At 42.0% G+C, this 576,716-nt stretch overlaps 11 protein-coding genes, 1 long non-coding RNA gene and 2 pseudogenes across 21 annotated transcripts; 7 read left to right on the top strand and 7 right to left on the bottom strand.

Moving 5' to 3' along the window:
* Positions 1 to 5,904: 5,904 nt before the first annotated feature.
* On the bottom strand, positions 5,905 to 37,315 carry BRPF3 (bromodomain and PHD finger containing 3). Its single transcript, XM_082847840.1, has 12 exons — positions 35,848 to 37,315; positions 32,341 to 32,497; positions 29,856 to 29,987; positions 27,397 to 27,525; positions 26,791 to 27,103; positions 25,747 to 26,049; positions 23,413 to 23,922; positions 20,462 to 20,555; positions 16,828 to 16,925; positions 13,905 to 14,002; positions 9,455 to 9,609; positions 5,905 to 8,137 (listed from the first exon to the last, which is right to left on the bottom strand). The coding sequence occupies exons 1-12, from the start codon at positions 37,296 to 37,298 to the stop codon at positions 7,954 to 7,956; spliced, it is 3,624 nt and encodes a 1,207-aa protein (XP_082703966.1). The 5' UTR covers positions 37,299 to 37,315; the 3' UTR covers positions 5,905 to 7,953.
* A 45,735-nt stretch (positions 37,316 to 83,050) lies between these two features.
* MAPK13 (mitogen-activated protein kinase 13) lies at positions 83,051 to 91,679 on the bottom strand (the record flags this gene model as incomplete). The annotated part of the gene is made up of 12 exons (XM_082847821.1): positions 83,051 to 83,319; positions 83,590 to 83,766; positions 83,844 to 83,922; positions 84,165 to 84,244; positions 84,831 to 84,902; positions 85,057 to 85,171; positions 85,297 to 85,344; positions 85,741 to 85,770; positions 85,961 to 86,069; positions 89,256 to 89,314; positions 90,597 to 90,726; positions 91,561 to 91,679. The coding sequence occupies 12 exons, from the start codon at positions 91,677 to 91,679 to the stop codon at positions 83,237 to 83,239; spliced, it is 1,101 nt and encodes a 366-aa protein (XP_082703947.1). The 3' UTR covers positions 83,051 to 83,236.
* Positions 91,680 to 106,170: 14,491 nt separating this feature from the next.
* MAPK14 (mitogen-activated protein kinase 14) lies at positions 106,171 to 179,003 on the bottom strand. Of its 3 annotated transcripts, XR_014326551.1 has the most exons (13): positions 178,512 to 179,003; positions 157,233 to 157,362; positions 149,989 to 150,047; positions 136,052 to 136,163; positions 135,301 to 135,330; positions 134,598 to 134,645; positions 133,320 to 133,434; positions 132,450 to 132,521; positions 121,056 to 121,135; positions 114,351 to 114,429; positions 109,328 to 109,501; positions 109,053 to 109,134; positions 106,171 to 108,520 (listed from the first exon to the last, which is right to left on the bottom strand). XR_014326551.1 is itself a non-coding variant. In XM_082849048.1 (12 exons), the coding sequence occupies exons 1-12, from the start codon at positions 178,625 to 178,627 to the stop codon at positions 108,453 to 108,455; spliced, it is 1,083 nt and encodes a 360-aa protein (XP_082705174.1). In that variant the 5' UTR covers positions 178,628 to 179,003; the 3' UTR covers positions 106,171 to 108,452. The 3 variants fall into 3 exon arrangements, 2 of the variants coding, with proteins under 2 accessions (XP_082705174.1, XP_082705175.1); XM_082849048.1 differs by lacking the exon at positions 109,053 to 109,134; XM_082849049.1 differs by lacking the exons at positions 109,053 to 109,134; positions 121,056 to 121,135 and adding an exon at positions 117,145 to 117,224.
* Positions 179,004 to 182,155: 3,152 nt separating this feature from the next.
* On the top strand, positions 182,156 to 253,916 carry SLC26A8 (solute carrier family 26 member 8; the record flags this gene model as incomplete). The annotated part of the gene is made up of 20 exons (XM_082847554.1): positions 182,156 to 182,176; positions 187,321 to 187,507; positions 192,947 to 193,086; positions 204,444 to 204,560; positions 206,399 to 206,580; positions 215,678 to 215,842; positions 216,534 to 216,683; positions 225,479 to 225,561; positions 229,688 to 229,835; positions 231,370 to 231,483; positions 236,786 to 236,863; positions 243,035 to 243,130; positions 244,527 to 244,633; positions 244,715 to 244,784; positions 245,171 to 245,263; positions 245,373 to 245,504; positions 248,800 to 249,168; positions 252,431 to 252,485; positions 252,586 to 252,770; positions 253,632 to 253,916. The coding sequence occupies exons 2-20, from the start codon at positions 187,323 to 187,325 to the stop codon at positions 253,914 to 253,916; spliced, it is 2,754 nt and encodes a 917-aa protein (XP_082703680.1). The 5' UTR covers positions 182,156 to 182,176; positions 187,321 to 187,322.
* LOC309967075 (Holliday junction recognition protein-like) lies at positions 240,332 to 242,521 on the top strand (the record flags this gene model as incomplete). The annotated part of the gene is made up of 1 exon (XM_082847555.1): positions 240,332 to 242,521. One exon carries the CDS (start codon positions 240,332 to 240,334, stop codon positions 242,519 to 242,521), a length of 2,190 nt encoding a protein of 729 aa, XP_082703681.1.
* A 5,867-nt stretch (positions 253,917 to 259,783) lies between the features above and the next one.
* On the bottom strand, positions 259,784 to 261,812 carry LOC309967628 (suppressor of cytokine signaling 5-like; annotated as a pseudogene). Its single transcript has 4 exons — positions 261,809 to 261,812; positions 261,300 to 261,716; positions 260,426 to 261,163; positions 259,784 to 260,208 (listed from the first exon to the last, which is right to left on the bottom strand). The product of its transcript is annotated as a suppressor of cytokine signaling 5-like (transcript).
* Positions 261,813 to 270,829: 9,017 nt separating this feature from the next.
* Positions 270,830 to 352,077, top strand: SRPK1 (SRSF protein kinase 1). The gene is made up of 16 exons (XM_082849030.1): positions 270,830 to 270,882; positions 271,409 to 271,469; positions 313,540 to 313,658; positions 314,697 to 314,805; positions 315,724 to 315,811; positions 316,875 to 316,962; positions 326,682 to 326,788; positions 327,766 to 327,931; positions 329,275 to 329,300; positions 329,728 to 329,941; positions 330,330 to 330,749; positions 331,501 to 331,601; positions 338,767 to 338,874; positions 343,393 to 343,462; positions 348,012 to 348,104; positions 349,606 to 352,077. The coding sequence occupies exons 1-16, from the start codon at positions 270,870 to 270,872 to the stop codon at positions 349,788 to 349,790; spliced, it is 1,968 nt and encodes a 655-aa protein (XP_082705156.1). The 5' UTR covers positions 270,830 to 270,869; the 3' UTR covers positions 349,791 to 352,077.
* Positions 352,078 to 362,194: 10,117 nt separating this feature from the next.
* LHFPL5 (LHFPL tetraspan subfamily member 5) lies at positions 362,195 to 367,715 on the bottom strand (the record flags this gene model as incomplete). Its single annotated transcript, XM_082848403.1, has 2 exons — positions 362,195 to 362,586; positions 367,304 to 367,715. 2 exons carry the CDS (start codon positions 367,713 to 367,715, stop codon positions 362,195 to 362,197), a joined length of 804 nt encoding a protein of 267 aa, XP_082704529.1.
* A 9,703-nt stretch (positions 367,716 to 377,418) lies between these two features.
* CLPS (colipase) lies at positions 377,419 to 379,450 on the top strand (the record flags this gene model as incomplete). Its single annotated transcript, XM_082849188.1, has 3 exons — positions 377,419 to 377,502; positions 378,753 to 378,875; positions 379,319 to 379,450. 3 exons carry the CDS (start codon positions 377,419 to 377,421, stop codon positions 379,448 to 379,450), a joined length of 339 nt encoding a protein of 112 aa, XP_082705314.1.
* Positions 379,451 to 390,245: 10,795 nt separating this feature from the next.
* On the bottom strand, positions 390,246 to 397,730 carry CLPSL2 (colipase like 2; the record flags this gene model as incomplete). The annotated part of the gene is given in 7 exon segments (XM_082848402.1): positions 390,246 to 390,341; positions 391,481 to 391,530; positions 391,533 to 391,602; positions 392,002 to 392,067; positions 392,212 to 392,392; positions 396,056 to 396,065; positions 397,676 to 397,730. Coding segments are annotated over 7 exon segments (528 nt in total).
* Positions 397,731 to 403,980: 6,250 nt separating this feature from the next.
* ARMC12 (armadillo repeat containing 12) lies at positions 403,981 to 414,275 on the bottom strand (the record flags this gene model as incomplete). Its single annotated transcript, XM_082847517.1, has 6 exons — positions 413,132 to 414,275; positions 412,282 to 412,427; positions 411,931 to 412,065; positions 405,956 to 406,129; positions 405,749 to 405,820; positions 403,981 to 404,310 (listed from the first exon to the last, which is right to left on the bottom strand). Exons 1-6 carry the CDS (start codon positions 413,259 to 413,261, stop codon positions 403,981 to 403,983), a joined length of 987 nt encoding a protein of 328 aa, XP_082703643.1. The 5' UTR covers positions 413,262 to 414,275.
* Positions 414,276 to 447,918: 33,643 nt separating this feature from the next.
* On the top strand, positions 447,919 to 548,800 carry FKBP5 (FKBP prolyl isomerase 5). 6 transcript variants are annotated; one of them, XM_082849041.1, is made up of 13 exons: positions 447,919 to 448,064; positions 453,538 to 453,642; positions 484,072 to 484,181; positions 488,805 to 488,933; positions 496,222 to 496,366; positions 510,088 to 510,230; positions 511,183 to 511,297; positions 526,492 to 526,648; positions 531,422 to 531,512; positions 536,937 to 537,020; positions 542,784 to 542,969; positions 545,497 to 545,736; positions 546,469 to 548,800. In XM_082849041.1, exons 4-13 carry the CDS (start codon positions 488,829 to 488,831, stop codon positions 546,574 to 546,576), a joined length of 1,374 nt encoding a protein of 457 aa, XP_082705167.1. In that variant the 5' UTR covers positions 447,919 to 448,064; positions 453,538 to 453,642; positions 484,072 to 484,181; positions 488,805 to 488,828; the 3' UTR covers positions 546,577 to 548,800. The 6 variants fall into 6 exon arrangements, with proteins under 6 accessions (XP_082705167.1, XP_082705166.1, XP_082705165.1 ...); XM_082849040.1 differs by lacking the exon at positions 484,072 to 484,181 and adding an exon at positions 470,393 to 470,423 and having other exon boundaries at positions 488,808 to 488,933; XM_082849039.1 differs by lacking the exon at positions 484,072 to 484,181 and having other exon boundaries at positions 488,808 to 488,933.
* LOC309967985 lies at positions 511,307 to 519,228 on the top strand. The gene is made up of 2 exons (XR_014326552.1): positions 511,307 to 512,007; positions 512,078 to 519,228. It is a non-coding gene; the product is annotated as an uncharacterized lncRNA (long non-coding RNA).
* Positions 548,801 to 564,433: 15,633 nt separating the features above from the next.
* Positions 564,434 to 564,968, top strand: LOC309967073 (sigma intracellular receptor 2-like; annotated as a pseudogene). The gene has a single exon. The product of its transcript is annotated as a sigma intracellular receptor 2-like (transcript).
* The last annotated feature ends 11,748 nt before the right edge of the window (positions 564,969 to 576,716 follow it).

Below are 576,716 nucleotides of genomic sequence, written 5' to 3'. Positions count from 1 at the left end.
AATTGGAGTTAAAAATAATAAAGAATAATAAAATTTGAAGAGAGACTGAGAGAGGGAGACACAGAGGGGAGGGAGAAAGGGAAGGGAGGGTGTGAGGAAGGGAGGAGGGAGGGACAGGAGCAGGAGGAGGGAGAATGGCGGGGCTCTGGCTGCCAAAACCTTCCAAAACATTGGGAATGTGTCCAAAATCATAAGTGGAATCATAAGAAGAAGCCCCACTGGACAGCCCAGGGAAGCCTGTGTCCTCATCCCACAGCTTGGCCTAGACCCCAACACGTTCTTGCACCTAAGGACAGGGCTGGCTTCACACGATTGCCCACATCAATTCGGGCTCTGCAATCTTTTGTTTCCAGAGCTTTGTTCCCAAACAAGACTCCCTCTCTGGGTCTCTTCCCCTGACCCTATGGTCTTATCTCAGACCTTCGCCCACCTGTGATCTGAACAATTCCTCTGAAGTCGATTTAGTGAGCTGTCATCCTTGATGGCTCTGAAATGTGTGTCTGTGTCACCAAGGTCACCCAAAGCAAATAGGCCCTTTTCATCCCCTCTTTAATCCTCCCCTCAAGGACCCGGTGTCCTTTGCTCTACTGCCTCATCAAGACCTGCTTGCACATTCTTTATCACGCGGGGATAACAATAATTCAAAGGAAACCAGGGCCACAGGCATGTCCCCAAGGATCATGGCCTTGAGAGGTAAAGGCATGAAGTGCTAATGGAATTTCAGATACCAGCCAGTGGGCGAGGAAGGATTTGGACACAATGTGCAGGGGGTGCCTTCTGCCCTGCTTGTACCCAGGATGCCAGAGGAGTGAAGTATTGGCAGTGTGGGTCTGTATGAGAAAGGAAGGCCCTGAAGCTGGGCTCAGTCCCCCAGAGTCCAATGGCCAGGGGTGAGGAGGAGGGGGCCAGGGAGGATTGTGTTACTCTGAACTAAGAAGTTCCTTATTCCCCAAAGAGCCAAAGCAGGATCTGGGTGGCACCATAGTACAGAGGTAGGTGCTAAGAGAAGGCTGAGCCACACAGGACAGGATCAGTTCTCCCACCTCACCCATCCCCTCAATGGGGGGTTCCCTAGTTGAAAACACCTTGGCAGTTCATAACTCTCCCTTGAGAGCAAGGTAGTGTTGTACAGGAAGAAAGAAGCCTTGCTGTATGATGGCTCTTAGTGGAAGTCGTTCAACAAGCAGGTCTAGAGCAAACGTCATGGGCTGACAATACTAAGTGCTGGCAAGGATGTGGAACACCTGGACTGCCGTACACGGCTACAAGAGTGTAAATCATCCAACCAATGGAAAACTGTTTGGTAGAACTACTAAAGCTAAACACACACCCAACCAGTGACCTAGCAATTCCACTCCTGGGGATTTTCTGAAGAGAAATGAGCATTGTGTCCACCAGATGACATGTACAAGAATGTTCATAGCAGTGTTACTATGGCAGCTCAACATGGAAACAACCTAATGTCCACCAGCAGGAGAATAAACACACTATGGTATATTTGTACAATAGAATACTACTCAAAACAAGCTACAGCTATGTGCATAACAGGAATGGAGCCCAGAGACATGATATTGAATGAGAGAAGCCAGACAAAAACGTACACACACTGTCTGATTCCATTCATATAAAGTTCAAGAACAGGCAACATGGATCTATGGTCATAGAATCCTGGATAGTAGTTACCCTTGGGGGATGGGGGGAGTAGATATTGACTAGGATGGAACATGAGGAACTTTCTGGGGCACTGGAAATGTTCTGTATTTTGATCTGGGTGGTGGTTTCATGGATGGTTACAAATGTAAAATTTCACAGAGATTCAAGGTTGTGTATCTTAATTACTGTACGTAAAGTTATATCAAAAACAACAAAATTTGTTTCTTGGTCTAAAGCTCTGTTGCTCTGGCCCCCTGACGGGCCTACTCAGCAGCTGGTTTTGCACTCAAAAGAGTGTTGTGTCCACCTTGGAATGACCTTTCATGCCAGGTGCTGGTGCTGTACCAGAGGGCAGAGAGCAAGAACTTCTCAAGCTGAAGAAGAATGTATATGGCCTCTTGGGGGCCATCTCGCTCACAGGTGTTTGAACATGGGGTGGAATTTGGTCCAAGACTTATTTCCATGGAAATATACCCCCAATAGCAAAAGTTCTTAGGATGGAGAACCATAGCTCTTATTCAATTTCAACTGTTATTAGAGTCTACCAATATCTTAGCAAAATGACGGGAACAAGCAAACAGTAACAGGCAACGGTTGGCACAGGCCCGTTCATGATACTTAGCAAGTGAGGAAAAGTTAAACTTGGGCAGAAGAGCTGTTGGGCCTTGTGTTCCAGTCATGCTGAGAACTTCTGCAGTGACTGCAGACAGCTATCAGCTGATTTCCCAGCAACCCAGTACAAGAAACTAAAATACATGCATGCTCTACCTAGAAAAAATGAGACAGTAAGGAATTACATTAAAATAGTGGAAATGGTTATTTCTAAGTGGTTAAAATAGTCTTACTTTCTCCTTTGCACATACAAAATTTTCTTTTCCCAAATTAGATAGCAAATAACAAATTTTATATTCTTTTGTGACCAGCTCAGATAAAATCCTTCGGCAGTCTTCTGGACTGTGAAGCTGGGGTGGGTGGGGAGGCCCTCCTCTGGACCTCTATGCATCCTGCACTCTTGCCCACCAGGAACCATCAACATTTCATCCCCCCAACTATCTTTATGGCCCCAAAAGAGGCCAATACAAAGCAGAAAGAAAGAGGAAGGAACTCAGACACTGCTTCAGAAATGAGGGGAGTTAGACTGAAACCCTCCACTTCCAACCAGCCTTACAGGTGCCAAGCAAAGGACACACAGTGTTCTTTGAAATAACAACACAACAACCCTTCTGAAGTTTGGGGACAATTAGCTTTTTCTACTCCATGTAGCCTGTGAGTCCTAGCCCTCTTAAGAATATTAAAATTGTAGAGAATACTAACATATATGTAATTATATTGCAATATATATAATATAGCATGCAAAATATAAGTAAATACAAATACATCTTTATCTTTTTCTTTCCACCCTTTAAGGGAAAGGACAAGCAGAAGGGAACCCCCAAGTGCCAAGGTCAAGTCAGAGTTCCCCTCCAGCTCTGGCTCAGACACACACCTCCCTGGCCCCTCTTCTCCACCACACAGTCAGGCAGAAACTTCTTCCCCATCTTTTGAAGAAACTATTTTCCTCCTTCAAAGACCTCCCTCCTTTCTTCCTGGTAAAGGCCAGACTGTCTGCAGTTGGCAGGACCAGATGTTCACACTCCTTGCCCTACAGATACCGTGGAGAGCCTGCAGAGCCAGGGGCAGACAAGGCTCCCACACTCAATCTCCCTTCAGCACCTGTCCCAGAGCCTAGCAGTCCTACCATTCACCCCCTCTTCTCTCAAAGCTCACAGCCTGGCCAGGTCAGAAGAGTCTATCTGAAAAGCAAATTCACACTCAAGTGTTAATAGCAACTATTACATTAATGAAAGTGGTCAAGCTGACCAGGGTTTTGGCAAATGCTTTTAATGATATTTTTTAACTTGCTAGGAAAGTGAGATTTTCTTTTCCTGGTCAGAGTGCCTCTACATGCTCCAGTATCATATTTCAGAATTGAGGCCATGAATTTTAATAACAGCAGTGATAAAATTAATTAAGGAAACGTCTACTCACTTCTAGGGCTCTGAATATGTGCGTATGGAGAGAGTAGAAAGTGCTGGGTTCTGGATTCTGATCCAGCACTGCCTCTTCCTGCTCTGTGATGCTGAGCACACCTGACCTGCCACTCTGTGTGAAATGAGTTGGTGGGGGGGTGGGTTGGTGGCTAGATGATCCTTAGGGTTTGACATTGTGTCAGGCCCTCCCTGGGGACCAGATACCTCTGAAGGCGCTGTCTCCATCCTCTGTCCCCCAGCCCCATCCTCTAAACATAAGGGGCTTTCCTCAGCACTGCCCTTGCCCCTCTCTCCCCTTGGCCATTCTCCTAACTACACTGATGGGCTTCAGTGGCTCCACATTTCTGTCATCTGCTCCTACCTTCCTCTGGAACTCCAGGTCCAGTTCCATCTGCTTGCTGGGGGGTTTTCTCAGATGTCCTGTAGGCAACATAAACTCATCAGGAACTAAACTCTTCCTCCCTCCTCACCCGCAAACCCACTGCTGGTCCCTCCAGCCACACAGTGACCCTGCCATAACACTCCTTTCTGACTCTGATGTCTAATTAGTTGCCAAGCTGCAATCACGTTTCTTCCCTATTCAAATCCTTCAATAGATGCTGCCACCTACCATGTACTAATGCCTCACCCTGGCTTTGGGGTCCTCTATTAAATCAGTCTGAGAGAGGCTCAGAGAGGTCCAGTACCATGCTTGAGGTCACACAGCAAGTGAGTGACAGGGCTGTTAATCCCAACACACTGCCTCACTCCCTAAATTGTTTCCAGTCAAAGGGGATGGCAGTTGGTCACTGGAGTTGGAATACACACCATACCTCCCAGAGGCTGCCCTTTGTTTAAGCTGCTTCATCTATTTACAATGACTTCTTTTTATCCTTCTCTACTAAAATCCTACTCATCTGGTCATTTTTCCTTTATTTGCAAAATGTTCTACAGGGCGAGCTTGTAATTTCGCTCTAAATTGCTTTTGTAATTCAAAATATAAATTCATATATAGGTATTTTTAACCCCACTTGAATTAACTGCTTCATTCTTCTGGAAGCTTTTTCAGAGTTGTCTGCAATGTGTCTTATAAATCAGGTTGTTAGCTTCGTGGGATTAGGAGTGTGTAGCTTTGCACTCTAACACATAATATAAGGACTATCAGTACATTAGAGATACTTTGTTAATGTTATACCAGATTGACAGCCTTTACACTTCAGTGACTTCAATAAGAATTTCAAAGGCCCTGTGGAGGAGGTGATCAGGAGACTCCTGTGTCCTCCAGCCACACACTGAAATACATAACTCCCAGCTGAGCACAGGAGCCAGGCAGAACCAGAGAGAATGGGTCAAGGAAAAGCTATCCTAGGCCCAAAAAACAGTTTGTCTCAGGGAATACTCCTGCTTCTGCTCAAGATATCCCTTTCCAGAAATGTTGGAGCCAGAGCCACAGAGAGGGGAGGGAGGTACAGAACAGGCCAGCATAGCCTTGAAATGCCATGGAGCCCACAAAAAAAGCCTTGGCCAGATCGTCGTCCCACAATTCTGCCACCATTTCTTGGCTGGCTGACCTTGGCCAAGTTTTTTAATCTTGCTGGTCTGTTTCCACATCTGCAAAATGAAGACCAGGTAAGTTAAAGTCTCACTTCCAGCTCTAAAAGGAGTCAGGCTCATGTTCTGACTCTCTGTGTCCTGGCTCCCTCCCTCTCTATAGAATGGGGACGGCAATAATGTCAAAGGAGGTGGGAGCAGCCTAGACACTCCAATTCTGCAAGCTTGGTGAACAGGTGCCCGAGATGTCCAACGGGCCACTTCTCCCACTGAACAAGGAGCAGATGCTCCTAAAGGAATGGGGCTACAGAGCAGCCAAGGCATGGGAAGTAGGCTGGACCTTCCACAACTCCCAAAAGGCAGTGCTGTTGGGGAGGAAAACGTCAGAAATCATTCTTGCACCCCTCCCAGGGGTCCAAGAGACAGACGGGCAGGCAGACAGACAGAGCCCTGTCCAGCTGGGAGTCTGCAACAGCTAGACAACCCCATTCTTAATAGGCCCTGGTGTCTTGAAGAGGGGGAGGGCTGCAGAGATTAGGAGGAGAAGGGCAGGCCCTACTGACGACATCAAACACACACAGCAATTGCTGCCCATTAGAACATTTATTTCTCAGAGAGAAAATAAGTTTAAGACAGTCATATTACAGTAGGTAAAATTAACTTTTGTATTCTTTACAAGCATAGATTTTTCTCTGTTTATTACCTCTCTTATACCATCTGTTATAAACAATTCTAGAAAGCAAATAAAGTCACTTTCTACAATAAATAGAGCATCGTGTGCTTCACAGCAGACGCGACTGAGACACATAGGCCCCATGCCACAGCAGGATCTGAGCCGTTTCCCGTTCTAAAAGAGCAGTTTTAAAAATGAGACTCAGAGAGAGACTGAAAGATTCAAAGAGACTGAAAAAAAAAAAGGGAGAAAGAGACTAAGAAAGAGAAAGTATTGGGGGGAAGAGACAGACACAGAAAGAGAGAGAGAGAAAGCCCCGAGATCTTACAACACAGGTTGAGACGAAGGTCACATAGTCCACAGCCGACCGACTACCTGGGGAGGGGGGACGCATTGGCTCCTTTAAATAAACCACACTGTGTGCATTTAAAATACTCAGCCACACAATGGAGGACTCCAGTAATGGAAACTATAGGCCTGAATAATTTAGAACAGTATTTTACAATTATATACACTATGTCCTTCCCTAGCCATAGGCTGTATTGTAGTTTTATTATTGTACAAAATCCAAAACCCCATCCTTTATGTTATAGAGAGTTTTGTTGGTTCCCTTTTAAACTCTGGCTCATGTCCCAAACGTATAAGAAGTCGTGGCGGTTGGTTGGTTGTATTTTTAAAAAGTGTGTAAAAATGGCAGTGATCTCCCCAGTGACTTTGTTTTGTCCAAAACTCCCCTATGAAAAATTTAAAACAATTAAAAAGAACGTCAGGTTAAAAATCAACATGGCAATCAGTGGCCTGCAACCTGGCCCTGCAACTTTGGTGCTTAAGAGGTGAAAAGAAACATCCAGAGAACAGACATCGAAGCCTCTGAAAGTTGTGTTGGTTTGTCAGTCAGCATTCCCGTTTCACAGTTTTTTTTCCCTTCTGTTTTTGAGAAGGTAAAGGTGGAGAGGGGGTTGAAGGAAAAGAGGGAAAGGGACAGAGGGTTTGAAATAAAAGACTGTGTTCCCTGGAGTTCAGAGCAGCAGAGGCTAGGCAGGGCAGAGTGCAGGACAGGAAGATGCTGGACTGCAGGCCCCACGCCATCCCTAGTGGTAGAGAGAGAGGCTAGAGGCTGCAGGTGCAGAAAAGGAAAAGCCCACGAGGAGACGCTAGGAGGAGTGAAAGGGCAGACCCAGCCAAAGGGCACAGCTTCACCCAACAACCCTCGGAATCCACGTGGACAGATGGACACTGGCACAAGCAGCCTGGTCTGCTGACAGGAGCCCGTCCAGCCTGAGCCCACCTCTCTGCAAGACAGAAGAGGGCTGGAGGGACCCTGCCTCAATCTAAGCGGGCAAGTTCTCACAGGCTGGCCTCAGCTGTTTGTCTGTAGCACATGTAAGGGGGTGGGGAGGTGTGCTGGTGAAGGGGTCACCCAAGTGGTAGGCTAGCAGCTGGCCTCAAAGGGAATGAGCCATAAAAAGAAAAAGATCAGTTTGGTGATGGTTTCTGTCAGTTTGGCACAAGAGGAAGTCGGGAAAGGAACAAGGGAAAAAGAGAGACTGGGCAGAGGTGCAGAAGATGGGACAGGGAAGAGGTATGAGGACGGGTGATAGAGAGAGGGTGAGCTCCGTGAGATTCCCCGTGGGACCCTAGTGTATCCACAGCACCTCTGGGGTCAGTGTCAGAGCCTCGCTCACCCTGAGGTGTAGTTAGTTGGGAATGGGTTGGAGGGGCCAGGCACACCCTTGAGAAAGCCCAAGACCTCTTGCTTTCTGGGGCCAGGTCTATCTCCTCGGCTGGGCCCAAGCCTCACAGCTGTTTCTATTTCTAACTGGTTCTTCAGTGGACAAGCCCCTGAGGGAGCTCAGGTGGGAGTTTTTGGCACACAGCAGGCCCACCAGGGGAACCATGCAGTTTAGTCCAAACTGGGGCCTTGTCCTTGGGGAGGATACAGCCCAGTCCCTGGCCTGCCATGGAAGGGGCAAGCTGCCAGCCGTACGTCTGGCTGGGGCAGGAAGAGGCTTCTCTGTGCCCCACAGGACGGAGGCAGGGCAGGCAGATGCAGGCCAGGCCCTGCCCTTACAGGTAGCTGGAGGTGACAAAGGAGTGGGGTCCCCGCACTCGGCTCAGGTGGATCATCGCACGGTCGTAGGCCACCTGCACTGACTTGCGGATGCTGGTCTTGCGGCCTTCCAGCATCTTGAGCTTGTCCACAGTGTCTTCCACACCCAGGGGCAGGACTTTGTCCCTCGGAAGCCACTGCCTAAAATACAAGCACAGTAAGAAGGCTGGACCATGGTGGGTCCCAAAGGAGCCTCTTCTGGACCCACTTGCCCAGGACCAGCAAAGCCAGGGGGAGGGGACAGGGCAGAGGGAGGCAGGCTGGGATGCCACAGGCAGGAAGCTACCAAGGGACTTATTTTGCAGCTGGGCCCAGGACACTCACTCAGCTTAGACGGTTGCCAGAGGGAAGCCCATGTGCCCCCAGGGAGACTAGCTGAGTCATCTGGAGGGCTCTGAGCCTCACCCTGCCTTGCGGAGTCAGGGAGCTACAGCTAGGAAGTGGAGCTGATGTCAGGAATCGATGAAATGATCTCTGGTGGGGCCTGCACCTGGTGTTTTTTAAAAGGTCCCTGAGTGAATATAACATGTGGCTAAGAGCCCAGCCTTTGGAGCCAGATCTTGGTTTGTATCCCAGTTCTGGCTATGGATTCTTGGCTTTCTGAGCCTCAGCTTCCTCATCTGTAAAATGGATTGGGAGGGGATTAATGAAGATTTAAATGAGGACCAAATGAAATCATACACGTAAAGCAATTTGCATAAAGAAATGGAGTAAATGCTCAATAAATGACAGCTATTAGCTAGTCCTACCTCCTCACTCTACAGAAGCAGAGGTGAAAGAATCCTCCTGCTGGTGTTTGTAAGCCATGAGCAGACAAGCCCCTTGCGGTGGATCCTGCACTGCCCAGAATTCTCCGCCCGGACTGAGACATGCTTCCCTGCAGCCGCTGGGAGTGTTGGCAGATTACAGGCTCTCAAGTGAGTCCCGCTCCAGGAATCAACCCCCATCAATGTCACCCCCCTCCCCAGGGGCAGCCAGCATTCAATGACTGGTTGACATGGGGGTACAAAGGCACAGCCCCAATCCCTGACATCTCTAATGAGCCACCCAGCTCCAGAGCTCCAAACAGGATGAGCTGAGGCCTCTGCAGCAAGTGCACTGCAGTTCAACTTTTTCCTCTGCCCAGTGCTGCGCTCCCTCACCCTCACAGCTCTTCCCAATGACTCCGAATACAAATCTCCATCTCAGAGTGTTTCACAAGGAATCTAACTGCAATACCCCTCAGTTACTATTAACACCATTAATCAGTGTTATTAGTAACACCAGGTTACTGTTAACATGGCAAATGCAGACCGGCTGCTGGCAGGTAACCGTTCACCTTCACCTGGGTGGAGGCAGGGTGGCCGAGTCCACAGCCCCTCTGTGTACCTCTCCGGCACGTCAGCATTAGAACAGCCACCTGGTTGGGCCCCTCGGCCTGCATCCTGGTGCACCCTCCCAGCAGCAGCACCCACTCACCAGGTGCGTTTATTGTCAAAGAAGAGGACAAGGAAGAGCTTCTCTCCAGCCTCGGCCTGTTTCTGCTCTCCCAGCTTCAGCACATCCAGTGGGGGGACGGGGATGGGGACGCCATTGTGCAGAAGGCCCTCCCGGGGCATCTTGGGATCGATGATCTGGAAGCAGGAAAGGAGACAGCATTCAGCTGGGGGTGGACGGGGTGACCAGTGCACCCTGCTGTAGGACTAACCACTGAACCACCGTACACGAAAGCTATGCAGGGGATTGGCTCGGCCCACAATGCAGTGATGGAGGGGCTGACCTCTTCCAATGACCCTCAGTACCCCAAACAGAAATTCTGACCCTGTTTCCCCAGGTATTGTCCTAATCCTTTGGCCCTTTCCAATCAGACCTTCCGACAAGGGAGCTTGCTCCATCAACTGTCAGGCCCCAGAGCTGAAAGAGGAGTACTGGGAAGCCAGGGTGGGGGGTTTTCAGAAGTGAGTGGAGCATCTCTGACGTCCAGGCCAGATAGACAAACGTCTTCCTCCCAATGTCCCTTAGGGGAAAGGAATGGAGGCCATTTTTTTCTCCTGCCAATTTACCTTTAGAACCTGTGCAATTCATTTCAAAATCTCAGGGGCTTCCTAGACACCATGGCTGTGAAGAAGGTCCTGAATCGGCCAGAGGGCCCATCCCTTTGGTCCTACCTAAACAGATCTCCTGGTTACCCACCACCTTCCTGTCTGACTATAATCCTTCCTGGTGCATAGACCAGATACAATTTTAGCACCTCCACGGTAAAATCAGAGAGAAGGCAAAAGACTGAGTGTGGAGGGTTGCTGAAGAGGGGAGAATGATGTGGTCGGAAACAAGGGCCACTGGAAGAATGAGTCCTTGAGGCTGCAGGCTCCACAAGGGCAAGGGCTCAGCAAAATGCCTGGTGGCATCAACATAATAATTCTCCAGCTCTGTGGAGCACTGACAAAGTTACCAAAGCTCCTAATTATTCACACATCATCTTATTTCATCCTCTTGCTAATGCTGAGAAGTCTGCTGACAAGTACTAGCTGACAGAGGAGAATGCCAAGCACAGAAGGATGTAGCTGGCTGGGACTAAAACCAGGCGCCTGGACAAGGCTTGGGCCTCTGCTGCCCACTGCCTCCTACACAGCCCCTGCTTCCAGAGCAGCTGGCTGATAATCTCTGCGCACCAAGGCCAGGGAGACTTGGAAACTTACGGAGGAGGCAGCTTTCTCCAGAGATGGAGCAATCTTAATTCCTATACCCTGTCCCAGGGGGTCTCTTATAATAATAAATTGCTCTATTTACTTCTGGGTGTTTGCCAGCTTCCCTACATCCTTCTCAAGATAAGCAGCTAAAAGCAGGTCCTCTAGTTAAGAGTTTACTCTAAGGAAGAACCACCACTACCCTGTCCCCAGCTGTGTGATTTGGTAAAAACTCTAACTCCCAGCCTGTCTGTCCCTCCTGGGACTGAAGCTAAGGGTCCTAATGAGAACCACCAGACAAGCCCTCCTGAACTTCCTCGATTATCAACAGTGGGGATAGTGCCTGGCTTGGAAAGTGGGGCAGACTGTGAAAAGTGTCCCCCCAAGGGCAGAAGCAAGATGGGCAAGTCTGCCTCTTAAGGGGAGCTCGCCTCCCTTTTTAAAAAAGACAGAGGAGGGGCTTCCCTGGTGGCGCAGTGGTTGAGAGTCCGCCTGCCGATGCAGGGGATACGGGTTCGTGCCCCGGTCTGGGAAGATCCCACATGCCGCGGAGCGGCTGGGCCCGTGAGCCATGGCCGCTGAGCCTGCGCGTCCGGAGCCTGTGCTGCGCAGCGGGAGAGGCCACAACGGTGAGAGGCCCGCGTACCGCAAAAAAAAAAAAAAAAAAAAAAAAAAAGACAGAGGCAAATGTATCCCCAAATAATAAATAATGGTCCATTCACTCAAATGTCATGCAGATGTAAAACAACATGGAAATAAAGTCTGCAATAACATTTAACACATTACATAACAAATGTGTACACACACCATTGTTACGGCTATAATATATAAATGATAAATAGAAGCAACAATACAAAATGCTTATAGATGATGTCATAATGCTGCGATTTGTGTTGATTTTCTTTTTCCAAAGCTTCTGCAATGTAGATACATAATTTTTACGGAAAAACAAAAAACATTTTTTTAAAGAACAAGAGCCTCAGAAATTTAAAAACCGTATAGTCACTATATGTGCAAGTACATATTTAAGTATGCAGAGGAAAATGACTGGGAGAGCATAAACCAAAATAAAAACACAGGTTGTATTCAGGTGGTAGGTTCTTTCAGGTGGTGGCTGAATTTCTTTATCACAAAAGAAAATGTATGATTAAGAAGATAATTAAAAAGGAAAAAAAGAGGGGCTTCCTTGGTGGCGCAGTGGTTAAGAATCCGCCTGCCAATGCAGGGGACACGGGTTCGATCCCCAGTCCGGGAAGACTCCACATGCTGTGGAGCAACTAAGCCCGTGCGCCACAACTACTGAGCCTGCGCTCTAGAGCCCGCAAGCCACAACTACTGAGCCCACATGCCACAACTACTGAAGCTCACGCGGCTAGAGCCCATGCTCCACAACAAGAGAAGCCACGACAATGAGAAGCTCGCACACCCCAACGAAGAGTAGCCGCTGCTCACCGAAACTAGAGAAAGCCTGTGCAGAGCAACGAAGACCCAACACAGCCAAAAAATAAATAAATAAATTTATTTTTTTAAAAAGAGACTAGTTTTAGACTGGCTTTCTTTGTATTGTGAGATTAAAAAAAACAAAACTAAACCTGCACAGTCTTAATCAATTCTTCAACAACTAACCTGGGGGTCTCACTGACAGCTGGGCATGGAGCCTGTGAAGGCAGCCCCAGGTCCAACCTCCTCAGCGCTGGATCACAATGTGGATCTCCCACCTGCCACTGCTAAGCAGGGGGTGAGGCAGGTAGCATGGGTTCCAATATGACTCCAGCAAGTCATATAACCTCTTGGAGCTACAGTTTCCTCACCTGTCCAAAAAGGATCAGAGTTCCTGCACTCTTCACCTTAAGAGGCTGCTGTCTATGAAAAGAGCCATAGACAAAAATGAGCTGGGAGAGGCTCAGAGCTCTGTGTGCACGCATAGGCTGGCAGGGCGGTTCTCAACACCCACTATAGATCATCTGGGGAGTGTTAAAAAAAATAGTCATAAAAAAAAGAAACAAAAATATTCATGCCTTGGTCTGGCTTTAGAGAGTCTAATACAGTTGTTCTGAGATGGGGCCCCAGGATTTACATTGTTTAAAAAATTCCCCCAGATGATTGTGACATGCCCCAAAGGTTAGAATCAGTATTTTCAGGGCCAGATGGATATTACCTCCCTAATATAGAAAGAGCCCTAAGACATAACAATCAGGGTGGTAAAAATTAGAATTTTTAGCTACTGCCACTATGGAAAAAATGGAAATTTTAGCTACTGTTGGTGGGAGTATAAACCAGAACTAATGTTCTAAGGGGCAACCTGGCAATTTGCATCAGAATTTTACATAGATGCCCCAAGAAGGCATTCCTAAGACTTCTTCACTGTGAAGAAATAACCATGGATGTGCACAAATGTTAAGCTACAATGATGCTTACTGCTGGCTGTTTATCATAGTGAAAAATTCAAAATGATCTAAATGACCAACTAGGGAATGGTTAAAATAAGGTACACGCATACAACTGAAGATGATGCAGTAATGAAAGTGTTGCTGATGAAGAATGTTTAATGGCATAAGACATGCATGCTCATGGTGTACTGTTAAGTGAAGGGGAGGTTAAACAGAGTATGGTCTCATATTTATGCACATTTATGCATTAAACAGAAAAAAAAGGGCTGAGGAGATACATCAAGAGGTAATCTCTGAATAGATGGCACTGTGGGTGATTTTGAACTCAGTGGCTCAGAACACAGGCTTTGACATCACACACTTTGAGCCCTGGGCTCAAATTCCAACCCTGCCACTTAATAGCTAGATGCCCATGGTAGCAAATAGATCTTCAGTTTTTTCCCCTATAAAATGAGAATAACCATACCTTCCTCAGCATTTCAAGAACTTAGCATGACAGACATTTAGTAAAACACCTAAGCATTATTAACAGCTTTTACAATTTTCTACAATGAGCACATTTTACTTTTATGAATAATAGATAATTTTTTTTATTTAGCAAATAAATATATGCTGTTAAATCACTAAGAGCCCTAGCTTCTGTCTGCATACTTTAACCTATTTTAAGAGCCCTAAGCAGGGAGTCTAGCTGGTGTGACCCACCCAGGCTGGGATAAAACCTCCCTCCCTTCTGCAGCTAAAGGTACCCTGACTCCCAATCACACTCTCCTGGCTTGATCCAATCAGATAAGCCCCCAAGGCAAGGCAGGGGCCAGACCACCCATAGGAGGGAGGAGGATCAGGCAGACTCACCAAGGCGGGGTAGGAGGGATAACCTCGGCACTTGGCCCACACCAGCTCCAGGGGCTCCAGGTCTCCACGGTCTTCAAAGGGCATCAGGAGGCTTCTGCCTGGGGGTGGGGGAGGGGAGGAGACAGTGCCCAAGGGGGCATGGAATGGTGCCCAGGAGGCCTGCCCGGGGCCTCCATTTGACTGGGGCAGCCCAGGAATGAGTCAGCAACATCCCCTCCACCCTTCCTCTTCCCTACCCTCTCCTTAGTTCTTAAGACTAGATCAGGAGACGGCAAACTTGTTCTTTAAAAGGCCAAATAGCACGTATTTTAGGTTTTGCAGTCTCCACTGCAACTACTCAACTCTACTATTGTAGCATGAAAGCAGCCACAGACGATTGGTAAATGAACAAGCACTGCTGTATCCCCATAAAACTTTATTTCTGGACACTGAAATCTGAATTTTGTGTAATTTTCACGTGTTACAAAATGTCATTCTTCGCTTGATTTTCAATCATTTGAAAATGTAAAAAACATTCTTAGCTCGTGGGCCCTACAAAAACAGGCAACAGGTTACAGTTTGCTGACCTCTGAACTAGAACCCTAGGTTGATGTTCCTTGGAAAAATATAACTGCTTCATCACCAGGACACCAGGAAGAAGGACTATAATGCATCTTGGCAAAGCCACAAACTGCTCTCTGGGCCTCCCTGACTGGTGGGCCTCATGATGGAGGCTTCATGGAAAAAGATGCCTGGGATGGATATCCCAGTAAAACTATTTGCTAAATGAGTTCTTTTCTGACAGGGCCATACCTGGCTATCCAGGACACCTGGCTGCACAGCACTCAGCAGAGCCAAGCAGGTCTGCAGATTCTTTTCTTGCCAGTTTTGTCAGAACCTTACACAGGGTGTCCGGCCTGGGGCAGGCACCACATCTCTTGGTTTACTTTGTTCTGCACCTAATGCATTAGCACACGTGGATGGGTACTTCACAAATGTCTCTGAATACACAGAGGAACCTCCCTTCCCCTCCCCAGTCTATAAGCTGGCAACAGGGAGGTGACCACACTCAACTAAGGAAAAGATCCAAATTCCACAGAGTAGAAATCATGTTCCTAAGGAAACATTACCATCTACATATATAATTTTTTATAAAGTATATTCCTGATAATGAGGTCTTGTTTTCTGTCTATTAAATCAATAGCAATAACAACAAAAAGACAAAATCCATTACTGAAGAGGCAGGCTGTGGGGAAACTGGTGCAATCATATACTGCTGAGGATATTGCAGATCAGTCTAATCCTTTCAGAATATAATTTGGCAGTAAGTCTCAAGAGCCATTAAAATAAAGTATGAACAATCTACTCCAGTAAATTCCTTCCCTGGGAATTTGTTCTTAGAAAAATAACTTTTAAAATGAATAAAAGGCTTTTGAACAAAAATATGGGTTCACTACCTTATGTATAATGTTAAAATTTGAAAATAACCAAATTCTAACCATGAAACAAGTAAATTATAATGCATTGATTTGAAGATAACATTGAAAAAAGCAGAATATGAAAGAGCATGTATTTTGGATTAGCATTTTGTGAAAAACGTGCCTGAAATAAATAGAAGGCAACATAGAGAAATGAAGACAATTGTGTTAAGGTGATGGAACAGTGGAAGGTCAGTTTCCTTTTTAAATTTCCTTTGGCATCATTTTAATAATTACGTGGTTTTAAAAATAAGAATAAAATGTCACCACCAGAAGCACAAAGTACGTGCCAATCCGCTCCCAGTTCTGCACTAGATGCTGTACAAATTAACCTAGACATAAGCCCTGCCTTCTGGGCACTGACAGTCAGACAGTAATGAAACATGCAGGCATGCATTCATCAACACACATATGAAAAAGAAACTGATGCTAAGGGAAAATAAAGCAGTTGGGAAAAGGAAAGAGGGGAAGAGAAGCCCTGAAGGCTGAGTGTTAGATGGAAGCTTCAAAGACAGGGCATCCAGAGTGCACACCCCCTGTAGGAGGGCTGGACAGAGATGTGCTCAGAGAACAGCCAGCCCTGCACCTGTTCCACCTAAGCACCACCCAGTCCTCTCCTTTGGCTCTACCCTGTCCTTTATTCCTTCAGTCAGAGGAGATAAGATCCATGTGTTTTACTGTTTGGACCTGCTGGAGTAGAATGTCTCCATTTTACCCCAGTAGGGAGTAGAAGCATTGGATCACATGAAATTACAGGGTTATGTGTGAAATTCAGTGACACAGGATATCATATTACTCCTGTGAGGGCAGACTGGAAATATCTATCAAAATTACAAATGCATACTTCCTCCAATACAGCAATAGAGTATATCTATAGATATACTCCCCAGGGATACAAAATGATCTTTGTACAAGGTTGCCCACTGCAACATTGACTATGACAATTAAACAAAAACAATTTAAACGTCCATCTGCAGAGGGCCAGCTAAGTAAATGATAGCACACCTATGTAATGGGATATTAGGCAGCCAATAAAAAGCACAAAAGAATCTCCAAGATATATTATTAACTGAAAAAAGGCATAGTTTAGAGGAATGTGCATGTTAGGCTTCTCTGCTCACTCTTTTAAATATACACACAAGTTTTTGGTTTGTGTACGTATGGATTACATCTGGAAAGACACAAAAGAAACCACTAACAATGGCTATTCTAGGGAGGGGAGAACTGGCTTTTCATTATGCACCCTTTTGTACGTTTCTGATTTTTGTCACCATAGTATGTGTTACTTATTCAAAATAAGATGAATTAAAAAAAAAGTAAAAGGCGTATGAATGACCTGGGAGGAAGGGCCATTTCCCTGACCAGTGCCCCCAGGTTCAGAGGAGCTCAGGGTCTGGCTGCAGCCTGCAGAACTGGTTCCCTGGAAGGCCTGGTCCCCCAAGATGCACCTGTACAGCACTCCTCACCTGAGCCGTTGTAGTCAGAGTCTCCGTTCACACCTTCCAGGAAGGGCACTCGAGACAGGGCTGGCTTCCCTCGGCTGCGTTTGGGGGGTGTCAGACCACTGCATATAGAGCAGGGAGGGAGAGAGGAGCGAAATGAACAATTTCAATGAGTAACACATCCACTCCTGCTCTCCCATCTCTGCTAGGAGCAGAGCTGCAAAAACCCTTCAAGGAGAATGGTTTCTCACCTTCCCCTAAAAACTCGTATTAACCCGTGATATACTTCTGACCAGAATGTTCCCACGAGGCTTAAGGAAACATTTCATCCATGTGGAAGGACTGAACTTGGAAAGAGAGGCCTGCTTCCCTGCCCAGGGACACTGGATTTCATCCAGAGGGAAGGTCACCCAGGCACTTGTCAATCCTTCCAGAGTCTAAGCAGCCTGGCCATGAGGAGGGCCTGTCTCACATCTGCCCAGAATTCTTAACTCTCTGGTTCACATTGCTTCTCTAGAAACCAATTTATTTTTGAGGTACAAAAATCTGCCTCTTTCCCAAATTTTCTATAATGGACATGCCTTACTTCCTTAATTAGAAAAGACTTTTTAAATTGGAAAAACAATCCGCTTCTCACTTCTACTTTATGTGTGTGACGTTTTTCTTAGACAGAGATGGATTTTTTTAAACTACCAAGCAGACCGGTTTTTTTAAAATATGGCTACTGCAAAGAGATAAAAAATATATAGTAGACAAAGACTAGAAGGTAATAGGCAAAAATGAGAACAGTAATACAAGAATAATGGTATAACTGGAACCCACCCAGGCATCAGTATTTTTAAGTTGCTCCCAATGCAATTCTAATGTACAATCACAGTTAGAAGCTCTGGGCAAGAATGATGTGGCTATGGTTTTTTCCCATTCAAACTTTAAAAAATATTACTGCTATATAATTATTTCAACAAAAAAAATTGCTTAAAAGACAAGTCAACAACCTGCAGTAGAGCAAAAATGCTTAAGAAACCCCTAATGGGATACGAAGAGGCCAGGGTTAAGACTGGTTGGAGAGTAGGGTACTCCTGCGTTACTGAATCATAACTGACTTTATCATGGTCTTATACAGAAAACCTGGCACAATGAGAACCTGATGAATCATAATCCTTCAGTTAGTAGTAGGTTGGGAGCTTTCTTCCTGCTAGTCAAAATTAGGACCTGTTGGGGAAAAAACAACACCCAGTTCACATTCAGAATTCAGTTCCCATGCACCCTACAAAAATCTGTCACTGGACTTAAAGAATCTGAGTCCTTATAAAAATGTAAGGTACTGGTAGTTCTATTAGGAAAGCCTCTCCAAGTTCACATCATGGATCTGGGGAGACATCTCCAAATACAACATAGGAGGGCACAACCAAGCAGTTAAGAGAGAAACTCTGGAGCCAGACTACCTGGGTTCAGAACCTCACTCTGTGCTACTCATTCATTCTGTGACCCTGAGCAAGTTAACCTCTCTGAGGCTTGTGTTCCCCATGTGTTGCTGTGAGGATTTAATGGATTAATACACAGCAAGCACTCAGTACAGAATACACCAAGTATTCAATAAATAGAAGTTATATAGTAAATATTATTATATAAATGGCAGTAAATTTTAAAGTCTCACTTGAATATTATAAACTACCAATGTTATACTATCAGATGATGAGCTCTGAGAAGGTTGAGCTCAATGAGACAGGATGCAACACCAAAACTAGGTCCATATGTTCCTGTTTCATAGAAAAACACACGAGTGACTCGATCATGGCCTGCATTTCAGCCCTCTCTCTAAGTTACCCAGGTCTAAGCAGACAGCCCAATCTATAATTATTTTGCTTACTGGCTTAACATTTATCTCTCCCTTCTAGATGATAAGCTCCTTGAGAAAAGACACCTTATCAGGGCTTAGAACAGTACCTGGCTCACGGTAAGTGCTTAATTAATAATTGAATGAGTGACCCGAAGAAGAGGGTGCAGCTCCAAACTGCTCAGAAAATCATTAGAAAAGATAAACCCAGGGACAGGATGGGAAGGGGATGGGATTAGTGACCAGAAATTCTTTCAAGGTTCTTTATTCTGCGATTATATGATTCTAGTCTAATTAATAAGATCTTCCTTTATGTACTTACCCCCACAATGTAGGAAAAAAGAAAAGAAAGAAAAAGAAAAAAATCCCTGTAGTTGAAGGCCTGAATCTCCTGTTGTAAACCGCAAAATTCTACTGAGAACCACTGAGCTAAAGAGGAAACGCCTTCCAAGGGCATTGTTCCCACACTGAGCAGGGACCCAGAGAAACTGGTGGCTTTGGCATGTTCTGCAGAAAGGCAAGCAGTCTGAACGGGCAGGCTAACCAGAGCCTGGCCTGGCTTGCTCCTTGCGGCTCACAGCTGGGAAGAGCACCCTTTGTGGAGGGAGGGGCCGAACACACCTTCTACCTTTAGTCAAGGACTAAGAGGGGACAGTTTGATAACCCCACTCCTACCCCACCCCAGTGAACTGGGTTTCCAGGCACCTTATCTTTGAAGGGAGTCAGGAACTCCAACCCGGGACCGGGCTAGAAGCATCCTGTATGATTTTGAAATCTCTGCCTCTTCTCTATGCCTGGTAACTGTGTTTTCCCATCCACTCCTCCTATATCTCTAGAGCTGTAACATGGAGGGAGACAGCTAGGACATTTCTGAGGCTTGGTGGGGAAGAATATCTCTAAGGAGCCACTGAAAGCTGGGCCCTGCTACAGCGCGGGAGCAGTCCAGGACCAAGGGGGCATCTAGGGGCCTCCAAGAGCCCAGCACCAGTGTAGAGTGAGAACCCAATAGAACCTACACCCAGCCTGCCTTTGAAGCACTTCAAACACAGACACATAGTATTTTGGTGCTGCCCTGGGACCTCTCCTCCCCTGCTCTGAACCCAGAATCCATCCAGTAGCCATGTGGAGGGACCATGAGGTCAGCCTTCAGGACAAGTCATTCTTCTTCTGTGGCACTGAAGGTCTCCCATTTCCAAGAGTCCTACACTCCCTGGTGTCTTGCAGAGCATACAACACAGGGCAGAGAGATTCAATAAACTCTTAGTCATGGAAGAAAGTTGAAGGTTCTGGCCTCAGAAATCCTCCCTTCAGGTGAAAGAATGGGAAAAGAAACCCATCCCTTCCCAGCTCAAAGATGGTAGAAGAGCTGGGGCCTTTGTCAGACTAAAAGGCAATTGCAAATTTCCTATCTGTCCATTTCTTATTCCTACACCACTGCTATGATGCCCTGAAAGGCAAAGGGTGAAACCATGTCTATAACTGGGTTATCTAAATGGGCCAGGGGGTGGGTGGGGATTGGCTCAAATGTTAACTTCACTGGGCAATACAGAGGGTGTCCCCACCCTCTGGAGCCAAATTCAGGTCTACAAACCCTATAAAGCATCAGCACTACTCCCCCCTAGTCAGATCAGGCCTGACAGTCAAGGGTCACAACGTTTCTTAGGAGCTACCAGAGTCACAGATGAGAGGCTTCAGGAAATAACAGGGGTGCGGGAAGAAAAAAACTGAGATAAGCAGGAGGAGGTTCAATCTGCAGCTGAAAGGAAAATAAATGGAGAGGTGGCAGAGCTGCAAACACGGCTTTGGGACAAGTGTTCTTACCTGCAAGCTTCAAATGCCAGTCCACCACTGAGACCCAAACTACATTCTGAGTCAGACCCGCTTTCAGTGTGTTTTCCAAAGCCGTTGGTCACACCTGCCAAGAACACACAAAGTGAGCCTGAATGTAGAAACACCCTTCCCCGACACATGCTGCAGTGTGAGGCAGCCACCTTGGGAGGGCTCAGCAAGGAGGGATGGAGAGGATGGCTGGTCCCTCCTCTTGGGAAATGGGTCTTGGGTGGCGGAGAGAACCTGATAAAGGTTTGGGGGAAATGTTGGCTAGGACAGTGAACAGACACTGCATTTACCTTCCCATCCTTCTGGGTTTACTTGAAGGAAAATAGCCTATAGCTCATTCCAGTTACTGTCATTTGACTACAATGGGAAATACCAAGACTTCCTCACTCCGGCTTGTTCACAAGTCCCTGGATCTGCTTCTAATTTCAAGCCTCAATTATCAGGGAGTCTCCTCTGCCTCTTGGGAAGCCCACCCACCTTGCCTCTTCAGATAAACACTCACACACCCTATCCATCACACAGCTGGCAATAGCTAGCTTCATTCTTTTGGGATGGTGTCAGGGGAGGCTGGAGCCGGATAAGGACTGTGTCAACCACACCCTGAGATATCTAGCAGAGCTAGTCAAAGTTGAGGATGGGGGGAACTTTTCAGCAGATCTAAGGCAGACCAGACCTTCCTGGGATGATGGGGAGTCAGATTCCCTGGGTTCTAGACTGGGCTCTGAAATATGGGTCCCTTTTCCTCTTTAAGCCTTGGCTTCTACTTTCGTGAAGTGAAGGTAATACCTTCTTACTTATGGAGGATGCTATTAAGTATGAATGAGAGAAGGTCTGTTTACAGCCGGGAGCCCTTCAGAGGCAAATGAAGACTGTCTGGTCATCCCAGGGACAAGACTCTCACCTGCCATGAAAGCTTCAACTCTCCTCTCTATCTACCCAATTCCCAACCACCATCCAGAATCCCACAAGTCTGACAGCTGAGCCAAGAGCTCTAAGTCACATATACCTTAGCCAGAAAACTGTGAGGCAAGTCACACCTGTAAGAGCAGGTGTCTGAGCCAACATATCTGGACCCTAACCTGGCTCTGCCTCTAACATCATGACCTCAGTTTAAATCACCAAAGCCTGCTGTGCCTCATCTATAAAGGATCAACACCTGCTTTTAAGAGAACCCACTAAAGTTGTGCAAAAATATTCCTGGGTACCAGGTAGCTGGGATGGTGGAGGAGAAACAGATTCTAGCCCCCAAGCGGTGGGCCCTCTCAGGTTGGATGAGCCTGATGTCTAGACCTATTTCCCAACAGCAGGATTTTTCATTTTTAGTGCTCAGTGCTGTTTGGCTGTGCCTGATATAACTGACAGGATGACAACAATAACTGCTACCAACTACTGCTATATACCAAGTGCTTTATATAGGCTACTTCCAATCCTTAGAGCCACACAAGGAAGGTGTCACTAGCCCCATATTAGAAATAAGGAATAGGCTCACAGAGGTTAATTCATATGCCCCAGGATACACAGCTAGTAAGAAGATGGGATTTGAATTCAAGTCTGCCTCAAGCTCTTGACTCTATATAAACACCCTACTGCCCTAATACAGGGAAGCTTGGACCAGACAGGAAAGGAAGGTACTGCTGGAAACAAAGTATTAGGTAGGAAGACAGAAAAGCAGAGAAAAGCATGTGCTGACCACACAGCCCAAAGCCACCATGTAACAGGACATGAGGAGCAAAAGCCAAGAGCAGGCCCCTCCCTGCCAAGTGAGCTGGCCTTCCATATCCCACCAAGACTAAACAACTGTCTGGTGATGGGGGCCCTGCATGTCCAGGTCCACCTTGCCCACAGCATTGGCTCCTGATGCCCCTCTTAAGCCCCTCTCCAAACTGTCCCTCACAGGGACTCTGACCTTCTTTCTACACACCTGGGCCTGAGCCCTTTGTTCCTTTCTAGTCTGTCCTCATCCCCAGGGCCAGCTTAGGCACTGTCTACTCATGAAGCCTTCCCAACTCCCCCAGTTCCTATTCCCTGAACCTCTAGCAGTGCTGTCACCTGACACATAACCACAGACTGTCCAGCACTGGGGTATCTCTGCACCTCAGGACACCATCTAGTCTCCCCACTGGATGGTAAACTCTCAGATTTGGACCTGGGTCTGATTTACTGCTCCCCAGTGATCAGCTTGTGTTGGACATGCAGTAAGGACTCTTTAGTGACCAGCCCCTATTACTACCTCTGAGACCCCATCTCCTATGATCCCTTGGCTCACTCTGCTGTGGCCACATAGGTCCCCTCACTGTTCCTCAGACATGCAAGCATGTTTCCACCCCCATGGCCTGTGCACTTGCTAGTCCATCTTTTTGGAACGTCTTTTCCCCAGATACCCAAAAAGCTCACTCCTTCAGATCTTTACTCAGAAAGCCTCCCCTGGCCACCCTCTTAAATATCACCTCAGCATCCCCTCTCCCCCCCCTTCCCTGCTGGACTTTTCTCCACAGCTTCTAATATGCGATACAATTTATTTATTTGCTTTTAGTCTAACTCCCCTACAAGAGAGGAGACTTGTCTGTTTTATTTATTGATTTTTCCCCCTCAACTTTAGTGCCTACAATAATGCCTGATATAAATATCTGATGAATAAATGAACTAAAATGAAAGTAGGAACCATTTTATCATATATAGCTTTATACGCTGCTCAGGGCCAAAGAGAGCCCCAGACACAAGCTGGCCCTCTCAAAACACTTGCTCAAAGCCTATTTCCCCAGGCCACTACTCATGTACCAGGCCCAACTGTGCGCTACGGAGCCCTCAGTGCTACTACTGGCATCCACAGGGGCCATCCACAGGGGAGGCAGCTGACTGGGGAAGGTGCCGGCTGGCAAGGCAAAGCAGGAAAGCAGATGAGAAGTAGCGAGAGAAGTCACAGGCGAGGTCACCTGTCTCTTCCCCCTGCTGGGGGGACCTCTCCCCTTCGCTCTCACTACAGCTCCTGCTCCTCGGCCGCTTCCGGGAGTGCTGTTCATCCTCGATGCTGGTGGGAGACGCAGGAGAGCCCACTGCGCCATGGTCCTCGCCGTTCTCCAGGGCCCTGTCTGGGCTCCTCTGTAGTTTAACCCCATTCTTGGCCTTCTTGAAGAGGACTGATGTGCGACGGCCCACGCCACTGAGTGGGGCACCTGCGGGGGATGTATCGGGGGTCATGAGGGACACTCTATTAATGCCATTGTCACTGAGCAGGCGTTGCAAGGGCTCGCTCCCTAGCTGCAGAGGTGATTTTTCCAAAAGCTCATCTTCTTCCACTTTTCTTGGCTTTGGGAATCGGCTTGGAGGTTTGCTATCATTGATGGGTTTCAGAGTGGGGGGATCCGGAGGGGATTCTTGCTCAGACAAGGAAGGCGCAGGCCCAGTAGGCTCCAGGGTTGGTGGGGGAGGCATTTTGGAGTCGTCTGTTAGAGAAAAAGAGAACCTGCTTGAACATTTTAGAAAAAGTCTGCCCCTACAAGCCAGATAATGACACTGATAACTAAGAACCAAGAGCATAGGCTATTAGAAGGTTTGAGACGCGTCTCAGGTCTAAGGTGAAGAGAAGGTAGGACTAAGTTGTGTCTACACTAGTAGTTCTAAACCCTGGCTATGTATTAGTTACTTAGTTTCTTAAAAATTCCAATGCTGAGGTCCCACCCCAGACAAAATGAAACCAAATAGCTAACGATGGATTTTTTTTTTTAAAGCTTACCAGGTGAGTTTGATGAAGTCAGGGTTATAAACCACTGCCTTACACCCAAGAAAGCCCAAAGCCCCCTGCTTAATCAATAATTAAGTAAGTCTCAGCCTCACAGATTAGGGGTCTACAACTCTCTTTAGACCCAGGTGTTTTCCCATCTGTCAATGTATTTTGTTTCATATCACAAGTGAAGCAAGAAGGACAAGCAGAAAGAAGCAGCTTACAGATATGAAAAAATGAGAGCAAGGAAGTTAAATCAGTGGTTCCCGAACTTGTCTATTCAACCTCCACCTTAAAAAATGACACTTTCGGGGCTTCCCTGGTGGCGCAGTGGTTGAGAGTCCGCCTGTTGATGCAGGGGTTCGTGCCCTGGTTTGGGAAGATCCCACATGCCGCGGAGCGGCTGGGCCCGTGAGCCATGGCCGCTGAGCCTGCGCGTCCAGAGCCTGTGCTCCGCAACAGGAGAGGCCACAGCAGTGAGAGGCCCGCGTACCACACACAAAAAAAAAGACACTCAAAACAGAGCTCAGATTTCCCTAATCTGAATTTCTGGGAGATGAAGCCTAGAAATTTTTTGAAACCTCTAGAAGCTGCTGCAGCCGGTCCACTGGGCATGACTCTGCACTGCCTTAGCCCAGGAGTGGGGATGGATACGAGTGGCATGCTGACTGCCACATGGGAAGCTGGGAAGGGTCACAATGGACACGAAGCCCTCTAACGATAAATCTGACCTCTCCGCCACATCCCCGCTCTCCCCCAACCTAAAATAAAACGGGCCATTCCCTGCAATTTGGCCCCTTTTCCCCTGGAGATAATTCCCAACCTTCTTGATTGTGTGGATGACAGGCCCTCCTGAGCTACAGGCTCAGATCCAAGAGCTGGTAAGAGGGAGACAATTCTGTCCCCAAAGAAGCGGAGAGGATGGAAAGCAACTCAGGTAAGGCACCTGGATCTCTGAGAATCACTTCCCCCAGCTGTCTTTTGCAGTTCTGGGCTTTTCTGCTTGGGGTGGGCCTACTGTAGACTTGGCCAGCTGGGGTCAAAGCTATGAGCCCAGACCATCCTTAGGGTCTTTCTTTCTTTTCTGTTCCCCCACACCACAACCTAACCTGCTCTAAGAGCCTCTCTATATGATGGTATAAGTTGAACTAATATTTAACTGGTATGTGCAATATGGCCATACCAGGTGCAAAATATTGAAATACTTCTTTACAAGTTAGTAAACAGCTACTGGGCCCCAGCATCTGAAACTCCCTGAACCCACTCACAATCCAACAACTAAATATCTGCATCAGAGGCCCTCAGGAGCCCCCTCCAATATAAAAGCCAACATCTATCTGACGGATGAATTTTGGTCTCTACGTATTGTTAAATATTTTGAGTATCATCCCTGGGTATGCATGAAAGTGTGACCCCTCCCAGGGCTTTTACTTGCCCATGAGGGTCACACCTAGAGTTGGGGAAGGATGTTCCCACTACGGGATTTCAGCTTAACCCTCCCTTAACCTGGCCCGCAGCCCCCGGCCTGCCCGTGACTGTCTCTCACCTCTGTCCCCATCGTCTTCTGGCTCCTCCTGCGGGGCCTGCTCCAGCACAGCCACATCCCCCCGGGGCCCTGCTGGCAGCTCCCCATTGGACACAGTCTTGTTTAGCGATGCCAGCTGCGGTGGTGGCGGCTGCGCCAGCTTCTGCCGAAGGGCATTGATCTCCCGGCGTAGCAGGCGGACACGGCGGGTCCGGGCCCCACTGGACCGCATGGCACTCACCAGGTCCAGTTTTTCCAGCAGCTCCTTCAGCTGCACCTCTGGGGACAAGTGGGCCCGGTTCTCTGGGATGAGGATGTTGTCCACTGCCAGGGAGAAGGGAGGACAGAAGAAGGGGCTGAAGGACCTGACCAGCCCAGGGCAAAGGGAAGGGCAGGGGCCAATTCCTTCGGATGCAAAATATTCTCCTGGAGTGCCTGGGCCAGTGGCTTCCAGCAGCATCACTGTGGGGCCTTGGCCCTGGCAACACTGCTCCCAGGAGAGCAGTCACAGGGACAAGGTCAGAATCTGGGAAACACCTGCAGGAAGCAGTTCACAGTCACGATTATGGGCTCCGTGGAGCAGGCACGAGGCAGCTTGGCAATCTCCCGGCCTGAGTGACTGTTTGGCTGCTGCCATCGAGAAGCAGAGAGCAGGGGCAGGCAGAGTAGGGAATTACAGAGGCAATTCCATTTTTCTGATGCTCTACCTGCACTCTTCTGAATGAGCCAGACATACATCAGCACTGCGCTCCTGCTGCCCATGCTCCAACGCCACACAGAGGGAGTCCAGGAAAGAAAGACCCTTGGTGAATCTTTAGCTTTTCAGACAGACAGCTAGTACCTTATTCCCCTTACCCTACTATTCAAGAAGTGCTCAGGGAATTAACTTTAACCCTCGGAACTATTCCAGCCACAAGCACATGTACCCCAGCCTGTGCCTATCCCCAGCTTTGCTCCTGGAGTCCACCCTATAGCCCCAAAGCCCATCCTGATCCCTGGCTCTCTGGGCTCTATCCCTGCGCCTCCTCCTGGCCCCTCTCCTCCCTGCCCGTCCAGGCTTCTCACCGTCTTCCCAGGAGAAGCGGTAAAAGTCCTCCAATTTGGGTGACTCGGGCAGGTGGGTGCCCCTCTCGGGGTCATAGCCGATGTTCTCTGCCTGCCGCCGGGCGTGCCGCAGGATGGCCCCTCCCAGGTCCCGCAGGCGGACAGCTGCTCGGTGGAAAATTGTGTCTTTAGCATTATACTTCATGCAGTTGGTAACTATAAGGTTAAAGTCCTCCTCAAACTCCTCCAAGGTGCCGTACAGGTGGGACTCCAGCTTCCGCCTCATAGTAGAAAAATCCATTGGCTTGGATATGAATTCCAGGTAATCTGGAACCTAAACATATAAAACCTGTACAATTACAACAACCATTTACTAGCCAAACAGGCGCACCCTTCAGCGGCACTCTTGCCACCCCATTTTCTGCCTTGGCCATGCCAGGCTCACTCACAGCCCCAGGGCTCTGGCCCACCTTGGCCTGCTGAGCCCTCACCGTGGGCAAGTCTACTAGCCTTGCCAGACACCCCCAGGTTTTGTACACCCTGTGGCCCAACCCCTTCCTAGCCTACTCAGACCCTATTTCCATTTCAGGCAGGGCTCACTGCTCAGGAAGTAGCGGGGGAACTTGCCTCACTCAGGTTGACAGGCTCGGCAAAGATGTGTGCGGGATCCTTCTCCTGCAGCAAGTCCAGTGTTGTCCTCAGCAGAACGTTGAACGGCATAAGCTCCAGCTCCATGGCGGCCTGCTGGACCTTGACCTGTGGGGGAGGTGGGGAGAAATCAGGACACCCCCCAAAGAGGCACCGAACTTTTGCTTGATAACTTGACTTTCACCAGTTGTGTAAGACAAATTTTCACAAGATATTAAGCTGACCACTATTTGAGGAGTTACCACTGAACTTTTAGCCTAGAAATAATCATACCAACAGCTGCCACTTTGTGAACATTTCCTATGCATTCAGGCTATATCAAAACTTACAGTAATAATAGTTAATACCTTTATAGTCCTTACTAAGTGTCAAGTAATGTTCAAAATAGGTACAAATGAGGTATTTTACAAAGAGGAAACTGAGGCACGGAAGGACTAAGTAAGTGACTGGCCCAGGTCACACAGCTAATAAGGGACAGATGATTCACAGTGTGTGCTTTTGACTACTATGCCACACTGCCTTTCTACTTATATTACCTCAGTTAATCATCACAATAACCTCGAAGGAGAAACTGTAATTATCTCCATTTTACAAATATGGAATCTGAGGTTTGCAAAGAGTATGATGAGGAGTTACTAACCCAAGGTCACCTGGCTAGGAAAGAACAGAGACGGGACTTATACCTAGGTATGACTTAGTCCAAGAGGCACACTGATGATATAAAATGTCCCTTGGGCCAGGATTCCCACCTAATTGGCCCTTGGACCACCTAGGTCGGCCTAGGGTGACCAAGGCCTCGAGGCCCTTGGGTGGCAAGTAGCCTGACATATTTGCAGCAGTGTGCTATACAAATGTTATTTTCCATGTGTGCCCTAATGTAAAAAGGTTGGGAAGCCGTGTATTAGACTACAAGTTCCTACCTCTTGGCTACAACAAAACAAATGCCTGCCTGCATCCCCTGCCTGCTTCCTTTTCCCTTACATTTCTCTGGACCAGAAATGGGAAGAGAAGCTCAGCTGTGGGGCCAGGCCTGGGACGGCACAGACAGTTTGAATCCATAGACAAGGTCCTGAGATGTCCTCCATGCCCACCTGTGCTAAGTATGGCAAGAGCTGCCCAGTCTCAGTGGTGGAAACTCGGGCTACAGGACCGTGAGAGAAGGGCTTGTGCTGGGGCTGAACAGTGAAGCAGAGTTCGGAGAAAGAGAGAAAGAACATCTTTAACCCAGGCCTCTGAAGCATGAGAGTAACAGCTGCTATTCCTGGACCAGAGAGAACAGTTTTGGCATTCAATTAATAGTTTTTGCTCACTGTCATGTGCAGAGTGCTGCCGTAGACACTTCAGGGAGGCAAAGAGTATCAATAATGATGATGATGATAGCAGCTGACACTTCTATAGCCTTACTATGTGCCAGGCACTGTTCTAAGCTCTTTATATACACTAAGTCATCTAATCCTCACAACCTTATGAGATGGGTTCTATTATTACCCCCATTTTATAGTCAAGGAAACTCGAGGTATAAGGAGATTAAGCAACTTAATGTCATACAAGTAGCAAGTGGCAGAGCCAGGATATAAATGCAGGCTGTCTGAATAAAGATGCAGATGTAGAGAATGGACTTGAGGATGGGGAAGGGGGAAGGGTAAGCTGGGACGAAGTGAGAGAGTGGCATGTACTTCTATACACTACCAAATGGAAACTAGATAGCTAGTGGGAAGCAGCCGTATAGCACAGGGAGATCAGCTGGGTGCTTTTGACCACCTGGAGGGGTGGGATAGGGAGGGTGGGAGGGAGAAGCAAGAGGGAGGGGATATGGGGATATAGGTGTACATATAGCTGATTCACTTCATTGTACAGCAGAAACTAATACAACATTGTAAAGCAATTATACTCCAATAAAGATGTTAAAAAAAAAAACAAAACACGCAAGCTGCCTGATGCCACAGCTCATATTCCTAATTCCTAGGCTACACTACCTACCTCAACATTCTCCATGCTCAGAGGCTTAGAATCTCTTTGAACAGAGGTTGGAAAATTTAAATGATTCAAGACTATAAGTGTTTAAAGGCCAAGTGAGAAACCCCAGAAGCTCCCAGGTCAAAGGTGATACCCATAAGAATGGCTTGAGAAGCTCTCCAAAACATAAGGCCAGGCTCCGCCCACCCCCCACCCCCCCATATCCTGAATGAGAAACTCCAGGGATGGGCCCAGGCATAGGATATTAAGCTTATGCCTGAGGCCACCAGGAGCTAAACTCCCTAAGTTCGAAGCCATCAGCAGCACCACACCCAACGCAGAGTAGGCAGGCCTTGGAGCCCATAATGCTGGGCAGGAAGGTAAGAAAGCTGACACCAGGCAGGGGCTCCTGGGTCTCCTGAAGCCACACTGACAGTAGGAGAAAAAGATCTTGAACAAGAGCCCTGGGGGCTCCTCCTCACCTGCTCCCGCTTGAGCTTTTCTCTTTTCCGAATCAGCTCAATCAGCAGCCGTGCCCGCTCCAAGTCGTGCCGGAGCTTCTGCCAGTATTTCAGCTCTTCCTTCACTGCATTTGTCTTCTCGTCCTGCTCCCGCTGCAGGAGGGAAGGGAAAGGATAGAGGAGCTGTGGGCCTCCTTCCTGCCCAAAGTCCTCTCCCTGCTCAAGCCTCTGGGGCCTCAGCAGGTAAGAACCCCATCCCCTTCCTGGACCCATGGTCCCGGAGAGCCCTTCCACCCCCTCTACAACCCTTCCTCCAGTGCTTCCCCAGCCTTATAACAATGTTTCTTCACTATAGCACAATAACCATTGCTGGGGTGAGAGCTGGGACTGCTTCTCTCTAACCCCAGAGACACCAGAGAGCAGCTGTGCATCCTCAGGGCTGGAAAGAATTTCAGAAGGAAACTAATAGACACCTCAGGGTGGAAAGAATTTCACCCTAGAGCTTCGACTTGGCTAGAAAACAAAGCGAAGTTTTTACTACGAGCTTGTGCTTACGGACTTGAACATACTTTAAAACACCACCACCACCACCAAAAACGTGATTCCTGCCCTAAAAGTGGTTACAGTGTAGTTGAGGGAAGAAAGAGGCCCAGGGTTTGATATGCAAGGGCACAGCAGCATAAAGACAACAAAAACTGATTGGATAAACTGAATATAAAATGCTAAGAGGACATAAAATAGAGAAGATCTCAGTGGACTGGGGTTAGGTCAGGGATTCCTGGGGCGAGCAATCTTACTAGGGTTTCACATGTAATGATGCATGTGGATGAAGAAAGCAGTAAGAAAGGCCTCTTTTGGAACCGAAGGGACCACGAAGCAGAAGTATGAAGGCAGAATTAGTGATTCTTTGCTTGTTGAGAAAAACGGGCTGGCCAGAGCAGAGAAACTGGAGAACCACAAAAGCCAAGGAAGACCCAGGATCCAGCTGGCAAGAAGCTTCAAATGGCAGGCAAAAAAGCCTGGACGTGGCCTGCCTGGCGAGGGGGAATTTATTCCGGAAAAGGAAATGACAGGATGGAAAATGGTTAAGTGTGTAAGACAGTACCAGCTGTAAAGCAAAGAAAGAATTAGAGGCTGGAGACCACCTAGAAAGCTACTGCTGAAATTAAGGGGACATGGGTGAGCAGGGTAGCTGTGGAATGGAGATAAAGGGCCATATACTGATAAATCCCCCAAAACAGATCAGGGGATGATTAACTGCAGCTCCTTATGAAGGAAAGAGCCAAAAATAACTCCAAGGTGGGCAACATCTGAGGTCAGGAGGAAGAAGCTTTCATAACAGTAATGGGGAAATACATTTACGGAGATGAAGGAAGATAATGAATTCAGTTTCCAATATCTGAATTCAGGAAATAACATCTACACGGACATCTATAGTTCGTCTGCCCCAGAGGGACTGAGGGCAGAAAAAAGGGAAGGGACAAGACAAGAAACCTGGAGCTACTGCTACACAGTTATTGACAACTATGAGAGTGGACAAGCTCTCCAAGCCAACAGGGAGGCAACAGAGCCCCTGGGAGTGTTACCATTAAGGGGTAAGAATTAGGATCAGCACAGGGTACAGTTAGTGGGGTAGAGGGGGTGGGAAATGGTGTCACAGAGAAGCTGTAAGACAAAGTGATCATGGTGTCAAATGCAGTCCAACAGTCTATAAGGTGAGAATCTGAGGAAAGACTTGCTGGGCTGGAAGGGGTCACTGATGTTCTAGAAGAAGCTACAGGGGAGCAAGCAGACCATTTCAAGGAGAGACTGGATATACACTTCCCCTTCAGGACTTCAGTTACAAAAGGCAAAAGTAAAATCAGACAGAACAGAGGGCACCAGAGTCATGGGAAGGCTTGCCTTGTCTCTGGAGTAATGGTGTGGGAATATTTCAAGGCAGAAGTAATGGAACAAGTGAAGAGGCAGAGAGAACTAAATATGTTTTTTAAAAGTCTCTCAGGAGGCCTCCACCATCCCGAAAACACTAAACATGCAGCAACTCCAGTTGCTAATGTCTAAAAGATCACCCCAACTGGGCAGGCTGTGCGCTACAACCTAGATGGTTAGTGTATTTTTTATGGAACATTTTTAGGCAGATGGCAGTATAGTGTCTTAAGGAAAGTATGCCTTCCTAACTTATACAACATGGTCACCTGACCCTCACTCAGCCCACTTCTTCCTTTCTACCATATCTAAAGGGTTTTCCCCACGTAGAGGGAAAGCTGGGCTTGCTTTCCACTCTCCCCTAGAATTTGCTCCAAGCCAAGCCTCTCTCATCTAGAAGGGCTGCTGTCTGGTCTGAAGAGCTCTACAGTCCTGGAGGTCACTCCTCGGATGGACCACCTAGAGAGGTGATGGCTATAGGCAAAGGCCCCGCAGAGGGCTCAGGGAGAGTTGCCCCAACCATCTCTCCTTCGTCACTCTCCACCTCCCTCCACTGCCCTCAAATAACTACTTCACCTACCTGCTCAGCATTCCTTTGGGACTGCAGGTGGGAGTGCAGGCGCCGTATGAGGGGGACACCGTTCCGTGCCTGCCGCTTCAACAGCCAGTAGTTGTGAAGCCGCTGCATGAACTGGTTTTTCCTCTGAAAGGAGAGACCACTACAGATCTTGTTCAACCTTGAGTAGAGGCAGAGGGAAGTGAAAGACAGGGTCAGTGGGCAGCCCAGATTACAGCCTCCTATTCAGACCCCCTGGTTCATTTCTGAACCTTATAGAGGAAGACAGAATAAAGTAGCCAAAGCCTCACCTCAGAGAAAGCCTTGAAAAGGACAGCAAAGTTAAGCAGCTCAGATTCAGCATGGGATATTTCACTTGATTTTCCACCTCCTGCCTTGCAGTCCTGATTCTCCAAAAGAACCCTCCCCCAGGAACCCTGACCCTATAGTCCTGGACTCCTGAGACACAGGTCTGTGCCCCAACACCCCCACTCTTCTCTTGATAAAGGCAGCAAAAGAGAACAGGAACTTGCATAAGCTGTGGGCAAAGCGGTCACTGTTTCCTGCCCCCTGTAGTTAAGGGTCCCACCAGACCAGGGAGTAGTCCACAGCCAAGCTGGAAGGAAAATTAGTAGGAATATAGCAGGCTACTGCCTTCTGAACCCAAATACAACCCTTTGGAGTTGTCTGACCTCTGGTTTTTCATTAAAAATCTCAGTAGCCTAAAAATGTCTAATTTTGAACCAAATGAAAAAAAAATGGATCTAAAGATGTAAGAGGATGGAGAATCTGAAAAGTCAGCTGGCTAGACAAAGAAAGATAAGTACTTTATGATAACGTTTATATGTGGAATCTAAAAAAGACAACAGGGGAATTCCCTGGCGGTCCAGTGGTTAGGACTCGGTGCTTTCACTGCAAGGGCCCAGGTTCAACCCCTGGTCAGGGAACTAAGATCCCACAAGCCGTGTGGCGTGGCCAAAATAAATAAAAAATACAACAAGCCAGTGAATAAAACATAAAAGAAGCAGACTCATAGATATAGAGAACAAACGAGTGGTTACCAGTGTGTGGCGGGGGGGGGTGGGGGGGCAATACAGGGCTGGGGGAGAGGGAGGTACAAACTACTGGGTGTAAGATAGGCTCAAGGATGTATTGTACAACACAGCGAATATAGTCAGTATTTTGTAATAACTGCAAATAGAAAGTAAGCTTTAAAAATTGTATGAAAATTAAAAAAAAGTTTTTTAATTTAGCTGGCTAAACTGCGCCAAAAGAGAAGTCTGGAGGTCAGCGTTCAAGCCAATAACAAGTGGCGGGGGAGGAGTGGGAAGGGAATTAATGAGCTCCCACAGTCTCTACCATAATGCCCAAATTTCAACGTGGGTCACATTATTCCCATGTTACAAAAGATGGAAAGGCAGCTTAGGAACATTGTCAAAGTCACTAATGCAGCTAAAAAGATGGTGAAGCTGGGCAGGATTTGAACTCATGATCTCTCTGCTACAACATCTGCGTTCCGAAATTGGTTAAGCAAGGCCTCAGTGCTCCTGTGGCGTTTCCTCTGCTTCTTCTCTTCCTCTTACTCCACTGAAAGGAAGACAATTGTGGCTAAACAAGAAGGTGGAATCTAAGAAGGATGTTCATGTTGGGCTAGACATTGCTCACCCAGGCCTTGTGCCTTTCCATGGTCAGACATTCCTGCCCCAAAGCCAAGCTTACAAAATCAAGACCTAGGCCTTTCCCCAAAGGACAGATCCCCCACCAACACCCATGCCAAGCACACCTGCCCAGATGCAGGCAGCCCCCTCCCTCTACAACCTCTTGGCCATGGAGGGTCCCAACGGCATTTGTGCAGGTGGGGAAAAGAATAATAATAAAATAGCAGTAGCAGCAGCAGCCATCATTTATTGAGCACTTACTATTTGCCAGGCACTGTGCTTTACTTGTATTATCTCATCTATTTCTCCCAACAACCCTGTGAGGTAGTTTCACTTACAAATAAATAAACTAAGGCTGAAAAAAGTTAAGTGACTTGCCAAAGATCACACAGGTAGTTAGTGACAGAAACAAGATTCAAACACAGGTCTGTCTGGTTCTTAGCCAGCATGCTGTGCTGGCCCCTGCAAGAGACCACCTACAAGAGCAGACCTGACAACCAAAAAGTCTAGCCCCAGGGCATAACCACCCTACAGATGGAGACTAAGCATGGACCTCACCTAAGGGAGGAGGGGAGCCTAGAACAGCTCTGTGACTAGAAGGCCCATTTCCAGTTGACTGAATCTAACTCCAGCCATGGCTCACAAGAGCCTCTCCCTCTGGATCTTGTCAGCTCTTGTGTCTTCCTTCCAGACCAACAAGTCTGGTTGCCTATTTCCCTCATACAACTCACTCCCCACTGCCCTCCAGTACTCCTTTCTCCCTACCCCTTACACCAAGAGAGACAGACAGCAGGAACAGAACCTAGAGGCATCACAAGCCCCAGCTTGTCCAGGGTCTGTCGCTTTACCCCTGGTTCCTTCCAGCCCTTAGAACAGGACTTGGCATATAGTAAGTGCTCAATAAACATCTCATTGAATGAATAATGGAGTGAACAACTTTACCTCCCGTGGCCGCAGTTTCTTCATCTGGGGGTGTGGGAGAAGGTGCAAGGACTATGTTAGATGAATAATCTCCAAGATTCCTTCCTGCTCTAACACTGTAGTCTTTTTAGTGAACATCACCAATGAGATGGGCCTCCGCTGGAAAATCTTCCCTGTCTCTTGCTTGTCTGCCAAGCTCCCATCCCTCCAACAGTGCCAGCTATCTCTCTGATGGTTTAAAACAGGCACAATGGTTTCTCTACAGACTCGGTGGGGGCCAAGGCGGCTTAGTTACACAGCAGAGCTGAGTGATCTTCTTTTCGCTAAATCTAAAAGCTTCTCAGGAGGAGACATAGCATATCTTCCCCACATGACCACCCCCTTACACAAAGTCCCCATCATTCCCAGGACAGAGCTTTCTGGACAGCAGGTACCTATACTGACCCCTTGAAACAGTGGTTCTCAACTGGAAGTAGTTCTAGCCCCATAAGGTTACTAGAAACATAAGTAGGGAGCATCTGAGGTTGTCACAAAGACCAGGCAATGAGGGAGGGGATGCAAATGGCACTTACAGACAAAGACCAGGGATGCTAAACATTGAGAAATGTACGGGACAGCCCTAATAATGAAGTACCTCCTGTCCAAAATGCCACTTGTGCCCTGTTGAAAAATGTTACCTTAGACATCCTGTCACCTGGGTTTCTAAGCAACTTAAGTGTCTGTCTCACCTTGAATCAAAGGAAATACATTGCTTTGAAGGGCACAATCAAAACCACAAACCAGTCCAGGTGAGCCCAGGGTCTAAAGGAGAAGTCTAAATTTGAGAGCACAGAAGAGAAGAGGTATTCACCAACCTTGGGGAAAGAAGCCTGGCTCAGAAGCCTGGCTCAGGGCCAACACCAGCCCGAGAAGAAATCATGAGTCCCTAGGGAGCCCTCCTGGGCAGGCTCACCTGTAAGAGGGTATCTGTGGGACAGTGACCATGGGGACAGTGGAGGGTGTGTCTCGGCCCACTTCCTCTGGCTCCTTCTTGATCCTTTGCTTCAAAGTCATCTTGTTCTTCTTGGACACTCCCTTGAGGGGGCCACCTACCCCACCTTGGCCTTCATCTTCCTCCACCTCTTCTACCTCTTCCTTCTCTTCTTCCTCCCCACAGCCTTCCTTCAGCCCTTCTTCGTCCCCAGCCTCACTGAGACTTCCTGGGGAGTCACCCTTCCTCCTAGCAGTGGCGGCACCTGGCGGCGAGTGGGCCTCACAGTAGGCGGTCTTGCGCACTGTGAAGATGGTGCCGTTGAGGCTGGTCTCACGCATAGGCTCAATCTTCATGAAGAGCCCAGCCCGCTGTGCACACGTCACATGGAAGGCCGTGTAGCAGTTCACCTTATGGCACTGGATGGCTGCACCCAGCCCCTTCTGCTTGCAGATGTAGCAGGTTAGTTTCCAGCGGGCAGGTGGGATGTTGTCGATGCCCTCAATAGGCTCCAGGAACACGGTGTTAGCAAAGCAGACTTCAGGGATCCAGATGGCACACACCACGTGGGCCCAGTGCCCATCACTGGTCTGTTTGAAGGCGCCACCCTTGTTGGGGCAGAGGACGCAATCCACAGGCCGGGAGGGAGACTGTAGACAGCAGCGGCATAGCCACTGGCCCTCGGGGATGTAAGGGACGCCATAGCACTCCTGGTGTACAGCCAGGTTGCAGATGTCACAGAAGAGAATGACGTTGCTGTTGTGGCATTCGTCATCCAGGCATACACAGCAGAAAGCATCTTCGTCAATGAGTGACTGTTGGGCCCCACTGCTTCGACTCTCCAAGTATGACTCCTTCTCAAGCCGATCCACCAGCAGCTCAAAGGTATCTGCCGACACCAAACTGTGCCCATCTACTCGCCGCTTCTCATTTACCATGTCCAGCCAGGCAAGGTCCTCCTCATCCATGTCGTATTCTACTTCTGCATCCAGGTCTTCAGGTGGCTTCTCAATGTAGCGGTAGTAGGCAGCAGGCAGCGGGGGTGCTTCTGGTTGACTGCCTGAGTCCACCATGCGGAAGCTGGGTTGTGGGAGGTGGAAGGAAGTGCCAGATGCATGCTTGGAGCAGGACTCCTTCTTCTTGCCCTTGGATGAGGGTTTTTTGGACTTGACAGGGAACTGAGGCTGCTCACTGTTTTCCTTGTTACTATTGCATTCGGTGATATCCTGGGCAGTCAACTCATCCTCTGTGATGATCTTGAGCGGGTCATAGATGCTAATACGATGCAGACGTCCATCAATGTCCACCTCGACGATCCGTTGGGCCTGGGCATATGTCAGGGTCTCCCGAGTGGGTGAGCACTTCAGACTATAGGGGGATGGGGAGCGCCGGCCCTCGGCATTCTGCCGTGACTTCCGGCGAGGCTTCCTCATGGCACCCGGGAACCAACGAGACAGGCCTAAAGAGGAGGCCAGGAGACTGTGAGCCAGACGTTCAGGCATGCATGCATTCATTTACCCTTCCATCTGATCAAGTGGCCACTGAGCAAACTGGCTATTCCCTCTGTCTGAACATCCTGCCCCTCAGGTATCCACATGGCTTGCTCTTTCACCTCCTCCAAGTCTTTCCATAAACAGTGTTTCTCAGTGAGACCTATGACCATTCTATCCAAAATTGCAAATCCCTTTCCCCCACCAGCAATCTTTCATCCTGCTTTATATTTCACTATAACACTCACCAATTTTTACTGTGCTGTGTAATTTATATATTTATCATGTATATTTGTTTCCTTCCTCTAGAATGTAAGGCCCATGAAGGGAGGGATTTTTGCCTGTCTTGTTCACTGCTGTATCTCCAGCACCTGGAATGGTGCCTGACTCCTAAGTAAGCATTCTATAAGTGTTAGCTGAATGAAATGAGAAATCAAACACTCATGATCCCTGCCCTCAAGGAGCGCTGTCTGATTGAAGGGACAGAAAAGTAAACACAACAGATCACTACAGATCAATGCAACATGGGGAGAGAGCTAATGTTCTAATGGGGTATATAAGGCTGTGGGACAGCTAACTATGGAAAAGCGGGTGGTGGTTAAGGCTTAGGAAAGGAGTAAACAAGAACAGCATCCACTTACAAGCTCTACACATGACCTGTGGCCCCATGGGGGATCAAAAATCCACAGGTCTAGAGCCCTCTCCCAACCCATCTTACCATGATCCATAATCAGAAACACTATCCCCGACCATGCCCAGGGGTGAAGGGGTAAGGCACGTGAAATGTCTATCGCATGTGGTCTAAGGACTTCAAACTACAATGTGCAGGGTATTCTCTGCAAAAGGCAGCATTCAGGATGCATTGGCTAGTACATCTCTAAGCAGAAACCCTGGAAGCTCTGGGTGTGGCCCCAAGTGGCCTATTTGGTACCCTCACTGGACCTAAGGCCAAGGTAACTGGGGCAATATCTGGGGTAAACTCTCAATGCATCTGTTACTTTAAAAGCCCCTCTCTCCCAAAATACATCCAGTCCACTCTTGTGCAACAAAGAGAAAGCTCTAAATTTTTCCCATTGTTCACTGGGATGGAGGGAATTATGACAAGCTCACAAGGAGCTGTGGTCACAGTTACTGAGGTCATCAATACTAAGAAAGACCTCTGGGGATATGGTGCCCTGAGGTGCGGGCAGAGGCTTGGAAGGGTATGAACAGGGAGACGATTTCAAGGAGAAAAACAGAATTTGTCACCTTGCTTGCAGGATCTACCATCTTTATAAAGTGGAGATGGTGATGATGATGTAGCACACTTTCACAAACTACAAAGCCCTTTTACTTTTAATATTTTTCACAACTACCTTGGAAGGGAGAATAGATATCCTCATCTCCATTTTACAGATGAAGACACAGAAGCTCAGAAAGGTGTCACTCCCCCTAAAGCTGGTAAGTGACAGAGCTACAATTCAAACCCAGATCTTCTGATCTGCTCAAGCCATCTCACTAGGACATAAGAACACCACAGAGATGCCATGGTCTGGTACAAAAAGAGGCTCTGAGGCAATCCAGGTACTAATCTTGGCCCTGTGTGACCCGGAGAAAGTCACTGAAACGTTCTGTGCCCGCACACTCCATCAGTAAAATGAAATTAATAAAATTTATTTCTTAAGGGTTGCTATTTGGTAATAAGGTATTCTTAACATCCTTATTTTAAAAGCCTTCCAATCCCAAAGTCTGACTGAAAGAAACAAACAAAAAACAACTTGGCCGAGGCACAGTGCCAGGCAGGCACAAACCCTATTTGGAACCAAAGGAAAGAGAATCATTCGCAGAAATTCTGTCCAGGTTCCAGAGACCCTTGGCCACTACATGCCTGACAAATGCCAACTCCCTGGGGGCGGCCCGGGCCAACAGACCTGCTTTATTATCCCCACCCTGTCAAGGGCATGCAGACCCTTGCAGAGGTGTGAAAATCTATCTCAATAGTAACTTGAAATGCTTCAGAAAGGGGATGTAGCTCCTCCTTTGTCAAAGCCATATTCCTCCTCCCTACCCGCTACCTCCTAGAGTATCTCTCAATCAAGCAGCAAGTATCTACAGAGGCCTCTGTTGTCCTACCCAAGCCACTAGACACTGGGGGGCCAACTCCAGAGGGGGAAGGGCTGCTGCTGAGGAAAAACGAAATGAGTTTCGCCCTCAAGGAGCTTACAGTCTAGTTTTTTGGCGGGAGTTTCTCATCCCACACAGCCCTTCCCACATACACAGCTCCAAATACCTCCAAGACCCCCAGAGGTCTACCCGGCATCCCCTGAGCCCCCACTCGCCCACCCCACCCAGGTCCGCGAAGAATAAGGAGTTTCTGCAATTAAACTGTTTCCCCTGCACCCCACACGAGATACTCATGAGACAAATAAGGACCCCAGCCAAGACTCCCGCCCCTTTAAAGGGGCACCTCTTCCAGAAGAATCCTGACCCTTCGGAGAGGAAAGGAGGGAAATAACATCTCCTCACCAGAGGGGAGGGAGCGAGCGTGCCTGAGACAGACGCGGAGTCCGACCCTCAGACAGAGAAAGCGAGCGCCTGCGAACAAGCGGGTCACAGAGGCAAGCGCCCATTGGCCGCCTCACCTGCCCGTCTGGAGGAACCGGGGGCCAAGGGACGCTCAGGGGGTGGAACTCTCCTCTGACCTGACCAATTGGAGAGCGTGGCGGGGGCGGGGCTCGGCGGCTCGGCTTCCAGGGCCAGGGGGGGAACAAGATGGCGGCTGCGGGAGGGGGTCCTCGCTTTTCAGCTCCCCCCCTCACCCGCCTTTTCCTTCTCCGCTGCCACCCTGGCTCCAGGAAAGAGCTTTCGCGCCGCCCCCGCCCCGCTCGGGAAGCCCCTCGCTTCCCTCCCCCATCCCGTGCAGTCCCTGGTCCCCGTAGGCCCCGCTGCTCCCGCCCCCGTTCCGTCCGGCCCCGCTGCCGCCCCCATTACCTCAGCAGCCGGCCCGTCCCCACCGTTCGGGGCTCCTGGGCGCGGGCGGGCCGGCCGCCTAGCGGGTCGGCGTGGCCCGGGGAGCGGAGCGCGGCCTCCTCCCGCGCTGACCTCCGTGGCCACCGCCGTGCCCCCTCCCGGCCCGCGCTGGGGCCCCGGCCCGGCCGCCGCCGCTCCCGGGGGAGGAGGGGGAAAGGAACCGCCGCCGCCGCCGCCGCTGCCGCCACGGAGCCCGGCCGAGGGGAGGGAGGGATCAGCCCCCAGGCAGGATCCGCCCCTCCGGCCTCCCCCCCCTCCCCCCGCCACCTCCACCCCTTCCCTCGCTCCCTCTCTGGCTCCGCGGGCTCTCCCGCTGAACAGGACCGAGAGCGCGAAAGAGAGGGGAAACAAGAAAAAAATCCCCCCGCCCGTGCCCGGCGCGGCGCGGCGGCGGCCGGGGCGGCGCGGAGAGGAGCGCGGAGCCGCTGCCGCCACAGGGCACCGTCCCCTGCTCGGCCTCACGGTGGCGGTGCGGACACGGCAGGGGCGCGGAGCAAAGGCGGGATCTGCGCTCGCCGCGGCCCCGGCTCACGCCGACCTTCCTCGCCACGGGGAGAGTCCGACTAGAGAGCTGGGGGGCGTTATGGTCCAGCTGGGAAAGACGGGGTCCATAACTCCTTAGAGTGGTTATTTATCCCCTCCCCCAGCCCTGCGGGGGAGGTGGCTAAGGTTTGGAGCAACAACCCCCCTCCCTGAGCTAGAATGTCCCTCCAAAGGCTAAGTCAAGAGCAGTCATTGAAGACAAAACCGTTCTGTAGTTTCTTGGGGTGCAGGTGCCTGCAGTACTCCCAGGAAGTCGTCCCCTTCCCCCCGTGCTCCAGTCCGGAGGACAAAGGTCTATCGATGTCCATACCCTTCCCCAGTGAGGACAGCCGGGGAAGACCTGCCTCTGTTGTGTAAAGGTGAGCCTCATTCCCCACGAGACATCTTTCTTAAGAAACAGACTTGACTTTTCGTTGTGTGCCATCCTCTCCCTTCTGTGTTTAAAAAGAGTAAACATAAAAGAGTAAACATAAAAGTTTGACGGTCTACTTAAGGACGTCTGGTAACCCGCTTGTCACCATAGACATGGGAAACACTGTCTCCTTAAACCTTATTTGGCTAGGAGTTGGTTAATTTAATGCAAAAGCCGCTTTATAATAGATGTTTGACAAATGGCAACTTCAGACTTTCAGATATAATCAGCCTGGCTTTTGCTTTGGTAAATAAATTTAAGAAGAGAAAAGGGCTCCTTTGTCACCCCTCTTTTGCCTATAAATTGGAAAGCTTACCTCATATGACTGAAGTCTTAAGCACCAGTTTTTAACGATGTTTATAAAGGATGTATGGATAGACTGCCTTTAAATGTGAACATGAATGACATGTTTTGAAAGCGTTTCCTCTCCCCGCGCTGGTGGTGTAGCTTGGTAAGACTCACAATTTCTTGCTTGGTTCTGATCATTAATGACAGAGATTGTAGAGTCAGAGGATGAAGGATAAAGGCTTAGGATCCAAGTCTTCCAAATGCTTAAACTTAACGAACTGCTACTTTTGAAGTATAGATGTTCATTATCCTAAGGAATTTAAACATATTGTGTTTTGGACTTGAAAGTTTGATAAAAGTAAGGAAGCTAATTTGTATGACAAAGATGTTTTCCTGATTACATGGTAGCACCTTCTGGCAAAATGATAGCAAAAATACTTCATTAACCAATTTTTTTTTTAAGAGAAAAGGACTGGCTTGTGAAGCTAAGCAAGGATAGGGCATTGTTTTGAAAGCTGTGAAGGTGAAATAGTATGAATTAGTGTCAAAAGGCTAGGGAGAATAATCATTTGGAGGGAAGGTGTAGAAGAAAAGATGATTAATTGTGGAAGGGAAAGCCCCAGAGGCAAGAGAATATTACAATTACTTTTAGTTAAAGAAAAAAAAAAAAAGGAGACTAATAGAAACAAGAACACGGAATTTCATTTCTTGTTCTTTTAAAATGTGAAATATAACCATTTCTACATATAACTAGTAACTTTTATTTCTTGAGGGATGTTCTCAAAATTTATTTAGTACAATTCCCGTTTGTGTGATTGGGAGCTTTTTCCACTAAAGTTAAAGAATAAATACTTTGAGGAAAGGTATTGGTTTCCATTTGTAACAGTAAGTAAAATAATTATTTAAATGCTGTTGAAAATGCATTGTTAACCTGATACATATGATTTCCAGGTTTTTCTATTCAAAGCTTTCATAGAAGACCTTATTCAGCCTAAATGTTTTTCTTCCATTTTCAACTTCCACTTTCTTAATGGTAACTTTACAGTTGTCCTCGCTTCTATTTTTTTTTTTTTTTTTTTGCGGTATGCGGGCCTCTCACTGTTGTGGCCTCTCCCATTGCGGAGCACAGGCTCCGGACGCGCAGGCTCAGCGGCCATGGCTCACGGGCCTAGCTGCTCCGCGCCATGTGGGATCTTCCCGGACCGGGCAAGAACCCGCGTCCCCTGCATCGGCAAGCGGACTCTCAACCACTGCGCCACCAGGGAAGCCCGCTCGCTTCTATTTTTGATATTTGGAATTGGTTTCTGTTTGTATAACTGCACACATAGCCAGTTCACTATGATGTAATCTTAAATGTAACATGGGACAATTATGTCATTAAAAACAAATTTGAGGGCTTCCCTGGTGGTGCAGTGGTTAAGAATCTGCCTACCAATGCAGGGGACACACGTTCAAGCCCTGGTCCGGGAAGATCCCACATGCCGCGGAGCAGCTAAGCTCGTGCACCACAACTACTGAGCATGCGCTCCAGAGCCCGCGAGCCACAACTACTGAGCCCGCGTGCTACAACTACTGAAGCCTGTGCACCTAGAGCCCGTGCTCTGCCACAAGAGAAGCCACCGCAACGAGAAGCTCATGCACCACAACAGAGTAGCCCCAGCTCGCCGCAACTAGGGAAGGCCCGTGCGCCACAACTAGAGAAGGCCCGTGCACAGCAACGAAGACCCAACGCAGCCAAAAGTAAATAAATGTATTTACTTTTTAAAAAACAAATTTGGAACATGTATCAAAAATCCCAGAGGCACTAAATTTAATTCTCTTTAATCTTTAGCTATTTTAAATAGTTTAAATTCACCAGCCCTTGGCCTTTCCATTAAACCATACAGCAGTTCAGTTCAACAGACAGAGGCACAGACCTTTGATTCCCAATAGTAGTTTTTAAAATCCTCCATTTCTAAGTAGACACTAACTTAATTTGAAGTAGGAGACTATTTTACTACTTAAACCCAGAAAAGGAAACGTGAGTACAAAAAGTTTCCCCCTCAATTTTTTTTCAGCATCTTAGGATATCTTTGTCAACAATTTACTGTTATCATTAGTTTACCAAAGCAAGAAACCTCTGAAGGGTCAGATGCAATACCCACTGGATTAATAAAAATATGTGTAATGAAAAGGAAATAGACTTTGAGTAATTGTTGAATTTTTTTTTTTCCCTGCTGTACGCAGGCCTCTCACTGCTGTGGCCTCTCCTGTTGCAGAGCACAGGCTCCGAACATGCAGGCTCAGCAGCCATGGCTCACGGGCCGAGCCGCTCGGCGGCATGTGGGATCTTCCCGGACCCCGGGGCACGAACCCATGTCCCCTGCATCGGCAGGCAGACTCTCAACCACTGAGCCACCAGGGAAGCCCTGTTGAATTATTTTTAGTAGAATATTCCTTGCTTAGACTTTGGATAAAAGAATTCTAAACCATACATAGGAAGAATATGGGAGTTTGAAATCATTGTGATATTTTTATGCTGTAATGAAAATGCTGTAAGAATATAGTTTACTTAGAAAAAGGAAAAAATTTATGCTAACAACAGGCTTTAAATCGAATACCACACTCTCTAAATTTAATTGCATTCATTTATTCCTGTAACACATTTATCGAACATCTGTGTGTCCAACACTGTTCAAGTTGCTTTGGAAAATAATGACAAAATCTCAACGTAGGGCACAGTGATCATATGTAAATGTAGAATATATTTTTCTTTGCCTTGAGTAGTGTACAATCAAGAAGCAAGCTAGAAATAACTAGAAAATACATGTAGGAGAAATCAGACAAGGCAGTGAACAGTGTAGAGCCACCGCTATTCAAATGGAGGATAGGAGACTTCTTTTAGCCTGGTTCTAAATAGTGATGGATGTGAATTGGCGAAAAGAGTGTGGAATGACATTATTAGGTTGGTGACAGGGCAGCCCAGGCAAAGGGAAAACATGCAGGGAATAATAAGGAAATTACCCTAGCTGGTCTGTATGGGAAGTTGTTAAGAAAGAAAAAGTTGAATTGGATATGGCAAGGGTATAGGAATAATAAAAATAATACCTAACACTTATTTACAAGGTACTGTGCTCAGTGCTTTACCTACTGTATTTATTAAAAATCTTTGTTGCACTTAGAAAACAAACTAGTTTAATTAATAAAGGAAATCTATTGATTCTCATAACCAGAAGGTCCAGGGGTGCATCTGGTTTTAGGTAAGGTCAAGTCAAGAGATTCAGATTACGTCATCAGGACATAGTTTCTTGCAGTCTCTCAGCCATCCCGAACTAATAGCTGTGGCCAGAAAGACATGATACTCTAATGAGGTGTGGTCATTGTTCACTACCAGAACCAGAGGACACGGGCAGGAGATGATTCTCCAAAGATATAGTGGGCACTTGTACAAAGTAGGTCCAATATGCATGCTATATCTCATTTATCAATTTGTAGCTCTGTGAAATTATTATTATGGTCCGCATTATGCATAGGATAAACTAGAGCAGGAACCGTATTAGGTAAACCAGGAAGAATTTATAGTATTTGTTGTGAAAATAAAAGGACATTAACCAGAATGGTGGAAGAGACTGTAGAGAAAAAGGAAAGGAAGGGTCAAATCAGAAGACAGATCAACAGTTTTATGAGTGATTGGACATAGGAACAAAAGAGAAAATCAAAGATGAATCTAAGCTCAAACTTAGGAGGTTTTGACCATGCTATTATGGTCATTGGAAATTAAGAGGTGGCAAAGTGTTACTCTGGAGCTCCTTTTGGGTCTGAGGGCCTGAGGATTGAGGAAATGATAAGTCAGCCCAAGTTCTCTGGAGCCCCTTTTAGTCACACTAAAACACATATTCATTCAATAATTATCTGTGAGCTGCAGGTAAGGTTGTATTTTATGCCTGTGAAGACCACAAAGGTGAAAAGGCTATGCTGTCACACTTGAAGTCACTTAAAATCTAATCACAGGAATAAAGCAAGTATATTAGTAACCAGAACATGCAATGGCGTATAAGCACCTCAAGAGAGATGCAAGCAGAGTGGCATGAGAGTTAGAAATGAAAGAGAAGAGGGGAAGGCTCCATGAAGAAGGTGCCAATTGAGCTCCACCTTAAAGCTTGGGTTGAGTGTTAACTAGGAGGATGGGAGAGTGTGGTCCAGGCTGAGCACCATGAGTAGAGAAAGGTGGGACACCATAATATTGATTCAGGGGACAGTGGGTTATCCCGTTTGACCAAAAATGGGAGATGTGAGAGAAAAGACTGGAAAGATAAAGTCCGAGCATGGAGTCTGTTTTATAGGGAACTGGATGTGAAGGGGCGGTAGTTCCTCATGATTTTTAGAACAAGGAAATGGCTTGAATAATTCATGCTTGAAGATCCAGTCAGGCAAGAGAGTATGGTACAGTATGTTTTAAATTATCCACCTAGTATGGCTTACATTATCCTCTTTGGACTTGAATTCTGGCTAGAACATTTTACCATATTCTTAGTGAAATGGTAAACCACAAACCTAAAAGTAAATAGCATGTGGCAAGTGTAAATTGTTCAACCTGATTTAATGTCCTTTCATTTCAACCTTTAATTAGCATTTCTGTTAAGTCCTAAACTTTTAATCATGCGTGAAGTCAGGACACCATAAAATATGTTATTTCCATATTTTAACAAAAGAACTGACCCTGCAAGTAGCCACCTACTTGGTATAATTTTACTAAAGAGAGAAAATGAACAAAAACAATAGCACCTAAAAAATAATAATAATAGCATCTACCAAACCAGAACCTGCATTTTAACAGAATCCCCCTAGGTGATTCATATGTGTGATGGTTAATTTTATGTGTGAAGTTGACCAGGCTAAGGGATAGCTGGTAAAACATTATTACTGAGTGTCTGTGAAGGTGTTTCTGGAAGAGATTAGCATTTTAATCGGTAGACTGAGTAAAGAAGATAACCCCTAATAGTGCGGATGGGCATCATCCAATCTGTTGAGGGCCTGACTAGGACAAAAAGGTAGAGGAAGGTTGAATTCGCTCTCTGGTTGAGCTGGGACATTACCTTCTCCTGCCCTTGGTCCTGGCTCCCACGCCTTTGGACTTGGCTAAGTTATACCAGCAGCCATCCTGGTTCTCCAGCTTGCAGATGACAGATCATGGGACTTCTTGGCCTCCATAATTGCTTGAACCAATTCCTATAATATCTATTTATTCTGTTTCTCTGCAGAACCCTGACTAATACAATGTGCATATTAAAGTTGAGAAGCAGTGGATTAGAGGATATTAGACAATTCCAGGATTAAAGTGTTTTAAGGTCCTTGCATTGTCTGGGAAAAGGGTAAAACTCAAGAATTAATATTTGCCTTTGATTAGTCAAGAATACCTGTTGTAATGTATGATTCCATTTATTTGAAATTCTTGAAAATGCAAACTAATCTATAGTAACACAAAGCAGATTGGTGGCTGCCTGGAGGTAGAGGATAGTACTGACTATAAAGGGGCATGTGGGAACTTTTGGGAGTGATGGAAACATTCCATAAGTTGATTGTGGTGGTAGAGAAACATTTGTCAGAAGTTATCGAAATACTGGGATAGCCGTCATGTATTTTACATAAATTGTACCACAATTAAGTTGATTAAAAAAAGAATACCTGTTGTAATTTTTAGACTAATCATTAAAAGAATGAAAAAAAGAGTATATAACTCACAAACTAGTAGAGAGGAAAAAAGAAATAATAAATATTCAACCAATCAAAAAGAAGACAAAGAAAAAGGAACACAAATAAGCAATAAGAAGAAAAATAAGCAATAAGATGATGGCAGATATAAACTCAATCTACAGTCTAAACGGTAGAATGAACAGTGTACAATGAGAGGGACATTTTGGGGAAAGTTTAACGATAGACAGTTAAAATGTGTGGATTGAGCACATGCACTTATTCCCCAAACTTTACTTAATATGTTAATAAAGGATTAAAAAAAAAACCCTGCAAGATAATAAAATCCACAAGAACAGAGAATGGGGGGAAGAAACAACAGCAGTTGAGAACTGTCAATAAAATTTTGGAGAATGGAAGTAGATGGGTGAACAAATCAGAGAAAGTTAAAAGTCTGCAAGAAGAGCCGGTAAAAATCAGCTGATTCACATTAGACCACTAGAAAGTGGTCTTAGAAGTAGGAGACTGCAGGTACTTCTGAAGAAATGTGTGTGCTGGGGGGTAGGGGGTGGTGGTGAGGGGGTGGCAGTGGCTTGGAGAGTAGGCCGGAAAGTAGGATTGGCTGAAAAACCTGTTAAAAGGGTGGTTAGATGCCATCAGATCTCCCCACTACTCCTTGGAGATTTGCCATCTCAAGTAATTGAACTAAAGAGATCTGGACTTGGAGATTCCAGGCAGTCACCAATGAAGGCAGGGACAAAGTGCCATTCTGAAAATGGCAATTAGAATGAAACTCTACATACTGAATGGTGAGACACTCCATCCCCACCTCATTTCCCTTCTCAGTGCTGATAAAGAGGAAGGGAGAAGCTGGTACAAATTGATGGGATCTGGTGGTCCAGAAAGGGGCTGAGAAAAAAATCCCACGAAAATATTTTTAGCCAGCTTATCCTTTCAAGTGGGGAATTGAAAAAAATGTTTTCTTGATATCAAAATCCTCAGTGGCCCAGCCTCTTCCTCCACCTCACATTTTAGAACACCAGGTATTGGCATGCCCTGGGAGGAGGTTAGAAATGCTGACTCTCAGGCCCCACTCCAGACCTGCCAAACCAAAATCTGCATTTTAACAAGATTCCCCCAGGTGATTTATTATTTTTTTTAATAATTAACTCTTTTTTTTTAATAGATTTATTTTATTTATTTATTTTTGGCTGCGTTGGGTCTTCGTTGCTGCACGCCAGCTTTCTCTAGTTGTGGTGAGCGGGAGCTACTCCTGTAGCGGAGCACAGGCTCTAGAGGTGCAGGCTCAGTAGTGGTGGCGCACGGGCTTAGTTGCTCCGTGGCATGTGGAATCTTCCCGGACCAGGGATCGAACCCATGTCCCCTGCATTGACAGGAGAATTCTCAATCAGTGCACCACCAGTGCATGTTTTGCATGTTAAAATTTGAGAAGCAGTGGATTAAAGGATATTAGAGAATTCCAGGATTCCTCTCTGAAAGTAAAGTCCTATTTACAAATATTTATGGAGGAACATCCCCAGTAAAAACAAAAAAATTTCAGTTTGCCACCTTTTGCCTTATATTGAAGCCTACCAGATACCAAAATACCCGCTCCCTTTGCCCCAACACACACAATTTTAAACAACTTTTTATTACCTCACTCAAAATTGAGTAGACAGTCAAGAACCAAGAGATATATGAGGAAAGTCTCACGAACGTCATAGCCCAAAACAAAGGAACAGAGTGGAAACAGTTAATGTAGAAAACCACAGAAGTTTTAACAAACAAAAATCTCAGCCTCAAAGAGTAGCATCCAAAAAAAAAAAAAAAAGAGTAGCATCCATGAAATGGGAACGTGATAATATTAGAAAAGAAGGAAGGGAGGGAAGGAGGGAGAATGAAAAGACGCAGTCAAAAGATTAAAAACTCTTGAAAATTAAAAATAAAGTATGAAAGATTTTAAAAAGATACAATGGAAGATTTGGAAGGTGAAGTTGAAGTCTCCCAGAGAGTAGAGGGAAAATAGGAAAGTACAGAGAAGAGAAAAGAGAACTTGAGGATCAATTCAGGATACTCAACATCCCATCTATAGTAATTCTAGAAAGAGAAATGATAAATTTTCCCAGAAATGAAGGTCTTGAGTTTCCAGAATGAAAGACTCCACCAGTGCCCTGGTACAATGAATGCAAAAAGATCTAATCTAAGAACACTAGTGATAGAAAAAGGGAGGATCCTAAAAGCTTCTAGAGAGAAAAAAGCAGGTCACATAGAAAAGATTACGAATCAGAATGATACCAAATTAGAAGACATCAGAATAATCCCATCAAATGCTGAGAGAATGTTGTTTTCAATATTCAAGTCTATGCCTTGCCTAAGTATCAAGTGTGGGAATAGTATAAAGACATTTTCCAACTTGCAAGGTCTCATTTATCTATTCTTTCTCAGGAAGCAACTGGATGACATTTTCCACCAAATGATGGAGAAAAAAATCAAGAAAAATAGAAGTCACGGGGTCCATGAAATGGGATCCAATACAAGAAAGAAGCAAAAGACATCCCCAGTTATGATGAAGGGAAATCCCAGGAAGAGTTGTGTGGCAGGCTTAGGGTGCAACCATTGGAGTTGGAGGACTCCAGAAACAATTGGAATGGATAATTTACCATATACATTTGACCGTATGAGAGGAGGTTTTCAGTACTGATAGAGAGTTTAGAGATGGATTTAATGATATGTATATAGATAATTAAAAATTTTAAACAGGCTATTATTAATTCCAGGAAAGACAACTCATGTGAAAAAAATATAATTTCTATATATTTCACAATATAATTTCTATAAGTGTGTGACTCATTTGCAAACATTTATATAATCATAATGAAAAACAGAATAGAGATTTAACTAAAAATTATGATAAAACTGTTTTGAGAATATGAGGTGAGTGGTAGGAGATATAAGAAAGTTAAATCCTCATTGTCTATAGTTGAAAGGTAATAGATAATGTGTAAAGTTGAAAAATCAAGAAGTAACAGTAAATGCGAGTTATTTAGAAATGAAAGATAAATACTGGAAGAAACTACAAAAGAGTTTGAAAGCGTTGCTTATGGATTAGGAGAGCAGGAATTGGGGTGAAGCAGAGATCTCTGGTTTTATTTTTAAGCCTCAGAATTATTTGAGTTTTTATTTCTTTTTTTAAAAATTTATTTATTTAATTTATTTATTTTTGGCTGCATTGGGTCTTCGTTTCTGCACGTGGGCTTTCTGTAGTAGCAGCAAGTGGGGGCTACTCTTCGTTGCGGTGCGCAGGCTTCTCATTGCGGTGGCTTCTCTTGTTGCGGAGCATGGGCTCTAGACGTGCGGGCTTCAGTAGTTGCGGCACATGGGCTCAGTAGTTGTGGCATGCGGGCTCAGTATTTGTGGCTCGCGGGCTCTAGAGCACAGGCTCAGTAGTTGTGGCACATGGCTTAGTTGCTCTGCAGCATGTGGGATCTTCCCGGACCAGGGCTCAAACCCGTGTCCCCTGCATTGGCAGGTGGATTCTTAACAACTGCACCACCAGGGAAGCCCTGACTTTTAAAAACTGTGTAATTTCGTAGACGTTGATATGAAATATACTTAACATTAAATGATATAATTTCAAAAGTAAGTGAATGGATTGAAAAGTGGCTATAATAAATTAGCTGTCCAATTCAGTATGGCAGAAAGAGTGTGCATCATACGGAAGAGAGTTAACATAGCAGGCCTGACTGCTGTCCTTTGAAATGCCTGCTTACATGGGTGGCATCTGGGAACTTCCCGGATTTCAGGAAGGTTCTCACCACCCTCACTGATAAGAGTGGTTCACTGTGCTTAAACTATTTGTGCAAACAATATGGTTTACGCTAGACAGCTGCTTTCCTTCTGGAGTACATGCCACCAGGCAGAGGGTGCCTTTGTAACCAGCCCCCAGTAAAAACTCTGGACAGTCTCTAATGAGCTTCCCTGGTAAACAACATTTGACATGTGTTGTTACAACTCATTGTTGAGGGAATTAAGTGCATCCTGTGTGAGAGAGGACTCTTGGAAGCTTGGTCCTGGTTTCCTCCAGACTCTACCCCATGTGCCTTCCTTTTCTCTTTGCTGATTTTACTGATTTTGCTCTGTATCCTTTCTCTATAATAAATTGTAGCCATACATACAGCTGCATGCTGAATCCTGATTCTTCCTATTGAATCACTGAATTTGGGGGTGGTTTTGAGGACCCCAGACACACATTTTACTTCAAATACCCATTAAAATAATAGTGTAATTACAGGATGCATGTTTGAAAGCAATAAAACCCAATTCTAGCTGTCTCAGGAAAAAACAGAATTTATTGGAAGGGTTGAAGTGGGGCTGACAGAATTGAAAGGAGACTGGAGGAGCAAGCTAGAAATCAAATATAATCTAGCTAGGACATTGCCACCACTGCCTATACTGTAAGTAGAAATTTAATATTTCTTCTTTTACTTACTAGTATTGGAAATACAGTTTATTGTTGCCTGTTCATCTTATATTTAGCCACCTTGCTAAACTTATTATTTCGAATAATTTGGTTGGTTCTTAAGGGTTTTCTCTATAGATAATTATATTATTTGTAAATAATAGTTTTGATCTTCCCTTTTCAAACATTCCTTCCTCCCTTCCTTCCTTCCTTCTTTCCTTCCTTCCTTCCCCCCCCCACCCCCCCTTTCTCTCCTCCTTACTGACCTTCAGCACAATGTTAGATAGAAGCAATAGACATCCCTGACTTGTCACTCAGTTATAAGGAAATGCTTCTGACATTTCCCTACTAAGAATGATGTTTGCTTTCGGTGTTATGTGAGATACCCTTTAACAGATTCAGAAAGATCATTTCTATTCTCACTTTGCTAAAAGTTGTTTCATCATGATGAGTGTTGAATTTTATCAAATGCACTTTCTGCATCTATTAAGATGATAATCGGTTTTCTCCTTTACTGTTAATGTGAAGAATTGGTTCTCTAATATTAAACCATTCTTGTATCTCTGAAATTAGCCTGACTTTGTCATGATTTATTACCTCTTTTATATATCACTGCTTTGGTTTGCTAATACTTTAATATATTTGCATCTAGGTTCACAAGTGAGATTACTGTAATTTGATAGCTTTGGGAATTAAGTTTTATTAATCTCATAGTATGAATTGGAAATATTTCCTCTTTTTCAGTTTTATGGAAGAGTTTGTATATGATTGAAATGAACTGTTTCTTGGAAGGTTGGAATATTTTTTCTAGGGTTTGTTCATCTGAGTTTTGCAAAATGTTTTCTTTTGAATCTCTGCTACATCTATAGTTATGTTCCCCTTTGCATTACTAATATTTTTTTCTTCTCTTCTTTTCTCTCCCCTTTACCCCCACCCCCAATCAATTTTATTAATTTTTTTACCCCAGATAGCTAGCTTTTGGCTTTGTTGATCATCCTTAGTCTTTTTTTTTTTTTTTTTTTGCGGTACGCGGGCCCCTCACTGCTGTGGCCTTTCCCGTTGCAGAGCACAGGCTCCAGACACACAGCCTCAGCGGCCATGGCTCACGGGCCCAGCCACTCCGCGGCATGTGGGATTTTCCCAGACCGGGGCATGAACCCATGTCCCCTGCATTGACAGGCGGACTCTCAACCACTGCGCCACCAGGGAAGCCCCCATTTTTTTGATTGTTGCTCTAACCATTTTAATCTGCTTCCTTCCACTTTATTCTGTTACTTTTCTAAAAGTTTGGGTGCCTAGTTTTTTAAATTTTCAGACTTTCTTCATTTCTAATATAAGCATTCAAGACTATAAGTTTACCTCGAATTACCACTGTTGTTTGTTTGTATGTTTCTCAAGTCTTGATACATAGTATTTTCATTATTGCTCAATTATAAATATCTTTACACTTCTCTTATGATTTTATCTCAGATCCAAGTGTTGTTTTGAAGTGTGTGTATGTTAAATTTTTAATTTTGAGATAATTTTAGTTTCACAAGCAGTTATAAGAAATAATACAGAAGGATTCCATGTACACTTTATCCAGTTTCCTCCAATAGTAATATCTTGCAAAACTATAGAAAATATCACATCCAGAATATTGACATTGATGAGAATTCAGCTGTTAATCTTACTGAGGATCCCTTATATGTGATGAATCATATCTGTCTTGCTGCTTTCAAGATTCTCTTTGTCCTTGGCTTTTGACAGTTTGATTCTGATATGTCTAGATATGGATCTGTTTATCTTAGAGTGTGTTGAGCTTCTTGAATGTGTAGATTCATGATTTTCACCCAATTTGGGACATTTTGGGCCAAATTTTTTTTTTGTTCCCTTCTCTCCTCTCCTTCTGGGACCTCCTTATGCACATGTTGGTACACTTCATGGTGTTTCACAGGTATCTGAAGCTCTGGCTGTGTTCATTTTTCTTTATTCTTTTTTTTTCTCTCTATTCCTCAGACTGGAGAATCTCAACTGACCTGTCTTCAAGTTTTCTGATTCTTCTTTCTGCCAGCTGGAATCTACAGCCATGCTCCTCTAGTAAAAAATTTCATTTCAGTTATTGTACTGAAGTTCTTTCTTTTTTTTTTTGGCCTCGTTGCGCGGCATGCGGGATCCCAGTTCCCCGACCAGGGATCGAACCCAGGCCACAGCAGTGAGGGCGCCAATTCCTAACTATTGGATTGCCAGGGAATTCCCCTGAAGTTCTCTTTTTATATTGGTATTTATATTGATTCTTTTTTTATAATTCTTTCTCTTTACTGATAGTCTCTATTTGGTGAGACATTCTCATACTTTCCTTTAGTTCTTTAGATATGATTTCCTTTAGTTCTTTAAACGTATTTATAATAGATGATTTAAATTCTTTGTCTGGTGAAGTCTGTCCATCTGAGCTTTCTGAGAGACAGTTTCTATTCATTGCTTCTTCCCCCCCACCTTGTGTATGTCCTGTTTTCCCCTTTCTTTGTATGTCTCATATGTTTTTTGAAAACTAGACATTTTAAATAATACAATGTGGCAACTCTGCATATCACATTCCCGTCTCTTCCCAGGGTTTATTGGGGTTGCTGTTTGTTGTTGCTGCTGCTGCTTCTGTTTTTTTAGTGACTTTCCTGAACTAATTCTGTAAAGTCTGTATTCTTTGTCATGCGTGGCACTGATAGTCTCTGCTTGGTTAGTTTAGTGACCAGGTAATGAATGGACAGCTATCTCATTACATGCCTTGAATTAATGTCTCCTGGCCTTTGCCAGGTGTGTGTGTGTGCGCGCACATGCATGTGGTATTAGGGTATATCTTCAAGACTCCAACACACTGTGGACAACTCTGCTTTAGTCTTTACTTCCTGCTTGTGCAGAGCCTAAAGGTCTCCCAGCAGTGAGTGAGATTAGGGTCTTCTCAGACCTTTCCTGGGCATGCACACGGCCCAGCACATACATGTGGTCTTCTAGATATCCAAGAATATGTTGGAACTTTTCAAAGGCTCCTATAGATACCTTATTCCAAAGTTTTTCCTTTTAAGCTTTTTGTCAGCTTCTTCCTTGCCCCACACAATTGTTATCGCCTAAGTCACCTGTGATGTTAAACAATTGCCCCTGGTTATTTTCAATAAATGCTCCAGGGAAAAGGGTATTCACAGTGAATGAGCTCTGAGTCAGTTCAAATAAACACAAACCCTGAGAGTGGTGGTTTACAGGGAACTGCCAGACAGGTCAAATAATGACAGTTATTTGGGGATGGAGCCTTTGAAAAGCTCCAAGCCTATTTTGACCTCTCCAGTGACTGCTAGGCTGCTAGTCTTCATGGCTGCCATGTCTGCAGGGCTGTTGGTTTCCAAGGCCACCATGGAAGTAGAGAGAAGACGTGAATAGGGCAAATTAAAATGCTACAAAGTTCTTTGTTTACTGAGATTCAGCCATTTTTTGTAATAAATACTCTTCAGACTGTTCTGAGCCTTTGGTTAATTTTCAGAGTTCGGACAATGTTGATTTTGGCAACTTTGCCAGTGCTTTCATTGCTTTTATAAGGAGCAGTTTTCTAAGGTCCTTGCTCTGCCATTTTGGAAGGGTCTTCTATCATTTTGACATTGATACAGTCAAAATAAAAACAATTCCAGCACCACAAGGATCTCTTATGTTGTCCTTTTATAGCCACATCTGTTTCCTTCCTGTAGCCCTCTTAAGTCCTGGCAACCACTAATCTGTTCTCTGTTTTATAATTTTGATATCTCTAGAATGTTATATAATTGGAATCATATAGTATATAACCTTTTAGATTGGTTTTTTTCACTAAATATAATTCTTTGGAGATTCATCCAGATTGTTGCCTTTATGAATAATTTGTTCCATATTATTGCTAAGTAATAATCCATGATATGAGTATACCACCGTTTGTTTAACCATTTACCCATTAAAGGACATCTGAGCTATTTCCAGTTTGAGGCTTTTATGGATAAAGCTGCTCTGAACATTCACGTACACGTTATTATGTGAACATAAGATTCTCTCTGAGTTAGAAGCCCAGGAGTGCAATTGCTGAGTCATATGGTAATTGCATGTTCAGTGTTTTTATTTTTTAATTAATTTATTTATTTTTGGCTGTGTTGGGTCTTTGTTGCTGCGCGCGGACTTTTCTCTAGTTGCAGTGAGTGGGGGCTACTCTTCGTTGCGGTACACGGGCTTCTCATTGCGGTGGCTTCTCTTGTTGCAGAGCACAGGCTCTAGGCACGCAGGCTTCAGTAGTTGTGGCTCGCGGGCTCTAGAGTGCAGGCTCTGTAGTTGTGGCGTGCGGGCTTACTTGCACCGCGGCATGTGGGATCTTCCCGGACCAGGGATTCAACCTGTGTCCCCTGCATCAGCAGGCAGATTCTTAACCACTTTGCCACCAGGGAAGTCCTTTCAGTGTTTTTAGTAAACTACCAATCTAGAAGACATAAAAAATGGAAAAATACTCCATGATCATGGATTGGAAGAATTAATATTGTTAAAATGTGTACACTGCCCAAAGCAATCTACAGATTCAATGCAGTCTCTATCAAAATTCCAATGGTATTTTTCACAGAAGTAGAACAAATGATCCTAAAATCTGTATGGAACCACATAAGAAGCCCAAATAACCAAAGCAATCTTGAGAAAGAAGAACAAACTGGAGTAATTATGCTTCCTGTTTTCAAACTATATTAATCAAAAGCTGATTTCAAAGCTATAGTAATCAAAAAAGTACAGTATTGGCATAAAAACAGACACATGGATCAATGGAACAGAATAGAGAGCCCAGAAATAAACAATGCATATATGACTAATTAACTTATGACAGAGAGCCAAGAATATACAATGAGGAAAGGACAGCCTCTTCAGTAAATGTCCAGTTGGGAAAACTGGACATCCACCTGCAAAAGAACAAAACTGGACCACTATCTCATACCATACACAAAAATTAACTCAAAATGGATTAAAGACTTGAAACTCTAAAACTCCTGGAAGAAAACATAGGCAGTAAGCTCCTTGACATCAATCTTGGCAATGATTTTTTGGATTTGACACCAAAAGCAAAAGCAAAGGTAAATGAATACATTAAAGTGAAAAGCTTCTGCACAACAAAGGAAACCATCAACAAAATGAAAAGGCAAACTACTGAATGGGAGAAAATATTTGCAAAGCATAGATCTGACAAGGGGTTAATATCCAAAATATATAAACAACTCATACAACTCAATAGCAAAAGACAAAACAATCCAGTTTTTAAATGGGCAAAGGATCTGAATGGATATTTTTCCAAAGAAGACATACAAGAAGCCAACAGGTACATGGAAAGGTGCTCAACATCACTATCATTAGGGAACTACAAATCAAAAGCACAATGAAATATCACTTCACACCTGTTAGAATGGTTATTATCAAAAAGACAAGAAGTAACTAGTATTGGTGAGGGCATGGAGAAAAGGGAACCCTGCTGCACTGTTCATGGGAATGTAAATTGGTACAGCCATTATTGAAAACAGTATGGACGTTCCTCAAAAAATTAAAAATAGAACGACCAAATGATCCAGTAGTTCCACCTCTGGGTATTTATCCAAAGGAAATGAAATTACTAACTTGAAAAGATACTTGCATCCTTATGTTCATTGCAGAATTATTTGCAGTAGCCAAGACGTGGAAACAACCTAAGTGTCCATTGACTGGTGAATGGATAAAGAAGATGTGCTGTATAAGTCAGCTGTATATTTATGAATATTATTCAGCCATAAAAAAAGAAGGAAACCCTGCCATTTGGGACAACATGGATGAACCTCGAGGGCATTATAGTAAGTGAAATAAGACAGAAAGACAAATATTGTATGATATCAATTATATGTGGAATCTCAAACAAACAAACTCACAGATACAGAGAATAGATCGATGGTTGCCAGAGGTGGGGGTTGGGGTAGGCAGAATGGGTTAAGGGGGTCAAAAGGTACAAACTTCCAGTTACAAATAAGTCCTGGGACTATAATGTACAGCATGAGGACTACAGTTAATAATACTGTATTGTATATTTGGAAGTTGCTAAGAGAGTAGAACTTAAAAGTTCTCACCATAAGAAAAAAAAATTTTGTAACTGTATCGTGATGGATGTTGACTGGACTTATTTGGTGATCATTTTGCAGTATATACAGGTATCGAATCATTATATTGTACACCTGAAACTAATATAATGTTATATGTCAATTATATCTCAATTTTTTTAAAAAAAGCGTTTTCCTTGTGTTAACAGGACTAAGCCAGTGGCACATAGTTATCCATGAAATCAGGTAGAAGGTACAGGCAAGCAGTGACTGGTACGTGGATAAGTCTTCCTGAACAATATAAGAAACTTAGAACTCTTTTACTCCAAGTACCTGGCCTTCTGGTTACATAATATAATTTTCTAGTATTTTAGAACTGTTCTTTTGAATTTAATTTTTGTGGCTAAGTAATAAATTCATAAGGTTCAAAAGCCAGAAATATAAAATGGTATATAGCAAAAAGTCCCATCCCATATTTGTCCCGCATCCGTTCAGTTCTCTCTCATAGGAAATTGCTGTTCTTAGTTTATGTAACCTTCCAGAATTTTATTATGCACAAACACAAAGTAACATAGATTTTTCGTACTTTACCTCTCCTTTTTAATAAAAAAGGTAACGTGCTGCATTAACTGCTCAGCGTCTTACTCTTTTTCACTTAGTATATCTTGGAGACCTCTCTATATCAGTGCATTGAGATCTAATCAGTGCATTGAGATTATTATTTTTTTAAATAGCTATCCATATTTCATCATATGGATTACTATAATTTAGTTACCAGTCCCATACAGATGAAATTTGGGTTGTTTCAAGCCCTGTTATTGCAAGCAATTCTGGAAAGAATAACTGTATACACATACTGTTTCATACATATGGAAGTATGTCTGTGGGATAAATCACCCAAAGTAGAATTCCTGTGTCAAAGACTATCACATGTGGAAGCGTGATAGCTCTCCGTAAGGACTGTGCCAGTTATGCTCATATAAGCCATGTGTGAGAGTGCCTGCTTTCCCACAGCTTCATCAATGGAATGTGTTGGCAGACTTTCAGAGTTCTTGCCAATCTGATAGGTGAAAAAAATGATATTTTGATGTAGTTTTAACTTGAATTTCTATTATTATGAGAGTTTGAGCATTCTTTCATATGTTTAAAGCCATTACCCTGGGAACTGACAAGAGTAAGAATGCATTTATATATACATTTGTTAAAACTGGTGGAACTGTGCAGTTTAAATCTGTGCATTTCACTGTATGTAAATTATACTTCTAGTATCATTTTTCAAAAAGATTTTTATTTCTCTATTTAATGACTTTGTCAAAAATAATTTGACCGATATACGTGGGTCTATTTCTTGACTCTATTCTATAACATTGATCTATTTGTTCTTTTGCCAGTGTCACACTGTCTTGATTTTCTTTGCTTTATAATAAGCTTTGAAGGCATGTAGAATAATTTCTCCAAATTTACTGCTTTCCTTTTCTAAGGTCATTTTGAGTATTCTATGTCCTTTGCAGTTCCACATAAATTTTAGAATCAGCTTATCAATTTCCATAATAAAGCTTGCTGGAGATTTTCATTGGGATTGCATTGAGTATATCAATTTGGGGGAAATAGCTTAACAGTATGAGTATTATAGTCCATTAATAGAATATTTTTTCCATGAATGCATGTCTTTAATTTCACTCAGAAATGTTTTATAGATTTCAGTGCAAGGGTTTTGTGCATTTTTATTAAATTACCCTAAAGTATTTTCTGTCTTTTAATGATCATATAGATGATCTTTTGCTGGCTATTCTTGTTTTTCCATACCTATTTTAGGATGAAATTGGTTTAAAAAAGAAAGATTCTTTTTTTAAAGATTTTTTTGATGTGGACCATTTTTTAAGTCTTTATTGAATTAGTTACAATATTGCTTCTGTTATATGTTTTGGTTTTTTTTGGCTGGGAGGCATGTTGGATCTTAACTCCACGACCGGGGCTCCAACCTGCACCTCCTGCGTTGGAAGGTCCAGTCTTAACCACTGGACCGCCAGGGAAGTCCCAAGAAAGATATATTTTTTAAAAGAAGTCATTTGATATTTTTAAAGGGAAAATTGAAACCGCTTTGATATTGTCTTACTATTCAACAATAGGTCTTCTTTTTGCTTGAGTCTTTTGTGTGCTTCAATAATGTTTTAGGCTCCCCCGCCCCCCCACCCCAACCCATGCTAGGTCTTAACACATTTCTGGTTAAGGTAATTCCTGAGTATTTTATATTTTTGTTGCTGTAATGAATGGGACCTTTCCTTTCAGTGTATCTTCTGATTATTGCTTGCATATGCAAAAATTACTTATGTTCATATATTAATTTTTTATATTTTACTGTACTGGATTTTATTATTGTTTGTAGTAGTTTTCAGTTGATTATCTTGCATTTTGCATGTGTATAGTCACATTATGCAAATAGTAATAACTTTACCCCCTCCTTTCCAGTTTCTATACTTCTGAATTTTTTTTAGTCTTCACCAATTGTGTTGGTAGTATCTCTAGTATAATGTTAATAACAGTCAGGGTAATAGACAGTCTTTTCCAGATTCCATTGAAAATGCTCCTACTGTTTCCTCATTAAGCATCATATTCATTTTGGGGATAAAATTAATTTATTTTACAATGTTAAAGAAGAATCTATTCCGCCTTTTTAGAGGGTTTTTGTTTTAATCTATTTATTTTTGTCTTCATTGGGTCTTCACTTATGTGCACGGGCTTTCTCTAGTTGTGGCGAGCAGGGGCTACTCTTCGTTGCGGTGCACAGACTTTTCATTGAGGTGGCTTCTCCTGTTGCGGAGCATGGGCTCTAGGCACACGGGTTCAGTAGTTGTGGCGCACAGGCTTAGCTGCTCCACGGCATGTGGGATCTTCCTGGACCAGGGCTTGAAACTGTGTCCCCTGCATTGGCAGGCAGATTCTTAACCACTGCGCCACCAGGGAAGTCCTTTAGAGGGTTTTTATTTTATTTTTAAAATTTATTTTATTTATTTTTTTAGTTTTGGCTGCATTGGGTCTTCGTTGCTGCACGCAGGCGTTCTCTAGCTACGGTGAGAGGGGGTTACTCTTCCTCGCGGTGCATGGGCTTCTCATTGCGGTGGCTTCTCTCCTTGCGGAGCACGGGCTCTAGGTGCACAGGCTACAGTAGTTGTGGCTCGAGGGTTCTAGAGCGCAGGCTCAGTAGTTGTGACGCACGGGTTTCGTTGCTCCATGGTATGTGGGATCTTCCCAGACCAGGGATTGAACCCATGTCCCCTGCATTGGCAGGCGGATTCTTAACCACTGTGCCACCAGGAAAGCCCCTTTAGAGGGTTTTTAAATCAAGAATGTTTGTTGAACTTCATCAAAGCTTTCTTAATATCTGTGAAAGTTATATCCTTATATTGAACTATCTTTGTATTTTTAAAATAATCTTACTCGATCATAATGTGTTGTCTTTAATGTATTCCTGGTTTTTGTTTGCTATATTTTACTTAGTGTACTTAGGCAGTATTTTGTACCCTTGTATGATCCGCTTCCCTTGAAGAAGGTAGGCAGGTCCTATGAAATATAATAGGGTATATCACTCCCGTGATTATGTTATATTATGTGGCAAAGGTGAAGGGATTTTGCTGATGTAATTAGGTCCCTAATCTGTTGACTTTGAGTTAATGAAAGGGAGATTACTTTGGATGAGCCTTACCTGATCAAGTAAACCCTTTAAAAGAGAGTTTAGGGCCTTCTCTGAACTCAGAGAACCTATCCTGCTGGCTTTGAAGATGTCAACTGTCCTGAGTTTACAGCCACAAAGAAATGAATTCTGCAAACAACCATGTGAGCTTGAAAAAGGACGTGAGCTTGAAAAAGGATGTGAGCCCCGGATGAGAGTGCAGCCTAGCTGACACCTTGATTGTTACCCTGTGAGACTCTGAAAAGAGGGCCCAACTAAGCTGTGTTCAGAGTCCTTAATCCATGGGAACTGTGAGATAATAAATGTGTATTGTTTTAAGCTGCTGTATTTGTGGTAATTTATCACACAGCAATAGACAACTAATAGTATTTTTGCATCAATACCCAGAAGTGAGATTGGTCTGTAATTTCCTTCTTTCCTTGTCATATTTTGGTACTAATGTGATACCTGCCTTATAGAAATAACTTGGAAGTTTTCTTCATTTTCAATCCCTTGACATAGTTTAAAAAACATTTGGGAAATAAGCATTGGACGGTTGTCTGTTTCTTAAAGGCCTGGTAGAACTTCCTTGTGAGACCTGGGACTGATTTTTTTGGTAGGGGTATTCTTTAAAAACTATCGCATTTTGATTTTCTTCTTATTTGGGAGTTTGTTTTTTTTGTTTGTTTTTTTGGGTTTTTTTTGCGGTACACGGGCCTCTCACTGTGGTGGCCTCTCCCGTTGCGGAGCACAGGCTCCGGACGCGCAGGCCCAGCGGCCATGGCTCAGGGGCGCAGCCGCTCCGCGGCATGTGGGATCTTCCCGGACCGGGGCACAAACCTGTGTCCCCTGCATCGGCAGGCGGATTCTCAACCACTGCGCCACCAGGGGAGCCCTGGGAGTTTGTTTTGGTAAATTATATAATTCCTCAAAAGTGATGTACTTCATACAGGTTTTCAAAATTGCTTGCATAGGGTTAAACAAAGTATTTTTATTTTATTTATTTATGTTTGTTCACACAGCTTGTGGGATCTTAGTTCCCCGACCAGGGATTGATTGAACCTGGGCCCTCGGCAGTGAAATCACGGAGTCCTAACCACTGGACGGCCAGGGAATTCCCAGCAAAGTAATTTTTAAATGATTCTGTAAACTATTTTTGTTTCTATGGTTATTTCTTATATTTGTGTATTTGTGCTTTCTTCCATCTTTTCTTCATTAGTTTAAGTTAGGATTTTTTTCTTCCCCACACCTTTTCCATTTATTTATTGGTTCTTTCCTTCTTGTTTTCTAACTTATTAATTTCTGCTTTTACTTTTTTTTTCCATATTCCATCTCCTGTTTTCTTGCCATCTCTTCCTTGACTTCTTGCATTTCTGCTATGAAGCCTTTCTTCATTGAGGTAGTTGCTTGTTTTGTTCTGTTTATAGTTAACTTGTGGTTAGATTTTTAATCTGTTTCTTGTCTGGTTCTTCATCTCTTAACTTTTGGTGTTCCTTCCCACCTTTTGTCTTATAGTATCTTTGTAATGATGATGTGCCACTTCCTTTTTTATTACTCTTTACTCAATGAGTTGGATTTTTCTGGCCCAGCCATTTGTAAGAGGTTCCTTCAGTGATTGTATTACATGGGCATTTTCCAAGATCTGCCACCTCTGGGTCATTTCTCTATTCTCCCTTTATCTTTCTTGTACTTCCATCCACATAGCTTCTGACCAGTTGCCTTCTGCCTGGTGATTTCCAGCTCTCTCAACTCTTGTGGTGTGTAAAGGATGTAGGTTGCTCACTTCAGGGTGAGCCCTTTACCCACAGGAAATGTAGTTTTACTAATATTTTCTGAGATCTGTCACCTCTGGCCTCTTTCTGTTCACTTAATCCCTGTGGTATCTACTTGATCCCTATGCGGCGTCTGTGATGCTTTTGGCAGCACTTAATGCATTTTTAAGTATACAGATGATACCTGTCACTCAGTTTTCCTGAAAATAGAGTTAACTGGTTTTTAATCCCCCATATTTCTTGCAGTTTTTGCAAGACAAAACTTTAAGAAGAGAAATTGTTCTCACCAACCCCCTTTTACCACAAGCCTTGACCTTTTATTAACTCTACATATTAGATATTTTCATTATCACTTGACAAAATGTTTGTTCAGATTTGCCTACATTTCTACTGTTTTTTTTTTTTAGACTTCCTTTCTTTCTTGCATCTCAAACCTTCTGACTGGTATCTTTTTCCCTCTATCTGAATTGTATCCTTTAGAAATTCTCAAAGAAGGCTAGTTGGTTTTTGTTTATCTGAAAATATCTTTAGTTCGTAATTTTTCTTGAAAGATAATTTTCTGGTTGTAAGTTTAGGTTGATAGCTATTTTCTCTCAGCACTTGGGGCAATATTGCAGTAGTCTAGAATTTACTGTTGCTGTTGAGAAGTATGCTGTTAGTCAGTTTGTTGTTCCTTTGTAGGTGATCTGCCTATTTTCTTTAGCTGCTTTTGAAGCCTACTCTTTGTCTTTGATGTCCTGAGCTTTACTATATTGTGCTTAGATGTGGTTCTTTTTTTATCTTGCTTGGTATACATTCCGCATTCTTATCAGAGGATTCAAGTCTGGAAAATTCTCAGTAATTGCTATCCCAGACGTTGCTTCTCTCCAGTCTCTTTGTTTTCTTCTGCTGTGACTGATTAGATTACATTAGACCTTCTCGTTCTATTCCCCATATCCCTTAAACCCTCTTTCAGAGCTTTTCACCTTCTTATCTCTTTGTATTCCAATTTGGGTCTTGTTTTTTCACTCATAGCATGATGGCATTTTTATTTCTTTAAGCATTTCATACATTTAAAAAGATTCAAGGTCTTCCCTGGTGGCACAGTGGTTAAGAATCTGCCTGCCAATGCAGGGGACGTGGGTTCAAGCCCTGATCCGGGAAGATCCTACGTGCCATGGAGCAACTAAGCCCGTGTGCCACAACTATTGAGCCTGCGCTCTAGAGCCTGTGAGCCACAACTACTGAGCCTGCACGCTGCAACTACTGAAGCCCGCGTGCTTAGAGCCCGTGCTCCGCAACAAGAGAAGCCCCTGCAATGAGAAGCCTGCGCACAACGAAGAGTAGCCCCTGCTCGCTGCAACTAGAGAAAGCCCATGCACAGCAACAAAGACCCAACACAGCCAAAAATAAATTAATTAAAATAAATAAATTTAAAAAAAATTTTTAAATAAATAAAAAGATTCTATGCCAAGCGAAAGATGCCAGACACAAAGGGGTACATAGTGTACAAGTCCATATAAATGACATTCTGTAAAAGGCTAAAGCATAGGGTCAAAATTCAGATCAGTGGTTGCCGACAACTGGGAACTGGGGGGAGCAAATTGACTTCAAAGGGGCATGAGGGAGTTTTGGAGGTAAAGGAAATATTTTGTATCTTGATTGTGGTGGTGGTTATATGACTGTACACCTGTCAAAATTCATTGAGCTGTACATCTAAAAAGGATGAATTTTACTATACTAAATTATACCTTAATAAACCTGATTTTTAAAAATTGTATAATTAACCACAACTTACATGCCAGATACAAATAGTGGAAGTGGGGAAGAGGAAGAAAAACATTCATTAAAATATATAAATATATACACAACAATGAAAGAAATATGGCTAGAGGTGACAGTCTTTATTCTGTAATTGCTTATGAGGATGCAGTTGGTATGTATGACTTTCCCCTTCTGTAATTTATGCCACATTCCCTTTGCCTTCACACAGGCACTCAGTGAGCTGGGGTTTCTTAGTATATTTACCTTCACAAGGGATCTAGCCCTTGATAATTCTGTCCTTTGGGGGTGTAGTGGTCTTCCATTAACTTTTTCCATTGGATGTGGTAATATAAGACCTGCTCTAGAACAACAGATCTGAGTTAAGATTCTCTCATGCCCACTTTGAAGCTGCAACATTTCTATCTTGATTGTCAATATTATTCAGGATCAGTCACCCCAGTTAACACCATGACCCCTCTTTTGCCTAATTATTTGTGGTATAAAAGTCCAAAATGACCAACAATGGAAACATTGTTTTTTCCCCTTGAGTAAGCTCTTGTATCCCCAATCCCAAATCAGCAGAGTCCCAAGTCATGGAGATAAGAAGCAATTATTTGGCAAGTCATTTCACTTAATATTGAAAGGCGCTATTCCACTTCCACCTCATCGTTTCCATACCTGCCATTAGGAGAAGCACTGTGTGCAGATACATTGGTTCATGATTTCAAGCATATAGTACATCCTGCAGGCCAGCATCCAACACCTCATAGGTGTTGTCTCAATTAGAGTTTCACCTGGATCCTCAGTAGGCCACTCTGCTGTGCTATAAGGCAAGCTGCTGGTTGAGGCATGGAGAAAGTATGAGATATCACTTCACACCCATTAGGATGGGCAGTATCAAAAAACAACAAAGCAACAAGTGTTGGTGAGGATGTGGAGAAAATGGAATCCTTGTGCACTGTTGGTCGCAGTGTAAAATGCTATAGCCTCTGGGGAAAGTATTATGGTAATTCCTCAAAACATAAAAAATAAAATTACCATATGATTCAGCAATTCCAAGTCTGGGTATATACTGAAAATAATTGAAAACAGGGTCTCAGAGTGATATTTGTGCACCCATATATGCATAGCGGCATTATTCACAATAGCTAAAATGTGGAAGCAACCCAAGTGTCCATCAGTAGATGAATGGATAAGCAAAATGTGGTACATACATGATATTCAGATTTTAAAAGGAATTCTGCAATATGCTACAACATGGAAGAACCTTGAGGACATTATGGTGAGCAAAATAAGCCAGTCACAAAAAGACGAATACTGTATGATTCCATTTGTATGAGGTACTTAGAGTAGTCAAAACCATAGAGATAGAAAGTTGCCAGGGTCCGGAGGGAATGGACAGTCATCGTTTAGTGTGTATTTTACCATAATTTTTTAAAAAACTGGATAAAAAGGAGCAACAGAAAAATATCAGTATTAATCCTATACAAAATTATTATAATAAAAAGGAATAATATACAGAATAAAATTCCTTCAGCTAATGAACACATGCCAGGACAAGCTCAAACAGTAGATCAAAGCTGTAACCTATTATTTTAAAACAAGCTAAAAGACATTAAAATAAAATAATACATGGCATGAAAAATAACCCTAAATCAGAATTAGAAATTCTGAGGTGACGGAATTCAGAAAGTAATTAGAAATTAAAGATCATTCCATAAATGAAGACCTAATTAAAAGAAGCACAAGAGTGGGAAAACACAACAGATGATACCTTAAGAGAAATACAAAGTGAAAAGAATGAAAATTTTGAGATAAAGTGCAGAAAAAGATTTTTTTAAAGGATTTTAGATATAAAGCAATTCCAACAAGCGGGGAGAGCATTCCTAGGACATCCTCAGATCAGTAGCCAGTACGTGGCCACCCCAACAAAAGCCTCATTTCTCTCTAATGAGTACATCACTTCACTTGCCTAGTATAAGTTCCACTCGGTCAAACTTTCCTCAAGTGTCCCTGAGCTGGAGGAAAAGATTCGCAGCCCAGCGGCTCACTCTCTCCCTCCAGAGAGACTCAAGGGACTCTGAGGTCTTTCCCCCCTTGGACTCCCAGGGCTCTTATGTGACACGATAGAACAGCCAGTGCTTTTTGAGATTTGAGCAAATGGTTGAGGGAAATGCCAATTGATAATATAGAAGAGAAATGTTTACCAGACACTTGATTAGCCAATAACGAAGCAAAACAAAAAAAGAAGCAAAATTTAAAGGTATAGCGAGTGCGTTGCCTTCTATAACTTGGCTGGTGACCAATTATGAGACCTAGTCCAATACATCCTGCTCACGTTCAGCTGTGATTATCTTGCTTTTAACTTTTACTGAGTCACTTTGACAATTTCCTTTAGTTAATATTGGGGAATTGGGATCTTTGTTTTCCTCATTCTTTTGCAGGGACTGAAGACAAGCATATTTAGACCCTGCTTCTCTTTGAAGGTTTAGAATAGGCACTCTCTCCTGAAGCAGCCCTTCTTCACAGCTATAACCACATACCACACCACCACCACCCCATTTATTCTTCCTAAAGCACATTTTGTCCTGTGTTTTTCTTTCTTTAGCATATCAACTTTGAATTTGATACCTTAGGCCTCTAGCATGCACTCTCATGTTCCCCAAAATGATATGTTGAAGTCCTAACCCCTGATACCTGTGACTGTGACCTTATTTGGAAGAGGGTCTTTGCAGATGTAGTTAGTGAGATGATGTCATGCTGGAATAGGGTGGACCCTAAATCCAATGACTGGTGTCCTTATAAGGAAGATGGAGATTTGGAGACACAAATACACAAAGGGAAGATGGTCATGTGAAGACGGAAGTGGAAGCTGGAGTGATGTAGCTATAAGCCAAGGAATGACAAGGATTGCCGGTAACCACTAGAAGCTAGAAAGAGGCCAGGAAGGAGTCTTCTTCTCCCTAAAGCCTTCAGAGGGAGCATGGCCCTGCCAACATCTTGATTTCAGACTTCTGGCCTCCAGAACTGTGAGAGAATAAATTTCTATCGTTTAGTCACCCGGTTTGTGGAAGTTTGTTACAACAGCCCTAGGAAACTGATACACACTCTCTGCCTCAGCTTGCTTAAGTTAAACATGTCAGACAGAAATTATGTGAATGATTTAGTGATTTATCTTTGTAAAAGCATACTTAATCAGAAAGAGCAGTCATTTATAAAAATTACCTAACAAGTCCATCAAACACATTTCTTACTGCTATTGTTTTCTAATCAAATAAAATATGATTGTTAGAACCTTTAGGGACTTAAATTACTCAATTACAAAAAGAAAAGACAAATGGGAAGAAACCAATTTGTTTTTCCTTTTTGATATAAGAGATATTGTCAGTTTAAATTCTGTAGCTGAAATTTTTTCTTATAGGGTTTTCCTTGCTAAGTGTGCGAGGAGAATCAACAAAGAAGGCTGTTAATTAACAAGTGAGCACTGGATATGAATTTAGATCAAACAGGCTGGAATTACAAAGTTTGGGAAGTGTTTGCTCTTTCACCTCCTGAGATTGGTTCTGGGAACTAGCAAACGCTACCTCCATATCATTTGCTTTCTTTCCTTTTAGACCTCTATGGCAGTGTTTTGAGGATTAAACAGTGCAGTGATGGTTGTCCAAAAGTCAAAGAACACAGCTATGAGATCAGAGACACTAGAAAACTGAAAAAGTAATTGGCTTTTACTGACTCGGGGAGATGATTGCCCAAGAGGGAAGAAAACTAGTATCTGAGAAATAAAGGATTCAGAAATGTGACTGCTGAAATAGGGAAAACTAGAAAATAGCACAGAAACTTCTGAGATGAAGTCAGAAGAGGGTTGTACTGTGAAGAAGAATGAAAAAGCCAAACATTTCAAGTCAGGTGAGTATATAATATAGGAGAAAATCTAGGTGACCTTGGGTTTAGTGATGAGTTTTTAGATACAACACCAAAAGCATGATCCATCAAAGAATAGATACATAAGTTGAATTACATTAAAATTGAAAACTTCTGCAGAAGATACTGTTGGGAGAATGAAAAGATAAGTCACATACTGGGAGAAAATATTTGCAAAGCATGTATCTGATAGAGGACATGTATCTAAAATATACAAAGAACTCAAAATTCAACAATAAGAAAACAAACAACCTAATTTTTTTCTTTTTGGCTTGCACCGCGCAGCTTGCGGAGTCTTAGTTCCCAGACCAGTGATTGAACCCGGGACCTCAGCAGTGAAAGTGTGAAGTCTTAACCACTGGACCACCAGGGAATTCCCCAAACAACCTAATGTTTTTAAATGGGAAAAAAAATCTGAACAGTCACCTCACCAAAGATGTCCAGATGGGAAATAAGCACATGAAAAGATGATCAACAGAATATGTCATTAGAGAATTACAAATTAAAACAACAATGAGATACCACTACACAACTATTGGATTGGCTAAAATCCAAAATACAACACTAAAGGCTGATGAGGATGTGGAGCAACAGGAACTCTCATTCTTGGCTGGCGGGAATGCAAAATGATGCAGCCACTTTGGAAAACAGTTTAGAAGTTTCTTATGAGGTTAAACAAAGGCTTACCGTGCAATCCAGCAATTGTGCTCTTAGGTATTTACTGAACTGAGTTAAAAAACGTATGCTCACACAAAAACCTGCACACGTATTTATAGCAGCTTTATTCATGACTGCCCCAAACTGGAAGCAACCAAGATATCCTTCAAGAGGTGAATGGATGAATAAATTGTGGTGCATCCAGACAATGGAATGCTATTCAGTGAGAAAAAGAAGTGTTATGTTATCAAGTCACGAAAAGACATGGAGGAACTTTAAATGCATATTGCTAAATGAAAAAAACGATGTGAAAAGGCTACGTACTCTATGAGTCCAACTATATGACATTCTGGAAAAGGCAAGACTATAGAAACAGTAAAAAGATTACTGGTTGCTAGGGCTGCAGCAGGCAGGGGGTTGGGGTGGGATTAATAGAGCACTCAGGGCAGTGAAGTTATTCTGTATGATACTGTAATTGTGGATACATGACATTGTGCATTTATCAAAGCTATAACAACTATACAACACACAGAGTGAACCCTAATGTAAACTATGAACTTTAGTTCATGAGTATATCAGTATTGATTCATAGATTGTAACCAATGTACCACAAGATGTTAATAATAGATGTGTGCCTATGTATTATAACCAAGAAGGATTTACCATTGGAATCTAAGGATAGTTTAACATTAGAAAATCTATTAGTAGATTCATTATATAAAGAGATTTAAAGGGGAAAACATGATCATTGTTATAGAAAAGGCATTCAGTACAATTTAACAGTCATGCAACTTTTTTTAAAACACTAGCAAATTAGAAAAAAGTCAACTCCCTTAACCTGATTAAATGTATCCACCAAAACCCAGTAAACATTCATACTTAATCACAACATTAAGTATTTTAGAAGCACTTCCTTTGAAACAAGGCAAGGTTGTCCACTATCTTATTGTTGTACAGACTAGGTATAACCTCTGCCCTTCCCCAGTGCTCATTATTAGACAGAGGAGCCAAAATAAAAAGACATCCCGAAGAGAACTACCTTCAGAAGTAGAGGTATTCAAGCAGATGAACCAAAAGTTTAGAACAAGCATAATAGACATTAAAATAGCTAAGGGAAGGGCTTCCCTGGTGGCGCATTAGTTGAGAGTCCACCTGCTGATGCAGGGGACACAGGTTCGTGCCCCGGTCCGGGAAGATCCCACATGCCGCGGAGTGGCTGGGCCCGTGAGCCATGGCCGCTGAGCCTGCGCGTCCGGAGCCTGTGCTCCGCAACGGGAGAGGCCACAACAGTGAGAGGCCCGTGTACCGCAAAAAAAAAAAAAAAAGCTAAGGGAAGATGTTAGTGATATGAAACACAAAATAATGAAATAGATATATTGGGCATGTTCTGTCAGTATGCATGCATTTTGAAGCTCTGTTATTAGGCACACACGTGTTTATGATTGTTATGTCTTACTGATGATGAAAACTGACCTTTTCATTTTATAAATGTCCCTCTTTGTCTCCAATAACTTTGTCCTGAAATCTTTTTTGTCCGCTATACTGTAGCCACTCAAGCTGTCTTCTGCTTAGTGTTTTCATAGTCTATGATTTTTCATCCTTTTACTTTCAATCTACCAGTGTCTTTATATTTAAAGTACTTCTCATGTAGACAGCATGTTGTTGGGTCTTACTTTTTTATCCTTTCTGACAATCTCTGCTTTTCATTTGAAGTGTTTAGGTCATTTGCATTAATGGAACCATAAATATGGTAGGATTTAGGTCTACTATTTGTTACTTCTGTTTGTTCATCTGCTTTTTTCTTGCCTTTGTTTGGGTTAATTGAATGTTTTACTCATTTTGTTTTAATTCTTGTTTTGCATTATTTTTCAGTGGTTGCTCTAGGGATTACAGCATGCATCCTAAATTTATCGTAGTCTACTTGGATATTAATTTTTTCTTTTAAATTTTTTTGCCATGCCATGCAGCATGTGGGATCTTAGTTCCCCAACCAGTGATTGAACCTGTGCCCCCTGCAGTGTAAGCATGGAGTCTTAACCACTGGACTGCCAGGGAAGTCCTCTACTTGGATTTTATATTGTCTTATATCACATGAAATGTAAGAATCTTACAACAGTAAAGTTCCATTTCCCCCAACTTATCTTTTGTGCTATTGTCTTCATATTTATTAAATATATTATAAACTCTACAATGTAGTGGTATATTCTTCACTTTAAATATTCATCTGTTTTAAAGAAACTATGAGGAGAATATACAGTTGACCTTTGAACAACGCAGGGGTTGGGGCACAGACCCTCTGTGCCGTCAAAAATCTGCGTATAACTTATAGTCAGCCCTCCATATGCGCAGTTGCTTAGTATCCACGGCTCTGCCTCCACGGCCTCAGCCCGCCACGGATCATGTATTACTGTATTAAGCCTATCTAGTCAATTTTTCATGTATGGTTTTTAATTCTAGAATTGCCACTTTTTTTTTATAGTTTCTAGTTCTCTGATGAATTTGCCCACTTGCTTATTCATTATGAGTACATTTTTTAAAGGTTCTTGAACATATTTATTATAGCCACTTTGAAATCTTCACCCACTAATTAAATATCTGAGTTATTTCAGAATTGATTTTTATTGACTACCTTTCTTTTGGCTATGGTTCACATTTCCGTGCTTATGTGCAAGTTCAGCATTAAACAAAAATCTTTTAATACAGGGCATTGTAGCAGATACATTGTAGCAAATCTAGATTCTGTTATCTTCCTCTAGAGACTATTTATTTTTATTAGGCAGTTAACTTGGCAGGCATAAAATTCCAAATTCTGTGTCCCTTGAGATAGGCAGCAGCTAAAATTTCTGCTCAGTTCATTTATTTTCCAGTTGTCTTTTTCTCATTGTTTTCTGCTGGGCTCCTTGGAGTATCCCCTGCACATGCACAGGTCAGGAGTCAGCCAAGGAGTTGGTCAAATTTTATATGCATTTTTAAGAAGCCTCTGTGCCTTCTTCCTTTCTTGGATTTCCTTTCTAAACTTGATTCTCTGACTTGTCAAACTAGCAACTTTACACTTGAATTCTGGCCATTCTATGCTATGTTTTCTGGGTAGTGCCTTCAGGCAAAAATCCTTATAATCACAAGTCGTATCCACTGCACCTCCCTTCTATCAATGGTTGACTCCCTTCCAGTTTCTTCCTGCTTTTATTCTCTCCAGTCCCTTCAAATCATTGTATTCTTTTATTTTATCCAGAGTCCATTATTATTATAATACAATACAGGCTACTCTGTCACTACTAGAAGCAGAACCTCCTACTTTTGTTTCAAAACACTCAAGTGAAGATGTTGACTTGTCTGAAATTTAAAGGAAAGATCCAAGGTAGATATATACATTTGGTATTCATTGACCTATAGATAGATGGTACTTAAAGCCATGAGAATAGGTGAGACCATTAAGAGGTGAGCATAAATAGAAAAAGGAAACAAGAATAGAGGTTTATTAAAATTAATTTAATCCTCATGAAATTAAAAGTAATAACACATGCTATTTATTGAATCCTATGCAGAAGACTTTTTTTTTTATCTTTTAAGAATTTTTAATTTATTTATTTTTGGCTGCGTTGGGTCTTCGTTGCTGTGCACAGGCTTTCTCTGGTTGAGGCGAGCTGGGACTACTCTTCGTTGTGGTGTGCGGGCTTCTCACTGCGGTGGCTTCTCTTGTTGCGGAGCACAGGCTCTAGGCGCACGGGCTTCAGTAGTTGTGGCACACGGGCTTAGTTGCTCCGCGGCACGTGGGATCTTCCCAGACCAGGGATCGAACCCGTGTCCCCTGCATTGGCAGGTGGATTCTTAACCACTGCGCCACCAGGAAAGTCCCCTGTGCAGAAGACTTTCTATGCGTTCTATGCATTTCTCATTGAATTCATCCAACAGTATCACCAGACAAGAAATTAAGGCTCAGACGGAAGTGGTTTGCCGGTAGTCACATAGGAGGTGGATGAGAAGAAGAAGGAGGGAAGGAGACTATTGAGAAGAAGCAAACTGTACAATAGCAGAAAAACCTTGGGTGAATTTTTTAAACTCTCAAGAGTCCCAGTTTCCACATCTGTAAAATGGGAATAGCAATTTCTTTGTCATTAGCGTGAGGATTATAAACAATATATGTAAAGTACCCAAAGCAGTGCACCTAGGAAACATGCAACTAAAGGATAGCTATAATGCCTATAAATGTTTTATTTGTTGTATTTAGCTTTATTATTTCATGCAAATAGAATGAAGTTTCCCCCAAATTCCTTACCAGGAGTAGGTGGACATAGGGGTGGAAAAGACGGAGAGGATCAATAAGGAAAAAGACAGACAAGAGAGGGAAGGGCCTTTAGGATGATTATCCAAAGTGGACTTTGGATTGACCAGCATCCAAATGGGAGAAGTGGAAACTGTTTCCCACTACCCCTAGGACCCTGTGTGTCTGCAGGATTGATGAGTGGACTCTCCGTCTGGCTGTGGGCAGTACCTCCAGGTCCTTTCAGGGATATGGGCTCAATCTACACAAAAGGAAGAAAACCTACAGATCAAGTCAAAAGGTAAAGCTTTTATTATTTTTATTTTATTCTTTTATTTATTAGATTATAACCCAAAGTATAAAATAAATATCCATGAGTCCATTCTGGTATAAATTGCTGAATAAATCTCCCATACAGGAGAACTCCAAATAATTTTTGTAGATATTCCCTTCTCAAGGAATGGCAGTGAAAAAGGGGAATGAAAAGGGGGAAGAAGTAACTTTATAGTGGAGAAATCTGGCTAACACAACCTTACCTAGGTAATCAAGGTTAACACTGACAGTGATAAATCTTTTTTTTTTTTTTGCGGTACGCGGGACTCTCACTGTTGTGGCCTCTCCCGTTGCGGAGCACAGGCTCTGGATGCGCAGGCTCAGTGGCCATGGCTCACGGGCCCAGCCGCTCCGCGGCATGTGGGATCTTCCCAGACCGGGGCACGAGCCTGTGTCACCTGCATCGGCAGGCGGACTCTCAACCACTGCACCACCAGGGAAGCCCTGATAAATCATTTTGATACTATATACTCTTTTTTTTTTTTTTTTGGCTGCATTGGGTCTTCGGGTCTTCGTTGCTGCGCGCAGGCTTTCTCTAGTTGTGGCAAGCGGGGGCTACTCTTCGTTGTGGTGCGCGGGCTTCTCATTACGGTGGCTTCCCTTGTTGCGGAGCATGGGCTCTAGGCGTGCGGGTTTCAGTAGTTGCAGCACGCGGGCTGTAGAACATGTGGGCTTCAGTAGTTGTGGCTCACGGGCTCTAGGGGGCAAGCTCAGTAGTTGTGGTGCACGGGCTTAGTTGCTCCATGGCATGTGGGATATTCCCAGACCAGGGCTCAAACTCGTGTCCCCTGCATTGGCAGGTGAATTCTTAACCACTGTGCCACCAGGGAAGTTCCTGATGCTATATACTCTTGATACAATGTGATCAGAATGTCATTTTACTCATGTGGTCTTAGTCCACAAAACACATTATCCCAGTCTTATCATGAGAAAACATCAGACAAACCCTAAGTGAGAGACATTTTACAAAATACCTGACCAGTAACTCTTCAAAATTGTTAAAGTTACTGAAAATAAGGAAAGTCTTAGAAACTGTCACAGCCAAGAGGAGCCTAAGAAGACATGTGGCATCCTGGATGGGATCCTGGAACAGCAAAGAATAGGTAAAAATTAAGGAAATATGGAAGTTTGGATTTTAGTTAATAATATATCAATATTAATTTATTAGTTGTGATAAAGGTAGCATACTAATGTTAGATATTAATAATAGGGAAACTGGGTGTGGAGTACATGGAAATTCTGTTTTTTCTTTACAGCTTTTCTATAAAACTATTCTAAAACTAAAAGTTTATTTTATATATTTAAACAAATAAATTTTAAGGTTCAGCTTGACACTAGACACAGATAAGGTTTTTTGGAATCATTTTATTCCTAATTTTTAAGGAGGTGGCTGAAGTCATGGTTTCACTGTAAAAAAGGATAGGAAACAGGGACTTCCCTGGTGGTCCAGTGGTTAAGAATCCTCCTTCCAATGCAGGGAATGTGGGTTCCATCCCTGGTTGGGGAACTAAGATCCCACTTGCCGAGGGGCAACTAAGCCCACGTGCCACAGCTACTGAGCCCACGTGCCGCAGCTACTGAGCCCGCGTGCCACAACTAGAGAGCCCGTGCACCACAACTACTGAGCCCGTGCGCCTCAACTACTGAGTCCACACGCCGCAACTACTGAGCTCATGTGCCACAACTAGAGAGACCACACGCCGCAGCTAGAGAGCCCATGTGGTCTGGAGCCCAAGTCCCACAACTAGAGAGAAGCCCATGCACTGCATTGAAGAGGCTGTGTGCTGCAATGAAAGATCCCGCGTGCCACAATGAAGATCCCACGTGCTGCAACTAAGACCTTGACACAGCCAAATAAATAAATTTAAAAAAAAAAAAAGGATAAGAAACAGGACAGACAGGTGTGGATAAAGGCAAGCAGACTCCTGGACAGGTAGAGAAGGGTGCCATTGGAACAATGGAAAGGTCTCAGAGACAGGCAAAGAGACCCATATATCATCTCACCTATTTTTGAAAACTCATACCTAGGCTGAACATATTAGAAGAAGTAGTTGAGCACTGGCTTAAAAAAAGGAGTGAAAAGAAGGTAGGTAGGTAAGAAGGAAGGAAGGGAGGGAGGGAGGGGGGAAGGAAGAGAGAGAGGGAGAGAGGGAAGAAAAGGAAGGGAGGGAGAAGGGATAGGAGGGAGAGTAGGAGGGAGGGAGGAAGAGAAAGAGGAAGAGAAACAGAATTTCCATTTTAAAAAATTCATCTTAAAACAACTTTCTGGAATGTTAGCAGTATTTCACAATGCAGTCATCTCATTTTGGCAGCTTGATTGATTTCCTGATTTCCAGGAAAACTGAGCTGTCATCTGGTTCCTACTTGGCGCTTTACCGACATGAATATGCAGTTCTCACAAAATGTGAAATGGCTGCTGAAGAAGTGAAATTTAATTCTTTCTGACGTATTGCTCCAAGCCCTCCACTGTCTCAAAGATAAAGAAACCCAGTGGAGAAACTTTCCTCCTCTCCCCATAAAAAAGAGAGTGAAGGTTCATTTCTTTGGGAGTTTTTCACATGAACTAAAGGTTCTGAGCCAGTCTGTTGGGTGGGAGCAGATGGGAGAAAGCACAGTGCATACCTACATAACTCAGCCAAAAGCTTGAGAGCAGCGGCCATGGGCCATGGCGTATATTTCTCAGTACTTCCAAGAGGATTGCCATCATCAGTGTGTTTTTGAGCACCTCCTGGTACAAGAACTAACATTTACTGTGCACTCTGTATGCACTTACCCCTCACCAGTCCTGTGAGGTAGACCCTTCTATTACTCCATTTTAGAGAAAGAAAATGAAGCTCAGAGAAGTAAATACCCTGCCCTCAAACACATGGTGTGATGGTTAGCTTTATGTGTCAATTTGGATAGGCTGTGTGCCCAGTTGTATCCTTAAACACTAGTCTAGATGATGCTGGAAAGAAATTTTGTAGATGTGATTAACATTTACAATCAGTTGACTTTAAGTAAAGCAGATCACCCTCTATAATGTACGTGGACCTCATCCAATTAGTTGAAGGCCTTAAGAGCAAAAACTGAGGTTTCTTAGAAAAGAAGGAATCTGCCTCAAGATTGTCATAGGTATGGATATTCTGCCTGAATTTTCAGCTTACTAGCCTGCCCTACAGATTTCAGACTTGCCAACCACTCCCCACCCAGTCACTGAGCCAGTTCCTTAAATCCATCCCCCTTCTCTCTCAACCCCAGGTCTTTTCAGATGGAAAGCTCACATTCTCAACTCCACACTCTGCTGCCTCCCAGACCCTGCATGAGAAGCTGCAAATAAGCTGTAGTATAAGTGACTGGGGCCAGGTCTCTTGAGGACCTATGAGGGAAGATTTAACATGAAGGAGACCAGGTGAGTGGAGAAAACTGCTGTTGAGAAGGAGGAAATGACAATGTCCGGAAGATGGGGTAATCAGGGAGGGAAGAGGATGTGGTAGAGAAAATAATTAAAAATAATAGTTAATGCTTGGTGAGCCCTTCCCATGTGCCAGGTACTCTTCTGAGTGCTTCCCTTATGTTAATTTCTTTAGTATTATTATCCTTATAGGTGAGGAAACTGAGGCCCAAGGTCACATGGCCGGTAAGTGGTAGAGCGGGAGGCAGTATGCCTCCAGAGCTCAACACTTAACCACCTTAGTAAACCACATAGGGAAAGAAGAGGGTAAGACAGAGGTGCCACTCTTCTGACAGAAGATAAAAAGGAGAGGCTGGATTAAGCTAGAGTTTCTAAAGCCAAGGCTGTATCCTGCTTGGCTGGAGGAAATCCACCCACAGTCTTTACTGGGGTTCCTCCTTGGAATTATACAAAAGTTCTGGGATCTTATGGACCCCACAATACGAGGAGAGTTCCTCTGATCATCAGTCTGTACTTAAAAATACTGAGCTGCTGCATCAATTAAGAATGGTGGGCTATCCATAGGAGAAACCCTGAGTAATTTCAGCCAAGACCAGGAGAATTTGCTTACGGTCCAGCCTCCCTGAGCATACCCAGCAGCTTCCTCGTGAGTTTTGCCAGGGTGTTAACAGGGAACTGGACATAGTCCAAAAGAATGTGAGTATTAATGGGCCTCTACCTCCTTCCGGTCAGGAGAAACTGCCTAGCTAAGCCACACCGCTTCTCAAATGCACTTCCCTTCCTCACTCCCTCACCTTTTCCCCTCCCAGAGTCCTACCAAAATATTCTTAAGGGTGAGACCTTTAAGAAAACAGAGAGAAACAAGTGTGCTTCTGGGAGTTTCTTCCCTTGGCCAGTTAGCACAAACCTGTCTCAAAGCCCTGCTACTTTTGTGTCCGTGATGGTTGGGGGGAACAGGGACAGTAATGCAGGGAGAGAAGAGCACGCATTGACCTCAATGTGTGCTTGTGCCACCGTTGCAGCGGAAAGAACGGTGCAGTGGTAAATAGGAGACCTGGGCCCCAGTCTCTACTCTGGGCCCAAATGTCTTCATCAGTAAAATTGTTTAGAAGGAACGCTGTTGGGTGGGGATGGGAGGATTCCACCTAGTTGAAAACTAGATATAGAGGCCTCAGCAAATTCCCTAGCGAAATGCCTCAGTCAGACCCATTCCTACCTGGACAGTAAGGTTGGGAAACACAGGGGAATGGTGGTTAGTATGTGTTCTAGGCATCCAGGTGCAGATCTGGGCATTTCCAGCCTGGCTCCATGATCATGCAAGGTGGGGGGTGGGGGCCAGACGGCGGTACAATATGGGGGTTGGCTAAGACGTAGCAGAGGATTCCAAAAGTCACATTTTAGTATCTGGGACAAGCGTTTTTAACCGGGGTCCACAAACCATAGACTGTACACTGGAATTCAGAGGTCCATGAATTTGGATTGGAAAATATTACAACTTTTAAAGGCAGCAAACTACAGTTGCATTAGCTGGGCCAGTAGAAAGCAGTACTTTTCATTTCCCTTTACAGTTGCTGCAGATATCTTGAAACATCGTTTAAACTCATTTCTACTTCAAGTTTGCAGTTGTGTGTTGGGTTCACCCCCTTGATCGTTATTTAATGTGTTAATAAAGAAACCCATGTACACCAAACACCACACCCTTAAATATTTTCACAACTGTATTTCAACATAACTAGCTTCCTTTGTGATCCTGTGTATTTTATTTTATGCATAGGAAAATATTTTGAGAAGGGATCCACGGCACAAAAAAGGTCAGGAGCCCCCAGACAGGGCGGAGTGGGGCCTTGTTGACACTCTGGCCCAGAGTTAGCACGGCTGCCCCGCTGAGCACAGGCTCACGCAGGAGGAACCAGGTCAGAATCCCAGCGGGCACTGCTCCAGCTCCAGGAAATCTTGGGGTAGGGGTGTGAGGCATGACAGCGACATCTTCTTTAGCTTGGTAGAGTAGCCTTGTGCCTCTGCTGCCCATTGTGAATAAGGGGAAAATCACCAGCCTCTTACCTTAAATCACAGGGGGTTTAGGGAGAATGAGGACAGAAAATGTGGGGAAAAGAGGAAGAGATTCCTCCCTCCCCAGCTGTGGTTGTATCTCAGCTCAGGGACATGACTGTCCCACACCCTCCTGGAGAACAAAAGCTATTTCAATGTGCCAGGTGCAAGTTGAGCCAAGCCCTCTTTCAAGCAAGCCTCCACCCTTGCAGGCACTGGGACATCTGAGCACACCGGGCTCTCCTTGCAAGGGCAGTTCCTCCATCTCTGCCTTTCCATGTGCTGCCCTTCACTGGGAGCAGTGCCACCCCCATTTCATGCCAGGCTAGCCCTTCCGCAAGTGACACAAATTGCCAGGCCCCAGCGATAGGTCCAGGCTGCCTTGGGAGAGGAGCTGTGCCTTTGTGCAAAGACACCCTTCATTTCACAAAGGAGGGAATCAAGGGCACGATCGCTGTTACCTCTCTCCAGTTCCTAAGTCTGGCTTCCTTATCTCTGTCAAGACCTTTTGAGCTGCCCCACTGGCCACAGGGCAAAGCTCAACCCTGTCCACCAAGGGCCAGGGGCAAAAGACCTGCAGGCCAACTGTGAGAGTAACTGAGCCCAGAACCCCAAGCTCAGCCCCTTTCCCCCACCCAGCCTGAGAATGGACTCATTTCCTATCACTCTGGCCAGGTGCTCACAGGGTAAGGCAGAACCCACGAACCCCTTCACACTGCTCAGCACCTTCACCTCCCTCTGGAGAAACTTCCCAAGTTTGAGATAATTGTAGAGAAGGGGCTGAGGTGACACACACAAGTTTAATTCTGGGTGGGGGATGGACTGGAGGACACTGAGGGATGATGGGGAGAGGCCTGGGAGTCTGAGAGCCTGAGATTTTCAGGGGAAAAACTCTTAAGGTACAGGCCAAGGCACCCACTTCTGCTTCCTGCTGGATTCTCTGCTGCCCTGGATACCATGCTGGTCTGATCTGGGCAGAGAAACGACCAACAGGCCCCTGGGACATCATTCATTCATAGATGTTTGTTCCAATCAGGGGCTCACAGTGGGCAATGGGGAGGGAAAGCAGAACCGTACACACTGTAAATGCTGTTCATAGAGGGCCAGGGGCAGAGGGAGGAAGCTGCCCATTCTCTGATGGAGGGTGATGGAGAATGACTTCCTGGAGGGAGGCCTGAGGCAAAGTCTTGAGGGAATAAGGAGGAGAAGGAGGGAGGGACTTCTCCACAGAGGCTTTGAAAGAAACCCAAGCTCCAGGCCTGCTTGGGGAAAAGCAGTATTGGGACCTGCATACTGGGCTGCACTAGGCAAAGAGGCTTCTGTGCATGCTGGCCATCAGGAGAAAGGGGGTCCTGCGGTTAAGCACACTTGGCAAGTTCTGGATTAAACAATGTTGAACAGTTCTCCTCACTGTAGGACTTGTCAGAACCTTCAACCTGTTAATGAGCCTCATGGTGTTGTATCCCAGGGCTGGTGTTCCTTGGCAGGCCATGCTGGCATAGGGAAAACGGGAGGCAGTAGGAGTAGGTGAGTTTAGAGAATGCAGGGGACTTTGAATACCAGGCCAAGAAGGCTAGACTTTCCTTGGGACTATTGAGGAGTCTCAGAAGACAATTCACTGAAGGATTTAGACTAAGGGGACGGTGGCAGTTTAGTCAGCAGCAAGGTCAGAGCCCCTCCCTCGACCCACTCCTCCCTCCTGGATAGGAGGGCCACTCCTTGGGAGAGAAAACAGGGTCCTTGGACACAGGCAGCAGTGAAGAAGCTCAGAGACAGGCTAGAAGGGCGGGGAAGCTGGCAACCCTTGATTCCAGGCTTGGGTTGACGGCCTTTGGCACAGTGTTCGAGGCTGCTGTGGTTCAAGTCCTGACTTTACCACTTTCTCACTGTGGGTATCTCTCTGGAGCCTCAAGCTTTTTCTTTTTCCTTTTAAAAATAGACATTATCTTTTAGCGCAGGTTTAGGTTTACAGAAAAATTGTGCCAAAAGTACAGAAGGTTCCATATACTCTCTCCCTCCCACCCCCATGGTTTCCCCTAATATTAAATATTAACATCTTACATTAATGTGGTACATTTATTACAACTGATGAACCAATATTGGTACATTATTATTAAAGAAAGTCCATAGTTTACTTGAGGGTTCACTCACTGTGTTGTACAGTTCCACTAGTTTTGACAAATGCATACTGTCGTGTATCTACAATGACATCACTGCCCTAAAAATGCCCTGACTGAGCCTCAGTTTTAACATCTCTAAAATGAGAGTGTGAAAGTCATCTAAAGCCCCTCAGTCTCCCATTGTAGGTTTCTAATTTAGGCCTTTTGACAAATTAAGTGGTACTGAAATCAACTAAATGTTTCTCTAAATGTGGTCAGATATCCATCAGAATCACTGGGCTTGGGTTGAGGTGAAGGGGTCCTCATTCAAACGTTCTAGGGTCTCAACCCCAGACCTGCTAAATCAAAATCCCAGGGGCTGGGCCCAGGAATCTGCATATTAACCAGGCCCTGGTGCATAGGGAAGTTTGAGACCTGAACAGAGTTACTGAACAGAAGGATCCAATCTGTTGTCAGGTTAAAGCTCAGGAGAGATGTACAATTCCCAAAAGGGGGAAGGAGTAGAACCGTTTTCCTGGAAAAAGCCCATTTCTGCCTTCTGCAGCTCCCAGTCAACAAGCCTGCTCTTTCATATCTTGACTACTGATCACTCACCCGAAATAACCTGCATGCGATGTCTCACCAGCTGCAGCTCTCTCTGCAACTCCCTTAATTTAGCAGCCAAACACGTTTGGCTCCACAACAAAGGGGCTCTGGGATGGGGCCCCTCCCTCATGGCCATCTGTAGTGGGTTGAAAAATGTGCCCCCAAAATTCATGCCCACCCAGAACCTCAGAATGTGACTTTATTTGAAAATGAGATAGTTGCAGATGTAATTACTAAGGATTAAGATGAGATCACACTGGATCAGGGTGGGTCCTAAATTCAGTGACTGATGTTCTTATAAGATCAGCCAAAGACAGAGATACACAGAGCAGAGAAGGCCCTGTGAAGACAGAGGCAGAGACAGGGGTGATGCAGCTATAAGCCAAAGAACACCAAAGATTCCAAGAGCCACCAGAAGCTAAAAAGAGGCCAGGAGGGATTCTTCCCTAGAACCTTCGAAGGGAACATGGCCCTGCCAACACCTTGATTTCAGACTACCAGCCTCCAGAACTGTGAGAATAAATTTCTATCATTTTAAGCCACCCAGTTTGTGATCATTTGTTACAGCAGCCCTAGCAAACTAATACACCATCACTGCCGTAGACTCCTGCCCCAGTTCAGCCCCACTACATCCATGAAGGCAAGGACCCCACACACAGGCAATTCTCCAGATGGGTGCTTTAATATGGCCAGTTATGATCATAGCTATTTTCTCCCAACCAACACCTCTGAATTCTGCATCTCCTAGGCCTGTTTCCTACACAAGGACAAGAGTCCTCTGTCCTCTGCTTGGAAGGCTATATAATCCAAGATGGGTTAAAGCTTCAATAAATAAATATTGGTCCCAGGGGCAGTGCCTGGCGGGTGGTACCATGTGGCCATTCCTGGGCTCAGCCGAGGGTCGGGCTAGACGGGTCACTGCAGCTTCATGCCACTCCGGCGCCGAGAGTCCTTCCGGGCGATGGGGCTGAAGTTCACAATCTCCTTGTAAATGTGGTCTGAGAAAGACAGGGTTGTTCAAGGGGTACGGGGTGCTGAGGGCAAGAGAGAGCCCCCCTCTCCCAACAGACATAGTGTGGAGCAGAAAGTCAGCTCAGCGCAGGGAGAAAGAAGTGCACACAGGAGACGATATTCGCTCAGAGAGAAAGAGGTGATAGTCTCCAGGAGGGGGTTGGGACCGGCTGAGGGCAGGCAGGAAAACGAAGCAGGCAGAGGAGAGGGGTGCTGCAGGCAGAGAGAGGAAGCAGCCCGAGGCCCCGAGCCCTTACGCTTCCATTCATCCACTGTGAGTTTCTCCTGTTCTAAGAAATCATCAAATGGCTGCTGGGCCTCTGTTTCCTCCTCAGGGTCCCGGCAGGATTCAAAGAAGGGGTGGGTGAGGGCCTGAGAGGCGGTCAGGCGCTTGTCCATGTCCAGCTCCAGCATCTTCTCCAGCAGGTCTGCAGCTGCGGTCACAGAGTGTGAGCCTCACACGCCATGGAGAGCCCGCCCGCTGAGACAGACTGCAGGTCCCAAGACTCACCCTGGGGGCTGGCATGCTGGAAGAGCTGAGAGAAATCCTTCTTGGGGGTTTGTGGCAGGGACTGGATGTAGGATTTGGCCTGGAAGACAGAAAAGCACTGAATAATCCCCAGTTGTCAGCCCCTCAGGGCTTAGGCCATGGGGTATAGAGCAGGGACCCCAGAAAAGCCCCTGAGCGGGGCTGAAGGCTCAGGTCCGAATCCAAAGTGAGATGAAGGCAAGAGCCCTTGCCAGGGCAAAGGCGAGGCGCAGCCTGCAGCCCACCTGGGCCTGGTCAGCCAAGCACACAGCCCTGGCCAGCCTGGGCCCATCTGCCACTCACCGCTTTGTCATTCAACTTCTGCACAAACTCAGCGTCCGGCACCCCCGTCACTTTCAGGATCTGCGTCAGCTGGTCCAGGTCTTGGCAGGTTAAGGCTCAGCCTTACTCCCTGTGGGTGGGTCTGAAGCTGCCCTTCCTGCTGCCCCTCCATCAGGCCCACCCAGCACTGTGGACCATCCAGGTTCCAGACACTCACCTCCTCCTGCTTTTAGGAGGGGAGGTTCATCCTTCAGGACTCAGGTCTCTGGAAGGCTTCCTACCTGCCAGGCTGGGTAAAGGGTCCCTCCCTACAAATGCTCCTGCATGTGCCACCTTCCTGGCCTCATCCCGCTCAGTCACCTCCATCCATTTTTCTGTGTACTCCCCCCCATACCCTCGCACTCTGAGTTTGACAGGGAGACCCACATCTTCTCCTTAATCCCTGCACAGCACACACAGGTGCCCAGTTTCAGGTGTGTGGTGCCAAAACGTCAAGCATTTTCTGCATTTATGTGTTGGAATGACAGGTGACTAGTTTTCATCACTTTGCTTCTCTGTACTTTAAAGTTGTTCCACAGGGAGCATGTATCACTTTCACATTAAGAAAAAAAGAGAGATTTAAATAATAAAGTGTCTGCTGAAGGAATGAATCCCTGGATGCAGTTTGCCTTTTCCAGCAAAGGATACAATCTTTCCCCTTGAACAGAGTTTTCCCCGTCAGCATCTCCGCCATGATACAGCCCACAGACCAGATGTCCACTGCAGAGGGAGGGGGAGGAAGTGTCACCTGGACCAGCTGACCAAGACCCGGCAGTCACCAAGAGTCAACCCAGAGTCACCAAGACAGCCTTGAGGAAGCTGTCAGAGAAGAACCCCAGCCCCCTCCCCCTCCCCCGGGCAGCGGACCACTGACCAGTCTGGTTGTAGTGCATCCAGCTGAGGATCACCTCAGGGGCCCGGTACCAGCGGGTCACCACATAGCCAGTCATCTCTGCATCTGCTTGCCGTGCCAACCCAAAATCCAAAATCTATGGCTCGGGGCACATAGGAAAAAGGAGCTCGCTTAAGAGAGGCTCCCCGAGCAGCTTCTGGGGGCTCCTATTGGAGAGGGGCCCACCCCAACCCCAGGCTGACCCTGCCTGGGCCCACTCACCTTCAGCTCACAATCCTCATTGACAGCAAGGTTGCCTGGCTTCAGGTCCTAGATGAGACAAGAGATGGAGCAGAGGCAGAGGTGGGCGCTGTCCCCACTCGGCTGCCAGCCAGCGTGTGACCTTGGCCAGGCCCCTGCCCCTCTCTCTGGGTTCTGGTCTCCTGTGCAGAATGAGGGTTGGACTAGGTGTCCTCCAGGGCCCATCCAGCTCTAAAATGCCTCTTGGAGCCTGAAACACCCAGCTCAGGGCTTGCTTTGTTGGCAAAAATTTCCCAGAAAGTTCCCCAGAACACAGCAATTCTTCTGAGCAGGTCTTCCTGGGCCAAGCCTAGATCTGAAAAATCCACTTTCCCTGCTTCCTCCACCTCCTGGAACCCCCTAACCCTAACCCTAGCCCCCAGGGGTGGGCGGGGCCTCTGGGGATGTAGCAGAGAAAGCACTCACCCTGTGGATGACCCCAGCTGAGTGGATGTACTGTGTTGGGGAGAGAAGAAGAAGGGTAAATCCAGTGCCCGGCTTTTGCACCAGGTGTTGCAGGCTGGCTCAGAGATCTCCTCTGCCTTGTCATGGTGTGCTCTCCCAGCCTTCAAGGTCTAGCCTCCCCCAAACCCCAGGTCTCAACACCAAGCCCCCCTCCCCTGCCATCTTGCAGGCTCCCACCCACCTTAAGACCTTTGAGCATCTGATACACCAGGTACTGGACCTTGTCCTCACCGAACTCCATTCCCATGATCTTCTGCAGGTCCATCTGCATGAAGGGCATCACCAGGTAGCTGCAAGTCATGAGGACTTCTTGAACACCCCCAGCCCCACCCAGCTCCAGGTCCGAGCTCAGAGGAGGGCAAGGGGCTGGGCAGAACAGAGGCCTTAGGGATGACCTTCATGTGCAGAAAGAACCAGCCCCACCACAGCCAGCCAGACCCCCATGCAGTGGGCCTCCTGACTCCTGGCTCCCAGCCTGGCCCTGGTGGCTGCCCTGTTGGCAGAGCTCAGGGTACGTATTTCAGCTGGAGCTGTGCTCAGGGAAAACAAATGGAGCAGTGCTCCCTCTCTTCAAAGGTGCCCTCTGCTTGCCCTCCTCCACGCCCCACAGAAAGCCACTGCTGTGAGTTAGAAACATTTGCCGGTGTTTCCTTCTGCTTCTGTACAAATATTTCCTCCCCCAGAGGGTCATGCCCCGCCAACATGGCTCCTCAAACATACAAAAATGTCCTCCTTCCAAGAAGGAAACAATAAAAGTTTCCAGGAGGGTGAAGAAGGAAGAAGGAGGTAGCTGAGCCAACACACCCTCTTAATGGGATTGCAAAACAGGTGGAAGTCAGCAAAATGTAACTGTTACTCAAGGCAGTAATAGCAAAGTCCAGAACAAAAAAGGATAAAGATTTAGGAAGGAATTTAAAAAAAAAAAAAAAAAAAAGGATGTGGAGGCCATCTCCCTGAGCCTGTGACTTTTGAAGTCTCCCCCCACCTGACCGCACCCCCGCTTCCCTCCTCCACCCCCCCAGCACGGGGACCCTGCTCCATGCACAGACCCTTCCCCACCTTTGTGTTTCACCTCTGCGTGGACCCTGATTCTTTCTTCTCAGCTGACAAACTTGCTGAAGTCTCTCTGTGATACAACCACCTTCCCTTGCTTAACCTTGTTTCTTCAAGTAACCACCCCTTCTCTCTCTTTCCCTCCCGATCAAACTTCTAGAACGAGCGGTCCTCACCTCTTGATCCCATTGCCTTAACATCCAGTTCCCTGATAACTTGGCATCTGCTCCCACCCCACCAGCCCAACACATAACGCCCATGGCTCCGGTTCTTTATATTCAAAGTTTTGCAAAGCCTGACACTCCCTCAAAATTCTCTGCTGCTTCTACCTCTAGTCAGGCTCTGTCTGTTCATCCTCTTATACCTTTTCTTTAGTGTTGATACCTTTTTTTTTGGCTGCTCCGGGTCTTAGTCTCGGCACACAGGATCTTCGTTACAGCGCGCGGGATCTTAGTTACGGCATGCGGGCTTAGTTGCAGCATGCAGGATCTAGTTCCCCAACCAGGGATCGAACCCAGGCCACCTGCACTGGAAGTGCAGAGTCTTAGCCACTGGACCACCAGGGAAGTCCCTTTAGTGTTGATACCTTAATGAACAGTATCGAATCATGTTCTACACTAGCCTGTCCCTGGGCTTTGGCTATCATCCACTGGTGATTATTCTGGTCCAAATCCACATCCCTAGCCCAGACCTTCCTAAACTCCAGGTTTATTTGCAACTGCTGATTAAACACTGGAGTGTTCATAGGCTCTTCAAAAGTGAAGTGTCCAAAATGGAGCTCACTATCTTTCTCCCAAGATCTGTTTTTCCTCCACCTTGTATTCTGAGCAGGAACCTGGCACTCCCTGACATATGCCACCTCTCCCAGCCACTGCATCACAAGGGGTGCAACATTCTGACAGTCCTGCCTCTCAATGGGTGTCAAGTCTGCTCTCAGGACCCCATTACCTCTACTTTATTTGGATCAAGGTCGGGGTCTTGAACACTACCCTCCAGGTTTCCTACCTCCCAGAGTTGCTCCCTGCTCCTTTCTTGCTGCCGCCAGAGGGTATCCCCAAAATCTGATCTGACCACATCACAGCATCTCCCTGCTCAAAACCTCTACAGACCTGAGGATGCCTGTAGGATCAATTCTGGTCTCAGCCTACCAAACCAGCCTCTGGTCTCCACTAGCCACACTGCACTTGTCAATACTGCCCAAACGGCCCAGCCTCTTTCAGGCATCATGGCCTTTGCCCATGCAGTTCCTTCTACCTGGGCTCCCTTCAGCCCCTTCTACCTCAGGCAAATGTCAACTTATCCTTCAGGACTGAGTTCAAAGTTTTCTCCTCTGTGAAGCCCGCTGAGGCAGCTTGCACTTTCTGGCTCTCTATCCAGACCTAGAGTACTGACCACCACTGTCAGTATTCACTACTGTCAGCCCCCGAGGTCCACTTTAAATTCCCAATGCTTGGGCTTCCCTGGTGGCACAGTGGTTAAGAATCCGCCTGCCAATGCAGGGGACTCGGGTTCGAGCCCTGGTCCAGGAAGATCCCACATGCCGCAGAGCAACTAAGCCCGTGCGCCACAACTACTGAGCCTGCGCTCTAGAGCCCACGAGCCACAACTACTGAGCCCATGTGCCACAACTATTGAAGCCTGCGCGCCTAGAGCCCGTGCTCCACAAGAGAAGCCACCACAATGAGAAGCCCGCTCACCGCAACGAAGAGTAGCTGCTGTTCGTGGCAACAAAGACCCGATGCAGCCAAAAATAAATAAATGAATTTATTAAAAAAAAAAAAATTCCCAATGCTAAGCCCAGCAGCTGGCATTATAGGGAAAAAAACCCATTCAAAATCACTGCATTAAATTGAAAACGAAAGCATCCTAACAGAGACCTGCAGCTGCATTTGAAACAGGACTGAAAAAAAAAATCCACCTACCCAAAGCTTCCTATATTTTACACCAGGTACTGCGCTAGCAAAGCCGTGCATTTAGCAACTAAATTTTCTCGTTTTATATGACTCTGATAAACATCCCATCAGCTAGAGGTAGCCAAGGCTTCCTGATCCTCGCTTCATGCTAGGAAGAGCCCCAACGTCCAGATCCACACCTGCATCCCCAGGAAATGGTGAGGTAGGTTGATGCAAACCCTGTGGGGACTGGCAACGATGTCTCTTTGGTGGTAAAGCTGGGTAAAGCAATGCAGATGAGCAGACAGCTCTGTGTCAGGCAAGGTCCATATAAAGCCCCTCCCACCTCTTCCTGCCGGCCTTTCTCTCCACCCTTGGCTGAAAGAATCTCTCCACAGACCAGAGGCACAGGGACTCCTGGGGCAGGAAGCTCCCCTACCCAGAAGAGAGAATCTGGACCCTCCCCTTACTTGCTCCCCAGTGTCAAGTAAGGCCTGCAAATGTCCTGGAACCCAGCGCAGCCCGACTCACAAATCATGAAAGTTGCGCAGGGAAGAGGCTGGGGTGAAGACATCCAGGAGTCCGATGACCTGGGGAGAAGGTTGCCAGTGAGGACTGGGCAGCCGCTGCAGCCCTCTGCTCCCCTCCTCTGGGGCCCCAGGCCTGCACAGGACCACCTGCCCTTTCCTAAAACACCATCTCCAGCAGGAGGCAGGTTCCCAGCCTTCTGGGAAGCAGTAAAAGGGGCAGAGGTGGAAGAGGAATTCCTCTAATTGGGAGGGAGTTTGCAGTGCACAGTGATGGAGAGTCAGGCTGGGGAGAAGGGGAGGTGGACACTCCTGTGCTCACTGACCCCAAGTCTGGTGTTCCGGACAAGCAGCACAAACCCACTCTCAGCTCAAGCAGGGAACCACAAGTGGTGAAAGGAATCAAGGAGGAAACAGAGAAGGGGTCTTCCAGCCAGCAGGCTCCCTGCCCTTGACCTTGGGTCTCTCACCACATCCAACCTTACCTGCCAGAGGGCTGGTTCAGAGCTGGGGGCAAGATTACCCTGGCTGGAGGCCATGGGGAGGGGTTTGCTGAAGAGGAATGGGGCTTAAAACGTGAACAATATTTTGAAATCATTATGTTAAATGCTTACCTTCCAATCTAGGTATCCTGCAGAAAAGCCTGGGCTCCAGGCCCAGCACTGGGTCATTAGTCTTCCTGGCTGTTTCAATCAGACAGGGTAGTCTAGAGGTCAGGCCCTGGGGCCTGGAGCCAGGTTGGGTAGGGTCAAATTCTAGCTCTGCCACCGACTAACCATTTAACCTGTGAGTCTTTCTGTGCCTCAGTTTCCCCATCTGTATATGGGGGTAATAGTACTTATGTGATATTGTGAGGATTAAACAAGTTAGTTTATGCAAAGTTCTTAGAACTGTGCCTGGCACATAATAAGCGCTCGTAAGTATCTATTATTCTTGTTGTTATTATGTGGAAACAACACTAACCAGGATTCTGGGCACCACCTCTTAGATCTAGAACAACTACGAAGTTCCTCTGTGCCTATTTCCTCATAACAGTGAGACAGTAAGTTCGCACCTCAAGGAGTTTGTTCTGCTCCACTGCCAAAAATGCCCTTTGCACCCTTCCTGGGAAGTAGGCAGGGTGGGTCCTGGCACCTGATTTTAATAATTAGGTGAGGAACAAGGATCAAAGGAGCAGGGAGGAGATTCCCCTTCTGCTGGCCCTGTTATGAGTTCCCTGCACCCTCGTGGGCCATCTCCTGTGTGCCCCCCCACACACACACACACGCAGGGGCCTGGTCAGGACCCTCTGTGGGGCTGCCCTCCACTCCCTGCCTCCCAGAAGCAGCCCCCAGGCCCAGCCTACGTTCTCATGCTGCATGTGCTTCAGCAGCAGCAGCTCGCGATAGGCCCGCTTGGCAAAGATCTCAGACTGGAAGGGCCGGCTCAGTTTCTTGATGGCCACCTTCTCCCCTGACTGCTTCTCGATGGCTGAGCTGTAGGGTCAAAGGCAGGTCAGCAGCCAGTGGCTCCCCATCACAACCCTGGGACTCCAGATCCTGGGTGGTCACTCCCAGGCCATCTAGGAAGCTATGGCCATCCTCACCCCAATCCCTCTTGGCCAGCAGTCTAAGCTGGGAGGAACTGATGCCCACCACCTGGAATGTGAGTGAGCAGCTGACAGCACAGTGGAGCTGGGAGAAGGGGGAGACAGCAGGCAGAATCTGAGAGAGGTGCACTGCCCCTGGGTCAGACACAGGTTAATGCCAACAGGATCCTGAGCAACTTGGCAAGTCACTTCTTGTTTGGGCCTCAGTGTACCCATTTGTAACAATGGGGATTCGCCTGGATGAACTCTGGGGTCCTCTGTAAGGTTCAAGTCCTGGAGAAACAGATCCAGTCCTAATTCAACCCACAGAAACTCCCACCAAGCCGGTAAGAAAAGAGAGATGACGCCTGGAGTGGCCCTAGGCCAGCCTCCAGAGCCTGAGGCTCCTGCTGCTGCTCTACTTCACTGCCCAGCTTGCCGCTTCCTCCCAGCTCCAGGCCTCTGCCCCGGAAAGGCACCCGCGAAGTTCTTCCAAGCCCGCAGGGCTCCGGGCCTTGGGGTCCTCCATCAAGGTGGTGGGCGCACAGCCTCGAGCGCCAGCAGGAGAGGCGACACCGGAGGCGGGTCCGGGAAGGGGGCATTGGCTGGGCCCCGGCTCTTCCGGAGGCTCCACCCGCGTCCCGGTGCCTGGGCGCCCACCATAGTTCCACCCCGATGCCCCAGGCACCCACCGCCCCCCACCCCGTGCCCCCACGCCGGCGCACAGGCCCGGGGGTCTCACCACACGGCGCCGTAGGCCCCGCTGCCTACGTGCGTCAGGGACACGTAGGTCTTGGGCAGCTCCCAGGCGGTCTTGTTGACGTCCTGCTTGTAGAAGCCCTTTTTCCAGGTGAAGTTCATCCTGGGCACTCAATCTCGGCGGCCCCAGCGCGATGGCTACGTTCGCGGCCCGCCAGGCTCCCAGCACCCGCCCTCGCCCGCGGTCCCCGCGGTGCCCGCCCCGCGCCGCCCGCTCCTCCCCACCCTGTGCGAGGGCGGGGGCCCCGGCCGGCCCCGCGTCCCACTTGCCGGCTCGCCCAGGTGCGCCCCGCAGCCACGCCCAGGCCTGCCAGACGGCAACCTGGGGAGCCCGATTTCCGCCAGCCCCGGAGTTTGGCGCCCGGACCACAGACCAGCTAGAAGCGGCAAGTGAGCCGCCCTGCAGGGAAAGGGTGCTTCCCGTCGTGTGCTGGGGTGGGGCTGGGGGCCCGATAGACCCGAGGGCCTCCCACGGATGGCGGACGGCGGGAAGATACAGCCTCCCAGATTCCTCCAGCGCGGGACTCTGTAGGAGGATCTCCCCGGAGATTCTGAAGACAATTTTGGGAAAAAACAAAGCAAAACAAAACCCCACGTCTTTTGATTATGGAAAGTTTCAAACGTATACAAAAGTAGACAGACTCGCTCAGTGCTTCTCACATTTGAATGTGCACACGAATCCCCTGGGAATTATATTTTATTAAATACAGATTCTGATTCAGTAGATCTGGGGTGGAGTCGATTCTGCATTTCTAACTAGCTCCTAGGCTCCGAAGATCTCTGGACCACACGTTGATAGGGAGGTTCTAATGACCCTGCATGGCCCCAGTCCCACAGCTTCAACAACTACGTCAACTCCTAGTCAGTTCTGTTTCCTCTACATACTTCCTCCCGCATCATTTTGAAGCAAAACCAAGCATCATATCATTTCATCCATAAATATTTTTTGTATCTCTGAAAGATAAGGATTATTTTAAAAACACAACTACAGTATCATTTTTACACCTGAAATTAATAATAGTAATCCTGTAATAGCAACTATCCAGTCTAGGTTCAAATCTCCAGTTTTGAATGTAGTTTTTGCTGGTTTCCTAATGCCTCATGAGGGCAATGACAAGCCAAGGCCTTCTGCCACCTGTGTCTGGTGGCTTGTGCGTCCTGGAGAAGATTCTGTGCTCAAATTAAATTACCGAGAATGCCCAGGAACAGGGTCAGGTGTGGAGAATGGCTATAAGGGGTCCAGATGCCTGGCCTGGGAAGGGGATTGTGGAAGGGATGGGGACCACTTGCTTCACTTTGTCAACAGTAAAGAAGAAGGAAAGGAACTTGCTCGTGGCCTGCAGAAAGCTGGGGGTCCTCCCTAGAGAGTCTTCTGAACCCAAACCCTATGCCACAGCCCCTCCCATGCAGTCCTGCAGCGTCGGGCACAGCCCAGACGATTGGTGGTTTGGGGGAGGGAGATGCAGGGATCCCACAGAAATGCCCAACAGGCATTGCAGACGGGGAATCTGTCTTACGCATATCTGGCACACAGTAGGATGAGTAAAACTATATGGAGAATGAATGGAAGAGTCAGTCCATTAAAAGTGAAAAAATATTTATTTAATGGTTTGCCACGTACCAGTCATTATTCTAAGTGTTTTACACACACACCTCCCTTAATCCCGGTAAGAGTCCTATGAGTCAGTTGTAGTATTATCCTCATTTTAGAGATGAGGAACCTGAGGTACAGAAAGGTTAAGTAACTCGCCCAAGATCACACAGCTGGTAAGGGACAGAGCTGGGTTGAAGAAGCTAAGACCATCTGGTTTGAGACTCCAAGGTTATGCATTGTCTCTGGGTTGAGAGGCATTGCTTCTTAAAGGAGACGGCCTGTGTTTCAAATCATCTACCTCACCCATCATAAGGACATGTCTACTGATCAAACCATGTCTCCCTCATACATCCTGCCCTAGAAATCTGACATACTCCCCACCCTCTCCCCTGCCCCACCCCCTACTCCAGCCCTGAGACACTATAGGAGGAGAAGGTGAGGGGCTACGAGCCTGGGAGGGCTGCAGGAGTTTTGGGTCTTGGGGGTCGGTGGCGCCAGTGGAAGGCACTCTGATTCTGAAGTTGGGGCAGGATTCTGGAAGGCAGAGTCTAGGGCTGGACACAGGCAAGAGAGAGTCGTCTGGGAGACTCAGGTTTCCTTCTGGATTGAGGATCCAGTTCTCCAGGGTAGGGATGGGCCTTGAGCCTCTGTGCTGTGTGTCTCGAAAACCTGAGTGTGGCAGAGGTGAGCCCAGAAAGGTAAGGAATACCAGGGAAGTGCTCATTGCCCAAGTGGGTGCAATCCTGCAAGGGCATGAGCTGGCCACTCAGGTTGTGGCTCTGAATGCCTCTTAAGCAATGGTCAGGAAGTGACTCAGGCCTCAGACTCTGCTGACACTGACCCCCACCTTGGGCTTCCGCAGCCTTGGAGAGATGGCCTTGGGCGATCCTGTATGGGAAGTCATGAATGGGAGAGGAAGAGGAGGGGTCACTGAGGACCTCCTGGGTGTCCCCTCCCACAGTCCCGGTGCTCTCTTCTCTTTGAGCTCCGAGGGCCCTCTGCTCTCCTCCTCCCAGACACCGGCCCAGTGTGGTCGGTTTTTGCCCTGTCAACGTCGAGGCGGGGGGTGAGGAAACCAACTTTGGAATGGAGACCTGCGTTTCCATCCTGCCTCTGCACTACCAGCTATGTGACCCTGGGCAAAGTTCCTTCCCCTCTCTGAGTTTCAGTGTCCTCCTTGTAAAATGGAAATGATATTAAAACATGATAAGTATATTTAAAGGGTCCTGGGAATGCTTCATTCCAAGTGCAGTAAAACAACAACCCGATGAGGTAGGGACTGTCAACGCCTCTAGCCAAAGATACCCAGAAACACACCTGTGGGTGAACAAGCTGGGCTTGTCACTCACTGCATTGAGGCGGGAACATGCACGTGAGAACCGGGGGCGGGGGAACGGGGTCTGTGTCTCAGTAAGAGGGTGTTGGAAAGGACTTATTGTAAGGTTTGGGCTTGCGTTAGGTAATTTGGTAGAGGGTATAAGGAAGCCGGACTTTGGTCCAGATGAGTTGCCATCAGGAAGTGGAGGTGATTCCGTGATTAGGTGTCTTAAGAAATCTTATCTGGAAGGATGGCCAACTAGAATGAGGAGAGAGCCGTAACTGGTAAAGCAGCAACCTTCACTCAGGGTAGCTAGATGGGGGTGTTTGGTCACGTTTGTGGTTTGGACAATACTCGTGTTTTCTCTGTGATTACAGAGTGTCTTGCTTTTGTCTTGATCCATTGTGGTCACAGATGGCCTTGTCTGCATTCAACGGGAGCACATCAAGATGAGCTGTGCTAGGCCAGCTCCGAGCAATGCCAGGGCCTGGCTGATGGGGCTGGGCAGCTCCCAGGTGTCAGGATACCATTATTTCCCTAGTACAGATGGAGAAACTGAGGCCCAGAGGCATTAAGTAATTTGCCCAAAGCCACGCATGACCAAGAAGGTGGTGGACGTGGTCTTCAAACCTGGTGTCCTGCTGCAGAGTCTATACGCCTAACCACCAGTCAGGCTGCCTGGTGCCCAGCAAGTGCCTCTTCTTGTGGTGCTGTCTTCCTAGCGAGCCTGTGAGCCTCTGGAGGGCAGGGACATGGTTTTGGGGTTGCGGACTGGCGTCTTAGAAACTGAGACAAAAGCCCCACGTGATTATGAGGTTGGGTGCCCATCCTGGCCTCCCAGACTGCATCTTGACTCAGAAATATGGCAGCTCCTCCAACACTACAGTCCTCCTGGTCCCAAACAGTAGGGCCAGCTACTCAAATTCTCACCATGATTGGCCATGAAGCCTCTACAAAAAGAGAAATTATGACCTACCTGGGGTCTCGCAAGCATGAAACAGCAAGGCAGCCTGAGAGCTCTGGCCCCAAATCTGAGAGGGTCCCATGCTCCTTAGGGGCTTTTGAAACTCCACGAAACAATCAAAACTGCAAGGAGGTGAGGAGATGCAGAGGGAAGGCCCCCTGCACGTGGGGGCTACTCTGTGGCCTGTTAAGTTAGCTAGTGAGCCTCAGACAAATTAGTTAGCCTCGCTAAACCTTAGTTTCCTCATCTGTATAATGGGAGAGTAAGTGACAATACCCATCTCATGGGGCTGTCACGAGGACTAAAAGAGATGACAGAAGTGTCTAATTCAGTGCCTGGCACATAGTAGGTGCTCGCCAGATGCTCCTTCCCCAGTGCTGTCCAGCTTTGCCTCCCTGGCCCAGGTACCCGGCTGCTCTGCACTTTTGCTGTTCAGTCCCAGCTGCAGAAGCAACTCCCTAGTCAGCTCCAACTCACGTCCAACTCCTTTATCAAGTTTTTTTGCCAAACACCCAGCCCAAGGATTCATACACCCATTCATTCAACATTTACTGTGTGCCAGGGACTGATCTAGGTGCTGAGGATGTAGCAGAAATGCAACAGATAGGACTTCCCTGGCGGTCCAGTGGTTAGGGCTCTGCACTTCCACTGAAGGGGGCCCAGGTTCGATCCCTGGACGGGGAACTAAGATTCCACGTGCCACACAGCATGGCCAAAAAAAAAAAAAAAAAGCAATGCAACAGATAATAATCCCTACCGGGTGGACCTGACATTCTGGTGGGGGAGGCAGATGAAAGACCAGTGAACAAATATACAGTATTGGGTTGAACCATATGACATTGCTGATATTTGACAATTTTTTTTTTTTTTTTGCGGTACGCGGGCCTCTCACTGTTGTGGCCCCTCCCGTGGCGGAGCACAGGCTCCGGACGCGCAGGCCCAGCGGCCATGGCTCACGGGCCCAGCCGCTCCGTGGCATGTGGGATCCTCCCGGACTGGGGCAAGAACCCGTGTCCCCTGCATCGGCAGGTGGACTCTCAACCACTGCGCCACCAGGGAAGCCCTGATATTTGACAATTTTATATGGCTCAGTCAAATGTAATGCCAGGTAACAGTAAGTGCTGTGAAGAAAATATTGCCAAGTAAGGTTATAAAGAAGGGCTGTGAGTACTGATTTTAGATGTGGGAGGAGGGGGAGAGGCAGAGAAGGTCTGTATGAAGAGGTGACCTTGAAGCAGCACCTGAATGAACAAGGGAGCAGGTGGCTGCCTTCCAAGCGTTTCCGCTCTGTTCCCACATCGGACCTGCCCTCCAGCCTCATTCCTCCTGTGCCCCCCCCCCTCCCCGCCTCCCCACTCCAAAAGTCTCTGGTAAGTCCTCCAGCTCAGCACACCTGGGGCAGCTTACTGGCCTCTGGCTTATTGGGCCATCTTCCCGCAGTACCTCTTCCCCTTCTAGGGACTCAGGGCCAGAACAGAACATCCATCCCAAGAACAGAACATCAGCCATGCCCTGCTCACAGGGGCCCCTCCATTGCAGAGCTGTTCTCTCAGCCTCCCCACCCCTTGCCTTGACCTGGTCCTCTCTCCCTGCCTCAGCGCTAGCACCCCCTGGTGGATGATGGGGGTAGGGACAGCGCTGCTAGAGGGGCAGCTCCCAGAAAGCACACCTCCCCTCTTCACACCCTACACCGCGCTGTCCTTCACACCCCCTCTCCTCCACCCAAGAGCCACCTCCCTTCACCCAGCCTACTGGACGGGCCCTCCTGTCCTTGACCCAGTCCTGTGAAGACATGGCCTGGGGTCTGTCTGGTGGAATATTCCAGCAATGTCGAGGCCTCCGCTCCCTCTGATCTCTGCATTGTCCTTTGTAGCATTCACCACACTTTTAATTAATCTGCATTGTCCTCTGTGAGGTGTCCATCTCCACAAATGGAAAAATGGCTCCATGAGGGCAAGGACAGTGTCTTGGTCACTGCTGAGCCCCCAGCACCATGCTGGCCCACAGTAGGTGCTCAGTAAAGACTTAGTGAAGGAATGAACCAAAGATTTTTGTGTCTCTTGTGGGTACAAGAGGCAGTGAGGGGATGTGGTTTGAGGACCCAAACGGTGGACCTGAGGGAGCAACAGTAGGGGAAGGTGCTTGGCATCCGTCTACCGTGAGGCATCTGGGGAGTGGCCTCTGTCAGTTGGGCACCTTCTGTCCTGGAAATTTGGCTTTCACTGTTCTCTCCTTGTTTCCTGAGGCAAGGCCGATGCACGTTATGCTGTGTGTGCAAGGCTGGACCTCTGTGTGGTGGTAAAAAGCTCTTAATTAAAAACCAGGGTGCACAGCCCAAACTTGGGGACCTCTTTTCTCCCCAAGAATTTGCACCAAACTTGATTCCAAAGCAGGCCTTTCCCTGTCTACGGCCCTCACTGCTCCCACTGAGGTTCTAGATAAGACAGACCCTCCACCCTTTGGAATTGCCCTTCCTTCCTGGTCTTTAAAGTTCGGCTCTAAACTCACCTCTTCAAAGAGGTGTTCCCGAGTGAACCGCAGACCTGCTCACCCCAGGACCCCTGTACATACCCTGTCGACCCGATGACCCCAGCTGCTCCCCACCACGCACCCCCAGGCTTTGTGACATCCACGCTCTTGGGTGGGCTCGTACTCTTCTGAACCAGTGGAGAGTAGCCAAGGACAGGGAAGCAGAGCTGGGTTTGAATCTCATGCCAACACATAGAGCTGTGTGACCTTGAGCAGGTGAGTGCATGTCTCTGAGCTTCCTCATCAGTACAATGGGAGAGCGACACCCACCTGGCAAGGAGGATTTAATGAGACTGTGGATTGCAAGGTTGCAGGCCTTGTGCGTGGTGCTCCCTTCTGTCCTTCAGGACTGCCATATGTCACCTCCTCTGAGAGTGAGTCCTCCCTGACCCATCACAAGCCATGCCCCACCTGCCTTTCCCGGCCTCAGTTTCCTTCAAGCCTTTATTTATTTTATATATACCCTTCTATGTGTCAGGCCTACGAGGGTAGGCGTTTTGTCTATTTTGTTTGTTGCTGAATCCCAAGTTCCTGGCATACATTGACTGACTGAATGGCAGGTACGTAGTAGGGGCTTTATAAACAGGAGCTACTGTTATTATCATACATCTCTGTCTTATTTGTTTGCAACTGATAGGTTGGCCGAACTCACCTTCATGCCTGCGGGGCAGTCCTGGATTGAATGACCTTATGAACGAACTTCGGTAATAGGGTCGTTGTGCTGCCTGGGCTCCTGTGTGACCTGCCCCAGGAAGAGGAGGCTGTGTACCCGGAGGATACCTCAACAGCCTGCTCTTCCGGGGCAGAGGCCACTGGGTCTGCCTGCTCCACCCTTTCTATGTAAAAATCCAACGCTGGGACACATGGATCATCCCCACAACACTTGTCAGGTCAAAGAAATCCAGACAAGACTAGTAGGGATGATTCCAACTCTGCCTCTAACTTGCTGTGTGACCTTAAGTAAGTCACACTGCCTCTCTGAATACTTAGTTTTCTATTTTATGTATCTAACAAATATTGACAGAGCACTAATTACTTGCCAAAAATCGTTCAAAGAGCTTATGTACATGTAACTCATTTCTCTCAAGAACCCTATGAAATGGGTTAATAATACCCTTCATTTTACATACGACAGGGCTTCCCTGGTGGCGCAGTGGTTGAGGGTCCGCCTGCCGATGCAGGGGACACAGGTTCGTGCCCCGGTCCGGGAGGATCCCACACGCCGCAGAGCGGCTGGGCCCGTGAGCCATAGCCGCTAAGCCTGCGCGTCCGGAGCCTGTGCTCCGCAACAGGAGAGGCCACAGCAGTGAGAGGCCCGCATACCGCAAAAAAAAAAATCAAATACCCTTCATTTTACAGACGACAAACATGAGGCACAGAGAGGTGAAGTGACTTGCTCAAGGTCACACAGCTAGTAAATAAATAGCAGAGCCAGGATTCAAGCCCAGGAGTCTCGCTGCAGAGTCAGTGCTGGTAACCACTATGCTCAGCTGCACTGGATGGTGCCTGTGAAGGGCCAGCCTTTACCTGCTTGGAATCTGAATTTATTCTCCTGATGGTGCCTCCATTATTTGGCAGACACTCATTTTCCTAAAGGTTCCATTTGGCTTCCCTAAACAAGAATCTCCCGGGAGTTCCCTGGCGGTCCAGTGGTTAGGAGTTCACGGTTCCACTGCAGGGGTCACAGGTTCAATCCCTGGTCGGGGAACTAAGATCCTGCCTGCTGTGCAGTGTGGCCAAAAAAAAAAAAAAAAAAAAACTCCTTTCCTGCCGTTCTTCAAATCTAATAACTGAATCCCCGTGACTTCCAGAAGGAAAAAGCCAGTGGTATGTGGGACAACCAGCGCTGGGGGATGCCTAGTGTTTGTCAATCTCTGTGGTATAAATACCCCCACCATGGCCAAGTTCACGCTACCAACCTGACATCAGTGAACACAGAATTGAGAAGAGGTACATAAAATCAGCCCCCAAGAACCACCATGAGCAGCTCCAGGGCACCCCTGTCAGCCCAAGCAAAGGTGTGGCAACATGGATGAGTAAGGGACTCCTCAGGTACAAACCACCAGCTGGACCCCCTGGCCCTGCCTCACAGGCCCTGTCAGGCCTCCCCTCCCTCACACTTCCCTGAGGCTGCCCTTCCTAACATGCAGGGGGCTGGGGCTCCAGCTCTGGTCACCTGGAGAGGGTGCACCAGTTGGGCGGCTTGAGAGCCAGGCTGAGCAGGTGTGACAGGCGAGCCAGCTGTGACTAATCTTCCTGGTTAGAGCAGCATTGCCTCCTCGTCAGTCCCCACCCTGTTAGCTCCCAATTGCCTTTGGGATAAAGCTTAAACTTCTTAGACTGCTGGACAAGGATTGCCCTCATCTGGGCCCTGCCTTGCTAATCAGATCCTCCACGGCACCTGTGCACAAACAACCTCTATTCTAAGTATCTCACAAACATGCCTTACTCACCTCTGTCACCACAGCTTGGCTTGAGCTGTTGCCCGCCTGGAATGCCAGTTCTCTGCTTTGCCCAAGATGGGGTGGACCCTCATGCCTCAAGACCTGGCTCAGTAGCACCTCCTTGGGCTGGCTTTGCCAGGCTGCTCCTGCCCACGGGCGCTCTCCCTCCTCTGACTCCTGTAGGATCATGGCTCAGCAGGCCTAGACTTGAACTGTCAGTTAACTTTCAAACAAAACTAAACTGTAAGTTTCTTGAGGGCATGAATGTCTTAGTTTTCTCTGTTCTCTGTACATACTCAGCAATGTGTTGTAAAAGCCTTAATCCATTCCACCAATGAGTACCTATCAAGACATGGAGGAGACGTGGATGGATGTCATGTATCCTGTCCTCAGGAAGCTCATACCCTAGTGAGGGAGGCAGAGCAAAACAGGGAATGACAACACACTGTCACCTGCAGGTAGGAGCGTAAATTGGTACCAGCTGTTAGAACTGGTTGGCCATTTGCTATTAAAAGGGTGAAAATGTGCACCTCATCTTTCCTGATAATTCCATTATGGATGGATTTAGTCTACATAAAGCAGGCAAGGGGTCACACACTATTACTGTATTGTTTATCTTCTGTATCAATAAAGAGACGCTTCCAGCATTGTGAGAAAAGAATAAAGAAAAAAATGCCTGGATGGATTGTTCCAGATTTGGAAAGCTGGTGCACATCGTTCCCATATGTGCTTTTTACTTGTGCTATATATGCATGTATCTATAAAAATATCAAGCTAGATAATTCTGCAATTTCCTTTTTCACTCAAGATTGTTGGCGAGATCCACTCATGTTGATTTAATCTAGCTTAGACTTCTCAGTCTTGGCACCAGTGACATTTACATTTGGGGCCCAATAATTCTTTGTGTGGTGGGGGTGAGGGGCTGCCCTGTGCATCAGAGCAGCGTCCCTGGCCTCTGCCCACTAGATGCCAGTAGCTCACCCTCCACTCCCCAGCTGTGACCAACAGAAATGTCTCCAGACATTGCCAGTTGTTCCTGGGACACAGACGAAATCTGGGGTGGGGTCGGGTAGCAGGGGAGAGCAGAAGGCAAAGTCATGCTAGTTCATTTGTTCTCACTGCTGTGTACTCTTTCGTCACACGAATGCACTACAATTTATTTTTCTATTCTGTTTTTTGGCCATGTCGCGGGGCTCGCAGGATCTTGGCTCCCCAACCAGGAATCGAACCCATGCCCCCTGCAGTGGAAGCACAGAGTCCAAACCACTGGACCACTAGGGAATTCCCTTTCCTATTCTCCCATTGATGGACTTTGAAGATTGTTCCAGGCTTTTTGTTTTTTCTCTCTGCTATTACAGATAATGCTGAGTGAAAAGTCCCCATACTCATTTCCTTGAGCCCATATGGGAAAGTTTTTCTAGAATAATTACCTAGAAGTAAAACACAGGGTCATAGGGACGTGTAGCTTCCACTTTTACTAAATCCTGCCAAACTGCTTCCAGTGTATGGAAGTTTTACAGTTTTTGTGTCGTCAAAATCACGAGCCTTTCTCTTGTGGCTTCTGGGCTTTGTGACATGCTTCAAACGCCTTTCTCCATTTAAATCTTTGATTTGCCTGCAAGTGATTGTAGCTAAAGGGAGGAAAGGAGGAGGTGTCCAGTTGTTTCAACACCATTTATTGACGCAGATGACTGAATTATATGCATCTGTGTTTATAAAAGTTATATATCTTTACAGATTTAGGAAAATTTTTAGGAGTTACACCAACCTGCCAACAGCTCTTATTTCCCGGTAGTGGGGTAATAGAGGTTACCTAGCTACATTCAAAAATTTTCAGCGATAAACACGTTTTACGTGTGTCGTGAAAGAATAATATGTAGTTAGAAAAAGTACAATGGTAGGTGCTTTGACACTAATCAGCTTGGTGCAAGTTACGGAAACACGTGGAGTGGCTACCTGACTCCCATGGAGGCTGGGGAGAGGCTGGGTGGGGTGTGGAGCAGGGTACGATTTGTCAGGGGAGAGAACAGCTTCCATATGGGGATACTCCCTACCACAAACACTTTGTCAGCAGCTATTATCAGATAGGCAATGCCTCTGTCACCAGGCAGAGCTGTGGCTTCGAGTTGGGTCACGCCTGAGCAATGGTGGGGCTGAAATGGGCCTTCGTGCACTGGCACAGACAATGACGTCACCTCACAACCGGCAACAGACGGCTGCGTCGGCTGCCCTGCAAGTGGAGCCAGCTGATCAGGTCACGGTAACACCCAGGAGGACACACAGGCCCAGGACTCCCACTAGAAAATCCCACTCCCTGTCTGCTGAGTGCCATGGAGGTGAAATCAAAGGTGCATCTGGCCCAGAAATGGCCACCAGCAAAAGACGCCCGGAGGTTCTGTTCTATGGTGCCAGGGAAATGGTACAGTCATTGTTTACGACTGTTCCCCCATTGGAACGTCAGCTGCAGGAGGGCAGGAATCTAACCTTTATTTTTTTCCCCATGTTCTCATGCCTGACACATCAAAGTTACCCAATAGCTCTTTGTGGAATGGCTGAATGAGGGTGCAATGTACCCTAATGACTTCCAATTCCCCTTCTTTTTCCCTGATATTTTCACTTTAAAGTGGCAGATGGATGGGGAAACAAATTTTCTAGATCATGGCCCTTAGCCATCTTCAATAATCTTTTGATTCTTGTTCCAATTCATTAAATTGCTGTGCATCCAACTTGAATTACACGGCAAGATGGAGCCAAGAGAATCAGAAACTAATTCTAACACTTGTGTCTTCTTAAACTGGGAACTTGCACATGGCAAGGTTTCTTAGGGCAGATAATCTTTACATATTTGGTTTCTTTCTTTGGATGTTCTTTGCTACTGCAGACTGTCGATTGTAAAAACAGGAAACAGGACAAGATGATTTGCAAGTGATTAAAAGATGAGTTATTCACTGACTCAGTCAATAAAGATGAGATGCCTACTGTGTGTCAGGTACCATGCTAGGTGATGGGGACACTGTAGTGCACAAGAGAGTTTGTGCCCTCAAGGACATACAGCCCTGAGCTAACTTTTATTGAGCACTTACTGTATGCCAAGGGCTTTACATATCTTGACTCATTTAATCCTCACAATGAGGACTGTGAACCTGTGAGATAAGTTCAGAGAGAAAAATAATTTGCCCAAGATTGTACCAATAGGAGATGGAGAGGCTGGGATTTGAACTCAGGCAGACTGGTTCCAGAGTCTGTGTCCTTAAGCTTCATGTTTTTTCTCTTGAGCAAGTGATACAGACACCAGGCAATGACAAAGCAATGTGACAAGTGCTACCACTGATCAATGTAGATGAGTACCAAAAAAAAAAAGCACACAGAAGCCACACCTAATGCAAGCTTGGGGATGCTCAGGGAAGATTTAGAGGGAGTGATAGGGAAAGTTGGCCCAGAGGAGTGAGGCAGGAGAAGGCAGGGGGTCCTAGGCAGAGGGAATATCACGCACAAAGACCAGGAGACAGAGAAAGCAGTGTGCCTTTAGAGCAGTGCCACAGAGAAGGAGAGGAAGTGACATGAAGCTACGGAGAGAGGCGCTGAAGAGAGGCTGAGGGAGGGAAGAAGGTAGCTGCTGTAGCCCTTCGTCGGCCTGCTTCTCTCCGGAGGGTGGAGGTGCGTTTCTATACCAGATGATAAGGAAGCAGTGGAGGGGGGCTGGGACCTGGGTGAGGCCCAGCGTGTGCTGCACGAGATAAGGCGCCAAGTGCCTATCCTACCCGTTCTAGTCCTCTTAGTCTCTAATTGATTATATGGTAAGCAATATGACAAATGACACAAATATAATGCAGATTAATTGCAATAACTGCAAATCTTGCAAAAGAGTGGATTTGATGAACTTGACAAATAATGCTAGAAAACTGCTCAAATCTCAAGCAAAGCCACTGAAAAATGTGGATCTGGCAGACTCAGAGGATGACAATAAAGGGAGAGGTGATAAGGTGATCACCAAGGTGATCACTTATAAAAAAGGACAATGTGAATATGAAGAGACTGAGGTCCATAGGAAAACAGGAAGATCTCAATTTTTTTTTTTTTTTTTTTGCCACTGAGTGGCATGTGGAATCTTAGTTCCCCGACCAGTGATCGAACCTGTGCCCCCTACAGTGGGCGCTCGGACTTTTAACCACTGGACCGCCAGGGAAGTCCCAGATCTCAAATAGTTTTGAAAAAATTCCCTCTATGATTATGCTGTAAAAATCAGGTGGAAAGAATACTGTAGGATACTAAACATGGTTTCACTCGAAAAACAAACACTTGATTCTTTCTTTGTTATAAGAATTTTTTTAAATTACAAGCTTTTATAATTTCATTTGGTTTTCATGATGAAAGTCCCCATTAGACTCCCTCTCTCCCCGAATCCCCACCATATACAATGAAATTCTGGTCCCCGTTTTAAGTGGATTCACTTTTAGGTGAGCTTTTTCTGGTGTCAACCCTTTCCCTGAGCTAAACAGGCCCTTTGCTCTCAGCAGCCTGGGAGGAAGGTTGTGTCCCGGTGCTGATTCTGGTATGGGAAGGCAAAATATTTCCTACCATTGTCTGATCCTTACAGGGGCTGATGTATCACATGTCACAACTGGGTCTCTTTTCTCTTACCTCCTTAAGAAGTCACTGAGGACAGAATGAAGACAAGAGCCTGTGCTTGCTTTGCCTTCTATCCCTGCCATCATTCCCAGCTGCCAGCCAGGGACCAGACAGCACAGGACAAAACCCCCAGCTGCACAGTCTCAACATCCTCACAGGCTGGGCCTCACAACCCACCCTGGGACCCCTGTCAGTCGGCATTCTGGGGCCACTGAGGAAGGAAGCCCACCAGCACAGGCCCTGGGAACAGCTGTGAGACCTCGTGACTCTTTAATCTTGTGATGCAGTCCAGTAGTTTTGAAGAATATTGTTGTCAAGGGCCATATGACGAGTCATCAAATACATTTGCTCAGAAGTCTATAAACAATGTACACATACAACCTTCTGCCTACAATTTTAAAATAAAAGCATAACTTTCTACAGATAGTCTTGGAATGTCAAAGCTGAAAAGAACTCAAGCATATTTAAACAAACTTCATGTTTCAGATGAGGAATCTGAAATCCTAGGCCAGGGGTCGGCAAACTTTTTCTGTAAAGGGTCAGAGGGTAAATAGTTCAGACTGCAGGCCATATGGTCTCTGTCGTAACTATTCAACTCTGTTGTAGCACAAAAGCAGTCACAGACGATACATAAACAACGTGTGGTTGTGTTCTGATTCAGCATTTATTTATGGGCACTGAAATTTGAGTTTTACATTATTTTTCACATGCTACAAAAATACTGTTCTTCTTTTGACTTCAAGCATTTAAAAAGCTAAAAACCCCTTTTAGTGGGCTACACAAACAGGTGGGAGACTGGATTTGGTCCCCGGGCCATAGTATGCTGACCCCTGTCCCAGGCCACGCTGACACCCAAGTGTAGCCTGTAGTGTTATACCTTGTTTATTTGCTCTTTGCTTTGGCCATCCACATCAAAGACTCTGGCCTGCTTAACCATAAAATGTACAAGCAAGGAGCTCTATACATGTTTTCTACATTTTAGGAGTAATATTAAGGTCTGTCAGAAACATATGCCAGGCCACAGTTGCAAGACAACTGATAGAATGCTCTATTGTGTATTAAATAAAATCAAGAGAAAAAATATAATAAATTTGAGAAACTCACTAAATTTGAAAAATAGGCTTTATTTTAACCAGTGGTATTGTATGACATCCTATATGGCATAAATGAATACAGCCAAGTTCATGAGTACAAATAAAATAGACTTTTCCCTCATTCTCTCTTTCGTTTTCTGTTCAGAGAAGTCAGGAGATGGGAGCATTATGCTCAGAGACCAAGGAGCTCTTCCACAGGCTCCAGCTGAGTCCAGGCTCCTGGCGCGTTCAGCCTCTTAACACGTATATGGTCTCATGTGCAAAGACCTTTATGAAAAAAATATTCAGAGCAGTATTTCTGTAGGAAATCACACTAGCATTTACAACAAAACATGGCTGATAAAATTCATCCTGCTGTGGATCACGAGGATTTGAACTGCACATAAAGGAGATGAGGCCTCTGCGTTCATTTTCCTTTAAAGAGGGGGCGAATCCCGGGTGAGGTGTGATCACCATCAGCTGCCTCCTTCCTTCTCGCTCCAGTTCACGTGGGGGTCCTACCCTGTCCCTCTGGAGTGCAGGTGTCACTGCACTGTGACAGAGAAATGGAAACACCTTGGCCCCAATACAAGATTCTGTCACACAGCCAACACCGGAAGTGGCTCTACGCTTTCTTCTTTCACAAAAGGTTTAAATGTATGGGCCCTTATGTAGCACAAGATGCCTGAAATTCAGAAAATTATGAAAACAACTCTTCTCCACCCCTGAGGATATTTCATCTTTATAAAGTTGAAAATACAAAATATTAAAATAATTTGCCCTTTCTCCCCATCAAAAGGAATCATATTCTCAATGGATTCCTGCAATATAGAAAATTCTGAAACAAAATTTATTTCTCCACGAACCAAGACCAAGAAGTCAATGTTAAGCTGCCGAGAAGCCCCTTTTCCAAAGGGTGGAAAAGACACCTCGTTACTTTTTTAAAAAAAATAACCATATTTAGACAAAGATAGCAAAAGGAGTTTCTGGCCTCATGAGCTTTTATTTTTCACTTTGATTTTCAGCATTTCTTAGCATTGGTTATTGGGAGTGAAGAGAATGACTTGTTCTCCAAAGTCTGAGATATTCCTGGGACAAGCCCTGATCTTTCCTGGTTGACAGCTCCCCCAAAATAGTCTGTTGAAAACCAGATGGCAAGAATGGAAATGCTATACATCCATCTGTTCCATTTCTTCATAGTTTTCACATCAAAAGCACCTGGAGTATCACTTGTGTTCAACACAAAATAGCACTGGGGGCTGAAGAGAGGATGACATCACTTGCCCATAGCATCAGCTGAGGTGACGTGGATTCTGAACTACCCACAAGGTCTTCACTGGCAAACTTGCCTGGCACCAGGGCCTCCGGAAGAGAACAGGACGAGCAACCGTGCATGCTCAAATAGCAAGACGTGCAAAACACATCATCACTCTGCGAGGAATAAAGAGCACGCAGGAAGTACACTGAGAGCAAGAACCAGCTTCTGACTACTGGGGCCAGTACTTAAGAAACCTCTGCACTGAAGGTGGTGGGTATGCAGAGAAATGGCAACGACACCTGGGTGGGGTTGTGGGCGTGAGGGAGGAAAAGAGAGAAGCACATATACGCATGCTCACACATGGCGCCTCTGAAGGCTCCCTGGCCACTTCGGGTTCACAAGTGGCCGTCCAACAACCTGACTACTTGCCTGGCTCAGAACTTCATCCGCTGCACTCTCCTAACCAACTACACTTTCTTCTCTCCTTTTAAGGCACAGACATATTTATAGTTTCAGGTACAGCTGTTGAGTTCTGAGAATCACACTAAGCAAGTTCATCACAGACTAGTGCACAGAAGCCAGTTGGTCCTTTTTGGCTGATGCATCGCTGAGGGACAGCTCCAGGTGTGAAGCAACCAGAAGGTGTGAGCCTTCTCTCTATGCCACTGTGGGATGTGGTCAAGTCTAACCTCCACCGTCAAGGTGGGGCCACAGGAGAGGCCAAAATGGCAAAAGCATGACTGGGGTCTGGGATGTTTAATATTTTTCACTTTGCATTTAACAAACCCTACAAGATGGCAGCTCTTGCCCGCCTAGCTGACTCTCACGAACAAGAGCAAGCAGAGGCTGCCACAGAGCATCTGTCACTCCACGTAAAGTCACTGTGATAGTTTGCTCATAATCTCTTACCCTCCACAAAGTCAGACACACATAACACACACACACACCCCTTCCACCATGGAGGAAATCTTTGCAACAAGAGGCACTTGAATGATATTTGGAGAGTTCCCATGAAAAGGCCTTCCCCTCACAGTGAAGTGGGATCAACGGAACAGAAACCAGATACTCAAGACTCCATCTCTTCTTGGTCAAGGGGTGGTGGCACAAAGCTGATGACTTCATCGTAGGTCAGGCCTAGAAATTGGGAAGGAAAAGTACGACGTGAGAGTTTAGACTATGCACTTTGCTGGCAAGCACCCTAACTTCTAAGCTCTAGATCCTTCCTCCCTGTTCAGGCCGCTGGTTCGATGGGCTACTTCAAATAATTGCCTCATTGCTTGTGTGTAATATCCTAATGGAACGTGTGATTACACAGAAGTTCAAGGATACATATAAAAGAACCATTTTTCTTGTTTCTTTCATCATCTAGTGCCTCCTCTTTAAAGCTCTGGAGAAGATGCTCAAGAGTAGCAAAGCAATCCCACACGCTACAGCAACAGATAATCCTGGCTTTTGGGATTTAACTCGAGTTCTGAATTTGTGTTTTATGGAGAGGATATGAGATTGGGCATGGGAGACCTGGGTTCCATTTCTGGCTGCATCCCTAACTATGTCTAAGGTAAGAGATATGATATAAACTCTCTTCGCCCCAATTCTATCACTTGTAAAAATTCCCTATTCCCTACTTAGCTCAGAGAGATGGTATAAATGCAGAAATTCTGAGAACCTCAAAGCTCTATGCAGACGTGAGGGGCTGTGCACAAAATCAGACCAGACAGAAGCATCTCAAAGGTCCAGAGTGTCGTCATCTACAACAGACAGTTTCTATCAGAGGAACATACTCATTCTGCATTAGAGACCCTCATTACAAGTTTTAACGAGTTGGATATAACCAGAAAAAATTCCACCACCACCCCCACACAGCTTTTGGATAGTGGTTCACCTAGGAAAGATTTTTAAATCTAAGTTCTCAAGCTAGATGTTCATCCTGCTATGACTTACTTTTCCATTCATCTATAAGGAGGTCCCTGCTTTCGAAAGACTGATCGTAAGGATCAGCCACTGGTTCATCGTCAGGATCATGGTACTGGGCAAAGTAGGCATGTGCAAGGGCTTGCGCTGCTGTAATTCTCTTATCTGAGTCCAATACAAGCATCTTCTCCAGCAAGTCGACAGCTATCAGTACCACAGATTGGAAGGAAAAAAGAAGAGTTTTTAACACGTTACCAAGAATTTATGCCTTATTAAGCAAACACACAGTTTTGACCCTTCATACCCAAAGAATTCTCCAAAGTATCTGATCTAGGATATATTACTCCTTTCCTCCTTTAAACACATACATGTGTGTGCATGCTTGCATGCGTGTATGGATGTGTGAGTGGATTTTGTATTTTTTAAGAATATATTACTGGGACTTCCATGGTGGCGCAGTGGTTAAGAATCCACCTGCCACTGCAGGGGACATGGGTTCGAGCCCTGGTCCAGGAAGATCCCACATGCCACAGAGCAACTAAGCCCATGCACCAAAACTACTGAGCCTGTGCTCTAGAGCCCTCGAGCCACAACTACTGAAGCCCGCGCGCCTAGAACCCGTTCTCCGCAACAAGAGAAGCCACTGCAATGAGAAGCCCTCACGCTGCAACTAGAGAAAGCCCACGTGTGGCAATGAAGCCCCAGTGCAGCCAAAAATAAACAAATAAATAAATAAATAACCCCCCCCCCCAAAACTAGAGAATATATTAGTAAAGAAGAATTTTAAAAAGTAACAGATTGTGTTTGAACAAGCTTCTGTGGAATGTCAGTGTCAAACTGCTACCACTATGGTCAAAATGTCAGAATGAAAGTCCATAACTAAAGTAATCTACAAGAGGTAAGTAGGGCCGGTTTCTTACTGTTTTGTCCCTTCTGTTTATTTACATAAGGCAAGTGAATATTCATCTAATGGATCTAATGAACAAATTGAGGATTTTTTATGGGTGTGTGGATGAGATGTGGTATTTGGATAAAATCATTATGAGCAATTTCAGTATACAAAATAATAGGACAGTGAATAGTCATATGCCCACCACCAACAATTAACCTTCTGTATTTCTTTATCTATATATACATATATTTTTTGCCAAACCATTTAAAAATAAAATTAGAGACATGAAACTTTACCTCTAAATATTTCAGCATACAGATAGCTTCCTACACAATCATAAAACTGTTATAGCATATGACAAATATATAATTCCCAAATATCATCTAAAATCCAGTACATGTTAAAATTTCAATTACCCTAAAGTTGTTTTTTATACCTAGTTTGTTCAAACCAGGATCCAATTAAGGGCCATGCAATGCATTAGATTGAGTTTCCTTAGTCTCGAAATAATCCCCCCACTTGTAATCCCTATTTTTTCCTAACTTTGACCTGAAAATACCCACCCCCAGTTGTCTTGTGCTATCATGTACTTACACCCTTGTTTTCCTCTATTCCCTGTATTTCCTGAACCCTGTTAGATCTGAAAATTTGGTAAGAATTGGGTTATAAATATTTTTGGAAAGAATATTTCATAGGTGATGCTATGTACTTAATGGTACATTAAAGCCATTTGTCTCATTAATAATGATGCTAAAATTTGATCACTGGGTTAAAATGTTTCTTTTTTGCCCCAAGAAAGTACCCAGTGGGACACACCAGGTAAATATCAGTTTCTTTCACTTACAGCTTTCAGCATCCATTGATTTTTCCTTCCCAGCAACTAATTCATTAGGGGGTCACAAAACAGTGGGGTTTTTTTGTTTGTTTGTTTGTTTTCTAATTCTTACAAATGAGGATGTTTTGAGTTTCAGAACGGTGGCACTTGGGAGGACAAACAGTGACATTTTGACAGTTATCACTTTGGTGTAACAAAGGCATTTGAAGCTTTGCAAATTATCGATGTCTCCTTAAAGGTGGAAGGGGGCAGGGATGGGTAGTGAAGGGGAGGACTGTTTCCTGAAGAGATCCATGCTGCATACACTGGAGGATGTAAAAGACCCCTGTCCTGCAGCCTCAATTCCAGAGTAATCCAAAGGAGAAATGTGGGTTTCAGAGGACTACAGGAACAAAGTGAATATTTATGTGTCAAGTTCACACTTTAAAGCATTGGGAAAATTGCCTAGATATATATTCTTCTTCTCTACTTAGAAAGAATAATCTTATCAGGTGTTGTTTGGGTCATATGATGAGTCTTTGCCACCCCCAGGGTAAAAAGAACCATGTCCTTATAACCAATACCTTGATAAAAAATAAGATCAAGGTTAAGAAAAAGATTCCTCTAAGATCTTGACAGACACAAATACACACACTCCATCAAAGGGCAATTTAAGTTTTACTTCATGTTTTGAGGCTAATGGTGAAACCTGAAGTCAGTAATGGACAAAATAGAGCTGTCAATATTTACACTGTTAGTATATTCCTTCTCGGTTAACATGCTGGGCACAAGTTCCTGGTCAGTAACACCATGTTCTGCCTGCAAGAAGAGACTCCATATGACATCACTGGGCAGTGGACTGATAGGTCTGTTTAAATTTTGAGAACTGCAGTGCTGAGCAGCAGATGGCTCAAAGCCTCCTTCAACTCACTAGCAGCCTGCAGTACTAAGTGGTATCCAGTTCTTTTGAATGCTTAAATGTCATGATTCCAGAGAAGGGGGACACCTATCAGGATAGATGTGACCCAAATAAGCTGCTGGGACACACACATATTCCCCCTTCCTCGGAAAAATGAATTAACAAATCTCTTTGAGTCAGCCATCAGGAAGTCAAACAGTAAGCATTGCCATGTCAAAATGTGAGCTGATATGATGAAAAACTCATAACAGAATGACAGACAGGGGAGCGACCAGCATACAACATAATTTCCCAACATCCTACAGTACTATGACTCAAAGAGAGCTTCTCACAGACCCTTGAACTAGATAACACAGTATAAACAAATCATACAAAGCCAACCACAGCATACCAGGGCAGATGCAAACCCAAGCCAACCCCGGCAGAGTTCTGTATACCCCTGATGAGTTTGTAGATTTTTTTCTTCGATGTGAGAGTGATCCAGCTGAGATCTGACATACTCTCCGTCTCAAAGGCCGACATGGACTCATCTATAGCTGCCTAATACTTGAAAGAGTGCGAGCATCTCTGCTATTGTAAGAATTATCACAGTAACACTAAACTGCTCTCAAACAATCACTGTGGATGAAGTACTTAAAAAAGTAAAGCCACTTAGCCTTCACTCCAACTTCTAAAGAGGCTGTTATGGGTGTCAGCTCTCAGAAGGATAAAACTAAACCTGAAGCCCGGTTGCTGGGCCCTTAAGCAGAGGGATGACCAAAACTGAGATTTAAAAACATACTACTAAGGGACTTCCCTGGTGGCGCAGTGGTTAAGAAGAATCCGCCTACCAATGCAGGGGACACGGGTTCAAGCCCTGGCCCGGGAAGATCCCACATGCCGCGGAGCAACTAAGCCCGTGCACCACAACTACTGAGCCTGTGTTCTAGAGCCCGCGAGCTGCTACTACTGAGCCCGTGCGCCGCAACTACTGAAGCCTGCGCGCCTAGAGACCGTGCTCTGCAACAGGAGAAGCCACCAAAATGAGAAGCCCATGCACCACAACAAAGAGTAGCCCCCGCTCGCCACAACTAGAGAAAGCAAGCACGCAGCAACGAAGACCCAACACAGCCAAAAATAAATAAATAAATAAAATTTAAAAACAACAACAACCAAAAAACATACTACTAAGATACAATCTTCAGAAAAGTAAGAAGGTTGATTGTACTATTATCACTGCATTGCTCCCCTCCTGTCATAGAGAGGTCCTGGTCTGATTTTTCTGTGTCTGTCATTAAATAGCACTGCCCTCTGTCTTCTCCTAGAGTCAGGGAATTAGAGCCTCAGGCAATAACACTTTTGGGGACCAAAAAAAGTACACATCAGCCCCTGGTTTTAAGGAACAAAGCAACTCTTTTTTTTTTAGCCAAGGCAGTACACATCCTGCAGCTGCCACTGTTACGTCCCTTTGCCAAAGATCCTGGAAGTGATGGTGGCAGGAAGGAATATGGAGCCATTCCTTAAAGTCTGGGGTGGCAAATTAGCTTCGCAAAGAGAGAATGGTTAAGTCTCTAAGGGCAAAAGAAGAAGAGGGGGAGGGAAAAGTACCTGAGGATGATGGGACCTGTAGGTAGAGCAGGGCACACTGCAGGGAGCGCCTGGGTGGGTCTACTAACCACCATCTGTGCTTTGGTTGTTTTCTCCCTCAGTGAGGGACACCACAGAACAACAGCAGTGGGCTTCCCTGGTGGTGCAGTGGTTAAGAATCCGCCTGCCAATGCAGGGGACACGGGTTCGAGCCCTGGTACGGGAAGATCCCACATGCCGTGGAGCAACTAAGCCCATGCGCCACAACTACTGAGCCCACGTGCCACAACTACTGAGGCTGCATGCCACAACTACTGAAGCCTGCGGGCCTAGAGCTCATGCTCCACAATAAGAGAGGCCATCGCAATGAGAAGCCTGCACTCTGAAACGAAGAGCAGCCCCCGCTCGCTGCAACTAGAGAAAGCCCACGTACAGCAACGAAGACCCAACACAGCCAAAATAAATTAAATAAATAAATACATAAATAAATCTATTAAAAAAAAAAAAACCCAACAGCAGTGGTGAACGACTCACAGGCTTTTCTCTGTTCCTCTTTCTTCCTGTATCCCTCAATCTGTTCTCCTAGCGTTCCCATTACTTCCTCTCCTTTCCTCACTGTCCCAGCCTATTTCCCCATTCAAATTCTGTGATCATATAAATATATAAGCATGTCATGAGACTGAAAAAAAAAACCTGATAATACAAACACGGATAATAAATGGCATTATTTACCTCCTTCCAAGATTTAATTAATGGTATTTAGTCAAAAGGAAAAACTCTTCTTCAAATACCTAACTTATGTCATAACCAATATTGAATATACTGATATTGAATCCATTAGATGAGGATATGGTCAACTTACCCAAGGGATTGGCACCAATAAATACATTTGCAAAGTTCATCTTTGGCATCTGGGTCAAAGACTGAATGTAGTTTCTTGCCTGTAAAACAGAGGGTTTTCAAAATGGCTTTGTTCAGTATTGTTGCTGCTCTCAAAGAGTCTGGGTCCTGTCAAAGAACGAGTGTTAACTGACAGGGTCTGCTAGCTTCAATGTTTATGAATATCACTGACATTCTTTAAATACTTCTCTCTTACTGCCAACCTAACCTCCTTATTTACGATCAGCACCTTTATTTACTCCTGCTATCACTCACAGTTAAATTTCAAGTGAACAAAAATGCGAACCAATTAAGTTCCCTCTCATTAGCATTCTGGTCACAGGATCAGAAGTTTAAAAAGATATCTAAGGGCTTCCCTGGTGGCGCAGTGGTTGAGAGTCCGCCTGCCGATGCAGGGGAAGCTGGTTCGTGACCCGGTCTGGGAAGATCCCACATGCCGCGGAGCGGCTGGGCCCATGAGCCATGGCCGCTGAGCCTGCACGTCCGGAGCCTGTGCTCCGCAACGGGAGAGGTCACAGCAGTGAGAGGCCCGCGTACCACACACACACAAAAAAAGATATCTAAGAAGTAGACCTTTCTGAGACAGCCTTCCTAAAAAAGCTGCAGTTGGCATAGGGATTGGTATTCCCAAGGAAAGTCTAGGATCAACTGTCTTTTGATGGTGCTGATCTCAGCAGGTACTCTTAGTATATGAAAAGGGTATCAGTACTAAGCCTTGCTAACAAAATATTCATGGTGACAAGAAAGTAACCATAAGCGTTATATATATTATTCTAAGAGGTTCAAACACATTTTAAAAATACTAAACCAATTTAGTAAGAGTAATAAAGAATAGTGGATAAGTTACACAGCCTAGGCAGAAATCCTTCCCCTACCACCTATAAGATACATCTTCTTGGGCAAGTCTTAACTAGCATATCAATAACCTCATCTGTAAAATATTAGTATTACTATTAGATATTAGTATTTGGCTTGCCTATACCATATGGTTATTGTGATACTCAAGCAAGATAAGACTCATGAGAGCTTCCAACTAAAATTTTGACACACAAAAATTTATATACCAATATAGGTTTTATAAGTTTGATCCTTGGGGTGGGACAGGCCTGAGTTTGAATCTTGACTTTACCACTTTGGGTAAATTACTTATTCTCTTCTAAGTCTTCAGTTCTTCATCTATAAAACAGGGTTAATAACAGTGCCTACCTCACAGGGCTGGAGTGAGGACTAGCGATAACAAAGCAGTACCTCCTTAGCGTGGTACCTGGTTCAGAGGCAGAGCTCAAATTAAACATTAGCTGCTATCACTGTTGCCTTTAGAAAGGAAAGCCTGACAATTTCTGGACTTCATTCTAAGGAACTTAAGGTGCTAATAAATACTTTCAAGGACGGACAGCTCTAATCAAGGCAAAGCCAAACACTGGTCTTGAGAATTATCATATAAACACAAATGTAACTCATAAATGTGTGCTTCAGATATTAGGTATTAAAGTAAGTTTATGACCTTCTCTGTTTCAAAGAATAAATCCCACTATCAGTCCATCTGAGTAGCTGAGGTAAAACTTCTTTAAAGGTATGCATTATAGTTATGTATGTACGTATATACACACACATACAAGGTGAGGAAAAGTTCTAGCTGCTAGGGCAACTTCACCTTTTTAAAATTTATATATATATATAAATTATATCTATAATATTAATACATATAATACAATATTATGTTATTTTCAGGTATATAACAGTGATTCAAATTTTTATAGATTATATTCCATTTAGAGTTATTTATAAAATATTGGCTGTATTTCCTGTGCTGTATAACCTATCCTTGTAGCTTATTTATTTTATACATGGTAGTTTGTACCTCTTAATAACTTCACATTCTTAGTCCTTGTATGCAGAGCAAGCAGGAGAGGCCCACTTTTTGAAAAGCAGCTGAGACTCTGATTTGAAAAGAAAGCTCTAGGAATTGAATTATCGACATGCCTGTTATCCCTTCCTACTTGAGCATGTAGATAAAAGAATGAAGGGAAAAGAGTTAAGAGACCTGTCTCATGCAGAGAACAATCTTCCCTATAATAAGCTAAATAAAAAGACTACCTGAATAAAGCTGTGTTGCCAACCTGATTCCCAAAAAGATTAAGGGCACCTTAGAAAGAAGTGCCCCAATCATCTCTGATGATAAAACCAGAGTTAGATTAAGTAGCATTGGTAGAAAAGGCACCTAACCCTATCTAAGTGTTCAAATTTATTTTATATTATTTGCATATCTTCTTTTAAATATAGTCCTTACTAGCATTAGACATTTTTTTAGGTTTGTTTGTTTTTTCTTTTTAAATGAAGACTCTTCTTTTGGTCATTAAAAAAATGGATGAATAGGAAAGGATGTTAATGGCCTTCAGTAAATACACCTCCAGCTGAAAATCATTAGATGGTAGCATACCCTGACTGTAGGCATAGAATCCTAGGAAAACACGAACTTCCTCTTGAGCACTCAATTCATAAAACTCAAATATAAAAGTAACATCATTTTCTAAGTACAAGCCTGTAAATTATATTCTCAGTTCACAGGATTGGGTGACGTTTTATCCCAAATGTCAACATTCTGTAATAGCACATAGGCAGTCTTTGCCTTAGTAGCCCTCAAGGCACATGCAAGCATTCAGTGACATTGAAAACTGTGTTGGTTATACAGTGGCAATAAAATGAGAATGTGGCCCTCTGAATTAGATATCCCTGCACAGTCTATTTGTTCTCACCTCATGGCTTGGCATCCTGTTAATGAGATAAGCAGGGGGAGTCCCCGTCAGACGCATAATCTGCTGAAGCTGGTTAATATCTTAGATGCCTAGTCAAGGGCATTGTTAAGCATACAATGCGAGAAATAACTTTCAACTCAAGTTTTAAAAAAGGCCAAAAAGCCACCCCCAAACAAACAAATAGCCTACTTCCACCCATCCCACCCACCCCAGGCCAGAGCCCAAGGCTGCACGTGAAATCATGCTTCTGTGAATGGCATGAGAGTTAGTAGGCATGTGGCCGTGACCGGCCATGTGGAGAAGAAAAACTTTCTTTTGGTTTTAGCATCATCTTTAACATTAAATATTTAGGCTCCCTGGAAAGAGACTGCCCCTTGGATCCAGGATGCCAGCCAGAGAACTGTTTTCAAGTACTGATAGCCAAAACGTGTTTGCTTGTGGGGTAAATGGATTCAGAAAAGTTTGACTCAACTTTGGATATAATAAAATGTCCAATATATCCATTTAAGGTAGAGGTTAAATTTTTGTGGCACAGGTTCAGGTGATTCTCCAAAATACCACCCCTCCTAAGGTAAGACCAAGGTGGTATGTGGGTTGATAAGCAGTGCCAAGTTTCAAAGACAGTAGTTAGTGATACATTTAAAATACATGCCACAAACACACAATGGGAAGTGACAGGGAGATGGGGGGGGAAGTTAGAAGCTAATGGCAGAGACAAAACAGAAGTCACAAGCTGCTGACAGTATTACAGCATGCCACAATGATTTCTCCCACAAGTCTCTTTAACAGGTGAACAGACTGACTTTTGCTTAAAAACATCCTGGAGGAAGTTGGCAAAACACTCTGCAAGTATCTGACAAAGGCAGAACTATGAGGCCTTCCAAACGTATGCACACGTAGGTAAGTTGTACTCTAAACTTCTCTCATTTAGCTGTCCCATCAATTTTAACACAAACACTACAAGAATTGTTAGTTTATCATGTGTTGCTTATTAAAGTAGAGTGATGGGATTTTTAAAATCCTCAACACAATTCAATAAAAGCCTTTTCATATTCCCTGTGCTGTTATCTATTAATTCTCTCCTTCTGTTGTAGCATAATTTTCAATAAGTACCTGAATCAAGTAATTTCACTTCTTTGTGGCTTCCCTCAATGATTTTTCCACTTTAGCTCATCCTCTGAACTCAGATTCCCTAGTGGTCAGATTACTACAAACACATGTTCAAGGCTGGCTGTTAGGAAAGAGCTGGGGCCATGAGCTCCACCCTGCCGTTCATGCTCCCTGGCCCAAAGACAGAAGCCAGCAAATTCAAAAGGTGGTATGAAGTTCTTTTAACATTCTCAATAAAGTTTAGATTTACCTCTAAATAAATTACATAACAAACTACTTTGCATGCCAAGAGAAAGAACAAAAGGGGGTCAATAAGTAAACCAGCAATAGGAATACCAGCTGGGTTTTAAATGTTAAAATCCTGTCACCTCTCTCTTCTTTCTTGTGAACAATAACTTGGCCTGCACATTTTCTGTTTTTTTTTTTTTTGTCTCCTTTAGTCAAATAGGTTATTGTATCCCCTTTTTGTCGGGAAGTTAGGAAGAAAATATTTCCAGAGAAAAATGTGAGAGTGAGTCAGTGAAAGGGCTTTTGCTTTCTTAATATGATTTTTTTTTTTGTCCTTTCACTGATTACTACAGGTAGTGGGTCACCAACAAAAAAAATTCCCTCTCCTTACATCCATCGTGACCCATTTATCCCCTTTCTCATGGCACATGCTAACTTGTTCTCAGTCAGCCCATCTATCACTGCACTCTCTTACTCAGAATGTCCTATTATTTATTGACTGAATTCCATCAATCAATAAATAATGGCATCACTTCTTCACTACTTTTCAGGAGTAACGAAAATAGCCATTGGCTTTCTCTGTTTACTACATTCCTCCACTAATGAATTTTTCTTTTCACTTTGAAAAGCTTTAAACCATTTTATTCACCTGGCTTTGTTATTTATGCATCATGTGTTCCACAAATCATGTGCTTCTAAGATAAACTAGTACTTGAACAGTATCACTAACATCAAATTAATCTTGTGTACCCTTTTCAATGTTTAAATTACTTTTATGCACTAGTCGTAACTATGCAGGAGAAAAAAACACCATTTTCTTATTTCTATACTCAATACAATATTACTTAAGTTCTGTATTCTGATACTCAATTTTATTATGCCGAACTCTATACTAGAGCTGTTGAAATGTATGATGTGCCCTATATCACATAAGATAAAGACATTTCATTATTAGGTCAGGCACTTAGTGTTGTTTCTTTCTTAAAAAAAAAAAAAGATGGATTAATGACAGGTAAACATGATCATTTTACCCACACTTTTTCTTTTAGAAATTCTTGTGACTAACAGCACGTACCTATAGGGCAGATGGCTGAGGGTGGGCGAGAAGACTTGAGAAAGAGCTGCTAGTGGCCACCCCCAGACAGGGAATGCATTTGCTATCTCAGTCTCATGAGCACTATTCATTAATAAACGGAGTTCCTCCCCAACCCCACTCCCTTGCCCCATGTCCTCTCTATTAGCCAATCTTTCTAAGCAAATGCATTTAAGACAAAAAAGCACCATCCTCTCTAAACATCATCCCATATCTTTGATTCACTCCAACCCAGCTTTCTGCATTTCATAAAGCAAAAGGAAACACTCCTTCAGGCTGACACTGTGGTTGATAACTCTGACAATGACTTTCAAAACAGTGTGCAATCATGAGATTAAAGTTTAGAACACATTATCAGAACATCTGGGATGTATGCTCAGCTCTGTCAAGTGACTCAGTGCGTGACTTGGGCAAGTCACAGTCTTTCTGTGCTTTTGCTTCCTCATCTTAAATGAAACAAATTAAAAGCCTGCCTCTGGCTACCCAGCAGTCTTTCCAATTGGGCAAAGGGACCCCTTCAGTCAGAAACGCTGGGAGGAGAATCCAGAAAGGCACAACTGGAACTTGGCTCCACAGCTCTTTTTCCCTTTTATCCAACTGCCTGGCAGCAGACAGAAGGGAAAGGGGAGAAAGACTGGGCTTTCATGATTTCTCTCACGCGTCTGGCCCAAGAAACTGACCAACAGCAGGAAATGAGAGCCAAAGTAAGCCAGAGTCATATTCCCATGGCTTCTCTCTAAATGCCTGCTTAGAAGCAGGAAGGCATTAGCTCCAAAGCTTTTTCTCAGGTTACTCAAACTTGTAATTACAAAGGCAGGCTGTGGGAGAAGGATTTACAACCCCACTCCTGTGTTATCTGAGGTGTCAGGAGTGGGGCTGTTACCTCTGATGGTCTGGAGACTGGGTAGAGAGGGACCCCTGTGGGGGATAGACACCTTACACAAGATGTGCGAATTGTCTATTCTAAAATAATAAAAAGAAAGTAACTTCTGGAAAAGGGCAAGCGAGTGCAGATAATGCACATTTCCTTCTTTTAGTGATAAAGCTAGACTAATACATGGTGAGGCTCATGCTCTGAGGATAAACACTAACCCAAAAGTGAAAGGAGCCCTTGAGTATATGTGAAACTGAGAAAGACGAAGTCAGGGCTGGAGAGTGGAGACAACAAGTTTTCCATTAATCTCTTGGAATGAATTAGAATCTCACATCTCATTTACTGGCATACTACTGCCCAATACAAGCTCCTATGCTCTAGTATTACATACCCAGATAGAGAGAAAACAAAACACACCCATGCATGTGAGCAGGCACGTACACACAGACACACACACAGACACACACACACACCCTTCATCTCGGAAGTCAGCACACAAAGGGCATATGTGCTTACAAACATACCCGGGTCAAAGTACAGACTGACAGAAGGGAAGTGCAGAGGCTCCCAACAGGGCAGATTATTACAATCAAAGCAACAACTCACAGACTCTGAGGAGATTTTCTTCAAAAGCTCAGCCCCTGGGGTTCCAACGAGTCTTAAAATGAGCTTCAACTGATCAATATCTAATGGTGGACTATAAAGGAAAATGTTGGGACAAAATAAAAATGAAAAACAAACAACAAACAAAACAAAACAAACAAAATACCCCAATAACAAAAATTAAAAACCCCAAACCAAGCCAAAATGGTGAATTCATCTAGGTCAAGCCTTCTGTAGGATGGTCACTTCAAGTAGAACATGCTCCTCCTGTACAAAGATTCAAAATGCGACCACACACATATCCAACTTATATTCATTTTATGCTTCTGTCAACATCCCCTATCAGTAAAGTGAAGCGACTATAGCTGGGTACTTAGATGCCAAAGACAGCATGTGAAAACACAAAAGCATCACTCAGTCCATATGCTCAGCCCACACCTACCTCCTTACCTTCCACCAAAGCACCAGTAGCCAGTCAAGCAAAGAGCACCGGTCAGCAGAAGGTCACAGAGAAGAAAGAAGCAGAGAGCATAGGAGCTAGGGATGTACAAGCCTACCTGTGAATATTCCCCTAAGGCTTGATCTAAGGAGCCTGTAATACGACAGGGGCCTGGGAACCTCCCGGGGCCTAACCACTTGAGATGTCCTCCAGAAAACCTCTCTGTCCACACTATGATAAGCAGAGAAGCATTTGTGAGCGATAGTCAGCCAGCAGAGGGCCCCACCACCTCACTGCATCTGCACAGCCTTCTGGAGCGCCATAACATAGAGCATATGAGGCTTCAACTTTATAAATGCATTAACAAACCTCACGCATCCCCAGAGCTCTAAATAATAGGCCACAAGGCCCAGACCTTTATTGTGGCAGCCAACTCTTCTGTGCATATTCACTATGTATGTACATGTATTGACCAGAAGACAGAAACTTTCCATTTGTTCTTACTGCTTTTAGCCTTGCCTAAAAAGCTAAAAGGAGAGAAAAAAAATCTTATAAAATAGCTTTCAATATTCTCTATGAAAATTTGAATAGCTTATCCATGTCTATATTGACATTCAGAGGGAAAAGGAGGAGAGGATGACTATCTTCTGATTCCTGTCAAAAAAAACCCTGTCAGGTTTTTTGCATGATTAGATCCTTCTCAGCTTCAGGTGTCGGCTTGAACTTCACCTCCTCAGAGAGGCTTCCCCCAACACTCTATGGAAGAAGCACTGCCCCCCCTGTTATTCTCCACCTCAGCACAGTGCTTGATAACGTCACAGTGCTCGTCACAATCTATAATTGCTTAGTTTGCTTATTGTCTGTCACCTCTACTGATCTATGAGGAGAGGGGCTGCTCTGCCTGTTCACCACTTATCCCCAGTGCTTAGCCTAACATCTGCTACGTGGTGGGCACTCAAAATATTTAAGGAGGTACGGCAGGATGGAGAGGAGAGAGAATGCAAGAAACTATTTCTGTTTATGATTATACATATGAAGGCAGTACAGTGTAACTTAAAAATAATGGCCTCTGCAAGCCAGAGTTGCCTGAGTTACAGGAATTGGTTACGCAATAATATCCTGCCCCATTTTTTTTTTCTCCAGATATGGAATTGGCTTAAACACAACAAAATTCTAGACAGGAGTCAGCAAACCCCAATCTGCTGTCTGTTTTGAAAATAAAGTTGTACTGGAACACAGCCATGCTCATTGTTTATGTATTGTCTATGGCTGCTTTCAACTTACACAGCAGAATTGAGTGGTTACAACAGAAACCGTATGGTTCCCAAAGCCTAAAATATTTACTATGTGGCCCTTTAAGAAAAGGTTTGCAGAACCCCATCGTAGACTCAAACAATTTATGTTCTATACAAAATAAATTAAAAGCAAGTCCCCTCACAGAAGTTACTTCTGCATTAAGAATAGTAGAGAATAACACTGCAAATCAACTATACTCCAATATAAAATAAAAATTTAGGGCTTCCCTGGTGGCACAGTGGTTGAGAGTCCGCTTGCCAATGCAGGGGACGCGGGTTCGTGCCCTGGTCCGGGAAGATCCCACATGCCGCGGAGCGGCTGGGCCCGTGAGCCATGGCCGCTGGGCCTGCGCATCCGGACCCTGTGCTCCGCAGTGGGAGGGGCCGCAGCAGTGAGAGGCCCGCGTACCGCAAAAAAAAAAAAAAAAAAATTTTAAAAATTTAAAAAATAGTAGAAAATTTTGTCCTCTGCAAATGGCAAAAATCAATGTGTTCTGGAGGCTAAAATTTCAATACTGATTTCTTAATTCAAGGTGTTGTTAAGAAAACAATTTTAAAGCATACATTAATGGGGACGGAGCAGGCAGTGGGGACAGATACCATCTTGCTCTAAAATAATCAAATTAACTGTATTACAACAGAATTTAGTATAGGATCCTCTTTGCTCATTTGAAATGATTCATTTTACAAAAATTTAGTTCCCTCACATTCTTAAGGAACAAATTTAACAGGGTAGCTATCGCACAAGATAAAGTATATCACATATGAGAAAAAAACTGGACTACCTGAATTCTCAAACAGGTAGTTTTACAAAAAATGCATCAAAATTGATCTCTAGAAATAATACTAGTGAGATTGACACTCTTATATAAAAGACTTCTGACTAATGAAAATGAGAATCAAGTTTTATACTCCCTCTGAGGAAGACTCTGGGCTTCTCAAGTGTCTTAACTTCACCCCAACATACCTGAAAAGTATGCCACTTCCACTGGTCACAGTGGTTATGACAACAATGACTTGGGGGACTCCATGTCCTTCTCCTGCCTCAGCCAGTATGAAACAACCTCAGGCCTGAGGAATAAAGCCCCAATTCCTCAGCCTAAAATTCACAGCCTTCCCTGATGTGGCATCAAGACTCTTTTCTGACTCTCCCTCAAACTATTATTATTCCTTAATGCACTCAATGCTTCAACTCACACCAAATATTCCAGGCACTTTTAAGCTTCCAACTTCTTATTTCTCCAAGTCATAAAGAGGAATACCCTCCATCCTCCCCTCCTACCAAACCTTTTCTTTCCCTATTTACTCTTCAAAGTCCTGCTCAAACAAGAACTCTGCCATGAAGTCTTCCTGGACATCCTGAGTTTGAATTAATTTCTGCTTCTTCTCAGTAACTTATTTATACCTCTATTATAGTATTCTTATCACTACACCTTGTTTTATAAGCAGAGAGCAGACATTTGTTCAAGTGACTCCTACAGCTCACTTTCTGCTGAGTATGATCATTCTGGTTTGGAGGACAGGTACCATCTTACCTCCAGCACTTTCCATTGAGTAGCTCGATAAATATTAACTTGAAAAGACTTCCTGTAATATGCTTTCCAACTCAGCTCCACCCCTCTGTCTTGCCCTGAGAAATCTAGAATGACCATACTCTAATGGAAAGTCTATATACAAAAAAGAAGTCAAGAAAAGTTGCTTCATTTCATATGCAAACGCCCCATCTGAAGTGTTTACACCATAAAGAGTATACAAATACAGTGCAATGAGTGTGTAAGGGGTATGGACAAAGAGCTGGTACAGCATGACAGCCAATACTTAGGAGATTAGTAAACACACAATGCAAAATAAAAATCTACTTAGTAGCTAAAAGCACTTGCATGAAGGAAGTCAAAGCATGCAAACCTCATAGGAAATCACCATAGGTTCTCCAAGAGCTGGCAAATCCATTGAAATACAGGTCAGTCTTCCAATAATACCAGCTACTGTAAGGCCACTACAATTTGTCCAGGCAGTTAAGGCCAGAAGGAGCTTCAAGTAGCTATATAAGCAGAGCAAAGCAAAATTTACCACATTATGACAATTATTTCCACAGCAAGCCATCCTTCTTAACAGGTTTAACCCATTTTTCCCTAGATAGCAGATATTTTTACTGTTAGTCAAAAATGTGTTTTAATTGTAATAATCACAATGTCAAAATTTAAATCATAAATCTCTTGATTTTTCCTAAAACAACTTAGGCTTAAGGTTACTCTTTAGACTAGGTCCTCTGTAACAAAAGTAAAAGGTGGCCAGAATGAAAAGGCAAGGAAAAAAAACTTAAGGGTAATGGGGTATTTAGAGGGAAAGTAAAAGAGGGATATTCTATTCATTTCTAAGTGTTCTAGGCAACTCCTAGGAAACCTCTGCAGGCTGGAGAGTTGAAGATGAATAAGAGGACCATTTGCAGAACCTACATGTGACTACTGCTGCTTATGAGCTGCAGTTTTCAAAAAAAAAAATCCATATGAGGCAAAGCTGGAACAAAGACCTGTGGAAATTCCCTGGTGACAGACAGGTGGACTAGAATGGGACTTAGCTTACTTCCTTCTCTTCTTGGTCATCAAAATAGGCATTTTCACTGTCATACAAGGAAAAATTTTTAAGGTACTTTAGATTTGTGGACAAGCCTGAGAGTTCCAGCCTTTTCAAATGGGGAAATATATTCTTAAGTTAGAGAAGAAAAGGCAAATAACCTAATAAAATATTTTTCTTCTTCAACATTTATTAGGACACTTGCTTTTAGTGTCTGAAGTACAACTGTTTTTTTAAAATGAGAGACTGTTTGAAACCAATGTCTGAAAGAAAGGGGTAGATGTGACAGGAAGGGGTATACCAGAAGTTTTAACTCTACTGGCAATGTTTTATCTCATAATCTGGGTCATATAAACACAGGTGTTCATTTATTATTCCTTGTCTTTTTGTATGTGTGAAGTAGTTCATAAAATGTTTGAAAAAAATCAAAAGAAGAAATAAGGAGCCAGTAAACACTAATAAAAGTCATACAAAGTAGGGCAGCAAGCTGATGGCAGGAGCCTCATTATCTTCTAGTTAATGTCGAAGTTAATGATAATGTCTAGTTAATGTCTAGTTACCATTTCTATTAAAATGAAAGAAGGAAAGAAAAGTTTTACACATGAACAAAATTCATTTGATTACCTAGCAAAGGAAAACAATAGTAAGCCAAGGCTGAGATGTCTGGAAGAAAACAGTATTTGACGTGCAACAGGGCTAGGAAACTCATTGTCTCTCTTCCTTAGGCTGCAGACTGTCAATCATTAGTAGTAATATTTTCTAATTGGCTTACTCTTTTCAGAACCAATGGTTTTTGAAATAAGTTAGCACCATACCTGAAGACACATTCTGTGTCCCCACTCTCTTTCTAATAGACAGTTCTCTCAGGTGTGTCCACTTGAGATATATATATATATATATACCCAGTCAACTAGACTTATGAGGAAGGGCTCCATTTTTTAAAAAAAAAAAGAGTACTATTTTTGAGCTAGTTGGGAGGGTTTTGCAAAGTCACAAATGAGAATAATTTCTAACCTAAAAACATAATTAGCTTTAAGACAAAAATTAGCATATCTTATATCTTTAGGGGAACTCCAGGGATTATTAACAACTAGTAACAAAAGATTCTCTCAAGAAGACTAATCGCAAAAAAAATGAGAAAAAGGTATTATAGGAAGATGATTTGTCAAGATCTAAAACTGCATAGTCCAGTACAATACCAATAATCACATATGATTAAATTTAATCTAAAGAAAATTTAATAAAATTTAAAATTCAGATAAATACACTCATAAAACTATGAGTTTTATGAAACTATAAAACTATTCAGAAGAGAACTCCTTGCCATGATAAAAGAGTATTTATGAAAAATGCAGAGCTAAATTATACTCAAGGCTGAAGATAAGAGCAAGAGAAAGCTGCCCACTTTCACCACTGCTATTCAACACTATAGTGGAAGTTCTAGTCAGAGCAATTAGAAACGAGAAAAAAATAAAAGCATCTAAATTGGAAAGGAAGAAGTAAAACTATCTCTATTTGCAGATGCCATGATCCTACATATAGAAAATACCAAAGAATCCACAAGAAAGCTACTAGAGCTCTCAGCTTTCAGCTATGCAAAGGTGCAGGCTACAAGATCAACAAACAAAAATCAGTTGTGTTTCTACACACCAACAATGAACAAACCAAAAAGGAAATTCAGAAAGTAATTCTATTTAAAATAGCATCCTAAAGATGCTAGGAAAATACCTAAGAATAACTTTAACCAAGAAAGTGAAAAACCTGTCCACTGAAAATTATAAAACATTGCTGAAAGAAATGAAAGGAGACCTAAATAAGTGGAACGACATCTCATATTCATGAATAGGAAGACTTAATATTGCTAAGATGTCAATATTACCAAAAGTGATCTAAAAATACAACACAATTGCGAGCAAAACTGCAACAGACTTCTTTGCAGAAATGGAAAAGCCAATCCTCAATTTCATATGGAATTATAAGGGAGCCCAAAGAGAACAAAAAAAATCTTGAAAATGAGAGCAAAGTTGAAAGACTTAACACTTCTTGATTTCAAAACTTACTATAAAGCTAGAGTAATCAAAACAGTGTGGTACTGCTATAAGGATAGACATATAGACCAATGGAATAGAACTGATCTTTGACAGAAGTGCCAAACCCATTCTGTAGGAGAGGACAGTCTCTTCAATAAATGGTACTAGGACAACTGAATTTCCACATGCAAAAGTATAAAGTTGGACCCCTACCTCACATCATATACAAAAATTAACTCAAAATGGATCACAGACCTAAGTATAAGAGGTACACCCATAAAACTCTTAGTAGAAAATACAGTAAATCTTCATAATCTTGAATTTGGTAATACATTCTTAGAAATGACACTAAAAGCATGAACAACAAAAGAAAAAAATAGATAAATTGGAACTTCATCAAAATTAAAACTTATGTAAATCAAAGGACATTATCAAAAAAGTGAATAGACAGCCCACAGATGGGAGAAATTATCTGCAAATCATATATCTGGTGAAGGCTCAATATCCAAAATATATAAAGAACTCCTAAAACTCAACAACAAAAAGACAACCCAATTAAAAGATGGGTAAACGTTTCAAACAGATATTTCTACAAAGAAGACATACAAACGGCCTGTAAACACAGGGAGATACTCAACATTATTAGTCATTACGAAATGCAAATCAAAACCACAAAAAGATATCACTTCATACCCACTAGGATGGCTATAATTTAAAAAAGAAGAAGGATGGGAGGAAGGGAGGAAGGAAGGATGGAAGGGAGGGAGGGAAGGAGAAAGGAAGGAAGAAATGTTGGTGAAGATGTGGAGAAATTGCTCATACATCACTGGTGGGCATGTAAAATGGTGAAACTGCTTGGGAAACAATGACTGCTCCTCAGAAAGTTAAATACAGAATTACTATATGACTCAACAATTCCACTCCTAGATATATATCCAACAGAAGTGAAAGCAAGGACTCAAAAGAGATACTTGTATGTCAGTGTTCACTGAAGCACTATTCACAATAGCCAAAAGGTGGAAACAACCCAAGTGTCTATGAACAGATGAATGGATAAATAAAATATGGTATAGCTCTACAATGGAATAGTATTCAGCCATAAAAAGGAATGAAGTTATGATCCATGCTACAATATGGATGAACCTTGAAAACATGCTAAGTGAAATAATTCAGACAAAAAAGGACAAAGATTGTGTGGTTCCACTTAATATTAAATATTTAGAATAAGCAAATTCATAGAGACAGAAAGTAGAAGAGAGGTAACCACAGGCTGTGGGAGGGAAGAATGGGGAGTTTTTGTTTAATGGGTACAATTTCTGTTGGGGTGATGAAAATGTTTTGGACATAGTGGTGGTGGGTGCACAATTTTATGAATATAATTAGTGCCACTGGACTGTACACTTTAAAAGGGTTAAAATGATAAATTTCATGTTATGTTTATTTTACCACAATAAAAAAAAGTTAAAATGGCAAATTTCATGTTTATATGCTTAACCACAAAAATATTTTTAATTCAGTTTCTAAGTTTCACTGGCCACATTTTAAGTGCTCAATATCCACATGTGGCTGGTAGCTACCAACAGCCATATTGGACAGTACATACATAAACCATTTGTAAGCCTACAGAAAGTTCTATTAGACAGTTCTTATCTAGAAGCTAAAACCGTCAGTTCCAAATGCAAGATAAATAATAATTGAGGAAAACAGGGAGAAAACTGTGCACTCAAATAAAGAGCATAGTCTAGAGGTTGCCTCAGCATTCAGCTGCATCTTCAAATCATAAATAAGCAGTAGATGCATGCTTTTCTGGGCAACAGAAGAGTGTGTGGGGCCAGCACATTCTGCAAAGGTTTTAAGAAAATGAGTTTCAGAAATTAGGAGAACAGGCAACAAGTAGAATATTGGAAAGAAACTAATACCTGAGTCAGATCAGAGGTTTGTATCTATCTTTTTCTGGGTTCTTAGTTTCCTTATCTATAAAAACAGAGGATTCAACTAGATGTTTTCTAACATCTTTCTAGGTCCCCAAGTGGATAATTCTAGATTCTTAATTTTTCTGATCTCATTGGTACCTTAAAAAAAAAAATGAGGAAAAACTGCTAACTAAGTAACTTTTTCAGGGTCAGCCTGAAAGATTAAAACTAAAATCCAACCAGGGTAAACTCTAGTTGTACTCAACACTGGCTGCACACAAGAATCAACTGGGAATTTTAAAAAGTAATAGAAAACACTTTCCTCTCCCTTTGTCAGGCAACCAAAGCTATATCCACACAGATTGCAACTGACAAGAAGGGAGTTATGTATATTACAAATACAATCCTCTGAATCTGAATGTATATTACAAATACAGTTCTCTGAATCTGAATGTTCCGATCCAGGAGAACATCTGTCTGAAGGAGCCAAGTAGGAAAGAAACAGTGAATTACTAAAATAAGAATTTTGAAATGAATTCTCATATATTAAAAAGAAAATCTCCTGGGCTTCCCTGGTGGCGCAGTGGTTGGGAGTCCACCTGCCGATGCAGGGGACACGGGTTCGTGCCCTGGTCTGGGCGGATCCCACATGCCGGGGAGCGGCTGGGCCTGTGAGCCATGGCCGCTGGGCCTGCGCGTCCAAAGCCTGTTCTCCGTAACGGGAGAGGCCACAACAGTGAGAGGCCCGCGTACCGCAAAAAGAAAAAAAAGAGAATCTCCTAGTAAAAAGTTTAAATGCTAGGTTTTCTACCTAAAGTTCATAGAAGGAAAAGAAGTATGCATAAAAGGGAAGACTTCTAGGGCTTCCCTGGTGGTGCAGTGGTTAAGAATCCGCCTACCAGTGCAGGGGACACGGGTTTGAGCCCTGGTCCAGGAAGATCCCACATGCTGCGGAGCAACTAAGCCTGTACGCCATAACTACTGGGCCTGCGCTCGAGCCCATGAGCCACAACTACTGAAGCCCACACGCCTAGAGCCCATGCTCCACAACAAGAGAAGCCACTGCAGTGAGAAGCCCTCTCACTGCAACGAAGAGTAGCCCCCCTGCTTACCGCAACTAGAGAAAGCCCGCGCGCAGTAACGAAGACCCAATGCAGCCAAAAATAAATAAATAAAATTTATTGAAAAAAAAAAGAGAAGACTTCTTAGAGGCTGAAAGTTCGCATTTTAAAAGGGTCAAGCCATCAGTAGGCAGCTGTCCTGCAGATAGGACCATAGGACACACACAACTGCTTTGAAACCTTTCTACCAGTAGCCTGCCAAGGGGATCCATCCTTTACTACCTGTTACAGAATTTAAATAAAACAAAAAACTAGCCTTTAAATGATTCACAATTAGACAATAAAGTGGGAAGATGAAGGGAGAAACTGCTTCCCAAAGATCACTGATGAAGATGATGGCTAACATCTGTTGGCAGGCTCTGTTCTAAGTACGTTCCAGATTTCATCTCACTGAATTCTCACAACCACCTTATGAGGTATGTACTATTATCAGTATTTTATAGTTAAGGAAACTGAGAAACAGAGGTTAGACAACTTGCTCAAAGTCACAGAGCTGGGAGTAAATAAGAGCTAAGTAAGATCTCAACCCTGTAAGTCTGATTCCAGAGCATGTGCTTTTAACCAGTATGCTCTGCTGTCTGTCTCTCTCTACCACTTTGTGTGTCTATGTAGGTATGAGTGTCCATGACTGACTGTAGATGGATATACAGATACAAAGAAGAGGAAGAAGAGGGGGAACAGAGGAGAGCATCAGAGCAGTGTGCTTGGGAGGACAGACAAAAGAATGGGACTCTAAGGTATGTGCCTGAGGAAAAGGAAAATTACAAATTTTCCCTAATTCTCTTAGCTTGGACTATAATGCATATATCAAATTTCTAAGAAACAAGTATAAGGTAAATGAAGCAAAGGACAAAGGAGAAACACTAGGTATTAAAATTAGAATCTGGGGATGAGGAGGAATAAGGTGAGCTATATAAGGAGACTATACTCTGTATCAATCCAGTAATATTCAGAGGGAAGTAAATGGCTGAGGGAAGAAGTTTTTCAGTTCATTAGGAAAGAACACTCTAGCAGAAGATAGAATATGTGGATCGATAACATGAACATCACAGTCACCATAGAAGTATTATCCCAACTGTAAGCCAGTGAACTGACAATCTGGTTTACAAACTCAATGAGTTTGCTTAGGTGAGGTGCTAAAACAGCTTTTAGGTCTCTAACCATGACAGAACACAGGCAATTGCAGCATCTCTCAACCAAACCCACGGAAGGCTAGTCAAATGAATTTTACGAAAATCTTCAAACCTAATTCTAGACATATATTTCAAAATTCTTTCTTGCCTAAACATCTTCCTCAAGTGGAACTGATGGGAGTTACAACAAATCACATTTTGATGATATTATTACTAAACTGTGAAATGGGCATGCAGCAGACAGGAAAGGGGCTAAAATAAAGGGGCCATGATAAACCATAAACTAGACAATAACTCTGGAAGTAAATTAAGGTTTGGCTACAATCTGGGACAAAAATAAAGTCATGCTGAGGGGAAAAAAAGGCACACGACAGGGTGACCTTATCTCCTTGCTTTTATTATTTGTTGTTAGACAACAAACAAAACGAGTCAGCAGGTGTATCATTACAAGGACCAAATACAGCCTTTTTAATATGTAAATCAAACATACAAGCAAGATATCCCCGATTTATAAATGGTTATCTTGTGTTCATTGAGCGCTGGTGCAACGAAGACTAAACTAGTCATTGAGATCTAGAACTTCTCACCAATACACTCAGGTGGCAGAAGGGCTGTGGGAAGATTAATAAGGAACTTGTTGCAAAAAAGATGACATATGAAAGATTTAAAGGGCTTTCCAGATTATGAGGAATTTTTGCAACTCTCAAAATAAATTGAAGCCTCTTTCTTGACAAGGCAAGATACTCAGCAAGAGGGCAGATCTCACAATGCACATCTGGACTATAAAAGCAAGTAACTGAAGGCCCTTCCTAGAGATAGGTAAAAGTAATATACTACCATGGACACCAAAATACAGACAAGAAACAAGAACCCAAAACTTTTTAAAGGATACGGTCTGTACCAGGAAACAGTGTTCTTCCAGTCAACAGCTCGGCCATTATGCATCCCACTGACCAAATATCAACTGGCAAAATTAAAGAGAAATAAAAGTAATATAATGTCACTATTATCATACTTGGCTACAAATGGAACTATAGTTAAGGGGTGAAATACTGAAATTAATATTTAAGACATCCGAGGTTCAACAATCACACTCATTTTTATAGAAATAAATAAGCTAAGACCCTTACCACATTAAAGGGCTTCATGGGTGGGCTAAGTCAAAACATAGTTATGGCAAGAGAAATAAGCTGTTCACAAAAGGGCTAAGGTTTCTTACTGGTAGAAATGATGGATTCTCCCAAGTAATATTGAGAGGTTAATATTATAAACCCAATGTCTTCAGGCAGGAGTACTCAGAGAATATGCTGAAAATATAAATAAGTAAAAAGCCAGGGCTTCCCTGGTGGCGCAGTGGTTGAGAGTCCACCTGCCGATGCAGGGGACACGGGTTTGTGCCCCGGTCCGGGAAGATCCCACATGCCGCGGAGCGGCTATGCCCGTGAGCCACGGCCGCTGAGCCTGCGCATCCGGAGCCTGTGCTCCACAACGGGAGAGGCCACAACAGTGAGAGGCAACAACAGTGAGAGGCCCGTGTACCGCAAAATAAATAAATAAATAAAAAGCCAATTGCTAAATCACAAAGTTTGAAAAAACCCACTTTATCTGAGCAACTGAAATATTTTTCTATTCGTGGACTTAAAATGATCACTGAGGGAAGAAAAAAAATGTTTCTTCCTACTCCTGCCATCTCCACTTCTGAGAACCCCAAATACACACAACATAGTATTAATAAGGCCCTAAATACAAGTGCAAGTAGTACCTGTCTGGTTGTAATGCATCCAGTTCAGCATGATCTCAGGAGCCCTGTACCACCTAGTGGCTACATAGCCTGTCATTTCATCATCTGTATGTCGAGCCAGTCCAAAATCCAAGATCTAAGGGAGAGAAGAGAAATCAGGCACTGGAACAAACTCCTAAGGCTTGTAAAGCAGGAGGGAAAAAACTCCAGTGCCTTATAAAAAGCGAGAATATAGCACTTTCATAAACATATTTCCTGGTCCATGCTTAGAATGCATGGGGAACACAGCAAGAACTTAAAAAAAAATGAAATCACAAAAAGCAAAACAAAAATGCCACTGCTAGGCATTTATCCAAGAGCAACGAAAATATATGTGCCACAGAAAGGCTTGCACATGAATATTCATAGCAGCTTTACACAGCCCTGAAATGGAATTGAAGCACATGTCTATCAATAGGTGGATGGATAAATAAATTGTGGTATAATCATAAAATGGATCTACTCAGCAACAAAAAGGAATGAACTACTGATACACACAATACAGATGGATCTCAATAATATTATACTAAGCAAAAGTCAGACACACATAGAAAAATACTGTATGATTCCACTTGTATGAAACTCCAGAAGAGATAAATCTACTCTATAGTGTCAGAAAGCAGATCGGTTGTTGTCTGAAGCCAGGGTTAGGGGTAGAGGTGTGGGGACTGGCTAGGAAGGGGGCACAAGGGAACTTTCTGGAGTGATGGACATGTTCTTTATCATAACTGTGTTGGTAGTTACATAGCTATATAAGTTTGTCAAATGTACACTTAAAGTGTTGCATTTTATTGTAAATTATGTTTCCAAAAAATTGAGTAAAAAAAGAAATGAAACAAAAAATTCCAGAGTTGCTTGCTCTTTATAGATTATTTATGTCATTTGAATTATTTTGAATAAGTGTGTTTCTGCCATTTTTTTCTCTTAGAAACCCATAAAATCTAATAATTACTCTTCAAGAGGACTGCTTACTTGATATTCACACTATAATTCTCCTTTATTATAACTAATATATTAAATTTCAATTTAACTTTATTTTAGAATGAAAACAAGACACCTGATACTACCTTCAATATCACTTAAACTGAAGCTTACTAAATCTCTGGTTTAAATTTCAAAGTCTAATGATATTCTTAAGGACAATAAGAATTTTCAGATTAAGAGTCATGGCTTTATAAACACATTCCCTATATAAATTTGCCTGGTTAGTTAAACATATAGTTACAAGGTGAAACAATTACCACTGTCACTTCATCCTACCTTCAGCTCACAGTCTTCATTCACAGCTAGATTACTAGGTTTTAGGTCCTAGGAAGCAAGTAAGAAAGAACAGGATCAACTTTATGACACATGGTAAATTCTCTCCCTAAGGGTAATGATGAAGAGCTAAACATAAAAGACTTCATCTAGGGCTTCCCTGGTGGCGCGGTGGTTAAGAATCCGCCTGCCAATGCAGGGGACATGGGTTCGAGCCCTGGTCCAGGAAGATCCCACATGCCGCAGAGCAACTAAGCCTGTGCGCCACAACTACTGAGCCTGCGCTCTAGAGCCGGCGAGCCACAACTACTGACCCCACATGCCACAACTACTGAAGCCCACACGCCTAGAGCCTGTGCTCCACAATGAGAAGCCCATGTACCACAACAAAGAGTAGCCCCTGCTCACCACAACTAGAGAAAGCCCGCGTGCAGCAACGAAGACCCAATGCAGCCAAAAATAAACAAATAAATTTAAAAAAAAAAAAAAACTTCATCTAGCTATAAACAATCTCCATTCTACAGTCACTATCTAGTCCTCATTAGCCTTAAATAGGTAAAAACTATACATCTTTGTTCTTTAGTTAAACCTAGAGCAAAGTTGCAATCACTCAATATTTCAATGGGTAAAATAAGCTTAGATTAGGATCTTGCCAATCTCCCCACCCACCAGCACCCCAATAATTTAATCAAAAGACAATACCTACCCTGTGAATTATGTCGGCTGAATGTATATACTGTGAAAAAGCAAAAAATCAGTTAGTTATGTCCAGCCTCCTACTGTCATATGACATATCTGAAGTACATTTTTATGAGTCAATAAGAAATGCTAGTATTAACAGCAGGATTAGAAATCAGAGCAAGTAATTATCAGTAGTCTGTACATTTATCATAACTATGATTTCCATACGACCAACTCTGTTCACAGAGCTGGAGTATGAGAGAAATAGAGCTTTCAACCTGTTTCCTGGTGGGTGCTCTGGAGCACAATAAGGACTCAAAGATGCTAAATATTAAAGGTGGTTTAATTTAAAAACTGCCCCTGCCACAAATAAATTAGCCTTCTTGAGGATGTTTTCGAAGTTTCAACATGACACTGACCAGATATTAGATTACATCAAGAAATTATTATTATTGTTTAGATGTAATAATGAAGAGTCTTTAACTCTCAGACATGCCAACAGAAGTATTGATGGGTGGAGTGATATGATGTCTAGACTTGCCTTAAAATAATCCAGGGTTTGGGGGAATACAAAAGAAACAAGATTAACCATATGTTGGTAATTGTGGTCGCTGAGTAAACACAGGGGTTCATTATACTATGATTGTACTTGTGATTTCTGTATTTGAAATTTTCCATAAGAAAAGTTTTGTTTGTTTTCCCTTAAGCCCTAAATAGAAGGGAGAGAGGGAGAGAGAGAATTCAATCCACAAAATTATTACTAATACTGTCTGTACCTTGAGACCTCGGAGAATCTGGTAGATAAGGAACTGAACGTGGTCATCCGTAAGCTTCTGACATTTCACAATGTTGTTCAGATCTGCCCCCATGAGATGGGTCACCAGGTACCTAGAAATTAATGGACAGTTACACAATAATCCAGAACCCTAAGAAAGCTCTGATCTTCATAAGACTGTTAGAAGTCCACTCAGTAAGTACCACAGTGACACCTAAAAGCTTAGTAGCTACTCACGCGCGGCTTGTTTGCAACATCACTATTCTAACTTTACTACCTGTCGTCTATTTTTCTGAAAATTTTTATACTAGTTCCTACTTGACATCTTTTCCTAGGTTCTCTAAAGAAAAGAAAAAAACAAAAATGGAGATTAGAATGATATATGTGTTAGTATCATTTTTCTTAAAAATGATATTACTGCATGAGAAATACACAGTATAACTAAATGCATGGCCATATTTTTAAATCCGCCATTACATTTCTCACCTCATTATATATCCTGTAGGGTCTAAAATAGGAGTATCTTCAAATGAACTTATTTACAAAACAGAAGCAGACTCACAGACATAGAAAACAAATTTATGATTACCATAGGGGGGAGGGATAAATTAGGAGTTTTGGATTAGTGATTCAGAAATATATGTATATAAATAAACAGAATACTGCTGTACAGTATTCTGCTGTACACCAGAAACTAACACAACATTGTAAATCAACTATACCTCCATTAAAAAATAAATAAATAAAATAGGAGTATCTTTAAATTTTCAAATTATACCTCTCCTTTTTCAGGAATGACTGGTAAAAGGATATTGTTCACTGACAATATTCCTGCATTTACTTTAAAGGAAGGAGGAACACAATTTATCTGCAAGCAAGATGAGGCATTCTAGAACTTCTCCCCACAGGTGTGGTGCTGGATATGATCCTGTCCTTACATCATAAGATTAGGGAATGACTACATTCAAGTCCAACAGGTTCACCACAGATATTCTAGACGCAATGCCTTACTCACTCATTACTGTATCACACTGCTACGGGAACATAACAACCACAATCAGTACTAAAGAAGTGGAGTTTTTAAAAATTCAGTTAGGTTTTATCTAGTATGAGAATGATTACCCATTCCTGAGGCTGAATAATAATGTATATCAGTTGAGCTATAAAAAAATGCTGATTTCATTTCATTTCAATTTTTATTTTTGATAAATTTGGAAGAAAAGAAACCAGGTCAGTAAATTTAAATATACTATTGACGTCTTACATGACTATATATGTGTATAACCTCTCTTTACACACACACACACACACACACACACACACACACACACCCCACCACATTTATTACTTTCTTTCCTCAAAGAAGAATTAAAATTTTTTTTTTCTGTTTCCTAATTTCCCTGTTGGGCTGCTATGGTCAGTTCCCAATTTGATGAAGAGCAATAGGACTTAGCATAGACGTTAGTAACCTTAAGTCAGATTTTTTAGCCCTTCATATTTTTAAAACTTGCATGTTTATATTGCCTTGAGGAAAGAGTATACTCTGTCACTTAAAGACTATATTGGATTTTTGGAAATATTTTCACAAAGGTTGCTCTGATTTAAGAGATGCTCCAAGCTCAACATAACATAATCAAAGGCATTCGTGCTTATTCTGTGCCAAGCACTATTTATTATGCCCGTGTTTCATACACTCTTCCCAACAAAGCTGTAAGGTAAGTTCCATTAGTATTCCCATTTCGCTGAGGAGGAAACACAAGACAGAACAAGTATATATAACCTGCTCAAGGTTAAAAGAGTGGTAAAGTCAGGAGCTGAATCCAAAACTGTTTGATCTCAGAGAATATGATCTTAAATCACAGCCCATACTGCCTCCAAATTCTTCCAGTTGACAGAGAATTTAAGTCAAGAGAATGATTTCTTTTAAGTTTTATAAATGTTGCAATATTCCATCCTAATCACAGTCACTGTATTTTTTTAACCCCAAATGGATACAAAATCCGACAAATACGAGCATGTTGTGAATACCGGTTAATATTGTGAAAACAGAACTTCCCCCAGAAAATCTGGGATAATGGTTGCCATATCCATAATACCAGTTATGACAATTTGCAAGGCTCAGGTTGAGGAAGAGGGAATCCAATTTTTGTTTTATAAGACTGTTTTGCAAATAATTACATTTTATGACATTGAATAGTAAGAGGATTATTCTTTCAACTTTCAAAAATATTTTTAAAGAGAAAAGGTAAAAAAGGAAACACTGTTCTGCATGATTCTACCTAGAAATCTACCTTAATTTGTCTTGAAATAAAACCTAAAAATCTTAACTCTAATGTCTGCGCTAGTTCACAAAGGTGTTAAGCAGTATTACCAAAGCAAACATAGTAATTTCAAGTCTGAGTATTGGGTTTAAATGGTTACCAATAACTTAAAAAACCCTATACAGACAGAAGACCACTAACTGTACAGCCTGAGAGAGCGAGCATGCTTTTAGTTAGAATATTCCACCACTGGACTTCCCTGGTGGCACAGTGGTTAAGAATCTGCCTGCCAATGCAGGGGACATGGGTTTGAGCCCTGTTCTGGGAAGATCCCACATGCTGCGGAGCAACTAAGTCCATGCGCCACAACTACTGAGCCTGCACTCTAGAGCCCGTGAGCCACAACTACTGAACCCACAAGCCACAACTACTGAAGCCTGCGCGCCTAGAGCCCGTGCTCCGCAACAAGAGAAGCCACTGCAATGAGAAGCCCATGCACTGCAACGAAGAGGAGCCCCCACTCGCCACAACTAGAGAAAGTCCGCACACAGCAACGAAGACCCAACTCAGCCAAAAAATAAATAAATCAAATAAATTTATTTTTTAAAAAAGAAAAAAAGGGCTTCCCTGGTGGCGCAGTGGTTGAGAGTCCGCCTGCCGATGCAGGAGACGCGGGTTCGTGCCCCGGTCCGGGAGGATCCCACATGCCGCAGAGCGGCTGGGCCCGTGAGCCATGGCCGCTGAGCCTGCGCGTCCGGAGCCTGTGCTCCGCAACGGGAGAGGCCACAACAGTGAGAGGCCCGCGTACAGCAAAAGAAAAAAAAAAAAAAAAGAAAAAAGAATATTCTACCACTGTGTAATTCCCTTTAAGTCCCCTCCCCATCAGAGACCACATTCATTTTATCACTAAAATTTCCAGACACCAGGAGAGACTGTCAAGACATTATATAAGTACATAAGGTTAATCAGTCTATATAGTGATAACTATCAAACGTTGCTGCTAGGCTCCAATCAAATCAGCTGAACCACATTATTCATGGCAGATGTGTCTGGCAGGAACTAACCTAATCACTTATGTTGTTTCCACGAAGCCCAAAAGACCAATCCATGAAAACCAATTGTCAAATTCCAACTCATCACATATAGAAAGGTTTTTGAAATAAATTTTGCAACAGTGGACAAAAGCAAGTGTTGTGCAAAGTTCCTGAATGCTTATGGAAGACATAACAATTTCTAAAAGTAGTGAACAAGGAAGTGGGAGGAAAATGTCGATGGGCACATTTTAAATAAGCCAGACCCAAAAGGAGCATTAATAGATGCCACATAGGGGCTTCCCTTGTGGCGCAGTTGTTAAGAATCTGCCTGCCAATGCAGGGTACACGGGTTCGAGCCCTGATCTGGGAAGATCCCACATGCCGTGGAGCAACTAAGCCCGCATGCCACAACTACTGAGGCTGAGCTCTAGAGCCTGTGAGCCACAACTACTGAAGCCCATGCACCTAAAGCCTGTGCTCTGCAACAAGGGAAGCCACTGAAATGAGAAGCCTGCGCACCGCAACGAAGAGCGGCCCCCGCTCACTGCAACTAGAGAAATCTGCACAGCAACGAGGACCCAATGCAGCCAAAAATAAATTTAATAAGTTAAAAAAAAAACAGATGCCACATAATTTCTATAATATTAGTCTCTACAAAGCAATTACATTTAATTGCTTAATTAATTACATTTTAGTAAAGACATGCCTATTACTGTCAGTGTTCAGAACACCTCAAATAATTAAATCTGACCAACAGCTGGAAAGCTACCTAGTTCCCCCATCTTTAAAAAGGAATTAAATAAGTAGGGCCTTATTAGGTAAAGGGCTGAAAATATGATTTCACAGCCTGATGATACAAATCTTGTTTCCCACTTTTCTTGTGAGGATGGTTTCCTTTAAACTTAAACTATAAAGAGCATAAACCATCATTTCTCAAAGTAAAATGTACTGTACCAGCAAAAAGGCAGAAGTCTACAATAAGTGGTTTTCTGTACTCAAGACAGCACCCCATTTAGAGCTTCATTTATTAAGCGCTTCTTGGATAACACCCAATTGTCAGAGACTCCTACTCTACTGCCTTTTCTTTTTTTGAAGCATAATACAATCAGAAAGAACCTATGTAGAAAAAAATCTCTTCTATATCTACAGTTTGGCATCTCTACTACCGTCAGCCCTATTTGATAAAATAATTATCAAAAAGGGCAAAAAACATTTCCATATTAAAACAAAGTATTTAAAATAATCATAGGGATTGACAATTCGTAACCACATGCTTCTGAAATACACCCAATGATCCTTGGGACTCACTACAGCCTATTCTGAAAACAGCAGAGTGATTCGGTAAAAATGAAAAATAGACCATGTCACTCCTCTCAAAAGGCTTCCCATTTCACTTAAAGACAAAAATCCCTTCAGCAGCAGATAAAGCTGTACATAATCCAGCATCCTGTCCCCAATTCTCTCTCTCATTTCTTCATCTACTTCTCTCCTCTGCTCTCACTTAGCTCCACACTGGCCTCCTTACTGCAGCCACACAGGCCCCCTTGCTGCAATTCCAATACAGCATGCAGTCTTCTGCCTCAGGACTTTTGCACTGGCTGTTCCTTCTGCCTGGAATGCTCTTCCTCCAGATATCCACAAGTCTAATTCTTCTACTTCTTCAAATTTTTGCTCAAAATTCACCTTTTCAATGAGGCCTATCCTTACCACCCCATTTAAAATTGCATCTCTCCCCCAACCCTCACATGTCCCTGCTCTATCTTTTCCTCTTGTCCATAGCATTACTGCTTGCTAACATGCTAATTTCCTCTTTTATATGCTCATTGTTTATTGCTATCTATCTGTACAATGTTCAAGGAGGACAGGCTTCTTTTTTGTCCTCTGTAGTATCTAAAGTACCTAAAAACATTGTGTAGCAGATATCAGGCACTCAATTACCACTGAATTTAATTGAATGACCCAGGACAACTCATATAGTATTACTAGTAAGACCAGGCAAGGGCATATCTTATTGGAATACTCATGCCAAAGATCTTATCTGGTAAGCAGACCAGACTGTTCCAATGTAAGGGGTAAAAGCACCATTCAGCAGCCAGGTAGGCAGCTTAGCCAGCTTATTTCACAACAAACTATTCTCCTCATTTGAAGTAAAGATTACTGAAAGGTGCCCTCTACATTACCTGCATCAAATAAACCAGATTCAATATTCTACCATATGGTCTATATTCCAAGATAAAAACAAAAAAGTTAGTCAAAAGAGAATGCACTGGGCATGCTATCAGACAACTAGATTGCCAACCAGTTATAAACAAGAAAGCACAAGGTTATTCATTCATTCAGTCACTCCATCAACAAATATTTATTGTTGAGCACTGGGAGTACAACAGTGGAAAAGAAAGATACAGAATTTAGATGAGAGGAAGGTATATACTCATAATAGAGCATAATTAGAGGTATAAAAGTGTACATCAAGGTGCTGGAGAACACACAGGGGAGGGCACCAATCCAGACTTAGGAAGCAGTTAATTACAGGAAAATTTCTTGAGAGAATCAAACTCAAAACTATACCTTGACGCTTCTTTACCTTTTTACAACAGCTAATCTGAGAAAAAGGGGGCATCTTACTGATCACGTCAGACAAAAACTGAATGGTGTTTTCTTAAAGGATGTGTAATTTGTTTAGATTTCAAATGTGAGTCAGTGACGACACCTACATGCTTTACCAACTCTCCATCCTCATTTTAGCAGACCTCTCTGATATGGAAATAAATTGCAAATATAACTGTTAATACAGTTAACTCATTCATCTTTCTCCCAGACTGCTTCTCTTTCTGTATTACCCATCTTGAGCACTCAACCCATTTTCAAGGAAGAAGAATATTTCTGTAAGTCCAAACAACTGGGCTGGGAATTTCTTTCAGTGATAGAGGAAAGCACTATTTCTAAGCAGATAATGCCTCTTAGCTAAATTAGGAAAACAACTCTCCTCCGCCACCAAAAAAAAAAAATTCATAATTTACCAAAACACAATTTTTATCCAAGTACAAAAGAAAAAGCAACGGTTATCTACTCCTTTAACAGTCTCCATTCCACACAAATCTCCTTTTTTGTATACTTTATACATTTCCTTCATTTCTTTGACTATCTGGAATATATTTCGACCTCTACACCCAATCCTTATTTATCTGTTTCTTCAGACACAGTTATTACCTTCTTTAGAGGCTTTCCTCCACTAAGTTTCTCTCATATTCTGAGATCACTTAATACCCTGTATGTTGCTTTGACACTGCAAATTTGACTTGGTCCTTTAAGTTGTTTTAGGTAAGCATTTATGCTTCATCTCATTAATGAGACCACATGCAACTGAAGGCCTTTAGTTTTGACATCTTACATACAACCTATCACAGCATTTACCCAATGAGAAGGGTTAGCAAACTTTCAAATAATAGAGCTCTGGATCAAGAAAAATGTGACTAGAAATAGACTTAGAGCCAAAAAGACCTAAGATGTGTACAATTTTTTTTTTTTTTTTTTTGTGGTACACGGGTCTCTCACTGTTGTGGCCTCTCCTGCTGCGGAGCACAGGCTCTGGATGCGCAGGCTCAGCGGCCATGGCTCACGGGCCCAGCCACTCCACGGCATGTGGGATCTTCCCGGACCGGGGCACGAGGCCATGTCCCCTGCATCGGCAGGTGGACTCTCAACCACTGCACCACCAGAGAAGCCCAATGTGTACAATTTTATATGTGGTATTATACAATTCAGTTCATCACTCTCAGCTTCTGAGAATTTCTAACTACTAAAGACTCAACAAGGGGGCTTCCCTGGTGGCGCAGTGGTTAAGAATCTGCCTGCCAATGCAGGGCACATGGGTTCGATTCCTGGTCCGGGAAGATCCCACGTGCTGTGGAGCAACTAAGCCCATGTGCCACAACTACTGAGCCTGCGCTCTAGAGCCTGAGAGCCACAACTACTGAGCCTGCGTGCCACAACTACTGAAGCCCACGAGCCTAGAGCCCATGCTCTGCAACGAGAAGCCACCACAATGAGAAGCCCACACACTGCAATGAAGAGCAGCTCCTGCTCTCTGCAACTAGAGAAAAGAAAGCCCACACGCAGCAACGAAGACCCAACACAGCCAAATAAAGAAGACTCAACAAGGAAGAAAATAAACTCCCTGCTCTAATAGAGCTTACAAGCTACAGGGAGAAGACAGACAACAATAAATATATGATGATAAAATTTGCTAAGAAGAAAGTAGAGTAAGGAGTAGACCCTGACAGTGGGGGTAGTATTCCAGCTATGGTGGAGAGGGAAAAAAAAGCTTCTGATGAAATGACCTTTCGGTAGGGTCTTGAAGGAAATGAAGGAATCAGTCATGTGGATATGTGGGGAGAGTGTTCCAGGCCAACATTAGAAATCAGTACAAAGGTTCTACTGGGAATGTGGATGTCTGTATTCAAGGAAGAATAAAGAGGCCAGAGTGGCTGGAATGGAGAGAGTGAGTGGGAAAAGTATTAGATGAGGTCAGAGAGTGAACAGTAATAAAAATCATGTAGGATCTTCCAGAACCTATCACACTGTATTTTGTTTGGTCATTTAAATTGTTCTTCTCTCCAATTAAAGAGTCTCAATCTATCATCAGGGACCATGTTTATCTAATTTGTTATATTCCCCAGAGACTAGTACTATGCTTAACACAGGATGGGTATTTAAATATTTATGAATTAAATCAGGTTAAAATATAAATCTAGAAACTGCCTTTACCTATTTGGTACATTCAGCAGCTTTTACACTGATAAAAAAGGCTACACTTAGTGGTTGAACAATCATTTTTAGTTAGTGGACAGCTAAATAAGCTAGGTGATTATCTGCCCATTGGCTTTCACTAAAACAATGGCTGCTGACTGACCCTGTTGTAGGTCTTCTTCTAGATCACGGCAGAATCTAAAACCCCACTTCCACATCCCTCTTCAAGAACCAAGCAAAGATAAGGAACTTGGGTATAAGAAACCTCGAATGGGAAGTTATAAAATAAGGGGGAAAATGGCAATTCAGCTTTCCTGAAATTTGAGGAAGTTGTTTGCACTGAGTCCAAAAACTCTTCATGGTCTACTAAGCTTGATCAGAGAACCACTATAGTTAAGAAAAGGCAATGTTGTAGTAGCATGAAGTTGCAGCTTACTCTAGGGTTAGGTTCTAACACTGGCTATTTCAAGATTTTGGATTCCTATTGGTAACTAAATATTTGCAGCATGCATATGGCACATATATGCCACCTCCTGACAAATATTACCATCAAGAAGCAAAGAGACAGCCTACCCGGGTCTTTGGGGCTGGTGGCGGACTCTGGGAGGGCTCACGCCAAGGAGTGCTTCCCACGACTTCTGCTGCCAGTGACCTTGTCCCCCCGGTGAGCTGCGGCCACCCCACGCCTCTGCAGGAAACCCTCCAACACTAGGAGGAGTATGGATTACGTCAAAGCAGTCAATGATGGAGCTGCCTAGTGGGTTCCTGCTTCACTAAGCTCTACATCTTGGTGTGTGTGTGAGGACCTGACTGTATCGTTAAGGATCTCCTTTCCCGGGACTTCCCTGGTGGCACAGTGGTTTAAGAATCTGCCTACTGGTGCAGGGGACATGGGTTTGATCCCTGGTCCAGGAGGATCCCACATGCCACATGCAGAGCAACTGGGGCCATTCACCACAACTACTGAGCCTGCGTTCTAGAGCCCACGAGCCACAACTACTGAGCCCTCATGCCACAACTACTGAAGCCCGCACGCCTAGAGCTCAAGCTCTGAAACAAGAGAAGCCATCACAATGAGAAGCGCGCTCACCACAATGAAGAGTAGCCCCCATTCGCCACAACTAGAGAAAGCCCTCGCGCAGCAATGAAGACCCAACACAGACAAAAATTTAACAAAATAAAAAAAAGCAAACAGAAATGTCCAAATGATATCCAATCACTAAAAAGATCCAGATATATCTAATAAAATTTTGCCAACTGTACAACCACATCATATTGCAGTCAAGAACAACTTGGTACTGTATTCTCATCTTTTAACTCCACATTTTCCAAACACCAGCTCTGTTATATTCAGTAACTGCACATTGTTTCTAATGATCAAAACTCACTACCTATTATTCCTTTCTCAAAAGTATAGTCTTACTAATGAATTATGCAGGATGCCTATTAACTAAGAAATTTAAAATTCAGTAAAAGCTTGAATTGTATGATAAATGGAAAGTGCTAACTGAAACATAAAGGCACAAATACACATAACACATGATTAAAAGCCAACTATAACTATGAAAAGTAATTAGAGATTTTGTTAATTAGCACAGAAAATTAATGTTCAAAATTACTGTTTGGGGCTTCCCTGGTGGTGCAGTGGTTAAGAACACGGGTTCAAGCCCTGGTCCGGGAAGATCCCACATGTCACGGAGCAACTAAGCCTGTGCGCCACAACTGCTAAGCCTGCACTCTAGAGCCTGCGTGCCACCACTACTGAGCCCATGTGCCACAACTACTGAAGCCCATGCACCTAGAGCCCGTGCTCTGCAACAAAAGAAGCCACCACAATGAGAAGCCTGCGCACTGCAATGAAGAGTAGTCCCTGCTCGCCACAACTAGAGAAAGCCCACACACAGCAACAAAGACCCAACACAAACAAAAATTTAAAAAAATAAATTAAAAGAAGCAAACAACCCCCCCCAAAAAAGAATAAATAAATATTTTAAACAAAAACAAAAAACAAAATTACTGTTTGCCCTAAACCTGGCAGCCTGTAGAACCACTCTAGTCTTCAGCTTGCTTGATTTGGCCAGAACAGTGGGTCTTTGTCTGTTTATTTTGTTTTAATGTAAATTTGAATGCTTTTAGGAAGTGCAGGTATTCTGTATAGCACTGAGCCTAGTTTATGTTATTTGTCTGGCCCTAAAGGTATTTAAATTTGCACAACCTGTAATTGTAGGTGAAGATGTTTGATCTCTTATGCAAATTCTGAAATGACTTTGGAAAACACTGAAATAACCATAGTCCTGGACAAGTACTAATTTTTTCTCAGTGATACATAAATCATAAAAAAGTAAACAATGAAACATTTTTCCAAAAGGTATCCTTAGGTTCATCATTCTATTTTCAGAGATTCTCTGGGATTGAAAACACTTCAGAAGTGAACCACCCCAATTTTCATCATTTTACACGGAAGTTAACTGGGACCCAGAGAGGCAAAGTGACTTGTCCAAGGTCTTACAGTCAATGGATAACTTGGTTACAAAAGTGTTGTTTTTGTTTTTTTAAATTTACTTATTTTTTTTATTTATTATTTTTTGGCTGTGTTGGGTCTTCGTTGCTGCACGCGGGCTTTCTCTAGCTGTGGTGAGCTGGGGCTACTCTTCGTTGTGGTACGCAGGCTTCTCATTGCAGTGGCATCTCTTGTTGCGGAGCACAGGCTCTAGGCATGCAGGCTTCAGTAGTTGTGGCTTGTGGGCTCTAGAGCGCAGGCTCAGTAGTTGCGGCACATGGGCTTCGTTGCTCTGTGACACGTCGGGTCTTTCCGGACCAGGGCTCAAACCCGTGTCCCCTGCATTGGCAGGCAGATTCCTAACCACTGTGCCACCAGGGAAGCCCCTACAAAAGTGTTTTGAATTTATTTCCCCTAACAAGATTTTTATTTAATCAAGGGAAAGACTAGTGTTTCTGATTATCCTGAGCCTTGTTCTAACACTCTGCTCAGCAAGTATTCAACAAGTAGTACTGAGATTTGCTCCCAAACGGTGAACTAAGTTCTTATTTATAAACAATCATAACCTAAATTACACAATGTTGTATGTCAGTTATATCTCAGTAAAGCTGGAAATAAATAAGCAAATAGAACTCAGCTACAGTTACACAGAAAGAATAGATTCCTGCTCAGTAGCCATGGTATCTGTTGAATGAATGAATGAAGAAATAAATGCAATTTCAGTTCAGTGGGTATGCTTGTAAGTCAGTGAGCCTTCAAATGGATAAAGGAGCCAACAGGCACCACAATGGATAAAACTTAACCTCCCAAAGACACTAGCCTTAAATAAGGTCTTTGACATAGGAAAAACAGGCTCATAATCCAGTTCCATATGCCTGATTAAGGCAAAATACAGCATTAGCCTAGGTCAGCGAATTATCAATTCCTTTCTTAAAAAAAAAAAAAAAATCAATCCTCGTCACACCTGAAATTTTGGGCTACAGCTCAATCCTGATTCAAATGTTTTCTAAAGTAATTCACAAACATATTACTTCAGCATTTTTTCCACATTTAGACAGAATATCAAAACCCATCATTCTTAGGGCAGTGAAAAGACACTGTATGATATTATAATGATATGTCATTATATATTTGTTTAAATCCATAAACTTTTCAACACTAAGAGTGAATCCTATGATAAACTATGGACTTTGGGTAATTATGATGTGTCAATATAGGTCCATTCTTGGTGAAAAATATACCATTCTGGTGATAATGAGGGAAGCTATGCATGTACAGGGGCAGGAGGGTAAGCAGGAAACCTCTGTACCTTCCCCTCAATTTTGTTGTAAACCTAAAGCTACTCTTAAAAAAAAATCCTCAAAAAAGTAAAAATTAATGAATTAATGTTAAAGAAAAAAAAACATCATGGCAATATTCTCTTTTCCAAACATAGCCTACAGCAGGGCTCAACGACTTGCAACACACATGCTTCTGCCTGGGGCATCCAGTAAGGAGGCTTCAGAAGCCTCCACATTCTAGAGACACGCAGGGCTCAGGAAGCACAGCTGTTCTTAGTTACTGCCTTTTTTTTCCCCTTTGCTTGAAGGAAGTTCAAAGTTTTTTCTTAAACTTTCATTAGCAGGATCAAGGTTAAAGTGGGTGGGAGTTCTTGCACTTAGACTAGATTCTCCTTCTTTCATCTTCGACTCACAGTCATATCATGTTCCAACTAAGTTCAAGTGGTGGGAGATTTTTTTGCTACCTTCCTCTTTCTCTTTCCATTTAATATTCCACATTTCTTTTTCATTTTTTTTCCCCTTTCATTAGACAGAACACACAATCTCAAACATCTCCTCCACTCCCTCCCACTTGTTCTTTGGGAAATGAGCAAATGGTGCTTGCACTTGGCCTAGGATAAGGGTAGAAGAAACTGAGCCCAGGATAAGGGTGGGGTTAAGTTCAGCACTGGGGACAGTGGAAAGTAGAGGTTAAGGAAGAGAGGCCAAGATCTGCAATTTTATTTGGATTTTCACAATAGTCCTCCTGTCCACTTAGGAACGCCAAAATTTCACCAGGACAAAATGTATAACCCTAAATTTAAGGTGTTCCTTCTCTCTTATGGTATAGTATACTTGTGAATTGGGGACGGGAGGTTATGTTAATTCAGATATTGGGAAAGCTACAGTAGAGCACTCACACATACACAACACCTGCACAACATCCACAACACTTGCTGGAATCTATCTTGTACTCATACAGGTGCAACCTGGGCAGGTGAGGGCATTACTGCCCCATGGGGCAACACTTGCCAATGGAGTAAGAAGCCAGTGGGTAAATGCTCCCATCTGAGGTGCATTCTACACAACTTTTGGAAAACTGAAGACCCTGGCAGTTTTCAGCCCAGTTGCACACAATGGTGACTGACTTAATAACATATCCTCGTAGCAACTTTCTCTTCCTCTCTGTTTCCTTTTCCCTAGCCCTCAACTACTGGTTCCTAAGAATCTCAGACCCTCTTTCTAGGGGGGGTTCCCCAGGCTAAAACAATAGAGATGGTCACAAAACTGGGAGAATCAGCTTTCTAAACACATGAGGCTCACCATTTGTCCCAGTACAGAAATTCAATACTTTAAAGATCAGCATGCATTTCCCACACACAAGCAGGATAAAAGAAATGGAAGAATCTATATGGAACCAGGACTCCACTACATTTCTTTCTTTATTTTTTTTTAAATAATTTTATTTATTTTTGGCTGTGCTGGGGTCTTCGTTGCTGCATGGGCTTTCTCTAGTTGTGGCGAGCGGGGGCTACTCTTTATTGCGGTGCATGGGCTTCTCATTGCAGCGGCTTCTCTTGTTGCGGAGCATGGGCTCTAGGCAGACGGGCTTCAGTAGTTATGGCACACAGGCTCAGTAGTTGTGGCTCACGGGCTCTAGAGCACAAGCTCAGTAGTTGTGGCACACGGGCTGAGCTGCTCCGTGGCATGTGGGATCTTCCCAGACCAGGGCTCGAACCTGTATCCCCTGCATTGGCAGGCGGATTCTTAACCACTGTGCCACCAGGGAAGCCCACCACTACATTTCTTGATATAAACATGTCCCTTTGAAAGCTGGGACAGACAATTTGAGAATAAAAATCATGGTCAAAACTCCCTATACTCTTCTCCATGGAACTGTTGCCAGGACCCACCACTGTGTCTCCAAATAGGGCACAATGTGCCTGAGATGATGAAAATATGAATTTATACCCCCCAAAATATACATCTTCTGTATCCATTCCCCATTCCGCAGAAGAGTTGGATGACAGGAATAAAGAATCTAAGTCTGATAGTGCTAAGTGGTTCAGGATTAGAAATGGGCTGCTAATCTTTAACCTCTAGCGGAGGAAGGCAAACACAGAGGATTTACTCACACATCATTGAATTCCTCCAGAGACCTTGCAGGTGTGAAAACATCCAACAGACCAATCACCTATAAGAAAACATAAAAATCAAACAGTAAATAAATACTGAACTTATCCATCAGGTCTTAGTCTTTTTTTTTTTTTTTTTTTTTGCGGTACGAGGGCCTCTCACTGCTGTGGCCTCTTCCGTTGCGGAGCACAGGCTCCGGACGCGCAGACTCAGTGGCCATGGCTCACAGGCCCAGCCGCTCCGCGGCATGTGGGATCTCCCCGGACCGGGGCACAAACCCGCGTCCCCTGCATCGGCAGGCGGACTCTCAACCACTGCACCACCAGGGAAGCCCAGGTCTTAGTCATTTTAATAGGAACTAATTCCAAATCCTGCTCTCAGTTCAATAACATTACATTATCATATACTTAATAACTCCAACTTATTTTTTACCCAAATTATGCTTTTGTTTTTTAATTGTTAAATGTCACTTTTCATAACTCATTTTACTACTAAAATCTTCATGTCTTTAGAATTTGGTCACATATAACCATTAGCTTATCAGGAAGCAAAAAGATTTAGGACTCTTGACCTTACACATGCACTGATAGTCTAATGATTAACAAACAGAAAAAAGTCATACTTCTACAGCTGTTGTTACAGTATCATTTTTCTTTTTAAAATATATTATTATTCAATAAAAATTACTATATAGTCTTCAAAACTGACATTTTTAAAGCCCCAATATATCTTCTCAGTATATTCTTGGTATTATTCTTATAATATTCTTAATATTAAGATTATTAATCACTATCAGGTATTTAGATCAGACTATAAAAATGAAAAAAAAAAGCTATCTTTATACAAGGATAAAGCAAAGAGCTACTTAATACTCAGTAATCCATGGTCTTTGAGCAGTTTTTCTGGTCATGACTTTACACTGATTAATTTAACATGCCCCCCTTCCCCAGTTCCTCCTAAAATCCAGACCACTCATTTCCACAAAGCTAGGCACTAAGAAGGCAAACAAGACATATAATTCATGTGTAATATGTTCAGCAAGATTTAAGGGAAACTGGAAATGGAAAAACAAAAGCTAAATGGGCTTCATGAAAACTGACCCATGACCGTGGACTCAGTAAAATATACCAACACTCAAAATATTATCATGAAAAAGAGCACTTTTTTTTTTTTTTTGCAGTACATGGGCCTCTCACTGCTTGTGGCCTCCCCTGCCGCGGAGCACAGGCTCTGGACGTGCAGGCTCAGCGGCCATGGCTCACGGGCCCAGCCGCTCCGTGGCATGTGGGATCCTCCCGGACCGGGGCACGAACCCACGTCCCCTGCATTGGCAGGCAGACTCTCAACCACTGCGCCACCAGGGAAGCCCAAAAGAGCACTTTTAATTAGAATGTTACACCACTCATCCAAATATCAACTTTTGGCTTCCTTGGTGCCACAGTGGTTAAGAATCCACCTGCCAACACAGGGGACATGAGTTCGAGCCCTGGCCCGGGAAGATCCCACATGCCTTGGAGCAACTAAGCCCGTGCGCCACAACTACTGAGCCCACGTGCCACAACTACTGAAGCCTACACGCCTAGAGCCTGTGCTCCGCAACAAAGAGTAGCCCCCACTCGCCGCAACTAGAGAAAGCCCGCATGCAGCAACAAAGACCCAACTCAGCCATAAATAAATAAATAAATTTATAAGACAAAAAAAAAAAAAAAAAACCCCAAAAACCCCCACACAAATATCAACCTTTAAAAGCAATTTCAGGGCTTCCCTGGTGGCGCAGTGGTTGAGAGTCCGCCTGCCAATACAGAGGACACGGGTTCGTGCCCCGGTCTGGGAGGATCCCGCATGCCGCAGAGCAGCTGGGCCCGTGAGCCATGGCCGCTGAGCCTGAGCGTCCAGAGCCTGTGCTCCGCAACGGGAGAGGCCACAACAGTGAGAGGGAAACAAACTAAAAAAAGACCTTGGAATTCAAGAAGAATAGCTTTTCAAGTCTTTGCATCTTATTGCAAAGGAAAGGTACAGTTATCCATCATCTCCTTATCCAGACAACCGTACACAAGAAAACGAAAATTACCTCTAATTGTACTACTGGTTATAACTATCATTAACATTTTGAGATACTTTCTTTGATTTTTCTGATGTACATAAATTAAATCAGGGTTATACTATGCATACAGTTTTATATCCTGTCTTGTCACTTAACAAATAATGACTCTTCTCATGTCCTCAAATGTTTTTCAATAATATGTTCTACCATTTGTATATACCATAATAAAACCAAGTTCCTATCTTTGGACATTTAAGGAACACTGCAAATATATGTGCATATGCGTGCATGCGTGCATATATACATCTTGTATTTTCTTCCAGAGAATAAATTTCAAGAAATAGAACTACAAGATCAAAGGACATCAATATGCTTAAGGATCTTAATACTGTCAAACTGTCCTCCATAAAGATGAGGCCAACTTACATCCCACCAATAGTGTTATCTATGACCTTATAATAGCTCTGAATAGTGCTTTAAATTAAGTCAAATCATTTTCTTTTTCCTTTCCCATCTAAATTGTAATTGTTCTCCTTGAGTTTGATACAGTCCTGGCTTAAGACCTCTGGTCTTTTTAAAAATTAATTAATTAATTAATTTTTGGCTGCATTGGGTCCTCACTGCTGTGCAGACTTTCTCTAGTTGCAGTGAATGGGGGCTACTCTTTGTTGCAGTGCACGGGCTTCTCATTGCAGTGGCTTCTCTTGTTGCGAAGCATGGGCTCTAGGCACACGGGCTTCAGTAGTTGTGGCACGTGGGCTCAGTAGTTGTGGCTCACGGGCTCTAGGGTGCAGGCTCAGTAGTTGTGGTGCACGGGCTTAGTTGCTCCGTGGCATGTGGGATCTTCCTGGACCAGGGCTCGAACCAGTGTCCCCAGCATTGGCAGGCGGATTCTTAACCACTGCGCCACCAGGGAAGTCCCAACCTCTGGTCTTTTGACTACTACCCCCATACCCTCTTGTACTTCTGATAGCTGAGACCTAGAAGCCAATTTTATTCACCTGCTCCAATATTTTCTAATCACTGATTCTTGTTATTTGAGATGCCCCATCTTCTCAACAAGAAAACTTTAAAACAATTTACATTGTTTTACATTATTTGAATTGTGGCTTTGAAAATATCCTCAGATCAAAATAAAATTAAACTACTAGAGATCCAATTTACACAGGATTATTCATGCAAGGGTTATCTCAAACACACTAAAGTGAAACAAGTCCAAGCATTTTAAATAAAAACTCCCATTTCAATCTGAAAACACAATAGGTATTTAGAATCAAACAGCTGTAAATTTGAACCCCCAATCAATCTGTGACTTCTTAGACCCATGAGCTTCTTTCTTTTACATTCCAATAACCCCAAAACATGGGATGTTGCCGGGCACACAGCAGTTCAATTACTATTTGTTACATAAATAAAAGTATCTTCTCTGAGCCTCATTTTCCTCAGATGAAAGACACGTGTATACCATTGCTTATTTTCATAGTATTTTGGGGAAGATTATGTAGACTGACCTGCTGTGGATTACCAAAATAAATCGTGACCAGAAACTTCAGAGTTTTATAATGAATTGTAAAATACAAATCACAGAAACAAACTATTTGAAGCAGCTACTTCCAGTAACAAAACATGACATATAAAGCTAAATTCAATTATTTAAATGATTAAAAAGTATGGCTGCAAGAAGTACAATGACTAATTTGGAAAAAAATAATAGAACAAAGCATATTAGCAAATACTCTATCAAGTTTTAATTTCCTTAAAAGGGACACATTTTATGACATTAAAGCCACTCATGTTACATCAAAGTATTTTTAATTTTTTGTGGGCTTTTACAAATATCCCTTCTCTATTAATCCTATTTCTGGAGTATTAATCATAAGGAAAATACTGTAAAACAAAAGTTTCCCAGCATTAAAATAGATTTGGGGAACATTTCATAATCGATTCATTTCTCATTTCTTAAATGGAAATTTATTTTTAATTTGTCATATTTTAGCCTATTTCCTTACTCCTTCTGCCATTATGATTTCAGACGCTTTAGAAAGTAACCCAGGAATTAAATATTTAGAAAAGGCGGTTATAGTATAAATAATCAGCAAATATCTCTGATGACTGTCCTACAATGACAAACAGAAGTAATATATCTTTATTAAATTGGTACACACTCACAAAACACTTTAAGTCAGTAACCAGTCAAAGACAATATTTAATGTATTTAACACAAGCACACCAAAACAACCACTTGTTCTATCATGGTAAGATTAACTCTAAGGCTCCCAAATAAAATTTATGAAAGGAGTCCCTTAATCATTAAAAGTTTTTTTTAATGTATAGCTCTCCAGGCCCTTAACTGTACAGTACCTACTCAGACAGCAAAAGGATGCAGCTAGCCAGCTGCTTCCTTTTAATCTTTCCTTAGACCAGGTGTCAATGAGATCAAGGTCAAAAATTCAGTCAGGAATGGGCCAGGTAAATTTGTTCAGAGAGTAACATCCCCTAGCTCCTATAACCCATATGAAAATTACATATCTGTCATTCATTATCACTAATAAAATAAATAAAATGAACTACGGATTGTAAGTCAGAGGGATTTTTGTGTAAAAGATCACATGTGCATTCTGGCACCTAAAAATTCTATTTGCTACCAATCCTTACTTAAGTTTTTCACGAGTTTTAAGTTGCTGCTGCTGCTGTCTTTGGAGTCAAGGCAGCTAGCTAAAAGTTAGACAGTGGCCCAAAACAGTCATTAAAGAGAAAGAAAGAAAAAGAGGAAGAGAAGATAAAGGAGAGGAATTCCTCTTAAAATCCTCGATAAAACTTACTTGGAAGTCTTGGTTCTTCACCTGGTAAAAATACTTTTACACTGTACATACCTAAAAAGCCTTTGTAGAATAGACTGAAATTCCGGAATTTTTCTACATTTAGTCAAAGTCTTTTGGCTCCTTCCCAGTCCCTCTTCAAACATTTGCCAACAGAATGGAGAACTATGAACATTCAGCCATCTGCCTCCTTTTGTTCAAACAACAAATCACCATCTAAATACAGGTGACCCTCTACATCGATACAGTGAAAACCTAAACATTTTAATATAAAAAAGACTGCTATTAAGCAAACTGCTTATAAAACAATTTAGATAAATTAAAATCCTGTTTTCCTAATACGGTCAGTCCTCTTTAAAGTCGCATAGACTTTCCTAAATTAAAACAATTGTATCCCATCACTGTGGCCTCTTCACGTCTACAAATACAGAATGGCTCAAATGCAACCAGCCCAATATCATGTAAGACATATTTCAAAGGATCTCATTACGGAAAATTAAAATATAGCATACTAAATAAGGTTGTTGAAATGATCACTAGAAAAGCCAAGGCATGGATTCAGATAACCCAAAATAATTTTTGCCCTAAACACTGGCTTAAATTGACTATGAAATAAAGCAGAACAATAAATTACAGTGCTGGTAATCTTCTACAGTAGATGTTCTTAAATTAGCACAGACAACATCAGTGGGATCCTGGGGCCTCCTGGAGGTGCTTTGGGGTTCCATAAATGTTTGGCTTGCATTCCATTTTCAAAGTATTCTTAAAAAGCTATGACAGTATCTTTGTCACATTTATTAACGTGTAATGAAAAACAGCATACACACTCAACTGTGTTAAAAGCCAAATGTAAACCCATCAGTTAAGTTGCCAGACCACCTTGATTTTATGCAGACTTCGGAATAAAGATTCTCCTGTCAGCTTTCTCCACATATCTCAACTTCTTATAAACATGTCACTGATTAGGAAGGCTGCAGCTCTGCACTGAACTTTTTAAAAACTCAAGTTTGCACATGGATGCTCATATAAAAATTATACCTAGGAATGGAGATAATCTGTGGAAAACAGGACGTTCTCAATAGGATGCAATTAAAACATGAAAATAAATAAACTGCAGCTGTGATTACAACAGCTTAAATTCCAAATTTACGTCACAATGCTCTCAATTTAGAAGAAATTTGTACTTTGTGAAACAAATGTATTTTAATACATTTTTTTTACTATGAAGAAAAAAAAGTTCAATTACTGAAACAGAAAAATATCTGAATAGCCAAGTAATAAACTGAAAAATTGCATTTTTTTTCTACACAGTAACCACCAATAGGGTCAAATAGTTCTAAAATCTCTATGGCCATTGTTTCTACAATGCTACAAATTTTACAGTTCCTTTCATACAGCAATCACATAAACCCTTTCTAACTTGATTTTGAAACTCAGGAAAATAAGTGTACTCAGTCAATTGTTTTTTCACTTTCAGTTAATATTCCAACTGCATCCATTTATTTATGCTATTAGTATTTTTAAGCACTCCTTTGCAGGACAGCATTGCTCTCAAATGTCCAAACTTATAGACAAGAAAATGTTATATTTAACTTAAACAATGTCTTTGTCACATTTGTTAAAATCCCTGAATCTAGAAAAGCTGTCTTTTAAAAATTAAAAGAAAAAATTACAATATTAAATTATTCAGAAAATAATACCCATCTCTGATAGGACATTCAGTGAACCTAAGGTACTCTTCCTCAAACTTCTCCACTGAAGAAACCCATAACAACACAAAATACCATGGATTCCCATATTCTGATAATATAGTCTTAAGTAAACCAAGTAGAGAATACGAAACTTCTTTGTAATATTTTCTGTTAAAAATCCTTGTGAGTTGTGTTTTATCTCACAATATTCTTTTATTTATTTATTTATTTTCAGTACGCGGGCCTCTCACTGTTGTGGCCGCTCCCGTTGCGGAGCACAGGCTCTGGACGCGCAGGTTCAGCGGCCATGGCTCACGGGCCCAGCCGCTCCGCGACATGTGAGATCTTCCCAGACCGGGGCACGAACCCGTGTCCCCTGCATCGGCAGGTGGACTCTCAACCACTGCACCACCAGGGAAGCCCATAATATTCATTTTTATTAAAAAAAATTTTCTATGCTTTCCCTCTAAAAATCTTTAAGTAAAACTGAAACTCCAGGAAGATGCACCGATTTCATCCCAAGGTTTTGAGTATCTACCTGACATAACGCAGTGGTCACTAACACCCCAGTACAAGGACAGTCCAAAGTTTGATGTACTCTAATGCATTTCCATTCGCAGTAATTAAAACACAATTTTTTCCAGTCTATTAAACAGCAGAATTTATCCTGCCTTGAATTATTAACTTACATTTTCATGTTTCATATGTTTAAGTAACCGCAGTTCTCTGTAGGTCCTTTTGGCATGAATAATGGACTGAAATGGTCTGGATAGCTTCTTCACTGCAACACGTAACCCAGTTTTTGTGTCAAAAGCAGCACTAAGGAAAAAAAAAAACATGAAAAGCTCATCATTAAATGTTCTCTAAATATATTAAAATCAGTATTTATAAGGCTATTTCATTTCCAAATTAAATGGGTCTCTAACAAATTTTAAAAGTATAAAAATTAAAATGACATATAATCCCACTATCCAAAGTAATCTATTAATTATTTTTGGTGTTTCCTTCTTGTCTTTTTTTCTATGCATCTAAATCAAGGATCAGCAAACTTTTTCCGTGAAGGGCTGTGTAGTAAGTATTTTAGACTTTGTGAGGCTTAGGGTCTCTGTCTCAACTACTCAACTCTGTGCTTGGAACTGGAATGCAGCAGATAGTAAATTTTTAAATGAATGTAGCTATGTCCCAATAACACAAAAGAAGCAGCCACCTGATCTAGATGAGCCAACACATTGGTACACAAAGAGCTGGATTCTGTCTTCTTGGCCTAGGCCTCAGTGTCACCTTGCCACCAAATGCTGCCTGATCAGAGGCCTTGGAAACCACCATGTTTTCAGGACAATGAGTTGGCAAAAAAAATTTCTTGAGCACCTACAAAGTATGTCACTTTCTAGAAGCTGAGATACAGTCGGGAATAAGTCAACATATCCCTGACCTCAGGGGATGGGGGGAGAAGGGAAGAGCAGAATAATAAAATAAATTTCACACAGTGATGAATGCTATGAATAAGTAAAATAGAATAACGGGATAAAGAGCAACAGAAAGCTGGTGGAGTTATGCTACATTAGCTAGGATGTCTGAGGAAGTACATTTGAGCTGAGGGAAGTGAATGATAAGAAAGTAGCAACCATGTAAAGATATAGTGGAAAAGAGCCTCAAGCAGAAGAAAAAATAATATTATTAACATTTAGTGAGTCTTTATTATCATTCCCCAGTTGACAGATAAGGAAACTGAAGCACAAGAGAGTATAAATAACTTGCCCACAGTCACAAAGCTAGAGAGTGACAGTGCAGGAAGTCTGGATCCAGAGCTCACACTATTAACTATTTTCCTATGCTGCCTCTCAGAAAAGCAAGTGCAAACAAAGTAAAAATAAAACAGAGGTAGAAAAAATATGGTATGCTGGAGTGACAAAAGAAACGAGGAGCAAGGGGAGCGAGGAGAAGAATGAGGTTAGAGATACAGGCAGAGGCCAGATCATACAGGACATCTACAGCAAGAAATGATGTGTATTCTAATTATTTTTAGAGACTGTTTGGGTTAATTCTATCATGTCTCATCCTCCTGTTTATCTCCAGTCTCTAATGGGTACATCCAAGGCTTTCGGATCATCTATTCTCACCAAACCCTCTTTCCCATATGACTCTGGCTCCAGAAGTTCCCCTCCCTTCGCTCCCAAATCCTTACCTTATGTCCTTGCTCTTCAACTCCCAATTTGCAATAAACTCCTGTAAATCTTCACTTCTGAACTTTCCCCCATCTCCTTGCTTTAATTGAAACCAGGCTGTACCTTGAAGACACTACTTCTCTTATAGCCATGCCATTAGAGTGGATTCTCACTCTCATATCCCACGTACCTCACGGCTAGCAGGTGGCGTAGATGTCCTCCTTGCCAACTGTTTCCACTTCCAGACCATAACTTTCCCTTTGATTTACACAAGCTCCTGCTCACGAACATCTCTCTCTCTGTTGCTGTTATCCACTGACCTGGAATTTTCCATCTTAAAGTCCTATCTTAAAGTCTCTCGCCCCTCCCAACTTCTGTCATCATTCCTGGCAACTTCAGCATCCAGGTGGAGGGCACGTCCAATTTCCTGGCCTCCTGTGTGACCCATCCTCTTCAGCTCTTCACCTCAGAGTCTGCCTGCCTACCCGCAGGCTGAGTATTTTCCCCTCTCCTCTGCTGGGAAGCCTGTTGGGGCCTCTTGGAGCAAGGAATGCCATCAGGTTTCTAGCTGACATGCCTGCAACTGAGTGTGCAAGTTCAATTCAGTGGAGAAGAAAGAAGACGCCCACTTGAGCCACCTGTCCAAGTCATTCTCCGCGCTAGCTTTCCAGTAGTAAAGTACATATTTTTATCTCTATTTGACTCCTGTATCTATTAAGCAAAAGGCAAGCTAGGATTAATCAGTACCCTACAGACCCCAATAATCACAATTTATTACTGTATGTTTATTTACCACCCAGCAGAGTGGTTAAATAAGGACTGGGGCTTTGGTATTAGACTCTGGATTTTAATTCCAGTTCTGCCAGTTAGTAGTTATATAACCTTGAGGAGGTTAATTAAATTCTCTCAGCCTCATATATAAAATGAGGATAACGTTTATATCTAATCTGTCCGATGTTTGTTAGGATTAAATGTGATAATTTTTGCAGTAGGTTTAGCAAAGGGCCTGGCCATGGTAAAGCTCAAATATTAGACATAATAATGTCTGCGTTTTCCACTCATCATAAGCACCTTGAGGGCAGGAAGTGTCTTCTGTTTTATTCAGTACTGTATTCCACAGGACTTAGCTTAATGCTTGGCACGTGGCCCATTCTCAATAACTGCTTTACAAAAGTATAAAATGAAGTATGAAAGAAAAACTTCAACTTTATCATTTGGCCCTCAATTCTTATAAATTCAATAGCATCCAACAAAAAACTGATGTTAATGTTAAAAACTTACATGTGTGTTGAGTGTTTATTATTGTTAGGCATTGGTTTTAATCTTTACATGAATGAACATCTTTATCACAACTTTATAAGAAGACATTATTATTATTCCCATTTTACAGATGAGAGAACTGAGGCACCGAGAGGTTAACTAATGTGCCCACACAGACAGAAAATGGCAGAGCTGGGATGCAAATCCAAGTGATGTGTTTCAAACATGAACTCTTTAACCATAACAGAAAAGCAAGTTCAACCTAGCCACCAGTTCAGTCCATTTTAAATATATTCTAATCGTATGGACTCTGTTTCTTTTCTAAAATGCGTCCCACTATAATTAATTGCATTTCATAAGGAAAGTTTTTCCTGTGATCTTACATTGAACTCAGGATAATATTAATGAAAAGTATTTCATAAGAAATAACTTTCACTCAATATACATTACTTTATCAAGGGGGAGTTTTTAATCCCTAAAGTTATACTATGACTCTAAAACATTATAAAAGAGTCAATGATGTAATAACTCACAAATACCAAAATATCACTTCCTAAGCATTTACTGAAAAATCTCCTTCATGAGATTCTTTGTGGATACAAAAGAAACATTAAACATAGTACCTGATATCAAAGAACTTAACCATCTAACTGGGATGATGAAACATACATGAAAGCAAAGAATGCCCAATAATACAGTGCAACTATTACACTTTTTAAAAAGTTGGGTTCAAAAATATGTAAGTTGGGTTTAAAAATATAAAAATATATAAGTTGGGTTCAAAATACATAAATGTTCATTGCAGCCAGTTCACAAGAACAAAACTAGAAACTACCTTAATATCCAATACAGCAGAGTTTAAACTATGGTACATTCTCATGTACCGTATACTGCAGCCATTAACAAGACCCTCCACATACTAATATGTACTTGTTATACTGCTGATGGGAAAGAGAACAAGTTTCAGAAGTAAAGAATTATCCCCATCTGTGGGGGAAAAATATGTACACTCATTCAGATATATACACATAAGCAGAAAATAAATGTCTAATATACTCAGGACTTTTAACACTTTTGCTTTTTAATGTATATTTTTCTATCCCCTGACTTTTTAAAAAAATGAGCTTATATCTTTTAACAAGGTTATTAGTAAAGTCAGAAGCATAAATCGTCTGTGCTTTTCTGTTACCCTAAAACAAACAAAAAGAGGCATGCTTTCTAACTTTCATAAAACCACTACTGACAGGTATATTTCCTTCGAATGATCCTTACATAGCTATACTCAAAGTATATAAATAAATTTGTACCCACCTTACCTAAGCCATAAGAATTTTCTATTTTACTAAACAATCATTCACAACAATTTCAAAAATATCTGAACCACAAACTACTCATTCTCTTATTGATGGGCCTTATAAGCTATTCCATTCATTCACATACACAAATAATACAAACACTACTACAATGGACATCTTCACTCACATTGCTTCTTCCATAATTGCATGACTTCCTTAGAAGAGACTAATAATTTCTACTTCAAAGGACACATATTCCCACCTTTTAAAATATACTTTACTTACAGGAGAGAGAGCAAACAGGAATTGTTCAGAGAAACTGCTCTGTTAGTTAGTAATCCTTATGGCAAAAGTTGCTGAAGCAAAGAATATATGATCCATCCCCTCCCCCACCTCTTTAAGCATTTAACTCTGACCTAACCTGTTCTATCACTAATCAAAGCAATATTTGGAGAAAGAGGAAACCACATATTTCATCCTAAATTGAACATTGTAATTACCCAAAGCAGAAATTCCTAATAATTTTTTAAAGATCATCTGATAAAACCAACCTAATACTCAGAGAAGAAATTCAAGTTATTGAATACCTGATCATACCACATATTATTTGGGAAACATTTCATTCAATCCTCATAACTTTGTGAGACAGTTATATTTACTTTCCAAAGTAAGAAACTAATGGTCAGAAACATTAACAACTCACTGAATGGCATATAACTCATATGCAGTGGGATTCAGACTCAGATCTAATTTCAGGGCTCTTTTTCCAGGATGCCAAGCAGCCTGAGATAAGGACAACCCTAGCTACTGGCTTGCCTTTATTATTACACTTACTAGTATTACAGTTGGGAAGATTCCTCTTAATCACATTTAAAAAACTGTAACTACAAATAAAACTGTGTTTTCATGAGCAACATCATAACATGGAATTACCTTTATGAAAATCAAGTTCTCCAAACAATTGAATAAAATCCAGGACACACTGCTCAATAAGTTTTCCTCCCAATTGTAAACTCATAAAGTTCTAAAATTAATTCATACTTTACAAAAAACATTGCTATGGTAGAAAAAAAATTAAAGGGAGAAATATAAAATTCATTAAAAACATATTATAATATTAGACTGTCATCATCATGTATCTACTGTTGACTGTGAATCCAGTGCCTAGGACAAAATAATATTCATTAAATAAAATTAAATGTTTTGTTATACATTCATACCTGCCTCCCCTCTCCCTGAAAAAATAGTGGCTTACTAGGTTCTTAATATCCTAATTTTGTTTAATTCTAAATTTACTTACATATACCCTACTTTATTTCACAATGGATTTAAAGTAGCCTAGAACTATATACATACAACTTGACATAAGAATAAATGACTAGGGGAAAAATAAACAAGATAAATAAGAAATTATTTATGGGTGAGGTTAGTGCAAATGTTTATTGTGAGGTCCTTTCTAAATACCTGTTAGAGGTGGGCCCCAAATTTGGCTCTGAGCCCACTAAAGCCATCACAAAGAGAATACAACCAGTTAAGACATGAATCATACGAACCATATAATAAAAACAAACCAGGTACTCAGAGAACTGAAGAGAGGCATAATTATTCTTGTAATAACACCTGAGAAGAGTTCCTCCTGTGTATGTTTATGAAGGAGACACTGTATAATGTGGTAAAAATGTCCTAATCAACATCCTTACACAATTATAATAGTGGGTTTCAGATGGTTCTTTACTTAGAGCATCCATCAGTGGAGACTGTTTCATAAGGCCAAAATACAGTTCATTAGCAAAGGCAGGGAGGAGAGGACAAAACAGCACAGCACACTGCTCTCTGACAGACTTACTTAATCCAAGAGGAAATCTTAAGTGTTTCTAGAAAAACAGATAATAAGCTCCATATTCCTCAGACAATCCTCCAAAGATGATTTGCATCAACTGACCTTTTGATAGATATAGAGACACAGGGACTTTGTATTTATGCTCCATGACTGGAACCTGGCTTGGAGAGTGTCTGTGTTGCAAGGCAAAGGCAGATCAACATGCTGAGTGAGCAAAGGAAGAGAGACAACGTCTTAAGAAAAGTGAGATGCTGCCTAACCAGGACAACTGCCCACGTCCACAGAGCATCAGAGTATAAATGCCTGCATCAGGATTTTCCTCAAAAAACAATTTGGGTTTTCCCCAACAAAATGAAGAATGAGCAATCACCTGGCAAGTATCTGAGTAATCTGTGGGAATCATAAACGATTTTATAATTTCTTTTAACGGTCACAGACAACTTCTCTAATCCTTGAATGATATTAAGGAAAAATGAACGGTCAATAATGGTTAAGAAGACAACACAATTTTACATATTTTTGGAAATTAATGGAAACATTTTTTAAAAAAACTTTATTTATTTATTTATTTAAATTTTTGGCCGCCTTGGGTCTTTGCTGCTGCATGTGGGTTTTCTCTAGATGCAGTGAGCGGGCTTCTCATTGCAGTGGCTTCTCTTGTTGGAGAGCACGGGCTCTAGGCACGTGGGCTTCATTAGTTGTGGCACGCAGGCTCAGCAGTTGTGGTACACAGGCTTAGTTCCTCCGTGGCATGTGGGAGCTTCCCAGAGTAGGGCTTGAACCCATGTCCCCTGCATTGGCAGGCAGATTCTTAACCACTGTGCCACCAGGGAAGTCCCAATGGAAATATTTAAATATATTAAAATCCGTAGTTACACTGAATTAACAAATTGTCATTAATACATTGAATTCATTAAAATATCTACATGGAGATAAATAATTTGCAAAGAGATGACATCTCTTCCCCATATAATTTGAGGCTTTTTTCCAATTGAATTCAGGTTAATTGATAACAGTTTTCAAGAGTTTCTAAATAACTAAGTAATTCAGATGACTAACTTTGAACTTTCTCTTTACCTATAACAACTTGACAAAAATATTAGCAAATACCATACTGGAAATATTTTTCAGCACATCTCTCTCTACTACAGAAACCTACTTTTCTTTCTTCAGACAAATGTGCAAGTACCACTGTACTTTTGATGCTTATGCTCTGCCCCTCCATTTTGGAAATAATGTCATGAAAATAAAGGCAACTTTATGCAAAAACAATAACTCAAGTTTTAATTTGAGAACTTCAAAAATATTCTTTAGAGCAGCAGGGGACTTAAAGTTGACTTTAAAAACTCTTACCATTTGAAACATTGTTAGCTCTCTTTAAATACCTTTTACTAACTCTCAAATATCTTGTTTGAATGTCTACCTTACACTTTCATTTTTAAAATAAATCACAAAATGATCTACTTGCACTATATATAGTATTTTAAAATGGAATTCAATTTCTTACAATAACACTTTCATATTGATAGGAAGAAAATCAGATGTTATTAATACAGTTGTTACAAGTATGTGCAATATGACCAATCCCCAGCTTTTCAGTTTCTAAAAATTCTTCTCAGAGGTTAAAAAAAACACAAATGACACATGAAAAACCTTACCAATAGAGAAGCAGCCTGGAATGGAAAAAAGAGTCATTTAATTGATCACTTACCTTGCCTTGCAGAAACTTACAGTTCAAGAACTTTTAGGCAAATTCAGTATTTTCATGAAAATCTCATTCAGATAGAAAAATGTATTTGTGATAGGATTTATTAGGGACATTAGCCATGGGGCTGGCACTCAGGGAATGGCAACATATATGCTAATACTTGCCATTCCTAACTAATCTGATCCAATTCCTGCTGCAAAAGCTTCTAAACTACTGGAACAAAAATGTTTTTCACAAACTGCTTCCATTTTTACTAGGCTGATGGAAACTAACATTCAAACCATGTAGAAATTCACTTAGGCATACAATCTAAAAATCCCAAACCATTTGCGATTAAAATGCACTTAATCTTCATTTGCTGAAAGCTCCATCTGAAGTAAGAATAATTTTGTAAGATTTGCACAAATTTACAGAAATTTGTAGAAATTATTTTGTAATAATTTCTTCACTGAAGCTTTAAAAGCTGCAGTGGTGTCAGTTAACATATATCTTTGATTGCAAATGTGAAGTATGTATCTGCATCAAGAGCAACAGTTATCCCATATTGAATGCAAAAATATTACACATGGATTATTTCATTTCTTTTAAAGGGGATTACTTTCCAAAGCCTCATTAGAATGTTCCCACCACGGGTTTATATCTTCTCTACTTTTATGTGTTTGAAAATTTCAATAACAAATGTTTTGGAAGTTATCATTAAATAATTTTAACTCCTTTCAAGCAAATCTGAAATACTGAACAGACTAAACATATATATTACATTGTAACTATTTAGTATTACCATCAATCAACTTTGCCTTGCTGCTACAATTAAAAGTCTTGTACAGGGCTCCCCTGGTGGCACAGTGGTTGAGAGTCTGCCTGCCGATGCAGGGGACACGGGTTCGTGCCCCGGTCCGGGAGGATCCCACATGCTGTGGAGCGGCTAGGCCCGTGAGCCATGGCCACTGAGCCTACGTGTCCGGAGCCTGTGCTCCGCAACGGGAGAGGCCACAACGTTGAGAGGCCTGCGTACCGCAAAAAAAAAAAAAAAAAAAGTCTTGTACAGTAATAGTGTTCATAGCCTTCACATCCAGAAAAGCACCCTACAAATATATGCTATGATCATGACTAGAGATGTACATAACAGGCATTGACATGACTTCACAACTTTTGGGTTTTGCTATGTCTGTGACTCTCCATCTTATATGACATATCTATCTATCTATCTGTACACACACACACATATATATATACACACACACATATATATATATACACAAACACACACATATATATATTTTTATAGTAACACTTAAGAGTATTAATTATCTAGCACTAGATAATAAATTACCCTCAAATTTGGTGCCTTAAACAAGATTTAGTATCTCAGTTTCTGTGGGTCAGGAATTCAGGAGCAGCCTATCTGGGTGGTTCTGGCTCATGGTTTTTCCTGACGTTGCAGTCAAGATGTTGGTCAAGCTAGAGTCATCTGAAGGCTTGACTGAGGCTGCAGGATCCACTTCTAAGATGGTTCACTCACTCGGTGTTGGCAGGCCTCAGTTCTTTGAAATGTGTACCTCTCCATAGGGCTGCTTCAGTGTCTTCTCAATGTAGCAGCCCTATGGTTCTCAACACAGGGCAATTTTACTCCTCAGAGGACATCTGACAAGGTCTAAGACAACTGGGAGTGTGTAGTGGCGATGGAGGGAGTGTTGCTAGTGGAAATGGTGGGTAAAGGCCAAGGTTACTGCTAAATATCCTTCAAAACAAAGAATTCTCTGGCCCCAAATGCCAATAGTAACGAGGCTGAGAAACTGCCCTAGAGCAGATGATCTCAGAGGAAGACCAAAGCAGGAGTCACAATGTCTTTTATGACCTACCCGCAGAAGTCACACTCCATCATTCCTGCCACAGTCTATACTTTAGAGAAGTGAGTTACTAAATAGTCTTCACTCAAGGGGAGGAGAATTAAAGCACCACCTCTTTAAGGGAGGAGTATCAAATAATTTTCATATCATTATTTTTAGCAACTTGATTTTTAAAAGTCAAAACACTGGAAAATATCTTGCTTACTTTTGGTAACACTAGATAAGTACTTTTTTATTGCTCTAGAAAAAAAACCTCTGAAATTCCACTTAACAAAGCTACTTTAACATCCTAGTGAATGGTCTCTGTTTGCAGTATTTCGATGATCTGATCTCAAAAAATTCTGTTAAGCATAAACATAAGCAGTCTGACATAGAAAAAAGTAAACCGGTAGTCAAAAGATTTCAGTTCTAGCTTTGGTTCTGGAACTTCCTAGCAAGTGATCTTGGCCAAAGCTTCTACGAGCCTGTTTCCAGATCAATAAAATGGGGGTGTCACTAGCTCTGCTTATCTTACAATGCTGTTTTGAGGCTCACATAAGATAATTATGTATAAGTACTTTATGAACTATAAAAGACAAGTAGTAAATGTTCCAAGTGGAAATGAACGTGCTATTATATAATACTTTTATGATCAGCTTCCAGCATGGGGTTTATCACATAGTAAATTCTCAACATATATTTTTAGATCTCTTACTCTCAAATTTGAGGTTGAGTATATTTCTGAAATAACAGTAAGATAGGGCAGGTTATTAAAATATAACCAAGGACCCAAATCCTTGATCATTTGTTGTCATGTTACGGAAAACTAAAATATCGTTTCCTTTCAAGTTAAAATGCACATTTATTCAGCAGTTAATGGATAGGATCTAGGAACTACTACAATCAGAAACATAATGTAGCCAATTCTTTAGACACTAAACTGAAAAAAAAAAAGGTATTCCTATATATATTTGTTTCCCAATTTAGACTTTGAAGGAGAGCAGAAGCTATAGTTTATTTATCTGTTTATCTTCAGGAACATAATGCAAGATTAGTAAATACATACCAAAGCAGATAGTTCCTGACCTCAAGGAATTGAGAAACCTAGCTGGGGAGTCAGATTAAACAGATACGCACATAAATTACTAGAGACTTTTACAAAGCAATATATTTGCTTCCTCCAATCCATTCTGTAACACTCCAATCAAACCAATTTTTAAAATACTTTCCCTCCCTACTTTACAACTCAAGAAACTGTAACTAGCTCTCTATTGCCTAGAAAACTGCAGTTGCCTTAACCCTACTCCAGACCTAATTCTTAATTTCTGGGGGTAGGACCCAAGCATCTATATGTTTAAAAGCTCCACAAGTGATTCTGAAACACAACCAGAATGAAAACCACAATTGGGTTCACCCTATCTGAGATACTACCCTTGTCAGGGCAGTCCATCTCATATCTAATTCTCTTAGTTATGTTTTCTCCTGTTACCTAAAAAGTTCCCTTTCTAGAAATGCTCCAAATACTACCCATCCTTCAAAACAACCTTCAGGGCTTCCCTGGTGGCACAGTGGTTAAGAATCCGCCTGTCAATGCAGGGGACACAGGTTCGAGCCCTGGTCTGGGAAGATCCCACATGCCGCGGAGCAACTAAGCCCGTGTGCCACAACTACTGAGCCTGCGCTCTAGAGCCTGTGAGCCACAACTACTGAAGCCTGCACGCCTAGAGCCCGTGCTCTGCAACAAGAGAAGCCACTGCAATGAGAAGCCCGTGCACCACAACGAAGAGTAGCCCCTGCTCGCCACAACTAGAGAAAGCTCGAGTGCAGCAAAGAAGACTCAACACAGCCAATAAATAAATAAATTTATTTTAAAAAAAAACAAACAAACAATCTTCAAATCCTTCCTTCATGAAACATGCCAACTACTATAGCCCACAGGGCCCTCACATCTCTGTATACATCAATACCTTTATATATATATATACACATAGTTCACTAATATTTTATGTCTGTTTCTTTTAGACACTGGTGGACATTTAACACTATCAGATGGATGACCAACAGATTTCTTTCACTACAGCAAATCTAAAACATAAATATAAAAATACATACATTTCAAACTTTCAAAATTATGTTGCTTTAATACCTAGTTATAGAAATCTTCAGGCAATTGGCTTATTCCCTGATTGTAATTTTCATGACCACTGTCATTCATTAGTGCTAGTGATAAGCTTCCTTCAAATATCAGTTCCACATATCTAAGCCTGAACCATACAAGTTTATAACATGAATCTAATCCTAGGGCAGTTAGTGCTACATCTCTGAGATTGTCCTCAAGAAGTATGTAGAAAAATAATCAAGGGAAAGCATGAAACATTACCTTTCAATAGACTTGAAATCCAGAGTTAGACATTCTTGATATTAGGTTTGGAAGTATAAATTTGAATGTACAGTATATGAACAAGACACTGTTGAGACTGTATCAGACAATGAATTCAAAGGGAATATGCACAGAAAGTATAGTGTTTCTTTTTGCAGGTGGAAGGTTCAAGTTATCCTATCTAGTTTTTACTCAGGGCCAATCAATCCAAATATATAGGGTTATATAAGCAGTTCTCAACCAAAGGTGATTTTGCCCCAGAGGACATGTGGCAATGTCTAGAGACATTTTTGGTTGTCACAACTGGAGGCTGCAACTGGCATCTAGTGGGTAGGGTACGGGGTTGCTGCTAAATATCCTACAATGCACAAGATAGTCCTCACAACAAAAAAAATTATCAACCCAAGATGTCAACAGGAGTAACCCTAGTGTTATACTATATTTGGGAATGTAAGCACAGCTTGATAGATGCTCATAATACTCACTGCATGTTCTCTTAATTTGCTATTTTTTCCCTTTTGCTCCCTTTAGCATCAATATCACTGAGACTGCTAATTTCAAAGCAGATCATTCAAAGCATAGGCATTTAGGCCACTAACCTAGGTATCAGAAAATGAACCAAGCCAAACTTATAATGTCAGATGAGGAAATTATTAAAAGCATATCAGTGTAAGATGCCAACATCAAAATTTCACTTCAATTTAATACTAAAATCATGAAGGAGTCATGTTTTATTATACCAAGTGAGAAAGATAACTAAGATTTTTACAAGTATTTGGTAGCCTAGAGAAGAAAACATAAATAGAAACTAGTATTCAAAAGTCTAAGTTCAAGAAGGTTCAAGCTACCTAAAGCCCTAGATGCAGGATTTGATGAAGGGGGAAAAAAGAAATAGCTACTGGGGATTAAGAATAAAGCATTTAGGGCTTCCCTGGTGGCGCAGTGGTTGAGAGTCCCCCTGCCGATGCAGGGGACACGGGTTCGTGCCCCGGTCCGGGAGGATCCCACATGCCGCGGAGCGGCTGGGCCCGTGAGCCATGGCTGCTGAGCCTGCACATCCGGAGCCTGTGCTCCGCAACGGGAGAGGCCACAACAGTGAGAGGCCCGCGTACCGCTAAAAAAAAAAAAACAAAAGAATAAAGCATTTATTTCTAGGAATAAAGTTATATCTACTACAAGGATAAGGAAATACAAGAATGAAGAGTTCAGAAAATACTTGGGTAAACCAGACACCTCAAGTTCAGTGTCACAGGACGGACTAAAGGCATGATTATTAGGGGCACATAATTTGCAGGTGAGAAGACGGTCACAGCAGAGACACTACCCCATGTGGAATTATAGGGCTGCGTTAATGATCTACAGGACACTTACTCTCATTGTCCCTTTCCTCCCCTAAACCACAGCCTCCCTGAGCCCTTGGCAGATCAAAAGTAGAAGTTCTGACCTCTTGCGGGCACATGCTGATGTCATCGCTTTCTAGTTCTGAATCAGATGGAAAGGTCTCTCTGACACAGATTTCAAACACACATCCTTGCAAAAAGTTGCCCTAGATGTAAAAAGTGACCAGTACGTCACTAGATTCAAGAGAGACACAGAAAAACCTAAAAGAAGATTTCAAGGGACGCATTAGAAATATAAAGGTAGATTTGAGATGGCAACTTAAGCTGAAAGAATGCAGAAAAGAAAAGCTACTGAGGACTTACAAAGCAATCTCTGAGAAAGCAACATAAATGTGTCCCTTCCAGACTGATATTTTCAAAAGCAGGAACCCTTCCTGCTTTTTTGTTTTTTCAGTCTTTATAAACAGAATACCTACTACAGTGCCTAGCACTGGCCATGCTGAATTAATGAATTTAAGAAAACAAAGAAGAAATTGGTTCAGATTTTTTTTTGCATAATGATGTGTGGTGCCTACACTCTGGACCGTAAGCTTGGTAAAGCAACCGATGCATACTTGCAGGTAGACTGACAGTAAGACACACACACTCACATACCTTCCGTCGTGTCACAGGCGTAGTGACAATGCCACCAAGGCCTAAGAGGAGAAAGTTTTGAGGAAAACAAGGAAATCTGAAACATCATTCAAGGTAACAGAAGTCAAAATGTTCAGGGTATAAAGTTACTCAGACAGCAGGCCTAGACAAAATAAACACTTGTTCTATTACCTTTTTGTTTTGTTGTCATGGGAATCTGTGTTTAGGAACACTTATTTTCTGCAACTAGATGATAGAGCAGTAAAAGGGGGATGGCTTTCATAAAAGAGAGAAACCTATATCTATAAAGGCAGAAAAGTAAATAAATCCTATGGGTTTTTATACGGTGACATGTGTGGAATCTGTCAATCTATAAGATTTATTCAAGTTAACAGAGAAGTCATTGGGGGCTCCTAGCCAAAACATTATTAACAGGTAACAATAATCCAACCTCTACTAAAATTATTGTGATGGGGGCAATGCAGAGGAATGTAAAGCAGATACAGGGCCAAATAAAACAGAAAATAAATGAGATCTTAAAAGTTGAAAGAAGGTAAAAATGACTTTTTAAAAATAACCCAATAGTAAGAAAAAACCTAGAAGCCCAAAGAAGTTAGAAAACATTCAACCTGCCAGCAGGCTAATCTTCTTTTGTCAGAAGTCTACAGCTAATCTCTTTGCTCCCTTCCTTTTGGCAACAGAAACCTGAAAAGTGAAGTTAAGCTCCACATGTTATTTAAAGAGCTGGACTGGAATACCCTGCATTTCTAGGGCCCACCAAAAGTACTGGCTCTGGTACACTGAGCCTTCTGGAATGAGAGTTGTTGAATACAGATCAGGGCTGTACACCAATTCATCTGACTCCCCCATTCTACCCTAAACTACAGTTAGCACCTCTAAATGGGTGAGGAACAGAAATGAAAAAACAGGGACCCCAGAGCAGAGTGATCTGTTAAAACACACGTTAGATCATGTCTCCCCTCTGGTTATAACCCTCCATGGTCTTCCGTCTCAGAGTAAAAGGCACAATTCTTACAAAGGCAAATAAGACCCTTTATGATCCCAGCACCTCTGTAGCCCCTCCACTCGCTTCCCCTACTACTATTTGGCCCCTGGTTCATTCAGTTCGAGCCATACTGGTCTTCCAGCTATGCTAGAGAATGAGGCCTTTGCCTCAGGGCATGTGCTGATCCCTCAACACGGAATTGTTCTTCCCTCCCCATTCAGGCCCAACCAGTGTACTACATCACCTCCTTCAGGTCGTTGCTCAATTGTCACTTTATCACTGAGGTCTACCCTGCTTAAAAGTGCAACACAGGGCTTCCCTGGTGGCGCAGTTGGTTGAGAGTCCGCCTGCCGATGCAGGGGACACGGGTTCGAGCCCCAGTACGGGAAGATCCCACATGTCGCGGAGTGGCTGCACCCGTGAGACATGGCTGCTGAGCCTGCAAGTCCGGAGCCTGTGCTCCGCAACGGGAGAGGCCACAACAGTGAGAGGCCCACGTACAGCAGAAAAAAAAAAAAAAAAAAAAAAAAGTGCAACACAGCCATCCCAGTATTCCCTCTCTTTTCCTTACTTTATTCCCTCATAGTATTTATCACCTGACACGTTATAAATTTTAATTTTTTGTTTATTGTCTACTTTTATTCCCCTGCCCTTAGAATATAGTTTTTTTGGTTTTTTTTTTTTTTGTGGTACACAGGCCTCTCACCGTTGTGGCCTCTCCCGTTGCGGAGCACAGGCTCTGGACGCGCAGGCTCAGCGGCCATGGCTCACGGGCCTAGCCGCTCCGTGGCATGTGGGATCCTCCCAGACCGGGGCACGAACCCGTGTCCCCTGCATCGGCAGGCGGACTCTCAACCACTGCGCCACCAGGGAAGCCCAGAATATAGTTTCTTATGGGCAGAAATTTTTGTCTGTTTTGCTCATACTCTAGCACCTAAAGAGTGACCCACGCATAACAGGTGCTCAAAGTATCGGTATAACAAAGTCCTGGCCTCAAGGAGATTATTAGCATGAACCCATCCTCTTCTCCCTATAAGACTCCAAAGTTAGATCCTGTGCCCTGTAAGACTCCAAAGTTAGATATATCCATTTGTCCAAGGCCAAAACTTAGGGATCATTCTACACCCCTCTCTCTTCTGTACTTTCTCCCCCACGTTCAGCCTAGGAGCCAAGCCCAGGATCCATTTGTCAAAAGTGCAGAATTTACAGGCCACCATCTACTTCCTCCCTAGAATAAATTATTAAAAGGCTAAAATGCTGGGAAACTGGTTAATTTTATAAATCCTTAACAGACATGTACTGAACTTACAGAAGGACTATGCAAAGACAACTACTTCTAATACTAAAAGCTTCATTTATTTAAAAAAATTTTTTTTCGAGTTTAAAGAGGTTTTATTTGTCCTGAAGAAACCCGTGCATCACTTCCAAGTACATGGCAACCATGAAATGATATTCCTAGGTTCCAGAGTCAGGGGAAGCCACTTTATAATGAGGTTTTTTTGAGCTCTATAGTAATTATATCTCTTGGATAGAAACAAATCAATATCAAATTTCACAGTAAAGAGCAAAAGTCCAGTGTATTTTCAAAGGCCTAGAGAGGCAGTTATTTCTATTTATATCCTATACTATACTTACATAACAGAAGCACATACAGAGAATCTCAACTTTCCAAAATGTGCACAGAAGAATTTCAAGCCAAGGGGATTCATAAATTCAGGAATTAACTAGTTGCACTGATGATCCTTTGGGAAAAAATGTAATCTGGGCAATGAGTCCATTTTTGGTCTATCAATTCTGAGGAAGAGATATGACTTTAATAAGTCATTACCTCAGATTAGCTAGGCTGACATTGGTGGGATTGGTTAGTCATAGTTCTACTATTTCAAGTGACCCAGCAACCCCTTTCTTCACAAAAGGAGGGAGGGGAGAGGCAAACAGCACAAGAGAAGGTGCCACCACACAATCTTAGCAGTCTACAAGTACAGGAAAGAATTCTAAAGTGTTGAAACCCCAGAACCAAATCCAAAGTAGCACTGACAAGTATGCCATTCCTTTAAGGAGTCCAGCTCCTCATCTATACAACTGGGTTAATACCAGCCTTCACAGAGCCAGTGAAAACTGAATAACAATGCTTTGAAATGCAAATACATTATGAAGTGTAAAATCCCATAAAAATGTCAGTTAATACTAAAGTGAGAGGGATCTAGCACAGTGACTTCTTCCACCTTTGAATCCTAAGCCCCAGGGTCTCAGCACCATCTGCACTATTGCCCATGAAAGGCAAAGTCAATGCAGATCATCTCTGAGGCTGATTTAGAGGGAAATCAAAAGCATAGTCCTCAGTATCAAGAAATTAAACTGGCAGAACTGAAAAGCCAGAGGTTCAGGATATCCTTATTTTAAAATGGGAGCCAGTGGAAACGTTTCAGTGGAAAATGGAATCCGATAAATAAAGGATGACTTTATAGCCAACCTGATTGAACTCTTTCTTAAAAGTCTGTATCAATAATACAAATATTTGCCATTGTGTTTAACTATTTATTGGTTGGCACTGGTAACATGCAGACAAACACCTTGCTTTTGGTTACAAAGGAAAGCAAATGGGAAGCAAGATCACCATGGGCCTATTATCACCACTAGGAAAATAAACGGCACACCCCTCTCACTCATTAGGAGTCAAGAAAGTCACCTTTGCATACTCAATAATGACGTGCTTTTATTTATTCGTGCCCTGGCTCATGCTAAAAAAAGGAAAAGATTTAAAATGGTGAAGGGCCATTGATACTAAAAAAATTTAGCTTCACTTTTTTTTCTAATAAATTTTTCTTTTACTATTTATTTTTGGCTGCGTTGGGTCTTCTTTGCTGTGCACAGGCTTTCTCTAGTTGCAGTGAGTGGAGGCTACTCTTTGTTGCAGTGCGCGGGCTTCTTATTGCGGTGGCTTCTCTTGTTGTGGAACATGGGCTCTAGGTGCACGGGCTTCAGTAGTTGTAGCACGCGGGCTCCGTAGTTGTGGCTCGCGGGCTCTAGAGCGCAGGCTCAGTAGTTGTGGTGCAAGGGCTTAGTTGCTCCGTGGCATGTGGGATCTTCCTGGACCAGGGCTCGAACCCATGTCTCCTGCATTGGCAGGCGGATTCTTAACCACTGCGCCACCAGGGAAGTCCTTCACTTATTTTTATTAGTTATTTACACACAATCTTGTTCCACAAAGCATTTAGGAAGTTGGATTTGATTTCTTAGTAAATTTTGCCATCCTTTTACCAAAAGTTTTGTTATACACTTTATATACTGATGATAAACATAAAATGCACAGCACAATGCCTGGAACATAGAACACAATCCATAAATGTAGTTATTATTTGCATCAGGCTATAAACCCTATCAGGGAATGGACTGTCTTATTCTGTCTTGCTTAACAGTCTAGCTCAAGAAACCTAGCCTGCTATCTGGTCCATAGTTGGTACTCAATAAATATTGTTTAATAAATGATTGAATATGATTTAAGAATAATTCTCAACACTCACCTATTTTATGGTACTAGTGCCCCACCTCCTGTAATCAGAGGCAAGTGTCTGGAAAACCCATACACCAGAGGAAAGGCATTTAAGTTCCTGTTTATATTTCCTTAAACTCACCACAAAGCTCCTCCCCCTCCTTCTGTCCCCAAACCACAAAATCAATGCTGTGCAACAATGTATTCTTCAAAAATCTTGTTTCATTTCCCCTCACAGACAACAAAGTTCCTTAAAATTGCAAGACTTAGTTTAGTTCCTTTTACCCCTTAAAAAGGAAAGGCATATTTGTAAAACCCTATCAATTCCCAAATTTCTAGTCTGATTCCTTGATCTTTAATTCACGGTTGGTTATCACTCAGGTTGCTACATACTTGCTTTACTATATATACTTATTACAAATTAAAATACTGAAAATTGGCTTAATATTTAAAAAAATTTTTTTTAAGTTCCACATCAAAGTGTATCACACTTCAGAGCAATCAAATTAGGAAACTGACACAGATTACTTCAGTGACATTGCATTCCTTGAAATACTTTCAGAGATTCTTTTTTGGAACTGACTTCAGATCTAGTTCTACAAGTCACACAGGAAATTCTGTGTCATTACTTTATGGTTACAACTTATATCTGACCTAAAACAGTATCATCAACCTGGCTACCTAATCTTTTTCACCAGACTTCAGTCCAATTTTCTAAATTATTTCAGATTCAATTTGATTTTGTTATTTCCTAAAATTAAATCTGCTCTCAAGAAAATGAAGATAGTGAAAAATAACACAGGCTCCAAAGTGGATTCTAAGAGAAGTTAAAAAAAAAGTTTTCTGCCACACCTGAAAGTTGCTAATTGAAAGAACAACTTCAAATAACTACTCTGAATGAGATAACACTTGTACATCTAAATTCTGATACTTTCAATCCAAAATCAGTTACATTTGTTTATGGCCAACTGTCACATAATATCAGTTATTTTTCTCCACCAATATGCTATAGGTTACATCTTAAATACCCTTAGCAGAACTGCCTCCATGGAAAGACACACAAGAAACTTAACAGTGGTTGTCTCTGAGGAAAGGAATAGCACAATTGGAGAACAAGAAAGGAAAGGCAACTTTTCGCTATCTTTTTATACCTTCTGAATTTTATACAATGTGAATGTATCACCTACTTTTAAAAACCTGTTTAACAAGATTACTTCCAAGTGTCAGATATTGATGGTTTCTAAAAGCCAGAAAAGTACAGTACTAAAAAAACATGGAGTTCATTTTAATGGCACTTCGATGTAAATCTGGATCTCCAGAGCTAAGGCAGAGCTATTCACACCAATGTAGGGAAACCTTGCAAGGAATTCTTTTCAAGTTCACTAAACTCCCCATAGTTGAGCTGTTCTGCTGTATCACTCCTTAAGGTTTAAACATTATTGGAAACAAAAACTCGGTACCACAAAAATTAATGTGTCAATTCAAGAATGAAAAATGGAGGTAAACTAATGAGCTATTAAAGGAGCAATGATCCAAACACATCTTCGAAAATTAGCAAATCAACAGCACACTATAAAAATGGAAAAAAGATGTCAAGCATAGTGCCATCAGCAACATAACTCAAACAGCCTGAACCAGAAAATGCAATATGATCTGTTGCTGGACACAATTGCACAATCTCAATTACCCAGAAGATTCTATAAACCGGAAATTCATGCTGGGGCTTTAAGAAACAGAGGAATTATATTTAAAGATTAACAAGTCCAAAAGCCTGGAATTTGTGGCGAAACAAGAAAATAATTTTGTAGACCTCTCTTCAAATGATGCATGCACAGGAATTACATGAATTAGCTTCAGATCAGGAGGTCTCAAATTTCAGTACATCTAAAATATAGTGTTTAAAGCCTTGAAAGTTAGAAAAGTTTAGTGAAACATTTCAGGTCTGAACATTTTACAGTATCATTTAATTGAAAACACATTCACAGTGTGAATTAAAGCTGCAAAGTGTCTCTTCCTTCCTTTGCTATATATTCCATATCCATATCGTGTACCTCAGGCTCTAAGTGTAGATAAGTTCCCTGCAAACTCTCAAAGGGACTTTAAAGACACAGTATTTCACAAAAATTATCGCAATTAAAAAATATTTACAATACCTTCCGGCATTGTTAATAACTTTTTGATCTTGAGGGCGTGCATCGGATCTGAATCTCACTTGCTCCAAAGGAGAAAACTGTTTTGTCAAACAATACTTAAACGAGCAGTGGTATGTGACTAATCAGTGAGGCCGCCAGTTTCTCAAGCTGCAGTGTGTTTGCAGGCACTACCACCCACCCCCCACTCTGCGAAAAGGAAATACGCTTTCAACTGAATCGGAAACACACCACACTAAAGCTGGCACAGGACTCACCGAGATAAAGTCGGTATTTTAAGCTCTATGGATAGCTACTAATTCAAGTGCGAATTCAAAAAGAACGCTTCTCAAAATGGGATTTCGACAGAGGTTTGCAAAAAAGCCCGCACTGAACGCCCTTCGTCCTCAGTTTTGTTCAGATGACGGCAGTCTCCCGGTCGAGCTTTGCCCTTCTGTTTCTCCAGGCAGCTCCCCGGGCTTGTCTGCTCCGAGGGCAGGCTCCGGCGCCCAAGGTGGGCACATCTCGGGAGAGAGTCCTTCTGCTCGATGCCAGCTGGGAGATCCCCAAAGAGGGCCCTCCTGTTCCTGTCCCCAAAGCAGCAACCCCCCAAGAAGGGAATGCGCAGGGTGCGAGCCAGGGCCGGGCTCCATCACCCACCGCCCATCGTGGACCTGCGTCCTACACACAGCTGACCACCTATGTGGGTGTGCAGGGTGAGGGGTGCAAGGGGTACAGGGAGAGAAGGACAGGGGTCGAAGGGGCAAGGATGCCCTCCCCCAAGGAAAATTCCTACCGCTTGGTGCATTGCTGAGCCGTGGGGGCAGGCCTGGCTCTGGGGCATAAAGGGTCACCCAGCCCACCGAGGCCCCGAGCCCGGTGACACTCACCACACGGAGCCATAGGCGCCGGAGCCCACCGGGGACAGGTTTTGGTAACGCTCGGGCACCTCCCAGATTGTCTTGTTCAGCTCCTGCCGGTAGAACGTGGGCCTCTCCTGAGACATCTTCCAGCGGTGGCCGCGGGGCGAGGAGGTGGCCCTGCGGGGCCCCGCCTGCGCCCGCACCCGCTTCCCCGACCTCGTCGCCCGGCCGGACGGGCGGGGGACCCTGCGCTGGCCGCCCGCGCAGGTGTGAGTGCCGCGAGCCAGACGACTCCCGCGCGCGCGGCCCCTGTCAGCCGCAGCGGCTGGACGCTCCTCCGCGACGGGGGTGAGCCCTGCTAAAGGCAGGGGCACGCTCAGGGGCTCAAGGCTGCGCCCGCCAGGGTCTCGCTGCACCCTCTCCAGACCAGGCCGACTCCCGGCTGCACCGCGGGACTACGGCTCCAGCTGCAGCGACCGCGGAGGTTCCAGTGGTCGCCGTTCCACAGCCTGCGAACAGGAGCCTCCCGCCGTACTCTCGCGAGAACAGCTCCGGGGCCTCTCTGCGAGCCGAGATTTTACCCAATATGGAACCTGCCCAAGGGAGGGGGTTAATGAGAGGAGAGGATGGGAGGAGCAATTCTCGCGAGAAGAGAACAACAGCTGGCCACCAGAGGTAGGGACTGCTCTTAAGGGCGCCAAGGCGGACCCGAGAAGGAGGGGATAAGCAGACAACACATGCCGCGTGCGCCCCGCCGTGGTCGGCGGGGCAAACGCCTGGCTCCCAGGTGGAAAGCGACATTGACAAACAAGGTGTCGGGAAAAGAGCCAAAAGACCTTTGAACTGCGGGTAGTCACCAGCAGCCAGCCGAGCACCTGCTCAGCAGAACCCCCAATTTCCAAGAAATACTTGCATAATAAAAAGGAAGGTTCCGGCCAGAAAGCCGTTGCAGTCCCATCTGCTCAAGGACATACACGGCTTACTCTTCGGAATTCTGACGAAATCTGTCCCAAAGGTAAATATTAGCCCTGCATTAAGGTTGAGGTTTTCCACCCAAACTCTTCTAGTAGTTCTCAAACTTTTATGTGTAGAAGAATCACCTTGAGAGTTTAAAAATGCATATTCCCAGGATCCACAGTGAGTTTAGTTGGAGAGGTCCGTGATGCGCACCAAGAACGTGTATTTTTACAATACGCCCCAGGTAATTCAGATTCAGGAAAGTCCCTGGTATCTCCCTTTGAGAAGTATTTTTAAACCATTACCCTGAAGGTTTGAAACTGATTCCTACCTTGAAGAGCTTCCAGTGAAGAGGATTTTAAGAATTTTAATCATGGCTCTCAGAGTAAGAACAGTGCAGAGAGTAGTCTTCCGGCAGTGTCATATTGGGCAAGTCAATTGACATTTCTCAGACCTTAGTTCCAGTTTATGCAAAGAGAATTCCTGCCCCACATTCCCACCTGAAAGGTGAACAAGATAATAAATGTGAATGGGCAAGGTATTCTAACCCCATACCTTGCCACCACTGTTAACCTATTCCTACGCTAAAGCTGTAACAATAGGCAGAATTGGACCCTATCTTATTCTTAGTCATTTCTTTTAGAAATAACTAGATTCAAGCCAGGACAATTCTCATCACTATCCATGATTATTCTCTTTTGTGTATGCATCCCTTGCAGTGCTCAGACTTTGCCTATCTTGTTCCAGCATCTAGCACAGTGCCTAGAACATAAAAGGTACTTCATAAATATTTGTTGAACAAATTATGAACAATGACCATGATCTCAATTTAGGAGGCGGTGCAGGATTCTCAGTTCTCCTCAAAGAAAACCGAAATAAAACCCCAAACCAGGGTCATGGGTGATTTGTGGAAAGCTTTCTTTGGATTCAATGTGACTTAGCCTGGAATGTGACTCTTGCCTACGAAGACATGTTGCTTAAAAATGTTCCAAGGGACTTCCCTGGTGACACAGGCAGGTTAATCCGCCTGCCAATGCAGGGGAGACGGGTTTGAGCCCTGGTCCGGGAAGATCCCACATGCCGCGGAGCAACTAAGCCCATGTGCCACAACTACTGGGCCCACGCTCTAAGGCCTGAGAGCCACAACTACGGAAGCCTGTGCTCCTAGAGCCATGCTCCGCAAGAAGAGAAGCCACCACAATGAGAAGCTGCACACCTAGAGCCCGTGCTCCGCATCAAAGGGTAGCCCCCACTCACCGCAACTAGAGAAAGCCCGCGCACAGCAGCAAAGACCCAACACACCCAAAAATAAAAATAAAGAAATAAATTAATAAAAAATAAAAATGTTCCAATTCAACCTGCAGGGTAGGGAGCTTTCTAAGAAGTATCAGAGGTTGAAGGAGGAAGTGAGAGCAAAAATGCAACTGTAAAGATATGAGGGGTGGGAGTGGGGAATCAAGGTGATGAGTGCAAGGATACAAGGGAGGAAACCTGGAAGTAGGAATTCTAAGAAATTCGTATATTTATCCAACAAATTGGAATGATGAAGTGAGAGTGACCAAAAGGGTAAAGATGAGCAATACATTCACTCATTCAACAAATATGTATTGAATGCATCCTAGATACCCGGCACTTCTGATGGAAAAGTGATTAAAAAGCAGAGAGTTGCTGCCTATGTGGAGCTTACAGTGAACAGCAGGGCAATCATTCAATTATTCAACACAAATTTATTGTGCACTTACTAGGTCTATCACATTGCTTTAGGCACCAATGATACAGCAGTTAATGAAAGAGAAAAATCCCTGCCCTTTTGGGGATGAGACAAATTACAAAAAGGGATAGGTAAAGTGAACAATATATTAGACACTAATACAGGAATCAAGCAAGTGTAAAACTGCAACTGAGCCAAGCAGGAATACAAGGCACAGTGAGAGGCAGTGATTGGTATTGAGCCTCACAAGGAGGTTAAGGGGGATTAGGGGCGGGGAGCAGAGCAGGAGACCTGGGCAGCAGAGTGTCCTTCAGTGGAAGAAGCCAAGCTTGTGGGGCTGAGAATTAAGGTTGGAGACCTCGGTGACCCTCTAGCCTCCAGCTTCCTCCCGCGTCTTCTCTTCCCCCAGGGTCGTCGGGAGACTCAAGTGAATTACTGTACGTGAAGTGCGGGGCGCGAGGCCTGGCATCAAGGAGGCCCTCAATCAAGAGTCGTCGAGAGCGGAGGGCTGGGTGACACAGGTAACCGCGGCGCAGCTGGGCCTCTCCCCGCTCCCCACCTCGGCTGCCCAGGCTCCGCTTCCTCGCCCCGCTCTTGTCCCCCGCCCGCCAGAACGCCCGCGGGTTCGGACGCAACGGCTTGGGAACCGCCGGCGTCCGCGTCCACAGCGTCGCCCGCCTGGCCGGAGCTGCTTCCGGCTCCAGCGCCCGCCCTCCCGCCGCAGCCCGGGAACCAGGTGAGCCGAGGAAGGAGGGGAGCCGCTGCCGGAGCCGCCCAGGGCCGCGGGCTGCAGGTGGTGGCGGCGGTGCCCCGGCCCGGGCGTCGGGTGCGAAGGACCAGCCCCTCGTTACACTCGGAAGTCCCTGGGCGGGGCCCGCGGCGGTCACCGCAGGGCTAGGCACGTCGCGGCCGCTCAGTCAGTGTTTGGGGAATGAATGAATGACGGCCGTCCCTGGGAGCTTCTCTCTCTTACGTGTCGGCTCTACTTGTGAAAGGCCGCGTGGAACAGCAGTGAGGAGAGATGGTGTGTGCGTTTGGCAAGTTGAATCCTTCCACACTCGTGGGTCTCAGTTGTCAGAAGCGCCAGAACTGGTCTACTCCATGAGCCTCACCTGACTCCCCCACCCGCCTCCTCCTGAGGCCTGACTGCCCAGACGCTCTTCCTCCTTTCATACTTCACTGCTTTTGTTCATTTTGTTCCTTCTGACTGAGCCCCCACTTCCACCTCTCTTGGCCCCTTTCTTTTCCTGTTAAGTCCTGTTTATGTATGTGTCCCTCTGCGAAGCCTTCTCCAACATCCCCACCCCAATAATGAGTTTCTCTCCTGCACAGCCCTTTACTAATACTCTCACTAGTTCACATTAAAGGTAGTTGTCGGTGTGTTCCCACCATCCCCAGCCACTAGACCGAGTGACTGAAAGATACTGAACGCAATGCTCTTTGCTTGTGCCTTTTCTTTTTCCACATACATTCCCCCTTAAAAGCATAGCATAAAAGTATAACGGGCAAAGGGCTGTTGTTTCTGATGGAATTACAAATATTTTTTTTGAAATTCTGGAAGTGAATTTTACCTTCCCATGATTGTAGAGAACATATGAAAGATGACCATATGAGAGGATAGTCTTGAAACTAAACTAAGGTTCAGGATTTCACATCTGTTGGGTTAATAGTCAGAAAACTGGGCTGTATTTAAATATTTTATTCTTGGCTTTTAAAGTACTTTCAACACATTATGTAAAAGAATCAATCGATGGCTGGATGCATAGGGGTAGTATGGAGGAAAGAGCTAGGTCAAAAGTACCCATGTTAACAGTATGCCCAAAACTAGCACTGAATGACTGAATAAAGATAATTAGCTATATTTACAGTGGTCTTCATATTTCATTGTGTATCAGAATCATCTGGAGGGCTTCTTAAAACAGACTGCTAGCACATCCTCAGAATTTCTGATTAATTTTGTCTTGCTAGTTGGGCCTGAGAATTTGCATTTTCAACAAGTTGCCAGATGATGCTGATGTTGTTTGTGGGACCAAGTGTGGGCTACAGAGATTAATTTCTATTAGTTAGTAGTGAATCCAGATGTCCCAAACTATGTCACATTTGTAGAATATGAAAATAAAACCTTAAGTTGTTCAGACCATGGCCCACCCACCTAAATATTTTGTCTGATGGCAGGAAGCATCAGGGAATTGTAGGAGTCAGTAACCGAGATTCCCTTTTTTGTTGTGTCTCAGCTGAAAGGTCATTATCCCATCAGTATAGTTGGGATTACTTTCTTCGGAAATGCATCATCTTTTCCACGTTAAAGTACATTTGCCACTTGTCAGTAACAGCTTCTGATCATCATACCTTATAGGGAAGGGTCCTGCTAGTGCATAAAAACAAGCCAGTAGGGCTTCTGTGAAGTCAAGAAAGACATAATGGAACTGAAGAAATTTCAGAGATGACTACTAAAAACAAAACAATAAGGAAATTATGTGTTTTCCCTTGCTGCCTTTATCCAGTCATATGATAAGTCCTTTAAAGACAGCTTTCTACCTGCCCCTCCTAGCCATCCTGACTGTGGTCCCATGAGTTGTGACTTGATTGCCTCTCCCTTAGACTACCATGGTAGTAATGGGCTCCCACTGGTCTTTTTGCCTCAGTCTCTCCTATCTCCAGTGCTGTACAGTAGAACTTTCTGTGATGATGGAAATGGTTTATACCTGCCCTGTCCAGTACAGTAGCCCCTGCCACACATGGCTGTTGAGCACTTGAAATGTAGCTAGTGTGACTAAGGAGCTGAATTTTTCATTTTATTTATTTATAATCTTTAGGCCGTGCCACGCGGCATGTGGGACCTTAGTTCCCTGACCAGGGATCAAACCCGTGGCCCCTGCAGTGAAGCGTGGAGTCTTAACCACTGGACCGAAAGGGAAGTCCCTCATTTAATTTTAATTTTATTTAATTTAAATAGCCACAGGTAGCCAGTGGCTACCGTACTGGGCAGCACAGCTCTAGACTATACCACTGATATGATTCATCTTCCCAAAACACATCTCTGTGCATATTACTACTCCTTCTCGAACATTTTAAATAGCTAAAAAGTCCAGGTTCAGCCCAACATTCAAGACCCTCCAGAAGTAGGCCTCAACCTACTTTTTTGGGTTTGACACTGACTTTATTCAGGCCTATTGAATTACTTGCCTTATATTATCTCTGTAATTTTATCCTGTTCTCTTTCTGAAATACCTTATTCTCTTCCCTGCCCCCAGCTTAGCCAGAGCAGAGTTCAAACCATATCTCCCCTAGGAGGACTTCCTCATCCTTCTAGGTTGGGGTTATTAATCCCACTCTATAGGAGATCATGTGGCATTAGATGTGACATCTATTTTAGAATCACAAAGACCAGGTTCAGATTCTGGCTCTGCTGTTTAATAGTTATATGATTCTGAGGAACCCGCTAAACTCACAAGTGAAATGAGTATAATCATTATCAGGAAAATAATACCTATCTTTTGAGATGATGTGTGTGAAGAAGCTGGCATATGGCAGGCCAGCAATAAATGTTAATTCCTGTCTTTCCCACCTCTAAAGTCTTATAGCACCATATGTTGGTAATTTTATTCTACTAAATTGTAGAGTCTTTGTCCTTTTTTTTTTTTTTTTTTTTTTTGTCTGAGGTTCCCTGACCAGGGATTGAACCTGTGCCCCCTGCATTGGAAGCACAGTCTTAACCACAGGACTGCCAGGGAAGTCCCAAGTCTTTGTCCTTTTGTATCCTCAGAGCACCTAGCATTCAGCAAATGTTTGTGGAACACTGAATTAATCGACCACAGGTGAAATAGCATTCGTCAGTCAGAAATAAATGAAGGCCAAGAATGCATATGGTAGAAATTCACAAGATTGTGAAAATGAAAGCAGACAACCCCACCAAATCCTGGTCTAGTAGATGGTGGCCACCTCTTGAAATATAAATGATGTAGACTGAAGACAATAAAATGAAATCCTTCTTTCCATAAGTGAACTGATGAGATATAATACCTCCTAAGGGTGCGACAACAGAAAACATAAATGCTTTAGCTTTGAAAGAGAGAGAAATTCTTGGGGTATAAACTATAATTTGTGATGGGAGGAGATAAGGATATTTTGTCTTTAACAACAAGGCTCTGGGGACAGAAGTCACACACTGGTGGTTCACAGACTGAATCTAGCCTGCAGAGATGTTTTGTTAGATGTGTACCGTGTTTTTAAAAATATGTAAGGTAATCAACAACATTTAAAAGTCAGAAGATTTCACATAAAAATCTGGAATTATGACTTCTCTGGGAAAAGATCAGATCTGGCCATGCTGGACCCCACATGACCCATGGCAACAATTGCTGCAGTTGAGTAGCTGCAGCTACCTGTCCCAGGCCCACTGTTTCCACTATGCTTGATGTTCATATGTTGCCTGCTTCATGCCTGCTTCGTGCTACTTTCAGAAACAAAATGCTGGATTCTAGACACTGCATCTAACCCAGGATGGCAATTTTTATAATCTCAATATAATAAGCAAGTTAATTAGGCTCTTTTCAGTTGCCAGGAACAGATATATTCTAGTCATAGAAGTTTATTGTAAGATTACATAGGAAAAGTAAGGAAGACTGGATCAATATTCCTATGGGTGGAGGAAAGAAAGGGAAAAATATTACTTATGTTTTAGTATACAGTTCTGCTTTTTTTTTCTGTAAGACACGAAGTACTGATTCTCTTAATACATTGTAAAATACCTCTTCCATCCTCTTCTGTATTCCCTAACCACACTCACTTTATTGAATTTGTGATCATTAGTTCATAAGTGTTATACAGCTCACCCCTGCTACCCAATGCTTTGAGAGTAAACATACATTATATAACTATGGTCAAGTTACCTAACTTTTCCAAAACCTCAGTTTTATCACCTATAAAATGAGGATAATAGTAGTACTACGATTGTTGTTGGAATTAAAAGAAATAACTCATGAAAAAAATCTAGTGCAATCCTTGGTATATAATAAGTGCTCTACAAATGTTGGTGTTGATAATGTTTCTGCTGCTGAAGATACAGGATAATTCTGATGGAAAACAAATGTTGCTGATACATTGAACTTGTTTGCAGCCTCACCTATACAAGAACTACTTGTGTAATCTGCATAATTTGAGTGTTTACCTATATATTTTATAACTATGCAAAATATATATATGTATACTTTTTACACATTTGTGTGGAAGAATATTAGAGTTCATGCTGTTTTTATTATTCAGAAACACAGATGATCAAGAACAGTTATACCTTCTCCCAGAGATGGATCTATATCCATCCTCATTAACTCTTTCTTCTCATTCTCTTTAAAACAGCAGGATGATACTACAGATTTTTAAAGCTTAAAGTGACCTTAGAGATCATATTGTCAAACCATGTCATTTTATGGACAAGGAAACTGAAATTCACTTTCTAAGAAACTTGCCCCCAGTCATACAGCTAGTTAGAAAAACAGCCAGGGCTAGAACTCCAGAATCCTGATATCCTGTGCAGTGCTTTTCTGCTACATCATGATGCCACTAACTGGATACTTGACCATAATTCAAGAAATACTTGTTGAGGGCCTGCTAAGCGTCAGGCATTATCCTGGGCTCTGGGGATACAGCCATGAACAAAGTCTTGCCTCTTGGATTTACATTTTAGTGTGGGAAACAGACAATGAACAAATAGACAAATATTGAATCAGGTACTGGTTAGTTCTATGAAGAAAGGAAAAGGGTAAAGGGATAATGATGGATGCTATTTTAGAGAGAAAAGGAATTAAAAGACACTATGTTGACCCTTTAACCCTTAGCATTTTCAGTGAAAATTGGTGATTATACTTTTACCTCTTAATCTTTTCCCCTGCAACATAGCAACATAATTGAATATAAAGAAAACTAGGCTTTCTAGCTGGACACCTGGGTTCTAGTCCTGACTCTAATTATTCAAAAACCAAGGTTGTTTAAACTTCTGGGCTTTGGTTTCTCCATTTTGAAAATGAAAATAATATATACCTTGCTTTCTTTATAGGGTTGTTTTAAGTATAAAATTATACAATAAATGGAATGTTTATTTCCATAAAAATGTGCCAAGGATCTAGACTTTTTAAAAACTCTTTGTTTAACTTCTTTCCACTTATCCAGGAATGATGCAACCAGAGAGGAGCTTCCAGAGTTTGGGCTCTAGATACAGGCAAAACTCTTTCATGTATGATGTGAAGCGAGATGTGTACAATGAGGAGAACTTTCAACAGGAGTACAGAAGGAAGACCGCTTTCTCTGGGAAGTTGGACATCGACATCAGCACCATCAGTCACCATGTCCAGTGCCGGTGCGTGTGTGCGATCATTCAGCTGCCACCAAGCTGGCAGCCCTAAAACTCTACTTGACACCTTTGGTGCCTACTTCTGTTTTCCTCCTCTGAATTCCTGTCATCAGAACCCTTAGCTTATTGCATAATTCCTCTACAGTTTTCTTGTGGTTTGTCTTGTAGCACCTTCTTTTTTTTTTTTTTGCGGTATGCGGGCCTCTCACTGTTGTGGCCTCTTCCGTTGCGGAGCACAGGCTCTGGATGCGCAGGCTCAGCGGCCATGGCTCACGGGCCTAGCTGCTCCACGGCATGTGGGATCTTCCCGGACTGGGGCACGAACCCGTGTCCACTGCATCGGCAGGCGGACTCCCAACCACTGCACCACCAGGGAAGCCCCCTTCTTTTTTTTTTTTGCTTTTTAAAATTTTTATTTTTGGCTGTGTTGGGTCTTTGTTGCTGCACACTGGCTTTCTCGTTGCTGCGCGGGCTCCTCATCGCGGTGGCTTCTCTTGTTATGGAGCACGGGCTCTAGGTGTGCAGGCTTCGGTAGTTGTGGCGCGTGGGCTCAGCAGTTGTGGCGTGTGGGCTCAGTAATTGTGGCACACGGGCTTAGTCGCTCCGTGGCATGTGGGATCTTCCCAGACCAGGGATCGAACCCGTGTCCCCTGCATCGGCAGGCAGATTCTTAACCACTGCACCACCAGGGAAGTCCCTTGTAGCACCTTGTTGATTATAAACTTCATGGACATAAAGACCTTGGCTGTCCCCCACAGCATCTAGGGATGGTATTTAATAAATACATTGTTTGATTAACCACTATTGCCAGTCTCCTAACAACAACAACGAAAGCAACCGTGGTGAAATAATTAATGATAGCAGAATGACTATGTAAACCCTATAGTTCAGGAGCCCGTAACCTGTTTTTGTGCTGTGAACCTTTTAGCAGTCTATCAGAGCTAATGAACATCCTTTCAGAATATTTTTTTTTTTACTTTTTTAAATTGTGGTAAAATATATATAATATAAAATTTGTTGTTTTAACCATTTTAAAGTGTACAAATTAGCAGCATTAATGGCATTCACGTTGTTGTGCAACCATCACCACTATCTATTTCCAAAACTTTTTCATCACCCCAAACAGAAACTCTGTACCCATTAGGCAATAACTCCCCATTTCCCCCTCCTCCAGCCCCTGGTAACCTCTCTTCTACTTTCTGTCTCTATGGATTGTGTATTCTAAATATTTCATTTAAATGGAATCAGACAATATTTGTCTTTCATGTCTGGTTTATTTCACTTAGCACAATGGTGTAGCGTGGATCGGTGCTTCATTTCATTTTATGGCTGATGATACTCCATTGTATGTATGTACCACATTTTGTTTATCCATTCATCTGTTAGGTTGTTTCCAATTTTTGTCTATCGTGAATAATGCTACCATGAATATTGGCATAGGAGTATCTGTTCAAGTCCCTGCTTACAATTCTTTTAGGTATACACCTAAGAGTGGACTTGTTGGATCATATATTTAACTTTTTTTTTTTTTTTTTTTTTTTGCGGTACACGGGCCTGTCACTGTTGTGGCCTCTCCCGTTGCGGAGCACAGGCTCCGGACGCGCAAGCTCAGCAGCCATGGCTCACGGGCCCAGCCGCTCCGCGGCATGTGGGATCTTCCCGGACTGGGGCACGAACCTGTGTCCCCTGCATCGGCAGGCACACTCTCAACCACTGTGCCACCAGGGAAGCCCCTGTTTAACTTTTTGAGGAATTCTTTTTCACAGCAGCTGCAGCATTGTGCATTCACATCAGCAAGTGTTCCAATTTCTCCATATCCTCTCTAACATTTGTTATTTTCCATTTTTTTTAATTATAGCCATACTAGTAGGTGTAAAATGGTATCACATTGTGTGTTGCTTTTTTTTTTTTGCATTTCCCTAATAACTAAATATGATGAGCATCTTTTCGTGTGCTTATTGGTCACTCGTGTATCTTTTTTGAAGAAATGTCTATTTACTTCCTTTGCCCTTTTAAAAATTAGGTTGTTTATCTTTTTGTTGTTGAATTATAGGAGTTCTTTATATATTCTGGATATTAAACCCTTATTAGATATATGATTTGCAAATATTTTCTCCCATTCTGTAGGTTGTCTGTTGATAGTGTCCTGTGTACACAGTTTTCATTTTAATGAAATGCTATTTATCTATTTTTTTCTTTTGTTGCTTGTGATTTTTGTGTCACATTTAAGAAACTATTGTGAAATCCAAGGTAATGAAGATTTTCCCCTGTTTTCTTCTAAGAGTTTTATAGTTTTAGCTCTTAAATTTAGATCCTTGATCCATTCTGAGTTAATTTTGTATATGGTATAGAGTAAGAGTCTGGCTTCATTTTTTTCCACGTAGCTATCCCATTTTCCCAGCACTATATGTTGAAGAGTCTATTCTTTCTCCATTGAATGGTCTTGGCCAGAATATTTTTAAATGCATAAAATACATAGTATTATAAAGGAAACCAGTTATATTGAAATATAGTTATCAAAATATGAAAATATCCAAAAATTATATTTAATGATTGTGGGTCTAATAACTACCATACTTTCTAAGTAATGATGAATATAAATGCTATTTTAAGGTATCTGCAGCAATTTTAATGTAATATGAAGATATTTGTGATTCTATTGGTGAAGAAGTCAAGCTCTGCTGATACTACTGTGGTTTGTTGTCAATGTTCATAACTGAAGGAAATGCTACATTTCAGTTAGGAGGTTAGTGAAAATAAAGATATAATTTTTCCTAAAGTCACATATCCCCATGAATTCTATCTAGAGACACCTTGATCATCCATGGACCTCAGGTTAAAAACCCTTTGTGACCTACATCATGATATTAACCCTAACTACTCAACCTGTCCTCACTCACACTCCAGATTTATTAGTCCCTCTTGTTCCTTGATTTATCACTCATAATTGGCATGAGTTAGGTGACAAGTGAAGAAGGCCTCCACGCAGCCCTATTGCAGACCTTCCTCCCTCTGAGCCTTCTCCTTTGCCCATATCCTGCCTTTTGCAAGTTGTGGTTTTGGATGTCACTCCCCTGTCCTATATCACAACTCTCATTTTATCTGCTCCAGGATGGGTCAGAGGTCATATATCAAAGAGAGCATTTGGGGGCCACATTGGTTTTGTCTCTACAAAAGGATAATCTTTTCCTGACTTATACCTCATCATAAACAGGTACTACCAAAGAAATTTCAGCCTTATTCCCCTCCAGCTGCCCTATCCTTAGACCCTTAAATCTGACTCACACTGCCTCCCATGGGTTTTTATAGCAGTGCTTATTCCCTACTTCTAAAACAAACAGTTATATCCACTTCTGAATTTTAACCTGAAAGGTAGCACAGCACTGTGGTTAAGAGCAAGGCTAAGAAGCCAGATTGCCTGGTTCTGAATCCCAGTTCTGCTGCTTTCCAACTGTGTGACCTTAGGTAAGCTATCCATGCCTATGGTGCTTCAGTAGCCTCATCTATAAAATGGGGATGATAAAAGCACCTACCTTATAAGGCAATTGTGAGGATTTAAAGAATATTTGTAAAGCACCTAGCAAATAGTAAAATAATAATCTTTTAATTTCATCTCTTCCTTTCTGCAGAAAACCTCATATCTTCCTTCATTTTCTCCCTTTTAGTTACCCAACTGCAATACTCCCTCTCTTTAAAAAAATCTCCCCTGTGCTTTCACATCAACTCTTACATTCCTCACTTTTAAGATGCTTTAACTAGGATCCAGATTCATGTCGAAGTGCTTATAACTCTTCCACCACCAGCTTCAGTTTCTGTTCCTCTAACTCCTTCCTTGATCCCTGTCAGTCTTAGGTCCTCATTATTCCATGTCCATTTTATTTTTTTGCCATGTCAGAGAGCTTTGATGACTCTCCCTAGGGTCGCTGGTCTTCCAGGGTGGCACATGGAGAGGAAGGGACACTGGACCAGATGCAGAAACAAATTGTCCCAATGCCATGCTGTATTCTCCCCCATAGAGGGCCGTAATTGGAGACAGCACACTCTCCACACCCAGGGATTCTCATAAAAATAGCAATGTGTTGTTCTTTCTAAACCTATGGTCTTGCTTCTGGCTCCTGAGCAGAATTCAACAGCTGTCGATAGGAACTGTGATGGTAATAGACTGGATAGAACACTGAACTAAAAATCACGAAATCTGGATTCTAGCCCCAGTTCTGCCCACACTTGTTACTGTGACCTTGGCAAAGACATTTACACTTCTTTGGCCTTAATTACCTTAGGGACTGTAATGCTCATAGTTGTTAGAGTCAAGCATATTGAAATTACTTCTTTTCTGAGCACACATTTTAGCCTTGCATACACTGAAGTTATATTTGTTGCTACAGTCAAATCGCAATTATTCAGAGATAGCTCATACATGAAAAATCTCCATACTCTTTGTTTTCAGCCCATAATGAGATATAAATAGCAAAAAGCAATTTAAAACCATATTAGCTTTACTAGTGGATTAATTGATTAACAGATTGATTGATTGGTTTACAATGATTCTGCTGCTTTGATGATCTAAAGGTTTAAGTAGGTTTTCTCAATCTCAGTACTGTTGACGTTTCGGACCGTGAAATCATTTCTTGTGGAGGGCTGTCCTGTGCATTGTAGGATGTTTGGTGGCATCCCTGGCCTCTACCCACTAGATGCGAGTCGTGACAATCAAAAATGTCTCCAGACATTACCAGATGTCCCTTAGGGAACAAAATTGCTTCTGGTCGTTATCCACTGGGTTAAAAGATAATAAGGCCTTATTTTATTCCCTTTTCTTTCCATGGCTAATGCCATAAGCACAAGACTCCATATTCTATATTTTCTGTAAATTTCTGCATGTTACAGGTCAAAGCCATGTAGAGTTAATGCTTGGTAAAAATTTTAGTATACAGGAATGATGTGAATGTGTTAATTCTTTGCCACCCACCAATAGCACATCTCAAAACACTGTCCTTACCAAGAGAAAGCCATAACAGTCCATTTTTCTACTGGAAAATTTTGGTAGGTTGAATTCTTTTCAAACATTCTGTAAAACCACAGGCCTGATTCGTATGCTGGACTTACAAGGCCTAGTTCTTGTCATACATATGGCACCGGATCTCAGTTGAAGGTGATACTGTCCCCCAGGGAACATTTAGCAGTGTCTGGAGACATTTTTCATTGTCACAACTAGGGGAGGGGATGCTACTGGCATCTAATGGGTAGAGATCGGAGATGCTGCTAAACATCCTACAATGCACAGGACAGCCTCACAACAAAGACTTATCCAGTCCAATATGTCCAAATATCAGTAGTGTTGAAAGAAACTCTGTTGTAGGGGAAGAAGAAGGTACTCACTATGCCTTTTCTTGGCCATGTGGGCTTTTTCTTTGGAGAACCTAATCAAGTCCCTGTTCTTTCTCACAGCTGCTCATGGTACAAGTTTCGAAGATGCATGCTTACCATCTTTCCCTTCCTAGAGTGGATGTGTTTTTATCGATTCAAGGATTGGCTTCTTGGAGACTTACTTGCTGGGATAAGTGTTGGCCTCGTGCAAGTTCCCCAAGGTAAGAAAGATACGAAGATTTTTCACCCACAGACAATACACCAGACCTGGTCACTTGCCCAGAGTAAACAAATTACTTGTGCTAGATGAATAGAAAAAAAATGTGAATTCCATTCACATCATTACCATTTGTTTCCTTACCTGCCAAATTTCTAACTCTTCTAGGGTAGTTCCAAAGTCTCAGTTTAGTTTAGACCCCTGATACTTTCTAGAGTATTTGTAATGTCTGCTCATGGTCATTTTTTGCTCAACTAGTCATTTTATGCTCACTCCAATAGATCTCACTTGGCATTGGTTTTACTTAAAAAGGTGAAGGATAGGAAACACAGCATGCTAGCTTCCCTTCAGCAAGTTACACACACAGCAGTTCAGGGGTTATTCTTTGGTCGTACAAACGGCAGTTCAGATATGACACAACAAGATCACACAGATAGGTACGGGAGCTATCTGGGCTTAAGAAGCCTCATTTCCCAAATAGAAACCAACATCTCTTGTAATTCCCATAACTGATGCCTCCATGGGTCCCACAGCAACATGCCCAGTTACAAGCGTCATTGTGCTCTGAGAAGCTCAAAACTAAGGCTTCCCACAAGATATTAATCTTTAATTCATAGTCCCCTTGGTCCAGGTAGAATATACTAATCAGGCTCCTTTTACCATAACTAATGTTGGCTGGTAACACAGCTGACATTCCACCATTATCAGGTTTCCAAAGAAACAGAGCTAGAAGGTTAACCCAAGATCAACTTGATCAGAGAAAGAGAAAGGATTTTGTGTTAATCCGTTACTCAGAGTAGTTCACAATTCCCTACGTAGTCTTTAAACACCTCTGTTTCTCTATTCTTCTGGGGCAAACCAAGCAGTGTTGAAACTTGTGATTGTAAAGCACAAATGAAGCCAACCAAAGGGGCCAGTGGTAGCTGAAATCCAACTCTGGCATAGGGCTGTTAGTTGGAGAAAAGGGATCCCTTTAAAATAATTAATTAATTATCATACAGTAAAATTTACTTCTTTCATACAGTTCTATTAATTTAAACACAGGTATAGGGTTGTATAACCACGCCACAGTCAAGTTACATAACAGTTGCATCAGCCCCAAAACTCTCTTGTGCCATCACTTTTTAGTCACATCCTCCACTAACTTCTAACCCCCGGCAACCACAGATCTCTTCTCCATCACCATAGTTCTGTCTTTTCGAAAATGTCATGTAAATAGACTCATACAGTATGTAACTTCTGAAGGGTGGCTTCTTTAATTCAGCTTTATGCCTTTGAAATTAATGCAAATTGTTATGTGCATTGATAGTTTATTCCTTTTTATTGTAGAACAATATTCCATTATATGGCTATATCACAGTTTTTTGTCCATCGTTCACTTATTGACGAACATTTTGTTTCCAGTTTTGGGCCATCACAGAGTTGCTGTGAACATTCATGCACAGGTTTTTGTTTGAAAATATTTTTCGTTTCTCTAAGGTAAATAACCCAGGAGTGATATTGTTGGTTATATGGGAAGTGTATGTTTAACTTTGTAAGAAACTGCCACACTGTTTTTCCAGAGTGGCTGTACCTACCATTTTACATTTCCACCAGCAATGTATGAGAATTCTAGTTCCTCCACACCCTTTTCAGCACTTGATATTGTCAGTATTTTTAAATTAAGCTTTCTATTTTGAGTTAACTATAGATTCACATGAATTTGTAAGAAACCACAGAGAAGTCCCTTGTATGCCTTACCCACTTTCGTCAGTAGTAAATCTTGCAAAACTATAGATCAGTCTCACAATCAGGATGTTAACATTGATGCAGTCAAGATACAGAACATTTATACCACCACAAGGATCCCTCATATTGCCCTTTTATAGTCACCCCCACTTGCTCTCTGCCCCCATCCCCTCCTTAATCCCTAGCAATCACTAATCTTTTCTTCATTTCTATAATGTTATCATTTCAAGAAAGTTACATAAATGGAGTCATACAGTGTGTAACCATTTGGTATTGGCTTTTTTCACTCATCATAATTCTCTGGAGATTCATCTAGGTTGTTGTGTATATCAATAGTTTATTCCTTTTTATTTCTGAGTAGTATTCCATGGTATGGATATACCACAGTTTGCTTAAAATTTCACCCTTGAAAGACATCTGGATTGTTTGTAGTTTTTGGCTATTACAAATATAACTATTATGAACATCTGTATGTAGGTTAGTGAACATAGTCTTCATTTCTCTGGGATAAATGTCCAGGAGTGCAATTGTTGGATTGTATAGTAGTTGGCATGTTTAATTTTCTAAGAAACTGCCAAGCTATTTTCTAGAGTGGTTGTATCATTTTACATTCCTATTGTCAATGTGTGAGTGATACCGTTGCTCTGCATCCTCACTACCATTTGGTGTAGTCACTAGTTTTTACTTTAGCCATTCTGATAGGTGTGTAGTGAGATCTCATTGTGGTTTCAGTTTGCATTTCCCTAACGGTTAATGATGTTTAATATCGTTTCATATGCTAATTCTCCATCTATACATTTTAATGAAATGGCTCTTCTTGTCTTTTGCTCATATCCTAACTGGACTGTTTGCATTTTTACTTTTGAGTTTTGAGAGTTATTTATATATTCTAGGTACTAGTCCTTTGTCTTTTGTGTTTGGCAAATATGTTCTCCCAGTCTGTAACTTTCCTTTTAATTCTCTTAACAGAGTATTTACAGAGCAAAATTACTAACTTTGATGAGGTCTACTTTTTGGTATCTGTTATTTTAGCCATTCTAAGAGATATGTAGTGGTATCTCATTGTGTTTTTAATTTGCATTTCCCTAATGGTTAATGAAGTTGAACATCTTTTCATGTTTTTATTTGCTGTCCTTCGATCCCTTTTTTTTTTGCAGTACGCGGGCCTCTCACTGCCGTGGCCTCTCCCGTTGCGGAGCACAGGCTTCGGGCGCACAGGCTCGGCGGCCATGGCTCACGAGCCCAGCCGCTCTGCGGCATGTGGGATCTTCCCGGACTGGGGCACGAACCCGCATCCCCTGCATCGGCAGGCGGACTCTCAACCACTGCGCCACCAGGGAAGCCCAGTCTTATTGTTAATTTTTGATAATTCTTTTTATATTCTGAGTACAAGTCCTTTGTCAGATATGTGATTTTCAAATATTTTCTCTCAGTCTGTAGCTTATCTCTTCATTCTCTTGACAGTATCTCTGGCAGAACAAAAGGTTTTAATTTTGATAAAGTCCAATTTATCAATTTTTTTTCCTTTTATGGATTGTACTTTTCTTATCATATATAAAAACTCTTCACTTAACCATCAGGTCATAAAGATTTTCTCCTATGTTTTCTTCTAAAAGTCTTACATTTTATGCTTTACTTTTAGAACTGATCCATTTTGAGTTAATCTTTAAATAAGTTGTGAAGTTTAGGTCAAGGTGTATTTTTTGCTGCATTTTTAAAGAAGACTATTCTCCAATGAATTGTTTTTGAACTTTTGTCAGAGATCAAATAGCCATATTTTTGTGGGACTATTTCTGGACTCTATTCTCTTCCATTGATGTATATGTCTACCCCTTTCCCAATATCATGTGTCAATTATTGTATCTTTTTAGTGAGTCTTAAAATTGGGTAGTGTGATTCCTCCAATTTTGTTCTTTTTCGAAATTGTTTTAACTATTCTTTCATACAAATTTTAGAATCAGCTTGTCAATATCTACAAAAAATCCTTCTGAGATTTTGATAGCCATTGATTAAATTCATAGGTTACTTTGAGGAGAATTGATATCTTATTATGTTGAGTTTCCACTCCATGATCACAATAAGTCTCTTTATTTATTTAGGTGTTGCTTTAATTTCTTTCATCAGCATTTGTAGTTTGCAGGATACAGATTCTGTACATATTTTGTTAGATTTATATCTAAGTATTTCATTTTGGAAGAGATATTGTATATGGTAATTTAAAACATTTTTGGTTTCCAGTTGTGCATTGTTTGCATATAGAAATACAATTGAATTTTGTGTGTTTACCTTGTATCCTGCAACTCACTTATTAGTTCTAAGAAGCTTTTGTAGATTCCCTGGGACTCACTACATTGATAGTCATATCATCTGTGAGTAGAGACAGTTATGTTTTCTTCCTTCTAATATGAATGGCTTTTATAACTTTTTCTTGCTTATTGTACTAGCTAAGACTTCCAGTATATGTTAAATAAGAGTGGTGAGAATAGACATTTTTGCTTTGTTCCTGATCTCAGGGGAAAATCATTCAATCGTTCAACATTAAGTATGATGTTAGCTGTAGGGTTTTTGTAGGTGCCCTTTATTAGATGGAGAAAGTTTGTATCTTTTCTAGTTTGCTGAGAATTTTTATCATAAGTGAATGTTGTATTTTGTCAAAGTTTTCCCTTTAGACTGGATTACATGAATTGATTTTAAAATATTGAACTAGCCTTGTATTCCCAGAATAAAGGCTTACCTTTTAAATTTTTCATATGGCAGATACAAACCAAAATGATCCATTTGTATGTGTATATTCACTTCCAGGAAAGTATCAGAAAGTCTCTAGAGCATTCATGTGGTGCTGAAATGAGAGACCTGAACTCTTGGCACTGATGCTTTGCCTGTGAGTCCTCTACTGACACCACTTATCAAACATCCTTCGTTTATGGTCAAAGTTTGAGGACATTTCTTTGCTAAATTTCCCAGTCATCAGTATAATTTCGTACCAAAATAAGAATGACATTAGGATGTATAAGTATACCTAGCATCCAGCACAGTATTTGGCACATAGTAGGTACTCAAGATATTTGTTGAATAATGATTACATAACTGTGTGAATGAATGAATCGAAGCAACTCTGCTGACTGACTAAGGGAATGTGTGTTATTTTAAGTAGTGTGAATAATGAAATAATTTGTAGGGTAAATAATTCAAAAGTTTTACTTATATTTAAACAGGTAGGCCCTAACGACTTAATAATTTTCTTCAGATGAAACAAAAATACTGCATGATGAAAACCTTATTAAAAAGATGCTGGCTCTTCCTTACAGTAGAATCCCAATTTACAAATGTGAAAGAAAATAGAAAATCACCATTAGTGAAAAACTATAGTAATACTTATTGGAGATAAAATCCACTAACAGAGGTTAAAATTAGTGGGTAAAAGTTTGCAATCTATGTAACAGGATTTGCATAGTTTCAAAGTATCTTCCTCAAGATATTTATCAACTACTCCACTAATTTACAGTAGAGAACCTGGGAGAAACTACCTTAAACAAGTGATCAATGCTATCACCACCACTAGTAAGACATACGGAGATCACGAATCTTGTGATATGATGCACTAAAAAGGACACAGTACCATTTCTGTAGTATGCACATCAAAAATGTATAACCTTAGGGGCTTCCCTGGTGGCGCAGTGGTTGAGAATCTGCCTGCCAATGCAGGGGACATGGGTTCGAGCCCTGGTCTGGGAAGATCCCACATGCCGTGGAGCAACTGGGCCCGTGAGCCACAATTACTGAGCCTGCACGTCTGGAGCCTGTGCTCCGCAACAAGAGAGGCCGCGATAGTGAGAGGCCCGCGCACCGCGATGAAGAGTGGCCCCCACTTGCCACAACTAGAGAAAGCCCTCACACAGAAACGAAGACCCAACACAGCCATAAATAAATTAATTAATTAAAAAAAAATGACCTATAGGCATTAAAAAAAAGTCTAAACCAAACATAGAAAGCTATCTAAAGCTATTTCCAATGCATTAAAAAAAAAAATGTATAACCTTAGCATGATCATAAGGAACCTAAGCAACCCCAAACTGAGGGGCATTTGGCAAAATAGCTCATCTATTAATACTCTTCCAAAGTGTCAAAGTCAAGAAAGACAATTAAAGACTGAGGAACTATAACAGATTTTAGGACTAAGGAGAAATAACAACTAAATGGAGTAGGGAACTGTGGATAGAATCCTGGAACAGAAAAAGGAAATTAGGGGAAAAACTGTTGAAATTCAAGTAAAGTATTTAGTTAAATTTCTAATGTTAATTTCCTGATCCCAATAATTATACTATGATTATGACAATGTTAACATTAGAGGAATCTAGGTAAGGTATATATGGAAATGCTCTATTATTTTTGTAGCTTTTCTATAAGTCTAAAATTAGTTCAAAATTAAAAAAAATTTTAAGGTTTTGGAAAGTCTGGAGACTTGGTTTCTCTCGTTTCTCCATGGCCTAAGCTTAACTGAGACTTAGACCACTTAGTTCTCAGGCCGTTACCAAGTAATTCTCTTACCTTCCCTGCATTGGTGAATTATTTGAAACCCTACATTTCAAAGGACTTTCTCCTCACGCTACATGTTGCTTATCAAGAGTAAATAGGGCTATTCAGGGACTTCTCTCGTGGCGCAGTGGTTACGAATCTGCCTGCCAATGCAGGGGACACGGGTTTGAGCCCTGGTCCGAGAAGATCCCACATGATGTGGAGCAACTAAGCACGTGTGCCACAACTACTGAGCATGCGCTCCAGAGCCCGCGAGCCACAACTACTGAGCCTGCATGCCACAACTACTGAAGCCCGTGCGCCTAGAGCCTGTGCTCTGCAACAAGAGAAGCCACTGCAATGAGAAGCCCATGCACCACAACGAAGAGTAGTCCCTGCTCACCACAACTAGAGAAAGCCTGCATGAAGCAACAAAGACCTAATGCAGCCAATAAAAAAAGAGTAAATAGGGCTATTCGATATTATACTGGAATTCACAGGCAGTGTATTAAAGCAAGGAAAAAAAATATAAGGGTAAAGAATTGCAAAGCAAGAAATAATACTTCATTCGTAGATTTTTTTTTTTTTTTTGCAGTATGCGGACCTCTCACTGCTGTGGCCTCTCCTGTTGCGGCTCCGGACGCGCAGGCTCAGCGGCCATGGCGCACGGGCCCAGCCGCACCACGGCATGTGGGATCTTCCGGGACCGGGGCACGAACCCGTGTCCCCTGCATCAGCAGGCGGACTCTCAACCACTGCGCCACCACGGAAGCCCATAGAGATGTATTTTTTAATGTAGAAAATTCAAAAGAATCTACAGATAAATTAATAGAATTAATAAGATTTTATCAAAGTTGCTGGATATAAGATGAGTAAATAAAAATCAATTACATTCCTTATACCTGCAGGAAACAGAAAGTGAAAAAAGAATTTTAAATACCATTTACCAAAGCATAGTAAATATGAAGTAAGTTGTAATGAAACTAAGAAATGATGTGCAAGACCTCTATAGAGAAAATATGCAACTTTATTGAGAAATATTAATAAGGACCTAAATTAATTGAAAGATAGCATTTTCCCAGAATAGGCAAATTATTTTGAAGAGCAACATGGGAGGATTTGCTTCTCCAGCTATCAAGACTGAATGTAAAGTTATAATGTTTAAGATAATGTCCATCAAAAGTAGAAAGAATAAATAAGCATTCATATATACATATATTGGAATACACAGAAGGAAAATGAGCACTCTCAAGCAACTCACAGCAACATGGAAGATGCTTATATACATAATAATAAGAAAAATAAGCAGAAATAAAAATTGTATGCAGTGTAATTCCATTAATATAAAGTTCAAAAGTGGACAAACTAAACTACACTGTTTAGGGATATGTATACCAGTGGTGAAACTATAAAGAACAGCAAAGAAATTATTATCACAAAAGTCAAAATAATGAATACCTCTGTGGGGAGGGATGGATTTGTGATTAAAGATCTGGGTGGGGATAACATGGGTGTTTGTTTTATAAATATTTATTAAACTCAACATCTGTTTTAATGAACTTTCTATTTACATATTTCACAATAAAAATGGGGATTGCTAAATTTATTATAAAACTATTACTAGACTAATTACTAAAAAAAGTAATTAAACAGTGTGGTGGACTTCCCTGGTGGTACAGTGGTTAAGAATCCGCCTGCCAATGTAGGGGACACGGGTTCGAGCCCTGGTCCGGGAAGATCCCACATGCCACGGAGAAGCTAAGCCCGTGCGCCACAACTACTGAGCCTGCACTCTAGAGCCTGTGAGTCACAACTACTGAGCCCGCATGCCACGACTACTGAAGCCTGCGTGCCTAGAGCCTGTGCTCTGCAACAAGAGAAGCCACTGCAATGAGAAGTCCACACAGCGCAACAGAGTAGCCCCTGCTCGCCACAGCTAGAGAAAGACTGCATGCTGCAATGAAGACCCAACACAGACAAAAATAAATAAATAAATAAATTTATATAAAAACAAAACAAACAAAACAGTGTGGTATTACAGACTTAGACAATTAGGCCAGTGGAACAGAAAAGGGTCACACATTTATATGTTGCATGGTTTGTATCAGATGTGTCACTATAGAAACAGACTTTTAAAAAATGATGTGAAACAATTGAATACTTATATGAAAAACATCAATTTGTAGACCTCTACCTCACAGCATACACAAAAATCTATTCCTTTTAGATTAAAGACCCAAATATGAAAGATAAAACTATAAAGATGTTTTTGGAATAATATAGGAGAATATCTTCATGGTCGTGAGGTAGAAAATGTTTCTTAAACAAGACACAAAAAGCACTAGCCTAAAAGGAAATGACTGTTAAGTTGAATTAAATAAAAATTAAGAACTTCTGTTTATTCAAAGACATGATGAAGGTTGAAAAGCAAACCATGGAATACCCAACAAAGGACTTAAATCTATAATATATATATTCCTACATATGTGTAAGGCACTGCTAAGTAAAACTGATCAACATTATTGGTAATCAATGAAGTAGAAGTGGAAATTAACTAACTCATACACACTAAAATAAAAATTCTGACAGTATCATGTGCTAATACAGATGTAGATAATGGGAGTTGTCGTACGGTGTTGGTGGGAATGTAAATTGTACAACCATTTGGAAAACAGTTTGGCATATTCTGGTAAATGCCCCAGCAGTTATGCTTCAGCGTATATCATCTTGAGGAATTTATACATCTGTGCACCTGGAATCATGTACAAGAATATTCATAGCAGTATTGTTCATAATGGCCCCCAAACTGGAAACAAAGACAGGAGACTATGTAAGCCTGGAGACAAAGAGAATGGGGAGATAGCTGCCTGGACCCTGATGGCTTTTTAGTTCTGTTTCCAGTCTCTGATGAGGCCCAACTGACCTTTGTCCTCTTTTAATAAATTTCCTATTTTGGGAATTCCTTGGTGGTCCAGTGGTTAGGACTCAGTGCTTTCACTGCCAGGGCCCAGGGTCAAGCCTGGGTTGAGGAACTAAGATCCCGCAAGCTGGGCGGTGCAGTCAAAAAAAATTCTTCTCTTTTGCTCAAGCTGATTTGAGCAGGTTTTCTGTTACTTGCAGTCAACTGAGGCTTGCTTAGGGAAAATATGTGGAAGGGGAACCTATAAATTACAAAAGACTCAAGAGACATATCTACTAATGTGAGGACCTAATTTGATATAAACACAAAGATTGTGAAAGAAAGCACAACAACAACAACATCAACAAAACAAAACACAACATATAATAGCAAATAACTTTTTTAAAAGATCACCCCCAAACCCACCATACCTCTGGTTCAAGTTCTCTCAGGAGGTGGCAGTCAAGTTGTCAGTTATCTCAAGGCTCTACTGAGGCTGGAGGATCAGCTTCCAGGCTCACCCGTGTTTGCTGGCAGGCCTGGGTTTCTCGCCATGTGGGCCTCTACATGGGCTGCTTGAGTGTCCTCACAACACGGCTGCTGGTAGGACCGTGTATGGGGCCCAGTGCAAGGTGAAAATGCAGAGTCCCTAGTTCAGAAATTATCCAGAATTTCAAGATGGTCAGAGTAGAGCATTAAGCCAAGTGTGGAGGCTTTCTAAGCCCAGGGCACTGTGTGATTGCATAGGTCACACACCCTTGAAGTCAACTCTGGCAGCTGATGACCTGAATGAAAGGGAGAGCCAGAGAGCAACCAAGACAGGAGCCACAGTCTTGCAACCTAATCTCAAAAGTGACATCATTTTTGTTGTAGCCTATTTATTAGAAGTAAGTTATTTCATGCTTTAGGGGTGGAGCTCAAAAAAGGGCATGAATACCAATTAGCCATTGTAGATCATCTTAGAGGTGGTCTACCAGTACAACCATGTATGAGAAATCAGGGAAATTTGAACATTGACTGGATATTTGATGATGTTAAAGAACCATTAATAATTTCTTAGGTGTAATGATGGTGTTGTACTCAAAAGAGGGTGTTTTTAAAAAAGATATATACTGAAAATATCTACAGGTGAAATGATTTAGTGTTTTGGATTTGCCTCAAAATAATATGGGATGGGAGAGGAATGGGGGCATTGATGAAACAAGATTGGCCATGAGTTGACCATTGTTGAAGTGGGTGATCGGTACTTGGGGGTTCATTATACTCTATTTTTCAATAAGTTTAAACTTTTCCATTAAAAAAAGCCTTGCTCGTTTAAGGCAATAAATTGGCTCACCGGATTCATAACTGATTTCTGATGAGCACACTGGTATGATGTAAATTGAAGAGAGTCCCTCAGGGCAGGAGCTGTGGACTTGAGACGTCAAAGGATGACACCATGAATGTTAATCCATTTGCCTCAAAATTTCCAAATTCTCATGGTGCTTCTTAGAAAAGAAAGTAAGTATTGAAGAAGGAGCTGAAGGAAGAGACTGGAGTGGTTGGCATATGCAAGAGAGACAATACATACCAACTTGGAGTCACGTCAGTTAAGTGTGACAATCCTTACCTGTTCTCCAGCTTTTTCTCCAGCCCTGGAGGATTCCTAGGGCCTTCTTGTACTAGACTGGGGGTAAGAATGGGGCTCTTCTGAGCTGTTGGAATTAAAGGTCTTATTGCTGTGATGTTTGCTTTCCATGATTTGCATGAAGGCCTCACAGTGAAAGGTGTTTAAGCCTATGATTTAGAATTGATGTGTAAGAGCTTGTGATAAAATAGGAAGAGAAGGGCTTCCCTGGTGGCGCAGTGGTTGAGAGTCCGCCTGCCGATGCAGGGGACGCGGGTTTGTGCCCCGGTCCAGGAAGATCCCACATGCCGCGGAGCAGCTGGGCCCCTGAGCCATGGCCTCTGAGCCTGCGCGTCGGGAGCCTGTGCTCCGCAACGGGAGAGGCCACAGCAGTGAGACGCCCATGTACAGCAAAAAAAAAAAAAAATAGAAGTTAGAAATCAAAGGAGATAATAAAAAGTACTAATTAAGGGCTGTATGCCAAGGGATTCTGTTACCATAGTCAGCTGTATACATGGGTCATTTTTATTTTAAATATTCTTTACAGCTTTTATTTCAGGTGACTTTTAAAAGCCAGGCTACCTTTGCTTACTTTAAGTATCTTACTTTTCAGGCCTGACGTTTGGTTTGCTGGCAAGGCAACTGGTTCCTCCTCTCAATATCTCTTATGCAGCTTTCTGTGCTTCAATAATTTATGGAATTTTGGGATCATGTCATCAAATGTCCATTGGTGAGTTCAGTGCCGGAACCACAGGAGGTGGATGAAGTCTCCATCTCAGTCATTTGCTTATTGCTAAGGAACCCAAGCTAAAGCTATGTTTAAGGTAGAAAGAAAGGAGGCAGAAGATGGATATTCTATCCATAGCATTAGTGTTCAGATTTTAGAAATTGAACACTTCTTTTGTGATATTATTAATGTCACCACCAGACAAACAGGCCAGCAAGCTATTAAAGGAATTATAGGACAAAAGGTACTTTTCTTGGTGAAATTACCACGTTGGAATCTGACTATCCTCAACCTGGAAGATCCAGAAATGATTTTGCCCAAACTCCTAGAGTGGATCCACTTTTCAGCTGTACCCCTAATAACCAAAATCTGTGGACCTGATTTATAATAATCATGTCAGGGCTTCCTTGGTGGCACAGTGGTTAGGAATCCGCCTGCTGCCGGAGACACGGGTTCGAGCCCTGGTCCGGGAAGATCCCACATGCCGCAGAGCAACAAAGCCCCTGTGCCACAACTACCGAGCCTGCACTCTACAGCCCGTGAGCCACAACTACTGAGCCTGTGTGCCACAACTACTGAAGTCCACGCGCCTAGAGCCTGTGCTCCGCAACATGAGAAACCACCGCAATGAGAAGCCTGTGCACCGCAGCAAAGAGTAGCCGTTGCTCACCGCAACTAGAGATAGCCTGCGTGCAGCAACGAAGCCCCAATGTGGCCAAAAATAAATAAATAAATAAAATAAATTTATATAAAAAAAATAACAATAATCATGTCAGATTATTAATTTACATTGAGAAAATGCTGTCATAGTAATCAAAGCACTCAAACCCACAGGATAAGCACTTTTCTTCCCTGAGTCAAAAGTCCATCTACTAATTTATAATTGGAAATGACTGTTACAGAGACCAGACTAGCTGAAGTTCATATAATTAGCACAATTACTTCCCCTAGGTGAACCCATACAGAAATCAAATCACAAAATGCCCTGAGAGTCTCAGAAGGGCATCGCCAACATTCACTCAGTAAAGTGCCTTTTTCTGAGCTTCCACACTGTGTAACTGACCAAGCAACCAACAATGACCATTCTGACTGTCAGTTTTTCTCCAGGTGTGTTTGTATATTCAGTCCAGTTCCCATCCCATTCTGTTGAGTGCTCCTTTGCCTTTTTTAAGGACAATATTCCATATCTTTCCTAAAATCTATTATGTGTTGATTTTACATTTGAACACTAAGAGAACTATTTTATTCCCATTTTTCCAAGTTCCCAGAGCACATTACAATCATTTCCAAATACTGATAACAAGGGCTACTAGAGTTTTGTTTCTGTTAGGTATTTTAAAGGTAAGATTTGCCTTTGCCTCCCTTATGCTGATAGTAGAAGTAAATGAAATTATATTTGAAATAGGTTTAGCTCCATGTCATTTTGCACCTATTAAATCCTTCATAAGTGTTAGGTATTATTTTTCTTCTTATTATTATTGATTAGCTTTGTTTTCTGATCCTTTCACCACCATCTCATGTTTTACCGTTTCTAAGAACAGGCACAGTGACTGAGCCTGATATACATTTCTAGTCAATTTCTCTTTAATCCTACTCCATATGCCCATGATGCAAAGAGGTTAATACCTAGACCACCAAGATCTAAAACTTGTGAGTTCGTTACAGTACGTGGAGCCAGAGTTCTTTTCCCTGCTCTTTCTTATTTCTTGGTGGCCACTTTGAAATAAGAAAAGTTTGTCAGATCAAGAACAAAACATCAGACCATGCCTTGCTTTTGTCAATATCTGTCAGTTTACCTGGACTTAAAACCTCACCTTCTGCCTGAACATTTTCTTTCATAGGTACATTCTTCCTTGTGAGTGCTCTGACGATCAATGTCCTGAGGACGTACCCATTCAACGGTGGCCACGTAATACTGGGAACTTTCATCAAGGATGACTTTTCTAACCTCTCCTTCTTTGAGAACTATAACAAATCCTTGAGTGTGATGGCATCCACAACGTTGCTGACTGGGATTATTCAGGTAGGACCTGAGTCTCTGAACCCCTAAAAAAGCAATAAATAAATAAAGGGTCTGCACGTGGACCCCTTCCTTTAATTGCTCCTGTTACCCATTGTGATATATCTGGAACTTAAGTGATTTAAGTTTTCAAAAACTTATGGGTCTTGTGGATAGGCTATCCCCTCAGTAACAAAACTTCTCCCTCCTCTGAAGTCTACCACATTGGTTTAGGATGAGATACTCAATATTCTCATCAGTCCCTGATACTCTAAGACTAAAGAAGTGTCCCAGGGACTGTGGCCTAGAGTTCTACTCATGATTTCACGTTTTATTATTATTATTATTATTATTTTTTTTTTTTTTTTGCGGTACGCGGGCCTCTCACTGTTGTGGCCTCTCCCATTGCGGAGCACAGGCTCCGGACGTGCAGGCTCAGTGGCCATGGCTCACGGGCCTAGCCGCTCCGCAGCATGTGGGATCTTCCTGGACCGGGGCACGAACCCGTGTCCCCTGCATCGGCAGGCGGACTCTCAACCACTGCGCCACCAGGGAAGCCCATGATTTCACGTTTTAAAAAATTTCTTTCTATTCTTTCAACAAGAATAGCATTCATGGGATCACATACTATATTTTTGGTTAGTGACCATTAGAGTCAGACCTGAAATCCTTTTTCTGCAATGACGGGACTCAGCTAATGGGCAATATCAATGACTTATTAAAATATCAAACCTTATTTTGGGCTTATTTTTAATTTCTTCTGTGAGTCTACCATCTGAAGTGTCACCCACTGAACTAAAGTCACATATTTCAGTTTTATTTCTCTTTCTTCTCAGCTAACCTGCTCTATAGCTAATTTTCACTGATTTCCCCTGGGGCCATCTTTTATTAGGCAAGGACTTATTGGAAGCCTACAAAGGCAGGCTAATATGGTAGGCTGACCCCAGCCCTGACACTTACCAGCTATGTGACTTACTTAAGTTATCTTACCTTCGTGGGCCTCAGTTTCTTCATGTTTAAAATGGGAAAAATAATATTTGTATTGCAGAGTTCTTGTGAGGATTAAGTGAGAAAATGCATGCAAAGCATTCAGCCCAGAGCCTGTCACATAGTAAGCGTTAATAAATTATAATTACCAAGTATAGAGAAATGAAATTTGTACTTTAATAGAGACCAAAAATTTTTTTTAAAAAGATATAATACCAGGCTTCCCTGATGGCGCAGTGATTGAGAGGCCGCCGGCCAATGCAGGGGACGTGGGTTCGAGCCCTGGTCCGGGAAGATCCCACATGCCACGGAGCAGCTAGGCTCGTGTGCCACAGCTGCTAAGCCTGTGCTCTGGAGCCTGTGAGCCACAACTACTGAGCCCATGTGCCACAACTACGGAAGCCCACGTGCCCAGAGCCCGTGCTCTGCAACAAGAGAAGCCACTGTAATGAGAAGCCCATGCACCACAACGAAGAGTAGCCCCCGCTTGCTGCAACTAGAGAAAGTCTGCAAGCAGCAATGAAGACCCAGTGCAGCCAAAAATAAATAAATAAAATAAATAAATTTATTAAAAAAATAAAAAGATATAATACCTGTGTTTAAAATATTCAATCTTGTAGTTGAAGACAAAATAACAGGCAGTAAGTCAGCAACCTATTAATTATCTAAGTGGCCTTGGCAAGTTCTTTCCCCTTGTTTGAGTGTCATTTTTTTTTCATGTAATAAAGGAGGAGATATTCCATTTACAGGAAGATGGAATATATGTACTTTTGCCTATTCCTCCTGCTAAGAAAACTAAAAACCTTGGAAAATTATATACAAAACAAACGTAAAATGACTCTGGAAGGTGAAGAGAAGAAGACAAACTGGCTCAGACCCAAGGAACAACACAGTGGTGAATTCCTTGGGTTTTCTTCTTTGCCTCATATATCTCAGACTTGGTGCTGAAGAAGCCAGAAACCCAAAATGCCAACACGGGCAGACCAAAAAAAAGCCCCAAGAAAAGTCTGCTCTTTATAGCCACAGGACCAGGAAAGACTAGCAAGACTGAAAACTTTCACCCAATAACTGCTCTACTCCAGACAAACACCAAACAAAACAAAACAAAACAAAACAAAACCAACCTGTGGTGTCATCCCCACTCATGCCAGCAAAGGCCAAGCAGGGAGCCCAGACTTCCACACTCACCCAGCTGTAATGAGGTAGCCACCTGGGGTATTGTCAGAGAAGGCCTGGGAGTCAAGGGAGTCAAGATTTTCATCTCCACGGGGCAGTAATGAGACACCCTTCCTAATCCTTGCTGGGGTGTGTCAGAGAAAGCCTAGTGAAGGGTCAGGTCTTTCACCCAACACAGCATTAATGATGACAACTCCCTCTTCAGCAGTGTCAATGGAGGCAATGTAGGGAGAAATAAAGGCATTTCTGTCTCTCCCAGCCAGGATAGGAGGCCTATTGGGGAGCCAGAACTTCCATCCCTTCCCAGGAAAAATGAAGAGTCCCTATTGCCTCAAGTGTCAGTGGATTTTGAGAGGATTTTGAGAGGAGAACCTGGACTTCTGCCTTACCAGGCAGTAACAAGGTGGCACCTTCCCCTTCCCCTGCCAGCACTTTATCAAAATAAGCTGGCTAAAACAGAAGGTTTAAATAAGATCCAGAGTCTTATAGCATAGTACACAAAATGTCAACAATTAAACTGAAAATAACTTGTCATATCAAGAACTGAGAACATTTCAACTTAAATGAAGAAAGACAAGAAAAAGATGCCAGCACTGAGATGATAGAGATATCAGAATTATCTGGGATAAATTATAAAGCAGCCATCCTAAAAACGCTTCAGCAACCAATTATGAACATGCTTGAAACAAGTGAAAAAATAGAAAGTCTTAAAAAGTAAATAGAAGATGTAAAGAAGAACCAAATGAAAATTTTGGAGCTGAAAAATACAGTAACCAAAATTAAAAATTCAAAAGATGGGCTCAACAGCAAAATGGAGGAGACAGAGGAAAAAATCAATGAACTTGAAGACAGAAAAATAGAAATTACCCAGTCTGAAAAACAGAGAGAAAATAGACGGAAAAAAAAATTAACAGAGCCTCAGGGACAAATGGGACTATAAAAAAAGCTCTAAAATTTGTGTCATAAGCATCCCAGAAAGGGAGGAGAAAAAAGGTGGGGCTGAATTATTTGAAGAAATAATAGCTGAAAACTCCCCAAATTTGGCAAAAAATATAATCCTACGGATTTAAGAAGCTTGGAAAAACCCAAAGAAGATAAATCCATGGAAATCCACATCAAGACAAATCATGTTTTGTTTTGTTTTTTTAATTTTTGGCTGCATTGGGTCTTTGTTGCCGTGCTCAGGCTTTCTCTAGTTGTGGCGAGTGGGGCCCATTCTTCATTGCGGTGCACAGGCTTCTCATTGCGGTGGCTTCTCTTGTTGCAGAGCACGAGCTCTAGGCATGTGGGCTTCAGTAGTTGTGATGTGTGGGCTCAGCAGTTGTGCCACATGGGCTCAATAGTTGTGGCTTGCGAGCTCTAGAGTGCAGGCTCAGTAGTTGTGGTGCATGGGCTCAGTTCCTCCGTGACATGTGGGATCTTCTCCGACCAGGGCTTGAACCCATGTCCCCTGCATTGGCAAGTGGATTCTTAACCACTGCACCACCAGGGAAGTCCCCATAGTCAACTTCTGAAAACTAAAAACAATGAAAAAAAAAATCTTGAAAGCAGTGAGAGAAACACTTCACTACAGGAGGAAAATAATTTAAATGATAGCAGATTTCTTGTTAGAAACCATGGAGACCAGAAGGAAATTGCACAATATTTTTTGTTTGCTGAAAGAACTGTCAATCCAAAATCATAGCCTCAGTGAAAATATCCTTCAAGAATGAAGAAGAGGGATTTCCCTGGTGGTGCAGTGGTTAAGAATCTGCCTGCCAATACAGGCGACACAGGTTCGAGCCCTGGTCCGGGAAGATCCCACATGCTGCAGAGCTACTAAGCCCATGCATCACAACTACTGAGCCTGCGCTCTAGAGCCTGCGAGCCACAACTACTGAGCCCACATGCCACAACTACTGAAGCTTGCTTGTCTAGAGGCCATGCTCCACAACAAAGAGAAGCCACCGCAATGAGAAGCCCACATACCGCAACAAAGAGTAGCCCCCGCTCGCCACAACTAGAGAAAGCCCACATGCAGCAATGAATACCCAACACAGCCAAAAATAAATACATTAATTAAAAAAAAAAAGAATGAAGGAGATACCAAGACGTTCTCAGATGAAGCAAAACTAAGAGAATTTGTCACCAGCAAGACCTACCCTAAAAGAATGGCTAATGGAAGTTCTCTAAACAGAAAGGAAATGATAAAAGAAGACATCTTGGGACATCAAGAAGGAAGAAAGAACAATGGAAAAGGAAAAATATGGATAAATATGGTAGTTTTCCTTGCTTGTTGGGTTTTCTAAATTATGTTCAATGGTTGAAACAAAATTATAACACTGTCTGATGTGGTTCAAAATGAATATGGAAGAAATACTTAAAACAATTCTTTTATAAAAAACATAAAGGGAGGTAAAGTTTCTATAATTTGCTCAAACTGGTCAAATGTTTACACCGGTAGACTGTGATAAGTTATGCATATATAATGTAATACCTAGGACAACCACTTAAAATCTATACAAAGAGATACACTCAAAAACACTATAGATAAATCAAAATGAAATTCTAAAAAATGTTCAAGTAACCAATGAAATCAGGAAAAATAAAGAGTTGAAAAACAGAGGAAACAAACAGGAAAATGGCAGACTTAAGCCCTAACGTATTGACATTTACATTAAAGTTAGAGACTGACATATTTAGAAATATGCTGTCTACAAGAAACATCAAATATAATAATATAGACAGGTTGAAAGTAAAAAAATGGAAAGATAGATCATGCAAATATTAATCAAAGGAAACAGGATTGACTATATTAATATCAGATAAAGTAGACTTCAGAGCCAAGAAAATTACCAGAGGTAGAGAGGGACATTATATAATGATAAAAGTATCAGTCTACTAAGAAGACATAGCAATCCTACAAAGGTATGCACCAAACAACAGAGCTACAAAATATGTGAAGCAAAAACTGATATAACTGGAAAGGAGAAATAGACAAATCCACAATTACAGTTGGAGACTTCAACACCCCTCGCTCAACAATTGATTGGACAACTAGACAGAAAATCAGCAAGCATATAATAAAATCCAAAATATCAACAACACCAATAGGATTTGAGACATTTACAGAATACTCCCACCAATAACAGCAGAATACACATTCTTTTCAACAACCCATGGAACATACAGCAAGATAGACTGTATCCTGAGCTATAAAACAAACCTCAATAAATTTAAAAGATTGAAATCAAACAGTATGTTCTCTGACCACAGTGGAATCAAACTAGAACTCAATAACAAAAAGTTAACAGGAAAGTCTCCAAATATCTGGATACTACTAAACAGCATACTTCTAAATAATCCATAAGTCAGGTAGGAAATCTCAAGGGAAGTTTTTAAAAAATACATTGATGTAGGGACTTCCCTGGTGGCGCAGTGGGTAAGAATCTGCCTGCCATTGCAGGGGACACGGGTTCAATCCCTGGTCCAGGAAGATCCCACATGCTGCGGAGCAACTAAGCCATGTGCCACAACTACTGAGCCTGTGCTCTAGGGCTGGCGAGCCACAACTACTGAGCCCACGTGCTGCAACTACTGAAGCCCACGCGCCTAGAACCCATGCTCCGTAACAAGAAAAGCCGCCGCAATGAGAAGCCCGTGCACCACAATGAAGAATAGCCCCCACTCGCCACAACTAGAGAAAGCCCGCATGCAGCAACAAAGACCCAACTCAGCCAAAAATAAATAAAATTAAAAAAAATACCTTGAAGTAAACGAAAATAAAACATACCAAAATTTTTGGAACACAGCTAAAGCAGTGCTGAAAAGGAAATTTATAGCACTAAAATGCATACAGTAGAATAAAGAAAATGTCTCAAATTAATAATAAAAGCTCCCTCTTCAAAACCTAGAAAAATAAGAGCAAATTAAACCCAAAATAAGCAGAAGGAAGGAAATAATAAAGAGCAAAAATGAATGAAATTGCAAAGTTTACATACTGATGATTCCATTTATGTAAAATTCTTGAAGTGACAAAATTATAGAAATGAAGAATAGATTAGTTGTCGCCAGGGATTAAAGATGGGTAGAGGTCAGAGGATGGAGATTGGAGGTAGAGATGAGAGGTAAGAGGCTATTAAAGGACAACAGGAGGGATCTTTGTGCTGATGGAATTATTTTGTAACTTGGTTGTATTGGTGTCAGTATCCTAATTGTGGCATTGTATCAATACTATAGTTGTGCAAGATGTTATCATTGGGGTAACTGGGTAAACCGGATCTCTGTGTGTTGCTGTTTTACAATTTCATGTCAATCTACAATTATTTAAAATAAAAAGTTTAAAAAAAAAGTCTGAACTAGATATTAATATCTAACATTTATTGCTATGTGCTGTCAATATTCAAAGCACTTTACATGTTTTATCTCATTTGATCCTCACAACACCCCCCTGTATGAGGGTAGGTATTATTCTGGTACTTATTTTAAAGAAATAAAGGTATAAAGAGGTTAAGTGAATTGCCCAAGGTCACATAACCAGTACAATTCGAAACTGGGATTCAGGCTCAGTTTGTCTACCTCTAGAATCTGTGCACTAGATAGTCTTAAAGTGAAAACTAGTGTTAATAAAAGTGAAGAGTTTGTTGTCAAAAGAATATGAAGTGGGGACTTCCCTGGCAGTCCAGTGGTTAAGAGTCCACACTTCCACTGCAGAGGGCATGGGTTCGATCTCTGGTTGGGGAATTAAGATCCCACATGATGCGCAGTGTGGCCAAAAAAAAAGAATATGAAGTGAAGGAATAACTTTTAGCTGGGATGGAGTTGTCTGGGAAGGAAACAACCATTTATTGAGCCTTTCCTTCATTCATCAAACATTTAGTACAGAACGTCCTCAGCTTATGATGGAGTTACATACTGATAAACCCATGGTAAGTTGAAAATACTGTAAGTCGAAAATACATTTAATACACCTAGTTTACCAAACATCATAGCTTAGCCTGGCCTACCTTAAACGTGCTCAGAACACTTACATTAGACTACACTTGGGCAAAATCATCTAACACATTAACTATTTTATAATAAAGTGCTGAATATCTCATGTAATTTGTTGAATACTGTACTAAAGGTGAAAAACAGAATGGCTGTCTGAGTACAGAATAGTTATAAGTGTATCAGTTGTTTACCCTCATGATTGTTTGGCTGACTAAGAGCTGTCGCTCACTGCCACTGCCCGGCATTACAACAGAGTATCATACAGCATATGGCTAGCCCAGAAAAAAAAAATCAAAATTCAAAGTACGGTTTCTACTGAATGCATATGCTTTTGCACCATCGTAAAGTTGAAAAAAATGTTAGAACCATTGTAATTTGGGAACTGTCTGTACTTGTTTTCAATAAGGATGGCAGATAGGTTTCATGTCACAGACCAATTCTGACTGACAATTGATGCCTAGAAAATTACATTAACATCAGATTCTGATGCCACATCACAGCTGGGTAAGGAAGAGTTCTATGGTTAATTATAGATATTTTCCATTTACAAGGTGGAAGGAAGGGATGGCATGAAGAAAGAATGGTGCATATTTGCATCTGTCACTATTTTCAGATTTGAGCTAAGTGTTTTACGTGAATTATGTAGTGTAATCCATACAAAACACTGCATGTTGGGTATTATTCATTCTATAGGTGAGGAGACTGAGGTTTGGAGAGTTTAATAAACTTGCCCAAACTCACTCAGGCAGTGAGAGGTAGAGCCAGCATTGAAGCCAAGTTCTCCATCCCCAGGAATCATGCTGTTTGCACCACACCTCCTGAAGAAGAGAAGTTTCATTGAGCTTTTGAAAGAGATGATAAACATGGATTGTCAAAGAGATGGCAGAGGGGTTTGGGCATAAGCACAGAAGTAAAAATCAGCCAGCCACACTAATGACAGGAAGCAGATTGGCCTGACTAGAGTAAAGGAGCATATTGGGCAGTAATGACAGGACATTAAGGGAGACCAACTGCCCAGCTAACTGAAAGCTTTGAAACAAAAAGCTTTTAAAGCTAATAGATTTATTCTTCCAAGTTTGTTTTCTGAGAGTTCCTAGTGCAGTGGAAGATGAAGCAGTGACAATAGAAGACTTCACGACTTTTGTTTTTCTTTCCCCATCTTCTTCATTGGGCTGTGTCATTTTTCATAACCTACCCTCTTAAGAGGGTTGGGGCTCACCCCCTATCCACAATTTTACAATTTTTTATTATAAAAGATGAACATGTATATTGCAAAAAATCTCAAATAATAAAACAGTGTATAAACTACAAATATTGCCCCAAACTTTTAATCCCATTCCCCAAAGGTAACTTCTGTTAATAGTTTGGCATCTATCCTTTTAGATGCTTTGCTTGTTTATTACATAACATTTAAAAAATATATTTACATATATATGCATGTGTACATGTAAAATGCTATATCATACATGTATTTATGTATAATCCTGAAGACATAAATTCAGCTTAATCATTCTTCGTAAAGATAAACGTCAAAGGCCGGAAAGTTTAAGCTGGAACCCAGTTTGTTTTAATATTTTCCTTTGCGAAAAGCTGCATTCCTCACAGGGATATTAACCTCTCATGAAGAGGGCTATCAAAGCTTCTAGTGAAAAGGGCTTTGAAAAGGCAAGGTCTTGTTCTGATCACTTTGTCACTGTTAACCCCACATCAACAAGGTCAGTAGATTCTAGAGTAAGAACTTAAGCTTATGAACTCGTGAAGAAAGGAGTGTGGTCTTATGTCCGTAGGAAACCTCTGAATCAACACCAAGGACCTACCTTAGCTCATCAATTTCAGTTGATTAGGGAAAGAGGAACAAGAGTTATCAAAGGGGCCTAACTTAACTTTTTTTTTGGAACCCCTCTGGAGTTTGCCTAATTGGTGACATTGCTGGTTTGATGACATTCCTCCTTACTCTGGTTTTCTTTTCCATCTGAACCCCCTACAGCTATCAATGGGCATGTTAGGTTTTGGCTTCATTATCACTTACATTCCGGAGGCTGCAATCAGTGCTTACCTGGCTGCCACGGCACTACACATTATGCTGTCCCAGTTGACCTGCATCTTCGGGATTATGATTAGTTTCCATTCTGGTCCCATCTCCTTCTTCTATGTGAGTAATTTCTACCCTCACCTAGACTTACAAATGCTCCTCCCCTTGCCTCCAAAAAAGTAGACCCAAGTGGAGAGACTCCTGCATAGGCAGCTGGGTCAAGAGAGTCCTAGAAATAATTTCACCTCTTCTAGATTTACAGTCTTGATTAATTGCAGATGCCAGTTGGACCATGTTCCCAGTTGCATTAACCATTTCACCCCAGCCTTTTAAACCAACGTGAGTTATATTAAAATTTGGTCTTTGAGATACTGTATTATCATACTTCTTCCCGTTACATGCCTCCTGAAAGACATATATCCTAAAACATAATATATACAGAATATAAAATGCGAAGTAGTCCCTGAATGCAAGCATGTCCTAGGAGCCAAGCTAAACATACATGGTCTGGGAAAATTGATAAAGAATAGGCTAATAAACAGAACTCCTGGGTCCTTTCCACTACACTGAAACATAAAAAGTGTATTATCTTCTTACTGGACATTATAGTCTCTTAATATATCATTTTCAATTAAAAAATATGTATCCACCTACTTGCTCTCACTGTTTTAGTAATGCTCATAAAGACCTCTGTGCCCAGCAACACTGCCTAGGGACTTCCTTTTCAACTAATTTAGAAACAGTGTCATTTTCTAGATTTAGGCAATTATCACATCCCTTTCTAAGCCTCTGTAATTTTGTTTTCTTTCAGAACATAATTAACTACTGTATAGGTCTCCCCAAAGCTAATTCCACCAGCATCTTACTATTTCTAACTGCTATTGTTGCTCTGAGAATCAACAAATGTATCAGAATTTCCTACAATCAGTACCCCATCAAGTTTCCCATGGAAATTTTTCTGGTAGGTGTTTTCATTTTGTTTTGTTTTGTTTTGCTTTTTATTGGAGTATAGTTGCTTTACAATGTTGTGTTAGTTTCTGCTGTACAGCAAAGTGAATCAGTTATACGTATACATATATCCCCTCTTTTTTAGATTTCCTTCCCATTTAGGTCACCACAGAGCACTGAGTAGAGTTTCCTGTGCTATACAGTAGGTTTTCATTAGTTGTCTATTTTATACATAGTAGTGTATATAAGTCAATCCCAATCTCCCAATTCATCCCATCCCCCTTCCCCCGTTGATATCCATAAGTTTTTTCTCTACATCAGTGTCTATTTCTGCTTTGAAAACTGGTTCATCTGTATCATTTTTCTACATTCCACATATATGTGTTAATATACCATATTTGTTTTTCTCTTTCTGACTTACTTCACTCTGTATGACAGTCTCTAGGTCTATCCACGTCTCTGCAAATGGCATTATTTCATTCCTTTTTATGGCTGAGTAATATTCCATTGTATATAGGTACCACATCTTCTTTATCCATTCCTCTGTGGATGGACATTTAGGTTGCTTCCATGTCCTGGCTATTGTAAATAGTACTGCAATGAACATTGGGGTACATGTATCTTTTTGAATTATGGTTTTCTCCCAGTATATGCCCAGGAGTGGGATTGCTGGGTCATATGGTAATTCTAGTTTCAGTTTTTTGAGGAACCTCCATACTGTTCTCCATAGTGGTTGTACCAGTTTACATTCCCGCCAACAGTGTAGGAGGGTTCCCTTTTCTCCACATCCTCTCCTGCATTTATCATTTATAGATTTTTTGATGATGGCCATTCTGACCAGTGTGAGGTGATACCTCACTGTAGTTTTGATTTGCATTTCTCTAATGATTAGTGATGTTGAGCATGTTTTCATGTGTTTGTTGGCCATTTGTATGTCTTCTTTGGAGAAATGTCTATTTAGGTCTTCTGCCCATTTTTTCATTGAGTTGTTTTTTTTGATATTGAGCTGCATGAGCTGTTTGTATATTTTGGAGATTAATCCCTTGATGGTTGCTTTGTCTGCAAATATTTTCTCCCATCCTCTTGGATGTCTTTTTGTTTTATTTATCATTTCCTTTGCTGTGCAAAAGCTTTTAAGTTTCATTAGGTCCCATTTGTTTATTTTTGTTTTTATTTTCATTACTCTAGGAGGTGGGTCAAAAAATCTTGCAGCAATTTATGTCAAATTGTGTTTTGACATAATTTGACATTTGACAAATATGTCAGAGAGTGTTCTGCTTATATTTTCCTCTAAGAGTTTTATAGTGCCCAGCCTTACATGTAGGTCTATAATCCATTTTGAGTTTATTTTTGTGTATGGTGTTAGGGAGTATTCTAATGTCATTCTTTTACATGTAGCTGTCCAATTTTCCCAGCACCACTTATTGAAGAGACTGTCTTTTCTCTATTGTATATTCTTGCCTGCTTTGTCATAGATTAGGTGACCGAAGGTGCGTGGGTTTATCTCTGGGCTTTCTATCCTGTTCCATTGATCTATATTTCTGTTTTTGTGCCAGTACTATATTGTCTTGATTACTGTAGCTTTGTAGTATAGTCTGAAGTCAGGGAGTCTGATTCCTCCAGCTCCGATTTTTTCCCTCAAGATTGCTTTGGCTATTTGGGGTCTTTAGTGTTTCCATACAAATTGTAAAAATTTTTGTTCTAATTCTGGAAAATTGCTATTGGTAATTTGATAGGGATTGCATTGAACGTGTAGATTGCTTTGGGTAGTATAGTCATTTTCACAGTATTGATCCTTCCAATCCAAGAACATAGTATGTTTCTCCATCTGTTAGTGTTGTCTTTGATTTCTTTAATCAGTATCCTATAGTTTTCTGAGTACAGGTCTTTTGTCTCCTTAGGTAGGTTTATTCCTAGGTATTATTCTTTTTGTTGTGGTGATAAATGAGATTGTTTCCTTAATTTCTCTTTCTGACCTTTCATTGTTAGTATATAGGAATGCAAGAGATTTCTGTGTATTGATTTTGTATCCTACAACTTTACCAGATTCACTGATAAGCTCTAGTAGTTTTCTGGTGGCCTCTTGAGGATTTTCTCTGTATAGTATCAAGTCATCTGCAAACAGTGACAGTTTTACTTCTTCTTTTCCCATTTGGATTCCTTTTATTTCTTTTTCTTCTCTGATTGCCGTGGCCAGGACTTCCAAAACTATGTTGAATAATAGTGGCGAGAGTGGACATCCTTGTCTTGTTCCTGATCTTAGAGGAAATGCTTTCAGTTTTTCACCATTGAGAGTGATGTTAGCTGTGTACTTGTCATACATGGCCTTTATTATGTTGAGGTAGGTTCCTTCTATGTCCACTTTCTGGAGAGTTTTTATCATAAATGGGTGTTGAATTTTGTCAAAAGCTTTTTCTGCATCTATTGAGATGATCACATGGTTTTTATTCTTCAGTTTGTTAATGTGGTGTATCACATTGATTGATTTGTGTATATTGAAGAATCCTTACATCCCTGGGATAAATCTGACTTGATCATGGTGTATGATCCTTTTAATGTGTTGTTGGATTCTGTTTGCTTGTATTTTGTTGAAGATTTTTGCATCTATGTTCATCAGTGATATTGGCCTGTAATTTTCTTTTTTTGTGATACCTTTTTTTGTGTCTGGTTTTGGTATTAGGGTGATGATGGCCTCATAGAATGAGCTTGGGAGTGTTCCTCCCTCTTCAATTTTTTGGAAAAGTTTGAGAAGGATAGGTGTTAGCTTTTCTCTAAATGCTTGATAGAATTCACCTGTGAAGCCATCTGGTCCTGGACTTTTATTTGTTGGAAGATTTTTAATCACAGTTTCAATTTCGTTACTTGTGATTGGTCTGTTCATATTTTCTATTTCTTCCTGGTTCAGTCTTGGAAGGTTGTACCTTTCTAAGAATTTGTCCATTTCTTCCAGGTTGTCCATTTTATTGGCATAGAGTTGCTTGTAGTAGTCTCTTATGATCCTTTGTATTTCTGCAGTGTCAGTTGTTACTTTTCCTTTTTCATTTCTAATTTTTATTGATTTGAGTCCTCTCCCTTTTTTTCTTGATGAGTTTGGCTAATGGTTTATCAGTTTTGTTGATCTTCTCAAAGAACCAGCTTTTTTTTTTTTTTTTTTGCGGTATGCGGGCCTCTCACTGTTGTGGCCTCTCCCACTGCGGAGCACAGTCTCCGGACACGCAGGCTTAGTGGCCATGGCTCACGGGCCAAGCCGCTCCATGGCATGTGGGATCCTCCCGGACTGGGGCACGAACCCATGTCCCCTGCATCGGCAGGCGGACTCTCAACCACTGCGCCACTAGGGAAGCCCAGAACCAGATTTTAGTTTCATTGATCTTTGCTATTGTTTTCTTCATTTCTATTTCATTTATTTCTGCTCTGATCTTTATGATTTCTTTCCTTCTACTAACTTTGGGTTTTGTTTGTTCCTCTTTCTCTAATTCCTTTAGGTGTAGGGTTAGATTGTTTATTTGAGCTTTTTGTTTATTGAGGTAGTATTGTATTACTATAAACTTCCCTCTTAGAATCTCTTTTGCTGCATCCCATATGTTTTGGGTCATCGTGTTTTCATTGTCATTTTTTTCTCGGTATTTTTTGATTTCCTCTTTGATTTCTTCCATGATCCATTGGTTATTTAGTAGCATATTGTTTAGCCTCCATGTGTTTGTATTCTTTACAGTTTTTTTCCATAATTGATTTCTAATCTCATAGCATTGTGGTTGGAAAAGATGGTTGATATGATTTCAATTTTCTTAAATTTACTGAGGCTTGATTTGTGAGCGAAGATGTGTCCTATACTAGAGAATATTCCATGTACACTTGAGAAGAAAGTGTATTCTGCTGCTTTTGGATGGAATGTTCTATAAATATCAATTAAGTCTGTCTGGTCTAATGTGTCATTTAAGGCTTTTGTTTCCTTATTAATTTTCTGTCTGGATGATCTGTCTTTTGGTGTAAGTGGGATGTTTCTGGTAAGTGTTTTGATACTCCAAACTCGTGGTTCAGATCATTTAAAATATGTATTTTTTAAATTAAATTAAAAGCAAGTAACGTCGGAAGGGAAATATTCATAGGAGAATTGTAAAAATAATATTTTAAAAATGTATGTTGAGGGCTTCCCTGGTGGCGCAGTGGTTGAGAGTCCGCCTGCCGATGTAGGGGACATGAGTTCGTGCCCTGGTCCGGGAAGATCTCACGTGCTGCGGAGCAGCTGGGCCCGTGAGCCATGGCCACAGAGCCTGCGCGTCCGGAGCCTATGCTCCACAACGGGAGAGGCCGCAACAGTGAGAGGCCTGCATACCGCAAAAAAAAATGTATGTTGAATTGTGACAAAGCTGAATACATACATTTAGTTAGCTTATATTTTTTTAAACATGCTTATTTTTCAAAGGACTTTTATCTACTGCCTCTTTTTCATACTATTTGAAAAATAGGGTTTTTTTTTCCATTATGACAGTAATACAGGCTCATTCTAGCAATTTTTTTTTGGCCATGCCAAGTGGCTTGTGGGATCTTAGTTCCCTGACTAGGAATCAAACCCAGGTCCCCAGCAGTGGAAGCATGGCGTCCTAACCACTGGACCGCCAGGAAATTCTAGCAATTTTGAAAAACAGAAAGAAAAAAAAAGAAGGAGGAAAAGAAATTCCTATAGCTGCACTATCCAAAGTCAACTATAATTGATATTCCTGTACTTTCAGTTATCCTCACCTTTCCTCTTTCAAACAAATACATGACAGGCCTATGCTCAGTGTTGATGAATTTCTGTATTCTTTTATGTAGAGGTTTCATTTCTGTTTTAGTATAGCAGCAACCACACTGTTATTCAGCCTCCTTTCATTCTCCCTATGCTACAGTAAAGAAATTGAGGGAGATGAGATGTTAAATGAAAACTAATCCATGTCACTAAGTGGCAGAGCTGGGTTTGCAGAGGAGGGGCTGCTGGGGAAGGTGTGTGTTCATGTATATGTCCTAGGTTTTTTTAACATCTTTTTCTTTAGATCAGGGGAAATGTTAAACTAAATAAATATGATTGTTCTCTTTCTTTTCAAGAATATTAAAAAAATGTTGTCTAAAGATGACATTTCTTGTTTGTTTTAAGAAATCTGGGGGAATTCCCTGGTGGTCCACTGATTAGGACTCCACGCTTTCACTGAGGAGGGCGTGGGTTCAATCCCCGGTCCAGGGAATTAAGATCCCACAAGCCACGCGGCGCGGCCAAAAAAGAAAAAGAAAAAGAAATCTGATAAAATTTATCTTTTGCAGTTAACATTTTTACAATACTAAAGAGATTTTCATAAATAAAGCTCAGGTTTTTGGAGTCAGGATTTCTCTTACAAGGATCAATAAATCTTTGGGTGTCCATGAGCATTACTTTCCCTTTAAGAAGTGTTCTGTGATGGAGATAATTAAAGTTCACTGTGTGCACCCCTATATTTCCCAGCTGCCCTTGTAGTTAGGCAGGACCATGCAACTTTGGGGCTAAAGCATAGGTGAATAGGCATGAGTTCCCAATGTTCCTTCTTCCCCTGCTGTAGTAATCATAGGGGCTATATGTTGAGGTGATAGAGTCTCCAGGAAGAATTAGCCTGGGTCCCCAAGGCACTATTTGCAAAAAAGCTGTCCTGAAGAGACACTGACCCACAGTGGACTTTGTGTGGGTAAAAAAATAACTTTCAAGTGCTAGGACACTAAGATCTCATGGTTTGTATATTGCCACAGTATAACATATTCTATGCTAACTAATCCAGGTCCATACTCTTCATGATTGAAAGAGTATAGGAATTGCTTTGGAAACTGAGACCAAGCTCTGTCTTATAACTGTTGTCTACTTCTTGTGGAGGTGCATATCCTTTCTTCCTTGGAGTGGTTAAAAAGCTATCAATTCATAAAGGCCAAAAGCTGAATGGCTGCTTTTACAAAAGACCTTCCAAAACACTGTATACAAATAGTGGGGCCCTAGAGCCCAGGGAACAACGTGCATATGGAGTTTGGGGAGTGGAGTCAGAGGCAACCTCTCCTTCTCTTGGAACCAAGTACAACTCTGGCTTTTAGGAGGCTGAGGCTTTGGAGTCACCAGCAGATGGCATCTGTGACACAGACATCAGCGCGCTCTCTCTGTTTCTATCTCTGTTTCTGTGTCTCTCTTTGATTCCAGCTTTACTCAGGTATAAAATTATAAGATATTTAAAGTGTGCATCATGATGATTTGATACAGATATATATTGTGAAAGGATTTCCCCCATCTAGTTAATTAACACATCCATACCCCATACATTTATCTTTTTTTTTTTTTTTTGGTGAGAACATTTAAGTTCTACTCTCTTAGCAATTTTTAAGTATATGATAAAATGTTATCAACTATAGTCACCATGTTTTACGTTAGATCCTCAGACCTTATTCATCTTGTAGCTGAAAGGTTGCACTGTTTTACCAACCTTTCTCAATTCCCCCATCCCTCAGTCCCTGGCAACCACTTTTCTACTCTCTGTTTCTATGAGCGTGACTGTTTTCTTTTTTGTTTTAGATTCCACGTATAAGTGATACCATGCAGTATTTGTCTTTCTCTGTCTAGCTTATTTCACTTAGCATAATGCCCTCAAGGTCCATCCATGTTGTCACAAATCAACCCTCTTTTAAGAGACATCAGCAGCAGGGATCATAGTGATGTTCCTTTAAGCAACCTCAAAGGCAATAACATTAACCTGGGTTATTAGGAAAGGAGAGGAGTAAGAGTATAGAGGATGCTGTGGGTTGACTATGGCTGACAGATTGGTTTGTGGGCCATAGTTAAGACATTCCTTTGGGGAATGCTATAAATAATTAGGATGCACCATGAAGTGAAGTGGAGAAATAAACTGAGGTCCAGCAACAAATGTAGGTGGAGACTTAGAATTATTGCAAATTAGACATTAAACTTTTTTGTGACCTGATTTATCCTCAAAGGTTATTGAAGCCTGCAATACATTACTTATACACATGTCAAGTCAAGTGATTGGGAACATTTTCTACTATATAGCAGGGATTAGAGATGTAGTTTAGAATTGGAAAAAGACCTCCATGTTTCCCTTGGAAATGAGGAAAGTAGGAGAGGGAGGATGAGAGCTGCTATGGTGTAGCGGGTGAAAAGCTTTTCACAACACCCCATAAGAAACTACTGTGAAACTAAGATGTGCTGGAGATGGGCTTCCCTGGTGGCACAGTGCTTAAGAATCGGCCTGCCAATGCAGGGGACATGGGTTCAAGCCCTGGTCAGGGAAGGTCCCACATGCTGTGGAGCAACTAAGCCCGTGCACCACAACTACTGAGCCTGTGCTCTAGAGCCCGCGAGCCACAACTACTGAGCCCGCATGCCACAACTACTGAAGCCTGCGTGCCTAAAGCCCGTGCTCCACACAAGAGAAGCCACCACAATAAGAAGACTGCGCACCACAACAAAGAGTAGCCCCCGCTCGCCGCAACTAGAGAAAGCCTGTGTGCAGCAACGAAGACCAAATGCAGCCAAAAAAAAAGGTTGTGCTGGAGGAAACTGCACATACCCAGCAGTCTATCCTTTAGATGGTAGTCTCAAATATTAAGGGAAAATTTCAAGGCAATATTTGGGATCCAGGTAAAATAAACTGACAAATAATTCAAGAGTTTCATAGATATAAGAAATTGTACATACTGTACGTTCATAATTAATGTATGTGTATGTGTGTATTTGTATATGTGTATATTTAAGCCATATAGCAAACACCAAAAAAAAAGCATCAATAGTAGTTATCTTTGGGTGACTTATTTCTGCTTTTAAATTTTTCATATTTTCTGTATTTTCCTTAATGAACAAGTGTAACCTTTATACTGGAAATGAAAGAGTTTCTTGGCCACTTGCCACACTTCCTGTCCCTTAACTATATAAAGATCACAACTTTTCTGTTGATCCAGATCTTCCTTCCATTCTGATCTGTAGGCTTCCTAGGGGTCGTCATCTGAACACAGCATCACAGGTAAACCAACTGCTATCCTGCTCAGTGTCTAGCTGAGCTCTTAGAGTAGATGCTGGGAAAAGATTTATGTGTTAGTAGGGATAATGGGGTAAAGCAACTATATATTATTATTTTTAAATGGGCATTGAGTTCTCTTGTCTCTGCTTTAATTTGCTTTGGTGTGAGGTCTTTATAAGGTGTAACAGCTGCTAGCTTGTCTATTTTCCCTCTAACAGACATTAGAAATGGAAGGGAGACTTGGTATTTCAGAAGGAAATGAAAGCAGAAAAAAGAAAGCAAGTAATTGCTTTGCTAAAGCAATTTTTCGTGTGTGCTATCAAATGCTGCTCCATCTTATTAATGATTATCAATATACCTCAACAATCCCCCAGAGGGCTTACTTGTATTGGGACAGTGTACCTAGATTTTAAAACTTTTAAAACTGAGGCCTTGGTTACAGCTATTATCTGAAAACATGTTTATACTTGATCCAGATATTTAAAGTTGGTGAGGAAAGAGAAGTCTAGGGCAACCATTTTTTCCTATTACTATGTCAGAGACCAAGCCTGAAGTTGTTTTTCATTCTGGTTACAGTGCTAAAAAGAGCTCAGGGAACCAAAAGTGTTGGGGAGGACTTCTGCCTTTGTTGTTCCACTGAACTGGCACTGCCTCTTTCTCCAACCTTCATGTATAGGGACTGCCACGTATTGCATTCCCTGTGCTGCCAGAGGCTATGGGCACCTCTGCTCTTGGAAGCAATGCATAATATTTAGATGATCACATGCCTTTTCTTTTTAAACCCCTACAGATTCTTGGGTTCGCTGCATTTGCAAACAAGGTAAACGTGGACACAGAAAACAGCAAGATGCTCATTGATATGATTCCTTATAGGTTGGTAATTCCACTTTTCAAGACTACTTTTCCCTTCCTGTTAACTCCTCTTAGCCTCTGACTACATAGCCTGTTTGGTATCATTGACCAAAACAGAGTACCAGTTAGTTCTCCAGTAAGGATGGGTTTATTCAGGATCAGCAAAGAATTGCAATTTGGGGTCTGCAACCATGGCGAGTCACATGCAAGTCCTCCCACAGCAAGGGAAGAAGTTTTTATAAAGGAAAAAATAAAATTGGAGTGGGGGGAAGCTATGGTAAACAAAAAGTCTATGACTTTTCATTGGCTGAGTCCTTTGCCAGGAAAGAAGAGGAGTCTTTCTTCTTCCTGTTGGGCTCTGCAATGGTCACAGGGTGTGAGAACTCCCCCTTTTGGTCTCCCAACTCTACTTAATTATTTTCTGTTTATTAATATTTTTTTAAACAATATTCTCTGCTAACAGTCTCTGGCCACAGCCAAATCTGGGTCATGGGCTCAAGTTCATTTTAGAACACAGAGGTTCTAAAGGACAAGGGCTAGGACAACCCCGTTCTTCTCTGGTCAGCCTTTGACTCTCTTCCCATGGTTGAGCCAATCCCCTTACCCAAGTAAACTGCTTGGATGCACTGAATACCAGAGAGACTCATGCATCTTTCTCACAGCACATTATGAACCTTCTCAACCTCCATACCTATCTGATTAACTCTCAAGGATGGGACAAGAGATACCTCTTTTCCTAGCCTCTCTCTGGGCTTCAGTGCTCAGGAGGTGAGCATTCCTTCTGTCTTCACCTACTTAGACTGAATGGGTGTCCTTGAGCAACATTACTTCATCACTCTGAGTAGAAAGCCTTCTTCAAGTAGTCTGGCATATGGAGTTCTTAAGGACTTGCAATTAATTGACATTATGATTCCTACCAGTGACTATGGGGCATCACTCTTGCTTCTGTCAGGGAATTATAGTTTCTTTAACCTTGACCAGATGAATCACTTTAGCTAAGAAAGGCCGCATACCACAGTTTCTTGGCTCATGAGAAGGCTTTTGAAGAGCATTGTTTATTTCCTCACGTTCTTCAATAGGGAGTACAGCAAAGAGTCAATGATATTGGCTAGCCCCCAGCATACAAAACAGAGGCTACTTTGATGCAACCAGATTGAATGAATCTCATATCCTACCAGTTCTCAGTGAAATCTAATGATGATTAAATACATTTGAAATTCTGTTCACTTTTCTTAAACTGTGAGCAGGCAACCTAGGTACCAGGGAATACAATGGTAAATAAGACTTGGTCTCTGCCCTCAGGAAAAAAAAATGACAAGGGCAACAATGGGATTGATGCTTTACATAATTATTTTATGTCATTTGTTCCTCACGGTAATACTATAAGGAAGATATTATCTTCTTTTTATGGCTCAGGAAACTAAGGGTTACCAAGTTTAAATTACTTATCCAAGCTCACACAGCTGGTCAGTGTCAGAGCTACTATTTGAACCCATTTCTATTTAATTCCAAAATCTAGTATAATAACCCCTCTATTATACTTACTTAATATGCTTCTGTTATTAATGACTTAAAAAGCATACAATTAACCTTTGCTTATATTTCATCATAAGATTCAAGGGTATAGGTAGAGAAACAAACATTTCAAAAATCTAATTTTAGGTATTGCTTTGAACTCCCTTTTTAATTACCTGTTTATCCACGGTTGCTAGGGACTAGAAAAACTGAACAATTTAGGTTAGTTCCTTCCACGTCCGTGTCCCCTTTTAACTAAATTGCTGACAAAGAATTGAATGTTACAGAAAACATCAGGAAGGAAAGAAACAGTAGTTTATGCTATTATCATACTAAATATTTAAGGTTTACTAACATAGATTTGGGCAATAAATTCATGAAAATTAAAATCTTTTGTGCATCAAAAGACACTATCAACAGAGAAAAAAGACAACTCACAGAATAGGAGAAAATATTTGCAAATCATATATGCTAAGGGGTTAACATCCAAAATACATAGAGAACTCCTAAAACGCAACAACAAAAAACCAACAACCTGACTCAAAAAGTGGAGAAAGGACTTGAATAGACATTTTTCCAAGGATGATACACAAATGGCCAATAAACACATAACATGCTCAACATCACTAATCATTTGGGAAATGCAAATCAAAACTACAATAATTCAATAGATACCACCTCACACTCATTAGTGTGACTACTATTTTTTTTAAAAAAAGACGAAAATAACAAGTGTTGGTGAGGATGTGGAGAAAATGGAAATCTTGTGCACTGTTAGTGGGAATGTAAAATGTACAGCCACTGTGGAAAGTAGTATGCTGATTCCTCAAAAGATTAAAAATAGAATTGCCAAATGATCCAGCAATTCTACTTCTGGATATGTACCGCCCAAAGTTAAAAGAAGTGTCTTGAAGAGATATTTGTGCACCTGTGTTCATAGCAGCATTACTCACAATAACTGAAATGTGGAAGAAACAATAAGTGTCCATCGATGGATGAATGGATAAGCAAAATGTGTTATAAACGTACAATAGAACATTTTTTGACAGTAAGAATATAGTTTTATTTATAGAATTAATAAAAGGAATATACCACACAAGTATTTTACACACAAAACACCTTAGACACAAAGATATGGAAGTGAATTTTTACAGTTTATTCACATTGAGTCTAGAATACTAGGTGACCCATTGTCACCTTTAAAAAACAGAACCTTGTCACATCTCTTGAATACAAATTAAACAGCTCAGACTGAGTTGGTCGAGGTCACATAGAATCTGGAACTCACTCTAGTCTGTGCCTTTACCCTAACTCTTGAAGCTGCTACACTCATGACAGAATAATTCAGTGGGTGGTGAATCAGACAAAACAAACACCAAACAGACTCTCCTTCACAGCATGGCAGGTGTGAGGGAAAGATAAACTTTAAACAAAGTTGTATTTATCTCACAACAATGCCCCAACTGGAGCACTTTTTTTTTTTTCCTATAGACAGATACTCCTAACACACGATTCTTCTGCTGCTCAAGAACCTTCAATGGCTCCCTAGTGCCTATGAACTCACAATGGCAGCATGTTAAGGCTGGACTTTTCTTGTTTGTGACTAGCCCCAGTGGCTTAGCTGAAATTGTCTAAGATTTGATTGGAATTCAGTATTAATTGTGAAGTGGGAGAGAGAGACTGAAGGCTTCATAACGGTTCTGGAATGTGCTTAATTTGGGCACTGAAAATCCAAATATTTTAGCATTCAACTCCCCTCATACAATAGAATATTATTCAGCCTTAAAAAGGAAGGAAATTCTGACATATACTACAACACAGGTGAACCTTGAGGACGTTATGCTAAGTGAAATAAGCCAGTCAGAGAAAGACAATTACTATATGATTCCACTTATCTGAGGTACTTAGTAATCAAAATCACCAAGACAGAAAGTAAAATGGTGGTTGTCAGAGCTGGGGGGAGGGAGAAATGGAGAGTTATTGATTAACAGTTATAGAGTTTCAGTTTCACAAGATGAAGGAGTTATGGAGTAGATGGTGGTGATGGTTGCACATTATGAATGTATTTAATACCACTGAACAGTACATTTAAAAATGGCTAAGATGGTAAATCATGTTATGTGTCTTTTACCCAATTAAAATAATTGGGGAAAAAAGGTGTGGATAAGAATCAGAAGCAATTTTTACAAAGGACAATGACTAAAATTATACCCTAAAAGATTTGAGTTTGACTAGAAGGGAATACATGGAGCTTTTTAGCTCTAAACCCTCTTAGGTATGATATATGCCTATTGCTTACCCACTGGTATGGTCTCAAACAGTGTAAATAAACTATTTTTCATCGATTTTTGTAGTTTTGCCTGTCCTATCTGTTGCCATTGGTACGTGGCAGAAACCTTGAACTAGAAGATAGCAGAGCATGTTCTCTTAATGGCTTTTGTAACCTGGCTTGAGTTGCTGGCAGTTTTGGCAAGCTGCTGCCTGAGTTGCTCTTCTTATCTCTTATTTTTATTATTTTTTATAAAGGGTCAGACCTTTTGAAATGGATGATAAAGTACGATAAGGTTGGAATGGGGGAGATGCCAGTAAATGATTCCTGCTATCTAGGAATAATTCCACCCTTTTATTCCAGCTTCCTGTTTCCTGTAACGCCAGATATGAGCAATCTTACTGAAGTGCTTTTAGAAGCATTCTCCTTAGCTTTAGTGAGCTCCTCTCTGCTCATATTTCTGGGCAGGAAGATTGCCAGTTTCCATAACTATGATGTCAATTCCAACCAGGTGAGAGGACAGGCCTTTCTATTACTTTCTGTGACCCTTTAATCTTTGTTCTCTAACCTTAGCCTGCAGTTAAAATGAAGACTGGATTCTTCTGTAACCAGAGAGTCACTTGGACCATGATTTGAATTACAATTACCAAAGGATGTTGTAAAAAATTATTTTTAATTATTTACTTATTTTTGGCTACGTTGGGTCTTCGTTGCTGTGTGGGGGCTTTCTCTAGTTGAGGCGAGTGGGGGCTACTCTTCGTTGTGGTGCGCGGGCTTCTCACCGTGGTGGCTTCTTTTGTTGCGGAGCACAGGCTCTAGGCACGCAGGCTTCAGTAGTTGTGGCACGTGGGCTCTAGAGCAGAGGCTCAGTAGTTACGGCACTCAGGCTTAGTTGTTCCACGGCCTGTGGGATCTTCCCAGACCAGGGCTCGAACCTGTGTCCCCTGCATTGGCAGGCGGATTCTTAACCACTGCGCCACCAGGGAAGTCTTACCAAAGGATTTTTGAGAAGTGTGGCATACTTAACTCTGAAGCCACTTGAATTAATGTGTGTGGTTACTCTAGAACAGATATGGTGTAGGGAGGCAAGAAGGTAATGTATGACATCATGTTGTAAAGCTAGCAGAGTTCCTCTCCTCTCCTTTTATCTTCCTTTCCACCAAGTCCTTAAAAGTCAACCACATGCCAAAGCACAATAAGAAATGCAGTGGAGGGACTTCCCTTGTGGTCCAGTAACTGACTCCGCTCTCCCAATGCAGGGGGCTCCGGGTTCCATCTCTGACCAGGGAACTAGAACCCACGTGCCACAGCTAAGAGTTCGCATGCCACAACTAAAGAGATCCCGCATTCCACAACGAAGACCCAGTGCAGCCAAATAAATAAATAAATATTTTTAAAAAAGAAATGCAGTGGAATATCAAAACTAGGATAATAAAACAATTAAGTTGGCCTCCCAGAAATAGTCCTTCTCATTTTCTTTTTTTTAGTCTCCGACCATTTTGAGTTTGGCTTTTTCCCTAGAAATTAAAAAGGGAATATGGGGACTTCCCTGGAGGTCCAGTGATTAGAACTCGGTGCTTTCACTGCGTGGCCCCAAGGTTCAATCCCTGGTCGGGGAACTAAGATCCTGCAAGCCACTTGGCACGGCCTGGTGGCCTAATGGTTAGGATTCCGGGCTTTCACTGCCTGGCCCAGGTTCAATCGGTGTCCCGCGTTGACTTTAGGATAGTATAGAAGGAAGCAAGAAAAACTGTACTATATTTCTCCCTGTCATCCTAATTCCCAGCAATCATGCGGAAGAGAATAACAAGGCAAATGTCTCATTTACTCACTTTGAAAAAGGACTTTCCTTATGATCTCTAGCTAAAATGAAGAAATCAGATTTACCATCCTTCACTTCTTTCCAATAATATTTCAGTGTTATTTGAAGTGATGTACACAACCCTATCTTCATGCATAAGAAATAACAGTATACCTTTAGTTCAAACTCAAATCAGCCTTCTTTGACAAACAGTGGGCCTAAAGTATTTGCCATTTCTTTACAGGATTTAATAGCCATTGGCCTTTGCAATGTCGTCAGTTCATTTTTCAGATCTTATGTGTTTACTGGTGCTGTTGTCAGGACTATTATCCAGGATAAAACTGGAGGAAGACAACAGGTATGTGAAATAGAATTTGATCTCTAATATAGAAAGACACTTAGGTCTATTCATATGTATATTCACAGAAGGAGATTATATTAGTTTAACTATGTTACTGTTTTAATGTGATGCTTGTTTGGGAAAAATTTGGATTTCATGCTTGGCTTATTTTTTGATTAGATTTTGTCTTAAAAGCTATCTGTCAATGTGGAACTTGAAAGTCATTTTCTATAAAAATACTGTTCTGTTAAAGGCTTCTATATATTAGCCCACAAAAAGCTACTTTCCATGTAACATACCTAAAAGATAATATTTCAGATAAACCAAACATCACCTATTAACATTTTTTTCTATGGGGAGATATATTCTCAGCCCTAGTCTGGGAAAATAATAATATAACTCTCTCCTTCCTGACAGCAGAACTAGAAACTTTCCTGGCTTCCTCAAAGGGCATGACAAGAGGCTTTCATGATAGAGAATAAAGTCTTTGTCTAGGTGAGCTTAGGGAATTTATGACCATTCTACCTTTGTGTAAGAGAAAATTATCTAGGTCAGACCCTCTTCAGGTATCCTGAATTAGTAAACTAAATATATAGGGTATGGAAGGGAAGAAGGAAAGGGAAAATGTTGGCAGAGAAGGCTCTAAAGGCAAGCTCTCTAATTGTAGGTAAGATTTTTTTTTTTAATTTATTTATTTCATTTATTTATTTTTGACTGTGTTGGGTCTTCGTTGCTGCGCGCAGGCTTTCTCTAGTTGCGGCGAGCAGGGGCTACTCTTCATTGTAGTGCGCGGGCTTCTCATTGCAGTGGCTTCTGGTGTAGCAGAGCACGGGCTCCAGGTGTGTGGGCTCAGTAGTTGTGGCTCGCGGGCTCTAGAGCGCAGGCTAAGTAGTTGTGGCACACGGGCTTAGTTGCTCCGCGGCATGTGGCATCTTCCTGGACTAGGGCTCGAACCTGTGTCCCCTGCATTGGCAGGCAGATTCTTAAACACTGAGCCACCAGGGAAGCCCGGCAAGAGAGTTTTTTTTTTTTTTTTAATTAATTAATTAATTTTTTTATTTTTATTTTTTTTTTTGCCGTACGTGGGCCTCTCACTGTTGTGGCCTCTCCCGCTGCGGAGCACAGGCTCCGGACGCGCAGGCTCAGTGGCCATGGCTCACGGACCCAGCTGCTCCGCGGCATGTGGGATCTTCCCGGACCGGGGCACGAACCCGTGTCTCCTGCATCGGCAGGCGGACTCTCAACTACTGCGCCACCAGGGAAGCCCCGGCAAGAGAGTTTTTAAGTCCAATGTTCATGAGTTTTAAACTGACTAGATAAAAGTTACAACTTGACAACATGAGAGGTGTCCCATCTCAGTTATATAGCATGATTAAGTGTCAAAGAACTATCAAAATTGAACCTAGAGTAAGCCCATGGAATGAGTTCGGGGATCAGGAGGCACAGAAACAGTGACAGAAGTCAAAGACAAGCTTAGGCCACAGCAGCACAGTAGGGAGGTATAGCCATGGTCAAAAAGTAAAGTGTCAGAAGAATGGACACTGAATTTGAATGGGGAAAGGTAAAGTGTCACAGTCCATGGGTAAATATAAGTGAAATATAAGGTGAAAGCTAATAAAAGTCAGAAGATTGGGCAGGGGTGAGAACATGGGTCTAGAGTAAGCCCATACCACATGATTTTATATGGACTGAGTTTTTTTGTCATAGAGCTTCTGCCAGACACATTGGCCTTTAAGGTGTATGTAGCTGTTTTGCACTACTATTTGACCAAAAGAAGCAAGATGAGTTACATTAAAAAGAAGGATGTTCTATGCAAGTCTGAAAAAATTTTGAAGTCAAAATGAGAGGATTTTATGGTAAGAAAAAATGGAAATTCTGGACAATAGTTCCCACTGACTTGTGACCACACACTTTGTTTATTTAATATACAAGCATAACAAATTTGGGGAGAAAAGATGCATGTGGTTGGAAAAAACTAAATCACGGTGCAGGTAAAATTAAGTGCAGAATAAATTTTAAAATGCCGTAAATATTGCAAGAAGGTGAATGATGGATAAAGTGAGACTTTCATGGATCATTGCAAGAGGGTTAGGATATGTATAGATGGAGGGAGGGAAGAAGGGCTTCAGTTCAGCCTCAGAGTTGCCTTTAGCCTGTTGGACAAAGTGCCTGCTTCAAAGGTTGCCGATGGCTCTCATTCTGTTTTCTGCTATGGCATTGTTCTCCCCTACCAATGACATCTCTCTTTGTGGTACAGTGACCCTTCAAAGGGAAGTATGTCCCCAGGGATACTGGTAAGTCCTTCCCCAAGACCCTGACTTGCCCAGGGCAAATTGCTGGTTCAAGCAGAGAATGCCCCTGACCCTGGCCCTCCACATTGGAACTACCCCACCTCCAATAAGTTTCTGATCTGGACTCATTCAGCCTTCTTCATCCCATAGCAGGGGTTATTCTCTCCACCCTTTTTCTCTGGGGACTTTTGATTCACTCTGCCTGAGAACACCCCTACTTTTTCAAAGCTCCTCAGGACTGCAGGAAAGAGAGGCTAGGGGGCTGGCTCTGAACCTCTCTGACATGACTTGTCACCAGGAGCCACTTATATATATATGTATTATATATGTGTGTATGTATGTATGTGTGTATGTATGTATGTCTGACATAAATACAAACTGTATAAAATGTGTCTGGATTTCACTTTAATTTCTTCCTGTCTAGAACCCACTTGTCTTTACTGGTTGTAGCAAAACCTATCAGCCCTTCCAGCCATGGCCTGGGCCTGCTCATCCAGTTCTGACCACTATGCTTCCCTCTTCTCTATGATTGGGTTCTTTTCCTTGTTCTCTGCTTTCCAAGGACCAGCCTTCTTGCCTTGTCCCCAGGCTCCCAGAACTGCTTTTAAAAATGAGTTATTGGGCTTCCCTGGTGGCGCAGTGGTTGAGAGTCCGCCTGCCAATGCAGGGGATGCGGTTTTGTGCCCTGGTCTGGGAAGATCCCACATGCCGCGGAGCGGCTGGGCCCGTGAGCCATGGCCGCTGAGCCTGCGCGTCCGGAGCCTGTGCTCCACAACAGGAGAGACCACAAGAGTGAGAGGCCCGCGTACGGCAAAAAAAAAAAAGAGTTATTATTTTAAAAAAGAAAAGAAAAAAATTATCAAAGAGAGAAATGAGCTGTGTTCTTTTTAGAGGAAGAAGATAGGGCAGTGGAGAGAGCCTGGATTTTGGAGTCAACTGGTCAGGTGGATTGAAACCTGACTCAGTAGTTCTAGATGTGTGACCCTGGGCAAGTTACTTTCACTTTCTGGGGCTCTAGTCCTTACCTGTAAAATGGGGATAAGGATAACCTTTCAGTTGTGAGAATTAAACTGGATGACAATAGGGCCCACCATAGTGCGTGTCACTTAAGATGTTCAAATATCAGAGCTTCCACCCCAGGTCCCTAGTGCCCTGGCTGGTCCATGGTAATGTACTGTCTGCTGCTTATGGAGCATTTGGTGTCTGAGGTTCTGCATGTCAGTAGTGGCTGTGTTTTATGCGACCTCACATTGCCTTGAATGCCCAGAAAGAAGGTAGAGTCAGTCTTTGTTCAAGAAAGCCTGGAAAAGTGATGGAAAATCAGAGCAGAAAAGCAAAACATGCATGAGATGTAAAGTTGTACATGCTTGTTGTCTCTAGACCCTGTTCAGGCACTGAGTCTGGGATTCTGAGAGCCATCAAGCATCCTCTTAAGGCACAATGCCACCAAGGATGGCCCTCTGATCCCAAAGCCCACCCCTTTGTGTGTGCAGCCATGGGGGACACACAATTATTGGCAGGCCTCCCTGAGCAGCAAGTTTTATGGGATTCAGTGTCTGGTTTGTGCTCATTTTAAACTAGGTTTATACAGCTAATTTTGGTGTCTGTATGTCTTCGCTTCCTTAAAAATAATCAGAAGAATTTTGGAGAAAGGAGTAGAAGGAAGGAAAAGTCCTGATATATTTTCCTGTGCTAATCAAAGCAGTTTCTTCTTATAGTGCAAGACTGCCTGAAGCTAGACTCTAAAACTCGACGCAGCAACAGGCTGATATGTACATTGGCTGGAGGAACTTATGGCTTCAGTTACCTTTTTTTAGTTCCACAGTGTATAAAATGTTTGCCATGAGAACTTCCTGAGGTTCAGTTACAGTGATCCATTCTCCTGAATCCTTCTCCCTTCACTCTTCTCTCAAGGTTCAACTTTTCCATGTTGGCTTGGTCCCATTAGCTGTGCATCAGCTGGGATGGGGAAAGAAGGAAGTAGGATGTTGATTTCATTGCGATTATTTTCAGCGATACATTTATATGGCAAATAGCAGTGAGTAGTGAGAGGGAATCCAGTAGGAAGTTATTTTTTTCACACCTAATAAAAAAAGAGAAAAAAAGTTAGAGAATCATTGCTGAGTGGTCATTTAATGGTTTAGATTTAAGGTTGCTTGTTCTTGCTTGTACATGCCATTGTTTTGATTTGTGGTTACATACAGTTTTATTCCCCCTCCACCCCCATCACAGTGGGCAATTATGCTGCTTTATATTATTTTTTCTTAGTAGGGGCTTAAACAATGGAAATTTATCAATAGAGGATATAATGAGTTCAAGATTATGTCCAGAGAGCCTTGAGATTATAAAGGGAACTATGTTTCTTAGCTTTCTACCTGTATTTACCAATCTGAATCACTGCTTACCAAGTAGTACTGAGCCCAGAGTAGTCAACCCAGGTGGGATAGGACCCAGAGCTCCTATATACAGCCCTGACTCATGTGCATAACCTTTTTTGATGGCAGTGAGGCAGAGGGAAACTGAAGTAGGGAAATCAGAAGTGAATATCATGGTGTTTTTAAGATGAAGCACCACTGAAGCTGTTAGATGGCAAGTTATCCAGGCTCCAAAAGAGCGAGGTGGAACGGTTGGGATTTTAGGGCTGACAGTGATGAGTCTACCAGGGCTTTTCTAAACTGTTCAAAGAAGGGTTAAATTTAGGATGAAATGCAGGCTGGATTTTAGGAGACTTCAGAGTCATAGCACAAAGCTATGGCAAGAAAGATTCAGATATCCAAGACAATCTGGGACTTTTCAGAAAGCCTCCATACGTCCAATCAACAAGAATTTATTGAGTACCTAGTATGTGTTTAGCACTTTGGCAGGACCTGAAAATGTCAGTTCACCAAAAATGCACTTATCCTGGATGGTTATACTCAACCCCTTTTAAGAAAAAAATGACATGCTTCTCACCAAGCAGAAGGCCTCAGTTGCAGACAGGGACAAATACATTCCTGATGGTCTCTCTCCAACTGGCTCTGTCTCCTCAGTTTGCATCTCTGGTAGGCGCAGTTGTGATGCTGCTCCTGATGGTGAAGGTGGGACGCTTTTTCTACAAACTGCCAAATGTAAGTAGAACTAATCAAATAGCTAAGTCAAGAAAGAATGGATCTCCAGATCACATCTTGGTGGGGCATCTCTGAGGAGAACTGCATTCAACTGATCCCCAGTGGTGGTCCCAGCCTATTTCTAGTTCCTTTTCTTTAAAATAATAGCCACTGCCTCACAGGATTGGGAGTTAAATAAGATAATATGTATAATAGAGAGAGAATGGTTTTGAGCTAGTAATCAGCACTCAAACAATTGTTATTCTTCTCGTTCCCGTTAATCTTTTTTTTTTTTTTTTTTTTTTTTGCTTAAGCTATAAAGTAAGCTTTGGAAGTAAGGATTCAGTTAAACATGACCAAAATAGACTTCTGATGCCAGAACACCCAATACCACCACAGACTTGGAAGCTCATTGTGCATTCATGCCATCTGTTTTCCTAAATAGTTTCCAGAAGTCCTTGTTCTGCATTCATGTGAACTCAATCCCCCTACTGCTGCCACACTGCCTCTTGGTCAGTTCAGAACACTAAAGGCAGCATCTAAAAATTGAGTTTTAACTCTGTGTTCAGCTAGGATGCCTCTATATACTTATGTGCCATTTCTTCCCTTTGTGTGAGACGGATGACCCTACATTTAGAGATGCCAGGTGCATTAATTACTAGCTATAATTGATTTGTTCTAAGTGACAATACAGATCAATGCCCAGTCATCATAATTTCCTTTTAAATTTCCTTAATGTTCCCTTTAGCCATTTTTAGATAGTACTAAGGGAGTGGGGAGGAGATTTTATTCCTGGTGCAGCAGCCTGGTTACACACTGAGGTGGCAGTCCCTAAGCTGGTGTGGTTGTAAATATTATGCCCATCCTTTTGAATGCGTTTATTCCACCTGGTAAATATCAGGTTTCAGTAGAGCAGGACCATCTCAAGGCTGTTGCTGCCTTCTGCTCTTGTGATTCAGGGACCTTGGAAACCAGCCATGGAATATATGCATGGTGGGTGGGATTAAGCTTCTGTTTATCACACAAGCTGTCCTCTGATTCCCAGCAGAAGCCATCTACAGAATTTAGTTTATATAGCACCTTTGGTGCTGTAACTCTTGGGAGTCTATTTTCAGAGGGCCACTCACTAATTTACTTTGAACAATGATATTTTTCCATTCTAGAAGAGTCAGAATTTTTAAAAATCTCAAATAAAAATCTGTCAGAATTCACTAAAGGGTAGTGATAAAAGTAGGTAAGCCCTCCCTTACTATAAATATGTTGGGGATAGAACAGCCCTTGCTTTTGGCCAACCATGTTATGGCATGTTATTTTTATATCATCTAGTTAGGATGTTTCTGGGTGAGAAAATGTGAATACAATCTGATCAGTGGACTATCTGAATTTCTATAACACTGGGACTTTATGAGTATTAAACTACAAATGATTCCTTCCTTCTTTGAACGACTGTGGATAGCTTGTTGCAAAATCCTTAGGAGAGTAATTGGTGGAACATCCTGGCTAGGATCTCAACTAGTTAGCAACAGAACCAACATAAATTTTTTAAAAACGTAATACAGGGACTTCCCTGGCAGTCCAGTTGTTAGGACTTCGTCTTCCAGTGCCCGGGGTACGGGTTCGATCCCTGGTCAGAGAGCTAAGATCCCACGTGCCTCATGGCCAAAAAACCAAAACATAAAACAGAATAAAATATTATAACAAATTCAGTAAAAATTTTTAAAAAATAGTCCTCATCAAAAAAAACTTTAAAAAAACCATAATGCAAATAGTATATTCAATATTGTTCCAATTTTGTGTGAAAAAATACATAGGCAATACCAAAATGTTAACAATGGTTATCTCTTGTATGATGGAAATTATATATAAATTCAATTCTTTACACATGAGCACGTTTTATCTTAATATTAAGAAAGGTAAGGGCTTCCCTGGTAGCGCAGTGGTTGAGAGTCCGCCTGCCGATGCAGGGGACGCGGGTTCATACCCCGATCCGGGAAGATCCCACACGCCGCGGTGCGGCTGGGCCCGTGAGCCATGGCCACTGAGCCTGCGCATCCGGAGCCTGTGCTCTGCAAGGGGAGAGGCCACAACAGTGAGCGGCCCGCGTACCGGAAAAAAAAAAAAAGAAAGGTAAAAATTTTATTGTATATTATGTCATGAAAAGATTTGTTTCCTCTTCATACTCCATACCTCAAGCCAAAAACCTGGTAAAAGCCCTATGAAGTTGAATTTCTTATCTTTCCTACCACATCTCCCTGCAAATTGTGGAAATTTTGGGAGATTCTTGACTGGAAAGAAGATGAAGATGGGAAACAAGTAATTTCTGCTGACTTCATCTTTGTTCTTCCCTGCTCTACTGACCTGTTAAGACCAAGTGGTCACTGAGTAACCTCAGAAAATAAGAGTAAGCTTGGATCCAATCCATTCCTGATGATAGGATCAGTTCTAATTCCCAGGCAGAGTATATAGAAGAGAGGATGGCTAGGAAAAGGATGAGAAATGTTTCTTAAAGTAGGTTCGATTCTACTTTGAGGCCCTGATGATTTTACATCCCTATGAGTATCCATCTTCATTTTCTTACATTTAAGATACTTTCTTTCCCTTAGAAAGGGAGACGTGCTTACTTTTAAAACTTTGGAAAATTCACAATAGATAAAAATCTATTTTTTAGATAGACTGGTTACACACTGAGGTGGCAGTCTCTAAAGCCATAGTCACAAATAAACCACTATTAACATTTTGGCATATGTCTAACCAATATTATTCTCTATAAATAGATAGTACTTTGCATAATTGTGATCTAACTGTACAATCTGGTATTCTTGTTTTAATTTAATATGTAGCATGATACTCCATACTATAACTTAATCATCTTAAATTAGGTTATCTGAATTTTTGTTATTATAAATAACACAACAGTGAGCAATTTTGTACATCTACCCTTTTCTATATTTAAGATAGATTTCTAAGAGTAAAACAAAATTTCTGTGTGAAAGCATATTAGCATTTCTTGATATATTGCCAAATTATTTTCCAAAAGGGCAATACTCAACACCCATTTTTATGGGATGTCCTCAATGTTTTAAATTTGCTAATTTAATTTGATGGACAAAAATTGGTATCTCATCGTTGAAATAATTGTAGTACATCATGATTAGACTTGAAAAAAGCCCAACTGAAACTATTTCAGCATTCCTGTGAGTGGAAATTCTCTTAATTTGTCATCCCTTCTGAGAATGGTTTCTAAGCAACATCGGTAACATAGATTATGTCAAGCAAACTAGACAAAGCAAGGCCAAGTAGGCAAAGATAAGAAAAATGGCCAAAGGTGCCAGCCTCCCTGAGGGCTTGCCTCAGACACTAAAGTGACAACATGGAAGCAGAAGGGGCTAGATGATCATAACCTGCGGGTACTCTTCCTCTCACTGTCAGGGTAAGTAATCAGTGACCTGAATCTAAAAGGGGCTTGTGGATTTTGGCTGTCCGAGCACCATGGACGGCGAGGTCCTGGGAGAGGACGCGCTGCTGCGGAAGCTCAGGGACAGCCGCCGCCGCTTCCAGAGGCGCATGCAGCAGCTGATAGAGAAGTACAACCAGCTCTTCGAGGACGCCCCGGTGGTGCAGATGTCCACGCTGACCTACGAGACACCCCAGGGATTGCGAATTTGGGGAGGAAGATTAATAAAGGAAAGAAATACAGGACAAATCCAGGGCTCCCCGGTGAAGACGGACGACAGGACAGATGGACCCATGCGAATCCCAGCTGGAGGTCACGAGCTTCCCTTGCCCTGCACACAAGGTGAGGATTCAATAAGCAGTGATACTGATACAACTTTACACATCCAAGAAGATGTGGTTGCTGGTAACTTGATGCCTTCAGTGCCTTGGAGCCCATTGAAAAATGAGATAAGGAGGAAGTACTTGACACAAGTGGATATCCTGCTGCAGGATGAAGGGTGTTTGGAGTGTGCCAGTTACGGAGAGGGAAAGGACACCCGTGTGACCCTGGTCCCTTCATTGGCCTCACCCGCCAGCCCTGCCCGAGGATACTATGGTGGCATCTCTGAAGAGAGCCCCAGTGGCCCATTTCAGCCAACCTCATTGCCCAGAGAGGGTGATGCTTTGCACTCTTGCTCAGCAGGCCTGGCCCTGGTGCCGAGGGGTGATGGCATCTCCTTACAGGGAGGGACCGGTGGCAGCAGCTTCTCAAGCAGCGCATGCTCTGAGGCTGAGGACGTCTGCAATGCAACACTCAGCGATCTGTATGCGGGCATGCTACACTCCATGAGCTGCCTGCTGGGTGTGAGGCCCTCCTGCGTCATCTCCACCAAGACGTTCATCCGCCAGAACTGGAGCTCCAAGCGGAGGCCCAGGTGTAAGAGCAGAATGGACAGAACGAGCTGCAGAGGAGGCAGGCGCTCTTGGAGGAGCCCCCAGGAGAGACGTCCACCCGGCTCCAAACCTGCGAAGGACGTGGCAGTGTTAAGAGATCGCGAGAACGTACTCGATGTTTCTGGCCATAAGATGGGTTTAAAATTGGGAAGGGCTTTTTTTGAAGTAAACAAACCCCAGATCCACGCATTCGCTTCACATTGGAAGGAGCTTCCGAGAACGCCTCAGAAGGATCATTCTTCATTGACTTACTTAGACTCCAATGCAGTGTATCATCTTGATCAGGAAAATAGATTCATGACATTAAAGTGGTTGATTTCTCCTGTAAAAATAGGTTCTAGACCCAGAGTACCGCCGGGTGAGGGAGGGAATCGTTATAGGGAGATGGAAATCAGGTTTGACGAGCTTCATCAGGAATATTGCTCGAATCTTAGGAAGCAGCCCTGCCTGACTTACCTTCCCGGCTCCTCGGCTGTGGATGTGTACGGAGGTGGTCCAGCAAGCCCTGGTAGCCCCCAGGGCGTAGAAGCCCACAGGCCGAGTAGCCCTCTCCGCAGAGCAAAAGCTAAGAGGTTGAGTGAGACTTTTGAAAGCCTGGGCAAAGGATCTATCAGAGAGGGTAGCTGCCCACCAAAGAGTGATTCCTTCCCTTCGCTTTCAAAGACCACCTCCACATGTAGCCCGGGCTGCTCGGAGCAGACCTCTGACCTTGCTTGTCAAGGAAATGATCTGGGAGGATTTAGGAAGTCAGTATCACTCAACAAAGCCATTTCAGTACCCAGGGTACAACCTCCAGCCTGTGCCAGGGATCGTTACGATGACATTAAAGAAAAATTTGACAAGCTTCATCAAAAGTATTGCCAAAAATCGCTTCAGCAAACGCAGGTGCCTTTATGTACCAGAGCATCTCCAGATAAAGCAAGTGTGGGAGTTTGGTATCAAAAAGAAGACTTCTCAGGAAAATTCCATCCAGACTCTGGCTCCCAGGGCCCCCTGAACTTGTCATCGTCACCCCAGCAGAGCATTAAAAGTCCCCTCGGCTCAAACACAATTAGGGCCCCTCCATCTACAGGTTTTGCTCTCGATGCCAGCTGGGGCCATCAAGTGCCCACAAAACGACGCCGATTATCAGACCCTCAGGTGTGCAGACGGTGGGCTGGACCCTGGGATTTCTCACCTGTGGGCAGAGCCATCCCGAGGCCTGGGGAAGAGGCTGGCTCTTTACAGGTCACCTGGGAAGAGAAGAAGTGGAAAGAACAACACATCTTTCAGGATGGAAGAGAAAAGTGATTTCGTGTTAGAAAACCTCAAAGCTGAAAATCTATTGCCAAGTTATTCTGAAGCATTCCCTCTTGCCTCTCTGATTTTTGTGTATTTTTTTAAAATTCTCAAGAATATGTGACAACTTGCTTTGCTTATCTGCCCTTCAAAGCAAATTTCTATGAAATTGGTTCCGTTGAGATGACTCTCTGGGTTCTTGGAAATTATTTGAATAAAGTTGACCAATTTAAAAAATAAATAAAAAATAAAAGGGACTTGTGGTAGCTGTACCAGCCAAATGAGTGACCTGGCCTTGCCTTGTTTTGTGCGTTTGACAAATTATGGAGGTGAGCAGAGAAAAACGTGGAGAAAACTTATTTGATTAGACAATGAGTCAAAGCATGGACCCGGTATTTTTATGAAATATCAGTGCATAATATCTCTGAGTGGCAAGGCTGCCTAACTCTCTGTGGTACCTTTGTGGAAATTTGGGAGTTTTACCCCAGAAAGGAAAATGAAGTAGTGTTTATCTTTTCCCCACAGGCTGTGCTGGCTGGTATTATTCTGAGCAATGTCCTACCCTACCTTGAAACCATTTACAACTTACCCAATCTGTGGAGGCAGAACCAATATGACTGTGTGAGTGTAGATGTCCTGGGTGGGGTGGGAAGGACGGAGGGGAAGCCTGCAGAGAGGGGAAGAGAACAAACGAAAGAGATCAACCGGAAGGCACTGGCAGATGCCTAGTACTCTCTGATGCCTAGTACTCTACTTTTGCTTTAAACAGGGAGTCAAGGTTATTGGTGCATGGAAATACCCATTCCAACTATGCAAAGTTAAATAAAATGCAATTAATTAAGTAGCTGCAGTTACATACAGATCTAGTAAAAAGGGTTTATCATACATCACGTATTTGAATGACTTTTAATCCAGTTAATAGAAATACATTCCAGGATGGGAGACACAAATTCTAACAAGAGAAGGAGGTGTCTTTCCAGGAAGAGTAACTGATGGAGCACTCTCCTTCTCTCTAGAGCACAAAACTAGAGGACATAAAGGGGAGACAGCAAGAAATAAAAGATGAGGGATGTGATACAATGAGAGGAGAAGCACCCAGAAGAGGCAAAGAGATGGGAAGAGGGATCATTCTGGAATGCAGGTCCCTGAAAAGTTAAGAGGGGAATGTGGTCCAGTGCACAGGTAGAGCTTCTAGTCTTAGGAGGAGGGATAGCCCTTCCAAGAGACCTGGAGAGAACAGGGGAAGGTTGAGTGCAGATACTAACAAGTGGTAGGTGGAGGGGGAAGTAAATACTTAAGGGAGTTTCAGCCTATCTTCTTTTTTTAATTTTTATTAGAGTATTATTGATTTACAATGTTGTGTTAGTTTCAGGTATACAGCAAAGTGAATCAGTTATACATATATCCACTCTTTTTAAGATTCTTCTCCCGTATAGGCCATTACAGAGTATTGAGTAGAGTTCCCTGTGCTACAGCAGGTTCTTATTAGTTATCTATTTTGTATATAGTAGTGTGTATATGTCAATCCCAGTCTTCCAATTTATCCCTCCCCCCTCAGCCTATCTTCTTTGTGAAAATAAAGTCAACATCACCTGCTGAGAGTGATGGAGAAGGTGGTGGGATAGGAGCTTGAATAGATTCCCAATAACTATCATAGCTCTTAAAATAGCAACCACTAATTTGGTGAGTGTTCTGGGTTGCTTTACAAATAATATTTCTAATCTCAATAAATTCTATAAATTAGATACTATTATTCCTATTTTTCACACGAGGAAACTGAAGTTTTAAGAGAGAATTAAAGAGAGAAGTGACCAAGGATGCATAAAAGAATTGCTAGGTAGCCCTTGGACCCAATCATTTGTGATGGTATCAGTTCATATGGCTGTGGAATTTGTTCTCTAAATCCTAGGTGTTGGGAGAGAAAGGGTAAAGGTGAGTTGAGATAGAGGACGTGTGATTTTCTCAATTCTGCTTGTTATCACGGTCTTCCTTTTCCCTTCTTCCTCTTTTCCATAAGCTCATTTGGATGGTGACGTTCATATCTGCAATTTTACTGGGACTGGACATGGGATTACTTGTTTCAGTAGCTTTTACCTTCTTCATCATCACTGTTCAGTCACACAGGTACTTTGTCTCAGGTAATAGGAGGTGGGCCATGGCAAGGTAAGGCAACTGTGACCTAAAGGCAAATGCATTTACTTTCAGAACTAAGATTCTCCTCCTGGGTCAGATCCCTAACACCAATATTTATAGAAGCTTCCATGACTATCAGGAGGTAAGAATCCAGATCAGTCCCACTCCTTTGCCCAAAGGATGGGGTGGACCAGGCCTGCTGCCTAGTTTTTCTACAAAACCCCTTTGCTCCTGTCTGCTGCACTGCAGATATGCATTTACAAAGGTGGGGAAAGAGATGCAGCCAGTTAAGGATAATTTTAAAATGTACTTTGGGGGAGGAAGGCCAAGGAAAAGAGAGGTGTGAGGAAATGGAGGGGAAAAGAAGAAAGCAGGAAAAGCACATGATGAAAATGGGAGGAAGGAATTTGCTAGATCTTGCTTCTTATAAAGAATACAGATTCTCCAGGAGGTTTTAAGGATTATTTTTTCTTAGTCCATAAAAGAGCTGAAATATTTCCCTCAAGTTTACATTTATTTGTCTTGCAGGTTACAAACATTCCAGGGGTGAAGATCTTCCAGTGCTGCAACTCCATTACATTTGTCAATGTTCACTACCTAAAGCGCAAGCTGTTAGAGGGGGTGAAGGCTTTCCTCCCCAGCCTCTCTCTACCTGCTCCTCTCCCCTTCCCCGAGTATTCTCCCCTCCCCCACTCACCATCCGTATGAGACCCCCTCATATGTCTTTCAGGTTGAAATGGTAAAGGTGCCTCTTACAGAAGAAGAAATGTACAGCCTGTTTAATCAAAATGAAGATGGCCCCCAGCAAGGAAAGCTTTGTTGGTGTTTCTGCAACTGTGATGAACCGGAGCCACCGCCCAGGGTTAGAAACATGTCTTCTTTTCTGCATTTTTCTCCACATTTTATAAAAAAGAAGTGCACTAGTAGTTTTTTTTTAAAAAAAAAAAGAAAGAAAAGAAAAGAAAATCTAAACCCCCTCAGGGATTTTAACTCTTAGACGAACCATGAGTAATTGGAAATCAAAGATTTCTACTCAGAAATGGAGACACGGGTTCCCTTTCAGGTTCAGATCTTGCCCTGAAAGTAGGAGGCAGGGGGAGATGTCCTGACTCCTGATTCCCTTCTCAATGGCCAGCAACTTATCTGAGCACAGAGTACAGTCTGCCTGTTGACGTTGTCAGTAGTTCCCTGGTTGTCCCTGTTTCCTTGACTTTTATCTTAGCTCCCTGGCTATCTATTTCTGAAAACAAGTGACTTAAAGATTGTTTTCTAACTGCAGCAGGGTCAAGGGCAGGCAGGGTCAAGGTGGCTGGGGTTCCCAAGGATCTGTCAGAGTCTCCTGATGTCTGCCTGTGACCCGGGAAATGATGATGTGGGGTGGAGGGCAGATAAGCAGACATGGGGATTTTACAGAGTCTGAAGATTATTTTAGCAGATGAGTTGTAGCGCTCATTAATTTCCAACTCAGATTTGGTCTAAATATTTCCTTTCCCCAGGGCAGGGCTGTTCATTTCCAGCTTCAAGGCCTTTCATCCACACAAACACCCTGGAGGAGCAGCTCTATCTACACACACACACAAGAACACCTCCCATCCCCCTCATCACCTACAATACCAAGCACTCACTCTCATTGCCATACACTCGAATGGAGCATAGGCTCTACTGAGCTCCTGGAAAATACCAACTTCCCTGCCAAGAGGACTGCTCTACTACTAGAACTAACACTATCTCTAATTTTTATTTTGTATCCACACTGCACTGAATATTGTAGACAGTATTTACAGGACATCAGAAAATACATTTTAGAGTATAATATGATGTAGTATTTATTGATCTCATACTGTGTGCCCAGAACTATGACACTATGAAAAAGGAAAATAAATTTTTAGGGGCCTCTGTCTCCAGGTAGTTCTTTTTTCTTTTTCTCTTTAATTGTGGTATAAAATGCATAACATAAAATCTATCATCTTAACCATTTTTAAGTGTACAGTTCAATAGTGTTAAATATATTCACATTGTCATGCAATCATTACGACCATCTACCTCCAGAACTTTTTTATCTCGCAAAACTGGAACTCTGACCCATTAAACAACTCCCCATTTCCTCCTCCTCCCAGCCCCTGGCAACCACTATTATACTTTCTGTTTCTGTGACTTTGACTCTTCCAGATGCCTCATATAAGTGGAATCATACAGTATTTGTCTTTTTGCAATTGGCTTATTTCACATAGCATAATATCCTCAAGGTTCATCCAGGTTGTTCTTTTTTTTTTTAATTTTTTCATGGAAAAATTTGAACATATACAAGAGTAGAGACAAGTATAATGAGCCTCTATGTACTCACCATCTACTTTAAGATTTATCACCTCGTATTCAATCTTATTTCATCTATATCCCTACCCACTTACAGCCCCTCAAAATCACAGGATTATTTTGAAGCAATTTATGGAATTTTAATTCAAACTGGGGAGGATTTTCTGGCAGTCCAGTGGTTAAGACTTGGTGCTTTCACTGCTGTGGGCCTGGGTTCAATCCCTGGTCAGGGAACTAAGATCCCACAAGCTGTGCAGTGCAGCCAAAAAAAAAAAAAGAAAAGAAAAATCAAACTGGGGAAACAGCTCTCTATTAATGTGACATTTAAGGCTATTATTGTATTTATCCATCCAAAAATATACATTTTTTTCACATCTCTGAAATTTAGATGCATTGTACAATTGATGGCATTATTATAGTTTAATTTGCAGTGTTTTGTTTGTTTCCTGACAGTACAAAAAGTAATGGTGCATCTTAAAACTGATGAAATAAGATGGTAAACCATACCATGCAGTATTGTTATGTTCTAAATCGTGTGTTTATATTCTAACCACTCTAAGACTTCAGTTAAAGAGATTGGCATGAACTCAAAAAGGCAGGGAAACTTCACGGTAGTAATGGACTTAAGCTGGGCAGGAGAGAGAAATTTGGATTTACGTCAGGTAGGAAAAAGAAGGACTCCCAGTCCATGAATAGGCTTGAACAAAGACACTGAGATAGAAATAAGCATGGGATCCTCAGAGTAAGAGGCTTGGCCTGGGCAGTAAGTTCAGGCAGACCCGGCGGGAGTGGATTGTGAAAGCTCTTGAAAGAGTATAGAGTAGACAGAGAGAAAGGGGAGGCTCTCAGAGGTTTCTTCTGCCTGAAGGACCTTGTATCTCCCCAACACTGAGCCAGTGCTCAGCTGTCCCCCAAAGGCCTGGCCTCAGTGACTGTCAAGGCTTGGGGAGCACCTCTCTCCTTTGAACTGTAATATTATCATTTGTCCACACCACTTTTTTTTTAGCAATACAATATATACTACCTTGTTAGTTTTAATCTTTACTTTTTTTTTCTATTTTTAAATAGAAAAGCAACAAGCAACAATGTTGCTTGTTGTTCACAAGCAACATTATTAGAACAACAGATTTTTCTTAAAGAAACATCACCCCAAAGTATACCACTCTAGCAAATGAACTCTTCATTTTCCCACATGCCTTACAGTTCTTGTCCATTTAGGTTGTTATTCATCCTTTAAATGGACACGTGCCCCCTCCCCAGGTAGAATCTGGTCCCTGTGACTGCAGAGTCAGCATTCACATCTTTCATGCCATTGTATTCCCGGTGCTTGGTCCTGTCCTTAAGCGACATAGGCCTATTAGGAGCATGAAAGGAGTGAAAGGTAAAGACAGCCACACTCAAGTACCTTTTGTCTCCTTAAGGAAATGTGACAGAAGACAGTTTCATTGATAAAAGAAGGAGGTGTTGAGAAAAGGGACTGATGGAAGAAATACTTCAAAGTTCTAGTAGGTGCGGGAGACTAATTAGAATCCAGGGATGAGGGAAAGGAATAAATCAAAGACGATTTAAAGTCTGGCTCACTAAGACAATGATAATGTCACTGACGCGCGTGGGGATGTTGGGAGGGGTGGCTCTGAGTGGTGAGGATCAGGAAAGATGAACGTGGTTTTAGTCACAAGCTGGAAGCGACGGTGAGATATCTAAGGAAAAAAGGTATAATGCATAGTCTGCGGAGTTTTCCAAGAGAGAGGGAAGTGAGTTAGTAGATAGAAACAGCATAGTTTCAAATGCTTCCAGGCTTGTTTGAGTCTTATCATAGTCCTCCCCTAACTCTGTCATCCCAGGTTGTTTACACAGAACGATTTGAAAGTAAAAGGGACCTCGACTCATCGTCCTCCATTAACCTGGTCCGCTGCTCACGTTTCAAAATCATGGACACAAGCCAGACTATGTCCGATGACCAAGTACCGTACATAACATCTTCCACATCCCAGAGAAATCCAAACTACAAGGAGGTGGAGAAAGTTTGGCTTTCTGATGACCCCTCTAGGAGCATGTCGATCACACTCCCTGATGCTTCTGAAACTCAGGTTGGGGGTAGAACACTCCTGCCTTACTCGACTTCATCTCTTCTACCCAGCATCCACACCATCATCCTGGACTTCTCCATGGTACATCTTGTGGATGCACAGGCTTTGGTCGCACTAAGACAGGTAAGTACTAAGGAGGTTTTCACAAGAACCCTGATCCCCTCCTACCACCACCATCCCAGCCCTGATCCTGATTGAATCCTGTTAGTCACTGGTTAGCTGCTCTGTGACTCCTAGGCCACTAGGAACTTGAGCACCAAAGACAGTTTAAGGTCAACCAGAATAAAAAGAAAATGAAGCAACTCTGATTTACTAAACTAGGGTTGGTTCCCTAACCATGGCATATTATTTCTCAAGGACTGAAAGATAAGAAACTCTTAACACCATTGAAACAGCAATCTGTGCCACACCCAGCAACTCCCAGCGTATCCTGGGAGTTAGCTACAAAAAATGTCAAGGAATAGGTTCAAATGCTACAGAAGAAAGTTCACAAGGAATTCTCCACTATTCAGCTGCTCTAAAAGGCACCCAGGTTTGAAGAAGTTGTGATGAAATGACACCCCAAGCATGGGGCCGCCCGGTCCGGTACCTGTAAGGATCTTCCCTAGTTCCTTCTTCATTGCCTGCATCTTTGGGTGAAAAGGGCAGGAAAGATTTTTCCTTCAAAGCTATGTTCCCTGAGTCCTGGCTTCTCTCCCACTTTCTGGTTTCTCAGACAGATTTCATTTCTCTCCTTCTTGTATATGGAAGTTTAGGTGCACAACTAACCATATTGGCTTTATTGTTTAATGTCTCTTAAGTATGAGACATTAAAGACATATTTAATGTCTCAGTGTCTTTTTTTTCGAGCCAGCTTATCTCAGTTTTTAGTCCTCTATCTCACTCTTGCTCCTGTTGGCGATGGCTCAGGTTTACACATCCTGAACCCACTCGCTTCCTGGCTCTAACTGCACCCACATTTTTTTTTAAATTTATTTAATTAATTTATTTTTGATGGCATTGGGTCTTTGTTGCTGTGCGCGGGCTTTCTCTAGCTGCGGCGAGCAGGGGCTACTCTTCGTTGTGGTGCGTGGGCTTCTCATTGCAGTGGCTTCTCTTGTTGCGGACGGGCTCTAGGCACGCGGGCTTCAGTAGTTGTGGCACAGGCTCTAGAGCGCAGGCCCAGTAGTTACGGCGCACGGCCTTAGTTGCTCAGTGGCATTTGGGATCTTCCCGGACCAGGGCTTGAACCCATGTCCCCTGCATTGGCAGGTGATTCTTAACCACTGTCCGTCCCCCACCCCCCCACCTTTTTTTGAGATATGCTCCTTTGGCTGACTTTCCTTCTTGTATCCTCAGATTCCATTTTAACAAAATATTTATAAATATTTTATCCTATGTCTTATTCCTAAGTGAATATGATTCTGTCTTAAGTGAGTCCAGCTCCTCTTTGGTCTAAGGCAATAGGAAGCTTGTCATAGCAGAAAGAACTCTGATTGGTGGTCTGTGGATGTGTGCTTTGTCCTGGCTTTACTACCACTCACTGTCCATCAGACCCGAGGTAACTTAATAAATTGCACTTGGTTTCCTCATCTATAAAATGAGAGGCTTAGAAGAGATTTACATTAAGGTCTTTCCCATCCATGAGACCCTCTCCCCACCAACACCCCACCCCCTCTCCATTTGCAGGCTCAAATATACTTGATAATGTCTTATCTTTGGGACTTTTCCATCTTAGGTTGTACTACTGGGCTGTGTTCTCTTCTCCCAGTCTTACACTGTAGCTGTAGTTTTAGATTTCATTGACTACACTATCGAATGCCTCTTACATGCCAGACTGAGTTGAGCACATTTATATACACTATCTCGTTTAGTTCTCACAACAGCCCCGAGAGACAAGCCATATTTCCCCCTAAGAGTCCTGTGCTCGCAGCTAGGAAGGGGCCTGCCCGGCACTGGAACTTAAAGCCTCTGACATTATATCACTCTTCCCCCTGTTCTGTAGTATAATTGGGCCATCCTTTCCTCTCTCCTCTCATCTTCCATTTTTTGGAGGCATCATATGTTCTGGTCCGTGGCATAACCCTTCCATCAACCTGGCCTACGTTGATGACTTTCTGCTCCAGCCCCATCATTGAGGCAATGTCCGGCACCTTAACTTTGCAGGCTTCAGAGATCCACGGTACACCCTCACACTTTAAAAAGGCAGGTTTCCCCCCAGGTGTCTGGCTCTGTGTGTGTTCGGGTTTGGTTTGTAGCTTCTGTGGCCAGAGCATTTGAGAAGAATGATTTCTTTGACACCGGCATCACCAAGGCCCAGCTGTTCCTCACCCTCCACGACGCTGTGCTGTTTGCTTTGTTGTATCCCACCTTGTTGGAGGAAGTCATTATGTTTTGTGTACTTTATAATTGAAAACTTGAACCCACTAAGAAAAATCCCAGTAGTTGTTCTTATTAGAGACAACCACTCCATTTAAGCTTCTTCTTAATTCACGATATTTCTATCTCCCATTGCTTGTCATTTAGAGTGTGTCTATAGTGGCTCTTTACCAAATAACTTTATGATTTACTGTATGATCAAGAATGACTTTCTTGTTTCCCCTTGGTAGTGAAAGAAGTAGAGTCTGTGTTTTGTTTCTTTTGACACTCCAACTTAGTGCCCAGGTTTGGAACCTGTTGAGTCTTAGAGTATTAAGGTGAATGGTGACTTCTTTTGAATTGAACGTTAAGATTTATAGCTCCAGAGCATATATATATATATATATATATATATATATATGCCATATATATATATATGCCATATATATATATGCCATATATATATATATATATATAGGCTGAAGTATATACTTGGGGTCAGTGTCTGATGTTTTACTAAATTCAAATACAACTCTGCAGAGCAGCACTGAATATGATCCTCAGGGTTCCTGAATACCTTTCCCAACTATATCACTTGACCATCTCTGGGCCACATTTTGCCACCTCTGCTTAGTGGACTCCAGAGAGAAGGAGGTCACGTGCAAACACTAAGCAATAATACCAAGGTATAATTGTTCATGAGGCCCGTCCAGTGTGTCCCCATCACACCTGTGCCTGTGTCTATCCTAGCACTGTCCTCATGTGAACATTTGTCTCTTTATGTGAACTGTTTCCCCACTTAAGGCCATGGGCAACCCTCCCTCTCACTCCCCACCCAAGACCATCTGACTCTCTTTTGTATTCTGGCACTTTAGGCATTTCTTGGCATAAAGCAGTTCACTCATCAAATGTTTACAGAGCTGAATGGGGTGGGGATGCAAAGGTACATAGTGAATGACCAAAGAAGTTTTAAAACTCAGCTAATTAAAAGGCCCTTTCCTCTACTGAGCGTGAAGATCTCTAAAACTGGCTTACTCTCTCCCCACAGATGTTCAGTGCTTTCCAAAACGCAAACATCTTGGTGCTCATTGCAGGGTGTCACTGTGAGTATCTTTCATCTTATGAAGAGGGCTGTGTTTTGTATCCTGGATCCTCTCCTCCCCAGATGTCTGACCCTGTGTGTGTTCCCGGTTTGGTTTGTAGCTTCTGTGATCAGGGCACTTGAGAAGAATGATTTCTTTGACACTGGCATCACCAAGGCCCAGCTGTTCCTCACCCTCCATGATGCTGTGCTATTTGCTTTGTCAAGGAGGTTGCCAGAGTCCTCCGAGTTAAATGTGGACGAATTGGAGACAGTGATACAAGGAGCCTACTCAGAAACAGACAAGGTTGGATGATGTGAAGCATCGGGGTGGGGAGTGGTATGGTGGTGAGGTGGGAGGAGACACCTAATCAGATAGAGATGAGCAACGTCCAGGAAAGGTTTTTGAGTGTGGCTGTCCCAGAATTTGAAATGTTGAAAGGTTCCCTTACCAGTTGGTAAATAGCAATAAACCTGAGTCCCAGGTTCCCACACTGCCATGGCATCTGGGTGTCATTCAGGATCCTTTCCCAACTGAAGAGGGGTTACCCAACCCAGCAGAGGACTCAAGGATCTTTTTACAGCAGGCTTGGTTAGTGCCAGTGCCATACCAATTAATAAATATTTTAAATATCTCCCTTAGCTATCCCTTTAGAATCCCCCCCCACCACCATCCTTGGGATGGATAATAAAACTGATGAACTAGCAGACGTAAAGATCTGCCAGTCTAACTCTATGGCTAGAGCAAAAGGTGGGGACTATAGACAGAGATAAAGCTAAAGAAGATAGCAGGAGGCCAGGCCATGAAGGGCCTGCTGAGGATTACATTAGGGGGTTGGAAAGACAAGTAAAATCAAGAAGACAATATGTCCAGGAATGCTGACCAGACCATTGTTATTTAAATGGTTGACCATGAAATCCAGGCTGGCTACAAAAACTAGAGAAATTGGAAGTTATGGATTGATTGAGCCTGAAGCATGGTAAGTAACTGAGGAACCAGAGGGTGCAAAGAAGATGAAAAGCAAATTTAGGCCAGAAATATTTTCTACTTTGCCAGGAACCCATGCTTTCTGGTACCTTAAGTCCTACTGTATTCTGAAATTCCTTGACTGTTCAAAAATTAAATCTAATTGGGAAGTTTTAACCCATCTAATTGTGTGTATTTCAGAAAGAAGAATCAAAACATAAAATGAGTAGCCATCTTATAGAAGCCCCCAGAAGTAAAAGTCCAGCCTTCATACTCCAGGACCCAATAACAGAGGAGGAATCAGAGCTAGACTTTGATCTGTATCCCATGCAGGAGTCAGAACAAGAGACTGGGTTAGATCCAGACCTAGACCTGGATCACGAGATGGAGCCTGAGTCAGAGCTGGAGCCTGAATCTGAGCTGGATCCAGAGACAGAGACCAAGCCTGGGTCCACATCCAGGCCAAGCTCTCAGCAGCAGTACTAGCCTCTGTATCAGTTTATAACTCCCCAGTCCCCACCTCAGACTCAGCCTAGGACACAGTCAGTAGAGAGTAGGCATCAGCTTATGAATTCACTTACATCCCAGAGCAACGCCAGTGAGGATACCTTGTAGATGAGCTAGGAATAAGGGGTCAGATTTCCTCAGCAAATCCTCCCCACCCAAATGGGGCCACTTGGTCTGGAGATGCAGGCTAGTTACAAACTAGCAGTACTTGCTTTGGAACTCCTCCATCTGTTGGCCTTCCTCCTTCCTCAGCGCTGGGATCACACTCCCAGATCACAATACTAAACACCAAGAATTATCTCTGAATTCCTTATCCAGGTTCACTTCGTTTCACCTTCAGCAGATGTTCCACTGAAGGATTTCCTTCTTCACACCCCTCACCTCTGTGCTTTTTTTTTTTTTAAGACCATCTCTAACTTATTCCTCTCATCTGTGTTCCCCTTTCTCTAAAGAGATGAGGCGCAAATAAAATACATAACTCTAGTTACATTTGGACCCTTCCTGCATCTTCTACCTTTTCTGTATTCTGTATGCCGAAGGAACTGTCAGGTGGAAGAAATCCCAGAAGTAGGTAGATACAGTGGGGAAGAGATGAGCATGAAAAAGAAAAACTGCGTAGCATTTGTACTTCATATGTTATCTTCACTGCACTGCTGCAGTGGGAAATAGGGGGTAAATAGGTTAAGTTAGGCCAGGCTGGGACTTCCCTGGTGGTCCAGTGGTTAAGACTCTGCGCTTCCAGTGCAGGGGGTGTGGGTTTGATCCCTGGTCGGGGAACTGAGATCCCAAATGTCGTGCAGTGCGGCAAAAAAAAAAAAAAAAAAAAGTTAGGCCAGCCTGTGAAGGCTTGTAATACAAAGAACTGTTAGGCTAAAAGCACTTTTGCCGTCACTCCAAGGTCAGGATCTTATCCTGACAGTGTTTCAGAAGGCCAATAAGCTGTACCATCCAATGAGAATGTTAGCTCTATAGAACTCCCCCTGGTCTTCACATTCATATTCACTGTTGCTTCTTTCTTATAGGTTTTTAAGATCCAGGCAATCTAGGATCTGTACTCTTGGTGGACCAAACAGTTAAAATCTGTGACAGACACCAACCCCTTAGGAATTGGAAAAGTCAATCAAATCACTAGTTTGGTCCACATTTAAAAAAAGTTTTAAAAATTTAAAAAAATTTCCCCTCCTCCATTAAAAAAAATCTAGTATTAAGGTACAACCTGAAGAGAAATATAAACCCCTGGGCAAAGGCATTGGGAATACTGAATTTTATTTCCCACTCAGTAAACAAGATTCCCCTTGCTTAGAAAATCAACTTCTCTCACCTGTTAGATGAAAGAAATACTTCTTAAAATAAGTGTCTCTTATCACAGAGATAACAGGTGCATTTATTCATTCTACAAACATTTACTAAGCATCTGCTATATACACAGCACCCCAAACTGTGGGGTAAATAAAACAATATTATCCCTCCCTACTTTACACATGCATAAAGTGAGACATAAGTTTTGTAACTAGCCCAAGGTCATATACAATTGTACCCTAAAAGAGGTGGGGGGCCCAAGTTACAAGCTTCATTTGTTCATGTTTACTCAACACATTTATTGAACTCCTACTATGTGCCAGCCACTGTCCCAGGTGCTGAAGACACAAAAATAAGCAGAATAGATGACAAAGATAATTATAAATTGTGATAAGTACCTTGACGGTAAAATACAGGAAACAAAGAAGGCATACATCAGGAGGACCTGAACCTATCTTGGGTGTCAAGGAAACTCTTCCTATGGTAATGACAATGACCTTGCATCTGAAGGATGAGAAAGAGCTAGACTTAAAGTAGGTTCCAATGACTGCTAGGAGGGCAGAACAAAACGGGGGACCAAGAGTGGTAACCATGGGTAAGTACAGAAGCTGGGCACCCAGGGACACAGCCAGATGGAGCCTAAGGGTGATTACCATGGCACCAAGGTCTCAACCAGAAACTGGTTCAAACCAGGCTGTCAGGGTGGCAGGAACAAGCACAGAAGTGTTTCAAAACCAAGAAAACATTTCACATTTAAAACAGGAGACTAGGAAGTGCACAGAGAGCCGTTTCTGTGGGCTGCCGCCCTCTCACTCCAGCTCCCTTCCATTCCCACATTTCCATCAGAGGAAGGTATTTAAACACAGAACCAATGGCTTCTGAGAGTCTGGTAGAGTTTAGACTTCAGACCTTTCTGTTACAACTGCAACATAGCTAAATCTTGATTTTCATGCATGACCTCAGAAAGACCAACCTGATGCTTGGACTATAGCCTATCTTTAAAGCATATTCTTCATAAATCCATAGCATCCATCCCCTCCTGAAATAATAAGATGAAGAAAAATGGTAAATTGATTGTAAACAGTTCAGCATTAAAGAAAGGCTGAGTCTTCTTCCAAAATGCAGATTGCCTGAAATTCTAAGACGTTTCAAACTTTACAAAATGCCATGGTTTGGATTGGTTAGCTCACTTTTCATTGCGTGGTCATCATTGCAGATTTTATATCTCTAATAAGAAATTGGAGAAAAAGTTTAAAGACTAAAAAACTAGTATAGGCCAGATCTGAAAGAGTATTTTTCTCCATTACTGAAAAAATCTCAAAGTAGTTTATGTTCTACAGTAAATGGGTTATGGGGCATGATTTTCACATATAAGAAATTACGTGAAGTCAATACAACTGCAGAAAACTGGGTTTGGAAAAGAGATTGGTCAAAATAGGTGACCCTAGGTGCTGTCTCTAAATATTAATACATTAAATGTCACAAAGCCCAATGGATTGTAACTTGATCTTACCCATATCTGATTTAGATGACAGTTAGATGAGACTTTGGACTTAGACCTTTGAGTTGATGATATGTGAGAAGGACATGAAGTTTGGGGAACCAGAGATGGAATATTATGGTCTAAATATTTGTGTCACCCAAAATTCACATGTTGAAATCCTAATCCCCAAGATAATGGTATTAGGAGATGGGGCCTTTGGGAGGTGATTAGGTCACTCTTACAATTATTAGTGGGATCAGTGCCCTTATAAAAGAAGCCTCAGAGGGCTTCCCTGGTGGCACAGTGGTTGAGAGTCCGCCTGCCGAAGCAGGGGACACGGGTTCGTGCCCCGGTCCGGGAAGATCCCACATGCCGCGGAGCGGCTGGGCCCGTGAGCCATGGCCACTGAGCCTGCACGTCCGGAGCCTGTGCTCCGCAATGGGAGAGGCCACAACAGTGAGAGGCCCACGTACTGCAAAAAAAAAAAAAAAAGAGGCCTCAGAGAGAAACCTCCTCCCTTCCACTATATGAGGACACAGCAAGGAGACAGCCATCTATGAACCAGAAAGTGGGTTCTCACCAGACATCTAATCTGCCAGCGCTTTGATCTTGGACTTCCCAGCCTCCAGAACTGTAAGAAATAAATTTCTGTTGTTTATAAGCCACCCAGTCTATGGTATTTTGTTATAGCAGCCCAAATGGACTAAGATGCCCAAGGACTTAACTGTATTGTATCTAGATTCAACTCTCATTTAAAGGTAGAAATAAAGGAAGTAATGGCATAATCCAAGGTCATTAAGGGTCTTGAGATTATAGAATCTCAGTGCTAAAAAGGACCATGAGGGTCATCTGGACCAATTTTACCCATCCAGTCTCTTACAATTAAATTTAATTTGGGACTTCCCTGGTGGTCCAGTGGTTAAGACCCCACACTGCCAATTCAGGAGACACAGGTTCGATCCCTATTAGGGGAACTAAGATCCTGCATGCCGCATGGTGCAGCCAAAATAAATAAATAAATACAAAAATAAATTTAATTCAATAAACACTTATTGGAAGACTCACCATACCCCAGATACTCTGTGTTTCCATAATCTATTACTGCAGGACAATCCACCCAAAATTTAGTGGCTTAAAACAATAGTCATGCATTTGTTCATTATTCTGCAATCTGGGCTGGGTTTAGCTAGGCCCATTCATGAGGCCGCAGTCATCTAGAGATTCACCTGGGGCTAGAAATTGAAGATGGGTTTACTCACAAGTCTCGACATCTCAGCTGGGATGGCTGCAAGGGCTGGAGGCAGCCATCTCTCTCCACACAGTCTCTCTGGGAGGGTACCTGGACTGCACACAGCAGCTCAAGGCAGCACGTCACCTGCCACATTCCACAGATCAAAGTACGTGACAAGGCCAGCCATGATTCAATGTGAGGGCAAATACACTCCACTTCTTGAAGAGAAAATAAGTTATGGCCATTTTTAATCCACCACACTATGATAAAAGAATGAATAGAATATGATATCTGCCCTCAAGGAGCTCCCAAGCTACAAACATGCGGGGAGAGAGTGTCATGCCTACTAAACGAAAAGGTGATAATAATGAGAGGTAAAGTGCTATAGAAATACAGATGACAGGAAGGGTTAGAAAGAATGTGGGTCAGGGAAAACTACTGAGAAGAAATGACATTTGAGCTGGGCATTGAGATTAAGTGGGATAAACACGAGTCTCCCAACGGACCAAGGATGAGTAGAGGAGCCACAGCTACTGTGGATCAAGTGTCCATCTGAGTAAGCACCAAGAAAAATCTTGAGTTTTGTTCTGGGAAATGGTTAAATTACTTGGAAACAGTTTGATCACTTCAGGTATGACTTTTATGCTTTGTTAGGTGAGACTAGAGCACCATTTAGTATAGGGCTAATTATTCCCCCAAATTGAGACAAAGTCTTTCTAAAAACTCTATCCAATGCTCTGAATATTGGACTTAATATAATCAAAGGAGACTCATGCTTTAATTAATTTTGTGTTATCTTATAAATTTGTTAAAATACAGCTTCTCATTGTAAGAATAATACTTGCTCTTTAATGAAAATTGTAAAATACAGAAAAGTGGGGTGGAAAAAAAAGAAATCTCCTGTACTTCCATTCCCTAGAGAAATTCTGTTAACATTCTGGGGTGTTTCTTTTGTTTTACTAGAAAGCATGGGCTTTGTCTTAGTAATGAAGGATTCTTACCTCCCAAAGTTATAGTACTTTTTCTTTAGTAAATTAGAGGGTGCTTTGATTAAATCTAAAATACCACCATCCCAACATGCATTTCTTGTTCTTAAGGACTGAGATAAACAACCTGGGAACCCTGCTGGATGCCCACACCTGGCCTCAGCCCTCTAGGAAGCCAGGCCTACAACTTTATTTCCAGTATCCTTTCTTCAGATTTAATAAATTTAAGGGAAATGCCAGGGAGTTGACAGAAATCCAGTTTACTTAACAGTACTTTTCATGAAACAGACAAGGAGACTGAGTATAAACTATAGCAATGCTTAAGTGAAATGCACTATGCCCTCATGTCAGAAAATTGCAATTTTTTTTTCCTTAAAGGAAAGCAGTCTTTATTTTGGGGACTTCCAAAGCTTGATTTATAGTAACTACAAACATTGCTACTTTTGAAAGTTTATAGAAAACATTTTTAGAAAAATGGTAATTTCAAACATTAGTCACACTGTTGTAACACTCATCCAATAATTATTTATTCTTCAGTAAGAAATAGAATTCTTCACAGCAAATGCCCCAGAGTTGCCTCACTCAATTACTACAGCCATTAAAAACCCATTAACTAAATCAACTAAATGTTTTTGTAGCCTTACTGAACACCTGTAGCTCTATCCTCTGTTGTCTCAATAGGCACCACGTTTATCTAAGTAACAGTAGATCACGTCTGACAGATACTAACACTAAGCTTACGTACTGTACTGAAGAAGCCTAACACTGATATGTGTGCTTGCTATAGGTGTACTCTCTGACGCACATAAAAGCAGATCTAGGTAATGTCCTTTGGGGATGGGAGAGTTTACTTTGCCTTGACTGGTTCTCATTCTAACCAGCGAACTCTTTTTGTTTTTAATGACACTCTTTTAAAAAATCCTGTAACATTGATGGGAAGGGAGCCCACCACCATCATATGTGGTGCACCTACAGATGACTGCATGGCAGTTATATTGCGGCCTAAAAGACAATGTCCTATTTAGTGATATAGTAAGCAATGGTCCAAAAAACATGCAAGAGCTGGGATCTTTAAAGCGTTCCACAAAAGTCCTGTTACAGTGGAAGAATGAATTGTCTAAGGGTCGTGAGTATTAAAACTAAGGTTATGATTCCACTGTTCAATTTGGGCAGGCAGGGATCTGTTGTCACGTCGGAAGATCACGGAAAAGAGGACTCTTTGCAGAGTCCCTGATCAAAAATGGGCCTTCAGGTTTCTCTTCAAGAACAGCTCTGCTGGGCTTCCCTGGTGGCGCAGTGGTTGAGAGTCCGCCTGCCCATGCAGGGGACACGGGTTCGTGCCCCCGTCCGGGAAGATCCCACATGCCGCGGAGCGGCTGGGCCCGTGAGCCATGGCCGCTGAGCCTGCGCATCCGGAGCCTGTGCTCCGCAATGGGAGAAGCCACAACAGTGAGAGGCCCGCGTACCACAAAAAAAAAAAAAAAAGAACGGCTCTGCTTCGTAATGGTTCATCACTCACCAGTGACAGGGATTGCCTGTAATCTGAAGCAAATTGGGCATGAGGCAGTGTATGTAATCAATCTGTTTATGGACTTCCCAAGCTCTCCATCTACTAACATGGGCATGGCTGTCTCCGGGTACCTGACATTGCCCTTGCCTGCGTGATTGCAAACACTGGGGGGTTGTGTCCTCTTCTGAGTCACAATTAGCTTGTGAAATTGCAGAATTGTTCTGATTTATTTCAGTCATTCTAGGAGCTGACTTTGGCTCCAGTTTATATAAAAAATTAACCGGTACAGTGTCTTCAGACGTATATGTTTGTGCATCGGGAAGGGGATCAACCTCTTTTTCAACACCAAGCTGCCTTCTCTCTCTAAGCTTATCCTCTTCAGCTTCTGTAGAAGCCAAGGATAGATCAAACGTATCAAAAAATGTTGAATGTGGGCTCACAGGAATATGCTGTTTAATCAAAGGCCATTTAGGGGCTAAATTTGAGACAGCAGGGAAAGAACATTTCTCAAGCATTAATTCAGAAAGGCGTGTTTTTCTTTTATTAGAAAAGAGGAGCTTTGACCGCTTGTTTAAGTTCTCATGGGAAAACACAAGCCTACAGTATCCTGCAATCTCTGTCTCCTACAGTGCTGCTGGAAATGATGTTCATGTCATGTACAGAGCTTATGCCATTTCGCCTCTCTCTCCTTTGAAGTCCACTTCGAGTTCCACCAAACTTTTTTTTTTTTTTTTTTTTTTGGCTGTGCGGCTTGTGGGATCTTAGTTCCCCGACCAGGGATCAAACCCAGGCCCCTGGCAGTGGGAGCGCCAAGCCCTAACCACTGGACCACCAGGGAATTCCCTCCACCAAGCTTTTTACCAGTATCCAAAGAACTTTGTGTCTCTGCAGAACAGGAATGTTTTTTCTTCCTACCCCACGGAGCATGTCAATAGTAGAAACCTCTTCTTGCAAGTCTTGTCCCTGGGGTGACACATGAATTATTATCCATTTCAATGCTTATTTCAACAATGTGAGGAGTTTCAGTGGCACAGTTTTGGTTTCTCCTTGAAGAATTCTTTGAAGGGCTTAATCCCAGTCATAAGGCAACATTTCCTCTTCAGGGACTGCTCTGTTGCTGAGGAGCTGTCTCCTATATTGATTTTTTCTCTTTGACAGACAACACATCTGTTGGAGTTCATGCCTGCATTTTCACTACAGCTTCCTCCTTCATGGCTGAAGAGATTCTGACACCTGTATTGGAAGTTATTCCATATTTTCCCCACTTTATCTGTTGATTATAAGCTCATGACCAATAGCAGGCAGGGCTTTGGAGGGGCAGGAGCCTTGAAGGAAATATGTTGTTCTTCTGGCCACAGATACGCATGGTGCCCTTAACCTGCTACACTCACTGAAACTTGCCCAGTGGTGTTCGTTCCTCCATAGAGCCTGACTCTCTGCGACATCCTGATGCATCTTATAAATGGTGTGTGGGAGACACAGCAGCTCAAATGATCCCCACTCTCCCACTCCGCTATTACCCTGGCGTGCTCCTTCTCTCCCAGGTAGCCCTCACTTATTAACCCTTTACTGTGTATCAGGTTCTGTTCTAAGCACTTCACAAAAGCTAACACATTATTCTGCACAACAACCCTGTGAGGTAGGGCTGTTATTACTCCCATTTCCTAGATGAGGAAACTGAGGTACAGGAGGTCCCACTGCCCTGGATTCCCCCTGAGGCCCCTAACTCTACCATCTTGTCTACTGCTTAGTATCTGTGCCAGTGAACGTTCAGAATAAGTCCAATAGTGCAAATTCCTGGCCTAGTAGAGGGAAAGGTGTGCCACCAAAAGGAAAAGCAGGTTCAAATGAAGGACAATTCCTATTTACTGAGTGCATGCAATGGTGCAGGTACTTCACAGGCATGATCATATTTGCTACTTCCTCCAAAGCCTCTCGTTGAGAGAGGGACAGTTATTCTTTTTACCCAGGGTAGGACTCTTAAGACCAAGAGTTTGCCAAAAGTCACCACTATTCAGTGTCAATGTCAAAACTCAAACCCAGGTGAGATGCCAAAGATTAGGCCTTTTCTCTACTCAGTGCTGCTTCAATTTGGGGAAAGGTGGCTTCTTGGTGCCTTTGACATGAGAAACTCAAATCAGTGCACTGAGTGCCTCTGTGTCTCTGCCTCCTGCCCTGGTCCCTTCCCCCCCATACACCCAGCCACCCATGATTTCTACATTCTTTCATAACATCCCAGATAATTCACTGAGCACCTACTACGTATCTGACACTTTTCTTGTAGGCCCTGGAGATACAGCAGTAAACAAAAGTCACTGTCATTCCAAGGAGTAGTGGGGCAATCAAAGCAAATAAACAAACAAAAAAGGCCTTTCCCTCCCCAAAATGTCATTCTCAGGTTCACTGCCAGAGGGTGTATAAACCTCTCAAAGGTCCAAACAAAGGAACATATCGAAATATTGGTGTTTGGATTGAGAGAGTAAGTAACTTTAATGACTTTTTGCAAGTCAGATGGTTTCCAATTATAGGCCTTCAACAAAACTGAATAAGGACCTCTTGGAGTTGTCAGTTGACGGTCATTAATATAAATTTTGATGACGATTACTACATGATTTTTGGCACATTTAGAAGGAGTTTAAAAAAAACAATGATACTCCTGTGCCAAACCCTTTCCATTCCCATGTACTTATTTTACGTGACCAAGTTTTCGTAGCTATTACCAAACAAACATGAATAGAATGATGCAGGGCTTATTGAGAAAAATCACCTACCTTTGCACTGAGGTATATTTGCAATAAAATTTCATCTATCACAAAATGATCCTATATGTTATTTTGATTAATCATGCAATAATAATACTCATAATGATAGGTAAGAAAGCTTTTAGAGGATCATGATCTCAGGAAACATTTTTACAAATCAAATTACAACATAAACACACATTTGTATGGTGGAGAAGTATGATAGGATGATCAATACAAGACTTTTAAGCATAAAATTGTATTACCTGAGGATAAACTTTTGTGAGAGTAAAATGAAATAGAAATACAAGTTCAGCGAGAAAAGCGGGTAATGTAAAATTTCTTAAAGTGATTTTTATTTTTTACATATAAAAATGAATGATGGTGGGTATCAAATTGCTATTGTATTTAAATTCCATTGGATGGCATTCAAAACTGTGATGTTAACACTTTTAAAGTGTCAATTTCCTTTGCAACCTGTATGGCTTTTATGTAATTTTCTTGCCTAGTGACCCTATCTAGAAAATCCAATACAAGACTGAACAGAAGTGGTGAGAGAGTGGACATCCTTTTCTTGTTCCTGATCTTAGGGAGAAAGCTTTCAGTCTTTCACCATTAAATATAATGACAGCTGAGTGTTTTTCCTCAGCCTTTATCAGGTTGAGGAAATTCCCTTCTATTCCTAGTTTGTTGCATGTTTTGCATGGGGGTAGTTTCAAAAAGTTATTTTAGTGAATAAGGAAGCAAAATGTTTGAAAACTCAAGTTCAATTTCCTTAGAAACTCTGTCCCTGCCATACCCCCAACAACAAGCACAGTGCCTCCATATGAAAGGGGCCCAATCAGCATTTGTGGAGCAAACTATCTCCCTCCTTCCCCGTTGCATTTTTTTTTTTTAACATCTTTATTGGGGTATAATTGCTTTACAATGGTGTGTTAGTTTCTGCTTTATAACAAAGTGAATCAGTTATACATATACATATGTTCCCATATGTCTTCCCTCTTGCGTCTCCCTCCCTCCCACCCTCCCTATCCCACCCCTCCAGGCTGTCACAAAGCACCGAGCCAATATCCCTGTGCCATGCGGCTGCTTCCCACTAGCTATCTACCTTACGTTTGGTAGTGTATATATGTCCATGCCTCTCTCTCGCCCTGTCACAGCTCACCCTTCCCCCTCCCCATAACCTCAAGTCCGTTCTCTAGTAGGTCTGCGTCTTTATTCCTGCCTTACCCCTAGGTTCTTCATGACATTTTTTTTTTCTTAAATTCCATATATATGTGTTAGCATACGGTATTTGTCTTTCTCTTTCTGACTTACTTCACTCTGTATGACAGACTCTAGGTCCATCCACCTCACTACAAATAACTCAAATTCGTTTCTTTTTATGGCTGAGTAATATTCCATTGTATATATGTGCCACATCTTCTTTATCCATTCATCCGATGATGGGCACTTAGGTTGTTTCCATCTCCGGGCTACTGTAAATAGAGCTGCAATGAATATTTTGGTACATGGCTCTTTTTGAATTTTGGTTTTCTCAGGGTATATGCCCAGTAGTGGGATTGCTGGGTCATATGGTAGTTCTATTTGTAGTTTTTTAAGGAACCTCCATACTGTTCTCCATAGTGGCTGAACCAATTCACATTCCCACCAGCAGTGCAAGAGTGTTCCCTTTTCTCCACACCCTCTCCAGCATTTATTGTTGCTAGATTTTTTGATGATGGCCATTCTGACTGGTGTGAGATGATATCTCATTGTAGTTTTGATTTGCATTTCTCTAATGATTAATGATGTTGAGCATTCTTTCATGTGTTTGTTGGCAGTCTGTATATCTTCTTTGGAGAAATGTCTATTTAGGTCTTCTGCCCATTTTTAGATTGGGTTGTTTGTTTTTTTTTATTATTGAGCTGCATGAGCTGCTTGTAAATTTTGGAGATTAATCCTTTGTCGGTTGCTTCATTTGCAAATATTTCCTCCCATTCTGAGGGTTGTCTTTTGGTCTTGTTTATGGTTTCCTTTGCTGTGCAAAAGCATTTTATACTCCAGTGATGCTACACTGTTTATGGTTCCCCCACATACCATGCTGTCTTCTCTGACCGCAGGTTCCGTCCCTCCCTTCTGTTCCCAGCTGACACCTATTTGATGTGTTCCAATGCTGCCCCCGTGTCATCTCATTCAGGAGATGCCTCTCTCCTCAGCTCTTCTCAAATCCTGAGCTGAGCGGGCCTCTTTTTTTGTGCTCCTGTGGTACTTTGTGCATCTACCGTATTTATAATCCTCCACTAAACTAGACAGATGATAGGGTGTGTGGTTAAGGGTATGAATTTGAGAGCCCGGCTGCCCAGATTCAAAATTCTGCCTCTTACTACTAGTTTGTGTGACTTTGGTTGTACCTCAGCTTCCTCATCTGTCAAACACAGGTGATAATAATGGTACTGATCTCATAGAGTTGTTTGAGGGATGAGGGGTAACAGTGTCCAGCAAACAGTCATTACTATGTAAGAATTAGCGAATATGTGTGTATGTATAAATGATTCACTTTGCCGCACACCTGAATCACAACACTGTAAATCAACTATACCCCAATAAAAATTAAAAAAAAAAAAAGAATTAGCTATTAAGTCCTACAGGGCAAGGGCTATGTTTTCTTCTTCTCTGCTTCTCCAAGCCCTTAGTCTCCTGCCTGGGCTGCAGTGGGTACTTGATACATGTTTGTCATGAGGGTGGGCCTGGTGGAAAGTATCTGAAAGAAGGAAAAGAAATATGAATTTGACATTGCATAGCAGGTAGAAATCAGAACTCAAATGTCTAAACCATGTTGCACATTTTTATGTATTTCCTAAACAGTCTTCACTCTGGCCCCGAGATTCCCAAACTGGAGAAATTAAACCTGGGGCCAGAGGTTCCAAGAGGACAGAGTGACCTCAGAGAATATACACAAGTCACAAGAGCTGTGCTGTGCCTGCCTGCTAATGAATGTTAACAAATGTGTGTGGCAGATTTTAGTCAAAACTTGTTTTCTTTATATCCCGGGAGTGAGGATGTGGTGCGGACATATCCTTATTACTATACACTTCTCTGGTAGAAGTTCTTTACCCAGGTAGAAGAACTAAGAGTTGGACACGATCAGCGCAGGTCAGTTTGCAACACCCTGTTGCCTCCCCAGAGCACCTCCAGGGAGCAGAGCAAGGGCTCTACCTGCCTCCAGAACCATCAATCTCTGTAACCTCCTCATTGCTAGAGAATCTCCTCCCCTCCTCCAACCTTCACGCTGTGGCCAGAGCATCCAAAATGATGCATAGTTTCCCACCCTATCAAGCCAAGGCTTTTATTCTTTTATTTTTTAAAAGATTTATTTATTATTTATTTTTTAATTTTATTTATCTTTGTCTGGGTCGGGTCTTAGTTGCAGCACTTGGCATCTTCGTTGAGGCATGCGGAATCTTTTTGTTGCAGCACGCGGGCCCTTTCGTTGCGGTGCACGGGCTTCTCGCTAGTCGTGGCGTGCCGGTTTTCTCTCTCTAGTTGTGGCGTGCAGGCTCCAGGGTGCGTGGGCTCTGTACTTTTGCGGCACACAGGCTCTCTAGTTGAGGCGCGCGAGCTCAGCAGTTGTGGCGCGCGGGCTTAGTGGTCCCGTGGCATGTGGGATCTTAGTTCCCTGTCCAGGGATCGAACCCACATCCCCTGCATTGTAAGGTGGATTCTTCACCACTGGACCACCAGGGAAGTCCCAAGGCTTTTATTCTTATACCTCCTCCACCTACACCCCTCAACCCTTCACTCCAGCACAATTCCCTTGTGAAGTATAAGCTTTTATAGAACAAAGCCAGAAAGCGGTTTATCTCCAAGCAACTTCTGTTATCAAGCCTCTCCAGGGATCAGGGAGCCCAAGAGGCTGACTTCTTGCTTGGAAAGTGCTGGCTGCTTTGGGTGTATCCTACAGACTGCCCAGACAGGCTGTGCTGGATCTTTTGTTTGCCCTCCAGATTCACCCTCCACCTCTCCACCCTGCTCTGTGCCCTGGGAGGCTGGCCTGCACGGACTGCATCACCCAGGCACCTTTGCCTTCTAACTTCCAGTTGAGTTTTGTCAATGGGAGGCACTAGCTGGAGAGGATGACCGGAGAAAGAGGTTGGGTATTTATTTCCCTGCTGCGCCATGGTTATATCCCTCTATCAAAGGGCACAGCTGTATTCAGGCAGTCCTTTCTTACTGCTACAGCTCTGTTATGGGTTGAATTGTATCCCCGTCCTCAAAAGATATATTGGAGTCCTAACCCCCAGAACCTCAGAAGGTGACCTTTTGGAGATAGGGTCTTTACAGAGGTAATCAAGTTAAAATGAGCTCTTGAGGATGAGCCCTAATCCAATATGGCTGATGTCCTTATGAAAAGGGGAAATTTGAACATAGATTGAGGCACACATACAGGGAAGATGATCTGAAGAGTCATGGAGAAGGCGGTCACCTACAAGCCAAGCAAAGAGGACAAATCCTTCCCTCATAGTCCTCAGAAGGAACCAACCCTGCTGATGCCTTGGTTTCAGACTTCTAGCCTCCAGGGCTGAGACAATACATTTCTATTGTTTAAGCCACCCAGTTTGTGGTACTTTGTTAAAGCAACCCTAGCAGACTAACACAAACTCTCATTGGGTCTGGTAACACCTCCACCCCTTGTGTCTTCAGGCCTACAGGGTGGTAAAGACTCCCACTGTTGCTAGTCTTCACCATCCCTAGTTGGTTTCCCTTAATCCTGTCCACACCTCAATCTCGTTATTCAATTCTCTTCAATTATTCTGTTGACTGTGCCATGTTTACTGAGACTCAAGTCTAAAATATAATTATATTTTCCCAATATACTTCACAAAACAATCACAAAGGCAAGAGAAAGTTCTATTGGGGTTCTCCAATTATGCAGACATCTACTGGGAATCTTATTCAATATATCTTCACTTTCTTCTTCTGTTGCCTATTTCATCTTGCAGGACACAGAGGAAGCCATGAGGGGAAGTGATACTTTGGACTTAATTCAGATCAAAATTATGAGAGTTTGTGGTAATCAAGGCAGGGAATGGGTGTGATGAAACATGTATCCTACACTTCAGGTGCTCATATTTCAAAAATTCCAAAGAAGCATTAGGTAAGACCCTAGGACAGCCTGAAAAAATAAGTTAGCTCAAAAGGAATGGGATCTTGCAGAAATTAAATTCTGACACTGCCCATGAGCAGCAAAAACATGACGACTCATGTTCTCTGAATAATCCTACTTTTAAAAGAACTTGCAGAAAAACAGTTGTGGGAGAGGCGTATGTATGTAATTGAAAATGAATACCAAAGAATGGCCATCACTTTTAAGAATAACTTCTGGAAGGGGAAAATCCAAAATAGGATAAGTCCTGTGAAAATGGGGGGGGGGGGAAGTGATTTTTAAAGTTACATTTAAAGCGAGAAACACAGAAAAAGGTATAGGCTTTAGAATACGGGAAAAAAACAAAACAGCTTATATGAACAATTATAGAAATTACAGAAAAGGTGTGAGGAACTGAAACATGCTGGGAGACTGGGGAAAAACAGATGAAAGAAAAAGGAGAAATAGTCAATTCTGGGAACTCAGTCCAGTGAACTTGACACTGACTCTGGAAAAATTCTCAAATGAGTTGTTAAACAGATGGCTGGTGAGCTCTTAGAGAGAGAATCAACAGTCACTCAGAGATGTATTTCCTTTTTGATGGATCTGCACTAACCCATTTGGGTTTTAGCACAGCTCTCCTGTTGTCCCTCTCAGTGTCTTCTCTCCCTCATCTAGACATTTCTCATAAACTGCACATCATTTATTCTTTGATTAGACAAATATTTGAGCACCTGGTAAGTGCTAGGCACTAATTTCCCCATTCTGGGACTTTCCCTCAGCCACCAGCTCTCTCCTGTCTTTTCTAAACCCCATGTGGTTTTCCTGAGCTGGCAGAATCCACATACTCCAGGGCTTGACTGTCTGCCCCAACTCACCTTTTGTTTTCCAGGATAGAATTGGGAGGAAACTGGGTTGCAGTTTTCCTTGGCCAACAGGTGCTGTCCTCTTTTGCAATATGCCCAGAAATGCTATCATTCGGGTTCCATGCAACAGATATTAATTAACTCAATTTCAAATTTGGCAAACCTACATTTCCAGCCTCATGTTCCACTTCATCTCTTCAGTCATTACCAGCCCCAGTCCCTGCCTGTAAGTTTCCAAGTCTGTGCCTTTTTGCTCAATTGATTTTCTCATTCAGGAGCCTGACATCTCCTCCACCTCTGGAAATCCTACACATTTCCCAAGACCCAACTCAAAAGCTGCCTCCTCCCTGGCTGGACTTAATGACCTACTTTGCTCAATAAAATCCCACCCAAGCCCCATGCTTGACCTGTGCAGCACCATTGTACTTTCATCTTCCCTTCTCAATTAATTACTTGTCTGTCTTCCTCACTGGAGTCTAACTTCTTTAAGGGCAAAGGTCTGCAGGCTTCCACCCAGTCCAGCTGCAGTACTTTACAAAGGGGTCGGCAAACTAAGGCCTGAGCAAAGAATGGTTGAAATAGTGGAAAAAAGAACAACAGAAGAATAATATTTCATGATACATGAAAATTACATGAAATTCAAATTTCAGGGACCATAAATAAGACTTTTTTTGAACACTGAGAGCCCCTATTTTCTATGACTGCTTTTGAGCTCTAGTGGCAGAGCTTAATAGTTAAGAGATCTTATGGCCCCCAAGATCTCTTTGGGTTTACTATATGGCCCTTTACAGAAAAACTTTTCTAACCCTGCTTTACAAGAAGGATTTGATGACTGATCACTGTGTCAGGACACCAAGGTTCTCAGTACATATCCCCTCCGAGTTTTAGTTTATTTGTGTATTGGAAGTAATAACTGTCTTGCCTTTAAGCTGTCATGAACATCAAATGAGATAATGCACTTAGAAAAGTATAAAAATATTCTATAAAGACAACTGTGTTTATCTGTACTAAAAAGATAAAGTGGTAAAATAAGAAAACACTAAGTTTTTATTCTCCTGCTTCCTTCGTTTACAGTCTTCTGTTGAATTTGAAATTTTAAGAGAAAGTTTTTACTTTTTAAGTGACGATAAGGTCACAGGTTCCTTCCTTCCAGTCTTTCTTTTGTGTTGCTCCCACCTCCTTTTCTTTCTCACTTGTAATTCCCGCCCCCCCTCCATTTTCTTTATATAGTTTCTCAATTGGCCCTCACAATAACTCAGCGGAGGCACTGGGACACACCTGATTATTCCATTTTACAGACCAGGAAAACAAGGCAGATTACAGTTGGCTGCGCAGCTCTGACTCAGCACACAGGGAACCCTCAGTGCCACGCTCTTCGCCATTCCTCAGGGGCAACCGCCCGGCAAATAGAACAAAGCTGACCCTGCGAGGCTTCCGAGCTCGGTCCTCAAACACCCCTTGCGTGTATATCCTCGGCTTTATTTCCTTCACCCCTCTTCCCCCAATTCTTTACTGCCCCCCCCTTCTCGGGAACAGGTGGTAGGCTCCGCGCTCAACGCGCAGACGCGCGCCGTCGTGGGCGGGGCGGGAACTGGGGGGCGGGGTGTGCGCGGGCTTGGTTTTGGGCCGCGGCGGGAGCTGGAGTCACTGCCAGTGGAGTGCGCAAGCGCCAGGCAGTTACCGGTTTCGCCATGGAGCGGAAAGGTGAGCGGTGGAGCGGCCTCCGCCACGAGGGGCAACGGCCGCCGGGGCAAGGCCCGGGTCAACGCCAGGAGCTTAGCCTAAGCGCCGCCGTCCGGTCCCCGGGCGTGCGGCGCCCCTCCACTGAGGTGGCGCCGCCCCTCACCCCCCGCCTCTGGGCAGCCGGTCCGCGCCCCGGAGCTCCGGCGTCCTTCCGCGCCGGCAGTCATCGCCTCTCGCCCCGCCAGGCCGGCCCGCCCCTTGGGGCCACTCCAGGGCCCGGCCCTCGGCAGGCGAGGCCGACCCCGGCGCGCCAGCCCCCTGACCCGGCCTGAGCCCCTTCCGGCGTGCCCCGCCTGGGCGCTGCTCTGCGCTCCGTGGGCCGCCAGACCCCTGAGCGGCCGCCTGGCCGACGCCGTGGCGCTTGACCCGGAGCCGCCCCTCAGGCAGGCCCCGCACCCGGGCCTCGCGCCCCTGCTGGGTCTCCACCCTCACCTTGGTCTCTCCCTTTCCTCCCCATTCGCCCTTCATCCATCCCTCTCTCCTGCAGTGCTTGCGCTCCAGGCCCGAAAGAAAAGGACCAAGGCCAAGAAGGACAAAGCCCAGAAGAAGTGAGTCTCACCCCCCAACATCCCTTTCTTTGGATTTGCCCCCGCACCTCGTCTCTGGTTTCACGCCTTGAACGTGCACCGGGTTTGGACACCCGGCGGCCGCAGCCACATGGCCTCGGGGCGGCCAAGGAGGGTCGCGCCCCGTGAACCATGTGGGCGGGAGCTTCTGTTGCTGGAGGCCAGGTCTGCGTCTTAGCAGCCCCGCGCCTTCTGGAAAGGGCTGTTGGGAGAGGACCGTAGCCCGACCGGTACCTTACCTTCCCAACTCCAGAGAGGAGGCACAAGCTTCCCGAGTTTGAGCCTCCCCACGGAGCTGGTAGATCACTATCAGTTTGTGAACCCTGCTCTCTTTCCATACCTGCTTCCCAGCGTCTTAATTTGCCTCCTCCTTCTGCAGGGTAGGCGGCCTGGAATTCTTGAATGAATTTTCTGTATTTTGGTCTGCCAGCCACACGCTCCCTTTTATAGAGGAGGGCATGGAGCTTTCCCCTGGGTTAGGCAACTTCCTGAGCCTGCAGGCACCTGGCCTTCCTTGCAGTCTGCAGGCAGCCCTCTGGGGTATGCAGCCGGTTTCTGTTGCTGCTTCTCTTTTCGCGGAACCTCAAGTCCTCGCACTGAATGCAGATACCTTCTGGAGTGGGCATCACAGTGGTGACGGGGAAGTTCTTTAGCCAACACTGTTGCTGATTTTGGCTTGGTGTGTTAAGTACCACTTGCTGGTTTTTATCAGCAGGATGCATAATCGTGGTTTAGCGCTATTGTGGGAAACACAAAAGTTGGTCAGAACGTCATAGAAACGCCCAGTAGAGGGCTTCTGCAAGTGAGGCTTAGTCTGAAGAACTTTTGTACTCATATTTAATTGCAGAGGGCCTTGGAAATTGTCTTTTAGACACTTGTACTCAGAAAAAAAATGCATTATTTTCATGACACTTCCATTTCCTTGGATCTACGTGGAGTTGTACACCATCTAAGTGTTTCTGAGTTGATAAAACTCATTTCAGAGGCTTTCCTAGGTTTTCTTTCTGAATGATGATTCAAGATCCGGGCATGTGTGCATGTGTGTATGTTTGTGTATTGTTTTCGGCAGCTGCCTAATGTTTCAGGAGAGCAAATGATGACTTCTATCAATAGAGCTAAAGTGGTAGGTGACCTCACCTCTTGCTTCATTTCTATCAACTGTCCTATGAAATTTTTTATTTTCTGAAGTGCTTGGTAACCAGTGCATTTAAATGTGAGTTTATATATGTTTGTGTGTGTATTTAATTTGCCTCTTGATTATCCACGTGTGGATGATTCAAAAACCAGTTTTTACTCCCAGATTGGTTTAATGGAAACAGCCAGGAGCTAACCTGGTTCTCCCGTGCAGTGGGAATTTAAATGTTACTCTGTGTGTGTGCGTGCACGAGCGTGCATGCACAGCCTTAGTTTTGTTACTCTCTGTGGAACTGATGTGAATGTGTTATAAAACCATATGTTTTCTGCTGATGTAAGGAGGTGGTGATTTTATTATTCACTGTATTATTTAGATTTCATCTGTCCTGGTTTCTCCACTTGGAAATTAACCTTGATATTAGCCTGAATCAGCCTATAATTTGGGAGATAAATATGTATGGGTGATCATATACTTTATTTTTAACACCAGATATTCAGTACTTTGGATTATCTATTTATTTATAATAAGTTTGTTCATTTAGTTTTGGCTGCATTGGGTCTTTGTTGCTGTGCGTGGGGTTTCTCTAGTTGCAGCGCGTGGGGGCTACTCTTCGTTGTGGTGTACAGGCTTCTCATTGCGGTGGCTTCTCTTGTTGCAGCAGAGTACGGGCTCTAGGCACGTGGGCTTTAGTATTTGGCTCTCGGGCTCTAGAGCGCAGACTCAGTAGTTGTGGCGCACGGGCTTAGTTGCTCCAAGGCATGTGGGATCTTCCTGGACCAGGGCTCTAACCTGTGTCCCCTGCATTGGCAGGCGGATTCTTAACTACTATGCCACAGGGAAGCCCCGTGGATTATCTGTTTAGACCATATGCTTTATTTGTAAAGCTGAATATACGTACTTTGGATTATCTGTTACTCCTCCATTCACTACTGTGGGTAACCTAGAGTCACTTGCACAAAAGCAAGTGAGTAGTACAGATAATTAGTTATTTTACTGAATATTTCATCTTGTACAACTTGACTCCTTGAACCACCCCCATTTACTTATAGTTTCAGAGGTGCTTAATTTTTTATTTTGTCTTCAATTAATAGTTTTTCTTGATAATATTACTTTTTTTTTTTGGTTTCTCCAGCCGCCTTTTAAGTACTTGAAATGTCTAACTAATTAACTTGGTCAGAGTACTGTGTCAGAAGTTCAAGCCCCACTTGTCTCAGGTAACTTGACTTTATTCCTTGACTCTTGACTGCACTTCTGACTTCTAGTCATTTTGCAAAGGCAAGCTGCTAGTTACCAGGAGATTAGTCCGGGAGAAAGTCTGAGGGAGAAGGGTGCGATAGTTTGGTCTTTGGAGTGAGTCAGATCTGGTTTGAATTCTGATTTTGCCGCGTTTTAGCAATCTGACCTTGGATTACTTAGTTAAGGAAACAGTCTTATATGTTATGACTGGTAGCTCAGTCATAATGAAAACTCATCAGGACTTGAAGTTTAAAAAAACCAAACATTTAAATGAAAAATTTTAGAAATTATGGATGTACAACAGTAAATAACATCCTAGTAATTTAGTCATGGTGTGGAACAGGTGGAAGGGATTTTCAGTCCCCTGATTTTGTAGATCTTAAAACTAGAATCTACATACTTTAAATAATATTCCCATGGAGCTGAACCAGTTTGTAGCAGTGTCAAAACTGGAATCCAGGGCTCCTGCCTTCCAGCTCAGTGCTCTTTAGGATTTGTTTCCTTTGGGTTCTTTTACTGTGCTGAAAGATCTGACTTTGGGGATTTTTAGTTGTCTTTAGTAGTTTTATTTGAAGAATTCCTTCTCCATTTCAGTTTTTCCGACACTGTACTCTTGTTTACTAACATTAACTAGTTGGTGATAATCTCTATTTTACCTTACAGATAAGGCAATTGAGATTTGCCAGATTACTCCCCTAGAAAATTTAAAGCTAGGTTTCTAACCCAGATCTGACATACCCCAAAGCCCTGGATACTAACCATTGCTGTCTCCAAGTGACAATTCCTTTTGGTGTATCTGAGGACAAATAAGAATAGAGGCTGAGTGAACAGAGGCTTGTGAATAAGGGACCTCAGGATGCATGGGTGTTCAGGTACACTTTCATGGCCCATTGGGTATGTCTCTTAAAGGGTACAACGTTATATCTCCCTTTGAGCATTCAGTTTTCAATGTGTATATCAAGAGCTGTGTGCCTTCATCTGTTTGTCATAGGTTTTTATAATTTAAGACAATTTATGTATGCTTTTTTTTTTAAGATGATTTATTTATTTTATTTATTTTTGGCTGCATTGGGTCTTAGTTGCAGGATGTGGGATCTTCGTTGAGGTGTGCGGGCTTCTCTCTAATTGTGGCACACAGGCTCCAGGGTGGGTGGGCTCTGTAGTCTGGCATGCAGGCTCTCTAGTTGAGGCACGTGAGCTCAGTAGTTGTGGCATGTGGGCTTAGTTGCCCCCTGGCATGTGGGATCTTAGTTCCCTGACTGGGGATCGAACCCACATCCCCTGCATTGTTAGGTGAATTCTCTACCACTGGACCACCAGGGAGGTCCCTATGTCTGCTTTCAAAATTGTTTCTATGGAATATAATCCCAGAATGGATTTCATATCTAATAATTTTACTAAGATAAAGGGATTGAGAAGTGGGAAATGGGGGTGCAGTTTTAAATAGGGTGATGGAGGACACATTGATAAGGTGACATTTGAAGGAGGTAAATGAAGGGCTGCTCTAGCCAGAATATTAGGAGTGGGAATATTCTTCTAGCTCCTGCTTAGCCACCAGAACTGGACAGTATTACTTGAAAAAGCTTCCCAAAGACAGTAATCTATAAGGTATCTTGTTTTAATTTCTTTTATTACTAAAAGGTTGACCATTTGGAGGATATATTTATTGACCTGCTACTATCTTTTGTCCATTTTTATGTTGGATTGTTGATCATTTTCTTGATATTAAGAGCTATTTATTAAGAATATACCTTTTGGGGCTTCCCTGGTGGCGCAGTGGTTGAGAGTCCGCCTGCTGAGGCAGGGGACACGGGTTCGTGCCCTGGTCCGGGAAGATCCCACATGCTGCGGAGCAGCTGGGCCCGTGAGCCATGGCCGCTGAGCCTGCGTGTCCGGAGCCTGTGCTCCGCAATGGGAGAGGCCACAGCAGTGAGAGGCCCGCATACCGCCAAAAAAAAAAAAAAAAAGAATATACCTTTTGTTATGTGACAGATTTGTACTTCTCAGCTTGTTAGCCTTTCAAATTACATTTATAGTGTGTTTTTGACATAAATTAATTTTTTTATATGTAGCTAATCTGTTTCTTTGCTTTTTACCTTTGAAATTTTTGATGTCAACTTTCCTATCTTTAAAAAAAGTTGCATTTTTAACTTTGTGTGATTCCATTAAAGTATGTACTTTCAAAATTATGTACTGCTAGAATTGCATTTTAGAATTGCTCTTAGAAATATTTTCTTGTCTTCTTTTCTTTCTCAGTAAGTTTATGTACGTTAGTAAATTTTATTTGCATTAGTGTTTCTTCTACAGTGAGGCCCAGAGGCTTGCCAGTTTACCATGTTTCTTTAGATTACTACTTGAAACCAGCAACTTGTTGAAGTGCTAAAAGTGGTGGGTGTTTAGGAACTCCTATATTAAAAGTGAAAAGACAGTTCACAGAAGGATAGACAAGTTGAAAAGGCAGAGGGCTATGTACCAGATGAAGGAACAAGATAAAACCCCAGGAAAAACAACTAAATGAAGTGAAGATAGGCAACCTTCCAGAAAAAGAATTCAGAATAATGATAGTGAAGATGATCCAGGACCTCGGAAAAAGAACGGAGGCAAAGATCGAGAAGATGCAAGAAATGTTTAACAAAGACCTAGAAGAATTAAAGAACAAACAAACAGAGATGAACAGTACAATAACTGAAATGAAAAATACACTAGAAGGAATCAGTAGCAGAATAACTGAGGCAGAAGAACGGATAAGTGACCTGGAAGACAGAATGGTGGAATTCACTGCTGTGGAACAGAATAAAGAAAAAAGAATGAAAAGAAATGAAGATAGCCTAAGAGACCTCTGGGACAACGTTAAATGCAACAACATTCGCATTATAGAAGGAGAAGAGAGAGAGAAAGGACCCGATAAAATATTTGAAGAGATTATAGTTGAAAACTTCCCTAACATGGGAAAGGAGATAGCCACACAAGTCCAGGAAGTGCAGCAAGTCCCATACAGGATTAACCCAAGGAGAAACGTGCCGAGACACATAGTAATCAAATTGGCAAAAATTAAAGACAAAGAAAAATTATTGAAAGCAGCAAGGGAAAAATGACAAATAACATACAAGGGAACTCCCATGAGATTAACAGCTGATTTCTCAGCAGAAACTCTGCAAGCCAGAAGGGAGTGGCATGATATTCTTAAATTGATGAAAGGGAAGAACCTACAACCAACATTACTCTACCCGGCAAGGATCTCATTCAGATTCGATGGAGAAATCAAAAGCTTTACAGAGAAGCAAAAGCTAACAGAATTCAGCACCACCAAACCAGCTCTACAACAAATGCTAAAGGAACTTCTCTAAGTGGGAAACACAAGAGAAGAAAAGGACCTACAAAAACAAACCCAAAACAATTAAGAAGATGGTCATGGGAACATACACATCAATAATTACCTTAAATGTGAATGGATTAAATGCTACAACCGAAGACATAGGCTTGCTGAATGGATGCAAAAACAAGACCCATATATATGCTATCTACAAGAGACCCACTTCAGACCTAGGGACACATTCAGACTGAAAGTGAGGGGATGGAAAAAGATATTCCATGCAGATGGAAATGAAAAGAAAGCTGGAGTAGCAATACTCATATCAGATAAAATAGACTTTCAGGTAAAGAATGTTACAAGAGACAAGGAAGGACACTACATAATGATCAAGGGATGAATCCAAGAAGAAGATACAACAATTATAAATATATATGCACCCAGCACAGGAGCACCTGAATACGTAAGGCAACTGCTAACAGCTATAAAAAAGGAAATCAACAGTAACACAATAGTAGTGGGGAACTTTAACACCTCACTTACCAGTGGACAGATCATCCAAACAGAAAATTAATGAGGAAGCACAAGCTTTAAATGATACAATAGACCAGATAGATTTAATTGATATTTATAGGACATTCCATCCAAAAACAGCAGATTACACTTTCTTCGCAAGTGCACATGGAACATTCTCCAGGACAGATCACATCTTGGGTCACAAATCAAGCCTCAGTAAATTTAAGAAAATTTAAATCAAGCATCTTTTCTGACCACAACGCTATGAGATTAGAAATCGATTACAGGGGAAAAAACGTAAAAAACACAAACACATGGAGGCTAAACAATACGTTACTAAATAACTAAGAGATCACTGTGAAGAAATCAAAGAGGAAATCAGAAAATACCTAGAGACAAATGACAATGAAAACACAACGATCCAAAACCTATGGGATGCAGCAAAAGCAGTTCTAAGAGGGAAGTTTATAGTAATACAAGCCTACGTCAAGAAACAAGAAAAATCTCAAAGAATGTAACCTTACACCTAAAGGAACTAGGGAAAGAAGAAAAAACAAAAGCCAAAGTTAGCAGAAGGAAAGAAATCATAAAGATTAGAGTAGAAACAAAGAAAATAGTAGCAAAGATCTATAAAACTAAAAGCTGGTTCTTTGAGAAGATAAACAAAATTGATAAACCATTAGCCAGACTCATCAAGAAAAAAGAGGGAGAGGGCTCAAATCAATAAAATTAGAAATGAAAAAGGAGAAGTTACAACATACACTGCAGAAATACAAAGCATCCTGAGAGACTACTAGAAGCAACTCTGTGCCAATAAAATGGACAACATGGAAGAAATGGATAAATTCTCAGAAAGGTAAAATCTTCCAAGACTGAACCAGGAAGAAATAGAAGATATAAACAGACCAATCACAAGTAACGAAATTGAAACTGTGATTAAAAATCTTCCAGCAAACAAAAGTCCAGGACCAGATGGCTTCACAGGTGAATTCTATCAAACATATAGGGAAGAGCTAACACCCATCCTTCTCAAACTCTTCCAAAAAATTGCAGAGGAAAGAACCCTACCAAACTCATTCTATGAGGCCCTGATACCAAAACCAGACAAAGATACAACAAAAAAAGAAAATTACAGACCAGTATAGATGCAAAAATCCTCAACAAAATACTAGCAAACAGAATCCAACAACACGTTAAAAGGATCATACACCATGATCAAATGGGATTTATCCCGGGGATGCAAGGATTCTTCAATATACGCAAATCAATCAGTGTGGTACATCATATTAACAAATTGAAGAAAACCCATATGATCATCTCAATAGATGCAGAAAAAGCTTTTGACAAAATTCAACACCCATTTATGATAAAAACTCTCCAGAAAGTGGGCATAGAGGGAATCTACCTCAAGATAATAAAGGCCATATATGACAAAACCACAGCAAACATCATTCTCAATGGTGAAAAACTGAGAGCATTTCCTCTAAGATCAGGAACAAGACAAGGATGTCCACCCTTGCCACTACTATTCAACATAGTTTTGGAAGTCCTAGTCACGGCAATCAGAGAAGAAAAAGAAATAAAGGGAATCCAAATCGGAAAAGAGAAGATAAAACTGTCACTGTTGGAAGATGACATGATACTATACATAGAGAATCCTAAAGATGCCACCAGAAAACTACTAGAGCTAATCAATGAATTTGGTAAAGTTGCAGGATACAAAATTAATGCACAGAAGTCTCTTGCATTCCTGTACACTAATGATGAAAAATCTGAAAGAGAAATTAAGGAAACTCTCCCATTTACTATTGCAACAAAAAGAATAAAATGCCTAGGAATAAACCTACCTAGGGAGACAAAAGACCTGTACGCAGAAAACTATAAGACACTGATGAAAGAAATTAAGGATGATACCATGAGTGAAAATGACTCTACTACCCAAAGCAATCTATAGATTCAATGCAATCCCTATCAAATTACCAATGGCATTTTTTATGGAACTAGAAAAAAAAATCTTAAAATTCGTATGGAGACACAAAAGACCCCGAATAGCAAAAGCAATCTTGAGGGAAAAAAACGGAGCTGGATGAATCAGACTCCCTGACTTCAGACTATACTACAGAGCTACAGTAATCAAGACAATATGGTACTGGCACAAAAACAGAAATATAGATCAATGGAACAACATAGAAAGCCCAGATATAAACTGACGCACCTATGGTCAACTAATCTATGACAAAGGAGGCAAGCATATACAATGGAGAAAAGACAGTGTCTTCAATAAGTGGTGCTGGAAAAACTGGACAGCTACATGTAAAAGAATGAAATTAGAACACTCCCTAACACCATACACAAAAATAAACTGAAAATGGATTAGAGACCTAAATGTAAGGCTGGACACTATAAAACTCTTAGAGGAAAACATAGGAAGAACACTCTCTGACATAAATCACAGCAAGATCTTTTTTGATCCACCTCCTAGAGTAATGAAAATAAAAACAAAAATAAACAAATGGGATCTAATGAAACTTAAAAGCTTTTGTAAAGCAAAGGAAACTACAAACGACGAAAAGACAACCCTCAGAATGGGCGAAAATATTTGCAAACAAATCAACGGACAAAGTATTAATCTCCAAAATATATAAACAGCTCATGCAGCTCAATATTAAAAAAACAAACAACCCAATCCAAAAATGGGCAGAAGACCTAAATAGACATTTCTCCAAAGGAGACATACAGATGGCCAAGAAGCACATGAAAAGCTGCTCAACATCACTAATTATTAGAGGAATACAAATCAAAACTACAGTGAGGTATCACCTCAAAGCAGTTAGAATGGGCATCATCAAAAAATCTGCAAACAACAGATACAGGAGAGGGTGTGGAGAAAAGGGAACCCTCTTGCAGTGTTGGTAGAAATGTAAATTGATACAGTTACTATGGAGAACAGTATGGAGGTTCCTTAAAAAACTAAAAATAGAATTACCATATGACCCAGCAGTCCCACTACTGGGCATATACCCAGAGAAAACCATAATTCAGAAAGGCACATGCACCCCAATATTCATTGCAGCTAATAGGCAGGTCATTACAATAGGCAGGTCATGAAAGCAACCTCTATGCCCATTGACAGAGGAATGGATAAAGAAGATGTGGTACATATATACAATGGAATATTAGCCATAAAAAGGAATGAAATTGGGTCATGTATAGAGACGTGGATGAACCTAGAGACTGTCATACAGAGTGAAGTAAGTCAGAAAGAGAAAAAGAAATATCATATGTTAACGTATATATGTGGAATGTAGAACAATGGTACAGATGAACTGGTTTGCAGGGCAGAAATTGAGACACAGATGCAGAGAACAAACGTATGGACACCATGGGGGGAAAGCAGCAGGGGGTGGGGGTGGGAGTGTGACGAATTGGGAGATTGGGATTGACATATAGACACTAATATGTATAAAATGGATAACTAGTAAGAACCTGCTGTATTAAAAAAAGGTTTTTTTTCTTAAAAATGAAAAGACAGGCTGGTCAACTAAAATCTATTTTTACTCAAGTTTTTAGACCTGGTAGGATAACTGCAGCAAGCTTTTTTGTTTTTTACCCACCTTAGATAGACTTTTGCCTAGTGTTCCCCAGGTCCTGTCTACCACTAATGCTGGTTTGGGGACTAAGTTCATTTTTATATTGGCTGAAGCATTTTAATGGTTCTCTCACTGTAACTGAATTAATCCCAAGCAAATAAGAAAATTCAGAAAGCTAGGAGTTTTTTTTTTTTAAGTCTTCCTTTCCAGGTGCAATGCAAGTAATAATTTAGTTAAAGAGAAATAGATATCTAAATATATTTGTAATCTTACAGTTTTTTCATCGAATTTAAGATGCTGTTGGTTTTTTAATTCACCATCTCTGAATTCACCATTCAGAGATGTAAAATGGTGGGAGACATTTTCATGTTTGAGTTTGTGAAATGCAGTAATTCCAAGGTTGTGCAGAATTGACAGCATGATTGTCTTTTTTTTTTTTTTTGCGGTACGGGGACCTCTCACTGTTGTGGCCTCTCCCGTTGCGGAGCACAGGCTCCGGACGTGCAGGCTTAGTGGCCATGGCTCACAGGCCCAGCTGCTCCGCGGCATGTGGGATCTTCCCGGACCAGGGCACGAACCTGTGTCCCCTGCATCAGCAGGCAGACTCTCAACCACTGCGCCACCAGGGAAGCCCGTGATTGTCTTTTTAAAAGCTTTGTTGTGGAAATTTTCAAATATGTATGAAATGAGAGAAAATGGCAAAATAAACTTGCATATATCCACCTTAACTTCCAACAGTTATCAGCTATGGCTGATGTTGTTTCATCTATTGATAACATCTTCTCCTACTCCCCTCCATCTTATTTTAAAGCAAACCCTAGACATTATCATTTTGTAAGATATGGACTCTTAATTTTTAAAAACATAACTACAGTACTATTATGACACCTAAAATTTTTTAACACAAGTTGATATCAAATATCCAACTTTGCCATTGTTTTAAAAGTCTCTCTAGTCTTTTTATCTATAGGTTCTGCATAGTTTTTGTTTCTTCTTTCTTTGCAAACTTTTTAAAATTAATTTATTTCTTTTTGGCTGCGTTGGGTCTTCATTGCTGCGTGGGGGCTTTCTGTCGTTGCGGCGAAGGGGGGCTAATCTTCCTTGTGGTGCGCAGACTTCTCATTGCGGCGGCTTCTCTTGCTGTGGAGAACGGGCTTCAGTAGTTGTGGCACGTGGACTCAGTAGCTGTGACTCACGGGCTGTAGAGCTCAGGCTCAGAAGTTGTGGCGCATGGGCTTAGTTGCTCTGTGGCATATGGCATCTTCCCAGACCAGGGATCAAACCCATGTCCCCTGCATTGGCAGGCGGATTCTTAACAACTGTGCCACCGGGGAAGTCCCTGCAGATTTTTTGCTAGACAGCTTCATTGGTGGTGTTGTATACTTCTATCAGATGGCACCTACTGTTTGGTTGACTCTTTATTTGTGATGTTAGTGGCCTTTGATTATTGCCTAGATCCCTGATTTGATTTGGGGTTGCAAAATGATAGTATTCTATTATTCTTTAATTTATTAATTGTAATACTTGTGTAAACAGAAACTTTATCTCTTCTGTTTGCTTATCTAGGGAGAGACTTCATGTGTATGACAGACTGGATAAATACTTTATACTTTCCAGTTTTAAAAATAATGAGCTGGGTTCCTAGCATCCTCCAAAATGACCAATAAGATTTATTTGATTATGAACACACAGATTTAAACATATTTGTGGTTCAGTCCATTGTAGTTTTGTTTTTGTTTTGTACAGCTTTATGGAGGTATAGTTTATATACCATAAAACTCACCTGTTTAAAGTGTATAATTGAGTGATTTTCAGTATGTTCACAGAGTCGTGCAACCTTCACCATGATCTAGTAGGTTTGAAATATATCCATCACCTCAGCAAGAAACGCTGTACCCGTTTGCAGTCAGTCCTCATTACCCCCCATGCTACCTGACCTCCAACCATAGGCAACCACCAATCTACTTTCTGTCTCTATGGATTTGCTTAGGCTGGATATTTCATATAAATGGAATCGTACAATACGTGATCTGTTATGACTGGCTTCTTTTACTTAACATGTTTTTAATGCTCATGCATTTTGTAGCATGTATAGTTGTTATTTTTATTGATTGTCCTACCCTTGAGTCATTTGTCTCAGCCTGAGACATCTTTGATAGCTTTTTGCTATCTGGTGTGACAGTTTGTCCAGACTTGTACATTTTCTGCCCCAGTCAAAGAAATAGACCTTTCTCTAAGAAGCCTTTTAGTGGGAAATGACATTTGGAGATCACAATCTGGGCACTTAAGGTGCTTATTTCTACTGAGTTAGTCATTGTTTCTAGGTCTTTTTTGTGGTTAATTAGGAAATAAGTTGAAGTTGTGTTTTTTCTCTTTTTTTTTTTTTTTTTTGCGGTACGTGGGCCTCTCACCACTGTGGCCTCTCCCGCTGCGGAGCACAGGCTCCGGATGCGCAGGCTCAGCGGCCATGGCTCACAGGCCCAGCCGCTCCGCGGCACATGGGATCCTCCCAGACCCAGGCACGAACCCGTGTCCCCTGCATCGGCAGGCGTATTCTCAACCACTGCGCCACCAGGGAAGCCCTGTGTTTTCTCTTAAAAAAAAAAAAAATCATGAGTTCAAGTTATACTTAAAAATCAAATTAAATGACCCAGGGACTTTCCTTATCTTCTTTGATTTTACATCTCTATCTCCTTTCTCCCACGTTGAAAACCCCAGTTCTTAACAGCACCAACATGATTATTCATTTTCTTTTCCCACAGTATAAATACAGAATAGTCTGAGAATGACAATGTCAACACTACAAGCAATAGTATGATTACTGAAGAAAGCTAATGATTTCTTCTTATTGTTCTTCTTAGGGCATAGTATTTCAATAGGGATGTAGAGTCAAATTACTGAATTTTAAAGTTATGTGAGCTAGTTCCTTGCTGTGTGATTATGTTACCACCTGGTACACAGATTCATTTGTTTAACTTTTGCTTTCATTTTACATCTTTGGCTTTTTTAAATCTTGTAGAATTTGGGTCATCTGTGTTCTTAGTTTAAAATGAATATTGAAAATATAGCAATTTGTGATTGTGTTGATTTATTTTTAGTATATGGCTTCTGAAGCATGCTATCAGTAAGCCAAAAGGGAATGGTGGTTATTAGAATGTATGGAGTGGGCTTTCTCATCTGTCCTGTGAGAAGATGAGTTGTGTTACCAGATCTTTCGATTTTTTGAGAGACCCTGGAAATCTTGTTTTTTATGTGCTTCTCAACAACTATTTTGATTTTTTTTTTTTTAACCATTATAAACAGAAGTTTAGGGGCAGGATTTTACAGCCTACAGTTTGTAATCTCTGCTGTAGAATCTTCAGGGTGAGAGTTAGTTACTAATTGGCCTAATTATTAGGTCTAATACTATCTCTAGCCCTTCCCCTTAAAGTTATAGTAAACACAGTTGTGGAAGAGATCTGTGGTTCTGTGTACCTCTTCCTGGAAGATTAACTTTGGGAATTTCAAAAAGATCCATGCGATTAGCTGTGAAGACCAGAGTATCTAGTTTTTCAACTACTTTAACAAGGAATGCTTTCATAAAGTTGTCAGAAACCACAAAATAAGTTAACTATACTTTGTTCATTTTCAGAGAAGTATAGTAGCACTGGACACAAAAGTTAGTTGGCAGGAGCTAGATAAATAAAAATCATATTCATTTGTACCATGATGAAGCCTTTGGTTATATAGATGAAGGTTAAAGCCAGGTATAATTCATTGCTATTGAGTAATAAGTTCCTTGGTGGCTTACATGCTTTGCATAATAGGTATTTAAAGATTGCTTATCAAAAAGTTTGAGAACATTTGATACATATTTTAGCCACTATATAAGAATTGTCACCAGTATAAGAGTTGTCATCAATGGCCTGAAGTTTGGTGTTGGTACCATGAGTCATGTTGATGACCTTTATATATTATTTAATTTACTCAAATTCTAACTTCTTTGTTCTGAGTGATTAGGCATTTTAAACAATGCTACCCATTCTTTTGGGGGTGGTCTTTGTGAACTTTTGTTTCCTGAAATACTAAGGTGGCCTTATGTTGTAATTAATATAAAGGTAATTTATGGGCAACTGTATCTTCTCATTCACTTTGTTCTTGATTGTGGTGCTGCCCTTCAGCCTGTGAAGGACCTTGAATGTCCTTTAAGCCAAGCAGTTTGACCACAGATGTCAGGTTCTGTCTATACGTGAGCTTGGTGGCAAGCTCCCTTGATACTCCTATGACTACCTATGCCTTTGAGAATAGATTTTGCAGGAATTGTATGTTGCATATTTCTTGCTAGTATTAGGAATATAAGGAGAGGGCTTCCCAGGTGGCACAGTGGTTAAGTATCCGCCTGCCAGTGCCGGGGACACGGGTTCGATCCCTGGTCTGGGAAGATCCCACATGCTGCAGAGCAACTAAGCCCATACACCACAACTACTGAGCCTGTGCTCTAGAAGCCTGCGAGCCACAACCACTGAGCCCATGTGCTACAACTACTGAAGCCCGTGTGCCTAGAGCCCATGCTCCGCAACAAGAGAAGCCACTGCAATGAGAAGCCTGCGCACCGCAACGAAGAAGAGTCCCCGCTCGCCATAACTAGAGAAAGTCCGTGCACAGAATGAAGACCCAATGCAGCCAAAAATAAATAAATAAAATAAATTAAAAAAAAATAGAATATAATGAGATAAATTAGCTAACTTAGCTCATGTTGTAGGTGGAAGGATAGAATAGGTATATGCTCAAATACTGTTTATTAAAAAAGAGCTTGTTTTCTTGAATCACACAGTCCCAGGTTCCAGCTTGCCTCCAACATGGTTGTTGGATGAACTTGGACAATATCATTTGACTTCCTTGAGTCTGAGTTGCCTTATCTGCAGATGGCGAGATTCTGATGCTGAAATTGTACGTGCATGCCTAGCTCAGTACTCAGCTAGGAGTATAGTGCTTTGGTGACTACTCCCATGCTCATGCTTCCTTCCTTAGCTAAAATGGGTTTACCCTTGACTTTTATGTAACACTTCTTATTACTATTCATGTGTTGAACTAATGGTTTTAACTCACCTGTTGGTATTTCCTATACATATGTATCAGGTCTAGTTTGGGTTAGAGTCCCTAAAGATCAGGGATAGTTTATATTTAATTATGTGTATATATCATCTGATAAATTTAGGCACTCAAATTTTTGTTTCAATGCTGCCAAACCCTAGCTCCTAGGATTACTGAGTTGAGATTGCTACTTGAGTATGCCTCAGAAATTAAATTCAGTTTGTCAGTTTGCAAAAGAAAGAAATTATCTGTCAGGAAAGATATAGATGGAAAAGGTTGTGGGAGAAATTTAGCATTTATTGAGCTCCACTGTGTGTAGGTCCTGCAACTTAAAATAGTATCTAATTAAATGTTTGCATCAGGTTAGGTACTCCAGAAGGAATACAAAAATGACTTAGAGTGAAGGGGACTTCCCTGGTGGTGTAGTCATTAAGAATTTGCCTGCCAGTGCAGGGGACACAGGTTCGATCCCTGGTCCAGGAAGGTCCCACATGCTGCAGAGCAACTAAGCCCGTGCATCACAACTACTGAGCTTGCACTCTAGAGCCTGAGAGCCACAACTACTGAAGCTCGCGTGCCTGGAGCCTGTGCTCCGCAACGAGAGATGCCACTGCAATGAGAAACCCGCACAGCGCAACGAAGAGTAGCCTCCGTTTGCGCAACTAGAGAAAACCCGTGTGCAGCAATGAAGACCCAATGCAGCCAAAAATAAATAAATAAATTAATTAATTAAAAAAACAGAGTTAAGCCTTCTCCTCAAGGGGATTTCTTAAGGGAGATAAGTACACAAATATGATTTTCTTCTAGTCTCTATTAGTTTGCTCTGGTTACTGAACAAAGTACCACAATCTGGGTGGCTTAGACAACAGAAATTTATTGTCTCACACTTCTGGAGCATAGAAGTCTGAAATGAAGTTGTCAGCAGGGTTGAAGATGGCCATCTTCTCCTTGTATCTGTGCATCATCTTCCCTCTATGTGTTTTAGTCTGTGTCCAAATTTCCTCTTTTTATAAGGACACTAGTCATATTGGATCAGGACTCATCCTAGACCTCATTTTACCTTGATCACTTCTATGAAGATCCTATCTCCAAATAGTCACATTCTGAGAAACTGGAAGTTAGGACTCCAATGTGTCTTTTTGGGGGGACACAGTTGAACCCATAACACAGTCCGTAGAAGATAGTTCTCTGCATTAGGAGATCCTACAATTATTCATTCCCCAAGGCAGGAAGAAATAGAAGACTGAAATTTACATGTAAGTAAACTAGAGTTTCTAAGGTGCTTTTTCCAGTCAGCTTTTTTTTTGTTGTTAACTTATTTATTTATTTGGCTGTGCCGGGCCTTAGTCGCAGCACACGGGATCTTTGTTACAGTGTGTGGGATCTTCAGTTGCGGCATGTGAACTCTTAGTTGTGGCATGCGGGATCTAGTTGCCTGACCAGGGATGGAACCCAGGCCCCCTGCATTGGGAGTGCAGAGTCTTAGCCACTGGACCATTAGGAAAGTTCCTCCAGTCAGCTTTTAGTTTGTCTTTTGAAGCCAAATCATTTCTAAGACCCAAACACATCATCTTCAAATCAGTTATTCCTCCTGAGTTTCCGTTTTATTTTATTTATTTATTTATTTATTTGGCTGTGTTTGGTCTTCGTTACTGTGTGAGGGCTTTCTCTAGTTGCGGCAAGCAGGGGCCACTCTTCATCGTGGTGCGCGGACCTCTTACTGTCGCAGCCTCTCTTGCTGTGGGGCACAGGCTCCAGATGCGCAGGCTCAGTAGTTGTGGCTCACGGGCCCAGTTGCTCCGTGGCACGTGGAATCTTCCCAGACCAGGGCTCGAACCTGTGTCCCCTACATTGGCAGGCAGATTCTCAACCACTGCGCCACCAGGGAAGCCCCTCAGTTTTATTTTTGAATCATTCCAGATAAAACGCTAGCATTTCTTCCTCTTTACTAAAACGTCACAACCCTATTTAAAATGTCAGCATACTCTGTCCCCTTACCTTTTTAAATTTTTCTTTATAGCCCCTCTCATAGCCTGACATTATAGAACATCTGTCTCCTTGAGAGACGTTGAGAGAGGACTTTGATGGGACTTGCTGTCCCAACTTTAGCTATTCACCAGCAGAAACTCAAAACCCGGATAGATTCAGATAAATTAGGGCTATTTTTTTTGTCACCTTGTGCTAGTATGATGAAGACCAGGGACTCTTTTTTTTTTTTTCCCCCCCTCACAGCTGCATTTCCAGTGCCTGGAAAGGTATCTGACATACCTATAGGCACTCGGTAAAAATAAGTTAAATAAGTAAATAGATGTTTGCTTGTTTCTTTTCCGTTATTTCCTACATGCAATGCTAAAATTTATGTATCAGGTACTGATATAGAATAAACATAACCTCTGTGTTCCCCACGAGGTAGATGTTTTTCTGCCCTCGTTTTACATACTGGGCAACTGAAGCACAGAGAGCTTTCTTGAATTAGCAGTTCATCCAAAGTCATGGCGCTCTGGTAGACTATGGAACCAGGATCAAACCTAACTCCTGACACCAGAGACCGTGGCTATGTCTCCTGCATCTTTGCTTTCCAGTCCTCCTACATTTTTACCACCTTCTTGTCAGAAGAATTTTTCTAAAGCACTACTGCTTAAATTTCTTGATGATTTCCTTCTACATAATACACTTCAACACTTGACATTTCATATTCTTCACAGTCTTGTTCCATTAGGGGATTGGTTGGAGGTGGGGTGGAGTGTAATGGTCTTCAACTGAAGAATGATGAGTAACAGCTAAAAATAAAAAGAAGATACTTGTCTGATACATATACCTTTTCTGGGTATTTCTGTTTTACAGGCAGTTAGCAAAATAAAGTCTGTTTTCATGAAACTTATGTTCTGGGAGTGTGAGTAGGAAGAAATGGCAAGTGCTGAAGAAAAATGAAGCAAGGTCAGAGGGCAGGGGAGGGCATGCCTCTAACTGCTGTTCTATACAGGCGGGTCAAGGAAGTTTTCTGAAAAGGCAACACTTTAACATGGACCTAAAGAGAGAAGGTCAGAGAGATGGGTTGGGGGGGCAAGGGCGAGCAATGAAAAGATCATGTAAGCCCTGTATAGGCCATTGTGATAACATCTATTTTGAGTGTAGTGGTTGCCTAATACATAATAATATGTTATTATATAATAGGGCTTTATTAAAGGTCACCAGTTGTTTTCTGTTTTTGTTTTTTTAAGTATAATTGAGTCTGAAATGCTCCCTGCAGAATCCTAGGCTGCTGGGGTTAGGAGATCACATCTAGTGATCTAGTGCCATCTAGTGGCTGTTTATCATAGTGGCTGTTCATCTAGTGGCTGTTTATCATAAATGTGGGTAAGCCTTCCAGAAAATAAGCAGGCTCTACAGAAGTTTGTGTTGCTAGCTTAATCATATCAGTGCAAAGTGTGCATGTCTGAAAAAAAAACCTTCATATATGAACTGTGAGAGTAAGTTGCATATATTGTGCCCTTTTATCCCTAAATACTTGACATATTCCCTTAGAACAAGGACATTCGCTTACATAATCACAATATAATTATCAAAATAGGAAATAAAATGTTAATACAGTATTTAATGTAGATCTTATTCAACTTTTGTCAGTTGTCCCAATGTCCTTTATAGAAAAAAGGTTTTTTTCTGGTCTAGTATCTAACCCATGATCATGCATTGCATTTAGTTTTTGTGTCTCCTAAATCTAGAACAGTTCTTTGCCTGCCTTTGTGTTTCCTGACATTGATATTTTTAAAGAATATAGGCCATTTATTTTCTAGAATGTCTCTCAGTTTGCGTTTTTATGTTTCCTTGTGATTCAGCTTATGCATGCTGGCACTACCTAAGTGAAATGTATCTTTCTTAGTGTATCACATCAGGAGACACATGATATCCTTGCCAGTACTGGTGATGTTACCTTTTACTGATGAGATAAGGTAGTGACTTCCAAGTTTCTCTGCCATAAAATTACGATTTTCCCCTTTACAATTCATAAGTTATTTGTGGGAAGATACTTTGACCTATGTAAATAACTTTTTCCTCATCAAAATCTCACTGTTTTAGCATTCACTGTTGATTCTCACCTAAATCAGTTATTAATGTGATGGTTACAAAATGGTAATTATCTAATTCTACTATTTCCTTCTATAGTTATTGGTCAGCATTCTGTTAGTAGAAAACTTTCCCTTTTCCCCATTCATTTATTTATCATCATAGTCATCAACATTAGCATGAATTTATGGAGTATTCTTTTATTCAGTGAGTTTTAATCCATTACACTCATTATTATGATGCTCAAATTCTTTCATATTTGGCCATTGGGAGCCCCTTCAAGCTGGCTTCTTGTTCTTTGACATGTCTCCTTTATTCTTTGAGCATTTCTCTATTCTCTGGCCCAAGATATTCCATGTTCATCTTGTACTTTTCCTGCCCCAACCCTGGAATCAATCATTTCTCTGAGGAGCCCTGATTCCTTTTAGTAAGGATTGGTATTTAGAAACCAAGATTTGGGTGTGACTTTAAGTAAGTTCTTAAAAATTTTGTGTCAGAAAATATGTTAGCATGGTAGGTTTCTGTGATATCACAGTTCTTTATTTCTGGTGGAAAACTTAGGTGACAAATCTGTGATAATTATTTTTGGGCCCGTTCTTTGACATTGCCTTACGCTGAGTAGGCTACTGGAGCAATGATAATTAATGTTGTATTTGAAGCTCCATATTTCCATGTGTGGTTATTAAGTAATCTAAAATACTGAATACATGAAGAGATATATTGGTTTGGAAGACCCAGATTTAAATAATAATTAGTTCTTCCTAAATTAATATAAATTTCCTATTCCTGTAACAGCATTCTGTGACACCAGTTCCAAACTTTATGGAAAATACAAACATAAGAATAACCCAAAAAATTTCCAGAGAAGTGTAATCCATTTTGAGGGTTTTTTTTAATATGGTGTGAGAAAATGTTCTAATTTAATTCTTTTTACATGTAGCTGTCCAGTTTTTTCAGCACCACTTATTGAAGAGGCTGTCTTTTTCCCCATTGTGTATTCTTGCCTCCTTTGTCATAGGTTAATGTAAGTGCATGGGTTTATTTCTGGGCCCGCAGTTCTGTTCCATTTATCTATGTGTCTGTTACCATACTGTTTTGATTACTGTAGCTTTGTAGTATAGTTTAAAATCAGGGAGCGTGATACCTCCAGCTCTGTTATTCTTCCTCAAGATTGTTTTGGTTATTCAGGATCTTTTGTGTTTCCATACAAATTTTAGAATTGCTAATTCTGTGAAAAATGCCATTGGTCTTTTAATAGGAATTGCATTGACTCTGTAGATTGACTAGAGTAGTATGGTCATTTTAACAATATTAATTATTTGAATCCATAAACACAGTGTATCTTTCCATCTGTGTTGTCTTCAGTTTCTTTCATCAGTGTATTACAGTTTTCTGAGTATAGTTCTTCTTCCTTAGTTAGATTTATTCCTAGGTATTTTATTCTTTTAGATGCGATGGTAAATTGAATTGTTTTTAAATTTCTCTTTCTTTTTTTTATTTTTTTTATTTTTTAACATCTTTATTGGGGTATAATTGCTTTACAATGGTGTGTGTTAGTTTCTGCTTTATAACAAAGTGAATCAATTATACATATACATATGTTCCCATATCTCTTCCCTCTTGCGTCTCCCTCCCTCTAAAATTTCTCTTTCTGATAGTTTGTTATTAGTGTATAGAAATGCAACAGGTTTTTGTATATTAATTTTATCCTGAAACTTTACTGAGTTCATTGATGAGCTCCAAGTAGTTTTTTTGGTGTTGTCTTTAGGATTTTCTATGTATAGTATCATGTTATTTGCAGACAAAAACAGTTTAATTCTTCCTTTCCAATTTGGACTCCTCTTATTTTTAAAGTAATGTCTGATTGCTGTAGCTAGGACTTCAAATACTGTGTTGAATAAAAATGGTGAGAGTGGGCATCCTTGTCTTGTTCCTGATCTTAGAGGAAATGCTTTCAGCTTTTCACAGTTGAGTATGACATTATTGGTGGGCTTATATATGGCCTTTATTATGTTGAGGTTTGCTCCCTCTATAACCACTTTGTGGAGAATTTTTATCATAAATGGATGTTGAATTTTGTTAAAAGCTTTGTCTGCATCTGTTGGTGATCATAAGATTTTTATTCTTCAGCTTGTTAACGTGGTATATCATTGACTGACTTGTGGATATTGAACTATTCTTGCATCCATGGGATAAATCCCACTTGATCATGGTGTATGATCCTTTCAATGTATCATTGAATTCAGTTTGCTAATATTTTATTGAGAATTTTTCCACGTATGTTCATCAGTGAGATTGGCCTGTAATTTACTTTTTTTGTGATATCTTCTTGTTCTGGTATCAGCTTGATGCTGGCCTCCTAGAATGAGTTCAGAAGCATTCCTTCCTCTGTAGTTTTTTGGAATGGTTTGAGAAGGATAAGTATTAGCCCTTCTGTAAATGTTCGATAGAATTCACCCGTGAAGCCATCTGGTCCTGGACTTTTGTTTGTTGGGAGGTCTTTTTTAATTTATTTATTATTACTGATTTGGTTTCATTACCAGTGATTGGTCTATTTATATTTTCTATTTCTTCCTGACTCAGCCTTGGAAGATTGTACATTTCTAGGAGCTTGTCCATTTCTGCTAGGTTGTCCATTTTATTGGCATGTAGTTGTTTGCAGTAATCTTTTATGATTCTTTGTATTTCTGTGGTGTTGGTTGTAACTCCTCCTTTTTCATTTCTGATTTGACCCTCTTTTCCATTTCTGATTTGACCCTCTTTTTTTCTTGATAAGTCTGGCTACAAAACGCAGTTATTTGTATGTTGTCTTCACTGAAGTTATCAGATTTCTTGTGCATATTTTATTGAGTTGTTTGTCTTGTTATTGTGTTGTAAAATTTTTTTTTATATTATGGAAACAAGTCCTTTATCAGTTTGTATTGTATTTACAGAGGTTTCTCATTTTGTTTAGTATTTATTTGTACTGTACTTAGATTTGTATTGTATTACAGAGGTTTTTGATTTAGACAAAGTCCAGTTTATTCAATTTTTTTTTTCTTCTATCAGTGTGTTTTTTTTGTGTTTTAGGAAATCTTTGCCTACACTAGGGGTGTGAAAATACTCACATTTAGTTCTGAGGCAAGAGGGGAGTACTGTTTTGTTTTTTTCCCCATAAAATACAGAGAATTATATAAGATTTTTTAAAGTCTTCAACCCCATCCACACTCCCTTGAAACCACAGATTGGCTAACAGGCATTGTGTGCTTTCTAAGTACAGTTGACCCTTGAACACTGGGGGTTAGGGGCACCTATCTCCCCACCAGTTGAAAATTTGCATGTAACTTTTTTTTCACATCTTTATTGGAGTATAATTGCTTTACAGTGTTGTGTTAGTTTCTCTTGTATAACAAAGTGAATCAGCTATATGTATACATATATCTGCATATCTCCTCCCTCCCACCCTCCCTATCCCACCTCTCTAGGTTGTCACAAAGCATCGAGTTGATCTCCCTGTGCTGTGCAGCAGCTTCCCACTAGCCATCCATTTTACATTTGGTAGTGTATATGTCAGTGCTACTCTCTCACTTCGTCCCAGCTTCCCTTTCCCCTGCTGTGTCCTCAAGTCCTCAAGTTCTCTACGTCTGCATCTTTATTCCTGCCCTGCCACTAGGTTCATCAGTACCGGTTTTTTACTTTCTTTCTTCTTTTTTCATTCTGAATTTTAGTTTATTTTCTTTTGTAATTTAAGATGAAGCAACACTACCTCTAAAACTGTACCTAAAAGTTGACTCACTTTTACAATGATCCTTAGTGATAAATATTTTTATTTTTTATTTTTTTAAGACTCTTTATCTTATTTTATTATACAGCACGTTCTTATTAGTTATCTATTTTATACATATTAGTGTATATATGTCAATCCCAATCTCCCAGTTCATCCTACCACCACCAACCTCCACCCACTTTCCCCCCTTGGTGCCCATATGTTTGTTCTCTAAATCTGTGTCTCTATTTCCACCTTGCAAACCAGTTCATCTGTACCGTTTTTCTAGATTCCACATGTATGCATTAATATACAATATTTGTTTTTCTCTTTCGGACTTACTGCACTCCATATGATAGTCTCTAGGTTCATCCACGTCTCTACAAATGACCCAATTTCTTTCCTTTTTATGGTTGAGTAATATTCCATTGTATATATGTGCCACATCTTCTTTATCCATTCATCTGTTGATGGACATTTAGGTTGCTTCCATGTCCTGGCTATTGTAAATTGTGCTGCAGTGAACATTGTGGTACATGTATCTGGTTTTTTTTTTTTTTTTTTTGGTACGTGGGCCTCTCACCGTTGTGGCCTCTCCTGTTGCGGAGCACAGGCTCCGGACGCGCAGTCTCCGTGGCCATGGCCCACTGGCCCAGCCACTCTGCGGCATGTGGGGTCTTCCCGGACCGGGGCACGAACCCGTGTCCCCTGCATCGGCAGGCGGACTCTCAACCACTGCGCCACCAGGGAAGCCCACATGTACCTTTTTGAATTATGGTTTTCTCAGGGTATATGCCCAGTAGTGGGATTGCTGGGTCATATGGTAGTTCTATTTGTAGTTTTTTAAGGAACCTCCATACTGTTCTCCATAGTGGCTGTATCAATTTACATTCCCACCAACAGTGCAAGAGGGTTCCCTTTTCTCCACACCCTCTCCAGCATTTACTGTTTCTAGATTTTTTGATGATGGCCATTATGACCCGTGTGAGCTGATACCTCATTGTGATTTTGATTTACATTTCTCTAATGATTAGTGATGTTGAGCATCTTTTCATGTGTGTGTTGGCAGTCCGTATGTTTTCTTTGGAGAAATGTCTGTTTAGGTCTTCTGCCCATTTTTGGATTGGGTGTTTGTTTTTTTGATATTGAGCTGCTTGTATATTTTGGAGATTAATCCTTTGTCAGTTGCTTCGTTTGCATATATTTTCTCCCATTCTGAGGGTTGTCTTTTCGTCTTGTTTATGGTTTCCTTTGCTGTAGCTTTGTAGTATATCCTGAAGTCAGGGGGCCTGATTCCTCCAGCTCTGTTTTTCTTTCTTAAGATTGCTTTGGCTATTCGGGGTCTTTTGTGTTTCCATACAAATTGTAAAATTTCTTGTTCTAGTTCTGTGAAAAATGCCATTGTTAATTTGATTGGGATTGCACTGAATCTGTAGATTGCTTTGGGTAGTAGAGTCATTTTCACAATGTTGATTCTTCCAATCCAGGAACATGGTGTATCTCTCCATCTGTTTGTATAATCTTTGATTTCTTCCATCAGTGTCTTATAGTTTTCTGCGTACAGGTCTTTTGCTCCTTAGGTAGGTTTATGCCTAGGTATTTTATTCTTTTTGTTGCAGTGGTAAATGGGAGTGTTTCCTTAATTTATTTTTCGGATTTTTCATTGTTAGTGTATAAGATGCATGTAACCTTTGACTCTCCCAAAACTTTTCTACTAATAGCCTGCTGTTGATTGGAAGCCTTATTGATAACATAAACAGTCGATTAACACATATTTTGTATGTTATATGTATTACCTGATGTGTTCTTACAATAAAATAAGCAAAGAGAAACGAAAAATGTTACTGAGAGAGAAAATGATACTAAGAAAATCATAAGGAAGAGAAAATACATTTATAGTACTGTATTATATTTATCGATACTGTAAATTTACATCACCTATTCATAAGATAAATTGTCATACCTACATCAGTATTGTCTTACATAGTATAAAACACTGTAGATGTTACATATATCACTAACACTAGATATCAAAATGAAAAAATAATGTGAAAATAAAATTCATGTTTATTTACAGGTACAGTGATTCATGCATTGACAGTAAAACAGCAATATGATTGCTTTATGGTATCCTAGTGGATTGATACAGTTGCTTTTCCTAGTGGATTGATACAGTTGCTTTCCGGTAGCCTGGCCTATACGTTAGTGAATGAATTGTTGTAAAATTTTAATGGCATATAGTATTACATATTATAGTGATATTCATAACGCAGTATTGGAAACATTATTACTTTTTTAAAAAAACATTTACTTGTAATGATAGGCTGATATGCAGTTTCTCCAATTAAGAGGTGGGGACATACTGAATACAGTAATGTAATTCTTATGCCTATGTAAGGATAGGCTAGCCACTTCAATACAAGTCTTGCACACAGTGTTCTACACGATGCATTCTTAGGCGATGATGATGACGCAAAAAACATTTCATACAGTTCTTGCTCTACAATTATTAGATTTTCACAAAGACATACACATACACAACAGATAAGTTTGTTAACTGTACTGTGTGGTGATTATTTACTAAGCGGAAGTGGATTATAAAGATCTTCATCTTTGTCTTCACGTTGAGTAGGGTGAGGAGGAGGAGGAGGGGTTGGTCTTGTTTTCGCAGAGGTGGCAGAGGTGGAGGATGTGGCAAGAGGAGGCAGGAGAGGTATGCACACTTGGTGTAGCTTTATGGAAGTACATGGAAATTTCTGTCTGAAATTTTTTGCTTTTTCATTTCTCTAAATGTGTTTCTATATTGTACCAATCCTCTTTCCACCATTTGCTTTAGTTTCAGTTTCAGTGATACATAGAAGGGTCCATGTCATAAAAGAAGCCAAAAGCAGTCTTGAATAATCAGAATCCTTCTTCCAAACTGTATAATGTCAGTTTGTTTTCTGACACTGCTTCTTCTATGTCTTCTTCCTTACCTGTCACTGATTTGGAAGCACTCATCTCCATCAAATCTTCTTTTGTTAATTCCTCTGTTGTGTCTCTTAGTTCTTGAATTTCTCCAAGGTCCATATCTTGAAACACTTTAACCCCCCCCCCCCCTTTTCTGTCATGTCCACAATCTCCTTCACGATTTCCTTGATTGGCTCTTTCATAAATCCTGTGAAGTCATGCACAACACCTTGACACAGTTTTCTCCAGCAGGAATTTATTGTTTCAGGCTTGATTTCTTTCACGGCTTTTTAAATAACAGTGATGGTATCTTCAGTTGTCTAATCCTTCCAGACTTTCATAATGTTTTCTTTATTGGGGTTCTCTTCCATAGCATTGACAGTTCTTTCCATAGAGTACCATGACCTAGAGGCTGAATTAGAGATGACGCGTTTTGGGGCAAGTACACCACTTGGATGCCATTCATTAGTTGATGGATATTTGGGTTGTTTTCACTTTGGGCTATTATGAATAATGCTGTTGTGAACATCTATGTGCAGTTTCTTGTGTGGGCACATGTTTTCATTTCTCTTGGAAATATACCTAGAAGTAGAATTGCTGGGCCATATAGTAATTTTTGGTTTTTTTTTTGGTCATGGCATGTGGGATCTCAGTTCCCCAACCAGGGATTGAACCCATGCCCCTTGGCATTGGGAGCATGGAGTCTTAACCACTGGACCACCAGGGAAGTCCCCATATAGTAATTCTGATGTTTAAAATTTTGAAGAACTGACAACGGTTTTCCAAAGTAGTTGTACCATTTTGCATTTCCACCAGCAATACATGAGGGTTCCAATTTCTCCACATCCTCACTTGTTACTGTCTGCCTAGATCCACTTTTGATTACTTCATAACTTTAATGTGCCTCAACCTTTATTTTTGGTTTCATCCACTCTAGGCAAACTTTATTTTTTTTAAAAATTTAATATCTTTATTAGAGTATAATTGCTTTACCATGTTGTGTTACTTTCTGCTGCACAACAAAGTGAATCAGCTATGTGTATACATATATCCCCATATCCCTTTAGGCAGACTTTAATTTCCCACTTTGTAAAATGGAATTTTGGTGGATCTACACCTCTCCTATCCTTCCCACCTCTGCCCCTAAATTCTGTCTTTACCATCTTAGGGTGATTACCTTACATTCTTCTCTGTAACAATAATTATTTTATGTTTTGTTTTTTCACCATAAGTATTTATTTGTTTTCTTGGTAGCACAATGAAAAAAGCATTTGGCTGGAATGCAACACACTTAGGTTCTAGTCCGTCACTACCTATGCCTGGTACAGTTCCCTAACTTCTGGGTTTGAGTATTCATCTGTAAAATAGGGCTCTGTTTAGAGTTCAGGACTTTGCTAGTTCTAAGATTCACTGATTCTATGAAGAAATAAGCATCCTCAATGTATGCATGTAATAATTCATTTTATAAACTTATTTCACACAATTTTTAGGACTCCATTCATTGCATAAAGTACATGCATATTTCACACAAAATACGTAGACTTTAAAACTAAAATAGGAACTTGATCAGCAGATTATAGTTGGTATTTCCCAGATCCCCAAACTTCTGCAAGATTATCTAAAAGAATTTTTATCAAATTCAGCTTATTGTTAGGCTTGTCTCTATTAGTGTCACTCCCCTAACTGCTCAATGAGCTGTGTAGATAATTAAAAAGCATGTTGCTTTTTAAAAAGAGCTGATCCTTCCTAAAATGGGTGGTTGTAGAGCATGAATCATTCTTTGCCATTCTGTAGTTTGCTGATTAAGACCGAATTTGCAAATTTACTTCTGAAAAGAAGTTTCCAAGATTGAAGGAGATTATTGGATTTAGAGTGCGAAGTCTACCATTCTTTAGCTCTATGACCTTTGGAAAGTTTTCTACCTCTCTGATTCTGTTTGCCCAATTTAAAGGGCATGAGTCTCAACATTGTTAAAAGTGAGAGAATCTACAGATTTCTATGCTGCAAGTAATCATACATGTATAGGTTATTACTTTTATGATTTTATGCAGATAATTCAGATTTTTTTTCAGATTCAAAAGGATTTTGTTGAGCTTGTTCCATGTTAAGCTTTTTTTTTTTACGCTTTTAAAATTTATACCCCCTTCACCCATTTCTCCCACCCTCCACCACCCACATCTGGCAACCACCAGTATCTGTGAGTTGTTCTGTTTTGTTTTTATTTTTGGGGTTTTTTCCTTTTTTTTTTCTTTTTTTAAGTGTCCACATGTAAGAGAGATCTTACAGTATTTGTCTTTCTTTGACTTATTTCACTTAACGTAATACCCGTGAGGTCTGTCCGTGAGAAGATTTTGTTTTTTCTTATGGCTGAATAATATTCCATTGTGTGTGTATACCACAGTTTCTTTATCCATTCATCCATCCATGGAAACTTAGGTTGTTTCCATGTCTTAGCTATTGTAAATAATGCAGTGAACATGGGGATCTGTATATTTTTTCAACTTAGTGTTTTTGTTTTCTTCAGATAAATAGCCAAAAGTGGAATTGCTGTGTCATATGGTAGTTCTCTTTTTAATTTTTTGAGGAACCTTCATACTGTATTCAGTAGTGGCTGCACCAATACATTCTCACCAGTAATGCACAGAGTTCTCTTCTCTCTACAACCTTGTCAACAATCTGTTGTCTTTTTTGTAATAACCCATCCTAACAGATGTGAGGTGACATCTCATTGTGGTTTTGATTTGCATTTCCCTGATGATTAGTGAGGTGATATCTCATTGTGGTTTTGATTTGCATTTCCCCGATGATTAGTGATGTGGAGCACTTTCTCATGTACCTGTTGGCCATCTGTATGTCTTCTTTAAAAAAGAAAAATCTATTTATGTCTTCAGCCCATTTTTTTGTTATTGTTTTGTTTTTGTTTTTGCAGTACGCGGGCCTCTCACTGCTGTGGCCTCTCCCGTCGCGGAGCAACAGGCTCCGGACGCGCAGGCTCAGCGGCCATGGCCCACGGGCACAGCTGCTCCGCGGCACGCGGGATCCTCCCGGACCGGGGCACGAACCCGTGTCCCCCGCATCGGCAGGCGGACTCCCAACCACTGCGCCACCAGGGAAGCCCTGCCCATTTTTTAATTGGATTGCTTGGTTTTTTGCCATTGAGTTGTATGAGTTCATTATATATATTTTTTAATTAATTAATTTATTTATTTTTGGCTGCGTTGGGTCTTCGTTGATGCACGCAGGCCTTCTCTAGTTGCAGCGAGCAGGGTCACTCTTCGTTGCAGTGTGCGGGCTTCTTTTGTTGTGGAGCATGGGCTTCACTAGTTGCGGCCTGTGGGCTCAGTAGTTGTGGCTCATGGGCTTAGTTGCTCCGTGGCATGTAGGATCTTCCTGGACCAGGGATTGAACCCATGTCCCTTGTATTGGCAGGCAGATTCCTAACCACTGCACCACCAGGGAAGTCCCTGTGTAACACCTTATCAGATCTTTGGTTTGTAAATATTTTTTCCCATTCCATAGGTAGCCTTATCATTTTTTTGATGGTTTCCTTTGTTGTGCAGAAGCATTTTATTTTTAAACAGTGTTTTTTTTTAAATATTTATTTGGTTGCTCCGGCTCTTAGTTGCGGCAAGCAGGCTCCTCCGTTGTGGCTCACTGGCTCCTTAGTTGCAGCTCGCCAGCTCCTTAGTTGTGGCACATGGGCTCCTTAGTTGCAGCAGGCAGGCTCCTTAGTCATGGCTCCAGGGCTCCTTAGTCGCAACACGAGGGCTTCTTAGTTGTGGTATGCAAACTCTTAGTTGTGGCATGCATGTGGGATCTAGTTCCCTGACCAGGGATTGAACCTGGGCTTCCTGCATTGGGAGTGCGCGGTCTTATCCACTGTGCCACCAGGGAAGTCCAGAAGCATTTAAATTTGATGTAATCCCACTTGTTTACTTTTGCTTTTGCTGCCTTTGCTTTTGATGTCAGATTCAAAAAATCACTGCCAAGATCTATGTCAAGGAGCTTACTGTCCATGTTTTCTTTTAGGAGTTTTATGGTTTCACGTCTTACGTTCAAGTCTTTAATCCATTTTGAGTTTATTTCTGTGTATGGTGTAAGGTGGGGTTCAGTTTCATTTTTTTGCATGTGGCTCTACAGTTTTCCTAGCACCATTTATTGAAGAGACTGTCTTTTCCCCATTGTATATCCTGGCATATTTCCTGTCTTAAATTAATTGACCATATATGTGTGGGTTTATATAAGGGCTCTCTCTTCTGTTCCATTGTGTTATGTGTCTTTTTATGCCAGTACCATACTGTTTTGGTTACTGTAGCTTTGTAATGTAGTTTGAAATCATGAAGCATGATGCCTCCAGCTTTGTTCTTCTTTCTCAGGATAGCTCTGGCTCTTCAGGGTTTTCTATGGTTTCATACAAATTTTAAGAGTATTCTATTTTTAGAAAAATGCTGTTGGAATTTGATAGGGGTTACATTGAATCTGTAGCTTGCTTTGGATAATATGTACATGTTAACAATATTGAGTCTTCTAATCTGTGAACATGGAATATCCGTTTATTGGTGTGTTCTTCAATTTCTTTCATTACTGTTTTGTAGCTTTCACTCTACAGGTCTTTCACCTCCTTGGTTAAGTTTATTCCTAGGTATTTTACTCTTTTTGATGAATAAATAGTATAGTTTTCTTAATTTCTCTGATAGTTCATTATTAGGGTATATATATACCCTATATTTATCCAACAGATTTTTGTGTATTGATTTTGTATCCTACAACTTTACTAGATTTATTAGCCCAAACAGTTTTTTGATGGCGTTTTTAGGCTTTTCTATATAGAATGTCATGTCATCTGCAAATAGTAAAAGTTCTACTTCTTCCTTTCCAATTTGGATGCCTTTTATTTATTTTTCTTGCCTAATTGTGATGACTAGGACTTCAGTACTATGTTAAGTACAAGTGGTGAGAGCGGGCATCTTTGTCTTGTTCCTGATCTTAGAGGAAAAGCTTTTAGTTTTTTGCCCCTGAGTATGATGGTCATTGTGGGCTTGTCATAGATGGCCTTAATGATGTTGAGATATATTTCCTTTGTATCCACTTTGTTCAGAGTTTTTAATCATAAATGGATGCTGAGTTTTGTCAAATGCTTTTTCTGCATCTATTGAGATCATAGGATTTCTATCCTTCATTTTGTTAATGTGGTATATCACATTGACTGATTTGCAGCTGTTGAACCATTCTTGCACCCTTGGAGTAAATCTCACTTGATCATGGTTTATGATCCTTTTACTGTATTATTGAATTTGGTTTGCTAATGTTTTGTTGAGGATTTTTGCATCTATGTTCATCAGTGATACTGGCCTGTAATTTTCTTGTGGCATGCTTGTCTAATTTTGGGATCAGGGTGATGCTAGCCTCATAAAATGAATTTGGAAGAGTTCTCTTCTCTACTGTTCTTGGAAGAATTTATGAAGGATTGGTATTAATTCTTATTTGAATATTTATTAGAATTCACCAGTGAAGCTGACTGATCCTGGCCTTTGTTTGTTAAGAGATTTTTGGTTATTGATTTAGTCTTCTTACTAGTAGTAATCAGTCTATGTTCAGATTGTCTCTTTCACCATGATTCAGTATTGGTAAGTTGTATGTTTCTAGAAATTTATCCATTTCTTATAGGTTGTCAATCTGTTGGCATGCAGTTGTTCATAATATGATCAGTTATGATCCTTTGTATTTCTGTTGCATCAGCTGTAACATCTCTTTCATTTCTGATTTTATTTATTTGAGTCTTTCTCTCTTTTTTTCTTGGTGAGTCTAGCTAAAGGCTTGGCAGTTTTGTTTACCTTTTCAAAGAACTAGCACTTAGTTCCATTGATCTTCTCTATTGTCTTTTTGATCTCTATTTCATTTATTTCTGCTCTCATCATTATTTCCTTTCTTCTAGTAATTTTGGGCTTTGTTTTTTCTTCTTTTTCTAATTTCTTGAGGTGTAAAGGTAGGTTGTTTGAGACTTTTTTTATTTCTTCAGGTAGGCATTTATCACTATGAATTTCTCTCTAAAACTGCCTTTGCCGCATCCCACAAATTTTGGTATGTTACTTTTCCACTTTCATTTGTCTCAAGGTATTTTTTTATTTCTCTTTTGATTTCTTCTTTAACCCTTTGGTTGTTCAGTAGCATGTTGTTTTACCTCCACATATTTGTGAATTTTCCAGTTTTCTCCATGTAATTAATTTCTAATTTCATACCATTGTGGTCAGAAAAGATGCTTGATAAGATTTCAGTCCTTTTAAATTAAGACTTGTTTTGGGGCCTAACGTGTGATCTATCCTGGAAAATGTTCCATGTATACTGGAGAAGAATGTGTTTTCTTTTGGTTTTGGATGGAATGTTCTGTATGTATCTGTTAAGTCCATGTGATCTAGTGGACCATTTAATGTGTATTTTTCCTAATTGATTTTCTGTCTGGATGATATATCCCCTACTACTATTGTATTGCTGTCTGTTTCTCCCTTTAGGTCTGTTAATAATATATTTGCTGTATATATTTATCAATAGGTGTTCCTTTGTTGGGTGCATAAATATTTACAAATGTTATATTCCCATGTTGGATTGACCTCTTTCTCATTATGTAATACCCATATTTGTCTGTTTATTACAGTCTTTGTTTTAAAGTCTGTTTTATCTGATATAGGTATATGTACTCTAGCTTTCTTTTGCTTTCCATTTGGATGGAAACCCTTCACTTTCAGTCTGTATGTATCCTTTCATCTGAAGTGAGTCACTTGTAGGTAGCGTATAGGTGGATCTTGTTCTTTTTATCCACTCAGCCATTCTGTGTCTTTTGATTGGAGAATTTAATCTGTTTACATTTAAAGTAATTATTGGCAGGTATATGCTTATTGCCATTTTGTTAATTGTTTACTGGCTGGTTTTGTAGTGCCTCTCTCTTCCTTTCTTCTCTTGCTCTCTTCCTTTGTGGTTTGATGATTTCCCTTAACGGTTTATTTATATTTCTTTATCTTTTTTTAATTTTCTATAGGTTTTTGCTTTGTGGTTACAGTGAGGCTTACATATGGCAACTTAGATCTGTAACAGTCTATTTTAAGTTGATAACAACTAAGTTTGATCCTGTTCTAAAGCTCAGCATTTTTACTCTTTCCTTCCCCTCCCCTCATTTTATGTTTTTGATGTCACGTTTTACTTGTGTATCCCTTAATTAATTATTGTGGACTTCCCTGGTGGTGCAGTGATTAAGAATCCGCCTGCCACTGCAGATGCCTGTTTTTACATCTTACGTAGAATCTATCACAGCATTTACCCAATAACAAGGGTTAGCAAACTTTCAAATAATAGAGCTCTGGATCAAGAAAAATGTGACTAGAAATAGACTTGGAGCCAAAAAGACCTAAGATGTGTACAATTTTATATGTGATATTATACAATTCAGTTCATCTCTCTCAACTTCTGAAAAATTCTAACTACTAAAGACTCAACAAGGGGACTTTCCTGGTGGCGCAGTGGTTAAGAATTCTCCTGCCAATGCAGGGGACATGGGTTTGAGCCTTAGTCTGGGAAGATCCCATGTGCTGCAGAGCAACTAAGCCCATGTGCCACAACTACTGAGCCTGCAAGCCACAACTACGGAAGCCCACGTGCCACACTACTGAATCCCATGCACCTAGAGCCCAGGCTCTGCAACAAGAGAAGCCACCACAATGAGAAGCCTGCATACCACAACGAAGAGCAGCCCTTGCTCACCGCAACTAGAGATAGCCCATGCGTAGCAGTGAAGACCTAACACAACCAAAAATTAATTAATTAATTAACTAATTAAAAAATATTGTAACCATAATTATTTTTACTACTTTTGTCTTTTAATCCTCATACTAGCTATAATAGTGTTTAGTTCACTTTAGTATATTTTTACCTTCCCAGTGAAATTTGTTCTTTGATATATTTTCTTATCAATTAGCACTCTTTCTTTCCAGCTTAAAGAAATCCCTTTAACATTTCTTGTTAAGGCCAGTTTGGTAGTGATGAACAGCTTTAGATTCTGTTTGTATGGAAAACTATCTCTCCTTGAATTCTGAATGATAACTTTGCTGGGTGGAGTATTCTTGGTTAGTTCTTTTCTTTCAGCACTTTGAGTGTATCAGCTGCTTCCTTCTAGCCTGCAAAGTTTTTGCTGAAGAATCTGCTGATAATCTTATGGGAGTTCCCTTGCGTGTAACAAGTTGTTTTTCTCTTCCTGCTTTTAATATTCTCTCCTTGTCTTTAACTTTTTTTTTTTTACATCTTTATTGGAGTATAATTGCTTTACAATGGTGTGTTAGTTTCTGCTTTATAACAAAATGAATCAGTTATACAAATACATATGTTCCCATATCTCTTCCCTCTTGTGTCTCCCTCTCTTTAACTTTTGAGATTTCAGTTATAATGTGTCTTGGTGTGCATCTCTTTGGGTTTCTTCTTTGGAACCTTCTGGGATTCTTGGATCTGGGTGTCTGTTTCCTCCCCCAAATTAGGGAAGTTTTCAGCCATTATTTCTTCAAACAAGATTTCTGCCTCTCTCTCTCTTCTTCTGGTATTCCTTTAATGCGAATGTTAGTCTGTTTGATGTTGTCCCTTAAATCATCTACAGTTTTTTTCATTCTTTTTTCTTTTTGCTGCTCTGATTGGGTGAGTTACAGTATCTGTCTTTGAATTGACTGATTATTCTGCTTCACCTAGTCTGCTGTTGAACCCCTCTAGTGTATTTTTCAGTGAACTATTTTATTCTTTAGCTCTGTGACTTTTATTTGATATACTTTCTTATTTTTTCCATCTCTTTGTTGAAGGTTCCACTGTGTTCATCTTTTCCTTTTCCCAGGTCATTGAGTATCTTTATGACCATTACTTTGAACTTTTTATCAGGTAAATTACTTATGTTCATTTCATTAAGGCTTTTTTCTGAGGTTTTATTTTGTTCTTTCATTTGGAATACGTTACTCTGTTTCTTCATTCTGCTTCATTCTCCACGTTGACTGGTTGGAAACAGCTACGTCTCCAAGTCTTGAAGGAGTGGACTCGTGTAGGAGCTGAACCTTGTCTTTCAACCCTTCCCCAACTCTTTGTCTTCTCTCAGACCTTTGTGCTTGTTCAAGCAGGCTGTTACTATTTTTTATTTTGGCTGCACTGTGCAGCATGCAGGATCTTAGTTCTCTGACCAGGGATCGAACCCACGCCCCCAGCAGTGGAAATGTGGAGTCTTAACCATTGGACCGCCAGGAAAGTCCAGCAGGCTATTATATTTTTAATAGCTCCTAGTTGTTGAGGAGGTGCCGAGATCTGTCACTGTCCCTAAGGGGAGGATCTCAGCACCTAGATTCAGGCTGTTTGGAAGCTTGACTCTCAGGCAGCTTTTAAAAGTATGTAAATTGATACAGTTCTATGGAACTGCAGGTGTAAACCCTGCTGACCAGGCAGTCTGGTGGTGTCCCCTGAGTAACAGTTGCAGAAATCAGGGCACTAGATGAGTATATAAGTTCTCTTCTGTAAGACACTGGTGAGCTGGAACAAGACAGAGAGCATCAAACTGCCAAATTACCTTTCATAAAGACTTCACCAATTTTATTCCCATCAACAGCATAAAAGAGTGCCTACCCACTCCCTCCAAGTCCTTGTCAATATATGAAATTATTGCTTTTTGATTTCTCCCAAGTCACTGGGCAAAAAAATGATCTTTGTTTTAATTTTTTTCTCTGTTACTATTGATTTGAGATCTTTTCATGCATTTATAGAACATTTGAATGTTTTCTTGAACTGGCATGTTATTAGATTGAGTAATGCTAGGCTGCTGTATTAGGTTCCTATGGCTGCTATAAATTTAGTAGCTTAAAGCAACACAAAGTTATTATCTTACAGTTCTGGGAATAAGAAGTCTAAAATGGGTCAGCAGCGCATTGTTTCTTCTGTAGGCTCTAGGGAAGAATCCATTTCCTTGTCTTTTCCAACTTCTAGAGGTTGAGTTGCCTGCATTCCTTGGCTCATGGCCCCTTCCTTGTATTGTCATCATATCTCACTCTGACCTTCCTGCTTCCCTCTTAGAAGGACTCCTTTCCCAAACAACTTCAGTTTTTCTCGTTGTTTTGAAATGCAATTTTATTTAATACTAAATTCTCATATTTACTTGAGTCTGTGGCTAGATTTCATTCTGATCCAGTACCAGGACTACAGTTTTAATTACTATAGTGTTATATTTTGGTATCTGGGGGCCAAATTCCCAATTATTTCTCTTGTTTGAAAAATTTTTGGCTGTTTTTGCTAATTTCCTTTTCCAAGATTTTACTGGTCAGGTTCTACAAAATACCATGTTGCTTTCAGTTGAGATTGTTTTGAATTTATGGGTTACTTCCTAGAAAATTGACACTTAAAGGTTTGATTCTTCCCATCTAGGAGTATTCTATAGCTTGCTTTTGTTAGTTTGTTAAAGCATCATATACCCTTCAGATGTGTGTGTTTCTAGATTTTAGAGCTGTTGCTGTTGCAAATTTATTGCTTTTTATCTATTACATTTTTTTATTGGTTATTGCCATTATGTAGAAATACTTTTGTTTTTGTAATTTGTATGGTAGTTGTTTCTTCCTTGCCTAAAACCCTTTATTGGTTGTACTAATTTTTCGGTTATTTTTCTCCAATTTTCTAGGTAAATAGCCACTTTGTAATGGTGACAGTTCTGGTTCTTTTTCTTGCCTTAAATTATTATCTGTGACTGCAAGTACAACTTTGAAAAGTAGCCGTTAAACTGTGTAATTGTGATGAACATTTGTCTTTTGTAGGAATGCTCGTATAATGTTTCTGTGATTTTCTAATAGATAACTTTGAGTTGAGTAAGTTTCTCTTCACTTCATTCCTAGATTACGAAGTGTTTCAGTCTCAAATGCATCTTGAATTTTGTCAGATGTCTTCATAATTTTTCTAAGAGTTTTCTTCTGTACATACATTAAATAGTGAATAACAGTAAGTTTCCTGTTTGAATTATCCTTTTATGTCTGCTTGTGAATATTACAATATTTAGTAGTTGTATATGAAGTTCACTGGTGAAACTGACCAGTAGGTTTGTTTGTGTGTGTGTGCACACGCACGCACGCACGCACACATGAATGCATGTGTGTTATTCTCTTCTGCTTTGGATGTCAGAGTTATGCTAGTGCTCTCAAATTAACTGGAAAGCTTTTCCAACTCTTAGAGATGCACTGGTATACTTTATTAACTGGTATTCTTCGTTGAAAATGTAGTAGCACTTGACCTTACTGTCTGACCAACTGACCTTGTTGCCTTTTAGGGCTGACTCTTCAATTTTTCAGTCCCCATGATTGTTATATCCCTGTGGGGTTTTTTTTTTTAATTAGTTTTGCCTGAGGCTTATCTATCTTATTAATCTTTTTCAAATAATTAACTTTCAATTTAGAGTTAAAATTTTACTCCTTTTATTTCTAGCTCTTTATTCAGTTAACAACAGCTTTTCTTGTTTTCTAATTGGTATACTCATGGTTATAAATTGTTCTCTTTGAGTAAAGCTGAGTATGTCATAGATTTTAACATGTAATGCTCTTATACCTAAATACTTCGAAATTTTAAATTTCATTTCCTCTTTAAATCAAGATCTGCCAGGATATTTTCATTTTATTCTGTAGTATGCCAATTCTTTTCAGTGTTTGGAAAGAATGGATATAAAGTTACATATACGAATATATCAATTTAGATCAAACTTGTTTGTTATTTAAATTCTCTCTGTATACTTTTCATTTATTTGAATTGTTTATTCATAAAACAAACAGGAGAATCTAAGTTTTTTCATGAATTAGGCATGCAGTTGAATCTCTCCCCTTTCCCCTTTGCCATCATTTGTATTTTGTGATAAAGCCGTGATTAACCTGAGAGAGACAAAATAAAGTCACTTTTTGGGGTAACTTGATGGATAAGGTCAATAAGATTCCCAAGTGTATGATAATGTTTTAGCAAAATCTCAATAAGCCAACCATATGTTAGATTCATACTTGAACTTGAAAGCAATCAGAGCCAATATTTTTTAAACAAAGTATTTGAGATATACAAAAAAAGAAGAAAAGAAGAAATAATAAAATGGTAGCTCCTACCCAGCTTAAGAAAATCTCATTACTGTACAGGTGATGCCCACGTGTACTCCTCCTTGATCATATCTCTATATTATAGTTCACTTGTGGAATTAATAGCTATCCTGAATTTGTCCTGTATTTCTTTTTTTTTTTTTTTGTCCTGTATTTCTTTTGTGTTGTTTCTTTTTTCATTCTTTTTTCTCAGCTTTTTAAAAACTGAGATATAATTGACATATTGTGTAAGTTTAAAGTGTACAACCTATTGATTTGATGGATTTATATCACATTGATGGATTTATATCACATTATGATTGCCATTGTAGTATTAGCTAATACTTCTGTTACATTTCATAATTATTATTTCTTCCAGTGGTGGGAACAGTTAAGATCTAGTCTCTTAGAAAGTTTTATGTTTGTAATACAGTTTTATTGTCTATAATCACTGTACTGTGTATTAGATCTCTAGGAATTATTTACCTACTAGTTGCAGTTGTGTAATTCTTTGTATTTTAACTATATATTGGCTGTTTTGTATGTTTTAAAAATTTGATTGAAGGTGATGCATTGTATTTATTCTGCAGCTTGCTGTTTGCGTTCCATCTTATGTTTGTGCAGTTTATTCAAGCTGACGCATGTAGCTTATTCATTTTCACTGTTGGGTATAATATTTTATTATATCAAAATACTATAACTTACCCATTCTCCTCTTGATGGACATTTAGTTGTTTCCTGCTTTTTGTTATTACAAACAGTGCTGCTGTGAACACGATTGTATGTGTTTCTTCTAGGATGTTCATAGCAGCAAGATTCATAATAGCTAAAGAGTAGAAACCCAAATGTTCATCAACTGATTAATGGATAAATTAAAATGTGGTCTATCCATATAATGGAATATTATTCAGCCATAAAAAGTAGTGAAGTACTGATACATCCTACAACATGGATAAACCTTGAAAACATGTTGTGAAAGAAGTCAGTCACAAAAGACTGCATAATATGTGATTCCGTTTATATAAAATATGCAGAATAAGCAAATTCATAGAGACAGAAAGTAGACTTGTGTTTCCCAGAGTCTGGGGAAAGAGTGTAATGGTGAGTGATTGTTAATGGGTTTGGGGCTTTTGGGGTGGGGGTGGGGAATGAAAATGTTCTAAATTTAGTTTGTGGTGATATTGCACAACTCTGAATATACTAAAACCACTGAACTGTACACTTTAGATTGGTGAGCTTATGGCATGTGAATTATATCTTACTAAAGAAGTGAAAGATGGGCTTCCCTGGTGGCACAGTGGTTGAGAGTCCACCTGCCGATGCAGGGGACGCAGGTTCGTGCCCCGGTCCGGGAAGATCCCACATGCCGTGGAGCAGCTGGGCCCGTGAGCCATGGCCGCTGAGCCTGCGCGTCCGGAGCCTATGCTCTGCAATGGGAGAGGCCACAACAGTGAGAGGCCTGCGTACTGCAAAAAAAACAAAAAAACAAAACAAAACAAAAAAAAAGAAGTGAAAGATAATTTCTAGGACAGTATTTTTCAAACCCAACCCACTAGTAGGTTATAAACCAATTTTAGTGAGTTAGAATAGAGTTTGCAGGGTGTTTTTGTTTTGAGCTATAAGAATTTCTTCATTTATTCTTTAGAAAACAGGGGAGTGTGGCGCTCACGTGGCTAGTTTGAGTATATAAATTCATGAAATGTTTAAGTGAAAACTCATAAATAGCATATTTATGATAGTTATGAATATATAATATTTGGCTGCAAATAATTCAGTAAATTTTTGTTTGGTACTTTGGTTTTACTATTTGCTTGGGTGATTAGTGATGATTATACCAGAAATGGAATCTTGAAAGGATATTTGGAAATAAGAGAAAACACTCTAATTTGGTTTTTATCATCTCTTTGTTCACACTCCAGAGTTTCTGTGTCAAATCTGTCAAGCTTTTCCGCTACTTTCTGCCTTTCTCCCAGATTTTTGCCTTGGCTCTATTCTGTACCACAGCCAGATATATTCCTATTTCTAACATTTTGGTGTTTTGATCAGGTTATAAATTGACTCCTTTGGAAGCATACTGCTATTAAAATTTGATCTGTTGTCCATTTCAGTTTATATTAGAGATTTTATAGATGTACTGGGTTAACTTTTATATGCTTTGAGAGCTTTAAAGTACTGATACAGTTTTTGTCTTCTGAATATGAATAGCAAATACTTGAGGCATGAAAATAGATATGAAGAGTTTAAAATCACAGATTGAAACTATTTTAGAACTCTCCTTTTTTGTTCTAGGAAGAATTGTTTTCAGTTTCGAATGTTAATAAGCTGAAATTTCTTTCTGTAGTATTTCTTCAGATTTTTTATACTATTTTCTTATAACAACCATCAATCAAATTTATAGTGATTTTGAGCTCTTTACTCGTCATCGTCTTATACTCATTATCTAATGGTAACTATCTCTGTTTTCTCAAATTTTCTCTTTTTGTTTTTGGTTTTTGTCTTTTTCTGGCAGAGGCTTTTTTTTTAATTTATTTTTTTTAATTTATTTTATTGAAGTAATTTATTTTATTGAAGTAAACATTTGGAAATGTTCATTCAGACTCATTATTTCCACTTAGGAAAGTAAGCCAGGTAGTTCCATACTGAATAAATTTCCCAAAGACATGTTTTCACTGAGAATGAACACATTGAATCATGCAGTTTTATAACTACTTTTGTATCCTCTGGGGGACAAAAAAGTACCAAGAATTGAGGCAGGTTGGAATGGCCACCAGAAATCTAAATCTAGTCATGCTTGCCAAGGTATTTCTTATGTCTCAACAGCCCATGTAACTGATTCTGCTGTTATAATTTTCTGTTAAATTGAATCTTTGGAAAAAACAATCTGATGAAACAGGTTTGAAACACAAATAAAATACTGGAAAATGGGAATTAAAATTCCTTTTCCTACAACTACTGAAAAGAGTGCTTTGGACACTGTTTCTTTTGCTTAAAGCTTTACGAAGCAGGCAGCTTATAAGTGTCAGAGCCTGAATGCAGTTCCAAGTCTTTCTGCCTCCCGAACTACTACTCAGTGCTCAAAAATTTTGATACAGCTAATAAACAGTATGTAGAGAAAGGTATCAATTTGAAAGTGTTTAATACATTATAAAACGAGATCATGTTTTTACCTGTTAAATAAGCTAAGTTTTCTGAACTTAGTAATACTTAAATACTGGAAGCCCATGTGTAGCTGGAGATGTATTTCACTACAACCCTATCAGAAAAGTCATACTATGTAATAATCCTAAAAACTGTTCATGGCCACAGACTGGAAGGAAATAGTCCATATGTTCAGAGTAGAGATCTAACAAAATAATTATTTTCCAAATTTCCTACATTTAACATTTTTTTTAAAATTTATTTTTGGCTGCAGTGGGTCTTCACTGTTGTGCGCAGGCTTCTCCTTGCGGTGGCTTCTTTTGTTGCAGAGCATGGGCTCTAGGCACGTGGGCTTCAGTAGTTGTGGCACATGGCCTCAGTAGTTGTGGTACACGGGCACTAGAGCACATGGGCTTCAGTAGTTGCGGTGCATGGGCTCAGTAGTTGTGGCACGTGGGCTCTAGGGTGCAGGCTTCAGTAGTTGTGGCGAACAGGCTTAGTTGCTTTGCGGCATGTGGGATCTTCCCAGACCAGAGATCGAACCCGTGTCCCCTGCATTGGCAGGCGGATTCTTAACCACTGCACAACCAGGGAAGTCCTAACATGTTATTTTTATAAATAGGGTAAATGTTTCTATCTTTATTTGGTAGTTTAACTTTAGGGAAATAATTCTAAATACAGAATAAAGATTATCTAAAAATACTCAACAGCTTTATTTTTTAGTAGTGAAAAATTAGAAACAAATGTCCAGCTGAGCAGAATGTACCAGAGTAAATAGTGATACTTCTAAGGGAAATATGTAAGACTTAATAGATTGCATAGGTATGAGGGGGAAAGTTTACAGTATAATAGGCAAAGCCGGATACAAATTTGTTTATAAAGCATGTGATTACCGATATATATTTTTATAAAAATACAGCAAATAACTGGAAGAAGGTCTAGTAGTTTTATCAGCAACTTTGTTTGGATATTGAGATTCAAGTAATTTTTTTCCCTTTGTACTTTTATATATTTTCCAGATTTTATTTAATCATGTACTGACTTTTTAAAAACGAATATTTTCCTAACATGAGGTAAAGTGATAGGTAATGTTTTCTTAGGTTGCCACTACATAACATTCTGTTTGTAGTATCTATTAATTGGTCCTGTTTTCTTCTGTCCATATGGAATGAACATGTTTGTATTATTTCTTAGATCTGAAACTCAGCACCGAGGCTCTGCTCCCCACTCTGAGAGTGATCTCCCAGAGCAGGAAGAGGAGATTCTGGGATCTGATGATGATGAGCAGGAAGATCCCAATGATTATTGTAAAGGTAAGATTTTCTGTGAGGAGATACTAAGTAAGATGTGATCCATGTATATGCAGTTTTTCATGTGAATATTTGGTCTATCAGCATAAACAGTATTGATGCTTTCTGCTTATTGCATCCTTTTCTCTAAGTATAGGAATTAGTATTTCCTCTTACTTTGACTTAATTAAAGCTTAGTTTAAATTAAACTTGTTTCTATTCCTTAAAAAAGATAGTGCATATTTACCTTAGAAAATTTCAGAAATATGTTAAACAAAAAGAAAACAAAAGCCATCTGTAATGCTGTCACCCAGAAGTAGCCAGTGGTAAGATTTGGTATGTAGACTTTTGAAAAACACCTTTCACTACTATTTTCTCAAAGTGATGATTGCTAAGATACATTAAACTGGAATTATATATACTTAAACTGTGTCATAAGGTTGCCTGTTATCTTTTCTGTTTCTTTTATGAAACTTTGCAGGATTCTTGGGTAGGATTTTATAACAGAATATCTCTTAACCATTGAGGAGAACCTGGTTCTTCTCAGTAGGCAGAGATGCATGTTTAAATCCCTTGATTCCTGCCACTGTTGGCAGCCTTTTCAGGCCTTCCTGTTTTTATGTTTTAGAAAAGCAATTTCTTTTTTTAAAGTTAAATAAATGGAATTCATTCATCTCTCTCCTAAAAAGCATCCTGAGACTACAACTAGTCTCAAAATAGATTTATATGTTTAGATAAATCTTGGATTACTGAGGGGCAAGAATGTTGTGAAACATAACCTTATTTTTGTTTGAGGATGACTTATTTTTTTAAGTAATTATTGGTTGTTCCACAAAGCATCACTTGCTCACTCTAAATCATTACTCTTATTCTTTAAGATATTTTTTGTAACATGAGCTCAATAATACTGTGTTGCTGACTTGACATTTTCTTTTGTTGAGTTGGTTGTGTTAGAAAAAACCATTTTTATTTGCTAAAAGGTGTATAGATGTTGAAAAACGTGGTGTGAGATACCTTTTCCTACTACTTAAGTGACTATTTGCTTCCTGTTGTTTCTTCCAGGAGGTTATCATCTTGTGAAAATCGGAGATCTATTCAATGGGAGATATCATGTGATCCGAAAGTTGGGCTGGGGACACTTTTCAACAGTGTGGTTATCATGGGATATTCAGTAAGTTTTTGCGATCCTGCAAGAGAATTAGGTGATTCCTAAATGTTTGTGTCTGATTTTCCACTTTTAGTCTAAGCTCTAGACTGATTTTTTGATAAGAATCTTATTACTGAGGATCTTTATGTTCTTGGGCAAATGACTTTTCTCGGATGAAGAGTCAGTTTAGAGGAGACACAAGATTGATTAAATTAGTATCAGTAAGGCGCTTGAAACTCCCAAATTCAAAACATTACAAATACCCAAAGAAAGTGTAGTATGTAAGTTCATAGGTTTTCTCATTAGTAGAGCTAAATTTTTAGATGATGCCCTAGACCAATCTTTGTGAAATTACTTATTTTTTTGTATTTTGTTTTGATAACAGATTTGTTCAGCCATACAGTGTAAAACTTCTCTACATAAAAATCATAGGCAATTAACATTGGATGTTTACCTAAAAGTGTACCATCTATCTTTGGTGAGATAGCAGTTGCTATCTTTGTGCTTAATTTTTTATCAGTTTTTCACCCAAGTATTTCTTCTGGCTTCTTAGAGGAAAGTATTATAGCTTTTAAGCTTTTCGGTTTTGCTATACAGATATACAGAATACTTCTGATTTGGTGGAGCTTTCCCCCTTATTTATCCCCACTTCATAGTTTTACTTGGATTCACGGAGCATTCAGAAAGTAGATTTTAACTTAGAGGAAATGTTTGGTGACTGACATTACCCAGGAACAGATTTTCTTCTTCTCATAAGTTAAATTTGGCCAGTTAGAGCTATTAAGAGGTACAGGTGATCCCATAGTAGTAGTTCGTGTTTGAGTACAGGGAAATATGAAATCAATATTTGTACTTCTGTTGCTGTCTCCCAGTTATAGTTAAATCTTAGCTTCCTAACATAGAGGTAGAGCATTTAGTCTTAATTGCCTGTTTGTTTCTTAGGGGGAAGAAGTTTGTGGCAATGAAAGTAGTTAAAAGTGCTGAACATTATACCGAAACAGCACTTGATGAAATCCGGTTGCTGAAATCAGTAAGTATTAGATTGTATGTGTGAGCTGCAAAGCATTATAAATAAATAAAGTTTTATTCAGTTAAGATATACCAAGTGTATACTCTTTGGCATGGCTCATTTTTACTGTAAAGTTCTAGTATCCTTAAAGAGGTAGAGGAAGACAGTATTTACACATCCTGTGTATGTGGTAGGGAACTGGTGGAATATGCTGTGATGGGAATTCTCCCTACATATACAATGGGAAAAAACCTTGCAAATAAACAAAAATGTTTATTGAGTATGTTTTCTGTGCCAGATAGCACAAAGAATGTTTTTCTTTCCTGCTATGGTTAAAAGAAAAGTTGTGTGAATAAATATATTTTTGTTTTAAAATCGTATACAAATATATAAAAATAAGCACTATATTTACTAATTCCCTTTATTACCTGGAAACTTAGGTAAATATTAAAATTTATTTTCAGTTTTGTTACAAATTAGTAAATGTCAGTGTAGTAGAAGGAGCTTAAACTCAGAGTTAGAAAACATGAGTTTTAGGGCCAGCTCTATCCAAATATATCCTTCAACTCATCTTTTTATTTCTTCTGAGCCTTAGGTTTTTCATTCGTAAAGTGAGGAAGCTAGACCAGGAGAGCTCCAAGGAAGTACTTTTCAAAGTGCCAGTCTGTGATGAGATAAGGAGCTCATGCCCCAAAGTAAATCAGTGTACTGCTTCCTTCCCTCAGAAAGTTTTTCTATGAAAAAAAATGAAGGCTGAATAAACAGTATGGTTAGTGCTATGGTTGATTGCATCCTGCAAAAGCTCCTGAATTCCTCCTGGCCTGGTAACTAGCAGTTAATTTGGGAGTAGCAAAGTGGTATAATTAAACAATAGTCTTTGTTGATTGTGTTTTCTTTTGTGAACTGCTTATATTACGTTCTTTGTTTGAGCTATTAAAATTTTATGTGTGTCTCATAGATTTGTATGAGCTCTTTCTTGGAGTAATCCTTTGTTATATTTGCTGCAGGTATCCCCTCCCCCACCACCATTTGGTTTATTTCTATGGTTTCCCTTTTGCTAAGCATTGTTTCTTCCCTATTATAGGTTCGCAATTCAGATCCTAATGATCCAAATAGAGAAATGGTTGTTCAACTACTAGATGACTTTAAAATATCAGGAGTTAATGGAACACGTATCCTTTTTAAAACCTATTTGAAAACAAATCATGAAATAACTATCCCAAAGAAAGGAACAAGATTTGTACAGGTAGCATTGGTCTCTTCTCTCAAAACAAACTATAATCAAATTACTTTATTGTCAACTTTTGAACACAGATATGAATCAGGTCTCTCTTCGTATGTTGTGATTTTTTAGGCTATTGGCTTTACACTTTTTTCCTTTTTTCAGGCAAATTAAAACCAAACCCCAAAGAAACTTTTTAAGAAAAGAACCTTGTACTAGTAAGTAGTTTCTATGATTTTTATCAATTAGCGCAGAAATTTTAATGAAGTTAATGAGAAATACTGGGTAAAGGACTTCCCTGGTGGTCCAGTGGTTAAGAATCTGCCTGCCAATGTAGGGGACATGGGTTCGATCCCTGGTCCAGGAAGATCCGCAGAGCAACTAAGCCTGTGCTCCGCAACTACTGAGCCCATGCTCTAGAGCCCGCGAGCTGCAACTGCTGAAGCCCGTGCGCTCTAGGGCCCGTGCTCCACAACAAGAGAAGCCACCGCAGTGAGAAGCCCCTGCACCTCACTGCAACTAGAGAAAGCCCACGCACAGCAATGAAGATCCAGTGCAGCCAAAAATAAATAAATTAATTAATTAAAATTTAAAAGAAAGAAAGAAATACTGGGTAAACAAGAATTTAATGCATTTTTATCTCAGTATTTAAGAGGCTATACATGTATGCTTAAAATCTAAACAGGTATACTTGTTCACATTCTGTCATAATGGAAAAACTGACTAGTTTTATGTTTTGATCCGGAATTTTAGAATTTTAAAGTTGGAAGGAATGTTAGCTATTCTTTTCCCTACAGGTTAATATCAGAGTGACATGCACGGAAATAATTGAAAGGTTGTTGCAACAGCTATGCTTGTAAAGGCCTATCACATTTTTCAGAATGAAAGATGAAGAAGAATCTCACTTGGATTGGAGAGTCTGAAACCTGTTTATAAACTATTTTAAAATGTATAAGGAAAGACATTGCATATATCATTCTACTTTCCCTGCATGTTTAGCTTCTCTTAGCACACATTTTTAATTGCCAGTGATGATCCTTTTTTAAGGAGATGGGCTACATAGGGCCCATCTCTAATCATGTGGACTATATGGTTAGAGATTTGAACAGAGAAGCAAGGAGAGAGGATGAGAAAGGAGAGAGAACAGGTGATAACATAAAGATTTTATCTATCATTCTGAAGTTAGTTTTCAGTTACTTACTTCCTTGGAGAAATATAAATCAAATCCCCCCCTTCCCCAAATCTCTAAGGAAACTGGTACAAGAAGCATTCCATGTGAATCATCATTTTACGTCTGTTGTGGTCATTTCATAGATGGCTTACTCTGTGTGTGTGTGTGGTATGCATGTTTTCAAAGAATTAAGAGGAAGGCTAACCATGAAATAAAACCATACAGGATGTCATGATGGCCATTAGGTTCTGTTTCCCTATTTCTTGATCTTGTAATGTTTCTCACTGTGCCACATTTTCCTATTAATTTGGTAATATTATAGTAAAACTGTAGAAATATTCTAAATAGTCTCCTCAGTAATGCTGAGTACCTTTATTTGACCGTAAGCAAGAAGGCTTTTTTTTTTCTTTCTTTTTTGGTTTTTTTGCGGTACGCGGGCCTCTCACTGTTGTGGCCTCTCCCATTGCGGAGCACAGGCTCCGACGTACAGGCTCAACGGCCATGGCTCACGGGCCCAGCCGCTCCGCGGCATGTGGGATCCTCCCGGACCGGGGCACGAACCCGTGTCCCCTGCATCGGCAGGCGGACTCTCAACCACTGCGCCACCAGGGAAGCCCTCTTCTTGTTTTTTAAGCTACTGAATGTCTGGTCATTTTTATATCACTGCTTACAAATTAAAATAACATTGTTGTCAAATTGTAATCTCAACAAATGAAAGTTAATATTAAAGCTAGGAACGTGAAAATAACTTAAACAATTCTGTGTTCTGATTTGTTTGTTTAATCAATCTGCATTCTAAAATACCTTATTTTGATATATTTCGTATATACAGAAGTAGAATAGTTTGATGAATCCTCATAGATCCATTACCCATTTCATAAGTTATCAACTCATAATCAGTCTTGTTTTGTCTGTATCTCCTGATAATTTTGTGACCAATCTTAAAGATATTTTTTCATCCGTAATTATTTTAGAATGTATCTCCAAAAGACAAAGACTTAAAATATAACCCCAACACAGTTATTATTCCTAAAAAGTTGAAAATATAACCCCAACACAGTTATTATTCCTAAAAAATTGGGGATCAGTTTCTTAAGTCCTTTTTTCTAGTCAGTGTTTCAGTCTCTCCAAATGTCTCATACTTTTTTTTTCTTTTAGTTTTTTTATTCTTAATTTCAGTCAGGAGCCACAAGGTTTTTGACAGTTCCTTTATGATTTGGCACATCAGAATGTTCCAGGCTCATTTTGTGCATTTCCTGTCCCAAACCTGGGGTCAACCATTTCTTTAAAAAGCCCTAATTCCTATGAGTGGGAAATGGGGAACACAATCGAGGCACTAGGTATACACTTTGCTACTGGGTTAATTATTGCCATCACTTTTATGATTTCTTGATCCATTGCAAAGAGCAAATACCTTCATTCCTTTCCCCCGCTTCCTTTTTTTGGGTCACTTGAAGTTGCCCCTTACTTTTGTGGGTGGGTGGGTTTATTTGTTCATTTGTATTATTTTTTCTTTGTGTATTTGATTTTGGATAGTTTCTATTGCTATACCTTTGAGTTCACTAATCTCATTCTGCAGTGCTTAATCTGCCATTTATCCCATCCAGGGTATTTTTCTGCTTTTCATCTCAGAAGTTCAATTTGGGTTCTCTTTTTTTTTCTTCCAGTCTTATTGAGGTACAATTGACATACAGCAGTGTATAAGGAATACAGCATAATGAATTAACTTACATACATCATTAAATGATTATCACACAATAATTCATCTCATAAAATAACAAAATTAAATAGAAAAAAATATATTTTTCTTTGTGGTGAGAACTCTTAGACTTTACTCCCAATAACTTACATATATAACGTATAGCATTGTTAATTATATTTATTGTATTGTACATTATATCCCTAGTACTTATAACTGGAAATTTATACCTTTTGACTGCCTTCATCCAGTTTCCCCTCCCCTAACCACCACCTCTGGTAACCACAGATTTGATCTTTTTCTTTTGAGTTTGTTTATTTATTTTTGAAGTATAATTGACCTATAACACTACGTAAGTTCTGGTGCACGATGTGGTGATTTGATATTTCTGTACATTTCAAAATGATCACTGTGATAAGTCTACTTAGTTTATATTACTATACAAAGATATTACATAGTTAATGACTATATTCCCCACACTGTACATTTCACACCCATGACTCACCTATTTTGCAACTGGAGTTTTGTACTACTTAATCTCTTTCACCTATTTCTTTCCTCCTCCCACCTTTCTCCCCTCTGGCAACCACCTGTTTGTTCTCTGTATCTTTCTGTTATGTTTGTTCATTTGTTTTGTCTTTTATATTCCACATTATTAAGTGAAATCATACAGTTTTGTCTTTCTCTTGTCTCACTCATCTCAACCATCCATGTCACAAATGGCGAGGTTTCATTCTTTTTTATGGCTGAGTCACATTCCATTAATATATATACACCACATCATCTTTGCATCTCTTTTTTTCTATATATATCTTCTGTATCTCTTTTCAACATATGGAATACTGCTATAACTGTTTAATTTCCTTGTCTGCTAATTCTGATGTCTGGGTCAGTTCTGGGTCAATTTCAAATGATTGATTTATTACTGTATCTAATTTTCAGATACATTTTCCTTCACCTTTGTTGCCTGGTAGTCTTTGAGACACTGAGTTTTACCTTGTTGGCTGCTGGATATGTTGTATAGCTATAAATCTTGAGCTTTGTTCTGGGATGCAGTTGTTACTTGGAAGCAGTTTGACCCTTTTCAGATTTTACTTTTATCATTTGTTAGATGGCTCCAGAGCAGTGTTCAGTCTAGGGCTAATCATTCCTTCTACTGAGGCAAGGTCTTCTGAATAATCTACCCAATGCCCCAGGACTATGAATTTTTCTAGTTTTTTTTCTTAATTGAGATATAATTGACATATAACATTGTATTAGTTTTGGGTGTACAACATAATGATTTGATAGCTGTGTACATTGCAAAATGATTACCATAGTAAGTTTAGTTAACATCCATCACCACATACTTACAGTTTTTTTCTTGTGATGAGAACTTTAAGATTTACTGTCTTAGCAACTCTCAAATACACAATATAGTAGTATTAACAATAGTCACCATGCTGTACATTACACACCCAGGACTTACTCATCTTTTTTTTTTTTTTAAATAAGTTCATTTATTTATTTTTTCTTGGCTGTGTTGGGTCTTTGTTGCTACGCGCGGGCTTTCTCTAGTTGTGGCGAGGTGGGGCTACTCTTCGTTGTGGTGCACGGGCTTCTCCTTGCGGTGGCTTCTCTTACTGGGGAGCACGGGCTTTAGGCGCACGGGCTTCAGTAGTTGTGGCGTGTGGGCTCAGTAGTTGTGGCTCACGGGCTCCAGAGCACAGGCTCAGTAGTTGTGGCGCACGGGCTTAGTTGCTCCGCAGCATGTGGGATCTTCCTGGATCAGGGCTCGAACCCGTGTCCCCTGCATTGGCAGGCGGATTCTTAACCACTGTGCCCCCAGAGAAGTCCCAGACTTATTCATCTTATGACTGGAAGTTTGTACCTTTTGACCACCGTCACCCATTTCCCCCACCCCCCACCTTTGGCAACCACTAGTCTGTTTTCTGTATCTATGAGTTTGTTGTTTTGTTTTGTTTTTAGATTCCACATATAAGTGAGATCATATAGTATTTGTCTTTCTGTTTTATTTCACTTAGCATAACATCCTCAAGGTCCATCCATGTTATCACAAATGGCAAGATTTCCTTCCTCATATGGCTAAATGATATTCCATTGTGTATGTAGACCATATTTTCTTTATCCATTCATCCATCAGTGGACACTAGGGTTGCTTCCATGTCTTGGCTATTGTAAATAATGCTGCAGTGAACATGGGGGTGCACATCTTTTTAAGTTAGTGATTTTGTTTTCTTCGGATAAATACCCAAAAGTGGAATTGCTGGAATGTATGGTAATTCTCTTTTTAGTTTTTTTGAGGAACCTCCGTACTGTTTTCCATAGTGGCTGTACCAGTTTACATTCTCTCCAACAGTGCACAAGGGCTCCTTTTTCTCCACATCCTCACCAACACTTGTTATCGCTTGTCTTTTTTATAATAGCCATTCTAACAGCTGTGAGGTGGTATCTCATTGTGGTTTTGATTTGCATTTCCCTGGTGATTAGTGATGTTGAACACTTTTTCATGTACCTGTTGGCCATCTGTATGTCTTGTCTGGAAAAATATGTGTTCAGATTCTTGGTTCATTTTTTAATCAGATTTGTTTTTTTTCCCCTATTGAGTTATATGTGTTCTTTATATATTTTTGATATTAACCCCTTATCAGATCTTTGATTTGCAAATATTTTTTCCCATTCCATAGGTTGCCGTTTCATTTTCATTTTGTTTCCTTTGCTCTGCAGAAGATTTTTAGTTTGATGTAGTCCACTTCTTCATTTTTGCTTTTGTTGACTTTGTTTTTGGTGTCAGATCCAAAATATTGCCAAGACCAATGTCAAGGAGCTTACAACCTGTATTTTCTTCTAGGAGTTTTATGGTGTCAGGTCTTATGTTCAAGTCTTTAATCCATTTTGAGTTGATTCTGGGGTCTAGTGTAAGATAATGGTCCAGTTTCATTCTTTTGCATGTAGCTGTTCAGGTTTCCCCCCATGATTTATTATTATTTTTATTTACATCTTTATTGGAGTATAATTGCTTTACAATGGTGTGTTAGTTTCTGCTTTATAACAAAGTGAATCAGTTATACATATACATATGTTCCCATATCTCTTCCCTCTTGCGTCTCCATCCCTCCCACCCTCCCTATCCCACCCCTCTAGGTGGTCACAAAGCACCGAGCTGATCTCCCTGTGCTATGCGGCTGCTTCCCACTAGCTATCTATTTTACGTTTGGTAGTGTATATATGTCCATGCCACTCTCTCGCTTTGTCACAGCTTACCCTTCCCCCTCCCCATAGCCTCAAGTCCATTCTCTAGCAGGTCTGTGTCTTTCTTTATTCCTGTTTTACCCCCCTAGGTTCTTCATGACATTTTTTTTTTCTTAAATTCCATATATATGTGTTAGCATACGGTATTTGTCTTTCTCTTTCTGACTTACTTCACTCTGTATGACAGACTCTAGGTCCATCCACCTCACTACAAATAACTCAAATTCGTTTCTTTTTATGGCTGAGTAATATTCCATTGTATATATGTGCCACATCTTCTTTATCCATTCATCCGATGATGGACACTTAGGTTGTTTCCATCTCCGGGCTATTGTAAATAGAGCTGCAATGAACATTTTGGTACATGACTCTTTTTGAATTATGGTTTTCACAGCCCAATCCAAAAATGGACAGAAGCCCTAAATAGATATTTCTCCAAAGAAGATATACAGACTGCCAACAAACACATGAAAGAATGCTCAACATCATTAATCATTAGAGAAATGCAAATCAAAACTACAGTGAGATATCATCTCACACCAGTTAGAATGGCCGTCATCAAAAAATCTAGAAACAATAAATGCTGGAGAGGGTGTGGAGAAAAGGGAACACTCTTGCACTGCTGGTGGGAATGTGAATTGGTACAGCCACTATGGAGAACAGTATGGAGGTTCCTTAAAAAACTACAAATAGAACTACCATATGACCCAGCAATCTCACTACTGGGCATATACCCTGAGAAAACCATAATTCAAAAAGAGTCATGTACCCCCATGATTTATTGAAATTACTGTCCCCATTGTAAGTTCTTGGCTCCTTTGTTATAAATTAATTGACCATATATGTGTGGATTTATTTCTGGCCTATGACTATAACTGAATTTTTCTAGTCCTTTTGATGAGAGCAGATACTGTTGGAGCTCTGTGAGAATGCTGGGCACTATTCCCTCTAATCCTTTCAGATGATTTTTTTCCCCTCTAGTAGTTTCCTCATATACCTATGCTGATTACTACTCTACTGAATACTTGAGGGGGATCCCTTTTTAGATCTCCAGGGTACTCTTTCTCTGCAGCTCTCTCCTCGCTAGTATTGTTCTGTGAACCATAGCTGCTGCCTTGATCTCCCAGGACTCTCAGCTCCGTCTGTTTAACTCAAGGGGTTTGCTTGGAGAGTCTCAAGACAGTAAGAAGACAGTGATCTCTCAGGGAGATCTTCTTTGTCCAGGGTCTTTAAATCTGTTTTATGTATTTTGTCTGATTTTGTTGTTGTCGCTTAAAGCAAGAGGGTTAAGCCAGTCCCTGTTACTCCATCTTGACTGCAGCAGAAGTTCCTAGATGTATGTTTAACTCTAAGAAATTACCAACCAGTTTTCCAAAGTAGTTGTACCATTTTATACTTCTGTTAGCATAATATGGGAGTTCTAATTGCTCCATATGCTCATCTACATTTGGTCATGTTAGTCTTTTTATTTTAGTTATTCTGTTGAGTTTGAAATAGTATCATCCTGTAATTTTGATTTGTATTTTCTGAGGTAGTCATGTCCCGTTTTTAATCTTCTTTAATTAAGAACGGTTCCTTTCATGGCATTCACTCACCCCCCACCCACCCCCACCCCCACCCCCCACCGGCCAGAGAATCCAGGCCAGTTGTATTGTTCCTTAATTTGGATTTGTCTGATTATTTCCTCATGATTGAGTTCATTAATCATTTTTGTCAAGTATACTACATGGATGATGTTTTATTTTTCTCAGTGTATCACATCAGAGGGCACATAATGTGAATTTGTGCTTATCATTGGTGATGATATGTTTGATTACATGGTTAAGGCAGTGTCTGCTCGATTTCCCTGTTTAAAAGTATCTTTTTCCTTTTATAATTAATAAGCAACCTATGGGGTGATAGTGTGACACTGTGAGAATTCTTTTTCCGCTAGCAATCTTCACTTAGTAGTTTTAGTATTCATTGGTTCTTATCTGAATCAGTTCAGTTATTACTATAATGATGATAAAATGGTAATTTTTTATTTCTGTCATACTTTATATATTTATTAGTTGACTTTTTCTCTGAAGAAGACATTTTCCTCCCCCGAACACACACTTACTTTAGTATCCCATTTGGATTCATTCCGTTTTTAATTTATAAGCTAATTCATAACTTCACTCTTTAAAATGTCAACTTTGGCCAGTGGCTTCTTTTTTTAAAAAATAGATTTATTTTATTTATTTATTGGTTGCGTTGGGTCTTCGTTGCTGTGCACAGGCTTTCTCTAGTTGCGGCAAGCGGGGGCTACTCTTCGTTGAGGTGCGGTGGCTTCTTTTGTTGTGGAGCACGGGCTCTAGGAACACAGGCTTAGTAGTTGTGGTGCACGGGTCCAGATGCTCTGTGGCATGTGGGATCTTTCCGGACCAGGGCTCGAACCCATGTCCCCTGCATTGGCAGGCGGATTCTTAACCAGCCAGTGGCTTCTTCAAGCTGGTTGCTGTTTCCTCCTGATGTGTTCCCTTACTGTTGGCACAGCAAGGTATTCCAGGTTTTCCCTGGATTTGGCCATTTCTTTAAGGAGTACAGGTTTTCCTTTAGCGGAGAATCTTATTTAAAACAAAAGTCTGGGGCTTCCCTGGTGGCGCAGTGGTTGAGAGTCCGCCTGCCGATGCAGGGGACAGGGGTTCATGCCCCGGTCCGGGAAGATCCCACATGCCGCGGAGCGGCTGGGCCCGTGAGCCATGGCCGCTGAGCCTGCGCGTCTGGAACCTGTGCTCCGCAACAGGAGAGGCCACAGCAGTGAGAGGCCTGCGTACCGCAAAACAAAAACAAAAACAAAAGTCTGAGCACTAGATCATTATTACATATGTATGTCTTGACTTTCCAATTTATGTAGAAGCTTCTAGAGGTTGAAAATACCAACATTTTCAGACTAAAATCCCTGCAGTGCCCTAGCCCTGGCACTACCATGCCCAAAGAGTATTCCTGTTATGAGGCGTGATTAGGGTGTTCATACATAAGAGAACACATGGTGGCAGTAGAATCAAGATTAGTGTTGTAAAGTAAAGAGCATAAAGCAAGTCAGTTTCTTATTTTTTTTAAATGTTGACATTTACATTTTTTTATCTCGTTTTGGTACATTGTCTTCTTTCGCTAAAGCCAAATTTATTTTTCCTTGCTTTGATACTATGAGGGTAGGCGTTGTTACCCTGGACGTTAGTTTCGACATCAGGGAAGAAACTAATCAACACCGTAAGCCTAGTGCTTTCACTAACTTTATGTATATGTTTCACTTTTATTTTTATCACTGAGTGTTTTAATGTGCATAGTTTTATTAATAAACCAGCACCCCAGAGTTTTCCATATTTTGGGTATTTTCTGTGACTAAAGCATTAATTAACCTTTAGAATGTCAGAATATTGACAGCTACATTTTCTTTTTTAGTCAAGCTCTATAATTCTTTATACTGAAAGAATACAATAATAATTTCATTGAGGTGGAACACAGCTTGTCTTGCCCCCTTTCTTCTCTTCTGTCACCCTTTTCCTCCTTAACAAACTCCTAGATATCTGCATGGTGTTTGAAGTTTTGGGGCATCATCTGCTCAAGTGGATCATCAAGTCCAATTATCAAGGGCTTCCTTTGCCTTGTGTCAAAAAAATTATTCAGCAAGTATGTATCTTAATATTTTCTATGTGGTGGGTTTTTTTTAAGGTTATACTCCATTTATAGTTATTATAAAATATTGGCTTATATTCCTTGTGTTGTGCAGTATATCCTTGTAGCTTATTTATTTTATACATAATAGTTTGTATGTGGTAATTTTTTTAGATTCTTAAAGTGTCAGGAGTTTCCTATTTCCAATAGAATTTTTATTTTTAAAGCTAGGTTTTTTTAATTGCTGAAATTATTTATTCAGCCCCTATTTATTGTGTTTATTCTGTTTTTAAATGTTTTAGTGTAATCATTTTCCCCCAGGTTCATCTTCTGTAATAATTACTAGATGGGGAGCTGAGTGTAATGCCTGATTTTAGAAATTTGGAGCCCTTATCTAGAAGTTCTGGTTGCAAAAATTGATTATATATTAATAGAAAATTGTCAGATTATTACCGTCTCTTTATATAACATTATTCATGAGCATTTTCTCATATTCTAAACAGCTTTCAATATATAGTGAAGAAGTTTGTTATCAGGAAAGTGGTAATACTTCAGAGGGCAAACAGTTTGTTTAGATAATGTGTTTTGTTGGACAGAGCTCCACACTGGAAAGCAAGAGACCTCAGTTCTTCATCAACAAGGAAATTTGAATTTAAAGATACCTAAATCTCTTTCATGACCTACATTTCAGTAGTTAAAGGACAATGTCAACTGTTTATTCTTCGTCTCTGTAATGTATCAATAAATATCTCCAAATAGAATTAGCTTTGTAAAACTTGGAAGAACTTTTTATTGTAAATAAACTCTTGCCTTTGTTCATAGTTTACAATTAATCTTTCTGGGGAAGTTTGTTGTGCTTTAAAAAAAATGCTTTCTTTGTAGAAAACTACCATATCATTTTTATTTTTTCAAAATGTTGCATTGTGATTTTTTCCTTCTCCAGAAAGATTTGTATTTTGTGTTTGCAAGTCTACTGCTCTATTCCCATTCAGGTGTTACAGGGTCTGGATTATTTACACACCAAGTGCCGTATCATCCACACTGACATTAAACCAGAAAACATCTTGTTGTCAGTGAATGAACAGTACATCCGGAGGCTGGCTGCAGAAGCAACAGAATGGCAGCGATCTGGAGCTCCTCCACCTTCTGGATCTGCAGGTATATTTTCTTTGGGGACTTCACTTTCATTAGAAGTTAAGAGAAGTTCTTGTTTTTATTCTATTACCTGACAGTTAAGTAAAAGTAAAGCACCACTACTTCATTTAACAGTAAGATACAATAAGTACTTACATAAGAAGTAGTTCCAGCCTTCAAAGGACTTTTTATACTCAGTATTATTCCCATAGGAGAAGAAGACTGTGCCTTTTAGGTCCAGATATGTTGTGTATTGTAAAAGCTGATTCATGTTGTTGTTAAAATGTTTTCTCTTGTGATTTGATGGTCTTTTTTGATGTTCATACATGCTCACCTATGTGAATCAGTGATCCCTGTGCAGGGGCAAGATAACATTGCTAGTAAGAGCTTGGGTTTAAGCACTGGAGTGGACATACCTATTTTGACTCCTTGCTTCATTCATTTAATGACCTTGGGCACATGACTTGACTTCTTTTTTCTCATGCAGGAGTTACTCGGATTAAATTTCATGTTAAAGCAGTTAGTAGTATGCCACACAGTATTATGCGTTAAATAAATGGTGGCTACTATGATTATGATGATTTTTTTCCATTTGTGGTACAGATTTTAATTTTAGTAGTTTAATTATATTTGAGGAACTCTCTTGATCCTCAAGTTGAAATATCAATTATCCAGAGACTTCCTTTGAAAAAGAAGACCTACAAAGGGGGCAAGGGGCAGTTGTTCAATGGGCATAGTTTCATTTTTCCACAATGAAAAAGTTCTAGAAATGTTACACTGTGTGAAATTAACACTACTGAACTGTATGCTTAAGGATGGTTAAGAGGGAAATTGTATATTACAAGTTTCTTACCACAATTTAAAAAAAAAATTTTTTTTTTTTTTAAGGAAGACTGAAGATTCTACCTCCCACCTAAGCTAAACTAATATCCATAACATGCTATGTAATAAATTACTGTAGCTTTTGATGCCACTCTCCTTTTAAAACTGACAAGTGTCACAGGGAAGAATTAGTCCTGGGTGGGGATGAGAGGGTTGTTGCCTATCCTTTTCTGTTTTAAGCAGTACATGGGAATGAGTTTTTAGCAGCATTAATGATGTAAATCAGAAAGAGGACTTGGTTCTTTGCATATATTGATGCTATCTGGAGAAGAATTTATTAAAATTTATTTTAAGTTTGTTGACTTTTGTATGCATTGTTTGTTCTTTTAAAAAAAATAATGTTGCTTCTACCAAAATCGCTTAAAAACAGTAGTTCTCTCTACAATATAAACTGTACAAGAAAGACTTTTCATTCTGGTAGGGTGTCTTAGTTTATATTGCCTGCTGAATGCGAGGATTCTTACTTGGTTTTCTTTTCTTTTCAGTCAGTACTGCACCCCAGCCTAAACCAGTAAGTATAAGGTGTTTCTATATTTAATTCTGATCTATGGGCAATGGGCAGGGATTCTTCTATTATGGATCACAGTTTATTTAGAGTTTGGAAACCAGAAAAAAAATATATTCCTGCACTTCTATAATTTTCTCCAATAAATTCCTGTGTATCTTCAGCAAGTTTGTACTGGTGAGGTTTCCATAAATTTGAGCATGAGAGTGGACCAGCCCCACAGACTGTTCAGAGGACCAAGATTTGTTGTTAATTTTGTTTTAATTTGGTTTCTTGAGAGTATCTGCATTTTTTAAATTAATGAAAAGCTTAAGTGCTATGTTAGGACAAGAGTGGAATTTAACTAGGAAGTAATTAAAATTAACAGTTATCTCCAACTGGGGATAATGGATTAGCCACCTGAAGGCTTTATCTGTTTGTAATCTCCACCCAGGCTGACAAAATGTCAAAGAATAAGAAGAAGAAATTGAAGAAGAAGCAGAAGCGCCAGGCAGAATTACTAGAGAAGCGAATGCAGGAAATTGAGGAAATGGAGAAAGAGTCGGGCCCTGGACAAAAAAGACCAAACAAGCAAGAAGAATCAGAGAGTCCTGTTGAAAGACCCTTGAAAGAGAACCCACCTAATAAAATGACCCAAGAAAAACTTGGTATAAATAGAGCATCACAAAAATTACTTTATAGCAAACTTTAACATTAATTTATCATTGTTTTATAATATAGTGGTTTCATGCATATACAACATCTCTGGGGATGTCGTTATACAGTAAGAATACAGAATTTGTCATAAATGTTAGGTAGGTAATATTCAAATGTAATTTCTAACTTTTCTCAGGATATGCAACGTAGACCTCATTTAGCAATTGGGTAAGAATAAGAAGATCTTTGTCCTTTCATAAATAGATTTTAGATGTGCAGTCATGTTTTTATGTCACCCTGTATAAGTTCTAGAAAACGTTTTAATCTTGTGGAGAGATTTTTTTTTTGTTCTTTCACGCATATGCATACACGTACATCCTTTTTGTCTTTGTTCCTTAGAAGAGTCAAGTACCATTCACCAGGATCAAACACTTACGGAACATGGTGTAGAGGGTGGTGCAGCAGAAATAAATTGCAATGGAGTAATTGAAGTCGTTAATTATACTGAGAACAATAATAAAGAAGCATTGAGGCTTAAAGAGGATCTACATAATGCTAATGGCTGTGATGTCCAAAATTTGAAGCAGGAACCTAGTTTTCTAAGTTCCCAAAATGGAGACAGCAGCACATCTCAAGAAACAGACTCCTGTACACCTGTAACCTCTGAGGTGTCAGATACCATGATGTGCCAGTCTTCATCAAATGTAGACCGGTCATTCAGTGCACAGGACATTAGCCAACTTCAAGAAAGCATTCGAGCAGAGATACCCTGTGAAGATGAGCAAGAGCAAGAACATAATGGACCACTAGACAACAAAGGTACTTCCCTAGTACTCCTTCCCTGCATAACATGTTCATGAATTTCTAATAAGTCAGACAGACAAAGACAAATAATGTATGTTACCACTTATCTGTGGAACCTAAAAAATAAAACAGATGAATTCAGCAAAACAGAAACAGACTCACAGGTATAGAGAATGATAGGTGGTTACCAGTGTGGAGAGGGAGGAAGGGAAAGGAGGGGTGGGAGTAGGGGATTGAGAGGAACAAGCTACCATATATAATAAAATAGATAGGCTACAGGGATATATTGTACAGCACAGGGAAATATAGCATTACTTTTTGGTGACTTTAAATGGATTATAATCTATAAAAATTCTGAGTTGCTGTGTTTTATACCTGAAACTAATATGTTGTAAATCAGCTATACAATTTTTTTTAAATTCACCACATAGAAAAAAATTTTTCATGAATTTCTAAACTAAAAGTACCATTGTTGTTATAAATATAGCTTTACAGCAGGTGTCCAAGTTACCTTCAATGTGTAAATGTGTAGCTCAGTTTGATTTTTATTGGTTAAACAGTGAGTATACAGCATTTTACTTGTTGCTGTGAAGGCAGAGGTTTTAATTCTGGGAAGTCAGGGTGTTGCTTTACTTGGTTTATTTTAGAAAATTTATTGTAGGTTGCCAGTTGGGGACCTGGGTGAATTACTTCGTAGAGTTTCATTAACCTTTGGTTATTTCTGTGTTCATTGAACAGTCTTATTGATGATACCTGTTGTCTATAGGAAAATCCACTGCTGGAAATTTTCTTGTTAATCCCCTTGAGCCAAAAAATGCAGAAAAGCTCCAAGTGAAGATTGCTGATCTTGGAAATGCCTGTTGGGTGGTAAGTGAAACTTGTCTCAGTCTTTTGAAGTGACTGGGGATAGATGAGAACTTGGACTTAGTTGTGCTAAAAGAAGAAAACATCTGCAGTTCTATACCCAAATTGCCAGTTAACATTTTAGTGAACTTTTTTTTACTTTTTCTTTTAACCATTTACACGAGTAGAGAGAATGGTATGATCCTGCCCCTATTCCAGGTACCTGTCACCCAGATTCAGTAATGTCAACTCCTGGCCGGTTTTGTTTTATCTATATCCTCATTGACTTTCATACTCTCAATACCCACGTTCATACTTTCCCCTATTTTTAAAATCAGCATCTAACTTATTAATTGTAACCTTTTAATTCATTTAATATATTTCGAACACTTTTGTCAACCAGAAATTTACATCAAATTCAGTTGGTTATGTGATATTTGCCAGTATACTATAACCTTTACATACTCTTGACAGTTCTTTGTGATGAACATCTTTGCTCATGAGTCTTTTGAAGTTGACCTTAGGATGTCCTAGACATGAAATTACTAAGTCAGAAGTTGGGTACTTTTTTTAAAGGAGGTTTTTGACATATAGTGTCATATTAATACTGTTGTTTACCTAGTTAAGAATGCTTTTTGTGGTTTTTTTGTTTGTTTGTTTGTTTTGCGGTACGCGGGCCTCTCACTGTTGTGGCCTCTCCCGTTGTGAAGCACAGGCTCCGGACGTGCAGGCTCAGCGGCCATGGCTCACGGGCCCAGCCGCTCCGCAGCATGTGGGATCCTCCCGGACCGGGGCACGAACCCGTGTCCCCTGCATCGGCAGGCAGACTCTCAACCACTGCACCACCAGGGAAGCCCTTTTGTGTTATTTTTAATGAATATCTTTAAAAAATCTACAATAGAATGATTTGCACATAAATGATACTATTCAAAGAGCTGTATGCTTTGTAAACAGGGATATTGGAGACAGTTTGAGGCAAAATCCACTTTAATAGGTCTTAGGTTTACTTTTGTACTTCAAATTCCCTATTCCACATGACATCCTATATCTAGTGGTTCATAACCTAGAAGGATCTCACTTTCAATATCGATTCTAGAATATTGTGATAACTTTGTGGAAAAACTGAAGTCAGTGCTTAGCACTGACTGATAGAAATGTAGAAAAGCTTTTCAAGGAATTAGAATTATTTCACCACGCCACCAGACAGTCCAGGCCACCATATATTTTCACCTGGGTGAGTTACATTAGCCTCCTCACTTCTCTCTTCTGTTGTCCTTCCCTCTTACTGACTGTTCTCAACATAGCTCTCAGAGTGATCCTTTTAAATGCAAGTCACGTCAGATATTCTTAAAACCTTGTGGTGGCTTCCTTCAGAATGAGTGCCAAAGTCCCTACCATGGCCCACACACCACCAAGCAAAAAACACTTATTATTTCTTCTGCCTGGAATTCTCTTCCCAAGATAATGTGTATAATTCACTCCTTCATTTTCTTCAAGTTCCTATTGAGATGTCATCTTACCCAGGGAGATCTTCCCCTGAACACCTAACATACAGTAATTAGCAAACCACCACTCTTTACACCCATTTTCTTTTTCTTCCTCTCCTCCCTCAATTCTTTTTTCTCCACAACACTTAACCCAATCTGATACTAGATATTTGTTTGTTTAATATCCCTCTCGCTATAATGTATGTCCCATCACAGCAGAGATTTTTTTCATTCACTGCTATATCTATGGTACTTAGATCAGTGCCTGATATATAGGAGGTGCTCATTAAATATTCAAGTAAAACAATTACAGAGGAAAATATTGCCTCTGTAACAAATATCACATGGTATAAACTTCAAACGTTTGTCAGTTTTCTGCTCACATCATGTTTCAACCTCCTTTGCCTTTGTGTTTGGAACACCTTCCTTCATGCCTGCGTATGCATTTGGCATACTCTGCTTTATTTGGGTGCAATCTTTCCTGTCATTTTTACTACAACAGAATTAATCTCTCTCTCTTCAACTATTATATACATTTTTTAATGGGTCTCTGTGCTAAAATGACTTTACATTCTTCTCATCCATTTATTCATTCAGCAAATATATTGGTACATATTCTGACCTGGGCACTAGGACAGTGGTGAACTGGACATGGGTGCCTTGTCCTGCTGGATCTTGGTCTAATCTCACATCTTGTTGGTCTCTTAAGCACAGCAGCATGTGGTATTTGGTAATGGAATTTTACATGATTTTCAAAGAGTTTGATTTTTTCAAATATTATACTTTTGCTCATCAGTTATGCACATGCATATATAGTTTAGGGACACTTACATAGATTTTGATTCAAAAGTCTGTCCCCCCTCCCTTTGCCAATTTGTCACTCCCCACATGAGGGTATTTACCTTCGCATTGCTAATAAATAAATTGGGTATATTGCTTCCAATTCTTTTTTTCAGTTTTAGGTATTTCTGCCTTTTCGAAAGTAGGACTTATCTACCACTACAACCATCCCCTATCTTGTCAATTTAATATGACTTGGCTAAATGACTCCATGTTTACATTATTAGGACTCTAACGCTGTCTTCGGCTGAACTAAGCATATATTGTGGTATGATTCCTTTTCCCTTTCTGCCTAACACTGTGTTTCATTTGCTTAGTTGTCTTTGTATTACTTATCACTTAATTCCACCCCACACTTTGATCCAGTGCTCTGATTACACTTTAATACACATGGATACCTTGGGTATTGTTTCAACTTTTTCTTCCTAAAGAGCTCTATCCTGGAACCTGTGCTCTGCTAATTTGTGTTCATCTCTTGGGTTGCCCTGTAGCTTGCTGCATCACTGACACTTGGGATTTCCTTTCATAAATGTCCTGGAGATTATTTTTATATCCCGTTTCCTGTCTCTCTGATCTTCTTTCTTGGTTTACTCCATCATAGTTTTTGTTTGTTTGTTGTTTGTTTGTTTGTTTTAATATCTTTATTGGAATATAATTGCTTTACAATGGTGTATTAGTTTCTGCTTTATATCAAAGTGAATCAGCTATACCTATACATATATCCCCATATCTCTTCCCTCTTGCATCTCCTACCCTCCCTATTTTGTTTGTTTGTTTGAAGTATATACAACTTCTAGTAGCTTCCTCAGAAAGGGTGTGTGTGATTGAGGGAGTGGGCATGCTTGTATGTCTAATAATGTCTTTATTCTGTTTTTACACTCAGTTGGCTGCATGTAAAATTCTAGGTTGAAAATCATTTTCCCTCAGAATGTTTGTCATTGCTCCATTGTTTTCTAGTTTCCTGTCTTATTGCTGCTAAAAGACCAAAGTCATTCTGATTCTTGGACCTTTGTATGAAGCCTTTTCCCCTGTGAAAGTCTGCAGGATCATTTCACAGCGATGTGCCTCATGAGGTCTGTTTTCATCGATTAGCTAAGGGACCCAGTGTGCACTTTCAGTATTGAAACTCTGGTTCTTTGGTTTTGATTCTTTCTTGATTTTTTTTCTCTTTTTTAATTCTCTAGCTCTGAAATCTCATTATTCAAATGTTAGATTTATGCAGGTTCTCTCATTTTCTTTCTCTCCTATTTTCTAGATTTTTCTTTTTGCTTATTTTCTGGGAGATTTCTCAGCTTGTTCTTTTAAGCCTTATTTTTTCTTATTTCTCCTATTATATCCTTACTTTCCAAGAGTTCTTTGGTTCCCTGATTATCTCTGAGAGGATATTGATTATTTTTTCATTTTTGACATTTTCTTCTTCTTTTTTTTTTTAAATATTCATTTTATCAACCTGTAATTCACAAGTGTCTGATTTTTTTTTTTGTCTGAATTGGGTCTTCGTTGCTGCATGCAGGCTTTGTCTAGTTGCGGTGAACAGGGGCTACTCTTTGTTGTGGTGCGGTGGCTTCTCTTGTTGCAGAGCACAGGCTCTAGGCGTGTGGGCTTCAGTAGTTGAGGCACGTAGGCTCAGTAGTTGTGGCTCACGGGCTCTAGAGCACAGGCTCAGTAGTTGTGGCGCACAGGCTTAGTTGCTCCACGGCATGTGGGATATTCCCAGACCAGGGATTGAACCCATGTCGCCTGCATCGGCAAGTGGATACTTAACCACTGCGCCACCAGGGAAGTCCTCTACTTCTTTACATAGTGTCTCTTGCCTTCTTTGTTCAGGATCATTAAACAAAAAACTGACCATATGAATGGAGTGCCAGAAAGCTGTTTGGAAGCTTTGTGCCTGGGTGGTTCTTGTTGACTGTCATTCACTATAAAATGATTTATCTGAGCTATTTCATTTCATCCTCAGATGTCAGGGTCTTGGATTGGTCATACTTCCTGCAGAAAACTTATAGTCTTCCTCAGATCTCTTACCTGGGGAGTGAATGCCTGGCTGCTAGTGTTTTGGAAACTGAGTTATGCAAGAAAACTGGGGTTCAACATGCAATTTACATGTAGTCACTTAATTTCCCTGTTTTCAGGATAGTACTCTCCCCTCAACCATGCCGAGCATCCTCCAGAAACTGCCTTACCCACTCCAGAGAAACCCTCTAAGTGTCTGTCAGGCTAGGGAAAGGCTGTTATACTGCATCATGCCCTGTGTTCTGGAGCTCTCTTTCTTTAAAAGATATTCTAAAGCAGATTTCTGGAGTACCCTCCCCGCTACTTCCAGAGATACCTGATACCACCGAATCCTGAGCCTTGGGAGGACTACTGTGGAATACCTCACACTGCTTCTCCGCTTTCACCAGTGGCTTATTATTCAGCTTTCCTGGATCCATTAAGACACTTGCCAGTGATCTCTCTGCTTTCCAGCTTCTAAATAGTATTGCTCTGACTCCTTTGTCTTCTCTTTGTCAGTTTATGCTTTAAAAATTAACGCTGGGGGGCTTCCCTGGTGGCGCAGTGGTTGGGAGTCCGTCTGCCGATGCAGGGGACACGGGTTCGTGCCCCGGTCTGGGAGGATCCCGCGTGCCGCGGAGCGGCTGGGACCGTGGGCCGTGGCCGCTGGGCCTGTGTGTCCGGAGCCTGTGCTCCGCGGTGGGAGAGGCCACAGCGGTGAGAGGCCCGCGTACTGCAAAAAAAATAAATAATAATAACGCTGGGGCTTCCCTGGTGGCGCAGTGGTTGAGAGTTCGCCTGCCGATGCAGGGGACACGGGTTCGTGCCCTGGTCCGGGAAGATCCCACATGCCGTGGAGCGGCTGGGCCCGTGAGCCATGGCCGCTGAGCCTGCGCGTCCGGAGCCTGTGCTCTGCAACGGGAGAGGCCACAACAGTGAGAGGTCCGCGTACCGCAAAAAAAAAAAAAAAAAATTAACGCTGGATTCGCTACAAAAGTGGAGTTTCAGGAGTGAGTGGATGTGTATGTTTCCAATCCACCTTCTTTACTTTTGCTGATTCTTGACCTCATTTACAGTGTATTTGTAAGGCAGTAGTGAGGCATGATGAGTAAAGACAACTCCCTTGAACAGCATGTTCATTTTTCTAACTGTATCACCTGCAGTACATTTCCATTTCAAACTCAGTATCTGAACCCATTGTTTTCCTGTAAAACCACTTCCCTCTCTAAGTCTCTCCATCCGTGTTTTTCTCGACAGCCTCTACCACAGAGTTCTTTTTGACTCTTCCTCCTTGTCTCCCACTTGAATTGAATTTTTAAATTGTGCTCATTCTTTCTGTGAATGTCCTTGGTTTTAACTCTTCCTTCCCTATTTCCACAGCCATTGTTCAGATGTTCATTACTAAGCCTAGATCTGGCCACAAACCAGAAGATTACTGGAATGGTGTTCTCAGAGGTCCTATCAGTCTTCTTACAGTACACTGTCCTGTTTACTAACGTGCAGTGGTGTTCTCTTGTCTGCCAAATGAAATTGAAACTCTTCAACCTAGCAGTTAGCTATGTTTGGCTTTAGCAAATGTCTTTCTGTGCCTTTATTTATGATGTTCCCTCCACCTGAAGTACTTTTTGCTCTTTTGCAAACTTAGTCCAGTACCCTGTGGAGCTCTGGTCAATGCTGGTTTTTCTACCTGAAGGTTTCTCTGCCTAATTTCTCCTGTTCACAAATGCTGTTCCTTGTTTTTTTGTTTGTTTGTTTTTTAAAATTTTAATAGGATTAGAAAATCATCTTTCACACTACATGTTTTAATATTTTCTGAATTTTGTTTCCTGTGTATGACTCATTTGAAGCTTCTTTTTTCTGTATTATTTTTTATTACGGAAAATTTCAAACCTATACAAAAGTAAAGAGTGGAATGATCTCCCCTGCTGTTATACTAGTGTCACCCAGCAATTATCAACTCATTGCCTGTTTTTCACCTATATCCCCACCCTGACACCCACTCGAGATCATTTTGAAGTATATCGCAGGCATCTTATTTTCATTTGTAAATATGGCTTTCTAAAAAATGATTCTTTTAGGTAACCATGACACCATTGTTAACACCTAAAAAGGTTGACAGTTAACTAATATCAAATATTCAGTCAGTTTTGCCAGTTATCTCATAAACATTCCTCTAATTTTGTTGGTTTAGAACAAGATCCAAATAAAATCCATGAATGCCAGACTGGGTACTGTGTCTCTTAAGTTGCTTTTATATAGAGGTTTTCCCTTTCTTTCCCATACATGTGTTAAAGAAACGTTTTGCTGATTGCAGCCCCATGGTGCTTAACATGGTCTCTGTTTCCCCAAGATTCGTATTTGATATTTTTGGAGGAGTAAGGGAGGCAAAAGAGAATGAGAGCAAGAAGTCTTTATAGGTGGTGTTTATAAGGTTCTTAAAACCTGAAACTTACATCTTTTATTTTCCTATAATGAGCACACAGCAAGAAGAGTTTGAACTGAACCTAAATTTGTATCATTTATTTGTTGAAATACAAGTTATTAATTTTAGACAAATGAACAACTTAATTTTTGTTTGGGGTAATAGTTTTCCATTTCTTAAAAAGCGATTGTTATTCCCTAACCTGTGTATCTATATTAAGTTCAGACTCATGTTTAGAGAAATAATTTGGAGTAGACAGCATATAAAGAAAAGTGCTGTTTGGAGCTAATAACGTCTAAATGATACTTAAGAAATTAGCCACATGGGAACTTTGGTTTGGGGAAAGCTTCGGTGAACTTATTTTAATCTCCATCATTAAGCAGTCATGACTTGTTACTTTTTAGAATAAAGGAATTTTTAAATACTGTTTCTTTCTTCATTTACTCAGCACAAACATTTCACTGAAGATATTCAGACAAGGCAGTATCGCTCCTTGGAAGTTCTGATAGGATCTGGCTATAATACCCCTGCTGATATTTGGAGCACAGCGTGCATGGTAATGTTTTTCCCATTGACTTTAACTTGTTACGTGGTAATTTGCTAATTTCAGTAGACCAGTGGATTAACAAACAGAAAAGGATTTTTTTTCTGACTCATCACTGGCACTCTGAATCCTGTGTCTGGAGAGGTCTGAATTTAAAAGCTTAGTTACAAACATCTGACATTCCGTTCGGTTCCTGCCAAATTCCTGTTAGGTGAAGGAACCAAATGTTTCCTACTACAGATTGGGGTTGCGGGGCGGCTAAAAACAACTGCTCAGACACGGTGCTGCTTTTGATGAGGAGAAGTTACTCTTACCCTTGCCCTCAGCTCTGATCTATTTTCAGATTAGGGAAAACCCTGGAAACTGCTTCATTCTGTACAGTTTAGCAGTCACTCAGCCGTCTTTGCATCTCACAGGATATGAAGCTCAGTCATCCATGGATTCATAAGTTGCTGCTTTGACCTTGTCAGGCAACTACTCAAGTAGTCAGACTTAGTTGATATTAAATGACTTCCCACAGATAGCCTCATGTTGGAACATATTATATTGTTTCCTGAAGTGGAGTGTACTCTTCAATTTGTAATTGTGGATTTACTTTTTTCTCTTCCACTCATTTTAAGTACTGGCAGGAACCATGTCTATAATGTATAGCTAAGTGTCTGGTGCAGGGCCTGGGACATTTTGAGGGGGTGCAATGCACTGCTCATGCTAACTTCCTGGAGTTATCACAGACTTCACAGATTAAAGGCATAGTTTTCCACAAGACTACCCTCACTTCAGACACCAGCTGCAAGCTCTGGGGTCCACAGGCCACCTGCACCTCCTGACCATCTGGCTACAAATTGGGAGTTTCCATTGTCCTTTCAGATTCAGTAGTTTGCTAGAATGACTCACACAACTCAGGGAAGTTCTAAAACATTTCAGTTTTGATATAAAGGTTACAAATCAGGACCAGCCAAATGAAGACATGCATACAGTGAGGTCTGAGAGTGGACCAAAGGTTAAGCTTCTGTGTTCTTAGGACACATCAGTTTCCTGGTACGTCAGTGTGTATCACCAACCAGGGAAGTTCACCCAAGCTTTAGGTGCCCAAAGTTTTTACTGAGATTTCGTTACTTGGGCATGATTTATTGAATCATTGGTCATGTGGTTGAACTCAGTCTCCAGCCCCCTTCCTCCCTGAGAGGTTGGGAGGTCAGTTTTGACAACACTCAGCCCAAAACCTCAACCCTCTAATTGCACAGTTGGTCTTGTCCAACTTGGTGGCATATCCAATCCCCCTCTTGAAACTGTGTCTAGGGGCCCACTATGAGTCACCTCATCAGTATAAACTTAAGTGTGTTCCGAAGGGGCCCACCATGATTAACAAAAGGCGCGTTTATCACTTGGAAAGCCCAAGAGTTGAGAGGCTTCCTCCCGGGAAACAGGAACAAGATCAAACAAATTCTTTAGTATACAATAATACTTAATAAATGTTTGTGGACCATCAAATGAGTGAACTAAATCAGAAACATTAAACTGTCATTTCAATTAACATTTAGTATTTATAATCAACTTTGGGGAAAACTTAAAAGAGAAAGGACAGACTAGAAGCCCCAACCTGTTTTGTGTCATAGATTTCTTTGATGCCCACATTCTTGAAAACCTTTGTCTTCCAAAGATAATAAAGTTTAAACCATGTTGTTAATATGGCATGACCTTCTAAATTATTTTGTTATGGCATGTCTGTGGTCTTTTAAGGGGGAGGGCTGTCTAAATTGAAGATGATTTGGTATTGTGTGCACAAGATGAAAGAACATTGGAAGAAAATCTTCTTTCTTGCCATACTTTAAAGCTTTGTGTTGAGGAATCTGATTTGGATTGAGTTGGTAGAGGAAATAATTGATAGAGATGCCGCCATACAAAATACAGCTAGTTTGTAGGTGGCATCTGATTTATTATGATGTGGTTCTTAGTAGTGGGTTAATTGAGGGCAGTAGGTCCTGCTTGCTATGTAACATAGTATGTACAGTGTCAGGCTTAAGAAGGCAAAAAGGCAAAAAAGATGAAAGGGGGGGTGGATTAACCTTGGCCCCTCTTTGGACCAGCTCATGTGCAGGAATTTTTTTGACCAAAGGAGGGAAAGCACTTACCTGACTTGAGACAATATCATGAAAACTTGAGGCCCATTTGTTCCCCCAAATTTCTCTCATTTTGCTAATAGATGTAGAAAATGTGCTTTAAATTTCACCATAATCAGAGAATAAAAATAAATCTTGGAATATCAGAAGTGCCTGGAGAGATGGATCATCCTTCATCTAGTACAATTAATTGATGGAAAGATTGGGACCCTTTCTGAGGTAAAAAGGCAAGTTGAGAGATTGCCTGCCACTTCAGTTATTGAGACTACAAAGTTAGAAGGAAAGTTATAAGAAGGGAATGCTCTGTGAAGAGCATTAAGAATTAATAAAGAATAGACGTTTTAAAATTCTCCAAACGTTCTATGGATTTTGACAAGTTTGTAATGACATGTATCTACTACCATAGTATCATACAGCATAGTTTCACTGCCCTAAGAATCCTCTGTGCTCTGTCTCTTCATCCATCTGCACCCCCTGCCAACCCCTGGCCACCACTGATGTTTTTATTGTCTCTATAGTTTTGCCTTTTCCAGAATGTCATAGTTAGAATCATACAGTATAATTCAGTTTAGCTTTTTTTCACTTTGTAATATCATTTATGGTTCCTCCATGTCTTTTTATGACTTGATAGCTCATTCCTTTTTGTCACTGAATAATATTCCATTATCTGGATGTACCAGCACACTGGATTTATCATACCTTCCCTGATTTTGCCTCTGTCTGTTAGCATGACCCTGACTGACGTAAAATAGGCCCTGTGGTCAGTGTGAGACAAGCACAGGAGTGGGCACCAGGAGCCGTGGATTCTAGGATGGACTTGGCCTTTCTGTTCTGGTCAGTTTTCTCATCTGTAAAGGAAAGATGTTTAACTAGGTGTTTTGTAATCTAGAGTTTCTACTAGTTTTCATTTCTGATGTTGTGATCTTTCGGTTTGGTTTGGTTTTTTTACTGTTATCTTATTTATAAAATTGTAACTACTAGCAACTACCTTATGTTCCAAAAATAAAGTTCTTTTAGAGAACTTTAGGTAACGAGTTGTAAGTATCTAGGTGGAAAATTTTAGAATATTTTAAACTTTTAGAAAACTATCTACTTTTTTTTTTTAGCTTTAATATCTTCACTGAATCCCCTACTATGAGATGGAAAAATTAAAGTACTGGTTTCAGAAGAGACTGACAGACTTTGATGAATAAGAATCACAAATTGTTTCTGTTCTGCTTTGAGACCGTAAACCTCAGGATAATTAGAGGGTGAAACAGGTATCTGTTCTATCAGTGTAGTTCAGTTTCATAACAAACTGCTAGCATGTAAAACAAGCTATGCCTAGCAAGAAGCCACAGCATCTCTGACATTTTAGAGACAATCCTGAAACTTCTGCTTTTGTGGCCTTGCTCTGGGTAGTGGTACAGCCGAAGTTATACATTTTTTGAGAAAGACTATTCTATCGTAACACTGGCAAACCACCAAGACCTAGATAGACATGGGTCTGAATTGAGAATGTGCCCCAACTAAATCCACTCCACAGTTCTTGAGATTGTCTGGGCTGGTTAGTACCATTGAGTCAACCAAAACTGACCCATGGCTAGCAGTTGACTTATAACTATACTTTTTATATCAATAAGGTCCTTTTTAAAACTGCTGTTAAATTACTTGGTTTAATTTTAGTCAGTGAAAAATTAATACAACCCCATCACTCACACGCTGTCCTTCTGTACTGGTTGACACTTATTCCTGAGGAAATCACTTTTTCAGTCCCTCTCAAACACTGTTTACAAGACATTTTCTTGTTATAGGGGACTTGTGCCTTTTCCTGGTTGGTGGTTGCTAACCTGCTGGTCAATATGAGTAACTCCTGACTCCATTTATACTTAATCTTTTTCTGTAGACCTAGGAATTGGGGACTCTCTATCTGGGACAGTGCTTTTCCAAAGCAAAACTTTAAAAATGTACTTTTTAGCAAACACTGAAGAGTCATAGGTAGAAAAATGTCTGAATTTTTTTGGTTTTGATTTTAGATACAGAATGTTAATTTCTAGCCATGTGAAGTTATAAGTTATTCATGTTTATCTCATTAATAATTTAATAACTTAGAATCACCTTAGATATGCCCCTCTCTGAGCAAAAAGAGAAACTTAAGAGAGCTGAATTACTGATTGAAGGATTGGGGTGTACAGGGCTTGGAATAATCCACATATTGATATTAACTGAGTTTTTGCAGTTTTCCTGCTCCATTTTATTAAGGTACAGGTGTGAAAGGAAAGCTTTTTAGGAATAATCTTAGAGAATTTTTTAAATAATCATTTGCAGGTTTTCCAAGAAGAAAAAATTACTTAAAATTGAGCCAAATAGCAGTAAATTTCCCAAACGTCTTTCTTTTTTATGCTTTCATAAGCTTTCCTCTTTTTCTTAGGCCTTTGAACTGGCCACAGGCGACTATTTATTTGAACCTCATTCAGGGGAAGAGTACACTCGAGATGAAGGTAAGTCCCCTCAACCAAGGATGTCTGTGCACGGTGGCTAATGTAATTTGCTAGTACTGAAGAGCCTTAGTCTTCTTAGTGTGCTAAGTATATATAAGTCCCAGGAAAGATAGAAATATAAGATATTTTATGTTAAGTATTAGGTATCCTAGATATTTTATAATAGATATTAAAGAATTCTATATAAGAATTAGAGAAAAGGCCACAGTTGGTTAAACTAAAACTTGTATTGGGTTGGCCAAAAAGTGCCTTGAGTTTTTAAGTAAAAATAAAAGACTCATTTTCACCAAGAACTTTATTGAACAACATACTCACCCTTTTGTTCCACTACCTTCTGCCATTTTTCAGGCAACTTCATAATTCCATTTTCCCAAAACTTTTATCTTTTTGAGTAAAGAACTGTTCCAGGTGTCTTCCAGGGGATTGAAATTTTTTCCATTAGGAGAATTTTGTAAAGATTGAAATAAATGGAAATCTGAAGGTGCAATGTCTGGTGAATAAGGCAGTTGAATCAGAACTTCCCAGCCAAGCTGTAACATTTTTTGCCTGGTCATCAGAGAAACATGTGGTCTTGCGTTATCTTGATGGAAGATTATACATTTTCTGTTGACTAATTCTGGACATTTTTCATCAAGTGCTGCTTTCAGTTGGTCTAATTGGGAGCAGTACTTGGTGAAATTAATCGTTTCGTTTTCTGGAAGGAGCTCATAATAGAGGACACCCTTCCAATCCCACCATGTACACAACATTACCGTCTTTGGATGAAGACCAGCCTTTGGTGTGATTGGTGGTGGTTCATTTCACTTGCCCCACGATCTCTTCTGTTCCACATTATTGTACAGTATCCACTTTTCATCGCCCGTCACAATTTGTTTTAAAAATGGAACATTTTCATTACATTTAAGTAGAAAAATCGCATGCAGAAATACGGTCAAGAAGGTTTTTTTCGCTTAACTTACGTGGAACCCAAACATCAAAGCGATTAACATAACCTAGCTGGTGCAAATGATTTTCAGCGCTTGGTTTGGATATTTTGAGTATGTCACCTGTCTCCTGCGTGGTATAACATTGATTGTTCTCAGTGTTTCGATTGATTGTTATCAACTTCAACTGGTCTACCCGACCGTGGAGCATTATCCAGCAAGAAATCTCCAACATGAAACTTCACAAACCACTTTTGACACATTTGTCAGTCACAGTACCTTCTGCATACACTGCACAAATCTTTTTTTGCGTTTCAGTTGTGTTTTTAACCTTTCTTGAAATAATAAAGCATAATATGCCGAAAATGTTGCTTTTTTCACAAAAATTCACCAATTTTGATAAGTCTTTTTTTAAAACACACACTGATAAGACAAGCTGCCACATACAATCTAACAAAATTGTTTTGAATGAAGTTAAAGACACGTAAGTGCTACTAGAGCCATCTTACGTCATAACCCGAAGGAACCTTTTGGCCAAACCAATATTTGCCAGGTTTCTTATAAAACATCTAGTCATTTTCCTTCCTGTGTAAATCAGTGATTCATTCTTTACCCAGTTTGGATCTGCCTGTTCATCAACTTGTTGCCCAGTTATGCTTGCAACTTTATTTGGAAGTCGATTTTATCAGATACACACTACTTGAATGCAGAGAATATATCCTATTTGTCTATATAAATTGTACAACATTCAGCATTCTTTTTTCTCCTTTCTGAAAATTAAAGCTGTATTTTTCTTTTTAAATGATACTAACATTTGGATTCCATTTTAAAACAAAATATTATTGGTTTATATTTTGCAATACCAGTGGGAAAAGCCCAAGGTGTCAGATGTTCTGAGAGACTGTGAAAGCAGAGAACTAAATGTGTGATGATTTTTTAAAAATCATAGTGGCATTCAAGTAACTAGATGAAATAATAATGTGAATAAGAAAACTTTATTAAAGGAATGTTTTACCTTCTTTATTATACAGTTTTGGCGCTTTTGTTTTCAGGATTAATGGGGATTACTTTGAGAGAGCACTACCAGTGTACCCTCCCGATGCAGAAAATATATCTTTTACTTTCTGTGCTTTCCTTGATTCTTGGGGAAATCAGGTTCTGCTTTATGGAACCAACAGTGCTATTTCTCAAACTGGTTCCCTGGGATGTCAAAAGGCAATGTTAGTAAGGCCTGCTGATATTCCTAATAAGTACCGTTTGAAAAATGCTCTGCTAACTAATCACCATAGCCATATGCCTGTTTTAGTGGGTACAGTTTGGACATGTTTTCTGTATATAAGCCCCTTTTATTGTAATTACTACCTGTATACACACTTGATTTTTCCCTGTTATCTGCTTGCTTTTTTCTGGGTTATAAGTTAGGGGCTGTAGACTTAACATCGTTTTAGAAATGCCCTATCAAATCTGTTTGCAAGGGTAATTAACTTTTTTCTCTTTATTTCCCTGGATTCCCTATAAATAGTGTGTGGTACAGACTCATATAGTGGCTAGAATTACATTGTACAGGATCTTATGCTACCAAACCTGAAAACTGAAATGTATATGAAAAGACTCAAGTAAGGGAAAAGGGAGAACCAGTTACCCTAGATATTTATATCCTAATTTATTCCCTCCTATTCCAGCCCTTAGATAAAACCTCAGATTACTACTGTTTGGCCCATAGGAGCAGGAAAAAGCAAACCCTATCCCCTGGCTAGTATATGCATAGTGTTACAAGTCCTGGTAAGACTGGGGCCTAAGTAGCATGTCCTCTGTTATTAGGGACATTCCACAACCCTAAATCTTGGAATAATAGTTGATAATTTTGCCTGTCAGATATATTAATCCTATGATTAATTGATAAGCCAGAGATAGGTTGCTGGAATTTAAAGTAATATAACAATTTTAAGGGAAAAATAATTCCTTGGTAGGAAAAATATTAAAAGAACCAATACTTTACTTGGAAGTTTACAGGAAGACAAATTATAGTCTCATTTATAATTAATTTATACAAAGATATTTACTTGCAGATCCTGCCTAAAATTGGCAGAAATTTTTTGGCAGCCAAATACTTGTTACCAAACCATAAATTCAGTAAAAACTGCCCAAAAGTTATAGTGAATTCATAAAGTTCTTCTAAAATGACACCACTGAGTCCTTTACATGAGAAATAGATGTGACCTGAAACCTTCACAAATTCCCAGATAAGTGTATGTCTCTAGCATATGATTTTACCCTAAGATACATTATTGGAAGTTTTAAGTGATTGCTTTTGACCTGGATTCTGTAACTACAGGATTAAAGTCATTTTTAAAGCTGTTTTGTGGCTAGGAGCCATCACTTTTTAAAGCCTCTTCATATTTTTACTTTCTGTCACCTGCAGAAAAAGGTAATAGACCTGTCTGTAGGTGTGGATGCTGGCTGGTCCCAAGCTCGTCTGCTGGTGGCAGACTGCCCACCTCCCTGGCAGTGCTCACAGTCCATATGCCTGCTGTGACAGTTACAAGACACTACATGATGTAAACATTTTAGTGGCCAAAGATAGTCAAGTAGCTATACTTTAAATGTTTGTGCTCATTTTTTCTTTAATAATGTGATTTTTTTAAATTAAAAAACAGACAAAACGAAAAAACATCTGGACTAGACATGATACGATAGGGGTTTTCATTTGAGTTCTAGCTCTTATTGGCCTTGTGGCTTCAAGTATGCCGTTCTCCCAGAGGTTCCACTTTTCACCTTTAAAATGGGGTATTAAATTTTGGCCTGTTTTACAGGGTAATTGTGAAAACTCGATCATATGTGAGTGCTTTGTCATGAACATTCTTAAAGTGATATTATTACTCTGTGAAGCCCAGAGCACTATTATAAATAAATGTCTGTCCTAGAATGTCTAAAGCATATTGCTACACTCTTGTAGCTTAGCTGAAAAACCCACCTGGACCTAGATATAGACAAAATAGAAATAAAATATTATAGATAAGCCTCCAAACTCCAGAATGGGACTTGCCAACTACTATCAAGTGACAAACCACCGGAAATAATTCTTGGCCTTCCCAGGCTTCCCTTGAGTATCCTCGGTTTTATTTGTACTTACTTTTAAACAGCTAGTTCTTGAAAAAGCTATTCATAGAAAAACCTCTTTTACAGCTTGTCCTTGATCCTGTTCTTCTTACCCTTCTATTTTAGACCACATTGCGCACATTATAGAGCTGATAGGCAGAATTCCAAGACGGTTTGCCCTCAGTGGGAAATATTCACAGGACTTCTTCAATCGCAGAGGTAGTATTGTTAACATGAGTTTTCATCTAGGCCCCAGGGATGCAACTTCAGGAAGCAGAGCATTCACACCAAGATTGTTTTTACTTATCACTCAAGTCCCACTGGAGTGGGTACCTGATTTTTAATGGTTTTCTGGATTCTCCATTAGATGGATAGAGTCCTCTTCTTCCCATTTAGGACAGAAAGCAAGCTGAAATGCTTTATAAAGAGGTGTGCATGCTACTCTTTCTGCCAATATCTAGAACTGCATTTGTTACCCCTGTTATGTATATCTTTTTTCCCCCTCTTGAAATGTTTGAAACATACAGATCACATTGCATTGATCATAGAACTTCTGGGGAAGGTGCCTCGCAAGCTCATTGTGGCAGGAAAATATTCCAAGGAATTTTTCACCAAAAAAGGTAAAATAAATGTGTTTGTTCCCAGACATTAAGGGGACAAAAGTGTTTAACAATGAAGAGGTAAGTACAGCTTGGGTACGTGTTCCCAACACATACAGAAGGATGGTCCTACCTTGAATGCTGAGCTGTGACTTAGCAGACCCTGGAGCTAGACTGCCCAGCTGCTCCACTGCTTATGTGGCCTTTGACACAACCTCAGTTTGCTGCTTTATAAATGGAGATTACTTCATATTAAATTCGTTACTATGTGTATAGTAGCTGGCACATGGTTGATTACTCCTACTACAGGACTTCTGAAAAATGGGCAGATTTTGCTGAGGCAGTTCTATCAAAGGGCAAGTAGTTTCAGCTTTTTAAGGGCAGGACTACATCTCACCTTGTAGTCCGTGATACCTAACACAGTCACTTCAACACATCAGTCATATGAATTAACTTTATACTTTGAATTGCGTAAGTTATGTTATCACTTATTAGTGAAGAAAACACAAGATAAAACTCTCACCTCAGATTTTTGCCTAGATAATATATGTTGGCGTATTTAAATACGAATTTCTTATGCATTCTAAATATATTTAAAAGCTTAAGTATGAAACCCTGACCTAGAAGGGACTAGAAAACTGTCTGGACTTTTTTCCATGGTTCCCTTTTTCCTCACAACCTCTACACTAGTGCTGAGAAAAACCATCTTTCTCAACACTTGACAGCAGGCATCCTCAGAAACATTTCTTAATGTTTTTCTTTGAGGCAGGAAAATGAAGTGCTTCATAGTTTCTTCCTTGTGTGCAAAGTCAAATTAATGGCATATACCAAGTAGGTAATTAGGCACTCACTGCCCACAGAAGAGACTTCAAATACGTGTCATGTAAGAAAAGAAATTTAAAGCAGCATTTACCTTAACAAGTCACTAATCATTGACTGTCTTTTTAAAAAAACATTGTTTCAAGGAGGCAAAAAGTAATGTTCCAGAATAGTACAGAGTGTGATGCAGCTGTATCTGAAAGTTTATTTGTTCTTTTAGTTTTGTTACTTTTATACATTTGACATAGTTTTAGCTCTTTGTTTTTTAATTACTGCCTTATTTCGAAGCAACATTTGCTAAACTATTGAGCCAAAAAAAGAGTACAAGTAAATTATTCTTGGTATGTGGTGATAAATTGCCTCTGAACACTGTATGAGACCATGCTGAGTATATAGGCATTTAATATTCATTTTAGTGAATACCTAGTTCCTGATAGGCCTGCCCAGTTTGATTGGGACAAAAAATCCTGGAATGGTGGAGAAAAAAATTATTTAAAATTTTTAGGCCCTCGTGAAAAATGGAGAATCTTCTTTCCAAGGAATGCATTGGAGAAGAGATGTGCTTTGTGAATGGAGAAGGATTAGATTCTGATGGCAAAATTTGATTCTTCATAGACTATCTGGATTAGTTCCTGCATTTCCACAAAAGGATCTTGTCACTTGTCAGTGTTGGTCAGTTTCTTTTGTACTCTCTTTACCTTAGGTGACCTGAAACACATCACGAAGCTGAAACCCTGGGGGCTTTTTGAGGTTCTGGTGGAGAAGTATGAATGGTCTCAGGAAGAGGCAGCTGGTTTCACAGATTTCTTACTGCCCATGTTGGAGTTGATCCCCGAGAAGAGGGCCACTGCCGCTGATTGTCTCCGGCACCCTTGGCTCAACTCCTAAGCCCCAGCCCAGCACTGCAGCAGAGATCACACGCTGGCCCTCTGCCCCTCCCCTCCAACCATTTCCCTCTTCCCTTTTCAGGGTGAAGCTCTTCCTTCAAGGGTTTCTAGGGTGTTTTTTGGTTTTTGTTGAATCCAACATGTTCATTTGGGTTTGCTTATTTGACCCTGTGGAGATCCCCCCACAGCCATTGGGCATCCTAGGTGAATTTGGCCTTGATTGGGCTCAGCCAAAGACTAATGGACTAAAATGTGAAACAGCCTCTCACCCCTGTACCCTTGTCTTTCCATTAGGACATCCTTTAAATTATAAGCATCCTTTTAAAAAGAGCTATGAAGATGTATGAGCTCATCCTTTTATTCACTGACTCTAAGAGTCAAATTTTCTAGTGCATATCCTATTGCCAGCATAAGGATGAGAAGGGGAAAGGTATTACTTCTGTGTACAGCAGAGATATTAAACTTGCTGTATCCAGGCTGCATCATCTTCCTGGATTGTTTCTGTTGTTTTCTATGTTCACATTTTTTTCTGCGACTTTTAAACTGCTATCTTTTTAAATGAGCTGTATAAACACCGTATTTGGGTACCATTTTATCACTGTTCAAAGCACTGTCAAATTCCTTTCATCCTTTAATAACTCTAAGATCCTCGAATCTTCAGTCTGATTTTTGATGGAAACAAAAATGGAACCACTGACTAGTAGTTTCTTCAGAACCACATATATTCTGCAAACTGTCCTTTCCTATGTCTCTTCTGTACCCTACCAGCAGAGTTACTTTGATTGGCTGTTTGTTTTGTTTTTTAATCCCTGGCTGGCACTTTACTCATTGCACTTGAGTTTATTGCCCCATAACTAAAGAATTCAGGATGACTCTAGAAAGGAAAACTGGATTTCAGAGATTTCCCATCTGAGAAGCAACTGTCCTAGAGTTCTCGGTTGTTTTACAAACAGTCCCCAAATTTTATTTACAGCTTTTTCTTTACCTTGTCCAGAATTCAGCCTTAAAGCAGTTTCCCCCTACAGCTTTGCCTTTCTCATTTTCTCAGAGGCTTCATTCAGGTCTTAAATGAAATTCCAGGATACAAGAACCAAGGGGAGGGGGGTGGGATGGCACTTTTTTTTTATTGTTTATTTTGAGGGTTGTAGGGGTTTTTTTCTCTTTTTGTTTGGTTTAAGGTTAGCCATTCTCTGCTGCTATTCTTTTGTATAATGTAAGTTTTAAATTTTGAGATGATTGAAATGTACTTGAGGCTTTTTTTTTTTTTTTAATGAGAAAAGGCGTTGTGAATATTATTTTAGGATGGGCCTCTCCTAGACTTGCCCTAGACATTACATATATTCCTCGGGTCATATTGAAAAGCAAAAGAGGGACAGGATTGGGGTCACAGCTGCTTGTTCTGCACGGACCAAGTGGGCCTTGGGGATTACAGCATTCTCCAGAAGCGGCTACAGGACTCTGATTTACAGAAAGCCGAGGAGGTGCAACTTGAGGCTCTACTAGCAAAGCACCGATGAGACTGTTAGGTAGCCGACTTCCTTTACAGGAGATTGGAATCTAGATTCTGTCATTTACCTACCAACAAAGGCAAAGGAAAAAGTGGTGCAATTATGCAATCCATTTAACTCGTAAACATATTACCCTGAATAACTGGCCAGCCGTTCATCGATCCTTGATGGATAGTTCTGAAATCAGACATGTTCCTGTAGAAAGAATTTGAAGTGAGGCTGTTCTATGCACCTATCAAGAATAAAGAAAATAGATTGTATCAAACAACAGCAGGGAAAATCCTTCAGCAATTCTAATCCACTTTGGGTTTTCAGCGATATATACATCTAAAGCAATACCAGACTAGAACTGAATTCTTTTCTATGCTGTAAAATCACAATTGTGGAATTACAGGGATTCTGGTGATGACATTAAGGTGAACTAACCAAACACACACAAATAGAAGGCCCTGTTTTAACAACTGACATGAAGAGAAATTTTAATAAGAGAGAACCTGTAACTTTTTGGAAATGTTTTCCCACCAAACAAGGGCTTTTCCTCTATCACTTAAGGAGCCAGATGAATTAAAAGCCGTAGAAAGAGGCAGCTGTAGAATTTGATCTTCCAAGCACCCCATCTACCTTTCCTGAACTCAATCATAATGTCAAATTGCCAGGATCTCACTAAAGGATTTCTATTTGCTGTCAGTAAAAAATAAAACCCCAAACACATTTTTATTCTTTCTACTGGTTTCATTGTCTGTTTTCTTTGTAAATGCAGTACAATAAACAAATTATTTAATAACCTACATGTTTCCAGGAGATTTCTGTTTATTTGTTGCCCAAGTTGATCTGACCTAGCTTCAGAATGGAGGAAAGGATTGGTTGAGTTGCTTTTTGAATTTAAATATGCCATGAAACTGTGTAACTTAAACACATGCCATTTTGGGGGGTTTGTAGCTTTGCTTCTATCTTTAAATTGGGCGTGGGGTGGGATTTAACAAAGTACATTTTGGTAAATTCTAAGAAAATTGTTATTCCCTACATTTGATACCATTTTTGCAGTATTTGTGGGGGGTTTTCCCCCACAGATCACAAAGTGCAAAATGTCAAAAGTTTTGTGAACTCAAAGGCACTGGACTGATGACCACTATTATACACAAGTTTTCATATACTTGTCTCATTCACCCCTCAGTATAAATTCTTAGAAATGGAATGGCTGGGGCAGAGAGTAAGCACGTTTTTAAGGCTTTTAATAAATGTTCCCTAACTTACGTGGAGAACAGTTGGACTGTTTTGCTATGACCAACAGTGTTTGAATGGGCCTATTGTAATCTCACTCATTTTATTCCTAATAGCCAGTTTGATTGCCCCAAAAGGGGAATCTCTTGTTTTAATTTGCATATTAGATGACTAGTGAAGTCAAAAGCTTGTTTCATGGGTTTTATTGGCCATTTGTAGTTTTGGGTTATTAGCCTACAATTACCCAGCTTTCTTTTGGCATGCTTCCCTATTTGATGATTTGGTAACATCTTTGTCATTTTTCCATCATATTTTCCAGTTTTTAATTTGCCTTTCATTTTTATTTGTGGTATTTCTGGGCTGTGCTGGGTCTTTCTTGCTGCACACAGGCATTTCTCTAGTTGCTGTGTGCAGGCTTCTCGTTGCGGAGCACGAGCTCTAGGTGCGCGGGCTCAGTAGTTGTGGCACGTGGGCCCTAGAGCGTGTGGGCTTAAGTAGTTGTGTGTGGGCTCTAGGGCGCATGGGCTTCAGTAGTTGTGGTGCACGGGCTCAGTAGTTGTGGCTTGCAGGCTCTAGAGCACAGGCTCAGTTGCTCCGTGGCATGTGGGATCTTTCTGGACCAGGGATCGAACCCATGTCCCCTGCATTGGCAGGCAAACTCTCAACCACTGTGCCACCAGGGAAGTTCCTATTTATGGTATTTTTAATGTTATTCATAAAAAGTCCTCCAGCCCTGAACTACATAAACTGGTTTTTTTCTGTTTGTTTTAATTGAGCCATGCTTAAGACATATGTAGTGTGTTCATACTGTAGTGTTGACTAGAATGTAACCTGTTTAAAAAAACAACCAAAAAAATTAAATTGGAATTCATCAAACCAGTATGTTCATCAGACTGATGAACTTAGGCAGTTTCTCTAAGCTTTGTGTTAAATGTATGGACCTTGAACTCTGAGGGTTTTGGAAAACTTAAGTTCTAAGGGAGCTTGTAGCTATCTCAAAATAACTGTCAAACTGAGGTGGAGTTACAGCCCTGAGTGTCCACAGGGAGACCATTTAGCTGCTCCAGAGCCTGCCCAGGTTACAAATCGACTTCATCACTGCTCATTGTTTTATTTTTGACGCCTGTAGAGTCTTCCAGTTTGGCCTTATAAGGAAAGTGATTTGCTCTTAGAGTATCACAAAAAATTGATGATTTATTGATAATAGAATCTGAACTTATATTTACTCTGTAAATAAGGTCTTAGGACACCAGAGAAGTTTCAACAGTCCTTTGTGTTTTGCCCACCAATTTGGTGCCGTTGGAGTTAGCAAAGCATTGATAATTTACAGCTCTTTCTCAGTCTTCAAAGCAATATGAAAAGATAATATCTAAACTTATATAAAGATAATATATATGAATCTTGAGACCTACTGAGGAGGAAGTTTGTTTTTATGTCACTTTAGTCTTGTTTTTAAAAGGTGGAATTTTAAAACAAGTGATAAGCATTTGTCTTTTAAGTCCTTGTGCAAATATTTATCCACACCAAGTCCTTATGATATCAGAAATATCTCAGTTAAAAAAAAAACAATATTTGAGATCATTTTGTGTTTAGAAGTTTTAACTAAGTAAGTTTACATTAGTACCTACTCTGTTACTGACTGTACCACTCCTTGTAAAGGGATGAGGGTTTTCACTGCATAGATGATCAATCTGATTTTATATCCTCCCAGGTTCAATTTTTTATCATAATCTTCTCTTTTGTCCTTAATTCATATCTAGTTGTTGCCCATTATAATACAGTAACAAGCCTTGCCCTCCCATTTGGCAGAACTGGGTTGGTATCAGTGTATCAGCTGCCTGCAATTTGAGCTATGTTCATAGAAGTTGTGCCCTTACGACATTTCAATGGTTTCTTTGGATTTACTAAGTATAGAGGAAAGTATGGTCAGTGTTGGAAATTAGTGGACCCTACTATAAATACTTGAAGTTAGATAGCAAAAGTGGGGTGAGTTTGAGGGTTAGGGCCCTTCATCTTCAGCAATTTGTTACAAAACAAACATGTATCCATCAGCATGTACGGTTACTAGAATCTAATCTTTGTTCCAGTAAAGCATTCTAGTAAATGCCCATTTCAGCAGAAAATTAATTACAAATAACTATGAGAAACAACTTTTTAAAATACTCCAATGATTCTCACCTCCTGGTATTCACACACTTGTGCAATTCCCTCACCTTTAACGTGGGCTGGACTTTGTGATGGTTCTAACAATCAGATTAAGGCAAAAGTAGCAGGATGTCACTTAGATTTGGTTACAAAGGGTGCTTCCGTCTGTGCACCTGCTCTTGCTCTGTCTTGGAAGACTTGCTCTGGGGAAGCAAGTTGCCAGGTGAATAGCCCTTTGGAGAGGCCCTCAGCCAGCAAGGAACTCAGGCCTTCGGCCCAACAACCTGTGAGAAGTTGAGTCCTGCAGACAACCACTGAGCTTGGAAGCAGATCCAACACCTTAATTGCAGCCCTGTGAGAAGCCTTGAGGCAGAGACACCTAGCTGAGGCAGAGACACCTAGCTAAGCCTTGCTGCTTCCTAACCCACAGAAACTGAAATGTTTTAAGCCACTGAGTCGAGGGGTAATTTGTTATGCAGCAACAGGTAACTAATACAGAGATGCAAGATAATGAAAGCATTTAGGAAAGACACCCTTCTGGTTCACATTTCAGATGTAAATGATAAGGCCTTCTTACCTCTCTTGACCTGCTCAGTGCTAGTCACTGGTAAAGCTTGGGCATCACAACCATTCCTGTGCTCCAGCGCAAGGCAGAGGAAGGAGTAGAGTAACTCAACTTGGTTTAGAGGAGTGCTGGTTGTATTAATTTTTCTGTATACTTTCCAAGATGATATTTGAAGCATCTTTAAGAATTTAAAGGTAAAGCCACTTGAAAAGGGCTGATAAGCAGTTGTTAAGTGTCAGCCAAAATCATTACTTTATTGGAGAGGTTGAATTCTGAGTTTCCTTGAAGATAAAGCAAAAGGTGAAACGCTGAGTCCTGTGACTCAAACAGATTTAAGATTGTCCCCAGCACAGGTCATTAGTAAACATACACTCCTGCTTTGGTGAAACTCACTGTTCTTGAGAGCAAAGTGTAGGCTATTGGCAGATGCACCTTAAGCCCCCCAGAAACTTCTGTGGACCACCATGGTTGCCATTTCAGTGAGAAATATTTTGAAGTTAGGGAGGCTTTTAGAAATTTTTCTTTTGCCTTTTATAAAAAGTAAAATTACAAGAAATAACTGAACAAATCTATCTAGAAAAGTCACAAAGCTACAGAATTGGCCAAATTCTGTCACTCATCCGTTCATCAAGCTTGCATAGGGAATTCCCTGGCGGTCCAGTGGTTAAGACCTCTTTTACTGCCGTCGGCCCAGGTTTGATCCCTGGTCATGGAACTAAGATCCCACAAGCCGCGCAACCAAAAATAAAAGTAAAAAATAAATAAAAGCTTGCATAAAGTAGATGCCTGACAATGAAATAATTTTATCAGCACAAGAAAACATGAAAGTGATCATTCTTAAATCCCATTCTAATAGTCCCCCTCATCAACAACTGGGACAATGCTGGGATACTCATACCTAGCCTATCTGAACTGGAGAAGAAACACTGCACTGACTGGGCAGGTTGTCAAGAGTGCACTGGTTAAAAGGCATCTTTTAAACCAGTGCACTCTGAATAATCCCTGCAGCCCAGAATAAGAAGCCTGTTTTCCGTGTCACTGCTGGTTGATCAAGCAACAAGATCCATTATGGTTTTGTTCGACATTTACCCACTTTCTACCTGTGAGAAAACAGCACCCACGTTTTCTCTTTACTGAGCAAACAGGCAAAAGACCAGAAAAAAGCACTGTTCTTCCTGGATCATTCACTGCAGATAATCAACAAAACCCTGTTTCTATTGCAATACATACCATCCTTAGGGCAGGGAACCGCCTAAAGAATCTAATCTTTGTCTTGGCATTTGCTACAGTGAGGTATTACCTAAACTGAGTTCCCCTCTAGAGACTGCTAAAAGATTCCCCATTTAATGTACCAAGTCCAAAGTTGTTTTTTTTACAGGAGAGTTCATCTATTACTCTAACAAATTACCTGGCCACAAGTAACAACTTTCCAAAACTGGTAACCCATTCTGATTGGGTCAGTGTGGACACTGAAAAAATGTGATTTTTGGTTCCAAAGGGAAAAAAGAATTTAGTCTCGAAAGTTTTTAGATCCTAAAGTCACCCAATCCTGATGGACTCAGGTTCCGGTGACCTCTCCGTTCCTTACCCATCTCTGAGCATCAATAAGAAAACAACCTGAAAAGAAAAAAGCAAAGGACTCCCTAAACCTCAACCTGAAATGATCCAGCATGCTTACAGCCACCTCTTCTTCATCGCCCTCTCAGAGCTGGGTGTTAATTTCTGGGTGCTTTCAAACAAGTATCCTCAGTGAATTAGACTGTTAGGGACTCACCTGGGAGGCCCCTAGACATAGACTCATCCTGCTCTCATTTTACGGAGAGGCCTCAAGAGGGTAAAGCAATTTGCTGGTGTGAAAGGATAGGAAGAGAAAGTGGGTCCCCAGTCAGGAGAGTTAAATACGTGTCTCTGAACATCGTGTATGTGGTCACTGCAGTTCTTCCTCGCTGGAGTTTTCCCGATACAGTAAGAGGTCTTGTCTCAGGAGATTGGCATCCTATAATGAAAGGCTTCAGGATTTCAGGCCTAGAGCAGCAGATACAGGGAAGCATGGAAGGAACAAGTTTCTGTTTCTGAAGAATTTGATTCCCTCATTTTCCATTGTCAGGGAAATAGATGACCTGTGGTATTAAAAAAAAAAAAAGATTGCAAGATTATAGAATTTGACATTTTTTAAGCCAATAAAAACACAAAACTTCCCCACGTATGCTCACATTTTGATTCAGTTCTACTCCAGACATGCAAACTTCCTCACTAGTATATAAGATAGTATTAGTGTCCCTCAAGTAAAAACTCATAAATGTCTTTTAAGATGTAAATAAATGTAGTGCAAGAAAAAAAAGCAGACAGCTGTAGTTAGCTTTGATTCAGTAATTCCACTCCAGAATTTATCAACAGGAGCAAAAAGTTATCTATGATAGCAGTGCTAGATGCCTAACTAAGGTCTCGTTTAGCAATGAAATGGTACACCAGTGCTGTGGAGTTTGTGGCTTTTAAAAACTTCAGTAAGGAACATGGCAAAAACATGAGAAAACGTTTATACTCTGTTTACTACTGGAAGTGTGACCCCCTACCCAGCAGTGTATCACTGGGGAGCTGGTTAGAAATGCAGTGCTTGGCACCACTCCAACTGAATCAGTCTGAATTTTAACAAGATCCCCAGGTGAGCTATGCACATTAATGTTTAAGAATCATAAGTGGGGGGGGGGGGGGAACAATGCTAATTTATCATTATTCAAAAAAGTATGTCTTTGTGGTCAAGGATGGGAAGGTGCTTAGCAAAAATGATCAATAAAATAGTTCAAATGGAGATAATCCTTGCGACCCACACACAGTGCCTGGCCTGCTGTAAGTCCTCAATAAATGACAGCTATCAGGGAGGTGATACTGTTGTGGGCTATTCCTTCTCTTCCTTCCTCCATCCCTCCCTCCTCCTCCACCCTTTCTTTCTTTTTAAAGGTGTTCCTTCATGTCCTTGTTAAATCACATTTTAGAAACTGAAATGACAATAAGGAAATTAACATGTGTTTCGTTTTCAACCAGACATAAAAATTGGTTAAATTCGTGTTTTGCTTTTTGCTTCAGCTATCAGGGAGCAGGGAGCTAAATTTAATACTCAATACACTAATTCTGTTAGCCTAGCTTTCTGTAATATTTGTTTTCTTCTCTATGACTTTTATTTTCTATTTTATTAGGTTTTCCACTATGTCTCTTAAAATCACGTAAACTTCTTTCTGAAAATAAGGGTCCAAATGACAATAATGACTTCTAAAAACAGTCTGTTCTTGTTTGCCAGGCTCCACAAAAAGATGAGTTTATGAAACCACCTGCCTGTTTTAAATTGTTTCTTCTCTCCCTGTGCTTTTACCACTTCTCAAGACACAAGTAAAGTTAAAGGGTTCCTGTTTGCCCCTCAGTGAAGGTCTCAGATGCCAGCCAGCTCCTGCCCCCTCCCACCCCACAGCCACCCCCCTACCCCCTCTCCCCCTAGGCCCTACAGCCCAGCTTCCTGAGTCATTCTGCGAGGCCACAGCACTTCCAAAGGAACACAGACCACTCTCCAATCAAATTACGCACCAACACTCCTGTTGCTTCAGGCTTCCTCTGCGATAAAAAAAAAAGAGAACAGTATGTGTTTACAACCAAGCCTTGTTTTCAGGATAATTCCCTGCACACTATTCCCTCTCCAAACTAGTTCAAATTCCTCTTATTCACTCTCAAGAAAGCGTGCACTTTTTGTTCATAATGTTTATCAGCTTGTGATTCCATCTTGCATGATTGTCTCCCTTACTAGACTTAAGGTCCAAATGTAGACTTCCTCCCTCACTGTACCCCCTGGACCTAAAGGTGTCAGTGGGCACCTGGAGCACAGGTCCTATTATTGGCTGGGCAGATGGATGATATAAAGAGTGGAGGTACTGGAAAGACAGAAGGTGGAGAGAACTAACATTTATTCATCACCTAAAATATGCAGGTATTGTTGGTGCTTTATATACACTATCTAATCCTCAGCACAATCTTTTATTTTTTTATTGAGGTATAATTTACTAACATAAAATTTACTCATTTAAAGTATACAACTCAGTGGTTTTTAGTGTATTCACTACATTGTGCAACCATCACTACTATCTGCTTCTAGAACATTTTCATCACCCCCAAAAAACCCTGTGAACTTTAGCAATCACTCCCAATTCCCCCCTCTTCCCAGCCCCGGGGAAATACTAAAATTTACTTCCTGTCTCTGTGGATTTGCCAGTTCTGAACATTTCATATAAATGGGGTCATACAGTATCTGGTCTTTTGTATCTGGCTTCAATGTTTTCTTCCACACTATAGCAATTACCAGTACTTCATTCCTTTTTATGGCTGAATAATAACTCATTGTATGGATATACACATTATGTTCATTCAGTCATCAGATGCATGACTGTTATGCTACTATGAACATGTGTACAAGTTTTTGTGTGAACATATGTTTTCAATTTTCTTGTGTATATACCTAGGAGTGGAATTGCTGGGTCACGTGGTAACTCTGTTTAATCATTTGAAGAACTGCCATTCTGTTTTCTACAGCAACTGCACAATTTTACATTTTCTATAGCAACGTACGAGGATTCCAATTTCTCCACATGTTCATCAGTACTCATTATTGTTCATCTTTTTTGTTACAGCCATCCTAGTGGGTATGAAGTGATATCTCATTGTGGTTTTGATTTGCATTTTCATAATGACTAATGATGTTGAGTATCTTCTCATGTGCTTTTTGGCCATTTGTATATCTTCTTTGAAGAAAAGTCTATTCAAGTCTTTTGCCCATTTGGGACTTCCCCAGTGGTCCAGTGGTTAATACTCCATGCTCCCAATGCAGGGGGCCCGGGTTGGATCCCTGATCAGGGAACTAGATCCCGCATGCTGCAACTAAGAGCCTGCATGCCACAACTAAAATCCTGCACACGGCAACGAAGATCCCGCGTGCTGCAACGAAGACCCGGCGCAGCCAAATAAATAAATTAATTAAAACTGTACACTTAAAAAAAAATCCTTTGCCCATTTAAAAAATCGGGTTATTTTTTATTATTGTTGAGTTGTAGGAGTTCTTAATATACTCTGGATACTAGCATTATGATTATGATTTGCAAATATTTTCTCCCAATCTATGGGTTGTCATCACTTCCATGATGGTGTACTTCGAAGCACAAAGTTTTCAGTTTTGGGCTTCCCTGGTGGCGCAGTGGTTGAGAGTCCGCCTGCCGATGCAAGGGACACGGGTTCGTGCCCCAGTCTGGGAAGATCCCATGTACCACGGAGCAGCTAGGCCCGTGAGCCATGGCCGCTGAGCCTGCGCGTCCAGAGCCTGTGCTCCGCAATTGGAGAGGCCACAACAGTGAGAGGCCCGCGTACGGGGCAAAAAAAAAAGTTTTCAATTTTGATGAAATCTAGTTTATTTTTTTCTTTGGTACTTGTGTATTAGGTGTCAAATCTAGGAAACCATTGCCTAATCCAAGATCTAAGAGTTTTATAACTTTATATCTTACATTTAGGTCTTTGATCCATTTTGAGTTAATTTTTGTATATGATGTGTGGTAGGTGGCCCAACTTCATTCTTTTGCATATAGATATCTGGTTGTCCCAGCACCATTTATTGAAAAGACTATTCTTTTCCCCATTGAATGGTCTTGGGCACCCTTGCTGAAATCAGTTGGTCGTAGATGTTTGGTTTTATTTCTGGACTCTCTATTTTATTCCATTGATGTGTATGTCTATCCGTATGTCAGTACCACACCGTCTTGATTATTGTATCTTTCTAGTAAGTTTTTTGTGTTGTTTTTTTTGGTTTGTTTTTGTTTTTTGCTGTATCCCCTGCATCGACAGGCGGACTCTCAACCACTGTGCCACCAGGGAAGCCCCTCTAGTAAGTTTTGAAATCAGGACATGTGTGTCCCCCAACTTTGTTCTTCTTCAAGATTGTTTTGGCTATTCTGGGTCTCTTGCATTTCCAATTGACAAGCCGATCCTAAAATCAAAAAGCCAGCTGGGATTTTGATAGAAATTGCATTAAATCTGTAGATCAGTTTGGGGAGTATTGACATATCAGCAATATTAAGTCTCCTGATCCATGAACAGGGATGTTTCCATTTACTTAGGCCTTTTCTTTAAACAATGTTTTTTAATTTTCATGTACCTTTCATTTACTTTTTTGTTAAATTTATTCCTAAGTATTTTATTCTTTTTGTTGCTATTGCAAAAGAAATTTTTTAATGTCATTTTCAGATTGTTCATTGTTAGTGTATACAAATACATTTTTGTATATTCTTATATTCTGCAGCCTTGCTGAAGTTGTATGTTAGCTTTAATAGTTTTTTAGTGGCTTATTTAGGATTTTCCATATACAAAATCATGTCATCTGCTAATAGAGATAGTTTTTCTTCTTCTTCTCCAAAGTAGATGTCTTTTATTTCTTTTTCTTAACTAATTTTCCTGGCTGTAACCTCCAATACAATCTTCAATAGAAGCGACAAGAGCAGACATCCTTATCTTGTTCCTGAGTACAGTCTTGTGAAGTAGGTATTTTTTAAAAATGAGGAAAAACCTGCCTCCTACCCTCTAATGAGGGGAAATGAGGCTCAGATCAGAAAATGGATATACGGAGAACCCCCAGGCTACTCTAACCCAAGGGGGCTAGGCTCCCACCATCTGCAGTCCAGGAGCTGTCACATCTCTGCCCTAACCTGCCTTTCCTCCTTCCCCAAAAACTCATCATCCCCTTTGCTCCCCTGTTGTTCCTCTCTCCATCTAGCAAACTCCCCTGTTACTTCAAGACCCAGCCTCAGTGCCACCTATGGGAGGCCACACCTAGCTCCCCAAGCTGGACCAGGGCTCTCTCCTCTGTAGGCCCTGCGAGTGCAGGGGGACAGGGGGACACGCTTCTATCACAGACAGCCTCTGCCACATAGGTCCGTCAATGCCTTATCGCATGCCAGCCTGCAACCCTCCACTGGCCCTTGGCGTCTGCGACAAGGGCTGTGTTTGATCGGTCTTGGTGTCCTCACCCTTGGCCAGTGGCCAAACCTCAGGCACCTGGCAGAGAGGAAGACTCACCTCCCTGGGGTAGAGAGAATTACCTTGTCCATCGGCCTTATAGTCGTCAGGGAGCAGCTTGTCCTGGCGGTAGCCCAGCACAAAGGCCAGGAAGGAGAGGATGAGGGCGTCTCCAATGCTGAGGATGGCCAGCATGAAGGCCCAGCGGATGGTGCAGTGGCCCAGTGTGTATTTGCCGGTCTGCTCCCCACACATGCGCCGTACCTCACTTGAGTCCCAACCATCTGGGTAGACCAGGCAGCCAATCATCAGGCCTGTGGCTGAGGGGGCAGGAGGGGTACAGATGGTGTCAAGCTGGGTGTGCTCGCCTGCTGCCTCCCACCTTGCACTGCTGTCATCGTGTCACCTCCCTTCTTCTCTTATTAACAGCCTTGAGAGGCACAAGGGGCAGCTCTTGCCATCCTTCTTGTAGAACACGGGGGAGAAAACTGAGGCTCCAAGAGCTAAAGCTACTTGCCCCTGGGGGCCAGTGGTCAGGGGTAGAGGCTGAGAGCAGAGCTCCTCAGCCCTGGGAGGTTCTGCCACAGCAGCAGGTGGTTCTACCAGGCCCTCAGCTGTACCCCTCACTTTGGACTTGACGAGGCACCTGGCTTCAAAGTCCTCCCAAAATCTGGTCCCAGCCCAGAGAACTCATCACTCCTCAGATGTACATTTGTTCATACTCCAACATCTCTGAAATAAGTGTAATAAAGCTTTAGGCTACAATTTGATTAGAAGTATTTTTCCTTTTTACAGCACATAGAATAATGGTGTGTCCTACAACTCAGGTATCTTAGATTGAATGAATACAGGAAGTTTTCCAGCCCCATCTCTGGCTGCTTCCTTCATGAACCTTCCTTTCAATCAAACAGGTCTCCACACTATTACCCACTACGGAACAGTGCAGTTGTCCACACTTCCCTGAATGTGTTTAAAATGCTGATTCCCAGGTCAGGGTTGGGTTCAGGAATCCCTGTCTTTAACAGCACTCTTCTGGGTGATTCTCTCAACAGGAAAAGCTGGGAAACACTAGGGAAGGCTGCCTGGATCTCAAGCCCAGCTCTTTACTAACTAGCTGTGTGACTCAGAGCAAGCTACTTAAGTTTTCTTGCCTCAGTTTCCTCATCTGTAAAATGGGAATAATAATAGTATCTAGCTGTTTGGATTGCAGTGAGGTTACAATGAGTTAATATTGGAAAAGTGCTCAGAAGCTTGCCTGACACATAGTTGGCATTTCCTGAGTGTTAGCTAGTATGCCACACTGTGCTTTCATTGATTTAGCATTGACAGCCAAAAATTTCATCTTCCCTGCCTTCCCTCCACTACTCCCACACCCGCCCACCAAATTTCCACCTCAACTTAGCTGCCCAGACAGGTACATATTCCTGGGATGTGACTGGGGCAACCCAAGGACAACCACCAGGCAGGCAGGGGGTGCCTTCCTTCCCTTGTCTGTGCCACTTTCCCACCCCTGGCCCTCCTTTCACAGGCCTGGAGGCTCTTTAGTGCCAAAGCTGTGCCCTACCTGGGAGCCCCATGGAGAAGCACCTTGCTGGACCCAAAGTCACCAACCTGGGGCTCCGCTTGCTCTTGCAAGGAAGGTTAGCAGATCAAACAAAAGTACAACAAAGTGTAAAGATCAAGGATCCCACCTCCCCACCTAAATGTATCAACCGTCCTTGTTTTTTTCTAGGAGGAGCTCATTTACATACTTCTCTTATAGATTACAAAATACTTCATGTACCATTTTTCTCTCGACCCTTACCACAGTTCTGTGAAGTAGGCCATGTATTAATATCCCATCTTCAGATTAGAAGACTGAGGTCTCAGAAACTAAGTGAGTTGCCCAGTCATTTAGCAAGGGCAGAGCCAAGACCTGCTATCATGGCTCCTGACTTTCTTTACTTCAAAGTTAATTCCCCCAGCCTCCCAGACTGACATCTCTCCAAAGAGCCGAATGTATTTAGTGGTGACATTTTAGACTTAGTGACAAACAGGAAGATCCTTAGGATGGAGGAGGGGGACCCTCCTAGAGCTCTTTGGTAAAACCTGTGCTCTTCCCCACGTGGTGTGTGACAAGTCCTCTGGTACCTGGCATGGCCCCCTTCTCCTTCTATAGCACCTCCCTACAGGGGTTCAGAAAAGATCCCAGGGCCTCCGACTTGGAAAAACGTTGTTACTATGGGTGCCACAGCCCTCTAGGGGCACCCCACCCATCTACCTGGGCACAGCGGGGGTCCATCCCATTGTGGTGTCTCAGGGCTCTAAATAGAGGCCAGCAGGGTATTCTCAGGCAAGTTTACTTACCCTCTCTGACTTCCAGTCTCTCATCTGTAAAATAAGGATAATAATACCTGACTCGGAACAGGGTTATGAGGGTTACGCGTGACCATGTATAGAAAGTGCTTACTGCAGTGTCTGGTACATGGTAAGTGGCCAGTTAATATTAGTTGTTGCTATTATTATTGGCATTGAAGTCAGATGGAAGCAACCTCGATGGATGTGGCTGTCATTAGAGCTGTTTACAAGTATTTCAGGTACATAGTAGGATTATACTTCCTCGCCTCTCTCCCTTGAAGTTAGGCAAGTTCATAAAAATTCCTTCAGCCAATAAAACGTGAGCAGAAATGCTGTGTGCTTTTCCAGGCCAGAGCATTTAACTGCTGATGGAGACTTTCCAGAGCTCCCTTTCCCTTCGCAATGATGACAGCCAGATGACAGCTGACGCGCCATCAGCCTGGGCTCTGGAAGAGCCCAGTGAGAGCAGAGCCCTCCACTGATCCTCAGTGAGCGTGTACCATTATCAAGAAATAAACCTTTGTCATAAGCCACTAAGATTTGGGAGTTGTCTGTTACTGTGGCATCACCCCATCCATCCTGACTGATAAAGTTGTTTTGTGTTTTTCGTGTTTACTGAGCACCTACCATGTGTCAGGCACCGTGCAAGGTGTTTTCCATGTATTACAACATCCCATCCTTGCAAGAACCCTGTGATGGGGGTACTGTTGCTACCTTCTACAGATGAGTTTAATAGAACTCAGACAAGCAAATTGCCCTACCTGTGATTTCAGGATCTGGGACCACATTCTGCCTACACCTGGCATCCAGAAGCTCAATTAGCTTTGTTAAGCTACAGCCCCACGCTGCCCCGTTCATCAGTCCTCCTTCCCTTTGTTAAGCTACAGCCCCACGCTGCCCCGTTCATCAGTCCTTCCCTTTGTCAAGTTACAGCCCCACCCTGCCCCGTTCATCAGTCCTCCTTCCCTTCTGCTGCTCCCTTCCCTGGCCCCAGGCTTCTTGGCAAGGTTAAGCCAACTGGTTTAGGTCTCTTCAAATGGAGGAATCTCCCAGCTGCTGGCTGTGGGGCACACCTCCTCCTCACCCCTCCCTTTGGCTCATCTTCCCTTCCCCAGCACGGAAGAATGGAACACGACACCACCTTTGCTCTCCCCCAGCGTAAATGTTTCATGGGATGGCACCTGGCCACCTCTGCTATCGGTGTCTTCAGCTGCATGACCCAGTCAGGGTCTGACTCAAATGGCCTGGTGACCCCTCCCCTACCCAGGCCCTCCCAGCACTGCCTGTTCAGCAAATGGCACCTGTTGCAGGAGGCTGGGGGAGTGGGACAGTGGAGAGAATGGGAGAGGGAGGGTTGTGTTTCCAGCATCCCATAGCTCTGATATGGAGGACCAGCTGGCAAGCGTGCCAGGGTCCATTCTACTCCTCTTTGTCACAGAACTGCTAAATCTTCATTCTCCCTTCTTCCTCCCCACTGTCCACTGAGACTTGCCTCATCCCTGCCCCAGCCTCTCCCTCATCATATAGACGGAGTACAGAGAGAGAGAGATGGCAGGGGGATTGGGGAGGCAGCTCTGGAACCAGGTAAGTAGCCTGAGTACAAGATTCAGAGTCGAAGGTTCTGTCCCTCACTACCTGTGTGCTAAAAAACAAGTTACCGGCTAAGAGCCTCTTCTGTAAAACAGGAGGAAAACCCACCTCACTGTGTCATGATGAGGCTCCTCCAGATGATACATGTGAAAGTACTTTACAAATCATTACACTTATGTAAATGTGTGCCTCAATAAAAGATGTCTTTGGAATACAGCTAGTTCTTGGGACTCACTGCCTTTATTCTATTGCCTTTGTTGCCAGATGATCTGCTGTAGCCTTGGCTAAGTCTTATCTTCTCTCTCAGTCCCAGATTCCTCATCTATAGTTGGGGGGAGGATGCTATAGCTCTCTAGGGTCCCCTCCAACTCTGACAGTCTTGAGTCTACATGTTTGGTTGTATGGGATTCTGATCCCTATTCCATTCTCCCTGTTAACACTGCTTCTCATTCTAACCAATGATGTCAAGATGATTTCACTCTAGCCTTCAGTCCCTAACAAAGCTCCTGGACGTTTCCCTAGTATGGACAGTCTGTGTGTGGTCCTTGGAGGGACCAAGGGCTGCAGGACAAGGTCTTAGGCATCCTTTCTGGGCTCTAGAGGAGAGCAGGACCAGCTAGCCCAAGGACCCAGTGGCCTGCCTGGGGCCAGGAGCAGGAAAAGGGGGACAGGGAAGGCCTTGCCTCTGAACACCACCAGTAGCCACCTACCCCACATAGTTCTAAAAGACCCTATTCCCCTCCCCCATCACAAAATATCACTTCCACTTGCTGCCTCAAATGCTCACAATTGCTGCATCAAGTATGGAATCCTATAATTAGGGAACAAAGAGCTTCACTCTACCATAAGTGACTTGCTCCTGGGAAAATCATTTCCCCTCTCTTGACCTCAGTTCCTCATCTACAGGAAGAGGAGGTTGAACAATTTGATCTCTAAGGCCTTTCTGGTCTCAGCCATCCTAAGACTTTCTAATTACTCTTCCAAGGCATCTGCAGGGCATTGAGTATGGCTGCGCTATAAAGGAGGACAGCTGAGTAGGAGGCTCAGAGACTCCACAGAAGGTGGGCCCCTGCCTGCCCTCCCGCTATCCCTCCTGCTATTCCTGCTCACCCGCAGCCAGCTGCATCCATGCGCAGATCTTGTAGACAGTGGCCGTGTTGCAGACAAAGAACAGGCTGAAGCAGATGATGGAGCCGATGATGAGGAACATGGCCAAGGCCACAAAGAACATGGCAGTCTTGAAGGCTCTAGAGGGGATGGAGGAGAAGTCCAGCGGGCCACCCTTGCAGATAAGCTCAGACGACAGCACGTTGCCCACGCAGTAGGAGAAAAGGCCAAAGTAGCCTGCCTGGGGTGTGCTGACGCTGTCACCTATCCAGTAGGGCTGGATGAAGAGCGCCATGACCAGCACGGAGAAGCAGATGGTGAGTGTGCCCCACATCACACCTACGGCCCTCGAGTTCCGCACATAGTTGGTATGGTAGATCCTGGCTGCCTCCTGGGCAGGCAGCAACTTCACCATGGTGAGGGCACTGGGTCCTGGGCTGGGGACTTGTGGCCTGGAAGTGGCTTTGCGGATGGATGGAGGCCCGGAAGTGGGTCACCCCTCAGCCAGGTTTGGAGAGAAGGCGGAGGTCAGGGCACAAGGTAAGGCTCCCTCCAAGGTAGAAAAAAGAGGACTAATAGGACAGGGAAGATGACCTTGGCCTCTTCAGGGAAAGCTTGTCCAGGTGCCTGTGTCCCCTCTTGCTCTAGCCGGGCTGTCTCCTGTCTCCTACCTCCTCTCAAACCCGCCGTGGTCTCGGGCCTGCTGGCGCCGCCCTGCCCCGCCCCCAATGCCAGCTGAGAGCACCAGAGAGCTCCGCCCCCTTCGCGCGGCCCGGCTCCTCCTCCCTCCCTCCTCCGAGAGCATTGCTTTCAGCACCGTGGCCAGCGCCTCGGGACTCTGGGCAGAGATAGGTGCAGAGCGGCCGACCTACTCACTGCACACCCCCGCCACTGGGAATCAAGGCCCCCCTTCACCCTCCTGAGCAGGCAAGGCAAGAATTGAAGGCGTGAGGCTGCGGTTGTCACATTCCTCTCGCTTGGTTTCCAGCCGCAAAAGCGATTCTTGAGCGCAGTCCGTATCCCATCCCACCGCTCCCTGGCTCCCTAGTCATCCTCCCGGAACCTCCAATACCCCGGAGGCCAGCAACGCCTTCCGGGTCACTGGTTTCTCGTCCCTATCACTCAATCGACAATTACTAAGAGCCTATTGTGTACTACGCCCTATGTTGGAGGATATCTTCCCTCAGCAAGAACCATAGAATAAAAAGGACAGAGCCCCTGCTCTCAAGGACCGTGAGGTATTTACATATATGTAAATATATGTGTATTTGCAATGCAGACTGATAGGGTGATAATAGAAGCTACAAAGTAAAGAACAGTTCTTATGAGCCTTCTCAGACTTTAACATATGCTTTTTGTTCAATACAATGTCTTTCTCCTCTTGTTTATATTTTTGTTACCTATTTCTTTTTTTAAATTTATTTTTTATTGAAGTATAGTTGATTTACAATGTTGTGTTAATTTCTGCTGTACAGCAAAAGTGACCCGGTTATACACATATACACATTCTTTTTTAATTCTTTTCCATGATGGTTTATCCCAGGACATTGAATATAGTTCCCTGTGCTATACAGTAGGACCTTGTTGCTGATCCATTCTATATGTAATAGTTTGCATCTACTAACCCCAAACTCCCAGTCCATCCCTCCCTCACCCCCCTGCATATTTCCTTTTTTCCCCTCTTTTTCAAAATATCTATATTTTTCCTGAATTTTTAGGTAAATACATGATTAGTATATAGAAAAATTCAAGAAAGTTACATAAAAGAATAAAAATCACTCATAACCCCAAACTGGGAGCTTTAGGCAGGTCTGGATTTGAGTCAGCCACTTGTTAGCTAAGGATGTAACTTTCCCAAGCCTCAGTTTATTCATCTATAAGATGGGGATGATAATAGTATCTGTCACATAACGGTTAGGTAAAATAACATATGTAAAATGTTTAGCCCAGGGCCTCACATATAAAAGTGCTCAGAAATGTTTATTAGTATTATTACTATTACTATTGTTATTATTATTACCTCTGTTAACATATTGGTGTACTTCCCTCCTCCTGGACATACTGCTTTACACAGTTGGATAATAATGTACACGTATTTAGCATCCAATTTTTTTCTCACATTACTAGTTTTTCAAAAACATGATTTTAGTCTTTATGTAATAATTGTTTAATTATTCTCCCCTTTGGGCGTATTTTGACAGTTTCCAATTTTTCACTATTAAAAAGAACCTTGCATTAAACATATTTGTGCTGTTACCTATGTTTCCTCTTCCTCTTAAATCTCTGGTTTTGTGACCAGTCTTTGCCATCAGACTGGAAGTTCATCAAGGCACGGCCTGTGTCTCCACCATCAGACTGGGAGCTTCCCCAGAGTAGGGGCTGTATGTTCCCCCATTCAGAAAAGGCCCTAACCTGGTGCCAAGCTCTTAGGAGCTGATGGACATTCTTTGTTTGGCCTGACCAGCAGAACTTCCCCTGCCTCTGAGAGAAGGCTCTCTTGCTTTCTGAGGTTCTGGTGGGATAGCCAATCACAGGGCGCACAGACCCTAGAGACAGGTCTGGGTGTGTGACCCAAGCTAAGCCATCAGTCTCTCTCTAGGGAATCTGAATTGGTGGTGGATTGACATGAGGAAAAAAAGGTATTGTTTAGTCAGGGCTTGGCAACGTCCTCAAGAGATAATCCATAAACTCCTGCTACTGGGAGCTTTAGAGCCACCTTGATTCCTGCCCCGCCCAAGACAGGTGGCTCTGTTCCATCTTCAGCTCTGTGACTCACCCACTATCTTTCCATTTCCTTCTTTTTTGCTTTCATTAGCTAGAGTAGGTTTTCGCTATTGGCATCAAAGAGTCCTAATCTGGGAAATTCCCTGGCAGTCCAGTGGTTAGGACTCAGCACTTTCACTGCAAGGGCACGGGTTCAATCTCTGGTCAGGGAACTAAGATCCTGCAAGCTGTGAGGCCGAATAAAAAAAGAACCCTAACCTGATCCAAATATTAGCACCAGAAAGGGAGTTTCAGGCCCAGACTTCAGACAAAAGACTCTGATATTCCTGTTTATGTCTGGAGTTGGGAAAACCGCAGCTCATGATACGGAGAGGAGAAGCAGCTAATCAAATTATCAGCTGCAAAAAATAGGGATCATGTGCCCTCTGGGGGTCAAGTTCTGCGGAACTGAGTAGCTTTGGCCACAGACAGATTTAAAGGTAATGAAGAAATCAGGAACACAGAGTAGGGTGACTGCTTATAAAGGCAATGAATAATGTCAAGCGAGACAAGCCCAGTTGTCTAGATTATTGATTCAAGGAATAAAATGAATTGCAAGACCTTTATGTGCAATGGCTCAAAGAATTCATTAAGTCTTGTTGCTAGAGGGCATAGGAGCCTTAAAATAAGATTCAGGTGTATGAAAGGACTGAACTGCAAGGCCTTTAACCCACCCCATGCTCCTGAATGGTTAGACCAGATCACCTCAGGAACTGGTAGAATCCTCACCTCGGCCCCCTGACCCTTGAGCTAAAGGGTAATATACTAGGAAGAGCTAAGCCAATGCCCCTGGTGCTCCCTCTCACTCTCCAAATAATAAATCAAAAACAGTATTATGTGCCCATGGGAGCTGTAGAAATCAGTCACTATCAATGCCTGGAAACGTGCAGGGGTGGTGGCTCCTGTCTCTAGTGGACCTTTGTCACATTGGTTTTGGTTTTGGCTGACCAGCCTCCTAACCTCCTTCCTATGTGCGGGTGATACCCTGCTGTGTGGGTCCTGCGGGGGGATGTTGAGCCTCTTCTCTCACTGTGGAATTGAAGCCCCTTCCCCGGCCTGCTCTAGAGAGAGCATGCTGGCACCAGGTAACGATGGATTGCTGTGGCATGACATCCCACCCTCCATGGGAAGGTCCTGAGGACAGCAGGGAAGGGAAATATTCATGGGAGGTAGAACTTCAAGTGCTGTAACTATCTATCCCCAAAAGATCTATCAATACATCCTAATCCCCAGAACCTATGAAGGTTACATTATTTGGAAGAGGGTTCTTTGCAGATATAATTAAATGGAGGATTTTGAGATAAGGAGATCCTATCAGATTATCTCGAGAGGGGGTCCTAAATCCAATGACAAGTGTCCTTCTAAGAGACACAGACAAGAAGACAAAGAAGAAAAGGCAGCATGCCTATGGAGGCAGGGACTAGAATGATACAGCCAAGGAAGCTGGCAACCACCAGAAGCTAGAAGGGGTGGGGAGTGGATCCTTCCCTAGAGCCTCTGCAGGGAGTGCAGCCCTGCTGACACCTTGATTTCCACTTCCGGCCTCCAGAATTATAAGTGAACACATTTGTTGTTTTAAGCCACCTAGTTTGTAGTAATTTGTTACGGCACCTCAGGAAATGTACCAACCCTCCTGTAAGGGGAGAGGGCCTAAGGTACAGATGAACACCACTTTGTGGGCAGCAGATAATGGACCGGTCATATGGTCATTACCTTAGAATAAGTTTGGAGAGTTAAGTAAAAGTCTGGGGAAAGGGAGTCTTCAGAATAGGGGCACAAACTAGAGAGTATTTGGGTTCAATGGGAATGTACTCCAGAGACCTGCTACTACAGAGTCTTTTAACATCAGTTGGACAGGATGATTCACTCTGTGAATGCTAGCCAGCCTCCTTCCTCAGCACCCCCATTCCAATCCCACCGTGCACTGGCTCAAAGACCCCTAGCAATGTGTCCACGGTGGGACAGATGGAGACTGTGGATGAATCTTCCATCAAAGCCAATACAGCCAGTCACTACTGGCCCCCAACAATATCAACAAACGTTGAGCTCCTGGTATGACATCTGTAACTCTCAAAACTCAGTAATAAGAAAACAAGCAACCCATTTAAAGATTGGATGGCAAAAGATTCACACAAATACTTCTTTCAAAGAAGATACATGGATGGCAATTAAGCACATGAAAAAGCACTCAACATCATTAGTCAGTAGGCAAATGCGAATTAAACCACACATACCATTATACACCAGTGAGAAAGGCTCAATTAAAAACAAAACCCCCCAAAACTGACAATGTCAAGTACTGGCAAGGATGTGGAGCAACTGGAACTTTTGTATGTTGCTGGTGGGAATGCATATTTGTTCAGCCACTTTGGAAGACAGTTTGACGTCTCTTAGAAATGGAAACCAACATTTGCCGTGAGACTCAGCCGTCTCAGTCCTGCGTGTTTTTCTCAGAGAAACGAAAACTTGTGTTCACACACACACAAAAACATGAATATGTGTAGCAGCTTTATCCATAATTGCCCAAAACTTTTCAGAAATAAACCAAATGTCTTTCAGGTGGGAAACGACAATGGACTACTTCCAGACAATGGACTTCCACCCAGACAATGGACTACTACTCAGCGATAAAAAATAAGTAGCGACTGCAACCTGCAACAGCATGCCTGAATCTCAAAGGTGTTAAAAGAAGCGAGACACCACCCCCCAAGAGAAATATATACGAACTGTGTGATTTCATCTATATTACATACAGAAAAGGCAAAACTATAGGGAAATAAAACAGATTTGTGGTTGCCAGGATCTGGTGGTGGGGTTGATTATAAAGGAATCGTACAAGGGAGTTTTTTTTTAGGTGATGGAAGTGTTCTGTATCTTGGTTGGGGTGTTGGTTCCATGATGTATGCGTTTGTCAAAACTCATGGAACTGTATATTATAAAGGGTGGATTTTCTGTGTCAATTATACTTTAATTTTTTAAAAGGGGGGTTACTCATGTTGGTAGGGTACCAAATCCTGACTGTCCAGGGGAGAGAGTGTGCTGTTACACAAAGGGAACAGAGAGGTATGTGTAGAACATATGCATGGGCTGCCTCCTCTTATTACCGTGTCCAGTATAAAAAAATTAATGGAAGGAAGAAACAAATTAATGAAGGCTTCAGTAAGCCAACACAGGGTCAGGCCCATCAAGGGCCCAGATATCTCAGGGCTAGAAGGTCTGGGTCACTGTACAGCATAAAGAACCCTGATCAGCAGAGATGCTGGCTGAGAGCAAAAGGAACAGGATGGGAGATGGAGGATGAAAGTCACAAGCACTGTCTACAGCCACATGGTGCCTGAAGAAAGGAGGACTCTAGAGACTTCCCTGGTGGTCCAGTGATTAAGACTCCGTGCTTCCACTGCAGGGGGCATGGGTTCCATCCCTGGTTGGGGAACTAAGATACCGCATGCCGTGCGGCGCAGCCAACAATTAAAAAAAAAAGAGGACTCTACTGTCTACCCAGATTTTCGTTCTTGATGTGTCATGTGCATATTTATATACCCTACTAACTCTCTTTTCTTTGATGATGGCTAACTTTAATATTTAGTCCCTGAGCTGTAGAATACTGAGATGTGATTGTGACCAAACTAAAAGAGGGGTGACATAACACAGACGTCCTGGACCTAGCACTGGAGTAATGACTGATGACACTTTGGGCCGTCTCCCTAGCTTTCTTCAGAGGATGGTTGTGATGTGTTTGAAGGGAACACTAGCAAGGAGTGAGCATTATAAATTATGGGAAAAAAAGAGTTCATGTGTTTGTTGACCAGCGAAGGGAGGGGCCGTGCTAAGAGAACAGAGCACAGATTTCAGCAGGACCAGAAGGCTGAGGTGGGACAAGGGACATCTTCACAGCAGCCATTGAGGGCCCAGAGGATCAAAAGGACCCCTTCCCCTAATTCCTGAAGCCACATAAGCTTCACTCCACACTCAATCCGATCTTGGTCAGGAGAATGGGGTGGTGAGGGGAACCCTAAAGGCTGAGTATTGAATTAAAGACTGGTAAACTGAAAGTCACTGAATGTCTCATTTCCTACCCTCACCTAAACAAAATAGAGACTGGATGGTCAATGTAAATTTAAAAGCTAAAATTATTGCACATCCCAGAAATCCTTCCCCTTTCTTTTTTTTTTTTTTTTTTTTTTTTTTTTTTGCAGTACACGGGCCTCTCACTGTAGTGGCCTCTCCCGTTGCGGAGCACAGGATCCGGACGCGCAGGCTCAGTGGCCATGGCTCACAGGCCCAGCCGCTCCGCGGCATGTGGGATCTTCCTGGACCGGGGCACGAACCTGTGTCCCCTGCATCGGCAGGCGGACTCTCAATCACTGCACCACCAGGGAAGCCCCCTTCCCCTTTCTTTGGTAACAAAAACTCACTCTCTATTTGGAGAACTGCCCCTCCCCTTTCCATCCCACTCAGGGCTCTGCCCAGTACAGATCATGAGTAGGGGTCTGGAGGACCCAAACTAAGTCAACCTGAGTCTCTTGATTGGGAATTTGAATCTTGAGTGGATTCCCTGTCTGCTCCACAAGCTGACTCCAGGGCTGTCGCACATCTGACCTTGATCCAGAGCTGTGAGCCCCTTCCCAGAACTGCGATGCCTGTGTTTGTGGCTTATGTAAAGGGAATGTGTTATAGGGGAGTTTCAGGTCCCATAGGGGCAGGAATGCAGCAGCCATGGGAAGGGTGTGTGTGTGTGTGTGTGTGTGTGTGTGTGTGTGTGTGCAAGTATGTGTAACCAGGACCTGGAAATCCATCAGCAAGTCAGGGCACGGCTGACGCTGCTTCTTCCCAAATGGTGAATCCATTCTTCCTCCCCTCTGCAGTCCAGCTTTCTCCATGTCTTCATCAGCACGTCAGAAAACTGCCTTCCTGGGCTTCCCTAGTTCCATGTTTCAGATCAGCTTGAAGGCGAGCTGGTGGGCACAGGCCTACATCCCAGGAGAGGGCCTTGGGTCAGATGTCCATTCCTTGTCTAGTCTGTCCAGTGGTGGGATGCAAAGACAGTCTCATTTACTAACATGGCTGCCAGAGGCCCGTCCTTGTGTGTCTGGGGTGGATCTTGGCGAACGAAGACTGGGTGACACCCAAGAGGAGTTTGCCACATCTCTGGGTCTACAGCCACTGTGGCCCAACCCCACTGACCAGGAGGCATGACAACACCCATCCCTCACCATCCCAGGTGGTAGGACTTGACCAGGGAGAATTTTGTCCCCTTTTGTTTGTTTGTTTTGGCCGTGCCATGTGGCTTGCCGGATCTTAGTACCCAGACCAGGGATGGAACCCATCCCCCCTGCTGTGGAAGCGCGGAGCCTTAACCACTGGACCGCCAGGGAAGTCCCTGTTTGTTTTTTAATTGAGATGCAGTATCTACATTACATACAGTAAAATTGGCTCTTTTTTGAGGGTGAAAAACCCAAAGCAAAACACTCTTTACATTGGAGAAAGGGTGGTTAGACCGTATGAGGTTTTGGTCCAAAAAGTCCTTAATTACATCTTGCTTACATTTTGGAAGCACAAACGTTGCCAACGTTCTCTTTGCTATATTCTTCATTTGTAATGGAAAAATCTCCATTCTTTGTCCTCTGGGAAGGTGGCCATGAGCTGCTGGCAATACTAGGACTGATGCAGTTTCATAGCTTCAATCACAGATAGAAACAGCTCCTCGGTTCCAGTTTCTTCCCAGGCCCCCTAGTCTTGACTTGTGAGAAGGGAACAGAAGGGTGGGGAGAGAAGGAGGGGTCAGGATGAGCTCATGGGGAAAAGTGGTTTTAAACACTGAGTTCCCTAAAAATAAGAGAAGATAGCGCTCCTTTAATCAATGGCATTTCCATGTCTCTGGAATTGGGTGGGTTTCTCTTATTTTGAGGGTCTCCTGGCTGGTTCCTCCAGCTGCTTCTCTCTACGCCACCCTCAGTGCTATAAGGGGGAGTGACAGGGGGTGGCTACACAGGCTGAGCACCTACTGTGTGCCAGGCACTTCTATGGGGTTTCACATACACTGTCTTATTCAATCCTCATTTTACTAAGAGCTATCAACCTCTTTGCCTCGATAAAAAAACTGAGGCTCACAGAGATTACAAATGTAAATAACTTGTCCAAGGTCACGTAGCTAGTTATGGTGAGTTTTGAAGCCAGGATAAAGGCAACCCAGTCTGGGGCCTCCCCAGCGGGGCCGTCTTCCACCTCTGGGTTGGGGAAGGGGTGCTTTGCTACAATGAACAGTCCTTCAGGGAAAGCTGCTCTGGTCCCACAGCTGAGCACACTCAGGCAGCTGTGCCCTTCCCAGCCTTCAGCCCAGGCCATCAGAGGCTCACGAGACCCTCAACCTCAGCCAGGACTAACGACGGCTCGTGCCCGCACGTGGCCTGGGGTGGGGGACGGGGTGAGTGGAGCATTAACTGAAGTGGTGAGTCTTTAATGCTGGAATTGCACATGTTAAATGAAGTGGAAAGGAACGGGAGAGAGTCGCTGGAGAAGGACTTCCTAAGCGCCCCTAAATCACTCCTGCAGGCACCCCCGGTGGGAGGGTGGGAGGGCGGTACAGGTCGCAGGGCTGGTCGCAGGCCCAGGGCACCGGCCCCACCTGAAAATCCCCGAGGGGCCTGGGAAGGTTGAGGGTGGGGAAACTGGGCCCCCTCCTCACGCGAGCCTGATACTGCCACATACCTGGGTTTGGGTGAGGTCAAAAGCATGGCCCAGACTGGGGTGAGGCAAGAGAGGTGTCTAGGATGCAAAATTTAAGGACGTGCTCACACTCTAGGTGTCTCAGTTGCCTCACCCTAGTCCCAGCCCTGCCACAGAGCTCAGGGCGCCAGAGGTGAATACAGCAGCGATGGCAGCTAACGTCTACTGCTCATGTGCCAAGCCCTGTCCCAGGCTATGTGTCTTATGTATACAACATATGTTAATTCACTCAACTCTCACACCTCTTATCAGTTGACAGATAAGGGGACAGATTCAGAACAGATAACTTGCCCAGCTAATAACTCGTACAGGTAAAAGTGTCCCAGAGTTCCCACTCTTAACAATGCTGCCGTATCAGCACCCCCCGCCCAACACACACACACACACACACACACACACACACACACACACACAAGGCACCAGGTGCCAGGTGGTGCCCAGCTACCTTATCAGGACCCACCCCAGCAGATTGGCCACAGCTGGGTCTCTGCCCACGGCAGGCCCTGCGGGACTGGGAAGGTGGGTCACGTGTGGGTGAGGCCCCTTTTATAGCCCCACCACCCCCTCTGGCTCTGTCTTTTGCCACCTGACCTGCCGGCCACTACCTACGCCAGCTGTGCCCACTCATCATGGAGAAGGTCCTCGTCCTCCTACTCCTTGCCCTCGCGGTAGCCTATGCGGTCCCCGACCCCCGGGGAATCATTATCAACCTGGTAAGAGGGTCTTCAGGGCAGGAGTCATCTGAACCCCGAGGTGGGAATTCTTTTTAAGCTTGGATCTTGACCTCTGGGTGGGTCAAGTTGTCCCCACGTGGGGCTACCCAAGGGCTGGGAGGTAAGGCGTCTCTTCCTTTACTGCCCATTCCTGTCCCACGCCCCTTCCCCAGGGGCCCCAGAGAAGGTTGATCGGCACGGAGCATGCTCAGAGCAGCGGTTCAACCTGGCTGAGAGCACTTTATAAAATTCCAGAGCGGAATTCCCTTGCAGTCCAGTGGTTAGGACTCAGCGCTTTCACTGCCACGTTTCCATCCCGGGTTAGGGAACTAAGATCCTGCAAGCCGTGGCGCAGCCAAAAAAAAAAAAAAAAAAAATCCAGAGCCCTGGGCTCCTGCCCCAGAAACTCTGGCTCAGAAGGTTCAGTAGTTTAAAAAGCTTCCCCAGTGATTCTGACTTCTGACCTAGCCTGACCAGACCAGCTCCAAATGCCTCAGGAATACTTCCGTATTTAATCCTCATAAGAGCCACGTGAGATAGGTACTACTCTGATCAACCCCATTTCCAGATGGAAAGCTGACACAGGGGAAGATTCAGTCACCTGCCTGAGGTCACACAGCTGGAAAGTCTTGAGCAGGGGTTGGCGCCCAGGCTGGCAGGCTCCAGAGCCAGGCTCTCACCACTGCCCACGCTGCCTCTCCACCAAGGGCACAATTGCAAAATCACTTTGGGTTAAGAACTCAGTTCACAGGTTCTTAACTCAGGGCCATGCATGGACTCTGAGGGTCCGGGATGCCCCTGAGATTTATTTGTAAGAGTCTGTGGGGGGAGGGAGGGAGGAGTTTTCCAGGGAGAGAGGGTCCTCAACCTTCACAGGCTCCTTGAGGGATTGGGGGACACAGAGGTTTGGAGACCCTGTTTGCGGGCCACAAGTGGCCATTCCAGATGGGAACTCTGAGGCATAGGGTGGGCCAGTGACTTGCCCAGGGTCACCCAGGGAGTTGGTAGCACAGCCAGTCCTAGAAGCCAGGTGTCCTGTCCCCGGCCCGGGGCTGCTTCTCTGGCACCACACTGCCCGCTTCTCACGTGGGTGGATGGGTGGTCGGAGTGGGAGGAGAGGCCGCCAGCCCCAGGGGTTGGATTCCTTCACACATGCCTCCCCCAACCGGGTAGTGTGTGGCGAGGTGGGGCTCTGGGTGGAGAAGGGATCAAATGGAGGGGGGTCTGGGCTGACGGGCTTCCCCTGGCAGGAAGAGGGCGAACTCTGCCTGAACAGTGCCCAGTGCCGGAGCAAGTGCTGCCACCGCGATACCGGCCTGAGCCTGGCCCGCTGCGCACCCAAGGCCAGAGAGAGCAGCGAGTGCTCCGCCTTTGTGAGTGCCGAGTGCCGGGGCGGGGTGGCGGCGGGGAGGATAGCTCCGAGGCGGAGGGCCCTCGAGGCTTGGGGGGCGGGGGGGGGGGAATCAGGGAGGGGGCTCCGTCTGGACACGGAACGTTGAGATGAGAGGGAGGTCAGCAGGCTTCAAAGCCCTTTCCCATCCCATCCCCTCTCTTGACCCTCACCACGGACCAGTGAGATGGGTGGGGCAGCCATCTGTTATCCCTGTTTCATGGATGGGTAGCTAGAGGCTTCCCAGAGACAGCAAGTTAGTAAGAGCAAGCGAGCCACACAGCAGAGACCAGAACCCAAGTCCCCCAGGCCCACAGCGGCCCCTGGGGAGGCAGTCAGGAGAAGCACCATCTGAAAGAGGCAGGGCAGGCGATGCCCAAAGTGGCTCCCACAGCCTGTGACTCCACTGGCTCCGTATCTCTGCAGACCCTCTATGGGGTTTACTACAAGTGTCCCTGTGAGCGCGGTCTGACCTGTGAGGTGGACAAGACCATCGTGGGCTCCATCACCAACACCAACTTTGGCATCTGCCTCGATGCTAGCCGCTCCAGAAAGTGAGGACACTCACCCAGGCTGGCACGCCACAGGGCGCTCGTCCTCCACCACCTTTCCCGGCACCTCCATCTTCTAATTGGATTCTTGGCAATTAAAGCCCCTCTTGCAAACCTTCCCCAGGCTCCTGGATGTTCTTGCTGAATCAGCGTCTTCTTTGATGTTACGTCAAGCCTTTCGCCCCATCAGGGCAGGTGTCCTCCTAGAAGGAGGAATGGGTCTGGGGCCAGGCAGGATGGGACTGACAGACTGGAGACAAGGTTGTGCAACAGGCCCAGCCAGGCTGGGAATGTTTCCATTTCTTCGTCTTCTTCTTTTTTTTTTTTTAATTTATTTAATTTATTTTAGTTTCGGCTGCATTGGGTCTGTTGCTGCATGAGGGCTTTCTCTAGTTGCGGTGAGTGGGGGGCTACTCTCCGTTGCGGTGCACGGGCTTCTCACTGCGGTGGCTTCTCTTGTTGCGGAGCACGGGCTCTAGGTGCGTGGGCTTCAGTAGTTGTGGCATGCAGGCTCAGTAGTTGTGGCTCGTGGGCTCCAGAGCAGAGGCTCAGTAGTTGTGGTGCACGGGCTCAGTTGCTCCGTGGCATGTGGGATCTTCCCGGACCAGGGCTCGAACCCGTGTCCCCTGCATTGGCAGGCGGATTCTTAACCACTGCACCACCAGGGAAGACCTATGTTTCCATTTCTGAGGAACAATCACACCTCCCTGGGAGGCCCTCATTGCCCCTCAAGTTCTCAAGCAGACAGGCACACACACACACACATCTCTGGTGGGGAGTTATAATGGCCCATCTTCTTTGCCCTGCATCAAAACTTACCAGTCCCCTCTCCTGGGCTCTCACCTCTTTTCTGGGCCAGACTTTCAGATGTGACAGCTAGCTGACACAATCTGTGTGTTAAGGGGTCAGACCACAAACAATTGCTATAGGCTTACTCTGTGCTAGCAAATTCTCACAATGACCTTGGGAAGGAGAATTCATTGTCTCCACTTTATAGATAAAAGAAACTAAGGATCAGAGAGGTTAAGTAACTTGCCCAATGTCATGTAATTAGAAAAAGTTGCCACTAAACCCATCCAACTCCACCTCCTACGCTTTCTACAATTCCCTGTTCTTTCCTAATTATACATTCTAAGACAGATGGGTGGCATTGTAAGGAATTTAGTTTTGACTTAATACAAAAATTTTATACCCCCTGGAGCCATCAAACCTGGGTTTCCTTAGGCAGTTCTAAGGTGCCGGTCACTGAGATGTGCAAGTGGAGGGTCACTGACCCCTCGGTGGGGATGCTGGAGTGGAGATTCACATAAATGAGGGAGAGTGATAATGAAATTGAGATGCTCTCCCAGCCCCAGGATTCTGTAGTTCTGGGATAATGAATCCTTAGAGTAACCATTAGGTTTATGAGTTAAGACTGGATTCAGCTGTAAGTAACAACAACAACAACAAAAACCCAAGTAATTATGACTTAAACAAAGGGGGCATATGTTGGGTTGGCCAAAAATTCATTCGGGGTTTTCCATAACATCTTACAGAAAAAATACGAACGAACTTTTTGGCCAGCCCAATATTTCTCAGGCATGAAGAAGCCTAGAGATGGAAGTGCCGGCATTTGTTTGGGTGCTGGCAGACCTGCAGGTCTCTTCACCTCCTCTCAGCAAATGCCTTCACAGCAGCTCCCAACGTCAGATCCTCTCACCATGTGCTAGGAAGCCTTGGGTAGAGGCTGGGTTGGGGAGGGGTGAGGGCAGAGTGCTTCTCCTGGGGTACCTTCTTATCTTGCCCTAACGCCTCCGGGCTGACGTCTCCACATCTCCATGGCTACAACTGGGTCACCTGACCACCTCTAGCTGCAAGGGAGGCTGGGAAAGCAAAGGGAATGGGATTGCCATGACTGGCTTAAACTAATTATGATCCCTCTCCAGGGCTGGGCACATTACTGCCCAAATAATATTGGGGTTCAGAAAGGAAGCGGGGCAATGGCTGCCAGCAAACATTGAAAGTTCTTTATTGCAATGACTGTGCATCAACCCTCCCTCCTTGTTCCTCCCCTGTTGGGGGAGGCTCTGGGGACCAGGGACAGGAACACACAGTTCTGGGTAGGCACAGGAGTAGGTGGAGGAGAAGTGGGGGGAGGCAAGGAAGAAAGATCATCAAAAGAAAGTTTCCTTAACTGGCTTCTTTTTTTTTCAATTTTCTTACAATGGCCGTAGATGATTTTAAACGATTTCTCATTCTTCGGAAATATACGAGTCAGGCCCTGCTGGCAGGGACATTCGTTATACAGGCCGAGGAATGTCTGGGAAAGGCGAGACTTTGACCTCGATCTTGGGGGTTGCTCTGCCCTCAGCCCCGAGGGCCAGCCCCCACTTTCACCACAGCCCAGCTCTGGGGCCCATCTGCTTGTGCACAACAGAGGAGCCTGGGCATAAAGACCTCCACACCCAGCTGCTCAGAGTCTCTGGTCACCTCCTCCAGGCTGACCCCTAGGGTTGCTAAGTGTTCTCTTCACTCCATCCCTGGCATCACCTTTCCCTTGTTAACCCATCTGCCAGTCCTAAGTGGATGAACACTGAGAGGGAGCCCCATCTCAGCTCCTTAAATCCTTTCATAGGTAAGTCAACTCCCCTCTCCTGCACCCTCAGTTCAGAGGCTGCCTCAGCCCACCTCCCCCCAGGAGGCCACGGCAGAACTCCTGGGGCTTGGGAGGACGGTGGTTAAGGCAGAGGTAGAAAGGGTGAGGGCCAGACCTAACTGTGCCCATTTACAGTGCTACTTTCAGGGTTTGCTAAGATGACCCCTCAAGAAAGGGAACTCATATTAGAGAAAGAAGCATCGCTATGCCCCATGGCCCCCCCATCCAGGATTCCAAGCCCCTGGAGTGGGGACCCACCTTGGGTCTGTCCAAAGGCTTCCCCAGCAGAGAATTCCCGGGTCATTTCTGCCGCCCCCCCCCCAGCCCCCCGGCCTTCCCTGGCCTCTGGGTGTGCCCAGGCTCCACCTTCCGTGGGTTCCTCCCCCTCAACTCCACCGGGCACCGACACCCACCTCCGTGTGACACGTGCCGCCCTCGGACCCCTTTAAGGAGCTGTGCGACTGCGGCAGCATCCACTCGTGCACTTGCCCGGGAAAGCAAATCTCCCCAGTGTCCTGCGGGGAGACGGCTCCACCGCGGGCCCCCGCCTGCCTCCTCCCACACGGTGCCCTCACTTCTCCTCCACCCGCTGGGCTGGGCAGTCTCTGGACGGGGCCCCGGGGCATCTCTGCGGCTCGGGGCGGGGGGTGGGGGTGGGGGGTGGGGGGGGAGGACAGAAGGCACCCGCAGGACCTGACTTGTGCCTGGAGGGAACTAAACAGTTTTGGAAGGTTTGCCCTTAGTGTCCCCAGAATAGGTTACGTCTCCTCTGGGTGAGCCAGACCTTCCTGTCTGCCACTGCACAAGCTGCTCTCCTGCAAACTCTGACTTACCCTTTCAGCTGAGTTTGATTGTCACCTACACCCCCCTAAACACACACACACTCACACACATCAACGGCCCCTAATGCTGGGGCTTATGACGCCACCCATCATCCCTCCATCAGACATTTTCAATAGTCTTTCAACAAGCAAATACTGAGCACCTACTGTGTCCAGGCCCTGGAGATACAGCTGGGAACAAAACCAACAAATGCCTGCCCTGCTCAGCACGCCAGGCCCCGTTAGCTCCACCTGCCTGCTTCCCTCTCCCATCCCGGCTGCGGCCTTCCTGGACACCTAGCCAGAGCAGTCCCATCACCTGGGTTTACCATGTTCACAACACATCTGACTCTCTGAAATTATCTTCTTTATCTTGTTTTTAAATTTTTCTCTCTCTCCCTCAACTCCAGGAGGGCAGGGATTTTTGCTCTCTTGTTCACTGCTGTATTTCTTAGATGCTAGGACTAAAGTCCTCACACACAGTGGGTGCTGAATGCAAAACTGCTGAACAAAGGAGAATATTGTAATGTTCCTTTGATCTCTCTGACCTCATCTCCTATTATTTCCATTCTCTCTCACTCCTATTTTCTATTCCTTGAATATGCCAGGCAAGGTCCCTCCTCTAGACCTTTGCCCTGACTGTTACTCCACCTGGACTGCTCTTTCCACTGCCTGCCTGGCTCCCTTTAGGAAAGGCCTCACACCCTTTAGGTCTTTGCTTAAATTCCCATCGTCAGTAAGGTCTTCCCTGAGCACCCTCTCCTCACACCACAACTCCTGAAGCCCCTTCCTTATTTTCTTTGTCCTCAGGTGTTGATCACCTGGAATTACATTAATATTTTACTTATTTGCCTCCTACAATAGAATGTCAGCTCTCCCAGGATTTTTGTGGCTTGTTCACAGCCCCATCACTAGCACCTAGAAAAATCACTTACATGTAGTAGGTGCTCAATAAAACGTGTGGAGGAATGAATGTCTGTCTCTCTTACCAGATGTGAGCGAGCCTGGGATGGGAGTGCTGTGTTGTGTTCATCTCTGCAGTGACAGCACCCGGCAGCACCCCGGCACAGCTCCCATGACTTCGGTGCGCTTTCTTTGTCCCCCAGACATCCTTCACCCAGCACTCCCTGCTGTCCCCCACTTCCAGTTTTCACCCACATGAGGCTCTGTGCCCACCCACCCTCCCCAAACAACCCTCCCCAAACAAAGTCTTAGGATGGTGGCAGATGGTGTGCCCTCTACGTTCCTTACCAAACTTTTGACTTCTCCCTGGAAAAAGGAGCCCCCAGTGAGGAGCAAGAAAAAAGAGAGGAGGAAGAAGATGACCAGGAGCGCTGCCGCCACGTCAGGGACCAGAGGTGGTGGCCGTGCCTCTAAGGTCCAGCTACATACCCTGCATCTGCAATGTGAGTGCCATGTGACTGAGGCCTGGAGGGTGCGTAATGACGTGTGATTGCCCAGTCCTGGGGTTGACAGGGAGATGCCCGCAGTGCCAGTTCCCAGACCAAAGGGACAGAGGAGCAAGCAATGGGGATAAAGCTGATGTTTCCCAAGAACCACTGCTGCTTCCTGGACCGTTTGCTGTGCTCATCTTGCTGCCGGCAGAGTATCTAGTCTGTGTGATTGGACTCTGGCACCGGCGAGATCTGGGTTCGATCCCAGCTCTGCTGCCTACGGGCTGTGTGATCTTGGGCAGCCTTCTTAACCTCTTTGAGCCTTGGTTTCCCCTTCTGCAAGATGGGGCCTAATAAGAGTACATCACAGGGATGATGCAATGCTTAAATGAAATAGTAGATATTTTGCTCTGCATGGAGTAGGCACCCAATAAATAGAAGCTGTTATTAGCTTTGCAGTTAGAAGGATCTCAAAAGACTCTCTCATCCAATCCAATTGTGTATTATTAGTAACAAACAGCATTGTGAATATTTGTTTTGCAGATGAGGTGACTAAGGCCCAGAGAAGCTGCCAAACCTCCCCAAAGTCACAAAGCTATCAAGTAACAGAAGATTAGACTCTGGTTTTCGTCTTTCCACTCCCTTTCTCCAGAGGCTTTCAATTAGAATTTCAGTAACTCCCTCTCTTGAGAAAATGCAGTGCGCCAAAACGCATTGCTGTAGGCCTTCTTGGCGTGCACAAGAGTTACAAGCCCAGGACGTTCAAAACACAAATGGTGAGTGGGTTTTGGCAGCGGATGATCAGAACAAAGTGCCTAGGTCTTGGGAGTGGGAGCGGGTGATAATGCTGCGGGCAGAGCAGCAAGAGACATTTTTACACATATTAGTCACAGTAGGTACGGAAATGCTGTGGGAACAAACTGTCCAGGAATCACAGAGGCTTAACACAACACAAGTGGATTTCTTGCTGTGAGTCAGGACGCTCTCCGGGGCCACTGTCCTCCCTGTGGTGACTTAGCAATCCAGGCATCTCCCAGCAATAGATCCTCACCTTGTCACCCAGCTATTGCAGGGAAAGAGAATGGGAGAACTCACAGGTTTCCTGGGTGCCTCACAGAGGGTGAAATCACCCCCTTACCCAAAATTGGTTTGGATGTTGGAATGGATGATGCCACACATACCCAGACAATATGGAAATGTTTATTACTAGAATAATGGAACTTTCTGGGGACGGCAGCACAGGTGCAAGGAGGTGTGAGTGGCAAGGATGAAGGGGCGGGTGGCTTTGACTTTTACTGCGGCTGGGAGATGGGGCCAGGGTGAGGGTTCCCTGAGCAGGCTGGGATTTGTGTGGTTTGCACCTCCCACCAGCACCAAGGGAGGAAGCAAGTGCTTTTAGCAGCTGGCCTAGATGTGGGGCAAAAAGGGAGTGAGAGCTTGAAAGCTGTCATTGGTCAATCATCAAAAATGGAGTCTTCCTTGGGAATTCCCTGGCGGTTCAGCCGTTAGGGCTCTGAGCTTCCACTGCAGGGGGCACGGGTTCCATCCCTGGTTGGGGAACTAAGATCCTGCAAGCTGCCTGGCATCGCCAAAAAAAAAGGGGAGTCTTCCTACCTAAGCGTAGACAAGTCTTTGCATCGGTCTTAGCTGTATATTTCTAAATGTGATTCCTCAGGCAAAGGGAAACAAAAGCAAAAATAAACAAATGGGAGAAGATATTGCAAATGATATATCCAATAAGGTGTTAATGCCCAAGATATATAAAGAACTCATATAAACTAATAAGGACCTACCGTACAGCACAGGGAACTCTACTCAATACTCTGTAATAGCCTGCATGGGAAAAGAATCTAAAATAGGGTGGATATATGTATATGTATACCTGATTCACTTTGCTGTACACCTGAAACTAACACAACATTTTAAATCAACTATACTCCAGTAAAAATTAAAAAAAAAAAAAACTCATACAAATCAACAACAACAAAACAAACTACCCGATTCGAGCTGTCTACCAGTACATCGATAGCTCTAGGTCCTGGGAGCCAAGTTCCCCTGGCTTGTTAAAATAATAATAAAATGTTTTGTGGCAGTGAATTGCTCCCACGGTACATTCTCCTTTCTTTTTTTTTTGTTATGTTTTTTATTTTTTTTGCGGTACATGGGCCTCTCACTGTTGTGGCCTCTCCCGCTGTGGAGCACAGGCTCTGGACGTGCAGGCTCAATGGCCACGGCTCATGGGCCCAGCCACTCTGTGGCATGTGGGATCCTCCCGGACCGGGGCACGAACCCGTGTCCCCTGCATTGTCAGGCGGACTTTCAACCACTGCGCCACCAGGGAAGCCCGGTACATTCTCCTTTTGTCCTTTAATAATAGAACCCCCCAAGCTTTAGCTGGGCACACAGATGCCCACATGAAAACTACACTTCCCAGTCTCCCTTGCAGCTATCTGCAGCCATGTGACTAAGTTTTGCCCAATCAGATGTAAGTGAAAACAATTCCTGTGGCCTCTTGGTCATGCCCTTTTAGGAAGACTGAGCTACTTGCTGTCCCTCTACCCGCTTTCTTCTAACTGGAATGTGGACACAGCAGTTATGGTGATGCATCATCTTTGACATCCTGGGGCAGAGCTTCTTGACTAGTGTGTCTGGAAATGTGGATGCCTTCTGCCCTCAGGAGAGCCTCTTTAAGGCCCCAAGGCCCTTCTACTCTCACCCCAAGGTACTATACACATATGATGTTTCTGTGTGTGCTGCGTTGTAAAAAATTAAGGGAAAAAAAAAAGAAAAGGAAACAGTGCAGCAGATGGCTGAGCAAGAGGGCGGAAGGAGGTGGAGGCGTGGACAATCTCACCCAGCATGAGCCTCCAGCCAGCCTCCCCCAACTACCAGATGAGAGAGAAAGCATCTACCTTGCTTAAGCCATCATTAGGATAGGTTTTTGCTTCTGCAACTGTAAAGTTGTATCCTAAATAACATAGATGGTTTGGACTTGGAAATGATCTTACTGTCTAATCATAGGGAAATAGTTATGTAAATATGGGTCCACATATATAATAAAATTAGGCAGTCATTACTGTTTGAAAAAGTACTTTGGTGACATGAGGGAAATGATTGATATATAATGAGACAGGAGAAAAAGCAATTTCTGATTTCTGCGTGAGGCAAAGGATCTCTGAGTTACACTGTGGTTATGTCAAATGAGGAGTGGTGGGTGGGTCCAGGGCAAGGTAACCCCCAGGACAGACTGGACTGGGGGTAGAGTCTCGGTGTTCCAGTCTCAGTGTAGAGTCTCAGTGTTCCAGTCTGACCCAGGAGAGTGGGTCCAGACGTCAGAGCTGAGGCCACGCATCTTCCTCAGGATCTGGCCAGGAAAGGCGATGGTGTTCTGAGTCCTGACTGTGTTGGTGACCTCTTGGCTGGGGAGACACCAGGTAAAACCTGCACCCACCCCCATCGGAATAGTCCCAGAGAGGCTGACTCCACCTTTGCACCCTCCCACATAAGCCAGGCTAAGTCAATCGGCTAATTCCACCGCAATGATTGGTTCAGGGTTGAGCATGCCGACTAAGCAAATCCAATCAGAATCGATCTCAGCACGTTTGCTGAGAATTTTGAGACAGATGTTTCCTTTCTCTGGGAGGCATGATTGGCATATGTGACGTGGATTTGTGGTTAAGAGCCTGCCCTGTGGAGCAAGACAGCCTGGATTCAAATCCCAGCCTCACCCCTACTCGGAACCTTTGAGAAGGGTACTTTGAGCCTCAATACCATGTTTGTAAAATAGGGATATTTATAGTACCTACTATAACTGTTGTGAGAATAAGAGGAGTTGATACAGATAAAAAAGCACTTTGCTCAGTGTCTGGAACATAATAAGTGCTCAATAAATCTTAGCTGTTATTATTATGTGACACCTGGAACTTTTGCAGCTACTGGCAAGGAATCCAGCCTGAGGGCCATGGAGCTACTGGATTCAGCCAGACCTGAGGACAGGCTGCTGCTGTACTTCTAGTTCCGACCCCCAGTGAATTCCCTCAGCATCTAGACCAGTTTGGGTTGGTTTTGTGGATAACTGCAGCAGAAAATACCCCATGGTGATAACCCATGGTGAGACCTTGGGCAAGTCATGTAGCTCTCTGAGCCTCAGTTTCTTTATCTTTATTTTATTTTTGTAAAATGTATTTCAGGGCTTCCCTGGTGGCGCAGTGGTTGAGAGTCCGCCTGCCGATGCAGGGGGACACGGGTTCGTGCCCCAGTCCGGGAGGATCCCACAGGCCGCGGAGCGGCTGGGCCCGTGAGCCATGGCCGCTGAGCCTGCACGTCTGGAGCCTGTGCTCCACAACGGGAGAGGCCACAACAGTGAGAGGCCTGTGCAAAAAAAAAAAAAAAAAAAAAAAATTGTATTTCGTTTTAGTATAGTTGATTTACAATGTTAATTTCTACCATACAGCAAAGTGATGCAGCTATACATATATATACATTCTTTTTTCATATTCTTTTCCATTATGTTTTATCACAGGATATTGATTATAGTTCCTTGTGCTATACAGTAGGACCTTGTTGTTTATCCATTCTATATATAACAGTTTGCATCTGTTTATCCCCAAATCCCAATCCATCCCCTACCCACTGTCCCCTGTCCCCCCTTGGCAACCACAAGTCTGTTCTCTATGTCTATGAATCTGTTTCTGTTTCATAGATAAGTTCATTTGTGTCGTATTTTATATTTCACATATAAGTGATATCATATGGTATTTGTCTTTCTCTTTCTGACTTACTTCGCTTAGTATGATAATCTCTAGGTCCATCCATGTTGCTGCAAATGGCATTACTTCATTCTTTTTATGGCTGAGTAGTATTCCATTGTATATATGTACTACATCTTCTTTATCCATTCATTTGTCCATGGACATTTAGGTTTTTTCCATGTCTTGGCTATTGTAAATAGTGCTGCAGTGAACAGCATGTATCTTTTCAAATTATAGTTTTCTCTAGATAAATGCCCAGGAGTGGGATTGCAGGATCATATGGCAACTCTACTTTTAGTTTTTTGAGGAACCTCCATACTGTTTTCCATAGTGGCTGCACCAATTTACATCCCCACCAACAGTGTAGGAGGGTTCCATTTTCTCCACACCCTCTGCAGCATTTGTTATTTGTGGACTTTTTAATGATGGCCATTCTGACCCGTGTGAGGTGGTACCTCACTGTAGTTTTGATTTGCATTTCTCTAATAATTAGTGATGCTGAGCATCTTTTCATGTGCCTGTTGGCCATCTGTATGTCTTCTTTGGAGAAATGCCTATTTAGGTCTTCTGCCCATTTTTCGATTGGGTTGTTTGCTTTTTTGTTATTGAGTTGTGTGAGCTAGTTTCTTTATCCATAAAATGGAACTGATGATATTAGAGAACGTGGAGAGATCAATGCACCAGGTCACTTTCCCACCACAGGCATGGACATTTTTGCATTTATGCTTCACACGCATTCTCATAAACACTCTCTCAATGATCTCCACCCTCATGTTCCCCTTGAAAAGCATTCAGATCCCCCTCTCAGTCCCCCCTACCACATACCCATCCGTGAGCACCTCAACATACTCCCTCGAGGCACATTCCTCAACCGTGCCCCTCCCACATAGCCCTCCTTCCCAAGGCTTGGCCCTTCCTGGATGCAGCCTCTTCTCACCCCTACACCCCAGTTCCCTCCTGCAGATCCGCCCTGAGGCCACCAGGCCTCCAGACAGGGCCAAACCCCATGGGAAGCTCTATCATGCCTCCTGTCTCCCCTTTCAGCTACCCCCAGACTGGAGCAATCCCTATCCAGTCCCCTCTCCCAGGAAGTGCAGACAGAAGCCAGAGCCAGGAAGTGACTTTAATGTCTTTTGAGCAAGATGGGCCCCCCCGCAAGGAGGAGAGGGAGGGAGGGGTGGCAGTGACCAGCCTGCATCCTCTAAATCAAATGGCACCGGCGGGTACAGACTGGGTCCTTGTGTATGCAACTTAAGCCTACTTGGTCGGGGCATATGATGTTCATGGCGCCCTTGGTCTGCGGAAAACAGGTAAGAGAGTTGAGAGTTACCAAGGTGCAGGAAAGAAGGGGGTTTAAACTCCTTGGGGAGCAGAAGCAAGATCATAAGTGATGGAGTGAGACAGATGTGAGCTGTCAGCTCTACAGCTGATAACTTTGTGACCTTAGGCTTCTTTGTCTTAGTTTCTGCATCCGTCAAATGGGGATAATAGTAGTAACCTCATTTGTTATTTTGAGAAAATAGACAAAATAAAGTAGATCAAGTGCCCATGATGAAAAGATCCTCTGGCCACTTCAGCTGTAGACTTAGGCAACAGGAGCGGCCTGACTGGCTCCCTGGGCAATGGCAGCTCCCCAGACAGGGAGATGGAGGCTGAGCCCATCCTCCGTAGAAAGATTTGGGCCCAGGGCCAGAGAAAAGGCAAGCAAGAACAAGATGTACAATGCATTCTGCTCCCTGCATTTCCAACAACCATGCTCCATTGAGCACTGTCACTGCCATGACCATATACTCTTCCCAACAACGTGGTGGGGTGGGTACTTTAACCCCATTTTTCAGATGAGGAAACTAAGGCTCAGAGAGCAGAAGTGATCTGTCCGAGGTCACAAAGACAGGGGCTGGAAAAGCCAGCGTTTAAACTCAGGTCCAATCCCAAAACTGTGAGCCTGCCACGGCAGCTCTGCTCAAGAAACTAGGTCATAGCAGCAGGGAGGTAGGGATGGGTTGAGAGGTCTTTTCCCACCTGCTTTGCTGCAGTGATGTTAGGGTAGAGATATTCATTCATGCAACAAACATTTGTTGAGCACTACTGTGTGCAGGCACTAAACTGGGTGGGTAGGGGTTCAAAAGTGAATATGTCTTAATCCTTCCCTTGCAGAGCTCTGCCCAGTGGCGGAGGCAGACAAAGGCAGGGAAGTCAGGGAGATACATGCTCTGCTGAGGGTCTGGGTCCCAGGAGTGTCAGAGCTCCAAGGAGGGAAGTCTTCTCAGAGGAGGTGGCTGGAGTTGTTATTGCAGGACGATTAGGAGTTTGCCAGGTGGAGAAGGGGGAAAGGCTGCTCCAAGGAAAGGGTAAAAAAAGCAGGTGCAACCACATGGGTTTTTTAACCCACCCCCACCCTACATACCAGAAGGGGCTGCCCCACCCGAGTCTCACTCGGGGCAAGCACATCATGGTTATTCTGGCCCTAGGGACACAGAAGGCACACCGTGGTCCAAGTTGATGAGACAGCAGTCGCTGTAGCACTTCGAGTGGTGGGAACACCTAGCCCCGTTCGTCTGTGGGGACCGGCCCTAAGTCACCAGTCTCTGGCAGCGTTTGTGTGTAGGGGTCAGGGGGGGTCCCTGACATTGCCAAAGCCCCAGGAGTCCAGAAAGAGAAGCCCTGAGATGGTCACCCCACCTCCCACCCACCCCCGGCACCCCTCCAGCAGTACTCAGAGGAGCAGGGGGAGAGGAAGGGTGGCAGTTTAGTACTTTTCCCTCTGCTTCTCCTCTCCTGGGGGCCTCCCTCAGCTCTGTGGGTCCCAAAGGGTGACCTTTGTTGGGGGGAGAAAATACTCCCAGATCACACTTTAGTGGGGCGTGGGCGGGGGGGAGCGGGCAGGACCCAGTGTCCGGGAGCGGGTGTTGGGAGGGAGGGGATGGTGCTGGTTATATAAGGCCACTTTCTTTCCCCTCCAGAGCCACCAGGGAGGTGAAGCAGGGCTTTGAAGTCCTTTGGGAACCTATCAAGCTTCCAGCCTGAGAAGAAATCGCCAATATGGGGTGGTTCCCCCATCCCCCTCTTCTCTCTCAAAACCCAACTGGCACCTTCTGGCTAGACGATGATACCTCGACCACCGCCCTCTGCTAGAGTGGAAGGTTCCAAAAGCTCTCTTGGCTCACCTTTGTAGACCCCTTTTTAAATTGCGGGAACGCGTCCCAGCAGGGGAGCAGCATCGCCGGGAGTACCGCGAGGGCCGCGGCCATGCGCTTGGGAAGCGGAAGTCCCGTCGGGCTCCGAGAGGCTGCGGGGATAAACCTTCCCGCTGCCACGTGACCCGGCGCCCCCAGCGCCCGCCCAGGGCTGGGGGCAGAGGGTGAGGGAGTTAATGGTCACAGGCCACTCCAGAGCGGAGGCCCAAACCAGCAGAAGCCCTTTCTAGCGCCCAGGAGGCTCCCAGGCCCCGGCGAAAGGATGGAATTAGGAAAGGCGCTCCTATGAGACCCTGACTCAGGCGTGGACCGGCCAGATGATCGATTTTAGGGGCCTAGGGCCATCCGTATGTATTACTTGCAAATTAAAACTTAAAACTGTAAACTAAAACTTTATTTTCAAAAATTATGCAAAATTTATATGCTGAAATGAAACAGCTTGCTTCTTGATGTTCTGACTCTCTCTGCCCTTCGCTGCACCAAATTGCCCACCACCCCACCCACCCTGACCTTTTGGACAAGCCAGCCCCGCCCTCTGGTGTTTTTCATACCCTCACAGGCCCAGACACGTCCTCTGTAAGAATCAGGAGGCAATGGGAATTCCCTGGCGGTCCAGTGATTAAAACTTGGGGCCGCTGGGTTCAATCTCCGGTGGGAGAACTGAGATCCCACAAGCCTTGGGCTGCGGCCAAAAAAAAAAGAAAAAAAAACAGGGCTTCCCTGGTGGCGCAGTGGTTGAGAGTCCGCCTGCCGATGCAGGGGACATGGGTTCGTGCCCCGGTCCGGGAGGATCCCACGTGCCACGGAGCGGCTGGGCCCGTGAGCCATGGCCGCTGAGCCTGCGCGTCCGGAGCCTGTGCTCCGCAATGGGAGAGGCCACAACAGTGAGAGGCCCGCGTACCACAAAAAAACAACAGCCAGGAGGTAAGACAAGATGACCTCTAAGACCTAGACGTCTTCCAGGTTTAAGGAGTTAATTAACTGTCAAAGAATTTGTAAATTGTATATAATTCACCCACCTTAGTATGGGGGTGAGATGGAGGGGGTGAGGAGAGGAAGACTGGGAAGGAAGAGGGTTCAGGGAGAGCTGCAGGTAGCCCTCAGTGGAACTGGGGGAGGCAGGCCTTCCGCACCATTTCCCTCTGGATGAAACTCGCACCTCACCCCACCCTTGGATGCTTCTGCTTTTAAATTTTTGCTAGTGAGATCACTCTGTATGGCAGTCTCTAGGTCCATCCACGTCTCTGCAAATGACACAATTTCGTTCCTTCTTATGGCTAATATTCCATTGTATATGTGTACCACATCTTCTTTATCCATTCCTCTGTTGATGGACATTTAGGTTGCTTCCATGTCCTGGCCATTGTAAATAGTGCTGCTATGAACATTGGGGTGCATGTGTCTTTTTGAATTATGGTTTTCTCCAGGTATATGACCCAGGAGTGCTGGGTCATATGGTTGTTCTGTTTTGAGTTTTTTAAGGAACCTCCATACTGTTTTCCACAGTGGCTGTTATCAATTTACATTTCCACCAACAGTGTAAGAGGGTTCCTTTTTCTCCACACGCTCTCCAGCATTTATTGTTGAGAGACTGTCATGCAGAGTGAAGTAAGTCAGAAAGAGAAAAACCAATATCGTATATTAATGCATATATTTGGAATCTAGAAAAATAGTACAGATGAACCTATTTGCCAAGCAGAGACACAGATGTAGAGAACAAACATATGGACACCAAGGGGGGAAACGGGGGGGGGGGGTGAATTGGGAGATTGGGATTGACGTATATACACTACTATATATAAAATAGATAACTAATGAGAACCTACTGTATAGCACAGGGAACTCTACTCAATGCTCTGTGATGACCTAAATGGGAAGGAAATCCAAAAAGGAGGGGATATATGTATACGTATAACTGATTCACTTTGCTGTAGAGCAGAAACTAACACAACATTGTAAAGCAACTATACTCCAATAATAAAAAAAAAAATTTGCTCGTAAGAAAATATCTGAGGGGCCCTGACTTGAAGGGGGTGCTATAGACTGAATTGTTTCCCCCCTTCCCCAAATTCATATGTTGATGCCAGATCCCCCAGTGAGATGAGATTTGGAGATGGGGCCTTTGGGAGGTAATTAGGTTTAGATGAAGTCCTGAGGGTCCCCTCATGATGGGATTAGCACCATCATAAGAAGGGACACCAGAGAGCTTGCTGTCTCTTCCTCTCTGCTGTGTAAGGACACAGAGAGACGGCAGCTGTCTGCAAGCCAGAAAAAGGGTTCTCACCAGAACCAGACCATGCTGGCACCCTTATCTTGGATTTCCAGCCTCCAGAGGTGTGAGAGGTAAATTTGTGTCGTTTAGGCCACCCAGCCTATGGTGTTTTCTTATGGCAGCATGAGCTGACTGATATAGGGGGCTTAGGTCTTTTCTCTAAGATAACAGCTCCCACTGAGCTCAGGGGGTTTTGTGTCCATGAGCTCTGTTAGCCCTCCCTGTATTAGGGTACTTAACAAAGGCTGTCACAACAGAGAACTCTTGAAATTTCAGTGGCTTGGTACCATAGTGCTTTATTTACCAGTCATGTAAATTTTGATGCGGGGCAGGAGACCTTTCTCCCATCTCATAGCCTCACCGTCTGGAAGAGTGGCCTCCAAGGTCCTTATGGAAGATGGAAGAGAAAGATGAAGGAAGCACATGGATCCCTAAATGCCTCAGCCAGGCCTGACACATGCCTCTTCCACTCAGAGACCATTGGCTGCAACTAATCATGTGACCTCAACCTTCTGCAAGGGAAGCTGGGAGATTCAAGTCCGGGAATATTTAGTGCATACTGTCGTTTCTGCTGCCCATGTTACAGCTGAGGAACCTGAAGGCTCAAGGTAAAATAACTTGCCCAAATAACGCAAGTAAGTCGCAGAGCCAGATATAAACCCAGGGCATTCTAGCTCCTGAGCCCAAGCTCTTCCACTGCCCCTGCCCCGCACTGCTGTGGGTGGCCAGAAGGCTTTGTCCCCTAAAGGGATTTCTATCGTCATTAGTTTCCCATCCGCAAAGCTCATTGTGAACTGGACAGGAACCCCAGGGGATAATAATTCTTTGTGCAGAGTAACGTACTTCCCTGAGGTATTTGTGAGGGGTAGATAATTGGTAAATAGTGTCTAAGACTGCTCAGGAAAGGGGCAGGTGTGGGGCAAGAGGCCGATGGCTGTGTGTCAGGATTGGCAGGTTGAGATTCTTGATTTGAGGACCAGGGGCCCCAGGGAGGTTTGTTGAAGGCCCTGAGTGGGTGGTGAGCCCCTGAAATTCTAAATTCTATGCAAAATACCCTTTTTCTTTTTTTTGTTTAGGACAGAGGGCTACATTAGCCTCAGAGACTAGTACAAATCCTTCATATTTTTTCCTTTTTAAAAAAAATTTTGTTGAAGTCTAGTTGATAGAGCCTTCATTTTAAGGTCAGGAAACTGAAGCCCAGAGAAGGAAGGGACTTCCCCACGTGGCTGAACAGAGCCAGGTCTGGACCCCAGGCTCCTGACTCCAAGTCCTCTTCTTCCTGTACCAGTGGCCTGTTTCCCAAATCCAGCTGGCGCTGGTCACAAGCACAAATCCAGGACACCTGTGCTGTGTGAGGGGGTGGGAGCCAGATCACCAGATCACAGTTGCTTCACAGACAGAAGATGATAACTGCCATTTGTGGAAGCCAAGGCAAAAGATGGTCCTGGGAAAGACGGGCAGATAGATGAGCTCACCTCCCCTTTCTGAGTCCTCTGATGGACTCAACTCACTCCCTTCTCTGGTACCCAGCTCTGTGCTCACCTGCCAGCTCCTATTTAAGAGGATAAAGAAAGAGCACTCAAAGCATGATAAGTATTTGTCTAACAAGTAAATTATGAAACAAGTAAATCACTAATAGTAGAATTTCATTGACCAAGACAGGGCTGTAGATTATACAAACAGGTTTGGCTGCAGTAAAAAAAATCACAGAACAAATGGATTAATGTAAGATAGAAGTTTGTTTCTCTTTCACATAGCATTCCAAGGATATGCAGTCCAGGGCTGATATGGGATCTCCACAGTCTCAGCGGTCCAGGCTGCTGGAGTTTCATTGCTCTGGCATCTATAGGTATTGCCTTCATCAGCCTGGTCAAAGATTGTCTTATAACCTGTTCATATTTCAGGTTGTGGAATGAAGGATGGGGATGAGGGTGGGGAGGGCCTGACTGCTTGCTTTAATATTCTCCACTCCGTCGGTCAGTCATAGTCACATGACTAACCCTAGCTGCAAGAAAAACTGGGAAATACAGGGTTTATTTTAGGCAGCCATGTGCCCAGATGATCTAGCAGTCTAAGGTGTGTGTGTGTGTGTGTGTGTGTGTGTGTGTGTGTGTGTGTATTTGCCAGGTTGTATGCTTTCTAATTCCACAAGTTATACACACACACATGCCCAAGAGTCCTGTCTCTAATCTCCTTAATCATGCAATTGCCAGTCCATGTTCTGTCTCTGATATTTGATATTTGACTCCAGCATCCCCCCCCACCCCCGAATACAAGTATCCAGGGTGATATGAGAATGGAGAGGCCTTACAGTAAGGATTCATTTCCCTTTGTCATTCTCTCTCAGTCCAGACTGGGCCACAGTAGCCCACAATTTACATACATTCCTTGGAAATAAAAGAAAAATTGCCAACCGTGTGCCCAGAGTATGACACTGAGCTGGGCAGTTAACCTTGATGGTTTCCAGTGTAGGAGACAGGATCTGTTACATAGCACCTCCTGCCCCTTTTCCATTGATGGTACCTCCAGCCTCGGGGTATTTTCCCTGAGGTTCCATCTAGAGGTCAAATCTTGGGAACCAGCTCACTGCCTAGGAAGTAGCTGAGGTTCTCACACTTGCTCTGGCAGCCCGGACCCTGCGGTGCTCTCTGTAGAACACCAGGAAGTGGCCAGAGATGGAATCCAAGCTCATGAACGCAGCTCTCTTTCTCTGCTTTCCTTCCCTCTTTTTACTCTATTGTACGTATCTAGGTCACAGCATCTCGAACAATAACCCATAACCTATTTTAAGAAATCACATTTCTATGTTTTTCTATTATTATTTGTTTGCTCCTTGCTCATTCATTTTGAAATCTGTTACTCATCAGCAGATAAGCTGTAGCAGGTGCCAAACGTTTAGGCGAAAAATACTTATTCATTTCTCCCTACCACTTAAAGAAAGACAAGCCTTACTTAGTTTTGACTATGGTAGTCCTCTGTCCAGCTCAAGGAAAAGAGATGTTCTAAGGTGGCAGTGACTGAGAATCTCTGGGGTAAGGAGCTGGTTTGGAGGAAGGGAAGACAGTTGAGAGGAACGAGAGGACCTTCCAGGGTGGGGTTTTGGTTCATCGTTTGGCTCTGTGGAAGCAGGTGTCATGGAGGGAAAAGGCTCTCTCCACCCACTTCTTGTTTGTCTCAAAGAAATCCACGTTGTGTTCCCGGACATTCGAATGGCCATAGTTACTTATGGGCAGGGGTCATGGGCATTAAAGGTCCCACACTTGAGTGTGGCACTGGTGATTTTTTTTTAAATTTTATTTAGTTATTTATTTTTTGGCTCCGTTGGGTCTTCTGGCTGCGTGCGGGCTTTCTCTAGTTGTGGCAAGCGGGGGCTACTCTTTGTTGCAGTGCGTGGGCTTCTCATTGTGGTCGCTTTTCTTGTTGTGGAGCACGGGCTCTAGGAGCACGGGCTTCAGTAGCTGTGGCACGTGGGCTCAGTAGTTGTGGCTTGTGGGCTCTAGAGCACAGGCTCAGTAGTTGTGGCACACAGGCTTAGTTGCTTCGCGGCTTGTGGGATCTTCCCGGACCAGGGATCAAACCCGTGTCCCCTGCATTGGCAGGCGGATTCTTAACCACTGCGCCACCAGGGAAGTCCCAGTATTGGTGATTTCTGTTCTCATCCTTGAGTGGAAGAACTGACCCAGTGGCTAGACCCTTGAAAGAGCCACGTGTTACATTCGTTACATAATGAATTACCCCAAAGCTCAGTGTCTTAACTCATCATTTATTACTTCATAGTTTCTGTGTGTCAGGAGTGCAGTCACAACTTGGTTGGGTCCTCTGGCTCTGGGTCTCTCACGGGCTGCAGTCAAGGTGTCGGCTGGGGCTGCAGCCTTCAGGCTTGACTGGGGGTGGATCTGCTTCCAAGTTTACTCAGGTGGTGGTAGGCAGACTTCAGCTCGTTACAGGCTGTTGGACCAACAGCTTCAGCTCTTCACAGGCTGTTGGCTGAGCCCTCTCCATAGGACAGCTCCCAACGTGGCCGTTGGCTTCATCAGCACAAGACAGTGAAGGACAAGGGAGAATGGAAGCAAGATGGAAGTCACAGTGTTTTGTAATCTAATCTTTAAGGTAACATTCCCTCGCTTGGCCATTGCATGGTCAGGCCACTCAAGATGGCTGTTCTCTTGCTCTTTGTATATCTGCTGCTCAACAAGTCCCTGTTTCACCTGCACCGATTCAAGTGAACGTGTTTGTCCCCTGCTCCAGCTAGTGACTGATCTAATCCCTGCTCTACCTGCCAGTTGTTAAAAGGAAACATCTGCCCTCGTGATGGTCATTAATCTGAGGGGCTGTGAGGGTCGTACTCCAGCTGGTTTCCCGGGTAACTGATGAGCCAACCTGACGTCAATTCCCCCTATAAATGGTAGCCTCTTTCTCCCCCAAGTAGCGAAGATTGCTGTCATGTCCTTCCTGCCGTCTGCGGAATATGGTAGGATGTCACTCCAGGACCTTTTGTTTCAGACATGTAAGATCCCCTATCTCTCTATTGCTGACTCCGAGCTCTTTCTTCAGTCTTGAGGCTGGGCAGTTACAAGGCTTTCAGGCCTGAGAGGTGTAGCCCAACAGCCATATTCTATTGGTAAGAAGCAAGTCACTAGGCCCAGTTCACATTCAAGGGGGGCATATTACACAGGAGAAGTGGTAACATGTGCGTTTAGAGAGGAGAGACCCTGCTTTAAGTCTTAAGACAAAGCTGGGGACTCCAGCCCCATCTGCTTGAGACCCTGTGTTGAGGTCCTGCTGGAACCGTCCAGTGGTGTTCCCTCATCTCTGTCCCTCACACGTCTCCTTCAGGAAATCAGTTACAGGAGTAACTGGCAGTCTCCCTGGCCAAATACCATCTACCAGCACCCCAGCCCCTCTCGTAATCCCATCAGAGGGAAACTCTTATTTCCCTTTTGGTAAAGTCCAAGTAGTTTCCCACCCTGGAAAGCTCTTCCCTCTCCCAAGATCCAATTCAAGCCCATCTCTTCTATGAAGCCTTCTTAGAATCAACTGAAAAGATGGAAAGAGATGTTTCTTTGGAAATATAATTGCCTGAAGGTAAAAGAAGTCTGCAGGAAAGAAAACAAGCTAACCAGCTGGAGGGCAGACCGAGGGGTGGGATAGATAGGGTGGCAACTATTGGTTATGAACTTTCTCTTCTCCTTAGCAGAGAACCTCCCAGGCGGGAGACAGATGCATCTAGCTGCTGAGTACACATTAGTCCTTGTTGATTTTTTGTTTGTTTTGCTTTCTTCGGCCACGCTGTGCAGCTTGCGGGATCTTAGTTCCCCGACTGGGGACTGAACCCGGGCCATGGCAGTGAAAGCGCCACATCCTAACCACTGGACCGCCAGGGAATTCCGTAGTGCTTGTTGCTTGATGCCACCTGTGGTGGTTTTTAAATGGTCACAAATTGACACTCTCCTCTTGGAAAGGTAGAGCCTAATTCCCCTTGTCTTGAAGGTGGACTGGACCTAGTGACTCACGTCTAACAGATAGAATGCAGGGGAAGTGATAATGTATGACTTCTGAAGTTAAGTCAGAAAATGTACAGCAGCTTTTGCCCTGCTCTCTCTTGGATGATCCACTCTAGGAGAAGCCAGCTACTGTGTCACAAGTACGCTCAACTATCCCTGTGAAGATGCCTATATGTAGAAAGCCTGAGGCTTCCTGCCAGCTGCCAGCACCAACTTGCCGGCCACACGAGTGTGCCATCTTGGAAGTGATCCTCCAGCCCCAGTCGAGACTCCAGATGACTGCAATCCTGGCCAGTATAGCTTGACTGCAAGCACACCTTGACTGAATCAGAACCACCATGCCAAGACGCTCCCGAATTCCTATGAGAGAGAACAAGGGCTCATTGATGTTTTAAACTGTTAAGAGGAAAGGAGCTGGAGAGACATGGCAGGAGGAAACGTTTTCTGCTTCCCTGTTCTAGTGTGCTTGATTGGCAGGCTCCTGCAGTGCAAACAGCTTCACCAGTGCCCAGCCCCTGGAGTGGCCAGCAACATCTAGCAGCCAGCAGATCCTCCTGGCGCTACCCCGTGGGCAGCAGTGTCAGCAGAGTGCCCCCACCTCCAGCAGCTTCTCCAGCAGCCAGCACCTGCTGTGCATGTGGCTTCTCCGGCAAGGATGCCCCTGCGGCACTCACGGTTTCTCCAGCCCCAGGATCCTGCAGTACGTGGAAGCTCCTGTACCCTGCTCAGGTGGTTTTGTCGTGGAGTGCCTTTGGCTCGACACCTCCCCATGAAGAACTTTCCCTGGCATCTAAGAAGGCAGATTTCTGTACGTTCCACTGGTATGACGCTGCAGTGACTTTCCTGCCATACAGCGAGCCACAGGCTGTGTTCTTCTCAACAAAGTCTGGATTTCAGCCTTGAGGTAGGGGGTGGATATCTCTTCCCTGGGAGCTCTGTTTCAGCCTCAGTCCTGGGGGTAAGAAAGGACTGCTTCTGTGTCTGCTATTCAACTGCTGGAGTTCTCTTTACTCCTTACTAACCAATTCTTTATTATTTACAACAGGGGATTGGAGTAAAAATTATTTTTAAATCTCCCTCTTCAAATGACTGTGTGGTTTCTCTCTCTTGATTGGACCCAGACTGATACACTAAGTTTTGTCAGAATTTGTTACACAGCCACCAATAACCAATATACCCCTCCCCGTCTCATTGTCCACTGCCGGCTCTCCTTTCATTATCATCAGCCAATTGTTATCACGTGCCTGTCCAGAGCAGGCTCTTCCTTCAAGGCTTTTATTAGCAGTCAGATAGGACCTGCTGCAAAAAGAACAAAGTTTATAAAACCCAAGCTTTGATTTGCTAAATGCCAAATGAGAGGCTCAGATGAGAAGTGCTGCCAGAAGTGCCAAAGCTGGTATAGGTGAAGAAAACTCTAGACCACAGCAGGGCACGGGGGCACAGCCCAGGGGAAAAGAGAAAGAAGGGCGCTGTAGGCAGGGAGAAGTTTGTATCAAAACCTCGGGGGCAAGACCAAACATGGTAGGATTAGGAGAGCCGTGACTTGTTTGCTCTAGTTTGGTTGGAGAAGAGTGTTGAACTGCTAGGTTAGTGGCCGGCAAGATGAACAGATGGTGAAGGGTCTTAAATGCAAAGTGAATTCATTTGGTGCTATTATGTGAAAAAAGGGCTCCAGTGACCATACCTTCCAGGACAAAATCCTATTTGCTTTTGATGTAGTTACTCTTTTTTTTTTTTTTTTTGCGGTACTTGGGCCTCTCACTGTTGTGGCCTCTCCCATTGCAGAGCACAGGCTCCGGATGCGCAGGCCCAGCGGCCATGGCTCATGGGCCCAGCCGCTCCGCGGCATGTGGGATCTTCCCGGACCGGGGCACGAACCCATGTAGCCTGCATCGGCAGGCGGATTCTCAACCACTGCGCCACCAGGGAAGCCCTGATGTAGTTACTCTTATACTTGTCAGATCATGTGACCTAGATTTGGGGCTGAGAAAAGTTCACTTTGGCAGTGGGGAAACTATGAAGATTTTTGAGGATGGTGCAATGTGGGGTTCTTTTTTTTTTTTTAAATTTTTTGGCCACGCCGTGAGGCATGCAGGATCTTAGTTTCCTGACCAGGGATCGAACCCGTGACCCCTGCAGTGGAAGTGCTGAGTCTTTTTTTTTTTAATAAATTTTTATTTATTTATTTATTTATTTATGGCTGCGTTGGGTCTTTGCTGTGCGCAGGCTTTCTCTAGCTGTGGCGAGCAGGGGGCTACTCTTCTTTGCAGTGCACGGGCTTCTCATTGAGGTGGCTTCTCTTATCGTGGAGCACGGGCTCTAGGTGCGTGGGCTTCAGTAGTTGTGGTATGTGGGCTCAGTAGTTGTGGCTCGTGGGCTCCACGAGTGCAGGCTCAGTAGTTGTGGCGCATGGGCTTAGTTGCTCCGTGGCATGTGGGATCTTACCAGACCAGGGCTCACACCTGATCTTACCAGACCAGGGCTCACACCTGTGCCCCCTGCATTGGCAGGTGGATTATTAACCACTGCGCCACCAGGGAAGTCCCAAAGTGCGGAGTCTTAACCAGTGGACGGCCAGGGAAGTCCCAGTGTGGGGTTCTAAGATTAGTTTGCAGCGTGTAGGGCTGGAGAGGATGGAGATCATAAGAAGGAGAATGACTTCCCAAAAGTCCTGCCATGGGGGATAGTGTAGCCGTGGGAATCGGAGGATTGGGTGGATGTGGTAGGGATGAGAAGTTAAGGTGACTCCCCATACCTTGCTGGTGACATGGGAACATGGATAGCTTGTGGAAGGGTGGGTAGGATGATGTTGGCTTTTGACAAGTTCCATTGGGGTGACTGCATTGTATCCAAGTAGCAGGAAGGAGTAGCCCCAGTCCTGAGCTCAGGAGAAAGCTGAGAGCTGATGATTCAGATCTAGTAGTGACTGTCCACTCAGAGGTGACAAATCAAACTCTGGGAAATAGTGATAAGGATCCCTTAGTAAGAACTGGCTCTCTGATCAGCACATCCTAACAACACCCCTCCACCCACCACCCACCCACTCAAGTGATGGGGTCCTGGGTCAGGGATACAGTAGGGACAGATTTCCTCGTAGTTCAGTCCTAAACTGGCCCCTAAAATCTGGAAGCACTGAGGTCTTTCTCAACTGCCACAGATTCTGGCTTAGAATCTATGGTCCACTCCCAAAGGGCTTGAGCCAAGGACTATGAAAGTAAAAAGCCCAGTAAAAATTAGGAGGTTCTCATCCTACTTCTGCCCCAGACCAGTCATGTGACCTTGGGCAAGTCACTTTTCCTGCCCCTCTACCCCCAACTGACCTGGCAGGAGCATGTAGTGTGAAAAAGAAATAACCCTGGTCATCTACTAAGATTTGGAGGTTATTGTTACTGTGGCATAGCCCAGCCCATCTTGAGTAATCCAGTGCTATATACTGTCCCCTGTTGATTATCTTTGGCCTTAGTCCCCAAACCTGCCTTCTCCCTGAAACTCCCTGAAAGCACTGGCTCCCCATTCAAATTTAAAAGCAGCAAGAGAGGGGGAGGGATAAATTGGATTGGGATTGGGATTGACATATATATACACACTAGTATATATAAAATAGATAATTAAAAGAACCTACTGTATAGCACTGTATACCATAGTATTCTGTAATGACCTATATGGAAATAGAATCTAAAAAAGAGTAGGTATATGTATAACTGATTCACTTTGCTGTACAGCAGAAACTAACACAAAATTATAAATCAGCTATGCTCCAATAAAAATTATCACTCAACAAAATAAATAAAAGCAGCAAGAGAAGGGAGTCTGTCCTCTAAACAGGGAATGCGTTTGGGGAGACAGGCCCACACTTTGACAGGAAGTTATGCTGGCTGAAATCTACACCCACCCTGGAAGGCCCTGGACAGACACTGCCCCTCAAGCTTCTCTCCCATACTCATTTATTGGCTCTCCATAATTTTATTCCGCATTATTAAAGCAGGAATGACTGGACAGGCAGGAGGGCCAGACTTCCACATCCTGGGGGCACTGCAGGCTGACTATGACTTTGCAGGCCTGGATCTGAACATCCTCCTCGGGGTGGATGACCAGGGCAAGCAGCCGGTCTGCCAGTCGTGAGTCATCCCCAAAGACAGCTTCGTGCACAGACTGTTCATTGTAATGCCACTTCACAGCACGGTAGTGGGGTGAACTCCGGCCCTCACTCAGCCGCTCTGCAAACACCAGTACTTCAAGCAGCAGACTCCCGGGCTGTGTGGACTGGAACAGGTTCAGGAAGTTGGAGTGTACCTGTAAGTGGGATGGAGAGAGGAATGAAGTCCAAGGTAAATTCTAAAGTTCCTCCATCCTCCTATTGCCTCAACTCCCCAATATACCTAAGTTTCAGATCCAACTGTATAGGAATTTTTTAGTTTTCATTATCATTCTTTAACATAATTTCATTGTGGTCATAAAACATGAGTGATATGATAATATCGATTCAGGGAAATTTGTTGAGGTAAACTTTTAAAGCTTAGCATGTGGTTAATTTTTGTAAATATTTTGTGTACTTGAGCGGAATGTGCATTTACTAATTGTAGAGTGTTCTGGATATGTCTAATGGCTCAAGCTTATTTGTGTTATTTGCAGCAAGTAGAACCTTACTAGGTTTAGGTATTTATGTATTAATTTCTGAAAGAATAGTTAAAATCTTCCAAATCTTCCACTGTGGTGATAGGTATGTCCATTTTTCTTTCCAATTATTCAGCTGTAGGAATGAAATCCTGCCATTTGTGACAATATGGATGGACCCAGAGGATATTATGCTAAGTGAGATAAGCCAGAAAGAGAAATACAAATACTGCATGGTATCACTTAAATGTGGAAGTTTTTTTAAGTCAAACTCACAGAAACAGTAGAAAAGTGGTTGCCAGGGGTTGGGGTGGGGTGTGGGGGAAATAGGGAGAGGTTAGTAAAAGGGTACATGCTTTCAGCTAAAAGATGAGTAAGATCCAAGGGTCTAATGCAAACATGGTGAGTACTGTTGATAACACTATTATATAATTGAAATTTGCTACGAGAGTAGAATTTAAATGTTCTCACCAAAAACAAACAAAATGTGAGGTGACGGATGTGTTAATTAACTAGATGGTGGGAATCTTTTCACAACGTATACCAAGTCACCACAACATACACTTTCTTTTTAGTATAATTTATATATATATATATATATATATATTTAGTTTTTATTGGGGTATAGTTGATTTACTACATATGCTTTAGATATCTTACAAATTTATCTGTCAATTATACCTCAATAAAACTGAAAAAAGAAAAAACGATTTCCTTATAATTCTATCAAGTTTTGCCATATACATATTTTGAGATTGTTACTAAGTTCATATAAGTTTAGAGTTGCTTTATCCTTCTGAACAATTATTATGTAGTGACCCTGTCTATTCCTAATAATTATTTTTGTTATAAGTAATTTTCCCCTGATGTTAAAATACCTACATTAACTTCTGTCACCTGTGTTCCTGACTCTCAGAGTGTAGAAAGTCCCGCAAAGGAAAATCTGATTGTGTTGGGAGGACAAAAGAGGGGGTGCTTTGCAATGTGTCTAGTGCAGAGGCAGAAAGAGGAACAAGATGATTTTGTGAGGGCTAAGTCTGTCTGAAGAATCCACGATTCTTCCTTTCACAATATCTGAGTTCACATCCATTAGCCCGTCTTTCAGTTCTTTTCTCACCTGGCAGTTGAGAATATCATAGAGAAGGTCGTTCTTCTGCGCCAGGTTGCTCAGCAATCGCGCGGCTTGCACCTGAATAAAGGAAAGGGTAAAGAATGAGAAGACAGGTGGGCCTGAGCAGGGAAGACACAAATCTTGGCTCCTCCCTCTAGGTGCTGTGCCAGGGCTGGTCAGGAGGGCAGGGCCTGGGCTCTGGTCCTCAGGCACCTGTGCCAGGATGTAGTCTGACTGCAGGATCTCCATCAAGGCAGGCATCACCCTTCGCAGCTGTGGATGTGCAAAGTCAGGCAGTGGGAGGTTGTTGAGGAGTCTGAGGCCCGCAATGTGCAGCTGCGAGTCCCAGATGGTGGAGATCAGTTCCAGCACCTTGATGGAGTGTTCCTAGGGAGGGGGGAGAGGAGAAGGTTTTCTACTTTTATATGATAATCCTCAACATTAGCCCTGCCTCTGCCTTCACTCTTCACTGCCCCCGCCCACAAAAACTGAGCCAACCCCACACACAGTTCCCCACTTTAACTCTCAACGTTATTTGACCTAGTTGACCCCTCTCACCCCCTTGAAACTCTTTCTTCACTTGGCTTCTCCATCACATGTTTCTTTCCCAGTTCTTCTGCCCAACCGCCGCCTCTGTCTTCATCGCTCCCTTAGTGATACAGTGTTAAAGACTCACAGACTCAGTGCTGATGACTTTCAAGTTGCTATCTCCAGCCCAGACCCCTCCCTAAACTCCAGACTCATATATGCAAGTGCCAGTTCCACTTCTGAGAATCTTACTAAACCTCTGAGTCAACACATTCCCACTCCCAAACCTGCTCCTTCCACTACCCTTCCTATCTCAGCTGTTCGTTACACCTGCCTTCCAATTACTCAGACCAAAAATCTATGTTCTTCCTTGACTCTTCTTTCCCTCACACCCTTTTCCAATCTTTCAGAAAATCCTGTTGGCTCTACCTTCAAAATCTACCAACAATCAAGACACTTCTCACCATCCCCCTCTACCACCCTGTTCCAAGCCACCATCACCTCTCCCCCGGGTTTCTGCGATAGCCTCCTTCTCCCTGCTTCCATCCTTGTCCCCTGCATCTATCCTCAGAACAGCAGACAGGCTGGATTGCTCGAGTCCCTAGTTCATTCAGGGTAGGAGCTAAAGTCCTTACAGTGGCTTACAAGGTCTGACATGATCTGTCCCTCTCCCCCCATTATTTCTTTGGCCTCACCTCCTATTCTCTCCTTTGCTCCCATGGTTTCCATCACAATGGCCTTAGCTATTCCCTGAACATGCCAGGTACACACCTATCTTAGGTCTTTGCCCATGGTGTTCCCTCTGCTTAGAATGCTTTCCCTCCTCAGCTATTCACAGCTCACTCTTACTTCCTTCAAGACTTTGCTTTAATGTCACATTCTCAGGGAGGTCTTCCCTAACCACCCGCTCCTTTAAGACGGCAGCACCACTCCCATCCCTGCCTCCCTTATCCCCACCTTTATTTTCCCCCATAGCACTGTCAATATGCACACACTTTTTGTTTTTAAACTTTTTATTTTCAAATAATTATAAATTCATGGGAAGTTGCAAGAACAGTACAGAGAGGTCCCATGTGCCCTCCACCCAGTTTTCCCTCAATAGCTACATCTTAATTACAGTATATTTTCAAAACCAGGAAAATGGAATTAGCACAATGTGTATGTATAGTTCCATGTCATTTTATCACATATGTAGCTTCATGTAACCACCACTGCAATTAATAGATTATTCCATCAGAATCACCATAGATTTCCCTTGTGGGTCCCTTATTAGTCACACTTAGCACCGCCCATCAAAACCAGCCCTAACCAGCGGCAACCACTAATCTGTTTTCCATCTCTCTAATTTTGTCCTTTTTTTTTTTTTTTTTTTTTGCGGTACACAGGCCTCTCACTGTTGCGGCCTCTCCCATTGCGGAGCACAGGCTCCAGACGTGCAGGCTCAGCGGCCATGGCTCACGGGCCCAGCCGCTCCATGGCATGTGGGATCTTCCCAGACCAGGGCACGAACCCGTGTCCCCTGCATCGGCAGGCGGACTCTCAACCACTGCGCCACCAGGGAAGCCCTAATTTTGTCATTTTTGAGAATGTTATATAAAATGGAATCACATTTTGTAACCTTCTGAAATTGATTTTTTCACTCAGTATAATGCCCTTGAGATCCATCCAAGTGGTCGTGTGTATCAGTAGTTCATTCCTTTTTATTACTGAGTAATGTTCCATGATATGGACTACTACAGTTTGTTTAATCATTTATCTCCTGAGAGACATTTTGGTTTCCAGTTTTTGACCATTACAAAGCTGCTACAAACAACTGTGAACAGGTTTTTTGGCAGATGTAGGTTTTTATTTCTCCAGGGTAAATGCCCAAGAGTGCAATTGCTGGTTTGTATGGGAAAAGAGTTCGTTAAAGAAACCGCCGAACTATTTTGCAGAGTGGCTGCTCTATCATTTTACATTCCCACCAGCAACATACGCGAGATCCAGTTTCTCTACATCTTCACCAGCATTTGGTATCGTCACTAATTTGGAGTTTAAATCATCTAATAGGTGTATAGTAATATCTCATTGTGGTATTAATTCGCATTTCCCTAATGGCTAGTTAAATGTTAAACATTTTGTATGTGCTTATTTGCAATTCGTATATCCTCTTCAGGGAAATATCTCCATGTCTTGTGCCCATTTTCTAAATGGATTATTATTGTTTTGTTTTGTTTTGTTTTTTTGCGGTACGCGGGCCTCTTACTGCTGTGGCCTCTCCCGTTGCGGAGCAACAGGCTCCGGATGTTCAGGCTTAGCGGCCATGGCTCACGGGCCAGCCGCTCCGCAGCACGTGGGATCTTCCCAGACTGGGGCACGAACCCGCGTCCCCTGCATCGGCAGGCGGACTCTCAACCACTGCGCCACCAGGGAAGCCCGGATTATTATTGTTTTTGACGTTGAGTTTGGGGAGTTCTTTATATAATCTAGATATGAGTCCTTTGTCAGATAATGTGGTTTGCAAATATTTTCTTCCAATCTGCAGTTTGTCTTTTCATCTTCTTAACAGGGTCTTTCACAAGGCAAATGTTTTTTTTTAATTTTGATAAAGTCCAATTTATCAATTTTTTTCTTTTATAGATTGTGCTTTTGGTGTCATTTCTATGACCTCTTTATCAAGCCCTAGGTCCCAAAGATTCTCTCCTTTGAAATTGCAACAGCACCCCCTTGCAACACCACCCCCATGCCAGCCTTCCTTACCACCCTTCTTGATTTTTCTCCATAGCACCTGCCCCGTGAAACACCATATATTACACTTACTTGTGTATTGCCTGCCTTGCAGGCAATATAAGTTCCACTGGGCAGAGATCTTTCCCACTCTGTTCACTGCTGTGTCTCCAGTGCCTAGCATAGTGCTTGGACACAAAGTACGTGCTCAATATACATTTGTTGAAAGAAAAAAGGAATTTTGGCTTCTGAGCTGCAAGATGCTTGGGCCTTATTACCAAAGGCAGATACTCTTACAAGCTGTACCTTTGTGAGCCACGTAAGAAGGATGCCAGAAGCCTGGAGTGGGGAGCACAGCATTCCCATTAGTACCCTGCTCCTCCCTGCCCCCACCCCTCAGTAGGGAGTGGCTGCATTCACCCAGAGAGAGGAGAACAGGGGTCAGGTCCTCAGGATACAGACCCTGGGAAAGAAGGAACAGTGGTGCCCAGGCCACGTGCATCAGAATCTTCTGGGGGCTTGTGAAAAACACAGCTTCCCTGTTGAACTGGACCCTCTGGATGTAATGCCCTGAAATCTTCATTTGTTAACCAGCTTTCCAGGCAATTCTGATATGCTTGAGAATCACAGCCTTAGGGCAACTGAGAGGGTCGAGGGATAAAGTAGAGGCAGCCAGCAAGTGGAGACCTAGAGACCTTTTTTCCCCCAAAAAAGTTTGATGCAAAAAATTTAAAGTGCGAAAATACCAAGTGTCAGGGAAGAAATGATGCACCAGAAACACTCATGCGGGGCTGGTGGAGGGTGTAAAGTGATACGGCCCTTCTTGAAAAGCTGGGCATACCTTTCACCCGACCATCCCACTCCTGCATACATGTCCACGAGGGAGATGTGTAAAGAATGCTCATGGCACAATGTGCAAACAACTCAAATGCCTACTCATGGGCAGCTGGATGAATAAGACTGCAGGGTATTCATGAACTAGAACACTACAGAGCAGTGCAAAAGAAGGAAACAGACCAGTTCACATCAATAAGGACGAATCTTTCCATGTTGGAGGGAAAAGGCAAACCGCAGAATACAAAACTGCATACTTCCAGATCCATGAAGCTTAAAAACATTCTAACTATGTTACCTATTTTTGTCTGCCGTGCCCTGCTAGAAAATGATGACACATGTGTATATGGTAAAACTACAAAGAAAATCAAGAAATTGATGAACAAAATACATAGGAATGATTGCCTCTGGTGGGGGAGGAGGCGGGGATTAAGGAGGGGCATCTGGGGCATCTAACCAACTGGTCATGTTCTATTTCTTAGCCTGGGTTCTGGTTACGTGTGTTTTGTTTTATTCTTTTTCTTTCTACCATACATGCATAAAATGTTTGCAAGTTCTGAATATATATATATATTTTTTTTTTTGCGGTACGTGGGCCTGTCACTGTTGTGGCCTCTCCCGTTGCGGAGCACAGGCTCCGGACGCACAGGCTCAGCGGCCGTGGCTCACGGGCCTAACCGCTCCGCGGCATGTGGGATCTTCCCGGACCAGGGCACGAACCCGTGTCCCCTGCATCAGCAGGTGGACTCTCAACCACTGCGCCACCAGTGCGCACCACTTATTTTTAAGTAAAATATTTTGGGAGAGAGATCATTTGCTAGAGAGAGACTTGGAGGTCAAGGAAGATTTTTTTTGGTTTTGCCTTTTAAGATGGGAAAGAATAGAGCTTGTTGAACACTACTGGGAAGGAGCGGGGGGGAGGCCATATCAGACAGAGTTTAATCAAGGAGAGAGGCCCTCAGGGAAGCGGATGGGATCCAGGACTGAGACTAACATTGAACACAGACAGGAAGAAAGCCATTTTTTCATGGCACCAGCAGGAAAGCAGGAATGGATGAGTAACAGGTAAGCCTGGAGGCCTAGTAGCAGGAAGCTGGGGGAACTGACATTTGGTGGCTTATATTTTCTCTGCGTGGTGGTAGTGAAGACATCAGTGGCCCAGCCACCAGCCTCAGACCAACACAGCGTGGTGGTGTGGTATGATAATATATCTGGTCTTTGTCCCTGATTCCACGCACAGGGTTCCTAAAATCCTTGCAATTTCCTGATAGGAGTGGTTTTTGTTATTCATAATGAGCCTCTTTCCATGATCCCTGAGTTTATGCAAATGAGGCAACTCAAGGCAACTTTCAGCCCCATACCTGACCTCTGCGGAGAAGAGTGGAACCAGAGATTGAGTTCAATCACCAATGGCCAATGATTAATCAATTACGCCTACATAATGAAACCTCCATAAATACCCCTACAGGACAGGGTTTGGAGAACTTCCGGGTTGGTGAACACATCGAGGTGCTAGGAGGGTGACACACCTGGAGAAGTCATGGAAGCCCTTCCCCCATACTCTGCCCTATGCACCTCTTCCATTTGGCTGCTCCTCAGTTATATCTTTTATAATAAACTGGTAAGTGTAAGTAAAGCATTTTCCCGAGTTCTGTGACTCGCTCTAGTGAATTATCAAGCCTGAGGAGAGGGGGCATGGGAACCTCCAAATCTACAGCTGGTCAATCAGAAGTGGGGGGCAGTCTTACAGGACTCAGCCCTAAGCTGTGGGGTCTGTAGTAACTCCAGGCAGATAGTGTCAGAATTGAATTGTAGGACACCCAGTTGCCGTCAAGAGAGTTGGCTGTTGTCAGAAAGAACTTGGGGAATTTCTGCTGTTTGGGGTTCAGAGATACTCCTAGGGACCTAGCACAGTTTTATCCCGAGATCCAGACATTTATGACCCTACTGGGAATCTGATCACCATTTTCCCACCTACTTCCAAGGAAAAACATATTTCTGGGTTACAAATTCAGACCCAAACAAACTTCTGGAACATGACCATTCATCCTATGCCCACTAAACGGCCCATGGCTTATGGACATCTATGTGCTCTGCCCCATACTTGTCGCTGGGCTCACCTGGATTTTCAGCCTGAATTTTCTGATGCCAGAGAAAGCTTTAAGTGTGTTCAGAGCTTGGATTTTGACACTGTTGTCCTTGTCATCCAGCATGGAGCCCACCAACGTGATGTCATCATTAGTACAAGCAGAGGCCTAGAGTGTGCCAGGAGAGGCAGAAGAGGCGGGAGAAGCGGGTGTCCTGGTCCCCCTACCCCCCCATGTCACCAAAACCCCTCAACACAACCCCTCCCGCCATCAGCCAGAGAGAGGTCCCAGGACACAGTCTGGCTACTCAAGGGGGAAGGGGGACAGATGTAGCCCCCAGGGGCCAGGCTGGCTGGGAAGGACCTCCTGCTTCCCTTCCCTCACCTCGGACTCCAGCAAGTACACACAGCGCGTGATACTGTGCAGGATCATGCTCTTGGCGTACTCATCCTGTTTGCACTCCAAAGAGTTGAGGAGCCTCCGGAGCTCACCTGAGTCCCGCCCGTGCTGCTCTCGCTCAACTGCCAGGCCTAGACAGCCACCCCAGCCCAGTTCAGGCTGTGGACTCAGAAGGGAGGAAAGACGGGGTTTGGGAAGCCATGGGAGAGAGACCTGGGGACAAGGCTGCCTTGCCTTTTCTGAAGAAAAGACTTCTTGCTATATGCAGGACCACCATGTACAGTTGAACAGGGTGTGTATTGCACAAGGGCACCACATCTAAGGCTGTAGTGTTCATATCGTAAACAAAAAAATTTTGTATGTTTACTATAACAACTTTCTGGCATATGGCAGTAATATGTAGTATTTCATCATAATTGGTATATGGCAATGATATTCCAGCAGATGGCAATACAAAGTCTTGCAGAAGGGGTTCCTTTCTCTACTTTGCACAAAGTTGTCATAGGGACTAGTGGAGGCTCTGAGAATGTAGGTCCCCCAATTTTCCCTTGGGGAGAACTGCTGATGCAAAGTTTCCAAGCAGTGGCTCCTGGATGCCAGAGTGAATGCAGAATTTAGAAACCTGCCAGATGACTCCCGAGGAGGCACTTGAGTGCCACCCACTACCTGGGGAGCCTGCGCTAGCATCTCTAGGGTGGCTCTGAGGGAGATGGAGGTGAGAAAGGGGAAGGAGAAAGGAACGTGGAGGAGCCCCCTTAGGGCCCTCCCACACGGGAGACCTGGGGAGTAGGTACCCGCTGGGGCCGAGCCCTCTCCCCGGGGTGGGGACACTCACGGGCGACGCAGATGGGTGAGCCAGAGCAGCGCGGTGGTTGACATTTTATGCCCGCCCTGATGGCCTTGTAGAGCAGGCAGATGGCCCCAGCGGCTGTGGCCAGGCTCACTACACCTTTCCAGATGTCCATTTACCCCAGTCACTGGGGGATGCAGCACATGCCCGAGGCACCTAGCAAAGGCCTTCTGGAACGAGAACTCTAGCAGGGCCAGGAACCAGGGCACCAGAATCAGAACCTGGGCAACAAAGGAAACTGGGGAAACAGTGGGATGGAGGGTGGTGGTCGGAAACGGGGCAGCCAGGGAGCTTCAGAGGCTGCAGGAAACAAAGCTTAAGACTCCAGAGGAATAAAAGGTCTGTGGGCAGGAAGGTCCTTCACATCCCTCTTTTTTAGGGGAGCCAGGTTGGTGGGGCCCCAGCAGGCAGCTCCAGAGGCTACCTTTCTTCCATTAGATGGCAGCAGAGGCCCAATTTATGGACGGGGGCCTTTAGAAGTTTTTGGGGGGGCGTTGGGGTGTGCCCACTGGCAGCCCTGTTCCCTCACTTCCCTGGTCCCCCCATCTTTGATCTCTTCACCACAGATCCACTTGTGGGGCGTTTCTGCAGGCAGGGCCCCCCACTTCCATCACAGGACGAAGAGGAGGCAAGTACCTTACAAAGTTCTGCAGAGTCTCAAGGCCAATCCATCATTTTCCAGCATCTGCTTGTTCCTCTCTGTGTATATTTACCTGTGGACCAAAAGCTCCTGAGGGCAGTTGTCTCTGCGTCTCCAACATCCAGCAGAGTCCTGCACTTAGTAGATGCTCAAGTTATGGCTTCTGTCATTCTTTGAGGACTTGAGGAGAGAACACGTCAGAGAATCTGGAGACGGGGGCTCCAGGCCCATTTAACCAGTGTGACTCTGGAGGAGAAGGGGACTGCCCTTGCCTTGGCCTCAGTTTCTGTATTTGTAACCTGATGGGATCCACGTTTAGCATTCTAAATCTCCAGGGTTAAACCTGGGGTAGGTCTGTGCCATTAAACCATGGAGGCCTAAATCTGGGAGTATCACACCCTATGCCCACAACATACACACAGGGTGGGATGGGCTTTGAGGCCTCCTCTGGAGTCAGAAAATGCCACCACCTTGGAGGATGAGAACCCAACTTTGGAGGCCTCAGTCTCCACCACCTCCACCACCAGGATGGGGCAGGTGAGACCAGACCCTTCCCTTCTTCTCCTTCCCCCACCCCCAGTGTCCCCACACCCTCTGGTCTCACCTTCCGGTACAGAACAGGGAGGAACCCAAGCCAGGCTCAGACCTAGAGCCAGCACTGAGCTGAGATGTACCAGAACAGGGCTTCAGATGCCTGGTCTTGAGCTCCTGCTGGATGGCTCTGGGCCCTGGACTGCACCTGCGTTTGCAGGAGGTGGGGAAATAGGGAAACGGCATCCCCAAGGATGCTGCAGCCAGCCAGGTCTGTCCACTCAGAGCCTTCGTCCGTGTCACCCTAGGCTGCAGGCAACACTCCCAGGGGGCCATTCTCTTCCTTTCTTCCCTCCCATCCCCGGCCCTCCTCAAGGGTCATTCCTGGCACTCTACACAGTCCCAAGGTGGATGTATGGTCAGGCCATTCAAGATGGCTGTTCTCTTGCTCTTTGTACATCCTCTGCTCGACCAGTCCGTTCCACCTGTGCCCTACTCACGTGAACATGTTTGCCCCCCGCCCCAGCTAGTGACTGATCTAATCCCTGCTCTACCTGCTAATTTATTAAAGGGAAACATCTGCCCTCGTGATAGTCATTAATCTGAGGGGCTGTGACGGATGTGCCCCAGCTGGTTTCCCTGGTAACTGATAAGTCAACCTGACGTCAATTCTCCCTATAAATAGTAGTCTCCTCTCCCCGAGTAGCAAAGATTGCTGCCATGGCCTGCCTGCCATAATCGGTGGGGTGTTGCCATGATTGGTGGGTCTTAACCTTTTGCTTAAGACACCCCTGTCCAATAAACCACTGATGTCTTCGTTGCTGTCTCCAGACTCTTCAATCTTGAGGCTGGGCAACTACAAGGCTTTCAGGACTGCACAGTGCAGCCCAACGACTGGGGAGCCAGCCAGGAGGCCGAAGAAGCTACCGAGATGTCGCGAAGTAAGGACAGGGAATGGAAGGTTGCAGGGGTCATCCTGAGGTGGCCGTCCACTAGCCTGTGGGGCCCTGTGGCAGCTGACTACCATGAGAGGTGTCTTTCTCTTCCATTATATTGATTCTCTTCTACTCTGTTAACTTCAGAGCCTCTTTCCAGTTTAAAAGTAGCAGCCCTATGCTGGTGGTTCATCTGACTGCACGGGGATGGCTGGTGAATACAGACCAAACGCAAGGACCTGGATTATCTACAAAAGACAAGCGTACCCCCAGCCTCTTACCCCTAAACAATTAGACACAGGCTTTAGAGGATATTAATTCAGGGACAGTCTTGTGAATTGGACATGGCCAGTTACCTGGAAAAGTTTGGTTGGGGCCTGTGCTACAACAAAATAAGAGTACCCTTGGGCTTCTGACCCCTGCTATGGAAGCGGGCAGAGCAATGATATACAGCATGATGGGACAACAGCGATATGCAGCTGACAACAGGTGGAAGACGTTACAAAAGGCCTACCCGAGTCATCTAGCGATGCAAAAAACCACTATCTGGGGTCTAGTACAGCTGTGTGTGATATACAGGACCCCACGGACATCAACAGTGACAAAGGAATCCACTTTACCACTCATGAAGTTCAGGAATGGGCGGCTAAAAATGACACACACTGGCATTTCCACCTGCCTTACGACCCCACTGCTGCCGGGCTAATGGAAAGGATGAAAGGATTACTTAACAATCGAGACGAAAACCCGCTCTCTCAACAGGTGGACCAGAGGTTCACTCAAGCTCTATGAACTGTAGCTGAACACCCCAGGAGCAATCATCCCAGGGCCATGTTAACCCCGAGGCAACTAGTCAATACAATCCAAATTCAACTGTTGACCACCGAAAGACCGCTGCCAACTATCTCTCAGGACAGTAACTCACTCTTGCCTTCGCTACCTTCGCTACAGGATCTACCCCAGAGGAACACACTCTCAGATGGTCCTGGGACTGGCAGGTAAGTCTCTGGTGGTTTGCGTTTGCTGTCCCATGGGGAATAGGATTGGAAAGGGATTTACAGATTTCACCTGGTTTATACCCGGCTCCACCTAAGACCACTAAGGTAATTGATCCAGGCTCCCACTGGAGGAAGGCACCATTATATTAACCCTGTGGGCTGTTCTCACACCGCCTCGCCGGCATGAATTCGGCACCATGAATGTCTCTGTTGCTGTTCCGGGCTCTTTCTTCAGTCTTAAGGCTGGGCAACTATAAGGCTTACAGGCCTGCAGGGTGCAGCCCAACAGTGGGTGACTACACGGACTCCCTGTAGTGAAGGGTGACAGAGGCCCCTGGAGGCCCCCCCCCCCATTACCATGGGACCACCTATCAAGCTCCATGAACTCCAGGCAGGAAATGGCTGCCTGGAGGGACTGTTTTAGGTTCCAGCTCCCCTGGTAGATCTGAGGATTGGTCCTTTTCTGAGGTGGAACCCAGAGCTACTGGCCTCCCCAGTCCATGTAGCTGATCCTGCAACCCTCACCTTCTAAGCAGATGCAGTACTCACCTGCTCTTTAAAGATCTCCAAAGAAGGAGAGTTCTTGGCTCTAACCTAACTCCCTCCTGCTATATATACCTAAGCCCATTCCTTTGGGTTCTGCCCTCAAATGTTTTGGATGCATTAGAAGCAGAGGCATCCCCAGTGTGACATTTTTGCTAGTCCACAGCACGATTTTAAAAAAAGAGGAATGTGTATTCATTGGTGGAAAGTCAAGGACTGTCCTTTCTTGGGAGTAACTGCTTTTGGTTTTTGTTTTAAACTTATTTATTTTTGGCTGTGCGGGGTTGCGGGCTTCTCTAGTTGAGGTGACTGGGGGCTACTCTTCATTGTGGTGCGCGGGCTTCCCATTGCGGTGGCTTCTTATTGCTTCTTATTGCAGAGCACAGGCTCTAGGCACGCAGGCTTCAGTAGTTGTGGCTCGCGGGCTCTAGAGAGCAGGCTCAGTAGTCATGCCCACAGGCTTAGTTGCTCCGCGGCATATGGGATCTTCCCGGCCCAGGGCTCGAACCCGTGTCCCCTGCAATGGCAGGCGGATTCTTAACCACTGCACCACCAGGGAAGCTCCCAGGAGTATCCGCTTTTGATTCAGATGATGTCTGTTTTCTTTTGAGGAGAATTAAAATGTACTTGCTTTTGTGAAATGATGGTGACAACAGATGATAGTGAATATTCTTAGGGAGCATAAATGAAGGCTGCAGCTCTTTGTGAGAACTTGGATTTTGTTTTTCTTGTTTTTTTTGTCATATTCAAAAATTTGGAATATCGGCTCGAGAGAAGTCAGATTCCATATACACACAGCCAACCCTAAGTTTCTTACCCGCCGTCACCAAGGCAAAAGGACACGGGCTGCCCTAGTACACACCTCTCTGCCATCTGTACCAGCTTTTCTACCTTTAAGGCTAATGTTCCCATCATGTTAGGTGCAGTTTATTTAGTGAGTGAGAGTGTGGGCTCAACCCAGACTGCCAGGGTTCAAAACCAGCTCAGCTACTGACCTAGCTTTGTAATCTTTTTGTGCCTCATTTTCCCCACCTGTAAAATGGGAATAATAATACCTACTTCTTGGGTTTGAGAGGATTAAGTACTTGGAACAGTGCCCAGCACACAGAGCTCACCAAACGCGACAATAATTACTATTATAAGCAGGTTTCACCTGGACAAAAATGTTGGGCATGGCAAGGCAGTGAGCACACAGATGGTGGGCCTCTGTGAGGCCCGAAAGGCACATTATTCAGCCCCTTCCATTCACCCTCTACCCCTCCCACTCTGGTCGTCTTCAAGCTAATCAATCTCAACTCCTGTAACCCATTTACTTGCCTTGAACAACTCTGGAGCCCTCTTTGAACCACCCTCCCCCACCAAATTCCTAAACCAGGAGCGCTACGGGGATCCAGCCCGTTCCCCTGAGCTACTTTGTTCCTACAAACCATCCTCCCACCTGTAAAACCCTCAGACTACCTGCTTATTCTATCAGGACTCTGGTAATGGGTGTTTCAGCCTAGTTAATTAGAGGAGCCTAACACGCTATTGGGGACCTACTGTGAAAGCAGGCCGTTAAGGAGGGGGACCCCGGAGGGGCCCGGCGCTTGCATGCACAGGAGAAGCTAAGGGTAAATTAGCCTACTCTCGAATGAAAAGCCCGTTGGAGTCCGACGAGCTTGGGTTTGGGCAAGTTCCATGATCTGAGTCTCAGTTTACTCCTCCGGAAAACCTGCCTACTACACGGAAGTGCGCTGTCAGAACTGAATGAGAGAATGTACGTTGTGACTCTCGGTGAACAGCGGAAGCGCAGCACGTGCGAGCTGCCCCAGCAGAAAGCCGAGAGATGAAAGTCTGGAGGACAGCCCGTGCCCTGACAGGGATCCCACGCTCTCCGGGACCGTGCCCTCCCCAACTCGTGCTTACCCCGGCCCAGGACCAGACTGGGGGGGCCTCTCGGTAGCTCGTGACTCCAGCGAAGGAGTGGGGACTGGAAGAAACGCGGCAAAGCCGGGGAGCGAAGGGGGCGGCGCCCTCACAGAAGGATTTCCGAGTGTGGGGCGGAGGCCGCGCCTTTCCCCGCCCCGAGCCTCCCCCCATCTTGCCTTCCCTCCCCGGACTACTCCCCGCCCCTCCCCCCCGGCGCATCCGGCGGCGGGCACAGGATGTTCTTTCGCTCCGGTCCCCCCCGCCCCCGCCCCCGCTCTCACTTTCCCTTCGCTCCCATCCCCCACTCCCGCCGCGCCCGGCGCCTGCACCTTGTTTAACTCCTTCTCTCCCGCGCTCCGCGGGGCTCGGCGCGCCCTGGGGTCCCACCCTTCCCGCCCACCCCCAGGACACGGAGCACGCCCGAGGGCTGCCCGGGAAGAAGCGGGCCTAGGCTGAGCGCTGGGCCTCGGTTCTCCGGATCCACTGGCCTGTCGGGGGTGAAGGGGTGAAGAGTGATCCCAGGAACTGAAGCCGGCGTTCTCCGGACCCCGCCAGCTCACCGGTGCCGGGTGGGCTGGGGATTGGGTGCCCGCAATCCGGCGAGTCCCGCGCCCGAGAGGGGGACCAGATGGACAGGGTTAGTTCCAGGCCCGGAGTGGATCAGCAGGGTCGAGGACCCCAACCTCATCCTCCCCCCGGGTTGGGGTAAGAAGGGGCCCGGGTCTCCGCGAGAGGATGGAGAGAGGTCACGCCCCTCACGTATACGTCACTGTTTCCAAGGCAACCAGGGGCGGGAACGCGGGCTGGAGAAGGCGAGACCTTAGCGAAAGGAGGCTGCTAGAGACTTTGTGACAGGGGTGCGGATGGGGAGGCGGCGTGGGCGGCCTTGTCAATCTTTGCTTCTTCACTCGCTGATGCACCAAGAAGCTAAGGGCAGGACAGGTTCCGTTCACTCGTTCATTCGACAGACGTTCATTCAGCTTGAACTATGCTTGGCGCCATGCTTAGGCACTGGGTTCTGGCGGCGCTGGATCCGAACCCTGCACTCACCGGTTATTGTGAGTTAGTGTAGGGTGGCCATGCATTCCGGGTTACGTCCGTGGAACTGGTGTAAGTGTTAATAGTGTCCTTTTACTCGCTTAGAAATGTCTCAGTGGTGGGGGGGGGGTAGTTAAGGAACCCTGTCCCCCAATTCAAGGAAAGCTCCCACGGCGCAGGTAAGGAAGACAAGCTATTGTCTGCTCACTTTGCAACGGGCACTTTTGTAGTCTCTGTAATCTTTGCCTCTCATTCCGCAAGGTAAGTATCTCTAGCACCTCTTACAGGTGGAGAAACTGGCTCCAAAAAGTTGAGACTTGCCCAAGACCAAACAGCTAAGTGCTGGAACCAGGATCCAGACCCAAGTCTATGTGGCTTCCAAAATCCAAGTGCCCTATCTTATTCTTCCTTCTCAAAACAGATGATATTAAGTAAGTAAATAAATAACACTGTCCCTGCCATGAAGGAGCTTATAATCTTTGGGGATGAAAATACTACAGGACATAATGAAGCAATAAAATATAGGAAAGAATGAAGGCAGCTCATGAGGCTCAGAGGGAAGTTGATGACAACACGATCCAAGTGGGGTGGAGATTATCAGACTTTGAGCTGGGTTATGAGGTGGGATGGGGCCAGGACCACTGGGCGTGTGTGTGTGAGTGTGTGTGTGTGGGTGTGTGAGTGTGTGAGATGTGGTGCCAAAAAAGAACAACCTAAGGGCATCAGAGTAGCGACCCAGAGCTAGGCAGGCTGGAATCTCCAGTAACAAGATCCCTCTGTAAACCCCAAAGCCACTGGTTGCACCCACTCTTCTCTGCCCTCCACCCTCCTCGGTGGTGTTCTGTTTCTTGCTGGTTCCCAGCAGGCAGCTACCCTCATTCCACTTGACACGCAAGGTCTTTGCAGTTAGTGTTTGGCACAAACCCCGATGTTAATTTGGACGTCAGCTTCTCTCTTCCCCACCCCTCTTTGAAGATTATGGGAAATTTTAAAACCAGGGCTGGGACTTCCCTGGTGGTCCAGTGGTTAAGACTCAGTGCTTCCACTGCAGGGGGCGCAAGTTCCATCCGATCCCGGTCGGGAAACTAAGATCCCGCATGCTGCGCGGTGTGGCCAAAAACAAAAACTGGGGCTGTTCAAAACAAAAGGGCCTGCGTAAGTATCAGGAAGCCAATAGGCTTCATGAGAATGGGGACACCAAGCCAGGAAAGAGAACTGGGCGGAGAGCAAGGAGCACAACCAAATGGATCGGACACTTGATGAACATTGGCTCCCCTCCTGCTGTGCATCAGGCCCTGTGCTGGACTCTGGGGTCTGGGTACACCATGAATGAGTGCGGGCCCCTTCATATGGAACACACAGATTAGCAGCTGGTGTACCCAGTGTGCTTGGTTGAGGAGTCTGAAGTTGATAACACACACAATAAACAGTGTTTGAGAAAGATAATTCCAGCAGGGTGTGTAGGAGGAAGGAAAAACCTGGGTCAGAAAGGACAGTGTGGCAGTGACTGTGGGAATTTGGGCCAAAGGTGGAATCTACGGGGTTGGAAAGGAAGGGTAAGTGAAGAAAGTAACAAATAATACATGTTGTAATAAAAGCAAGAAAGGGAAGAATTTGGTAATAGATCAGATATAGGATGGTGAAGGAGGGAAAATAGTTAAGAATTAATCCTCCTTCATGGCGAGTTTGAGGGGTGGGAGGGTCACTGTGGGAAAGGGGGTGGAGCTGGTATGAGGGACCTGAGGGTGAGATCAGTCACTCCTAGGCCATGTGAGGGCAGGTATCCTGTAGGTGACTGGACTTGGAGACAGGGAAGACCTGAAGGGTAGTGGCCGCCTTGTATAAAAGTGTCCCCGTCACTATGGGTATGCAAACAGCTTCAGAACACTGGCCTGGGATATTGTGGACAGATTTCATACATCAGGTAGAAAGTTGGAGTCAACAACAGTGAAAGTGCCTTCTGCCTGAGGGATTTGGTGAGCGTTGGCTGGGTGAGCACATGTGTGGGAAGTATGCCTGGATGTGTGGGAAGAAGGTTGGCAACTGTCTCCTCGATTTTAGCTAAAGAAGGGGCCAGTGATGCCTGGGAAGCGGGGGCTGAGGCCCAGGTGAGGCACTTCAGCAGCCTGGGATCCCTCCCCCAGCTCCACCTTGGGAGGCCCTGGAGCCCAGGACTGTGCTGCCTGCCAGGCCTTTCCTGGAACTTGGCAGAGGAGGGAGCCCCTCCCTGCCTGCCCTGGCACACTCCAGGCACACGGTGTCCCCAGGGGCACCTTGCAGACACCCCAGGAGACTGGGGCATGGGACAGGCCCCCACCCTCGCAGGAAGAGTCCTGCTCTGGGCTGACATCCGAGCTCCCCGCCCTGGGGCTGTCATCCTCACAATGGCCCCACCAGACGGCAGGAGACATAAGGCGCAGAGAAGGAAGGAGAAGCTTTGTGGCTGGGTGGCAGGCTTCGTGGGTCTTTGTTGTGGCTTTGGGTGGGAGGGTGGGTAAGGCAGAAAAGCAGGGTCTCAGGCTTCAAAGCACCTCCCCACCTGCTTCTCCTTCCCTCTGAGGAAATCTTCAGGGGCCTAGCGGTTTTGAGGGGAGGGGACAGGAAGAGACTCTGAACTCTGGGTCAACTGAGCACGGAGATGGGGAAGATCTTCTTGCCCTATAATCCTATTTCTCCCAGCATCCTCTTCCTCTGCTCCCCACCACCCTAGACCAAATTTCTACCTCCATCTGCAACTAAGGGTTACATCCCCCACGCCAAAACCTAGAGAAGCATCCCAGAGTGGTGGGGGAATGCGACAACGCGTACCCAGCAGCTGTCTAGTGGGTCACACCTGCCGGGTGGGGTGAGGAGAGTGCCCCTCCCAAGTGGGCAGAGCCCGCTCTGCTCGGGCTGGGGGCGGCGAAACGCTTTAATGGAGGGGCGAGAAGGCAGAGGGATGCGCAAACCAGCCACGTGGAGGTCCCGAGCGACAGGCAGGGCGGGAGCCGGGAAGCGGGCGGTGCGCTCGCCCCTCCCGCTCGAGGGAGCCTCCGAGAGTCGGGTCGTCGCTGACCGCAGGCTGCAAGAGCGGTTGATCTGGTGAGCGAGCACACCCACTTACCCAGCTGCTGAGTCAGGCTGTTCTCGCTCCCCGCTCGCTCGCCCGCCCGCTCGGGACATTGTGTTCCAGCCCCGGCGCGCTGGCACCGGGCCCAGGCGCTCACACCAGCCTCCTCGCCCTGTTTGTGCTCGCGGCTTGCGCTCGGCGCGCAGCTTCCCCGCCGCCGCCGCCGCAGCCCTGCGAGCGCGCGCTGGGGCCGGGCCAGGCGCGAGCACCCGGGACGGCCAGGGGCTGGTGCGCAACCCCTCGGACGCGCGGCCCTGACCGGTCACCGGCCTTCGCGCAACCAGACCACTCCATCTCCCACCTGAGCCCCGACTTGGATCCCCAGGCGTGTGGGGGGCCCGGGGCAGCACAGTCGGGAAGGGGTGGGGGCAGGTGTTGGTTGGTAGCTCCATGCAAGAGAAGGAGCCGCCCAGACTGCCGCCCAAGCCCCACCAGCGCTCAGTCCAGGAGTCTGGAGGAGGATAGCAGGGAGTGCGTCAGCCCCAGACTTGGGAGACCTGGGATGCAGTCACGTGACAACGGAAGCCCGCTAGAGGGGGCCGATTCAAGCCATATCCCCGAGGAGCCTCCCCGTTCCTCCGACCCCTTCCCTGATTGATCCTTTCTTCACACAAGCCTGGAGACTCCAGGGATCCCCAGGGGCTGGCAAAGGAAGCCCAGCTCTTTTGGATAGCTTGGGAACCCCCTGGCACGATGCCAGGGGTAGGAAGAGCCTGGACACTAGCGAGTGGGAGGGGGCGGCAGGGTGGAGGAAGACGACCCCAAACCCGAGCCTGACCCCTCCCTTTGTCCAGCCCAAACCCGGATTTATTCAGGGCCACGTCTTCTCCTTACCCATCCTTCTGCAGAAAGACGTCCCTGAACGCTGGTCCTGAAGGTTCCACCATCTCTGAACCAAGGAGGGGACAAAGGACTTACATACTGAGCCCCTACCATAGGGAAGGCTCTGTTAGGTCATGCTAAGGATGTTATCAAGAAGTTTATGACACAGTTCCTAAAGTCGTTTCTTCTCCCTCCTTCCAAACTCCACAGTTTCCTGTGCCACTTCCCATGCCAGGAGGGCCCGTCCTCCATGTCTACCCATCTCTCAAGCTCTAGCTCATAAAGCCCGCTTGGAACAGCGCCAGCCAAATCTGATTCCTCTGTCCTCTGAAAGCCCAGCACACTCAGTCTGTACCTTTCTCAGGACACAGCATGTGGCCTGTCTCATATTCTAGTGATCTGTTTACTAATACTGTTCTTTTAACCAGATTAGAAAGTCCTTGAGGTAGAAACAAAGTCTGCTTCTTTGAGGCCTCCCCCCATGGCTTGAGCTCATCCCCCACAGGCCAAGCTTGGCACTGGAGTTGATGTTCAATAAATGTTGGGTGTATTGAAATGATTTCCTGCCCTTGGGCAGTTTGCAGACCAGTTGAAGAGACAAACACATGGCATGTGAGGTTAAATAATAACCCAAGTCAGCAGGTGGTGAGTACCAAATGTGTTAAGAGCTATAGGGACTCAATAGGAAGGAGGTGGTGATATGGGAGAAAGATCCCAGGAGGTTCTAGGCCTTGAGCTCTGTGTGTGGAGGAGGAGAGAAAAGGCGTGGAGGTGACTCAGTCTGGTTGACGTCACCACAAACCAGCCTCCATGTCAGGCACTTCACATACATTGTCTCTAATATTTAAGGGAGGGGGGTAGGTTTGGGAAGAATGGAGGGGACAGTACCCAAGCCAGACCTGCCCAGAGCCAATCAGAGTGTAGAGGCAGCCTTGGGTCTGGCAGCACCCCACCCTCACTCCCCGGGCACTGCCTGTTCCCTGGCCTGCCACTCCTACCTACTACACCCAAGACAGCTGCCCAGCACTGCCCAGCTCTGGATGCACTCTGGTCCCACCCTGGTGAACAACTGGCTGTGTGACCTTGGGCAAGGCACTTCCTTTCCTACACCTCCCTGTCATCTGTACCTCCGTTACAGCACTTACAGCCTGTGATTCTAAGTCAGTGTCCAAGTGATGCTTGCCACCTTCCCTGATGTGACCTGGGCTGCTGTGCCTCTCCCCTCCCCGACACCTCCCCTCCCCCCTCCCCACCCCCTTGCTCCCTCCCAGTCTGGAGCTGCTGAGAGGAACACTGGGTACAGAGTGTGAGCAGGGATAGTAGGTTTCCTGTGGTTGCAAAAGGAACATCGGGACTTTCCCTGCTGTGGGAGAAGTGGGGGAGGAGGAGGCAGGGCCAACCTCGAAGGAACCTCTGCTCTCTTCCCTCCCCTCAGTGCTCCCAGCTCTGAAAAAGGCTGGTACAGTTTGTTACGCTGGGGCCGGAATGTACCGTGTGTTTCATATGGCCTCTGTCCAGTCCTACACTGGCTGCTTTATATTTATACTTCCTTCTTCAGCCGTGGCATCCTGCTGCCTGTCACCCCTGCTCTCATCTGCCTACCTCCCACCTGGGATCCCGCACCCACCATGGGTCAGACCTTGGGATCTGTAGTCTTCTGGGAGGTGAGGGTGGGGGGCAGAATGAGCCCTGGAGGAGAGAAGTTGGACTCGGGAAGGTTGAAGCCTCCAGTCCCCTTCTCTCTCTCCCATCAGCCAGCCCGAAACAGCCTCCAAGGCCATGGACACTCCAAGTTGGGTCCGAAGATTCTCTGGGCCTCTGAGGCTCCTTGCCACCCTGTTTTCCCGAGCACTTCAGCAGTTATACCTGAGCCCAGCTAGAGAAGTGAGCTGAAGGCTCTTTTGAAGTTGCCCCCAACACCCACCCCAAAAGCTTGGCAGACCTGTTAATCCTTGATCCTCCTCCACTGGTCACAGAGAACACGGAGGAGGTGGGAGGTGGGGGAGGGGTATCCTGCCACCCGCCACCCCAGGAGTCACACATTACTAACAGAAGCTGCAAAATTGAATTTGACACTTGGTGACATAATGATTTTTGAGTGGTGACCACTTTAATCTCCTCAAAGTGGCTTTGATATCCAGAGATCGATACGTTTGTGATCTGGCTTTCCTCCCCCAGGAGCATGTGATATTATTATTCACAATAATAGCTCATATCAGTTGCCTCCTAGGGACCAAGCATTGGGCTCAGGGCTTGATATACACAAGCTCATTTACTCTTCACAGTGACTCTAGGAGGCGGATGCTACTGGGAGCCCCCTTTGACAGTTAAGGTAACTGAGGCTCAGAGAAGTGACCGAGCTGGGATTCACATTTAGGTCTGTCTGGCAGCAAAGCCAGCACTTCGCAGTGTCCTGCTAGATGGCTTAGATCATGTACCCAAATCACAAACCTTCCATTTCTCAAGCCTCAGAGTCTTATTCCCTCCTCTCTTCAAATGATTCCAGGAACTCTGCCTCCTTAGAGCCCATGCATGCCTTGAGGTATGATATGACAGCCAGAAAACCATTTTCAGCCCATTTGACAGGCTGAAATGCAGAGGCCCCAGAGGACACTCAGTGAGGGCGGTGGGTGGTCAGGCCTGCTGGCTGTGTGTGGCCTCAGTCGTCTCTCGGCCGACTGGCATGCCTGCTGCCACTCAGCCCCTCACCTGGGAGTAAACTTTGCCTCACTGTACTGCTCCAGCACTGGGAACTGAAAACCAGGGGCTGAACCTGGGTTCCAGGTCTCTAAACTCAGGACTGTCTGTGGCACCCAGTGACACGGTGGCATGGCCTCTCTTAGGACCCATTCACAGCAGGGTTTTGGCAGAAATCACCACCATTATGTCAATCCCTGGCCATATCAGGGCGTATACATTTCACTTATATGTCCTAACTCAGTACAATCTTAATGTAAGGAGATCTAAAGTAAGGAGAACAGTACCCATTTTCTTGTTGGGCAAACTGAGGCAAGAGAAGCTAAGTTGCTCACCCAAGGGCAAGAAACTAAATTTGTGACTGTGATATCTGGGGTGCTTTGTTTCATAACATAGGGCCTCTCCTGAGCTAAGAGAGGAAGAGTTTCCCAAGATGTCCCCAAACATGGTGACGTGACCTTTCATCCAGCCCTATCACCCTAGGAAGGGACCACAGCACCACACTGCCCATGCCACCCTTATCTACTCCCAGGGCTGAAGCAAGGGCACCAGACATCCTGTAGTTAGTTGGCCTGGCCAAGTCTCTGGCTTCCTTTCCTTTGTGGCTCTCACAGGCACATTCTGTCCCCTCTGAGCCCAGTTCTTTCTTCCTCTTTTATCCTTCCTTCTCTCTTTTTCTCTCCTTGCTCACTGAGAGCCCTGTTTATATGCCTCCATCCATCTGTGTTTGCTTTTCACCTTTGCTTTTTGTATGCCCCTTCTCCTGGGAAGTTTCCTAAGGTCCCCTCTGTCTTCTGCCCTCTGACGCCATCTTGTTTGCCAGGAAGCATCTTCCACTCCTACCCCCACCCCCACTCCTTACCTCACCTCCAACTTTAGAAGACAGGTCAGATTGCTCTGGTTCATGCGTTCAGTGTGCTCTTCATGAGTGCCTACTGTGTGCCTCAGGAACTGTGTTAATGCCTGGGGAATCCAAAGTCCAAAAGCTGCGCTGGAGCATCTATTAAGTACCTACTGTGTGCACCAGGCATTGTGCTTCAACTTGGGGGCACAAAAGCTAGTCATTGTCCTCAAGAGGTCTCTGGGCTGGGAATTCCCTGGTGGTCCAGTGGTTAGGACTCCAGGCTTACACTGCCGAGGGCCTGGGTTCGACCCCTGGTCGGGGAACTAACATCCCACGAGCCACGCAGCATGGCCAAAAAATAAACAAAATTTTTTTTTAAATTAAAGAAAAAAGAGAGACCTCCCGGCTACTTGGGAAGACTCACAAAAACAGATCACTATAATGCCCTGGGAAGTCAGGGACTTGGTGTGGCCAGAGCGCTCCGGGAGGGTTCCTCTGAGGAGGCCAGTCTTCAAGTCTGAGAGGAGCTAGCCAAGCAGAGCAAGGGTGCAGGGCGTGCCAGGTAAAAGGAACAGTGTGTATAAAGGCACACAGGCACGAAGCAGCCCTGGGTTCTCTGGTGGGCACTTTGAGTTGTTTGGTCTGGCCTGGACCTGGAGTGCAGGTTGGGGAACCTGGGCAGATGTGGCCAGAGGCAGGCAGCCCCAGATGGTACAGAACCTCCTGTTCCAGCAAAAGAGTTGACCTTTGTCCTGGAGCAGCCAGAAACCCAAGCAGCCTTATGGCTCCCTACAGCCTAGGAGCCCCAGGGCTGGGCCTGGGCCAGGACTGAAACACTCTCTCGAGTCCCCATTAACCCACATTTACTGTCCTTTGGCTCAGCAAGGCCAGAGGGAGAGTCAGACACTTCAATGTAATGCTGTTTCTAAAGCATAATCATTCATTCATTCATAAATGTTTAGCAAGCTCTGATGTTTGCCAGGTGCTGCTCTGAGCATTGGGAATGGGTCATTGAACCCCATGGAGGTCCCAGCTCTAAAGAAACTTTACCTCCTTAGCAGTTGCGGAGGGAGGATAGGCCATAAACAAACAAACAAAACAAAATAAATAAATCAAAAAGATAATTTCAGATCGTGCTAAGTGCAAAGGAAAATAAAACACAGTGATGCAGTCGCAAGTAATGGGGTAGACTGCTCTAAGGACAGTTATGTATGAGCTGAGACCTAGATGACAAGAACAAACCAGTACGTGAACATCTGGGGACTTAGGGTTCTAGGCCAAGGAAAAATCACAGGCAAAGGCCCTGAGGCAGGATGGAGCTTGGTGTTTTTTCAGGTTTAGAAAAAATGTTGGGTTCAAATTCATTACTCCCCAGCGACTCTACGTAAGGATTATTGTATCCCTTTTGTAGAGATGGAAACTGAGGCTCAGAATGGTTAAGTTCCTTGGCCAATATCCTAACTGGTAGTACAAATTTTGGCCTAAATCCACAGCTCTTTTTTCTACCAGAGTATCATGTACAGCAACCAGTGTCCTAAATTATTTAGGAAGGTCCAGTTTCCAAAATTCTGTCTCACTGTTCTCTGGAGATTCATCCTGGAGGTTCTCTGTGTCCCAAATCATGACTTCAAGCCCTGTCTCTGTCACATTCTACTAGCGGCAGCCTAGGATGAGTATTTCATCACCCTAAGCCTCAGTTTCATCATCTGTAAATAGGGAGAGTAAAAATTCCAATGTCATAGGTTTGCAGAGAGGATTAAATGAGGTAATCCATGTAAGGTCAGTACAGTGCCTGGAACGTGGCACACATTCAACCCATGGTAGTTCTTAAAACTGGGGTCGACTGCAGAACGGTCCTGCCACCACGTGACGCCTCTGATGCATGAGCCAGGCAGGGTAGCTGTGGGAGGAGAGAGCAGGAGCGAGAGGCCAGGAGGGCCCCTTCCCTTTACTCAGCCACTCCTCAGCTCCTCGCGCTGGGATCCCACACTGACACATCTTGTACTTCCCGTTTCCAGGGAAATTCCTCGCGCTGGACCGCACCCGCCCTTGAGGACCTCCCGATCTCTTTGGGCAGAGCGGAAGCCAGGCAGAGCCGGGAACGTGAAATGACAGTCCTCAGCCCTGTGTGTGCCACGAGCCCCCGGGGGCAGGCGGCCACGCTGCAGGAGGGCAGGGGCGGCAGAGGGAGCCTGGCGTGGGCTGCTGGGACAGAGTCCTTCTCAGAGGAGGTGGGGACCCCGTGGAGTACGTGACTCCTGCCCCTCCAGCCTGCACGCTCCAGTTAGCAGGACAGAGACCCCTCCCCACCCATCCCCAACGTTCCCGGGCTTTCTGCTCTGCTGGGAAGCGCTGTCATCCCTCCCCCCGACCAACACTCCTCCCAGGCACCCCTGAGAGGACCAGTTGCAGCTGAGGGTGGGGGTGGGGAGAGTGCTGCCAGGGCTCTCAGATCCCTAGCCTCTCTCTCCCACCCCTCCCTCGCCCCCAACTGCTGAGCTGCTTCGAGGTTTAAAGCAAAACACGATTCCGTCCTTCCTGCTGCTCAGTGGCAGCAGTGCTGCTTGAGGTTATTTTTAGCAGGGATGCAGGGAAGGCGCATTTCTCCTGGACTTTCGCTGGGGACACCCCTCACCCCCCAGCCAAGACTCGGCCGGGGGAGTCTGGTACGGAAACCCCCGTCTCAGAAAGGGGAAACGCGTGTGTTTTCTGTTCCTTCAACTCATCAGAACAGGAGTTGCAGTCAAGCCTGGGGTTACACTGATGGGAAATGTGAGGTTCCAAAGCCAGTGTGCTGCCCTCATCCCTGGTCTCCGAGTCCTTGTAAATCTGGGGAGCAGGAGGTGCCTGGGGCCTGTGATGCCCAGTGTGTGGGTGTTGGGGTCCAAGGGGAGCCAGCACTGTGGACCGCATGGGGGCACCAGGCATTCTGGGTGGTGTTTATGCAGGTACTTGCTTTATAATTCATTAAACTGATCATGTCTGTTCTATGTATTTCTCTGTATGTGTGTCTCTTATGCTAGCAGTACTTTATTGAGGTATACTCTACACACAGTAAAATGCATAAATCTTAACGGCACAGCTCAATGAATTTTGACAAATATGTATACACATGTAACTATCACCTAGATAGAGACTCGGAACATCTTCAGCATGCCTAAGTTCCCTCGTGCCCCCTCCCAGTCAGTCCCCACCCCAGAGATAACCAAGATCTGATTTCTCTCACCATAGATTAGTTTCCTGTGTGTGTGTGTGTTACAAGGTTAAAAGAAATACGGCTGCTATCATGAAGAATGAAATAGGCAATAAAAAATTTAACGTGAGAAGGGGGCCTCAAAAAAGGAGGGTAATTGGTGTTTGAAAAAGCTAAGGAATCATTGCAATGGGAAACGGAAGGTTCCAGAGCCAACCCCTCAGGACTGGGACAGGACGCTTGGGATACTTCTCTGAGCCGAGTGGCAGTGAGTGAGGAGAGGCCTGCCAGGGCTCCTCCTAGGTCCAGTTGCCCCCATGTTCTGCTAGAGATCTAGGCCCTTCCTCCAGCCCCCTCACCAAAGCAGTTTTCAGCAAGGCCAAGGCTGCCAGGAAGGGCGCTCTCAAGGGCATCTGCCCAGAACAGGGAGAAGTCAGGGCCTCTGTGCGGTTAGGTTATTTATCTTTCCCGCCTTCCCTTTCAAGGTCTTTTTGTTTCTGGGCCTCCTTCACCCTATGTCCCGCCTCGGGGGGTGGGGTGGGGGGTGGGGGAGAGGCTGAGGCTCTCAAAGGAGGGTGGTAGAGGAAGAGTCAAGGAGCTCATCATTCCTTCTTTCCCTCATTTAAAAACACTTAAGGGACTTCCCTGGTGGTCCAGTGGTTAAGACTCTGTGCTGCCATTGCAGGGGGCATGGGTTCTATACCTGTTCGGGGAACTAAGGTCCCATGTGGCATGGCCAAAAGATTTTTAAAACATGTATTTTAATAAATAAAAACACTTACTTGAGCACCTACATTGTGCTGTAGCTTCTGCTAGTGCTGGGGATAGGACAACTAAGAGAAATTTTAGCTCCCTAGGGAGTCAAAGGTAGCATTCCCAGGTGAGGCAAGGCCTTATACTACCTTCATAATGGAGATGAGGGGCTCAGAGAGGTAAAGTGACTTGGTCAGTATCACACAGCTGGCTGCTGGCAGAGGGAGGCCGAGAACGGGGACCCTGACGCAGCCTGCCTAGCTGGGGATAAGAAAGCAAAGGGAGCAAAACCAAACAGTCTGACACCCCAGCAGCAGGAAGAGCCCTGACCTGGAGGGCAGGGGCCCTCGCTTTTGCTGCTAGGTATCCGAAAAACATCCTCTCTCTGGGCTTCAGTTTCCCCCCAGGTTTTCTCCCATGTACGTGAAGGAGGCCGCCTCCAGAGGAGCTTTAAGGTTCCCTTCGCTCTAAGGCTTTCAAGCGTACTGGGCATTTTCCTGCCTCAGGGCCTTTGCTCAGGTTTTTCTCTTACTGAAAGCCCCCTTTCCCTCCCGTTTCCTTCCTCTGACAGCCTCCCAATTATCTGCTATCTAATTCCAGTGCTACCCCCCGAGGCCCCCACAGTCTGGGGGATCTGTTGAGGGGTGTCCCCTAGGTCTCCACCACCAGAACCGACAGAGCCTCCCTCACTTTGTACCCCTCCCATCCCGGGGCAGGTTCTCCCGTGGGAAAGGTATTTGTTTTGTCAGCCACCCTGGAGGAGTTGAAATGAATTTTTGCTCCCATCCCACACTTCTGTGTGCCCCTTTCAACTTGCAGAGAATGAGCTCATCCTTCCTCAGGGCCTGCAAGAGATTGCGCCTTTCTGCTGGGCAGGCCAGCTGAAACTGGGGCATCAAACTGGGGCCGTTTTGGCAAAGGTGGCTGCCCTAGGAGGTGAGCCCTGGAAGGGTAGAAGGACAGGCAGAGTCTCAGGCAGAAGGATGGCTGCCCCGCCTCACCTGTCCCTCCTTATTCACAAACACCTGGGCAGAAATCTTCCCTTACAATAAACATACGGCTCCTACTCCCATAAACACACCCACGCCTACTTACCTGCCCACAAACAGTAACTTTGTAAACAAATACCCCACTGCTCCCCCCGCCCCTCCCCCAGACAGGCATTACACACACATATGCAGTCATCACACATATACACACGGGCACACACAGACACACACACGGGCAACATACAAACGGACACAAGTGCATATGCATGGGTGCATCATGGGCAACAGTCATGCCCACGTGCACCTTGGGGGCACACACCCTCACATGCATGCACACATGGGCACACAGGCATACATGTTCGCACACAAGGGTACACATATACACACACTCTCCTCTCCACCCTCAGCTCTCAGATGAGGGGGCCCAGCTCATACTTGGAATGAGGAGAGTGCTCCATAGTTGGGGTCTGGCTGTCTCTGGATTTGTATCAAACTAGGGTCTTTTGTCTTCATTTTCCTTACTGATGGCCCTATGGGAAGCAGGGAAAGCCCCAAGAGCTGTGGGCTCACTCCAGGGCCTCACCTTACTGTGGGAGACCAGGGCAGGGGTGAGGGGAGGATTCTGTCACTCCTGGGAGCAATGTCTCCAAGGAGCCGTCATTGTCGTTTTGTGAGGCTGATCTCTTTGCTGTCACTGTCACTCTCTTCACTCCATTCCATCCATTCATAGGCCTCAGGTCCTTGTTCTCTTCCTGTGGGGGAGTGGGGGGAAGGCTTTAAAGAGGGTCCAGTCGCAAGGTTGATGTGGCAGCTCTGAGGCTGACAGCAGTGTCCCAGGCAGGCTGCCCCCTCAAATGGAAGGGAAGCTTCTCTTGGACTCCTCCAGGGCAGCACAGCAGTAATCCAGAGAATGGGAGGTGGAATGGTTGTGTTTGTAACATCATTACCCAATCTAGAGCGTTGGGTAGGGAGCAAGCTTGGATTCCATTAAACCCAATTTAGCTGCAGTCACGGAGCACACAGTGTGTGCTAGGCGTGGTGTTGGGGTGGGTGGGGAGGATGGGGGGTGGATACAGAAATGAGTAAGACACAGTAACTGTCTTCTTAGAGAGAGAGAGAGAGTGTGTGTGTGTGTGTGTGTGTGTGTGTGTGTTGGGTGGGGGCCCAGGAAACACCACACAGGCAGAACAACCCCTGGGAGGGGAACTTAAACACAATGTGCTCCACACTGAAGCCATCACCTCTGCCCACCCCTCCCCAGAGCATCACAAACACAACATCTGCCTGATCCTCCTGCTATATTTCCTATTTTGATTTACTAAGGCCACATGGTGGCCCAGGGCAACACCTGGGAGCTGCTCCAGATCTTCCCTCTCTTACCGTATCCAATCTACCCCCCATCCTGTGGGTTTTCTTGTTCCATCTCTTCCATCCACTCTCTCCTTTCAGGGCTCACTGCCTGGGCATCTCTCACCACCTCCCTCCTGGACTTCTAATGGGTGGGGGGAGTCCCACCTCCAGGCTTATACCATCCTCCACACCGTTGCCAGAACCATCTGTGTCAAACACACAGCTGCTCTGTCACTTAGAGCCCTTCACTGGCTCCCTATGACCATTAGAATAAAGTCCCAAGTGCCTGACATGGCACAGCCATCCATCTGTATACAGCTCGCAGCACCCCTGCACCTCTCAGCCTGCCCCCAATTCCCAGTTCCCCCAACTGGCTTTGCTGGTGGACACTTCTGAGCCTTCGTATGTGCTGTTCCTGTTGCCTGGAATGCCCATCCCTCCTTGACCTAGCAAGGACCTCCTCATCTTTCCAGACTGAGGGGGTCCTTCTTGGTCTCTATTTAAACCAATTTTATAAGAGTGCTGACAAAAGTGACTTAAAAGCCACATACCAGGCACTCTTTTTTTTTTTTAATTAATTTATTTATTTTTGGCTGTGTTGGGTCTTCGTTGCTGTGCACAGGCTTTGTCTAGTTGCGGCAAGCGGGGGCTACTTTACTTTGAGGTGCGCGGGCTTCTCATCGCGGTGGCTTCTCTCGTTGTGGAGCACAGGCTCTAGGCGCGTGGGCTTCAGTAATCAAGGTTGCTCCGAGGCATGTGGGATCTTCCCGGATCAGGGCTCGATCCCGTGTCCCCTGCATTGGCAGGCAGATTCTTAACCACTGCACCACCAGGGAAGTCCCTACCAGACACTCTTCTGACTCGTCACTTTATATGTATTTTATATATATATATATATATATTAGCTCATTTAATCCTCATAACAACCTTGATAGGTGCTACCATTATCATCTCCATTTTATAGATGGGAAATTGATACACAGAGAATGTAAATGACTTATTTACCTAAGGTGATATGCCTAATAAGTGGTGGAGTGGGATTTACACACAGCCAGTTAGCTAGAGTCTATGTAGTTAATCCCTGCACTATACTGCCTCACTCATTACTGTGTTTGCTAATTTATATAGCTTTTGAGCAATCAGAGTCAGTTAATGTCTGATGAATAAATGAATGAGTGACTCATTAAAATTGAATGGAATGAAGAAGTAGGGCCCCTCCTCATTTATAAGATTCTGCCATGCTAAAGCTATTTGATTTTTATGAACATAGAAAATTTTAAAGAAAAGGGATTTTGAGAGTAAAATCCCATACATCATTTTTTCATCTTCTTGCTTTTTATATAAAATTTACATGGATCTCCAAGCCTAAGTTTGTTTCAAGCTGATGAAGAGAAATGTCCTCAGGACCCTCTAATGACCTGATTACCATGGCCTGCTGCCCCCAGGGAGACAGACCCACTGAGAAGTGACCCAATGCAAAGTGAATTGTGTCTGATGCTGAAAGAGCATCCCATCTCATCGCACAGGCCTGGGACACAGTCATCCCAACCACGGATGTCAGTGAGGGCTTTCTAGAAGAGGTGAGATTTGGGCTGAGTCATGAAGGATTTTGATAATTGGAGAGAAGGGAGAAGGGCAGGGAAGTCCAGAGAACGTTTGGACTCTAGGTTGGTGGTAGGAAGAGTAGGGCAGGAAGACAGGAGAGGGAGACAGGATGTAAAGGAAGGTGAGACCAGGCAGGTAACAGCTCATGGTGGAGTGGCAGGTGTGAAATCACCTTCACTTCCACCCTGGGTATCTGTACAGTTTTGAACAGGTGGCTGATTTTAAAATTTTCTGCAGGAATTCCCAGGTGGTCCAGTGGTTAGGACTCGGTGCTTTCACTGCCGGGTCCCAAGTTCAATCCCTTGTCAGGGAACTAAGATGCCACAAGGCGTGTTGCAAGACATGTCACACAGGTAAAAAAAAATTTTTTGTTTTTTAATTAAATTTTTTGCTATCCTATGCGCGAATTGAGCATTTAAGCCTAGAGAAAAGCTCAGATGAGCATCCCCAGGGCAGGAGAGATTGCTTATTCTCCAATCTAACATACTTGGTTCACCACTCAACCAGCCAACAGCTTCAGTCCCCCTACACTCAACTTCTGAAAGGTGGTGTGGCTTAGAGGGTAAGCCATGACTCTGCCACTTGCTAGCTTGGAGGGTCATTCAACTCCTCTGTGCTACAGTTTCCTTAGGTTGTTGTTGAAGATTAAATTAGTTAAAGCACTTCAATCATCTAGATCATTGGAAGCATCCAGCTTCTAACAAGTGTCCAGTAGACATTAGCTAATATGGTCACTGTAGCCAGAGGTCTCCGTAATGATGCAAAATCTCATTGGGTTATCCCTCTTCTAGGCCACAGGATTGGGCCTTTGCTGCCACCTCTTTCCAGTCCCAGGGTTCTCCCCACAGGTATGGTTCCTGTTGATCTCCTCACCCACCAAATGCCCCGAGTCAGTTCCCCCCTCTTTTTGCCCCTGCCCACTTATGCCTACTGTGCTGATACACTGGCTTCTTGGGATGAGATTAATTTTGCTTTGTGCCCATAGAGTCTGGGAGGGAGAGCAAAGCTGGGAAGAAACCTGAGTAAATACTTTCTGGGAGTGCACAGGGCACGTGGCCAATTTCAGTTCGAGAGTCAGCCAGGTTCTAAACACCAGAGCTAAGTCCCCAGAGAGTAGGCACTGGTGCCTCAGTGTCTCCCGGGGTGGGGGTGGGGTGTTTTGGCTACCTCACAGCCCTGCAGGGAGCCAGGCTTGGGAAATACCTGTTGGTCCTTTGCACAGCAGGGTAAGAGCAGCATCCAGCTATGCAATGACAGCCCAAAGATGCTGAGAACCTGGCTGGGATGGGCTATAAATCTGGTTCCTCACAGCGTCGGGGCAGGTGGCAAGGGGATGAGCTTACAAAACAGAGCCTGGACCCTTTCCCGGGGCCGGGTCAGTGGGATCGTCCTGAGCAATCCCTGAGGGCCTTGACGATTCTCTTTGAACTATCGGGTTCACCTTCCCACCACCCTGCCCTTCTTTATTTTTATTTATTTTGCTGTACGCAGGCCACTGTTGTGGCCTCTCCCATTGCGGAGCACAGGCTCCGGACGCGCAGGCTCAGCGGCCATGGCTCACGGGCCCAGCCGCTCCGCGGCCTGTGGGATCCTCCCGGACCGGGGCACGAACCCGTGTCCCCTGCATCGGTAGGCAGACTCTCAACCACTGTGCCACCAGGGAAGCCCCATCCTGCCCATCTTACCCACTTCTGGGGCTTTCTCCTAACACCCTCCATTCTGCAAAAGCTTTCTCTTAAATCCCCTAAGTCAAGAGTTTCTCTCTATCGCTGTTTTTTTCTTGTTTTTTGTTTTTTTAGCAGTTTGATAATGATGTGCCTTGGTGAGATTTCCCTTGTGTTTATCCTGCTTGGGGTTCATTCATCAACTCTGGAACAATTTCAACCAATACTTATTCTAATCGGTTTCAGTATTCCTTCTATCCCAACAACTGTGTCTCAAAGATGGTCTGCAGGGGACCACCTGGGAGTGTGTTAACCACGCCCCACCTAAATAAGAATCCCTGGGAGTCTGTGTTTTGAACAAGTTCCTGGCTGAGTCTTAGGTCTACTGAAGGGAGACCACTTCAAAGAGACTGTGAGTACTCCAGCTGCAGGGCCTGGGTGTCACTCCTCTCTGTGTCCCCAGTCCCTGCAGGGCCTGATTGTTGAATGGAACACTCAGCTGCAAGGGTTTCTCTTCGTTCACTGAGTCAGCAAGATTGGTGCCACCTGCCTTCCCAGGTTACTGAAGCCCAAAGCTAAAAGGATGTCCACTGGACTCATGAATTTCAGGTACCAGTCAGCAGAGGAAAGGGACTCTTTGGGGGCTTTAAGGGGCTCCCCCAAATCCACCAAGGAGGGCTCCGGGGAAAGCACTCCTGCTGACTTAACCACGCGGGACCTCTGTTCTCTGTAAAATGCAGGTAAACATTTCTGTGTGGAGGGCTGGGTGAGGGAGTCAGCCTCAAAAGTTAGAAATTCTGGGTGACAGGCTTAATTCCCTTTGAGGTTAGGAGTAGAGGGAGAAAAACAAGTGAGCAGGTTAGAAATGATCATTTGCAAGCTACTTCCTAGAAAGTATACAGAGAAGCAGACAGATAATGTACCAGACTAGTAAACAAGCACACACATTGTGTGTGTTTTCCATCAACTTTACTGAGGCATAATTTCCATAACAATACAACACACCCATTTAAGTGTACGGTTTGATGAGTTTTGACAGATGTGTTTGCCTGTGTAACCTCTATCACAGCCTAGGTCATTTCCTTCACTCTAGGAGTTTCCTTGTTCCTCTTTGCAATCAGTCTCCCCCTGGCCTGAGCAGCCCCTAATCTGCTTTCTGTTACTTTGCATTAGATGGGTATTTCCTAGAATTTCAAATACATGGAATCACACTCTTTTGCATCTGGCTTCTTTTGCTCAACATAATGATTTTGAGATTTGTCCCTGCTTTTGCATGTATCAGTAGCTTTTCCCCTTTGATTGCTGTATTGTATTCCATCACACGGCTGTACCACTATTTGTTCTCCCTTCTCCTGTGGATGGAGATGATCATTGATCGTAGGTGGAGGCTAGTATGAAAAAGTTGCTATGAACACTTCTGTACAACTCTTTCTGTGAACACACGTTTTTGTTTCTCTTGGGAGCAGAACTGCTGAGTTATATGGCAAGTGTATGTTTAACTTCAAAGAGGCTGCCAAACAGTATTCCAAAGTGGCTATATGTTCCCACCAGGAAAGGATGAGAGTTCCAGTTGTTCCACAGCCTTGCCACTCTTGGTATTGTTGGTCTTTTTCATTTTAGCAGTACTGGTTAGGTGTGTAGTGGTCTCTCACTGAAGCACACATATGCCCACCTCTCCAACTCTTCTGGGACCAGTGCCCCTGCCCCACACTCCTCCTTAGCCACTCTGACCATCTCTCTGTTTCTCCCATGTACTGAGCTTCTTTCCTGGAATTCTCATCCTCTCAAAATTTCCATAACTGGTTCCTTCTCATGATTCAGTTCTCAGAACATGTGTCACTTCCTCAGAGGCCTTTCCTCACCACCCTCTCTGTTGGTGTCCTCAACACTTTTGATCATATTACTCTGTTTGTTTTCTTTGTAGCAGTGAGTCCTATCTGAAGGAATCTTATATGTTTGTCTACTTGTTGACTGTCTGCCCCATAATAACATTAGCTCCAGGACCAACGGCATTTTGTCTGTTTTGTTTACCTAGAATCTGATAGATAGTAGGTGTTCAATATATATTGTTGAATGGATTTGCAGTCCAAAGTGGTTGCTCAATATATTGGTCTTTGAGGTCCTGGAAACTAAAGGGTATGCATATCAACAACAACAAAAATATTTAGGGACTTCCCTGGCAGTCCAGTGGTTAGGACTCAGCACTTCCACTGCAGGGGGCTCCGGTTCCATCCCTGGTTGGGGAACTAAGATCCCGCATGCTGGGTGGCGTGGCCAAAACAAAACAAAACAAAACAAAAAAACACAAAGGAAAAATATTTAAAGCATAAATTATTTTTATTGCCTGGAGCAATTTGATTTTGCATGTAAATATGCTTAGAAACCTAAAAATACAGGAAAATAGAAAGAGGAGGAAAATCAACCATAGTTCCACCAAATGACTGAGGTTTTAAAATGTAAATCATTTTAAAATTTTAACTAGGCTTAAAATTTTGATTTTTTAAAGTTAATATTAACTTAATTAAACAATATTTCAACATGGAAAGAAATTCAAACAGTATATCCTTCTGGAAAAAGCTACTCATATACAAACATAGCTATATCTATCTGAATTTTTTCCAAAAATAGTATCATACTGTATACATTGCTTTGCAACTTACTTTTTTTGTTTAACAATTTATCTTAGAAATCATTCCACATCAATATGTATATTGGTTAAGATTACGTTCAGCTGCAAGTGATAGAAAATTCAAAATATCAGTGCCTTGCAAAATTAGACATTGATTTCTCCCTCATTAATGAAATCCAGGGGTAAGTAGCCAGGCAATACTAGGACTACACCATTATCAGGGACCCAGATTCCTTCTGTCTTTTGCTATGCCATACTCAACATGGGGCTTCTACCTCATGGGCCAATATGGCTGAGCTCCAGCCATTACATCTGCATCTAGCCAGTAGAAAGAGGGAAAAAAAGAGAGGGACATCCTTCCTCCCATTAAGGACACTTCCTATGACATTTTTGCTCAGCTCCCACTAGTCAGAACACAGGGACACACCTAGCTGCAAAGGAAGCTGGGAAATATATCCTTTGTTCCAGGTAGCCATGTACCCAGTTCAAAAAGCAGAGGAGAGGTCTTCCCTGGTGACGCAGTGGTTAAGAGTCCGCCTGCCGATGCAGGGGACACGGGTTTGTGCCCCAGTCCGGGAGGATCCCACAGGCCGCGGAGCGGCTGGGCCCGTGAGCCATGGGCGCTGAGCCTGCGTGTCCGGAACCTGTGCTCCACAACGGGCGAGGCCACAACAGTGAGAGGCCCGTGTACCACAAAAAAAAAAAAGAGGAGAATGGATATTGGGGGATGACTAACAATCTCTGCTACAGTATACATAGATTTATCTCATTTTAAAAAATGGAATTTTTTAATAGCCACCTGTCCACTGGAAAGCAGGGGCCACTCACCAGACCTCCTGTCCTGCATTTACAAATTGAAGTCTCCCTTAGGTGTATGATTGGTAGAGCTATGATCTAGCTGCAAGGGAGGCTGGGAATTTGAGTTCTGACTTCCAGGTTGAGAGGCAAAATTCATGATAGGAGGATTTCCCCAAATATAGAAATGCCATTTAGAATTTGGATCATTCCTCTCATCAAAGACAACTATATACATTAGACAAATATTTTCGAATCTTAAAAGCATCAAAAATCTAACAAGGTAGTGAGGAATTACTGGACCAAGATACATGAAATGATAAGAATCCAGAGGGATTAGAGTTGCCAGATAAAATATAGGACTCCCAGTTAAATCTGAATTTCAGATAAACAGCGAAATATTTTTTTAGCATAAGTATGCCCATGCAATATTTGGAACATAGTGATACTGAAAAATAATTTGTTGTTTATTTGAAATTCAAATTTAACTTGATGTCCCTGTATTTTTTTTTTTTGCGGTACGTGGGCCTCTCACCGCTGTGGCCTCTCCCGTTGCGGAGCACAGGCTGCGGACGTGCAGGCTCAGTGGCCATGGCTCACGGGCACAGCCGCTCCACGGCATGTGGGATCCTCCCAGACCGGGGCACGAACCCGCATCCCCTGCATCGGCAGGCAGACTTTCAACCACTGTGCCACCAGGGAAGCCCCATCCCCATATTTTTATTTGTTAAATCTGGCAACCCTAACGGAGAAGTGAGTCCAGCATTTGGGGCTGCTTTTACCCAAGGGCATTTGCCAATCTGAGTCATCAGAGAGCCTGAGCTGTGCTTTTGAAAGCTTCTTAGGACTACAGGCACAAAATTGGAGTTCAGGGCCTAACAAGGTTGTAAACTCTGATAAACTACCTCTGTGGTAAGCTATTACTTTGATGACCCCCAATGAACCGTGACTACTGGTCTTCATGCCCTGTGATCCGCTTTACCCAATAGAACGTGGTGCAAGTGATGTTGTGCTGGGCCTGGTTCAAGCCTCAAGAGGGCAGCTTCCATATTTTGGCTTTGGGAAGCCAGCCACCATGTAAGAACTCCTACTACCCTAAGAACTGGGACCTAGCCAAGGAATCGGTGACACGTGCCCAGCTAGATTTCAGAATTACCATGGACCTGTGGCTGCCATGTGCCTGCCATTTCCTCCTTTCTGAATAGGAATATTTATTGGAATTTTCCTTCCTCTGCCTCACCATTACCTGTGGGGAGCAGATAACTTGTCTCTCTAATTCAAAAGTCATCAGCTTCAGAGAAGAATCCCTTGAGAAACCTCATTCACACGTGGACCTGATTTAGATGATGAAATTATGGACTTCAAGCTCAATCTTGGTAATGGGGTGAGAGCTGGGAGTCTTAAGAGGTGGTGAGTGTATTTTGCTTGTGGGAGGAGGTATATCTTTAGGGGACAGAGGGCAGATTGTAATAGATTGTTACTTCAGTGGGCCCCAGTGAACCATGCACTGTGGTATTCACATCATTATTAGTTCCCTCCCCTTGAATCGGGACTGGCCCATGACCTGCTTTAACCGACAGAACATGGTGGAAATGATGCTGTCAGTTCCAGGCCTAAACCTTAAGAAGGCTTGGCAGCTTCCACATTTGCCCTTTGGAGGAAGCCAGCCGCCATGTTTGGAAATCCAGTTATGCAACTCAGTGGTTTTAATGCATTCACAGAAATGTGCAACCTTCACCACAGTCAACTTTAGAACATTTTCATCACCTCAAAAAGAAACCCTGTACCCTTTACCTATTATCTTCCTATCCTTCCTTCCCCTACACTCCCAGTTCTAAGCAATCTCTAACCTGCTTCCTGTCTTCTGTCTTCCCTTTTCTGGACATTTCAAATGAATGGAATCATGTAATATGCAGTCTTTTGTGACTGGCTTCTTTTACTTAGCATAATGTTTTCAAGGTTCATCCACATTGTAGCATCTATCAGTACTTCATTCTTTTTTATGGCCAAATAATGTTCCACTGTATGGATATACCACATTTTGTTTATCTATTCATCAGCTGATAGACATTTGGGTTGTTTTCACCTTTTGGCTATTATGAATTTATGCTGATATATACATTGGTATACAAGTATCTGTTTGAGTTTTTGTTTTCGATTCTTTTGGGTATATACTTAGGAGTGGAATTGCTGGGTCATATGGTAATTCTTGTTTAACATTTTAGGAAGTGCCAAACTATTTTACATTCCCACCAGCAATGCCCAGGGGTTTCAATTTCTCCACATACTTACCAACACTAGTACCCTTGTGGAAAATCAGTTGACCACAAATGTATGGGTTTACTTCTGGACTCTCAATTCTATTTCATTGATCTAGTATATTTCATCGTCAAGGATATGTCTACCCCGTTCTAATACCAGGTGTTGATTACTGTTGTTTGTAGTAAATTTTGAAATCAGGAAATGTAAATCTTCCTACATTGTTTTTCTTTTTAAATATTGTTTTGGCTATTCTGAGTCCCTTGCAATTCCATATGAATTTTAGAATCAGCTTGCCAATTTCTATGAAGAAGTCAACTGGGACTCTGATGGGATTGCACTGAATTTGTAGATCAATTTGGGGAGCATTGCCATCATAACAATGTTAAGACTTTTGATGCATAGGATGTTTTTCCAATTAGTTAAGTCCTTAACTTCTTACAACAATGTTTTATAGTTTTCAGAGTATAAGTTTGGCACCTCTTTTGTTAAATTTGTTCCTAAGTATTTTATTCTTTTTGATGCTATTATAAATGGGATTTTTTCCTTAATTTTATTTTTGGATTGTCCATTGAAAGTGTACAGAAACACAATTGCTATTTATAATTGATCTTGTATCCTGCAACCATGCTGAATTCATTTATTAGTTCTAACAGGTTTTTGGTGGATTCCTTAGGATATTCTATACACAAGATCATGTAATCTGTGAATAGAGATAGTTTTACCTTTTCCTGTCCAATCTAGATGCCTTTGTGTGTGTATGGATGTGTCTTTTATTGAAGTATAGTTGATTTACAGTATTATATTAGCTTTAGACATACAACATAGTGATTCAATATTGTTATAGATTTTACTCCATTTGAAATTATTGCAAAATAATAGCTATGTTTCCCTGTGCTGTACAATATATCCTTGTTGCTTATCTTTTTTTTTTTTTTGGCCGCACTGTACGGCATGCAGGATCTTAGTTCCCCAACCAGGGAATGGAACCCATGTCCCCTGCAGTGGAAGCACAGTCTTGACCACTGGACCACCAAGGAAGCCCTTGCTTATCTATTTTATATGTAGTGGTTTGCATCTTAATCTCATACCCCTATCTTGTCCCTCTCCCCTTCCCTCTCCTCTGGGGTAACCACTAGTTTGTTCTCTATATCTGTAAGTCTGTTTCTGTTTTGTTATATACATTTGCTTGTTTTATTTTTTAGATTCCACATATAAATGATAACAGAGTATTTGTCTTTCTCCATCTGACATTTCACTGAGCATGATGCTCTCTCGGTCCATCCACATTTGTTACAAATGGCGGAATTTCATTCTTTTTTTATGGCTGAGTAATATCTCATTGTGTATATCTATCTATCTACCAACCACATTTTCTTTTTCCATTCAGCTGTTGATGGACACAGGTTGTTTCCATATGTTGGCTATTGTAAACAATGCTGCTATGATCATTGGGTGCATGTATCTTTTTGAATTAGTGTTTTCATTTTCTTCAGATGTATACCCAGGAGTGGAACTGCTGGATCATACAGTAGTTCTAGTTTTAGTTTTTTGAGGAACCTCCATACTGTTTTCCATAGTGGCTCCACCATGGACGCCTTTTAATTTCTATTTCTTAACTAATTGCCCTGGCTAGGACCTCCAGTACAATATTAAATAGAGGTGGCAAGAGTGGACATCCTTGTCTTGTTCCTTGTTTTGTTTTCTGGGAAAAGTATCTAGTTTCTCACCGTTAGGCACGATATTCGTTGTGGTTTTTTGTAGATGTCCTTTATCAGGTTGAGGGTGGCTGCTTATCTTTACAAATAAAATCTTATTGTTAAATAGTCAGGCCATTCATTGATGTGTTGTCTATGTCTGTTTTGTACTATAATGACAGAGTTGAGTAGTTATGATAGAGACCATATGGCCTGCAAGCCTAAAATATTTACCATCTGGCCCTTTAAGAAAAAATCTACTGACATCTGTTTTAAACTGCTAAATTTGGGGACAGTTTGCTATGAAACAATATATAACTGAAAAAAAAACTCCCCATCTTCAACTGGGACCTCAAAGAACTGTAGCACTGAGTAAGGGGAAACCATAAATGAACAAACCCTCCCACAGACTCTAGTCTAGCTTCAAGTTATCAGAGAGGTTCAGAAAATCAGAAGCCCCTGAAATTGGGTTAAGGTGATCCTAGCTTGCTGGTATCCCAGGATGCCTGCAGAAACAAATGGAAATCCTTTCTGGAGGAAGATACTATCATCAACGTCTCAAATGATTTTTCAAATACAATGTCCAAAACATAACCAGATACATGAGGAGATAAAACAACATGAGGAAGAACCAGTAGGAAAAACTGACAATGGAAGTGGACCCCCCGGGACTCCAGATTGTGCTCCTCCCCCCACCAGGGACACAGACCCTAAAACAACTATACTTACTATGTTTATGGAGAGAAAAGCTGAGCTTGAAAATTAAGTAGGGCACTAAGGGATATAAGAAGTGACATAGCAGATCTGAAAAAGAACCAGATAGAAATTCTAGAACTAAAAAAAATAGAATAACCAAATTTAAGAGCTCAGTGGATGGGTTTAAGAGGAGAATTTTTTAAAAAAGCTGAAGAGAGAATTAGTGAACTGAAAGAGAAGAAATTTTTAGAACAAAGCATGGAAGGACAAAAGATAGAAAATACAGAAGAAAGGGATGTAGTGAGAAGGTCTAATATATATTTCAACTGGGGTCCCAGAAGGAAAGAGGAAAATGTACAGAAAGAGTATTTGAACATACAATGGCTGAGAGTTTTTCAAAATTGATGAACAACTATTTAAAAGGTGATAGCCATGAAATGACAGATATCCATTCCATCAGGTGTTCTGACTCTTAAAATCTTTCATGTACAAATCTACGTTTGAAAGGATTCTGAAACTGACATGGAGGTAGCTCTGAAGTGGATGGAATAGTGCTTGGGTGGGCTGAGTTCAAATATGAACTCTGCCACCTCGTAGCTGTGCCACCTGGAGAAGGTTGCCAAACTTCAGTTTTCTCAACTGATAGATGGGACCGGTAATATAGGCCCACTCCACGTTGTCACTGTGAGAATCAGGTGATACAATGCATATGAACAAACCAAGTTATTTTATTTTTAATTTTTTTGGTTGTGCCGTGCAGCTTCTGGGATCTTAGTTCCCTGACCAGGGATTGAGCCCGTGCCCTGGGCAGTGAAAAGTGCAGAGTCCTAACCACTGGACCACCAGGGAATTCCCCACGCTAAGTATTTTAAATGAGATATGGTTTGAGCAGTATCACAAGCATTCCTAGGGGTATTAACAGTGACAGGTAGGATGGGCAAATAATTTGCTGGTACCATCACAAAATAAAAATGTGGGCCCCTTGTTAAAACATTAAGAATTTCAGGACAGTAACAGCAGAGCATTAATCCGAGCACAGGTTACACTCCCATGAAGCCAGCTGTGGTGACAGGCCTTGCAGAGGACTCCTGTGCGCACGAGGAAAGGGTTGCTCATCTCACACCCAGGTGTCTGCAGCCATAGCCCACGTTATCTTTGCATTCTGAAGGGCAGCAGTGCTTAGGGAAATTGCAAGCACGCGTGTTTCCAAATGCTGAGGCAGGCAAGTGCAGTGACCGGAGTGGTTTTCTGAGAGAGTGGGTGTGGCCAGCCAGGCTGCCATCGGAACTGTGGAACTGACTGTTCCCCACAGACTCTGGCCTAGAAAAAAAAAAAAAAAGTCTGCAGCTGTATCTACAGGGCCTGTTGTTGTTTGCTGCGGTGTGTTACAACACAGCCTGGCAGCCTCCCGGGTCTTTCTGTCTTCCTCCTGGAAGAGCCTGGTCCCAGACCATGTGACATGGCCACACAGCCCTGCAGATTTGCCCACACTGTTCCTTGCTGTTCCCTCAGTTACTAGGCTTTTCCAGGTCTGCATTCTTTTTGCTCCTGCTATTCCCTCCTCTGCACCCCCACCCCCCGCCCCGGCCCAGGGGAGTTCCTTTCCTTCCTCTTCCACATCTGTCAGTCTGGCAAAAACACCATCTTTTAATACTAATCTTTCAAGACTCAGCTCTAGAGTCACCTCTTTCAGGCCTTTCCTGACTCTCCCAGGAAGAGCAAATTCCCTCTCCTTGGAGTCATCCACTGGCCTATGCATAGCCACTCCCTATGCAGACATCTGTCACAGTCTCTGAAACATAAGGAGCACTGATATGCAATGTGGATGTCCCTGTCTTTTAGGCTGAAGCCCTTAAGGACTGGGACAGTGTCCTCTCACCTCTGTATACCCTGCACACAGCACAGTGCTTAATACTTACTGTTAAAAAGCATAGTAGATGCTTAATCAACTGGTGTTAATATGCAGAGTAGTTTTAATCACCATTGTCTTACTGAATTAATGCACAAATAAATTGTTTCAGTGACTCTCCCTGGCATCTGGTAAAAAGGAAAGCTTCTAGGCACTGAGACAGGGCCTTTGCCCTTGACGAGGTTTCAGTGTCAGCTCTAGTGGTTATTTCTGCAGGCAGCACCTCTTGAAGGCAGGGATGGTGAATTGTAGAAGCTCATCATCAATACCTAAATGACCCAGGTGATATAGCTTAGACAGCAGTTGTGGAGCTAGGAGATGTTAGGTTTCCATAGGTAATTAATAAGCTCCATAGCTATGGGACTTCAGGTTTCTGTTTTCTCAAAAATGAGATTGAGTTAGCTACTCCCTAAGGCCCAGGTGGCTAGCTCAGTCCCCTCATCTGAATCTCTGGGTGGCCATTTCATTGGAGGGGACTGAGCACCTCCTGAAGCTGAGTTGCTCAGCAGGTCTACCCTTTCGCAGGTGGCAGAGAACACAGACATCTTTTAAGGCCCTTTGCTCTCTCAGTCACCTGGGATCTCATGTATGAAAGGTAGAAAGCCACAGGGAAGCGTAGTCTTCACAGTCCCTGAGTGTCCAGAGGGAAGTGCTATGTGCTATGTGCTATGGTTCTCCAGGTGGGATTTTCCCCAGTTCCAAATGGACAACTTTGAGTTCCTGGTATTGTTTCCTGGGGCTAACCTCACACAAACAAGCCTGGTCTGTCACTCTCCATCCTCAGGGCAGGTCTAGTGGGCAGACAGGAGGGCAGAGCTTTCAGAGAGAGAGATCCGTATGCTTAGTCAACTAGCTTCTTTAGGCATTAGTTTTCCCGGAGATAAGGGATGGTGGGAGAGGGTGTCGGTCAGTTTCCTCCATCCCTTCCCTCCAGCCCCCACAAAGGGCAAGGGCCAGACACGTGGGCTGGCGGGGAGAGGCGGAGGTTACACCAAGGCGGAGGTGCAAATGGTCGGGGGCGGGGCCTTATTTGCATGGACGGCGCGCGGCCGCCAATCCGGACAGGCGGAGCGACAGCCCGCGCGCCTTTTGGGGGCGGACTGACAGCCCCGGGGCCCTATGGGAGGCGGGTCCTGCGGCCGGCGGGGGTGGGACGGCGCCGGGCGCTGCCCGGGGGATTCGGGCCGGTTCGCGGGCGCTGCCAGTCTCGGGCGGCGGCGTCCGGCGCGCGGGTGGCCTGCTGGGCGGGCTGAGGGGCAGCGGCTCGCGGGCTAGGCAGAGAGAGACAGAGCAGACGAACAACCGCGGCGACAGGTACTGGCTCCATGGCCGCAGGGATGGGGAGTGTGGTCGCTAAGCCCAGGGAGCCGAATTCCCTGCTTCGCGGTCCGGCCGCCGCTGCGCCGCCTCCCCGCCCCCTCACGCGGCTCCCCAGCCCGGGAGCGGCGCGTCGGGGCCTGGGGAGCCCCCAGACGGGCGCGCTGGAGGCCCCTAGCTCCGCTGCGGGGCTCCTCTACGTCCCGCCGGGCCGCGGGGCAGGGGCTCCCTCCTGGAGGCGCGGAGCCGGCGGCTCCTGGAGCGGCTCCCCGCCCCCCGCCGCGCTTTCTCTCTCGGAGGCGAGGCCGGTCGCGCCCGCTGGTCCTCACCCGGCTTTTGTTTCCCTCCCGGGGTGACAGGTCACGGCTCCCGTCCGCGGCCCCCGACTCGCCCGAGGCCCGGCGCCCGTGACCGCGGCAGCCCGGAGCAGACGGCGGGACCGGCGGAGAGCCGGGAGGCGCGTGAACAGCAGCTGCCGCGGGCGGGAGAGAAACTTCGCTTTCCGGGGCCCGGGCGGCGGGAGAAGTGGAGCCGGGGTGAGCCGTGCACCGGGACGCCGCGGGCGCGATGGAGCCGCGCTCACCTGGCGGGCCAGCCGAGAGTGAGGATAACGGAGCGTCCCGTCGCCGCCGTCCTGGCTTTCGGTTTGCGCTCCCCGGGCGGTGGGTGTGGATGCGCGTTCACCGTCTTCACCTGCCGCCCAGGGACCAGTGACTGGGAACAGCATCCCCGCTCTCGGCCGCTCGTAGAGGGTGCGGGTGCGGCGGCGTTCTAACAGGTGATAATCTTAGTGCCAGCTGAAAGCCAGTGAAAAGTTGTTTCAGAGCTCAGTATTCAGTTCACTCTGGGACGTTATAACGCCTTCTCCCTTAATGATTTATAAAAAGGTGTGCTGGCCCCAGTATAGTAGTCAAAACTAGTATTGATTGGGAAAAAAAAAGGTGGGGGGCGGGTGTTGTCAGCGTGTAGATTGCCTTCTTTCCATTGACTTGCCGGGAGGAACATCTTTGTAAAAATCGGTTTCTGCAGTGGTGGCGAAAGCATGCATAGTAAGGTACAGGTTGTAAATGGAGAATGCAGAACTCTAGATATCCTTCACTGTGGTTCAGGGTAGCGTGTACAACGTTTGGCCGCCATTCAGTAAATTCTTCATGAAGCAGTTTGAGCTCGTGGTTTTGGATTTACTTTACAGGAGTGGAATAAGGCTTAGCGTTGAATGGGAGCTTTCTTTGCCTCTCTGAGGGCTCACAGCAGTGTTTATTTTCATTGTCTTACCGTTTTGTTAGATTTTAGACAAGGGAAAAGTTAAGGCATATTTTGGTTCAGTATTTTGAGTAGTCTGTGGGAATTCTCCCGCACCACACGCCCCCGCCCCGCATAAGAGTTTTTTTTTTTTTCCCCCAAGGATAGAGTTGAAAAACTTCTTATTCTTGTGGGAAATTTTTATTTGTTATACGTTTCACTTGTTTTCTGTTTCTCTCTCTCCCATCTGACCTCACTTAACAATCTGCAGTTATGGCCCTGACCAATTTAGGGCATCTATAGAAAAAAAAGTTTTAAAATAATGTATAATTACTTTAAAATATATTATGAAGGTTATTAATAACATTCATTTGTGAGGAGCAGTTGATTTAGATTACTCAGTTATTTTCTTCTAATGTGTCTTTTTTATATCTATGCTGGGTATGATTTGTACTTAAGAGATGTAAGTTTAACTTCTTAAGGACCGTTATTTTAATTATGGTACTTTATTAGTGTTTCATTGAATAGTAATTTTAGTTCCTTACGTAGCTAATTAGTAACACCTTTTAAAGGTGAACTCTTCAACCAATAGTCTAGTTGTGACTACTTGGGATTTAAAAAAAATCAAAGATGGACTTTATAAAATGTTTTATTTCTCTAAAACAACAGGCTTATATGCTGTGAGGTCTTAGTCTTTACAGTATTTAACAAAACAAGTGTGTTTCTGAATCTTCAATTTTTTTAGTGATGGGAATTTTGGGTGAATTTCTTTTTTAAAACATGATTTTAACCAGTTCAACATGAACATTTTAAAATATTGGATTAGGCAACTAGTGAAATCTTCAATTTTCCTTTTATCCTTGGGTTGGAAAAGGATACATATTTTAGGTTGTTTTGTTTCCTAAAGGCTTCTTACCTTAGAACCAGTCTAGAGAAGGAAGAGCATCCTCTTTCTCTAGCTGTAGAAGAAGTTATTACTGTTGAAAGCTGAGTTGGCTTTTTGATGTTTAGTGAAGGTAGATTGTTTGAACAGTGACTCGTGCAGAGTGGGTTTTATTATGTATAAGTAGTTCTAAGGAATCTTATGAGACTGGGGTTATGGGTGATGTCCTTTAAAGTGTATAGGAATATATTAGTTTAGGACAGTTATATATTTAAAGTGTATAGGAATATATTAGTTTAGGACAATTATGAGTAATTGTCCTTTAAAGTGTATAGGAATATATTAGTTTAACTACTATGTGTAATTAGAAATTTTATAGTCATTTTCCTATAATGATGCTTAAATATACCACATACCATAAATTAAAGCTATATTCCTTAGTTTTATTTACGTAAAGCATATTTGGGGAACTTTAACTATGGAAGTGCCCTTTAATTAAAAGACCATTTTCAAATTCAGTTTTTACATATTTTAATTACTGATTGTTGTCCACTTTAACTTGCGGTAGACCATATCATAAAATTATCAACCACATTACAGCTTCAAAATTAAGCATAAGTTGAATTCTTGCATCTACACAATAAATGTTGGGAGTGTTTTTAAGTCACTGACCCTCAGGTGTGGCTCCTTTTTAGTTTGGGGGTGGGCAAATATTTTTGAATGAATAAAGCTACAAAAGAACAGGGACACATATTAAACCAGCTAAATTTGCGGGTAGATCACATGATACTGTTAGACATTAATACTGCTTTATTTAACAGTAGTATGCATGCTGTATCTGTCATTAAGAATATTTTCTGTAGGCCTTTAATATAATTTTCAACAATTCCTAACGAATCTATATTGTATATATTTTGGCACACTAAATTCTGTAATTATTTTATGCTGAACAATTAAATATTTTATACATTTTATAATTCTGAGACTGTGTGAACTTTCTAACCTAGCTGATTAGTAATTAGATTTTGTTTTTTCATTGCTTCACATTCTGAATTTTTTTACAGCGCATTTTTAACTTCTGACATTATGTCCCCAAAAGTGTAAGGAAAATTAAATCTACACTCACCAGAGATTAGGTGGACGTTGGTACGTAAATCACGTAACTATTGATTTAAAAACAGTAGCCACGGGACTTACCTTGGTGGTGCAGTGGTTAAGAATCTGCCTAAAAAAAAAAAAAAAAGAATCTGCCGGCCAATGCAGGGCACATGGGTTCGAGCCCTGGTCCGGGAATATCCCACATGCTGGGGAGCAACTAAGCCTGTGCGCCACAACTACTGAGCTGCACTCTAGAGCCCACGAGCCACAACTACTGAAGCCCGCACACCTAGAGCCCATGCTTCGCAACAAGAGAAGCCACCGCAGTGAGAAGCCCGCACACCGCAGCTGGAGAGAGCCCACGCCCAGCAACGAAGACCCAACGCAGCCAAAAATAAATAAATAAATTTAAAAAAAAAAAAAATAATATATGGTACATTTGAATTGTATGGTCTTGAAATTGTTCATTGTTTGGAAGGAAGAATAAAAGATGGAGAAAAATCAAAGGCTAGAAGAGGTTTTTTTTTTCCCTTTTGTAGTTGCAAACCCTTCCTGAAGCAGATGATGGTAAATTTCTGGAACCGTTTGTAGTGTTCAGCCTCAGTCTTGGCAATTTATGTATGATGTTAAATAAGGAGCCATTCCTAGTCCCCTGAAAATGATCATCTGATTATCAAAAACAGGGCTGGGAATTTCAAATTGATCTCATCAAAAATCAGATTTGTGTGTATGTTTCTCAGTGTTCTATCTCTGGAAATTAAAGATCCTCCTCTACTGTCTGCCGAAAATTACACACAGAATTAGAAGGTTAGAATGTCTCTATCACAGACTTAATGCTGTAGTAAGATACTTTTTGGAACAGAAAACATCCTAGCCTTTTTCAGAATATACAGTGTTCTGAATGAGGATGAAATGGTCTTTACCCATGTTAAACATTAGCCAATGGAATTATTTCCATGTTTCTAACTTTTTAAAAAAGCAAGACGGTAGAATAGAATATTGACAGCTTTTGGATTTGGCCCCTAGCATAAAAAATTATTACATGGTGGATGGTAATATTTAATGTTTTGAAATTCTAGTTTGAGAAGGGGATTTGTTATGAGAAGAAGGGTATTTCATTGAAGCAAAACAGGGTAATTTACATGGAAAGAAATTTGTTTCTCTTTTGAATTAGTCTTAGGTTAAAACATAATACTTATTAAGAAAAATTGAAATGTCATCTTTCCTATCTTAAATTTACTTGCACTATGAACTTTATAAGGTCTTTTTTTAAAAAATGAATTTATTTGTTTATTTTTGTCTGAGCTGGGTCTTTGTTGCTGTGCGCGGGCTTTCTTTAGTTGCGGCGAGCCGGGGCTGCTCTTCGTTGCGGCACGCCAAGGGCTTCTCATTGCTGTGGCTTCTCTTGTTGCAGAGCACAGGCTCTAGGCACCGCGGGCTTCAGTAGTTGTGGCTCGCAGGCTTTAAAGCGTAGGCTCAGTAGTTGTGGCGCACGGGCTTAGTTGCTCCGTGGCACGTGGGATCTTCCCGGACCAGGGCTCGAACCCATGTCCCTGGCATTGGCAGGCGGATTCTTAACCACTGTGCCACCAGAGAAGCCCTATAAGGTCTTTTAAAATATCTTTGTTGGTCCTAGGTGGACCTCTCAGAATCGGTTTGTAGAGACACACACACATATATATACACACACACATAAATATATACACACAGGTAGATAAAGTATCTATGCTATATATATTTGCATTATATATGTAACTGTATGTTTGTTATATGTATATATATAAATCAATCCATCTATCTATACTGTGTGACTTCACAGGCTTATTTATATGTGAAACCTTTTTTTTTAAATGAAATCTTGCTACACCAAGAGGAATAAAGTACATGTACACAGAAAGACTGATATAAATGTTCACAGCAGCTTTTTCACAATAGTAATGAACTAATGATTCATACAGTGACATAGATGAATCTCAGAAATATTATTCAGAGCAAGAGAAGCCAAACACAAGTATGTACTATGAGATGCCATTTATAAAAAATATAGGAACAGGCCAGATTTAGGTATGGTGATAGAAATCAGAACAGTGGTTTCTGGGTAAGGGCTGTGGATGACTGGAAAGGGGCAAAAAGGAACTTTTTAGGGTAATGGAAATATTCTATAACTTGATTTGGGAATCAAGGTATGGAATTCAAGTGTACACCTTTGGGGTAAGTTTTCATTTTCATGTAATTTTTAACTTACAGAACAGTTGCAAGACCAGTACGAGGAACTTCCAGATTCACCAACTGTTGGTGTATACATTTGTTCACATTTACCCAGCTGAATACTTAAGATCCGTGCATTTTATGGTATGTAACTTTTACTTTCATAAGGAAAAAAAACTATAAAAATTTGTTGAAGATGAGGAGAATGACCCTGTTATCTGAAAAAATTGAAATACCTCAATTTGAAATTAAGCAGTGCTTTAATAATGATGTAGGAGAAGAGAATTACTGATAGTCTTTTGTCTCTACATATATGTATCTATGCTGCTTCTCTTTGAAGTTTCATGGCAGCATATTTCTGTTAGAAGAGACAAGATCCTGAAAATAATTCAAGGCCAACTGCCAGCCAGGAAACTGTGCTTTCTTTTGTTATCCTGTGTAAGTCACCTAGGGAATGAGACTGATACCTAGCGATAGCTTCCTGGGAATTGATAATTCCTGTTAAGAGAGTTGCACACCTTCAGTGTGCTAGGTTTTGCACAAACGTGCAGTCCTTACTGTCCTGGAACTCACCAGACAAAGAAGAGGCAAACAAAGCTGGTTGTCATTTGTGGGTGGTATTTATAGTAGGGGGAAGGATTGGTGCTTGTAAACCATATAAACTATCTTGATCGTAGGTTAAGTGGTAAATCTAAGGTGGTGAATTTGATGCTCACTGTTAGTTTAAACTGTAATTTAAATAGGTTTAATTTAAAGCAAATCAGTCTACAGCAGCCCTAAAACTATGTCAGTTGTTTAAAACGTTCAGCTTTTTTTCTCGACTTACTATTTTATATAATCTTAAATATGTGTTCTTCACAATTTAGGATTGGGCATTATTTATGGATATTCATTTTTTAATCAGTTTTTTGCATCCACATAAGAAATTTGTTTATTTGGTTATTTACTAGAGTGGAATATGATTTGAAGTAACAGAATGACTAGCCAGCAGTTTCAGCAAATTAATCATTGATAACTGGGGATGAACATTTATGTTGCCTTTACTAACAAAAACCATACATTTATATGGTCTATATATTTTTCTTTAACAAATATAAGTTCTTTGAAGAGAAAAATGACAAATGTCCAACTCAACCAACATGGATAAAAGGAGGACTTTCTCCATTTAATGAACATATTCATGTTCCTCTGAAATGACAGGGCCTTATCTCCCTTTCATACACAGTAAATTTCATTGGTCTATTGAGCATGAATAAAACATTATTTGAAAAGTTTTTAGAATTTTGTTTTGAGTTGTCAAACCCTAACTGCAGATAGAACTTTAAAAATATCTGTAGGTAGCCTTTTTTTTTAGACTTTTTTATTATGAAAGTTTTAAACATATCCAGAACTGGAGAGAATAATAATGAACCTCCATATACCCATTCTTCAGATTTATTAATTATCAGCATTTTGGTTAGTGTGCTTTTAAAAACTGATACATTCTCACAAATATTGTAAAATAGTAGTGGTATTAGTGTACCAGATTTTTCTCTCAATTTTTTTCAAAAGTTTCGTTGTAAACAGAGAAATCTGAAAAGCAGTGTGTTTTAACTCAGAGACTTAACTTTGGACAATCAGTAATTATGAAACTATTTTTATTCTAAATTCCTTTCTGTCAATTCATAGCCTGGAAAAGAAAGATTAATTTTTTAGCCTTTTATTTATAATAAATTAGTCCAAATATTCTAATCTATAGAATAAGGGAGTACTGTTCATCTGGTAAGTTAGATTATCTTCAAAGTATAGTGTCTGAGGAATGCTGTTGTCTCAATGTTTTGCTGTTACTTTCTCTTTCTCTAAAAACTCAGTCATTGCTGTGCTTTTTTAGGCTCCAAATGTATATCTTATGTCTAAACTCCAGGCCTTGCAAAACTGAGGCCCAAATTTTCACTTATGTCTTGAAACTAAATATGTTTAAATACCATCTCTGTAGCAACTGCACACCAACACCCCCTCTCTCCACCCCCAGTCAAAACGCTTCTCTTCCTGACTTTCCTCTTTAGCTGTTTGTGACACCATTATTCTTACTGGTCATTTTTTACTCTTCCTTTGCTTCTTAAGCTCAGTGAGCCACTAAATCACTTTGTTTTTAAATGTCTTTTTATCTTTTCGTCCTTTTTCATTTCTACTCCAGTTGTCCTAATTTGGGTAACATGTTAGCAGGAAGTTATCCCTAATCTATAATGAACTTCATACATATCAAAATTAAGATACGTTCCTAAAGTAAAATAGGGCATTTTCTTCCCTTTCAGAGAAGGCTTCAGTCAGTCTTATAAGCAAACACATAATTTTTAAGGGCTAGGAAATCATTATATTTAAACCAAGGTGATAGAGACGATTTCCAAATCACTCAGCTCTAATAACCTCGTGAACGATGGCCAGCAGGGCCCACAGTTTATCAAGGGATATAGGCAGCAGACTTTCTTGGACCACAGAAATAGCCCAGAATGAGTTCCTTCCAGCAGAATATCTGCAGGTACTCTGCAGTGGGGGAAATACTGAGTGTATATAACACACTTTCAGGACTTCTTGTGTTTTTATGGTAAAAATAAAGATCTGTGGGTTTACCCAAAAACCCTTCTATTCCTTGTGGCATATTTCCTGACCAAGATAGTTCTTATCAAAAAGCCATTGTGCCGAAAGTGACATGATACTCTTACCTCATTACTTTCCCTTCTTTTTACAGGCTCCTAGAATTGACGGTTGTCAGAAAGATAGGAACCTGAGGTTAGTTGGGAAGATATAAAATAGAAATGGGAAAATAAGTGATATCCATTCTACTTCCCACTAGCAGTCGTCCACCCTCCTTGGGCCTGAGTCCTTTACAGATGGATTGTAGCTTATCAACTTGGCTTGCTTTTGGTCAGCTTATGGAGCTTTCTTTCTTTCCGCTCTTCTGGGAAATGTTTGAATTTCTTCCTTGTAGAAATCAAGACCCAATTTAAGATTGCTGACTTTGGGGATAAGAGAATAAAATTTGATATTGTTTTAGATAATCCAGAATACCTGATTATTTTCTTCTATGAGAAGTAGGAATAATATGGGGATTCTGAGATGCTTATGCAGAAATTAATTTAATATTTATTACGAGTGGAAAATGGAAGAGAAAATCACACCGTTTCTAGGAAGCCTACTATAGTAGGCATAGACAGGGATGAGATTCAGGAGTGTTGTACATGATCTTGGGAAAGTTAAAGTTACTTAACCTTACTGAGCCTTATATTAATTGTAAAATGAATGGGTTGGATTAGATAGTGATCTAGGGTCTTTTTGCAGCTCTGAAATTCTAAGATGAGTGGTTTTTCAGGGGAAAAACTCCTGACTTATATATTGTTCCTGGTTAATGATTTTTTCAGTAATTGTTTCACCTACGTATTTTTCTGTTTCCATTAGAAGTTAGGAAAATAAATAATTAAAGGAGTCAGCATTCGCAAAATGAATTAGATTTTAGTGTTTTCATTTATCTACATCTCTCTACTGGATTTATTCTGGACTCACTTTCACCTTCTATTTGTGTCCACTTTCCTGCTTTTCTTGCTTTTTCTTTGCTCTACAGTGTGACTTTCATCTCCTTCTTTTTGCTGCTTCTCCTTCCTACTGGTTTTTTCTAGCTGTCCATTGCCCATATTTCATTATGGACATGGAATTCGCCAAATAGACCCTTGAGTCTGAGCTACTGATAAATTAAATTTAGACATCCTAATAGTTGTCAGGATTAGTGGGATCCTTCTACTCGATAATACAGAAACTAGAGAGATTAGTCCTAGGGTAGAGGGAGTGGGGGAAGGCTGAAGGGAGAAGGAAGGGGATGGAAGAGTTTCCAAGGATTATTTAGATATTTTGATTTAAAATATAAGTTAAAATCTTCCTTAAGTTTTGATGATGGTGGCTCTGCCTGTGATATCAAAGTTTGATCCTGAAGTCTCAGTGCACTGTGAGTTTCATCAGGGCAGCAGCTGTGCCTCTAATTCTGAATCCTTGGTGTTCAGCATAGTGCTGCAGAGTAGTGAAAGTTGAACTGAGTTGTTGTTAGGACTGCTTCTTTCTTCAGGGTGTTTTGTGGTTGGCTGGAGATTAAGATTCTGGTTAGACCCTTAAGTAAGACTGTCACCACCACTTTGTGATATGGGACAAGATATGTAGCTTCTCTCTAAGCTCAGTTTCCTCATCTATAATAATAGGAGGTGCAGGCAGTATTAATACCTACCTAAGGGTTGTGAGGAATAAATGAGACAATACATATAAAGTACTTAGCCCAGAACCTGGCATATGTCTTCAATAAATATTAAATGCTGTTATAGCTTCATTAATAAGCACTTTTGTGTTCCAGATAATAAGTTCTGTTAGGTTCTAAGTAGTGTTGTTACAGAATAAATAAGACAAGATCCTGTCCTTAGAAAAGATAGAACATGTGCACAAAAGATAAATAACAACCTAGGTCTTGTGGTAAGTGACAAAGGAGTGGTTTACTTAAGGTCTCAAGAGGCAGGAATAATTGCTAAGCAGGTGAGAACTTCAGGAAGGTGACAGAACTCCACCTAAGCCTTGTAGGACTAGTTAGCAAGTTAGGAGGACAGGCTCCTTGGAACCAGTTTGCCTGTGTTGGAATCCTGACTCTGCTACTGTGTAATCTTTAGCAAGTTACTTGACCTTCTTCCTAGGATTGTTGAGAGAATTAAATGAGTTTATACATGTCAAGTGCTTAGAATGGTGCCTCAAACATGGTTAGAGCATGATAAATTGTTATTATAAATTGGAAGAAGGGAGAAAGCATTTGACAGAACACTGAGTGACAGTGAAGGGGAGATTGCATAGGTTTGTCTGAAATGATGAAGCCAAATGGACTGGAGGGAATAAACTGTTGGAAAATAGTGAGTGATTATGTTAGGGCAGAATTATGAATGATTAAGCCAGGGAGTATGGCATCTTTTCCATATGTACTGGGGGAACTTGGGAAGATTTCTTGGGTTATTTGTAAAGCATTCTTGTGTGTTACAAATAACATTTCTAAGTCTGTATCTCTAGCACTTCTCACTATCTTTCCTGATGTCATGTAACTGAAACTACTATCATACTAATTTTGTCAATGAAGCTCATGATCCTCTATTCTGAACCATTATGCCTCTTTAATTTGTCCATTTGTTTTTGTAAACATGTATTTTGGGCTTTCTCTTTTTCTCTCCATATTCTAGTTGTTTACATAATTCTTATTCCTTTTCTCCAGAGTTAAGTGGGTTTCTGCTGTTTACCTCTCTGTCCTCAAAAATCCCAGTCTAGATCCTAAATCACCGAAGTCATAAAGTAGAAAGGGCCAGGGAGAGGGAAAAAGGGGGAGGAAGGTAGGGAAGTATGCTCTAGTCCAGCAGTCTTATTGTACAGATGAGGACGTTGAGGTCCAGAGGAAGTAAAGTCAGGATCCACAGCTAATTAATTAGTGGCCTGTACCTTTCAGAGCTAAACTAGGGCTGCTTTTTTACTGTCGTCCTAGTATGACTCTTAACCATCTGGGTGGGAATTACAGTAGTATTACCAATAATCTTTCTACTAACGGCTGTCAAACACCAAGGTAAGAAATAATTTTACTGCCAGGAATAATGTGGTAATAATTCACTCTATTCTTAATGAGAAGCCCATGATCACACTTCTTGGACAGGCATTACTATTCTTAAAGTAATATTTAAAACCAAGGCTCCAGGGCTTCCCTGGTGGTGCAGTAGTTAAGAATCTGCCTGCCAATGCAGGGGACACGGGTTCGATCCCTGGTTTGGGAAGATCCCACAGGCCACGGAGCAGCTAAGCCTGTGCGCCACAACTAATGAGCCTGCGCTCTAGAGCCTGTGAGCCACAATTACTGAAGCCTGTGCACCTACAGCCCGTGTTCTGCAACAAGAGAAGCCACCGCAATGAGAAGCCTGCGCACTGCAAGGAAGAGTAGCCCCTGCTCACCGCAACTAAAGGAAACCCGCGCACAGCAACGAAGACCCAAGGCAGCCAAAAATAAATTTATTAAAAAAAATAAAATTAAAAAATAAAATCAAGGCTCCAAAATCTTCTTTAGGAACAAAAGGGTTCCTTTCTTTTATTTTTAGAGTTGGAAATTATAAATATAATAGTGTTGTAAACATAAATATCATTCTCAAAAAAAAGTGGACTTCTGTTTCTGTCATGGTGGAACACAGGTTCTTTTACAGAGTGATTGATAGTCCAGTAAGATTAGCATGAAAAGTTGGGAACTATTGTACTTTCACCTCACAGCCCCCAGCCGTGTACTTCTACTAGTACAGTAGTCTCTAAGTTTACATCTTCTTTCGTCTCTTACATTTTACCATATACCACACATAATGGTGAGAAACTTATTTAAGCATTGTTTTCTTCTATATTGTTTTCCCACCTAAATGCAATGTGATAGAATATCTTTTATAAAGCCCTAAGCTTAGTGTCTGGATACTCTAGTTGCTCAATAAATACTCCCTTCCCTTTTTACAGAGCACGTAATTTTTTCTCATTAATGTCAGTTCCTCATCTCCAAATCACTGTCACACTACTTTTCTTCCCTTGAAATGTCTTGTTTTAAATTTGACAAGATGCTGTCCTTGCATTTTGAAAATTTGTGTGACGTACAAATACGTTTTAGTCACTTTAAGCATAATTTTGTCATAAAATTATTTCACAGCTAGTAATCTTTTCAGGTTCTGTATTCTTTCCCATGATTAAAGAAAGAAAAAGTGGCATGGGTTACATAAAAATACCCTAGACCTCTCTGCTCATCCTGCCATATTCCTTAAAAAAAAAAAAAGAAAAAAAGACTTCTAACTGGATTCATTTTTACTGAAATACTAATTTTTCTTTATCATTTTCAAACACTGTGAAGTTGAATTGTATAATACACAAATATATATACAAAAGAATTTTTTCCATGTCCTCAGTGCTTTGTATCCGATCACTTAGTTGTATTTCCCATGGTTTGGTTTCTTTTTCCTGTCTTCATTTTTCTGAAGGGAGAAGGGATTTTTTTCTCTCTTATGATCTGTGACTTGTTTTGTATTTAGATGATTACTCTTTATAACAAATTTTAACTTCTATTTGTGCTATTAGGGGGGAAGAGAAATGCTTCAAAATTAAATTTTAGATTTCTTTTTTGAGGGCTGTGTGTGTGTGTTTCTCTCAGCCCCTTCAGATAATATATAGGAATTTGTTTCTGTTTTTAAATCGTTTTTATGTTGAACTGTTTTATTGTTGTTTGAAAGAAGTCTGTTAAGCTATATTTTATGAGTGGTTACTAGCCTTTCCTTGTGAATTTATATAGTAATAGTACTATAAATTATACTCTATATAACTATATGTTATATATACTATATATAATGTATTATATATGTTATATATATAGCATAAATATAGTATATATTAATACTATGCTGTATATAGTATATAATAATACTATATAAATTATATAGTAATTTATATAGTAATACATTTTGCTGTTAACTTCATCCTTAGAATATTAATTTTTTTGTAATTTGACTTATTTGGGTATGTCTTGCAATTCTCATATGTTGAGAGAGAAAGGAACAATTGGTTTTTGTAACTCTTATATAAATTATTTGGCTGTCTTCTTCCATTTATTATCATTTTCTTTTTTTAAATTTATGGCTTCTAAAAGTGAAGAGCTTTAATATTATGCATTCTTGTAGACCGTAGTCTTTGTTACAAAATGTGTTCATTTCTCTTTTCCATGTTTAATATGACTATGCTTAGGTTTTCTGTTTAATTCATGGTATATTTTTGTTTAGTTTTCGGCTGGATTTGTCAGTTTGGGTTGTAGTTTCTTTTCATCTTCGTGTTGTTTTTGTTCATTTTCTTAATATCTCATTTTATCTCCACTTAAACTTTTTGGTATTACCATATACTGAATATTTTAATATGTGTGTGTGTCTGTAGTTTCTAAACAAGTGTGACCGAGTTTCCCTCTTTCCTTAAGATTCCTAGGCTATTTAAATATTTTTATACCTGTTGTCTATTTTGCATCTAAAATGCTGATAACAGTAAGTAAGATTTCAGTACACTTTATGTGAGTTAATTGCCAGACCAATTTTGTTAGTAAATTAAAAACATTTAAAAATTACTAATCCTCCTAATCTAGTGTCCCTCATTTAGTAATTTGTTTTGATCCTTGTGTCATTTTATGAGTTTTTTATTTGGAAGACTTGCCAGTGACTTCTAAAAGTGAATCATGAATTATGTGAAACAATTAACTTTGAAAGGGGAAAATAACTATACATTTTAGGACCTACATTTTATATAAATTGGTTTTTTTTTTGTTTTTTTTTTTTCCTGCGGTACGTGGGCCTCTGACTGTTGTGGCCTCTCCCGTTGCGGAGCACAGGCTCCAGACGCGCAGGCTCAGCGGCCATGGCTTACGGGCCCAGCTGCTCCACCGCATGTGGGATCCTCGCGGACCGGGGCACGAACCCATGTCCCCTGCATTGGTAGGCGGACTCTCAACCACTGCGCCACCAGGGAAGCCCCATTTTATATAAATTGGATTAACAGATTATTCAGTGATGTAAAGATATCTTTTAAATTGTTTCTTTATACTCTATTCATTGAAAAGATTTGATAGATTGTAACTAAAACTAAAAAGGCAAGAAACATTAAAAACAAAGTCAGAAATTAAGCATAAATCACTTGAGAAATAATGAGCAGGATGAGGGAGTGGAAAGAAATCTTTACAGTAATAATCTGAGGCAAAATATTTTCTGTATTTGAACATTAAATTTAGCTCTGAGCTTCCTGGCAAGCAGGAGAAAAAAGGAAACAGGATGGGTTTCACAGTTATTGTCTGATAAAGAAAGCTTATCAGTTTTTCATGGGAGAGAAACTTTTTCTGAGTTCTAAGTTATAAAAGGAGGTTATGTGAATTCTTAATAAGGAATATAATTTATATTTCCATTTTATAGCTTAATTCCTGCTATTGCTGTGTTAGCTGTGATATACCATTTATATGCACTGTAGTTATATTTGGTCATATTAAGTTCACATCCACTGTTGTCAGGAGTGGAAATACCATGGCTAGGGTGTGTTTATGTATTGCCTCTAGAATTGTAACCATTGACGAACAGGAAACTGAAAGCTAAAAGTTCAGGAAATGTATTGTATTTAGACTTTGTGGAAAAAATATATATGATACTTAACTACTGAAATCCATGGCTGTTTGAAGACTGAAAAATTTATGTGTGCATTTGGTTAGAGAATAATATTATGGATTCTTATAACAATGCTGTCAGATGCTTAAATATGATAATAAATACAGTATGCACATTGTGTGCCAGGAAAATTGTGCAATGCTAGAAAAAATGCAATGGATTATAATATGTGTTCAGCTATACTCTCAAGAAATAAAACAGCTGGCACAGCAGTTGAATTCTTCAAGGATATCTTATTTTCAGAGAATTACAGAGCTTTGGTTTTAGTTTTAGTTCCAGGGAAGGAGAGGTCCCTGTTTTACAAGACAGTCCATTTCACTCTTAGGAAATTCTAATGGTTAAGTTTTATTTTCTCATATTGCATTGAAGTTTGTTCCCCTGTAATTTATTAATATACTCTATAGTTTTATTAGTGTTGAAAGGAAAATGGTTAACTGATAAAAATTATTATTTTTTTTTAATAAAGGCGCTTTAAAAAATTTATTTATTTATTTATTTATTTTGGCTGCTCCGGGTCTTAGTCGTGGCACGTGGGATCTAGTTCTCCGACCAGGGATCGAACCTGGGCCCCCCTGCATTGCGAGCGTGGAGTCCTACCCACTGGACCACCAGGGAAGTCCCGATAAAAATTATTTTAAAAGTTAAATATATTTCAAATGCTTGGGTTTGGGGTTTTGTTTGTTTGTTTTAGGATTGTGGCATTTTAGATGCCTCATGAAATACTACCTGTAGGAGCTTTATTTTTGAAGTTGTTTAAAAGATTTCTGTCAGGATAAGTGATTAACATATATGCTGCGTAACCTGTATTTTCTTACTGTTTCTGTACTTAGCTATTTTAACAGGATATGGTTTCAACATTCTTTGAGACAGCATCAAGTTTAATAGCCTTTTAGAAATGGGAATTTTCTAATATTGTATTTTTGTTGCTGTTCTGTTTCAACAAAAGCGATCAGTTATGACTGTTTTCACTGCCAGTTTTGTGATTTGAAGTTATAGTCACAGAAAATATTCAGGGACCACATTAAATGAGAATTCTATTTATTACAAAGTTCTTTTAGGAAATTTAGCTGTATTATATGTCAGCACTTATAATCATTTGAATAGCCTCATTAAAATTAGCCTCTTTTCAGGATTGATTTGGATTTGGATCTGTTAGGGTCATGTGTTCACCTCTGAACTGTTGGGGTGGCCAAGGGGATAAGAAGCTCTGACTGGCAAAGACTGGGGATTGGGCCCACCCCAGGAGGTGAGGAGCAGTGATTCCCCAGTGGAAAGTCCCAGAATGCTGTTTGCAGCAGAGGGTGGAATGGGCTCTGGGCTGACAAAACAAGGAGTCTCGACAAGGCCAGACCATAAACGGCCTGGTATAATGGGTTAGGGGCTTGGACTTTAGGCAGTAGCTGATCGGTTGTTGCAACAGAGGGTTCTGTTCAAGAACAACTTTTACTTCCTTCTTATTGTATAGTACATGGTTATTGTAGAAGAATTTAGTAAGTAAATATAAATCAATGAAGAAAATAAAAATTTCCTATAATGTTTTTTTCTTTTGAATTTTCTTAGCTAATTTCCCTTAAATTTTATTTAACATCTGAATTACTTTCTAAATTTTGTTTATTTGAAATGGTGCTTGTTCAATTGTTCTTTTACAAATTGTGTTTCTGTTAACTTTTTAAATTAATTATGAAGGAAATAGGAGTTAATAACATTTAAAGCCTTTGTTTTTATTTGATGTAATTATTCTGTTAATTTGTTTCTATTTTATGGGAAACCGTAGGCATAATAGGCATAATGAGAACACAGACCTGGAAGTCAGAGTGGTTCTTACAGGAGAAACAGGAAAAATGGAGCAAAGACTAGGTCTGTCTTGTTCATGGTTATGGCAGTATCATCAGGCACAATGCCTGGCATATAGTAAGTGTTCCATAAATAGTTGCTGAATGAATGGATGAGTTTCTCATTAAGCACTTTGAGTAGCTCATATTTCCTGCACTGTGGATAATCAAGATCAATTATATTCATCCAAAGTTAAGAGTCTTTGCTGTGCTCTGCCCTTTTTTAAAAATGAAAATTGAATAAATCGATTGTTTTAAAAGATACATATGTGTGTATGTACATGCACACACACACAGTACAAAAAGTAAAAATCCCTTGTTTCGTCCCCTGAATCCCATTCTCCAGAATTTGCTACTATTAATGGTTGGTATATTTTTTCTAGATATTTTCTTGCATTTACAAATGTATATGCGTTTTTTCATACAAATAGAATAGTAATTTACACTGTTGTATAACTTGCTTTTTCCCCTCTTCATGCCAGTCTTAAACATCTTTCCCTATCAATTCATATATAACTGCTTCTTTATTTTTTTATTTTTAAAATTTTTATTTATTTATTTTTGGCTGCATTGGGTCTTTGTTGCTGCGTACGTGCTTTCTCTAGTTGCGGTGAGTGGGGGTTACTCTTTGTTGCGGTGCGTGGGCTTCTCATTGCAGTGGCTTCTCTTGTTACGGAGCATGAGCTCTAGATGCACAGGCTTCAGTAGTTGTGGCTCGCAGGCTCCAGAGCGCAGGCTCAGTAGTTGTGGCACATAGGCTTAGTTGCTCCGCGGCATGTGGGATCTTCCCGGACCAGGGCTGAAACCCGTGTCCCCTGCATTGGTAGGTGTATTCTTAACCACTGTGCCACCAGGGAAGTCCTGCTTCTTTATTTTTAATTGCTGCATAATATTCCATTGTGGAGATATATAATAATAGTCAATTAAGGAAATTTCAGTTGTTCCCCCCCTTTTTTTTTAACCATTACAACAGTGTTTAATATTCCTTCCACATATAAGTTGTTTTCTTCTGTGAGAATATCTATAGGTAATTTCCTGGAAGTGCTATTGCTGGGCTAAAGGATATTTGCACTTACACTTTTTATAGATGTTGGAAAATTCACCCTTAAAGATAGTATACTACTTTGCACTCTCATTTAAGGATATGAGGTGTTATTTTTTGATAACTACATACTTCCATTTTGTGGATTAGAAGGGTTCAGCTTTTGAAGATGAATCCTCATGGTAATTTGAGTTGTCAGAAGATGATGGATTAAGTCATATATTCCCACTGCCTGACATAAGTAGTTGAAGTCAATGAAAGATGGTGGACTGTACTCTACAGACCTGTAGTGTGCATTGCACTGATCCAGATGTGGAAGATCAAGTTGTTGGTTTTCTAGGGTTTTGTCTCCTTAGTATGTTTAAGCTAAACGTTCATGAGTGACAGTCTGGAGGGGTGGAAGGACCTGAGTGTTGATTTGAGAAGCTTAGTTTTATTATGCTGGGGAACTCTTTTAAGTCCTTGAACTGGGGTGTGTACCGTGTGAGAGAGGTTTACTGGCAGTATGTACAGAATGAATAGAAGGGAGTAGGCTGGAGGTAGGCAGGTCAGCTGGAGGGCTGTGGTGACTCAGGAAGGAAAGGAAGAAACCCAGAATGTGGTGATAGCTATGGAATTGGAAAGTAAGATAGTAGGAAACACAATGAACAGTTGGCAGGTCCTGTTGATTAAATGGAGAAAAATTAAAGTTGTAGGAGAATAGCCAGACAATACAGATGATAAAGTAAATGGAGAAGGAGCCAATTTTGAAAAAGTGGATTTTCTTTAAAAAATAGGGGTATAAAAGGGTCCTGAAGTATTGAGTATCTATAGCCAGGCAATTTGGGAGAGATTAAAAACAGGAGAAGGGAAGAGGGAGAAATTATAACTAGATCTGGAGGTTATCTTAATAGAGGCCATATTTGAAATTAAGAGTGGATGAGTTCTGGTATGAAGTGGTTGACAGGGGAAAAGCTGTTGATTGAAAACTGCATTTTGAAAAGAGATACTTGCAATAATAGGAGATGGGATGAAAGAATAATCAAGGAAAGAAGAAGTAGGTAATCTGAGGAGTAGGAAAAGAATCAGGAGCAATGTTACTGGGATCTCACCTTCATTCTTTTTCTCTACATACGATACTGTATTTACTGGATGTTTTCGAGGTAGCCACCATGTCCTTTCTTTTGTGTAATACCTCAGAAAATTTTGGTGTGAATATTTTAAAGATGGAGTTAGTTTTATTCCTGAAGTTGACTATTATACTTGAAAAAAGCTCTTAGAAAAGTAGTTTTGGTGTCATGTGCTATGTTCCTTCTGGTTTCATAAAATCTTTTCATCTTGTTTTAATATCTGTGGGCCTAAAGCAAGAAAAAGTACAGCTTATGGTTGAATAGATAAAAGTCCAGATACCTCGTGCATTTTAACTGCTCATTTTAAAAATGTTTCCTGGCGGGCTTCCCTGGTGACGCAGTGGTTGAGAGTCCGCCTGCCGATGTAGGGGACACGGGTTCGTGCCCTGGTCCGGGAAGGTCCCACATGCTCTGGAGTGGCTGGGCCCGTGAGCCATGGCCGCTGAGCCTGCGCGTCCGGAGCCTGTGCTCCGCAGCGGGAGAGGCCACAACAGTGAGAGGCCCGCGTACCGCAAAAAAAAAAAAAAAAAAAAATGTTTCCTGGCGATTGAAACTTGGCTTAATAACAAATGATAAGAATGCATATCTTTTTAGAAGAACATAGCGTGAATTTAGAGTACACTAACTTGGTGCTTGTCTGGATGGAGCCTAGTCACTGGAAATAATCTAGAATCAAAGCCAGGAACCTGCAACTTCACTTGAGTCAGTGTGTGAAATGGTTCGAGTGCAGTCTCAGGAGTCATTCTGTCTTGTTCCACTGTGCAGTAGCAATATTATGCACCTAAATTTCACCATCTGGAAATGCTAATAACAGTTCCTATATCAGGGTAATTGAGAGGGTCCATCCTGGAACTTATATTCTAGTAAAGAGAGATGGGAAACTTACAGATAAATACATGTGCGAGGTGGTAAGTGGAGGGAAAAAAATGGTAGGATTGATTGCCATTGTTTCTTGCTCTTTTATATTGGGTAATAGGGAGGGCCTTTCTGATAAGAAAGTGTTTGAACAGAGACCTGACGGAAGTGAGGGAGCAAACTGTGCAGCTGTTTGGGGCAAGAGTTCCAGGCAGAGGGGACAGCAAGTGCAGAAGCCCTGAGTAGGGGTATATTGAAGGGTACAGCAAGAAGGCCAGTGTCACAAAAGCAGAGTGAGTGAGAGGAGAAGCAATAGGAAATAATTTCAGAGATAGCCACTGACCGGCATGTAGGGTTTTAAGCATAAGAAGGACTGGATTTTATTCTGTGTGAGATGGGAAGCTCTTGGAGGATTGCCAGAGAAAAATTTTTTGAAGTCAGTTTGATTGTCACTTCTTTTCTTTAAAATGCTTCAGTTCTCTACTTCCTTTGGAATAAAGTTCAAATGCCTTATTCTGGCACACAGGGTCCTTCACAGTCAGGCCTCTGCCTATTTATTTAGCATCATCGGCCTCCTTCCCACATGTACACTTCACTTCAGCTAAATTGGATTACGTGCAGTTCCCTGCATGGGTCACGATGATTTGTGTCTTTGTGTTTTTCTGCATGCTTTTTGCCCTGGGAGAAACTGTCCTCCTCAGCTCCCATGGTCATTGGCTCTGTTTTAGAGGGTCCTCTTTGTGTTCCCAGAGCACCCTGTGCCTTGTTCTGTCACCATTCCCTCCCCTAGCCACTTTGTACTCAAGCTGCGTAGTCTTGGAATGTGCTGTGTTCTTTTTCCAGCCTTGATTTTACTCTTGCCACACCCTTCAAGAACGAGCTCAAACACTGCCGTCTTTTCTCTACTTTATAAACCTTTATAAACTGCTGTCTTTTCCCTACCCTCATAAATACTTCATAGCTCGGTTATACTTAATCATAGTTACTTTGAATAAAAATGTTTCTTTCCCTTACCTCACACAAAATCCTTGGCCTTACTCATTTTCAGTTTCCATTGTAGCCCCCAGTATAGGGTCTTGTACAGATTTCACATTCAGTAGATGCTCCAGGTATGCAGGATTCATATGATAATTAGAAAACTTGGGTTTCAAGCTGCTAAGGACCAAAAGCAGCAAAAATGAACAGTTAAAGTGAGATGCCTATTAAATTAACAAAACAAATTTATTATAACATAATGTTGATGATGGCAGGATTACTCTGGTTCTCTCATATATTTACTACTAGTGCCAAAAACTAGTGCACCCCTTTGAAATGTAGTTTGGCAGAATGTATTCAGGCATATAAATGTCCATGTTTTTTGAGGTGGTGATATCACTTCTGGAAGTCATCTTCAGAAAATAGCACAAACTAGAATAACAATTATTAGCTACCTCTACCACTAATGTTGATAGTTTACTATGTGACAGGCACCATGCAGAGCCCTTTACATGCGTTACTTACTTTAATTCTCAGAATTCCAAGAGGTGTGAATACTGTTAACCTCATGTCATATATGGGGAAATTGAGGCACAAAGAAATTAACTGACTTGCCCGAGATCATACAGCTGCTATGTTGTCAAGTCAAGATTCCTACTAACAGAATTCATACCCTTAATTATATGATATGGTAAAAGCCTAGGCACAAAACTGTTCACAGCAGTGTTATGTAGAATAGATAAGTTGGAAGCAATGTATATCATTAATTATGGTCCATCCATTCAATAGAATAATAGAAAGCTGGATAATAGAATAGATTTATTGAAATAAAATTCACATAGCATAATATTCACCCCTTTTAAAGTGTACAAGTCAGTGGTTTCCAGTATATTCACAGAGTTATACAACTATTACCATTATTGTACTTCAGAACACTTTATCACCCCCAAAGAAATCTCATACCTGTTATCAGTCACTCCCTATTTCCCCGTTACCCTAGAAGATTACCAGTCTATTTTCTGTCTCTATAGATTTGCCTATTCTGGACATTTCATATAAATGGAATTGTACAAAATATGGCATTTTGTGTCTGGCTTTCATTTAGCTTTCATTCAATATTTCTTGGTTCATCCATGTTGTAGCATGTTATCAGTACTTCATTGCTTTTCATTGCTGAATAATATTCCACTGTATGGATATACCACATTTTGTTTATCCATCATTAACTAATGAACATTTGGGTTGTTTCTACTCCTTAGCTATTATGAATAATGCTGTTACAAACATTCATGTACAAGTTTTTGTGTGGACATGTTTTCATTTTTCTTGGAATTGTTGATCAAATGATAACTTTAACTTTTAGAGGAACTGCCAGACTGTTTTCCAAAGCAGCTGCATCATTTTACCTTTCCACTAGCAATGCATGAGGGTTTCACCTTCTCCACATCTTTGTCAATACTTGTTATTATCTCTTTGCTAATAGCCATCCTAGTGGATATGGAGTAGTACTGCATTGTGGTTTTGATTTGCATTTCCCTGATGACTAATGATGTTGAGCATCTTTTCATGTGCTTATTGGCCATTTGTAAATCTTATTTGGAGAAATGTCTGTTTGAATCCTTTGCCCCTTTTTTAACTGAGTTATTTCCTGTTATTGAGTTAAAAGAGTTCTTAGTATATTCTAGATACAGTCTCATTATCAGATACATGATTTGCAAAATTTTTCTCCCATCCTATTGTGTTGTATTTTCACTTTCTTGATGGTGTCCTTTGTAGCACAAAAGTTTTTAATTTTCATGAAGTCTAATTTATCAAATTTTTTTTTATTGCTTTCAGTTTCACATAAGAAGACATTGCCTAATCCAAGATCAGTGAAGATTTACCCCTGTGTTTTCTTCTAAGAGTCTGATAGTTTTCGCTCTTACACTGAGGTCTTTGGTCCATTTTGAGTTCCTTTTTGTATATTGTGTGAGGTAGGGTGTCCAACTTTGTAATCCTTTGCATATGGAGATCCAGCACCATTTGTTGAAAAGTCTGTTCTTTCTCCCATTGAATTGTCTTGGCACCTTTTTCAAATATCAATTGTCCATAAGTGTAAGAGTTTATTTATCAGCTCTCAATTCTATTCCATTGATCTATGTGTCTGTCCTCATCCTAGTACCACACTGCCTTGATTACTGTCACTTTGTAGTAAGTTTTAGAACCATGACGTGAGTCCTCCCAACTTTGTTCTTTTCAGGGTTGTTTTGGCTATTTTATTCTGTTTGCTGTGAACCTATAACTGCTCTTAAAAATAAAGTCTGTTTTTAAAAAAGGCCTCCTGAATTGTAATGTTGGGATTATGGTGAATTCTTTTCTCCTTTCTTTATTTCTCAAACTTTCTGTAGTATATAACTATATTATATTTATAATTTTAAAAGTTTAAGTTTTGGCCAATAGAATACTTTTCTTTAAACTCAAGAGACAACTCTTAGCTCTGTAGCTAAAAACCAGAGTTACCTAACTTTCCGGGAAGAATGTATGAAAGTGAAGAGCTGGGGCATAACGTTATGGTTAGAATGAGCCAGTCTCAGATTTAACACTCAGCTCCACAAATGCCCCTTTCTGTCGCCAGTTTCCTTCAGTTTCTTTTTTGCCTTCTCACTCTCCATTAAAAGCCCTCCCTCACACGCTAACTAAGACTTTCCTCAGAACATTTAGGTGAAATTTTTGGAATCTGGCTAGTCTGTATAATTGCCATTGAGAAATGGAAAGAATTGTGATTGAGTAGCATGGGGGCAAGGAGCCAGATAATGCAGTCTGAGCCACAGAAGTCACTTTGATGGAAGGCGAATTGGGGGTGGGGGGGGGGTCATCCAAGTAGAGCTCTTTATGGCCTTCTCTGCCCTTGTTGTGTTCTGTCAATTTCTTTGCATCTGTATATGTTGTTTTCTTATGAAATCATATGCTGAGGGCAGAGATCTGCAGGTGGTGCTAGGCTAGTTAAAAGTTTAAATAGACACACAGAGAAACAAGCCCTGTAACTTGGTGACAGCCTGCTCTTCCTATGTTGTTTGTAAGTACCGCTACAGAGTTTGCATGTTCTAAAGTTTGGGGGCTTTCTTTCCAGTTGAAGCAGTATTAAAATCTCAGTTTATTATTATTTTTTTGCATATAATAGGTGTCCATTTGAGGTTTGTTCCAAAACAAAAGCAAGTTTTATAGACCTGCTAAAGACTGTTAATACCAGTGTCAACCACAAGCCAACTTTTTTGTAGCATTGTGACTTTGAAGTATTAAGATGATTAACAATGTATTTTTTTAGTTGAATTAATCAAAGGAAGGGGAAAACAGTTTTTAACTCAGATTTTTAAAAATTGTGGTATATTTATTAATGGCATTTAGAAATGTAAAATCATAATGTTTTTATTCTTATAAGGCTTAAACTTATCATTTTCTTACATAGATTAAAGAAAAAATGAGGACCACAATTATCCAAATTTCCAGAAATATACACAAAATCATAGTTTTGATTGCTGTCTTAAGATCAAGTACCTGCCATTTTAGGAGAGAGATGTTTACTGTCAGTTACAGGCTTTGACTTTTGTATTGTCGTGAAAAAACTATATCCTTCAAATTTCAGACTGTCAAAATTAGTTCTAAATAATGTTTATTTTATAAGATATTTTCTTGCCGCTTGAAATTCCATTCATAGTACTTGTGTCTTTTTACTGTGTCTCCCTTTTTCTGGCTTAAAAATATACTTGTGGGCTTGTGCTTCTGGCCAAGGTGGAATAACAGAGATTGGATTTACTCTCTTGGCTGTAATCACGTAACTAACAAACAAACAAACAAAAACCCCAGAAATACTATATGAAGTTTCAAATACTGACCAACTGGCAGCACAGGACAATGATTCCCAAGAAAGCAGAAACAAACAGATGAACCCTACAATTATCCTAGCTTACTGCCTGGAGAGAGTTTCTAGGCTGCAGCATAAGGAGGGGAATCCCAGACGGAGCCCATCAGTCTCCCTAGTTGAGGAGACAGAGCTGGAGGCCAAGGAGGCTGTAGTTTGGAGAAGAGAGAGCTGCACAAGGAGGAAACTCCAAAGGTCTGCAGAGAGTCTCCCTTAAGTCTTCATATGAGTAACGATTAGTACTTATGTTGTATGGAAGCTGTCTGAAGCCAGGAACCACCCAAAAGGAGTAGAGGGGATAATCCCTGATTCTTTTTCAGGGTTAAAAATAGTTTGTGTTCCCACCAGCCATAGGAAAAAACCTCGTAAGTCACAGAACATTGGATAGAGTACTCAGAGGGTATTGCCCCAGCAGTGGTGCAAATGTAGACCTAAACTATAGACTGCTGTGATCCTTTCTAACAAAGCTTAAAAATAGGCCTCAAAAGGATCAAACTGTTTCCAAGTAATTTAACTGCATCCCAGAACAAAGCTCAATGTGTATAGTTATGCAAAAATATCTAGCACTGTATTGTCAAATAACAAGTGTTGGTGAGGATGTGGAGAAAAGGGAACCCTTGTGCACTGTTGGTGGGAATATAGATTGGTACAGCCACTATGGAAAACAGTATGGAGATTCTTCAGAAAATTAAAAATAGAACTACTATATGATCCAGCAATTCCACTCCTGTGTATTTTTCCAAAGAAAACAAAATACTAATTAGAAAAGTTACGTGTACCCATATGTTCATTGCAGCATTATTTACAATAGCCAAGATATGGAAGCAACCTAGTTACCCATCAGTAGACGAAAGGTTAAAGAAGATGTGATCTTTATACCATTTGGACAACATGGATGTAGAGGGTATTCTATGGGAAATAAATCAGAGAGAGATAAATACTACATGATTTCACTTACATGTGGAATCTGAAAACAAAACAAATGAACAAACATAACAAAACAGAGACAGTGTTATAGATACAGAGAACAAATGGGGAGTTGCCAGAGAGGAGGGGAATAGGGGGAAGAAAGAAATAGGTGAGAGAAATTAAGAGGTACAGACTTCTGGTTGCAGAAAAAAATGAGTCAAGGGTATGAAATGTACAGTGTGGGGAATATAGTCAATAACTAATATCTTTGTATGGTGACCTATTGTAACTAGACTTATTGTGGTGATCATTAGACTTATTGTGATGATCATTTTGAAACATATAGAAATACCGAATAACTGTGTTGTGTAACAGGAACTAACATAGTGTTTTAGGTCAATTGTACTTCAAAAACAAATTCATAGAAAAAGAGACCAGCTTTGTGGTTACCAGAGGCAGGGGCAGGAGGAGGGGAATTGGATGCAGGCAGTCAAAAGGTATAAACTCCCAGTTATAGGATAAATGAGTACTAGGGATGTAATGTACAACATGATGAATATATTTAACACTACTGTATTTCATATAGGAAACTTGTTAAGAGAGTAAATCCTGAGAGTTCTCATCACAAGGAATTTTCTATTTCTTTAATTTTGTATCTATATGAGATGATGGGTGTTCACTAAACTTATTGTGATAATTATTTCATGATATATGTAAGTCAAACCATTATGCTGTATACCTTCAACTTATACAGTGCTATATGTCAATTATATCTCAATAAAACTGGAGGAAAAAAATATCTAGCTCTCACCAAGGTAAAATTTACATTTGGCCTCCAGTCAAAAGCATCAGACTTGTAATGAAGCAATCCATGAGGAGGAAAATTAAAAAATAGAAACCGACCCAGAAATGACACAAGTGATAGAATTAGTGGACAAAAACATTAAAACAGTTTTGGCTATATGCCATATATTCAAGAAAGTAGAGGGAAGATTGAGAATGTTAAATGCAGATATAAAATACATTTGAGATGTAAATTGAACATCTAGAGATGAAAACTACAATGTGCAAGATGAAAAATAAACTACATGGGTTTTACAACAAATTAGTGCAAGAGAAAAGATTAGTAAACTTGAAGCCATAGCAATACAAACTATCCAGAATAACACTCAGAAAGGAAATAAGACTAGGAAAAAATGAATAGAGCATCAGTGAGCTGTGAGACAACTTTAGGTGGCCTAATATATGCATAATTGTAGTCTCAAGGAGAGGAGGGGGTGCAGAAAATTTTTTTGAAGAAATAATGGTCAAAAATTTCCAAATTTGATAAAAACTATAAATCTAGAAATCTTAAAAAAAAAAAGAGGAAAAATGGAACAAAGAACAGATGACAAATAGAAAACAAATAGCAAAATGTTAGGTTTACACCAAACTATATCAATACTTATATTAGCTATAAACCATCTAAACAATCCAGTTAAAGGGCAGAGCTTAATAGATTTGGTAAAAAAGCAAGACTCAACTGCATGTTGCCTACAAGAAACCTCTGATACGTAGTAAGATACAAATAGATTAAAAATAAAAGGTTGGGGGCTTCCCTGGTGGCGCAGTGGTTGAGAGCCCGCCTGCCGATGCAGGGGACATGGGTTCATGCCCCGTTCTGGGAAGATCCCACGTGCCGTGGAGCGGCTGGGCCCGTGAGCCATGGCCGCTGAGCCTGCGTGTCCGGAGCCTGTGCTCCACAACGGGAGAGGCCACAACAGTGAGAGGCCCGTGTACCGCAAAAAAATAAATTAAAAAAAGATAAGCAAATAGACCCATAGAATGGAAAATACCAATTAATTTTTGAGTATGGTGCCAAGTCAATTAAATGGAAAAAATTTTAGTCTTTTCAACAAATGGTGAGGAACAATTTGAGATTCATATACAAAAAACTAAATCCACACCATATATCATATATAAAAGTTAATTCAAAATTGATCATAGACCTAAATGTAAAGCCCAAATCAATAAAATTTTTAGAAGAAAATATGTTTGCCTTTGGGTTTGGTAAAGATTTTTAAGGTACAACACCAAAAGCATGATTTATAAAGGAAAAAAGATAAATTGGACTGTATCAATTAAGAACATCTCTTTGAAAGCCACCTTTAAGAGAATAAAAGGACAAGTCACAGACTGGGAGAAAATATTCGCAAATCACATTATCTGATTAAAAGCTTGTATTCACATTATATAAGGAGCTCTCAAAACTTAATAATAAGAAAACTCAGTCAAAAATAGGCAAAAGATTTGAACAGCTCACCAAAGATACATGGATGGCAAATCAGCCCATGAAAAGATGATGAACACCACTAGTCATTAGGAAATGCCGATTAAAATCACAGATACCACTACATACATGTTAGAATGTCTTCAGTTAAAAAGGCTTATAGTACCAAGTGTTAGTGAGGATGTGGAACAACTGAAACTCTTACACACTTCTGGTGGGAACACAATATGGTACATCCACTTTGGAAAACAGTTTGCTACTTTCTTAAAGACCTAAAATGTACACCTACTCTGTGATTTAGCCATTCCACTCCTAGGCATTTATCTAAGAGAAATGAATGCATATGACTGCATGAAGATTTGTACCCAAATATTCATAGCAGCTTTATTTGTAATAGACAAAAATGGAAAACAGTCCAAATGTGCATTAACAGGCAAATCACCTAAATGTACATCAACAGGCAAACATTTAGCACTGTCTCTGTACAATGGAATACTACTCAGCAATAAAAAGGAATGAACTATTGATACATGCAACAATGTATTTTATTCTCTATTACAGTAGGAGAAAGAAGTCAGGGAAAAAAGACATTATTCCATTTATATGAAAGTCTATAAAATACAGACTCTTCAGAAAGCAAATCAGAGATTGCTCTGACGTGAGCCAGAGAGGAATGAATTTTAAAGAGACACAAGGAAACTTTTGTGGGTGACAAATACATTCATTATCTTGATTGTAGTGATGGCTTTATGGATAATATATACATATGTTAAAACATACAAACTTAAAACTTGTATACTTTAAATATATGAAGTTTATTGTATTGTCACCAAATCTGTTTAAAAAATGTACTTGTGTGTTCTTCAACATTTATAGCAAGCTGTTTAAATTTCAGAAGCACATAAGGGACTCAGAATAATTTTAAAAATAATTTGTCAGTGATTAAGTTTGATGAGGTGGGAAAACCTGCATTGTATATATCAAGTTTACTTATAATTCTAACTTATTACAAAATCGAGAAACTGAATAAATGTTCCAATTTGGGTTTTCTGAAATTCTGAAGAATTTTTTAGAATAATAATGATCAAATGTTAGATTTAATTGTATTGTCATATTAGAACACTGTAATCCAACTGGATGATAAATAAAGGGAGAGAGGGGAAAGAATGTTGAAAGAGCCCTAAGTATAAAATGGAGGAAGTCAGCAGAATTCTAGGCTTGGGAGAAATTCTTATGATATTGTTTGGATGACTAGGTATCTATGGTAGATAGTATTGAATAATGGCCCCCTCAAAGACGCCCACATCCTAATCCCTGAAATTTGTTAATATGTTACCTTACAGAGTAGAAGGGACTTTGCAGATATGATCAAGGTTAAAGACTTTGAGGTGGGGAAATTATCCTGGATTATCCAGATGAGCCCAACATAATCACATGGATTCTTAAGAAATTTAAGAAAGCAGGGAAACTTTCCCAGCTGTGGCCAGAGGGAGATGTGACTAATAGGAGAGTGATGAGAGAGATACAATATTGCTGGCTTTGAAAATGGAGGAAGGGGGGCCATGAGCCTAGGAACGTGGATAGCCTCTAGAGTCTGGAAAAAAGGAAATTCTCTCCTAGAGCCTCCAGAAGGAATGCAGCCCTGCTAACACCTTGATTTTAGCCCAGTGAGACCCATTTCTGACTTCTGCTCTCCAGAGCTGTAACATAATAAGTGCGTATTGTTTAAGCCATTATGTTGGTGACAATTGTTGTGGCAGCTGTAGAAAATATCTAAGGGAATAAACCTCAGAATAATGTTTTGCCACAGGGTTGCAGTAGAAAGTGAACTCTGTGATACCAGAATAACTTTTTCCATTCCTTGGGAATTGTTTTCCCTTCCACATATCAAACTTCATTGTCCTATAAGGTAAAATATGTACTTATTCATTAAAAAGTAATTCTAAATATTAGAGTTGGAATAAACCTTAACCCCCCTGAAATTTACAGATGGAGAAACTGAGTGAGGGCCAAAGATTCCAGAGCTAGTTGCCAGTGGATTTGAGTTTAAATTTAGGCATGGTTCAATCCTCTCTCATATATACCCTTTAATTAGAAATTTGTTCTGGAAATATGGAATATATGAGGCATTCCAAAAAGGGTGTTTACTTAGGAAGGTAGACAAATCTTTATCTAGTTGACAGGATTAATTTATGAGATTAATTTGTCACTTTGGAAGGTCCTAACCCTAACCCTGACCCTGAGGAGAAGGAATAAGTCATATTAACAAACTTCACTGTTCAATAACTAGATCTGCAGAGGAGGTACCAACTCAGAATGGAGGGGTTTGGGAGATGGCAGGGTCACATCAAAAATAAATTTTCCTTATTTCTTCCTGCCTAGGATGTTACAGCCTTATAGATTCAGTTTCCCCCTAGACTTCTCCCCAAACAGGAGTCTCTCCTGTTACGGAACATCCCCTTATTCTCAAAACCCAGTGCCCAGGCAGAGGCTCTGGTCGTCAAACTTGAGAGCAGCACTCTTTCCCTTCTCTCTTCTCAGTCCCTGTCCTCCTTCCATAATTTTGTGGAGGGATTTAAGGTGGCCAAGGGTTTTTTCCTTCTGTATTTAAGGATTTGATCACAGACACAAAATGCAGTTTATTCTTGTGCAGTTTTACTCTTGGACATATAATGGACCTTGGGAAACAGAGTGAAGCCATGTTTTAAACCTGCTTAATTTATGTTATAGTGCTTTAATGAAACTATAAGAGGAATGCAGTACTATACAAAAATTTTATCCTAGGTTTCTTCCTTCTGCAGTCCAGCTCTCTGAGCCATCTCTTCCTCCAGTTGCTATTTAGTGTATACTCAGAGATTGACAGCTAGGTGTGGTGCTCTGTTTTTGACTGCCCATGTTTAAGTCAAACTGATATAATTAATAAGATAAACCTGTTATGTGTATGTATGCATAGACATACACTTACAGTGCACTTCAGGAATGTATTAATTATGCTAGGGTTTTCTTGATTACCACCCCTGATTAGAACAGAATATTATTTTTACTTTCATAGTTGAGCACTTAGGTACGGTGTAATTCTCCAGATTAGATTTTTCAGAGTAGATTAGAGAAGAAATACAGTCAACTGGTAATGATATTTCAGTGCTAATTCCTTGTAGTGTCTGCTATTTTACCGTCTTTATATCAGTTGCTTTTGAAAATCACAATTCATTTGCGTTTATCAACTGCCTCTTATATGCCATCCATTTATACTAGGTGTTGGGGGTTCAAAAATGAATAGGACATGGGCTTCCCTGGTGGTGCAGTGGTTGAGAATCTGCCTGCCGATGCAGGGGACATGGGTTCGAGCCCTGGTCTGGGAGGATCCCACATGCCGCGGAGCAACTAGGCCCGTGAGCCACAACTACTGAGCCTGCGCGTCTGGAGCCTGTGCTCCGCAATAAGAGAGGCCACGACAGTGAGAGGCCTGCGCACCGCGATGAAGAGTGGCCCCTGCTTCCCACAACTAGAGAAAGCCCTGGCACAGAAATGAAGACCCAACATGGCAAAAATAAATAAATTAATTAGTAAACTCCTACCCGCAACATCTTTAAAAAAAAAAAAGAATAGGACACATTCTCTGCCTATACCGTGTTTACAGACCTTTGCCATATGTTACCTTGCTGGCCTGTTCTTAGAAATCACCAGCAGACTTGGAATCAAACTGTTTGACCCTAATGAATCAACTCAAGTTAATAATCTACCACTGTAGCACAGGTAGAAATTTAATTTTTCTATTAAAACATGAATGGAGGCTCACTCCTACTGTGTTTACCCTTCCCAGAATGTAAGTTCCAGGGAGATGGAAATTATTTCATCTGTACTGCCACAAGACCTAGTAATCAGAAGTGGGGCTGGGACGTTAAAGGTTTGAGAACCACTGTTGTACTTTCTTACCCATAACTGGAAGTGTACTTTTTTTGTTTCTTTGTTGTTTTTTTTTTTTGTTTTTTTGCGGTATGCGGGCCTCTCACTGTTGTGGCCTCTCCTCCGCAGGAGCACAGGCTCTGGACGCGCAGTCTCCAGACACGCAGGCTCATTGGCCATGGCCCACGGGCCCAGCTACTCCGTGGCATGTGGGACCTTCCCAGACCGGGGCACGAACCCGTGTTCCCTGCATCGGCAGGCGGACTCTGAACCACTGCGCCACCAGGGAAGCCCTGGAAGTGTACTTTTATCTTAATTCCATGTAGAATCTGGTCACGCCCCAACGTGTACTGTCCCCCAGAGTTCTCTCCTGAGCGCAGGCCTTGTCTCTGACTGCCTTCTGGATGTCTCACAAGCATGAACTCTGCTCAACCAGATTTTGCTTCCTCTGCATAGGAGGCACTCCAAAATGTTTGAGTTAAATTGAACAGAAAGAATAAGTCCTGATGAGTGCAGCTGTGAAGTGTTTTCGTCTTTTTGTCCTAAGTTTTTAAAAAAAATCATGGAAGTAATATATACTTAGTGTTAAACTATTTAAATGATAAAAAATTTTATAAGTGAAAATCCCTTCTGAAACTCCTAAATCTCATTCTCCAGAGGTAACATTGTTTTAACTGTGGTTAAATATATTTTTCTTGTATATATAAGTAAATATACACCATTTTCTTCCTAAAAATAGGATCATACTACAAATTGTTCTGCAGCTTGCCATTCGCTTAATAGTCCATGTTGGATGTTGTTCCAACTTTCATGTCATTATTAGAAGCTTGCTTATCTGGAATAGATAAGATCTCGCCTGTTCCGTATTAATATTTCCAAAGTTTAGTTGTCTTAACTCTAAGGAAGAACAGTGATGAAAAAGACATTTTGGCATGTAATACGTAATATTTGCATAATTGTAAGCCAGTGCTCTAAAAAATGATTCTACACACCAAAATCTATAAATAACTGGGAAACGTGGTTGGTTCCTGCAAGCAATTATGATATACCACATTGTCTGTACCAGATGTATCATCCCTTTGGAACATCCTCAAGTGATGTTGGTTTTGTTTACAGCCGGGAGAACCAAATCATCACTGGGCACTATGCATTGTAACAATACATTTCATTTATTACAATGGTATTCTTTTTTAGTGGATGGGCATCTACAAAATCCTGTCTCAGTTCAGTTGTTTTGATGTTTTTGGTGTTTAGACTCTTAGCTCAGTGATTCTCTTTAGATTTACCTCATCCTTTTCAAAGACAGCATAATATTTTTATAGTATGAATTTGATAATTTTTATTTAAACATTCCTCTTGAGGAAGAGCTTTAGAATACTTTTATTTAGCCATATTAATTTAGCTGTAACTTAAGTGGCGGAGGGGGGACGGTGGTGGTGGGATGAATTGGGAGATTGGGATTGACATGTATACACTAATATGTATAAAACGGATAACTAATAAGAACCTGCTGTATAAAAAAGTAAAATAAAATTCAAAAAAAAATCTATAAATGTTTAATTGATGAACAAATCTATGCCTTTGTTCTTCCTACTCTTGAATCATTACTTTTTTTGTTTCCGTGACTCTTTCCCTATGTATTTAAGCTTGTCAAGTTCTTTCTTGTTCTTAAACCTTTGCTCTCCCCTCCCCTTTCCACCAAAGCATTTTACTGTTTCCCTTTGTAAGCCTAGTAAAAGTCTCAAAATTCTCACATTTTGCATCTTATACATTCCCCTTATACTTTACATTCACAGTATGCTACCTTTCTCTCCTTTCCATTTCTTAACTTCTCAACCTTTACCACTGCCCAGTGCCTTTGGGAGATGCTAGGGGATACGTAAAATCAGCATTTTATTTTCCTTAAAAACTTTTTAGCCAAACACTTATTCATAGGAGATGTCCCATTTTATTGTAAGTAGAATCTTCAGAAATATTTGAAAGGTAATTGCATCCATAAAGTAAAGACATGCTAAGAAAAAATGAGCAATCAGATAATAAGAGTATATAGAAATAAATATTTTTAAAAATCCTTTGAACAAATTAAATGACACAGTGGGCATAGCTGACAACCAAATGGTGATCTAGAAATTCCATCAAAGGAGATCTCTTAGAATATAGAGCAAAAAGGCAAAGATGGAATTGAGGTGGTTTCTGGACCCTGTGTGTATATTAGAATCATCTGAGATGCTTTTTAAAAACACTGATGTCCTGACCACAGACCAGTTAAATCCAGACTCTCTGGGAGTGGGTCCAGGCATCAGTGGCTTTTTAAAGCTTCTCAGATAATTCTTTTTTTTTTTTCCCCTTGGTTCTTTGCTGTACTTTATTGTTTTGTTTTTTAAACATCTTTATTAGAGTATAATTGCTTTACAATGTTGTGTTAGTTTCTGCTGTATAACAAAGTGAATCAGCTATATGCATACGTATATCCCCATATCCCCTCCCTCTTGCGTCTCCCTCAGGTAATTCTAATATTTATCCCAGAAACATGTTTAGGAGACCTGAAGGATAGAACCAAGATGCCCAAAGTCTGTCTAATAAGACTTCTAGAAGCAGAGGACAGACAGTGAAGGAAAAGAAATATTAGTAGGAACTTTCCTGAGATCCTCAAAGACTTGTCTTCAGCATTTAAGGACCAGGATGTTAATTAAGGCCCCTGCAGGAATGAAGGAAAGAAGATTAATGACACGTATATTCTGGTGATACATCCGAACCCCAGGAGTAAAGAAAATTCTTACATGTTCATAGAAAAAAATGGGAGCCACCTTGTGCATTCGGGAGGGAGGGAAACCTACCTGGCCTAACTGATCTGAACACAGCGTCTGCTCTGTCCCCCAGGTGGGGCTCTACTTAATTTCTCTGCTCTTTGTGATGCTGACCAGGCTCCCTTTGGAAGAGCTGTTCTTACAGTCGGTGTTCAGAAGGCAATTTGCTCTTCTTTGTTCTCTCCTGGCTGATCTCATCTGTGTTCTAGTTCAGTGATACACCTTTTCTTGTTTTCAAGCTCAGAGCTTTGCAGATTTTTCTGTCACTCCATTGCCATGGTGGGGGAAGTTGATCCCTTAGTCTTTCAGCCCTTGGCATTTGGATGGTCTAATATTTTCTAGACCTTTTTTTGTTTTGTTTTAATGCTAATATAACTCTTTGCCTCCTACTTATTTAAGAACAGTAATTCATCCAAGTAAACAGGGTTAGTGACAGGAGTAATGGTAAATTTGGTCTATTAACTTTGCTTTTCTTCACTAATTACTGAGAAGGAAAGTGAGTTTACCAAAGCATTGTATGTATCTGAGAGAGATAATAAAGGAGGAAATAATTTGTAGCAATTAAGGGGTAGCTCCATTTAGGATTCTCTTTCCTCTCCAGTCTTCATGATTGGACATCCCAGAGTCTTTGGTCCCTGAAGAACTGATACAATAATCACTTCTGGAGGCTCGACTCAGCACTTTGGGATTACATTGGAAATACAGAAGGTATCCTCAATTAAGGGGAAGGTAGGAGAGCTAAAGAGAGAACCATGGTTAAATGTACAGTGCAGTGGCATTAAGTACATTCACATTGTTGTGCAGTTATCACCACTCTTCTCCAGAACTTTTTCATCTTCTCCAAAAGACACTCTATATCCATTAAACAACCACTCTATTCTCTGCTCCCCTCAGCCCCTGGTAATCTCTATTCTACTTTCTGTGTCTATAATTTTTTTTTAAATATTTATTTATTTATTTGGTTGGTTGACTGGTTGTGCAGGATGTTAGTTGTGGCAGGCGGGCTCCTTAGTTGTGGCATGCAAACTCTTAGTGGTGGCATGCATGTGAGATCTAGTTCCCTGACCAGGGATCGAACCCGGGCCCCCTGCATTGGGAGTGTGGAGTCTTATCCACTGCGCCACCAGGGAAGTCCCTGTCTCTATAAATTTGCCTATTCTAAGTACCTCATATAAGTAGAATCATACAATATTTGTCCTTTTGTGTCTTGCTTATTTCACTTAATATAATGTTTTCCAGTTCATCCATGTTTAGCATGTATCAGAATTTCATTCCTTTTTATGGAATAATACTCATTTTAATAATAACATATAATACATACTGCACACATACCATATTTTGTTTATGGACACTTGGAGTTTTTCCACCTTTTGGCTTTTGTGACTACTGCTGCTGTATCTGTTTGAGTCTCTGTTTTTGCTTCTTTGGGGTACATACCTAGGAGTGGAATAGCTGGATCATATGGTGATTCTGTGTTTAATACTTTGAGGAACCACCAAACCTTTTCACAGAGGCTGCACCATTTTACATTACTGCCAGCAGTGCATGAGGGTTCTGATTTCTCTACATCTTCACCAACACTTGTCATTTTTCCTTTTTTGATAATAGCCATCCTCATGAGTGTGAAGTGGTATCTCATTGTGATTTTGACTTGCATTTCCCTTTTGAATAAGGATGTTGAACATCTTTTCACATGCTTATTGGCTCTTTGTATATCTTCTTGCAGGTTTCTTTTTTAAAGGAGAAAACGTAAATGTATGAGCATATATAAGAGCGTTGTTCATCGTCTCCCCATTCCGCACCCCGGTATGGAGGAAGCAAATTAACTGGGGGAAAGTAGGTGAATAAATACAGTGTGCAGTTTCATATAGACATATAGTCTGTCTTTATATTTGATCTCGTTTCCTCTGCATGCATGTATATCTCTCTTTTGTGTGTGTCTTGCCTACAAATAGATAACTACTCCTGACACTCCTGTGTTACTGGACTTGAATGTTTGATAGAGGCCTGGGGTTGAAAGTAAATGAGGGCTTCCCAGTTAGTCCTTACATGAATATTTTCAAAATTAGGATGCACTTATACTGCATTCAGTTACAAGCCTTTCCTTGTGTTTTCTCTCTTTCTTTTGTGTTTTAGTTTTAGGAGACTGAAAGCCTTTATGGCCCAGACATCTATGGTACTTAGAAAGAGTGCTGCTGTAATTTTGTAATTTTCTGTGTTTCTAACAAAGTAGCCAGTTCCTATATGCTTTCTTGTCTTCTTTCTGAAAACTCTTCTGTTAGACAGTAGGATAATCTGTGATACAAGATATCTATATTTTAACAAAGAGAACAACTACAACAGTAGGTAATATACATGGTTAATTAGTGGATAAACCTTTAAAATGATTTCTCATTTGGGGGAATATGACAATTTAGTTATGTTAACTGAAGTTTTCAGTACACTGTTGATGAAATTTTAAGCTTAGTCTCATTTTTCTGTGATGTCTCAGGTGTTTGCTGACCAGCACTTTGGAGAGTGCATGCTTATCTGGCATGTCCATAACAGAACGAACTGTGTGTTCCCTCTCTGAGGCTCTGGGCAGCAATTTCCCCCTTTGGACAGTTCAGGACAGTGAGCTTTATCATAGATTAATATCCATAGCTACAGAGTGATTTTAAATCCAGAATAAACCTAGGGTAGGGGAACGAAGAAAAGGCTCTCTTATGAAAAAAGTGAAATTTTCTTAGTGTGTCTTACAGGTTTTTAGGAATTATCTGTTCTTACAACCTTTTTTTCATGTAACATTAGATCAAGGAAGAAGTTTTTCTTTATTTGTTTTGTTTGCTTACAAAAATCTATACCCCAAATGGTATAACTGGAATTAAGGGGAAGTACTTGGAATGTTCAGTTTCTTTCTTTCTTCTTCCAGATTTATCTGCCTTTGAAAGTTCAACAAAGTTTTAGTGTTGTTTTTATCTTTGTGTTTTAATTAATTTAATTCGTGCTACCTGTTTTCACATGGACTCCATACTAGTCAGAATCCTTCTGAGATTACAAAGATTATTTGTATCCCTTCAAGTGTTAGAACCAAAAATGAAGAGCAAATTCCTTTATCAAATGAGATTTATAAAGCTTGCAAATCAACTTATACAAGTTCCCTATTTATTTAAATTTTAGCAAGCCATTGTTTCCAAAGGGGAAGGTTAGAACAAAAGAAAATGTTTTTTGATTGACAGTATTTTCATTTAAAAGTTTAGCTGATCTACAAATGACAAACATTCAGAAGAAAGGCATTGCCTTTGGATGTGTTGTAGTCATGCTCTCTGAATGCTCTGTTTTTAGCTTTTGGTGATATTTGTGCTCACACATGCTCTCTCTCAAGTGATTTGAAAGTAAGTGGCAGACATCATGGCACCTCACCCCTAAATACTTCAGCATGTGTCTCCTAAGAATGAGGATATTATTCTGTATAAAACCACAATGCTATATCACACTCCAGAAGGCTAACATTATACAGTAATAATAAGGTAATATATGGTCTGTTTTTCCAAATTTTCCTAATTCTCACAAAAATGTGCTTTTATAAATTTTTATTCCCCCTAATCCAGGATCCAGCCAAGGATCACACACTGCATTTGGTGGCTGTGTCTCTTTAGTCTTTTTTAAACCAGAACAGGCCCCTTTTCTTTTTTTTTAACTTTTTTTTTGTCTTTCATAACATTAACATTTTGAGGAGTCTAGGCCAGTTGTAGAATGTTCCACAACCTAATTTTGTCTTTTCTTCTTGATTAGTTTCAGGTTAAATGTTTTTGGTAGGAATACCACATGTATGCTTCCCATTACATCACATCAGGAGGCACACTGATACTGGTTTGTGTTAATATAGAAGATGCAGAGTTTGGTCATAATGCAGATCACTTGTGTGAAGGGGGAGGTTTGTCAGATCACTCCACTGGAAAGCCCTTTTTCCTTTTTTAATAATAAGTAATCTGTAGGTTCATGTTTTGAGACTGTGTAACTGTCCTGTTCCCTAATAACCTTTCATTTGGTGGTTTTAATTTGTTTATTGATTTACTCCAGGGTTTCCCCAGGGGTTTACTGATGGATGTCTATGTACCTGTAAAGCACCAGGAAATTTTTTCTGTGTGTATGTATTTTTCCAGGGATACGGTCCAACACCTCCAGAGTGTTTAAAAGATCTTTTCCCTCTGTTTTTGAGGTGGCTCCTGCAAATTTCTATGCATCAGAGAGTGTTTTATAAGCGGTAGGTTACTGGAATTAGGGAACAAACCCTGTTCATCTGATTTCCCTAATTATCTTGCCCAGCATCACACAACAAGTAGGTACTTAATTTTTGTTGTTGTTTGTTTGAGAACGCTTTGTTCTGGCCTTTCCCTTATCCTGAGCCAAGCATTTGGATCTTTTGTGTTTGGCATAAAGTGTACTAGAAAATAAAGCAAAGGGCTAAGCCCCTGGTTTTTGGTGTTCTCTTTGAAGATTTGGGGTCACAGCAAAATTTGATTTGTGTCTTTGTTGACACTGAAGTAAATTTAGGTCAATTGGAAATGATTTAAAACACTATATCAACTATATTTAGTTGTCTAATTATCAGTTGTATCAGTAAGACATTTTTCACAAGTGTAAAATAGCACTTTTTAACTGTGTAGGCAAGAGGGTCCCACAGGTGACTTAGGGAGCCTTATGTCCATTATTAGCCTAATACTGAATAGCTGTAGAAGTGATTAATTTTTGTCTTCCCCTGCTCAACCAGGAGAGCAGTATGGAATTCATCATGGCAGCAGCCAGCAAGGTGTGTTTTGTTTTGTCTTGTTGATTAGCCTGTTGGTATTTGCCTTGCATGAAGTATCTGTCATTTAGGTGACTGATGATAATAATAAGAGTTAACATTGGAATAGTATACTTTTAACATATACATTATACCATTTAATCCAGAAGATCACTCTGTGAAAGTAGATATTATTTTTATTCTAATTACACAGGTAGGGAAAAAAGCTTAGAGAAGTTAAAGTAAGCACATTAAACAGCTTGTAAGGAGCTCCAGATTCCTTGACCTTTCTGTCATTCCAGTCTAAAAGGTAGAGGCATTCTAAGGAATCTAAATATGGACAAAGCATGGCCCTGCTCTCAAGGATCTTTTAAATACAACAAGTGTGTTGTCTTACCGAATGTATTATAGACAACAACTCAAGGGGAGAGCTAAGGAAGTACGGAAAAGGGCAGACAACTATAAAATAGAAGGTCAAGTTTAGTAAGATGGAGGTAGCATTTGAGTGGGAAAAATGGGGATTTTATTTTTCTTTAATTTTTTTAATTTTTATTTATTTTTGGCTGTGTTGGGTCTTCATTGCTGCATGCGGGCTTTCTCTAGTTGCGCCGACTGGGGCTACTCTTCATTGAGGTGCACGGGCTTCTCACTGCGGTGGCTTCTCTTGTTGCGGAGCACGGGCTCTAGGCGCGTGGGCTTCAGTAGTTATGGCTCGCGGGCTCTAGAGCACAGGCTCAGTAGTTGTGGCGCACGGGCATAGTTGCTCTGCGGCATGTGGGATCTTCCCGGACCAGGGCTGGAACATATGTCCCCTGCATTGGCAGGCGGATTCTTATCCACTGTACCACCAGGGAAGCCCAAGAGTGGGGATTTTAAAAAAGAGTGACCAAGAGCATGGAGATGGGAAAGCACGGGACTTGTTATGGGAGAAGAATTGGTCTGGTTTGGCTAGAGCATGAGCTGCATGAAAGAAAGTAGTGGAAGCTAGACCTGAAAGATAGGTAAGGATCATGTTGTGGAGGGCCTGGAATGCCATGGTAGGGAAGAACCTCATTCCAAAGGAACTTTTGAGCAGGAAATGAAAAATGTGGCTCTATAAAAGACTTTGTGCTAATCTCTTAACATTTGTTATCTCATTAATGCCTCACCGTAACCCTATGAACAAAAACTCCATCCATTTTACAGATGTGAAACTGAGGCTCAGTGACTTTAAATTTGCAAATGTCAAACAGATATTGCTGGAGCTAGGACTCAGACTAGGGTCTGTCATTTTGAAAGCCTGTCCTGTTTTTCACTGTGATATATTGTCATTTCTTTTATCAAATCACCTGATAAGTTCTTAATTCTCTGTCAAGAATATGGCTGTAGGAAAAGGACGTTTTCAGAGTTCTGAAAGGACTACTTCTCAATGTGTAATCATGCTAAGGAATAGAATCACTATCAAACCTGACTTGTTCTGCTCTCTAATTTGGGATCAGAGCTGGATGGGAAATTGAAGAGTTGGATGATGTTTCATTTACATGCCTCATGACATCAATACATGCTCATAGCAAATGTTTTTATTTTCCTTTTCAGTGTTTAACCTTATTGGCCCTTAGTAAATCTTGGGTCAGCTAAAGCTCAGTTCCTAGGGGCATTTAAGATGCATAAAGAAGTGATACTTTTCCTAGCTAAAATATGTTTCTTCTCAGCAGGTTGTCTACTTATAAAAGACAATGACTACTGATGAAGCTGCCAAGAACAATGGAGAAAGCCCTGCAGCAGCTGTTGCTGAACAGGGAGAGGATATTACCTCCAAAAAAGATAGAGGAGTATTAAAGGTGAGGCCACAAGGATGAATGACATTTAGGGAAATTTGCTATCTGGAAAGATTGTTAATAAAAATCTTTTTTTGTTTTTTTGGTTGGAGGTGGAGATAGATAATGTTTATTGAGGCTTACTAAGTACCAAACACTGCAGTTAAATTCCCATTTTGTCTTCATAACTGGAGGTTTATTTTTAATCCCAGATTATAGATGGTAAAACTGAGGGCCAGCTAGGTAAATTAACTTGCCCCAAATCATATATCTTAGTAAATGCAGATCTGGGGTTTAGGTCCAAGTTACGTCTGACTCCAAAAGGCTGTGTCTCTCTATTCTCAGAGTGTATAAATGGGTGATTATTTTAATATAATATTTAAGTATATTAAAGCTAGCTAATGACAATTCAAAAGACTTTTTTAAAAGAAAAAGAAAAGCTAACTTGCAGAGTTCAAAAGGATTGGTTTTTTACATACAAATAGAATTCCTGTGTGCAGTGAAGGTATTTTTTTGAGGTTTCATCAGAGAATATATCTCACTTTTGAATTAGTTTTCCTCCTTAAAAAACACTTTTTTCATTCTGTAATTAATCATTTCTACATTGTTTTTAATCTCACAGTGGTTTTGTGAGACAGAGTTCTTTTTGATTCTTCCGTTTATGTATGAAAGATATGTATGTGTTATTATTTCGTATAATAAAGAGAGGTTAAATGGTTTTAGTCATACTAAGTTCTTTTTTCTCCTACACTGTTGTTATGCGTTCAAGTTTTGTATAATTAATTTTTTTTTGCTGAAAAGATTATCTTAAACATTCTAAATATTACCACTAAGCTGAGTTTTAATATCTCCTTGTGCTATCAGTAGCAAATGAGAATTTTTTTAGTTTGTTTTGGCTAATCTTGCTTATGTGAAAGCTTTTTTCTGCGCCTGAATTTCTTCTGAATATACATGTTTTACTATTAGCTTGCTGTATGCCAAGCCAAAATTTGAAGACTTGAACCTGTAGAATAAGGGCTTTATGCTATCTATAGCATAAGATGTATATTATGATATCTTCATTCAGAGGGCTTTTCAACCTTGTAGCTCTGTGAATTACTCATCCCATACTCCAGAATGCCTCTCAAGACAGTGGAAATTCTGTGGGCTATCTGCAGCATCTCCCTACCTCTGTTTAAGTTCTTCTCTTTCATCTTTTCAGAGCACTGGTACAGACAACATGGCCCCCAACTTGCCTGAGGCCCTGCTTTGTTCTAGGGAGTAAATCTAATAAGATTTTTAGGCTTGTAGGAAACATTTAGAGATTATAAACCCTTTAAATCTTATGGTTTATCACTGTCTAAAGCCTCATGTTTCACCATGGCTTTTGGTTAAGATTAAATAGGTCTTTTAACTCTATGACCTAGAGCAATTTAGTAACCTATCTGTGATGAAGTTTCCTCATTTGTAAACTTAGAGTAATAATACTGCCTACCTCATAGAATTATTGAGATTACATAAAGCATTTAGCACAGTGCTATGATTGTAATAATCTCTCTTATTAACTGTTACTGTTTATATTTTTTAAAAGACCAAGGCAGATCTGGGAAGTGAGAAACTAACCCAGGAAGATAAAATTTCTTTTTGGAGCTTACATTTTTAAACTGAATTGAGACTAGATTGTATCCTTAAGACAGCTCCAGATTTAGGCACTAAACTCGTCTTGTTGGGGAAACCGGAAGTGATACCAGAGTATCACTTGCTGATGTGAACAGCTCTGACTCCGTGGTAGCCATTCATCCCATATGCCCAGTTACTTGGTTATAGTCCTAGAAATGCAGATTCCCTCCAGGGGAGGCTCAGGCTCCTAAATACTGCATGCAGTTCATGAACACGAGCACTTCTAGAATATCGTGTGATTTCTTTTAGATTAACTTTTTTTTTTTTTTTTTTTTTTTTTGCGGTACGCGGGCCTCTCCCGTTGCGGAGCACAGGCTCCGGACGTGCAGGCTCAGCGGCCATGGCTCATGGGCCCAGCCGCTTCACGGCATGTGGGATCTTCCTGGACCGGGGCACGAACCCGTGTCCCCTGCATTGGCAGGCGGACTCCCAACCACTGCGCCACCAGGGAAGCCCTAGATTAACTTTTTTGAAACGTTTTTTACCCTTGAGTACTAGAAGGGCAGTAATGATTCTCCTTTTTTTTTTTTTTTTTTACTAGCACTTAATATAATTTTTTAAACTGTAATTATTTTTTCCCAGCTGTGTTGAGATATATTTGAAATATAACACTATGTAAGTTTAAGGTATACAATGTGATGATATGATACACATGATATGTGTATCATGATATGATAAATACATATAGTGCCTTTCTAGGACTATAACCAAGTAACTGGGCATATGGGATGAATGTCTACCATGGAGTCAGAGCTGTTCACATCAGCAAGTGATACTCTGGTATCACTTCCGGTTTCCCCAACAAGACGAGTTTAGTGCCTAAATCTGGAGCTGTCTTAAGGATACAATCTAGTCTCAATTCATTTTAAAAATGTAAGCTCTAAAAAGAAATTTTATATATGATATGATACACTTAAATGTTTTGAAATGATTACTGCAGTAGGGTTAGTTAACCCCTTCATCACCTCAGATAATTATTTCTTTTTTGTGGTAAGAACATTTAAGATCTATTCTCTTAGCAGCTCTCAAGTATATAATACAGTGTTGTTAATTATAGTCACCATGCTGTACATTAGCTCCCAAGAATTTATTCATCTTATAACTTGGAAGTTTGTACTCTGACCAACATCTCCCCATTTTCCCCTAGCCCCTGGCAACCATCATTTGACTGTCTGTTTCTGTGAGTTCAGCTTTTTCAGATTCCACATATAAGTGATATCACACAGTATTTATCTGTCTTTATTTATCTGAATAATATTCTATTCTATATATATATATATATATATAAAATATTATATAATATATATATACCACATCTTTATCCATTATTTCTTTGAGATAGTGATTTCATTTCCTTTGGATTTATACCCAGAAATGGAATTGCTGGATCATATGGTAGTTCTAGTTTTAATTTTTTGAGGAAACTTCATACTGTTTTCCATAGTGGCTTTCCCAATTTATATCCCTACCAACAGTGTACAGGGTTTACTTTTTCTCCACATCCTCATCAACACTTGTTATTTCTTGATTTTTTTGATTATAGCCATGAGTTCCTTGTATATTTTCAGTATCAAATACATGGTTTGCAGATATTTTCTCCCATTCCATAGATTGCCTTTTCATTTTGGTGATTGTTTCTTTTGCTGTGCAGAAGCTTTTTTAAAATATATATATACATTTATTTTATTATTTTTTTGCGGTACGCGGGCCTCTCACTGTTGTGGCCTCTCCCATTGCGGAGCACAGGCTCTGGACGCGCAGGCTCAGCGGCCATGGCTCACAGGCCCAGCTGCTCCGCGGCATGTGGGATCTTCCCGGACCAGGGCATGAACCCATGTCCCCTGCATTGGCAGACGGACTCTCAACCACTGCGTCACCAGGGAAGCCCAGTTTATTTTATTATTTATTTTTGGCTTCATTGGGTCTTTGTTGCTGCATGCAGGCTTTCTCTAGTTGCAGTGAGCAGGGGCTACTCTTCATTGCAGTGTGCAGGCTTCTCATTGCAGTGGCTTCTCTTGTTGTGGAGCATGGGATCTAGGCGCGTGGGCTTCAGTAGTTGTGGCTCACGGGCTCTAGAGCACAGGTTCAGTAGTTATGGCACACGGGCTTAGTTGCTCTGCAGCATGTGGGATCTTCCCGGACCAGGGCTTGAACCTGTGTCCCCTGCATTGGCAGGCGGATTCTTATCCACTGTGCCACCAGAGAAGCCCACAGAAGCTTTTTAGTTTGATGTTCCACTTATTTATTTTTGTTGCTTGTACTTTTGGTGTCATACCCAAAAAATTATTGCCAAGATTAACGTCAAGGAGATTTTTCCCTTGTTTTCCTTTAGATGTTTTATAGTTTCATATCTTATATTTAAGTCTTTCATTGATTTTGAGTTAATTTTTGTGAGTGGTGTAAGATAGGGGTCCAATTTTATTCTTCATAGGGTTATCCAGTTTTCCCTACATCTTTTACTGCAGAGATTATCTGTTCTCATTGAGCCTTCTTGGCTTCCTTGTCAAATATTAGTTGACTGTATATGCTACGGTTTATTTCTGGGTTCTCGATTCTGTTCCATTGGTCTTTGTGCCTGTTTTTATGTCAGTACCATTCTGTTTTTATCACTATAGCTTTTAATATAGTTTGAAATCAGGAAATGTGATGCTTCCAGTTTTGTTCTTTCTCAGGATTGCTTTGACTATTTGGGGTCTTTTATGGGTCTGTATGAATTTTAGCTTTTTTTTTTTTCTATTTCTGTGAAAAATACTATGGGAAATTTTGATATGTCTTGGATTGAATCTATAGATGTTTTTCAGTAGTATGGACATTTTAACATTTTTAATTCTTCTGATCCATGATCATAGGACACCTTTCCATTTATATGTGTCTTCTTCAGTTTCTTTCATCAGAATCTTATAGTTTTCAGTGTATAGATCTTCCACCTCCTTGGTTAAATTTATTTCTAACTATTTTATAGTTTTTGATGATATTGTGAATGGGATTTTTTATTGAGGTATAATTGACATATAACATTTTATTAGTTTCAGGTGTACAATATAATGATTTGACATTTGTATGTATTATGAAATGATCACCACAATAAGTCTATTTAACGTCTGTCACCGTACATAGTTTAAAAAAATTTTTTTGTGATGAGAACTTTTTAGATCTATTCTCTTATCAGCTTTCAAATATGCAATACAATATTATTAACTATCGCATCATGCTGTACATTACATCCATGACTTACTCTGTAACTGAAGGTTTGTACCTTTTGACTCCCTTTACCCATTTCTCCCACCCTCCCCTCAAACTCTGACCTCTGGCAACCACCAATGTTTCTGTTCTTTGTATCTATAAATTTAGTTGTTTTTTCTTTACTTTCTGTCTTTCTTTCTTTTTAAGATTCCATATATAAGTGAGATCATGCGGTATTTGTCTTTCTCTGTCTGACCTATTTTCACTTAGCATAATTCCCTCAAGGTCCATCCATGTTGTTACAAATGGCAAGATTTCATTCCTATTTTAAAAATAAGTTTATTTATTTATTTATTTGGCTGCACTGAGTCTTTGCTGCTGCTTTCTCTGGGGCTACTCTTCATTGTGGTGCGTGTGCTTCTCATTGTTGTGGCTTCTCTTGTTGCAGAGCATGGGCTCTAGGTGCACGGGCTCAGTAGTTGTGCCTCTCGGCCTCTAGAGCGCAGGCTCAGTAGTTGTGGTGCATGGGCTTTGTTGCTCCGCGGCATGTGGGATCTTCCTGGACCAGGGCTCGAACCCGTGTCCCCTGCATTGGCAGGCAGATTCTTAACCACTGCACCACCAGGGAAGTCCTGATTTCATTCTTTTTTATGGCTAAATAATCATCCATTGTGTGTGTGTGTGTGTGTGTGTGTATACATATATATATATAACATATACAAATATATATATTTTATTTATCCATTCATTTATTGATGAACACAGGTTGTTTCCATATCTTGGCTAATGTAAGTAATGCTGCAGTGAACATGGCGAGGGTGCATATATCTTTTTCAGTTAGTGTTTTCCTTTCTTTTGTATAAATACCCACAAGTGGAATTGTTGGATCATATGGTAGTTCTACTTTTAATCTTTTGAGGAACCTCCATACTGTTCTTCGTAGTGGCTGCATCAATTTACATTCCCACCAACAGTGCAAGAGGGTTCCCTTTTCTCCACATCCTCACCAACACTTTTTATTTCTTGTCTTTTTGATGACAGCCATTCTGACAGGTGTGAGGTGATATCTCATTGTGGTTTTGGTTTACATTTCCGGGATTGTTTTCTCTAGTTCTTTTTCAGATATTTTGTTAGTGTGTAGAAACACAACTGATTTCTGTATATTGATTTTGTAATCCTGCAACTTTACTGAATTCATTGATTAGTTCAAACACTTTTTTTTTTAATTTTATTTTTTATTATTATTATTTTTTGCGGTATGGGGGCCTCTCACTGTTGTGGCCTCTGCCGTTGCGGAGCACAGGCTCTGGACGCGCAGGCTCAGCGGCCAGGGCTCACGGGCCTAGCTGCTCTGCAGCATGTGGGATCTTCCCGGACAGGGGCACGAACCTATGTCCCCTGCATCAGCAGGCGGACTCTGAACCACTGTGCCACCAGGGAAGCCCCCAAACACTTTTTTTGATGAAGTTGCAGTAATCATTTTTTTTCCTTTAGAATGTCTAGGCTTTTGAGCTAAGAAAGTTGTAGAATCTAAGTTCACAGTGTTTATGTGGTGATATGAGGGTGGGGCAAGGAGGATGCATCTCAAAAAAGAATTTAGGAGCAAATAATTGAATTCTTCAGATAAAAATCCAGACCCTTCCCCAAAAATGATGTTTATTGGACATTAGCTACCATCCTCTGTTATCTAATAGAAATGATTAATTTGGCATAAGTGATTGACAGAATAAATTATACACCACATGCCTGGATTTGATTTTCTTTTCCCAGAACTGACCAACTGCATTAGTGGCTTACTCTGCCAAGAACAAAATAAATATACTGGATTTTATGATAGTTAAATGTTTTTCAACTTGGAGCTTTTTGGCATTTCCTTTACTAGAACACAAGTTATTCAGTATCATATCAAATTGTGCAGTGGTACTTTTTTTTTACACTTTGAATATTCTTCAAATAGTAGGAAGTATAACCTTTATATCAGGAAATTGGGCTTTTTGAAATTAAACCAGACTAGTGGAATCTAGTCAGAAGATAATGTTTTTAGCAAAGGAGAGAAATAAAAATCTCACCTTTGAAACTTTGCTTCAGACTTCTTTTTGAATGTTTTTGAAAGTCCACTAATCTTTTTGGTCTAATTCAGTTTGTACATGGACTAACTCTGTGTTTTGAAAGATTTCAGTGTCAAAAGATGGGGCATTAAACCAATGAAATAAGATCTATTGATTAATTATTTTGAGAGAATAGTGTGATTAACAATACAATTAAATATAGCATTAAAGATTTAGAGTAGTACAGGGTAATTTTGTAACAGTGAGGATCATTGAGAGAACTGGGAGGGAAGCCTTTAGAAAGGACAGACAGTTGTTTGCTAATGTGCCTGAGTGATGTGGAAGGGACTGTGTGACCTCTTTAGTCTCTGATTAGAAATAAAATGTTTAACCTCATTTTTCTTGACATTTGTCTTTTCTAGATTGTCAAAAGAGTGGGGAATAGTGAGGAAACCCCGATGATTGGAGACAAAGTTTATGTCCATTACAAAGGAAAATTGTCAAATGGAAAGAAGTTTGATTCCAGTCATGATCGAAACGAACCATTTGTCTTTAGTCTTGGCAAAGGTAAGAGGGTATTTTTTTTTTTGAGTTGTGTTTTGCTTAGATTTATTGCTATTTATATTATATGGGAGCTAGTGGATCCTATCCTTGCCAAAAGTAAAGATATTTTGGAGCAGTAGTTCTCATGGATCCTATCCTTGCCAAAAATAAAGATATTTTGGAGCAGTAGTTCTCAAAGTACGGTCCGTGGATCCCTGTGGGGTCCCTGAGATACTTTTAGGGGGTCCATAGTGTCAAAATTATTTTCATAATAATACTAAGATGTTTATTTATTTATTTATTTATTTTACTGTGTTGACATTTGCACCGATGGTACCAAGCTGCAATGGTGAATATTTGCTGGAGCCTTAGCACAAATCTAGGCAATGGCACCAAACTATACCATTAGTATGCCCTCACTCACTGTTTAAATAAGAAAAATAAAAGAAGGCCAGTATCACTTAAGAATGTCCTTGATAAGGTGTAAAACATATTAATTTTATTAAATCCTAATCCTTGAGTTTCACATTGTTTTGGTATTTTGTGACAGGTGGGAAAGCACACATAAAGCACTTCTGCATCCCCAACTACAGTGGCTATCTCAAGGGAAAGCACTTGTGTACTTGTTTTAGTCGAGAGCTGAACTAGCTGCATTTTTTCCATAAAGCAGCATTTTTTTTTTTTTTTTTGAGGTACCCAGGCCTCTCACTGTTGTGGCCTCTCCCGTTGCGGAGCACAGGCTCTGGACGCGCAGGCTCAGCGGCCATGGCTCACGGGTCTAGCCGCTCCGCGGCATGTGGGATCTTCCCAGACCAGGACGTGAACCCGTGTCCCCTGCATCGGCAGGCAGACTCTCAACCACTGCGCCACCAGGGAAGCCCGAAGCACCATTTTTATTTGAAAGGGCAAACTATGATTATTCAGACTTGATTTTTCCCTATTTGGCAGATATTTTCTCGCAAATGAATGAAGTGAGCCTGTCACTTCAAGGACAACAACTGACAGTATTTGTTGCCATTGAGTTTTCAAGTGAAAATTACAGTTTCGGAAAATTTGTATCTGCTACTCAGAGCTCGACAGCTTCCCAAAACTTAAAAGACTTCTGTTGAGATCAATGAGTATTAATGAATGTGATTTTTAAAATATCATGAAATGAAATGTGTTAACATTTGGAAGATTGTGTGACTCAGTGAACAATATTTTCCCAGTGACCAATGCAAGACGTCATAAAATTATGCATGAGTAAAAGGTCCATTTGATGTGTAAGCTAGACCAATGGATTTTAACCTAACATAATATGAAAAGTTCATTGATAACAGTTTCAGATTCCACATTGCAACTAACCTTTATGAAACTACCACTTGTCCAGTTTTGATGTAGTATCAGATTATATTCATCATTATCTGAAAAGGCTATTAAAAAACTCTTATCTTTTCTAATTATCTATATGTGCGGGTTTGGATTTCTTCCATATACTTCAGCCAAAAATTGCAACAGATGAATCCAAAAGTAGGTATGAGAATCTGGTTGTCTTTTATTAAGTCAGACACATTTTACATTTGTAAAGTGATAAAACAATGTCACTCTTCTCACTAATTTTTTTCTTTTGGGGAAATATAGTTATTTTCCATAAAAATAATTTATGTTAACATATGAGGTTATTGTTATTTTAAATGAACTGGTAAATAACTATTAAAAAAAATTTTAAATATGGTAAATATCAGTAGATACAGCATACAAACAAAAGGACTTAGGGTCTTCAATTTTTAAGATATAAAGGGGTCCTGAGGAAAAAAAGTTGAGAACCACTGTTTTAACATCTTAAATGTGATTTTTTACTAATTTCTTTACAAATGCTTTTAAATGTCTTCAGTTAATTTAGTATTCTTATTTTTTTTAATCTTGGAAGAAGAATAATAGCCCATACATCAAATTGAATAGCCACCATGTGGCTTGTTGGAAGTTAGTGGCTGAATTACAGAGTCTTTTTATTCTTATCTGCCACAGATATAGCAGACTTCTAGTTTGTTCCCAGATCAAGTGTAGGAGAAAAGGGGCGATCCCCCTCATTCACCACCATGGCTCAGTGTTGAATAATTCCTTTCTTTTTCTGACTCTACACCTTAGTTGAGTTGCTCGCTAAGCAAGGATGTGGGACAGGAAACAGCAAGTAGCTAAGGAGTTAAACTCTTTCTGCCTCTCTGCCTTCCCTGGTACCCACAGGCATTTGTATGTCATGGTGACTTCTGCTTCCTGTACAGCTGTACTCCCTCCAAGCTCTAGTGCTGGCTGTGCCACTGCTCCCTTCTTTGGGTCCTCAGGGCTCATGTGAGATTAATCTTGTGTTCAATAAGATAGCAATCAAAATCAAATACAGATTTTTTTTTCTTACCATAGCAGATAAGGATGACGGTTAACTTAAACTTTTTTTCATTTTTGTTGATGTAAGGATGTGAATTTCCAGGGCCACCAGCATGGCTGTGGCATCATTATTTAATTTAGATGACCTCAGAGTAAATGGCCTCATCAGACCTCTTTGTTCCCACTGCCCCCCGCCTTTGAATTTCTGTCTTGAAGAAGTTGGTAGGTTTAAGATAATAGGTCTCCTCTCAGCAGTTATCTTTGCAAGTAGACTTAAGAATTGCTTCTCTACCCAGATTTTCTCAGTAAAACATGCAATGGTGAATGTGTCTTTCATCTTTCCTAGAATTTTGAGCAGAGAGAAAAGAGGCGACTTCCAGTTGACTTGGTACCTATGGCACACCTATCTAGAGATAGTGTTGTCTCAGGGGGAGAGCATCCAGCTGGGTGTTGGGAAGCCAGGGTTTCTGTCTTTGTTCTTTCCTGTGGTATGTTAACATGAGTAAGCCACCTAACCTTCCCTGCTCTTACAAAAAGGAAGCATCTGTAGAAGAGCTTTGAGATTAATCCTGAGTCTAAGATTCCATTCTTGTATATTCTGCAAAGAGTACAGGAACAAAAACTGTAAAGGACTAAACCCAACACAATTACAGAACCTTTAGAGGCCCCCTTAAGATGATAATTAGAAATATGAGACTAGAACAATATCCCTCTGGTAAAACTTCTATAACATAATGGGTTCAGTTGCCTATAAAACAAACATTGGTTAGGCAGTTTATAGTTTTATACCTATATGTTATGGCAGTAGCTACTTCATAACATAATGAAGAAAAATAATATAAATAACTGTAGCACAAATATTGTACATTGAACTCTCTTGATCCCTTATATTGTACCTCTCCCAAGGGAATAAATAGAAATATTTCAGTGGAAAGTCACACTGATTTTGGGGTTCTATTGTGACTTCAGTATTTAAAATAGAATCATAGGGCTTCCCTGGTGGCGCAGTGGTTGAGAGTCTGCCTGCCGATGCAGGGGACATGGGTTCGTGCCCCAGTCCGGGAGGATCCCACATGCCGCGGAGCGGCTGGGCCCGTGAGCCATGGCTGCTGGGCTTGCGCGTCCGGAGCCTGTGCTCCACAATGGGAGAGGCCACAGCAGTGAGAGGCCTGCGTACCGCAAAAAAAAAAAAATAATAAAATAAAATAGAATCATAAGAACTTATCTATAAAAATTGCATTAAAAATACACATACCATAAGTATAAATTTGAGGTATACCTACACATTGTTTGTATGTGTCTGTTGTTCTTTTCGTACCATCTTTGAAACTCTGTGCTTCACTTCCCTCATATATAAAGTGATGATAATAATAGTATATACAATTATATGTTGAGGATTAAATAAGATGGTATACACTGTTGCTTAGCACTCAGCCTAATACATAGTAAGCACTCAAATCTTTTGTTACTGTTGTTATTACAGTACTGGGATTATTGGCTGGCTTTACAATAGAGTGGCAAGAGCTGTGTTACAGCAGTTTGGGTCCTCACTCCTATTTACTATGCCTGCATACAGACCTTTTGAATGCTTAACCATCTTTTTTAGCCCCAGGAAGTCTGGAAAAACAACAACTGGATCAATCTAAGACAATTGGTTATCACCACTACAGAATATGTTTCAGATATTAGAATGATGATGGTTTCCCTCACTGGATTTTCTTAACTAAATCTTTGTTACATGTTCTGAATTCCTAGAACTGTGTCCATAACCCATCTTAAAAGAAGTTGAAATAAGAATGACTCAGGATTTTCAAGTATACTTCCACAACAGGGGTTCTGTTCTTTCCCTTTCCCTGCCTGCAGCAAATATGTTATCACTAAAATTGTGAAGGGATGGGTTTGGGGGCTGAAAGAATTGTATCTACCTCTGTTCTTATAAGTAAGTCCAAGGACACTAAAGCTTCACCCCTTCCCCATCTACCCCTATAAAGGTCTGGTGATTTCTGATAAAAGGCTACTTCAGTGAAGTGGTTTTTCGTGCTCTTCGTATATGACTAACATGGTTGGGAATTATGAAGATAAAAATCCTCTCTCTTATATTCTTCCCCCAGATTTGAGAAGAGAAACAAACCAGTCATTTTGGATTTTTCACATACCTATAATTCTCTCTTACTATTGAGATTAAACCATAATGAAGTAAATATCAGTGATCTGCCTTTAACGTTAATCTTACCTTATTAGATGCATGATGACCCATGATTATTGGTAAAAACATCTTTTAATTTAGCAGTCATTAGCATATTGGAGTAAAAGGGAGAAAGTATATGTTGAAAGACTAATGGCTAATACTTTTTAAGTACTTATAGTGCCAGGCAAAGGGCTTAATGCATTATCTCATTTAATCCTCACACCAATCCTATTATTACTTTATAGATTTTTTTGTACAATTTATTTAGTATAGTTTAGGTGACAGTCATAGTAACATCTGTGTATAAGACTGAGTTTTTTATTGAGGTACTATTTACATATAATAAAACTTAACCCTTTTAAAGGGTATATAGCTTGATGAATTTGGGTAATAGTTGTGTAACCACCACCACAGTCAAAATATAGAACAGTTTCCTCACCCTAAAAAGTTTTCTTATGGACCCAGGGCCATGGAATCACTAATCTGACTTCTGTTACTATAGTTTTGCCTTTTCCAAAAGTTCATATAAATGGAATCATATGTCATCTTTGGCATTTGACTTCTTTCACTTAGCATAACGATTTTGAGATTCATGCATGTTGAATTGCCAAGTAGCATTTTACAAGTATGGAAACACCACAATTTGTTCATCCATTCAAAAAATCGGACATTGGGGTTGTTTCCATTTTGGGGCTATTATGAATAATGTAATGAACATTCATATACCTGTCTTTGTGTGGCTATGTTGGGTAAATTTATTTTGGGGTAAATACCTGGGAGTGGACTTGTTGATCATATGGTAAAACATATGTTTAACTTTATAAGTTAATACCATACTGTTTTTTCAAAGTGGCTGTACCATTTTGCATTCTCACCAGCAGTGTTTGAGAGTTTGTTTTTCACATGCTTGTCAACCATTAGTACTATCAGTCTTTTTAACTTTAGCCATTTTAATGGGTGTGAAATGGTATCTCATTTTGGTTTTCAGTTGCATTTCCCTGGTAACTAGTCACATTGAGGGTATCTTTTCTTGTGCTTAGTGGACATTTGTATATTTTCTTTTGTGAAGTATCTGTTCAAATCTTTTGCCCATTAAAAAAAGAACAACAATCTTTTTGAGCTGTGCTCAGCAAGACAAGCACTTAATCAGATGTGTATTTTGCAAGTATGTTCTCCCATCTCTAGCTTGCCTTTTCATTTTCTTAATTGATCTTTCAAAGAACAAAAGTTTTTAATTTTGATGAAGTCCACTTTACCAATTTTTTAAAAATGTTTTAGGTACCTACTATAACTATTTTAGTTTTGGTTTGCTTTGGTTTTTTTGTTTACCTATGAGGAAACTAAGGTACAGAGGGAGATTAAGTAATTAGCCCAAAGTTAATACGGTAAAGTGGCAGAGCCAGGATTCAAAGCCAGGCAGTGTCTTTCAAGTTATGTTAGATCTTAAGGTTTAAAACTAGCCTAAACACTAGGTATAGAAACAAAGTAGGTGCTGGTCCAGCAGAATTTACTGAGTGCCTGCTGTACACCAGACATTTTTCTTACAGGAATGATGTAGTTAATGAGGTTTATCAAAAGCAAAATTATTGCTATTACATGCTTGGTATTGTGGGCCTAATTCCTATTTTTAAAGTTTAATTTTTATTTGAAGTGTATTTTTTTTCACATATTTTAGGCCTTGACAACGTTTTACAAGTAGTAAAATACACTTACTAGTAATGGGTAACCATGCAGCCAGCTGCTTGTGGGTTGTGGTTTAACCATCTGTTCCCTTTAAATTTCTATTGATACTCTTGCTCCACCATAAATATATTCTTAACATCTGTTAACTTTTTTTTTTTAACCTGCAGTTTAGGAGCACTCAGGATTCAGAAAGAAGGCTTTTAGGCCAAAATATTTAATATTCCTAACCCTCCCCAAAAATGTGAGCCAGAAAGACAGCAAACTTTCAGAAAGTACTTTCTTTGGCTTTACCTGGTACTTTCTAATAGAGTAAGAATGCTTCCAGTTTCATCGCTGAGTGGATATTAAGGAGAAGCTAATTTAGGCAGGGGTGAGAGCAGACTGGGAGAAGCTAACACATTTCTAACTCCATTTAAATTAGATACTGCAGCATGGACCGTGTTCCTTTATTGAGTATAGTATTGTGGTTTTAAGTTCTTTGGGAAATAAAAAATAATCAAGACATGACTCCTGCCTTCACGTATCTAGCAGTTTAGCCTGGCAGAGTTGATCATTAAGGTTGTCCCAGCACAGATTATTTTCACCCCGTTTTTGAAATGATAAGCCATGACGGTGGGGAGAGATCATCTGGTGATCAGTTTTCTTAGTAATTAAATAGAGAAATGGCAAAAATAGAATGTAACATAAGACATATGAACACTTTAAAAGAATCTTAACATATAAACGAGTTTGTTGAATTCATAATCAGATACTTTTGGTAGGGAATAGGGATGATTATCAGAGCCCTTTTATAAGACATTTAAAAATAAGACTAAATAAAATTTATAAGAGGAAAAAAATACACAGGAAAAACTTTGCTTTATCTAGCATAAAAAGAAAGACAATGTCAATATTATCAATGGTTTCAAATGCAAACATGCATTTAAAGGTTAGATAGTCAATAATTTTATCAAGGATGCCAAGACTGTTTATTGAGGAAAGGACAGTCTTTTCAACAAACGATGCTAGGAAAACTAGATATTCACATGCAAAAGAATGAAGTTAGACCCTTACTTTACATCACATACAAAAATTAACTCGAAATGGATCAAAGATATATATGACTTAAAACTGTATTTTCTTAGAAGAAAACTTGGAGGCAAAGCTTCTTGACATTAGATTTGGCAATGATTTCTCGGATATGACACCAACAGCAAGGCAGCAAAAGTAAAAACTACATAAATTGGACTACATCAGAATTAAAAACTGTGCATCAAAGAATACAATAATGGAGTGAAAAGGCAGCCTAAAGAATGGGAGGAAATATTTGCAAATCATGTATGTGACAAGGGGTTAATATCCAGAATATATAAAGAACTCCTATAATCCAACAACCAGAAAACCTCAAATAACCTGATTATAAAATGGACAATGGACTTAAATAGACATTTCCCTAAAGAAGATATACGAAAGGACTACAAGCATATGAAACGATGCTCTACATCACTAAATCATTAGGGAAATACAAATCAAAACCACAGTGAGAGGGACTTCCCTGGTGGTCCAGTGGTTAAGACTCTGCACTCCCAATGCAGGGGCCATGGGTTTGATCCCTGGTCAGGGAACTAAGATCCTGCATGCCGTGTGGCACAGCCAAAAAAAAAATTTAACAATATCGCCTCACACCATCAGGTACTATTTTAATAAAAAAGAAAAAGAAATTTGCAAGTGTTAGCAACTTGTGGAGAAATTGAAACCCCCGTGCACTGTTGGTGGGAATGTAAAATAGTGTAGCCACTATGGAAAACAGTATGGTAGTTCCTCAAACAATTAAAAATAGAGTTAACCTATGATCCAGCAATTCCACTTCTCCGTATATACCAGGGTCCTAATGAGATATGTGTACACCCATATTTGTAGCATTATTCATTATAGCTGAAAGGTGGAAGCCACCCAAATGTTTGTCTATAGACAAATGGATAAACAAAATGTCTTATGTACATACAATGGTATATTTCTATAAAGGAGTATTATTCACATGGGACGAAACTGATGAACCTCGAGGACATTACACTAAGTGAAATAAACCAGTCACAAATAGACAAATACTGCATGATTCCACTTACATCTAGAGAAATCTAGAGTAATCAAATTCATAAAAACAAAGTAGAATAAAATTCTTGCCGGAGCTTGGGACAGGAGGAAAAGAGGAGTAGCTTAATAAGTAGACTTCTAGTGTTGCAAGATGAAAAGTTCTGGACATTGGTTGCACAACAGTGTGAACATACTTAACTGTGCACTTAACAGTTGAAATGGTCATTTTTATGTATTTTACCACAATTTAAAAAATTTTTAATCAATAAAAAAGAATGTTCTAAAATGGTCACTATAGTCTATTATAAGTGAAAGTATTCAGTGATTAATTTAAAATGTTATATTTTAAAACGTGTTGCATGATATTTTAATAGACTTTATTTTTTTAGAGCAGTTTTAGGTTCACAGCAAAAATTGAGCGGAAGGTACAGAGATTTCCCGTGTACCCCCTGCCCCGCCATGTGCATAGCCTCCCTCTCTTATCAGCACCCACTCCAGGATGGTGCACTTGTTACAGTTGATGAACCTACAATGAGCCTATAAAATTTGATTTTGATTTTCTTAATCAGAAAAAATTATATAATATTTTTCAGAGAGAAGAAAAATACAGTGCATTGCTTTTATACTGGGCTTTGTACACTTTTAACGTTTCACTTCCCTATAGTTAGGTATATATAAAAAGCATTTACACTTAAAGATAGATACATTATATATTTGTGTAAATATATATTCTTTTTTTTTTAAATAAATATATATTCTTATTTCAGATTTTGTTACTAATGGAATAGGACTACTGAAGTTGATAAATTGTGTTTGAGCCAGTAAAATTGAAGTCCAGAACAAGTGGAAGAATAAATTGCGTTTATATATTCTTGGTGTATTATACCTACAGTTAAGACCCTAAAGATCAAAAGATCCCAAAGATCAAGAATCTTAAAAATGTTTATGCTTTGACCCAGTAATTCTACTTCTAGGAATTGAATCTAAGGAAATATGGTAGAAGCTTGCTTAACCACCTCCAGACTAACTGCTGCTCTCCATTCTACTTGTAAATACACTGAGTGACACCGCTAGTTTCATATTCTTCACTGTGGCCCTGCACTATGCTTCAGCCAGTTGAGTGAGCCTTGTCAATGCCTTCCACCCACAGACCACTAGGAACACAACTATAGTGAACAAGTTGGGTTTATTACTCGTAGGGAGGTAGACTGCACACCATGGGAAACTGGAGGTGTCTCAGTGTTCAGAAGGTCTTTCATAGGATTTGGACTTGTATTAGGTGATTTGGGGAAGAGTTTAAGGAAGAAGGGATTTGCTCTGGATTGGATATTGTTGGGATGCAGGTGATTCTTTGGGTATCTTAGTAAATCTTATCTAGGAGGAGGGCTGACTGGAGTGAGACTAAAGCTACACCTGTAGAGAAGCAGAAGTCACTCATGTCACCAGGAGAGGGGGATGTTTGGTATTTTGTAGGTTGCACAGGGACCTTGTTTTTTGTCCATGCTCAGACAAAATTTTGAAGTGTTCTTGTTTTGTCTCACTTTTTCATGGTCTCAGAGTGACCTTGTCTGACGTTGATGTTTTGTGAGATTGTTATGTCCAACAGGAGAATAACATGGCTTGGCTGTGTGCCCCAGTCCAGCTTCAGAATCACCAAGGCCTAGCTGTAAGTGTCGGGCAGTTTCCAGACATTAGGGTGTGCTTTTTTCTTCCTCAGACTCTTATTAAGAATCAGTCTAAACTTGTTTATATCCATTGTCCTTTTTGTAATTATATAAGTTCATTAGATAGTATATAAAACTCTGAAATTAGTGTAATAAGAAATGGGACTTATTTCTTTGAAAACTAAGTTGAACATCTTTGGAAAGACTTATTAAAGTGAATTGCTGAAAGCCTTTTTTAAATAGCTATTGAGGGACTTCCCTGGTGGTCCAGTGGCTAAGACTCCAAGCTTCCGATACAGGTGGTCTGGGTTTGATCCCTGGTCAGGGAACTAGATCTCACATGCTGCAACTAAGAGTTCACATGCCGCAACTAAAAGATCCTGCGTGCCACAACTAAGACCCAGGGCAGTCAAATAAATAAATAAATATCTTTTAAAAAATGACAGTTGCATTAGGGGTGGGTAAACGCTAGGTGAAATAAGTAGGCCATTCAGAACACATTTTTACCAGAAGGATTCCACATACTGATTGCTTTTTACAAGTGTCTTCTACTTCTTACTTCACTTTAAAGAAATCCATGTTGTAAGTTGCAAATGATATGCCATAAGTGTGATTTATATAGTAAAGATAATATAGAACTCTTATCACTTGTCACACGCAGACAAGGCCTTGGACTTCTATCACAGGATTAGTGAATTAACATACTTTGATAGGTTTTAAGTTTAAAAAAAGTTTGAGGTTGTATATATTCATTTTTATGATTCCTCACTTAACACAACATTTTAAATTAACCTACAACCATAGTCCTAATGTGTCGGGTAAGAGGCTTTCATTATGCAAAAAAAAAAATCATGTGAAGATTTAGGTGCAGAGTTGTTTATTGCAACTTAATAAGAGTAAAAAAAAAAGCAATTTAAATATTTATTAGTGGGAGTAATGAAATTATGGCATATTTAAAAGATGAAATAGTAAATAGCATATAGTTATTAAAAGTCATGTTTTCAGGTATTATCTTTCAACAAGAAAAATGCTCATATAATGTGAAATGCAGAGTAGGCTACAAAACCAAATAAACTATGATCAGAATTTTAAGAATGTATATATAAAAAATTTAATATGTAAACAAAGTATACATACACAATTGGAAGAAAACGAGCCAAGAAATTGACAGTTTACCCCAGATGCTGAAATTTCAGAGGTTTTTTATTCTCTGTGCTTTTATATACTTTCCAACTGTTCTATAATGAGTATGTATTATTATTTTTTAAATCAGGGGGAAGTGCTTTTTAAGAAAAGAGGCCCAAGATTGGCAATTTTAGAAATATACCTGTGTTCATATCAGTCTGGCTCTTTGCTCAGCGTGTTTCCTTCAGTGTCTAAAGCTCAGTGTTTAAAAGAAGCTTTAATGTTCCTGAATGAGAAGAAGAGCCAAAGGCATAGGCATGATTTATTCAACTTGAGGCTCCTGTGGATTTAATAGCCAGGCTGACGTTTCCAACTTCTAAGGCCTAGCATAGGCATCATCTGTGAAGTAAGCTTTTGCTGACTGTTCCAACCCCACCCCAAGCCAAAAGCCCCTGTTTGTACTCTTATGTTAGTGTTCACTATGCTTAAAAAAATCAGGGCAGGTATCTTTCTGCTCCACTAGCCATACTACATTGCATGTTTCTTGGAAGGAAGAAGAGAACAGCCACCTTTGTATTTTTAGTACCTAGACAGACCTTTGCTCCTCAGTAATTGGCTGAATGCCTTGAACAAATGTACAGTAGTAACCCCATAGTATAAAGATTTCCTGAAAGAGGGTGTAAGGTATTTGTCTTAAAATGTCCGAGTTGAGAGTAAAAAAAAAAAATTGTTCTAAATGGCCCACGGTAAAGCCATTGCAGTCTTTGACGAGCATCAGTGACAGTAGAGCAGCCTGTCAACAGCAGACTTTACATTTCTTCTGATGATTCTAGACTGTTTTCACATTGGAACCGTGTGTGGGCATATAAATTGGTGTAGCCCTTTTGGAAGGGCAGTTGGGCAATATCTATCAAATGGAAAGTGCACATCACCTTTGCACTTCCAGGAATTTACCTTCCAAATATACTTGCACAAAATAGGCAAACATAAGGGACAAAAATTCTTATTAGAGTACTGTTGGCAATGTATCTCAATAGTAGAGTGACTGCAATATTATGAAGCCACTGAGAATGAAGTAGGTCAGTATGTATTTACGATGATGATAACTGTCCTTTATTAAATACATATTATATGCCAGGCACTTGACATATTTTATCTAATAATTCTTGTAACAACTATATGGCAGGTACTATTATTATCTACATTTTGCAGATGAGGAAACTTGCACAAGGTCACACAACTAATATGGGGCCGACCTGGTATTCTAATTTAGTCAGTCTGAAGTTAAAGCAGGCTGCACGTGTAACCCCTAAAACGCATATCCTATCTGCTGATGGATAAAGATATGTATATACACATAAATGAATAAATTTTAAACATTATATATTTATTTATAACATATTTCTATATAATTAAAATATATATCTATGTAATGAGAAAACAGTTCAGAACTGAATGTATAGTATGCTGTCATTTGTGTTTTAAATTTTTTTAAAAGCGACAGCACACAGTGGATGGGTACAAAAAAACATAACAGTAGCTTCTTTTAAGGAGGGAATGGATGACCTTTTACCTTTCACTTATATCTTTCTCTCATGTGTGTTTTAATAATTGGCATGTATACCTTATATACACTTTTAACTAAAATAAGTGTATCTGATATTTTGAAAAGTTCTAATGCCTAAGACTAAGCTGAAGTCATGAGTCACAAATGCTTTGTCCATATCTACTTACATACCTTAGTATAGGGTTCCCCTTATTCTAATCATCCTTACTCTAATCCTAACATCAGTTCTCAGTTCAAGATAATAGCTCTCTTCAAAATTCACCTTCTCTGGAGTTCATTGCTTATTACCTGATCTCACTTTGAATACTTAAGTCTTTGACATAGCACCTCAAATGTATATTTTATCCCTTGAAATTTTGTACATTTTCTATTGTTTCCCAAAGGATTTGGGACTGCTTATTGTAAGACACAATTACAATTATGTGGGTTAATATAGTTCTACAGCTGAGCAGTAAGCTTTGTTCCCTGGAAGTAGGAAAAAAAAAAATTCTGAGTTCTGCACTTCTTGTGATTTGGCAAAAAAGGACACATATCATTCTGGTTTTTTTAGAAAAAGAAAACCCACTTTTTTTCTTACTCTAAATTTTGAGAAGAAATCTGTTTCATGGGCCTTTTTATACAATTTATACTTTTCCGGTTTCTTGTTTGTTGTTTTTGTCTGCCCAACTAAATTATAAGCTTTCTTAGGACAAATTCCATTTTCTATACTATTTTTGTTCCATTTCTGCCTAGAAAACACGCACTTATTCTTATGGTTGAAATTATAAATTAAGCAACAACTGCAGCCCAGCCACATTTCAAAGATGATGTTACTGCCACTTTTCAAAGACTTAGTCTTTGAGTAGTTTAGAAACTGATACTACTTTCATCCTTCTCAGCAGAGATTCTTCTCTGATAGCCCTCAAAAAAAAAAAATCACAATTTATTTCTTAGTGTATAGGTCTTACTGAGGGTTTTTTTAGCCCCTACTTCCTAGCTGAATAGTATGTAAGGAATTGGAAATTTGTTTGAACTTTTGTTTCGTGACAATTAAGTCTTTTAAAATATGACTTATAGCTTTCAACCACTTTTTCCTTTCTCCTAGGCCAAGTTATCAAGGCATGGGACATTGGGGTGGCTACCATGAAGAAAGGAGAGATCTGTCATTTACTGTGCAAACCAGAATATGCATATGGCTCGGCTGGCAGTCTCCCCAAAATTCCCTCGAATGCAACTCTCTTTTTTGAGGCAAGTATGTGTGTGATGTTGCCTTGTTAGCATCTGCTCTACTATAGTGCTGGCTCCAAAGCAACAGGCAGTGGAACAAGGAGCTGAGCTTGCTATTGAGAATCAGATCCAACGTATTTATTTTGGAGCTTGGCTTCTTGAATTGTTTCCCACAAACCCAAGGGATGTGTGCCAGTGCTTTCTTAGAAACGTGTCTCTGGCAGAAAACGGTCATATCCAAATAAACAAAAGACAACAGGCTTAGAAATAAAGGTTCTGGTCAGTGGTGTGAGTTATGACATACTCAAACCTGATCAGAAGACAGGATGGAAATGTGGGAGATACATGTTGAAATATACCGAAAGCTATAAAGCAAGTTGTAAAGCTATTTTCATATTACAGAGGTTTATAAATGTCACAGATCTCACTTCCTCATTAGAAGCTGTAGATGGTGATAAAATGGTATTCATTGTGTTGAATTATACATATTTGGCCATACCTAATTAAAAAATTAAAGAGGGGAAATGCCTAAAATATTGTAACTAGGTAAAATACACCTTTAGTTGGTTGTAGGCCTGATTCATAAGATTTAGTCTTAATTTTAAGAAGGGCATCCCATGAATCTGGGGAGAAAAAGTGGTGGCCTCTAGAGTCAGACAAAATAGTCTGGGCCAGCACTGTGTCACTCTGGCGTTCTGCCCACAAGGCAGTTTTCCTAGTATTTCCTGTCTGTCTTTGCACTGCAGCCCCACAGGATGTAGTCCTAGACATTATCATTACATGAAGTTTCTTTCCAGGTATTGAAAAGTGCAGTGTTCTTTTTTCCCTACTTTTCCAATAATTAAGAAGCACAGGTAAATATAAAACAGAGTTTTATTTTGTAAAATGAAAGGAGAGTGGTTGCCCTTGCCTTTAAGTATGTTAAATTGGCTTTTTTGGTCCGTTCTCAGTCAGATCCCTTTTTCCTTTCTAGATTGAGCTTCTTGATTTCAAAGGAGAGGATTTATTTGAAGATGGAGGTATTATCCGAAGGATCAAACGGAAAGGAGAAGGGTATTCAAACCCAAACGAAGGAGCGACAGTAGAAAGTAAGTACTGCTGTGAGAGGGAACTGGTCCTTAAAAGTTGGGTTCCAATTATGTGGATGAAATGGAGATTTTGTTTTAAAAAATTTGTTTATGAAAATAAATATATTGAATATATATTTCTTAATAGTTTTAAATTCAACATTTATGTAAAAGTGACTTCATTTAGTAAATATTCATTCAACCTGTGTGTGCCAAGAACTGTACCAGCCTCTTCAAACTCAAAACAATGAGTAAAAGGTAAGCCCATCCATCAATGAATTCTTGGTCTGTGGACTCCTTGGTGTGCCAACAGTTATATTAGTTGCCTTATATATTATTTATTTATTTCTCACAATAACCTTTTGAGCTATGATTAATTATCCCTAGGTGAGAAAAGTGAGTTCAGAGAAGTTATGTAAATTACCCAAGGTTACAGAGTTACCAAATAGAGTAGTAGATTGTAATGCCCGTCAGGGCATCAAACCCATTTCACTGGCTGTCATTAAGATAAAAAACAGTTCATCATTTTAGTTAGATCAAAACAGGAGAATAGTTTTTTCTGTTCTGTGTCAGGAGACCTGGGTTCAAGCTCTGCTTTGTCATTTATTGAGTGACCTGAAGCTATTCCATTTTCTTCATTTGCTAATAAGTTGGATATAAGGACAGGGCTGAGGACTGGGTTAACTGAGCACCCGTCCACCCTCCCAGAGGGAGGTGTACACACATTGTGTGTACACTACTTGTTACTTTATATTCTAATCAGCATCTGCCCATTTCCCTAGTATACAGTGAGTGCTGGAGGACCAGAATCTTTCTTCATCTTTTTGTTTCCAGCATCACCTACAGAGCCTTACACACATTTGTTGTTCAGTAAATGCTTTCTGCATGGATAAATGTTTGCAAGATGGCATTTACTGAGTTGAAGTACTTCAAAAAAGACAGTAGTGAGAAAACAAATACTTCCATTTAAAAAAATCAAGGGAGGGCTTCCCTGGTGGCGCAGTGGTTGGGGTCCACCTGCCAATGCAGGGGACGCGGATTCAATCCCTGGTCCAGGAGAGCAACTGGGCCCGTGTGCCACGGCGAGGAGTGGCCCCCGCTTGCCACAGCTGGAGGGGACCCGTGTGCAGCAGCGGGGATCCGATGCAGCCAAAGATGAATAAATAGAACAAATAAATTAAAAAAAAATTTTTTTTTAAGTTATATAAAAAAAAAAAAAGTCAAGGGAATTCCCTGGTGGTCCAACGGTTAGGACTCGGCACTTTTACTGCTATGGCCCGGGTTCAGTCCCTGGTTGGGGAACTAAGATTTTGTAAGCCGCGTGGCGCAGCCAAAAAAACTTTTTAAATTTTAAAAAGAAAGAAAGAAATACTTCCCTTAAAAAATAAAATCACTGGGTTTCCCTGGTGGCGCAGTGGTTAAGAATCTGCCTGCCAGTGCAGAGGACACGGGTTCCAACCCTGGTTCAGGAAGTTCCCACATGCTGCAGAGCAACTAAGCCAGTGTGCCACAACTAATGAGCCTGCGCTCTAGAAGCCGCGAGCCACAACTACTGAAGCCCACACACGTAGAGCTGGTGCTCTGCAACAAGAGAAGCCACTACAATGAGAGGCCTGCGTACCGCAATGGAGAGTAGCCCCCGCTCACCACAACTAGAGAAAGCCTGCATGCAGCAACAAAGACCCAACACAGCCAAAGATAAATAAAATAAAAAGAATTTTTAAAAAAATCAAATTACTAAATAAGGATGGCAGCGTGAACTATTGATATTATCAATATAAAAGGCCTAAAGAGTTCATTTTTAAAATGTAAACTAGAATAGTTGATTTTCTCATCTTTAATGTTGCGTGTTGAACCACAACATTATTTTACGTTCTACTTTGAATGCATGTGTCATTTCCACGAGTCTGGCAAATTAGTTCAAATTTAGTTTTTTTTTAATTGGAAAGTTATAAATAGTATTACTGTTCTGTTGTAGTTAAAGTGTTTAGATAGTTATCACTCTTGATAAGTTTTAGAATAAATGAAGAAGAGCTCAGGTGTATAGTGTTGGAGAAATACCTGGACCAGGAGCCGGAAGATAGGGTTCAGGCTTTGGCCCACTCTAACTAGACGTTGCCTTTCTGGCATCAGCTTCTTTCCTGTCCAGTGACACAGGGGTAGACTCCTTAATTTCTAAGGTCCTACTAGCCCGAAAAATTCCTGATAGAATTCTAAATGTTTATGAAAGTTATAGGAATGATAGAAAATTCTCCTCAGTATATTAACAAGAACTTAAAAATCTTGTCTATAACAAGTATTTTAAATTTTTATTATGAAAAATTTCAAACATATACAGAAGTAGAGGGTTTTTTCCCCCTGTGATACAGTGACTCCCCAGATTTAACAAGTTGTATATTTTAAAATTGGAGGTTTTTGTCAACTAAATTAAAAGGAAAAACTTCCCAGTTATAGGCAGTACCACAAAACTACCACTGTAGCGTTAACTTTGGAGCAGGCTAAATTAAATCAAATCTTGCTTTTGGTAATATTTTCAATTGGAGTCATTTTTTTAACTTTTCATTTTGAAATAATTTTTGACTTCTGGAAAAGTTGCAGAACTAGTACAGAGAATTTCCTTATATGCTTCACCCAGCTTCCCCTAATGTTGACATCTTACTTAACCACAGTACTTTTATCAAAATCAGGAAATTAACATTGATTCAGTGCTATTAACTATTCTACAAATCTTACTTGAATTTCACCTGTTGCCACGCTGATGTCCTTTTTCAAGTCCACCATCAAATTCAGGATCCAACATTGTAATTTAGTTGTCATGTCTCTTTGTCTCCCCCAATCTGTGACAGCTGATCAGTCTTTGTGTTTTTCATGACTTTTAACACTTTTGAAGTTAAATAATTGAAGGCCAATTATTGTAGAATATCCCTTAATTTGGGTTGGTTCGATGTTTTCCCCTGATTAGATTGAGGCTATGCATATTTGGAAAAATACATAAGTGATGTGCCCATCTCAGTTCATCATTATCAGGAAGTACATGACATTGATGTCTCATTACTGTTGATGTTAACTTGGGCCACTTGGTTAAGGTGGGGTCTGCCATGTTTCTCCACTGTAAAGTTACTATTTTTCTCTCTCTAGTTACTAAGTATCTCATTGGGAAGGAAATACTTGGAAACTATTCAGATAACCTCTTTTACATCACACCTTCACACACTAATTTTAGCATCCATGAATGACTTTTGTATGCAACAGTTATTACTGTGGTATTTGCCTAATGGTGATTTTTCTATGTCCACTGTTCCTTCTACATTTAATTAGAATTCGGCTGTAAGGAAGAGCTGCCTCTTCTCCCCTGTTTATTCAGTCGTTTATTTATATCAGTATTGACCCATGGATGTCATTTTATTCTGTAGGTTATTATTCATTACTATTCTTATTTATTTTGTTGCTCAGATTGTCCTAGATTTGGCCATTGGAAGCTCCTTCAACTTGGCTCTTTGGTCCTTTCAACATTGTTTCTTGAGCACTTTCTTACTTATGACACCACTAGATGCTTAGGGCTTATTTGGTAATTTTCCTGCCCCCGGTCTGGAATCAGCCATTCCTCCAAGGAGCTGATTCCTTTTACTGGAGAATGGTATTTAGAAATGAAGATCTGGGTGCTAGGTATACTCATGCTATGGAATGTTATTGCTTCTAGAACCTCTTAACAGAGCTAGAAAATACATATATCTCGACATGCATATATACACATTCTATGTGTACTTCTCTATTAGTCTGTATATATATATTAAAAACTATGAGTACATACTGACACTTTCAATTTCAGCCCACCACAGTTTTGTTTTAGCCTCCTCTCTTTGCTTCTTTGAAATTGCTTTCTCCAACAGCGAGAAACCTGGCTCTCATTATTCACAGTGTATTTATTTATTTGCTCAATCATGGTATATACAGAAAGTAGTTTCAGAATTGCTAACCCATACCCCTGTGAAAAACAAATTTCCTGGGACTTCCCTGGTGGTCCAGTGGGTAAGACTCCATGCTCCCAGTGCAGGGGGCCTGGGTTCGACCCCTGGTCGGGGAACTAGATCCTGCACGCATGCTGCAACTAAGAGTCTGCATGCTGCAACAAAGATCCTGCATGCCGCAACTAAGACCCAGCGCAGCCTAAATAAATAAATAAATATTTTAAAAAATATTTTTTCCTAAGTAGGAAATATCTGAGTGTACTTCCTTTTGTCATTAGCCTATAGCATACATTGAAAACACTGTTTTCCAACTTAGGTTAGTTCTTTCATCCTCATTCCCTTCAGTATGGTTATGTTATTCATTTGTAATACAGTTAAGTTCATTTGTTATGTTTACCTTCCATTGGGGTTCCCCCCACACTCTGGTAGGTTTTAATTATTTGTTTTTCTGGTGTATGAAACATTACCATGATTTTAGATGATACAAAAAGATATACTCAGAAGTGTTATTCCCCCCCTCATCCCTACTAACCTGTTCCCATTTCCTCATTATTTCCACTCTGTTCCTTCCTACCTCCTATAGGTAACCAATCTCATTAGTTCCTGGTTTATTATTGTATTTTTTTGCAGAAGTGAGCAGATACATGTATTTTTATGTCCCCTTTTTGTGTGAAGGATAATATACTATGAATAGAATTTTTAATATATGTGAATAATCCTTTATATATATATTTTTTCTGTTTCTAAATGTATTGAGAAAGGGCAATGACTAATTTTTTTGTCTCTCATCTTGTTAGATTGTACTTTCCTGGGAAATTTGAGAGTAAATGGTTTATTCTTACTTTTTCTCCCAAAAGCCCTTTTTGGTTTTCTGGAACAAATCAATTTTATAAAACTTTATTGTATTGTCACTTATCAAGGTTAAGGTGTCCTGCTTTCCCTCTTTGAAACCAGTTAGCTCTGTGTGGGAGGAGGACAGAAGGTTGACTCAAAAGTGGTCTCTGTCAGAAGCCAAGATCACCTTGTTCGTTTTGAAGTCTACTCAGTCTTCACTTTACTGGTTTGCCTTTTTTTGGTACCATCACCCATATACTATTAGATTCAAAACCAAGTAGAAATCCTAGAACTAAAGCCAGTTCCACAGTGAAAGAAAAACTATAGACAGTGATCATCCATTATGATATGTCATTATAGATACACAAGAGTGACCAAGTTTCTGTCATTTCTGTGTAAAGGTACAGTGAATAGCCGGGGAAGGGGGCACACAGGCTTTGGAAGTGATAGATGTGAATTTCGAATCTTGGAATCACTACTTGATATTTTTATGACTTTAGACAAGTTACTTAATCACCTTGAGCATACAGTTTTCTCATCTGTAAAATGGGAATAATAATCTTTTACCCCCACAGACTGTTGTGACAGTTAAGGGAAGAAAGGTGCCTAATACATGGTAGACACTTAGTTTCTTTTTTCTATAAATAAATAAATTTATTTCTCTAAATAAATGTTTATATCATTTATTTTGCATCCTTTAAATAGATTTAAGGAAATAAACTTCTCTTTCTCTTATATTCTACAGCCAGTCCATCAGCAAATTATTTTGTCTCTACCAGGGTTGACCTAGAACCCATGATCAGTTTGTCTTCAGTAACAGTCTTAAAAATAATTATATATCTTCTTAGTAATGTTACCTAAATCATATTTCTCCAGGATTTTTGCTGGTTTGTTTTCTGAAGAACAAAGTTGTGGACTGAATCAAAAGGCTTTTATTGAATTGTGATCTTTTGCTTCCTTTTAATAATTTCTTTGGGGAAGAGAGAATTTACATTAGTTTGACAGAATTTATTCTTTCTCAAAGAAATTGTGATTTTTACTCCGTCAGGATCCTAATGCTTGCAAATGAATTTTTAGATTCTGTTCCAGTGTGCTTTATGTCAATTAAGATGACCATCTTGTAATTTTTATTCAGTGTTGTCCTTTTTCCATTAAAAAAAAGTCACTGTGTTCTAAGGTACTCTAATTGACATTATCATGATGACTGATACTTTAGTCATCATACTTTAGCTTCATTGCTTGTAGTGGCTACATTGTTACTTTTAAGCTTTGCTTTCTTAGAAAAGCCAATCTGACATAAGGCTCTGAATAGCTACCAGCTCCTCTTCCCCCAACTCCCATCTCTCACATCTTCTGAGTTAACTTCCGTGCTTGGAGTAGGCACATCAAAATGCTAGCTGTGTGTGACTCTCTTGCCTCATAGTGCTTTCAGCCACATCAATGCAAAGAATGCAGACAATCGGGAGTATTTTCAAATGTGAAAATTTCAACAGAGTGATCTGCAGGGATTCAAGTTGTTGGAGTACCCTTCCCTCTGCAAATCCCACTGAAATGAGAGATGGGGAGGGGAGGGGTGGAGAATGATTTCAAAAAAAGAGGAAGAAATCCGTATTAGTGGTGGAAAATAGGAAGACTACAAGAAGTGGATCAGAAATTATGGAGAATTTCTGGAATACGTAAAGTAGATAAAATTGGACTGATGGAAACTAGACTCAGGAAACCCAACCCACAACAGGTGTAGAGAAGACCTCTGCAGAGGTACATACTGTTCGTCTCAACAAGCTTGGGAAGAACTCCAAGCTTAGTCAGCTGGTGCAAGGGAGCCAAGGAAGGCTATGGGGTAATCATCAGGGTTGTTATAAAACAATATGGAACAGCTGGGCTAGTAAGCCTGTAGTGTAGTGGTTCTCAACTTTGGCTGAATTTAGAATTACTTGGGGAGCTTTTAAAATTCTGATGCCCAGGTCTCAGCCCAGACCAGTTAAATAAGAATAGCAAATCTCAAAGGATGGAACTCCAGGCACAAGTATTTAAAAAACAAAAAACACCCCTGGTGATTCTAGTTTGCAGCCAAGGATTGAGAATTACTACTCGAGAATTACTACTCTAGGGCCTGGCTGTGACTTTTGCTCCCAAGCTAAAGCCAGTAAGGCCCAATTTCTAAAGTAAAGTAGGGATCTGCCTCAGAAGGCTCCGTGTGTTAGGACCTGGACTACAGAATGAGAAGATAAGTATCTTTGAGCTTTTAAAACAGATTTGAAGGGGAAAAAAGTGAAAGCAGCTCTGCACAACAGTAAATAAGCAGAAGTGTTTTGCTCCTGAAGTAAAACTTTTTCCTACATCACCAGTGGAAAAAGGTGTCCCCAGCCTTCCTGTGCACATGATGCTCAGCATGTAGTAAATGCTCAATAAATATCTTTGGGATCTTCACCCAGAGATCTGCATGATCAGCCCACTCCTCTTGCGAAAAGGCCTACCATGGAAGTATATCCAATGGCTTAGAAAAACTGTGTCAGGTAACTAAAATCACTTGATCTTTCTGAATCCTTCCTTTTAAAGCATGACCAAACAATACAGAATCATCAGCAAATACCACGAAATGGAATCACTGAGGTGGACTAAGAAGAAATAGAAGAGAACTTTCAAAATACTAATTAGTATCTTCAGAGATATTTAACAGGATATTAAATTCATGAGTCAGAAAAATCAGCTTCTCTGAAAAAGGAAAAGATAAGAAAGTATCTGGGGGGCTTCCCTGGTGGCGCAGTGGTTGAGAGTCCGCCTGCCGATGCAGGGCACACGGGTTCGTGCCCCGGTCTGGGAAGATCCCACGTGCCGTGCAGCAGCTAGGCCTGTGAGCCATGGCCGCTGAGCCTGCGCGTCCGGAGCCTGTGCTCCGCAACGGGAGAGGCCACAACAGTGAGAGGCCCGCGTACCGCAAAAAAAAAAAAAGAAAGAAAGTATCTGGAAATTAAGAATATGATTATCAAAATTGGAACTCTGAGGAAGGTTTGAAAAGCAAAATGGACAGTCCCAGAATCTTGAATTAGTGATACAAAAGATAGTGAAGAATATCTCAGAACACAGAGGGGAAAAAAAAAAAAAAACAAAGAGATGAAAAGTGAAAGAAAAATTAGAAGACTGGGATAATCAAGGATAGATGATATGTATCTAACCAAACGTGTAATGGAAGAAGGTTTCCTAGAGACAGAAGAATTTTTTCTTAAGAATTTACCTCACACACAGTTTTTTTTGTTTTCATTTTTTTTGGCTGCATCGGGTCTTCGTTGCTGTGCCTGGGCTTTCTCTAGTTGCGGCAAGCAGGGACTACTCTTCGTTTTGGTTCGTGGGATTCTGATTGGGGTGGCTTCTCTTGTTGCGGAGCACGGCTCTAGGCACACGGGCTTCAGTAGTTGTGGCATGCAGGCTCAGTAGTTGTGGCTGGCGGGCTGTAGAGCACAGGTTCAGTAGCTGTGGTGCACGGGCTTAGTTGCTCCGTGGCACGTGGGATCTTCCCAGACCAGTGTCCTGCACGTTGGCAGGCAGATTCCTAACCACTACACCACCAGGGAAGCCCCAAGATAGAAGAATCTTAAGATTGAAAGGGCCAGTTGATGGTGGCTCACAGGAGTAAGGAGTGCTTTTTCACCTAGATACATCCTGGTGAGATTTCCCTTTCCTTCCTCCCTCCCTTCCTTCCTATTGAAGTATAATAGACTTAAAATATCATTAGTTTCAGGTATACAACATAATGATTCAGTATTTTTATACATTAACAAAATGATCACCATGATAAGTCTAGTTACCATCTGTCACCTTACAAAGTTATTACAGTATTACTGACAATATTCCCTATGCTGTACATTACATCCCCTGACATTTATTTTCTAACAAAATTTGTACCTCTTTATCTCCCTCACCTATTTCACTCATCCCTCTACTCCTCTCTCATCCTCCTGTTTGTTTCTGTATCTAACTCTGTTTCTGTTTTATTTGTTCATTTGTTTTTTTAGATTTACATGTAAGTGAAATCATGGGGTATTTGTCTTTGTCTGACTTATTTCACTTAGCATAAATACCCTCTAAGTCCATCTGTGTTTTTGCAAGTGGCAAGATTTCATTCTTTTTTTTATGGCTGAGTAATATTCCATTGTATATATATCTGGTGAAATTTCTTAATTCCGTAACTTAAAAGAAAATTTTGAACTCTTCCAGGGAGAAATAAGCTATGTGCAAAGGAATGAGAATCAGAATGACATCAGACTTCTTACTTGTGACACTAAATACTAAAAGACAGTGCTTTGAGCATTGTCTGTAACTGAATATTTTAAACCTAAATTTCTATCCTCAGCCAAGTTATCACTTAACTATAAGAACAAAATTAACTTTGGAGTATGCAGACTTGTGCCCTTTTTGAAAAAAATACTATAGGATATTCTAAAACATCACAAAAAATAAAGCCAAGAAGTGAAGACTCAAGGCATAAGAAACATTAGTGAGCATAAAAGTAATTTCCATAACATGACAGCTGAATTTGGATCTCTGAAATGGTAGAACTATAATGTTAAAATAATAATTGTTTAACAGTGTGGAGCTATGGTAATTAACAAAATGAGGTGCAAATGGGAAATGAAGAGGGGAAGCAAATGGTCTAAGAAGGTTTTCTTATTCAAGGAGATATTATGCTGATTAGTCCACATTGATAAATATGTATGTGTGTGTATGTATGTGTGTGTGTATATATATACACATATATGTGTGTATGTGTGTATATATATACACACATACACACATACTGTTGAATGATTTGTTTAAAATTTAACGTTAGGTACTAGTAAGAATAGGATGTAGAACTTCCAAGCGACCGTGCATGGAGTGGGGAAGTAAAGGAACGAGGAAAGGTTGATCAATTTAGTAAAAGTAATAAAGGAAGAATAACAAGAAAACATTATGTAGGAAATCAAAAATAAGATTGTAGGAATAAAATCAATCATGTCAGTGATTACAAAAAATACGAATGAGATAAAGTCACCTATTAAAGGCAGAAATTCTTATAAGGTTAACACAGTGATGACAACAAAATCTAGCTATGTGTTCTTTATAAATAAAACACCAAAAACCAAAATGGTCCAAAATTGAAAATAGAGGAAAGATTTCATGTATGACCATGTTGAAATCTGATAGAGCTATGAGGGTTTTTTGGGTTTTGTTTGTTTTTCACATGCTTTTGAAGTATTTATGAATGTCCTGGCAAATTTTGTCCAGTAAGAGAGAGCAGATTCTTGAAACCATTTTATTATATATTTTCACAAAATAATGTAGTATGGTACTTGGGTCTAAAATGGATAGTGTTTATTCTTTCATATATTTTGGATTTATATAGCTCCTTCTAAAAAGGTATCTTCAAGTCTTCGGGTAGAGTAAAATCTTAGTAGAAAATAATCTTTTTGTTATTAAGAAATTAAGCCAGTGGACCATTGATTTTGGAATAGTATTAAAAAACAAAACTCCATATCAGTAAAGAATTTAAATAGCTCTTGGCATTTATTAAAAATAGGAGTACTAACATATTCAAAAGGGAAAATTCCTATAAATGAGTGAAAATTACTACCATTTTCCTTAATGCCCTGTTTTCAGATTAATCATTAAATAAATATTTACTTTCTGGCCCTGAACTGTGTGTTGTACACACAGTTGTACACACTGTGAGGTACAAAATAAGATATTGCCTTTGCCTACTTTGAATTTTATTCATACTTTGACAGCTCTCTCTGTGGAGCGATCAAGTGGTTTCTTATACCAAGTTCTAAAACATGTTTAATCTGGTATAATTTACCACTAATTGCAGGAAAATAATCATAGCTAACATTCATTGAGTTCATCTCTGTCTATCCACACATAACACAGTATTTTCACATAGTAGCCACCCTGACATTAAATGAATGCATGCCAGATATTGGGCTAAAAGCTTTAATTCAATACCTAATTTAATATTCTCAACAATTAGGAGTTAGCTGACATTATTTCCCCTGTTCTATAGATGAAGAAACTGAGCTTCAGATAATTGAAATGACCTTGCCCAAAGCCACAGCTGTTAAGTGACAGTCTGGTGTAAAGAGGAGAGTGATGAGGATTTGTATTGGTATAGAATTTATTGCTGTGTGCATGCTTCCTGTTTAGACTAAGGCATATAACCATTTGCATAAATGTTATTCTGTTCAAGTAGCCAGGTTCCACACCTGCCCTCAGCATCTGTCCCCTCAGTGCCATGAGCAATCTTCCAGTGGTATTTGTTCATCATAGTACAAAATGGTACAGAGGACAGGAGGCAGTTTGGGGGAAATTTGACCACCATGACTGAGGGGAAGAGTTTCTCTTCTAATCAGTGATTAATATGCCTCTCCTGATTTTAGAAATCCATCTCTGGATTTGCCTTTTTCAGGGGGTCATTAAGATCCCACTGTCTCTTGGATGCTTTGCTCTGTTAGGCAGGAGATGCAGGCAGAGAGAAACTCCCTTGGCATGAATTAGGCAGCAGAGAAAACCCTTGCCGAGTGGGAGTAACCTGTCACAACCTGGTTTTCTCTGGCTAAATGACCAGTCTTGTCTAGTCGTAATGCCATTACAACATTCCCATTCAGATCCCCTGACCCAGTAATTGTTTTGGGAATGAGTGCAAAGCTATCAGACACCAACTACTATAATTAGAAAAGGGAAAAACAGACACTTACCAGAGCTAACGTCTTTAGGCTGGAGCGTTTACAGCACTTTTTTGGGGGGGTTATGGAGCCTCTTTCTCAGTTTTGCTTCCTAAAATACAAACTATACAGTTTTCGGGTTCTTGCATTCCAGTTTTTTTCCTTACTGCAGTGCACTCTTTCCTTTTCCCCCCTATTTTAATCGGAGTACAAATTGCTGTCAGCACATCGAGTTCATGTGCCAGCCACTTTCAGAACAGGGTGTTCTGTGCTCTTCAAAACAAAATTGCTCTAGGGCAGTAAGAGAACAATAAGTCAGAGCTCCAGTTTAAGTGATGTTTTGCAGCAGACTGGGCTCACTTGATGTGGTTACACTCGGATTGCGCAGCAAGGCTCGGTAATTTGGTTCGGTTTGACTTCGTGGGGTTTGGAGGACCTCCCCCCTTTAAGTTACGTAGACTTTAAGTCAAGAGAAAATGTTGTCCCTTTTTAACTTGTGTATTTCTTTCTCTTCCCAAAAAAACCCTAAGTAGAAGCATCCTGTATGTACTTTTATTCTCTTTGGGCACGTCATAGATCATTTACTTCCCGTAAATCATGCTGGTTGGAATTAGCAACAGACCTCCTGAGCCCTAGAGGCCAAGCTCCCAGTGAGTCATGATGGTTATTATTAAATATTTATTAAATGAGTTTTTGCACTAAGCGATACAAGGTCAAAAGCAACCACAGGTCTTCCACAGCCAGAGCTGCCATGGTTTTCTTTGGTAACAATTATCGAGACAATTAAAAAAAAAATTGGATCTATAGGAGCCAGGCATGTCTGCATCTGTCACCATGATGGAGGTCCCTGCTGCAGCAGTCGGCTCCAAGGTGGGGAGGAGTTCTTGTCAGCTGTCATAGAACTTGTCACACCAGTGTTCCAATTTTAGAAACCAGTTAATCTAGCGAGAGTGTTTGCTACTTGTAGATGTAAAGAATCAATGGACTATACTCCCTGAGGCTGTGATACCTCCTCTTGCTCTGACAGTCCAGATAATGTCAGTATTAAAAGGTTTTATATATACACGTAAAGACTGCTGCGTGTGTGCACGCACGCATGCGTATCAGTTTATCAATTTAAGATTCTGTGGTGCTGTAGGTAGTGCTTATTCAGGTTCAACTTCAAAGAGATTTAATAGAAAAAAAAGATTGGTCCCTATATAAGGTAGTAAGTATTTATAAGAGTTATTGCAAATGTTTCCCTATTAGGTGGCCAAAAACATTGGTTGTACCATATATTGTTTCTCTTAGAGAGACTGGCTGCAGTGAACTTTTTTTTTTTTTTTGCTTTCTTAATTATGCCTTCATTATACTTTGACTTGAACTTTTTTTTTTTTGCTTGCTTGCTTGACTTATCTTTCCCAACATGTTTATTAGTAGCCAGTCTTTTCTTTCCCTAATATGAAGGGTTATCACATGTAAAGAGAACTTCTGAAATTATTTATATAATTTTAATATCAACTATATGCATCAAGCTGAAAAACCAGCCTAGGAAACTGACACACAGGCAGGAATCCTTCACAGAGTCTCTGGATTTCCTGTTTTGAAAACACATTCAAACTTGATCAACCAAAAACCACAACGAATGTACTGATAGTTTCCTCCCCCACTAAATGTACTCTCCATCAGGGAGGAAACACTTCTAACAATAAACCTCACTCAAAAAGATCTGTCAACTAAGTTGTGAGCTACTAGGATAATAAATCTCAATGCTTGAGATATTCTAAATATGTGGGCCGAAACTCACTTTGCTCAGCAAATCTTTTCTCATGAAAAGTGTCATCACATTAGTCTAAATTAAATTTCTTGGGCAGATTTAAAGATATTTAAGAACACAAATTTTCAAACTCTCAAATTCTTTAGAGACACCAGCTTTTACTCCAGTAAAAAATATCTTAAGCCTAGGATTCCTTGCAGAACCTCTCTAGTGTGTATGTATTTGAAAATAATAAAGTTGAATTTATTTTGAAACTATTTCCAATTCAAAAGAACTTTCACTGTGCTGCAAGCTAAGCTGTATTTTATCTAGAACATTCCAAAAGTGAGTTAATAGAAAGTCATGTGCATTTATGAGTATGGGACATAGAACAAAATTTCTGTATGCCAGCTCCACCCTGAGAGCCAGTCTAGCTCTTGCCCCTGTTTAGAAGGTCTGACTCGAGAGTGAGGCCTTCTCTAGTTTGGCCCAAGCGTCTTCGACTCCACCCTATGTCTGCAACGGGAACAAATCGGGATGGTATTAATCCTAGTGACTTAGAAAACGGTAGAGAACTTCAAAGCATAAATGTCCATGTGACATTTCTGCCCCTAGTGTCTATGCCACTGCTGTTTACTCTTCAGGGTTTCTCTCATTTCCTAGGCCTGGGCTAAAGGTAACCTGATGAAATGATTAACTACAGGAATTAGCTTTGAAGCTGGTTTCTGGTCTACATTGAGAGTTATATTACTGGGCCATAGAATCGTAGAATTTTAGAGCTTCAAAGGACCTTTGAGATCAAGTAGTTCAAAAGTAGAGTAAGTTGGAATTGAATTTGGAAAACAATTGTCTCCTGGAACGAATGTAACAGAACAAGTGATTTTTATCTCTAAAGCAAGTTATTGATCTAAAATAGATCAACCAGTCTCAGAAAAGAAGCCTTTTAGGAATTCCTTACATTTGAATCAAGGCCATTATATTACAGAAGTAGGAATAAAAAATTTTCTTATGAAAGACAAATTATTACATTGCTTGTCGACTGTTGTGCTGTCATACAAGCCATCCATTTTTCTGACTGAATGAAAGACCTAAGTGGAAAGGAATGAATATCCGTAATATTAAACATAGTTGGAAAGTTTCAAAGAATTTATCCCAGAAGAAAAAGTCTAACTAACCAAGAGAAAAATATATATCTGTATGTGTTTTCCTATTTTATATGAACATAAAAGCCCCTTATCTAATGTGAAATTACCCTGGGAATGAGCTGAGTTTGAGTGCAATGAGGAAGTAGACCCTGAGAAATTGACCTCTTCACTTAACATTTCAGAGGAGGGGGTTGAGTAATTTGATTTGTCGAGTTATAGGAGACTATTGATTCCTTCACATTTTACATTTTTTACTGCACTAAGGGATTACAGATATGTTAGTTATTGATGATGTTGCCTTTGGCCTTTTCATTTTTATTCAGACATATTTGTGAATGAGATTAAAACTCTTAAAGAAAAAAAAAAGAGCTTCTATATTCAGTTAACCCTTTAATATCACTGGGGAAATAGCCATTCGGTTGTTTTTCAACCCAAGCATCTGAAGCCAAGATGCAGTTATAAATGTTTAAGCCTTTGTATACTTGATATTAAGTTTGTGGCATTTTGATAATTACCTATTAAATAATCTAGTATTTCTTGTTTTGTGTTATAGGTGAGGAAACCTCTGTCATATAGTAGGTTTAAGTTAAACCTGTGTTTCCACTTTATTATCCTCTAAGCTATCTTACTGATGCAGTTATCAGTAATTATGTTTAAACTTAAAACAGAAAGAAATATGATTGCTCTTAAATTTCCAGACTGGGCAGACTAAGCTTCAACAAGACATACCATGTATGTCCCTAGATGAAATGAGGAAGGGGAACTACTCATTTATCAGGTCCCTGAATTAGTCACGAAGAGCAGCTCTGTTGACTGTCCTTCTCCTCTCCCTCAGTCCACCTGGAAGGCCGCTGTGGTGGAAGGATGTTTGATTGCAGAGATGTGGGGTTCATAGTTGGCGAAGGAGAAGACCACGACATTCCAATCGGAATTGACAAAGCCCTGGAGAAAATGCAGCGTGAGGAACAATGTATTTTGTATCTTGGACCACGGTAAGCAGCATACCAGTTCAGTACACAGTGAAGTTATCTAAAGAACAGGGATACACTTGCTTTTTCAATCAACCTTTTGCTATTTTCAGTGAAGTTAAGGCCAACAGTGGAAACAATTAATTAAATCAGGCTACAGTTAGTCACAGAGTGAGTTAATGGGCCTTATAATATTACAGACATTTGTAAGCCTATTCACTTGATTCATGTGTGTTCAGGGTAGGACTGACAGGCAAGTTTTGCTTTTCTGTTTGTTTTGCCTGCCATATTGCCAAGACAGGAAGCTGTTGGCCCTTCTCACGTGATTCTCCTGCCCCTTCTCTCCTTTTCTCTAAATTAGGCAGGAGGCAGTAAAACGTGGGGGTTAGAAGTTGAAGAAGCATTTGGATGATTTATTACCACTTGAATTTGTGCCACCTGTTCTTATACAGACTCCCTGAAAAAAGAGTGTTCTTCCTGGATCTAAAGGCAGCAGAGATGACTCATTTTTGCCTAAATTTTTCCCATCATAAGGATATCCATTAGCACTACCAAGCTTAGAACTATCAGACACTAACTGTCTCTCTGGTGAAAACATGTTTGGTATTATTTTTAGATCTAAAATTATACCATGAATCCAGCCCTTCTATCTTGAGAAATGGACCCTTGAGAGAAACCAGGGTGTTTTGATTCTGTTTGTGTGAAAGTGCATCTGCTTATCTCATGTCTCATCCCTCTCTGGATCCTTGGATTTCAGTCAGTAGGATTTTGAGTTATTGAGAATCTTGATGACCTGCACTTACCAATAGGTAATATTGTGCCTTTTGTACAGTTGGTTGCCTTTGTGTAGCCTCGGTCATAATCCAGTGGCATATTTACCTTTGCCCTAACACTTGAGCCATAATCGTATTTCTTAAGTGATGTTTTAGTCATGCCACTACCCACTTGAAAATCCTTGCAAAATGCTCTACACCTCGAACCCTTTAGAGCTTTCACTGAGGCACCTTTTATTTAATACCTTCTTTTTCTCGGTCTTATTCCTTTTTCAACTAGTATATTCCCACCTTAGTGTGTTTTATTTACATTTACTATGTATTTGTAGTTCACTTAGGTGAATCTGTTTCTATAAGGAACTTTTTAATTCAGGTGGTACATAGAGAGGCTATCTCTTCCATATCCAAGTAATATCTAACTATTTTTAATCCAGCATTCCAAAGTTACAGTAGTTCTAAACTCATATAAACAGAGTGGTATTTATGTCCATGTGTTTCAGATCTAAGTTCCTTGAAGATGAGTTCTCTATACATTGTGAGCATATAATATGAATTGGTTCATTACATTTTAACCTAGCTGACAAGCCAGTTGTGGGAACAGATGTCTCAAGTTTAATGGCAAAGGGAAACAGGAATTATCCTTATATTTATTAATGCAAATAGTTCCTTGCAAGTTTAAATTGTTGTATGATTAGTGATTAAAAAAAAAACAAAACATGCAGCTTACCAGCTGTGTACTCGACTCTCCTAAGCCTTAGTTTCCCTTTATGTAAAATGGGGATAATGGTATCTACCATACAAAGTTGTGGAGGACTGAATGAGACAATGCATGTAAAGAGTGTAGCAAAGTGCCTGACACAGCCAAACCCTTAGTATGTTAGCTATTATTGCTGTTGTGATGATTATCTCTCTCTTCCATTTTACTCTCAGACCATAAGGAAAGGGAAACCCCGTTTTAACATATGGTAGATTTTTCAGGCATAAAAGTTGTCAACAAGTTTTCATAAATTACTAGATATAAAAGTTTTTTCATATGTTTTATGGAAATAATTTAGCATAGTTAGAAAGGAACATGTTCTTTTCTCTTCAAGATGTTGCTTAGTATGTTGAGGAGTCATTTAAAGTGCAGAGTCTACACCAGGAGACTGTCCACGCGGGTGCTGCGTAAGATTATCCGTGTATCTAGAGAATCCCTGCCCACCGGGCATGCAGTGAGCGTGTGCAGTGAATTTGCTTGTCTTACCAGAGTCCCACTTATAGATACATTGCATCTGAGTGTGGCTATAAATATGGCTGTTGCAAATGTGTTCTGTGTTACTCTTAGTGTCATCTGTATTTCATGCTCCAAAAACCCCAGGGCATATACCTTCCCTTTCATTCTGATAGACTCCTTGGCAGGATGTTTTCATAGTAAGGAATTCATAAAACACTTCCAGAGAAGCCATTTTCTCTCTTCTCATCAGGACAGTGTCTTTCATATTGTTTTAAATACGGTGACTGATTAAGCTCTTTTGTTTCAGGTAAAGTATGGCTAGTTTTAGCTTTTTTCTTTTTTCTTCCTTATCTTCTGTCCTGCACCAACCCCAAACAAAAACATAGGCTGCCGAGAGCCGGAGTATCTCAGTTATGCGGCAGTGTGGGTCAGAAACTCAACAACTTTCTGGGACACACAGAGTCTGAATTTAAATCCTGGCTCTACCACTGCCTCTTTGTGTGATTCTCAGGAAGCACTTCTCTCTGAGCCTCAGTTTCTTCATCTGTAAAAAGGAAGCAGTTGGTAAGAGCAGTTGCATACAAGGTGCAAATGCTTCTTGTACGCACATAAAGGCTGAATGGTCATTAGCAGTCATTATTTGTATCTCTGCTCTCTGCAGGCACCTGTCAGTTTAAGAACATTGATACTGGATTCCTTCTGTTACTGTAATCCAGCTTGTCTTTTGGTTAAGCCTAGAATTCCTCTTGTGGTGTTCTGTCTTTCAGTCAGATGAATTTGTGTGCCCTGGGTCCTTCCTCGCCCAGCCTAATCCAGCATAAATCAGACAACTTTCTGTAAAATAGGAAGTCAGGTTAAATGCTCCCAAAACAGTTCGGTATGAGCTTACGCCTCCCCAGGATTATGTTTTCCACATGTGTCTTCACAGAGTTTCTTCATTTGAACCCAGGAAAGACTGTAGAAATCATATCCTTCCTTAGTCTTCTTTAATCCCGTTGATGATAACCAGAACAATTTGGTGCCTGCCCTCGACCCAAACCCTCACCCTCCTCGCCCCCCAGCCACGGAGCTCCTACTTTTAAGCGTCGTAAGGCAGCTGTTCGCATCCTCGGCACTATTGACATTTGGGGCCGGATATTTCTTGGCTGGGGGAGCTGTCCTGTGCATTGTAAGATGTTTGGTAGTGTCCCTGACCTCTACCCACTAGAAGTCAGAAGCCTCGTAGTTGTGACAAACCCCAAGTCTCTAGACATTGCTAGATGTCCCTGATAGGGATGGGGGATTAACCCCTTTTGAGAGCCACTGGTCTAAGGCAAGAGCATCTGTTGGGTTTGTACCTGTTTAGCACAGGGCTCCAAATAGAACGTGCTGTCAGTAAACACATGCTCAGTGAGGACTCACCTGCCTACCTGATTCCCATCAGTTAAGGAATGTTCTTTTATTTACCAGATGGCAGAAACAAAATAGGAGATATATCGGTCTAAGAGCTCAAAGTAGAAAACTAGTCACAACTTCCTACAGTTGGCCACTGGTAATTATGTCCTCTTTTATTTCTTTGCTGAAGATACCCTTTGCCCTGATATTAAAACTACCACACCCCATTCCTACCAGCTCTCACTCCATCTCTATGCCTCTCTCTGCCTCCAGCTTCCATTTTCTTGTGTAACAGGGGAGGTAAATGAGTAAGCATTTTCTTCCTGAAAAATTCAGGCAGGGAGTAAAGAAGTGGTACAAATAGCAAGAGGTGAGTGTTCCCACTCTAGTCCTTTTGCCCCAGAGAAAACTGAAGGTATTAATACATCAACTTGGTTTTGGCCTGGTTTCAAACCATAGCCTGAGAGTTTGAGTTTACTAAGATTTTTGCAGTGCCATTCCATATACTAAAGAGTAGTTTGCTTGAAACAGATGGAGCAGAGTATATTCCAGTGAACGTTTTCCTAATACGCTGGGCATTGTTCTACATGCGGGGAAACCACTGAACCAGACAGACAAAGCTCCATCAGAATTTCCATTCTAGTAGATGTGTGCTCCTTCAAATGCCTTGGATGTGTTAAAATTTTAAATGATCCCAAAAAACAAATTTATATATCCGCGTAATTTTATTCAGTAAGTTTTGGCTAAAAAGTGTAGTGTTTTACAGTGTTATAGCCAGAGAGCTATGAGAATACAGTACAGAGTATTTCTCTTGATGAGGTATTAGACTTTGCTGGGACTGTTCTTTTTGATTATACATTTGTTTTCTAGTATGCTTTCTGCAAGTCTTGAAGAAATACTATGAGGACGTATATCCTTCCTGATGTGTGCACCTTCCCCCCACTTACCTGAATGGAAGTGGTACTTCTGGAAGGGGACAGCACTTTAAAGTTAAAAGCTTATTAAAACATACCTCTCCCAAATCAGCACTGTAATGATTATAGTGCCTGTCTTCTCTGGGTCCTGATAGAGCTTCAGGGAAAGCCCTTCTAGTCAAATAATGGCTGTTTTATAGAAAGAACTAGATATAAAATCAAGCAGAAAAAGAGACAGTGACATTTAAAATCACACTAAGCAAGCTGTCCCAAGGAGTACAGGTGTTGCATTACATATGAATATGAAGAAGAAAACTAAATGCAGCCTGGTTTCTTAAAAAAACCACAGCAGTGATACTTGGCACTATATCTTCTGATCAACATCTGGTTTGTCTTCAGGGCCTTTGATGTGCGTAGTTTGCAAATGATAGCTCTATGCTGATGTGATGCCTCAAAATACTGAAGGGGGTGCCTGGAAATACACCAATTCTTTAAAGTTTTATTTTTTTACTCTCCATTTCAGATATGGTTTTGGAGAGGCAGGGAAGCCTGAATTTGGCATTGAACCTAATGCTGAGCTTATATATGAAGTTACACTTAAGAGCTTCGAAAAGGTGAGAAAATACCAACTTCTCTGAAATCATGACAGATTTCTTCTCCATCCACTTCTTGTAAATTAGTGTCTTATATTACCAGGTGGTATAGATAGATGGTATTTGTTTGTATATTGTGCTTTTCATGACCAAGTTTGTCTCCTGTCTCTGACGCTGCTACTAGAGCACAGGACAACTGATACAGCACAGCTGATACACAACCAAGGAGCTCAGTGTTCTTATTTTGTTCCTGTGTGTCAGCCTTTTTTTTTTTTTATTAACTTTTTTGGGTAGAAGCCAAGACTTGTTCCCTTATTTGTTCCTAGACTTGTTCTTTTTGTACTTTTTTTCCTGGGTTGAAGACAAAAAGGTTCATGTTCTTGCCAAGCATCTCCTTGGGGGAGTGGGGTGCAGTTTTCCAGGGCTGGACGGATCATACCCTTCACAGGACTCGTGAAGAGGCCTTCACTGTGGCTCCAAGTTATCCAAAATGCAAGGGCTTCATGGGCCACCAGGCTCGGTGGCAGGGAACACAAGGAACAAACCTGCTAACCCTAGACTTTTTCTTTTTGTACCTGTCCAAGTAGAAAAAAAGAGAGCGTTTGCCTCAGGTTCCAGAAATGGCACGCCTCCTTGAGTGTATTTCCATCTCAAACCCGCCTCTGGAGGCTCCCAGCAGCAGCTTCCTTGGACAAACGCAGAGCATGTGCCTGAGCTAGGTACGCTGTCCCATCCAGCTACGTCCTCTGCACCACCAGAGCCCAGCCCTTCCCCGAGAGCCTCAGGAACTGCATCTTGTAGACCTTTTTCATCCCCACAGTGCTACCTCCATGTTCCATACTTCAAGCTTTGGACTGGAAACGTGACTGTTTTTATGTTATTAGACTCAGAAAGGAAATCATTGTCCTGTAGGCCTCTAACTTTGGGATCCTCCCCAAACAGTGATGTTCCTCATCATAACACATTCCCCAAAACAAACGTATGCTTTTGTCACAACCAGTGCTTGTTGTCAGGTAATGTCTTCTGAAGTCCTGCTAGCTCAGTACTGATCCTCCAAAGCTGTCTTCGTAGCACAAAGTGGTTTTTATTTTTAAAGAGGGAGAAAATAATTTTTAGCAATAAAGTAACCCCCACCCCTTCCCATCACAGCCCAGTGGACCTTGTACACTCAGGAGCCTCCTCACTGTAGTACGCCACAACGAGCCTGTGCTCAGTCACGGCGGCAAGGGCATAGGCCAGGCTGCACTGCTAGGTGTATTTGAAACCACGTGATCAATCCAAGAAGAAGATACAAGAATTGCAAATATATATGCATCCAGCGTAGGAGCACCTCAATATATAAGGCAGATGTTAACAGACATAAAAGGAGAAATTGACAGTAACACAATAATAGTGGGAACTCCTTCTACGAGGCCACCATCACCTTGATACCAAAACCAGACAAGGATGTCACAAAGAAAGAAAACTACAGGCCAATATCACTGATGAACATAGATGCAAAAATCCTCAACAAAATACTAGCAAACAGAATCCAACAGCACATTAAAAAGATCATACACCATGATCAAGTGGGGTTTATTCCAGGAATGCAAGGATTCTTCAATATACGCAAATCTATCAATGTGATAAACCATATTAACAAACTGAAGGAGAAAAACCATATGATCATCTCAATAGATGCAGAGAAAGCTTTTGACAAAATTCAACACCCATTTATGATAAAAACCCTGCAGAAAGTAGGCATAGAGGGAACTTTCCTCAACATAATAAAGGCCATATATGACAAGCCCACAGCAAACATCATCCTCAATGGTGAAAAACTGAAAGCATTTCCACTAAGATCAGGAACAAGACAAGGTTGCCCACTCTCACCACTCTTATTCAACATAGTTTTGGAAGTTTTAGCCACAGCAATCAGAGAAGAAAAGGAAATAAAAGGAATCCAAATCGGAAAAGAAGAAGTAAAGCTGTCACTGTTTGCAGATGACATGATCCTATACATAGAGAACCCTAAAGATGCTACCAGAAAACTACTAGAGCTAATCAATGAATTTGGTAAAGTGGCAGGATACAAAATTAATGCACAGAAATCTCTGGCATTCCTATATACTAATGATGAAAAATCTGAAAGTGAAATCAAGAAAACACTCCCATTTACCATTGCAACAAAAAGAATAAAATATCTAGGAATAAACCTACCTAAGGAGACAAAAGATCTGTATGCAGAAAATTATAAGACACTGATGAAAGAAATTAAAGATGATACAAATAGATGGAGAGATATACCATGTTCTTGGATTGGAAGAATCAACATTGTGAAAATGACTCTACTACCGAAAGCAATCTATAGATTCAATGCAATCCCTATCAAACTACCACTGGCATTTTTCACAGAACTAGAACAAAAAATTTTGCAATTTGTATGGAAACACAAAAGACCCCGAATAGCCAAGGCAATCTTGAGAAGGAAAGAAGGAACTGGAGGAATCAGGCTCCCAGACTTCAGACTATACTACAAAGCTACAGTTATCAAGACGGTATGGTACTGGCACAAAAACAGAAAGATAGATCAATGGAACAGGATAGAAAGCCCAGAGATAAACCCACGCACATATGGTCACCTTATCTTTGACAAAGGAGGCAGAAATGTACAGTGGAGAAAGGACAGCCTATTCAATAAGTGGTGCTGGGAAAACTGGACAGCTACATGTAAAAGTATGAAATTAGATCACTCCCTAACACCGTACACAAAAATAAGCTCAAAATGGATTAAAGACCTAAATGTAAGGCCAGAAACTATCAAACTCTTAGAGGAAAACATAGGCAGAACACTCTATGACATAAATCACAGCAAGGTCCTTTTTGACCCACCTCCTAGAGAAATGGAAATAAAAACAAGAGTAAACAAATGGGACCTAATGAAACTTAAAAGCTTTTGCGCAGCAAAGGAAACCATAAAGAAGACCAAAAGACAACCCTCAGAATGGGAGAAAATATTTGCAAATGAAGCAACTGACAAAGGATTGATCTCCAAAATTTATAAGCAGCTCATGCAGCTTAATAACAAAAAAACAAACAACCCAATCCAAAAATGGGCAGAAGACCTAAATAGACATTTCTCCAAAGAAGATATACAGAGTGCCAACAAACACATGAAAGAATGCTCAACATCACTAATCATGAGAGAAATGCAAATCAAAACTACAATGAGATATCATCTCACACCAGTCAGAATGGCCATCATCAAAAAACCTAGAAACAATAAATGCTGGAGAGGGTGTGGAGAAAAGGGAACCCTCTTACACTGTTGGTGGGAATGTAAATTGATACAGCCACTGTGGAGAACAGTATGGAGGTTCCTTAAAAAGCTACAAATAGAACTACCATATGACCCAGCAATCCCACTACTGGGCATATACCCTGAGAAAACCATAATTCAAAAAGAGTCATGTACCAAAATGTTCATTGCAGCTCTATTTACAATAGCCCAGAGATGGAAACAACCTAAGTGTCCATCATCGGATGAATGGATAAAGAAGATGTGGCACATATATACAATGGAATATTACTCAGCCATAAAAAGAGACGAAATTGAGCTATTTGTAATGAGGTGGATAGACCTAGAGTCTGTTATACAGAGTGAAGTAAGTCAGAAAGAGAGAGACAAATACCGTATGCTAACACATATATATGGAATTTAAAAAAAAAAAATGTCATGAAAAACCTAGGGGTGAAACAGGAATAAAGACACAGACTTACTAGAGAATGGACTTGAGGCTATGGGGAGGGGGAAGGGTAAACGGTGACAAAGCGATAAAGAGGCATGGACATATATACACTACCAAACGTAAGGTAGATAGCTAGTGGGAAGCAGCTGCATAGCACAGGGAGATCAGCTCGGTGCTTTGTGACCGCCTGGAGGGGTGGGATAGGGAGGGTGGGAGGGAGGGAGACGCAAGCGGGAAGAGATATGGGAATATATGTATATATATAACTGATTCATTTTGTTGTGAAGCTGAAACTAACATACCATTGTAAAGCAATTATACTCCAATAAAGATGTTAAAAAAATAAATAAATAAAATAATAGTGGGGGATTTTAACACCCCACTTAGATCAATGGACTGATCGTCCAGACAGAAAATCAGTAAGGCAACACATGCCTTAAATGACACTGTAGACCAGATGGACTTAATTGATACTTATAGAGCAATCCATCCAAAAGCAGCAGAATACACATTCTTTTCAAAAGTGCACATGGAACATTCTCCAGGATAGATCACATGCTGGGTCACAAAGCAAGCCTCAGTAAATTTAAGAAAATTGAAATCATATCGAGCATCTTTTCTGACCACAGTGCTATGAGATTATGTTTGAAATCATGTGACAGTGTGTGGCAGTGATGGAGGCAACATGAATTCATTTTCTGTTTTGTAATACTAAGAATAGATTTATAATCAGTAAAGACTGAACCTAATATAAAAAATGCAGAATGCTTGTTATTAGATTTTTAAATAATAAAGTTAAATTGTTAAGAATCAACATAGGGTTGCCAGGAAGACTAGTAACTCTCATTATTCACTTTAAAAAGGAGGGGATATATATACCACTGTCTTTTGAATAGAGAATTTCATATTTACCCACTTAAGCTTCATAATTCTTATGCAGTAAATAGCACTGACACAGCCATTGTCATCTTCCCTAAAGGACTGCAGATTGTTCTGTTGACTCTTTATGATCCAGCTGTTCATAATGAAAGTGCAGTTGTCCCTGGATTCGTATCTATAATGGGGGAGGAGTAATGATACACACAGTATAAATTAGCAGGTGATCATGAAAGCATTTGTTTACATCTTGGCATCACCTCTATCCTCCCACTTATGTTTTCCTTGAAATTCCCCAAGTACGCATCTGCAAGTTGCTACAGTTTGGAGGCTTTAGTATGTCTGGTTGTTTCAGAGTAGAGAGACAACTACATGACCTGGAATTTTTAAAGTGTGTATGAATATACAACTGTGACTTGACTACAATAGTGTTACCATTTTAGAGTTGAAAAACTGAGGCTTGAGAGAAACTTGCCTAAATTATAATAGCAGTTTAGCGGCAGAGTTTGCAGGAGGGAGATAGGGGCCCCAGCTTCCATCGTGTGGCCTCACCTCGTAATTCTAAAGGCGCATTCTTTAACGATGCTCAACAGTTCATCTTCCTTACGGTATTATTGCCTGCACCTCCCTCTTGAGCAGCATGGACCAAGCTACAGCTTTGTCCTCATGGAAAGTGAGTTCTAGCCTAGCAGTGCATTGGCAAGGGCACACAGTTTTAAAAGCCAGTGTGTTTTGGGGTGTGGGTATCCTCTAGGAGTAGCTATTGTTTCTTCTTACGGACATCAGCTGATGCTTTTTCCTTCTCTGTTCATCTAACCATTGTCACACATTTACACAACAGGCCAAAGAATCCTGGGAGATGGATACCAAAGAAAAATTGGAGCAGGCTGCCATTGTCAAAGAGAAGGGAACTGTGTACTTCAAGGTATGTGGGTCTTTGTACAATCCTTCCCATCTCAAAGAATTTATTCAAGTATCAATTAATTGTGCTGATATTCCCTATTCTGAATTCTATACCCTTCTGGATAAGAATAAGCCTGAATTTTTACAAGTCTGTCATTTTCAGTATAAGAAATGGTGAGACAGAATGAATTATGTGACAAAAAGAATACAAAAGCCTCTTGTACACATTCTACTCTAGATTGTAAGCCTCCGCAAAGTCAGACCAGGTCCGGCTTGCCCACCCACTGTGTATCACTCAAGACCTAAAGTATCTTGCTTGGTACATAGTGGTCACTCAACAAGTATTTGTGGGACGAAACAAAGAATGAATAGAATAATTGTTAGCAAGTAGTAGAATTCAAAGGGCTAAGTTTCATATCATTTTCCTTTCCACTGTCTTGGGGAAGTCACTTAGGTACATGATAAAAGGAAAGATTATGCACAGATTTCAAAAGGAACTGGCAGGAGGAGAGTATAAATTTCTTCTGATGGCCAAGATGATCCCTGCCACACTTGCTTTTGTGAGAAAAAAGCAGAAATTCCTGAATGATATTTGTCATTTATTGATTCTTGAAAACACTTTCTTATAATCTAGGAATGTGTTGTTTCCTCACTTAGATTTTAAACCCGATACAGTAAAAAAAGAAACAGCGCTTTGTTCAGTTCTAATCAGAATGTACTATCCATTGCTTCCCCATTGCCAGATATTATACCTTCTCCACATCAAGCAGAAAGGGCTTAGCGCAGAAGAGAATGAGAGAAAGAATGGGAGTTTTGTCAAGGTTTCTTTTTTTTCCTTGCTGCTGTGATCCAGGAGCAAAAAAAAAAAAAAAAAAAATTAGATGATGTTTTCAACAGTCTATCAAGCAATGATACATCAGTGTACTTCAACAAGTCTTCATGGAGAACCTGCTGTAAGACATGTCCTTGCGTTGACAGCCTTGTCTGGAGGGAGGGGAGGCAATATTAACCCACATGAAACAACTAGAGAATTATGTAAGACTGTATAACCAACATAGAATCACGCAGCCAGAGGGCAACAGGTATGGTTATTATTTTCTAAACTTTGAGAGGAGCCCCATTATTGAGTCATGAAATCAGTTTAGTGGAAGTGTATTGCCTTATGTAGTAAGGATACACTTTGTTTCACAAAACTTTGTTCAGTTGTGTGTGAGTGGGTACTAGGTCATAATTTAAAACATTTCTTACTGTGGGTGTAGATAATATATAATTATTTCTATTTATTTATAACTATTACATTAAAATAATGTATGGATCACCAGAAAGCATTAGGGTATGGCAGAATGACCTCTGAATTGGGAAAACTGGGCTTTATGGCTCCAAATGATTTAAAGTCATTTAAGGTCCAAAGAGATTAATTTTTCATGTGAAAAGTGAGGGAGTTAAATTAGAAGACTCCTAAGTTTCCTTCCAGCCCTAAAATTCGGTGCGTTTCTGAACTCTCAAGAACAACTTTGATTTTTTTTTAATTCTAATTGAGGTATTGGATACCTCTGCAACTATGAATAGGTAGATTCCAGATGAGTTATTTGTAGACCCAAATACCTAATACACTAGAACAAAAAGAAAATTTTCTGTAAAATTACTTAAGACCAAAGGTCCTGAACTATGTTTTCCTATCTACTTGGAGTCCATAAAAGTCTAAGTGTATTTTTTATATTTCCCAAAACCTCTGAAAAGAATATTAACATTTGGTAGAGGGGTTGCAACTTTTGGCATTTGACTAGAATTAACTCGATGTAATGAAACAGCTTGGCTATTCAGAAGCTCTGATTGGTTGCTGATGACTTAAATAATGTTGTGAAGCCACGTGTCATATAGCTGTGTCCTGAATATATACAGAGAGATGGCCAGAATTTACGATCAGCAACAGAAAGCAGTGTTAAATTGTCTGTACAGTTACTAAACTTTGTTGCTTCTTAGCATCATAACTGCAACAGTGATTTGTGTATTTCATAATACTATGAACCCTCTTAAAATTACTGATCTTTGGATAAAATCTGGATCAGCAGTCACACATATGGAACATATTATTTTTAACATGCAATTTGATAGACAAAATCTTTCAAAACATTAGTTTATTGGGGGAAAATTAATGAAAGGTTCAAAACCACTGACCTAAGACCTTTCCCCCAGAATGTCTCTGAACATTTTGTACTACTCAGAACTTCCCTGGAGGCACCTTCATAATTATAGGTAAAAGATCCCAGCAGTGATCCTAGTTTTACCTGTAAGACTTCAGAAATGGTTGGTAGGTGGGTTCCTACACACATTCCCTTTCCAAATGTCAGGGCAGGTTTCAATCTGCCGTGCTGCCTTCCCGGCCCATAGAGTTTCCAGGGTGTTTGACTTGGTGCCTTGTGCACAGCGCAGAGCCCGGGTGTGTGGGCCAGAGCAGACGTGGGGTACATTGCATGCCACCCGCACGTTGGAGCTCCATTTTCATTGACCTCTCGGTTTGGTTTACACGTAAGTGGGTAAGTCTCTCCCCGTAGTAGGGTAGAATTGTAATAAGCCTTTAAATGGGAGTGATTTTGGCGTTTAGAGTGTAAACTCCTATCAACCTCTGAACGCTAAAGAGAAGAAAGGTAGGAGAGGACTCTCTTCATTTGGCTCTGAAAATAATTATTAAGCACGTTTAACAATGTGATGTTACGCCAGGCATTGTGCAAGTCAGTTAAACAGACATGATTTTTGCCCTCATAGCTGACAGCATTCTGCGGGACAAGAACATTAACTATCACACGTGTTTCTCTTTTCTGACTTGGAGGCAGAGTGGTAAAGCTGAGGACACTTTCTAACCAAGAGGTTCTTGCGCCCCCTTGTGCTCCTTGGGGAAAAAAGCATTTCTAAAGCAAGCTAGTTAAGGATCGTCCTTCAACCATGGAACCCTTTGCAGACAAACCAGGCTTTGCTCTGTTTTGACCACCATTACTGAACCAGGAAACCAGTGCTATGATTTAGAAACAAGTCGTCTATGACTCTAGGATTTTAGGTTAAAAAAACTAAAAACCTGCCCCTCTTTCTTGTTCCTTCACTCTTTTAGAGCAGGATTTCTCAACCTCAGCACAGTCGACGTTTGGGGCTGTATAAATTCTGTTTGGCAGGAGGCTGTTCTGTGCATTTAGCAGCATCCCTGGCCCCTACCCACTAGATGCCGGTGGCACACACGTATTCTCCAGTTGTGACAACAAAAAACGTCTCTAAACATTGCCAGATGTCCCCTGGGGGCAGAATCACCCTAGTTGAGAACTCCTGTTTTAGTACCTCAGAAGCAGAAATAACACAGAGGTCTTTGTTCATTAGAAGTTGAGATATAAGTAAAATTATATATACTATATAAGAAAAGGCTATCAAAAAATTAGAGTGCTCTATAAAGGTAAGGAACATTTATGTATTATGAAGTCTAATACTTTGGGGTTTTTTTTTTTTTAGAAACCATAGCCTCTACCATTCTGATAGTCAGAACCTACTGAAGTGATAGAGTCTGGATCTTTGTCCTCCCTGACTCTTCTTTTCTTTCTCTATGACAATATATTAGTCAGAAAGGTAATTGGAACACTAAAGATGGAGGAGGAGAGAGAGGAAGAAGAAACTAAGCGTAACAGGGAAAATGCCTTACCTAATCTAAATGAAGTGACACCTTTTATTTTCACCTACGCCTCCATTTTGCTCCCAGTGATTGAAAAACTTTTGATTCCATAGTTATATTCCTTTGACCTTAATGTTTACTTAGCACACCTTCATTAAGGGCCTCCTTATGTTAAACCCTGGATATTCCAAAAGGGATAGGACATGCTTCCTGTCCCAAAGAGCTCACAGTCCAGCAAGAGAAAAGACAATGACAGAAAATGCCCAACCCTGAAACTGGTGAGGACTTTAATCTTGAGTAGTGGGCCTAAGGCTAGGACAAACTATAAGTACAGACAACCCCCGACTTACAGTGGTGTGAAAGCAATACACATTCAGTAGAAACCACACTTTGAATTTGGGGTTTGACTTTTCCTGGGCTGGCGATATAATCAGCAGCAGTGAGCACAGCTCCCGGCCCTGCAACCACGGAGGCAAATAACTGATACAGCCATTCTGGACCCACACAACCATTCTGTTTCTCACTTTCAGGACAGTATTCAGTAAATTACATGAGATATTCAACACTTTATTATAAAACAGGCTTTGTGTTAGATGATTTTGCCTAACTGTAGGCTAATGCCAGCGTTCTGATCACACTTAAGGTAGGCCAGGCTAAGTTATACTGTTTAGTAGGTGAGGGGTAGTAAATGCATTTCAGCTCACCCAGGGTGTGTTGGGAGGTAACCCCGTTGTAAGCTGAGGAAGATCTGTACTTTCAGACCCAGCCCCTCTCCTTGGAACTGGTCTACCCCATCCTTATCACCAAAAATCGACATCGGGGCTTCCTTTCTACAGATGTAGCTCATTTTTATGCCAACCACCTGAATTCCTTTATAACGGGAACATTTTTGTAGACTTGGTCTGTGATTTTTCTCTTCTTAGTCATTGGGTGACGTTTGGAGTGCATGGGGAGACATAACTCTACACTGATGTGTGTGCCCTGCTTTGACTGTGGTAAATTCTAGTGACATGATCTCAACACTGTTCATTGGTCAGACATTGAATTGAATGTCCTAAGAGATCTGGCTGCAATTCTGCCATCTGGCGGGATGTGTCATGTTTTCGAGCTTATGGTCACCTCCTGCAGAGGAGACCCCTCACCTGTACCCCCATCTTATTTGTGTACTTACCAGCTATCACTCCTCTCATTCATCCTAAAATGGCAGTAAACACATTGTTTCAGCCCATTATTTCTTGTATAGAGCAGATATAATTCATGTGAATTAATTACACAATTTTTATTCACAATTTTTAGAATTCTAATCGGGTAAGAGAGCAAAAATATGGTTAACAGAAAGAGCTTTCTCATGTAGTTAGGTGACTAACACCTGTGTGATTTATGTTTTATAGTTATTTATGTTGGATGGCTGCTCTTCAACTATGTATATTCCCATTGTCTATAGATCAGAGGTTAGCAGACCACAGCCTGTTTTTGTAGGTAAGGGTCTACTGGGACGCAGCCACGCCCCTTTATTTATATATTGTCTGTAGCTGCTTTTGTACTACCAAGGACAGAGTTGCAACAGAGACTGTTTGGTCTGCAAAGCCTAAAATATTATCTGCCCCTTTACAGGAAATGTTTGCCAACCCCTGGTTTAAATAAGATTTGCTGGGTTTGGGACTGGCACTTGCCAAAATATAGTGTGTGCTGTGCAGTGCTGCTCGTCAGGAGGAGAAAAGGGAAAAGTAACTTCCCTTCAAGTAAACTAGTGAGATAGTCTACAGCTACTCACCAGCCCTTTGAAAGTCTGGTAAATTTTAGCACCAAAGAATGTAACCCAAAAGCCTTGATGCCCACCTGCTGAAAGAACTGCCCCCTCTGAAAAGGGTGAGATGGTAAATGCTGGACAAGAGCATTACGGTGCCGGGCCCTGCACCAGCTCAGAGGTCACTGGAACTTGAGAAGGAAGGGGGAAAGCTGCCTTGAGAGCCACCTCCTGAGAACAGAAGGAAATGATCAGATACCTTGGTTGGTACGAGGTGGTTGTCTCCTTTTGCGGATTTGCTTTTCTCAGGGAGGGCTGAGCTTACACATCCTTTGTACCCGCTCCAGAGCCTGTACAGCAAGTAATTACTGGCTTTTCTGTGTTAGGGAGGCAAGTACATGCAGGCGGTGATTCAGTATGGGAAGATAGTGTCCTGGTTAGAGATGGAATATGGCTTATCAGAAAAGGAATCGAAAGCTTCTGAATCATTTCTGCTCGCTGCCTTCCTGAACCTGGCCATGTGCTACCTGAAGCTTAGAGAATACACCAAAGCCGTGGAATGCTGTGACAAGGTAAAGTGTCTTCGTGTGGGATGAATGTTAGATAGTCCGGATCTTTTTTCTCCATCCTCGTACTCAGTCGTCGTCAGCTTCCTCTCAGCCAAGCTTTGGATTTTTCATTTTGCTTTGTTTTGTTTGGGATTATTTGTTTCTCAGTAAGAATTGGGAAGTTCAGAAAAAAATTTTTTTTTTACTACAGTCATACTTTCCTAATGCCTAGAATATTTATAATAATACATTATGAGTAAAAGTTTTGATAAAATGAAGCAATTTTTATCCATGACCTTAAGTCGATGGTATTTGGTACCAGATTACACAATTTAATAAGAACATTTAACTGAAGCCTTTTAGGATTTTAAGAACAGACTGTGGCTGCTCATGCAGGGATATATACAAGTCACTTTTTATTATAATCGTATTTATTCACTGACTAGGAATATACATAAATAATTTGCAAGACCCACAAAGCATCAGCGTCCCTTATTACATCTCTATCGTTAACATGTTAATAAGCAGCACCTAAGTACCAAAAGACCAGTAACAGTGTCATGTGTACGATTCTGTTCTTTTCTGCACTAGCTGATGCTGTTGTGTTGGGTATTTGGTCTCAGAGTGAGCAGTGTATATTATACTATGGGAAAAAGCTAGTAACTGGATATATCTTAAAGATAGACAAAGGGAAGAGGAATAACACGCAGCTATTTCATACCTTCTTTGTAAGATTATTTTTGAGATTTAAGATTTTGAGTTTTGTGGATGTGTTCCCTATCATGTTATACTAAATTTTTGCCTGAGAAAAGAATGTTATTATTAATTACATTTTTAAACTTTGTGCCTCTTTATTATAGAAGTAGTATAAAGTCATTCAAAATTCAGACATTACAGAAACACACAAGAAACTGAGTCCATTCATAAAATTCCCATTGACCCTGTCCCAAGACCACAATCATTCATTTCCCACACACCTTCCTTTTGTTTTTCCATACATAGTAACATGTATATTTTTTAATGAGAATGTATAGATGTATAAAACAAGGACATCTTTCTGCATCTATCAGTTCATCATATAACTCTTCTTCATTCTTTTTAAAGTCTATATAGTATCAATTGTATGCATCTATCATAATTTATTTAACCAATCCGTTTTGGTAGATTTCCAGGTTTTTGATATTATAAATTATGTAGTGTTTCTCTGCATATGTGTGGAATTATTTCTCTATGATAAAATTCCCAGGAGTGGAAATACTGGGTCAAAAGATGTTATTTTAATATATTTAAATTTTAATACTTCATATATTATTGAATATTATCAGTGGTTTCCTTTCTCAGTAGTATTGGTAACAAAAAATTCTTATTTTTATTTCTTGGATACCAATGAAGTTGCACATCTTTTCATGACTTGTTAGCCATTTGTGTTTCTTCTGTGAATTACTTGTTCACATCTTTCCACCAGATTATTTGTTTTTTTATTGATTGAGGTAGCCTCACATTATCACTGTTAACCCTTTGTCTGACAGTAGGGACCTTGTTCTCACTTGCTTGTCTTTGATGATGGTATCTTTTTCTGAAAAGAGTTTTAATATTTCATAGTAAAATCTCTCTTTTTAGAAAAGTCTTCCCCATCCTACAATAATAAAAATAACCTTGTTCAGTACTTTAAAAACGTACTCCAGGGCTTCCCTGGTGGTGCAGTGGTTGAGAGTCCGCCTGCCGATGCAGGGGACACGGGTTCGTGCCCCGGTCCGGGAAGATCCCACATGCCGCGGAGCGGCTGGGCCCGTGAGCCATGGCTGCTGAGCCTGCGCGTCTGGAGCCTGTGCTCCGCAACGGGAGAGGCCACAACAGTGAGAGGCCCACGTATCACCAAAAAAAACCTACTCCAACTAGGTTTACTTTAAAAAAAATAAATAAATAACCCTATTATATTTTATGGGGGGGTCTTTTGCATCTAGTTGGTCTAGAATTTGTGTGTTTATGATACGCGGTAAGAATCTAACTTATTTTCTACATGGATAGTCACTGCCTTGGCCCCATTTATTGTAAAGTTAATCCTTTCCCTACACGATTTACATTACCATCTTTGTGATTATTAAATCTTTTTGTATACATACACATGAGTCTGTTTCTGAATGCCTTGTTCTCTTCCACTGACCTCTTTGTCTGTGGAGTACTTACCACTGTTTTAATAGTAGTTTTAATAGTTTCAGTAGTTGAATAGTATATCTTTTTCTCTGGTGGGTCAAGTCCCCTCATTATTTTTGTGTTTCCAGAATTTTCTCTGCCATTCTTAGTCATTTACTTCTTCCACTGGACTTTATATGAACTTTTCAAAAGTCCTCCTCCCAAGTCCCCTGGGAACCTTTATAGAAATTGCATTAAATACAGAAATTAATTTGGATATTTTGATCAGTAGTATATAACTACCTTGAGCCTGATCTTTTCAATATGCCTTTTCCAGTTCCCTTGGCCAGAGACCTTTCTCTCCAAATTCCCACAAGGTACATGCATCCTTTCTAAAACATAGACCATCTGTCCCTAGGCCCTTGGACTGGACAGTGCCAATGAGAAGGGCTTGTACAGGAGGGGTGAAGCCCAGCTGCTCATGAATGAGTTTGAGTCAGCCAAGGGCGACTTTGAGAAAGTGCTGGAAGTAAACCCCCAGAATAAGGCCGCGAGACTGCAGATCTCCATGTGCCAGAAAAAGGCTAAGGAGCACAATGAGCGGGACCGCAGGATATATGCCAACATGTTCAAGAAGTTTGCAGAGCAGGATGCAAAGGTATGTGCAGAACCCACTTGCCTTCAGGTAGATCATGAACTGACTGACCTTGCCCCTTTGACTTTTGTTCTAAGAAGGTTCAGCATAGGACACGGGCACAGGAAGACAACCTAAGAGGCACAAGAATAGGGAAAATGATTTCAGATCTGATTGAGGCTGGTTTGCATCCAGAAATAGAGTAGAGCTGTTCCACTATTCTGTTCCCCAAAGGCACATAGTTGTGAGGCCCTGGCATGTGCACGCAAGAGAAGAGGGAAATTAATTCCCTAGAAATGTACTAAGGCTTTTATTATTTTTTAAAAAAAAACAAACAACACTTGCTTGTTGAGACTTCGATTTTCCTGGGAAATGGGCTCTGATGGGGAAGCCGGCCATCATGCCCTTTACTTTGAGGCTTGGGAGCCAACCTAGCGAATGGGATAGGAGCAGTCAGCCTCACCTGCAGCAAAGTTGTATTCTGGTCCTGCGCTGACCGTCCGGCTCAAACCCCCTTGTCATGTGGGCTTGACTGTTAAACAGCCGTCCCTGTGGCAAGCTGGTCACTTTAACGAAAGAAAAGGGAAAGCCCTCACTCTAACTATGGCAGCAGAGCCATGACACACAGCTGCACAATCTAAATAAAGTCACGGTAATGCCCTCTTGTGTTCGACCTGACAGTCTGGAGGAGCCAGGAAGTAATTGGACATTTCATTTCTTTTTTCCTCTAATCCTCTTGATTTACTTCTTCCTCAGGAAGAGGCCAGTAAAGCAATGGGCAAGAAGACTTTAGAAGGGGTCACCAATGAAAAAGAAACAGCAAGTCAGTCGATGGAAGAGGAGAAAGCCGAAGGCCATGTATGACACCACGCCAAGGAGGGAAGAGTCCTAAGGAACTCGGCCCCTCCTCCATGGGCTTTCACCCAACTCAGGACTAAACAGTGTTTAATGTAAAGTTTGTTATAGTCTATGTGATTCTGGAAGCAAATGGCAAAACCAGTAGCTTCCCAAAAAACCACCACCCTGCTGCTGCCCAGAGCTCTCATCGAGGGGGTGGCATGGGACCACTCCAGGTGGAACAAAGCAGTGACTGTTGGTGTGGAGAGATTGAGCCAACAGCTTAAGTCCAGCTCATTTCAGTTTATGTCAACTTGCAATATCCAGTTCAGGGTCTCTTGAGATCATCCTAACAATTGGGGGCTGGCTGTTAGGTTTTCCATTTGACTGAACTTTAATAGCACTGCAGAAACCTAGAAATAAATGCTTAATGAGTTTCTTCTTTCCTACAGTTGGGCAGGGGAGAGTTGGGGGAGGTTTTGTTTTTCAAATGACTGAAGTGCTGTGAATGCATGCTGTTGCATTTTTAACCAACAGAACCCAAAGGAGAGGGGCCGGGTCCCCCCTCAGATCCCCAGCAGCATCACCGACCTGGAAGCCAGAATCTCAGAGGCCTCTCGCTTGCTGACTTGGCTGCCTCCCAGACCCCCTCCTTAGTAAAGCAGCCTCCTTGTGAGAGCAGGCTTCTGCCCCGCCAGCCTGTCCCCCCAGAGGAGGAGCCCTGTCATTCCTGAAATACTCAATGCTAATGAGCAGAGGGAATTTCTGGATTAGCTTTCCCTGTTTTGGATGAAGTTCTGAGATGCTGAAATGTGAATAGAACTATCAGAATTGTGCTTTTTCTTCCCTCCTCTATCCTTTTAGGAAAGAATGTTGAATCCAGTACTGCCTGCTCACGTTGCTACCATTCAGTTTCTTATTTCCATTCTAACCCTTGCTATCAAGAATTTCAGGCTTGTTCTTATAATATCTGGAGTGAGTGAGTTTATTTACATATCTGTCTAGGATCCATGCAGCCTTTTTGTTGTCTTTTTAAAATTGCTGTCTCATAAACACATGTATACTGATTTATGGAAGTTTATTTACTCTCCTCTATCATGTTAAAAAAATTTTTTTGACTTTTTGCTATTAAGTAGCTTAATTTTTAAAAACAAAATCTGTGGGGTTGAAAAAAGTCATCGCTCTTCTACGTTAAGCAGTTTCCTTTCAGGTTTGACATACAGTAGCTTTCTTTTCCTGCGCTGATAGCTGCTTTGTTCTGGTGTGAGTTGTGAAAAAGAGTTGAAAACAGCTTCCCATGCAGGTACATCTAGCCTAAAATCTCCAGTACTTGGGCATTGAATTAGGGCAAGTCTTAAATATGTACATGTAGTTGAATTTTAGTCCTTACGGGTAAGCGAGATTAAGCATGGCTTTCTGGTCCCACAGCCTCAGAAATAAGAAACACTCATGGGAATGCATTTGGCAACCCAAGAAAACATTTGCTTCAACCTGGAACATCTCACTTTTTTAAATCCTAAAGAACACTGGCAATTGTATTTTAGATTAATTTTTATTTTTATAGTGGTTTTAACAAAACACTTATTGTTAGGTTAGGTCCCATGTTAAAACCTAAAGTCATTTCCTTTTATATCAGTTTTTGTCTCCATGGAACAAATGGAATTGTTTCTCCCTTAATGATAACTAAAATCCTTTTAATTTCTCATTTACACATTAGTCTTTTTTCATGAGTTATTTCTTTTTTTAAAGAAATCGCACCTAGGGAATATAAAAGCAAAAGTTGATTTTGCTTATCCACTTAACTGTTTAGTATTTGTAGCTCTGTTGACTAGAGCATGACTCCAGTGAGGCTAAGGTTAAAATTAGATCCTAAAAAGTCCAGTTAGATTTTTGCAGGTAACAAGCAAAAAACTGTTCCAAAAATTAGATTATTATCTTAGCCCACTGTCTCGTCTGTTATGAGTCATGTGAACAGGCGAGGAGAGAGAGGGGAAGGCTGGGCAAGTGGTTTGGAGCAAATGATTATGAGGTGCCCATCACCACTCAAGAGAAAGAAACTTCACATAGTCTTGTATCAAATTCAATAATTTTAAACAATTTGTCTAGAAGTCAGCAGATGTCTTTGAACCATCTCTTAGACTGCATTTGGAGTGGTGAGGCAGCATACGGTGAATTAAAAACAAATTGGTTTTTAAAAAAAAAGTATTCAGATGCACTTTTATGGTGTTCCTTAAATAAATTAAGAAAAACAGATGTGATTTCTCATTATTCTTGGTTTTGCTCAAATAGTCTTCAAGAAAGGTTGTTTTGGTTGAAAAACTGTGGTGGGGGACAAGTTGAGGAAATGAGACCTCAGAAACTTGGCAAGAGACAATATTCTCCTGCCCCTTGCTCTAACGCACAACTTGAGATCAACATTGGGCTAAAGGCAGTGGAATTATGCATCTTTGTAAAAGCAAGAAGATTTTGTTTTTTCATTAACCAGTGGATATTCTGCCATTTTAACTGAGTGTAAGGTAGGTTCATTTGGGGAAATGAAAAGGTTTAATTGTGCCCTTTAATAAATATGTAAAATATAAGTAAGCATATGTCAGGCAGTGTTCTGCGTTAAGCATGTATTTCCTCTTAAGTAGCCTGTTAATTCTGATTCACAGTGCAAAAGACGGGGGCTGTGGGGCTGGGGCACGACGACCCCAATAGCACCACCAAGGCCTACAGGCAGGTTAACACAGGCTCCGGCCACCTTTTATTCCCTTTGAATTCCTTGCTTCATCTTGGGATTTGAATTATACTCTTCCCCCTTTGCTGCTAAATTATGTGGTAATGGAATAATTCTCTTTATTTGCACGTTTTTCCTAAACAAATAATGATTAGCTAGGGATCTTGAAGATAAGAAGAGAGTTTCCTAACTATAAATTTGTGATCTGGGTAATTCGAGGCAGCCTGCACCTGCTCCAAAGCATGAGGAATATCGGTGAAGAGTTTTCTCCATAGTTATTTGGCCTTTAAGGCATCACTTCGACTCCTCTTTTAGCATGGTGCATCAGAATGTATTCCAAGGGACTGTCACCAACATTAGTGACAAAGAGCATTAATTTGAGCTGATTCATCAAAACCCAAAAACAGTTCCCCAAACTAGTTGTATATTTCCATCAACTGGCTACTTACGTGTTTGAATAGCAACGACTGACAAAAGTGTACATGAAAGGAACTCTCAGTGCTTCCTTTCAGATTTTTCTCTCCTACTCGTCTGACATTTCTTTGGGAGATAGGGAAACTATACAGACAAGGCACAATAGTTTTGACCCTATTTATATAATTCATCTCAACATACATAATCTACCTGTGCGACCTTCATGATACATTGCAGGAAAGGGGACATCACTGAATGTAGCTCCCAAGAAGACCTCTGACAGCACCTGTTGGAGCTAACTGCTACCTACAGATGGGATGACTGGAACATAGTCCATATAGCAGGGATTCCCTGAGGAGCCTGAAGAATCAAGGATATGAGGAGGACCCAGAAGGGTGCAGTGGTCATCCAGGTCACCTGATGCCCTTCTGTAATTTCAAAATAGGTCTTTTTCTAGTCTAAGGCATGATTCTTTTGGCATATGGCATAAGATGTTGATAGCTCCTTAAAATCCCCAAGCATTTGGTGGAACTGAAATGGCAACAGAGCCACAGGCCTCATAGTCTACTTTGGAGTAAATGCAGGGAATTAACCAGTATGTAAAGGGTAGGGATGTTTTGCTTTTTAAAGCATGCTCTGGGTTGAGTTAAGGAATTTCAATGTTTAGAGGAAAGAAAAAACAAGCCAGATATTAGATCCTCACCACCCACCACCGTAGAATCTGGCTGGAGCCAGAAAAGAAAAGGCAAGAGGTTTTCCTCTGCAGCCTGCTCATTTTCAGCAAACTCTTCAGGACCCATGTTTGGAGGGACCAGACCTTTTCAACATAACCAAGGGCAAGTAGTGAAATCTTCAGTAATCTGCCAGGCATTGACAAGGGTAGGGTAGGTACCAGTTGCTAAGAACAGTGCATAGAAAAAGCTGTCCTGCAGCCACAGGCTTACTGGTCATTACTATTTGAATTCTTACTATGTGCCAGACACTTAAACCCTCTTTACACTGAATTTCCAGATATAAGAAGAATGTGGCTGCTACACTGTTTCTACCTTTGGGATCTCACAAAAGATCATGTGGTCCTTACCAACCTAAAACTATACAAGGAAGGAATTCTGGGAGATGTATTTCAAACCTGGCTTAGTTGACACATTATAAATACCCCCAAGTGTCTAAGCCTCTCTTGAGGCATTAAATATATTCCTGGCCTGTGTCTACTTTGGATAATATGCTTTCATAAAATAACTTTAAAGCCAAATCATACTGCCTACAGCAAGAAATTATCTCCTTAAAAGCTTCTGACTGAGGAGATAAGGTGGGCAGAATAAGTAGCTAATGACTAGTATTGGGGGAGGCAATGGCTAATTCTAGTTACTCTAACTGATTTGATGTCTGCTTACAACCACATTTCCACACAGAACTTCTGATCTTTTCAGTGTAAAAACGTGAACCCACACACATACCCTTGCCCTTTACAGATACCAAAGTCTTCCTAAAGGTGACACCAGCCAAAACAATAAACTCATATGACCCCCCACTGAGGGATCAAGGAACTCATGCATTCCTTTACTCATCACCATCTCAGCATTTAGTACACTATGCCCAAACTAGTACTTAGTAGATGCTCAATAAATTGGCTTCCTCCCTTTCTCATAAGGCAGCCTCACATCTCTATTTCAGTGGCCCTTCCTTCCTGTTACTTGCCTCGAGATGTGGAGGCCAGAACCACATGGTTTTTCTAGCAATGCCGGCAACCTGATTTTGGTCCTTGATGTATTGGGAACCAGCAACAACTTGACTTGGGGCAGGGGATATAACTGCAAAATGGATCTGTGGTCTTCAGGCCACACTGATCTTAAATCTATTTCCACTATTAACTCAGAGTTCATCAGCCCAACAGATCATATGTGAAGTGGAGGAGGATTCTGGAGAGATGGAAGAATAGGAAGCACCAGGAATCTCTCTCCCACCTAGACAACAACTACACTGGCAGAATCTGTCTGATGTAACTATTTTGGAATTCTGGAGTCTGTTGAAACCTTGCAACTTCCAGGCAAGGATGGTATATTGTAGGCAATTTTAGTCAATTTCGGCTAGTACAATAGCAGCTACCCATCCACCACCACCAGCCACATGGCAGGCAGCTCGGCAGGTTTTCTGGCACAGCTTGTGGGAGCTAGGGTGGGCGAAAAGGATTCTGTCCCCTGAATATTAAGCATCTGTCCTCTCAGTAGGATTGCTGCTTGATTACTGAAGTGCAAAGAGGCAGGAAGCCACTGTCTCATCTCCCCCGCTCCCCCATCATTTTAAGCCCCTCCATCTCTGGCTCAAGTGACTTCCAGGGGAATTTAAAGGACCAGTGGCCTTTTGCCCTCCCCCCGCCTTCACTTTTTGCATTTTCCTCTTTCAGGAGCCAAACATTAAAGACTAGGACATTCAAAAACAACTGCCTATATGGGGAAAATTAGAAAGTGACAATATATGTTCAGGGAAAGCCTCAGAAAAGACCTGAGAAGATGTTAACTTTACACCTCAGACCAATATTCAGCACAGAGACAGCCTACAACAATCGAAAAACAAAAATTAAAAAAACTCAGAAAACCCTTGGGATGAGGGAGAATCTGATTTCCAGAGTTAATACCACATTATTAGATTCACATGCCAGTGTTCAACAAAAAAATCACAAGACATACAAAGAAACAGGAAAGTATGGCCCACTCAAAGGAAAAAATAATTCAATAGAATCTTTCCCTGAAAAAGACCTCATGACAGATGTACTACCAAAATTTTTAAACAACTGTCTTAAAGATACTCAAAGAACTAAAGGTAGATATGAAGAAAGTCAAGTAAACAATGTGTAAACAAAATGGAACTATCAGATTTAAAAAACCTAAAGAGAAACCAAAAATATAAGCACAATAACTGCAATGAAAAGCACAATAACTGCACTGAAAAATTCACTAGGCATATTCAAAGGCAGATATGAGCAGGCAAAAGAAAAAACTAATGAACATTAGGGTATGACAGTGAAATGATTGAGACTGAAGAACAAAAAGGAAGAAGATGGAAAAAAGTGAACAGAGCCTAACGGACCTGTGGGACACCATCAAGTGGACATCATGAGACTCCAGAAGAAGGAGAGAAAGGGGCAGAGAAAATATTAGAAGACATAATGGCTGAAAAGTTCCTAAGTTTAGTGAAACACACAAATGTAAACATCCAAGAAGCTCAACAAATTTCAAGTAAGATTAATTCAAAGAGACCCAAACCAAGACACATTATAATCATACTTTCAAAAAGACAAAGATGGGGTTTCCCTGGTGGTTCAGTGGTTAAGAATCTGCCTGCCAATGCAGGGGACACGAGTTCAAGCCCTGGTCCAGGAAGATCCCACATGCCATGGAGCAACTAAGCCTGTGTGCCACAACTACTGAGCCTGTGCTCTAGAGTCCGCGTGCCACAACTACTGAGCCTGTGTGCCACAACTACTGAAGCCCACACACCTAGAGCTGCGGTCTGCAACAAGAGAAGCCACCACAATGAGAAGCCTGTGCACGGCAACAAAGAGTAGCCCCCGCTCACTGCAACTAGAGAAAGCCCGCGTGCAGCAACAAAGACCCAACGCAGCCAGAAATAAATAAATTTAAAAAAAAAAGACAAAGACTGAATCTTGAAAGAAGCAAGAGGGAAGCAAGTCGTTACATACAAGGGAGTGTCAACAAGATCATCATCAGATAATTTGGAGGCCCACCAGTGCACAGGCTCCAGCCCTGGGGCCCACAGCCAGCCAGGCCAGGACCTGGCCTCACCCATCAGCAGCCTTCGCACAAGGCAGGGCCTGGCAGCCAACCGGGCCAGGGACCAGCCCCACCTACCAGCCCACCCACAGTAGTCAGCCTCACCACAACAGAAGGGCCAATGGAGCACATATAAAGGACACCCCTAGATCATACAGGTTTGCATCCAGAGGGTAGTGTACTACCAGACCCCCGTAAGGACATCTACAAATGGCCACTTCTCCAAGATTGGGAACTGTAACCTACCTAATACATACAAATGACCACAGAGAATTAGGCAAAATGAGACAACAAAGGAATATATTTCAAATGAAGAAACAAGACAAAACCCCAGAAGTACAACTAAGTAAAGTGGAGATAAGCAATCTACCCAATAAAGAGTTCAAAGTAATGATCATAAAGATGCTCAGTGAACCTAGGAGAAGAAAGGATGAACAGAGTGAGAAGTTCAACAAAGAGTTAGAAAATATAAAGAAGAACCAAAGAGTTGAAGAATAGAATAACAAAAAATACACTAGAAGGAATCAAGAGTAGATTGCATGATACAGAGGAATGGATCGGTGAACAGGAAAACAGTAGTGGAAATCTAAGTTGAAAAGAAAAAAGAAGTTTTAAAATATGAGTACAGTTTAGGGACTTCCCTGGTGGTCCTCCTTACAATGCAGGCGATGCGGGTTCGATCCCTGGTCGGGGAACTAAGATCCCACATGCTGCGGGGCAACTAAGCCCACATGCCACAACTATTGAGCTTGCATGCCTCAATGAGAGAGCCTGCATGCCACAACTACAGAACCCATGTGCCCTGGAGCCCACGCACCACAACTAGAGAGAGAAAACCCACACACCACAACTAGAGAGAAGCCCATGAGCTGCAACTAGAGAGAAGCCCGAGCACCACAACAAAGAGTCCACATGCCATAACGAAAGACCCCACATGCCTCAACAAAGATCCTGTGTGCCGCAACTAAGACCCAATGCAGCCAAAAAATGAGGAAAATAAATAAATAAAATAAATATTTAAAAAATGAGTACAGTTTAAGAGACCTCTGGGACAATATCAAGCATACTAACATTTGCATTACAAGGGTCCCAGAAGGAGAAAAGAGAAAGGGGCAGAAAACTTATTTGAAGCAATAATAGCTGAAAAAAATTCCCTAACTTGGGGACAGAAACAGACATTCAGATTCAGGAAGCAGAGAGAGTCCCAAATGAGGTCAACCCAAGAAGTTCATACCAAGACATATTATAATTAAAATGGCAAAAATTAAAGATAAAGAGAGAATGTTAAAAGAAGCAAGGGAAAAGCAAATAGTTACATACAATGGAACTCCCATAAAACTGTCAGCTGACTTTTCAGCAGAAACTTTGCAGGCCAGGAGGAGTGGCATAATACATTCAAAGTGATGAAAGAAAAAAAAAACCTACAACCAAGAATACTCTACCCAGCAAGGCTATCATTCAGATTTGAAGGAGAGATAAAGAGTTTTACAGACAAATGAAAGCTAAAAGAGTTCAGCGCCACAAATCTGGCTTTACAAGAAATGTTAAAGGGACTTCTCTAAATGGAAAAGAAAAGACCACAACTAGAAAAATGAAAATTATAAGAGGAAAAAAAATCTCATTGGTAAAAGAAAATGTATAGTAAAGGTAGTAGATCAAACACTTATAAAGCTAGTAGGAAACTTAAAAGACAAAAGTAGTAAAATCATTTATATCCACAATAAGTAGTTAAGGGATACACAAAATTAAAAGATGTAAAATATGATGTCAAAAACATTAAGGTGGGGGGCTTCCCTGGTGGCGCAGTGGTTGAGAGTCCACCTGCCGATGCAGGGGACGCGGGTTCGTGCCCCAGTCCGGGAGGATCCCGCGTGCCGCGGAGCGGCTGGGCCCGTGAGCCATGGCCGCTGAACCTGTGCGTCTGGAGCCTGTGCTCCGCAGCAGGAGGGGCCACAATGGTGAGAGGCCCGCGTACCGCAAAAACAAAAACATTAAGGTGGGGGGAACAGTAAAAATGCAGGGTTGTTAGAATGTGTTTGACCTATAATAGATACACAAACCTCCCAAAAAAGAGGAATCTAAGCAGAACACTAAAGACAGTCATCAAATTACAAGGGAAGAGAGCAAAAGAAGAAGAAAAGAACAAAAAGAAACTACAAAAATAACCCAAATTACAATTAATAAAATGGCAATAAGTACATGCCTATCAATAATTACTTTATGTAAATGGACTAAATGCTCCAATCAAAAGATATAGAATGGGTGAATAGATTAAAAAAAAAAAACAAGACCCATATATATGATGCCTACAAGAGACTTACTTCAGGTCTAAGGACACACACAGACTGAATGTTAGAGGATGGAAAAAGGTATTCCATGCAAATGGAAATGAAAACAGAGCTGGAGTAACAATACTTATAACAGACAAGATAGACTTTAAAACAAAGATTGTAACAGGAGACAGAGAAGGACATTACATAACGATAAAAAGATCAATCCAACAAGAAGATATAACAATTGTAAATATATATGCACCCAGCATAGGAGCACCTACATACATAAATATCAACAAATGTACAGAAAGAAATTGACAGTAACACAATAATAGTATGGGACTCTAACACTCCACTTACATCAAAGGACAGATCATCCAGACAGAAAATCAATAGAAAACACTGGCCTTCATATATACAATGGAATATTACTCAGCCATAAAAAGAAACGAAATTGAGTTATTTGCAGTGAGGTGGATGGACCTAGAGTCTGTCATACAGAGTGAAGTAAGTCAGAAAGAGAAAAACAAATACCGTATGCTAACACATATATATGGAATCTAAGGAAAAAAAATGGTCATGAAGAACCTAGGGGCAAGATGGGAATAAAGACACAGACCTACTAGAGAATGGACTGGAGGATATGGGGAGGGGGAAGGGTAAGCTGTGACAAAGTGAGAGAGTGGCATGGACATATATACACTACCAAACGTAAAATAGATAGCTAGTGGGAAGCAGCTGCATAGCACAGGGAGATCAGCTCAGTGCTTTGTGACCACCTAGAGGGGTGGGATAGGGAGGGTGGGAGGAAGGGAGACAAAAGAGGGAAGAGATATGGGAACATATGTATATGTATAACTGATTCACTTTGTTATAAAGCAGAAACTAACACACCACTATAAAGCAATCATACTCCAATAAAGATGTTAAAACAAAAAAAAGAAAACACTGGCCTTAACACATTAGAGCAGATGAAATTTACATATATGTAAAGTATATATATATATATATATATGTGTGTGTGTGTGTGTGTGACTGTGTATATATATATATATATATATATATAAAACATTCCATCCAAAAGCAGCAGAATACACATTCTTTTCAAGTGCACATGGAATACTGTCTAGGATAGATCACATGCTAGGCCAATAAAACAAGTCTCAATACATTTACAAAGACTAGAATCATATCAAGCAACTTTTCTGACCACAATGCTGAGACTAGAAGTCAACTACAAGAAAAAACTGCAAAAAACCCACAAACATGTGGAGGCTAAACAATATGCCACTAAACAACCAATTGGTCATTGGAATAATCAAAGAGAAAATCAAAATATATCTGAACACAAGCATAAGATGGAGGGGCTTCCCTGGTGGCGCAGTGGTTGAGAGTCCACCTGCCGATTCAGGGGACACGGGTTCGTGCCCTGGTCCAGGAGGATCCCACATGCCGCGGAGCGGCTGGGTCCATGTGCCATGGCTGCTGAGCCTGTGCATCCAGAGCCTGTGCATCTGGAGCCTGTGCTCCGCAACAGGAGAGGCCAAAACAGTGAGAGGCCCACGTACCGCAAAAAAGAAAAAACATAAGATGGAAACACAATGATCCAAAATCTATGGGATACAGCAAAAGCAGTGCTAAGAGGGAAGTTTATAACAATACAAGCCCAGTTCAGGAAACAAGAAAAATCTCAAATAAACAACCTAACTTTTTTACACCTAAAGGAGCTAGAAAAAGAAAAACAAAAAAAAAATCCCAATGTTAGTAGAAGGAAAGTAACCATAAAGATCAGAGCAGAAATGAATGAAATAGAAACAAAAAGAAAGAAAGAAAGGGAAAGAAAGAGAGAGAAAGAAAAGATCAATGAAACTTAGAGCTGGTTGTTTGAAAAGATAAACAAAATTGATAAACTTTTATCCAGACTCATGAAGAAAAAAAGAAAGAAGGCCCAAAGAAATAAAATCAGCAATGAAAAAGAAATTAAAACTGACACCACAGAAATACAAAGGATCATAAGCAATTACTACTAACAATATACAGCAGTAAGATGGACAACATAGAAGTGGATAAATTCCTAGAAACGTACGATCTCCCAAGACTGAATGACAAAGAAATACAAAGTATGAACAGATCAATTACCAGTAAAAAACTGCATCAGTAATAAAAAATTCCCAACGAACAAAAGTCCAGGACCAGACTTCAGAGGTCAAGTCTATCAAACATCTGAAGAAGAATTAATACCTATCTTTCTTTCTTTTATTTATTTATTTGTTTTATTTATACATATATATTTTAACATCTTTATTGGAGTATAATTGCTTTACAATGTTGTGTTAGTTTCTGCTTTATAACAAAGTGAATCAGCTATACATATACATACATCACCATATCTCCTCCCTCTTGCATCTCCCTCCCACCCTCCCTATCCCACCCCTCTAGGTGGTCACAAAGCACCGAGCTGATCTCCCTGTGCTATGCGGCTGCTTCCCACTAGCTATCTATTTTACATTTGGTAGTGTATATATGTCCATTCCACTCTCTCACTTCATCCCAGCTTACCCTTCCCCCTCCCCATGTCCTCAAGTCCATTCTCTATGCCTGCGTCTTTATTCCTGTCCTGCCCTAAGTTCTGAAGAACATTTTTTTTTTAGATTCCATATACATGTGTTAGCATACAAATACCTATCTTTCTTAAGCTATTGCAAAAGTGGCAGAGAAAGGAATGCTTCTGAACTCATTCTATGAGGCCAACATTTCCCTGATGCCAAAACCAGATAAAACACCACAAGGAAAGAAAATTACAGGCCAATATCCCTGATGAACATAGATGCAATAATCCTCAATAAAATATTAGCAAACCAGGGCTTCCCTGGTGGCACAGTCGTTAAGAATCCACCTGCCAATGCAGGGGCCATGGGTTCGAGTCCTGATCCAGGAAGATCCCACATGCTGCGGAGCAACTAAGCCCATGTGCCACAACTACTAAGCCTGTGTTCTAGGGCCCATGTGCCACAACTACTGAGCCCACGTGCCACAGCTACTAAAGCCCATGTGCCTAGAGCCTGTGCTCCGCAACAAGAGAAGCCACTGCAATGAGAAGCCCGCACACTGCAATGAACAGTAGCTCCTGCTCACAACTAGAGAAAGCCCACACGCAGCAACGAAGACCCAACGCAGCCAAAATAAATAAATAAAATAAATTTATAAAAATACATATATATTAGTAAGACAAAGTCAACAATTCATTTAAAGGATCATACACCATGATCAAATGGGATTTATCCCAGGGATGCAAGGATTTTCCAATATCCACAAATCAATCAGTGTGATACACCACATCAACAAATTGAAGAATAAAAACCATATGATCATCTCAATAGATGCAGAAAAAGCTTTTGACAAAATTCAATACTCATTTATGATAAAAACTCTCCAGAAAGTGGAGAGGGAACCTACCTCAACATAATAAAGGCCATATACGACAAACCGACAGCTAACATCATACTCAATGGTGAAAAGCTGAAAGCATTTCTCCTAAGATCAGGAACAAGACAAGGATGTCCACTCTCGCCACTTTTATTCAACATAGTTTTGGAAGTCCTAGCTATGGCAACCAGAGAAGAAAAAGAAATAAAAGGAATTCAAATTGGAAAAGAAGAAGTTAAACTGACTGTTTGCAGATGACATGATACTACACATAGGAAATCCTGAAGACACTACCAGAAAACTACTAGAGCTCATCAATGAATTTGGTAAAGTTGCAGGTTACAAAATTAATATGCAGAAATCTGTTGCATTTCTATACACTAACAATGAAAGATCAGAAAGAGAAATTCAAGAAAGAATCCCATTTACCATAGCATTAAAAATAATAAAATACCAAGGAATAAACCTACCTAAGGACACAAAAGACCTATACTCTGAAAAGTATAAGATGCTGATGAAAGAAATTGAAGACAACACAAACAGATGGAAAGATATACCACGATCTTGGATTGGAAGAATCAGTATTGTGAAAATGACTATAGTACCCCATGGCAATCTACAGATTCAATGCAAACCCTATCAAATTACCAATGGCATTTTTCACAGAATTAGAACAAAAACATCTTAAAATTTGTATGGAGACACAAAAGACCCTGAATAGCCAAAGCAATCTTGAGAACGAAAAACAAAGCTGGAGGAATCAGGCTCCCTAGCTTCAGACTATACTACAAAGCTATAGTCATCAAAACAGTATGGTGCTGACACAAAAACAGAAATATAGATCAACAGAACAGGATAGAAAGCCCAGAAATAAACCCATGCACCTATGATCAATTAATCTACAACAAAGGAGTCAAGACTATACAATGGTGGAAAGACAGTCTCTTCAATAAATGGTGCTGGGAAAACTGGACAGCTACATGTAAAAAAAAAAAATGAAATTAGAACATTCTTTAACACCATACACAAAAATAAGCTCAAAGTGGATTAAAAAACTAAATGTGAGACTGGATACTATAAAACTCTTAGAGAAAACCATACGCAGAACACTCTCTGACATAAATTGCAGCAATATCTTTTTCGATCTGTCTCCCAGAGTAATGGAAATAAAAGCAAAAATAAACAAATAGGACGTAGTTAAACTTAAAAGTTTTTGCACAGCAAAGGAAACCACAAACAAAATGAAAAGACAACCAAGAGAATGGGAGAAAATATTTGCAAATGATGTGACCAACAAGGGATTAGTCTCCAAAATTTACAAACAGCACATGTGGCTTAATATCATCAAAACAAACAGCCCAATCAAAAAATGGACAGAAGAGCTATATAGACATTTCTTCAAAGAAGACATACAGATGGCCAAGAGACACGTGAAAAGATGTTCAATATCACTAATTATTAGAGAAATGCAAACCAAAACTATAATGAGATATCATCTCACACCAGTCAAAATGGCTATCATCAGGACTTCCCTGGTGGTACAGTGGTTAAGAATCTGCCTGTCAATGCAGGGGATACAGGTATGAGCCCTGGTAAGGGAAGATCCCACATGCCATGGAGAAACTAGGCCCATGCACCACAACTACTGAGCCTGCGTGCTGCAACTACTGAAGCCCACGCACCTAGAGCCCGTGCTCTGCAACAAGAGAAGCCACCACAATGAGAAGCCTGCACACTGCAACGAAGAGTAGCCCCCACTTGCCGCAACTAGAGAAAAGCCCGCATGCAGCAACAAAGACCCAACGCAGACAAAAATACATACATAAATAAATACATATATAAATTTTTTTAAAAGGCTATCATCAAAAAATACATAAACCATAAATGCTGGGAGGGTGTGGAGAGAAGGGAGCCCTCCTACACTGTTGGTGGGAATGTAAATTGGTACAGCCACTATGGAGAACAGTATGGAGGTTCCTTAAAAAACTAAAAACAGAGCTACAATATGATCCTGAAATCCCACTCCTAGGCATATATCTGGAGAAAAACATGGTACAAAAGGATATATGCACCCCAATGTTCACTGCAGCACTGTTTACAATAGCCAAGAAACAGAAGCAACCTAAATGTCCATTGACAGAGGAACGGATAAAGAAGATATGGTACATATATACAATGGAATGTTACTTAGCCATTAAAAGAATGAAATAATGCCATTTGCAGCAACATGATGGACCTAGAGACTGTCATACTGAGTGAAGTAAGTCAGACAGAGAAAGACAAATACCACATGATATCACTTATATGCAGAATCTAAAAAGAAATGATACAAAACAGAAACAGACTCACAAACTTAGAGAAGGAACTTATGATTACTGGGGGGAAGAGTGGGGGGAAGGGAGAGTTAGGGAGTTTGGGATTGACATGTACACACTGCTTTATTTAAAATGGATAGCCAACAAGTACCTACTGTATTACACAGGCAACTCTGCTCAATATTATGTAACAACTTAAATGGGAAAAGAATTTGAAAAAGAATAGATACATGTATAACTGAAACACTTTGCTGTACACCTGAAACTACCACAACACTGTTAATCAACTATACCCCAATATAAAATAAAAAGTTTAAAAGGGCTTCCCTGGTGGTGCAGTGGTTGAGAGTCTGCCTGCCGATGCAGGGGACACGGGTTCGTGCCCCGATCCGGGAGGATCCCACATGCCGCAGAGCGGCTGGGCCCGTGAGCCATGGTCGCTGATCCTGCGTGTCCGGAGCCTGTGTTCCGCAACGGGAGAGGCCCGCGTACCGCAAAAAAAAAAAAAAAAGTTTAAAAAAAATTTTTAAAAGAAAAGATGTATTGTGCTCATGGACTGGAAGGATTAATATTGTTAAAGTGACGATGCTCCTTAAGACAATCTACAAATTCAATGCAATCCCTATCAAAATATCAATGGCATTTTCATAGAACTATAATAAATAATTCTAAAATTTGTATGGAAACACAAAAGATCCTGAGTGGCCAAAACAATCTTGAGAAAGAATAACAGAGCTGGAGGTATTATGCTCCCTGATTTTAAACTATACTACAAAGAGCTACTACAGTAATCAAAACAGTATGGTAATGGCACAAAAACATAGATCAGTGGAACAGAATAGAGAGCCCAGATGAACCCACACTTACAAGGGCAATTAATCTATGACAAAGGAATCAAGAATATACAATGGGGAAAAGAGAGCTTCTTCAATAAATGCTGTTGGGAAACTGGACAGCTACATGCAAAATAATCACAATCAAACTGGAGGATGTGGAGACAAGGGAACCCTTGCGCACTGCTGGCGGGAATGTAAATTAGTGCAGCCACTGTGGAAAACAGTATGGAGGTTCCTCAAAAAATTAAAAGTAGAACTAACATACAATCCAGCAATTACACTTCTGGGTATTTTTCCAAAGAAAATAAAAACAATAATTCAAAAAGACACATGTGCACCCCTATGTTCATTGCAACATTATTTACAACTGCCAAGATATGGAGCAACCTAAGTGTCTATCAATGGATAACTGGATAAAGAAGATGTGGGGTCTGTGTGTATGGAATATTTTATCAGCCATAAAAAAGACTGAAATCTTGCCATCTACAACAATATGGATGGGCCTAGAGATATTATGCCAAGTGAAATAAGTCAGACAGAGAAAGGCAAATATTGTACGGTTTCATTTACATGTGGAATCTAGAAAACAAAACAGATGAACAAATATAATACAACAGAAACAGAATCATAGATACAGAAATAAAAAGGTGCTTGCCAGAGGGGAGAGGGTGGGGGATGAGTGAAGATGAAGTTAGAAATCAAGCACAAAGAAAACTGGAAAGTACACAAAATTGTGGAAATTAATACACTTTAAAAAACAGGAGTCAAAAAATAAATCACAAGGGATATTAGAAATACCTAAAGATAAATGAAAATAAAACACAGCATACCAAAACTTATGAGACACAGCAAAAGTGTTACTAAGGGGAATTATTTTTTTTTTTTGGTCATGCCACACAGCTTGTGGGATCTTAGTTCCCCGACCAGGGATTGAACCAGGCCCTCAGCAGTGAAAGCGCTGAGTCCTAACCACTGGACCACAAGGGAATTCCCTAAGGGGAAATTTTTTAGCTATAAACACTTACACTAAAAACCAAGAAAGATCTCAAATCAACAACCTAACTTTATAATTTAAGTAACTAGAAAAAAAAAACAAACTAAACGCAAAAGTAGCAGAAGAAAGGAAATAATAAAGATATGAGTAGATATGGATGAAATGGAGAATAGAAAAGTAATACAGAAAATCAATGTTTTGATAAGTTAGTTCTTTGAAAATATCAAGAAATTTGCAAAACTTTGGCTAGATAGACTAAAAAAGAGAGAAGACTCAAGTTAGTAAAATCAGAAGTTAAAGTGGGGAGATTACTACCAATTCTATAGAAATAAGAGACCACAATGAACTATTATATGCCAGCAGATTGGACAACCTAGAATAAATGGATAAATTTCTAGAAACATACAAGCTACCAAGACTGAATCAGGAAGAAATTGGAGCAGATCAATTACTAGCAAGGAGATTGAATCAGTGAGCAAAAATCTCCCAATGAAGAAAGGCCCAGGACCAGATGGCTCCACTGGTGAATTCTATCAAACATTTAAAGAAAAATTAACATCAATTCTTCTCAAACTCTTCTAAAAAATCAAAGAAGTGGGAATATTCCCAAACTCATTGTCAAACAAGACAATGGTGCCCACCCTCAGCACTCCTACTCAACACAGTATCGAAAGTCCCATCCAGAGCAATTAGGCAAGAAAAATAAGTAAAAGGCATCAGAATCAAAAAGGGGGACTTCCCTGGTGGCCCAGTGGCTAAAACTCCACACTCTCAATGCCGAGGGCCTGGGTTCGATCCCTGGTCAGGGAACTAGATCCCACATGCCGCAACTAAGAGTTTGTATGCCACAACTAAAAGATCCCACATGCCGCAACTAAAAGATCCTGCATGTGCAACTAAAGATCCTGTGTGTGGCAATAAAGATCCCGCATGCTGCAACTAAGGCCCAGCACAGCAGAATGGGAAGGGGAGGGGAGGGGAGGGGAGGGGAGGGGAGGGAAGGAGGGAAGGAAGGAAGGAAGGAAGGAAGGAAGGAAGGAAGGAAGGAAGGAAGGAAGGAGTTGGAAACTATAAAAAAAAAAAGTCTCTGCTCCCGCTCTGCCCACCTGATGGACGATGCGGCCTCTGGGTGCCTGGCGTGGCCTGGAGTGGCTGCTGGGTCTCTAATTCCTCTCCTACATCCCCTTCACCCTGCTCGTGGACCTGCAGGCGGTGCTGCCGCCTGATCTCTGAGATCCCCGTGGAACTGAGAAACCTGCAGCAGTGGTAGACTGAGGAGTTCAAAGACCCCCTGCTACAGAACCCGCCGGTGTGGTTTAAGTCCTTCCTGTTTTGGGAGCTTGTGTTTCAGCTGCTCTTCTTTCCCACTGCAACATATGCCTTCTTCAAAGACGGCTGCAGGTGGATCCACACCCCTGCAATCATCTACTCGGTTCACACCATGACAACTCTGATTCTAATCCTCTCCACATTTCTACTCGAGGATCTCTCCAAAGCCAGTTGTTTCAGAGGACAAGGAACTAAGACTTTCCACGAGCGACTATTCCTTATATCTGTCTACACCCCCTACTTTCTCATCCCTCTCATACTTCTGCTTTTCATGTTGTGGAACCCCTACCACAAGTCTGAGGAGAAAAGAAAGAAAAAATGAGGAAGAATAACCCCGGGTCCAGTGGAGAGGTGACCACGGGGCAGTTTCCTGTTGGACCCATTACCAGGAAAATGCTCAGAACCCATATTTTCAGTAGTATTTGAAACACACCAGCAGCAACACACACGACCAAGACACTGGCAGGAGGCCCATCAAACCCTCACCTTCCAAGGGCACTGGCACAAACAGACCAATCACCTGAGGATGAGCAGAGGGGTGTGGGCTAGGTTATAGGGAAATGGTGCCAAAGGCCTTACTGTGTGCCCAAGTGCCACTGCAGGATTACTAAAGGCAGGACCAGACCAGAAACTAGATAAACTTCCAAGCAACACGGCCTACTTGGCATGTTCATGAGTCATGTGACCCACAGTATACATGTGACTAACCCTTTGACTCATGATTCTCTACAGCATATCACTGGGATGTCTCAGGCCATTTTAAGTTTGAAGTTATGCCTCTGTAATATTCATTAAAAGTTGTTTTCTTGTCCCCACCCCTAGGTGGGGGTGAGCTATTCTGTAAGAGGTTCAAACTTAGTTTTCCTTAAGGTTCAACCTTGGCATGACTTTCAGTCAGAAATGGGTCCAATTGGAAGGGGTATTGTTTCTGTCTTAAACAGGTCATCCAGGAGAAGAGATTTTTTAAAGCCTCCTTGTTTATCCTCTGTCCAACCCTTAGTCTTCTATTACCTTTTACACACCACCTAACATAAGTTCCTTTACTCTGAGATCTGGTGTCTCAAACCTGAGCTGGAGGTGTGCCTCCTACTGGATAACTTCATCCTACCTAATAGTTTAATAATTCCTTCCTGTCTTGTTCAGTCAAAGGTAGCGGGTGAGGGGAGCTGGGCATAACAGGTCCAGTGTGTGCATATAGGATCTCTTCACGTTAGTATTTGATATTCTGCTAGCTTTCTCTAAATTCATACTCAAGGCCAACTCAAAAACAAAAAAAAAGACTTGTGAACACACGGAAAATGGTAGACGCTGGTCCTGGTTATTAGTTTCCCATTTTTGCCTGTTTTGCTTACAAGCCCTAATGGTCTGATTGTTGGGAGTATCGTCTGACTCCTGTGTCTGTTCAAAATAAAGTAGGTGCTGACCAAAAAAAAAAGGGGGGTGGGGGGGCTTCCCTGGTTGCACAGTGGTTAAGGAGCTGCCTGCCAATGCAGGGGACATGGGTTCAAGCCCTGCTCCGGGAAGATCCCACATGCCGCAGAGCAACTAAGCCTGTGTGCCACAACTACTGAGCCTGCACTCTAGAGCCCGTGAGCTGCGCAACAAGAGAAACCACCGCAATGAGAAGCCTGTGCATCACAATGAAGAGTAACCCCCGCTCACCACAACTAGAGAAAGCCCATGTACAGCAGCGAAGACCCAACACAGCCAAAAATAAATTAAATATAATAAAAAATTTTTAAAAAGCTTTAAAAAATATGCCCAATTTATTTAAAAAAGAAAAGGAAGAAATAAAATTGTCTCTATTTGTAGACGACATGATTTTATATACAGAAAACACTGAAGACTCCACCAGAAAACTGTTAGAACTAAGAAATAATGTCAAAAAGTTGCACGACACAAGATTAACATTAAGAAATCAGTGGTGGGGACTTCGCTGGTGGTACAGGGGTTAAGAATCCACCTGCCAGTGCAGGGGACAGGGGTTCGAGCTGGTCTGGGAAGATCCCACATGCCTCAAAGCAGCTAAGCCTATGTGCTACAACTACTGAGACTGTGCTCTAGAGCCTGCGAGCCACAACTACTGAACCCACGTGCCACAACTACTGAAGCCCGCAGTCCTAGAGCCTATGTTCCACAATAAGAGAAGCCACCACAGTGCGAAGCCTGCACACCACAGCGAAGGGTAGCCCCTGCTCACTGCAACTAGAGAAAGCCCACTCACAGCAACAAAGACCCAACATAGCCAAGAATAAATAAATAAAAATCAGTGGTGTTTCAGTACCCTAACAACGAATTATCTGAAAAAGAAATCAAGAAAATAATCCCATTTACAATAGCATCAAAAACAATAAATACTTGGGAATAAATTTAAGCAAGGAAATGAAAAACCTCTATGCTGAAAACTATAAGACATTGATAAAAGAAACTAAAGAAGACACAAATAAATGGAAAGGCATGCCATGCCTCTGGATTGGAAGAATTAATACTGTTAAAACATCCATACTACCCAAGCCAACTATTCAGTGCAATCTCTATCAATATTCCAATGGCATTTTTTAACAGAAGTAGAAATAATAATTCTAAATTTTATATGGAACCACAAAAGACCCCAAAGAGCCAAAACCATCCTGACCAAGAAGAACAAAGCAGGAGGCATCATTCCTGATTTCAAGCTATATTATAAAGCTATAGTCATCAAAACAGTTTGGTGCTGGCATAAAAACAGCCACATATACCAATGGAATAGAATTGAGAGCCTATTTATTAGAAAATAAACCCATTCATACACAGTCAACTAGTATTTATTAAGGGAGCCAAAAATACTCAGTGAAGACAGTCTCTTCAATACAACGATGATGGGAAAATTGAACATTCACACGTAAAAGAATAAAAGTAGACCCCTATCTCATACCACTCACAAAAATTAACTCAAAATGGATTAGAGACTTAAAATTTTAAGACCAAATGACAAATGCTGGAAAGGGTGTGGAGAAAAGGGAACCCTCCTACACTGTTGGTGGGAATGTAAGTTGGTGCAGCCATTATGGAGAACAGGATGGAGGTTCCTCAAAAAAAAATAAAAATAGAGTTGCCATATGATCCAGAAATCCCACTCCTGGGCATATATAGGTACAAAACTATAATTCAAAAAGATACATACACCCCTATGTTCACAGCAGCACTATTCACGATAGCCAAGACATGGAAATAACCTAAATGTCCATTGACAGAGGGATGGATAAAGAAGATGAGGTACCTATGAACAATGGAATACTACTCAGCCATAAAAGAAGAATGAAATAATGCCATTTGCAGCAACATGAATGTAACTAGAGATTATCATACTAAGTGAAGTAAGTCAGAAAGAGAAAGACAAATACCATATAATATCACTCATATGCGGAATCTAAAATATGACACAAATGAATTTACCTAGGAAACAGAAACAGACTCACAGACATAGAGAACAGACCTGTACTTGCCAAGGGGAAAGGGGGTAAGGGAGGGATGGAGTGGGAGTTTGGGGTTAGCAGATGCAAACTATTATACATAGAATGGATAAACAACAAGGTCCTACTGTATAGCACAGGGGACTATATTTAATATCCTGTGATAAATCATAATGGAAAAGAATATTAAAAAGAATGTAGGGACTTCCCCTGTGGTCCAGTGGTAAAGAATTCACCTTCCAATGCAGGGGACACGGGTTCGATCCCTGGTTGGGGAACTAAGATCCCACATGCTGTGGGGCAACTAAGCCCACACATCACAACTAGAGAGAAAACCCACATGCTAAAACTAGAAAGAAGTCCGAGCAGTGCAATGAAGAGCCCACGCACCACAATGAAAAAGATCTCACATCTCTCAACAGAGATCCCGCATGCCTCAACTAAGACTTGATACAGCCAAAAAAATTAATTAAATAAATAAATTAAATATTTTTAAAAATCAATTTTAAAAAATAAAAAGAATGTATATATATGTGTAACTGAATCACTTTGCTGTACAGCAGAAATTAACAGAATATTGTAAATCAACTACACTTCAATTAAAAAAAAGAAAGGGAATTTAAAACTTAAAAAAAAGACTTAAATTGTAAGACTGAAAACCATAAAACTCTTAGAAGAAAATAGGAAAAAACTCCTTGACATAGGTCTTGGCAATGATTGTTTGGATGTGACACCTAAAACAAGTGAAATACATCAAAACAAACAAGTGAAACTACAAACTGAAAAGCTTCTGCACAACAAAAGAAATGATCAACAAAATAAAATGACACTACAGAATCGGAAAAAAATATCTGCAATTCATATATCTGATAAGGGACTAAATCTGAAATATACAAATAACTCACACAACTCAATAGCAAAACCAAAATAAAACAAATACAGTTGACCCTTGAGCAACATGGGCGTTAGGGGCCTCAACTCTCCGAGCCGTCAAAAATCCGAGTTTAACTTTATAGTTGGCCCTCCTTCTCCTCAGTTCCACATTCAAGGATTCAACCAACCACAGATTATGCAGCACTGTATTTACCATTGACAAAAACCCACACATAAGTGGACATTTATAGTTCAAACCTGTGTTGTTCAAGAGTCATTATAATCCAATTAAAAAATGGACAAAGGACATGAATTAACATTTTTCCAAAGAAGATATAAAAATGGCCAACAGGTATAGGAAAAGGTACTCAACATCACTAACCATCAGGGAAATGCAAATCAGAACAACAAGATATCACTTTATACCTGGTAGAATGGCTATCATCAAAAAGACAAAGACAACAAATGCTGGCAAGGATGTGGAGAAAAGGGAACCCTTGTGCACTGCTGGTGGCGTGGTAAATTGGTACAGCTATTATGGAAAAAAATATGGAGGTTGCCCAAAAAATTAAAAATAGAAATAATATATGATTCAGCTATACTATTTCTGGGAATATATCCAAAGGAAATGAAATACTATGTCACAGAGATATCTGCACCCCCATGTTCACTGCAGCATTATTTACAATAGCCAAGACATGTATACAACCTAAGTGTCCATCAACAGATGAATGGATAAAGAAGTAGTGGTATATACACAGTGGAATATTATTCAGCCATAAAAAGGAAGGAAATCTTGGGCTTCCCTGGTGGCGCAGTGGTTGGGAGTCCGCCTGCCGATGCAGGGGACACGGGTTCGTGCCCCGGTCCGGGAAGATCCCACATGCCGTGGAGCGGCTGGGCCCGTGAGCCATGGCCGCTGAGCCTGCGCGTCCGGAGCCTGTGCTCCGCAACGGGAGAGGCCGCAACAGTGAGAGGCCCGCGTACCGCAAAAAAAAAAAAAAAAAAGGAAGCAAATCTTGAGATCTGCAACAACATGGATGGACCTTGAGGGCATTATGCTAAGTGAAATAAGTCAGTCAGAGAAAGACAAATACTGTATAATCTCACTTATATGTGGAATCTTTAAAAACAAAAAAACCCATAGAGAAAAGATCAGATTTGTGGTTACCAGAGGTTGGGTGTGGGGGAATTGGATGAAAGTGGTCAAAAGGTACAAACTCCCAGTTATAAGATAAATCAGTACTGGGGATGTAATGTACAACTTGATGACTACAGTTAACACTGCTTTATAGTATGTGTGGAAATTTTTAAAAGAGTAGATCATCACAAGGAAAAACCATTTTTTCCTTTTCTTTAAATCTGTATGGATGATGGACATTAACCTTATTATGGTAATCATTTCACAAGATGTGACAGTCAGTGCTGTACACTTTAAACTTACATAGTGCTGTATGTCGATTATATTTCAATAAAACTGTATGTCGATTACATTTCAATAAAACTGTCAATTATATTTTCAATAAAAAGTATTTATTTCAATAAAAGAAATAAATAATTTTATTTATTTCTTGAAATAAAATTTCAAGAAAAATTGAGAAAAAGACACTATCCACAGAGTAAAAAGGCAATCCACAGAATGGGAGAATGTATTTGTAAATCATGTATCTGATAAGGAATTAATATCCAGAATATATGGAGAACTCCTAAACTCAACAACAAGAAAATAACTGATTCAAAAATGGGCAAAGGGGGCTTCCCTGGTGGCACAGTGGTTGAGAGTCCGCCTGCCGATGCAGGAGACACGGGTTCGTGCCCCGGTCCGGGAAGATCTCACATGCCGCGGAGCGGCTGGGCCCATGAGCCATGGCCGCTGGGCCTGTGTGTCTGGAGCCTGTGCTCTGCAATGAGAGAGGCCACAACAATGAGAGGCCCGAGTACCGAAAAAAAAAAAAAAAGGACAAAGGACTTGAATAAACATTTCTACATAGATGATACACAAATGGCCAAGAAACACATGAAAATATGCTCAACATCACTAATCAGAATTAAATGTAAATCAAAACTACAATGAGATGTCACCTTACATCCACTGTGATGGCTACTATCAAATAAACAGAAAACAAGCGCCAGAAAGGACATGGAGAAATTGGAAACCTTGTGCACTACTGGTGGGAATGTAAAAGCTACAGCCACTGTGGAAAACCGTGTGGCAGTTCCTCAAAAAATTAAAAGTAGGATTACCATATGATCTAGCAATCCCACTACTGCGTATATACCCAAAAGAACTGAAAGCAGGTTTTTAAGAGATATTTTTACACCCATGTTCACAGCAGCATTACTCACAATAGCTAAAACATGGAAGTAACCCAAGTGTTCATCACTAAATGAATGGATAGGAAAAACGCAGTATATGCATATAAAGGAATTTTTTTTTTTTGGCTGTGCTGCGCGGCTGGCGGGATCTTAGTTCCCCAACCGGGGATTGAATCCGGGCCCCCAGCAGTGCAAGTGCAGAGTCCTAACCACTGGACCACCAGAGAATTCCCCATATAATAGAATATTATTCAGCCTTAAAAAGCAAAGAAATTCTGACACATTCGACTACGTGGTTGAACCTTGAGGACATTATGCTAAATGAACTAAGCCAGTCACAAAAAGACAAATGCTGTTTGATTCCACTTATGTGACATATCTAGAGTAGTCAAAATCATAAGGATACAAATTGTATGGTGGTTACCAGGGGTTGGGACGAGCAGAGAATGGGCAGATGTTGGTTAATTGGCATAAAGTTTCAGACTTGCAAGATGAAAAGATTTATGGGGATGGATGGTAGTGATGGCTGCACAACAATGTGAATGTATTTAAGACCATTAAACTTTACATGTTAAAATGGGTAAGATGGCAAATTTTACAATTATTCAAACACAATAAAAGAAATGTGGGACTTCCCTGGTGGCACAGTGGTTAAGAATCCTCCTGCCAATGCAGGGGACACGGGTTTGATTCCTGGTCCGGGAAGATCCCATGTGCCGTGAAGCAACTAAGCCCATGCGCCATAACTACTGAGCCCGTGCACCACAACTACTGAAGCCCGCATACCCTAGAGCCCGCATGCCGCAACTACTGAACCCACATGCCACAACTACTGAAGCCCATGCACTCTAGGGCCTGCATGCCGCAGCTACTGAGCCCATGTGCTGCTACTATTGAAGCCCGCATGCCTAGAGCCTGTGCTCCTAAACAAGAGAAGCCACTATAATGAGAAGCCCATGCACCACAACGAAGAGTAGCCCCTGCTCGCCGCAACTAGAGAAAGTCCGCACACAGCAACGACGACCCAATACAGCCAAAAAACAAAAAATATTAAAAAAAAGAAATCTGAAGTGGTATGTTTTCCTTAGAAGTACTTCTAGGACCACCCTCCTAGTCAGCAACCAGCAAGCCCCCAAACGTTTATGGCCCATCTGGGTACCACTGTTCTATATGCAGGGGATCCTGAGAGAAGGACAGGGCCCTTGTGCTCAAGCAGCTCACAGACAAGTAGGAAAGGAAGCAAGGAGATGGTTGGACCACTGCAGAGCACCTGTCGCCTGCTATTCAGACCTACAAAACCTGGAGAACAGAGCAGGAAACCTAATTCTGCCTCCTCAGTGTCCTGCTCGTACAGTGTCCCAGACAGGGCCCACCCCACAGCCAACGTCCAGACCCACTACATGCACATGGCCCTTCTGCAACAGCATCTGATGTAGGTTCCTGCCCTGATGCAGACCCTGCCCTGGGCCCAGTCTAGGTAAGTTTCTCCTGGTGGCAGAATCTTAACTTCCTCCTTGGAGCAGTACCTCCCTCTTTAAAGGAGCTCCAGGCAGGAGTCTGGGGAGTCGGGGGGCTGTTTTTCAGTGATTCACCCACTAGACTGCAGCTACAAAATCCCCGGAAGTTCCCTTTAGTTAACAAAGCAACTCGACGGATACACCATGCCTAACCTCGTTTACTACATAGCTACTAGAAAGTATTGAGTTTCAAAGAAACAAGTTTGATGCTTAATTAGAACTACCCCCTGCCCTTATGAATGTAAATTGGTACAGCCACTATGGAGAACAGTATGGAGGTTCCTTAAGAAACTAAAAATAGAGCTACCATATGATCCAGCAATGCCACTCCTGAGCATATATCCAGAGAAAAACATGGTTCAAAAGGATATATGCACTCCAATGCTCATTGCAATGCTGTTTACAATAGTCAAGACATAGAAGCAACCTAAATGTCCATTGACAGAGGAATGGATAAAGAAGATGTGGTACACATATACAATGGAATACTACTCAGCCATTAAAAAGAATGAAATAATGCCATTTGCAGCAACATGGGTGGACCTGGAGATTATCATACTAAGTGAAGTAAGTCAGACAGAGAAAGACAAATATCATATGATACCACTTATATGCAGAATATAAAAAGGTGATATAAATGAACTTATTTACAAAGCAGAAACAGAGTCACAGACTTAGAGAATGAACTTACGGTTACCGGGGGGAAGGGTCGGGGAGAAGGATAGACTGGGAGTTTGGGATTGAGATGTACACACTGCTATATTTAAAATACATAACTAATAAGGACCTACTGTATAGCACAAGGAACTCTGCTCAATATTCTGTAATAACCTAAATGGGAAAAGAATTTGGAAAAGAATAGACACATGTACACGTATAACTGAATCACTTTGCTGTACACCTGAAACTAATACAACACTGTTAATCAACTACATTCCAATATAAAATAAAAATTTTTTAAAAACAACATAAAAGGGGGAACAAAGAACTACCCCTCATAGAGGGGCGTCAGTTCCCAATATTGAGGGGAGACCCACCCCCTTGCTGCTGACCTGGCCTTGCTGCAGACAGCACTGCTCTGTTGGAGGGGGCTGTTGAATCCCTCTCCCCTCTCTCCTCAGCACAGTTTCTGGAAGGGTGTCTAAGCTTCCTCTGAGCCCAGCTGTGGCTTATTAACAGGGGCAGATGGTAATAAGACTTTACAGTGAAGCATGCACTCTTCAGTTGTTATCAAACATGACAGCAAATAAACCAAGTGCCACCTTCAGGCTGTGAATCTGGGCCTCAAGAACCAAGTTTTGTGGGACAACCCAAGTTGGCTGTATGATGGCCGGGACCAGATTTCCTGTGGACAGTGCTATACACCTCTGTGCTGCGATTTCACCATCCCGACTCCAAAATGATGCTCCCCCAGAAGGTCCTCGTCAGGGCTTCGAAATCTGAGGAGCCCCGAGGCCAAGTGGCAAGAGCATGGGATCAGGTCCAGCTCTGTGTTGAAAGGAAGTGATTTTGGTCAAGTCACCTCTTCCCTCTTGAGACTTCAGTTTCCTCACATGTAAAACAGCTAATATTTATTTAACTTTTCACATTTTAATTGTGGTTAAAAAAACCCATAAAATTTATCATCTTAATCATTTTTAAATGTATAGTTCAACAGTGTTAAGCATTTTTCCACTGTTGTGCAACCAATCTCCAGAACTACTTCATTGTGCAAAACTGCAACTCTATACCCACCAACCCAATTCCCCACTCTCCCCTCCTCCCCATCCCCTGGCAACCACCATTCTACTTTCTATTTCTATAAATTTGACTACTGTAGATTCCCTCATATAAGTAGGATCATGCAGTATTTGTCTCTTTGTGATTGGTTTATTTCACTTAGAAAAATGTCCTCAAGGTTCATCCATGTTGTAGCATTATGTCAGAATTTCCTTCCTTTTTAAGGCTGAATAATATTCCTTTGTATGTATACACCATATTTTGTTTATCCATTCAACCACTGATGGACACTTGGATTGCTTCCACCTTTTGGCTACTGTGAGTAATGCTGCTGTGAACACAAGGGTACAAATATCTCTTTGAGATCCTTCTTTCAGTTCCTTTGGACATAGACCCAGAAGTGAGGTTGCTGGATCATAGGATGATTCTAATTTTTGAAGAACCACCATAGTGTTTTCCATGGAGGCTGCACAATTTTACATTCCCACCAACAGTGAACAAGGGTTCCAATTTCTCTACCTCAGGGGTCCCCAACCCTCAGGCCACGGACCGCTGCTGGTCCGTGGCCTGTTAGGAACCAGACCGCAGAGTAGGAGGTGAGTGGCGGGCGAGCTAGTGAAGCTCCATCTGTATTTACAGCCGCTCCCCATCGCTCGTGTTACTACCTGAGCTCCGCCTCCTGTCAGATCAGCAGTGGCATTAGATTCTCATAAGAGCGTGAACCCTACTGTGAACTGCGCATGCGAGGGATCTAGGTTGAGTGCTCCTTATGAGAATCTAATGCCTGATGATCTGAGGTGGAGCTGAGGCAGTGATGCTAGTGCTGGGGAGCGGCTGCAAATACAGACTATCATTAGCAGAGAGGTTTGACTGCACAGGGACCATAATAAATCAGTTGCTTGCAGACTCATATCAAAACCCTATCAGGGAGTGGCAAGGGACAATTAAGCTGCATCTGGTGGCAGGCTTTAAGTCAGAATCCGACACTTATTTTAGTCTGCGTGTGGCCCACCCATTATTTTATTTACCACTTCTGTCCGTGCCTTTTTCCCGCACTGCACACTTGTCTCAGTCACAGTTTTGGTAAGTCCACAAGCTAACCCTAGCCAAAATGAGTAAAAAACAAATGTCGCTGGAGAGCATCTTTGAAAAGGGGGAAAGACCCAATGATGAGACAGCAGAAGACTCTAAGACTGCCAACAAAAAGAAAGCTTCATTTAAAAGAAAATACCAAGAGTCCTACTTAAATTATGGGTTCATTGCAACAGGTGAATCACATTCTCCAAGCCCGCTTTGTATAATATGTGGTGACCAGCTATCCAACGAAGCCATGAAACCTTCAGAACTGCTTTGCCACATGGAGACTAAGCACCCTGCATTAAAAGACAAGCCTTTGGAGTTCTTCAGAAGAAAAAAAACGTGAACACGAAGAACAGAAGCAATTATTGAAGGCCACCACTTCATCAAATGTGTCTGCACTGAGAGCATGATTCTAAGTGGCTAACGGCATTGCTAAAGCTAAGAGGCCCTTTACTATTGGTGAAGAGTTGATCCCACCTGCTGCTAAGGACATTTGTTGTGAACTTTTAGGAGAGGCTGCAGTTCGAAAGGTGGCACGTGTTCCCCTTTCGGCTAGCACCATAACTAGAAGAACTGATGAAATAGCAGAGGATATCGAGGCACAATTGTTAGAGAGGATTAATGGGTCACTGTGGTACATGATTCAGGTTGACGAGTCTACCGATGTTGACAACAAGGCAACAATGCTTGTTTCCGTGTGATATATTTTTCAGGAGGACGTGCATGAGGATATGTTATGTGTACTTTTGTTGCCAACCAACACCACAGCTGCAGATTTATTCAAGTCTTTGAATGATTACATATCAGGAAAACTGAACTGGTCATTTTGTGTCGGTATATGCACGGACGGAGCGGCTGCCATGACTGGATGGCTTTCTGGTTTCACCACTCCAGTCAAAGAGGTCGCTTCTGAATGTGAGTCTATGCACTGTGTCATCCACAGAGAAATGCTGGCTAGCCGAAAAATGTCACCAGAACTTAACAACGTTTTACAGGATGTGATTAAAATCATCAACCACATTAAAGTACATGCCCTTAACTCACATCTGTTCACGCAGCTCTGTGAGGAGATGGGTGCAGAGCACACACGTCTTCTCTTACACACAGAAGTGA

This window comes from Leucopleurus acutus (assembly GCF_964270905.1).
Source record: "Leucopleurus acutus genome assembly, chromosome: 10".
Taxonomy (NCBI): domain Eukaryota; kingdom Metazoa; phylum Chordata; class Mammalia; order Artiodactyla; family Delphinidae; genus Leucopleurus; species Leucopleurus acutus.
Note: the sequence above shows the minus strand (reverse complement) of the source record. Positions and strands in the feature narration are given on the sequence as shown.

Excerpts from the sequence above, each read along its gene's own strand:
- SRPK1 (XM_082849030.1), top strand. Across the intron at positions 329,301-329,727 it reads CTGCACCCCAGCCTAAACCA|GCTGACAAAATGTCAAAGAA; the intron begins GTAAGTATAAGG and ends ATCTCCACCCAG. Across the intron at positions 331,602-338,766 it reads TTGGAAATGCCTGTTGGGTG|CACAAACATTTCACTGAAGA; the intron begins GTAAGTGAAACT and ends TCATTTACTCAG.
- MAPK14 (XM_082849048.1), bottom strand. The coding sequence starts at position 178,627 with ATGTCTCAGGAGAGGCCCACGTTCTACCGGCAGGAGCTGAACAAGACA. Across the intron at positions 150,048-157,232 it reads AACATATGAAACATGAAAAT|GTGATTGGTCTGTTGGATGT; the intron begins GTAAGTTAATAA and ends GTTTTCTTATAG. Across the intron at positions 108,521-109,327 it reads CCTTATAGATGAATGGAAAA|GCCTGACCTACGATGAAGTC; the intron begins GTAAGTCATAGC and ends CCCAATTTCTAG.
- BRPF3 (XM_082847840.1), bottom strand. The coding sequence starts at position 37,298 with ATGAGGAAGCCTCGCCGGAAGTCACGGCAGAATGCCGAGGGCCGGCGC. Across the intron at positions 32,498-35,847 it reads CCACAGATACCCTCTTACAG|GTTGAACAAGATCTGTAGTG; the intron begins GTGAGCCTGCCC and ends CCTCTACTCAAG. Across the intron at positions 26,050-26,790 it reads CCGCTTCTCCTGGGAAGACG|TGGACAACATCCTCATCCCA; the intron begins GTGAGAAGCCTG and ends TCTCCCTGGCAG.
- FKBP5 (XM_082849039.1), top strand. The coding sequence starts at position 488,829 with ATGACTACTGATGAAGCTGCCAAGAACAATGGAGAAAGCCCTGCAGCA. Across the intron at positions 488,934-496,221 it reads AAGATAGAGGAGTATTAAAG|ATTGTCAAAAGAGTGGGGAA; the intron begins GTGAGGCCACAA and ends TGTCTTTTCTAG. Across the intron at positions 542,970-545,496 it reads CCGTGGAATGCTGTGACAAG|GCCCTTGGACTGGACAGTGC; the intron begins GTAAAGTGTCTT and ends ATCTGTCCCTAG.